The sequence below is a fragment of the Danio rerio genome, chromosome 12 (assembly GCF_049306965.1).
Source record: "Danio rerio strain Tuebingen ecotype United States chromosome 12, GRCz12tu, whole genome shotgun sequence".
NCBI lineage: Eukaryota > Metazoa > Chordata > Actinopteri > Cypriniformes > Danionidae > Danio > Danio rerio.
Genome location: NC_133187.1, coordinates 26,078,781 through 26,655,496, shown reverse-complemented (window position 1 = coordinate 26,655,496; position 576,716 = coordinate 26,078,781). Strand labels below are relative to the sequence as shown.

Here is a 576,716-nt window from a genome sequence, read left to right as displayed (position 1 = left end):
ATCATGCTAACAACATGCTAATTCATGCTAGAATCATGCTAGTAACATGCTAATTTATGCTAGAATTATGCTAACAACATGTTAATTCATGCTAGAATCATGCTAGTAACATGCTAATTCATGCTAGAATCATGCTAACAACATGCTAATTCATGTAAGAATCATGCTACTAACATGCTAATTCATGCTAGATTTATCCTAGTAGCATGCTAATTCATGCTAGAATCATGCTAGTACCATGCTAATTCATGCTAGAATCACGCTAACAACATGCTAATTCATGCTAGAATCATGCTAGTAACATGTTAATTCATGCTAGAATCATGCTAACAACATGCTAATTCATGTAAGAATCATGCTACTAGCATGCTAATTCATGCTAGTAATATGTTAACTCAAGCTAAAATCATACTAACATGCTATTTACACTATAAAACCACTTCAAACTTTCAGATTCGGCTTTTCAAGCCACCATAAAGTTTGTCCTCAAACTTTAATATCTAGTTATTAGGCTGGCTTGTGTAGCAAGCCAGACTACTGTTATCCTATTAAACTTATTAGGCTGGCTTGTGTAGCAAGCCAGACTACTGTTATCCTATTAAACTTATTAGGCTGGCTTGTGTAGCAAGCCAGACTACTGTTATCCTATTAAACTTATTATTATTTTTCTATATTATTCTTCTTCTGAGACTAAAAATTAAACTCTATCTCCTCCTAGGCCATTCAAGCTATGACCATCAAACTTGGGTCAGACCTCCGAACTATTCTGACTCGAGTTGCTATATCCTTTCCGACCGATCCGACTTTCGGTTTCCCGAAAAACGTCCCGGGACCGTCGGAAAAATCCCATAGACGTAACATTGGATCAAACTTTGTGACCTCATAACTCCACATCAGAATGTCACACAGACTTCTAACTGGGCTCATTTAACTCAGACTATCAAACTGCCAATGACTGATCACCTTTAAACTTTCTGGCCACGCCCTAGCAACCACTTTTGGACCCTAGAAACCGTCCCATAGACTTCCATTGCAAAAGACTCTCATTGACTTTACATGGGATCAAACTTTGTGAGCTCATAACTCTGCATCAGACTGTCCTACAGACTAATGGCTAGGCTCATTTAACTCAGTCTAGCCAGCAGCCAATCACCGATGGCCTTTTAACTTTCTAGCCACACCCTAACAACCAGATACTGCACCCTAGCAACTGTCCCATAGACTGCCATTAAAGAGGTTCAGACTGATATTGTCATGCTGCAGTGTGATAGAGACATGGGGGTTGTGTTTAACTGTTCATACTGGCAAGAAGCTTTGATACATCATCAGTCTAAGCTGTCAATCAACTCCATAGCAACAAAACAGACTAACCTAGCAACGATATGGCACCAGCTATATCTCAGCATCAGAACATCGTAGAGAGGCGGGGGTTGGCTTGTTTGACTCATGCTCGCACACTATCTATCTATCTATCTATCTATCTATCTATCTATCTATCTATCTATCTATCTATCTATCTATCTATCTATCTATCTATCAATCTATCTACCTCTACCTATCTATCTATCTATCTATCTATCTATCTATCTACCTTTATCTATCTACCTCTACCTATCTATCTATCTATCTATCTATCTATCTATCTATCTATCTGTCTGTCTGTCTGTCTGTCTGTCTGTCTGTCTGTCTGTCTGTCTGTCTCTATCTATCTATCTATCTATCTATCTATCTATCTATCTATCTATCTATCTATCTATCTATCTATCTATCTATCTATCTACCTCTACCTATCTATCTATCTATCTATCTATCTATCTATCTATCTATCTCTACCTATCTATCTATCTATCCATCATGCTAACAACATGCTAATTCATGCTAGAATCATGCTAATTCATGCTAGAATCATGCTAGTCACATGCTAATTCATGCTAGAATCATGCTAACAACATGCTAATTCATGCTAGAATCATGCTAATTTATGCTAAAATCATGCTAGTAACATGCTAATCCATGCTAGAATCATGCTAACAACATGCTAATTCATGCTAGAATCAGGCTAGTAACATGCTAATTCATGCTAAGAACATGCTAATTCATGCTAGAATCATGCTGGTAACATGCTAATTCATGCTAGAATCATGCTAAGAACATGCTAATTCAAGCTAGAATCATGCTAGTCACATGCTAATTCATACTAGAATCATGCTAACAACATGCTAATTCATGCTAGAATCATGCTAGTCACATGCTAATTCATGCTAGAATCATGCTAACAACATGCTAATTCATGCTAGAATCATGCTAGTAACATGCTAATTCATGTTAGAATCATGCTAACAACATGCTAATTCATGCTAGAATCATGCTAGTAACATGCTAATTCATGCTAGAATCATGCTAACAACATGCTAATTTATGCTAGAATCATGCTAGTCACATGCTAATTCATGCTAGAATCATGCTAGCAACATGCTAATTCATGCTAGAATTGTGTTAATTCATGCTAGAATCATGCTAGTAACATGCTATTTCATTTTAAAATCATGCTAGGTACATGCTAATTCATGCTAGAATCATGTTAGTAACATGCTAATTCATGCTAGAATCATGCCAACAACATGCTAATTAATGCTAGAATCATGCTAGTAACATGCTAATTCATAATAAAATCATGCTAACAACATGCTAATTCATGCTAAAATCATGCTAGTAACATGCTAATTCATGCTAGAATCATGCTAACAACATGCTATTTCACGTAAAATCATGCTAATAACATGCTAATCTATCTATCTATCTCTCTATCTGTCTATCTATCTATCTATCTATCTATCTATCTATCTATCTATCTATCTATCTATCTATCTATCTATCTATCTTTTCATACTTTTTAAAACTGTTTAAATAAACTATTACCATCAGGCTTTCACAAGCCAGCCTCAAAGTTTGTTCTCAAACTTTAAGAATCTAGTTATTATTATTTTTATTTTTCTATATTATTCTTCTTCTGAGACTAAAAATTAAACTCTATCTCCTCCTAGGCCATTCAAGCTATGACCATCAAACTTGGGTCAGACCTCCGAACTATTCTGACTCGAGTTGCTATATCCTTTCCGACTGATCCGACTTTCGGTTTCCCGAAAAACGTCCCGGGACCGTCGGAAAAATCCCATAGACGTAACATTGGATCAAACTTTGTGACCTCATAACTCCGCATCAGAATGTCACACAGACTTCTAACTGGGCTCATTTAACTCAGACTATCAAACTGCCAATGACTGATCACCTTTAAACTTTCTGGCCACGCCCTAGCAACCACTTTTGGACCCTAGAAACCGTCCCATAGACTTCCATTGCAAAAGACTCTCATTGACTTTACATGGGATCAAACTTTGTGAGCTCATAACTCTGCATCAGACTGTCCTACAGACTAATGGCTGAGCTCATTTAACTCAGTCTAGCCAGCAGCCAATCACTGATGGCCTTTTAACTTTCTAGCCACACCCTAACAACCAGATACTGCACCCTAGCAACTGTCCCATAGACTGCAATTAAAGAGGTTCAGACTGATATTGTCATGCTGCAGTGTGATAGAGACATGGGGGTTGTGTTTAACTGTTCATACTGGCAAGAAGCTTTGATACATCATCAGTCTAAGCTGTCAATCAACTCCATAGCAACAAAACAGACTAACCTAGCAACGATATGGCACCAGCTATATCTCAGCATCGGAACATCGTAGAGAGGCGGGGGTTGGCTTGTTTGACTCATGCTCTTACACCATCTATCTATCTATCTATCTATCTATCTATCTATCTATCTATCTATCTATCTATCTATCTATCTATCTATCTACTTCTATCTATCATTCTATCTATCTATCTATCTATCTATCTATCTATCTATCTATCTATCTATCTATCTATCTATCTATCTATCTATCTACTTCTATCTATCTATCTATCTATCTATCTATCTATCTATCTATCTATCTATCTACTTCTATCTATCTATCTATCTGTCTATCTATCTGTCTATCTATCTATCTTTCTATCTCTATCTATCTATCTATCTATCTATCTATCTATCTATCTATCTATCTATCTATCTATCTATCTATCTATCTATCATGCTAACAACATGCTAATTCATGCTAGAATCATGCTAATTTATGCTAAAATCATGCTAGTAACATGCTAATCCATGCTAGAATCATGCTAACAACATGCTAATTCATGCTAGATTCATGCTAGTAACATGCTAATTCATGCTAGAATCATGCTAGTATCATGCTAATTCATGCTAGCATCATGCTAACAACATGCTAATTCATGCTAGAATCATGCTAGTAACATGCTAATTCATGCTAGAATCATGCTAACAACATGCTAATTCATGCTAGAATCATGCTAGTGAAATGCTAATTCATGCTAGAATCATGCTAACAACATGCTAATTCATGCTAGAATCATGCTAGTAACATGCTAATTCATGTTAGAATCATGCTAACAACATGCTAATTCATGCTAGAATCATGCTAATAACGTGCTAATTCATGCTAGAATCATGCTAGTAACATGCTAATTCATGTTAGAATCATGCTAACAACATGCTAATTCATGCTAGAATCATGCTAGTAACATGCTAATTCATGCTAGAAGCATGCTAACAACATGCTAATTTATGCTAGAATCATGCTAGTAGCATGCTAATTCATGCTAGAATCTTGCTAGTAACATGCTAAATCATGCTAGAATCATGCTAACAACATGCTAATTCATGCTAGAATCATGCTAACAACATGCTAATTCATGCTAGAATTGTGCTAATTCATGCTAAAATCATGCTAGTAACATGCTAATTCATGCTAGAATCATGCTAGTAACATGCTAATTCATGCTAGAATCGTGCTAACAACATGCTAATTCATGTTAAAATTATGCTAACAACATGCTAATTAATGCTAAAATCATGCTAGTAACATGCTAATTCATGCTAAAATCATGCTAACAACATGCTAATTCATGCTAAAATCATGCTTGTAACATGCTAATTCATGCTAGAATCATGCTAACAACATGCTATTTCACGTTAAAATCATGGTAATAACATGCTAATCTATCTATCTATCTATCTATCTATCTATCTATCTATCTATCTATCTATCTATCTATCTATCTATCTTTTCATACTTTTTAAAACTGTTTAAACTAAATAAACTATCACCGTCAGGCTTTCACAAGCCAGCCTCAAAGTTTGTTCTCAAACTTTAAGAATCTAGTTATTATTATTTTTATTTTTCTATATTATTCTTCTTCTGAGACTAAAAATTAAACTCTATCTCCACCTAGACCTTTCAAGCTATGACCATCAAACTCGGGTCAGACCTCCGAACTATTCTGACTCGAGTTGCTATATCCTTTCCGACTGATCCGACTTTCGGTTTCCCGAAAAACGTCCCGGGACCGTCGGAAAAATCCCATAGACGTAACATTGGATCAAACTTTGTGACCTCATAACTCGGCATCAGAATGTCACACAGACTTCTAACTGGGCTCATTTAACTCAGACTATCAAACTGCCAATGACTGATCACCTTTAAACTTTCTGGCCACGCCCTAGCAACCACTTTTGGACCCTAGAAACCGTCCCATAGACTTCCATTGCAAAAGACTCTCATTGACTTTACATGGGATCAAACTTTGTGAGCTCATAACTCTGCATCAGAGTGTCCTACAGACTAATGATTGAGCTCATTTAACTCAGTCTAGCCAGCAGCCAATCACTGATGGCTTTTTAACCTTCCAGCCACACCCTAACAACCAGATACTGCACCCTAGCAACTGTCCCATAGACTGCCATTAAAGAGGTTCAGACTGATATTGTCATGCTGCAGTGTGATAGAGACATGGGGGTTGTTTTTAACTGTTCATACGGGCAAGAAGCTTTGATACATCATCAGTCTAAGCTGTCAATCAACTCCATAGCAACAAAACAGACTAACCTAGCAACGATATAACAGCAGCTATATCTCAGCATCAGAACATCGTAGAGAGGCGGGGGTTGGCTTGTTTGACTCATGCTCGCACTCCATCTATCTATCTATCTATCTATCTATCTATCTATCTATCTATCTATCTATCTATCTTTATCTATATCTATCCATCATGCTAACAACATGCTAATTCATGCTAGAATCATGCTAGTTACATGCTAATTCATGCTCGTATCATGCTAGTCACATGCTAATTCATGCTAGAATCATGCTTGTCACATGCTAATTCATGCTAGAATCATGCTAACAACATACTAATTCATGCTAGAATCATGCTAACAACATGCTAATTCATGCTAGAATCATGCTAGTAACATGCTAATTCATGTTAGAATCATGCTAACTACATGCTAATTCGTGCTAGAATCATGCTAGTAGCATGCTAATTCATGTTAGAATCATGCTAACAACATGCTAATTCATGCTAGAATCATGCTAGTAACATGCTAATTCATGCTAGAATCATGCTAACAACATGCTAATTCATGCAAGAATCATGCTAGTCACATGCTAATTCATGCTAGAATCATGCTAGTCAAATGCTAATTCATGCTAGAATCGTGCTAACAACATGCTAATTCATGCTAGAATCATGCTAGTAACATGCTAATTCATGCTAGAATCATGCTAGTAACATACTAATTCATGCTAGAATCATGCTAACAACATGATAATTCATGCTAGAATCATGCTAGTAACATGCTAATTCATGCTAGAATCGTGCTAACAACATGCTAATTCATGCTAGAATCATGCTAGTAACATGCTAATTCATGCTAGAATCATGCTAGTAACATACTAATTCATGCTAGAATCATGCTAACAACATGATAATTCATGCTAGAATCATGCTAACAACATGCTAATTCATGCTAGAATCGTGCTAATTCATGCTAAAATCATGCTAGTAACATGCTAATTCATGTTAAAATCATGCTAGTAACATGCTAATTCATGCTAGAATCGTACTAGTAACATGCTAATTCATACTAGAATCATGCTAGTAACATGCTAATTCATGCTAGAATCATGCTAACAACATGCTAATTCATGCTAGAATCATGCTAACAACATGCTAATTCATGCTAGAATCATGCTAACATTATGCTAATTCATGCTAGAATCATGCTAACAACATCTATCTATCTATCTATCTATCTATCTATCTATCTATCTATCTATCTATCTATCTATCTATCTATCTATCTTTTCATACTTTTTAAAACTGTTTAAATAAACTATTACCGTCAGGCTTTCACAAGCCAGCCTCAAAGTTTGTTCTCAAACTTTAAGAATCTAGTTCTTCTTCTTCTTCTTATTCTTCTGAGACTAATTTTAAATTGTATCTCCTCCTAAACTTTTCAAGCTTCATACTTCAAACTTTCGTCAAACCTTCAAACTGGTCTGACTCGGGTTGCTATATCCTTTCCGACTGATCCGACTTTCGGTTTTCCGAAAAACGACCCGGAAAATTCCCAAAATTCCCATTGACTTAACATTGGGTCAAACTTTGTGACCTCATAACTCTGCATCAGACTGTCCTACAGACTTCTAACTGGGCTCATTTAACTCAGTCTAGCCAGCAGCCAATAACTGATGACCTTTTAACTTACTAGCCACTCCCTAGCAACCACTTTTGGCACCCTAGCAACTGTCCCATAGACTTCCATTGTAAAAGACTGCCATTGACTTAACATTGAGTCAACCTTTGTGAGCTCATAACTCTGCATCAGTCTGTCCTACAGACTAGAGTCAGGCCTCATTCAACTCAGTAGCCAATCACTGATGACCTTTAGACTTACTAGCCACTCCCTAGCAACCACTTATGGCACCCTAGCAACTGTCCCGTAGACTTCCATTGTAAAAGACTCTCATTGACTTAACATGGGATCAAACTTTGTGAGCTCATAACTCTGTATCAGACTGTCATACAGACTAATGGCTGAGCTCATTTAACTCAGACTACCAAACTGCCAATAAATGATTAGCTTTTAACTTTCTAGCCACACCCCTAACTACCACATACTGCACCCTAGCAACTGTCCCGTAGACTTCCATTACAAAAGACTCTCATTGACTTAACATTGGATCAAACTTTTTGAGCTCATAACTCTGCATCAGACTGTCATACAGACTAATGGCTGAGCTCATTTAACTCAGACTACCAAACTGCCAATAACTGATGAGCTTTTAACTTTCTAGCCACACCCCTAACTACCACATACTGCACCCTAGCAACTGTCCCGTAGACTTCCATTAAAATAGGCCAAGATGCATATCTTTGCAAAGCAGTGTCATAGAGACATGGGGGTTGGTTCTTTGACTAAGACAACCAACCACATTCAAGTTCACTCTGTAACCTCGCCCATAGCAACAAAACAGAATACCCTAGCAACCATTCATCAACAGCTATATCTCAGCATCAGAACATCGTAGAGACTTGGAGATTGGCTCGTTTGACTCATGCTAGCAAACGGAACTTCCTATATGCTACATATGCTAGCAGTGACTAGCTACATGCTAATATTGACTAGCCAAGTACTGTAACTTGCTAGAAATGCTTACTAAGTATAAATGTTTTATCAAGCATGTATGTGAGGCTTGCCTAGTAACCAACCAGGGTACCCTAGCAACTGCCTAGCAACCACCCAAATTACCCTAGCAACCGCCTAGCAACCACCTAGCAATGGCCTAGTAATGCCTTAGTAAGGGCCTAGCGACCACTCAGGACACCCTAGCAACCGCCTAGCAACGCCTTAGCAACTATTCAGAATACCTTAGCAACCACTTAGCATCACCTTAGCAACCACCTAGCAACCACTTGGGACACCTTAGCAACCGCCTAGCAACACCTTAGCAACCACCTAGCAACCACTCAGAACACCCTAGCAACTGCCTAGCAACGCCTTAGCAACCACCTAGCAACACCTTAGCAACCACCTAGCAACCACTCAGGGCACCCTAGCAACCACCTAGCAACGCCTTAGCAACCACTCAGAATACCCTAGCAACCATCTAGCAACCACTTAGGACACCTTAGCAACCACCTAGCAACACCTTAGCAACCACCTAGCAACCACTCAGAACACCCTAGCAACCGCCTAGCAACACCTTAGCAACCACCTAGCAACCACTTAGGACACCCTAGCAACTGCCTAGCAACACCTTAGCAACCACCTAGCAACCACTTAGGACAACTTAGCAACCCCCTAGCAACACCTTAGCAACCACCTAGCAACCACTCAGAACACCCTAGCAACGCCTAGCAACACCTAAGCAACCACCTAGCAACCACTTAGGACACCTTAGCAACCACCTAGCAACACCTTAGCAACCACCTAGCAACCACTTAGGACACCTTAGCAACCACCTAGCAACACCTTAGCAACCACCTAGCAACCACTCAGAACACCCTAGCAACCGCCTAGCAACACCTTAGCAACCATCCAGCAACCACTCAGGACACCCTAGCAACCACCTAGCAACACCTTAGCAACCACCAAGCAACCACTCAGGACACCCTAGCAACCACCTAGTAACGCCTTAGCAACCACTCAGAATACCCTAGCAGCCACCTAGCAACCACTTAGGACACCTTGGCAACCACCTAGCAACACCTTAGCAACCACTTAGAATACCCTAGCAACCGCCTAGCAACACCTTAGCAACCACCTAGCAACCACTCAGAATACCCTAGCGACCACCTTGCAACACCTTAGTAACCACTTAGCAACTAGTCAGAACACCTTAGCAACTGCCAAGCACCACCTTAGCAACCACCTAGCAACCACTCAAAACACCCTAGCAACCGTTTAGCAACACCTTAGCAACCACCTAGCAACTAGTCAGACCACCTTAGCAACTGCCTTGCACCACCTTAGCAACCACCTAGCAACCACTTAAAACACCCTAGCAACCGCCTAGTAAAATGCTAATTCATGCTAGAATCATGCTAACAACATGCTAATTCAAGCTAGAATCATGCTAGTAACATGCTAATTCATGCTAGAATCATGCTAACAACATGCTAATTCATGTAAGAATCATGCTACTAACATGCTAATTCATGTTAGTAATATGTTAATTCAAGCTAAAATCATACTAACATTCTATTTACACTTTAAAACCACTTCAAACTTTCAGATTCGGCTTTTCAAGCCACCATAAAGTTTGTCCTCAAACTTTAATATCTAGTTATTAGGCTGGCTTGTGTAGCAAGCCAGACTACTGTTATCCTATTAAACTTAATATTATTATTATTCTTCTTCTGAGACTAAAAATTAAACTGTATCTCGTCCTAGGCCTTTCAAGCTATGACCATCAAACTCGGGTCAGACCTCTGACCTATTCTGACTCGAGTTGCTATATCTTTTCCGACTGATCCGACTTTCGGTTTTCCGAAAAACGTCCCGGGACCGTCGGAAAAATCCCATAGACGTAACATTGGATCAAACTTTGTGACCTCATAACTCCGCATCAGAATGTCACACAGACTTCTAACTGGGCTCATTTAACTCAGACTATCAAACTGCCAATGACTGATCACCTTTAAACTTCCTGGCCACGCCCTAGCAACCACTTTTGGACCCTAGAAATCGTCCCATAGACTTCCATTGCAAAAGACTCTCATTGACTTTACATGGGATCAAACTTTGTGAGCTCATAACTCTGCATCAGACTGTCCTACAGACTAATGGCTGAGCTCATTTAACTCAGTCTAGCCAGCAGCCAATCACTGATGGCCTTTTAACTTTCTAGCCACACCCTAACAACCAGATACTGCACCCTAGCAACTGTCCCATACACTGCCATTAAAGAGGTTCAGACTGATATTGTCATGCTGCAGTGTGATAGAGACATGGGGGTTGTTTTTAACTGTTCATACTGTCAAGAAGCTTTGATACATCATCAGTCTAAGCTGTCAATGAACTCCATAGCAACAAAACAGACTAACCTAGCAACGATATAGCACCAGCTATATCTCAGCATCAGAACATCGTAGAGAAGCGGGGGTTGGCTTGTTTGATCTATCTATCTATCTATCTATCTATCTATCTATCTATCTATCTATCTATCTATCTATCTATCTATCTATCTATCTATCTATCCATCTATCTATCCATCTATCTATCTATCTATCTATCTATCTATCTATCTATCTATCTATCTACCTACCTGTATCCATCGATCTATCTATCTATCTATCTATCTATCTATCTATCTATCTATCTATCTATCTATCTATCTATCTATCTATCTATCTATCTATCTATCGATCTATCTACCTGTATCTATCTATCTATCGATCTATCGATCTATCTACCTCTATCTATCTATCTATCTATCTATCTATCTATCTATCTATCTATCTATCTATCTATCTATCTATCGATCTATCTACCTCTATCTATCTATCTACCTCTATCGATCTATCGATCTATCTACCTCTATCTATCTATCTATCTATCTATCTATCTATCTATCTATCTATCTATCTATCTATCTATCTATCTATCTATCTATCTATCGATCTATCTATCTATCTATCTATCTATCTATCTATCTATCTATCTATCTATCTATCTATCTATCTATCTATCTATCTATCTATCTATCTATCTATCTATCTATCGATCTATCTACCTCTATCTATCTATCTACCTCTATCGATCTATCTACCTCTATCTATCTATCTATCTATCTATCTATCTATCTATCTATCTATCTATCTATCTATCTATCTATCTATCTATCTATCTACCTGTATCTATCTATCTATCGATCTATCGATCTATCTACCTCTATCTATCTATCTATCTATCTATCTATCTATCTATCTATCTATCTATCTATCTATCTATCTCTATCGATCTATCGATCTATCTACCTCTATCTATCTATCTATCTATCTATCTATCTATCTATCTATCTATCTATCTATCTATTTATCTATCTTTCTATCTATCCATCATGCTAACAGCATGCTAATTCATGCTAGAATCATGCTAGTCACATGCTAATTCATGCTAGAATCATGCTAGTCACATGCTAATTCATGCTAGAATCATGCTAGTCACATGCTAATTCATGCTAGAATCATGCTAGTCACATGCTAATTCATGCTAGAATCATGCTAACAACATGCTAATTCCTGCTAGAATCATGCTAATTCATGCTAAAATCATGCTAGTAACATGCTGATGCTAGTAACATGCTAATTCATGCAAACAACATGTTAAATCATGCTAGAATCATGCTAGTAACATGCTAATTCATGCTAGAATCATGCTAGTCACATGCTAATTCATGCTAGAATCGTGCTAGTAACATGCTAATTCATGCTAGAATCGTGCTAACAACATGCTAATTCATGCTAGAATTATGCTAATTCATGCTAGAATCATTCTAGTAACATGCTAATTCATGCTAGAATCATGCTAGTAACATGCTAAATCATGCTAGAATCATGCTAACAACATGCTAATTCATGCTAGTAACATGCTAATTCATGCTAGAATCATGCTAACAACATGCTAATTCATGCTAGAATCATGCTAGTAACATGCTAATTCATGCTAGAATCATGCTAACAACATGCTAATTCATGCTAAAATCATGCTAACAACATGCTAATTCATGCTAGAATCATGCTAACAACATGCTAATTCATGCTAGAATTATGCTAATTCATGCTAGAATCATGCTAGTAACATGTTAATTCATGCTAGAATCATGCTAGTAACATGCTAATTCATGCTAGAATCATGCTAACAACATGCTAAATCATGCTAGTAACATGCTAATTCATGCTAGAATCGCGCTAGTGACATGCTAATTCATGCTAGAATTGTGCTAACAAGCATGCTAATTCATGCTAGAATCATGCTAACAACATGCTAATTCATGCTAGAATCATGCTAGTAACATGCTAATTCATGCTAGAATCATGCTAGTAACATGCTAATTCATGCTAGAATCGTGCTAGAAACATGCTAATTCATGCAAGGATCATGCTAGTCACATGCTAATTCATGCTAGAATCATGCTAACAACATGCTAATTCATGCTAGAATCATGCTAGTAACATGCTAATTCATGCTAGAATCATGCTAGTAACATGATAATTCATGCTAGAATCGTGCTAACAACATGCTAATTCATGCTAGAATCATGCTAGTTACATGCTAATTCATGCTAGAATCATGCTAGTAACATGTTAATTCTTGCTAGAATCATGCTAGTAACATGCTAAATCATGCTAGAATCATGCTAACAACATGCTAATTCATGCTAAAATTATGCTAGTAACATGCTAATTCATGCTAGAATCGTGCTAGAATTGTTCTAACAACATGCTAATTCATGCTAGAATCGTGCTAACAACATGCTAGAATCGTGCTAACAACATGCTAATTCATGCTAGAATCGTGCTAGTAACATACTAATTCATGCTAGAATCGTGCTAGTAACATGCTAATTCATGCTAGAATCGTGCTAGTAACATGCTAATTCATGCTAGAAACGTGCTAGTAACATGCTAATTCATGCTAGAATTATGCTAGCAACATGCCAATTCGTGCTAGAATCATGCTAACAACATGCTAATTCATGCTAAAATCATGCTAACAACATGCTAATTCCCGCTAGAATCATGCTAACAACATGCTAATTCACGTTAGATTCATGCTAATACCATGCTAATATATCTATCTATCTATCTCTCTATCTATCTATCTATCTATCTATCTATCTATCTATCTATCTATCTATCTATCTATCTATCTATCTTTTCATACTTTTAAAAACTGTTTAAACTAAATAAACTATTACCGTCAGGCTTTCACAAGCCAGCCTCAAAGTTTGTTCTCAAACTTTAAGAATCTAGTTCTTCTTCTTCTTCTTCTTCTTCTTCTTATTCTTCTGAGACTAATTTTAAAGTCTATCTCCTCCTAACCCTTTCAAGCTTCATACCTCAAACTTTCGTCAAACCTTCAAACTGGTCTGACTCGGGTTGCTATATCTTTTCCGACTGATCCGACTTTCGGTTTTCCGAAAAACGACCCGGAAAATTCCCAAAATTCCCATTGACTTAACATTGGGTCAAACTTTGTGACCTCATAACTCTGCATCAGACTGTCCTACAGACTTCTAACTGGGCTCATTTAACTCAGTCTAGCCAGCAGCCAATAACTGATGACCTTTAAACTTACTAGCCACTCCCTAGCAACCACTTTTGGCACCCTAGCAACTGTCCCATAGACTTCCATTGTAAAAGACTGCCATTGACTTAACATTGAGTCAACCTTTGCGAGCTCATAACTCTGCATCAGACTGTCCTACAGACTAGAGTCAGGCCCCATTCAACTCAGTCTAGTCAGCAGCCAATCACTGATGACCTTTAGACTTACTAGCCACTCCCTAGCAACCACTTATGGCACCCTAGCAACTGTCCCGTAGACTTCCATTACAAAAGACTCTCATTGACTTAACATGGGATCAAACTTTGTGAGCTCATAACTCTGCATCAGACTGTCATAGAGACTAATGGCTGAGCTCATTTAACTCAGTCTAGCCAGCAGCCAATCACTGATGGCCTTTTAACTTTCTAGCCACACCCCTAACTACCACATACTGCACCCTAGCAACTGTCCTATAGAATGTAATTAGCTGTGCTATCAAATGCTTATAATTCTAACATGCTAATGACATGCCAATCATGCTAGCAACATGCTACTCATATGCTAATCATGCTAATGACATGCTAACTCATACTGGAAACATGCTAATGACATGCTAATTTGTACTAGAATCATGCTAGTAACATGCTAATTCAAACTAGACTCATGTTAATAACTGGCCTACATGCATATCTTTGCATAGCAGTGTCCTATTGACTTGGGGGATGGCTCATCTGACTCAGACAACCAATGAGCATCTCAATATGATAATGAAGCTCACAAGCCACGCCCCCAAATTGATTCCATAGACTTCCATTAAAATAGGCCAAGATGCATATCTTTGCATAGCAGTGTCATAGAGACATGGGGGTTGGTTCATTCGACTAAGACAACCAACCACATTCAAGTTCACTCTGTAACCTCGCCCATAGCAACAAAACAGAGTACCCTAGCAACCATTCATCAACAGCTATATCTCAGCATTAGAACATCGTAGAGACTTGGAGATTGGCTCGTTTGACTCATGCTAGCAAACGGAACTTCCTATATGCTACACATGCTAGCAGTGACTAGCTACATGCTAATATTGACTAGCCCAGTACTGTAACTTGCTAGAAATGCTTACTAAGTATAAATGTTTTATCAATCATGTATGTGAGGCTTGCCTAGTAACCAACCAGGGTACCCTAGCAACTGCCTAGCAACCACCCAAATTACCCTAGCAACCGCCTAGCAACCACCTAGCAACGGCCTAGTAATGCCTTAGTAAGGGCCTAGCGACCACTCAGGACACCCTAGCAACCGCCTAGCAACGCCTTAGCAACCACTCAGAATACCTTAGCAACCACCTAGCAACACCTTAGCAACCACCTAGCAACCACTTGGGACACCTTAGCAACCGCCTAGCAACACCTTAGCAACCACCTAGCAACCACTCAGAACACCCTAGCAACTGCCTAGCAACGCCTTAGCAACCACCTAGCAACCACTCAGGACACCCTAGCAACCACCTAGCAACACCTTAGCAACCACCTAGCAACCACTCAAGACACCCTAGCAACCACCTAGCAACGCCTTAGTAACCACTCAGAACACCCTAGCAACCATCTAGCAACCACTTAGGACACCTTAGCAACCACCTAGCAACACCTTAGCAACCACCTAGCAACCACTCAGAACACCCTAGCAACCGCCTAGCAACACCTTAGCAACTACCTAGCAACCACTTAGGACACCCTAGCAACCGCCTAGCAACACCTTAGCAACCACCTAGCAACCACTTAGGACACCCTAGCAACCGCCTAGCAACACCTTAGCAACCACCTAGCAACACCTTAGCAACCACCTAGCAACCACTCAGGACACCTTAGCAACCACCTAGCAACACCTTAGCAACCACCTAGCAACCACTCAGAACACCCTAGCAACCGCCTAGCAACACCTTAGCAACCACTCAGGACACCCTAGCAACCACCTAGCAACACCTTAGCAACCACCTAGCAACCACTCAGGACACCCTAGCAACCACCTAGCAACGCCTTAGCAACCACTCAGAATACCCTAGCAACCACCTAGCAACCACTTAGGACACCTTAGCAACCATCTAGCAACACCTTAGCAACCACTCAGAACACCCTAGCAACCGCCTAGCAACACCTTAGCAACCACCTAGCAACCACTCAGAATACCCTAGCGACCACCTTGCAACACCTTAGTAACCACTTAGCAACTAGTCAGAACACCTTAGCAACTGCCTAGCACCACCTTAGCAACCACTTAGCAACCACTCAAAACACCCTAGCAACCGTCTAGCAACACCCTAGCAACCACCTAGCAACTAGTCAGACCACCTTAGCAACTGCCTTGCACCACCTTAGCAACCACCTAGCAACCACTTAAAACACCCTAGCAACCGCCTAGTAAAATGCTAATTCATGCTAGAATCATGCTAACAACATGCTAATTCATGCTAGAATCATGCTAGTAACATGCTAATTTATGCTAGATTTATGCTAACAACATGCTAATTCATGCTAGAATCATGCTAGTAACATGCTAATTCATGCTAGAATCATGCTAACAACATGCTAATTCATGTAAGAATCATGCTACTAACATGCTAATTCATGCTAGAATTATCCTAGTAGCATGCTAATTCATGCTAGAATCATGCTAGTAACATGCTAATTCAACCACTTCAAACTTTCAGATTCGGCTTTTCAAGCCACCATAAAGTTTGTCCTCAAACTTTAATATCTAGTTTGTTTTACTACTATATAAATATAATTTTACCAGATGCTTCGAATGGCTTCAATTGGAAAGGTTTCAATCATTTAGATCGACTTGGAGGATCAAGTGTTTTTCTATGCAGTGCATCTGCATAAATTATAGTACATTTCAAGCATATATAAATACGACAGAGCAAAAATAAACTGTGCTTTATGGTTTTCTGGGGAGTCTAACAGTATTCAAGTACAGAAATAGAACAATCAAATGTAAAATAACATGATCATCATTGTATAAATAATTTCTAAAAAATTGTAATATCTTTGTCTTTTAATCTTTAATAAATAATTTGATACTGGGATGTGAATATTGCGGATTCACACATTGGGATATGGATGCTCAACTGAATATTGTTTAGCCCTAAGAAGGACATTAATCACTTTAATTCTAAGAGGATGGAGACCGTATTAATGGTCTAGCACTAGTGATAGAATAAATTGAACAGTCCATGAGTTATGCTATGATTATATTTACAACAAGATTCCAAAAAAAAGAATTAAAGAGTGTAAGGATTCTCTTTTTAAAAAGGGATGAGCATTATACTAACATGCACAATTATGGCAGAATTGTCTCTTGGGGCTTTCTTGATATCCCTCTTGTGTAGATCCACATACACTACTGTTCAGAAATTGAGTTGTTAATTATTGATACAAGACTATAATTTAGGTGGACTGATTCATTTTGGTTAAATATTTTTTTTGTGACGTCAAAGCAGTCATTACTCCAGTCTTCATTACCATGTGATCCTTTAGATAGCTTTCTGATCAAAAAATTGATTGGATGCTCAGTTTTTGAGAATTGTTTTTGATTAATCAAATGAGCCCTTACTGAATAAAAGTGTTAGTTTGAAATAGCCGTTTGAATGGTGTATTTTAAAAACACAGCACTAGACTGGCATTTGAGCCCTGTTTATTTGCCACCATAAGGTTTCATTCATTTAGATCAACTGGGATGATCGAGTGTTTTTTTTTTATGCTGTGGATCTGCATAAATTATAGTAAATTACAAGCATATATAAATACGACAGAGCAAAAATAAACCGTTTTCTGGGGAGTCTAACTGTATTGAAGTACAGAAATAGAACAATCAAATGTAAAATAACATGATCATCATTGTATAAATAAATTGTAAAAAATTTTAATATCTTTGTATTTTAATCTTTAATAAATAATTTGATACTGGAATGTGAATATTGCAAATACACACATTGGGATATCGATGCTCAAATTGTATATTGTTTAGCCCTAAGAAGCACATTAATCACTTTAATTCTAAAAAGATGGAGACAGTATTAATGGTTAAGTGCACTAGTAATAGAATGAATTATGTTATGTTATGTTATAGTTATATTTACAGCCAGAAGATGTAAAAAAAGAATTAAAGAGTGTAAGGATTCTCTTTAGAAATGAGCATTATACTAACATGCACAATCATGGCTGGATTTTCTCTTTAGGGCTTTTTGATATCCGTCTTGTGTAGAAGAACGTACACTACTGTTCAGAAATCGAGTAATTAATTGTTTACACAAGACTATAATTTAGGTGGACTGATACATTTTTGTTTACCTATTTTATTCTGTGACGTTAAACCAGTCATTACTCCAGTCTTCAGTGCCATGTATTCCTTCAGATATCTTTTTAATATGCTGATTTGGTGCTCAATATTTAGGTTTTTTTGATCAAGTAAATGAGTCCTTACTGAATGAAAGTATTAGTTTGAAATAGCCGTTTGAACGGTGTATTTTAAAAGCACAGCACTAGACTGGCATTTGGTCTCAATGTTTATTTTCCACAGTAATGTGTTGTCATTTAGTATTTTTACTCTTGTTTGTGTTTATTTGTTTGTTTCATAGGAAGAGACTATACATGGAAGTGTTTGAGTACACGCGACCCATGATGCATCCAGAACCAGGGAAGTTCTACCAGATCAACCCGGAAGAGTATGAGCAACCAAACCCATGGAAAGAGAGCTTTCAGCAGTTGGTATGAGAGCTTGTGTTTCTGTTTTCTTTCCTCAGTCAGATTATGGATAATCACACTTTAACGTCAAGGTGGATATGAATGATGGATGATTTTTTTCCATGCAAGGCCTTTTGTGTTTAATATATTTGAGTAACAATGGTATTCACTCTTCTAAAGGTCATGAAATGACTAATGCCACATTTACTCATGTTAACTGTCCATCTCGTGGACAAAAGTGATGCTGAAATGTAAAGAAAGATTCGCCACTAAATCTTTGCATTTGTTTCTCTTTCTACAGTATAAGGGAGCACACGTAAAGCCTGGTTTTGCAGAACACTTTTATAGTAATCCAGCCAGATACAAAGGCAGAGAAAATATGTTGGTATGGACATTTGACTTCAGTGGTTGAATTTTTTTTTTAAAGAACGTTCAGCAAATGCACAGGTGTTTTCAACTTCATTGTAAGGTTGTTGTTTTTTTTTTGTTTTTAGTATTATGACACCATTGAAGATGCACTAGGAGGAGTGCAAGAGGCCCACTTTGATGGCCTGATATTTGTGCATTCTGGCATTTACACCGATGAGTGGATCTACATTGAATCCCCCATCACAATGATTGGCGCAGGTAAACCTGATGGCTTTGTTTTTGTTATGTATATTCTTAACTTTAAAAGGATAGTTCACCTAAAACTGAAAATCCAGACATCATTTACTCACACTTCACTTGTTCCAAACCAGTTTGACTTTTTTATTTTTATTTATTATGTTGAGCCCAAAATAATAGATTTTAAAGAAAGCTCAAAACCAGTAACCATTGACTTCCATAGTCCATCAAATACTATGGAAGACAATGGTTACAGGTTTTGGTCTTTCTTCAAAATACCTTCTTTTGGGCGTAACATCATAAAAACACTCCTAAAGGTTTGAAACTATTAGAGGTGAATATATAAAGTGCACATAAAAGTGCACCAGACTGTTATCCTAAAGTCACCAACATCCCTGTTTTCCGTCCTTTCAGCCTCAGGGAAGGTAGCTGATAAGGTCGTCATTGAAAACACTAGAGATTCAACGTTTGTTTTTATGGAGGGATCTGAAGATGCATATGTGGGCTACATGACTATCAGGGTAAGACCAACAGTATTTTTATTTTTTAAGTTATTTACATTTAGCGCATTATTTTATTGCAAACATCAGTTTTTATTATTTTAATCATGATGTTAAAAGTTGCAACAAATCATGTTTTTGCATGTGTGTTGTATTGCTGTTTCGCACACAGTTCAACCCTGATGATAAGTCAGCACAGCATCATAACGCTCATCACTGTTTGGAGATCACGGTTAACTGCAGCCCCAATATCGACCACTGCGTTATCCGCAGCACCTGCACAGGTACCTTTCATTTAGATTACAGACTTAGTAAAAACATTTGTTGGAAATAAATATTTTATATCAGTATTAAGGAGAGAGTTCATCAAAACTGGATCAAAACCTTTGAGTTTGTTTTTCTGTTAAAGACAAAAGAAGTTATTTTGAAGAATGTTATAAATTGGTAACTATTTACCTCTATAGAAAAAAATATATATATACAGAAGATTTTCTTATATCATTTTTTAACATTTTTTAAAATAACTTTTGTGTTCAACTGAAAAAGAGACTTAAGGCTGGCTTATACTTCTGTGTCAAGGCTGCGGCGGCCTATACCTGTGTGATTGACGCAGAACTATAAATCAGCCTTTAAACAGGTTTATTTTTGACTATGTTTTTGGTTTTATTTATCAGCGATCCCTTTAATGTATTTTACTCCCACTTTGATCAGTATATAGAAAACCTGACTCTTAATTTTTGGATAGGAATTTATATCCTGTTTCGAAACAGATGCTTTATACTTAAATTCTTTCTAGTATCGTTGTTTTGATCTTCAGCCTAATTTGTGGTGAATTAGGAGGTTGAAGTCTGTATACATGTTCAGTTCATTTGTGTATTCTTTTGACTGTGGCCATGTTTGTTTGTTTACATGTACAGTTGAAGTCATAATTATTAGCCCCCCTGTATATTTTTTCTCCCATTTTCTGTTTAACCGAAAGAGATTTTTTTTTCAACACATATTTTTCTAAACATGTTATGTTGTCGATTTATTTTATCTTTCCCTTAATGACAATAATTAATATTTTACCAGATATTTTTTCAAGACACTTCTATACAGCTTAAAGTAACATTTAAAGGCTTAACTAGGTTATTAGGTTAACTAAGCAGGTTAGGGTAATGAGGCAAGTTATTGTATAACGATGGTTTACGGAATAAAATATAGCTTAGTGGCTAATAATTTTGACCTTAAAAATGTTTTTTGAAAAATTTAAAACTGCTTTTATTTTTGGCGAAAAAAAACAAACGACTTTCTCTAGAAGGAAAAAAAATATTATGAGACATACTGTGACAATTTACTTGTCAGTTAAACACCATTTGGAAAATATTTAAATAAGAAAGAAAAAAAAATCAAAGGGGGGCTAACAAATATGACTTTTACTGTGTGTGTGTTCTCCGATCAGAACTTTTGCAGCCGATACCGAGTACAGACTCCTTTTCATGGAGATTGCCCGATACAGAGTAGCGATTCTGATGCTTCAAGCTTTATAATGCATAAAGCACATTTTCCCTTTAATATTAATGCTTAAGTCGAGCTCGCGCCTTACCTAAGGAAATAAATGAAGGATGTTGCATGTAATCCTTTAAACATGTCTCTTATAACCATTTAGATGTGGACATGTCATGATAAAAGCATATAAAGTCCATTACTTCTTTATTAAAAAGAAATTGTCCTATAAACTGCTGTCTCTAACAATAAGTTTGTTGTAAGATGTTATATTATTATATATTCATGTAAAAAAAAAATATATATATATATATATATATATATATATATATATATATATATATATATATATATATATATATATATATATATATATATATATATATATATATATTTCCACCCAGGTCTGGGGGACCTGGCAATAGTGTCAAAAGTTTATGATTTGTATATAGAGTTCTATTGTGTAAAACAACACATTTTAGTGTCCGGGCATGAATACGCTTACTGTATTTCCTATGTTTTGAGAGCTGAGGGGATTATTTTGTATTTTCTCAAACATATCAAGGTAAGTGCTAAAAATTCTACTGCAAAATTACAAATTGTTCCTCTTCCCAACAGGGAAAACCACCAACAATCAAAAATAGATGATTATATCATGTCAAGGCTTTGCAATAAAAAAAAGTCATTTGAATGGAAGTCAATGGGTCAAAAACAGCTATAAACATAACGAAAGGGTTGTCCGTTTGCCCAGAGTGTATTTTTGAGTATTTTAAAAAATGACAAAGCATTTTCCAAAAATATGTGTCAAAATAAGATTAGTCACCAAATATCATTTCATTTGCTGAATCATGTAGAAAGTTGTGGCCAAATTAAGCCTCAAAATCACCCTAGAGTGGTTGAAAACCACAACACAGCCCCAGCAACACACAAGGGTAAAGGATTAGACATTAGGTAGGTGATTTTTTTTTGCTTTTGGAGTGCAATCCAACACATGAGCGTCTACATTATGCAATCAATCTGTTTTTTTAGTAGTGAAAAACCTTAAAAAATATGTTTTTAACATGTATTTAGTGTCAGTGTGGTCCACTTGGGATCTAATGTTACAATGTATTCACAGTATACGTTTTCTCTATATATGCGTTCTTTGGGAATAGAACCATATTTCATTAAATTAAGAAATCATTATCTGGGTGATGCTTACTTGATTCTCTCTGTGTGTGTAGTGGGATCAGCGGTGTGTGTAAGTGGTCAGGGTGCTGGACCTACTATAAAACACTGCAACATCAGCGATTGTGAAAACGTTGGACTGTACATCACTGATCACGCACAGGTAGAAATCCCCATTCTCTATTTTAAAGTGCATTAAGGGAACTGTTTAAAACTGAAATGGTCATTATTTCTTTTATCCTTAGGATTGTAAGTAGTTGGATTTGCATTTTCATACAATAGGATCATACTAGCCTTTTTAGTCGTGCACATTACAAACTCTTTAAAAGCAATTCATATGACTCATGCTATGTGATCCATTTTTATTTTTGCTCACACTGTAGTTTTATAGTGGTTAAATTACAAGGATTGAAGTAACCTAAACCCAAATGGATTATTTTGCCCTCATGTTGTGGTCAAATCGTTTAGTAAAATGTTGCATTTTAATATCTGCTTTGCCTGTGTTGACATAAATTGTAGCTTATACATTCCCTCTGTTCTCTGGACATTTAAAATAGGGCTGCACAATATATTGTTTTATTATTGATATCGCAATAAGCATTGATGTGCCTGTCTGCAATAATCACATCGCAAAATGTTTAAAGTCACGGCAGAATTAAACCACAACGAAGTGAAAATTTGTTTGTGTGAGTATTTGAATAGTTTAAAGCACTCAGGCACAAGAATTCTTACAATTTGTAACGTTAATAAAGAAAATTCCTTAAAATATTTTTATGATGAAGACTATGCAAAGATATTTACATAAAATTTTTCAATTGATCTATCTAAATACTGTTATACTTACCAGAAACCCATAAAGCACTGTTTATTTCACTTTAATCTTTGCTCCATTGTGTTTATGGCTGTAGTTTGTTTAATATGTAATACATTTATATAAAAATATATTTAGATAACTTTAATATATAGGCCTATACATGGTTCAGTCCCCTACAATTTAATCCTAATCAATCTAAATTGATCCAAATAGAGCTGTTTAAGTCATCTTGTGAATTTGTTCATATTGCAGTGAAAAAAATATTTCAACGTCAGATTTTTCCAATATCATGCAGCCCTAATTTAAAATATTTATTCATTAAGTCATTCCAAAAATACTCACCACCATACAGTTTAACATGATTTACAGAAGACAACCCTAAAAAATGTAATAATTCAGTTTAACTAATATATACACACACACACACACCAAAAAAAGAACAAAAATCATTTGATGAAATATTAAAAAAGATATAATAGCATCACCAAAATATTAACATATATTAATTTTAAACCTTTACATTTGGCAAACCACTAGGTTTTACCCATTTTGGACAGCAAGTGTTTAAAGATTTAAAATATTCTGAATTTAAATCAGATTGCGTGTTCATTTGTACATCTGAATATGTACAGGCAGGCTGAAAAATATACATTTTAAATTAGTATATATTTAAATTACATCTAATTTATTAATAAAACATATACATGTTGTCAATGTTTTGAGGCATATTTAGTGGACTCTACTCAGTTTTCTCTTTATTAGCTAAAACAGTTAAATTATACATCATTTTACATTCCCCCCAAACTCCCCTATGATTCACACCCTGAGTACAGGTCATTTAATTTTGCACATTAATGTATGTTACATTGAATAATGATGGAGCTTTATTTAAATTGTTTTCATTGTATATAAAATTGTATTTGAAAGTTGAATTATATTTGATATAGACCAAAATATTCCATACATGCCTGCATATATAATATAGGTGTGTTTTGTGTGCGTTTAGAAAACAGTGTTTTTACTGTGTGATTTTGGGTTACAGGGTATTTATGAAGATAACGAAATCTCAAACAACGCGCTTGCGGGTATTTGGGTAAAAAACCATGGCAATCCTATCATCAGACGTAATCATATCCACCATGGCAGAGACGTAGGAGTTTTTACCTTTGACCACGGCATGGTAATTATTAAACCCTATATTCTTTCATAGAGAGACTTTATCATTTTAGTGCAGCAACTGATGTTCGCCTCTCTGTCTCCCTCTGCAGGGCTATTTTGAGAGCTGTAATATCCACAGAAACCGGATTGCAGGGTTTGAGGTGAAAGCATACGCTAACCCAACTGTTGTTCGCTGCGAGATCCATCATGGCCAAACAGGGGGCATCTATGTTCATGAAAAAGGCCGCGGCCAATTTATAGAAAACAAAATATATGCCAATAATTTTGCTGGTGTGTGGATCACCTCCAACAGTGACCCGACAATAAGGTCAGCCTCCCTTTTATATTCATTGATGTGACTATATAATAATTAACTGTGGCACATCTATGGAGCCAAGTCTAAAAAAAAAAATACATTTACAAAATGAAACTCATACATGCACAGAACAATTCAAAATTACAAAATCCAATTAGTAAATTCAAAACACGATTCATAAATATAATACACTATTTGTGAATTCACAAGTAAAGACATATAAATATTTTCACCAAATGAATTGGATTTGTGAATATTATGAATTGATTTGAATTTACGAAATGGATTTGTGTATTTTTGAACCATGTTTTGAATTAATCTATTTGATTTGTGTATTTACGAATCGTGTTTTGAATTTACAAATTAGATTTGTGTAATTACAAATTGCCTTTTCAATTTACGCATTGGATTTGTGTATTTTGGAATCGTGTTTTAAATTTAAGAATTGGATTTGTGTATTTTTGAACCATGTTTTGAATTTACAAATTAGATTTGTGTATTTATGAATTGCGTTTTGAATTTACGAATTGGATGTGTATTTTTGAATTCTGTTTTAAATTTACGAAATGGATTTGTGTATTTTTGAATCGTGTTTTGAATTTACGAATTGGATTTATGTATTTTCAAATTGTTTCGAATTTACGAATTCAATTTGTATATTTACAAATTACGTTTTGAAATTGCAAATTGGATTTGTGTATTTTTGAATCCTGTTTTTTATTCAAGAAAGAGTTTTCATTCGTAATGAATCATTCATAATTGTGAATTGTGTTGTGGATATATGAATTATATTTTGTATTTGTATTATTTTTGCGACTGATCTGGCTCCATACTTATCTGTATCAATTAATATAGCTATTTTTCTAAATATTATTTTAAAAATTATTATAATAATTATTGATATATTTTATTATAATAATAATTATTATAATAAAAGTATTATATATAATAATTGTGTTAAGCTTTCTAAATACCCACATGCTGTAAAATTGATTGTTCCATTTTGTTGATCAGCAGTAAATGAGCTGTCTTCTCTTAATCTAGGGGAAATGCCATCTTCAATGGAAACCAAGGAGGCGTTTACATATTTGGCGATGGGAGGGGCCTCATTGAGGGAAATGATATTTATGGAAACGCCCTGGCTGGCATTCAGATCAGAACGAACAGCTGTCCGATAGTAAGGCACAACAAAATCCATGATGGCCAGCATGGAGGAATCTATGTGGTGAGCACATGAGATTAGTAAATTGACCAATTACATAAAAATTCTGGGCCGAAACAAAACATTTAGGACGCACACCAAGAATTGAAAAAATAATAATTAAAAAAAATATTTAAATAAATTTTAAGTATATTCACACTTATTTTTTATAATTTATCAGCACGTATAGATTTGTTTCTGTTACAAATATATTTCAAGCTTCTTCTGACTATTGGATAGCAAGCATGCCATACATTCTTCTCTCACTGACAGGCAAAGCTTTGAGTTTAATCTTGACATTAAAGGGTCCATATCAGCATTGATTTAAATTGTGAAATAGAGTAGTTAACATTTGAAGTGGATTAAAAAGTTTTTCAATGTTCAGTTTTTATGTGTTTGCACTTAGCTTGAGCCTTTACTGAGTGCACGCGCACAGCTGAGAACTGTGAAAGCTTTTATATGACGCTCTCGCCGGAAACACAAGCATTTCACATGTGAGATAGCCAATTGTGCAGACGAAAATTAATTATCACAAATTAAAAATGCTTTTTCAGTTAAATTATGCTACTGTAAGTAATGTTTTGTTCGGCAATAATTCTCCACTGCCGATAGCAGAACCAGTAACATCAGACAGAGCTTATCCATACTTCTGTCTTTTATAATTAAGTACTGATAAAGTACCGAGTTTTGGTACCCATCCCTAAGCGAGAGTATGATTGCAAATTTAACACAAAACATACCTACTAAGTAAGGGTACTTTGGCAGTGGAAATTGAAGCCTGATCAGTTTGACTTTTATTGAACTGTACCACTCAGTGGAAATGAGGCATTAGAGAAGTACTAGCTAAACATTGTTGTTTTGGTCAGTGAATTCAGTCCTTCAAAATAAAAAAGAAGCTATTTCAACCCCATATTTTTGGTGCATCCCTTCTGACTCCTATACATTACAGGTTGCTGACAGGAAAATATGTATACACGCTTTGAATTTGTCATAGCCTAACTGTATCTGTTGTGTTTCTTTCTGTAGCATGAAAAGGGTCAAGGTGTAATAGAGGAGAATGAGGTGTACAGCAACACTCTTGCTGGAGTCTGGGTGACCACAGGAAGCACGCCAGTACTTCGGAGGAACAGGATACACAGTGGAAAACAGGTTTGAACTTCAGAATTTAGTTTATGATCAGAGCTTCTTCATTCATGCCTTCTAATATTGTTATTTTTCTGAAAAGGTTGGAGTGTATTTTTATGACAATGGACATGGAGTACTGGAAGATAATGATATCTACAATCACATGTACTCGGGAGTCCAGATCAGGTAAGGAGGATATAATTGAATTTCTGCTTCTTCAGGAAGTATCAGACACTACAAATAGGCTTTCAAGAGTCTTGGTGGTAAAGAAGTGCACTGTGTTTGCACATCGAAAACACTGTACAGGATTGATGTTTTTTTTTTCTCTCTCTCTCTTTGTTATTTTTTAAACAAAGAACTGGAAGCAATCCAAAAATCAGAAGAAACAAAATTTGGGGTGGACAAAATGGAGGCATTCTTGTTTACAATTCCGGTAAGTTGCTAATCTACTTTTTCTTAGTGTTTTAGCTTGAACAGACGGTTTATCCAAAAATATAAATATGGTGTTCATTCACTCCCCCTCAGGCCATCTGAAATTTAAGTGACCTTTTTCTTTAAAAGAATAATCTTCATAAAATTAAAGTTTTTTTTAGTTGAAACCATCATCCCTGGTCTTTCAAAAACTGCACTTAGGGAGTCTAAAAAACACACAAAATCAAAACAAAATCAGATCTTCTCTCCTGGACCACAAACGTGTCAATTTTATTTTTTTAAAATGAGATTTATACATGATCTGAAACTGAATAAACAAGCTTTCCACTGATGTATTGTTTGTTAGGATTGGCCAACATTTGGTCTAAATACAATTGGAGAATCTGGAATCCGAGCATCCTTAAAATCGAAATATTGAAAAATTCACATTTATAATTCTAATAGCTGTGCATATTACTCGTGTAAATTTGGTTTTGTTTTATTTAGTTTTATATTTTATTTACAAAAAGCTTTTATGGAACTTGATCTTCACTAATTATTTTAACAGTTTTTGGCATACATCATTTTGACTTTTGTTGGCTATTCCTACAAGTATAGCTGTTAAACTTCAGACTAGTTTTGTGGTCCATGGTCTCTATACTAAAGATATCAAGCAAAATGGTTGGTCTGTGCAAGAAATAGAATGTTTAATCTCTCCAATCCGTGCCAAACTTGGCCTTTTTGATACCCAAAGAAGGACCAGTGTTTTTATTAAATTCACATTCATAAAAAGATAATTCTGTTTGTTGTGTTTGAAATCTATTTTTAGGGCTGGGTTTCATTGAGGACAATGAAATCTTTGATAATGCCATGGCGGGGGTGTGGATTAAGACGGACAGCAACCCTACGCTACGCAGGAATAAGATCCATGATGGACGGGATGGGGGCATTTGCATATTCAATGGTGGGAGGGGTAAGAATGCATGGAGTTTTTTTTTTACATTTTTGTTTTCTAAACACAATACAGAAAGTAAAGCTAGTCTGATACCTAGACACGGATCATGGGTCATCTTGAGCTAAATCGCACAATCCTCCTAAGAACGTCTAAAAACTAGGCTTTATCTGTGTCATTAAAGCTAGCCAGTTTGTGTAGCATGATTATCAGAGAAACTAATAATGAATCTTCATGCATGTTCAGGGTTGTTGGAAGAGAACGACATCTTCAGGAATGCACAGGCTGGTGTTCTCATCAGCACGAACAGCCACCCGGTGCTGCGGAAGAACCGGATATTTGACGGATTTGCTGCAGGTCAGTTAAAGGTCTAGGTCAGAAGTGCATACATCTTATGTAACAGTTGTTTTGCTATATTAATAACTCGTTTAATCCCCCTTTACTTCTGAAGTTCAAGTGCATTGTACTCCTTTGAATATTATACTTGTGAAATTCACTTTATTATTAGGTCACAGTAGTAATCAGTGGAAAACAGCATAGTCACATCTACATTGTCTCAGTTGAAAACAATCAAATTGCAATGTGTTCTACCAACGTGTTACACTATTTAGATGTTCTATATGTGCAAGCAGAAACAATGTAAACAATTCGTGTCATATTTTCATTTAAAAGTTGAATTTGTTGGCCACCAACAAAACTTTTTTAACTTCCAGTTACAGGAACAAAAAACACAGTGGGATTAAATGGTGTTTATTTGTAAATTATGGTAAAATAATTTTATTTAAAAAATCTTAGTTGTCAATAAAACTTGTAGACGTTTTGGAGTGCATGGGATTGGGCTGTTTTTATTATTATTATTATTATTATTTTTTTTTTTTTTTAATTTGCTGCTCTTTTCCCTGATTTAGGCATTGAAATCACAAATCATGCCACAGCGACTCTCGAAGGCAATCAGATTTTCAACAACAGATTCGGAGGTTTATTTCTAGCCTCTGGTGTCAACGTTACAATGAAAGGTAAGCACTGAAAACTCATTACCAGACAGTTATTTTTACTTTAAATGTCTGTTAATATACATTTTTTCCCATACCTTTCTAGATAATAAAATCATGAACAATCAGGATGCCATAGAGAAGGCGGTGAGCAGAGGTCAGTGCCTGTACAAGATTTCCAGTTACACCAGCTACCCCATGCACGATTTCTACAGGTAAACTGAAAGCAGGCGACACCAAACGGTCTGCTTTGAAAACTAACAGTAATGGTTGCAGTATTTCACCCTGTTCCATTTTCTCATCTCATCTTAGGTGTCACACCTGTAACACGACAGACCGGAACGCAATTTGTGTGAATTGTATTAAGAAGTGCCACCAAGGGCATGATGTGGAGTTTATACGGCATGATAGGTCAGTGCTATAGCTTCTTGTATGCTGGGATATATATATATATATATATATATATATATATATATATATATATATATTCATGCTTGATACTTTTGTCAAAATACTCCTTTCATTGTTACTGTACTGACGTTGAATGTATGTGATTTCTTTTTTTCTTAGATTTTAATTTGTCTGTAAATATTTTTCAAATTTCTGAAAGTATTTTACTGTCATTGTGTGTGTACTTTTGAGTAAAATCGAGATGAAACAGATTGTTATTAATTTTGTTAATGTTTAGTTTTATTCATTTTTTTTTACGGTTAACTAACTGTTCATTAAATTAGCTGAAAAATTACCCCCAAAGAAAAAGAGCAAAAACATTTGAAAAGTAGCTTTAGAAATAATAGATCATGAAAGTAGATGATTTGAGAAATGTCTTAAGTATTTTTTGTTCATGCAATGAAAGCTGTAGGCTGACAAAGAATCTGTTTCATGGTATGAGTAATTTATTCCAAAATGTAAATAATGGATATCATCATATAGTTATTGATCTGTAGTTATTTTTAAAAATGAACAAAAAGGCCTTGATGTATTAAACACTTAAAGTAATAAAAAATAAAATGTACAGTGGTCCCTCGAGAGTTACATTTGTAAAAATAACCTACAATAGGTGAAATCAGCAAAGTAGTCAGCTTTATTTTTTACAATTATTATAGATGTTTTAAGGCTGTAAAACTTTATATACTTTTTTTTTTTTTTTTACATTTTAACTTTTTTTTTTTTCTTGTTTCAATACTCTCAAAGTTCAAACTTTCATAAAAAATAAGTCCAATTTTATTGAATAAAAGATCAAAATTTGTTGTCAGACACAAACATTCTTCAATGTCAGCAAAAAGTTCATAAAGCTTTTGTGCGTAAAATGTTGACATCCAGCGTAATCTTTTTCCTGCCGTCACTGATCCACAGAATGCGCACACCGGATGCACCTCATTTATGACAGTTGAAAGTAACACACAAAGGACACACATATTCCCATGTTATTTAAAATGAAATTATTCAGGTGGCGCTCTGTGGTGCTGCAGAAATATGAACTGTGTGCTGAGTGGTAGCTGGGCACCGCAGATAGCCACCGACTTGCGGCACCAATGGGCGTACCCTGACATAAACCTATATTTACAATTCTAAAATGCATGGTACTGCGTGACGTGTCACATCCGGTCTGTGACCCCCATTTATGATGATCTTGCTGCAGACAGTTACAACCCTTTTTTTACCCTTGTTGAATCTCACACTGCTAACGATCGAAGATTCATGTTACTTGTTACATGTTACAAGCTGAACACAATCTGTACTGTACAGTACATTGATTGACAATGGTTTACAGCCAATCAGGGCGCAGAGCACACATTCTCTGTATTAACAAGCATGTCAAATTGCACCAAAACATCGGTGAAACTGCAAGGCCATGAAAGGTGAACCACGTTGTAGCGAGGGACCACTGTACTTCGCCTTTTCAATAGTGTGTTCTCTGTTGTGTAATATGTGCTTACTGTTTGGCAATATCACACTGTATGGCTGTATATCGACATTGCTGGGAGGCGTGCGTTGGCTGAAGGCTGCAGGCCAAGTGCCTTAGTGCCCTAGAAGTGCCGATATACAGCCATTTTGCACTGCTACAAGTCCGATATTGCCATTATACAACAATTTGATATCATAAGTCTCAACTTATTGTGTGGTCCCAGTCGCCATCTAGTGGCGAAGCATCAACTGTCAATTCCTTTGCTCTGCCAAATCCACTTGTTAAGTGTGACGTCAAGTAAATCGGGTGCAAGTGCTATATCAAACTGTATAGGGAGACTCATCAAATGGTAATAATAAATGTTCACAAAGTGACATATTTTGTTCGAAAATCACGATCCACTACATATTCGATGGCCAGAAAGTGATGAATTTTTTTATTGATTGTTAAAATGTTGGTATTTGTGATGCAGCAAGCTCAGGCCCCGTTTACACTAGTGCGTTTTAGTTTGAAAACGCATAAGTTTTGCTACGGTTACGCCATCCGTCCACACTACGCCGGAGTTCTCGAGCGCCGAAAACGGAGCTTTTTGAAAACGCTGGAAAGGCCGTTTTCATTCTAAAACGCTGCTGCTCCGTCTCAGTGTGGATGGGGAAAGACGGAGACATCTGAAAACGGAGGCGGGGCTGCAAACGTTCGCCTCTCTGATTGGGGCTTTTCCTCAATATTAAGTAGCCCACACACAGTTCAGTCTCGCATCCTCTTCTTGTAAGTTAAGACTTCGCAAGTTTGATCAAGGCTGCAGTCTCCCCTTCTCAGTTTGATATGGAAAACATACCGAGGACACGGGTAAATCTTCAAAGGGAACAGTGTACTTTATAACTTCATTCACATCACCTTGGCTACGTTGTTTCACTTTCTCAACAATAAAATGTAAACATGATTTAAGGAACTGCCTATTTTCTTTTTAATATTAGCAACTTAACAGACAGCAGAAATGTTGAGGCGCCGTGCTGCATATATGAGCGTCATCTTCACTGTGTGGACATTTATAACAAAACGGAGCCGATAACAACTGCCTCCTTTCAATTTCAGTGAAAATACGAAACGCACCCTCTCTTTTGCTAAATATCAGTTTTAATAATCGATAATTATAAAAGTATAACATACAATAAGTTTATACATTGTAGGAAATAAAGGCAAGCGATCAGTCAATGTACCTGGATTAATCATTAACTTATCTTTGCGCTTAACCAAAACATGTTACCCGTGAACAAGTAACTTAAAAGATTCCAATGACCAAAGTCAGGGAATTGGCCTATGTCGTTAGATAAAGACAACAACATGAATGAAATATCACGTTCAGCAAATATAGTGAGATTAGATCCAGCGAGAGATGCTTGATGAGCAGTCCGACAAGCAGAGCTCTCATCTGGGTAGAAATGCTGGAGCGCTTGCCCGAGAGTGTGTGTGTGGTCACGTGATGTGCGTTTTCAGCGTTTTGGTGTGGACGGAGAGCAGTTCAGAAACGCTGGGTAAAACGCGAGTGTGGACGCGGATCGTTTTCATTCTACAACGCCGTTTTAAAACTAAAACGCACTAGTGTAAACGGGGCCTCAGAGACTGTTGTGTACACCAAGATTTGATATAAAATTCACTTTAATGTGTGATATGACTAAAAAGTGGTCATAAATAAATATTTTCTTAATTCAAATGAGTAGCGGCTTAGACCCAGCAACAGTATTTTATACGTCATGGCTTAACAAGTGGAAATGACAGGCTAATAGCTGCCGACGCGCTGAATCTCTGAAATCATAAATATAAAAAAAAAATAGACACCAACTGCATAGTTGCAATCTTAACAACTACACTCTTGACTAAAAAAGCCTCAAAAGTGCATTATGTTGTCCAACAGCTGCACTATTTGTCAAACTGTAGTGAGTCTATTGATCTGCTGACACTCTATGTGGGCGGAGTAATACACAAGGGTGAAGAGGCTGTACGAGTGCTGTTATTGCTGAATATCGCACAGCTATCAGCCAATCAGGTTCGAGAACCAGACAGAACTGTTGTATGAATTAACTTAAAGCTGTTATTGTTCTCTTAATATTGTGTAGTAATGATTTATACTGTCACACCATGTTTTTGTGTGTAGCTACAGATCTATTTCAGAATTAATTATTATTTTTAATGAAACTTTTATTGTACAAGTTTATAAATCTCTCTGTATTTTTTCCGTAATGTTTACACCTAAATATATAGGATGCTAAGATTAATCTCTTCTCTAATCCCTTATATAATCTCTTTTTCTGCAGGTTTTTTTGTGACTGCGGCGCGGGTACATTGTCTAATCCTTGCACACTGGCCGGAGAGCCAACCCACGACACGGACACTCTGTATGACTCTGCACCTCCCATAGAGTCCAACACATTACAGCACAACTGAGACGCAGCTCATCCTCCAACACAACACCCGGTCTGAATCTCACCTGCCCACCAATCCAGAGCACCACAGACACCTGGCCTGCAAAAAGTGTGTGTGGACAACAAAACTGTCAAGACTTCGAATGAATCTTTTTAAAGCGAAATGGAGGAACGCAGAACTCGGTGTAAAGCTGCCTCAGACTCTCCTGTATATCGCTGACTGAGAAGATGCAAGGAGAGATGATTTTGGAAGAGGGAAATATTGTGAAGCAATATGTTGACTCAGGATTACGAAGGTGGGGAGGACCACGGTGGTGTTGAGTTTTGGAGGGAAGTAGACTTTTTTTTTTTTTTTTGGTCCTTCCAATCGCACGGTCTTACGCTGTGCATCCTGCCCTACGCAACTTTCAGTGCTACGTGGAGATTCAAGACCAGTTCGGCTGCAGTTTATGTACAGATCTGACCGCAAACAGAGCCACTAGGAGCTGCCGTTTACGGTTCCATCCATTCAAAGGAAGAGCCGTAGAAATTATGGCTTCCCTGGCGACTGTTTTATTTAGTTTGTTTTTGTTGTTTTTTTTTGACAGCCGATGTGCTGAAATATATGTATGATATAAAAAAATTAACAAAAAACAAAACAAAAAAAACTATGTGATTAGCACTTGCTTTTTTAAATATGTTAATATGTTATTCTGATCTACAAATATGATTTTAATGCTTTCTCATGTAGTTTTGTATTTTCAGGCGAAAAGAATCTTACTGTATTTGAATGTCTTTTATTTTATTATATATTATTATTATTGTTATTGTTATTAATATTTTTGTTAGCACACATTAGGCTCGCTGTAATCATACTTGCGTCTCAGCATATAAGTTCTTTCTGTGAAAGAGGAATAACAAAGAAAAGATGGGAAAACGAACACTAAATTGTGCTCCAGCAGTTTTATTTTTGGACTTGTTTTAAGTTGACTTCTTTTACGTGAGTGATTGGTGTGTGGAACTTGCGGTTGTGCAGAAATGTTTGCATCACCTTTGTTACTGCCATTATTTGAATAAGGGTTCTTTTCCCCTATTGTATTTCACTTTCTCATCCTCAAGTTCTTTTCATCTCCAAGCGGTTTGAAGTGTTAAGCAGGGGCCCAAAGAATTCTGAAACATTTAACAACTGTTAATCACATACAATATTTCTATTAAAATGATCTCGGTAAACATTTTTGTCCCACGTGGTCACGGCATCAATGACTTTTAAAGCATTTTTATTGCATTCTTTTGGGCCCATGGCCTGACTTGTGCCTGTTTTAAGTACAATAGGGATTTTGAAAGCCTTGCTGGAGTTGGTTATATCAGAGGCTTCCGGCCTCTTTGCAGCTGAGACGAGTATCTTTACAGCCCCATTGTTTTTTGTTTTTTTTTGCCCCTCAAACTCCATCTATGTGTAATGTGGTGACTGTGGCTTCTCATGCAGCCTGAATTTTATGCATGTGTACCATAACATCTAGACTTAATATATTGTGAAGTCTTCAATAACCATTATGTAGATGCTAGTATGAATTTAAAAAGGGTTTAATTTCCTAGAAAAGAACAGAAACTGGTCATTTTTAAGAAAATAAACTTTATTAGATCAACATTTGGTTGCGTTTGGTTTGTTTTGCGTTGCAAGACCTTCAGACTGACAGTAGGGGGTCTGTTTTCTCTTGCAGGTTTTACTGTTGACTTTCCAGACGCCGTCTGACACAAATAGCAACCAATCACTGTTCATTTAGTTCCCTCGTCATATTTAGAAGTGCAAATGTTGATGTCGCTATATTAACAGATTACTGGGTAAACCACTTGCTGCTATATCATATTAAAGCCCCAAGACGTCTTAGTTTAAAGTGAATTTATATTAGGGTGTCCTTGGTGTACAACCAGCTTAGCTGTTATAAATTCACTGTAAACAACAGTTTCACAGAGCTTACTGCTTTTATCAAACGGATCCATTTTGCATATGCATAGCAAGCTTTCACAAAATAAAGCAAATAGTTTCTTTGACTCAGTACAGATAGTAGTATGGTTGCCAAGCAACAGTCACAGGTATATGTAGAGTATTTTACTACAGCTTCAAATGCGGCTCAACCAGAATCAGAGGTGTGAAAGTCTAATGTCACTAAAAGAGTAACGTCTTTTAATGATAAAATACCATTATTAGATCATCTGTGAACCTTTTCAAAAATACTAGCAGTTCTGCTGGTATGGGTTTTTCTGTGCTATAAATGTTAGCGACTTTTTTTTTTTTTTCTCATTCTCTCAATTAGTTCACTTCAAAGTCATCATGTCTTTGGGACAAGAAATCCCCTTCATGTTTACAAATAATACTGAGAAGCACAGCTGTTTAAAGGTCATTTTTGGTAATCATATCAGAATTGATCAATATTTTGTAAACATCATCGTGTTAAGAGCTTGTTTTTGTAGGCCTATTACTGGTAAAGTTGATCTGGTAATTTGACAGTAATTTACTTTTACTGTTTAAAAGGGGCTTTGTCACACTAGTGTAAAACTCTTGAATACTTTAATATACACTACCTGACAAAAGTGTTGTCACCTATCCAAGTTTTAGTAACAACAAATAATGACTTCTAGTTGATCATTTGGTTTCAGAAGTGGCTTATATGAAAGGCAAATGCCTCTAGATTACGCTTATTTTACCAAAATAGTTATTATTGTTAATTATTTATTAGGACAGTAAAGTCTGATTTACTTAGTCAAAAATCTTGTCATTTAAAAGAATTCATGTACTGTATAGAATGTAAAGTCATGGTGCAGTGGAGAAAGAATGAATATTGTGTACGAGTCCAGTGAGTTTGTAGGACTGCATCCATACATCTCTGCAATGACTCAAGTATCTTATTAATAAAGTCATCTTTAAAGGCAAAGAAAGCATTCTGGCGGGATTCCCAGAGTTTATCAAGATTCTTTGGATTCATCTTTAGTGACACCCCAGACATGCTCAATAATGTTCACATCTGGTGACTGGGCTGGCCCAGTCTTGGTACCTCAGGTCTTGATACCTCAGGCTGTTGATGTTGCCATCCACTCTGCATATCCCTTGCACACCCCCATACTGAAAGTATCCCCAAACCATGATTTTTTCAAACTTGACTGATTTCTGTGAGAGTCTTGGGTCCATGGGGGTTCCAGTAGGTTTTCTGCAGTATTGGTGATGATTGGGACGCAGTTCAACAGATGATTCATCGGAAAAATGTATCTTCTGCCACTTTTCCAAATAATTAAGTCAAGTTATTATTTGTTGCTCTCATGACTGGGATCGACGACAAGACTTTTGTCAGGTAGTGTATTCTGAAACCCCCTTATTTGATGGGATTTATCAAAACTTTCAATGCAACCGTTACCTCAAAATGTCTGTAGTGACTATAGCTTTGTTTTTAGATGGAGTGTTAAATAATGTAACACTAATCTCTGAGAAATCCTGTATAATTCATCCAGTCAGGTGATGACTTAGAAATTTCTCAAGTATTTCTTGTTTTTTATGGGTCTACGGTTGTGAGGTCTGAGGTATACTTGAGTCCAAACAATACATTTAACACAATGTAAAAAAAATCTGTTAATGAACAGTTTCTGTGTTTTGTGATTCACAAGTGTTTTTCGCTCATTTATGGTTGTGAATTGCATTATGGAACGTTGATTTCTTTTTTTGTCGACTTTTAATCTGTGAGAATCAACTCTAAAGTTGAACAAAGTGGCCTTTATTGCCATTTGAATTAATATTATGTTTAAGAAATAATATATAGAGAAGGGAGTCTGTAAAATAACAGAACATGTACTTGCAGTTTAATACAAGGTTTTAGTAGTGTAATATACAACAACAACACAGAGAATGTCTCACTTTAAACTAAAAAATGTTAATAAAAGTCCCTTTTACCAACTTTTCCAGGCTAAAAGTTACTGGAAGAAAAATCAAGGTCATAATTAATTTCAAAAGCATAAATAAAAAATAAAACATGAATCAAAATACAGAAAACTGCTCATTTACGGATATTTTTTACAGTGTATGTTGCTTTAAACATCTGCTTATTGGTAGCGCAACCTTTTGATTACACTCTAACCTGTCCATAAAGCCGTGAAAACACTAACATCCGTCACTACGTCTGAACAGATACTACCTTCAAGAGCTTGTTAAACATGACTGGATTACAGTTATTATAAGGCAAAACCACCTTAATTGCAGGTGTCGCCTTCCTGTAATAACCTAATGCGGATACTCCACTTGTGCAAATAACCCAAGCATATCCTCAAAGCAGCCCCTTGGAGATTTTACAGCAGTGTGCTTTATCTAGTCTGATAAGAAGAAGTTGTTATTGACTAAATTCATAAACCTTTTGCTTTCTATGATTCGTAGGCAAATATGTGCCATCTATTGGCAAGCAATCTAAACAAGAGGCTTTTAAAGTCAGAAATCTGCAATGATTTAAAGGCCCTGTTTATGTCTGCTATTAAGAGGTGCTTCTGTCAATTGAATCACAAGTGATATATAGACAGGGATGCATGAATGAATCTAATAACTGTATTATATTTGTAATTCAAATTGTATCTAAATAAATGCAACCCAGGCTCATTATTGATATGTACCCCTATATACATTTCTGGAGATTGCAAAATACATCCAAGGAGGTACGATTTTATGTAGTTTTTTGTTTTTGGAAACCCACCAGAAGCTTTCTGGAACCGTTCTTCGCCGGACTTGAAGCCCGTCGTTGCGGTCAACCTCTCACTGTGTTTTAAGTCCACCAATGTATATGGCGAGCTACTGGGCAAACTGGAAACAGCGGAAAAGCTGTCCACAGGAAGGTAAGCGATGAGCTCTTAGCGGGGAAAGAAACAGAAGCCATCGGCAACGTCATACCGCCCCGTAGCATTTGCTTTAATGACAAAATGCTGCCAAACGTAGCTCTGGCTACATAATTTGTGCTCTCCAGAAATGAATACAGGGGTACGTTTTTACAATGAACCTGTGTTGCAACAACAGTTGGCTTTATCCTGATTTTTTTTTTTTACCCAACTTTGATCTCATTTATAAACATGTTGTATGCACAAAACGGGTGGAACTTTACCATGCAAAACTTTTGACACCAAAACAAGTTTGATTTGAGAGTATGCACAGTGGTCAGTAAAATCTAAATAAAAACTTTTATCTTAAATACTGACTTGAAACTATCCTACCAAGAAAAATTGTTTTGGATTGCATTTCTTAACTCCTAATGTTGCTAGTTAACACACTCAATGCATTTTTTAACACACGATTTCAGCCTCTATCAAATGGTTGATATGTCAGTTTGACGTAAAAGTTCCAGAATTAATACATCTGAAAATATGAAGTGTAAGACCTATTTTTTTATATATATATATATATTTAAAATAAAACACTTTTGAATACTAAATCCCCTTTATTGATTTTTTAAGTATGACATAAAACATTTCAAATTCTTGTTGTTGTTGTTTTTGTTGTTGTTGTTGTTGTTGTTTTTACAATAAAACCAAAATCAAGTGTAGTGGTGCAACAGGATTATGTTTGTTTGCATTTGTTTTTTAAACCAACAGTGCTGTGTGTAAAGCATTATTTAAAGCAGTCATTATTAAACATAGTCAAAACATGGTCAATCGTTTGGTAGAGCAGCAGTCAAAGGGTTAATTTAATCACTTTTATTCCTCATATGAGCCATAATCACTATTAAATAGATTAACGTTTATTCTGTCATACTTTTCTGGTCTTTTAGGAACAATAATTTATTGAATTTACTTAATTTTACTCCGTTTTACTCAATTACTTAAGTTCAACGTTACTCAATTTAATTTGTTTGTTTAAATTCAGCCCATATAAATTGTTTGCAACAGTTTTGCAAAAATTAGTGAAGGTTTCTATGCAACGATTTACAAATGCAACCCCCCTGGTGTTTAATTCATCTCTGTTGCCCATATTCAATCAATTTGGTGATTTCTAGGGGATGATCTACGCAATTAAATATATTTTCAAAAACCTCTCTGTTCAGAAAAGGACAAGCTGAAAACTTGTTATACTTTGAATTTAGCAATATCCAATTGTGACAGGACTATCAAAAGCTAAAAATAATCAATACCAGGTCTGTAATGTTAGCACAATATCTTTATATAAGGTGTAAAAAGGGTTCTTTACTTTTTATTTTGCAAGCTGTTACACTACTACACAAGATAATACATCATCCATAACTCTAAAAAAGGACTCATCTAAGTTCAAAGGTTGTCTGTTTAACTTTTAAAGACTTTTTTTTGTAAAACAGTTCTCTTTGGTCTCATAAAATGCATATTAGATGCAGGAATACATTCAATAAATTCAGGAATACAACACTTAAACAGAGAGATCTTATTATAATTTTATATCCATTATTTTAGCCTAAAGATTTGTGTAAATTAAACTGGCATTTAATACAAAACATTCGTTCTTACATTAACCAGAGAAGCTAAAGCTTGAATTCTTGCTAAAGGAATTTCAGGCACATGACTGGTAGGGAGTTCGGACTTTTAAGGCCAAATAAATGGAAACATGCAGTGTTTACACATACTTACGGCCTTGAACTGCTTATCTGTGGAAATGAGTGGAACTGGATTGTATATTAAACTGGACGGCCCATTTTAAGACAGAGAACAAGAAAACTGCACCTAGAATACAACTGAAATGACCAACATCTGCATCTTTAAACAAAAAATGTTAATTGTGAGAAATCAGATACAAGTAAAATCTAAATTGTAGCTATCTGGGATCAGAATAAAATATATTCGTAGTACGATTTAATTTTTTTAAAAATATTTAATAAAAGCATTAAAGTTCATCCAAAAGAAAAAAAGAAATTGTGTCATTATTTACTCATACTCCACTTGTTTCTTCTATTGTACACAGAGAACGATGAAGAATACTAAAAGAAATACTAGTCATTGATATCCATAATTATTATTATTTTTTTTTTATCATTATACCGATGTCTATGGCTGTTTTTTTTCCCCCAATGTTCTTCAGAATATCTTGTTTTGTGTTCAACAGAAGAAAGAAAATCTAACTTAATGTAAGTAAATGGTTAGGAAATGTCAATTTTTGGTTGAACTATATTAGTTTAATGCAATATAACGATCTGTTAAACTATGATTACCATTTAATTCTTATAAGCTAACAGCTTCCTCTTGCTTAACAGTGTTAATTTTTGGAAGTCATCTTCTGAAGTCATTATAAATATTAATATTCATACATGTGCATTCATACAAGTGCTGTTCTCTTAAAAGAAGATTTTTTCAAAACATTTTTAAACATGAGTTTTAATGAGAATTGTCTTAATAACTTATTTATTGTTTTTCATGATGATGGTAGATACACTTTACTAGTTATTTTGCAAGATACAAGTATTTAGCCTTTAGCCTAAAGTGAAATTTAAAGACCTAACTAGGTTAATTGGTTTAACTAGGCAAGTTATTAGACAAATTGACTGTAAATTGTTTTTAACTATAGTCAAAAAAAAAAAAAACTAAGAAAAAGAATTTTAAGGGGGCTAATAATATTAACCTTAAAATGCTTTTATTCCAGTCAAACTAACAGAAATATGACTTTCACCTGAAAAAATAGACACTCAAAAAAATTGCTTTTTGTTCAAATTGCTTATTTAAATTGAGTTGTATGGAGTCAATCTAGGGCCACATATACTGGCAAAATAAAGCTTTGCAAACAAAAAATAAAGTATTTACCAAAATAATTTGAAATAAATGCAAATCTCCAAATATCACAAAGCGAAAATTTATTTTTGAGCAATAAAAATTTATTTTGCTAACAAAAATAAAGAACAGCAACAGGAAAATTATGTTTTGAGAAATAAAAATAAAATTTGCAAACAAAAAAAGAACTACAAATAAAAATCCAGCAGTGCAAAAAAAAAAGGGGGGGGGGGGGGGTATGGGGGCGGGCGGAGTCAAGGGAACTTTTGACTCCAGAAACATTTAAGCGACATTATCACATGTATGAGTGTGTATGAATGTTTCCCAGTGATGGGTTGCAGCTGAAAGGGTATCCGCTGCGTAAAACATAGGCTGGATAAGTTGGCGGTTCATTCCGCTGTGGCGACCCCGGATTAATAAAGGGACTAAGCTGGAAAAAAATATTTAATTTTTGAAAAATTTATTTTCGCTTTATGATGTTTGGAGGTTTGCATTTATTTATTTATTTATTTTTTGCTCAATACTTTATCTTTTGTTTGCAAAACTTTTTTTTATTTTGCAAGTATATATATGGCTCCATAGAGCTGAAACAACTCAATTCTTGAAGTGTTTTTGCGGACAACTTAATTGTTTTGTGTTTAAAATTGGTCAGAAATAATAAGGTAACTTAATCGCTTTATGTTCCTCAACACAAATCGATTGTGTGGAACCCAGCATTTTTGCAGTGTAGAAAATAGTATGAAAAGTTGCACTGGTAAACATTGCTTGGGAAATATTTGAAAAATAAATCAATTTTCACACGCATAATTCTGCCTTCAACTGTATATCTATGGCCATATCCATACGTTAAAAAGTACATAACAGTTTAGGGGTTTCAATTACTTTATCTTGCATTTGTCCACACTTAGTCTTCAATGCTTACACTCTTATCTTGGATTAACATGAGGCACAAAATAACAGCCCATGTGTTGGCACTGGACACATTACAACCAAAAAACAGTTGAAGAATGTTCTGGGGTGCAAAACTAACAGATAATAACAATAAAAGTTTGATAGTTTCATAAATTTCAGTAGTTGATTAATTAGAGTTGTAGAAAAAATGTTGGGGACATAAAAACAAAACATAAAACTTAATTGTGTAGGTCATATTTTAGAGCTAAGTTTTTATAGCTATAAGGTCTACAATATTTTGCACCAAATCTTAACCTCTGAGATTTATGTTGTGTCACAAACCTTAAAGTAGTAGCATGCTGAATGTCCTCTTAACATTGTCCTCAGTGTCCTCTGAAGATGTAGACAGACCCCTCTGCCGGCCCACCATAAATCAATCCTGTGATAAGAAAGCAACACACAGGGTTACATTAACAACTCGCATAATGAGGCTGCAGTTGACACTCTTTTACCTTTTCTGTGTAATTTAATAACGCAAGCCTGCTGACTTGCATTTTAGTTTTATTCTATTTTGGTTTTTGATTTGTACTTTGTGCTATTGGTCTTCAATCATTCAATCTTTAATTATTACATTTTACTTATCATAATACCATTTATTTAATTTTTTTTTTTTACATATTCATGTACTTATTTATTTAATCAAATTTAAATTTTACTCAACTTATGTATTTGAAACTTAATTTTAATTTCTTCATGGCATTAATCATTAAAATGTTATAATTATTTGATTATTTCTTCTTGTACACTAATGCATCCACTAATTAAAAATGTGCTGATTTTGTTGTTGACTGCTTATATTTAGTTTTTCATGTACAACACAAATTCAGTCTGATAATAGTTACTTGGTTTCGCAAAAAAAAAAAAAAAAAAAACTCACTCTTTTACTTGTTTCAAACCTTTATGAGTTCCTCTTTTTTCTAAGAAGAAATTTTGCTAATTGTTGAAAAGCTGTAACCAATGATTTCCATATTACAACTTTTCAGCTTTCTTGAAAATATCTTCTTTTGTGTTTAACAGAAGAAAGAAAATCATAAAGGTGAGTAAATAGTGACCAAATTCAACATTTTAGATAAACTATGCCTTTATTTGTACCCAGTATGATAATAATGATCACTTTTGATTAGATTAACATTATCAAAAAAGGAGGAGCATTTTTAATTTTTGTTTGGTTGCATGTTTTTTTGTTTAGCTTTTAATACACAGTTGAAGTCAGTATTATTAGGCCCCCTTTTATTTTTTTTTTTTACTTATTTAAATAGTTTCCAAATTATGTTTAACAGAGCAAGAAAGTTTTCAGAGTGTCTGATAATATTTTTTCTTCCGGAGAAAGTCTTATGTTTTATTTCGGCTTCAATAAAAGCCGTTTTACATTTTTTAAAAAACATTTTAAGGTCAAAAGTATTAGCTCTTTTAAGCAATTTTTACTCCGAAAGTCTACAAAACAAACCATCGCTATACAAAAACTTACCTAATTACCCTAATGTGCCTATAACCTAATTAACCAAGTTAAGCCTTAAAATGTCACTTCAAATCAAATAAATCAGTCATTAAAACTATTATGTTTACAAATGTGTTGAAAAAAATCTTCTCTTCGTTAAACAGAAATTGGGGAAAAATAAACAGGGGGGCTAATTATTCTGACTTTAACTATAGCCTATATACATATTATGTATGTATATGTATGTATATATATGTATGTAAAATATATATATAATGGCACAAAAAAAGCTATGCCTTTATAAAAAATAAAGATGACAGTATAAAATGCAGTCACACTCCTGACTTCTCAGAGTCGAACATGTTTGGAGAGCACTCAAAAGAGTATTTTTGCTGCTTGTTTAAACTACTTATTTAAAATGAGCTGAATCAACACAATTTTGTGTTTTTGTTTTGGGATAACAATTGTTTTGTTCAATCCACTTAAATTTGTAAAAACCATTAAAGTAGCATAATCGATTTGTGTTGGGACAACATGAAGGAATAATGTGGAACCCAGCATATTTTACAGTGTGCCCAATTCTTATATAAGTTCGCCTGGTTAGTTTAGTTAAGAACCTCTAGACTTCACATCGCGATACAGCCTGGGATTGGCTCACGAGCTCCAGGACTCCCCCGCTGATGACGACACAACATCTGACCTCGTTTCCAACGTAAACCGGTCAAACACCCGAGTCACTAAAGCCTCAGAAAATGAAGCAAATTCTCAATGAACAAATGACGTCAGAATGACTCTCCCTAAAACAACAACAACCAATGTTTTCGCCACAAATCTCTTAAGAATGAATGAATGAGGTGCTGCGACGCGGAGCGCATGCTGAACGCGACTGCTTAGGTTTGCTAAAAAAGTGCCAGTGCGATGCGGCAGTTGTCAGGGGGAGATCGGAGAGGAGGGGGTCTGATTGGCTGAAGCGGTGCTGTTGCCCCGGCGACGGCAGGGGGGGTACGGAAGCGTTGCCGTGCGGCGTGATCTCCTCCGCGCTGCGTGGATGGAGGAAGCAGCTGCTGATCTTTTGACACAGCGCGAGCGAAAGGCTACTGCATGAAAAAGCACGGCAGCTTTTGTCGTCGGACGCCACAGTAGAATGCACGAATGTAAGTAAACGTTTTACTTTATGATTTATATAACACCGAGGGGAAGCAGTAATGTTCGCCGCGCTTTTAACTGCGAAACGTGGCTCGTGAACGCATTATAGCCAATAACAAGCTATCGCTCTTTCTAGTTTTTGCTGTTTACGTTCTTCATTATTTTAACAAATGTATCTGAGTGTGTTGAAATATACACGCGTATTCCTAACGCGAATGATCTATTTCTAAACATTTTACACCATGTGATCCTCGCTAGCTAACTTAGTTGAGTGAAATGCGTGCGTTTGGCGTCGAGCTGACTCGAGATATTAAACCGACCACATTCCAGTCATATTTAGATACTTTTAAATGAATAAATACACCAACTAAAACATATCTCACGACACTTTCTGACGTGTTTATACGCTTGCTTGCTTTAAAAGCCACGCATTAGCTCGGACGCTAACTGAAGATCCTCGTTGATATATAGGAGGCTCGCCAGTGATTCTTGTGACATTATCTGCGGAAGTTTCAGAACGCTCGACAAGACAAAAACAATATTTGTTAACGCAATATTAGAACAATAACTCAATCTCTCACGTTATTAGCCGCGAAATTGCCCATTTAAATTCGAACACCGAACATTCGAATAGAACGTTAATCAAACGCGCGTGACAGAAAACGAGAGTGGTGCTAAAGGTTACAGTTGAAGGTTACTAATATGTGTATTCGGTTTGTGTCTAGTAGTGAGAATCTAGGACAACTATGTAACACGAGATGTGAGGGTGGGGGCTGTTATTTACTCTTGTTTTGTTTTGTATCTTATGTGTTGTTGTTGTTGTACATAAGCAGTGGTTGAGATCGAAAGCAAAGGGACTGGTTGCTTTGCTCGTGACTTGTTGATGAAATGGGATGTTCTGACGCGGACGTGCACTCATTATTTCCGGCGGTAGATAAACGTCTGAGTGACATTGACACGTGGTCAGAGTTGAACGCATAGCTGTGCTTGTGGAAGAGCAGGGAACGAGTACACAACTCCCGAGCTGCATGTCACATGAGCACATTATTTAGTTCTGCTGTCTGCTTTTGCACTTTAGACTGTAGACTCATTCAGGTCAGGTTGCGTAGGCAGTGAACAGGGTTGACATGCGTTTGCTTTTATTTGCAGGATGACCACATTAGCTGCAGGACTCTCAGATGCATGGCTAGGTGGATGCAAAAGGGCACAACTGCCTAAAGAGACTTCATTAGTAGCGAATCCTTTGCTAATGTAGTGTGCGGCAATAGTGTCTGTGCTGTGCTGTTTTCTCTGGAGGGCTTTTGTAGGACACAGCAAATGATCCCTTGCTTATTGCTTCTCTCCTGGCATTAAACGGGAAATTAATTAGTCTCATTATGACTCTCACAATGATAGATAAGATCTGGCTCTTGGCTGTGTGCACTTGCTGTCCCACAAATGCTGGAGAAATGCAGAGTGTACAAGTTTAAATCCCTGTTTTGGTTGCAGGGTTCAGTTAGGTTTGGATGATGTAGAATGTGTGCATCGTTTGTAGGTAATTTTTATTAAAAGTTTGTGAATAAATGTGGGTTAAATATTTATAAGTGTTTTACATGCGTGTTAGTTAAAGACATTTTGGGTAAGTTAAATTCACAAAATGGAAAAATAAAATGGAAAAAGTAAGAAATGCAACTGAAGTGTCAACTTTAACAGGTAAATTGTAAAATATTGGTGAAATAATTTTTCATTGTTGTCATACTGAACAGATGCAGTTATTAAAAATGAAACATTATACTTATTCTGACCTGTACATATAAAGATATAGAACATTTTTGACAAGTGTGTGTGAAATATTTGAAGACGTAAAATGACAATTATTTAGTATTTTGCGGCTGCAAGACTTTATATGTAATCAGATGTTCTTGTTGTAAACAGTCCAATAGTTTTTTTCTTGTATGTAGACAACTTTTTTACTGATTTCAAATAAACTTTTGTGCAAAAAATGTAGGATGATAGTCAATATTTTTACTCAGGGAAGAACAGTTCAATTCGACATTTTAATACATGTAGAAATTCAAGCTGAATGACACTTGTATTGTTTTATGTACTTATGTTTTTGATCCATATTTATATTTATTTATGACCACCGTCAAGCTCTTATCCTATTTTACAAGATAAAGTTTGAGTGTTTGACAGAGTTAAAGCGTCAACAATAGTTTAATCAGTAGTCAAAAACTGGCTTCAACCACAAGAAAAGACAAATATCCACCACAGTCTGAGTACATTTTCGCTACAAAAAAGGATGTCTTCATAAAACCACAAATTTGCATTTAGAAAACTTCTTGGTTGAGTGGCAAATTAAGTAAATGAACATGCAGTTGTTTTCTTCCAAACATTTATTATATGCTTTATACAGCTATTGAAAAGTGTTTCAGTGCATTCACTAGATTTTTTAAGTATAAAAAAATGTTTCGAGTCTTGTTTTATTCCTTTTTACGCTGCACAAAATAATTTTTTAATGAAGTTTTAGAAAAAGTTTAAGAGTTAATTAATATTTGGTGGAATAACTCTGATGATAATATAATTAAATGGATAAATACAACAGGCTTCAAACACAAGAAAAGAGCAATTATCCACCACAGTCTGAGTACATTGATTTTTTTCTGTCTTCATAATATCATTGTTTTAAGAAATTTTAAGAAGTTTAAGAGTTAAGAGAAATTAATATTTGGTGGAATAACCCTAATGAAAATATTTGTTGAAAAAATGCTTTAAATGACCATATATTCCAAATGTTATGACACTTTTATAAAATAAATTGAATATTAACATTTTTGTTAAACTTGTATTAAAAAAAATCAGAGACTGAGAACTTTCAATAAGTCCTAAATTCTTAAAACTGATCAGCTGTTCTGAACTTTAAACAGCAAATCAAACTTTCGTCCAAGTGTTTAAATGGGCTGTAACGACAGTGTCTTTGTTTGCTGGCCCCTCCTCTTTCAATCCTCTCATTATTCTTCCAGCTGCATATATTTCTCTTCTGCTGTTAGCCTCTTTTTGTTCCTCCATGCCCTCAACGTTAGACCAGGAGGCACAACTCTCATCCCCAGGAGGCTGTAACGCTGTGGTTGCCATGGCTACATGGTGTCACCGGGGCGTGGTAATCAAATATAGGCGACTGCTCTGGATTTCAGTTGCAAATGTGCACTTTTTCCCCCCCTTCATTTGCCTGGACCGTGTCGCACTTCGTGCCCACCCCACCCCAACCCCCAACTCAACCCTGTATTCTTAGACTTGGTCTGTCACACTTCTTCTTTTGGTTTCATGTCCCTGGCCTCTTTTCTGAAAGATTTAAGTCCATGCAGCAGCCGGCCGACAGTTAGGGCCCCTCTGTCCATTGACAGTGATGCTAATGTCAGGCAGTGCCTTGATGAGGAGAGCTTGCCCCCCAGTACCATAGGCTGTGTCATACTGATCACAATGGACGCCATTGTGTTGGTCACTCCTGTGTGAATAAACAGGGTGTGTTTAATTGAGACTGTAGGGTGTGACAATGACACGGGACGAAGTCCAGACAGCATGCTGTGATGATTGTGGGGTGGCTTGTATATGAATGACTGTATGATACTACCATATGAAAATGAAAGAAATGGAAACCCTGCTGATATTTTAGTGAGTTTTTGGCCTGTTTGATCACAATATTTTGGTCAAAAAGATGTTTTTTTTTATTAAATGTGTCATATCATTTAATGGTTTTTATGTTCTCTTTTGTTTTTGAGGCTTAAAGTTATTACTCTCAAAAATTCTCAAAACAATTCTTAAGTTTTTTGGGACAACTTAAATGTTTTATGTTCAGTCAACTAAAATTTGTAAAAACGATTGTTAACTTAATCTATTTGTGTTGGGACAACATGTAGGAATAGTGTGGAACCCAGCATTTTTTTTTTTTTTATAGTTTACATGCCTTCGTAAAAATGCCCTGTTCAAGCACTCCCCTTCCAAATTTACTTCAGTCAATGAGAAGATCGTCAAAATTAGGGCGGCACGATTTGGGAAAAATATCACAAATTAAAACAAAATTGTTCAAAATTAAATAACAGTAACATCTTTACCTTACTGAATTAAGTTACATGAATTTAACTTTAAAATACAATTAAAAAGTCAAATGTACTGATAAATAAAACAAATACACATTTTTTTAATTTTATATTACTACTCTTGGCTTTTATCGCCATGCATTCATCATACTTTTTCTCTGTGTTGCTTCAGGTGCTGATATAAATTTGTTGTGTTGCCACGTGATGTAGCAATTTTAGTTTGGAAAATTTTGCACATTACCTCTTTCTGCTCAGCGTATGATATCTTGAAGCCTGTTTCACACTGCAAGCGTCAGCAGCGCGTGAGCAGAGCTTGAGCAGAGGATGAGCAGTGCGTGTTTTTTCGGCGTCCGTCTTAACAGATTAGAACTGTCATACCGCACCCAGCAGCACGTCAGAGCGAGGAGTGAGCGTCGCTGAAGCAGCAGTGCCGCGATAGTTTTGGCGCTGGGTCTATTTTTTTCTGCGCTACTCATGCTCAGTTAAAGTGACAATGCATTGATAATGACCAAAACACATTAAATGACAGATAAAAGTAGCTATTTTACCCAATAAATACGTTAATCATATTAACTGACTTGTATATAGTCAATCAAATAAACTTAAACGATTAAAAACTACAACAAACATTTATTTAGGCCCGAACTACAAAACCAAATGTAAAACAATTTTAGTATCAGTTTTGCTTAATTTGCACGCTAGTGTTGCAGGAGAGGGGAAATAGAATATTTACGGGAGTTGTAGTCCATTGCGAAGTATATTGTGGGTAGTGTAGCTTGACACGCATGCTGGATGATATGAGCTCGCTGTGTGCTGTGTAGCTGAAGTAGAGGAAGAAAGTTTTATTCGGCTGTTTTATGTTCACTCAAGTTATTCCACCGGGAGCTGTTTGCACTGTGAACCTGACAACACGAAAATAAGTAAAAGAAGGGCATTTATTAATTACTTTTGTCCGTCTCATCCTTTGCACGAGCTGTTCCTCTGCCGCTGGACATTACTGAAACGGAGAAAGCAACACTAGTTTAATCATGTATATCATTATAACTATATTGTATAAATTTTATTATAACTAGGCCTAAAACATGCTGACAATCTAAAACCAAATGACATGATGTCACAGGCGATTGTCTTCTGAGTGCACCAGACATGAATGACGCTCCTGATAGAGCTTGAGAAGCATACAGTACTGTATGATCTATATACTTTCTAAAATAAAGACTTGCAGGTTAAAGAAGCAGCATAGGAGGAGGTTGCCCCGGGCCTTAATGCAGATAAAAAGTTTTTTTTTAAAGGTGTATTTGTATATATATAGAGAGATATGTAACTAGATAGAATAGACAGAGATAAGTTGATCTCTGCAGCAGCTGCTGAAGAGCTGCGTGCTGCAGACACAGCTGGTGTGAAAGGTAAACGCCTGCGTGCTGCTTCTGCTCTCCATACATGCTGCGCACGCGCTGCTCACGCACTACTTTCGATTGCGTTATAAAACTGGCGTTAATGAATGCCTTGTTACGTCCACAAATGCATTTGTTTATTTAATATAATCACAAGATTTGCTGTAATGTAATGGCATAGGCTGACATCGCGATTGCCATATGATTAATCGTGCAGCAATAGTCGAAATGTAGCTCAAAATTATTAAGTGTTGTTGCTGCTGCCCCAAAGTGTCTTAAATATACTTAAATGTTACCTTGTGATAGGAAAACCAGATATGCTGGTTACAAAGTGAATCAATTATTTTTTTGAGCAAATTCAGCCTCAAATTGATATGATATTAAGGTTTGTAATATTTACATCACACACTTGAGGTATTTGTTCAATCACAACACACTGGATAGATAGTCAATCAGCATGCACATCGCTTTTGTAAACATGGGTATGTTTCAATAAGGTGAAATGGAGTTGAGCAACAATAATGCACAGTAATTAAAGTGTAAATTACAATACAGTACAATACAAATCAGTTATTTCAGTATTTTATTTTCAATTCTATGAGTTTTGCAGTATTTTTGATCAAATGTATGCTGCTTTTGTATTTGTGCAAAAAAAAAACACACCATCCGATCAACAAGTACTGATAATGAGAGCAAAATTATAATCACAAGTGCTTGTAATGGAATTTTAATTTATCATTCCAAACTGACACTTTCATGCATTGCAGATGGAGAGTAAAAAACTTTTTAATTAATGTATTCACAGATTCATTTGCACATTTCAATTCACATTTCTCTTGTAATATATTTGAAGCAGACCATAAGGATATAGAATTGCGGTTCCTTAATTGCTGCACAGATGGATGTTGTTTAACTACAAAATGTTTTAATTAAAAATATAGTATTTAATATAGTTTGTTTCTTTAAACTCCTGCATCCAATTATAGATATATTTGTTTGGTGTGTGTTAGGGGTATTAGGTATATAAAATGTTTTGCACAAAGTAAGATGGAAACCAATAAGAACAAGTTGCATTGAAATGTTTATTGTTTTAAATGGAAGGTAATATGAAACAAACTCTGGAATTGTTCATGTGGATGTCTTTACTGCTGTGGATTATGGCTTGCAGGCTTCCAGAACCTTTGCAGCATATGAATGTGTTTAAGAAGCTTTAGCTTTGAAACGTGATTCAGAATGGTGGAGAAAACTAGCTCCAAACTTACTAACAAGAGGCTCTTTGTACTGTTTGGTTTGTTCTGAATTATCTTAGAGCTTTTCTGAAAGGACGTCTGTTAGTCTTTGTCAGATGTCTTCTTGACATCAAGCAGGATACCTGCATTCTGTATTAAACAGAGAAAAATAAAAAAGCAGTTAATCTCCAGCAGTTTTATAATAGGGTTATGTGACCTTCCTGCTGGGCTTTTAGATCTACTCTCTCATACAGTGACGGAGATGCGCTGGGAGCCCTCGAGTCAGCAATGATACTTGATAGACCAATAGCATCCACTACAGGAATCAGGACGGAAAAGCGTTCTGCTTGGTTTTCAGCAGAGACCTCCAATTCAAACGGCTGTTTAAGCATGCTTAAACACGTAAAAGACCCCTTGATCTCCATCTCCAACTGTTTTATTACAGATGCACACTCTCTTCCCAGTACTCTGTTCTGCAAACATCAGCGGTTCAATACTGAATAAATCCTCCTTCAAACTTTGGTGGAAATTAGCTAGTGAATGGTAAAAATTAAAAGCAAAAGCAGGTTTTTCTTAGTAAAATCTATTAGATTATTTGATTCTCCTTTTGTGAGGAAAATATAATCAGTGCTTGCTGAAGTTGCTGCTAAAAAGTTACACCTTATTGTTTTTGTTGTTTTAAAACGCATACATTTTGCTAAGTTTATGTCTGACATCCGCACTAGTTCAGCATAATTGATCTATGCTAAAGACAATGTTTTCGTTTGGAAATGCTGGTGATTTGTTTCAGAGTAGATGGACTGAAATGGGCTACTTTTGAAAACAGAGGTGTGGCTAACATTTTCATTCTAAAACGCACTTCAACAAAAACCCACTGGTGTAAAATGAGGGTGTAGTCACAATTACTGATCAGTGTTAGTGAGATACATGTCCTGTAGCAGATCTCGGCTAGTGTGCGCTGAACAAACATCTTTACATTTTTTTTTTCTAAGCAGTTCAAGATTTGTGAGCTGATAAAAATACCATCACATGTACTTTCAACAGCAGATTAGCCCATATATTGTTATTAATGTCAGTTTTAGAAATTGTAACCCATTCATTAATTTTTTTTAGCCTCCTAAATTTGAATCAAAATATGACAACATAAAAGCATATTTTTATCTAAAAATAAACATTTTGTCATTAGTTACTTACTTTTTACTTGTTTCAAACCGGTTTGAGTTGCTTTCTGCTTTTTATTCGTAATGGAAGATATTATGAAAAATGTTGGTAAAAAAGCAACAATTGACTTCCATAGTGTTTTTTGTTCTTGCTATGGATGTCAGTGGTTGTTTATTTCAAACATTCTTCAAAATATTTCCTTTTGTTTTCAACAGAAAATAGAAATTCATAAAAGTTAACCACTTGACTGTCAGTAAATTGTGAGTACATTTTCATTTATGTGTGAACTGTCCTATTATTCGTTTGGTGGAAGGCGAGGCGTGGGCGAGTAGGCTACTGGATGGGAGGAAAAAAACAGAAAAAAAAAACTAAATCTGCAAATTTTTTTAACACGAGAGCGCAGTTATGGATGTTAATCTCTAAAACTGGATATGCAAGCTCTTGAATAGGCTTTTTCAAATGAACTGCAAGTCCTCTCATGATCTCATCATTGCGCATGTGCTCAGACTATATACAATCGCGATCTCTTAGAGGTAGAAATTATTTATCTTTGCTCCTTGACTAAACTTAGTCAAAAACGATCAAGTATTTAGAATTAGATTGATGCATGACCTGTGACAATACTAACAGACTTATTTGGCTGTATTGTGAAGTGAAACTTAGCCTACTAAAACTTTTAGCAAAGGTGGAACTTTTTTTCTCTTTACGACAAAAGAATTATGCTAGAAATGTTTCTGGATTAGGAATTTATGTGATTTATACATAATAGCGGTATTCTGATCTGTCTTAAAGCATCACCAAATTGTACAGGCATTACAGGTCTAAGCAATCTGTTACATTGATCAAAATGAACAATATTAAAGCACTGCATTGCGAAATATAGTGTTGTCAGAAATGAAGTAATTTGTTTTACTATTTACTACTGACAGTGTTCTTGTCTTTTTTTGTAAAATTATTTCAGTTTAAGATCAAGCGTAAAATAAAGTATGGTATAGACAATATATCATATAGATATAGATCATATACTTTAATTAAACATTTCAAAGCTTGAAAGTATTGTTTAAAATGGACAAAAAGTGTCTCTATGGCCTTAAAAGGATGTGGTAGTTTTGCCAGTGCTATTGAAAATGATTCATTGTCATGTACGAAAAAATCAACCATACTTTGTTGGTACAAATTCTTATATGTAGCCTTGTGATTTAAGCAATTAAACCATTTAAATAATTTTATACTTAAAAAGGGCCATAATGAAAATCTGATTTTTTTGACTAGTAGTAGTTTTAGTAGTAGTAGAGTAGTTTTTTTAAAAGAGAAATTTTTTAAATATAAGTATTATTTATTAAAACTTGTAATATTTTAGCAGTGTAATTGTATTATAACTTGAGTACAAATATTTTGTTCTCTTTCCATCTGTGAGAGAACATCAACAAATAAAATAAAAAATAATAATTTAACAAGCACATTTACTGCAGGAGAGGTTTATTTTATTGTTAATATTTGATTAATTAATTAATAAATTATTATTATTATTATTATTATTATTAATAATAATAGATAGATAGATATTTCCTATGCAGTATTTTTAGGAATTGCTGAGTAAACATTTCAGGTGTTCAACACATTGCGTGTCAGTCTTGGTTTTATTATATTCTTAATTATTAATATATTATTAATTAATTATTCTATTTTATTAATGTTTATTTTTGTATAAATCAATATATAATTCCTATGCAATGTTTTTATGGGTTGCTGAGAATATATTTCAGGTGTTGAATATGTTGCGTGTCAGTTTCAAAGATAAAAGTAGGTCCTGGAAAAAGTGCGTAAAAATGCTTGATTTTTATTAGGCTGTGTCTGTATGAACCCTGTATGAAATCAGTGTTACATTTTCAATCGTGAGGTGATGGTAAATTAAGTGATGGTCAATTGTCTCTCTTGGTTGTCAGGTCGTGTGATGTATGTTGCTGAACTGTATTCAAATGTTATAAATATAAAAACACCACATTTTGCAATTTTTTCCAACTGCAATGAACCAGCTTTGGGAGGGCCCAGCTTGCAAAAGGTTGAGAACCCCTGCTTTAGATAATCCCTAACATGCAAATATATCATCATATTCATTTATTCATTTTCCTTCGGCTTAAACTCTTTATTCATTAGGGGTCACCACAGCAGAATGAACCACCAACTTATCCAGCATATGTTTTGCACAACGGATGCCCTTTCAGCTGCAACCCAGTACTGGGAAACATCCATACACCCTCATTCACACATATACTACGGACAATTTAATTTATTTAATTCACCTAAAGCGCATGTCTTTAGACTGTGGGAGAAACCGGAGCACACAGAAGAAAACCATGCGAACATGGGGAGAACATGCAAACACTCAGAAATGCCAATTAACCCTGCTGGGACTCGAACCAACGACGTTCTTGCTGTAAGGTGACAAAGCTAACCACTGAGCCACTGTGTCCCACTGCATATCATAATATGCATGATACACTTTTAAATAAATTTTTACTTTGGCTTTAGATAGTATATCTATCATAAACATTAAATAAATTAATTCCATAGTATTCCCGATAAGTAATACGATAACTAGCTTTCTTTATGTTTATGCAGCCCCTCCTATTGGCTAAGGCTTATATGCAGTGGCTTTGTTTTGGCGTATGTCTGTTTGTTAAGAGTGTCACCATTAGCATTGTCTGTCTGTGTGGACGGATGGTTATGTGGTGGGCTGATGAGCTTGATGGAGAGAGTTGGATTTGTCTTGCTAATGAGAGCCATTGTGAGTGTAGAGACGGGTCTCAGTAGTGGTGAAGGATGGGAAGCAGACACCACTAAATGTGCTATGAAGGACATGCTGCTGTCGTACCTGCCCTTGAGTGTTCACAAAGAAAGACATCCAGTGATGATTCTGTTGGAAAACAAAGCAGCCTATGGATATTTGATTTCAGGGATGCGTGATATTAGAACTTACTCTGTGGGTATTTTTTCTATTTATGTCTTGAATAGCTATAAAAAGAAATAAATTATATTTCTATAGAAATAGTTAATCATTTTGATGTGAATGGGCTTATTTGGTTGACGAGTGAATCGGAATAGGAAACAAAAATTATTTTCAAAAGTACTTTTATGATATAATGGTTGATTTGAGAACCTCATTAAAGCTACACTGTAAAAAATCTTATGTGCTATTTACTAAAAAATAGCGGTAACTATTGCATGTATTATTTTTAAGTAAATTTCAAGACTTGATTTTTTTAGCAAAAACCACTTGAATGAATCATGTGAAAATTACTAAAAAAATTTTGAGTGTTAGATGTGCTTTTATAATTTAAGCAAATCCACCACCATTTACTCATATTTATTTATTTTTTTTTTTTCAGCAAAAACCACTTAAATGAATCATGGGAAAATTACTAGTTTTTTTGAGTGATATATGATGATTTTAATATTATTAGTGAAATGTGCTTTTATGAAATATGCAAATAAATCACCATTTACTCAAATTTATTAATAAAAAATACTCATTCATAAAATGTAAAATATATAATGTATAATGAAATACACAATGGGGCGAAGCAGTGGCGCAGTAGGTAGTGCTGTCGCCTCACAGCAAGAAAGTTGCTGGGTTGCTGGTTCGATCCTCGGCTCAGTTGGCGTTTCTGTGTGGAGTTTGCATGTTCTCCCTGCGTTCATGTGGGTTTTCTTCGGGTGCTCCGGTTTCCCCTACAGTCCAAAGACATGCGCAACAGGTGAATTGGGTAGGCTAAATTGTCCATAGTGTATGAGTGTGTGAGAAAGTGTGTGTAGATGTTTCCCAGAGATGGGTTGCGGCTGGAAGGGCATCGGCTGCGTAAAAAACATGCTGGATGGGTTGGCGGTTTATTCTGCTGTGGCGACCCCGGATTAATAAAGGGACTAAGCCGACAAGAAAATGAATGAATAAATGAAAGAAATACACAATGCATTTTTGCCAAATATCATTTTATTAGATGTTCTACTGATAAAAAATGGCACAAGATGTTAAACAAATCTATATAAAATTTACAGCAATGTTAATCTCTGATAAAAATTCCTTTATCCATGTCATGGAAAAAATGTTCTGTCAAATTTCTTTGTAGGAATAGTCACATTTTAGACATAATGTGACAGAATTTGTGTTTTGCACAACATATAATACCAGTATAAAAGCTGTCAATGCAGTGAAATGTCCCCAAAAGTGTGTAGCAGTGAATTTGTGTCAGAAACTTAATATACATTTCTTTGTAAGTGATTTTAATTTGTGGAATACTTGTATCAATTCAGTTCAGCAATTCTAGATTTTCCAAGCTAGGCATGAATCGCTCATCCTCCAAGACAATGCCGAAGTCCTCATGGTTGGCAGACATCAATTCTCTGTGCAGTGCCACATTGTAAAATTAACATTACGTTTAGAGACACATTGCACTCCTGCATGAGCTCTTCCTCTTATTCACACAGATAGACCAACAACAGAGGACGACTTTTCTCGTCTCATCCATAATTTAATGTGAGGTCTGTTGCAAATAAGTGTTCAAATTAATAATATTGCCTAATAATAATAATAATAATAATACTAAAAATAACATTATTAAAAATAACTGATGTATGACACCCATTCTCTCTATCAAAATCTGCCTGAATAAACTGCTCCTCTTTAGTGGGAAAAAACTGCGAACATTTTCTTCATTAATCTGAAAAATGAAGCAAACAAATATAAGTATTTATGTACAGTATTATATATAAACAAAGTTCATTACATTACATAATCAATACTGTAAAAGTAATCTTATAAAATTAAAAAGGACTAGCTGTGCATAAACCGCATTAAATAGCTAGCAAACTTAGCTTAGCTTAGACTTACCACTTAACAAGCTCACTGTTGTTCGTCTACACTGCTTAACGGTTGCCTGATCATGTTAAATATTACAATGCAAATAATTTGTTCAATTTCTTTATATAATTCAGATTGAACATTGAAGCAAATCAATTTCAAATAGGAATGGATGGTTAAAAAAACTTGTGTATTCCTAAACACATCATATGGCAAAAACTAAGCTCCTGAACAAGCTTGAAAGGCATGTGTTTTTTCTGAAGGAGCTTATTTAACACAAAAAAATGATAAACTGTTAATGCTTACCTCTTAACATGCTCGCTGTTGATCTGCTCCTTCAAAATGTCATCTGGTCACTGCCGTTGTTGAGATTCAAATGCAAACATCTCAGTCAAATCCGCATAATTGAGTGAATTCTCCTAAAATAAACGTGAAGCCATCTTTCCTCAATATTATTAGCATAATTGGTTTCTCAAATTAAGCTTAATCATTGCACTAGTTAGTTTACTTAAAACAATAAGTTAAATTTAAATCTTATTTATATAAGCGAAATCTTCTCAAATTTTATAATAAATCCACAATATAAATTTTTTTTAAGAAAATATGAATATTATAACAATAAATATTATTTTTAATTACCACATACATTTTTAAATAAAAATTACAAGCCTCAAAATTCATTTTTACAGTGTACAGTGAAGTATAAAAATAAAGACATTTGTGCACTAGACTTTTTAAAAGTATTTGAATTGAATAAAGTTAGTTTTCTGGTGTTAATGAAGGGTCTATATCAAGCACTGGACTGCACTGTATGTTCCAGAACTCTACCCTGGATGGCCTCAGCCCTATTTAAACCATGATCCACGTCAAGGAATTAACTCTTGAATGAAATGTGAGGTTCCTGATGTTTGAATATCTTCTCCTCTCAGTGTTTCTTCTCTCAAACACCGTAATCTGTTGTTATACACGACAGATACCAACGGTTGTGAAAAGTTACTTTTGAAAGTAATCTATAGCAATATTGAATTACTCCCCAAAAAAGTAACTAGTTTTGTTACTTAGTTACTTTTCATAGTAAGTAATGCGTTACGTTACTTTTGAGTTATTTTTAAATGACTTTTTCTTACTTTTTCTTTTTTACATTGAGGAGCTCTGCAATTAACCACAAGGTATAACCTACTCCTTTATCTACCTTTCAAAAAAAAAGTATAATTTCTGATGTTAGCTTAATCGCAAGCAATCACTGCCTTTTTTTAAACAGATTTTTTAAATTAAGGAAACTTCTTTTAAAGAAAAAAAGGAGTTCAACTAAAAAAAATCATTGCCAATTACTTACTGTCTTATCCGTCAAAACAATGTATGCTTTCATTTATTTTCAGTAAAGAATATTCGCCGTCTGAGCTCCAGGCAGTCAGTGGGTGCTCAGCGGGATGAGAGCAGTGCACATTAGACAGTTCATCAAGGATCTACCGCTGGATCTCATCTTATTATAGTTGTTAAATTTGATATTTAATTCATGTTGTCCTTATCTAATGACTCTTTGGTCTTTTGAATCTATTACTTGTTCTCAGGTAACGTGTTTTGTCAAAGTGGAAAGATAAGTTAATATATTAATTTATGTAACCACGTACACTGATTCTGCATATTGACTGATTGTTTGCCTTTATTTATTATATTGCATGAACCTTTTGTACGTTATACTTTTATAATGGCCTTTATTGATTATTAAAACTGATATTCAGCAAAAGATATTTCGGTATTTTTCGGATTTTTTTAAGAAAATGAAAGGATGCAAGGGATGTCCCGATCCAATATTAATATCGGAAATAGGTCCGATATCAGTCCAAAAACTATATCATACTGCATTAAAAATCTTCGATATAAGCAGTCTGATTTGCTCTAAACTCTGTTACAGCTATTCTGTCCAGCAGCGTGCAAAGCCCATGTGGTTACAACACTACTTGCTAGCAAAGTCCCTTTAATATTTAATGTGCTCTTCACACTTAGTTATGGTGTATTACAATAGAAATCTATTGTGACGGGAGCATACGCTGACGCGATCAACAACGGCTAATCTCTAACGTTACTGTTTTATTTACTTCACGTCAAGAGATTTTTAAGTTACATTGTTTTGTATACGCTGCTAACTCAAGGCACCGAATGGCGACGAACCGCACATCATGCGAGCCTCGTTTAAAATGTTTACGTTACATGTCGGTCATGGCATATCGTGGTTTTTCCAGTGTGATACCCAATTCAACACCAGCGCTTCCCACACATAAGACTTTACCTCGGCGGCCCGGTTCTGTGTGCGTGAGAAACTCCACAAACTCAGATGCTCTGCTGCTTCAGACTTCAGAGACGCACTGGACATCTGACTTTGGTAGTAGCGTTGAGATAAGTGCAAGGACACGCAAAGAAAAGCTTTTTACTAAATGGACTAACCCAGCTCATCATTTAAGGTGACAATACATACTCTTTTTCCCGTACATGTCCTCTATTTTAGACTTAAAAATGCATTCAGACAGGATTTCTAAATCGCCTAACATGTCCCGGATTCTGCTTTCGTTTTCTATAGCTGTCATGTTAAGGTGTTACATGCTAAACATTTTTGTTGTTTTAATTGTCTGTTAAATAAGAATAAGAAATCATTCTGTTGCTGAGGGCCATTACAGTTTAAAAGAAAAAATGGTATTACTTTCGGGCAGAAGGAAAATTTAATTAGAGGTATTCCCATGTTTAACTCTTCTTTAAAAAGCCCAGAAAGATAAAGTGCTCTGATAAACATTGTCAGCTTTGCACATGAGTTAGCAGTTCTGTCTTTATTTACATTGTCGTACTTTTCCCATGTGGGAAGTAGGGTGGAATCTGAGCAATCTATTATGCAAATAAAATGAATTTTGATAAATAAAATTATTTTTAAAAGTCAGATTATTGCATGTGCTCTGGAGAAAAGGTGTGTTTTAATCCTGGTACTGCAAGTATATTTATGTTAAAGATAATATCTGAATATATATTATTATGAAATTAATAATGTTTTGTTTGGGAACATTGATACAGCCATAATTTTCTTATGATACAAACACAGATTAAATAGATCTGATCATGTAAATGTTTGCACTAACCATACTGCACATTTTTATTAACTTAACAATAATTTATAACAATAACTCCTTATTTCTGCTGCCCAGTGTGAAAGATATTTTTCAGCTCGAAACTGGATCTAATATTCATCAAAAAGCTGTGCGTGAAATTGAAACTTTAGACACTTTAGCAGTTGGTCAGTTAACAATTTAGTTTTCTTATGTTTCTGCTCCCAGCTGTTTTTAGAATAGTTTATATAATTATATTTTATAATAATTAATAAATTGCTTTTTTTCCCATACTTACTGTAGCTGACTTTTGTTCTTAGTTTGATCTAGCCATTCATACATTCCACTCAATGAAATAGGTAAAAGTATTAATGATTTGTGCACGTATCGGATTTGTATCGGTATCGGTTCATACTGAAGGTTGCAATATTGGTATCGTATCGGAAGTTAAAATGTTGTATCGGGACATCCCTAACAGTTGGTATAGGCTCCGTTTTATTTTAAAAATTCATTTAGTGAAGATAACTGGCACATAAATATGTAGCTACACGACACCTCAACATACCAGACACTAAATAAGTTAATATCAAAATGAAAATAGGCAGTTTCTTATATCTTAAATATTTACCGTCGGAAATATTTACCAACGTGTATTTCGATATCAAACTTGCGAAGTCTGAACTTAGGGAAAGGGTGCAAGACTGAATTTTGTGCACTTAATATTGAGGAATAAGCTCCAATCAGATGTGATAGCTGAATGTCTGAAGCCACACCTCTGTTTTCAGATATCTCTGTTTTCCCCCATCCACACTGGCACGGAGAAGCAGTGTTTTAAAACCAAACGGCCTCTTCTATGCTCCGTAAACTTCGGAGTAGTGGATGAAAGGCGTAACTGTGGAAAAGTTATGCGTTTTTAAACTAAAACATATTAGTGTATATAGGGCCTTAAATTGCCATCTGAAGTCAAACAAGGAATTGTCTTTGGAAGTTTCTCTGCAAAAGCTTCATCCCCCAGTTTTGTAGTTGAAGAGATGCTGATTCAAATAAAGTTTCACTGAATGCTTAAATAGAACAGCGCAAACATTTTTCAAAGTATCTCCTCTGTGTTTCACTGATTAAAAGACTAGTTCCAAACTGGTTTGGAGTGACACAGAGGTTTTAAAATGATGACTAATTTTGGTGCGACTGATCCCTAAAACTTTGTGTAAGAGCTGTTTTTTGTCAGTTCCCATGTGCAGAGGAAGATGTTTATTTGTGTCTTAGGTGTTTTGAACGGTCTGAAAGAGGAAGTGGATCCCCCTCCCTGTGCCCTCCACTCTATTCTCCAGAGTGGGAGAGGGAATGATTCAGAGCAGCACTTTATGTGATTATTTATTTATTGATGTGCTGTATGGTTTCCATGGCACTGGGTATAATAGTGGGCAGAGAAACATTCACTCTCCTAGGCACTCAACCCTCTTTTACTTGAGCTGATGATTTATTTATAAATATTCTGTGCGCTTTCCATGGCTGTCCATTAAAGCCAGTGGCAGGAAGCTTTTTGATTGGAGTTTTTTTTTTTCCCTCCTCTGTGTGTCTTTTTAGACTTCAGTTTGGAACTGGATATCGCTTATCCTCTCCATCCTTGTTTGATTTATTGCATGAGCTGATAACAGTCTTTAGTGATTGTTTGAGAACCCTAGAGTACCCAGTCTAGTTGTTCTTGTGCGGTTTTGTCTTGAAGATGAGGGTCATGGTTCTCGCGGGCACTTGAGTAGACACCTAAGAGGCCCTTAACTCTGTCCTGAAGGGCCTCTTAATTCCTTCAAGAGAAATGGCGCAGGCATAGAGATGACAGTGTATTAAAAGAAGCTGGAAACATAAAGATATCCAGTTCTTTGACCACTTTTAAAATTATAAATATTACAATTTAACTTAAAAATTTATGGTTTAATTGCCTGATAGGTGTCAGTTGTATGCTAGTGTATTAAGAAGTGCCTGTTTTCTTTTGTTTTTTTTTCTTTCTGATAGAGGTTATACTTTGGAAACATCTGGCAAAATGCACACATTAATAATGATGCACCCAAAATCTTTTAACAACAATATTTGGCAGAAGACTGCATGAGCATTTACAGCTAATAAACTAATGTCTATATTATCCCGCCTGCTTTTTGAGCGCTGGTCTTATGATTGGTTACTTTTCACCTGCTCAACAGAAAGGGCTTTAGAAATGAAGCGCTGTACAGCCATGGCGGGAAGAATACGCGGTTATCACAGGTATTAGACACAGTGGAGAAAACTTGCACATCAGACACGCTCGTGTCTGGATGGATCCACAGCTTTAACAGCCAAGAAGAGAGGACAAGTTACCTTACAAACAGGCCAGCGGGTCAAATGTCCAAAGTGAGAAAGAGAGAGGCAGAGGCGAAGTTTTACAACATTTCTCCCTAATAGTGAAATAGCGGCTTGTGTGCTGTGCCGCCTCACCCTCGCGCCTCCGTCCTCCGCCATAGTATTGCGACATCGCGCATAGGAGATAAATTACGTCATCACGTAATAACCGGTTATGATCTATTACTGAACTGATATCGATCATTTTGACACCCCTAGTAACGAGTAACGATGCAGCACATAAAAATCTATCGGAGTAAAAGTATTAAACTCATGGAAATATGTACTTAAGTAAAAGTGGAAGTACGAGAAAAAAACAATACTCCAGTAAAGTACAGATACTGCCTTTTTGTACTTAAGTACAGTAGTGAAGTAGTTCTTCGTTACTATACATCTCCGCTCTTATCTTGAATTTGTTGAACGGTTCTGTTTATTTTGGTTGTATTTCCACTACAAGCCCCCATTAATTTCTGATTCTCACAGATACTCTTAACATGCAAGTGGCAGCATGCTTTGGACTTTATAATACTTTGTTGTTGTTTAATTTGCATATATGATGTAATTCATTTAATTGATATTTTTACAGATGCATTAGGCCATTGACTGCTGATATTTGATTAGTATTAGTGATTAGAACTGTATTTGATCACTTTTAAATAACTGGAATATCAGCTATAGCATTTAAGGACTGATATAACAAATCAGCAGTTGTGAAATGAAATAAAAAATATAAAAATATATATATTTTTATATAAATATATTATATATGTTTATATATAGAAATAAATACATTGCCTAAGCGTAATAATGTTTAAAATTGGGTTTCTATTATTATTCAGAAGCGCATTAATCGTAATTGAAAGTCTTAAGCCCTGGTAAAATCACACAATTTTATTGCCGGTTATGAAAGTCACTATGTCAGATTATGCAATTTTGTCTGGATGAAATCTTGATTTGTCGTGGGTAACAAATGTGCCAGACTACATGTTCCTTTACAATCAGTCATCTTGTTGTATCTACGATGAGCGTTATTTCCCAAAGTCAAAAGTGTTGCTATAACAAAATATCTTATTAAGTTAATTTTTTTAAAAATCTTATGTCAACCTCAATAAACACTGATGCTTGCTGACAACTAGGCTATATTATTTAAGGGCATTTATTATGGCATTGATAAGATCAAATGTATATTTTATTTTAAATCTAAATGTACTGCTTCAAAACCATTACGCTGTATGCTTCAGCATCAAAGCACAAACTGGTTTATTAAATAAAATAAAATCTAGCCTAAATAAAATAAAATGAAAATTCACAGTTTTAGGAAAAATTATATTTAACTTTTTTCATTTTTAATGACAAAATCATCCATTGAGCGAGACAGTTTCAATTTAATTAGTTTAGTTAGTAAAGTATGTATTCGCCGAACTAAACTTTCCTGATTAACTCGAAAAAAGGAACTCAGTTGGAAGGCTGAGAGAACTCAGAAACTTGTTCTGAGAATGAAGATGTCTGCATATTTGTGCCAGTCTGTCAAATAAAATGAATTAAAACACTTAATTATTTTAGAGAAAGTAGTTAAAGTTTGCTTAAGCAATAATTGAGCTTGATTGATTCATTTTTAATGAACTTTGATTACATGACCGATGAATTAACGGTAGCACCCACAGATATAACTGAGAAATGATGTGCTCCTTTTGTCCAGTGTCACCCATGTGATGGAACTCGTTGTGAAGATCGGGGAAAAAATCAACATGCTAAACTTTCTGCGATGGTGCCGTGAGGTGTCACAGACATGATATTGGTTGACGTTAACTATGCCACATTACACGAGAAGAAACTATTGAATCTTGTGTCAAAACGCCCATTTGTCATTCACGAGTCCCTACGACACATTACGTCAAGTTAATCGTGCCAGAATTGTGTGATCTGACCAAGGCTTTAATTGCATTTACCTTTTTTATTTGTAAACTCTCACAGCACCATTTATTCACCATTGATCACTATAAAAACCTGTTTTCACCAATCTTCTTTTCTTCCGCAGACCCTCCTGGTTTGATGGGTCCGATAATCGGCATGTCTCCAGATAAGAAAGCCGAATCTCCTGGAGCACAGGGAGCGTGTGGAGCTGGGACTCTCCCTGAAGCAGAGAGTGCTTCCAGTCCAATGGCCACCAGTCTAGATCAAATTGGTCGATCTGTCAGTGTTGTGGCAGGCGAGTCTGAAGACGACGAGCTCACAAACCTGAACTGGCTTCATGAGAACTTGCTACAGAACTTCTCTCTTGGAGGGCCCGAGGCACAACCCATCAACAGCCCACTGTTTGACATTGAGGGTGGCATCGGGTCACCACATAGCAACACCAATTCATCCGCCTCCTCTGTTTCGACAGGAAGCGAAAGAGATCCTTACAAGTCTAAGCCTCCCTTCTCTTTCTCCTTATTGATATACATGGCCATCGAGCAGTCACCTAGCAAATCTCTCCCAGTGAAGGACATCTACGGCTGGATCCTCAAGCATTTTCCATATTTCTCCAGCGCCCCTACTGGCTGGAAGAACTCAGTGCGCCACAACCTGTCTCTTAACAAGTGCTTCCGCAAAGTAGAGAGAAGCATAGGAAAGGTAAGAGCCTTTTCATATGCTGTGTGTGTAATGGTTAATGTTGGCCATGTGATACAAAAAAAAACAAAAACAACAGATTACTTAATATTCATTCAAAAGCGAGTGATGTTGTTATTTGATCAAGTGTAGTGATTAGCTTATTCTAAAATGCTGATAAAGAAGTAATTGGTCTCATTATGTGATTAAAACCCCCATTTGATTTTGCCGTTTTTGGCGATGTCGACCAATTTGGCATTGTACGACGTCTAATGTGAAACATCGCGATGAATGATGGCATCATCGTCGTAGGTGGCAGTGAATTAACTATTTTTGAATAGTTAAATCATAATGAATTTATTATTTGTAGCATGCAGTTTCAACGACCTGACCCGCATGGTCTTTGTTTTACCCTTAACCAAATCATAAATAAATAAAGATAAGTTACTTACAAATTAACACCTGTCAATCACTTTTTCCACGGGACTTTGGCATGAATAGGCAGATTGATCTGTGTCGTTATATTGGCGTTGACAAACTTGGTAAAAAAGGTGCACAACCAACAGGAACCAACCAACAGAATCTAAGTGTTCGCTAAAATTACTAAGTACATGCGTGAAAGCGAAAGATTGAAGCAGTGTACTGACGCTGTGACACATTACCTAATAGATTCAAAAGACAGAAGAGCCGTTAGATAGAGACAAGATTAATTAAATATCACGTTTAACAACTGTAGTGAGACGCGATGCAGTGTTACATCCTTGATGAACTGTCTGATGTGCACTGCTCTCTGGAGTTTTGTGCTCAAAAGCACCCGCTGACTGCCAGGAGCTCAGACGTGTACATGACAGAGTGTGTGTGTGTGTGTGTGTGTGTGTGTGTGTCTGTGTGTGGTCACATAATGTGCTTTTTCAGCAGTACGTAATCCGTAATCGTTTTTGTTCTAAAATGCCAATTTAACACCAAGACCTATTAGTGTAAACGGGGCCTAAGTGTGTATTTTTCAGGAGTGGGTTGTTGCTGAGATAGGGGCGGCATGGAGGATCGCGCTGCAGGCTCAGCGTCGTGATGGACATTGGCGATGGACGATTGCAATGTCTATCACCCCAACCCTAGTTGGACTGTTGATTTTGAAGTTAGTTGGGGTTAAGGCAACAGACGTAATGTAACAAGCTAATTTATGAATACTATGTGTAATATTATTACTGATATCTACTTTGAAATTTGTTACACTAGTGTTATTAAATGCAAGTATTGTACTGTAATAAAAGTAACATGTTGCTGCCAGACTCGATAAAAGAGAAAAGTCAGCCAGTCATTAACAAAAAACAAGTACGTTAATTGAAAGCATACAGTGCTCAGCATAATTGAGTACACCCCCTTTTGAAAATGTATATTTTTATCCTTTTCTCTGAATATGGGTAATATATTTTGGTGCATTTGAACAAAACCAATTTATTAAACACATATATTTATTAAAGTAATATTTTAGTTACCAAACATCTTTGGAAATAGAAAGATAATACATGTAAATTCATGTGAAATACTGCACAAAATTAGAAACTTAAAACAATTATATACATATTTTTTGCTTCTCTTGATTTTTTTTTTCCCCCCTTGTTTTATTTTCCTTTTTTAAAAATATTTTTCTCTAACATAAATTTGGGCTAAAAATTTTTGAACTGCTATTAGAAGTTATTTTGTTAGATTAGCTCCAGATTTGGCTTTAGTGCTGACTAATCCAATGTATTTGCACAAATACACAATATTATAAAGCATCTTAAAGAAAATATTAATTTAAAAGAGACATTTGTGTGGGGTGTAATCATCTATTCTGAGCACTGTATAAAGAGTAGTCGTATTAGACTATTATGATGTTTATTTTTATTTATCTCCTTATTTTTTATATATTTTTTATTATTTATTGCATGAATCAATATTGGATATTTAATCATAAGCTAATCTTGCTACTTTTAGCTTAGTCAAATGTACTGCTAATGTGCAATTTCTTAGCCTTTAAAATAGGGTTGCGCGATACCGGAATTCGGTACCAATCGATACTTAAGCTACGATATATTTGGTTTGAATCGAAATTTTAAATATGTCCATTTGCTGTTAACATTTGAGCGATGTGGAGCGCGTTCTTAAACAGCGCTGATTTGTGATTGTGTTTTGTGAAGGTCATCGGGTAACTGCTCTTACCACTGTTGAGTGTAAGCACAAATACAGGGACACTGGTGCATTTCAGTCACCTTGATCAGCTGGTTTGTCTATAAGCTGACATACAAGCAATCCACTGATATATCGGGCCTTATAAAGCTCCAGTGTCCTTGTATCTGAGTTTACACTCAGTAAACAGTGGTGAGTTCTATAAAATGATGACCTTTACAGCCAGTCACAGTATTTTATGTTGAGCATGTGAACACAATGGCAATTCAGTGGTGTTTAAGAACGTGCTGAACAGCAATCAAATGTACTAAATACTAAACTTCAGTATCGTTACAACTACAGCTTTTGTACAGTACTTTATGAATATTCACATTTAAATTTGGAGTTTTTTGTTTATCATGATGCAAACAAAAAGTGGGTACACACTTTGGAATAACTCTGTCATGATCTGCACTTCTTATAAAAAGATGGTCCAACTCATTGAACTCCACTCATCCCTTAGTGTGTCATCAGGTCACACACTGAGGAAGGGGTTAAGCTGAAACATTTGTGGTTATACAGTTGTGCTCGAAAGTTTACATACCCCTTGAAGAATTAGTTTCAATGTGAATAGTTTTAATAAAATCAGAAAGGTCATACAAAATCCATGTGGCTTTTATTTAGTACTGTTCTGATTAAGATATTGTACATAATATGTTTACATATAGTTTACTAGACAAAAATCTAGCTGAAATTATTAAAATAACCCCCTGCAAAAGTTTACACACCCCTTGGTTTTCAATAGTGTGTGGTTTCCTGATGATCGACGAGTGCTTTTTCTGCTTTGTGATGGTTGTTCACCAGTCTCTTGTTTGTTCTGAATATTTAAACTGATTGCTACTCTTCCGAAAAATCCTCCATCTCCTGCAGATTCTTCAGTTTTCCAACATCTTCTGCAGATTTGATCTTTTATGTACAATGTTACTCAGGACAGTGCTAAATAAATACACATTACGTTACATTACTAAATAAATAAGAACAAGCAGTTTGTAAGATCTCTCTTATTTTGTTAAAATTATTCACATTTTAGCTAATTCTTTCAGGGGTAAGTAAACTTTTAAGCACAACTGTATTTTCTGAAGAAAGTGAAATAAAAATAAAAATCAATTACTCAATCAAGTTTATAACAGTTTTGGATTTTTCATTAGTTTTAGTTTTTTGTTTTGACGTAGTTTTAAAATTCAGCTAGTTTTAATTAGTTTTTAGAGGGAGATTTATTAGTTTTTAAATTTTGAAATTGCTTAGTTTATTTTTTATTAGTTTCAGTATTAGTTTTGTTTTTTTGTGTGTAAACTAGGATATTTTTTGTGCGAAATTCAAAGTCAGCATAATAAATATTCTAAAAAAAAAAAAAAAAAAAAAACTTAACCAAAGATTGGCTACATTTGACATAAGAACACTAATGTTACCATCTACCACTAATGTTAGCATCTACCCATGCTCAAATTCAAATACAACAGCCCACAAGATAGCAGCCTTAGGTAAAATATGTGTGCAAGGCTGCTTCTGAGATTAGATACACAGTAGTGATGAGAAGTTCAGATCTTTAACACGAACCAGATCTTCAGTGACAATCTTCCCATGTTAGGACTCAACATATTAAAAACATAATCAGCAATCATAATTGCAGTCAGTAAAAACATCAGCATGATCTGAAAAGTTTCTTACAATTATGTTTTGCAACCCAACTGAAGCATTACTCACTTTCTGTTATGACGTAAACTTGTGTTTCACTAGAACCTCTAATTTTAGCCCTTGGTTTACCTGCGCTGCAGTTGTTCAAGTTTAGTTCAGAAACAGCAGTCTGTCATGTTTCTGTTCGGTTCGCTTAATCACGCATGCGCAGAATTATCGGCTCACCACTTGTGTGTTGTTCTAATAACTGAATAACTCTGTATATATTGATTATGTATTTCAAGTCAGAGGGGGGTTTTACACATGTTAAAAAGTTGTTTGTGGATAAGTGCTTAACGTTAATGGAGATGCGAATTGTTTCAAATGATTCAGTTTGACTTGTTGCGATCACGATCACTAATATATAAATAAAACCCACTAATGGGCACAATTGTGTAAAAAGTATTAATTTAAGTCTTATTTAAAGCTGTCACCGTGCTGCTGTCATGTCCAGTCGTTGTTTTTGTCACGGGAGCAACGGCGAAGCCTGACTGGAGGAGCACTGGCTTGACCTGGCCAATATGCATCAGGATTACAGACTGGCAGCGTGAAGTAAATAGATTTACTTCTTAAAGGCTTACAGTCTGTATTATTACATTTACAAAGACGAAAACAAAGGATGTTTTTGCTGTAATTTTAGTTAGTTTCAGTTAGTTTTGTATGTACACAATACAGTTTTAGTTGTTTCTATTTTTTTTTAAACTCTCGTTTTTAATTTTTATTTCAGTTAACAAATGTGTTCTAGGAGTAATTTATTAGATTTAAGCTGTTGTATAATTGTTTCTTTGTCCTGGAGATCACATATCGCCTGTAAAATATTAAGTCTGGACACTGTGGATGCAATTTCATCAGTTGTTTTTTACTTTAAGCATGATTTCACACTATTAGCAATATTTTTGTGATTTTTTTTTTTTATTTTATTTATTTTTTATTTATTTATTTTTTGTTAATAGAAAATTTATTTGAATACATTAAAATATTATGTCATACATGTATAAATAATAAAGACAAAATGTAAATTAAAAAAATAAATAAATTAAAAGCTGAATAAGTATACTGAGCAAAAACTCACATCAAATCAATAAAATTATAATTAAACATATAACCAGACCCCAAAATATAATAAATACCATTAATTATATATGAATAATGCAAAAGCATCACTGTTATGGACATGTATTTCTGTTTAGCAGAATTTGCACTGTACTTTATAATGGTGTGATGCCTAAATTCACTTGTACCTATAATGGATAAATGCAACTAATAATTAAATAATTCCTGGCCGGCTGGCCCTATCATAAAGAGCTATATTTTGCAAGAATAAACTTTCCGCTGCACAGTATCTCCCAAATTAAATAGACTTAAAACATTAATGAAGGTGGAAATCATTTTTATTATGCATGACAGCATAATGCTACAGGAGACCTGAAACTAGCACAGTGAAAACGGTTGCCAGGGACAACGCTCAAATATAAACATTTGACCTCAGTATTCTTTGACTGGCCTATCAAAATCAAGTATTCTAGTGAGCCTTAAAATAAATTAGCATAAAATCTCTTTTTCAAGACCGGTTGACGGCACACTGCAGCATAGCCAGCCGTTTCACTAACTGGGTCAGTGTATAAAGTAGTGCAGCGCTGACTGCAGTCTGCTAACAGGCTTGTCAAAAGGGATATTGGTTTAGGGCTTTTTGAAAACCAGTGAGGCAGATGTTTTCATTTCTTCTACAGGAACCCTGGATTCAATTCAAATTTATCTGTATAGCCCCTTTTACAATGCATATAATTTCTGAGCAGCTTTACAGAAAGCAAGCATGATTCGATTTATTACAGTAAATTAAAAGAGCATGCCACTTTCTTGCAAATAGGGTTTAACAATTTTTTAATCCATTCACCAGAACTGGCGGGAGCACTTTTAGATTAGCTTAGCATAAATCATTGAATCAAATTAGACCGTTAGCATCTCGCTCAATTTAAAAATTAGTTCAGACAATTTTCTTGTTTAAAGCTTGACTCTTCTATATATACAGTGTGTACTAGGAAGGGATGCACCGATCCCGATACCTGGATTGGATATTGGTTCGATACCGCATATTTTTTCAGCTGGTATCGATCCAAATCCGATCTTGCGCATGCGCCATATTCATTGTAATTTATAAGCCAACAAAAGCCACGAAGGTATTCTACTAAAAGACACTAGAAAGTTGTCATGTAGGCCTACTATATCCAAAATGTTTTAAAGCCGTTTCGTAGTTTAACGTGAAGCACAGATGAATATTCAAGTGGTTAAACTCATGTTCAGATCAGCGCTTCCCTCCGCTGCGCCTGTCAATCATTCTCCATTCATTCACAATTCAAACAGTGTGTATGTATATATATATATATATATATATATATATATATATATATATATATATATATATATATATATATATATATTAATATTTTATTTAACCGACCTGTTTGTAAAACAAAATATTGGAATGTCCTTGCATGTATATAGGCCATTTTATATATATATATATATATATAATGAACTAAACTATTGAATTAACTAAATTATTTACAATTTATTTACAACAACAGTTTGCTAAAACCTGGCTGAACATTTTAATGAAATATATGGATATTGAATATTTATTATTATGCCTTTTTGTAATGTACTTACTGCAATAAACAAACATGTATTTATAGGTTTGCATTTCAACTTCTTATGCATCACATATGTGCTCCAAACTTTTTCTTTATTGAGACATGTTGAACTCTTCTTCCATCATTTAAAATGTTTCTAAATTGCTTTGTTATTTGTTTTTCTTGCCATTTTTTAAAATCTTTTGTTTACATGGACACATTTAATCTGACATGTCCATACCTAAATGGTTAAATGAGACATGTTTAAAGAGTCCCTATTATGTATTAAAAAGGCTAATATTTTGGCATTGGGGTCTTCAACAACAATCTGATATGCATGCACGGTCAAAAAACACATTTATTGTCTTAAAATATGCATTTATTTTTACCTTATTATCCCAACGACTCTCAAATGATTCGTTCAGCGATACATTTGTTCCCAAACCCCTCCTTAGAGCGATGCTAATCTGCACTGATTTGTCTGTTGTGATTGGTCGACTGCGTTCAGCAGGAGACAGAGAGAAATGCCCACTATGGCTTTTCAACAATTTTGAGGTAGTCAGAGTGCAAAGTGTATGTTTGAGCCCAGTGCAGAAATGCATTAAAGCAATGCAGTTTAACACCAGCATAATGCTCCATTCTTAACCATAAGTAAAAACAGTGGCACAAGTTCAGTTTTAAATCCACACAGCGGCAAAAGGCTAAAGACTCATTACTGTAACTATTCATTCAAACTACTATGATTCAACTCTTTTATAGATTAATCTGTAGTTTTAAACATAGTGTATTTTCAGATTTAAGCCTTTACTGGATATTTCACTTCACTTAGAGCTGTGTTACACCCTACATGGAGGGTAATTTTCAAAAACCCATACTAGAGGCTCTTTAAGTCGTTACATGCAACATCCTTCATTAATTCTCTTAGACAAGGAGAGATCTCCTGTTAAGTATCATACTTAAACGGGAAAATCATTTATGCAATGGAAAAGTTATAGAAAGCTTGAAGCATCAGAATTGGTACTTGCTATCGGCCAATCACCATGACAAGGAATTGGTACTTGGTATCGGCTGCAAAAATCCTGATCAGAGCATCTTTAGTAGAAGTCTAAAATTTCATTCATAAAGGTGTTAAAATGTCTTAAATTCTTATATTTAACATGGGTGTAACCTGCAGAAACCATGTGTTTTTAAAATGAAATAAATATAACCTTGTTTGCACTACTTTGTAACAAGTGAAAATCCTGATCTCAAACCTTTGGACTGGCAGTGTAGATCTAAATTAGGACAGCTATGGAGCCAAGTGTAAAAACACTCGACCTTCTTTGGTGGACTTTGCTAGGTACTTCCAGAAGACACACACACACACACACACACACACACACACACACACACACACACATATACGTGTGTGTGTGTGTGTGTGTGTGAGGGCAAGCCATAATGGAGCGGTGCGGACTGTATGTTTCATCAGCGTGTGACATTGTGTGTGAATCTGTGGGTTTCATATGTCTCAGCCTGGTGTCTGTTGCCATGGCGATGTTTCCTCTTTCCTGTTTATGAACACGGCTAGTGAAGTGAGTCAAGGTCATGTTCCCCCTGCAGGACCACACCTCACACAAAGACTGACGACGAGTCCTTTATTCACACATGCTAATGCAAACACAGGAGGAGCCAACATTACACACACACTCTCCTTGTGCTCGCTATTGTTTCATATTTCATTAGGATCATTTTGTGTGATGTGATTTTGAATGCACGGTGTCAGATCAGAAGGACAGATGGTCCTGTTGTCTTTTAACCTGAGTCTTGCTCTCACACCATCATGCTGATAATACATGCTTGACTCCTCCCCTCTCTGTTCTTTCTAGACCAATGGGAAAGGCTCTCTGTGGTGCGTTCATCCTGAGTTTCGGCCCATGCTGATGCAGGCCCTGAAGAAGCAGCACTTCCCCAATGCTCATGCCTTCTGCACCCCGCCTGCCTCCCCTCCTAGGTATCAACACTGGCCTCGGTGTACAACATACAGTTCATCTAGGCTTATGTCTCTTACTCTGTCGTTCCTTCTATCAGTCAATGTGCTGTTCTATATTTCTATTGTTTTATCATTGTCAATTATTTTATTGTTGTCTGTCATTCTATTGTTCTTTATTTTATCCTTGTCTGTTTGTCTATCTATTATTCTATCAATAATTCTATCTATTGTTCTAACTTTTTATTGTTCTTTTCTGTAGTTCTATTGTACTAAATTTCTAAAGTTTTGTCCATCCGTCTGTCTGTCTGTTAATTCGTTCTATCATTCCAACCATCCATTCTACTGTTCTATCTATCCATTTATCCATCTATTTGTCTGTCTGTCCGTTTGTTCTATTGTTCCATCCATCCATCCATCCATCCAACAGTCAGTCAGTCAGTCAGTCATCTGTCTGTCTGTTCATTTGTTCTATCGTATATCTTATATATTATTCACATATTTTTCTATCCATCCGTTCTACTGTTTTTTTTATAATTTATACTACTGTTCCATTCATGTGTTCTATCCATCAATTCTATTGCTTTATCCATTGCATTCTATTGCTCTTTCCATCCATTCTATCGCTCTTTCCAGCCCTAGTATCATTCTATCCCTCCGTTCTACTATTCTAACCATCCGTTTCATCATTTGTACTATCATTTAACCCATGCATTTTGTCAGTCCCTTCTATCGCTATATCCATCCTACTATCATTCTATTGTCTGTTCTACTGTTCCATCCATCCATTTAATCATTTATACTATCAATCTATCCATGCCTTCCATCCATCCATTCTATGTCTCTATCCGTCTGTTCAATCTATCTGTTCTACCATTCTTTCCATCAGTTATTCTATTCTATCCATCATTCTAATGTTCTATTTATCATTCTGTCTGTTCTATTTTTCTGCTGTTCCGTCATTCTTTCTACCGTTCCATTAATTTATATTTCTATTGTTTTATTAGTTGATCATTTTATTATTATCTTAATTTCAATTCAAGTTTATTTGTATAGCCCTTTTCACAATAATTATGGTTCCAATCATTCTATCCATCATTCTGTCATTGTGTTCCATTTTGTAGTTCTTTATTTTATTTTTCTCCATACATCTCTCTTTTGTTAATCCCATCATTCTAATATTTCTTTTTTTCTATTGTTCTGTCATTATATTGCTGTTTATCAATCCAACTATCATTCTGTTTTTCTCTTATTCTATCTTTCTGTCTGTCATTTCTATTCTTCTGTGTTGTTCTGTCTATTGTTTTATTATTCGATCGCTCCGTGGTTTCAAAGTTTTATCTAAAGATTCTGAGTATTGAGAGTTTAATTAGTCTTGATATTCAAACCTTTATTTTGATTGGTCTAATTCATCTGTTTTTCTGTCATTCCTTTTATATTTCTGTACATCTAATGTTATGTCTGTCATTCTTTCTATAATTGTAATGGTCTGTTTTATTACATAGGACTTGAAGTGTTGTAATATTTTTGACTTTTTCTCTCTGCCGTGTAGTGCCTCATCTCCTCCTCATCACCTCTTCACTTCGGAGCAGGGCTGTGCCCTAAAAGGTTAGTAGACTTCTTCATTACAGGTCTGTACAGAAAGTCCATGATCTAGTCACATCTGTCACACACACCATTTTCAGACATGTCATTATACATTGAGGTCTATCACTCATCTCAGCTCTTTGTGTTCCACTCACCCTCTATTTGGTACAGTCGAAACTGCACATCTCTTTCCTGTGTTTGGTAACCAAGGCACTGGTACTTTGAAATTAGAGCGAGAGACTGTTTTGCTCCTGGGTGGAAGTGACTCATTCATTTAAACACACACACACACCACACAGTCAATACTTGTGTGCATCACACATTTCTTTCTCTTTGCAGAATGTGATTTTGATGCTGCCACTGCCATGATGCTGTTAAAGTCTGCCTCTGAGCAGAACATTGACTCATGTAAGAGACCACCATACACCATCATATACATCTTTTTTCTCCTCACTTTTTGTTTGTCTCTTTTTTGTTTTACATCAGGTTTATTTTCATCAGGACATGCATCTATTTACCTGTTTGCATAATCTCAGCAATCATGTGTGTGAGGGAACATGTGTGACAGTGAAGACTGGAGGAATGACTGATTGTTTAGCTTTGCCACTGAAACTCAACTGTTCAACTGCAGGAATATAAACATTTTAAAATGTATTTTGGTTTTATCAGTCAATAAATTATGTTCAGATAAAGTATTTGAAGAGAAAAAAGTATAATAAAATGGCTGATGAAATATTCAAATTAAATTAGAAATGAGATGTATTTAAATTATCCTGAAATTGTTATACTTTAATTTCCATTGCAATAAATATATTTCAGTTAATATAACCACAGCAACATTTTAACAGTTTAATAATGAATAGTAGCTTATTACCTGCTTATTAAGATTTTAACAATTTATTTGTGCTTATGAAGTTTATAAGCACTTTATATATGCACAAGTATTTACATTGTTTTATATACGTTATTCAGCAACGTGGACAAATAATGTTGAACGAGTCATATACTGTATTTGTAAGGAATACATTTTTCCCAAAAATGTAATTTCTGTCCTAATGTAATTAATGTAATTTCTGTTCTAACGTTTGAGAACCACGCAAGAAGTATGATTTGCATGCATGTTTTTTCCTCAAAGAGACGACAGCCATGACAGGAGCCGCACCCACACATCCTTTAAATGATCATAACGCATTTTACAGTTATGATTACGACACGCATTTGATATGATTTTTCTTTCATAGAGAACACAAAGTGTTGCACATGAAAATAAATGTCAATATTAATAATTTTCAATAATGATTCCTTGCATTTACAATTTTTAAAAAAAGTTAAATTGAAATTGTTTTTTTAAATTCAACACCTAAATTGTTGGCAACAAATTTGCAGACATCATTTTTTTCAGTGTACACTAGCCTATATAATATTGAATAAAATGCAAGAGGGAACCTGATAATGACAAATGTCTGATTTTACCAGTGAAAAATGGTCTAATAATGTTGTCTGACAGATTGCAAGCATATGTCTCACACATAATAATTTGGCTTTAGAATTATGAATAGTTGTATTCTGATGACATCACTTTTCTGTGATTTAACAACCAGGTCAAGATTTAGGTTTATTCAAGTCCACCATTCAAAGTCTATAAATAAAAATTTGTATTTTAACCAACAGTAGACCTGCACATAGGCATAATATTATTGTTGTTTTACCATATGTTTGAGCATAATAATAATAACCTATTGATATTAACCTTTATTTTACATCTACAGAATCATGAGAAAATCGTGATCTTTAATTCAAGCAAAAAAAAATCGTGATTAAAATTTTTGCCAGAATCAAGCAGCCCTACTACATTCCCAATCATACCCCATACCTACACCTAACTACTATATTAATAACCCTTAGCTGTTTTTCTGCCAGTGTTTTTTTTATCATTATTATTTTTTATTTATTTTTTTGTCAGCCACTGCCAGCATTTTTTGATGATTGTCATGTAATTTGACAGCCTTCGTAATACTTTCGGCTTGGAATATATGACATATTATATATCAAAATAAAGAACCAACCCTCCGTTTAAAAAACAAAAACAAAATCTTTTTAATTTGTCTTAATGTGTTCATATTTTGTACTACCTTAAATGCAGCTAGGTTCCATGAAAAATGTAAAGGTAAAATAGCAGGGAAAGCAACAAATTAGGAGTTTATTCGACTAAAAGTCTTCTTCAATTCAGTTCTATTCATGTTTATTTATATAGCCCTTTTACATTGTAGATTGTGTCAAAGCAGCTTAATTTAAAAGTTCTAGTAAAGTCCAGATTTTAGTGTTGGACGGTTAATGGTATGTTAGTAGTGAGAATTGTACCTTCAAATAAAGTAAAATAAATGGATATCAATGTAAAATATGTAACAAAAATTAGTTCATTTTTAGTTTTTGGGTTATTATATTATATTATATTATGATATATTATAACTTTTTTTATTACTTTTTGTTTCTTATTTTTGTATTTCCTGCACATTTTCAAGTTTTAGTAAATTTGGTTTTATATTTATTAGTTCACGCAGTTCTGTATAAAATCATCTCTCCTCATCATTTACTACTCCAATTTTTTCAGACCCAGAAGAACAAGAAGGACCCATCGATCTCTCCAGAAGGGACTTGGTGGTGGTGAGTCGGGATCCAAAGCAGGATCACAACTACAGCAGCACCCCTGCCCCTCCCTGCCCTCGCCAGATGCCTCTTTCACAGCCGCTCAACTTCAGCCTAGGTTTGCACCACGATCAGGAGAGACGATGGCCACACAATCCACTGCAGGGTCAGCTTTTAGGGAAACGCAGCCGAAGAGATTCACGTCCCGATGTGGATGAGGAGCTCAAGGAGGCGGCTGGATCGCTATTACACCTAGCCGGTATTCGCACCAGTTTAGTCGCCTCAAGACGCAAGAGCAGGAAACTCAGTAGGAAATGAACCCAATTCTGTAACTTCATCCTGTGGCCTGCCCAACCTATTTATCTCGCTCTCTCCTCTGGTTTGGTGTTTCTTCCTTTTCATTTCTAGTTTTTGGGGTGTTTTCTTTTCGTCTTTTTAACCGGGATTACATCCCCGGTCCACTCATCAAAACATGGCAATACAAACACAGGAGAGAAAAGCCATACTGACATGTTTTATGTACAGAAAACAAACAGCCCACGTCATTTTGAGTTCATACGAAGAGGATTTGAAGATGTTAATCATTACAAAAAAACACACTGGTTAAAGAAAAAAAGATTTGCATGCTTCCACCTCTAAATCAACACAAAACTTATTTATATGAAGAAAAAAAAAAACGAATGCATGGATTGTACAAGCTCCCACGCTTCTTCACCATAGAAGGAAACAAAAAAAGCTTAAGAAAACATCAATTTGAAAGTGCCATTGATTTTTGGATCATACTATAAACATGATACAAAGAAGAAATGCAATAATTAGTCCACCTAAATACCTGTAGTTCTTTTATTTTTGTACTGCTGGTTTATATCTCATGTGTTGTGACGGCATGCCCCTGGGAGCCTTTCGCTGCCGCAGTTATGATGTCAAAGTCACATGACTCTTCTCGTGCATCCTGATTGGATCATTTGTGTGTCCCCGCCCCCCGATCCTGATCATTATGACTGGAGGACAGCTCGAAAGAATCAGCTTGCATGCACCTCCACCTCAGTGTTTCCCAGACGCCAGCGATCTCAATAATCAGGTTTTGGACTTGATTCATATGTGTACTGCTTGCTTTTGGAGCAGCCAATGACAAAACAAGAACCTCTTTAGCTCCTCTATAAGATTCAAATCAACTCAAAGAGTCATCTCCACCCAAAGCAGGCTTTTGTTTTGGTAGAAAACGTGAGGAATTGTCCAGCAGGGGGAGCTCCATGAAACGCCACTTTCCCACTGCTGCTTTTGAGGCCTCCAGAGAGTCGTGAGGAAACCAGAAACAATGTGAATTGCACTATAAACGCGCCTGCAAACAGGAGAGAGACGTTCTCCCATCACTGCGGCTCACAGATGGTGCTGACTTTGGGAGAAATAATCAATGGGAGAGCCAAACGGACGTAAAGTGTGCTCCTAAGATGTTTGATTTTTTTTTTTTTTTTCTTTTTCGCCAAAGCTGCTGCTCACAAAACTTTGCCTGGCTGTGTGTGACCTTCGGTTTGTTCCTGATTGGGTTTTTAAGTGTTTGTTTGAGACTACATTAGGATTTTATATACCCACGCATGTGAAATTGTGAACTATAACTGCCACTTGCCCCATTACACTGGCAAAACCTGAACTTCCTGAATGAGTTGATTATTTAAAAACTGCCTATCCTCGTGAAGCTCTTTCGCTGTCACTTTAATCATCGCTGCCAATCCTTCTCCTCCCGGCTGTACATAGTGCTAATACAGAATGCAAGTATTAACGCAGGGAGGGGAGCCGAGCAGTAGTTTTAGAATTTGAGGCCAATTTTGAAAACCGCTGCCTATTATTATTATTATTATAGTATTATTATTATTGAGATATGGTCCACTAACTGAGTTGCCACTTCCCCATCAGTTTTGTCATGTTCGTCTGCTATGAAGGCGGCAGGCTGAACCTGATTTTTGATTTTGTAAGCTAACCTCTGTTAATAAAAGGTTTATAAAGTTTATTTTTGCCAAAGATATGCAACTGTTGCATTATATATGGTATTAAAGAATAAAAGAGTTTTTTTTCTTTTACTGATTTAGTGTTTGTTGTTCACTGACTCCTCAGATAATTAGTTACAAAAAGACAAGAAAGCCTAATAGACAGTTCCTCTTTACAAAACATGTCATTGGTTAATTATAGACCATTTCAATGTGGTGATGTTCATGGACCAATGACATTTCCTGCTTGTCATCAAACAAGAGGCGATTCAATCATAACCTAATGTTAAAACAGCTATCATAACATTATTTATCAATATGTGGCTCTTTTTGGATTTTCAGAAAAAAAATGACAGGAAATATGTTGGGACCATTGTTTTTGTTTACATCCTTCAAAATGGTCTATAGTAAAAGTTATTTCTTTTTTTGACATTTTTGCATTCACTTGTGTTTTACTGCTAAACTTTCATCATTATTTCAGTTTATTATGGTTTAGCCTCTGACTGCTGAATGCAACATCATTAGGATGCAAAATAAAACATCATATGAGTCTACAGGTTGTTATTTAAAGGCCCATTCCCATTAAAGAACACTAGCTCTGACACTAATGTGTGCTATAAATAGGGCCAGACGGAATCTGCGGACATTTTTGGCTATTTCTGCGGAGAATATTAGTAAAAATTATTATTAATTATTAAAAAGTTATTTTGGGAGTGTCATACTTAAAACCTTAATATATAAAATAAAAAAATTATATATTTTTATCTTTTATTTAATGTTTAAAATGCAAATCCAATTAGATTCACTTCATTTGGTAAATAAAGCAAGTTTGTCATATATCTAGTAAAAGACAGAAAGAAATACTGTACACACTGCATTGTACATAAATCAGATTAACATTTTCACAGTCAATAACATTACTTAAAATAATTAAAAAAGCTGAATAAATATAGATTTACACACATTTACTCAAGTAAAGAAACACAATTGATGATAGGCTAAAAATCTGCGGAAAATCTGCGGAATTCTGCGCGTTCAGTTTCCGGGTGGGCCTAGTTATAAGCACACTGCAGTAACGTAGAATGTAAATGGTAGTTGAAGTAATATGTAAATACATCAATTGACCTTTTACAGTTGAAATCAGAATTATTAGCCCCCCTTGATTTTTTATTTATTTATTTATTTTTTTTAAATTTCCCAAATGATGCTTAACAGAGCAAGAACATTTTCACGGTATGTCTGAAAATATATATTTTTTCTTCTGGAGAAAGTCTTATTTTTATTTCAGATAGAATAAAAACAGTTAATGTTTTTTTTTTTTTTTTTTTAAACCATTTTAAGGTCAATATCATTAGCCACTTTAAGCTATATATATTTTTCCACAGTCTACAGAACAAACCATCTTTATACAATAACTTGCCTAATTACCCTAACTTGCCTAGTTAACCTAATTAACATAGTTAAGCCTTTAAGTGTCACTTAAAGCTGTATAGATTTGTCTTGAAAATATCTGGTAAAATAGTATGTACTGTCATCATGGCAAAGATAAAATAAACCAGTTATTATAGATGAGTTATTAAAATCATCATGTTTAGAAATGTATTGAAAAAAATCTCTCCGTTAAACAGAAATTGTGGAAAAAAATAAATGGAGCAAATAATTCAGAGGGTTTAATAATTCTGACTTCAACTGTGCGTTGGCTGTTGGCATATACAATTGCATGGAAGATGTATGAAATTAAAAACTTGCCACTTTTAATAAATAATTATTATAGTATTTGAAATTAAGCTATATCACGTAACAACATTTGTTAGACCGATCAAACAGTTCAAGACTCTGAAAAGTCATTTACTAACACTTCACCTTTTCTATACTACTTTGATTCATTTTGGCATAGTTTACCAAAAGATAAAAATTCTGTCATTATATACTCACATTTGCTTTAACTTGACTTGATTTAGTACTCAACAAAAAAAAGAAGCTTATAAAGGTTTGGAAACTCTTGAGGGAGAGTAAACGGTGAGTAAAGGTTTGGGCGAACTATCCTTTAAAGAAAGTGGAGTTAATGCAATTGTTAATGTTCACCCACCAAAAATACTATCCTGCCATATTTAATCACTCTTGACTTGTTCCAGAGCAGTTTGAGTTTTTCTGTTGAACACAAAAGGAGATATATTGAAGAATGTTAAAAACTATTGACATTCATAAAAAGAAAATCAAATACTTCAGAAAACAATGGTTACATGGTTTCCAACATTCTTCAGCATATAAAAAGGTCTGAATCAAGTGAATGACCTTGTTAATAAATGTGATGAGTAAATGACAGAAAGTTCATCTTTGAGTTGCCACTTTTAACAATGATGATATAATTTCAAGATTATCCATCATTTTTTTTAACTAAGCTATCATGTCAAGCACCTTGCTTTGTCAGATGCAGTCATTCACGCTCAAGCTCTGTTTGGAGAATGCAGATAGAATACTTGATGTGTACTATTCAGTAGTAATAGAAATCAAGTATGCAGTGTTGATATTCAAGATGTGCTTCAGACTTTTGTTTGATTATACCACCATCTAGTGGACAGTTACAGCCACAGACTGTTTTGAAATGCACTTTTTGTAACAATTAACCTTAGCGCTGTTTAAATAATTACGATTTATTGTAAAAGCATGTTTTATTTGAAAGATTTCTCCTAATTTTAAAAGCAGTGTTTATATTATAGTATCCATCCGCATGTTTACAGACTATTTTAAAGGACACCTATGATGCGAAATCAGCTTTTGTAAGCAGTTTGAACAGAACTGTAGGTATAGTGTCTCCACTGTCACATTAGAGAGATATAAACACGACAAGTCTCTTTTTTATTTCCTGACTAATAGTAGTAATATAATAATAAATAATATCAAGGTCAAGGATAAATCTTGAATGAAAACTCTGAACTAAGATCTTCTGCTCGTGGCCGTTCAGAGATTTAGGAATGCACATGTTGTAAATTAGTATCAAATTTACTTTTGTTTTTAAAAATGAAATAAGTGCTGAGAATTGTGTAAAACATTACCTTAAAAGCCGCAAAAGATCTTGTGTGTGTGTCTACTTTCTGAATGACTCGTTTTAAACAGTCCAGACAGCGCTTTACTTCTTTGTTGAATGATTCAGTTGTTTGAACCAGTCGTCTCACTCATTACAGTACATTACTACCACCTACTGGAAGATTTAAACTCTTTTTTTGAAGATTATTTTCATTTAAAAAACATATTTTCATATTAAAATCAAAAAAAGCAAAAGCAAAAAAGTACAATAAAATTCAATCTGTGAAATAAATGGATAGTTCACACATGCACAATTAATTGTCATAATTTACACACTTTTGTGCCGTTTAAATCAGTATAAGTTTCTTTCTGTAATAGATTATTTTTGTTAATGTTTACTTGCTTCTTTTCACGTTTACAGTAATGATAATTGATCAATCATTCTTTTGTGGTAATTTTTGAGTCAATTTTATAATTTTAAACATGGAATTTTCTTAATAATTTGCTTAACTCAATTCAGGATAACCAATAATAACTTTTTAATGGCCACATATTTTTATTTTTCCACATGATCGTAAGTATTACTATATTATAAGTATTACTAAGTGTTATTATTTTTTCATTATTTATCATGTTAAATTTTTTTTAGATAAGAGCTAACAGCTTGCATTGATCCATCTGTAAGCAGTAATTTTGAAGTTTCTTCTGGCCATTCAGGTGATATATTCTGTCTGTAGCATCAGGCCAACCTTCTGCTGTCTAGAATCGGGTGATTTGTCTGTACAAATCCATAAATTTCTGCATAAATAAAACAATAAATATGCATATCTATCTATCTATCTGCACATTTGTTTAATTGTTTTATTTATGCAGAAATGTTTGTATTTGTTTACTTGTTGACTTATTTGCCTATTTATTTTATTTATGCAGAAAATTGTGGAAATTATTTAATAGTTAATTGATTTATTTGCTTATTTATTTATTTATTTATTTATGTATGTATTGTTTTTTGCAGGTTTCGTCCTCCATACACATCATACGTTTCATTTTAACAAAATAGTTTTATTAAACAGATTAAAGTTGTTCACTGAACAGCTTTAGAAATGGCAATTGGTAAATGGTCAAATGAGATATTGCAAAAAGAAATGACAAACTACAAAAATATATTTTATATTTTATTTTTATGTTTCTTTGGATTTTTCCTGTTTATTACATCTTATTAAATTGTTTCCCCCAGTATTAATCTGGGTGTGTTAATTTTTGAACTGTGAAGGTCTATTTTTTGTTTCAATAGTTCCAGTGTTGGCTTTGATGCTGTAAATTAATGTAGGGCCTATGCTTCAGTGTGCAAAGAGCAAATGTTTGCCTGCATGACAATTGCCAGATCTGGTCGGTTTAATTAATATTATTATTATTATTATTATTATTATTATTAATAAAGCATTATTAGAATTAAATAGTTATTGGTAGTTAATAAGTTAATATGAATTAACAGTGAAACTTTATTTTCATTAACTAACGTTAACAAAGACGAATAAATACTCTAGTAAATGTAGCCTATATTGTTCAGTGTTTGTTGATGTTTGTAAATTCATTAACAAACAAATAAATAAATAAAGCTATGTCCCAAAAAGTACTAGATAAGTTCAAATATTGTATTTCGTAAAAAATGAAACGGAATCACTAAACTCAAACTTTATTCTTCTTCAACAAAGTCCAATTTTTAACGCTGTCAATATTAACTAACTAAATAAATAGCCTACGACTTTTCCGGAGGAATAAAATAGAAATAGGAAATACTGTGATAAATGTCCTTGCTCTGTTGGTAATTATTTGCAAAAGAATTAAAAATTATTTTTAAGGGCTTCAAATTGTATTTGTAATTGAATTTGTCTTCAATTGTATATAATTCGAATACATTTAACCTGAAAATTCTATTTAAAACAACTTATGTCGTATATCACAATTTAGATTATTGAGCTAAGATTGTTTTTATGTTATTTGCATTTATGCTTACTCCATTTAATTCAAAAGTAAACACACGCGAATTAACCTTTCGAACATGTAGAATCTCGTGACGCGTAGAACGTTTAGAATCTCTCCACATAAACGTCACCGGTGACCCTGCAGCACAAACGCAATTAACTTTGTTGGTTTGCAGTTGGTTTGCAAAAACGATCTCTGATTTTGTTAAAGTGAACACATTGTTGAATGATGGCGGATGGATTCAGTATCAACGATTTGACTGTGATGGAGAAGCCAAAGCAAAAACGGCGCTTTAAACTTCCCTCTTTCCTAAAGGCTGCCAGGAAAATCAAAATCTTCCGGTGCCAGAAACAGACGCAGTTCAAGCAAGCGCCTGAAAGAGGCAGTGATTGTAAGTCATATTTATGAAGTGATATGAGTCTTCGTATTCAGGAGTTTCACTGATTATAGGTTATTGAGTGCCTTTTCCGTCAAGGTTCGGCAGGCAGACTCCTAATTAACAGACCTTAAACCGGCCTTAAATGAGGCTGAAGCTCCTGAAATCAGGGCCAAAACATTTTTAAGTTGTCCCAATGAAATCTCAAGAATTGTGTTGTTTCAGCTTACTTTAATTAGTTTGAACAAGTAAAAAGTGTATGGAATATTACAAACATATTAATTTGCTTAGATATGTAATATGAACATCATTTTAAAGTTTTTGGTGCATTGACCAATTGTGTAAGCAGATTTTGAATTTGTGGTAACAAAAGCTTAGCTACGGTAATCATTTGCGTTTTTCTTTTAGTTTAATTTGTTGTGAAACTTTGGTGATGTGAATGTTCTACAAATTGTATTTTAATTAAATTTTAAAATGTGTTATCTACATTCATTTCTCTTAATAGGTGAGGAGGAGGAAGTGAAAACTAAGAAGAGTAAGGTGGCAAATTTCTTCAAAGCTACAACAAAACTCTTTGGGATGTCCTGCTTTCGTCAGGCTGAGGAGCAGCTCTCTGACTCTGAAGGCTCTGATGGTAAATCATCATATTTATTTGTTGCTATATAAGTTTATTATGTTATAAATAATTTGTATATATAATAATTTGTATGTTTAAATAATTTGTATTAATTTCCCTTTACCCAAAGTTTAACATCGCCTTGAGTGTAAAATTGACTAACTGCAGTCATTTCTCTATTAGCAGATGACTTTCTGTGCCAATCCCAGTCTGATGAGAGTCTGGAGGTTGCTCCGGACATCGTTCATGAAGTGAGCTGTGTGATGGACGACCTAAAGGTGAGTATATAAAGATGAGCAACTGTTTTAATCCATGTTCTCCTGATGCTTTCACTAATATGTCAAAAATCTGTTTCAGGATTTTGAGAGGAAATTTATGACATCATAACATGTGAATTGACTTAGTTTGGTTTTGTTTATTAGGTGGACGAGACAAATGACTTGACACTCAACGTAGAGTACGTCAAAAAAGAGGAGGAGGAGGAGATGAGAATGAATGATGAAAAGAACACGGAGGAGGAGGAAATGAGAATGAATGATGAGAAGAACACAGAGGAGGACAAGATCAAAAAGAGAAAGAGGAGGAGGAGGAATAGGATGAAAGAGGAGAAGGAGATGAAGATGAAAGAGGAGAGGTTGACAGAAAACGAAGAAAAGGAGGAGAAGAATGAGGAGATGGTGAAGACGAACAAGAACAGAATGAAAGAAAATGAAGAGAAAGAGGAGAAGAATGAGGAGATGGTGAAGATGAACAAGGACAGAATGAAAGAAAATGAAGAGAAGGAGGAGGAGATTGAGGAGATGGTGATAAAAGAGGAAATGATATCAGAAAATGATGAGGTGGAGGAGGAGAATGAGGAAGAGAGGGAAAAGACAAAGAAGGAGAAAGAGAAGAGAAAGGGAACAAAGAAAAGAAACAGCAAGATAATCAGACAGATGATGAGGAGGAGAAGCAAGAGAAGGAGAATGAGGAGAGTTTGAATCAAAATAATAATTGAAAATAAAAAAAATAAAAAAAACTGGATGGACAATTCTTAATTTATGGTCTAAAATATTAATATGCAAAACAATTGCATGTCAAAAGAGTGCATGAACTGCTCTATCTTTCTGGCCTAGTTAATGTGCACAAATAGTTGTACACAAAAGGGCAAGCACAACACAAGTTCTACTGAGAAAAGAAAACACTAAGGGCACATTAACTTGATCAAAACAGTAATAAAATTGAATTAATCAATGAGGACATGAAGAGCACACTGTTAACAAATTCCTGTAGAATCTACAGTAACTCAACCTTTCAGCAGTTCAACTGTAATTTACTGCAAATCAGCAAGAATACTGATATTTATCTGCAATATGTGTATTTAGTATTGTATTTCTTTATTGTAAAATCTACAGTCATTTTCACAATGCTTTAAAATAATACAGGAAATTAAAATGCAGGAACATACTGCATAACTGTCCTACAGTAAAAGACATTTAATTTTACAGTAAATACAATTACTGTAAATCATTAACAGCATTTATGAATGATCATGTGACAATGAAGAAAATTCAGCTTTGCATCACATAAAAAAGTACATTTAAATACATATTTAAACAACACATTTACTTTAAACTGAAATTAAAATGGCAGAATTTTGATTAATTGTTATAATAAATGATTTGTGCCTCAGAAGATGAAGATGAAATGCATTGAATGCTAGGTGGGTTTTGGAGGTAAGACCACTCTTTGAAGGCACAAATTACACTTCTGAGAAGTAATAATTCTTAAAATTAGACTCAACTTTGTCATTACACATGTACAGGTACAAGATAACACAATGCAGTTATAGGTCTATGACCAGGAGTGCAATAGCAGTAAGTGCAGGATATAAGATATGTAAATACCAAACACCAAACCACATTCATGACAGACTTTGGCTGAGGGATTTTAGAATGACCAAACCAACATTTCAGATGTTTTACAATGTGGTGGCCAGTGCGCTGGTTTGTCCATGCCGTCCCATTGTGCCATTTTTTTGTGGTCTCATGCTCTGGTGAAGCAAAATCTAATCACTTTTTTGGTGTGCATGCTGAAATGTATTCAATAAATCTGTTTCCTGTGTAGATAATGCACATTTATTATTATTAGAAACAAAGTTTATACTCATTTTTAATTTATAAAACATTTTGGTGATTCCATTAAGATCTTTATAAAATGCAATATTCCAAAATGGGCATAAATACCATACACTGTAAAAATATCTGTACATTAGCATTTTTCTGTATTTTGTGATTCATGTTTTTATTATTTTAGCAGTTTATTTATGCAGTTGAATATGCACATTATGATCCTTAAAAAGTTACTTTAATTAATTGTTTTAACAGTTTAACAGTATATTACACTACTAAAACCTGCCAGTACATTTTCTGTTATTTTACAGAATTTATTCTGTCTATATTATTTCTTATTATTTTAAACTACTAAAATGTCATTTAAAGTCACTTTGTTAAACTGTGGAGTTGGGTTGGTCCCAGTCTACATGCTCTGTGGCAGATCATGTCATATCTTTAAATTTTTTTTTTTAGCAGTGGACAATTAGGGGAACGATCATGTTGCCTTAGTTCATTAGATCCCCTGATTGACCAATTAATGGACTCAAAAAGACAGAGTCTCACTGATTCGCCTTCAGCAGCTAATAGTAATAATAATAATAATTGCTTACATATTGCGCCAGACTGCACACCACACACCAGCTGATTGGTGGAGTGGAGACAGAGTGATGAAGCCAATTATGATATGGGGATGGTTAGGAGGCCATGATAGACAGAGGCCTGTGGGCCAGGATGCCGTGGTTAAACCCCCATTTTTTTTTTTTTTTTGAAGGACATCCTGTTTTTTTTTTTAACAACCACAGGGAGTTATGATCTTGGTTTAACATCTCATCCAAAAGACGGCACTTACTGAGCAGTATAGATGAATCACCATGTTTGTAAACATTCAGGATGCGCACGCAGGGAGGTGGCAGAAAAAATCCAGGAGCTCTAGCATTTACAGCGAGGGACTGACATATGATGTGGTACAGTTTGTTGTTGTCTTAGAAATAAGATTGATTACATGTTATATAAATATTATTTACATAATGCTTTCAGAGTATTATAACAGCTCGTCACCCAGTGATAAGCACAGTGATTCGGCAAAATTAACGTGTTAAAGTGAGCGGCGTTCATATGACAGGTCCATTTGCGATAGCACTCTCCCAATTAGTATTGGATAAGACGAAATGACCAAGCATCCAGCCTGAAATATACAATCTCATTGAAGCTCCAGAGAGAGAAGTTAAAGGCCTACAAGTCTTTGGATGCCAACAATGTTGTTCTTTGTGGTCATGTGCAAGAAATGATGTTCCACGATTACAAAACTTTAAGTGCTAAAAACCAAGAATTCCTTAATAATATAATTTTATAAAAATATTATAAGCAAACTCTAAACAGCAAAATCATGTTAGCAGCCAAAGATTATCAAAGTACAACATTGTTCACAGTCAAATAAACAGTCAAATAATTTTGTTTTCAAGTCACACTTGCAGGTTATTTCAGACCGAATATTCAAAGTGCCGTGGTAAACATTATAGGGAGTGTGTCACAAGTTGTCACTGAATGAATGTGTGAATATAAAACCAAGTTTACCTTAATAAGTTACACTTTCACATTTCATTCTTAGCATTCAGTGTCGGCAGTTTAATTCACCATATGTAACAAAAGCTGCAATCAAAAACCAGCAATGTGTATGATTCAGCATAGCATGAACTTACCTGATATAATGTGAGAACTGCAACATCGAGCATTTCTAATTAGTTTGTCACTTCATTTAGCTCCCTTTTAGCCAAAGACGTTTGCAGTTGGCATTAAAGCAGTGTGGTGTACGATAAAAGTTAAGTTTTCTATTTTTGGAAATTTGGCATCCTACCGCACAACATGACATGTTTGCTATTGCAGCTAGTCTTTTTTTTTTTTTGCAACCGGGGACCCATGTGACGTAGGTTGGTAATTCATCTATATAGTCCCCCTCACTTTACTGCAGCATTAGAGCCCACACAGACTGCAGGTTGAGCGCCCCCTGCTGGTATCACTAACACCACTTCTGTCAACAGCCTAGCTTTTCCATGTGGTCTACCATCCAGGTACTGACTGGGTGCAGCCCAGCTTAGCTAGCTTCAGTGGGCAACCATGTGAGAGTTGCAGAGAGCTAAACGCTGACGTACCAAGCATACTGGACCCAAGTGAGGAAGTAATGATCGAAGCATACTGGACCCAGGTGAGGAAGCCCCAAATATTTTGAGTTGCAGCGCTAGCAATGGAAACATGAAACACCAAGTAGTTACCAGAACTATGGTTTTAATCCATTTTCTTAAAGCAAAGAGTTTGTGACCCAGCCACAGTGCATTATCTGTGCCAAAGTTCCTGCTAAGTAATGCATGAGGCCATCAAAATTAATGAGACATTTGCAGACGACTCATTCTCAATACAGTGACAAGCCCAGAGCATTTTTTGAGTGCAAGGCGAAAGAATTGACATACACCCAAAATTAGATGAGGGATGTCACAGCTACTGTAAAGAAACTTTTAAAATATTGTAATCTATCACAGTTGCTGGAAAAAAAATGCCAAAGCAAAGAGAGGGCATACAATTGCAGAAACTTTTGCCATTTTGCCGTATTTTCTGAGGGAAAATGAGGTCTCAGGCAAAAAAAAAAAAAAAAAAAAAAGGTTGGGAACCACTGGTGTAGATAATGGTGATGGCATGTTGCTATAAATATATACACATGAAAGTCAGGTTTTCCTCAAAAGATATGTAAATATTGGTTTCATTGTGTTCAACAGAAGAACAAAACTCAAGCAGGTTTGTAAAAAGATGAGTAAACGGTGACAGATTTTTTATTTTTGCCTGACCAAGGTCATAACAGTTTCTATAAGCTCCTTCTGGCTTCTCCGTGTGTGGTTTTCTCACTGTCCACCGTTCCCTTGACTTTCAGCATTGAACCCCTGGCCTTGATACATGCGCCATATCTTCATAACAGATTCCTCTTCTCAGTGCTCTTCCTCAGCCCATTTGAGGCTTGGGTTCAGGGTGGTTTTAGTGTAGCACAGCTGCTGGAACTGCCACACACTCCCACAACACACACACACACACACACACACACACACAACAGCAGAACAACAGCTCTCTGTCTCCCAGCTTAAACATTATTGCAGGTGCAGAGATAAGAACTGAGTCAAGACTTGAAGAATCAATCTCACTCCTTACTTGCCCTTTATATTGTGCCTCAGTTTGTGAAAGGAGGGTTTTCCTTTACAGCGGAGGATCTTTAAGATGTACTATAAGTGCTTTTGACTTAAAACTCGCACTCTGTCAGACTCCATTCATACTGCGGTTGGCCAGCGAGGTTATTGTGACCTTGAATAAATCATTCCAGTGCTAAAGGACTGGAATATTTGCGATAAGAGGGGGAGATGGCAAGGGCTATAAATGTCTTTTCAACGCACATGAGAACTAGAATGATATAATAGATTAGAAAAGCCATTTGAATGGACACTGATGGTTAATATAATGCAATTAAAGTTTTTAATGATTTTATTTTTTTTAAACTGAACAGATACACACATATTCATGGTCTCAAGCCTTAAAAAGATTGTTCACCCTAAAAGTCTGAGGATTAGATGTGATTTTTTTTCATTGATTAAATGTTTCAATTTTATTTTTCCATTTAGTCAAAACCAAAATAACAAAATTTTTTAAAATATCTTTATTTCCTAAACAGAAATGGTTCTACCAGTTTTGAATGATATGAGGGTGAATTAATGGTCCACGATTATTGGACCAAGATTTGCACTTGGGTGAATAATCTTTTAAAATTTTTCGCAAGAACAGATGTAAATCATTTGACAAAATGTAGTAGAAGGTTCCACAAGTATGGCAGTGATGTTCTTAGAACTAATAATCAAACATTTTAATAATCTTAGGTTTCACTTTCAGGTACGTGTTAAATGAATCATGGTGTTTAAGACAATACAAACATGAAACATTTTAATAATCTTGAGAACTTTTTCCTCTTTTAATAAAAAATGAAATTTGAAAGAAACAATTCAAAAACAATTCACTGAGAGCCGTGTGCTGAAGGTATTTATACCAAACTACGCTACATAAAAGTTGCCATGGGTAATTTCCAGCCCGATCTTACGAAGAAATGTAAGAATTTTATGTTTTGTCAGTTTAGTGGCTAATTCGGATAAGTTCAGTTGTACGAAAATGTACGATTTAAAAAAAGAGGTGTGGCACCAAACCCCAACTGTCACTGGGTGATGAGCAAATCGTACTAATTTGTACAAATTAGATCATACAAATTCATACAAATTAGCCACTAAATCAAAACGTTACGAATTGTCATAAGATTGCATTGGTAATTTTCAAATTTATTTCAGAATATTTCAAAATAATTAGAAAATGTTACTTTAAATTGGATTATCTAATGTTGTAAAATAAAAAAATAAATAAAAAATAAAAAAACGAGTTCAATGCTGAACACAGAGGTCAAGCAGAATCTGCCTTTGACTTGATTTGCACACTAATTTTGAATAATATGAGGGCAAATAAATGGTAAGTATATTTTATTTTGCACTTGTATAAATAATCTTTTAAAATTTTCCACATGAACAGATGTAAATCATTTGACAAAATGTAGTAGAAGGTTCCACAAGGACATAGTATGGTGATGGTGTTCTTAGAACCAACAATCAAACATTTTAATAAAAGTTTTATTTTCAGATAACAAATCATGTTGTACAAAACATGAAACATTTTGATAATCTTACAAACTTTTTCCTCTTTAAATTAATTTCATTTTGGAATAAAACAATTCATGGATGTTAAAGGGTCATGGAACCTTTATTTTTAAGTATGTGCTTTTGAAAAAAATAATTATCTACTTTTTTTTAACATATACATTTTTTGTACACTAAAGCCCAAAGTAATCTTGGTAAAACTTTACAATAAGGTTCATTAGTTAATGCATTTACTAACATAAACTAATCATAAACAACACTTATACAGCATTCATTAATCATAATTTAATATTTACTAATGCATTATTAACATCCAAGTCCATGCTTCTTAACATTAGTTAATGCACCGTGAGTTAACATGAACTAACAATGAACTACTGTATTTTCATTAACTAACATTTACTCACTATAAGAGCCATAAGTTCATTGTTTTATTTATGTTAAATTGATAATAATGTAAAAAGCAACTTGAAAATATTTTACTAAAAGTAATTTAATTTTTAATATAGAGTATATGCTGATGTCACTTCCGGTAAGGAAGAAGTAGTGTCATGAAGATGGAAGCAAGACAGTTTTTTGACCGTGTATTATAGTTCAGTTAAGTTGTTATTAAACATGTTCGAAATGACATCACTGGACTGTCTTATGTTACCCGCGTTCAAATCCTGCTAATTCAGAGAAACAAGACAAGAAGAGACGGATCGATGGCACATACAATTTAGTCAAAAAACTTGCTCTATGGATATGAAAATGAAGGAGCGCACGTGGCACGTTATGACGGACGGAGATTCATCTCTAAACTATCGTCTTTGAGTGATCTGAAATGACTCGCGATCGTGGATTATAAATAGTGGATGATATTTCTCCGGTGGATTTAAAGCTGTTTTACAGGAAGGAACGTGACTGACACGTATGAAACGTTGCATAACAGTAAGGTAACGGACTCTGATTCGGCTATATGATGACTCAATGCATATTTGAAGAAGCTGAAATGCATACGGTTGATGCAGAAAAGTATTGCGTGTACTTTTAATCGTCTGCAAACAGTTTGTGCATTGATTGAATGGAGATGGCTGAAGGAAGCGAAAGTGAAACTGCAGCTTTCGAACACAAGAGGGCGCCTAAACCTACTGAAAAGGCTTTAGAGGAGAAATTGCACAGAATTATTGGATTGAGAAGAGCTAAATTATCTGCTCTTACCAGTAATATAAAAACCCTAGAAAGGTTGATGAATGATGATGAAAATCTGCAGAATGTGCACGATTTAATGCAACTTGACTTTGCACAATTGTTAGCAGAGTTTAATGATTTAAATGTTCAAGTTCAAGATCTTTTGTCTGAAGATGAAAGGATTGCAGACCAACAAAACTGGTTTCAGCCTAAAATGGACTCTGTGAATATTTTTAGGAATAAAACAGAAAACTGGATAGCTGCTGTAGCTGAGAAAAATGAGAAAAATGACAATGTGGAAATGGAGGATGATATTATGCCTCATGACAGTGCCTCACAGGTATCTTTGAACAAAAATGAGCTTAAGCAGCGGTGTGATTCAGTTACAAGTGGATCTGTTTGCTCCTCTGTATCATCTGCATATGCACAAGAAGAATCAAAACGTGCAGCTTTGCTAGCAAGGGCAGCATCATTAAAGAAAAAACAACAACTTGTAATTGAAGAGATGCAGATAAAGGCAAAAATGGAGGAACTTGAAATAGAAACAGCGCTTGCAGAAAGTGATGCCAAATTAAAGGTTCTGAAAGAATATGAGCATTCAGAGGATGGAAAAAGTAGTGTGCGGTCAAAGAAAAGAAAAGGAATCCACCATAAACAGCTTGAACTGAAAACAGAGCAGAAAGAAAGCTCACCTTCTCATTCTACTGTGGCGAAGGATAAAGCAAAGTCTGTCTCAAGTCCAAAGATACATCCAGCAACAGAACTGAACATACAAGTACCTGGACACAATGACTATCCACAAGCAGACAACAGCATTATTCAAGTTATGCAGAAACAAAATGACTTGACTGAGTTGTTGGTGAGACAACAAAGACAAATTCAGCTTCCTAGTAAAGATATACAAGTGTTTAGAGGGGATCCATTAACCTATAGATCCTTTATCAGGTCTTTTGAGCATACCATTGAAAATAAAACAGACAATGAAAAAGACAAGTTGTATTATCTTGAACAATACACTGCAGGAGAGCCTCAAGAGATTGTCAGAAGCTGTGAATATATGCCGTTAAGCAGAGGTTTTAAAGAAGCAAAGCGACTGCTCGAAAGGCATTATGGAGACGAGCTTATTATAGCAAGAGCTTTTATTGATAAAGTTCAAAAGTGGCCTCAAATCAAGTCTGATGATGGCAAAGCCTTGAGTGCTTATGCTTTATTCCTAATTGGATGTCGCAATACATTGGAAGATGGGGAGTCCATGGAGGAGATGGACAGTCCCACCAATATGAGAGATGTAATTTCAAAATTACCATACAAAATGAAAGAAAGGTGGCGATCAGAAGCATATGACATCAAGGAAAGACAAGGAGTAAGAGCTAGATTTACTCATTTGGTGGATTTTATTGATCGTCAAGCAAAAGTGGTCACAGATCCTTTCTTTGGAGACATACTGGACAATCGCAATGCTGTAACTGCAAAGGTGAATCAGAAGGAGAAATTTCCTGCTACTAGGGGAATAATAAAGAGCAGCTTTGCAACCAACATATGCATGGAGGAAAGAAGGCCTCAAGATACATCAAGTAAACTTGCCAGTCCAGCTAAGATGGTAAGCGCTTTTGAAAAGCCATGTATGTTTTGCTCAAAAAGTCACACTCTTGAGTCATGCACTGAAATCAAAGAGCAGCCACATAGTATACGTGTGGACTTTTTGAAGTCAAAAGGCTTATGTTTTGGATGCTTAACTCGAGGTCATTTGAGTAAGATGTGCAGAAAGAGAATTGAATGTAAAGAATGCTCTCAAAGGCATCCAGACATTTTACATATGAAGGAGGATCGCAAAGTGACAAAGCAGGTTGAGACACCAGACAAAGAGATCTCATGTGCCCAGATCTCCCTAAGTCACCAATCATGCAACTACACAGAGTCTGGAGGAGATAACTGTGTGCTGTCAATAGTGCCAGTTAAAGTCAAGTCAAATAAAAGTGACAGATATGTGGAAACATATGCTTTCCTCGATGCTGGAAGTACAGCAACATTTTGCACAGAGGAGCTGCGAAATAAACTGAAACTGAAAGGAAAGCCAACTCAGATTCTATTGAGCACTATGTGTCAAGACAAGCCAGGTGAACAGAAGTTAGTGAGCAGTTTTATCCTCACCGACCTGGAAGTATGTGGGCTAGACGACACCAAGTATATTGAACTACCTAAAGTCTTTACACACAGCAATATTCCTGTTCAAAATGAGAACATTCCTAAACAGGAAGACATTCAAAAATGGCCTTACTTAAGTGAAGTGAACATACCCTGTATTGATGCAAATGTGGGGCTTCTGATTGGTGCAAACAATCCAAAGGCAATGGAACCATGGCACATTATAAACAGCCAACAAGATGGACCATACGCTGTTAAAACTGCACTAGGTTGGGTAGTAAATGGCACCATTAAGAAAACAAACAATGCAGAAAGGTCCAAACTGCCACATCATACAGTTAATCGTCTCTCAGTAGTGGAAATCGAAAAATTGTTGATTCAGCAATATAACTCAGACTTTCCAGAACGCCTGTATGAGGAGAAAGAGGAGAAGTCACTGGAGGACAAAAGATTCATGCAGTTAATGCAGGAAAAGACTAAATTTGAGAATGGACATTACTGTGTGAAGCTACCCTTGAGAGATGAAACAGTTGACATGCCAAACAATCGATGTGTTGCTGAAATACGTGCAGCTAACCTAAAAAGAAAGCTTCAAAAGAACTCAGAATTGCTTGATGACTACACTACGTTCATGAAGAGCATAGTAGAAAAAGGATATGCTGTCAGAGTTCCCACTGAACATCTTAATCGCAACGACAACAAGGTGTGGTACATTCCACACCATGGGGTGTATCACCCGAAGAAAAACAAAATTCGTGTGGTTTTTGATTGTACTGCTTCCTTTCAAGGTATGTCTCTGAACAGCCAATTGCTTCAAGGTCCAAACCTCACAAACACACTTATTGGTGTACTCACCAGATTTAGAGAAGAACCGATCGCTGTGATGGCAGATGTGTAGTCAATGTTCTATCAGGTGAAAGTTCCTGAGGAAGACACAGATCTACTTCGCTTTCTTTGGTGGCCAGATGGCAATTTGAATGCACCTATAGAGGAATACAGAATGACAGTGCACTTATTTGGTGCCACCTCATCTCCTAGCTGTGCCTCTTATGCACTGAGAAAGACAGCAGAGGACAGAAAACATGTAGCATCGCAAAAGGCTGTGGACACAGTTCTGAACAATTTCTACGTGGATGACTGTTTAAAATCAGTGTCCAATGAGCAAGAAGCAATCAACCTTGTCAAGGAAATTCAAGATTTGTGTCTGGAAGGAGGTTTTCGATTGACGAAGTGGGTGAGCAATAATAGGAAAGTATTGTTGTCTATCCCAGAAGATCAAAGGGCCAGTGGAGTAAAAGACCTTGACTTGGATCAGGACTCTTTGCCTATAGAGAGAGCACTGGGTATGCAGTGGTGCACAGATGATGACACCTTCACATACCATATCAAAGTCCAAGAGAAGCCGTCGAGTAGAAGAGGTATCCTCTCAGTGGTTAATTCAATCTATGATCCTCTTGGCTTTCTGGCTCCACTCATACTACCAGTTAAGTTACTTTTAAGAGATCTGTGCAAACAAGGATATGGCTGGGATGATGAGATTGACGACAAGCGTGCTGATCAGTGGGTTAAATGGCTAGAAGATTTAAGTCAGATCTCAAATGTCAAGTTCAAAAGGTGTCTAAAGCCAGAGAAGTTTGGCATCACAGAAGAAGCTCAACTGCATCATTTCTCTGATGCCAGTGAGAGTGCTTATGGCACAGCAACTTATCTGGTTCTTACAAATGAACAAAATCAGAAATATTGCTCATTGTTGATGGGGAAGTCAAGAGTAAGCCCACTTAAACAAATCACAATTCCTAGATTGGAACTGACCGCCGCAACCATAGCAGTCAAAATGGACAAGATACTAAAACAAGAACTACAAATGCCACTGCAGCCATCTATTTTTTGGACAGACAGCACAACGGTGCTGAGTTACATTGAAAATGAGAGCGCCCGCTTCAAAACCTTTGTAGCCAACAGGATTTCACTAATACGGGATGCCACCACTCCGTTACAGTGGAAGTTTGTCAGGTCAGCTCAGAATCCAGCAGATCAAGCTACTAGAGGTATTAAGGCAAAGGACTTTCTACAAGCAGAAACATGGACAAAGGGCCCAAACTTTTTGTTGAAATCAGAAGAAGAATGGCCACAAAGACCAGATCAGATTAATCAATATCAACAAAAAGACCCTGAAATTAAAATTGAAACCAAAGTCAACATTCTTAATGTCAATGAAAACGACATCCTGTGCAGGTTAACTGACTACTACTCGAGCTGGTTTCGTCTGAAAAGGGCAGTGGCATGGATGCTAAGACTAAAAGAGACACTCCTACAGTTATGTAGGGCAAGGAAACAGTTTCAGGCGTCTATTGAAACATCTGAGAAAGACCCAGAAAAACAAGCATCCCTTCTACAAACTGAAATGCAAAAATTCAAATCAAAAATAAAGAAAAGGTCACTGAGTCTGGAAGATTTAAAACAAGCAGAAATTCTTCTTATTCAGCACAGTCAGAAACAACAATTCCTGGAAGAAATTGAGGCTATCAAACAAAATGTGACTATTAAGAGAAGAAGTCAGCTGTACAGGCTTGACCCTGTGCTCCAGGATGGGATCCTAAGAGTGGGTGGTAGACTTAACAAAGCAGCCATGCCAAATGAATCCAAGCATCCTGCAATTCTGTCAAAATACTCCAGAATTTCAACACTCATTTTAAGTGACATTCATCAAAGATACGGACATTGTGGTCGAAACTACACATTGTCCATTCTCAGACAAAAATTCTGGATTCCCCAAGCTAATTCAGCCATTCGAAAATTAATACATAAATGCTCAGTTTGTCGCCGGCTTAATGGAAGAGTTGGAGAACAGAAAATGGCAAGTTTGCCAGAGGACCGTCTGCTACCTGATAAACCGCCCTTTACAAACGTGGGTGTTGATTACTTCGGACCCTTTGAAGTGAAACGGGGCCGGAGTACTGTAAAAAGGTACGGAGTGTTGTTCACTTGCTTAACGATTAGAGCAGTTCACATTGAGGTGGCTGATAGTTTGGACACTGACTCTTGCATTAACGCTTTAAGGCGTTTTATAAGTAGAAGAGGACAAGTCGCTGTCATGCGCTCAGATAACGGCACAAATTTTGTTGGTGCAGAAAGAGAGTTGCGAGAAGCACTGAAAAATCTGAACCAAATCACAATAGAACAAGCCATGTTGCAGAAAAACATTAAATGGATCTTCAACAGCCCAGCTGCCTCCCATCAGGGAGGAGTTTGGGAGCGTCAGATCCGTACAGTTAGAAGGATACTTAATGCTCTCCTAAAGGAACAATCTATCAGCGATGACAGTCTTCATACCATCATGTGTGAGGTGGAAAGCATTATAAACAACAGGCCAATAACTACCACATCCGAGGATCCGAATGACCTTGAGCCTCTGACACCTAACCATTTACTACTGTTAAAAACTCAACCCAGCATGCCACCAGGCATCTTCAAAAAAGAAGACCAGTATATGAAAAGACGTTGGAGACAAGTCCAATATCTTGCTGATTTGTTTTGGAGCAGATGGACTCATGAGTATCTGCCCATTCTTCAAGAACGCAGTAAATGGACAAAACTTAAAAGGAACTTTGAGCCAGGCGATGTAGTGCTAATTGTGGACAGTTCTGCTCCCCGCAATTCATGGATAATGGGAAAAGTAGTTCAAACCTTGCCTGACTCCAGTGGAGCTGTACGCCGTGTGAAGCTACAAACCAAAACAAGCATTCTAGAGAGACCTGTAAACAAATTGTGCTTAATTCAAGAAGCAATTTAAGAAGAATAGGTGAAACAAAGACAATGTGAAAGGACTACATTTACAGAATGACTGAATTTCTATGCTTCTTGATGATGTTTAAATTTGAATGGCTCTTAGAAGTTAAATATGTATATGATAATTGTTTGATCTCCTGTCCATACAATTAGGGGCCGGATATATAAGAGCCATAAGTTCATTGTTTTATTTATGTTAAATTGATAATAATGTAAAAAGCAACTTGAAAATATTTTACTAAAAGTAATTTAATTTTTAATATAGAGTATATGCTGATGTCACTTCCGGTAAGGAAGAAGTAGTGTCATGAAGATGGAAGCAAGACAGTTTTTTGACCGTGTATTATAGTTCAGTTAAGTTGTTATTAAACATGTTCGAAATGACATCACTGGACTGTCTTATGTTACCCGCGTTCAAATCCTGCTAATTCAGAGAAACAAGACAAGAAGAGACGGATCGATGGCACATACACTCACATTAATAAATATTGTAGTAAATGTATTGTTCATTGTTTGTTCGTGTTAGTAAATGCATTAATTAACATTAACTAATTAACCTTATTGTAAAGTATTGCAATCTTTAGTTTCTTTACACGCTTGTTGGTCCATAGCATGTAAATTGCATGATGCAAATTTTGTCATGTGTACTCGTATTTTTTGGCATTTTCCTTTTTAAAATTGATTCTGCACTATGTAGTTTTTCCACAGGATGCAAACACAGTGTTTCAAGCATTTTCAATCATTTAAATATAGGTCTCAAACTCAATTCCTGGAGGGCAGCAGCTCTGCACAGAGTTTTGCGCCAACCCTAATCAAACAGCTGATCCAATTAATGAAGGTGTTCAAAAGTAGTCTTGACCAGGTTGTGTTGGAGCAAAGCTGTGCAAAGCTGTGCAAAGCTGCGTCCCGCCATAAATCAAGTTTGAGACCTATATTAAAATAATCTAACTGATTACATTAGGATTACTTTTCATAATGGAAAAACAGAAAGTTTTCAAGTATTAATCATTTTCAAACATTTGGTTACCGCACTTTCAATTTACTGTCAGACTTTCAAAAATGATTCATCACTTGAATTAAAATTAGAATCAAATTTGTACAACACAGACAACACCATTTTTTTCCCTTTAAGATTATTCTGTTTAAGGGGTTAGTCACCAACAACTGCCATTCTAAACACCTGAGACTTTGATTAATCTTCCGAAGGTATTTTCAATAAAATCCGAGAGCTCCCTCTTCCTGTATGCACAGCAAAGGTCCTGAGACATTTAAAGTCCAGAAAAGGAAGCAAAAACAATACATTCCAACTGACTGTAATCCACATTCTAACTACACTGTAAAAATATGAAGAGAGAATTATGAGTAGGGCTGGAGGTCATCGCGCACACCCTGTCAAACACCACCAAACCACCACCCCCGACAGTTAAGCGGGACTCTGCAAAATAAACCGTGAAACTCTGACCAATGTGAGGAGAGTTTACTCACACATGACTTGTTTCAGTATTTTGGTCCGTTTAGAAACTTTGCAGTGTGAAAGCAAACTGCACCAAGAACAAAGAGCAACACTGTAACAATTTTAATCCCTGTTTCGTAACAAATGAATCGATTCACAGGTGTGAAAGCACCTTAAGTCAACGGAACTAGTGGCGCCCCTAGAAAATTTTCTTAGGAGTGGCCAGATGAGGCCACACCAAATCTTGAGACGCACACAACAAAATAATGTGTAGTGAATAATGAGTAATGTTACATACTTTTTTCTGGTAAATAAAATAATGTAGTTTAAATAATTATTCTTAAAATATTGCAATTTATTTCTTGAAATTAATCAGCATGAGTACACGTGCAAACCAAATAAAAAACAAATATTTAATTTAAAAACACTTTTCAGGTCAGTTATTTTTCAGATACCTTTAGTGTACAGCATACAGTATATCCCATGTCTAATTAAATGAACATTAATGGATTAATTAAAAAAACTGACAAATGAACAAACTGAAGGAAACGCATTAACCATATACACACACAGACTCACTACAGACCATAATAATATCGTTTATCCTTGTTCCTATTCAAGTGTCATTAATATTAATATGTCTTCTGTCGATGTACCTTTTTGCAAAATATATCCTCAAAATCATTGACATTTTTGGCCCTTTTAAGTCAAACAGCAAAATATTAAAGGTGCTAAATAAACTAGATTCAGTGGATTTCAAAACTTTTTGGTATTTGTGGTTTTCAATCAGAAAAACAACAACTTTTTAATAAAAAAATAATAATTTCTTAATAAATAATGTACAAGGTCTGTGAATCGGCTATGCTGGTGGCACTGATCAATTCACAATAATTTAGGGGCTTCATTTTATTTCTTTATTAATTAATTAATTTATTGAAATATTGTTAATTTACGTAAGTACATTTAAATTGATAATATCAACAGCAAAATCACATTGGGGTGGCTCTTTGGGGGTGCCCCTGAATGGAACTAATTTAAGTAGATTGAACATAAAACAACAATTTTTAAAATTTTTTGAAATCTCAAGAATTGTGTTGTCTGAGCTTTTTTTTAAATTAGTAGTTTAAACAAGAATTAATAATGAAATGTTTTGAGTGTACTATAAAAACATCTTTGCCAATGTCTTCTCTTCCTCGTCAGGCGGTGTGGTACTAAAGGCAGTATGAGGTATTACCATTAAAGTCAGCAGCTGAACACGCAAACAGCATACTGCCAGTAGTAAATGTGCACCATGATCTGAGATCGAAGATATAAACAAAGTTGTTTCCACAGACTTTTTTTGGTGCATAAAACTGTTCTTGCAGCTTCATATGATTACAGTTTACTGTAAAACTCCTGAAGTCACATGGAATGGTTTGACAATGTCTTTGATTTCTTTTCTGGATTTTAAAACATCTCAGGATAGTTGCTGTCTGTAGAAAATAAGAGAGCTCTCAGATTTTATCTTAAATGTATCAATTTGTATTCCGAAGATGAACCTAATTATGCTCATTTTTGGGTGAACTAACCTTTCGAATAAAGATTTGAAAATTATAACACTGTTTTAAAAATCCACTTAAAACTGGCAACTAACAGTGCTTAAGATGGAAAAGAGTTCATCTAAAAAAAAAAATCGAAGGAAGTAAAACATAATATTTCCAGTGTTAGGGAATATCTAGCTGACACCACTAAAACAATAGCAGTTTAACAGTAACTCATCTACTTTTAAAACAAGCTTTTGTAGTTACTTTTTCCAGCAAATAGTGCAGAATGACAGTGGCTACATTTCATTTAGTTCATCTGCAATAGGCTACATAGTGTCAATCAGGCTAGCTACTTTTCAGTATTAACTTGCTACCTTTAAATTTACATTCCCACACTGATATTTTGTTAACCTGTCAAGCAAGGCTGGTAAAGTTGCTTTTAGCTAAAATAGACAAACTAGTAAAAAATGGAGACTAGCATCATTATAAAAGCTACAAAAGCAACGGCAAAACATCTCTGGTAGCTAACTGTACACTAATAGTTATATTAGAAGTTATACCTTAGTTTCAGTTTGATAGCATTTTAATACTTGGAAAATACTGTCATATTTGCGCCATTTTCAGATTTCTAAAAATAATTTTTTTAATAACACTTTTATTATTGTGACATAATGCTTTTTTGACAAAGGAAACCAGCCAAAAGCATCAAAGTAGAACACTAAACAGCCTATGAAAACATCAAAAACAGGCAAATTAATATTACAAAAAGATCAAAAACAAACATATCCAACAGGAAATTATTAAGAAAACTACATTTGTACCTCTTTATATGTTCATATGTAGCCGTGATTACACTTTTTTTTCTCAGTAACTGTAATGGATTACAGTTACTGTTTTGTACACTGTTGCTCACACTGTCAAATGTAGTACAACCCCTGGCAAAAAGTATGGAATCGCCACTCTTGGAAGATGTTCTTTCAAATGTTAAATTGTATAGAAAAAAAAACATACATTCCACAAAACTATTTTCATTTAAAAATCCAACCTTCTGGCTGTATGAAACATTATAAAAAATAAAAAAAAAGATTACTGTAGTCAGCTACAACTCTTTTTACAGACCAAACAATGGGATCACTCATATCTGAGGAAAATTATATTGAGTCAGCAAATAAAAACACCACTAGTACTTTGTTATAAGACTTTGAATTGTCTGATGCAAGGATTTAACAGTATTCTTCATCAATCTGTCTCCAACTTTGTTATATTGCAGTTGCATGGAGAATTTTCTTTCATTTCCACTATTTTCAATTAGATTGAGATCTGGACTATTTGCAGGCCATCCCATTAACATTATATGTCTTTCCTGTACAAAAGTTTTCACAGATTTTGACCTATGGCATTATCATCCTGAAAAAGTATGTCATCATCACCAAACATCCTTTCAACTGATGGAATAAGAACGGTGTCCTAAATATCAATGAACTGTAAACTTTTATGCTCTGCATTTTTAAAGGATTTAATGACTGTAATTTCTCCTATACCTTTACCTTACATACAACCCCATATCATTAATGATTGTGGAAATTTGCATGTTTTCATCAGGCAGTCATTTTCATAAATTGGAACAACACCAAACAAAAGTTCCAACATCATCACTCTGCCCAATACAGACTCATGATTCATCTCTGAATTTCACTCATATCCAGCCATTCACAATCCAAGATTGTCTTTCTTTAGCTCACTGAAACTTTGTTCTTTTCTGTTTAGATGTTAATCATGTTAATCCTATTTCTATTACGCAATTTCTTAGAGTCCGGTCAAAAACTTTATTCTTTGCTTTGTTGTGTATTTTTTTGTTTTTTTTTAAGTTTTCTGTCTTGATGCTTTGACATCTTCCTTCATCTACCAGTTCGCTTCACTTCTACAACCTTCCCATTTGATTTGTACTTGGTACAGATTTTAGACACAACTGATTGAGAACAACCAACATCTTTTGCATTATTCCATAAAGATGTACCTTTTTGAGAAGTTTGAAAACCCTCTTCTTTGTTTCAACTGACATCTCTCGTATTGGAGCCATGAGTAATTTCAATCATGGGTGCGTATCATAGTACGATGCATCATTTGGGAAAAGAACGATGTAGATGTCTGTCGCAGATCCATCCTTTAAAACACGTTAGTTATAATGTAAAACGTCCATTATGACGCTCTAATCAGGGTGGAGTAACTATTTATTTATTTTTTTTAGTAAAAAAAAACTTTTTTTGAGCTAGTTAAATTGTTTTACAAGCACACAAAACAATCAAATATTAGTTTTGGTAAAAACGTGCACTCATTTTCTACATTGAATTATATGCAAACGGCACATACAGGACCTCTACATGTTTGCTTTACAAATATTGAGTATTTCATATAAAATCACTAAGCCAACACGTATTCTAATCTCATATATAAATCTTATAGATCGCTTATGGTTGTAGGCCTATAATTTACAGTAGGCTTTTTATTAAGAAATTAAAAAAAATCATACTTAATAATAATAGTAATAATAATAGTTATTATTATTGAGTAGGATATTGTTTATTTGTTTTATTTTATTTTTCTGAAAAGTCTACTTTCACAATTTGACATATAAACCACTGGAGAAATGTTCTACGCAATAGGACCCTGTCATATCCACTTGCTAAGTGTGACGTCACACAAAGCGGCTTCCGAGTCCAAGCGCTCTGTCAAACTGAATGGGGAGACTCATTAAATGGTAATAATAAATGTTTACAAAGCGCTGTGTAACTTTCAAAAATCACGATCGCAATACATATATCCATGCCTATCCAAAACAGTATTCTATACGTCACGACTTAACAAGCGGATACAGATACATTTCTTGATAAATAATCTACTATAAACGCATTAACATATGCTATATATTTTGTTTTTACAAGCTTTGGAGACATAAATGACACTTTTAAATAATAGGTCACCCATAGCTTTCATCATGAGCCATGGCTGCGTTCAAAATAGCATAAATGTTTTCAAAGTGCACTACAAAGGGAACGCAATATGAAGATCACTAAAACTGAACTTTAAAAATACTTTCAAAGCAAATTACACCTAAGACAGATGACTAATGTTTTTTTATTAATCATTCCAAGTTTAAAAGTTGGAATGTTCAAAAGGAATAGGGCATAGGGGGGATAACTGGGAACAGAACACAACCCGGGACTATGTTTCTAACTACTGTTCCAGAGGTGTAGTTGTAAGCATACAAGTTTGCGACAGTTTGCTAATGTTTGTTGGAAAGACAGATTTGGGAAACGCCAAATCAACAAACTATGTTTGTAATGACGGAACTTACGACCTTAGTTGGCTAACGATGGCTTTCGGAAAAGCATCGCAGCTTGGTTCGCTCTTTTTTTTAAACTGCAGACTAATTAGCAGTTGTAATCAGACACAGTTGTTTGTTTTAAAACTGCAAAGTACATGGTGGTTCCATATAATTTTCATTAGATTTGTGTGTTTCTATTTTTTTTTTTCTATTGTTTGATCTGTAAAAACAGTTGTAAATGACTACAGTGTTCTTTCTTTTCTTTTTTTTTAAGCTTTTCATACAGCCAGAAGGTTGGATTATTAAATGAAAATAGTTTTGTGGCATACATGTGTTTGCTTTTTTTCTACACAATTAAACATTTGAATGAACATAATCCAAGAGTGGCAATTCCATACTTTTTGCCAGAGGTTGTATACTTTTTATCCCTGTGTGTTTGATTGTATACTTTGGGCTAACTGCACACAGGATGGGTCATAGCTCAACCAAGCAGCATCTTGTGAATGGTATTTCTAAAAACATCTTAATCAGTTGACCTTAATGGTCCAGTGCACAAAAGAGACGCCTTAATTTCACACCGTAGAAAATATTTCACATCCAGATTCCACGCTTTTCCTCATGTTTGTCTTCAAGCAGCATAGAGTTCTGACAGATTCAGACAGATGTCAGTGCACTTGGGCGATGTGCACCAGGGAGTACAGCGTCCCATCACTAGTCTTCGGTGAAGGCACCACAGCTCCATTTTGGCCAGAAGAAATCTCAGTGCGGTAGATATGCGCACGCCTTTTAAAGCATCCAAATCGGCTAGTCAGAATGAAAAAATCCCTTTTGAAGGTTTTAGTGAAGAAGGCATAGAGGAATGGGTTTGAGCAGGAATTGATGGGGTAAAATAACACCAGTAGAACTTTGGCGTGTGAAACGGTTATCAGTGGTAGTTTAAATGCTGCAGAAATGGCGAAAAATGAGATGGGCGCCATGCACAAGAAGTCGGTGAAGATGAGCACTGCCATGCGCTTGGCGATACGCATGTCTGCATTGGCAGGAACAAAAGCGGGATTACGGACGGTCAAGTAGATGAGTGTGTAGCAAACGCACACAACCAAAAAAGCAGCAGCGTTGAGTAGAAGCAACAGCACCACATAACCTTGTGAAAGCAACGTTTCTACATCCATTGGCAGGCAGATGCTGGTCTTGCTGTAGCTGCTCACTCCAAACATGGGCATCAAAGCAGTGAGAAGGGAGAAAAGCCAGCCTGTTGCCATCACTAGGCAAGCATGGCGTAGACGCATTTGGCGCTCGAGCTGCATGGCATAAGTGATGGTGTGCCAGCGCTCCAGGGTAATGGCGGTCAGAGTATAGACGGAGAGCTCGCTTGAGAAGACGGTGAAGAATCCTGCCACATGGCAGCCTGCTCCTGTTTGCCAGTCAATGCCATAGTTATAGTAGCGCGACTGTGTGTGAATGTCTACTGCAGCGATGAGCAACAGGTAGATTCCCATGCAAAGGTCGGCGAAAGCCAAGTGGCACATTAGAAACCTGGGAACGGTAAGTTTGTAGCGGCTGGTGAGGAGCACCAGAAGGACCACGGTATTGCCTACTATGGCTAGTACGCTGATGAACCAGATCAGAACACGCAGGAATGTGAAGCCCATGATGTCCTCGCAAGGGTTGAATGCGTCTGGGGTGGGGTAGCAGGTCACTTCTATTACGTCCTTACAGTGGTCGTTGAAAAAATTGAAAAAATCAGGTTCCTCGTGAGCTCCAGTCACGTTGCACATTTGATTCTTCACAGACCTGTGTGAACACAAGTAATATCTTGGTGTACAATCAAATTTCAGAAAAAAAGAAGAAGAATTTGTATTGGATTTAATACATTTTTGGCAGTGGAAATAAAATCTAATAGAAACTAGAGACTAGAGCATTTCGGCAAAATTGTATCCCATTTGGTAACACTTTACCAAATTTACTGTAAATACCATTTTTGACTATTAACTTGCTAATAATAATAAGTGGCTTATTACTTGCCTATTATTGGGACATTGGCTTATTAATTATACTTATAAAGTACATATTCAGCATGATATTGTTGCACAACCCCATTCCTACCCAATACCTACACCCAACTACACTATCTGACAAAATCCTGTTGTCGATCCCAGTTGTAAAAGCAACAAATACTAACTTGACTTTTAGTTAATTATGTGGAAAAGTGGCAGAAGATAGATTTTTCAGATGAATCATGTGTTGAACTGCATCCCAATCATCACAAATACTGCAGAAGACCTATTGGAACCCGCATAAACCCAAGACTCATAGAGAAATCAGTCAAGTTTGGGGGAGGAAAAATCATGGTTTGGGGTTACATTCAGTATGGGGGCATGCTAGAGATCTGCATAGTGGATGGCAACATCCACAGCCTGAGGTATCAAGACATTTGCGCTGCCCATTACATTACAAAGCACAGGAGAGGGCAAATTCTTCAGCAGGATAGCGCTCCTTCTCATACTATAGCCTCCATGTCAAAGTTCCTAAAAGCAAAGAAGGTCAAGGTGCTTCAGGATTGGCTAGCCCAGTCATCAGACATGAACATTATTAAGCATGTCTAGAGTAAGATGCAGGAGGCATTGAAGATGAATCCAAAGAATCTTGATGAACTCTGGGAATCCTGCTAGAACGCTTTCTTTGCCATTCCAGATGACTTTAATAATAAGTTATTTGAGTCATGGCAGAGATGTATGGATGCAGTCCTCCAAGCTCATATGAGCCATACACAATATTCATTATTTTTCTACTGCACAATGACTTTATATTCTATGCTGTACATTATTTCTGTTAAATGACAAGACTTTTGTGTAAGCAAAGTCAGTCCTTACTGTCCAAATTAAATAATTAAAAATGCATGATCATATTTATTTTGGTAAAATAATCATAATCTAGAAGCCTTTGCCCTTCATATAAGCCCCTTTTGATACCAAATGTTCAACTAGAGGTCAAGCTATTATTTGCTGTTCCTAAAACTTAAATGGGCGACAAGACTTTTGTAAGGTAGTGTACTACAATAATAACCATTAATAAGCAGGAAATTAGCAGCTTGATTGGGCTAAAAGTCACAGTTAATGCTTTGTTTATTCATTCAATCATTCATTCATTCATTCATTTTCCTTTGACTTAGTCCCTTATTTATCAGGGGTCACCACAGAGGAATAAACCACCAACTATTCTGGTATGTTTTACGCAGCAGATGCCCTTAAAGATGCAACCCAGCACTGGGAAACACCCATACACTCTCACATTACAGCCAATATAGTTCAATTAATCTATAGCTGCATGTCTTTAGATTGTGGGGGAAACCCATACTAACATGGGGAGAACATGCCAACTCCACACAAAAATGCCAACTGGCCTGGTCTGGCCTCATACTAGCGACCTTCTAATGCTTACCACTGAGCCACCATGTTGTCATAATGCCTCGTTAATAGTGACAATTGTAACAAAAAAGTGTAACAAAATATTTATTTCAGCTGCACTTTTTTTCACTTTTAGTTAATTTTTTTCAATGTATTTTCAGTACATTTGTATGGAAATGAGCATATGGTCTAATATCTCTTTTTGGAAGCCCAGCTGGTTGGGAATGAGACATGAGAGATGTGTGACTGACTTGTGCTTCTTGAAGTTTTTGAAGGCGCAGCAGTGGCTGGGGTAGGTCAGGTTAGCCTGCGTGAGCTCAGTAAACAGCTCCAGGCTGGGAAGCTTCCTCAGAGAGTAGACTGAAACGGCCATCAGAAGCTTAAGAGTCTTCAGCATGCTTTCCGGCAGAGTGTGAACAGCAGTTCTGGAGATATCCCTGTAATGACAGCAGCCGTTTCATTGTTCCATGCAGAATCTGGTGTGGGGCCTGTACAATAATGGTGGTTAAACCAACTCAGGGTTAAAGGTTTAGCTTAAAATAGACAAAACCAACCCAGTCAAATCAGGCTTTGAACGTACCATGACTCTGATCATTAACTAACTTTAATTGGGCTTTGATTCAGAAGTTACACAGCACTTGAACATGTGACATTAGTATAATGGGATACTGTGATTCATTTCTCATTGGAGAGTTGGCGTGATTCACTGGCACAGATGAAAAAATATGAATTTGAACATAGTTATACAGCAAGATGAAAAGAGCTGTTGATGAAAGGAAAACTAATGGAAAAGAACTTGCTTTATCATTTCAGTTTATATTGATTATATTTACAGAGAGAGACTCGTACAGTATGTAGTCATTTTGAATGCTTTATCTGTTGATTCTAAAACCTAATTATATTTCATCCGATCTGTATTTATGTTCGTTTAAACCAAACATTTAATTTTTCATTAAATAGATATTTCCCATGTGTAATGGATTAAGGATATTACAAATACGTTGATTACATTAATGTACATTAATTCCAAAAAAAAATTATTATCTCTAAAGGGGTCATGAACTGAGATCTCTGCTTTTCCGTGAGCTTTTTCATATAAGAGGTTATCTTACAAAAAAAGTGTCCTGTAAATTTCAGAGCAGTAAAGCATCACTGTTAGTGAAATAATAGCGTTTAATGACATCAAGCCCAGAAAACACCAGATTCATCATAGGTAGGTAAAATACCACTTACGGTGAAGAACATAACGTGATCTGACAGGAAAGTTGAATACACTCTCAGAGAAAAAAGCTGTACCTTTGTACTTTTTGTGCTTTTTAGGTACATTCGGGCACTAATATGCTCCTTTGAAGTACCACTGTGGACTCTTTGGGTACAAATATGTATCTTTTGAAAAGGTATTGCTCCAGTGACAGCTGTTTGCTATGCAGAACTGTTATTCAATGATAGCAGTGGGCATTTATTTATAGTATACATTTATAGCATACCTCAGTCCACTTAATAAAATATTGTAAAAAGCAGTTAACCCCTTAAAAATAGCTTTCATATGTAGTGACCTTTAAGTGGAGCAAGGGAAACACAGTGGTTGGCTTTATTGTGTCAAAGTTTATATGCAGCTAATGAGGTATATCCACACAGACTTTAAAAGCCCGCCCCAGGGTTTCTGGTGAACTGTCTTTCCATTAAAAAAATCGCCACATTTAAGGTTTGATTTCTTTAAAAATCAGTGATCTTCTCTGCTTGATATACAGTTTGAAGTGGGTCTCAGACTAGACAAAAAAGACTGCATTATATTCTATTTCCCGCCGTCAAGTCTTTAAAATATGACAATTTATTTTACCCCTGTATTGTCAATGGAGTTTCTGCACTAGCCTGCTGGTACTGACGGAGCAAGTGCTTACACTGTCTTTCATCTCGTTTTACGCTTGAACAACTAAATGAATGCAGTCTATTTAGCTGAATGTATTTTATTGACATTACAACATTGATGCTGTAAAACACAGGTGTCAAACTCAGGTCCAACCCGAATAAACACACCTGATGAAACTCATTAAGCCATTTAGGCTTTGTTTGAAACTTATGTACAAGGTAAGTGTGTTGGAGCAGGGTTGGAACTAAACTGGAACTAAACTAAATTGAAAACAGCCACATAGTCACCGGAAGTTTATTATTGGCTGAAAAACACTGTGCATATAGCCCATTGGTTAGAGCATTTCTCTTGTGTTGGGGTTTGGTTTTGTCAACACATGCTCAATGGAAATAGATGCTTCAGTCTACATTTTTGTGAAACTGAAAAATGTAAACACGTTTAGCCGCAGTTTCTAGGTAAAACAAACGCTACAGGGCAGTATGATGACAACAACTTTTGTTCCTTTTCACATCGATGATTTTTACATAATTTTCCCAGTTATTTGTACAAATCCAAAGAAATGCCAATTCCAAACAACGTGCATCTATGATTTCTAATCAAATACATTTGCCTCACCTATCTATATACATGGACAACAATTCTGGCAGTGTCGGTTTACTCAGTAACTCACTTTGTGTAGTATTGAACTTGTGATGTACAGCGCCCGAATTTGAGTCCAGTGAAGCACGGTTCCACAAACGAGGTAAAAGCAGTGTAATTTATTATTATTATTCATTCATTTTCTTGTCAGCTTAATCCCTTTATTAATCTGGGGTCGTCACAGCGGAATGAACCGCTGTGAAATGAATCCAGCAAGTTTTTACGCAGCAGATGCCCTTCCAGCCGCAACCCATCTCTGGGAAATTATTATAAATATTAATATAAATATTTTATTAAAACTATGTGGATAAAATGCAATTTTCTCTTCGGTTTGCTTTTAACAATCTAATTGGTTTGGTTTAGGTGAGAGTTTAGGTGATAAGCATTGCCTTCCCATATAACGTATAACAAATTGCACCCTAAGTAATTCACTGAAATTTAGACCGAACCTGCTTTGTCCAGTCATTTGAAACATGCAATAAACACTCATATCAAAACGTCTGAGTTTTGGACATATTTTGTAAAAATGTGCGTTGAGGCATTTCAAATAAGCCTGGGTTGGATTTTGTCTTGTTGTGGCAATTGTGTTGTACACTTATGTTTTCTTTCAAATTTTTGATGTGTTGTGCACAATTGGGTTGCCCTAGTTAGTTACTCACAGAGTGTAATTTGCTATAGAGATAAACACTGCTAAAAGCCAAACCACTTTTATGTTGAAGCAAACTAAACTTAAATTTACCCGACTAAGTTAAACCAGCTTCATGGTACAGGCCTCAGGTAGCAGAGGTTAGTGTGAGTGGAATTGCTGTGAGTGTGTGTGTGTTGATCCAGCTGGTGAGTTTGTATTGTTGTTGAAAGTCAGAGCTGTTCATGCTTACAGAACGACGGGGCCTTCGGCTCCTTTAAAGGCGTAACTGTGGATGTGATTCAGCTGCTGGTTTCCCATGAGAAAGCTGTGAGAAAGAGAGCCAAAGGGATTAGATGAAAGATTAGAGGTTTTATGTGATTTATAAATATATAAAAGATGTAACCACTCACAGTTTTCCAATTTTGGTACCATTGAATGCATGGCTGTCTATCTCACGAATCCCGTTCTTCGTTAATCTCCTGCAAGAGCACATTAGGTGAGATCAGTTAAAAAAATGGGCTTGGAAACATACTGCTCACCAAAGCTGTTTATTAAAGCAAAACTACAGCAAAGTTGGCAATACCTTTCAAATGTTACTATTTCAATTCAGTGTTTGGTTTTTTTAAAAGTTTCTTTAATAAATGGAAAGTTTAAAAGAACAGCGTTTAATTTAACTTCTCTCCAAGTAATAAGTGTCATTACTGTCACTTTTAAACAATTTAGCAGCGGTATTATATCCAGATACATTTGTGTTAATGGTCAATCTGATCTGCAATTTATGTAAATAAAAAAACCAAAATCACTCAAATCTAAAAATTATTTAAAATAATAAAAAAAGAAAATAAAAATAAAAGAAAAAGTGTTAGATATCACTATAAGACTTCATACTGTATATTCTACCATATTCGTTTTTATGGTGAACCAAAATAATCTTACATTTCATTTAAAGGTCCTGTAAAATTAAAATAAAGTTAGTTAGTACCAGTATGTTAGTCTTAAGGATATCCATAGGCTAGTGTGCTCCAACACAGAGAAAAAAAGTCCATTTAGAAGATATAAACATCCAGCATCTGATGATGTCTTTGAATTTCTGACTTCAGGCTGTAATTGACTGCAAATACTTGCAATCAAATATTAAAAAATTAATGTTGGATTTATGATTAATTTTCTGTCAAACTACTTTTGGACCCTTAACAAGTGGGAGGCACATTTGCAAACTGTTGTATTTCCAAAACCGTTCACCTGATTTGGATGTAAATACCTTCAAATTAAAGCTAACAGTCTGCAGTTAAAGCACATCTTGTTCAATAATTTGAAATCCATTGTATTGGTGTACACAACCAAAAATGTTAGAATTGTGTCAATGTCCCATTATTTATGAACCTAACTGTATGTAAGCGAGGTTATTGACAACATAAAAAAGTACAATAGTCTAACAACCCTATAATATTTTATAGTCAATATTCATTTTTTTAATTTAACATTAACCTCACTTAATGAGAATGGTGGGTAATGTTTATAACACAGGACTATTCTTGGTTTAATTTTGGAGGCTGCCACTTAAAGATTGTCCTCTATGATCAGTCGCCTTTATTTTTAATGTATGTGAGTGCTGTAAAGGTGTCAAAGTTTAACATTGTGCCATAAAATCAATCTGCTGCAACTAACACTATTGCTGTGTCAATAATCAAGCACAATAACCCCCGGGGTCACAATCCAATGGAAAAAGAATTGAAAGGCTGAGTGCTTTTTTTTTGCATGTTTTGTTTTATGTAACTATTAAATACTATTTTTTATCTTCTGCAGGTTATGGAATAAATATGGAAATTCTAACAGTTTATTAACAAACTGTTGAAGTCAGAATTATTAGCCCCCTGTTTATTTTTTTTCTCCTATTTCAGTTTAACGGAAATATTTTTTTTCAACACATTTCTAAACATAATAGTTTTAATGACTCATTTCTAATAACTGATTTATTTTATCTTTGCCATGAAGACAGTACATAATATTTTACTAGATATTTTTCAAGACACTAAAAATATAGCTTAAGGACTATAAAATGTTATTTTAAAAATGAAAAACTGCTTTTATTCTAGCTGAAATAAAACAAATAAGACTTTCTCCAGAAGAAAAATATTATTAGACATACTGTGAAAATGTCCTTGCTCTGTTAATCATCATTTGGGAAATATTTTTTAAAAAGTTCAAAGAGGGGTAATAATTCTGATATTAACTGTATATGATATTTTTGGAAATCTGAAAATATTTGAAAATGAACTCATGAGCTGTTAATCTATAATTATGTCATGACTTTACTTGGAGGCGCACATTATCATTAACTCATCATTAACTACTCATGAACTCCTGTATTTAAACTGCTGATGTTGACATTGACACAACACTTTTCTAATGTTATTCAGTGTAAACACACTAGATGGACGTCCATAAAGAGCCCATGAGTAGTTAAGAATGGGTTACTGATGATGTGCCCCACCAAGTAAAGTCATGGTATAATTATCCATTAACATATATCATGAGTTCATAATGGTTAAATTAATCATCAACTAATGTGGTAATTAATACATTAATTAACAAACAAGCAGGTACTAACAAGTGATTAAGGTAGCCGTTATTAACTCATGAACTCATGTCACTCACGTTGTAGTTAAAGTTAGTTCATGATAAGTGCATGGCTTAACTCATCATTAATTCTTAATATAGTTATTAGCTTAACAATTAGCTTATTTTTGTCATGCACCCCAGCAATAACTTTATTCAGTTTGCTGTAAATATAAGTATAGTGTGCATCATTCACTTTTCACAAAATAAAATACCTAATCCATGCCTACTTACAGCTCAGTTATGGTGGCGTTGGTCAATCCGAGGAAAGCATTACTGGGAATCCTCTCTATGTGCATGTTATCTTGTAGATCACTGTATTATAGATATGATAAAGAGCACATTTTACATTAATCAACCTTACGACAGTATAAATATATACATACTTTCAGATAGAAATATCCAATAAGATATTGACTTAAATGAAAATTACAATAGAAATTCAAGAGCAGCAGAGTTGATCTTGGAGAAATCTGGCAGGATTTTAAGACCAGTATTTGAGATAGTCCTGGAGGAACACACACGCACACACACACACCACACACACAGGGAGACAAGATTGATGAATGCAATACGTCAGAAAGACATTCGTATTTTGTCTTTGCATCTGCAGCCTTTGTTTCCTGTGAGAAACATTTGATCTGGATATTGACCTGTGTTTGGGTCATTCTGCTTTTACTGAGGTCTTTCAGGACTCTTAACATAACTCAATGCTAGGCTGAAACTCATGTGGGAATATACTCCCTTTAAACTGCTGAACCACAGCATGAAACCCTGATTATTCAGAGTTTACTAGACAAGAGTAATGAAAACTCACAGATATCGCAGCTTTGGAAGTCTCCAGAAGGCATCTTTATGCATCACAAGATTTTTGGACTTTGTAATAGTTCTGTCAGAAAGATGCATTGAAGGTTTATTTTGAAGGTTTGTTTTAGACATTCAAACTCATATTAGAGTATTAGCAGACTAATTCTACATGTAGTTGCAATGTTACTTGTAGACTGTCTGCTGGAGGACTATCTGAAAAAATGTGTTAGCAGATATGAAGCAGACAGTATATTATTTACTACAAATATTTGATTACATTTTTCACATATTATACTATTTTTAAAAGCTAAATAAAGCATGTTGCTAAGAATACAGCTGGATTTATTTTGAAGTGTCGTGCAGCTACATACATTTCCTCCAGTTCTGTCAGGTTGAAGAAGGCTAAGGCTTCGATTCGCTCGAGAGCCCCGTTCTCGGACACCACTCTGAGGAGAAAAATAATCATAAAACCAAAAAATATGATGTATAAAGCTTTAGAAAACTGTTTGCAATATAACAATTGATATATAAATCTTAATCGCCATGATGCAAAATGCACTATTTGCTAGACTAAGGTGTATCAAGGAAAATCAAATCACTATGCTGATTTAATGAACAAAATGGAGTTGTGCTAGATTTTAATGGTTCTTTTTATGCTTACTTTGATTTTGAAGTAACTTCGCAATTGCATGTCAACTAGTATTTTAATAAATAGGATTTAAAATATGTATTTAGCAATTTTCTGATTCAAAAATAAACAAGGTTGTTTGTAAACATATACATTAAGTAATATTATTTTATATAGAGCTTAAGAAAAATGTTTTAATTTAATTCTGTTTTGATTGTAAGATTTTCAAAATACATAGCTATTCTCACTTGAATCAATTCAAAGTTTATTTTTTAATAGCAGGTGATGCTCTTTTCAACCATGCACTTAAATGGAAAGGAAGTGCGTTTGGCTGAGTAAATTGTCTTTTATATCACGAGATGAATGTAAACTAGCCCACTTTGAACACATTTGTAATTTCCCAAATCTTTCCTAACTTTATTAATGATTTTTTTAGATTCAAGTGGTATATGTAAGGATCTCTGTCAGCAGGTGGTGGTTTTAGGTCAGCATGAATAGCAGCATTTCCTTTCTACTGTAAACAAATTCTCTGTGTTGGTGATATGCCACAACAGAGAACTTCTAAGAAAGAAATTGTATCTATAATCTCTCTGTAATCTGAAGAGAACAGGTTTCCCTTATAGACACATCATCTTCAAGTATCATGATCAGCGCTGGTACTGTTGTATGGATAAATCAGCATTGCTGTTAAATGGGACGAGGCAAGTCCTGTATGGGACAAATCAAATGGGCCCAATATACATGATGTCTCAGCCAATACTGGATGGTTGGCAACCCTAATTGTAGAGACCTTCATAAGAAAATATTGCCAGGTTTAAACCAGAAGTTGGCTGTGCTGAGGACAAAATCAGTGGGAAATCTAAATGTAATATTTTTTTTGCTTGCACATATTGTTATTATTTTGGTCAGGGGTGCTCAAACTTTTTCTAATAAAGGACCAAAAACCAAACTTGATTGAGGTCTGTGGGCCAAATACATATAATTTTTTAACATTTTATAACAAACTTATTACAGTAAAAACACACCATACATTTTATAACACAATAGTGGAGTTTAATGATGAATACCCTTGTTGAGCTGCTCCTGCTTTTACCTTGATTTGCTTGCAGATGACTTGTGCATTGTCCTCTATCTGTCAAGTGACAGTATTTACATTTTAAAAATCTAATTTATTTACAACTTTTAACTCAATCATTTAATTTCAGTTTGGCTTTGTTTGTAGCTCAACAATAACACAAAGAAACAAAAGGTTGCATTAAATCTGAAATGATGATTTTTGTCAAAGGCATTCGCCCCAACCAATTCACCATCATTCTTGTTCTCTTTTCAGATGGGATGGTGGGCCAAATCAAACGTTTGGCCCATGGGCCCTACTTTGGGCATCTCTGCTCTGCTTCTGCTATTTAATCCACAGAGTTTTCTTTTGTTTTGGTAATCTTCAGTCATAGTCTGACCATTTACTTCGATGTCAGGAGTGACAATTTTTCTATAATAATGTAAGTTTGACAACTTCAGCCACAATATTCTTAACCCCGCCCCTCTTACTGTGTTTGCAAGAAGGGAATGATCCGTAAAAAGAAAATTCCGTTACACTTGGAAGTACATCAACACACTGCAATGTCTGGTTCATGAAGAATTTAAATATTTGTTATGATGGTTCTAATAGTTTTAGCTTGGACAGGCTTCTGAACTTCCAGTATAAGACTGCTGGCCTGAAGCTGCTGTTCTGAAACTGCGGTCAGTATGGTTCTGCATTTTGACATATCCTGCATACACACCTAAAGATGTCACAGATAGCATGCAATCTTTTATTTAGTTCTCTTTAGATTTGTTGTGCTTTAAATGTTACACACAAACAAAATTATGTAAATGTTTGCCAATGTGCCCGAATATCAAAGTAAACACTTAAAGGTGCTGTATGTAAGTTTTTGACTCTTCTGAAGCATAAAAATACCATAATATGATTGCAGATATTTAGGAAACATGCCAAGTGAACATTTTTGCTTATCTGAAAAACAATGCTGAAGTCAGTTTTCTGCATTAAAAATGTGCATTATGTGCTGGAACGTCTTTGTTTTGGTTCTTTTAACCCGCCCAATGCCACTTTAGCCAATTATATTTCAGAACCTGGCGTTGCCTTGGTGGAAAACAGTGTATTTCATTCATTCATTCATTCATTCATTCAGAAAGGCTCTCAAAGCATGTGTCCGTGACCGAAATGTGGCCTCCGGTGGACAGTAGCAGTCTCCGAAATGAGAAGCAGATTCAAAGTTTCCCTTTATTTAGCAATTTATTAATGAGCAAATAATATAAATACTATGAACGTAAAAACCATTTTAAGACATTCAAGCAAAGAATATGCACAAAAGGGTAAGGTTTAGGATCTAATTAATACATATTAAACCTCTTTACTATTATGGTGTGCTTGAGGTGATCATGTCATCAAGTTCTCTTTTGTTCAGCTGCAAAAAATAGAAGCCGTTTCTAAAATATAAATTCCACGTGTTGGTTAGGACCTTTTAATATGGAAAATATTCCTTATGCGTGCCCTTGCTTTTATTTAGAACACGATTGATCCAGAAATGCAATACAAGTTCAACCACTGGGTGCCAAACTTGGGTTACATGATATACTGTATTACTGTCTTAAAGTGACAGTATCACTGTTCATTTCTTTACTTGTTTGGTTGTTGTAATTCAATGTATACTTGGTCAGAAATATGGACAAACCTAATTGTTGGGTTCAAAAGTATCATTCAATTTGAACGAATTAAAAGAAATTATCAAAATGGTACTTTTGTGCAGTTAGTTTGTGGAATTTGAAAGCTATTCTGACATTCTGTCTGGTTCATTTTTAGTCGAGGTCAGACTCTATGTGTTGTCAAGTAAATGCAAAAACTCTCAGAGCTGCTCAATAGTTGAATAAGGTATAATTCTAATTGAATCGTTCAGTTTTCAACTTCTCTTAACCCCTAAATGAAAACCAAAAAAATAAAAAATAAAATAACTGTACAGTATGGACATCAGGGCTTTCAGTAAAATAATTTGACTTGCAATTGCATAACATTTTATAGTCAATAAATGTCTAAAAGAGAACATGAAACTGAAGTATTATCTAAAATAGGAAGCATTTAAAATATAATGACCTTCTACTAATATAGATATACATTTGTCAAATTGTCCCTTAGGTTTTGTAGTATTTTCCTGTGATACATATCTCAGTGTTTGGGTCACTGTTAAACATCATGTTCCATATCAAAGTCTAAACAAATTCGATCAAGACTAAATATCATGTGTTTATATGCACTTTTGGATTAAGTCAAAACTTTAGCAACAGCAAATGACAGATTTGAGCATTCAGCGGCAGTTCTCTGTTTTATGAATGCTTGGTTGAATGTTTTTCTTTCAGTAGCTTATATTCACTTTCATGTTTTCATAGTAAACAACTCAGTGTCCTTCGTTTTTTTAAAAATTTACACTTACATTCTCTTCAGCTCGTGTAGTTCAGACAGGGCTGCTCGGCGAAACACGCTGATCTGAGTCAGTTTGATCTCCCTGCGTAAAATTAGATAGAAGAGATGTGATTCATCATCCAGCAATTCATTTTCTCCAGTGTGTTACAGTTATAAATATCACAGCCTGTTCAGAGGTGAATACTGTATTATGAGCAAATTACACAGAAAAAGCTGGCATGGCTGTTTCAGGTGTGACTGATTCATTTTGCATTTATCAGATCGCCATTTTGACTCCAAAACTTAATTTACACTTTGTAATAACATGCATTTTTGTCAGTTTGATCACAAGCACACAATGCTACATACTGTTGAAATTATTATTATTAGCCACCTGTGAATTTTTTTTTCTTTTTAAAATATTTCCAAAATAATGTTAAACAGAGCAATAAGTTTTTCACAGTTTTCCTATAATATTTTTTCTTCTTCTGAAGAGTCTAATTTGTTTTATTTCAGCTAGAATAAAAGGAGTTTTAAATTTTTTATGACCATTTTAAGGTCAATATCATTAGCCCTTTTTAACAATATATTTTTTGATTGTCTACAGAACAAATCATCGTTATGATTTCCCTAATTACCCTAACGTGCCTAATTAGCCTAGTTATAAGCCTTTAAATTGCACTTTAAGCTGAATATATCTTGAAAATATCTAGTAAAATATTGTGTACTGTTGTCAGGATTCATGGCAAAGAAAATAAATTAGTTTTTAGAAATTCATACTATTATGTTAAGATATGTATTGAAAAAATTCTTCTTTGCTTAAACAAAAATTGGGGAAAAATATAAAGGGGGGGGGGGGGGGGGGGGTTAATAATTCCGAAGGGTTAATAATTCTGACTTCAACTGTATACAGATATACAGCAAATGTGGTATAATTCACTAAATAACTTTCTATGTCAGCAGGTATAAATATGTTATATTCCACATTCTAAGGGTGTACTCACACTAGACACGTTGTCTTGAGCTAGGCCCAGGCGCGATTGTCCCAAGTTTTTGCTTTCTGAGCCTGAGCACGCTTACATCATTGATGATGTGTCTGTTCAGTTCAACAGAAGAGAAGCGCTCTCGCTCTGTACAATGGAAATTGCTTTAGTTATATTGTTTTGTATTATTTAAAGTCGTTTGACAAGCAGTAGCATGCAGTTAAATCTTTTGCTGAACAGATCCATCATTTTTGACATGCATAAATGTTCCTGAAAGGCATTGTACAGCACGTATTAGGAGGTTTGCTGAAGGTGGCAGCTGTAGTGCAGTGAAGGGTTTGCATCTTTGATAAACTGTTCATTAAAAAGTAAGAATGAATAATGGATCCATATGAAACAGTCCCTTAAAGTGACGTTGGGTCTTCAGGTTCAACCTCAGGTGCGATTTACGCTCACACTACAAGCGTACCGCAGCAAAGCTCAACCGAACCACACTCTGGCACACATGTTTCAATTGGGCCAGTCAACTGAACCACACCTAGGCCCAATTCGTAGCACTCACACTTGTCAAACGAGCTAGAAAATGGGGGTCAAACAAGCCTGTGCACAGTTCAGATAGCCTAGTGTGAGTAGTAGACCCACAACATTAGAGTAAACATTTGAGTTAAAGTTCATATGAAATATTTCTTCAGTAGAACTATCCACCCAAAATGTGCTACAGCAGCAAAGATGATGCTTGGCCATTTATTTGTGTAATTTAAACATTGTTATGTACCCTATTCAGAGTGTAATATACAAATAAATAGATTTATACGGTCAAAAATGTTATACAAGGCTCATAAAAAATAAAACACAGCTCATACAATTGTATAACTGATACACTGTACTCAACTCATCCAGTTGTAACTTATATATTAACTATATATTCGTTTCACAAGCATCTGACAGCCTGAACTAAATATGATTTTCATTTACAATAATAAATCCTAAAATTCCAGCAGCACCATGGCTCAGTGCTTAGCACTGCTGTCTCACAGCAAGAATGTCACCGGTTTGAGTCCTGACAGGGCCAGTTAGCATTTCTGTGTGGAGTTTGCATGTTTCCTCATGGGTTTCCTCCGGGTGCTCCGGATTCCGGATTTCACTCTGATTGGCAGCATGTTCAATTCGGAAAGGGTTTTCATGATATATCCCTTTGAAGTGTTTAAATTCCAGAATGACAGCTTCAAAAGGGGTTCAGGCATATGGATGAGCCCTCATGAATGTAAAGAACTGTTTTGACACCAAACAACATAGTTTCATGGGGGCCCGAAGTGTCAATGAATTGTACTCTTTGAAATCCTTCATTTCAAAGGGAAGTGGACAGTTTGGAGTTCTACAGTTTGAAGTGACAGTTCAATATAGTGGCTATGACAGATTTTATTCTGAAGTGCGCATCAGAGGGCAGATATATGCCATTTGAAATGCACTATTTGAATTAGGGCTGTTCAATATGATGATATATATTATGTGTACAAAAAAAAATGTCTATTGTTTCATATTATGCCATAAAGTTTTTTTTTCGTGGTGTCATAAATAACATCATTTAAGTTATATATATTTTTAAATAATATATTACTTGCTATTAATAAGATGCAGACTGAAACATGAATAACAGCATTGTGAAAACATTGCTATCTTGAAAGTACTATATTCACATCATGCATTTTCATTCAATCATTTTCTTTTCGACTTAGTCCCTTTATTGATCAGGGGTCGCCACAGCGGAATGAACCACCAACTTATCTAGCATATGTTTTATGAAGCAGATGCCCTTCCAGCCGCAACCCAGTAATTTAAAATGTAAAAAAGAAATAGTCTTTTATATGTCGTCAATATAAACTATAAATGTATTGAATTAATACAGAATCAAAACAGAAATGGTGCTATATTGTGATGTATAACATTATCAGGACGACTTATATTGTGATAAGACCTTTATGTCATATTGCTCAGCCATAATTTGAATACGTGAATTTCTAACTAGAGATACACTTTGGCAAGATCATTTAACTTCATGAATTACTAACTAATTCACTCTGATCAGATTAAATGAATTAGTGAATCTTTAACAAGAGACTCACACTGACCAGATCATGGCTGTTTCTCAATATGCGTTCTTCAGCGATCTTGCGTCCTTGTGTAACGTCTTCATCAGCTGCCATAGTTCTGTTCCAAAACTTAAGACCGCAAGAACAGATGACATGTTAAACTTCCCGGATGTGTTCTTGGTATCGACGACGCACCGATGCAGAACTCGCTCTAGTCCCAGAAGTCATTGCGACTGAAGATGGGAAACGCAACACAGATTTATTATTATTATCTCAGGACTTTCCCTAAATGAAACAGTGAATATATACATTACCGTGAAAATCTTAATAAAGGAATAAACATTGAGTGTTTATTTGCTGACATTTAAAATCTGTTATATTTATATTGTGCAACTTATATTTGTGAGGTCTCTATGCAGAGTGTATATTTAAAAAAAGGGGTAAAACAATAAATCGTTCTATGAACGCTGTAATGTTTAAATAATTTTTCATTAAAAACGCGTGAAGCATCTTATTTCTCACAGGACGCGTTCTCTGTCTCCCGAGTTCGTTCTTCCGAGGACACCGTTCAAAACTGGTCTTCACAAGAAAGTCTTTTCTCTGCATTCTTGGAATTGAGAAACAGCCCATATGAATTAGGGAATCATTAACTAGAGACTCACACTGACTGGATAATTGGAATCATTTAACTGTTTACTGAAGGCTTAAGCTGCGTCCCAAATCGCATACTTATGCACTATTCTACGCCATTTTGTAGTATAAATAGTGTAAGTAGTGTGTTCACACTGAAAACTCTTAAAATAATAAGTGCACTTTAATTACCCGGATGATGCACTCATTCAGCCGCTAAAAAGAAGTGTGTAATGATGGACACTTCACGCACTCAACGACCGCAGGTTTGTTTACGTAGCGGAAGGGGCGGAGCTATCGGACGCACATGTTGGATAACTTTATTTATTTTGGATGGAGAAAGCAAATTTCTCCTACGAGAGTGATTATATCGCCTCCCGATGGTGAATGCGGCAATACTCACGATAGGTATTATTTGATAATTCGGTCGTTTATTTCACTGATTTAGCGACCGTCAAACGTCATCAGGGAAACGGTTTGAATTTCCGTTTATTAAAAAAACATTAGTGTGCCATTTAGGACAACACTACATACATGTACTATCCTGTTGAGTGTGTAAGTGTAAGCTACACTCTGGACTGGATCATTTGAATCGTTAACTACAGGCTCACTTTGGCCGGATATTTTGAATCAGTGAATCATTAGGTTCGTTCGACTTGAACCATGGCTGCAGCCGGTGATCAACCAAATTAGACGAGTGTAGGTGGGGGCGGAGTTAAAAAACGAAGCCATCAAGCCGGACACTTCGGGACTCAAAGTTGCGGCAGTTATGATGATCAATCACATGGCGTGACATTTAATTAATTATTTAATTATTAAAATAACAACAAAAGATATATAGTATAAATAAACCAATAATTAAAGTAAAATATTTTAGAATCATATATTTTATATTTAATAAAAAATTTTTTAAACTTATTTGTTAAGAAATCTTTATAGGGGTGTCAGGATCAATGATGATAATTATTTTATTACAATATGAGACTTAATTGAGTTAATATTTAGGGTACTAAAAATATATCATTTAAATAATTGATGGATCTGAATACAGTAGTCTGTATGCCTATAAAAAGGCAGAATAAATCTATGCAAACAATCTAGTCATTATGAACAAATTATTTAACAAAAGATGATATGGCAGTAAAATATTTGTACTCTTTTAATAAGCATGATGTGTACAAGATAGAGATGCCATCAAAAGTAATTGTTTGTTTTGAAATTTGTGAGATGGAATTTGTCCAATAATAAAAGCGAAAAGCATGTTGTTGTTGTTATGTGGTGAACTCGGCCAATCGTGTAATATCAGTGTCGTCATCGCAGCTTCCGCAGTCGCTCTTCAGATGCTGCACCGGCTGAATAAATTGTCTGATCTCGGAGCTCTGTCGCGGTGCTTTGATTCCGCATGTGACAGTCACATGGCGTCGGTGTAGCATCCATCCCAACAACATTTCCAACTGGCATGCACCGCTTTAAGACAGATTTCGATCAATCTGCACATTGCTGCATGAAGTCGAACACATCTATTAACTGGAGACTCAGGGAATCATTAACTAGAAGCTCACTCTGACTGGGTGATTTGAATCAGTAAATCATTAACTGGACTCTTACTCTGACCGAATCATTTGAATCAGTCAATCTTTTTCTAGACACTCACTCTGATTGGATCATTTGAATCTGTGAATAATTAATTTGAAGTTTACCCTGACTGGATCATTTGAATCAGTGAATAGTTAACAAGAGACACATCCAGACTGGATCATACGAATCAGGAAATCTTTAACTAGACACTCACCCTGACTGAATCATTTGAATCTGTGAATAATTTACTGCAGTCTTATGTTGCAGTCACACTAGAGCAGGGGTGTCAAACTCAATTCCTGGAGGGCCGAAGCCCTGCACAGTTTAGTTCCAACCTTGCTCCAACACACTTACCTGTAGGTTTCAAACAAGCCTGAAGGACTCAATTAGTTTGATCAGGTGCGTTTAATTAGAGTTGGAACTAAACTGTGCAGAGCTGCGGCCCTTTTGGAACTGAGTTTGACACCTGTGCACTAGAGCAGTGGTTCTCAAACTTTTTTCATCAAGTACCACCTTAGAAAAAAATTGTCTCTCCAAGTACCACCTTACGACGCTATTTTTTAACCAGTATTAAAAAATAGCGTCGTGGGCCAAATTAAGCAGCTACAGGTGTGCACAGTTTAAAAACGATACAGATTAATTCCTATTATTAAGAATATGTATTATTATCATTCATTTTAAACATTTGAAATAGTCTGAACATTAACTGTGCTTGCAGATAAAAAAAAAAAGTTTTTGTTAAAATGTGCTTTTAAAAGTTCATTAAAAAATGGCGCTGTTCTTAAAAAGTAAAAAGAAAACTGCTGTACTTAAATCTAAAGTATTCATTGTAGCCTATTCATCAAAAGCTGGAGATGTTGCTCGGACCTTATAAATATAGGCTATATGTCACATTCCTACACTTTCAGACAAATCTTGAAATATGTTAAATGTACATATGACAGGGTTCATACAGGCACAGCCTAATGAAAAATCAATTACAGCACATATTTTTTTTTTTTCAAGACTGACATGCTATGTATTGAAGACCTGAAAAGTATTCTCAGCAACCCATAAAACATTGCATAGGAATAGATACAAATAAAAAACATAAAAAAATAATATTTATTGATCATATTATTAATAATATAATAAACCTGCACTAAATGCTTGAGAAATCTTTTTTGTACTCAAGTAAAAATACTATTACACAGCTAAAATAACACAAATTTTAGTAAATAATATTAATATTAGGTAAAAGTACAAAGTACTCTTTTAAAAAGTACTAGTTGGTTACTTTTGAAAAAAAAAAATCTGATTTTCATTATGAAATCACTTTTTTACGTGGAAACCTGATTGAATGGTTTAATTGCTTAAATACCAAAGCTACATGTATAGGAAATTGCACTAACAAAGAAAGTATGGTCGATTTTTCCTTTCATGACAATTAATCTTTTTCAATAGCACTGGTAAAACTACCAAATAATCTTTAAGGCCATAGAGACACTTTTTGCCAATTTTTTTAAACGATATTTACAAGCTTTGAAAGGTTTAATTGAAGTATATGGTAAAAAGATTTAAATGTAGCTTTTTATTTACATATTTTACACTATTTTTCTTTACAATATGGCAAATTTGTTTCTTAAAAAGCTGTACATCACATGTAGATTTTATTTTACATTTAAGCTAATCTAAAATAGAAACTTTAAAAAAAATACAAGTACACTGTCAGTAAAAAAAAATAAAACAAATGACTTCATTTTACTTGAGGTATTTAAAATATGACAACAATACATTTATCAAAGCAGTGCTTTAAGAGCCTTATTGTTAATTTTGATAAATAAACAATAAGTAACAACGGATTGCTTTGACCTGTAATGCTTTAAGACAGATCAGAATACAGCTAAATGTATAAATCACACAAATACCTCATCCAGAAACATTTCCAGCATAATTAATTTGTCGTAAAGAAAAAAAAAAATACACCTTTGCTAAAAGTAAGTTTCACTTCACAACACAGCCAAATAAGAAGACCATTAGCATTGTCATCGATCATGTATCAATCTATTTCTTAATACTTGATTACTTTGAATACTTTTGACTAAATTTAGTCAAGGAACAAAGATAAATAATGTCTACTTTAATAGTGGAAAGATCGCGATTGTATTCAATCTGAGCACACAGGCGATCCTGAGAGGACTTGCAGTTCATTTGAAAAAAAAGCCTATTTAAGAGCTCGCATATCTGTTTTAGCAATTTGCGTACATGACTGCGCTGTCGTGTTAAAATAAAGCACTCGCCACATTTGTAGAAATGAGTTATTGCGCAATACCTCCATTCCCGCGCCGCCATTCAGAATGTATTTAGAGGAGTGACAGGTCAGAGGCGAGTCGACTCGCTGTCGGAGAGCGAAACGTGTTTGTAGATCATCAAAAAGGCAGGAAATATGTCCGCGGTTTAATTACTCTGCTAGACATCTCGATAGTGAAAACATCCGAGAAGCATTATTCCAACAAAACATTTGTTTTTAAGTTGTTTTTTCTGTCTCTGCAACACAGAAAGCATTCGTCCCGCCCTTACGTTTCACGCAACTAGACAAGGTCGACTGTGATTGGCTACTTTTCATGTCAGTCAAATCACGCTTCAGAATCAATTCTTAAACTTCGGAAACTGATTTATAGCAGCTTATGACACAGTGCACTAAAATAAACATTCTAAGCACAGCGTTGTGATCGTACACTTCACAAAACAGCCAATGCTGATCACATCGATGTTATATTAGGCATTAAAGGATTAAAAGTGTTAATTGTTTCTTTCATTATTCAGCGGTTCCTCCGCGTACCACTAGGAGGAAGCCCGCGTACCACTAGTGGTACGCGTACCACAGTTTGAGAACCACTGCACTAGAGCTTGAGCATCCGAAATTCTGTTGTGCGGCGTTGTGAAAAGGGGAGGGATTAAACAAGATGATTAGACATTTTAAAAAGTGAGCGATTGGTCCATATTTTCAATTTGAGTGTGTATGAATGGAAGTCTATATGAAGTAAACAAGGGGTCAGACCGGAAACGCAAGTGGTCACACTGCACTTTTCTTCCCATAGACTTCCAATCATATGCACGCGCAGTACCGCCGCTCCCTATATGCAGAGTACGCAGGTTGCGTAGGGCTTCAACTCCGGAGGGGGGCACCATCTCGGTTGCAAAAAAAAAAAAAAAAATTAATAATATTGCAATAAACTGAGTTTATATAATATATACATTAATAATATGTTGTTAATTACATTTAAAAAATCATTTTTAAGACGAACGCAAAAACAAACATGTGATGTTATTTTTTTCCGTGTGTGCGCATTGCCGCGGCCCGGTCCACTTGTCTTTGCGGCTGCTAGCAGCATATAGTTATAATTGATGCAAGTTGCAGCTCTATGCCTGGGAAAAGACAACAGCAGTCGGGAGCCGAGAAGAGGAAAAAAGTACAAGATGAATCGCGTGCATCACTTTCAGGTAACTTCCATGAATCTGGAAAACATATTTTTGGTTGTTCAAGTAAATTAGTGAGGCTAATGTTCTCCACAACTGCACCAAACCTGCCTTATTTGTTGTTGTTTACGTTCAGTTTCTTGCTTTGCTGCTATGAATTGGGCTTTAAACTATGATAGGACATGTTTTCTTTTCGCGTTTGCCCCTCTTCCCCATGTTGCTGATGAAAACACATACTCAATTATTTATATTAACTTGTGCATTTATATTAACTTTACAATTATTTCACTGCATGTATTATTTATTTCGCATATAGTTATTATATTATATTATATTATATTATATTATATTATATTATATTTTTTGCAGTTATCATTATTGTTTTGTCAATTTCTATATATTTCTTATTGCTGCTGTTGTTATTGCTTGTATCACTGCAATGACAATAAAGTCTCTTTGGTCTTTACATGGGTGGATTGGTGTGTTTTTAAAAGGCCGTTTTTTAATTTTTGTACATTACTATATAAAATGACACAACTGACTCAATCTGTGGTTTCTGAAAGATCAAAAATATAAGATGAGTCAAATTACTGTAAGCCACAGGCCATAAACCATATTTATTGCATGAATTAATTAATGGTTATTTTTTTCTGAACGTTGACAAAATTTTTGTTAAAAATACACTCTTAAAAACCACAAATGTCTTTGATTTATACTGACACCAAGGGTCAGTTTTTGTTAAATCCACATTTTGTTTGTAGTTTAGACACATTATGAAGAGTGCTTGACTAGCCCATTGTTTTAATAATATGTCATGAGTTTTTCTTTATATGACTAATTTCTTCTGTATTACAGTGAGGTTCAATGCCGGAATTTGTCACAAAAGAATATGAGGTGACCCGATCCAGCACTGCTCCAGAGACACCAGCAGCTGCACAGGTACAGACAAGGGATGCAGACAAGGACCATCCATCCCTACAGGTACAGACAGGGTTTATTCCTTACCTTTTGTAAATGTTTGAAATTAGGAATGCTTATAGAAGACAAGTCAGTGTTTAGTTTAATGTAAACTGTTATTTTATAATGTAAATACTTTAATGTTTAAGTATAATTTTGAGTGTTTATATGCATATTTATGTATATAAATAAATACATGTTTAAATACATATGTTTGTGTGTTTTTGTTCCTCTGTGGGGGCACCACAGTTAAATTTCACATAGGGCACCCTATACATATCAAATCTGAATGGACACAGGGTCTATTTTAGTAAGTAAACTAGTAAAACATCTGGCCAGCTGTTTTCCGGTAATTTCCACACATCCAGAACACTGATTTACTCAATAAAAAGCACCAAACGCTGATTGTCTTTTATGGCAGTTCATGATTTTTATAGTTTTTGGCGAATTGTTATTCCTGAATTAATGTTTACTGTTTTCCTTGAAATCCGTACAAATGAGATTGTATGAATTTATTTATTTCTTCTCTTGAGATCAGTCTGAGTGAGATTTAGAGTAAAGCGTGTTCATGCTCTAAAAAAAACATTCTTTCCAAACGTATTTGTGAGCTCATCTAATATCTTCTCCTTGCACTTTAAGTATCTAATAGTTTCTTCTGAAAGTATGAGCAGAATGAGTCATTGCAGAAAGTAGGTCATTCCAGATGTGAAATGTTATGAGAAATGGAAGCGCAGTTACCAGTAGCCTATTTACAGACAACTGCAATTGATCTGTTCGCTGTCAGGCTTTTTTTTGTTTGTGCAATTCTTGCTGTACGCCGTCATTAGTGTCTGTGTGTTTTCCCTGTGGACAATCATTCCTGTAATCCCACAGAAACACACATGGCAGTTATACAAAACAAGCTGGACATGATGCCTTGAAGAGCACAGGAAAGAATGTGATGCAGAAACATGAGATTGTGTTGGATATACAGATATTACCATAATATCTATCTATCTATCTATCTATCTATCTATCTATCTATCTATCTATCTATCTATCTATCTATCTATCTATCTATCCATCCATCCATCCATCCATCCATCCATCCATCTATCCATCTATCCATCTATCTATCTATCTATCTATCTATCTATCTATCAATCTATCTATCTATCTATCTATCTATCTATCTATCAATCTATCTATCTATCTATCTATCTATCTATCTATATATCTATCTATCTATCTATCTATCTCTCTCTCTCTCTCTCTCTCTCTCTCTCTCTCTCTCTCTCTATCTATCTATCTATCTATTTATCTATCTATATCAAAATTAACCTAAAAACTAAATAAAATCCTTTATTTCCACTACACTGAATTTTTTTTCCTCAGAAAGAATCTCAAATTTGTAAATAATGAAATGAAACTTATTTTGTTTGTATTTAAAACCATTAAACTAAAATCATTTGGTTTTATTTGTTAAAATAAATGTCAACTTAAAAAATAAAACTATTAAATCTAAACAAATATATTTTATTTAAAAGAAGAATAAAACTGAAATAAAAATCAAATAAAAAAAATCAAATCAAATAAAATAACACTTTAACTACAAAGTAAAAAAAATTGGTTGGTTTTGTAAATTTACCAAAATTTGCTTAGTTTAACTTGACGTACTGAAATCCAATAAAACATACCAAAAGAGTTACAGTTTTTCTCAGTCGCTTTGTTGCATTTCTCACAACACTATTTACATTTGCACAACAGTTAATGCATTTTTCAAAACAATTAGTCATTTGTGCACATAATTGTAGCAGTTTCTCATTCCTTCCAACAAATTGCAAATGCTTTTGGATATGCATCAGTTGCTTTTATACAACTCTCTGCTGTTTATAACATTATCATTTGCTTATGTCATGTCAGTCAAAATTAACTAAACTTGTGAATGCTGAATAGTCATTCCATATAAAACTATAGTCCTCATTTCATTACTTGAGTCATTACAGACAAAAATATTGAACTAGTTGTCAAAATCTGTCAAGCTAATTTTATAAAACAAATTTAAATGTTTATTTTCCTGAAAATGTCTTTAAAATTGAACAATTTGATGAATGATTTACAGACCTGTGTATGTTGTAGGCTCAGTTCTAGTATGTACTACAATATTGTTTACAGTTGTGCACAGCTCTACCTAAAGGGAGTTTATGTTTGTTGTAAATAAGGGTGTAGTCATTCTTTTGCACAATACTGGGAATAAATTAGAATTCCAAAGAGCAAATGCAGTAAAAATGTGAAACATACATATTCAGTGACTTGTACTCAGATACCTCACTAAATGCAGTGATGTCTAACTTTACTGTAGTTTTCAAATGGCTGTGCAAATAGTATATAGTGCTGTCTTGAGCATTTTCAGGAAGTGTCTCCAAAATCTGACTTTTTTGCATTGAAAAAAAATGTACAGAGTAAACTGTCATAATGAAAACATGACAAAGCCATTTGACTATCTTGTTCATAAACAATGGTGTCAGCACTTTTCATTTTGATGATACTGACACTTTGATTGACATGAATACTTGCTTTTGAGGAATGAATTATCCATTTTGAGCATGTGATGCGTTTTTGCAGGTTATCAGCTAGGTTTTGCAGTTTGTACTAATTGTTTTGAGAAATGCATTAATTGTTGTGTAGAAATGCACTAGTGTTGTGAGAAATGCACCAAAGCGACTGAGAAAAACTGTAATATGATAAACTGAAGTTTCATTCTGAAATAAAAATAGTAATATATATTAAAACGTTTTATATTTCAGCTAGTTGCCAATTAAATAATTAATTTAGACATATGTCAAATAAAACAAATGTATTATAATATCAAAAGAAAACAACAACAACTTGTGCCAAAGCACAAAAATAGTAACAGAAGAGACTACTGCATAATAGGTCAGTTACTGTACCTAAATACTGTTAGAATCGGAAAACAATGAAATACTGCTTATTTAAATTGTATAATTTTCTTTATTGTATTTATCTATGCTTGTAGATTTCATTTATTATATTTTATGCATGATTCACTCACTTACAGGATCACCCAATCAAAAATGTTATTTTTTTTTCCAAATATTAAGTGATCTGATGAAATTATTCTCAATATTGCAATTTATAATCGTTGAATAACAAAATATTGCAATGTTAGATTTTTTGAATATTGTGCAGCCCTAGAAGGTATTAAAGAAGGAAAATTCTAATTTGTATAGCTTGAACAATTCCTATGATGTATAAGACTGCATTGTCCTGCAGTGCTAAGCAGAAAGTCTTTTATGCTGAACAATGGAAAAATACAGAAACCTAAGGAAATTAATCCAAGAAATGAACCCAACTTATACAATAACCTGCTTGAGAAACCAGTGGTGGTTTCCCTTATCAATCTCTTATATATCAGTGATTGGTTGAAATGGCTTCATGCAATAATGTATATGGGAAACAGCTGAGATAAAAACCCACTCTCCTGTGTCAGACAGAGAGTTGCTGATATCCTTGAAGTTACAAAAAAATATTGTGGCACTCAAAACAGAAAGATGGCTTCTTGTCAGTCACATTCTCTCCAAACCACAATGACAAACTCTGAGAAACGATGTCATTGAGATTTGATGTTTTTTAATTAGTCTATTTTAATTCTTAACTTTAAGAGTATTTTTTTGGTGTCAGATAAAAAATTAGAGGAAAAAAAATTGTAGTTTAAAAAGATTACAATGTCATGATTAAATGCTACAGTACTATAAGAAAATAATGAATGGAATATGTGGAACATTTCCATATTTATTTCTGTAATAAATTATATCTTTTTTAATCATAACACTTTTATTGGAAGCATAAATCAGTGTGAATAATTTTAATTTAAACTGATTAAAGGTTACTTTGCAAATTGGTTAAATGCTAAATAAAAGAATAAATTCAATATGTTTGCATATTTTATTGTGTAATTTAAAAGTAACTTATTATGTTTTTGTGCATAAACCATATTCACCTTTACATATTACTTTTGTAAATAAAAAAAAAAGCAAAAATCATTACAAAATTTTTTTTACACCTACGGGCTTGCTTTTAAGTAGTCTTATTTTTGCATTATTGTCATATGCCATATATCATAAAATGATGAAATGTAAGGCATATATTGATATTGTCCGTTTTCTAACTATCAAGTTTGAAAGTTATTTAAACAGTTTAAACTTGCTAAATGAAATATAATGCATGCAATACATGACACATTTGTTTATATCATTTTGTAATTGATTTAGGAGACCTTTTCAGGAAACTTTTAATAATTTTTTTAATGATGCGTGATTATGATTTATGTGCTTACATTTTAATGCTTGCATTTGAGCATAGGCAGCAGTTTAATTACTATTACATATTAAAGTAACATTTTTCAATAAGGTTGTATCAGTTACTTCTTTTAGTTAATGTATTTATTAACATGAACAAACAATAGACAATACATTTATTAATGTATTTATTCATCTTTTTTAATGTTAATTAAGGAAAATTAAGTTGTTCATTGTTAGTACTCAGTAGAGGTCAGTAACTAATGTTAATAAGAGTGAATTTGGATTTGACAGATTTTCTTAGTCGCTTTGGTGCATTTCTCACAACACTCTTTACATTTGAACATAGGGCCGGAGTGGGACTCTTTTTCAGCCCTGGAGTTTCAAGCCTCAGACCGGCCCACCTCAGTTCACCACTGACTATATTAAAATAAGGTTATTTCCAATTCAATTTCTAATTATACTATCACGTCTTCTTTTGAGAAAATAGCTCTTTTAGAACTTCAAATGTTCAACAACCCTTACAGTATTATGTCTTAACAATAAAAATGAAAAAAAAAAAAAAATTACTACTCAGACAAGGACCGAACCCATTAACCATAATCTAACGTACTAACCATTGTACCGCAACAGCTGTACGTAAAACGGTGACTTATCTAGTTATATCATCATTAACCTGCATCCTGCTCACGAGGCTACGAGAAAATAGATAAAAAGAGCAGAGCTGCGGTAAAATAATGAATAAGAAGGCTGTGGTCAAGTAAATAATTAAATTATTTTTTAAAAGTGTGACTGCTGAGAGCAACCGATTCTGGAACTAGGGACACCGGCCCTCGCGGCCAAAAAACGGACCGGCCCACCGGGAATTCTCCCGGTCCTCCCGATTAGCCAATACGGGCCTGTTTGAATAGTTAATGCATTTCTTAGAACAATTAGTACAAACTGCAAAAGCTGATAACCTGCAAAAGATTGTTACTGGCTCAAAATGGAGAGCACATTCCTCAAAAGCGAATATTGATGTCAATGAAAGTAAGTGTCAGTGTCATCAAGACGAAAAGTCCTGACACCATTGTTTATGAACAAGATATGTCATGTTTTCATTTCAGAGTTTACTCTGTACATTTTTTCCAGTGCAAAATGTCAGATTTTGGTGACACTTGCTGAAAATGCTCAAGACAGCACTCTATACTATTAGCACAGCTACTTGAAAACTACAGTAAAGTTAGATATTACTGCATTTAGTTGGGTACAAGACACTGAATATGTATGTGTGACATTTTTACTGCATTGGCTCTTTGTAATTCTAATTTATTCACAGCATTATGCAAAAGAATACATACACCCTTTTTTACAATAAAAATAAACTTCCTTTGGGTAGAGCTGTGCACAATTCTAAACAATATTGCAATACAAATTGGAACTGAACCTGCAACATACACAGGTCTGTAAATCATTGTCAAAATCAAGACATTTTGAGAAAAGAAAAAGATTTTTTTAAGTAAAATTAGCTTGACAGATTTTGACAACTAGTTAAACATTTTTGGATGTAATGACTGAAGTAATGAAATGAGGAGTATTAGTTTAATATGGTTTGACTGTTCAGCATTCAGAAGTTTAGTTAATTTTGACACATGACATAAGAAAATTATAATGTTATAAACAGCAGAAAGTTGTATGAACGCAATTGATGCATGTACAAAAGCATTTGCAATTTGTTGGAAGGAATGAGAAACTGCTACTATGATCTGCATAAATGACTAATTGTTTAGAGAAGTGCATTAACTGTTGTGCAAATGTAAATAGGGTTGTGGAAAATGCACCAAGGCAACTGAGAAAAACTGTAATAATAAATTACTTATATAAAACTTGATAAATGTTGTACAAGAATTGTTTGTTTTTAGTTCATGTTAGTAAACAGATTATCTTAAAATTACATCATATTAAATTTACATTAACATTAGTTTTACATTTACATTGCATAATAATGAAACCTGAAGTCCATTGTAAAGTGTGACCCATATTCCACTTAGCTTTCAATTAAATATTTAGTGATTTAGGTATTTACTTATTATTATTAGTAATAAATAAATACTCCAACAATATAACGCCTTACAGATGAGAGAATAAAAAAAATTATGACATAAAAATTTCAAATAAAATAAGATAAATAATATAAAATAGTAAAAGAGTACTGCCATCTTAATTCTTTTTAGGAGATACATTTGTACAGTAAGTTACATTGTGTTACATTATTACCTCAATTTACAATATTGTTAAGTTACATAACCTCTAAATGTACACATATAAATAGCTTATAATACCTCTCCACCTCTTCAGAAAAATATTAGTCTTCTTTTGTAGACGCAGTCATTTATTTCATTACATACAGTAGACCTGTTTACGTCTCTGAATCCACTGAGCCACCTTTGGAGGAACTTCTTCCATCCTATGTATGGTTATCATTTGTTTTGCAACCAGTAATAATATCCTTAATACAAATCTTGTTACTTCATTAAACATTTCTTTAAGCAGTGCTCCCAATAAGCACACAAATGGATCGAAGGGTATTATCTACTACATTTTACTACAAATTCTTGAATCTTTGAGCAGTCCCAAAAAATGTTTATGATCTCCTATTTTACCACATTTTCTCCAACATAAAGTAACCAATGTTTTTTTTTACATAATGTAGAGATTATAAAAGTAGTATTAAAGTACCTAATTTTTACTTTTAAATCAAATTCTTTCCATTCCTTTACTTATTATTATTATTATTATTATTATTATTATTATTATTATTATTATTATTATTATTATTATTATTATTGTTATTATTATTAGTAGTAGTACTAGTAGTAGTAGTGATAGTAGTAGTAGTGATAGTAGTAGTAGTAGCAGTAGTTATGACAGCAATGTTTGACATTGTTTAATAATCTATACTAAAAAATATGAATCTTTATTTTCATTATTTCAATTATTTTCTATTTATTTTCATATGAATTTGTTTTATTTATTAAAAACATTTAAAAAGCAGTTTTAGTTAACCTAACCCTAACGCAATAATGACAACACGCTCTGATATTACATCCTGACAACATAGACCTTCCTCTACATGTATTTTAAAAGTGTTAAGGTTTGTACTCACACAAACGTGGTATTTGTGGGTATTCTTCTTGGTATCTCAAGCACCTTGTTGCCCAGACAGATGAAAGAGCGAGTGGATCCATTGAAAGCACAGAACTGAGATGCAGCAAGTGTGTCTTCGGTGTTTGCCATGGAGCAGCCAAGAATAAAGCACAGCATCATTGACAACACCATCCTGAGGCCTGCCGCGGGACGTCCTGAGTTAGCTGCTGTTGTTCAGGTGAGGTCTTGATTCTGTTTTTTTTTCCTCTGCTTGTGTTGGTGTGTTTTTGTGAAGTCTCTGGGAGGCTGATCTTTTTTTCAGAGAGGCTGGTCAAAGCTCTGCACAACACCCAGTGAGACCTTGAGAGAAAGGCCTTCTGATAACAAACAAATGTTTTGTTCATTCCTCCCCTTCAGTCCTCAGTTCTCTCCTCTTCTCATCCTTTTTTTTTCTTTAGAAAGTCACTGCGGTCCTCCCCATCTGTACTAATAACTCCAAAAGTTTCAAAAACAAAATAGTTTGCTGTAGTGATATTCATCGTGAAGAAGCTTTTTTTAGAAGTACATTTCTTTGACTGATTTAGTTTAGTTTATTTGTTTACTGGGGCAATGCAAATTAATAAACATTACTAAAAAATATCCCAGAATTAGCCAAGAAAGTCTGTTTTTCATCTGTAGAACATTGACAGAATGTTAAACAGTGACACCTAAAATAGAAACAAAGCAACAACACAAAATACACTAATATATAAACATACAAACACAAGTATAATGGGTAAACATTGATTTCTATCTATTCTATCTATTTTCTAATTTTGGATGTACATTTACAAAAATGTTGGGTTGTTTTAACTCAAATTTGCTTTAAATAACAAAATAAACACACAAAAACTAAAATTAGGTGTTTATTTTTTTATTAATTTGATGCATGTTCTACTCATATTTAGATTAAAACAACTCAGGAACTTTAAAGTGCATAAATTGGAATGAGTTTAAGATGAGGGGAAGCACTTCATATGAGTTCTAGTCATTAGTTGGCATGTTAGTGCTGGTCTCCGTCAGGGAATGAACTGAGCTGTTTAGTCTTAAATTTTTTGTTTGAGTCTGACATGTGTGAGGTTGATAGTAGTGGACTGTGTGTTCAGACGCTGACACAAAACACACACGTACACACACTCTCACTCTCAGCAAGCAAGCATTTTTACACTCTTTTATGAAAAATATTGGTAAACAGCATTTTAAGAACACATAGAATAACATGGGCATTAAAAATGTGAGTTAAATGGACACACACACACACACACACACACACACACACACACACACACACATACAGTAAAAGAACATTTTTTACAATTTCATAATCCAAGGAACATTTCTGACCCGCTGTTAACATGCTTTTGTGGAATTTAAAAGTTCCATGGAAGTTAAAGGTTCTTCATGGAAGCTTTGTATAGTTCATCCAAAAAACGTAATACTGAATGAGTTTTTTCTTTTGTGAAACAAATGCTTTAGTTTAGATCACAGTTTAACTAATGGCTTAAAAAATTACTTGTTTTAAAAAAGAGAGAGACAAAAAAAAAGCGACAAAAAAAAAAAAGACAAATAAACTGACCCAACTCTAAAGGTTCTTAAAAGTTATTTTATTTGTCGAGTGTTTTATTTGTTACGCCCTTGTACCTAGACCAGGGTCTTTACAAATTATTAAGACATTATCTGTTGATTAGTAGCATTCTTATTCTGCATCCCTAATTCTACCCCAAACCTAAACCCAACTTCTACCTTAATAACAATTAATAAACAGCTAATTAGTAGTTTATCAATCGAGTAGTGTTAGGTAATGGTTTGTTGATACCATGTATTGTGACCTAAACTAAAGTGTTACCCAATTAAACAAATACAGCAGACAACTGATTTAATTAAAACTTTGACTGCAGAAAACAAGAAAATAGGGAACCATTCTAGTTTTTCTTTCTTCAAAATAATTGTAGCGCTGTGTGTCGTGTAGTTCCTGTATATTATTAAAACATGTTATACTAATCAATTTGAATGTTTTAGACTTGTATAATTAATAACTACTTTAGATTTGTTACTTATGGATATATATATATTTTTTCTTTGTAAATTATTAAGTGATATCTAATTGAAAGAACCCTAAATTAATAATGAGGTACTATAATATCCTGTCTTTGATACTAATACATTTTTGTGTTTTGTTTGAAATAAAGCATGGCTGTGACAAAACTAGCTTAACAGATCGATTCATCACTTAATTAGCCAGCAGCCTAAGCAACATAAGACTTATATTTACTGTCGAAAATGAACGTGTTTATGTTAGTCACCATTAATGCAATTATTTATTTATAAAAATGATTTGCTACAAATTTAGACATTTAATTAACTAATTTAAATTTTACTTTTTTAGAACATAAAAAATGTTTTGTTAAAAACATGACCTTGCATAAAATGATGCATACTGTAAAACACAAGTAAAAAAAGCTCCTGCCACTTTTAGAGGAAAAAAACACACTTGAAAAACTTATTAATTTCCATGGTTCATGACAACAATGATGTCTTATGAGAGTAAATGATCAATCTAAGCAAGAAACTTAATATTATTATAAACGTTAACAGCTTCTGCAAATAGTCTTGAATGTGTTTACAACTGTCCGGAATGCAAGCTTCCTCCTTAATCATGAATGCAAGGTTACAAACTCGCACGTGATCAGATATTATTTGTTTACTACAGAAAGGGAGTATGTGTGCATTGTTCACCAAAATAGCACTATACTTGTGCTTATGCTGGATATAGCAACTACAAAAATACATAAAACAATTAAAGGAACCAAAAATTATCACGGTTATCATTATTATTATTATATTTTTGTTAAAATGAGCTGAAAATATCACAGACTTAAGTCATTGCTCCAAGTTCTGCACTTGAAATGAACAAACCACATACAATTTGCAGCCTAATGCAATTTTGTGACAAAAAACATGAACATTGATCCCTGAAGTATAAATAGGTACATTTAATTTTTTAATAAAGGTATTGTTTAATTTAAAAAAAAAAAAAAAAAAACTTGGAAAAGCTACCTCATTGAAATCCACTTTTATGTTGTTTGTCGCAAAATTTCATGAAATGATTTCATGAAAATATAAAAAATGGGATTTTTCTGACTGATTTTGTAATTTGATTTGCATTTATTTCAATAGTGTACAGCACACGCTTTAAATTAATGAAATACAACATAGCCAACTGAACCCAGGCTCATTGCAAACATGTGCCCAGGACTATATTTTTTGAGAACTGACAAATATGTACAGTATCCTGGACTACATTGTCTTGCGGTTTATGTGTAGGGCAGCATGTACATTATTGACAATCTCAAATACATTACTGGGGCACGTTTTCTCATAAAGTACGTGCCATTTCTCATAAATCCACCAGAGGCAGCTGTGTACATTTCTTCAAACATTAACGTCCTTTTTGTGCACGTTCATAAGAGAAGCCAGTAGCCTTTTTATCATGCATAATATGTCAGCTTGATATCACCTGACCTATTCACCTCCTCCCTGAACCCAACTGATAGTGTTTTCAATAGCAAACTTAAAGAGAAAAGCCATCATAGCCGGATGCTTCTGCTTTTGTTGGATTTCATTGTACTTGGTTTTTGGAACCATCCTTTGCCAGACTTAAAACCGGTCTGCTCCGCTTTGCTCCACCAATGTTCATGGGCTCAACCTGTGTAGTGCACATGCCCTTTTTAGTCTTGGATAGAAATTGCCCTTCAAAAATGATCTGAAGTGCCCCCGCGACAACACCCATAACCCCCACCCCCCCCCCAGGTCGCCACCCAGAGTGACAGGCAGCTACTAAGTTGCTGCTAGTGTGAACGAGGCTGTACCTGTAAGCAAATACTTCTCAGTTCTCAAAAATGTACACCAGGGCACATTTTTCCAATGAGTCTGTTTGGAGCCGACCTCTGCTTCCTGTTGCCCGGTTCTTTGCCTCCGTATTGTGCGTTTAAAATCATGGCAATCTATTGATTAAACTCCTTACATATTTTTAACTGTCTAAACATGCATTTACATTGCAGACTTCAGCAATTTACTAATCAAAATGTTATAGGATTTACTGTGAATTTTCTAAATTGCGATGATTACAGAATTTATGATAGTAAAAATTAGTCATGTTAGTATCTGTTGCAAAATTTACTGGGGTTTACCCTGAATCCAGTAATCGGTAACCAGTAATCTCTAGAAGCAACCTACATACTGTATTAAAGCTCCCCAACTCAATTCCTGTATAATATGTATATAAATGCTTGTCAGAATATATACAGGAACTGTCATATAATAAAATATGCTGATGATTCTGTGATTGCGAGTCTCCTCCACGTTCAGGATTTGGGGCATGGCTCTGTTGTGGAGAAATTTGCTTTCTGGTGTGATAGATTTTCTTTTCAGTTGAATGTAAATAAAACAAAAGACATTTTAATAGATTACAGAAAGGCATCATTTACACCTAGCATAACACATTAAAGGTTTGGACATTGACATTGTTGACACATAAATATCTAGAGGAAGTTATTGTCAATATGTTGACATTTCAACCAAACACCCAGGCTGTCTATAAAAAAAGCTGAACAAAGACTGTTTTTTCTAAAGAAACTTGGAACGTTTCGGGTTTGTACCTCTGTGATGACACTGTTTTATGAACAATTTATTGTATCTGTTTTATCTTACTCCATTGTAGCTCGGTACAGTAATCTGAGTTTGTCAAATAAGAACAGGTTGAGTATCCTTGTGAAGGTGGCAGGCAAGATTATCAGTTTTAACCAAACTGGTCCAATGGTAAATTCCCATAATTATGTTTTAAAGAGAGCTCAGGGTATCCTACGCACCCCGGGTACTCTGTGTTTTAGCTGCTGCCATCAGGACATCATTTTAGAGTTCCTAATTGCAGGTCAAATAGGATTAGAATTTTTTTTATATAATGGTGGCCATTAGGTCATTAAATGAGTCTAGCGGGGAGGGAGATGCACCTAATAAATTATGCATTGTATGTTGTGTGTTTTTTTTTAATATTAAGTTGAGTCTGAGTTGAGTCCAAAGCTCTCAAATTCAATTTCTGGAGGGCCACAGTTTTGCTCCAACCCTAATCAAACACAGCTGATTTAGTAGTGTCTAGTCGTCTTGAACACCTTAATTAGTTCGATCAGGTGTGTTTAATTAGGGTTGAAGCAAAACTGTGCAGAGCTGCGGCCCTCCAGGAATTGAGTTTGAGACCTAATTGTGAGCATACCTAATTTTCCCTCTTATAGTTACTGTTTACTCTCACTGTCAGGGACTATTTTTCTGCCGGATGTATGTGGCATTCCTCTTTACCTCTAATCTATATTTTCACAACTTGGCTAGCACTGAAAAAACAAAAAACAAAACTTGTATTGGAAAAGAAAAGTCAATGTTGAGTTTTAATTGATGTGCACCATTGCTGTTAAAAAGTGCTGTAAAAACTATGCAGGAATTCATTCGTGCCACAGAGCTTTATAAAACGCTTGAAAAAGCCAATAACCTTGAGGTGTAGTTAGTAGGGGAAAGGCATTTTTCACTCCATGTTATTTTCTAAAATTCCTTTTCTTTGGGCTAAATGTAGAATTCAGAGACAAACGTGTACAAATCAATGTTGAATTTTTTTTTGTTTCAAATGTGGTTCCCTTTGAGCACTAGTTTGATAATGACTATAAAATTTTAATTTAAAATGTAACTCCCCGGGTACAGCTGAAGCTTTAGATGCTTTTGAACGCATGCAGTTTTGTAATGCTGCAATAATTAGAAACCAAAGTGAAGCAAAGTGAATATTTAGGTCAATTCCTGTTTCATTACTATACGGAGTCCCATAAGCGAGAGTGAGGGAATGAGGGAAATGAGTCTGTCACTGCTGAATCTGTTTGAAATACGTAATTAAACCCTCTCAGCAACATTCTTCTTTTACCTTGATGAAGAGGACGCTGAAGGTGCTAAAAATAGCAGTGCGAGTTTGGCAATCAGAGAACTGTTCCTGTCTTATCGAGCCCAGGTGAAAACACAACACAGGACAAAACAAACTGTACATCTACTGTAATACCAGATCAAGATCAGCAGCATACAAGAAAATATGTGCAACATACTTAAATATTTTTGTGTTCACTGCAATAATAATTGATATTTATATAAATTATAAAATAATAATAATTATACAATTATAATAATTACAAATATATTTTTTAAACAACAGTTTCATGTTTATATTTAATTTTGTTTAGTATTTTTAAAATAATATTGATAATTAATAATAATAATAATAATATTTTCAAAAGAATATTTACATTTTCTGTAAAACTAATGAGTAAAATTGTTTATGATCATTTCTGATCTTTTACAAATAATTTTTACTTTATTATTTATTATTTTACTTGAGTAAATTTATAAATTTTTACTTTTGAATTATTTTTTTATTTAGTTCATTTCTAATTATTATTATTTTATTTATTTACCTTTGGCTGCTACGTGAAATACATGTTTAATTTGTCATTATTATATTATTTATTATTATAAATATAATATAATATAATATAATATAATATAATATAATATAATATAATATAATATAATATAATATAATATAATATAATATAATATAATATCAGATCAAAATATGTGCAACATATTATTTGACAATATCAATTTCAACAATTGTTTAGTTTTATTTATTTTTAAGAAAATGTGTGAAACATACTTAAATATCTTAATGTTCACTGTTATGATTGATATTTGTAGAAATATTAAAATGATAATACTACAATTATATCACAATTACAAATAAATATTTTAAAAACGTTTTAATGTTTATATTAAATTTTATGCAGGCTATTTAATATGTTATTTTTATTATTAATATTATTATTATTTTAATGATGATTATTATTAATAATAATTCATTCATTTTCTTGTCGGCTTAGTCCCTTTATTAAGGGGTCGCCACAGCGGAATGAACCGCCAACTTATCCAGCAAGTTTTTACGCAGCGAATGCCCTTCCAGCCGCAACCTATCTCTAGGAAACATCCACACACACATTCACACACAATTTAGCCTACCCAATTCACCTGCACCGCATGTCTTTGGACTGTGGGGGAAACCGGAGCACCCGGAGAAAACCCACGTGAAGGCAAGGAGAACATGCAAACTCCACACAGAAACGCCAACTGAGCCAAGGTTCGAACCAGCGACCCAACGACCTTCTTGCTGTGAGGCGACAGCACTACCTACTGCGCCATTGCCTCACCTATTAATAATATTATTAATAAAACATTTTAAAATAACATTTTTAAAATAATATTTACATTTTCTGGAAGTAAAACTAATGAGTAAAATTGTTTCTGTTAAGCAAAATAATCTTATACAAATAATGTTTACTTTATTATTTATTATTTTACTTTAGTAACTTTTTTTAAAGTTTTTAATTTTCACATTTTTTTATATTCTTTTTAGTTTGTTTTTAATTAATATTATTTTATTGATACAGTTTCTTTGGCATCTACCTGAAATACATGTTTATTTTATTATTATTATTATTATTATTATTAAATTTTAATTTTTTTTGTTTCATTTATTTAAAATATATATTTATTTAGGCCTTCTTAAGCAAATCCTTTATTTTTAAAAAAAAAGTTATAATATAATATAATATAATATAATATAATATAATATAATATAATATAATATAATATAATATAATATAATATAATATAATACGGTGGCGCAGTGGGTATCATGATCGCCTCACAGCAAGAAGGTCGCTGGTTTCGAGCCCCAGCTGGGTCAGGTGGCATTTCTCTATGGAGTTTGCATGTTCTCCCTGTGTTAGCGTGCGTTTCCTCTGGGTGCTCTAGTTTTCCCCACAAGTCCAAACACATGTGCTATAGATGAATAATTGGGTGAGCTAAATTGTCCGTAGTGTATGTGTGCGAATGAGAGTGTATGGTTGTTTCCCAGTGATGTAGCTGGAAGGGCATCTGCTGCGTAAAACATATTGTGGACAAGTTGGCAGTTCATTTCGCTGTGGCGTCCCCTGATTAATAAAGGGACTAAGCCGAAAAGAATGTGAATGAATGAATAATATAATATAATATAATATTATATGCTGCAGAATGAACATGTATTGTCGCCATCACCCACAACCAGTCAGCAGGGGGCAGGAGAGAACCACACTAACAAGACTGCAACCAACCCAAACCACTACCATCATCATCATCATCCCTCAGCGTACACAGTAGCTCATGGCAATTCTGCTCCAACCTATTCATGTCAGCCTACATTTGTGCTGTTGTTCATGCTAGCATACAACCCCAACCCTTTTGTAGTCTGTCCTGTATATCAAACTACATTTTCCTGATAGTTCCCTCCCTTCACTCCAACACATGCTATGTTTTGTGATCAGAAATCAGTCCTCCTAAACCATCGATGTGTATGGAATGAAAGCAGCTTTCAGGGTTTGCCCTCACAGACAGTCACCTCTAGCCGCTGTTCTTCGCTTTAAGGCATCAGCAAGCTGTGATGTTGATGTTCATAGCCTGATGTCTATCAGCCTGAAGCCTTTACTCTCTGCCTACACACCGCGTAGGCTCCAGCTTTCTGCATTTCCCACTGATGTGCTCCCTTGCTGATGAGATCTTCAATTTTGTTCGCGCTTCTGTGGATACTAGAGCCCCCAAAGATGTGGCATCTGATAATGGGGTTGAAAAAAAAGGCCTACATATCTCTGGCTCAAAATAATAAAATTAAATTCAAAATGACAGTGTAAATATGTACGTTACAACAAAATAAGAGTTATTTGATGAAAGACACTGTAAAAAATATGTCTGTTAATTGATAGTTTCCAAGGGTGACACAGTGGCGCAGTAGGTAGTGCAGTTGCTCACAGCAAGAAGGTCACTGGTTAGAGCCACAGCTGGGTCAGTTGGCATTTCTGTGTGGAGTTTGCATGTTCTCCCCGCGTTCGCTTGGGTTTCCTCCAGGTGCTCCAGTTTCCCCCACAAGTCCAAAGACATGCGGTACAGGTGAATTGGGTAAGCATAAATTGTTTGTAGTGTATGTGTGTGAATGAGTGTGTATGGGTTTTTCCCAGAGATGGGTTGCAGCTGGAAGGGCATCCGCTGCGTAAAACATATGCTGGATAAGTTGGCGGTTCATTCAGCTGTGGCGCAGATGTTGATTTCTGCTTTGTCAACTTTTGATGTGGAAAATTCAACTCTTTAGTTTAGCAAAATACTTTTATAGACATTTTAGTAGCTTAAAATAATAACGTAATGTATAAATGATATATAGAGAAATAGGTTTGTAAAATAATAGAAATTGTACTGGCAAGTTTATAACTGTAATATACAACACCAATTGAGACAATATATCACTTTATACTATTAAAAATGTCAATAAAAGTCACTTTTTCCAACTTTTCAAGATTAAAAGTTATTGGAAGAAAGATTAAAAGTCCTATAATGCAATTTAAAAGCATAAATAAATGCGGAAAAATAAAATACATGAATCACAAAATAAATAACACTACTAGTTTATGAATTTTTCATAGTGTAATACTAATAATAAAATTAATAGGTCTAGTTTAAAAAAATCTAATCACCAACTGATTACAATTCCAACTGCAAACATTGTCAAATTTTGTTTAAATATACAAATTAGACTTTTTTCTATTAAATACATACATTTAATATATATATATTAATAGGGCATTTTGTGTATTTCTGTTAATCTGTTATGTTCCTGATGTTAAATGTCTAGAAGTGAGAGTAACAGTGAAAATGTTTAAATGTTGGTTGGGGTGTGGATCAGTCCCCTGCCTTCATGTCAACACACCAAATTTAGTTCAATAATTTATTAACTATATACAGTTGAAGTCAGAATTATTAGCCCCCCTGAATTATTTGCTCCTTGTTAATTTTTTTCCCCAGTTTCTGTTTAATGTCCCGGGAGAGAGCCCTGAGCTCATAAAATCCTTGAGCCTTGCATGCAAGATGGGAGTTTGAGCTTAGGTAGATCTCGAGAACTCCCCTGTCATGGTGGCTAAAGAGCAGATAGCAGTTGCTCTTAAAGAAATAAGTACTAGGTAGTGGCAAGACTATGGTGTTGATTTGGATTAGTCAATAAACTTTGCGAGTTTATTGGAGACGGGGAGAATGTGCAAACTCCGCACAGAAATGTCTGCTTGTAGTATCTGGATGCTCTGATTTTCTGGTTCTGGTCAGAATCCTGGCTGCAGCGTTCTGGATGAGCTACAACTATCTGACTGTCTTTTTGGGAAGGTCAATGAGGAGCCCATTACAGTAATCCACACTGCTGCTGATTAAAGCATGAACAACTTTCTTTCCTCACTGGAAACAAAGCATCTAATTCTTGCAATGTTTTTGAGATGATAGTGTGCTGATTAACTTTCTGCATTGACATGACTACTGAAACCAACACAATCTCACGGCAATTCGTAACTTTTTCATTTAGTGGCTAATTCGTATTAATATATCTGACTCCATAATACACCAAGATTCTTGACCTTATTTTTGGTTGTTTGACCCTTAGAGCCAAGGTACACATTCACCTCATCTCTGTTCCCAAATGCAATTCAATTTCTCATTTTTCTCTTTGTAACTGAAGAAAGTTTTGGCATATCCAACTGTTAATTTCATCAATGCATTGGCAGAGGGTGTCAATAAGGCTGTAGTCATTAGGCAATGTGAATGCCATCAGCATAACTGTGGTAGGAGATTTGGTTCTTTCTCATTATTTGGCTCAGTGGGTGCATATAAAGGTTGAACAGGTTGAAATTAAATATGCACTAATTTAAATATTTTTGTAGATTTAGCACAAAAACTTTAACATCTGAACAATGAATTGTTTTCTGGTTCCAAATAAATTTTTGGAAGGTTGTGAAAAGTCAAAGGCTTTTACTGGCTAACATTTTCTTCATTGTTTAATGTTGTACTTGAAAGACACAAACTTATGACGTGCTACGACAGAAACACTTAAGAAAGAGTATTTCGGGTGTTTCTTTTTCTTTAAACTAAGACAAAAACAAACACAACACTCTTGACATTTTTGAAAAGCCCAAATCAGACAGGTGCATGATAGAACAGTATTTTTGGCTGCAGTTTCTTGTCTTAATTCACATGCACACATCAACATCCTCTGATCCTGTCCGGACCGTTGTGTGGTTTAAAGAAGAAAAACCTCACAGAGCTCATTGTGTTTTCAAGACCATCAGCAGAGACATATTGTGTCTTTCTGTGGAGACATGATAAGATACGCTCTGACAGCTACCTGATTCTCTTCACACTCTTTCATTGGCAGGAGCAAAAAAGCGCCAAGGGCTCAGGTGTACGGGGGCTTTGGGATAATGAAGGATTTTATAACTTTTCCCCCCTCAAGCATGTCTGAACATAGTGGATCTTGTCCAAAAAGCAGCATGGTAATGTACTGCTGCATCTTTAGCTTTTTCAATTTTGAGAAGGAATCTGTTGGTAAACCAAGTGTTTATTTTTAATTCACTTAATGTTTTTCTGGATAAAATCACTGAGGGGCTTCAGAATGCTCCAGGCTATTTATTTTAACATGTTATAGGTTTTATCAAACATAAGATTTAAAGAGATAGTTCACCCAAAAATGTACATTTTCCCCCTCAGTGGTTTCAGATCTTTTTGAGTTTCTTTACTCTATTGAACACTAATGGAGATCTTATGAAGAAAGCTGAACACCAGTGGTGGAAGGAATACTGAAAAATCATTCTTAAGTTAAAGTACTATTACTTGCCTAAAAATGTAGTGGAATTGGGTAAAAGTATCCCTTTGAAAAGTACTCAAGAGTAATGAGTATTCAATGTAAAAGGCTGATGCATTTACATGTAATTTGTGGACGTGTGTAAACGTAAGATTCTGTACTGCATTTTAGTTATTGCTCAGCAGACACACAACATCATAAGACGTTATTATTAGGTTAGATTAAGGCCGTGATGTCAGGTGACCAAAATTCAAAGGTCTAGCCAGCGTGTAAAGACACTGTTATTTTGAAGTCCAATATCGATGTTGATGTTTGGTTGATTTTAAGTTATGATTTTACGTTCGAAAGTAAACAAAATCCAATGTCAAGCCAAAGTCTTATAACCAATGTTATATTGACGTGAAATACTGATATTTATTCGTCTGGTGTGGCAACCAAAATCCAACATCTGATAGACGTCAGTGGTAACGTCCACACAAGGTCAAGCTGTAACATCATTGTTAGATATTGACATTTGGTTGATATTAAGTTGGACATTGACGTTGGTTTGACGTTGGGTTCTGATGTCAATTCGATATTTATTTCCAAACAAAATGCAGCGTCCCCACAACATTGGTTTACAACGTCAATCTGACATCATGTTGACGTCTTGTGCCTGCTGGATTTAAGAACATTTTGCTCATCATACAGTAAACACACGTCATCTTTTCATTAGTGACATGCATCTAAACAGTCTCTGAGTGAATGCATTTAAAGATTTTGAACATCTTCTTGGACACTTTTAATGCTTCCAAACAGTTTGCTGCAATTATAAATCACCCATGTCTTGAGGTAGTTCATTATGATGCAGTTTACCTTCTTTGTCTTACTTTCACATAGACAAGAAAAAATAAAGCAATGACTGCAGGTTAAAGGAAAGTAGTGGAGTAAAAGTACCAAAAACAGCACTAAGAATGTACTCAAGCGAAAATAAAAGGAAACATTTTTAAAACTACCTAGTTAATTAAAATTCCTGACATAAATTACTTAATTACAGTAGTTTGAGTATTTGTAATTTGTTACTTTACACCACTGCTGAACATCTGCTACCATTCCATGTAATAGTATAAAGTCAATAATTACAGGTTAAGGAATTTTTAGTTTTGGATCATATATCCCACTTAGTAGCAATGCTATTGAAAATTCATTAGAAAAAATAAAAACCAATGGAAACATTTTTCTGTTTATTTCAAGAACTTTCATGGCACCGTAAATGGTCTCAGTCATAAACAGAAGCACAAACTCCAATGATCTTTTAACAAGATTTTGACGATTTCTTAACTTTTAGTGTTATTAATTCATATTACCGTTGACTGAACTCCACTTTAGCTTTAATGAACTCATCATATTCCTTGCCATGTTGGCCTTTAAAATGCATAATCAGTTCACTCTTAAAAGGGATGTATCATGCTCACTTTGCACAATCTCATATTAATCTTGAGAGTAGAACTGCTATCTATTTTCTTCCTTCTAAAGGTCTTTAGTTTCTTTTAAAGGGCTCCTATTTTACCCCTTTTACAAAATGTAAGATACGTTTTTGGTGTCTCCAGATCAAGTTTTAGCTCAAAATACCTATCAGATTATTTATTTATTATACAATGCTGAAAATGAACATTTTGAGGTCAGCCTTTAAATGCAAATGAGCTGCTTCTTCCTGCCCACCGTTCCTACATGTGTAAGGTTAAGGTTCCTACTTCAAGTAAGGTTACTTGAAGTATTTGTGGTAGAGTTTATTCAAGCCTTTCTGAAATGATGAGTCACACATGAATGCCATTACAAAGTTTGCAGTACACACACTGTACAGTTTAAAAAGCATTATTGAGGTGCAGCTGATCACAGAAATTTTAACAGATCTTTTAAGCCCAGTTTCTTTGCAAATGCCATTTTGTTGACATGTTTATACACATTACTACAGAAATATGTTAATACACCTGTCAATCAATTTGGTGGATGGGGAAAATCACACTCCTACATTACATTTAAAATCATTGGGATTTGGATCCTATTTTAACATCAGGAAACTTAAAAAAGAGACTTCTTGTGTTTATATCATTCCAGTATGACTGTGGAAACTTCACCTACATAAAGTTCTGTCCAAACGGTTTACCACATTTTTTAAAGACAATTTACAGCTTTCTGATTCTCTCCATAAAAAAAATTGTGACTATAGTTGTGCAGTTTCTAAATCTGCTGAGTAAACTGCGTACAAACATGACAGTTTTTGCTTAGTGACTGACTACATCCTGACTAAATTGTTGTAAATAAAACAGGGGAACATCTTTGTTTATTGTTACCCTTTGATTCATATAATCAGAGTGGTGTGATCAGTCTAGGCTGGTTCCTGGAGTATCACTGGTATCACTGGTATCACACCAGTATGATCAGAGCATTCAGTGCATCATCAATCAGCTGCTAAATTCAAATCTACCTTCCCGCAATGGTGCTGGTGCCAATCAAGAGAACGACGATTGCGCTGTTTGTCAAAGATCAAAACTTATCAGTGTTTTTAATTAAAACTTTTGCTTAGGTTGCAGATATTTTAATACACAGATTTACTTCTAAAACAAACAAAATGTGCTTTGTAAAATGCACACCGATATCTATGGAAGCATGGCATTAAAGATACAATTACAGTGTGTGTCATTCACAACAGATACACACTTTTTAGGTAACTAGAACACTTACTCTGTTCTTCTCCCAGTTAAATGGACACCTACTTCAATTTAGTTTAAGAAAATGGACGAATTGATGTGTAGTAAATAATGTCATGTCATACACCAGGCGCATCACCATAGAAATATAAAAGTGATGCAATCAAAATACCTCCGGGGAGTCAAGGGGGTTAAAATGTATTTGTAAAAGAGTTATATTAACTATGGTTAAACAAGATCAGATTTCTTCCACTACCAAAAGCACTTGTGGGACTCTTTCTTAGCCAAATCCGATGTGATAGGTGCACTCTCAAGCTCACACTGGTCATGCACACACTTTTCTGAGAACAGAGCCTATAAAGGATATTCACCTTTAATTAACCAAGAGGGGAAAAAGTGAAACTAGTTACAACCCAAAAGTATGATTTTCAGAAAAAGAAATGTCTGGCATTACATTTAAATAATTTTTTGAAACTTGACACACACAAACCCCATAATAAAAATGTGAAAAAAGATTTTTTTGAAATTGTTGCAAATTTATTAAAAATAAAAAAAAAACCTAGAAAAATTACATGTACATAAGTATTCACAGCCTTTGCCGTGAAGCTCTAAATTGAGCTCAGGTACATTCTGTTTCCACTGATCATTCTTGAGCTTAATTGGAGTTCACCTGTGGTAAATTCAGTTGATTGGACATGATTTAAAAAATCTGTCTATATAAGGTCCCAGGGCTGACAGTGCATGTCAAAGCACAAACCAAGCATGAAGACAAACAAATTGTCTGTAGACCTCAGAGAAAGGATTGTCTCGAGGCACACGGCTGGGGAAAGTTACAGAAAAATTTCTGCTGCTCTGAAAGTTCCAATAAGGACAGTGGCCTCCATCATCTGTAAGTGGAAGATTTTTGGAACCACCAGGATTCTCCCTAGAGCTGGCACTCTTGGAACTCTTTAGTGAATGCCAGGCATTACGTTTGGAGAAAACCAGGCACCACTAATCACCAAACTAATACCATTCCAATAGTACTTGTCAGGATAGAGGGAAAGATAAATGCAACAATGTACAGAGACATCCTGAATGAAAACCTGCTTCAGAGTGCTCTTGACCTCAGACTGGGGCGAAGGTTCGTCTTCCAGCAGGACAATGACCCAAAGCACATAGCTAATATATCATTGGAGTGGCTTCACAACAATTTGGTGAATTTCCTTGAGTGGCTCAGCCAGAGCCCAGACCTAAATCCTATTGAACATCTCCGGTAGATAGTGAAAATTACTGTACATTGTCGCTTCCCATCCAACCTGACAGAGCTTGAGAGGCACTGCAAAGAGGAATGGGCAAAAATTCCCAAAGACATGTGTGTCAGGCTTGTGGCATCATAATCAAAAAGACTTAGGCTGTAATTGCTGCCAAAGGTGCATCAACAAAATATTGAGAAAAGGCTGTGAATACTTATGCACATGTGATTTTTTAGGTTTTTTATTTGTAATAAATTTGCAACAAGGGGCCACATAGTGGCGCAGTAGGTAGTGCTGTCGCCTCACAGCAAGAAGGTCGCTAGTTTGAGCCTCTGGGTCAGTTGGCATTTCTGTGTGGAGTTTGCCTGTTCTCCCTGCGTTTGCGTGGGTTTCCTCTGGGTGCTCAAGTTTCCCCCACAGTCTAAAGACGTGGTACAGGTGAATTGGGTTGGCTAAATTGTCCGCAATATGTGTGTGAATGAGTGTGTATAGATGTTTCACAGAGATGGGTTGCAGCTGGAAGGGCATCCGCTGCATAAAACATGTGCTGGATAAGTTGGCGGTTCATTCAGCTGTGGTGATCCCATATTAATAAAAGGGACTAAGCCGAAAATGAAAATTTGGGACAATTTCAAAAACTCCTTTTTCACATTGCCATTATGGTGTATTGTGTGTAGAATTGTGAGAAAATAAATAAATTTAATCCATTTTGGAAGAAGGCTGTAACATAAAAAATGTGGAAAAGGTGAAGTGCTATGAACACTTTACAGATGCACTGTTTATCCCATAGTTGGTTGGTTTCCAAGTGTCATGTCTTGACATTGTTTTACTACGATCTGAACAGTTATAGCACTAGTTTTTTCCTGAAAAAACTAAGTTAATAGTGAATATGTGTTCCTCATTCAAAAGTGTTACACAACATATTTATAATTTGTCTCATTTGTCTGTTCGAGGTTAAGTAACACATATTATTTATTGCAGTTATAACACCTTAAAGGGATAGCTCACCCAAAAAAATAATAAATTCTGCCACCATTTGCATTCCCTCTACTTGTTCCAAACCAGTTTGAGTTTCTTTATTTCAAACAACAGATATTGACTTCCATAATATTTTTTTGTTCCTGCAATGGGTGTCAATGGTTTTTGGTTTCCAACATTTACCAGAATATCTTGTTTGGCATTTAACAAAAAGAAAGAAAATCCTAAATGTTTAGAAGCGTTTGAGTAAATGGCGAGGAAATGTTCATTTTCAGGTGAATTATCCCTTTAGTGACTGAATGCATAAAAACCCATTTTAAATGTCCACTTGCCCAACAACATAATATAAGGGTTTACAATGCAAACATTGACTCTCATGCCATCCAAGATGTGAGTCACCAAAATCACTCGGTTGCTTTTTTTCATATCTGAAAATGCAGTCCTATAACAGGCAGGGATGCTGTTGTGTATATTGGCATGTACTGGCAGTGAAAAAGCAGGAAAATTGGATCCGTGAAATAAAACTTTCTAACAATGGTTGTTTCGGCAGTTGTTGACATCAGCAGACGACATGCAGCAAAACATGTTATGTCTTGGACTGGTGAAGTCAAACAAAGCTGCTGCTTTTTTCCTTGAGTCTATTATTGTATTATGAAAGGAGGGAGCGGTAAATTCTTATGAGCGACATACTCCTTCACGCTCCGCCAGTCTTCTCTTTCTCTGTCCCTCTTTTTCGTCTCTCTCCCAACCATCTCAATCAAACCCATCAACCTCATTAACATTCCACATCCAGGAGCAAACCAAGCGTTCAGCGTTGAAGTGAGAGGACAAAGTAGCGCAATCTCCTGAGGAAAACACATTGACATTTTGTCAAGTCAGAGTGTCAAACAGCTTTTTGAACTGGGTTTGTTTTAAAACTGTGCCGTGAGGAAGATTTTTTCTGGTTATACGTTTGCTGTTTCTTCTTTTGAATTGTTTTTAAAATTCTTTAGATTCTCAGTTCTTGTAGGATGCACTGTGACCGTATTATTATTTTTTTTACTTTGGACTGCTCTTGTGCTCATGGTTTGATTGTAGAATGATGAATATAAAAAAAAACAATTCATTAAAAATTTTAAGCGCTGTCTCCTCACAGCAAGAAGGTCACTGGTTCGAGTCCCGGTTGGAGTTTCTGTGTGGAGTTTGCATGTATTCTCCATGTTGGCTTGGGTTTCCTCCAGAGGCTCCAGGTTCCCCCACAGTCCAAAACATTCAGGTATAGGTGAATTGAATTAACTAAATTGGCCGTAGTAAATGAGTGTGTGTGTGTGTGTGTATGGGTATTTGATTACACTCGGCCGCCATTTAAAAAGCAAAATTTTGGCTGCAGTAAGAAGAAACCCGGAATTATTGCCTGGAGTCACACAGAAACATTGTGTACCTGGCTGTATATCTCATCAGCTAAGACAAAGTGACACAAATTTATAATTTCACTGCCTTCTGAGTGACCCGAAGGTTTGTTCTGAATAGATAGGGAAAATAAAAAGGGATATCAGACCTTATTTTCAGCTAAGTTAAGGGAAATGGTACAAGTTAGTTAATGTTTTCTTTCCCAAACATACATTTTAGATGCCATTATTAAAGTTGATTTTATAAACTGATTCTTTCACTATATTAGACTTGTAACGATACTGAATTTCGGCATCAATTGGTACTGAAATAAAAAAAAGGAAAAACGTCAAACGTCAATGGTAAAGAGCGGTGAACGTTCGAGGTTACTAAAGTAACCCTTCGTTCCCCGAGGAGGGGAACGGAAGCACTATAAGTGGATTTGATTGTAAAATCCACGCATTGGGAGGTTCGGTTCAGAAGCTACTCGTCTGAAAGAGTATTGAACGGGCCAATTAAGAATGAATTGGCAGCGCAAGCCTGCGCAGGTGAGCGGCATAAGCAATCAACTGAGTATATAAGCTCACCTGGCGCCAGCAGACGCTATCCTTTTTAAGCTGAAGAGACTTTCAACAGCTAAGGGACAGTCATTATGGCGACGGAGTATAGTGCTTCCGTTCCCCTCCTCGGGGAACGAAGGGTTACTTTAGTAACCTCGAACGTTCCCCTTCGGGGGGAACTTCAGCACTATAAGTGGATTTGATTGTAAAATCCACGCATTGGGAGCCCATTGAAAGCGCCATAATGACTGCACCTTACCAACACCCCCGATGAGGAGATAGTCAAGCAAGCGTGACGCACCCACATCATGGGGGGCGCGGTCCTCCAACGTGTCCCTGGCCCTAATTTATCCTACTTCAACAGAAGTTTTACGGATTTATATATATTTTTTGGGAAGTCGTGAGCATCTAGATAATTCTAGAAAAATACGACAGTACGTTGGGAAGCGTGCAATCCCGATAGGGAGGACGCTGCGGAGGCCATCCGTTACCCAAGGGGGGATAGATGGCAGAATTTACATATGGACTAGCCCTAAAAAGGGGGAGTACGCATAGCAAAAGAGTGGTTAGCGGGGAGGGAAGACACGGGTCCGCCCAGGGGGGGGGGGACTTAACCGTGGCTGAATAAGCATATGGGATCGCCTAGTGGGGACCACGCATAGCAGGCACCTTTACCCAAAACACGGGCTGACCAGCGGGCAGACCTACAACGTAGTGGGCCAGCAAGTGACTCCTCCGCTGAGTCAGTGCTGGGGGCCACGGAGGAATCTGCAGGGCTCACCTGACGGGGAACTTTACTGACAGATAAAAAGGCGCACGTATCTCCGTGTTAGGGAAAATGGCGCAGCAAGCGTGTTTCAACACCCTACCGAATTGTTTCCTCAATCACCAAGGGTTACCTAATACCCTTGAGGAAACCGGCTCCACTCGCAGATTGTAAAACCTTGCAAATGTGTTGGGTGTCACCCAGCCCGCAGCTCTACAGATGTCTGTTAGAGGGGCGCCGCGTGCGCGCGCTCGAGAGGATGCGAAGCTCCGAGCGGAGTGCGCACGCGCTCTCGGGGGACGCGGCTCATCTCGGCTCTGATAGTGAAAGAAAGGCATCCACAATCTAGTGGGAACTTATTTCGGTACGGCACTTCACTGCTGCCGACCGCTATAACAGACGAAGAGCTGCTCAGATGATCTAAACTCTGAGTGCGGTCCGGATAATACGCAAAACGCGAACTGGACAATAAAGAAGGGCTGGGTCTGCCTCCTCCGAGGGCAGCGCTTGCAGGCTCACTACCTCGTATTAAAATGGAGTGGTAGGAACCTTGAGCACATATCGTGGGCGGGGTCTCAGAACGTGAGAGAAGCCAGCCCAATTACAGGCACGAGTCACTGACCGAAAAATGCCTCCGGGTCCCCGACCCTCTAATCGATATCAACGCGACCAGCAGAGCTGTCTTCAGGGACAGAAATATACTGAGTCGAGGATCGAAGGGATCTGACGCGGCTTGTGTAGCGAGGGCGAGATCCTAAGAGGGCATGAGAGGGGGCGGGGTGGATTAATTCGCTTAACGCCCCTGAGGAACCGGATGATGAGGTTATGCGTTCCCACGGTGCTGCCAGCCACCGCGTTATGAGAGCAGAGATGGCAGCCATGTAACCTTGAGTGTGGAGGGCGACAGCCTGCTCTCCAACTTCTCTCGGCGTAAAGAAAGCACAACGCTGATCTGGCAAATTACGGGGGTCTTCTCAGCGAGAGACACACCATTCAGTGAATAGACTTCACGTCAGGGCATAGGCGCGCTCGGGGAGGGGGCTCTAGCCCGAGTGACGGTATTAGCCACCGCAATCGGAGGTTACCTAAGTCTTCCTCGCGTCTAAAAATCTCTTCAAAGATCGGCGAGGGTGCCAGGTGGTGCCCTGTCCCTGAGAGAGTAGGTGCTCTCTCGAAGGGACTGCCAGGGGAGGGCTATCGCGAGGGAGAGCTCTGACATCCAGGTCCGGTTGAGCCAGAGGGGCGCAACCAGCAAACTGTTCCTCGTCCTCCCTGACCTTGCACAGTAACTGCGCGAGCAGGCTCACTGGGGGAAACGCGTATTGCGCGTGCCCCGAGGCCAGCTGTAAGCCAGTGCATCCGTGCCGAGAGCACTCGGTCAGGGAAAGAACAACTGGCAATGAGCGATCTCGGGGGAAGCAACAGATCGATCTGGGCTTCCCCGAATCGCGCCCATATCAGCTGAACAGACTTGGGGTGGAGTCTTCATTCTCCAGGACGCAAGGCTGCCGTGAGAGCGCATCGGCTGCACGGTTGAGCTTGCCTGAATATGAATGGCGTGCAGCGATTTCAGCCGCGGATGACTCCAGAGGAGCAGACGGCGGGCGAGCTGAGACATGCGGCGAGAGCGCATACCCCCTATACGGCTGATATACGCCACCGCCGCCGTACTGTCCGTCCTGACCAGCACGTGTTGCCGCTCCAACACCGGAAAAAAACGGTGGAGAGCTAGGAACACTGCCAACAGCTCCAGGCGATATGCCAATGCAACTGGGTACCTTTCCACAGGTCCGCAGCCGCATGCCCGCAACGCACAGCCCCCCAGCCCGTGTTGGAAGCGTCTGCTGAAACGACAACAAGACTGGACGCCTGTTCTAGAGACACCCAGGCCTGTAGGAACGAGGGGTCGCTCCAAGGGCTGAGGGCGCGGCGACACAGCGCAGTAACAGAGACTCGGTGTGCGCGCGCGTGCCATGCGCGTCTGGGGACTCGATCGTGAAGCCAGTGCTGAAGTGGTCTCATATAGAATAATCCGAGCGGCATGAAGCGGCTGCGGATGCCATATGCCCCAGGAGCCTCTGAAATAGTTTCAGTGGGACCACTATTTTACTGTCGAGCTCTCTCAGACAGTACAGCATCAGCTGAGCGCGCTCTCCGGAGAGGCGCGCTGCCATGGTGACCGAGTCCAGCTCCAGCCCGAGAGAAGAGATCCTCTGCACGGGGGCGAGTTTGCTCTTTTCTCGGTTGACCTGAAACCCCCACAGGTGGAAGTGCCAGAGCACTTTGTCTCTGTGCATAATCAACTCTGTGCATAATCAAAGAGAGGGCAAAATTCAGCCAGTCGTAAAGAAATTGAGTATGCAGATGCCCGCGAGCCGAAGGGGCGCTGAGGCACCCTCCGCGGGCTTGGTGAGGACCCGCGGAGACAGAGAGAGCCCGAAGGGGAGGGCTTTGTATTGCCAAGCTCGACCTTCAAACGCAAACCGCAGAAACTGTCGGTGGCGAGGAAGAGTGGAGACATGGAAATACGCGTCCATCAGGTCTAATGCTGCAGACCAACCCAGAGGACGAACGCACCGGAGGATGCGCTTCTGCGTGAGCATTCTGAACGGCAGCTTGTGCAGGCAGCGGTTCAAAACGCGCAGATCTAGGATTGGCCGTGACCCACCGCTCTTTTTGGGCACGATGAAGCGTGGGCTGTAAAACCCGCTCTCCATCTCGGCTGGAGGGAGCGGCTCGATTGCATCCTTCGCCAGGAGGACAGCAATCTCCTCTCGCAAGACAGGGGCGGACAGAGGGCTGACCCTGGTGAATACACACCCGTGACTTGGGGGGCCGTTTCGCGAACTGAATCGCATAGCCGAGTCTGATTGTGCGTATGAGCCACCGCGAAGAGCTGGCCCGCGCTAACCAGGCAGGCAGAGCTCTCGCTAATGGACTCATCGCTACAATCGCTGACGTACCAGCAGTGGGGCAGCGCGGAGTGGGTGTGCTGATCCGGGAAGCTCGCGGGTCCCACGGAAAAGCTGGAGATGAGATATTTGCTCTCACTCCAAACCCGAGCTCCGGAGGGGAGGCTCGAGGGGTGGGAGAAAGGAGACCGTCCTCCCAGCGCTCGTGAGCCACTGGCGAAACGCACCGAATCTGCAAGCTAGAAAGCATAGCGTCCCAGACTGGCAGATTTTGGGCTGTCACATCTGGGGAAGTGAAAAGTGCCCTTTCATAATGTTTTCATGGCAGTAAAAAGTGCCGTTGGAAATGGGGCCCCGCCCTCCAGCGGGGAAAGAGCAAGTTCCCTCTTCTCCAGATGGCCTGTCCCAGGGGCGCTTCGCGGTCCGTTGCCGGACTTAGCGGCGTTCTGGGCAGGGGGGCTGCCTGCTTCCGAGGTGCCCGACGCGCTCGCTTCGCCGGAGGCGTGTGCGGGGGCGGAGCAGCTCTCGTAGGCGGGCGCCTTCGGCGAGGAGCAGGTATGAATGGCACGGCGGGCGGAGCGGGCTACGGACCGCCGATAGACATCACCCACCAACTGCTCTCTCACCGTCTTGAATTCCTGGGTGAATTCACAGACAGTGTCGCCGAACCTGGCTGGGGATATGGGGAAGTCAAGAAAGCGGACTTTGTCGACTTTGCGCATATCAGCCAGGGGTGGCGCTCCTGGACCACTAATGTGGACATCGTCCTCCCCAACGCACACGCAGCGGACTCAGTAGTCCGAAGAGCTAAGTCGGCGGCGGTGCGAAGCTCGTAAGCCTGGGTTGGACCCACCCTCGTGCAGCTCGGCCAGCGCCTGCGCTTGGTAGCGCTGGTAGGTGGCTATCGCATGCAAGGCGGAAGCAGCCTGGCCCGCAGCTATGTAAGCTCTAGCTCCGAGGGAGGTAGATAACTTACAGGCTTTGGATGGGAGACGAGGCGGACCCCGCCAAGAAGAGGCGCCGCGCGGATTTACCGCCATCGCGCACTCAACCTGAGGAATCGCCACATACCCCCTGGCTGTTTCACCGTCAAGAGTGGTTAGGGTGGAGGAACACGCAGCACGAGCAGAAAAAAGTGCTTTACAAGACCGCGTGAGCCTACTGTGCACCTCCGGGAAGAAGGGAACGCCCCTCTAGTCGGTCCGGCCGCGGAGCTGGGGGATAAACCATCTCCAACCCACTGCCGAAGCAGCCCGGGAAAGCACGGCTAACATGTCCGTTTCAGGATCCGTAGTGACAGCGCTCACCAGCCCGAAGGGGGCGAGCGGGTCTGGATCATCATCGGACAATGAAAGCCCACCCTCCGATGCCGCGGTGGACATCTGGTCTCCGGTGTCATCGGGCGTAAGGGCTACCATCTGTTAGACGGATCGCTTCCCCCGCCCGAAGCTTGGATGGAGCGCTTAGAGGAGCGGGAGGTCCGCGGGCCCGTGGGCGACGGATTATCTCTCGCTGAAACCCTCAGATCTGCCCGAGTGCCCGCTGCAGAGCAGGGGACAACTGGGGTGGTTCGCCCTTTTGCAAAGGCTAACCGCGATCTTGCGCAACAGTCATGGCATCGCAATGACGACATGAACTGCCCGCGAGCAGCGCATTAACATGCTGGACCCCCAGACATGCAACGCAGTGCCCGCGCCCATCATCCGAGGACAGGAAACCACCGCATCCAGAAACGCACAGTCGGAGCGCCGTCCTGATAAGGACGTGCTGCACGACTGTGTTGCTCTTTCTGTGAAGTTTGCAACTTTATACGCACCGCTCTGGAGGACCGGACCCAAAGAACGCCAGGCAAGGGAGAAACCCAGCTCGACCGTCTGCCACTGCGTGTACACACTCTGGACCGGGAGAATGCTCTCGTTCGCTCAGAATCGCTGGTCACAGCAGGAGGAACCCTCATCGACTCGATCAGAAAGTCTCTGAAGCGAAAAGGATAGCGTCTGCTGGCGCCAGGTGAGCTTATATACTCAGTTGATTGCTTATGCCGCTCACCTGGGCAGGCTTGCGCTGCCAATTCATTCTTAATTGGCCCGTTCAATACTCTTTCAGACGAGTAGCTTCTGAACCGAACCTCCCAATGCGTGGATTTTACAATCAAATCCACTTATAGTGCTGAAGTTCCCCCCGAAGGGGAACTGATGACATTCATGGCCAATCACAGACATTTCTGTTGAGCACTGGTGAATATAGCAAATCAGAGTGCTCAATCACGCTTAAAAGCAGGAAATGGACGTTTTTAAAATTTCCGTACTGGGACAAAACTTTTACAGACAACATGGGGGTGTGCTACATGACTGCATTGCTTTATCGCTTACCAGGTTACTTAGGCTAAGGCAGGGAAGCATGCCCATGGTGTTCACCTGCTGCCATGAACTGAAGCCTAGGAGGACACTTATGCGTATTACTCCTAAAGATGATTCTGTTTGATGCCTGATATGCTTTTAATTGTTTAAACTAAACTTAACTGAATGATATTAAAGTGATGTTTACATCATATCTGCACTTAAAAATCGCAGCAACAGCTGGAGGTTTGTAGTGCACAGCATGTTGATGTAATGTTTATGATGCTGATCCTATATTTCCAGGTTTCTTCCCATCGTAACCTCATTTTCGTTTTAAAAAATGGCTGCCGTGTGAAATAAGCATTTTGAGGGTTCTACTCTCAGTGTTGGTTTCCGGCAGGAATGTCACCACTGTTAAAACAATAGCCAGTAATTAGCAGTTCATTCCACTGTGGCAACTGCTGATAAAGCAGGGACTAAGTTGCAGGAAAATGAATGAGGGAGTGAAATACTTTTATTTTTATTTTTTTTGTAAAATCATTATATTTTAATATAATATTATATACATTTGTATACAGATATTTTTTATTGGTTATTAAATGGTAAAAGTATTTTAAAGGTTAATAAAGATTAACATAAAAAATAACATTTTATTCATATTTTTTTATAATGCCTTGAAAAAAGCACATTTTTACATCCAATTTTAATTTAATTAATAATTTTTTGTATTTGAATGTGTTTTTTATTTAGTTAATTCAAACAAGTTAGTATCTTCTTCTTTTGAAGTATATTAACCTAATGTTTTAAATTAGTTACTGTATATTTTGACATAAGATGAAACATTTTCAGATGTCAATTTACTTGGAAAAAAAGAAAGACAGCAACTATTTTTGTGCATTGTATGGTCTCAGAAGCTTGCACGTGAAAGTATTTAGATATTAGTTTTGCATTTATGTCATAACATCATAAATGATACACATTATTGATTTGTAGAATTACTCAGTTTTTTATCCCTGCATCGTTCAAACAACATCTGACGGCAGCTTTATAAATTCAGCAGAGGCTTTGAGAATCCAGTGTTTGTGTCATGTGCTTCATTTCATTACACAAGCCCTTCATAGTCATTACCTCTGCCTGAAGGAGGCTTGTGTTACTCTTTGACTGCACTCCAGATAATCCTGTTTGATCAGAGAATAACGGCTCATAACGGTGTCATTTAATGAATTCCAACTTGTCTGAGTAGAATTTGAATTGAAAAAAAAAAAAAGCTGCGTCATCACACCTCTATGTTTGGATTTGTTTAGTAAGTGGCATGAACGTAAGTCCGAAGGTCTGGTTTAGTTGTTAAACAAAGCTCTTTTAAGCAGAGCCGCATGACTAGTCTTTGTCCTTGATTCAGAGCATACATGATTGCCTTCGTAAATTTCGGTACGTTTTGATTATGCAGCATGTGCAAGGAGTTGACGGAGGCAACAGAGATGTGCGTAAATTTACAGGCGGTAGTTTTAACACCGCTTAGATCAATGGCCAGAGGTGAAAACCTCATCAACGCTTATTGGGCAAATGGTGACCTTCTGCAATAATGAACAGCAATCAATTTTACAGCATTCTTTAAACTAGCCATGGGGAAAGGGATATGCTGAAGAAGCTTTCTAAGTGAAACACGAGGGGTTAAAAATCACCCCGAGATTGCCTCGGCAGCAGCTGACTTGAATGAATACATAAATCATATAAATCTATGAGGAAGGTTAGGTGGGGTCAAGGCAACCGCAAACATGAAGCGTTCAATATTTCATGACCGCCCGAATTCTTCTTAGATGGAATTTGTGATGCAAGAATTTGCTTTTGTGAACAGCGCGTTATTATTTTACCCGCTCAAAATCTGGATCCACGCTTGGCATCTCATGGTTTGAACTCAGTAGGAAACTGTCCTGAGTCTGTCACGCTTCAAGTTCACGTCTCTTGTTCGTGTTTCTTTGTTTCCCCCTCTTATTTACACTGCTGAAATGAAGGCTGTTTTCTTTTTTTGGTCTTTTATTGTTTCCTTTTTGCGCTGATGTTGTTTCGTCCCTTTCCCCGAGGAAGGTACTAATGCATTTTATTTTTTTTTTATATTGCGATGAGTCAGCAAATCACACCATTATTTCACACTAACTTTCCTGGCTGTAAATTCAGCTCGACGTTCATAAACTCTCCCTGTGGGCTATTTATGTCTGAGGTGTTTGGGGTGCAACAATGAAGTCGGTGAGGTTTCTTGCTGAATTTATGGTCTGCCATGTCAGAGTCTCACATTGAATTGCTCCCTTGAAGTTTCACTCAAGACTCTGTTCCCGTCTACTTCTAATGGAGAGAGCGAGCTGGAGAGCGTTGTCTGAGTTGTTAGTTGCCGTCTCTGTTGAAGTTTGCTGTGCGAAATCTGTCCTCTCGCACAGAAGTAACACAAAAAGTCTCTCTCAAAGAATTGTCTCTGGGGAAACGAATCTAAAATTCTCTTTTAGGAAAGTACAGAGTTGTGCTTTTAACCCCCCCTCCCCATACTTAAAAATAGAAATGTGGGGTTTCGTGACTTTATTATGTGTGGGGAAAGCTACGGAAACAAGACATTTGACAGCATCATCTTTCCAATTCAATCAGGCTTTTGTGTTCTCAAGGCAAACCTGGATGTTTGCGTACCCACTCGATGGAGAAAGGATGTTCTCTGTTTGCTCTCCGTGACTTTGTTTGCTAGGTTCAGTCAAATGATTCCAAGAAACACGGCAAATATACTCAACGGTCACTTTATTTATATTATCTTTGTGGTTTCGGCAAGGTGCTGGAAACATTCCTCTGAGTTTTTTGTTTTGTATTGACGTGATAGCATCACTGCAGAATTGAACCTTCCAGCATATCCCAACGGTGCTCTGCTGGACTGAGGTTTGCTGACAGAGATCATTTAAGTAAGCAGTAGTGAACACATTGTCATTTTCAAGAAGCCAGCTGGAGATTATTTGAGCTTTGTGACATGGTGCATTATCCTGCTGGAAGTTGCCACCACAAGACATCACATTGTGGTCATAAAGGGATGGACATGGTCAGCAACAATACTTAGATAGGCTGTGATGTGTAAATGACGTTCAGTTGGTACTAAGGGGCCCAAAATGTGGCAAGACAATACACCCCACACAATATATACCACCAGCAGTCTAAATGATTGATACAAGGCCGGGTGGATCAATAATTTAATGTTTTACACCAAATTCCTATCATCTAGATGTTAAATCAAACATCAGGATTCATCACACCTGGATTTTTCAATCATCTATTTTCAAGTTATGCTTAGTCTGTGTGCATTGCAGCCTCTGTCTCCATATTCTGATTTAATAGGAATGTTATTGGTCTGCTGCAGTTGCTCATCTGCTTCAAGTTTAATGAGCTGTGTGTTCAGAGATGCTCTCTTTTGTAAAGAATGGTTATTTGATTTACTATTGCCTTTCTATCAGCTTTAAACCGGTATGGTCATTCACCTCTGACCTCTGCCCTTAACAAGGCACTTCTGCCCACTGAACCACTTTTTACTGCATATTATCTCTATATTAAACCTCAAGCCTCTTTTTCATGGACTGTGTTTTCACTTTCTTCCTCATACTGATGCATGGCTTGAACTTTATCAGATTGTCCTGACCAAATCTAAATGCCTAAATTCTGTACATTGCTTTACTGTCATGTGATTGGCTGATTGGTGTTTTGTTAACTTGCAGTTTAAAGAGTCTTGAAACCCAGTTGAAAGTAGAAAGCTAGGAGAGCGAGCATCTGTCAGTGACCAATAAAAATCTAATTATTTTACCGAATAATTCAGAAAACTCATAAATAAAGACACTGATGCATCATCAATCCCTACTCAGCCATATGCTTCATTACCACCAGTGACACCACTTCAATATAGGTTTTAAACCTGAAGGAATAAATTAGAGGGAAAAGCCCAAAATTAGCCAGTTGTTTCCTACATTTAAAGCTAACAGATGCTAACATTGTTTTAATTGGTGCTCTGTTAAAGTATCAGAAATGTCCAGGATTTAATGACCATTTAAAGAATAGTAAACTTAAAAATGAAAATTGACTCACTATCTACTCACCCTAAAGTGGTTCCAAACATTTATTCAAAACATGTATCCATTTATCTAAAAGTTTCTTTTTTTTTTGTTTAAATTAAAAAAGCTCAAAATCATTGACTTGCATAGTAGGAAAACAAATACTATAGAACGGACATTAGGAAGAAACTAACAAAGGTTTGAATTAAATGGTTGAATAAATGATGACAGATGATGATATGTTGGACTATTAACTGGCTATTTTATTAATTATTGCACATGCATATACATCTGCAACACCTCTTCACCATTAATTGAATGTATACAATTCCAATTAAATTACTCAATAAAAAAAATGAATGTTAATTAAATCCGGTTTCTGGTTTCCCCCATAGTCCAAAGACATGCGGTACAAGTGAATTGGGTAGGCTAAATTGTCCTCAGTGTATGTGTGTGAATGAAAGTGTGGTTTCATTCCCAGTGATGGGTTGCAGCTGGAAGGATATCTGTTGCCTAAAACATATGCTGGATAAGTTGGCGGTTCATTTCGCTGTGGCGACCCCAGATTAATAAAGGAACTAAGCCGAAAAGAAAATGAATGAATAGTATAGTTATTTAAAATAAATTATCGTTCCATTTCTAAAGACGTTCTGTGACTAAATTATTATTTTAAGAAATATATCTGTGTAATAAATCTGTTTTGTTCAAATGCATCAATATATACTTGAAGTCAGAATTATTAGCCCACCCTGAATTATTTGTCCCCCTGTTTATTTTTTCCCCAATTTCTGTTTAACAGAAAGAAGACATTTCTCGCATTTCTAAACATAATAGTGTTAATATCCCATTAACGGATACCTGTATTTTATATTTGTCATGATGACAGTAAATAATATTTTAATAGATATTTTTGATACAATCGAGTACCAGTACTTACATGTTGGTGTCAATATACTTCCTCTGGTGACCCAACTGCCCTGCTTTTTTCTATTGTTTGTTTTTGTAGTCCATGAGACTTTTATCAGAAAGTTCTTTTTTTCTTATTGAACAAAAACAACAAAGGCAGCATCCAAAATCGCCTACTATAGTTTTCAAAACAGATTTCTGTGCAATAGCTCCACCAGTCTCACCTATTTGTGCTGAAACTGAAACAGCTCCGGTCACATTATCTAAAGCTTAAATCTAATTGGATGACCATTTCATTGCAGGGTGACAAGAGCAAAACAATTGGCACACTGGTCGAAAAAAAATCCGCACTTCGTCGTGCAATGATTCATTGTGTGAATAGTTATAAGGATTTTTTTTTAAATACAAAGCATTACTACATTAAGTATTTTTGCCATTTATTCACACCTTTTCATCAAAAACTAAACACCTATTATATATATAAAAAAAAAAACATTCTGTTAATTTCATGAGTTCCGGTCTTAACTTAGATGGCCAAGTGTATGTTTGGCCTTCTTATGCAACTGCATCATTATATTCTCACAGCAGGCTTTCCTTTCACTTTATTCTTAAAATATCTGCCAGTATAGAGGATAGAGAATACTGGTTCATATCTAAAGGACAATATTCTCCAACTTTATGTCCAACGCTGCGATTCCACTGCGACTGATGTTTTCCTTCTGTGTTTCTCATGTGTTTGAGGCTCACGGCCCTTTTATCCAAACAAACAACTGCAGAACATCCCTACCAAGACACACTCAACCCTCTACAGAGAGGCGGACTTCAAAGCGCGGCTGTCAGCCACTAGAAACCTCGCACCTTTCCTTTCTAAATGATTCATTCTTTACTCCATCTTTCTTTTTAATCTGCATGAGCCCCAAACTCCCAGCGGAATCCAGAAGGAGCCGAATTTCACTCAGACATTCTCTCTGTCACCGTTTGAAAAAAAAGGGACCATTTGGATCTGGCATAACCGTCCAAAAGTGGATTTACCAAACAAAACACAACAACATCAGTAGTGCCGGAGAGAAATTTTGGGATGGACAAAAAGCATTTTTTTTTACAGCCATCTCCTCATTTCCATTCAAAAATGCCAACATATCAGCAGTACTGACACAATTATTTATTGAGGAGAATGAATGAATAAAATTCCATGCTGTGACAGATATGTGTGTGGTGCCACTTGCACTCGCAACACAAGCAAAAACTGTCAAAGTATTCATTAACATTCAAACCTACCCGCTGAGCCACACATCCTAACCTGCACATATTTAAAAGCACCCCCACACACTATCACATTTATTCACCTCATCTGTTTTTTTTTTTTTGCTCCTAGAGACCCTTGCATGATGCATTAGAGCGGCTGTCACATAACCGGCTGGTACAGAGAGGGTGGGACCGCCGGTGATTGATGGCATGAGGATAATGCATGATTGGCTCTATGACTAATGATCATGGTGAGTGAGAGTGACACAGTGGAAAAGAAACATGAAGTCAGGAAATGATTATGACGGGCCAAAACAAATGACAGCTACTCTGACATCACCCACTGCCCGATGACACGCAACAGAGCGATGAGGGCAGTCAGAGAGATTGAGCTGTTGCCTGCCTTCTCTACTGTGATGAACAATGTGCCGTTTACCCTTGCCTCATAGCTTCACTTCACGCTGAATACAAGTGCACAGAAATACGTCAACGCCGAGTGATCTCTTTACCTGAAATGATGCACTTGGGGTCATGCTAGTGTCGTTAGCTCTGCTCCGAAATGATCTGTGTGTCATATGAACAATGTCATTTCATAATATAAATAAATAGCAAGTAAGAGCTGTGCAAGTAAACCTCACTTTCTTAGCCTCAGGAGGCACATTAGAGACCGACAAGAGACGGTGTCCTTGTTAGTGGCCCTGCTTCTCTTGTTGGAAATGCTGGCTTGAATCCCACTTGGATCGTGGAACTGTAGGGGTTACTATGGTGTAGTGACCTACATGGGATTGAGGTTTAGGGTAGTTAGAAAAAAGTACATGATGACCCATGTTTGGCAGCGTCAGTGTAACAGAGTGGATTAGAGAGGGTCAGTGTAACAGAGTGCAGAGAGCTAGATCAGAGGTGGGAAAACTTATTGCAAACCAAATGATGGGCCACATAACAAATCCTTCATAAAATAGCTTTTATTTATAGTGGCAATATGCATGAAAATGTATTATCTGACAGAAACATGTGTCACATTAACACATAACAGATTTTATTTTTCATAGTTGTTATTGAGTCAAATTCATTAATTAATTCATTCATTCATTTTCTTTTTGGCTTATTTTTTTTTATTAATCAGCGGAATGAATCACCAACTTATCCAGCAGATGTTTTACGCACTGGATGCCATTCCAGCCACAACCCAACACTGGAAAACATCCATACACTCCTGCATTCACACACACACACTACAGAACATGCAAACTCCAGACAGAAATGCCAACTGACCCAGCCGGTGCTCAAACCAGTGACTTTCTTGCTGTGAGGGTATCGTGCCACCCATTGCGCCACCGTGCAGCCCTATAATGTGTACAACCCATATTTATTTTTAGTCTCATTTTCAATACATTAATCACCGATAAAACTTCATGTTTCATTGCAAGATGTGTAATTATTTAGTCAAATTTATAGGACAGATAAATTTGCATTACTATATAAATGTACTCATCAATCATCATAAAATGATTAAATAAATACCTAATAAAGTAACTTTTTTTACAGCGGAAAATAGAAAATATATTGTCTGATAGAAAAAGTCTCTCATGATGAGAATTACATTTTCAAAAATGACAACTGAGGTTGTAATCTTTAAAAACTGCAATAACTTCTTGGCGATTTAGACATTCTGCTTTCTGTCCGATAAGTATTTTGTTGTCCATTCTTCCTTAAACACACGACACAAAACACAGTCAACTTTTCTTCTTTTTTTTTTACCTCACTCATTTGTCAAAGTCGAGTGCATTTTAATATTTGAGAGCGTGTTGTAATTCTACCGTTGCTGCTAACTCTACCGCATACAATACTGGCATCAAACGGCGTTCACTTATCATCAACTTGCTAATTCTGAAACCAATTCGTTACCCAGAACCAGCATTTTAAAACTCCCTCGCAGGTATTGAGGAATTTATTGATGTATTGATGAATTTCTGATGATCGCATTACTTTCAGTTGCATAATTATTATAATGCTTTGTATGTTTGACCTTTATACTTTTATGAAGACGTCATGTTCAAGCAGACGGTAGTCTGGTGAGAAATGCAAAGATTCTGTGCAAACACAGCCAGAAACAGAAAAAGAATTAAAAGAGCAGGATGTGTAAGTAACGTAATGGGAACAAATGTATGGAAGTAAGGTCATAAAGGCATCTGCGTTCTGTTTCATGTGTGACTCATGCTCATGCACACCTGCACACTCAGACATGCATTCATGCTCAGTTGCAATGACTTCCAAAATCCTATGACCCTAAAACTACCCATGTGAACTTCAGCTGAACTTACAGTTGACAACTCAATGTACAGTGAACAAGATATATTGCTGAGCATTGTTTTTGCTAAATTGCCATATTTTAAGTAGGAAGGAAATACCTTAACTGGTCATGGGTAGTATCCCTAAAAAACCTGAGATTCTATTGGTGGTAAAGAAATTACTCAACTGGCCATGGTTAGAGAGCACATAGGAGAGTTGAGATTCTATTAATGTAGAAGCTAATGAAGGTGTGCTAATGTTTATATTTGGGTGGAGTGTTAACACAAAGAAGTGTATTTAAACTGTGTGCTGGCTTATACTTATTAGATTCTCAAACAACCTGTGTCTGTTGTTACTGATGCTGTGACAATAAACTGCTTTGCCTAAAGACTTCGGAGATCTCAAACTTGGTTATTTGTTAAAAACTGACTGCTTTATTTTTTAGAAAATTTTAAAACCTTTTTACCACAACACAGGCTAGATGAAGGTGTTCAGCCAGCCTCATATGGCCCACAGGCTGTAGTTTGTCCACCTCTGGGCTAGATAGTAATAATTGTGCGAGTAAACCTTAATCCCAGTACCCTGTAAATGTGTACTACTGACTGACGCTACAATGTGCTGTCTTTAGCATCCTTATTAACGTGCTTGCCCCCCATTCTGGAAATGCTAATGAAGAGGGTCAAGTTGAAATTGGTGCATTAGCAAATTAAATTGGTGCCATGACCGGAATGAAAGTATTGTTTATAGGGGTGAGTGTGCCAAAGGCCAGCTAGTAAGACCTGTATAAGTAAATCTCACTCCCTTAGGCGCAGGAGGCATTCTTGCAATTGATGCTAGAGCGTCCTTGTTAGCTTTCACGTCTCCTATGTCTGAAATTGAATCCAGTGAATCCAGTGACTTTGACTTGGATCCCATTCGGGAAACGATGTTCAAATCCCACTCAGTGTGGGGTTAAGTTTGTGCAGACCCAGATGGGTGTGAGTTAAATTCGGGTAATTGACACAGAGGCCAGCTAATGAGAACTGTGTGTAAACCTCACTCAGAAGGCCTACTAACTAGTGACTGATGGTTGAGACTGTGGTCCTTAGGGTCCTTGTTAGCACACCGGCCCTCTATTCTGGAGAAACAAGCTTGAAGCTGTGCTGATATAATACATTTTGAACTAGTTTTTTTTATCAAGACTGTTCAGTATGTGACACATTTTATATTTCAAAGTTGGAAGTCTCAATGAACTATTTCACATCCTACGTGAAAAATTATTATAGTAATTTATAGTAAATACCATATTGAATTAATATACATTAACTTGAAATGACCCATATTTGCAGTTTTCTACAACTATTAAATTACACTAAATCACAGATTCGTTCATTAGTTCAATTACCTTCAGCTTAGTCCCTTATTTATGATGGGTCGCCACAGTGGAATGAACTGCCAACTATTCTGGCATATGTTTTATCCAGTGGATGCTCTTCCAGCCGCGACCCAGTATTGATAAATACTTTCACATTCACACACTCGTACACTACAGCCAGTTTTGTTTTCCTAATTCCCCTATAGTGCATGTCTTTGGACTGTGGGGGAAACCAGAGCACTCTTAGGGAAAACCAACGCGAACATAAGGAGCACATGGAAACTCCACACAGAAATGGCCCAGCGGGGACTCAAATCAGCAACCTTCTTGCTGTGAGGCGACAGTCACACCAGAGATTGCTATAGTAAAATCTAAAGTATACTACAGTATTTATTAGTTTATCAGTTCACTGTAGTTAATGCAGCAGTTTGCTGGATTCATAAACAAAAAGCTGCAAATACTATAGAGTATAATACACGTCACTATAGTATGGTTTTAAAATACTATAGCTTTTACTACGACTCGTATTCATTTTCGTCTGAGATGCTTCTGTCATTTTGGTAAAAGAGCATTTTAAAATGATGGCAAATTATTTTATAACAAAACTCAACTGATATTCTGATATACAGATCTTTCAGCTGAGAGGATCTATATTTATTGAACCAAAAAAACAAAAAACAAAGAGGCTTTCATAAATTGTGGGAAATTACTCGAAAATGCTTGTAAATTAGTTCTGGCAAGTTTCTGAGAAGAGGCGTTGTAACACTGGTCATAAATGAACTTTTTAAAACTCTGAACAGAGCTTAAATTACCAGCTAACCTACAAAATCTCATGATGTTTTGTAACTTATTTCTGTTTTAGCCATCGGTGACGAATTCATTCACTGTAAAAATTATATTACAAAAAGTAATGACTACAAATGTTTTTATTATATTATATTATATTATGATATATTATATTATATATTATTATATTATATTATATTATATTATATTATATTATATTATATTATATTATATTATATGTTTGGTTTTACAAAGCTTAACGGCTCACATTTTACAATAAGGTTTCACCAGTTAATATATTTGTAACCCATATTTGTAAATATATTCCTACTGCATCCAACCCTGTCTAAACTGGGATCATGGCCTTTAGCATCTGATGCTAGTGCACCTTTTTGAGGTCAGAGGAGTGAGGTTTACCTGCATAGCACTTCACTAGCTGGCCTCCATTACATTCACCCCCCTAAACCTCATTCCCATCCCAGACAAACCCCCAAGTGTAACCCACTGGTCCTACTGCCCCCAACCTGGTCTGAGCTGGGATCGAACCGGCGATTTTTTTGTATGGGAGTCACTTGCTCGAACAAGAAGGTTAAAGATTATGGCCTCAAACGTCTTTTGCTAGAACACCTTTAGAGGTCAGAGGAGTGAGGTTTACCTGCATAGCACTTCGCTAGCTGGCCTCCGTTACACTCACTCCCCTAAACTCACTCCCATCCCGCACAAGCCCCCAAGTGAAGTCCACCAGTCCTACTGCACCCAGCAAGCTCTGAGCTGTGATCGACAGGAAATTCTTTGTATTGGAGTTGCTTGTTTTACCAAGGAGGCTTAAGAACATGGCCTCTAACATCTGTTGCTAGAGCACCTTTAGAGGTCAGAGGAGTGAGGTTTACCTGCATCACACTACGCTAGCTGGCCTCCGTTACATATTTACCAACATAAACTAATAATAAACCATACTATGACCATACTATACAATGAACAACTATGGATACAAATAAACAATACAAAAATAAACCATACTGTACAATGAACAACTTTATTTTTATTAACTAATGTTACCTAACATGAACAAATATTGTAATAAATGTGTTGATAATAGTTTGTTCTTGTTAGTAAATGCTTTAACAAACATTAACTAATACAGGGGTACCCAAACTCGGTCCTGGAGGGCCAGTGTCCTGCAGAGGTTAGCTCCACCTTGCCTCAACACACCTGCTTGGAAACGTGTAGTATATAGAGCTTAATTAGCTTGTCTAGGTGTGCTTAATTTTGGTTGAAGCTAAAATTTGCAGGACATCAGCCCTCCAGGACTGAGTTTGGGCACTCCTGAACTGATACAACCTTATTGTAAAGCTTAATATTTTAGTTTTAGTTTGATTGATTTAAGTTAAGATGACTAGAAATGTACAGTAAGGCAGCAATATTTTTTTACAGTGTTCAAAGAGTCTATTTAGTGCATAAACCTCAAAAAGTGTCACATATAAGCATACATAACATTTTTCTTACAGTATGTGGCCATCATTGAATTATTGTCTTGTCACAATGCATTCTGTCATTGTCTTCTCTTTTAAGGAAGGATGTGATGTTACCTTGGAATCTGGCCAAAAGTAGGTGTCTTAGAAGGCAGCATAATTAAGTTGCATGCTATTTGGAGTAAGGAATGCACCTGATGTGCCTCAAAATTTTTGCCTAAAGAAACAGCTTGCTGGATGTTGGTTTTGCATACAAGACCTCCACACGTTTTCTGTGATTTGTGTCATTTAACACCTAGATTCACCTCGGATGTTTATTTGTTGGAGGTTTTCATGGAAACACACATAAACGTTGGTAAATACACACGTTAAAGGTTACAGCTGATAGGAAGCCCAATTTATTTTGTGATGGTAGGTGAAGACCATCTGGACCTCTCATCCGTCAAACTCCTTTCAAAATGTCAATGTAGTTCCTCAGTCAATCACCCGTGACGGCAGAGGTGTCCCACATGCCAGTCTGCCAGGTACACTCAGTGCATGAGAACACCCTCTTTCATCTGTTTGACTGGCTGGCCCCTGCGCTACTGAATGTGAGAGTGTTTATTCAAATGTAGCACACAGCCATGCATATCATTGTGTGGACTCAACAGATAACACGAATGGTGAAGCAGTTATTTGACAGACCTGGCAAAACTCCCAACTATTATAAGTACCAGTCAAGTGCAGAGTGAAATCAAACAGAATATCTTACCGGAGCAACTGCTTGAATCCAAATGTTTAATTTTCTCTTAAAGGGATAGCACACACACACACACACACACACACACACACACACACACACACACACACACACACACACACACACACACACACACACACACACACACACACACACACACACACACACACACACACACACACACACACACCTCAGTTTTGCTCTCTTTTGTGTCACTTCGAATGTGTACAACTACACTAAACAGCAATCAAGCACAGTATAAATGAAACATATGGCTTGTACTTTTTAAAAAATATATATTTTATTAAATTGTTTTCACATTTTAAAGAACAAACCTCAAATCCCTCCCATGCCAGCAGATAATAATAAAGAAACATATTTGAAATGTAGCTACATATGCACATGTACATCCACAACTGTACAGATACTTAATCATATTCCTCCATGAGAAATCTTTACCTGCACATATCCACAAGTCCAGTCAAATATCTGCATATGTACATGACATATAGAGCATATATACAGATGAGTACAAATCAATACAGATAACAAGAGAAGAAAGAAGAAAAAATGATAAAATAAGGAAAAGAGATAAAAAAAATAATAATAAAAAAATATAAACATTTGGATAATTGAAAACCTATACATACCTAATTATTGAGAATTAGTATTTTGTTCACATTGCTATGATTCAGAATCTTCCATACCAATCAGTTTTCATTGATCAGTCGTACTTTAAAAAAAAAATGTTTTGAGCATAACATGCATTAAACCAATCAGAGTCTCATCTCACGTTCCCTTTAAGAGTCAGCGTAGCACCATGGCGCATTTGCTATTTACATGGCGGACTTTGTAAGTGGAAAAATTGAACTCTTCACTAGCGAAAAAACAGTTAAACAGACCATCTGCACTCTCAGAAAATAAAGTACCCGAGCTGTCACTGGGGTGGTACCTTTTCAAAAGGTACACATTTGTACTTAAAGAGTCCATATTGTTACCTCAAACGTATTAGTACCAAAACATTTTTAGAAGGAACACTTTTGTACTTTTTAGTACAATATGTACCCTTGAGGTAGAGTTCTGTGATTTTTTTTTAAAATAGTTTTTTAGTTTTTTTTTTATAAGGTTTGACCGATTTTTTTTTATTGTGTAACTAGTCAACTTAAAACAGTACAACAACATGACTGAAGTAACATTCTCTTTATAAGTATCCTAAAAACCATCTGGTTAGGGAACATTGTATTTTTAATGGCCATGCCATACATAAATTGGTCAACAAGATGTGAATAAATGTAAAACAAATTCACAAGTTAAATATTGTTGCAGAAGATATGAATAAAAAAATATTTGTGTAAATATTGCAGTTGCAGGAATACAGAGGTATTTTTTGCAAGTTTTGTTGAGCCTAGGAAAGATTGGTTCCCCTTCGGGGGGAACTTCAGCACTATAAGTGGATTTGATTGTAAAATCCACGCATTGGGAGGTTCGGTTCAGAAGCTACTCGTCTGAAAGAGTATTGAACGGGCCAATTAAGAATGAATTGGCAGCGCAAGCCTGCGCAGGTGAGCGGCATAAGCAATCAACTGAGTATATAAGCTCACCTGGCGCCAGCAGACGCTATCCTTTTCGCTTCAGAGACTTTGTGTGGTTTATTCATAAACTAATTTCGAGAGGATCACGTGCTTATAATCAACACGGCTGGCTCCTTGTTAGCTCCGTAATCAGCTCTATTAGATGATTACGGAAGCATTATAAATAACCTGAGTTTTCCACTCCAGTTATCTTCGTCTTGAAGCTCGCTTCCCGCTACAAAACGCTCCAGCATCGCACCATTTAACCTATCGACTCGGAAGAACACACAACAACAACAACAACAACAACAACAAACAACAACTCCAGCCGGAGCTCCACTCTCCCTGAGAATTCAGCCGCAGCCTCGCCAAAATCGAGCCTGAATTCCCGCAAAAACGCCGGTGCTGCCCACCAGCTCTTCCACCTCCACTTCAAACTGCCTCACGCAAACGCAGTCCAACTCCACCTAAACTCTCTAGGCGTCGAAGATCCAAAACATCGCAAAGCCTAACTCGCTGCTTCCTAGCGGTGCACCCTCGGTAACGTATAGTACGCTTTTAAGGGGAAGCATCGCGGAAACAACTAATCCCCATCAAAGACTAAACCTACTTACAAATCTTTTAAAAACAAGATTCGCGTGATTAGAAGATTCATAAGAACTCACCCTTCAAGCCCGTCCACAAATCCATAAGTAAATCACTGCAAAGATAACGACATTAGTCCACGACATATTGATACGTCGATGAACCGCGCTGTTATCATCCAAACTAGTCGCTGGTGTGCCGCAGTGTCTTCACACAACACTGGTAAACAAACTTGGCCTCCGATCTTGATTGACGCCCCATCGAGCCAATGGCGAAGGAGCAGCGCCCTCATCCAATGCGCTTTTAAAACTCGATATGGTTCCGCCCTCTCAACAATTCATGAATGAACCCAGCCATAAAAGACTCGTGAATGAACTGAGACAGACATGCTTGCGAATTAAGTTAAGATTAAGAATTTAAGAAGTTAAGATTCCTAACATGTATTTAAACTAATTAAGCAAGCCCATAACAAACATTCCATTCATACAGTTTCCACTAAGTAGTGAATTAAGCGTTTGATGTTGGGATTTGATATAATAAATAAATAAATTGACAAAATAATAATAAATGAATGAATTAATAATAATAATAATAATAATAAATAAATAAAAACCTCTGCCAGATCTGATAGCATTTAACTTCTGTAAAGACTACTACCCAACCAGTGAGAATTTAACACAAAAGTCCAATCGTAATACGTCAATGACCCATATTTGCATATACAGTGCCATATGCAACTTCTAATGGCACGCCGGTTGGAGGTGAAAATGGTAAAGAAACTAACTTCTCGCTTGACTGCATGAATAGGACATTTAAATAAATCTTCAAGAAGAATTTCTAGGACCACCAGACAAGCTACACCCCATATCCCCAGCTCTGCATCCACCTGCTATCCTGTGGGGGAACAAATGCCCACCTGTATCATCCTTGCAGACTGCGACAACGAAGCTCACAATTGTCCATGCTCTTATTAAGATGCCTTGCATTAGATATCAGCTAAAACAATTTTGTCATGTCTGCTATACATGTATCATGTTGTAAATTAAATTTCTGATTTTCTCTTGTTTCTCATTCCAGAGATTAGGACAGCCGGCCCAGAAGCTGACCTTCATCCAACCTATTACACTCCACATCCATTCCAAATGCAATCACAATCTACACAAGGATGCATTTCCAATCATACAGCCCACATCCACAATGCCATATTCACATTAGTCTTCGGGTTTTGAGATTCTCTGAATTACCATCAGTTGCAATCCCACAATCCACCTCACCATATCTGATCTGACTGGAGGAACACTATCTCTCTCCATTAAGCAAGCAAACCGATTATTTCGACAAAGCATGTCCTATATACATTTTCGACATCCCTTCCCCCACTCACACAATTCAAATGTTTTAAGTGTAAGCACAACTTAAACTATCCCATACACCCATACATTTTCACTCACCACAGTTCCAACTTATTTAGGTGTTGCCTAAATTTTTCTATTACTGCAGCAGGGATGCTCTAAGCAAGCTCTATACACTTACAAGTCCAATAACACTGGTCACACTGCCCTGCACTAATACAGCAGTAAATGCTTCTGCAGGAGCACACATTGTCTCCATACTGATCCTCTGCAGCAGCAGAACCGCTCCACTGTGCCATACTCACCCATTGCACCTGTAGCTAAGCCCTTATTCACTTCCTCTCTACATATCACTACTAACAGTATTTAATATTCTTGCGAGAGCATCCAAAACTCTCCAATACCGATCACTACTGCACCTATCCAATAGCAGTAGCGCTCCGCTGAGCTACACTCACCATAGCATCACAACAGCCGCAGTGACACTCTACCTGAGCCCCTACTAACTTTCATCTCCACACATCACTTCTGATATTTAATATATTTGTGGGAGCACCTATAATGCTCCAATACTGACTACCACCGTACCTGCAACAGCAGAGATGCTCAGCCAAGCCTTATTCTCCCATTGCACCACTGTCACAGTGCAGCTCCTTTCCTTCCCACTCCCCAACACTGCACAGCAGTTATACATTTTCGGGAAAGCGTATCCGCCTCCCGACATTGACTTCCACCACACCTCTGCAACAGCAGAGAAGCTGCAGAGCTTCTTTTCCCCCCCCGCTTCACTGTCGCAGCAGTGACGCTCTGCCTGAGCTGACATACACTTCCATTCAACATACCACTATTGACACTTCACAACAGTTTAAACGCCTCCATAAAAGCGTTTACTCGTTATTATCGTGTAGCCCAATTACACGTAACAGCCTCAGCGTGATGCATGTATACATTTGGAGAGGATATCAATTCATCCTCACAGCTCGCACTCACGACATCCACTATCTTGAATACAAGGACAGAAATTTAATTCTGCCTGTTCCCCAACCCAACCACCCCCCCCCCTCTTTTCAGCGCTCCCAGTTCAGCAAATAATCTCCCCCTATCTCTCTCCCAAGAGTGCCTGAACCCCGACCCCAACAGGAGCAAAACTTTTTTTTTTTTCCCCAAGGCTACCAGTATAAAATCTTTTCAGTCTTCACTTCCTTCCTGCGTCGAGTTTCTCCGCACCTCCTTCTTCTCCTTTCTAGCGTTGAGTTCCTCCGCACCTCCTTTCCTTCCTTCAAGCGTCAAATGCTTCCGCTCTTTCCTCCATCCCCTCCCACTCTCCCCCACCACCTCAACATCTTTTACTCCCTACCCCTTTCCAGCGTCGAGTTTCTCCGCTACTTTTCTCTTTTCAGCGTCGAGTTGCTCCGCTACTATCACTTCCTTCTAGCGTTGAGTATTCCGCTACTCTTACCTTTCCAGTCTTAGCTTAGACTCCCCCGGAGTCCTGCCCAGCCCACCTCCTATAGGAGTCTCCACCACCCCCTCCCCATTTAGACTCCTGTAGGAGCCTAATCTTTCAGCTCTAACTCCCACGGAGTTACCCCAAGAGCTAAGACTCCCACAGAGTCCCCCCTCTCTCTCTCGCCCCGGCCAAATACGCATCTTTCCTACCTTCTAGCGTTGAGTTCCTCCGCATCTCCTGTCCTATATTCCCTAGCGTTGAGTTCCTCCGCATCTCTTTCTCTTCCTTCCAGCGTCGAATGCTTCCGCTCTTTCCTCTCCCCCCTCTTACAACTTCTCTCCTCTCCCCACCCTTAACTCCCAATCCCCCTTTCAGCATTGAGTTTCTCCGCTACTTTCTTTCTTCAGCGTTGAGTTTCTCCGCTACTTTACTATTTTCGGCATTGAGTTCCTCCGCTACTCTTTCTATATTTCAAAAACATCACTCACCAATCTGACTCCCAAGGAGTCTTCCCACGTTCTGACTCCCCCGGAGTCCTGCTCAGCCCACCACCTACAGGAGTCTCCACCTCTCCCACCCTTCCCAGACTCCTGTAGTAGTCCAATCCTACAGCTCTAACTCCCACGGAGTTGACCCAGAACTCTGATCCCCATAGGTTTCTTTTCTTTACCTTTCCAGCGTCGAGTTCCTCCGCATCTCATGCTCTCTTCTTCCCAGCGTTGAGTTCCTCCGCATCCTCTTTACTTCCTTCCAGCGTCGAATGCTTCCGCTCTTCTCTCCACCCCCTCTACAACCCCTCTCCCCTACCCACTACATTCCCCTTTCCCAGCGTTGAGTTCCTCCGCTACTTTTCTTCTTTCAGCGTTTAGTTATTCCGCTACTTTCCTATTTCTAGCACCAAATCCCTCTGCTACTCTCCTTTCTTCCGTTAGGCTCCCCAACCCTGCCTCCCCGAACCCAACTCCAGCAGAGTCCCCAGCCTCTCCTAAGAATCAGTTTCAACTTTTCTCCTGCAGTAACCTATCTCACTTCAATTTACATTCAGCAGCCGGATATGGCACTGACCTCTCGCCTTTTGGGGGGCACTTCAATACGCGGCTGCTGTCCCGAGATGAAAACCTTTGCCTTTTGGGGAGTTCTCGAGACCTACCTGACCTCGAATTCCCCTCTCGCCCTTCTAACGGGAGGGAGCCCCGGGCTCGAGGATATTACGAGCTCAGGGCTCTCTCCCGGGACAGCATGCCAAATACGCTTTATTGATTATCAGCTAAGTGTGAACTCTTGAAGTGTGGTTTATTCATAAACTAATTTCGAGAGGATCACGTGCTTATAATCAACACGGCTGGCTCCTTGTTAGCTCCGTAATCAGCTCTATTAGATGATTACGGAAGCATTATAAATAACCTGAGTTTTCCACTCCAGTTATCTTCGTCTTGAAGCTCCCCCCCTTCCACCCCTACATCCTCCCACTTTTTCTGATCGGGCGACACGGTGGCCCAGTGGCTAGCACTGTTGCCTCACAGCAAGAACACCGCTAGTCCAACCCATCGGGCTGGTCGGTGTTCCTGTGTGGAGTTTGCATGTTCTCCCCGTGTTCGCGTGGGTTTTCCCCGGGTTCCCCGGTTTCCTCCCACCGTCCAAAAACATAAACCATAGCAATAGACTAAAACAAATTATCACCCAATACAACCTGAGTTTACACTTCTCACGGTGACAAGCAGGGGAGTTCTCGAGACCTACCTGACCTCGAATTCCCCTCTCGCCCTTCTAACGGGAGGGAGCCCCGGGCTCGAGGATATTACGAGCTCAGGGCTCTCTCCCGGGACAGCATGCCAAATACGCTTTATTGATTATCAGCTAAGTGTGAACTCTTGAACTGATCGAGTCGATGAGGGTTCCTCCTGCTGTGACCAGCGATTCTGAGCGAACGAGAGCATTCTCCCGGTCCAGAGTGTGTACATGCAGTGGCAGACGGTCGAGCTGGGTTTCTCCCTTGCCTGGCGTTCTTTGGGTCCGGTCCTCCAGAGCGGTGCGTATAAAGTTGCAAACTTCACAGAAAGAGCAACACAGTCGTGCAGCACGTCCTTATCAGGACGGCGCTCCGACTGTGCGTGTCTGGATGCGGTGGTTTCCTGTCCTCGGATGATGGACGCGGGCACTGCGTTGCATGTCTGGGGGTCCAGCATGTTAATGCGCTGCTCGCGGACAGTTCATGTCGTCATTGCGATGCCATGACTGTTGCGCAAGATCGCGGTTAGCCTTTGCAAAAGGGTGAACCACCCCAGTTGTCCCCTGCTCTGCAGCGGGCACTCGGGCAGATCTGAGGGTTTCAGCGAGAGATAATCCGTCGCCCACGGGCCCGCGGACCTCCCGCTCCTCTAAGCGCTCTATCCAAGCTTCGGGCAGGGGAAGCGATCCGTCTAACAGATGGTAGCCCTTACGCCCGATGACACCGGAGACCAGATGTCCACCGCGGCATCGGAGGGTGGGCTTTCATTGTCCGATGATGATCCAGACCCGCTCGCCCCCTTCGGGCTGGTGAGCGCTGTCACTACGGATCCTGAAACAGACATGTTAGCCGTGCTTTCCCGGGCTGCTTCGGCCGTGGGTTGGAGATGGTTTATCCCCCAGCTCCGCGGCCGGACCGACTAGAGGGGCGTTCCCTTCTTCCCGGAGGTGCACAGTAGGCTCACGCGGTCTTGTAAAGCACATTTTTCTGCTCGTGCTGCGTGTTCCTCCACCCTAACCACTCTTGACGGTGAAACAGCCAGGGGGTATGTGGCGATTCCTCAGGTTGAGTGCGCGATGGCGGTAAATCCGCGCGGCGCCTCTTCTTGGCGGGGTCCGCCTCGTCTCCCATCCAAAGCCTGTAAGTTATCTACCTCCCTCGGAGCTAGAGCTTACATAGCTGCGGGCCAGGCTGCTTCCGCCTTGCATGCGATAGCCACCTACCAGCGCTACCAAGCGCAGGCGCTGGCCGAGCTGCACGAGGGTGGGTCCAACCCAGGCTTATGAGCTTCGCACCGCCGCCGACTTAGCTCTTCGGACTACTGAGTCCGCTGCGTGTGCGTTGGGGAGGACGATGTCCACATTAGTGGTCCAGGAGCGCCACCCCTGGCTGATATGCGCAAAGTCGACAAAGTCCGCTTTCTTGACTTCCCCATATCCCCAGCCAGGTTCGGCGACACTGTCTGTGAATTCACCCAGGAATTCAAGGCGGTGAGAGAGCAGTTGGTGGGTGATGTCTTATCGGCGGTCCGTAGCCCGCTCCGCCCGCCGTGCCATTCATACCTGCTCCTCGCCGAAGGTGCCCGCCTACGAGAGCTGCTCCGCCCCCGCACACGCCTCCGGCGAAGCGAGCGCGTCGGGCACCTCGGAAGCAGGCAGCCCCCCTGCCCAGAACGCCGCTAAGTCCGGCAACGGTCCGCGAAGCGCCCCTGGGACAGGCCATCTGGAGAAGAGGAAATTTGCTCTTTCCCCGCTGGAGGGCGGGGCCCCATTTCCAACGGCACTTTTTACTGCCATGAAAACATTATGAAAGGGCACTTTTCACTTCCCCAGATGTGACAGCCCGAAATCTGCCAGTCTGGGACGCTATGCTTTCTAGCTTGCAGATTCGGTGCGTTTCACCAGTGGCTCACGAGCGCTGGGAGGACGGTCTCCTTTCTCCCACCCCTCAAGCCTCCCCTCCGGAGCTCGGGTTTGGAGTGAGAGCAAATATCTCACCTCCAGCTTTTCCGTGGGACCCGCGAGCTTCCCGGATCAGCACACCCACTCCGCGCTGCCCCACTGCTGGTACGTCAGTGATTGTAGCGATGAGTCCATTAGCGAGAGCTCTGCCTGCCTGGTTAGCGCGGGCCAGCTCTTCGCGGTGGCTCATACGCACAATCAGACTCGGCTATGCGATTCAGTTCGCGAAACGGCCCCCCAAGTCACGGGTGTGTATTCACCAGGGTCAGCCCCCTGTCCGCCCCTGTCTTGCGAGAGGAGATTGCTGTCCTCCTGGCGAAGGATGCAATCGAGCCGCTCCCTCCAGCCGAGATGGAGAGCGGGTTTTACAGCCCACGCTTCATCGTGCCCAAAAAGAGCGGTGGGTCACGGCCAATCCTAGATCTGCGCGTTTTGAACCGCTGCCTGCACATGCTGCCGTTCAGAATGCTCACGCAGAAGCGCATCCTCCGGTGCGTTCGTCCTCTGGGTTGGTCTGCAGCATTAGACCTGATGGACGCGTATTTCCATGTCTCCACTCTTCCTCGCCACCGACAGTTTCTGCGGTTTGCGTTTGAAGGTCGAGCTTGGCAATACAAAGCCCTCCCCTTCGGGCTCTCTCTGTCTCCGCGGGTCCTCACCAAGCCCGCGGAGGGTGCCTCAGCGCCCCTTCGGCTCGCGGGCATCTGCATACTCAATTTCTTTAGGACTGGCTGATTTTGCCCTCTCTCGGAGCAGTTGATTATGCACAGAGACAAAGTGCTCTGGCACTTCCACCTGTGGGGGTTTCAGGTCAACCGAGAAAAGAGCAAACTCGCCCCCGTGCAGAGGATCTCTTCTCCCGGGCTGGAGCTGGACTCGGTCACCATGGCAGCGCGCCTCTCCGGAGAGCGCGCTCAGCTGATGCTGTACTGTCTGAGAGAGCTCGACAGTAAAATAGTGGTCCCACTGAAACTATTTCAGAGGCTCCTGGGGCATATGGCATCCGCAGCCGCTTCATGCCGCTCGGATTATTCTATATGAGACCACTTCAGCACTGGCTTCACGATCGAGTCCCCAGACGCGCATGGCACGCGCGCGCACACCGAGTCTTTGTTACTGCGCTGTGTCGCCGCGCCCTCAGCCCTTGGAGCGACCCCTCGTTCCTACAGGCCTGAGTGTCTCTAGAACAGGCGTCCAGTCTTGTTGTCGTTTCAGCAGACACTTCCAACACGGGCTGGGGGGCTGTGCGTTGCGGGCATGCGGCTGCGGACCTGTGGAAAGGTACCCAGTTGCATTGGCATATCGCCTGGAGCTGTTGGCAGTGTTCCTCGCTCTCCACCGTTTTTTTCCGGTGCTGGAGCGGCAACACGTGCTGGTCAGGACGGACAGTACGGCGGCGGTGGCGTATATCAGCCGTATAGGGGGTATGCGCTCTCGCCGCATGTCTCAGCTCGCCCGCCGTCTGCTCCTCTGGAGTCATCCGCGGCTGAAATCGCTGCACGCCATTCATATTCAGGCAAGCTCAACCGTGCAGCCGATGCGCTCTCACGGCAGCCTTGCGTCCTGGAGAATGGAGACTCCACCCCGAGTCTGTTCAGCTGATATGGGCGCGATTCGGGGAAGCCCAGATCGATCTGTTGCTTCCCCCGAGATCGCTCATTGCCAGTTGTTCTTTCCCTGACCGAGTGCTCTCGGCACGGATGCACTGGCTTACAGCTGGCCTCGGGGCACGCGCAAATACGCGTTTCCCCCAGTGAGCCTGCTCGCGCAGTTACTGTGCAAGGTCAGGGAGGATGAGGAACAGGTTGCTGGTTGCGCCCCTCTGGCTCAACCGGACCTGGATGTCAGAGCTCTCCCTCGCGATAGCCCTCCCCTGGCAGTCCCTTCGAGAGAGCACCTACTCTCTCAGGGACAGGCACCCTCGCCGATCTTTGAAGAGATTTTTAGACGCGAGGAAACTTAGGTAACCTCCGATTGCGGTGGCTAATACCGTCACTCGGGCTAGAGCCCCCTCCCCGAGCGCGCCTATGCCCTGACATGGAGTCTATTCACTGAATGGTGTGTCTCTCGCTGAGAAGACCCCCGTAATTTGCCAGATCAGCGTTGTGCTTTCTTTACGCCGAGAGAAGTTGGAGAGCAGGCTGTCGCTCTCCACACTCAAGGTTACGTGGCTGCCATCTCCGCTCTTATAACGCGGTGGCTGGCAGCACCGTGGGAACGCATAACCTCATCATCCGGTTCCTCAGGGGCGTTAAGCGAATTAATCCACCCCGCCCCCTCTCATGCCCTCTTAGGATCTCGCCCTCGCTACACAAGCCGCGTCAGATCCCTTCGATCCTCGACTCAGTATTTTTCTGTCCCTGAAGACAGCTCTGCTGGTCGCGTTGATATCGATTAGAGGGTCGGGGACCCGGAGGCATTTTTCGGTCAGTGACTCGTGCCTGTAATTGGGCTGGCTTCTCTCACGTCCTGAGACCCCGCCCGCGATATGTGCCCAAGGTTCCTACCACTCCGTTTTAATACGAGGTAGTGAGCCTGCAAGCGCTGCCCTCGGAGGAGGCAGACCCAGCCCTTCTTATTGTCCAGTTCGCGTTTTGCGTATTATCCGGACCGCACTCAGAGTTTAGATCATCTGAGCAGCTCTTCGTCTGTTATAGCGGTCGGCAGCAGGGAAGTGCCGTACCGAAATAAGTTCCCACTAGATTGTGGATGCCTTTCTTTCACTATCAGAGCCGAGATGAGCCGCGTCCCCCGAGAGCGCGTGCGCACTCCACTCGGAGCTTCGCATCCTCTCGAGCGCGCGCACGCGGCGTCCCTCTAACAGACATCTGTAGAGCTGCGGGCTGGGTGACACCCAACACATTTGCAAGGTTTTACAATCTGCGAGTGGAGCCGGTTTCCTCAAGGGTATTAGGTAACCCTTGGTGATTGAGGAAACAATTCGGTAGGGTGTTGAAACACGCTTGCTGCGCCATTTTCCCTAACACGGAGATACGTGCGCCTTTTTATCTGTCAGTAAAGTTCCCCGTCAGGTGAGCCCTGCAGATTCCTCCGTGGCCCCCAGCACTGACTCAGCGGAGGAGTCACTTGCTGGCCCACTACGTTGTAGGTCTGCCCGCTGGTCAGCCCGCGTTTTGGATAAAGGTGCCTGCTATGCGTGATCCCCACTAGGCGATCCCATATGCTTATTCCGCCACGGTTAAGTCCCCCCCCTGGGCGGACCCGTGTCTTCCCTCCCCGCTAACCACTCTTTTGCTATGCGTACTCCCCCTTTTAGGGCTAGTCCATATGTAAATTCTGCCATCTATCCCCCCTTGGGTAACGGATGGCCTCCGCAGCGTCCTCCCTATCGGGATTGCACGCTTCCCAATGTACTGTCGTATTTTCCTAGAATTATCTAGATGCTCACGACTTCCCAAAAAATATATGAAATCCGTAAAACTTCTGTTGAAGTAGGATAAATTAGGGCCAGGGACACGTTGGAGAACCGCGCCCCCCATGATGTGGGTGCGTCACGCTTGCTTGACTATCTCCTCATCGGGGGTGTTGGTAAGGTGCAGTCATTATGGCGCTTTCAATGGGCTCCCAATGCGTGGATTTTACAATCAAATCCACTTATAGTGCTGAAGTTCCCCCCGAAGGGGAACGTTCGAGGTTACTAAAGTAACCCTTCGTTCCCCGAGGAGGGGAATGGAAGCACTATACTCCGTCGCCATAATGACTGTCCCTTAGCTGTTGAAAGTCTCTTCAGCTTAAAAAGGATAGCGTCTGCTGGCGCCAGGTGAGCTTATATACTCAGTTGATTGCTTATGCCGCCCACCTGCGCAGGCTTGCGCTGCCAATTCATTCTTAATTGGCCCGTTCAATACTCTTTCAGACGAGTAGCTTCTGAACCGAACCTCCCAATGCGTGGATTTTACAATCAAATCCACTTATAGTGCTTCCGTTCCCCTCCTCGGGGAACGAAGGGTTACTTTAGTAACCTCGAACGTTCTCTGCTCGGCTTTGACTTTGTCTTCTGATTGAATGACAGGTTGTAATGCTGCTTAGAGACAGTGGAAGTAAAGGACTGAACACGGAAACTGTAAAGCCTAATTTAACCCAGTGCGTGAAGTTGTGGACTTATAGCAGGAGCAAATACAAGCACCAGATGTGTGTCTAATATAAAATAATATATATTTTTTATTTTTATTTTCTCCGCCTTTTAAAAACGGATCATTTGATGCGCTTTGCACCAATCTCTGTATTATGCTGCCTGACTGCATGTCTGGGTTTCAACTAGGTCCGCTAAATTACGTCATGGGGGAGGGTACTTTCATTTTCACTGCTACAGGCCCTCACCTTTGCTTGTGTTCAAACCAAGCAAAGACCAGCGCGATTAGAACTATAAGATTGGTGCGGTTTTCACATGGCAGGTTTTTACGTCCTTATGATGATGTTGAGAGATTGAGTTAATTGACTTGATAAGGGAATATGTCTTGACAATCCACACAGACGGGATTTAGTAAAGCGTGAAGACATGTAAGATTTTACTTGTTGCATTAGTCTGAATGTTAATCCCCTCGACATTGCTGGAGAGTGGACCACAGCGCATTTGATGCAAGGGTATTAACAAAAGAAATATACACAACTGAAGACACTTAAATTCTTGTATTTGTAGTATTTGCACCAGCTCTGTGATGCATGCCCACAACTTTATGCTTTGGGTTAAATTAGGCTGTCTAGTCTCTGTGTTCAGTCCGTCACTACCATGATTGAAACCCAGACAGGCAGTCAAGCAGGTCGCAAATCAGAAGCGCCACTACACGGTGCGCACAAGACAGTTTAAAGTATCACACACCAGACGCGCACATTTGCAAAATACTTAACATGAAACTAATCAGTCTGGCGTGGCTGAAAGTCTGTGTGCGTCCTGCTTCATACAGAGAGTGAACTAAAGCGCATTGGTGCAATTATGATGTATCTAATATTTTTATAAAAAAATCACGATATCTCGATTTAATATGAAATAAAATCGTTTTAAAACGTAAATTCGAATTAATCAAAAAAATCGGCCAGCCCTAACTTGAGGTATTAATATGGACCTTTAAGAAACAAATTTGTATCTTTTGAAAAGGTACCACCCCAGTGACAGCTCATGTACCTTTATTTCTGAGAGTGTGCAGCGAGGATAAAGAACGAGCCTTCATTTGGCCTGTTTACTTTCTCTTTACTTTTACTCTTTCACTTTTGTGGATGATGAAACGATGGAAACTCACTCCACTAAAGACATCTATTAGCCTACAGATTTATTTAATTTGTTAAGCACAAAGATTTGTTTCAAAACAATTTTTTTAAACTCAGTTTTAAATTACAGCAAACGAATAAATGAACAATAGTTACAAAGTGTGGTTATATCCAAACACAAATCTTATTCATATGCCCATATGGTGATGCATACATAAGTCTCCAACAGTTGACAGGTAGAGAAATCTAAACTTGTTTTTATTAAAACAAATATAAATATACATATAATAAATAATACTACTACTAAAAATAACATTATACGCATGCAAACTGTCATGAATAAACTGAAAAAAGACAACCGAGGGAAAGAAGGCATGGAGGCAGGGGTTTTTAAATTTATGTAGAAAATAATAATTTTTGTAACATTTTAATCCTTTAATTTTGTTCATATGTAAAGATATTTTTGTATTGGTGTACATCCTATGTGTATTAAGCAATGTGTAAACATTTTGGACCCGCATAGGTGCAAAACTAAAGTGCCCTTCGCTGGACTTTAGACCAGTTTTTAGTTGGTCAATGGCGTGGTCTATTTCAGTTACTCAAAAAAAATACACACCAACAATGCCCCTTAACACACCTTTTTTTAGTAGCACATGAGTCCACAAAGTGGCGCAAAAAGATTTTGTATTCAAACAACATGGTGCAAAATGTAAAATTGACAGTTGCGATGGTCTGAAAATAGCAACAAATCATGCCATACACATCTTGCGCCTTATTGTGCCGGGTGTGTCATAGGATCCTTAATTATTAGCCACCTTGAGAAGTTTTAGTTCTTTTTCAGATATTTCCCAATTTAATTTTTCAACACAATTTTAAACATAACACAATTTTAAACACATTAGTTTTAATAACTAATTTTCTAATAATTTATTTTGTCTTAGCCATAGGGGAGGCAGTGGCGCAGTAGGTAGTGCTGTCGCCTCACAGCAAGAAGGTCGCTGGGTCGCTGGTTCGAACCTCAGTTCATAATGTTTTACTAGTTATTTCGCAAGATACTAATATTCAGCCTAAAGTGCAATTTAAAGGCTTAGCTAGGATTATCAGGTTACCTAGGCAAGGTACTAAAGGTTAATGATGTCATCTGATAACAGTGGTTGGTGGTTATTGTTATTACAGATGCGCAGTTGGTGGTCACAGCTGTGGACTCCGCGGATAAACCGCGGATCGGGCGGATGACGTGACGAAAAATAATATTTTAATTAAATTCGGTCGGGTGGTGGGCAGTTGTACTGTTTTTGTAGGCATAGCTGGCGCACCAACGAAAAAGCCTAGGACTGACTCCACAGAATGGGAGGAGGAATCAGATACACTAATTCTGGATGAAGTACAGAAGTATTCCTCTACAAATTTCTGTATAAACGGATCAGCAGAGGAAAATCTACTTTCCTTTTGGGAGAAATAAGGCCAGTCATTCCCATGACTACAGCACCTTGCCAAGAGAATTCTATGCGTTCCAGCAACAAGTGCTGTGAGAGAGCACTCCTTCAGTGCAGCAGGGCGCATCATAGAGGCCAGGCGCTCTCGTCTGAATCCTGACACTGTAGATGCTATTGTATTCCTGCAAAGTGCCAAGAAAAATTCAAACTAGACCTAAGGTCAGACATATTAAACCAATTAGCCTATGTAATTTAGGCTACACATATGCTTTTGGGGTCGCTATGGACAACTACAAATGTGAATATTATTAGGCTTTAATGTAAATGACTTATTATTCTATCTATTTGCTAAAAAATAAAGTGAAATAGGCATTTAGTAGGCTAAATAGCAGCATGTTGAAATGATGTGTCAAAATGCGTTTTCTATTAGGCTACAATAAAAAAATTGTACAGTACAGTGCGTTTAATTTAGGCTTTTTATTTATTTTTGTCCCGATTGGAGATGGAGTTCACTGCTGATATTCTGAGAGCTTTATAGGGTGCTTCTCATTTCTTATTTGAGCATCCTCGTTTCCTTTCCTTGCTTTCCTCCTTTCCTCGTGTTTCCACCCCTCCGGGATCTGAGGGAAAGATGCAAGGAAAAGACTCAAGGGCCGAGGATTCGAATCAAGTGAAAAGACACATCCTCATATTGTTCAGCATCACTTCAAAGAGTCGTCAATTAATACTGAATTTGACTTGCACTTTTGGATTAACTGCATGTCTACATTAAAGTCATTCTCTATTCTCTTATAATCAATAAAGAAACATTAATCTAATAATAAAAAGGAATAAGTCATTCAAATAAAGAGCCCAATCAGCAGATGGCGGGCGGGTGCGGTTTTAAAAATTGGTCAAAAATGTTAGTGCGGATGGATTGCGTTGACGGATGATGAGTTTTGTGATGCGGTTGCGGATGAAATAATAGCCCATCCGCGCATCTCTAATTGTTATTGTTACTGACCATAGAAGTTTATATATATATACATTTTTTTTTCCAGCCAAAAAGAAGAAAAATATAATAGGAAATACTGTGAAAAAAAAAATCTTGGCTCTGTTAATCATCACTTGAAAATAATTGAAAAATAATGATAAAAATATATGATACAGGAGGGGTAATAATTTTGTCTTCAACTCATTAGCAGCATCTCTTGCGGGACACACTTTTCTAAAAATGCAGAGCTAAGGTAAAACTTGTTAGGTTTTTTTTTTTTTTTTTTTTTACCACCACTACATCTTGCACTTTCAAAGTGAAAAAAAAAAAAGATTTCTGTCTGAATAGCCGTTAAGTATAGTGCGAATTAAATTGGGCTGTGTATATTTGTACTATGCTGATGGTGAAATTTACACAACCTGTACACATTAACCTACTGTGTTATAATAATTGAAGTTTGCTTTGCATACTTCATGAAGCATGCAATTCATTTTTATGTGTATGTTAATGTGTGCATATATTGGAATAATAAATATGCTTCATTTGACAGCATTCGTGAACACAAATGCTCAACGTGTGATGTTTTTAAACTGTGAAACATTAACCTGGTTCAGTGTTGACTCTCTGTGGACAAACACAGATTGTTTTCCTGTCAACTGTTAATGTAAGCATATAGTAGATCTATTTTATTGTTGACATGCCTTTTAAACAGTAACAATTTTGCATCTTGGATGCTTTTAATGCTTCCACAGATTGATCTGCCTGATGTGATTTTTCTATGCGCAATTTGATTGGTCAAGAATCAAAGGACTGTTTATTTCCTTAGAAAATCAATGTACACAAGGTAACACAAAACAGTATTAGACTAATAGTAATAGACTGCTGATTGAAAGAAAATAGTACTGTAAAAATACAGATACATAGCTAAAATTGAACTAAAGTTAAAAGTTAAAGTTACAGTATAATACAGTAGTTGGGGTATTTGTAAATCCTTACCTTGAAGAGGTCAGAAGCAAAAACTTCTAAATGCAATTTGAAATTTTCTTCAAAAACAAGCATTTTTCTCAACCGACTTTATATCTCTATGTTAAAATGTTTCACTTTACAGATGATGAAAATGCCCTATTCATCGACATAAATGTAAAATTTACCAGACCTACCCATAAGAGCCTGAGAAAAATGCTCATTTTAGAAGAAAAGTTTAGATGACATTTAGAGATTTTTGCATCTAAACGCTTCATATTTATAGTTGAAGTCAGAATTATTACCCCCTAAATTATTAGCCCTCTTGTTCATTTTTCCCCTATTTCTGTTTAACGGAGAGAAGTTTTTTCAACACATTTCTAAACGTAATAGTATTAATAACTCATTTGTAATAACTGATTTATTTAATCTTTACCATGATGACAGTAAATAATATTTTACTTGATATTTTTCAAGACACCAGTATTCAGCTTAAAGTGACATTTAAAGGCTTAACTAGGTTAGTTAGGTTAACTAGGCAAGTTTGGGTAATTAGGCAAGTTATTGTATAACGATGGTTTGTACTGCTTTTATTCTAGCTGAAATAATACAAATAAAACTTTCTCTAGAAGAAAGAATATTATCGCAACCCAGGCTCATTGTGGAAACGTAGTCCCGCGGACGTTTCTGGAGACCGCGAATATGTCCCGGCGGGTACGTACGGCTGCAGTTTTTGTTTTTGCGAATCCGTGAGAGGCCGATGTTGTGCGTTTATTTGCATCTCAAACGCCTCTCGCGAGTGCAGTTCGCGCCCGTGCTGTTCTCGCATGAACCCACCAGAGGCCAACCAATTTTACCGATTGACCCGCCTGCCCGCTCGCTTCCCTAAACCCAAACAACAGTTTACAAAAGCCATCCAAAAAAAGAAAAAAAAAGCCCTGATTTTTTTTTTACCGCGTTTTCGGATTTCACTGCGTTCTCAACCTGTCACGAAACTCGTTCACTTAATTTTTAGGATTCTGTATTTGTCTTACCTGATTGCTGGAACCGCTCTTCCCCGGACTCAAAACCAATCGCCGTGGTCAACTCCTCTCTGCATCTCAAGCCTGCCGACGTACACGATGAGCTGAGTGGACAAACGGGTTGCAGCGGGGAAGCCCTCCACAAGGAGGTAATCGGTCGGCGGGCCGGCCGGCAAGCGCAAAAGGGAACAGTGTCACACCGCCCCGTAGTGTTCGCTTGAAAAAAAAAAAATGCAGCCATACATACCTCCCTGAACGTATTCCGCTGTCTCCAGAAACGTCCGCGGGACTACATTTTCAGAAGGAGCTTAGGTTGGTTAAACATGATTTGGGAAATATTTAAAAAAGAAAACAAAATTCAAAAAAGGGGGGCTAATAATTCTAACTTCAACTGTGTGTGTGTGTGTGTGTGCATACACACACACACACACACACACACACACACACACACACACACACACACATATATATATATATATATGAAAGTAAAATATAAAATATGGACAAAAGTTTACTTTTCTATGCAATTCTTTGGTATTTTATTGAGCTACATCCACCAACACACTGATTTGGCCTCTGAGTTCCAGTCTCAGTCAAAGTCTTCATTGTCAATCCTCGCATGTGCAGGTATTATAATCTAGAGCAGTTTCCTGGCTCCCTGCCATTCATATTCGGTCCAGAGAAATGTCAGGGCTGTGCAGTCTCCTCTAGGGTCAGTGCACGGGTAGACAGAAGCCCAGAGGCTCAGCTGTGCCATCGCCAGCGGAAATAGAAGAGTTCACTCTCTGACCTGTGAAACACCTGAATGAAGATTTAGAAATCAATGGAACTCTCTCTCTCTCTCTTTCTCTTTCACAGTGTTTTGCCACTTTTTTATTATTAGATCTGAAATACTATTCGTCCAAAAAATGGAAGTAAGTTTTTTAGGCTAGGGGGAATTAAGGTGCCCTGATCAGTGGCTTTAATTTCATAATGACTTTTAACTAAGTTTTCTCCTTGGTAATTTACAGTAGATCAATTTATTGCAATTAATGAATAAAAAATATTTAATTTAATTGAGTAACGAATGAATAAATAAATACAATTTGAAAAGTGCAACAATGTAGCTGGTTATTGTAACAATGGTCGGGTGACAACAAAGTTGAGGGTGCAAATGCAGTTTTTCAACTCAGAATCATGTAGACAATGGTCAAAACAGGAGCAAACAGTATCATGAGGAAAATCCAAAATCAGCATCATGGCCACAGGCAAAGAGAGCAATACAAGTGGCAAAACAACACATGGCTAGACAAGAAAACACTTTGTAATACAACAGGATAAAAAGACTCAGCACTGTGTGTGTGCAAGTGTGGTGTGCAAATAGTCCAGGATATCAGTCTATGATGAGCTTCCAGCTATGTGTACATAATCAGGGGTGATCCGGACTGGTGTGTAAGTGATGTGCCTGTTGGGAAATGTTGTGCAGTTTAGTGGCAGAATTGTAGTTTGGGTGATAGTGAGTGTTTTTTTTTATTTTATTTATTGCATTAAAACATAAATACAATAAGGCAAAACTCGACTAACAACTTTCATCTACATTTACAGAACAGACCACAAATAATAATTAAATCAATAAGACAATATATATTTTTGTCTAACAACTAACTAAACAGTCTTCTTCCTAATTTTAATTTTACAAACTTTAACGGTTTACAGTATAACCAAAATTCCTTTTGGAAAACCAAAAACAGTGGTTTTGTTTTAAGCCACGTGCATTTATGAATATAACATTTCTCCAAAATTACAATATACTTCAATACAAATTGAATATTAACATTTTCCCTAATAAACCAAATAAAATATAATTTTTAGATTTTTAAATTAAGAGGACAACTTGAGAGAAACTTTTAATCAGAGCCAAAAGTTATATACTACTGCTATATAAACAGTCAAAATAAATAAATAAATAAAATGTGCAGCTGTTTCAATGTCAGTTTCACAAAATGTATTGTTATCAGAATTAAATCTATGTTTAAGAAACTCTAAAGATGGGTAAATATCATTGAATATTTTAAAGTGTATTTTTTTAGCTTTGGGAGGTAAGGGGAAGGAATGAAACATATTTCTTAAATCGATAACATCATTTCTGCTAGCTGATAATAGATATTTATCTTGGGTTAATATTGATCTTATTATTTTATTAGGCCTTTCACTGAATAAAATCTTGTCCATTTATCAACAAATAAGGCAGACAAAATGTGTCATTTACATTGGTGACCACATTAACCATCAATACAAACGCCTTCGGGATAGATTTCAATACCCTTTTGTATTACATTCAAAGTTATACTTTTCACAAAAAAAATTCTGTGACTCAAAACCTCACCCTCTTTGTTTAATAGATGGACAACCGACTAAATACCTCTCTCCCACCAATCTTTGTATATGTATATATATGTTACGTGGGGTAAATTGTTTGTAAAATTAATTCTGATTGTTCTGATACAATCTGATGAATTTGAGTGGGAGTTTTTGTATTGAAAAATCACGACGTAAGTCAAGGCAAATTTATTTATATAGCAAATTTCGTAAACAGTGGCAATTCAAAGTGCTTTACATAAACAGGAATACAAGAGACAGGTGTAAAGACCTAAGGACAGGTGTGACGTGCTCTAATTTTCTGTTCTGGCCAGAATCCTGGCAGCAGTGTTTTGGATGAGCTGCAACTGTCTGACTGTCTTTTTGGGAAGGCCAGCGAGGAGTCCATTACAGTAATCCACCCTGCTCCTGATAAAAGCATAAACAAGTTTCTTTAAGTCCTCACTGGAAACAAAGCATCTAATTCTTGATTGATGATAGTATGCTGATTTAGTAATAAGAGATCTATTCCACCTACACTCTTGAAAATATTTTTTGGGATATAGAACCATAAACTTCTATCACTTATTTTACCCAATTAATCTTTAACATGCCATACATACAATCAATATAGTGAATGTTTCCAGCGATCTACAAGGGTTATACAGTATACATGTTATATACTGTACATTATTAAAGTACATTTTAATGTACATGTTGGAAGACTTTTCTGCTCATTAAGGCTGCACTTGTTTGAGAAAATGTGAAAATATCTTTTCTACGTCTAAAACTTTTTCTCTATTGTATTATAATCAGTTATTATTGGTGCTCAATCATTAATAGATATACATTTTTATGGATTTGACTTAAATAGAAAATTCAAAAGCATTGGTTTAAATATTATTCATTAAAAATGTTCTTACCGCCACTTTTTCCAGTGTAATATGTCCTTGATTGATTGATAAAAAATATTTCAAATGGTACTTTTACATTTAATAAGTTCTGTCAAATTCAGAAAAATATTGAAATAACACTTACAAGCTCATTTGGAAGAAGGTTATTATAAAATTTCTTCTATTTTAAATATGAGTATTTCCCTACCCTGTATATCTTTTGATCAGTGTGCAGAATCAGTTATACGCTGATATAATCTCCACCATGGCTTTAAATCAGCTATCTGCACCAGAACACCTCTACGCACCTTCCAGAAATTTTGGTCGAGCCTCCGGCAAGCCTTCCCAATTTACCTCTCAGGTACAGCAGGAGGGACGAGAAGAAGATAAAAAGAGAAATACTTCAAAATGGCAGGAGTGCTAATAATAAAGATGAAAAGAAAATGATGGAAGAAATGACAAGCAATAAGAAGAAGATGATGTGTTGTACTTGGTGTCCTGGTTTAGCCGTCCCTTTCATGCTTCTGTCTGAGTGATAAGCTTTTCTTTTGCCCTGCAGAGAAAAGAAGCCCAGCTCTTTGTGTCTATTTCCACGCTGCAGAGATCACCAGATATCCGTTTGTGATTAGTGTTCTACGCCGCAGCGGCACCAGAAACACAACATTAAGAAAACACTGGAATTACCAATAGGAGCTGCTAGACTAATTGTAATGCGCAAGATAATTACACATTATACATACATGTACAGTTAATATTTATTAATGCTTTAATAAAAACTATTCTGCTCAGCAAGGCTGCTTTTATTGGAGCAAAAATAAGTTTAAAATTTAATTGATTCCCACAATTTAAAGCTGAATTTTTTAGCATCATTACCTCAGTCTTCAGTGTGTCACACAATGGTCCTCCAGAAATCATTGTAATGGTGATCAGCTAAAGAAGAAATATTCGTGTTATTATTATCAGTGCTGAAACTTCAGTTTTTGTGTGTGTGGTAACTGCCTTTATAAATATGTTTACTTTTATTCATCAAGGACACTACATTAATGAAGATTGGAAAATATAGACATTTGAAAAAAAGGTAAAAGGTAAAGGTATATATGTGACATTTGATTAAAAAAGGGTTTTAATTCAAATTAACAGATTTTTTTCTATTAAACAAACAATCCTCAAAAGCAAAATGTATCAGTTTACACCAAAAAATAAACAAAAATTAATTGAAGTATCAGTGTCAATGCTGATAATTAAGGATTGAGTACCTGATCAAGGATCTTGTGTCACGGGGGACAGGAATAATGACGAGGAACAAGTAAATCCAAATTTAAGCAACATCTGATAAGGAATGAGTTAGTGTTTGTTTTTGTTGTAATTGTTATCAAATAAATGCAGCCTTGGTGTGTTTAATAGGCATTTTTTTAATACCTTAAAGCAGGGTTCACCAAACTTGTTCCTAGAGTCCCGGTGTCCAGCAGATCCTAGCTCCAACCCTAATCAAACACACCTGAATCAAGATCAAGGTCTTACTAAGTATAGTTGAAACATCCATAGCTGTCTTTATTAATGAAGGAATATGCCAAACGAATCGGGGGGAGTTCTCGAGAACTACCTGATCTCGTATCCCTTTAAATGCTCATTGACCAGACCTTGGACCCTTGGAATCATCTATCTCCTAGCTCAGGTTTTTTTTTCCGGACAGCATTCCAAACCTGCTAATATCGTCAAGCTTGATATAAGTGTAAACTCTTGAATGTCCAAAATAAACAACTAGAAGCAGAAAGGGTTCATCAATGGAGCGTAGCTGATGGTTATGGGAGTGGAAGCTCAGAAGTGCATTGAAACTGGTGAAGGAAGTGGTGCGGCTCGTGTTTTACTATAGAGCAGTGTTATAACAAAACCTTAAAATATATTTAATATGATAAAATAGAGCTGCTTCTCCATGTGATCATGAAAATAAAAATGGTAGCTTTTATGCTGTTGTGCTAATCACTCATCAGAAACTACTTCAATGGTCTCAACAGCATTCAGCCCTACTCAGTTATCACGAAAATAAGTTTTAAATACTTAAGTCTTTAAATACACTATTGGTCAAAACTTTGGGGTCAGTAGGATTTACATTTTTTTTTTTTAAATAAGCTTCTTCTGCTCACCAAGGCTGCATTAATTTACTCAAAAACAAATAACAAATTGTAAAATTGTCAAATTACTCTAATATTAATTGTCATCATCATCATTATTATTAATATCATTAATATTTAAGGTATGGTAAAAGTAATAAAAGCAATAATGATACGAGTAATAATTTAATTTGAAACTACATACAATAGGAAAACAATTATTTAAAATTGTAATACATATTTAACAATTCAATATTTGTTTTATTACATTTAATAAATGCTGCCTTGAAGAACAAAGAAAATTTCTTTAAAAAAATAACAAGGAAAAAAAAAACTGACCCCAAACTTTTGACAGATAGTCTTAGATATCTATAAACAAGATTTATGTTTGTATTTCTTCTAGTATGAAATGAACACAACTTCCTTGATTCCACACTCAGTCATGATGTCACTAAAATATGACTGTATTCCAGAACAATATTTTTTCCCCTTCACTCACTAACTTCCCTCTGTCTCCCTAGGGTGTACGTCTTTGATTACACTACGAAAGTTTCCAATACTGGTGGAACATCTGAATGGGTTTAAATGGAATGCCCTAAACTTTTGGTCACTTGGGAACTACACTGTTGTGACATCACTATCACATTGCATTTTGTGAAATATAGCTGCTGGAGTGGTCATATGAAGCTGACTCACTTTTTTGGTCAAATTCAAGTGGTATGTAAGCTTCCCCCATTCACTTGATGAAGTGGAACTAACTTTAAAATGGCATTGGGGATTCCCCCGAGAGAACAAGAGAAGGAAATTTTGTGAGTGTATGTCTAAAAGTGGACTGGAACACAGCCTGGGTTGTGAAGATGTGCTCTCTGATATTGAAAATGCATGTTGTGTCTTTAAAAACCTTACTAATCCCTTTTTTTCTGGGAAGTGTATATTCTGATAATTATGAGACCATCTGGGGTGTGGAACAAATCTCAATGTAAACATTCTCTTGTTGCTTTTCAGTTGGAGCATGATCACCCTCCTCACTACTGGAAGCACGTGATTTGATGGGACGGTTTGCCATTTTGTCCTCTTCCAACTGCATTGATAGAGCCCATCTCATCACAGGACAACAGCGGAAGTGAACGGAGCCCCTGCCGGTAGGCCATCTTGGGAACATGAACTGTATTCTTTTATTTTCTTGGCTGGTGTAATAGGTCTATCTTAAGCAGCTTTGGAGATAGGGCATCATATGGAAGACGTGCAATGTCATCGACATCCAGCCGTGTTTATGATTGCAAGGCCATTGCCATGGTACAGCTCGTCCTGAAATGAGATTGGTAACTGTGGTTCTGGGTGGAAAAATCTTACTGTTTAAGTATTCACAGTGCTCAAGGTCATAGGATGTGACTCTTTCTCGCTCACATGTTTAGCTTTTAAATTGCATTTTGCTTTTTTACTATCCAGGGTAAAGCCATCCTATCATGAGGGTTATCTTTTGCAGCAGCACATTTAACAGAATATAACTGGCTGGGTGTTATGCTCTTGAGAGAAAGACATTTCTGATGGCTAACGCGAGATGTATGTCTTTATAGGATCTGTGGTGATGCATTTATTTTCTTCTATAGCAATAGTTTGTTTACAATGTCTGCTCATATATGTATATAATATATAGAGGAGACTTGTCTATATACAAATAAATGAGCAGACATTTTAAACAACCTGTAGGAAAATAAAATTCAATTCAACTCAATTCATCTTTATTTCTATAGCGCTTTTACAATGTAGATTGTGTCAAAGCAGCTTCACATAGAAATTTGAAATTGAAACTGTCAGTCCAGTATTTAGAGTTAAAGCAAATGCATAGATGCCCAGCTCCACAAGTCCCAAACCAAGCAAGCAAGTGGCGACAGTGGAGAGGAACAAACTTCCCCAATTGACGAAATTGAAGAAAACGCTGAACGTCCATCGTGGAGAAACTGTATGTCTGTGTGAGTAGGCCACCAGTGGGCGCAGAGTCTGGCCCTTCGGGATCAATGCGGAGACTCGTCTGTCACTCCTCCATGAACGCCACAGCATCTGCTCAGAATACAGCCAGGTCTAGGATTATGGAGACCTCGGGATAATGAAAAACAGACGAACATTAGTGTAAATGCGTAGATTTAAATTATAATGTCTTTTGGGAAGTGTTCCTGGCTCAATTTGCAGCCTAACAATCCTTAGGAGCAGTGGTCCCCAACTTTTTTATCACCACATACTGGTTAGCATTTGACAATTTTACCGCTAGGCGGCCATCAACCATTTTCTCAGAGGATGACAAGCTGACAAAACATTGCAGTTAATCTGATACAAGTTTTATTTATGGAGAAAATTGCAAAGCACTGCAGAGTTTTAGTGGTCTGTGTTTGTCTGAAAAAATTAGTCTGCTGAAATGTGTATATTCCGTTCTGTTCTTGTCAAGTGACTTGCGGTACGTTCGCAGCATTTATTCAACTGGGTACGTCTGAATTGCGTCCAAGCCACACACCTCCATTGGAAATAATGAACTTGTGCGAACTCTAGAAAAGACGGAATATGCAAACGTCATTTGTGATCTCCAGAAGTTGATCTTCTAGCACAGACATGGTGGATTCATCTGATTTGTTGACAAATGGGTTGTGGTTCTATGACTTGGGAGTTTATGAGTCCGTCACTGGGCCTTTTCCCCTTAGCAAAGAAACTTTTCAAAGACATCTGTTTCTTACTCAATTTACAACTTGTGGGTTATATTTTGGTGCTCAAGAGAATACAGTAATTTTTCAAAATAAAGAATTTTTCTAAATAAAAGATCATTCAGACTCAGATAACAAATAAAATGGAAATAATTAATGATTTCTTGTGTGGCCCGGTATCAATTGATCCACATACTGGTACAGGTCCATGGCCCAGTGGTTGAGGACCATTGCTTTTGAGGATTTGGATTTTAAAATAATTTGTGTTTTATGTGTATGCTCAACACAATCTCACAGCAATTCGTAACTTTTTCATTTAGTGGCTAATTCGTATGAATTCGTACGATCTAATTCGCACAATTTAGTACGATTTGCTTATCCCCCAATGACGGTTGGGGTTAGGGGTGGGGTCAGGTGCCACGCCTCCTTTTTAAAATCGTACCATTACGTACGACTGAACTCGTACGAATTCGTACGAATTAGCCACTAAACTGGCAAAACGTAAAATACTTACGTTTTCTCGTGAGATCAGGCTGGTATGCTTATGCAAAGAGATGTGTCTTTAGTCTAGTTTTAAACTGACAGAGTGTGTCTGAAATGCATCATCCTATAAACACATACCTCTCGGATTATTAGATTAGATAAATAGTCTTACAATATATTAGATAAATAGTCTAACAATATATATATATATATATATATATATATATATATATATATATATTTGCATAATGAAAATTATGCAATACATAAATTTATTACTTAATCAAAATTGTGTTTTTTTATCTTATTTTAAAGTATTCTGATTACTTGCCATTATTGACTTAACTTTTTATTATTTTATTTTGAAATATAAATTTTTAAACAACCATCTCAGAAGACGTATCCTTCGGTCATATTCATGCACGACTTATTGGGGTCAAAGTGTGAAACAATGCTTCATTTTTACCAGTGATTAAGTGTGTTCTATCCTGCATTATATTTTAAAGGAACGGTGTACCCGAAATGACAGCTCTGATGACTGTGAACTAGAAATAAATTTCATATTCTTTAAAGATGCTAAAAAAAGAAATCAATAAATAATATTCAATGAATAAAGAACAAATAAATAAACAACAGCACTGGAACATTTGAGGCTGAATAAATGACAGATTTTTTTTATTTGGAGCAAACTATCACTTTAAATCACAGAAATGAATCATTGCTTTCAGTACTCTCACAATGCAGTCTTTTAAGTCGGTTCACTTGGCAGACATTTTGGCAATTCCCCCAGGCAGCTATTTTCTATCTAGGCAACAGGCATGCAGTATAGCTCTTATCTACTCGATAAGACTAAAATCTCCTGTTGGCAAAGCTTATGTTTGAACATGTCAAATCAACAACAAAATCTAACAAAATATTTTGCATGTAAATTGTGGGGATTAGCAAAACAAGAGGTATCAGCAACACTGACAGGGCAGTGTTACAGTATCATAAAGTTCATTTATATGGAATAAATCTGCTATTCTCTCCGAAATACTGTGAAGCAAGTGGTTACTTAAATATTTTCATAAGCATCCCTGCTTTTAATCTTAAGAAATGAATTCTCACAGTTCAACATTACTGAATTATTTTAATGAATTCCTAATGTACCGGCACTGACAGCTTGCTGAACGCACTTCTTAATTAGTCCCAGACCCACTGTAAAAATCCTGAATTCTCTCTTTTATATTTTATCATAATTTTGAGACTCATGCAGCACTGTCAAGGTAATACACTTGATGGAATTGCCTGAGTTTAAGAAAATACAAAAAAGGGCAAAAACAGTCCTTGGCTTATCTTTCTGCTTCAAAATGAATTAATAAAATCTGGAGTTAATGAAAACCCCACAGAGCAGTGGTATGCTTTTCATTCTAAAGTATACTTACAGTATATTATATATGTCTTGTCTAATCACTTAAGGGGGCATGCTATGTTCCTTTACACAAGATTTAATACATGTCTCCATTGTCATTCTAATTTGTCTGTGAAATTACAGCTCAAAAATTCCCATGGCCATTTATCATTTAGCTTGTCTAATTTGTCTCTGCATGTGAAAAAAATATGCTGTTTTTGAGTGTCTCTTTAAATATGAATGAATCCATTGCTTTTGCAATTTATATGCTTTTCTGATACTCCAAAAACAAAAGACAGGGTTGCCAATCTATGGTTTTCCCACTGAATTAGGCAAGTTGCAACATAGGCTCATTCTGAAAACATAGCCCTTTATATGTTTCTGGAGATCACGAATTATGTAGTCAGAGTAACATATGGCTGCATTTTATCTTTTAAATAAATGCTATGGGGTGGCATGATGCCGTTCCTTTTCTCCATGTTTACCTCCATGTGGACGGCTTTTGTACTGTTACCAGTTTGTCCGGTAGCTCAACACATACGTCGGCAGACTTAAGACACAGATGGGGAGTTGACCACGACAACGTGGTTTGAGTCTGGTGAAGAATGGTTTCAGAAAGTGGTAAGACAAAAGCCAAATAATAAAATAAACAACAGGGTAAGAAAACAATTTATAAGGTAAATAGCAGGCTGAGAATGTTGTAAAATCTGAAAACGTGGTAAAAATCAGGCTGCAATAAGGGCTTTTCAATTTCTGTATTGCTTTTGAAAATACTGCAGTTGGTTAAGGGATGGAGGTGGATGGGTCAATTGGTGCTTTTTAAAACAGCTGTGGTTGGGTTTGGGGGGGCGTCATCGGTCAGTCAGTCAGTCAGTCAGTCAGTCAGTCAGTCAGTCAGCCAGTTAATCACTCGATAGTGGCCTCTGGTGGATTTACGTGAGAACGGCAGGTGCAAATGGCAATCACAAGAGAAATTTGAGATCTGAATAAATGTACACAGCGGCCTCTGGTGGAGATATATATATATAAAATGGTGGATTCACAAAAACAAATATATATATAATGAGCATAATCTAGCTCCATAAAAAGCTAACCCAGGCCTATTTTGATTATGCACCCCTATATATATATATATATATATATATATATGTATATATATATATATATATATATATATATATATATATATATATATATATATATATATATATATATATACACATATACATGCAGAGCCAAATATATACCCATGAACCAAATTAGAGTGTACAAAATAATTAGATGTTTTTACAAAATAGATATTCACATGCACAAAATAAATATACATATTCATGTATTCAAGATTCAAGTCATTCAAGATATGTTTCACAAATGCAAAACACCATTTATGAATGAAGAGTTCAGATGCAAAAGCTTCTACTGTAAATGCCATCTGAAACATTCTTCTAAAATGAGCATTTCCTCATGGTCTTGTGTGTAAGTTTAATCTTCTTTTATGTTTATGTTTTCAGTTCATCTTGACTGAATCATCCTGGATTTGTGTATTTATTTTTGATACTTTCCGGACTATGCATTCAGGCAAGTCACTCTACACTTTAGCCCAGGGATGCCCAAAGTTTTCATATGAAGGGCCAAAAACCAAATATTATTGCAAGCGGTGGGCCAAAGGTAAACATACCAAACAGTATTACATTAAAGTTGGGCCCAAGTTTGGGCATCTCTACTTTAGCCAATCAGATGTGAGTTCACTGATTAACCAATTATAACCCACATAGAGCTCTGTAATGAAGTGGGCCCAAGTTTGGGCATCTCTTCTTTAGCCAATCAGATGTGAGTTCACTGATTAACCAATTATAACCCACAGAGAGCTCTGTAATCAAGGAGTTCTGCTCTGCACACCCTTTGCGCAATCTGACTGAACACCCTTATATACAATGCTATAGAATAACAGAGCGAACATTATACATCTCATGCTGCTTTAGAGAGTAAACATAAATGACCGCTGCAGCTCACTCAGGGAGGGATCTATGATAAAAAAGCAGATCATCAGCAGTCTTCCCTACTCTTGTTTGGGGATACCTGGATCCATGCATTTAGAGACTGTTTATGATTATAGGCATAATAAAAATGAGTAGGTGTATTCTTATCACTTTAGGGTGTATTTTACACACACTGTGGTTTCAGATTTATGTTCAAACATATTACAAAAGATAATATTGCAAAATAAGTGTCCTTCAAAAACATTACAGCACTCAGGTTTATCATTAATACACTGCCCTGATAGATGACCAGGTGAACATTAGCTGTTATACATATATAACCCATGTTTAAAAGTGGTGGAAAGAGTACTGAAAAATCATACTAAAGTAAAAATACAATTACTGCATAAATGTAGTGCAGGTAAAGTAAAAGTATCTGTTGTAAATATTACTCAAAGTATAAGTAAACAGTAGATCTTTTAAAAGTACTAAAGAGTAGTGAGTATTACTCTGTAAAAATCTGATGCATTTGCATGTAATTTGCATGTAAACGTAGCATTCAGTACTGCATTTACTGTAGCTATTGCCCAGCAGGCACACAATATCATAAGACATTAATATTAGGTTAGATTTAGGTTGTGACGTCAGTTGACCAAAATTGTCGTCTAGCCAGTTTCTAGGGACAATGTTATCATGATGTCCAATAACGATGTCAAATGACATTAATATTTGGTTGATTTTAGGTTGTGTTAGAAAGTGACCAAAATCTAACGTCGAGCCAACATCCTAAACCAACGTCATATTGATGTCAAATACTGACTTTTATTCATCAGGTATGGCAGCCAAAATCCAACATCTTATAGACGTCATAGTTGTAATGTCCACACAACATCAAGCGTTAAACGTCAATCATTGGATATTGATATTTGGTTTATTTTAAGCTAAACATTGATAATACGTGACATTGTGTTTCGATGACAACCTGATTTTCATTTCCAAACAAACTGCAACGTCCCCACAAAGTTGGGGTACAATGTAAATGTGATGTCATGTTAACGTCTTGTGCCCGTTGGGTGTTTAAGGCTCATCATACAGTAAACATCTGTCATCTTCTTATCAGCGACATGCATTTAAACAGTCTCTGGGTTATTGTGTGTAAAGATTTTAAACATCTTCTTAGACATTTTTAATGCTTCCAAACAGTTTGCTGCAATTATAAATCACCCATGTCTTGAGGTAGTTCATTGTTATTATTTACAGCCTAAGGTTACCAGACAAAACAACAATAACAACATTATTATACATCATAGTAGCATGTAGACTATAAAAAGGCAACATATCGACTCATGCGCACACATGAGGCCCGTAGCCAGCCTGGTGAAAGGGATGGTTCTTTTTTTCTCAAGTGGACCTTTTTGCAGTTATACGCCTCAAAGTTTCTATTTAACTATGAGATTTAAATACTACATTTTAGTGACTTTTTTGCTGGATTAGCCAGTCAGATGTCATTATAACCACACTTTTTAATGTACTAAAATATTTCCTAAAAAGTGCAGTTAAAAAAATTCAAACAAGAGAAATTTTTAAAATACAAAGTTATTAAATCATATGTCATTAGAAAAATAGCAATCTGTTTTAAAGTTTTAAAGTAAAAAAAACTATCATTTATTAGACCAAAAACACACTGGCCAAACCTGTCAGCTTTTTCTTCTTTTTTTCGCGGTTATGCGCGCATTAGCCTATGTTTCACACGCATACTGTATGTAAGGTGACTGAAATTAAAATTAAAATACAAAACATACTGATCCATTAAATAAAAAAACAAAACAACAATTTTACTTTAAAGAAGAACATTGACGTTAACATTATTTTATTATATTGTACTTTAAGTCATCTGCTTGAGGTAGGTCGTTTATCAATGGTAAATTTTAACCTAAGTTTACATTAATAACATACAGTGCATTGTTCTTTACCATACAAAATACAAAATAATAAAAGAAACATTATACACCATAGTAGCATGTAGCCTATAAAAAGGCCGCAAATCTTTTTAAATACATTAAAAGGCAAGCGCATATCTAAGCCTTACCTTGAGTTTGTTCACACTCTGCCTGTATTAACTTACATGCTGCATTTTAATATAGCTAATTTTGATGAATTCGCTCTAACCTTTGACAGTTTTTTCTTCTTTCCGCGGTTATGCGCGAATTATATTTCAAATGCATATGCAAGGTGACTGAAATTGAAATTAAAATACAAAACATACTGGGCCATTAAGTAAAAAAACAAAACAACAGTTATACTTTAAAGATAACTTTAAATAGAACATTGATGTTTTGAAACAAAAAAATTAACTGAAAACTATTAAAAATAAACCTGCGAGATATGTCCTGCGGCAAAATTATTTTATGAAGCAGCATTCAACTTAAGCTCTTTAGACCATGCGCCTGACCGTTTCTTAGTGTTTCACCACATGTCCTTAAATACATAAGGCCTATTTTGATTATTTTTCATTATTCGTCTATTATTATGTTCAATAATTGTGACATAAAATGAAATAGTAAAATATAATCAACAACGAAAATGTAAATAAAAACGTAAATTAAAACATAAATGAAAAGGTCTTGTGTTAGTCCTACCAAAATAGCAAACACTGAACATCTCTTTACATTTAGGCTAAAAGACTGCTTTATTTTTTAATTTAGGCATACTTAGAATATTTGTACTGAATGTTTGTGCTTTCATTTTAGTTGTCTTTAACTTCTTCAATTCTATTTTTCAAAAATAATCCTCTTTGCACTTAAAAAGTTTAGAATAACAATAAAGCGTGTTAACAATTTTTAAATGATTAATAAAGCAATTATAATGCTTTGACTTATTGTTTAATCTCATTTACAGGCACAGTAGCATATTTAAGGCTGCTGTGTGGGCTATTTCTGTCTGTTCGCATCCCGTCCCTTTGCGCCCCCTGGCGGCTCATTCACAAGCTGCGGTCATACACAAAAAACAAAGCGGCTCCTATTTCAAACGGCGGCGGTATATGACGCGGCGGTAATAGTCACTTTGAACTCTCACCTACTGTATGATTTACTTTCTATGTGCCATTTGATTGGACAGGAATCACAGGACAAATTTTTCTAATCTCCATAGACAAGAAAAAATAAAGCAGTGACTGCAGATTAAAGAAAAGTGAAGGAAAGTAGTTTGAGTATTTGTAATGTGTTACTTTACACCACTGATGTTTAACATGAACGACGGGGCACTGTTTGGTCCAACCGCCAATCAGTGATGCTATCAGAGCAAGTCTCGAGCTTCTTCACTTTCATCTACCATCTCAAATTCACAAGTCCAGTCGAGACAGCTCTCCCCAATAAGGACGTCAACCCCACTCCAGTGCACTTCGCCACAGCCATGCATGAAATATGACACTGCAGACTGTAATAACACAATACACAGAGCATTCAATTACAGCACTGCCATCACCAAGGTCCTTCTCCTGGAGCCAGGGGCCAGTATTTACACCGGTCTGCCTATAGCTGTCCCCCCAGGCCTGAATTATGGCCCCCCACCCTGTGCACTGAAGCACAGATGAGTCCTACATTCACATCCTCAAAAGCACACAAGACGTCTGCGCCAAAGCCCAGCATACTGATAGCAACCACCTCACATTTAATTAAAAACACACAATTATTTCATAATGATTTATAGAGCTGTCAGCAGGCTGGGAAGGAGATAGAGGAAGGAAGAAAACCTCTCATTTTTTCTCTTGTTTTGACAGGTAAGGCAAAGCAAAGTCAATTGTTTTTTTTTCTTCTTCCCTTTTGTAATCTGCAGGACTCTTGAAGACTTCAGCAAAATAGTGAACCACATCACATTGTGACCTGTTATTTGCATTCATTGGGATTCAGCAGGACTTTTTGTATTTAGAACTGTGGAAGAAAGATAAGACAAGTTTGCCTTTGTGGCCCAGAGCATATGATGAGTCAAAGAACATAATTATACAGAGATGGGCTTTTTCACAGTTAATTACACAGCTCTCATATCTAAAATTTGGAAAGATGGTAATTTCTCCGCTATACTTCTGTACTCGGATCATTTCAGCAGACTTTGACAAATTTGATGTGTTGGACCTAAAGGAATTAACCTAAAAAGGGAGCGTTTCAGAACTCACAACATGAGCGATCGCCTTGTAAACTCTTCCCGTCTTCCATCCTCCCCAGACACAGCACAGCAATCATTCAGCAACTGGGACACCTGTAACAAGCTAATGAAAATATGGAAATAAAACTTGCAGAGGGTTTGACAGATGAATATGGCTGGAAAAGGTGAGACTCGTTTGGGATATATCATGAAAACAGCTGTTACACGGCAAGTAGGTAGCCAAGAATATGGGACTTTGTTCAAGAATGTGAAACTAAAGGTGCTGGAAATGTTAATTACGTGATGGATGTAATGCATTTGTGTTGTCCTCCTTGCGTTCAAATTAAGCAGAGCATTTAGGCATCACTGACTTCCTTCCATATTGAGGGTGATTGTCATTTTCTGTATTTCTTTATTGTAATTACTTCACTGAGATCACTCAGAGTGATAACAATCTCTGCTCTACTGGTGCAGTGAGCAAGCAACGAAATCTCCAATGATCCCCTTCTCGCTTCAAATGTAAACAGTTGTCCGTAGGGTTATCTGTCATCACTGTCAGATAGCAGATGCAGCCTTTGATAAATCGCACTCTCTGCTGAGAGTATCCACGATTATCGAACTCAAAAAAATCATTGCCTCAGTCACGCCAGCTTCTGAATAAATAGATTAGATCTCGCATAAGGTCACTAAACAGAGATAAGTAAGGAATTTTAAAAGAGCTAACACCATTTTGTGTTTTGTGTAAACATTATTAATATTACAGCAGATAGTTCCAGGTCTTTGACTTGTAATACAAATCTGTATATATCTCAATTTATGTTTGAAAAGAATAAAACATTTCTGAGGCGCTGTTTACACCAGGTAAGTAGATGCTTTTTCGTTAATCTGATCACATGTACAGCTACAAAATGGTACAAAGGCAATGTTAATGTGATTGAGAGAAAGCAAATTAAAGTGTTCATATACAGTATGTTGTGTTATACCGAAAACAAAAACTAATTTTGATTATGGTATTGCTCTTAACAGCCAAAAAATGTTTCCATCACAACGGCATATTGGTATTCCTTAGTATGCTCTATTGAATTAATAGGGAATTATGACTTTAATGAGAAACATTGCGAGAGACCCTTTTTTTCTCCCTGCACATTTGTAGCCTACAATGCAAATGCCAAAAAGTATGTAAATGGTTATTTGTTGAAAATCAGAAATTTCCCCTGCTTATTTAAAACTCACATTCATATTCATTACAGTAGCAAGAATAAAATTGGCAGACAGGTGAGACACCTCAAAATATTTAAATATTCATTATGAAAAACGAATAAAAATGTATGCTCTGTAATTTATGCACATACACCTTAATTTGTCTTGTACAGTTTAATAATGCTGACTACATACATATTAAGCTACCCCCTGTGATGCAAAGCAAACCTTGAATTTTATAAGTATAGAGCAATAAATTAACAATGCCAACTCACTTACATCAAAGACTAGATATATTTGTATATTTTCAGTTTTAGGGGATTGGACCAATCAGACCAGCACCACAACTCACTTGTAGCCAATCAGCAGTAGGGGTGTTCACTTTAATGATGTCGCAAACATGCGGGAGATTTAGAAAAAATGGCCGACGTTTCCAAACACGAAAAAGTTAGAGGAATGTCAGTGTAAAAATACACGTTTTCAGGCAAAACATGATCCTATTTTACAACTGAAAATCATTCGGTGCTGTAAAGACTTTAGAGAGAGTGGAGGCCAGCCCTGCAAATGGATGCCGAAGCTGGTTTCTGTAAGTAACGCAAGTAACGTTATTTTTGATTTTGTAAAATTTCACAGAATGAAAATAGGGTTTAGTAAAATTACTGGTAACGCTTTCTTTTACAACCCGCAAAGTACCGCGTAAGTACAGTGAAATTACAGTGTACTTTTCTGTACGTACTGTGTAAGTATAATGAACGTATGTGTAGGTATGAGGGAACAAACCGTAATGCTTGGGTAAAAAGGGGGTAACAACCAGATGTTCATCACGAAAATGACCGCGTAAGTACAGTGAAATAACGGTGTACTTTTCTGTACCTATAGTGTAAGTATAAATAACGTTTACGTAAGTATAAGGGAACAAACTGTAATGCTCGGGTAATAAGGGGGTAACAACCAGATATTCAGCATGAAAGGTACCGCTTAAGTACAGTGAAATAACGGTGCACTTTTCTTTAAATTGCAAAAGAACAAACCATAATGTTTGCGTAAAAGGGGAGTAACAATAAGATATCCATCACGCAAAGAAGTATATTAAGTTTACGATGTACATTTCCTCAAGTATTGTATACATATAAAGAATTATGCAAGGATGGTGACAACCTATTGCTATCTGCAAATGTACTATATGCACCTGCGTGAGTACATTAGTACTCTTATTCAGTGCTTGGGTTTTATATGGGGTGTTTAATGAATAAAAGGTTTACAACCTGTGAAATTATGAACCCTTATTGTATACTGTATGTATTTTAAATCTGCAATTCAATATAAAATATATTTCCATACACTACTTACCTTATGTTTACTCGTCGATCTCACCAAAGCCATCAATGTCTCCATAACTCACTATCGACAAATAACTTTGCATGACATAGGCCTACCGTCAGGGTTCAATGCAGATTAAAACAGGCTCACATCTTTACTGCTGTTGCACAGGGGGGCTAACTGTTGCATTTCAGTAAATGTATAGCTGATGCTTTATAGAAAAATCTAGTAATTTGGTCTTCAATCAATAAAAACTGCTGCTGTAGTTTACTCTGTTCTTAGTGTTCAAGTATACACTAGTATGTTAAAGTTCAGCTTCTTCCCTCTTTGTTCCCTGTAGTTAAAGGGTAAATACAGTATTTGTTCCCTCCTCGTTACCTGTACTTACAGGGTAAATACCACATTTGAGGGTTGTAAATTAAAGTGAAGCTTTGTTCCTCTCTTGTTACCTCCTTGTTCCCTGTACTTACAGGGTAAATACCACATTTGAGGGTTGTAAATTAAAGTGAAGCTTTGTTCCTCTCTTGTTACCTCCTTGTTACCTGTACTTACAGGGTAAATACCACATTTGAGGGTTGTAAATTAAAGTGAAGCTTTGTTCCTCTCTTGTTACCTGTAGTTAAAGGGTAAATACAACATTTGTTCCCCCCTTGTTCCCTTTAGTTTACAATGTAAAATCTTGAAGGCAGTGAAATAAATATACAAACACACAATATATTTCTTCTTTACTTTGTAACCTTTATTTTAATAAATAAGCATTTTTAAAAGACTTCATATTAATCAAACATTGTCTTGTCTATCATTGCCTATACTCATTCATTTTCTCTTCGGCTTTGTCCTTTTGTTAATCTGGGGTCGCCACAGTGGAATAAACCACCATCTTATCCAGCATATGTTTTACGCAGTGGATGCCCTTCCAGCTGCAACCCATCTCTGGGAAACATCCATACACACCCACTCACACACATTCACTACGGACAATTTAGCCTACCCAATTCACCTGTACCGCATGTCTTTGGACTGTGAGGGAAACCAGAGCACCCGGAGGAAACCCACGCGAACGCAGGGAGAACTCCATGCAGAAACCTTCTTGATGTGAGGAAACAGCACGACCTACTGTGCCACCGTGTTGCCACCCAGCTGCAACCCATCACTGGGAAACATCCATACATACTCATTCACACACATACACTACGGACAATTTTACCTTACCCAATGTCACCACATATTTTTGGACTTGTGGGAGCACCTGGAGGAAACCCACGCTAACATGGGGAGAACATGCAAACTCCACACAGAAATGCCAACTGACCCAGCCGAGGCTCGAACCAGCGACCTTCTTGCTGTGAGGCGATTGTGCTACCCACTGCGCCTGCCTATACTCAAACAGCAAAATAACACATTATTTCTTTCCCCCTTTTTTTCTGGCATCTCTTGCTTGGCTTCCTCTTCTGCTCTTCTTAGCTTCCACTGAGGACTCTGATGGTGAGTGGCTGATGAAATCCCATGGGTCTTGCTGCTCTGCATTTATATAAAATATATGAACAGACAGAAAGGCTTTTAGTAAGCTATAGACATGTTTATTTTCCTGTTTAATGTGTGTGTAGTGGTTGTCCAACAATTTCACACACTAAACATTTACAGATACCATACAGACACTATACATTACTATCAAACAAAAGTACTATCATCAGATCATATGGGAGATTGTGATCATTTATAGTGATAATAATTAAAGCGCAGAGGGGAAAAGGCTTAAATATATGTGCAGGCAGTATAGACTTTGAAGTAAAGATTATTTGCAGTTCAGTGTACATATTTAAATTCTGTGTCACTCATTAAATGGTAAGTAAATGTAACGTTTGGGTTAACTACCCCTAAGGTTAGTTTTTGATTAAAGTACATGTCTTAACCCATCATTAGTCCTAAATAAAGTGAAAGATAACATAATATGGTTGATGTACTGTTATTGACCCTTTTTACATTTCAGCACAGTGAATGGGAAAGTACAACACATTTTTTTTACAATCTTCTTTGCTCAAATAAAATGAAAACTTTACGATGGTGTTGTCTCGACAATTAGAAAAATAAAAAAATAGTGTGAAACTGATAACGCCAGCAAGAAGAGAGAATAACTTCTAATTTACTCATGACCATAGACACTCCCAGATAGCAAAATACACTCGGGCCAGTTCCGGCTAGATTGTCGCCTGCCGGAGACTAACCCCTCGGCCCAACTTCGGCTGCCGGACTCGGGCCGGATGCCTGTGGACTCACTGCCCGATTCCGGCCCGAATCAAGCGGGCCAGATGCGGCGGCCGTAAGCGAGCCGACGCTGCGCATCCGCGCCGGAATCGGCGCGAGGGTAATGTGCGCTGCGGCCCGGAGCTGGCGCGACTCCGTATTTATACACCTTATAAAACCTTTTGGTATTACATTGGTACTTGATATATGGTATTACAACCATTTGAATTTATATAACAGCAAACACAGGCTATAATGTAAACACAAAGTGTAAGCACTGCGTTTAACCTTTGAATAAAGTGCAAACTGCATACATATTCTGTAACGAAAATAATCAAGACAAATGACAAAATAAATAAATGTTAAACGTTTATTGATTGCATGAAAAAAATAATACTAAAATTTTATAAATAATTTTGTAGTGCACAAGAATATCAATATAAAAACAACAATAAAACAACACAATAAAGACACACAGAAAGATTTAAACAAAAAATCTAAAAATTACACACATACACAGATGTTTTTAAAACAACCCTGTTTTCCCAATAGACTTGAATTAAAAATTTGTAAAAAAACAGCTAAATTTTATATAAACCTAAATATAGAAACCAATTTAAGATATAGCAAGAAACATCTTAAAAATACCAATGACAATCCGTAAAATATCCAAGTCAAACTTGTAAAAAGTACTGCAAAATTCTGAAGAAACATCTTGAAACATTTTTTAATAAAACATTAAATAATAAACAAACAAATATATATATATATATATATATATATATATATATATATATATATATATATATATATATATAATTGCAGAACAAAATCAATTGCACAAACAGCAAGACATGAGTGAGATGATTATAAATTTCATATATATACACGTCTTGTGCAATTTTATATTTATAATTTTATTTGTATTACGTTTATTAAAAATGTATCAAGATGTTTCTTCACAATTTGGCGCACACACATACATACATACATATATACACACACACACACACATATATATATATATATACATATACATATATATATATATATATATATATATATATATATATATATACATATACATATACATATACATATATATATATATATATATATATATATATATATATATATATATATATATATATATATATATAAATGCAAATGAAAGAAACAAATTGTTCAAGTATCAGGGAACATCCTAATACACTTAAAATGTTGTTTAAAAATTAAAACAAAATAGTGATGTAGACATTTGACACATTAGCTTTCTCTTCTTTCTTCCTCCATCCCTGTCAGGGGCAAGTTGTAGCTACCTTGTAATGCATTTTTCCACTTCTTTAACAGTGGTGTGGTATCGACATTTGTCCTCACTCCATCTGTGATTAAAAGATAAACAGATAATTAGTAGTGAACAAGTACTAATGTAAAAAAAAGAAAAAATTAGGAAAAAAGTAGGCTACCTACGAAGCAAAAAAACTATAAAAAAAAACTAATAAACTTAAAACACTTTGAAATTAGCAAGAGCTTGAACTTACCAGTTTCTTCATTTGTTCAGGCTGCTCCTTTAGTTGATTTTCAAGCTTTTCCAAATCAAATTGGCCAAAGGAAGGTCAAATGTGTTTACATCTGGAATTTCATCACGTCTGTTTTGGTTTTGCTGTGAGAATCAGGCCCAGCTGCTGCTTTATGACGTTGCATGATTTTAAAACTTCAGTCAGTCGTGCTAAAAAAGAAAAATAACAGATTAGTTTAAATCAACCTGTAGCTTATTCTCATACAACTTCTGTAAATACAACAGTGGTTTAGACACTGCTGATATTCTCTAGTTGATCTTTACTTTCTAGCTGCATTAAACCTTAACAAATGTAGTGATGTCTTCAATTCTTACAAAGACATCACGAGATGCAATAAGTTCTGTCTTGATCTCAAACTGCACTAGAACAAAGACTGTAAATGTTCATAGGTGTACTGCAGGAGTGTCCAAACTTTTTGGGCCGAGGGCCAGATGCAAAAAAACAAACGTTGTCGCGGGCCAAATTTTACATACATTACACAGACATATATATATATGTCTGATATGACATGATATATATATACATGATATATATATATGACATGATATATATATATATACAGTTGAAGTCAGAATTGTTAGCCCCCCTAAATTATTAGCCACCGTTTATTTTTTCCCCCAATTTCTGTTTAACGGAGAGTTAAACATTTTTTCCACACATTTCTAAACATTTTAGTTTTAGTAACTCATTTCTAATAACTGATTTATTTTATCTTTGCCAAGATGACAGTAAATAATATTTGACTAGATATTTAAGACACTTCTATACAGCTTAAAGTGACATTTAAAGGCTTAACTAGGTTAATCAAGTTAACTAGTCAAGTTAAGGTAATTAGGCAATTTATTTTATAACAATGGTTTGTTCTGAAGACTTAAGGGGCTAATAATTTTGACCTTAAAATGGTTCATAAAAAAATTTAAACCGCTTTTTATTCTAGCCGAAATAAAACATAAGTCTTTCTCCAAAAGAAAAAATATTATCAGACATACTGTAAAAATGTTCTTGCTCTGTAAAACATCATTTGGGAAATATTTAAAAAAGAAGAAATAAATCAATGAGGGGCTAATAATTCAGACTTCAACTGTGTGTAGCTAGACAGACAGACAGACACAGACAGACAGATAGATAGATAGATCATAACAAGAACTGCTGCTTAATTGAATGCATGTAATAGCGACACCCGGTGGTTATTTATTGAATTACGTTCATTTTTGTATAGCGGGCCAGATTCTATAGATATTTATAAAAAGCCTCGCGGGCCGTAGTTTGGACACGGCTGGTGTACTGGAATGTACAGTATCTGTGCATCTTGATGGTGGTCTTAAGATTTCAGCCATAGTCATTGATGGTGATGTGACTTGTGGTGCTGCATTGATTTCTGAAATCTTCATACCTGCCTTTTATCCAGCCTCTTTGTTCCAAGTAATTTTTCTTCATCATGGTATAGATGTGTCTATACTTTCCCTTAATCAGATACATTTACAAAACAAAACATCACTTTAGTATAGTGCCAGGGCAAAACTCACAGGTTGTAATAGATCAATGACATAATGTTGACAGTATGTGTTTAAAATAATTGCAAACAAACCTGTTCTGTCTTTAGATGTATGACAGGCGATCATCATCCTCATCCGTCTACCAGTCAGAAATCACAGTTGCGTGTGGATGTTTGAGTCGAGCTTCCTCATATGCATCTATAATAAAACATCACATTGTTGTTAACCTCCCGTAAAAAAAAGTTCAAACCCTGAAATACTATCAAAGTTAATTAATGCATATAATACCTATAGTGTAAATAATCAGTACACAGAAGGTTGCACAAGATTTATTCGGAGATTCATGCAGAGTGACAGCCTTATGAATCTGAGACATAGATTTGTAAGATGGTCAAGCACATGCATTATTCTGTACCCATGAAGATTAACCTACCATTGTGAAAAATGTTTGTTGATGATAGCCAATAACAATAAACCATTTCAGCTGTTTGTGAAGCAATTAGTAATGTAATGTCTGAAAAGCTCAATCTATGTTGAAAATGTATCAGCAGTTTACAGCTTATAATGGACTTTTAGCACACAACTATAGCATGCCTATTCACGTTCAAAAGAGTGTGCCATTGACTTCTTTGGTCGTGATGTGCTGCAAAATGATCTCACTAACCTTTGTTAAACAAGAACAATGAGACTTAACCAACAAATATTGTTACCCATTCATTTAAATCAGAATTTATCACTGTCAATAACATAAAAAACAAAAAAAAAACATCAAAATCTGCTTTAAGACGTTCAGTTTTACATTAACTGACCATTACAGCTTGAACAAAAGATATAATTGATTCACATAGGCTAACACATATGAATTAAAGTGCACACTAATATATTTCTCTCGGATAATTTAAAGAGAATAGTAAACAGTCGAGTTTCGATCATTTTCGTGACTAACTGCATAAACAAGATAAAAAATAATATTTTATTAATCCAAAACGATTAGTTTTTATTTACTCATAATCACAGAATCAATACTGTTGGAGAAGTATACGCCTGTACAATGATTTTTTTCAACATCCACGGTACTTTATAATGTTAAATCAGGAAAAAAACACGTTTTGCCAAGTTAGTTAATGGATTCGTCTACAGAAACTTTAGCATATACACAAATTCGTTTCATGTTTCTTTAAAATAATTAAAATAGTTTTCAGTTACTACACACGTTACAATCTAACATTGTGTAAAAGGAAAAGGAACTTTCAGACGTGTTTGTAACTGTTAGCGTTAGCATACATTAGCTCCAGTCGTGTTTCTTAAAGCAAGTTACATTTCGTATCAAACTGTTTTAAATTACTAAACGCTGTTACAACCAAACACCGTGGAAATGTTTTAAGCTCTAAATTCGCTAATTATACAGAACACAAGCAGTAAAAAGCTTACCTTTCTGACCGGACTCCACGTGAAATGTTTGAAAAAACCAACCCTTTTCTTCTTGTGATCTTTGTGCCATGGTGGTTGACAACCAGCTTTTTGGAGCATTACCGCCACCGTCTGGATTGGAGTTTGGATCAGGAATTTAGTAACGCATGTGTTTATTATGAAACCAACTTCTGCTTTAAAAAAAACAATCAGCACAGGAGCGTGCTATCTCAAAAATAAGCGAATTTTACAGTTTTTCTCTAGATGACATGTATAATCTATTTATAAATAATATTGTTTTGTTTGAGTCTAAACATTGCGACCATCCACACTAAATATTCTTTTTTTTTTTTTTTTTTTGCAATCGTACCATGAATATTTTCTCAAATTATCATTAAACGTGGAGCTAACAGATTACTAGATAAAATAAGAACTTAATCGGTTGCCATCAGCCGAGTCCTTGCCAGAAGCGGCCAGGATATGGTTGACCGGAATCGGGCCAGTGCTTTACAGCCGCATCACAACCGCATGTGCGCGAGCGAGCTGCGGGCCGCACTCGGCCCGGATAACACTCGCCGATGCCGAGTCGGAGCCGGAGGCGCCGAGGGGCAGCCGAGCTCGGGCCGATTACTGCCTGCTATCTGGGCTGTTTGAAACACCTCGCACATGTAATCATATTATATAATGCATACGTAAATACAAATAAATGTTATTTTATTTAAAAAATCATATAAAAAACTCAAGGATTTTAGATCCTGATGATCGTTAAACGCGTCATAACAGTGTTGTGAAAAGGGTGTAATTGTTAAAAATAGGTACAAACATCAGATATAAACAAAAACCTAAACAAACACTTCTATGTGCATAACGTCATAAAAATACTTGTTTTATTTACCTCGCGCTGCCGTCCTTGTACTGCCGTGAACAGGAAATTCTGGGAATGGAGGACGGAGAGTTGAATCGATTCGTCTTCAACAAACCGATCAGTGTGACATCAAAACATCGCGAGAACAACAGACAGCTCCGTGTGCATTTGAATCCATCTCGCGATATTGTATCACTTCAGGTACGCGCCTACTGATTCGTTGATTCAAACGAGTTATGAATCAAGAAGCCTCTAAAGATCCGAATCAAACTGCAGCAGCACGCCACGAGGTTTTGCTCAGACTTTTGGGACGTTTGGATTTGCTCCGTCTTGTCACCATGTAACACATGTGAGTAAATCGTTGTCAGTAAATAAGGCTATTGTTACGATTAGAAATTGTGCATTAACCAGATTATATTTATTTTGTTTCATTTGTTTTTAGCGTAACATTAACGTTAGTTCATGGCCGAATCTAAACGGTCAGCAGCGAATATTTACCAATGTTTACTGTCGTTTACTTTGCACATCTTAGAAATGTTGCCAAAGTTCCTATGGATTTAGTTTCTTCATGTCATTCCAGAAAGACTGCATGATGATCAGGTCAGATCTCTGTGGCTGTTGTCATACTGACTGTGCAGACGATTTTCTCCCTTAATACGTTAATTACAGCAAAGTTTATGACAAAATTAATGTTTGGAAATGTAAATTGATATTTTCTGTAGCATGCCAGTTTGATATATCAATACCCCCCCCCCCCCACCCCCCACCCAATTACTAGTAACGTTTGCCTAGGACTTTAGCACAGTAGCCTACTATTTAAGCCTTTTCCCCTCTGCGCTTTAATTATTATCACTATAAATGATCACAATCTTCCATATGATCTGATGATAGTACCTTTGTTTGATAGTAATGTATAGTGTGTGTATGGTATCTGTAAATGTTTAGTGTGTGAAATTGTTGGACAACCACTACACACACATTAAACAGGAAAATAAACATGTCTATAGCTTACTAAAAGCCTTTCTGTCTGTTCATATATTTTATATAAATGCAGAGCAGCAAGACCCATGGGATTTCATCAGCCACTCACCATCAGAGTCCTCAGTGGAAGCTGAGAAGAGCAGAAGAGGAAGCCAAGCAAGAGATGCCAGAAAAAAAGGGGGAAAGAAATAATGTGTTATTTTGCTGTTTGAGTATAGGCAGGCGCAGTGGGTAGCACAATCGCCTCACAGCAAGAAGGTCGCTGGTTCGAGCCTCGGCTGGGTCAGTTGGCATTTCTGTGTGGAGTTTGCATGTTCTCCCCATGTTAGCGTGGGTTTCCTCCGGGTGCTCCCACAAGTCCAAAAATATGTGGTGACATTGGGTAAGGTAAAATTGTCCGTAGTGTATGTGTGTGAATGAGTGTGTATGGATGTTTCCCAGTGATGGGTTGCAGCTGGGTGGCAACACGGTGGCACAGTAGGTAGTGCTGTTTCCTCACATCAAGAAGGTTTCTGCATGGAGTTCTCCCTGCGTTCGCGTGGGTTTCCTCCGGGTGCTCCGGTTTCCCTCACAGTCCAAAGACATGCGGTACAGGTGAATTGGGTAGGCTAAATTGTCCGTAGTGAATGTGTGTGAGTGGGTGTGTATGGATGTTTCCCAGAGATGGGTTGCAGCTGGAAGGGCATCCACTGCGTAAAACATATGCTGGATAAGATGGTGGTTTATTCCACTGTGGCGACCCCAGATTAACAAAAGGACAAAGCCGAAGAGAAAATGAATGAGTATAGGCAATGATAGACAAGACAATGTTTGATTAATATGAAGTCTTTTAAAATGCTTATTTATTAAAATAAAGGTTACAAAGTAAAGAAGAAATATATTGTGTGTTTGTATATTTATTTCACTGCCTTCAAGATTTTACATTGTAAACTAAAGGGAACAAGGGGGGAACAAATGTTGTATTTACCCTTTAACTACAGGTAACAAGAGAGGAACAAAGTTTACTTTAATTTACAACCCTCAAATGTGGTATTTACCCTGTAAGTACAGGTAACAAGGAGGTAACAAGAGAGGAACAAAGCCTCACTTTAATTTACAACCCTCAAATGTGGTATTTACCCTGTAAGTACAGGGAACAAGGAGGTAACAAGAGAGGAACAAAGCTTCACTTTAATTTACAACCCTCAAATGTGGTATTTACCCTGTAAGTACAGGTAACAAGGGAGGAAACAAAGCTTCACTTTAATTTACAACCCTCAAATGTGGTATTTACTCTGTAAGTACAGGGAACAAGGAGGGAACAAATACTGTATTTACCCTTTAACTACAGGGAACAAAGAGGGAAGAAGCTGAACTTTAACATACTAGTGTATACTTGAACACTAAGAACAGAGTAAACTACAGCAGCAGTTTTTATTGATTGAAGACCAAATTACTAGATTTTTCTATAAAGCATCAGCTATACATTTACTGAAATGCAACAGTTAGCCCCCCTGTGCAACAGCAGTAAAGATGTGAGCCTGTTTTAATCTGCATTGAACCCTGACGGTAGGCCTATGTCATGCAAAGTTATTTGTCGATAGTGAGTTATGGAGACATTGATGGCTTTGGTGAGATCGACGAGTAAACATAAGGTAAGTAGTGTATGGAAATATATTTTATATTGAATTGCAGATTTAAAATACATACAGTATACAATAAGGGTTCATAATTTCACAGGTTGTAAACCTTTTATTCATTAAACACCCCATATAAAACCCAAGCACTGAATAAGAGTACTAATGTACTCACGCAGGTGCATATAGTACATTTGCAGATAGCAATAGGTTGTCACCATCCTTGCATAATTCTTTATATGTATACAATACTTGAGGAAATGTACATCGTAAACTTAATATACTTCTTTGCGTGATGGATATCTTATTGTTACTCCCCTTTTACGCAAACATTATGGTTTGTTCTTTTGCAATTTAAAGAAAAGTGCACCGTTATTTCACTGTACTTAAGCGGTACCTTTCATGCTGAATATCTGGTTGTTACCCCCTTATTACCCGAGCATTACAGTTTGTTCCCTTATACTTACGTAAACGTTATTTATACTTACACTATAGGTACAGAAAAGTACACCGTTATTTCACTGTACTTACGCGGTCATTTTCGTGATGAACATCTGGTTGTTACCCCCTTTTTACCCAAGCATTACGGTTTGTTCCCTCATACCTACACATACGTTCATTATACTTACACAGTACGTACAGAAAAGTACACTGTAATTTCACTGTACTTACGCGGTACTTTGCGGGTTGTAAAAGAAAGCGTTACCAAATTACTCACAGTAATTAGACAATGTTGGTTGTCATTTGTTTGAGGCAGCTGTGTGATCGATGTACACCTGTTTGTTGTTGCACAGCGTGGTCGTAAATTTTGAGCATGTGTTTGCAATGCGATGTATATGTTGTCAAGTGTGACATGTCACGTGATTGCTCTGAAATCGTTTATTTCACCGTTTAAAGTTAATTTAAAAAATGATTTCTGTCACCATGTTGCTAAAAAACCCATTAAAATTCATCCATTTTCGCAATCAGTGAATCAATGGATTTAGCCTATTTTAAATTGTATAAGGCTCTTCCTCCATTGAAAATTCTCTGTAGCCTACTTAAAATGTTCCTTAATATATTACAAATAAATGTATATGACTTAGGCTGTTTAATTTGAGTTGTCTTAAAAGGGAAAAGTCACATTATAAAATTAATCTTTTAGTAACTAATCTTTATATTAATGTATTCACGTACTGTATCAAATGGTGCATTCATATTTGGCCATTACCTGTTACACGGAAGTCATTTAATTTGTAGGACATTTGGAATATTAATGCAAGTTGAAATGCCTGTGTGAAAAATGCCTATTATATTAATTTGAAAATACATTAGAGTAAAGAAATGAGCTAAAGCTGAGCCAAATTGTGAACAATTTAAAAAATAATTATATACTTAATTTTTAAATAATTTATATTAAAAAATCACTAAATGCATAACAAACGCATCTAAAATGCAATAAGAACTTTACTAATTTGGTTACTATGGTTACTCTATTATTTGCATATCTGTGACCCTCTGTGAAAACCCAACTAAAGTCATTTTTTTTGTGATTCACTATTTTTGTCATAAACTATTTTTACACAATATAAAGAATGTTCTTTGAAAATGTAATCTTGATATCTTTATTATTGACTGCACTGAGCTATATGTCAAAGATTTGCTTAATTTCAGACTCTTAAGCTTATTTAAACTTAAGCAACTTATTTGAACCATAACTATCTATAACTTTATGCCATTTACACAAGGTAAGATTCTTCCATTTGCAGTGATAACTAACACATTTATTGAAAAATTCTTAAAATTTTGCAGTACAGGTTGAATTTTTGATGTGAAAGTCCAAAAAGGGAAAAAAAAACAAAGAAAAAAACAAGCAGATTTATTTGTAAAATCAAATATCAGCAAAAAAATCTCAATGAATGCAATATAAATATAATATTGATTAATCTATAAATAAAACCCCAATCTCTTTCTTTCTTGAGATAACTGTCAAAATACATCATGATAGTTACAGTATACTGTAGGATTTAATAGCAGAGTTGTACCAAGTACATGCAAATACTAGTTTCCATTTAATATGGTTTAAAACAGTAGTATATATATATATATATATATATATATATATATATATATATATATATATATATATATATATATATATATATATTTTTTTTTTTTTTTTTTTTTTTTTACTGTAAATTACTATAGTATTTTTCATGTGTTAGCATTACATTGGCTGTATGATGTAAGATGGTGGTCATGTTAACAAAATATTTAGCAAAAACTAATGTTATAAGAAAAATTTTCCTACAAAATCTTCCTCAGCTTCAACCTAGGATGATTCTTGCTCGTCATCCAAAAAAAGAATCCACCATAGGATTTTGTCATAATGTGGGGCAATTCTTCAGAGATTTCTATTACATTAGCTGTTCTGTTTCTCACTCTTCATAACAGATGACTTGTCCAACCGGGAATTCATCAAACCATATCAGTACGCTTTCTAAATAACAACTAAACTATTTTGCTGTGTGTCAGTCATAAAATAACCTTAAAATAAGCGGGTTACCTTGACACATGTTGAGTTTTAAAGCAAAATCAAACACTCTTGAAATTTCAGTGATAATTTCCACAGAAAGCAGAAGCTATTTTGTTGTTCTAGAGACACATGAAATCTGTGTTTGTGGAGAGATATTAAATTATTATATTATAAACATTATTAAAACATTAATAATAAACATTATTATAAATGTAATTATTATATATACTGTTTGCAGCCTCTAATGTTCGAAAAGAGATGCATTAAGAGAGGGATATGAGAATCAGCTCTTGTTTCTTTAACAAAAGTAAGCCTTGAGACTATTGTGATCCGATATCAACCCTCTCATAATTTTTATTTTTTATTTTTTGCTGAAAATAATAAAATGTAGAGTTGATGAAATCGTTCATTTCACTATTTTATCATGTTATAAATGTATTTTTTTTGTGATGCATCTCAACCTTGGTATTTTATCTTGCATTAACTTTATATTTGTGTCATTTTTATGTCTATACTTCTTTGACATTACTTTTTTTTGTAAAAAGATTAATACTTTAGCTGGGCTTTCAGAGGGGGGCAGGTTACATGCAGTATATCTCTCGATCAATCAGTTTGGTTGTGAGATGTAAATATTTGTATTAATTCTTGTGCATATAATAATGAACTAAGAGTAAATACAGCAGTCAAGTTTGAGTTTCTGCAAGAACCAATGAGTAGCAGGAATGGTTGAGTTTCTGTTTATGTTTACTCATTTTGCTGATTAAGTGCATGTGAATAAAGCCCAAAATTATATCTGTTTTCAATAATTTTTGCTATATATGGTGCATTTTTTTCTTCAGATTTTCAGGCGAGTATGCTTTCAGCAAAATGACATCAGTCTCTTTTTGGTTGGAAATATCTTAATTGTGTGCCGAAGATGAGAGTATTTCTTATGAGTGTGAAACGAGGTTGAGGGCAAGTAAATGATGATCTTCATTTTGTGCTGTGTCTTTAAAGATTGCTACCTTGTTCACATGACTAGCAGCTCACAAAATAATTGCATTTATTTTCAGAGCTAGATTTTTTTATTTTCTAAGTTTGATGTCTATATGAATTTGAATTAACATTTCATGTAGTTAGATCATTTGCTTAATGTAGTTTAATAACACTTTCTGACAGATTTTTAAATTTGTTATACAAAAACCTAGCCAAATTACAATTATATCTTAGTTTTACTGACATAATGCATCAATTGTGATTTGCTTTTTTGTTAGAATATTCTGTTCAATCAATTTACTAATGATATTTGTGCAGTATTAGGAGTGGCTGCAAGCGATGTCAGAGTAGCTGCCATCGTATTGACATGTTTTAAAGATTTTACACATTCCACAGTTCAGTTAATATCATCTGGTTATGCTAGTATTACTACTGCCCCACATTCCAGAACATTGGCCCCTGAAAGAATCTGCAAGAAAACAGGGCATGTTTCTTACAATCAAGATTTGTTTGAATTGTGTTTCTACAGGGTCTCTACGGGGTTCTAAAGTCTTAAGTTGACTTAAATTTTAAAAACAAAACTTTAGTCTTAAGTCTAAAATTCCCTGAAATATGATTAAATTATTTTAAACAGGTCTTAATTTTTTCTATGTGCAAGTAAAGCCCAATCGGGCCAACACCTAATCACCAATAATCCATCTCAAAACTGTTTTTTTAATATTTACGTTTTTTTTTATTATTGCAAAAAAAAAACTATTCGCAACAGCTTTTTTTTTACAGAAAATTTTCCAAATTAAACTCCTTAATTAGGGAGAGGCAACCCTTTACATGATCTTCCATTAATACAAAAACTACAGTATTTACATAGAAAAAAAAATGTATAACCATGTATAAGTCTAACATTACGTTCATAATGATCTTAAACTTAGTCTTAAATTTGTATTGAAGAAGCCTGCAAAATACTTGTTCTATCAATTTTTTTTTTTCACACGGAACAAGGGAAGTAGAATTCATCTTTGAAATTTTTTCAAGTTCAATTGACAAATTGTGCTACCCTTAGGGCCAGATTTGTAAAATTTGTAACATTTGACAAGCTCAGTATAATTTCAACTAAGCATTCAACTTTACCTTAACTTCTGTATGATTTTAGGCATTTTACTTATGCAGTTTAGTAAAACAAAATTATGTGCCTGAAGGGATGTTCTCTGATTTTATGAGTTCACGGCCAGTTTAGCAAACCTATTTACAAAATCTGCCATCCATTAGGACTGCAAACCTAAACAACACAACATATTAGTTGTGCAAATGTGGTCTTGGAGAGGAAGTAAAAGGTGTGCAGGTTCATTTAAGGACAGCTAAAATTGATGTTGTAAAAATACAGCAGTGGCCTTACAGGGTTACATGACCATTTATGTGAAGCTGCTTTGACACAATCTACATTGTAAAAGCGCTATACAAATAAAGCTGAATTGAATTGAATTGAATTGAACAAAGCTTTCATGATCGTTACTGTGTACATATTAGTACATCTAAACAACAGGGAAATTAATTTTGTTTAGTCTATGTGAATCAGACCAGGTTCTTTGAAATACCTGACATTGGAATTGTATCTAAAAAAAGTTTGTTGTAAATAAATGGAGTTATTAATGGGAGTGAAGCCAGACAATGTAAACGTTTGGGATGTAGCTTAAATTTATAGGTCCAGCGCATGTTTGCACTGTTCTTTTGTATATATCTTTTGTCAAATTATTACGTTCAATCGATGTTTTCAGTTGGAATAAATGAGACTGAAATGATAACCAAGATAATTGGTCTTTGCACTGCTGAAGTGACAGAATCTGAGAGGTGACTTGAAATAATTTACTACATTTAATAGATAAAGCTTTGAGATTTAAAATATATATAATCATACAGACACAAATGATCCTGTATTTAAATATTTATTTTTTATTTTTTATGTTTGGGCTTGTTAGGCATTGTCATGTACTGAAAGTGTACACTTCAAATGCATGTTTTTGTTTTTCTGTAGAGTTAGTGGCAAATAGTCAATTACCCCTTTCACAAAACTGAAAATTACCAAATCCTCTTTATCGTTAAATTAAATTTGAATGTGCTGTTCACAGCACAATTCCAGCAATTTACTGGTAACTTCTCATTTAGAAAAAATAACCTATAATAGTGCCAATTTTGACCCAACTTTCTCTTTCAGAAGAAAGGTGTATTTCATGCATGCCTCCCATGACAAACAAGATATTGGATGCGAGCATGGACTGCTGGAAGACCGTTGTTTTAATGGAATTTGGTACCACATGCTGTATGGGGGGAAAAAAGTGTCAAACAGCTGTGTGTATATAGACTATTCTATTTGGAAAATGCTGTGAAAATCTTACACAACGCTAATGGTTTTATTAAGGTGTTTACATGTCTGTACTGCACTTCAATAATGTGACTAAAATAGGAATGCTCCAAATGGCTTCATTTTCTGCTTTAGTTTTCTGTTTCTGATTTCTGTTTAGTTTGATTATGACCATAATTGGATTAATTTAATAAAAAAAAATGCTGTTTACATGGTAGACTCTTAGTCAGAGTATTGGCTTAATCGTATTAAAATCGTATTATTGTTGTTCATGTAAACATACTTATTGTTAAGGTATGCCAGTCGCCATTAATTGCAGTGATTTATTCTTACCGAGGTGTGATGTGATTGCTCCAGTTCCGTTAAAAGCGCACTGTTTCAAATTCAGGTGCCTTTTACTTTATTTTGCTTCATTTATGGCAAGTTGGCTGGTTGTTGTGATGTTGAATCACTGAATGGCTGATAAGCAATTCCAGTGATGTGACATTTTCATGAAAAACTTAAAACATAAATTCACATAGAAAACATATGTTAACATTATATTGAAACAATTGTTTATATTTTTAAAAGAGCTAACCACAGAGTTACTGGAGCAGAAAAATATCAATCTGTAATTGTTTTTTTATATTTGAAATGGGGAAAATAAACGTGAATTATGTATGTGACCAAAAAAAGTCTGTGAGTTTACAGTATACAACATGCGTTATAGAAATACAGTGAATTAAACTGAACAACCCAAAAGAAAAATCCTACTCAAAAGGATCAGAGTTGGCTCTCTATAGAACAAACATGATTAATTTATTTTATTTGACATTTTTTTGCATTTATGAGGAAAAGGCTTCGTTATGGATGTGACACCTTTTCTGTTGTGGATATGACTTATGTGAAATTTCAAGTCACCCTATGAAAAATAATAGTTTGAAAATATTGACAGAATCATTTTTAAGTATTTTACAGTACTGTGAAACACAAGTCTATACAAAACACCTAGAAAGGGTTTTGCTATTTTGCTATTTTTTTTTATGACAGGGTTGCATGGAATTATTCTGAACTTTTAGGTCTGTCTTTATACAAAGTAGTCATGAAAATGATTTGTATAAATAAAACATTTGCAGTTTTGATCTGGGATGAACAAATGTTCTGCTTTGACTGTTTGGAACTATTTTCATTGGCAAATTGACAAGAAAAAAAAACAATATTATGTAAAATTTAACTATTTGAATATTAATTTCTGCTTTGTTGAACTGCAATAGAAAGCATTTTTGCTTGGTCATAATAAATAATTTGATTTATAGAGTCTATTAATATTAGTACTAATGTATTATGATATTCAATTTAAGACAGTGGTTTCAAACTCAATTCCTCGAGGGCCTGCAGCTCTACACAGTTTTGCTATAACACATACATCACACACCTGATTCAACTAATCAAAGTAGTTAAGACTGCTAGGAACTAATAAGCAGGTGCGAGTTGAAGCTAAACTCTGCAGAGCTGTGGCCCTCGAGGAATTGAGTTTGAAACCACTGTCTTAAATTGTCATTGTTTACTCACCCTTTACTTATTGCAAACCTGTTTCTTTTATTTAACACAAGGATATTTTGTAGAAAGCAGGAAACCTGTAACCATCGACACCCATAGCACCTCACAAAGGATTGAAACCACTTGACTGCAAGTAAATAGTGAGTAAATAAAAAATTTTGGGTGAACTGTCCCTTTAATGCAACAGCATCTATTTATACTATTAATCATACTGTGCACACCCATATAAACTCTCAAAATATTTTACGTATGGACACATCTAACTTTTCTATATTGAGTGTATGAATGAATGAAAAAACATTACACACCACTTGAACTATGCATAGGTTTCTAATTTTAAAAAGGAAAGTGCACAGTTACAAAATGTAGAAACACTTTCTGATAAATGACCAAAACTCTCAGTCCAGAATGATATTGACTTTCTAAATTGATTTCCAGAGACCTTTTTACCCAGTGCAAGTGAATTTTTCTACCTTTTATTAAATGTCAACATTTTTCCATTTTAAACATTTATTTTAAGCATTAATAAATAGAGTCTTATAAGAGAAGTTATGAATAAAAAATAGTATTTAAATTTATAGTTTAAAACAAAGGCTTATTCGTTTGGAAAGGAAGTAATTGCTTATAAAAAAGCAACTGAATCATTTACTCACCCTGTTTGTTAAAAAAAAGGCTAATTCATTCTTTACCGAAATACTGTTTGCTCAGAGATGCGCAACCACTCAGCTGTGACTTTTAAACCGTTTCCACTGATGACATTCACCTTATTTTTCAATGCTGATGTAAGCTGAATGTGTGTGTCTTCTGGTTCATTAGCTTCCGTAGAGAAATAACGCGAAGAGTGCAGTAAATGGTAATCTGTTTGAATGGTCATCAGTTAGACAATATGTTGAAATAACATTGTAAGAAATACTAGAAACATTATAGTATGAAGCAGCATAACGAGCTCCTTTACAAAGCTAAAAATAACTGGAAGTGGATTAGACTGAAAGCCAGACGCACACAATTTACTGTACAAATGGCCACAGACGCACTTAGTGCTTTGGGCAGTTGTAGTATTAATTCAAATTGGATTATACAAATACAGTTGCTGAACCCAAATATTTTTCACAGTCACGGGGAGTCATTTTCAGAAATGGTGGCACTGTGGAGCTTTGACACATATAAATGGGCAGACCGAGCCTGCCTGAGATTGTGTTCGCAAGCGAGTATAAAGAATGACCTATAAAAGTATAGTGATTCCCTCGGACCCATAACGCTCCACTATTCCCGGCAGTCCCTCAGGTGAAACCCTGCCGCAGGCGCTGTATCCAATTAACTAAAATCATGTTAAATTAGGGCTATGATCAACTGTGTGTTTTGCTGAATTCCCATGTTAGCTTTTTGGCTCCTGTTCTGACAGTATGAGGTGATGAAATGCTGACTCACTGGTGGCACCAAATGGAAATGTAAAATTTTTTTCCAAGTAGATCTTTTGAAGAGACTTAATGCATCTCCTGCCATGTCCTGTCTGCCATTGTTTGGACTAAAAGGTTGTCCTGCCCCAAATGCACACTATACTGTATATTTTATAAGGATGAGTTTAACATTTTGGTTTAATATCAAGGCAAGATTTTCATATTTATGGATTAAAAGAGGAATGGGAGAATGGGCAGTGCATTTCCACATAAAATATGAAAGAAGATCATGGCTAAACTGACATACTGCATAGTGATGTATCGCAGCATTAACCGGGGGCTGCAGTGATGTAGTGATATATGTAGTGCTCTGAACACAGGCAGCAGTGGGTGGATTTGGAACACTGTGTAATGAAATGACGTCAGCTCAGCGCTACGACAGTGGTGTGATGAGACTTGTAATCACTGCTCATAGAAATCACAGATTATTCATTCATGTATCATAATTGTTTACTTTTTAAACCGTGTAGAAGAAATGTTTAATGATACATAGTCAAATTATTTACTTTGCAAGTCAAGTTTTAAACAAGATATACTGAAATAGCGATGCAATACATCAATGTATGTATGGACAAAATGAGAAGTATTGTTTCATGTTATGCACATCGTTTATATTGTGGTGTCCCAAAATGCATTGTTCATGGTTATTCATTCATTCATTCATTCATTTTCTTGTCGGCTTAGTCCCTTTATTAATCCGGGGTCGCCACAGCGGAGTGAACCGCCAACTTAGCTGCAAGTTTTTACGCAGCGGATGCCCTTCCATCTCTGGGAGTGTTCATGGTAATATTTTTAATAATTATTTGAAGTGTGCATTATGGGGATGCAGGCAGAAACATGAATAAGCATTGTGAGAAAGATGCAATCTTATAAGTACAATGAATGTTTGCATTTAGCATCTTATGTCTATTTTTTAATGGTTAGTTTTTAAATATATTTATTTTATCAGGGTGTATGCAGGGTCAAAGTCTTAAACCACAAAAGTGACATTTTAGGCTTTAAAAAGTCTTAAATCTTCTGAAATATAAAAATATATTCTGAAATCTATCTTTTTTTTTTTTAAACAGGTCTTAATTTTCTTTTTTTCATGTATATCATTCTGGCCATTAACACCAGTACAATCATCACCAATTCCAATCTCAATAAAACATTTAACTTTGTATTTAAAAAATGGCATTTACTTACTTTTCTTACTATAACATTTGTTTAAAATTTCTCTTTGTTTACTGCTGAGTATACTGACCTGCATTCTCTGTGAAACCTGCAGAAACCCTGTTTATATTTCTACATTCTTAATCAAACATTTGCCCAGACATTTAATATAAAGTGAGAAATATGATCACTTCATTTCAGGAAATACTTAGTAATGTAAAGATAAGGGTTATCAGTTTGAGATGACTTGTATCATGATATGAGATTTATCATATCACTCAGCTCTAATGATAATTCATCCTGTGCTCATGCTTACGTTGTTTCACACCTTTAAGACTTTCTTTCATCCTCCAAACTAAAGTAAAAATATTTTTTTATGAACCATTAGAGATTTCTATGGCTTTTGTTTGAAGGTTTTTAGTTGATTGTGTTGATAAATATCATGTTATCTGTTTCTTTCAGGTTTAAAAGCAAATTGTTGCTTGTGTAAGTTGTAGAAACCAGATAGTTTAAACCAGACAGACATCAACCAGACTGACACTGCATAAATTTTAGGTACAATATTAATTATAAGAAATATTTGGGAAAATTGTATCGAGTAAACTTAAAATGGTCAAGCATCATTTTAAAAATGTCTAAACAGAAAAATACATTTTTAGTTCCTCCATATTAGTTTATTTTTCCTGACTTTGTGGACTCAATGCTGAGTAAATGTTTGTTCCGTAAAATAACAGTTCTGTAAAAATTACATTTTTAAATGTAATCCTATTAAAATGAAACGTCATTGTCATTTATACATATTGTGGATATTTAAGTCATCATAATCATAGTAAAACTAAGCATATAACACCTTATGCTATGTTGAAGTATATCTTTGTTTTATTAATTGGATAATTGTTAGGAATGCTTAAAAAAGCAGAACAAATTCTGGGTTAATAATGTGTTTTTTGTAAGACTTCAATCCCAAATTAAAATTTACTCAAAAAAAAAAAAAAAAAAAAAAAACACAAGCCAATAAAATAAACATATTTTATTGATTTTATTAGAACATTGCTATGAGTATTGTTCAAATGTGCAATTCTGCTTTAGTTCTGCTTTTTCAGCATTATATTGAATTTAAACATTATTATTTGTTTAATATATTATCAATACAATTAAAATAATAATTATATTGATAATATATTGATAAAATAATATCACCCATCTCTAGTCTATACACAAAGCTGAAATGATCCCGAAAAACTTATCAGAAATAATTAAATGGTCAAATCCTGATTCTTTTGTAAAGATACCATGGCTTTATGAGAGATTTACAATGCACGTAGCTTACTATAGTGAACATGAATGTTCAAGTGAATGCATGATGCTCGAGAACAGCATTTAGCATGAGTAAACCTTGAAAGAGTTTACAATTTTAAACAAACGAACCATTTACAGTCATTTTGACAGTCTTTGCAATTTATAACTGATTGATTTCACTAAATTAGCCTAAGCACCGGAGCAGCAGTGCTCAAAGTGAAAGTGCAAACATCATTTCATTTGAGTAGTATGATTATTCAGAACTTTTTAAATGGTTTATTCTAATAGTTGAAGTGCATTAATAGCGAGAGTGATTGATAGTCTGTTTTTGTCTGATCTATTCAGTTCAGTGACTGTAATGCATTAAACTACAGTAAATAACATTGAATGTAATGTTTAATAATGCTGGAGGCAATCTGATAATGCCATACAGCATGTAGTCAGTGAGTGCAAGTAGATATCTAACAAAATTAATATTAGCTACAGAATGATGATTATTTATGTTATATAAAGGAATCAGAAAGTGTAATTCAAAAGTTTTTTTTTTAAAGCCTATACATTTTAAGACCTTATCGCCTCTTTAGGTTTTAACTGGTAACATTGGCAACATTTTAACTTGTAATAAATACTCATTGTATGAAACTAATCCTAAACTAATTTTTCACTGAATAGAAATACCAATCCAGCACATGACATGCTCCTAAAACAGCATGAATAATGGTGTTTCCTTGGTTACTACAATAAACAAAGCAGCGTGATCTCAACTCAAGCAGGATTTTATCGATTTCATAAACTACACAGCATCCCAATACTCGCAGATTAAATTCAGGCAAACTTTAGCATGCTGATACAAAATTTAATACCTTGGAAAATAGATTTTAATACTTTTTAGGGCCTTAAATTTCTCTAAATTGATTTATAACCTTTAATACAGTTTAAGACCCCACAGACACCCTGTATGAGCTCATGGGATTGCTGGAATGTCATAGAATTTTAAAAAGTTGATTCCAGAAAGTCAGAGAAATATTTTTTTTCCAAGTCATGGGATATTAAGGACTTATGTTTGTTACTTTAAATGCCATTTTATTCTCTACTGTGCCATGTTTTTAATAATATTGCTTGACATGTTTTGAACTAAAGCAAACATGGCAGGAAAATGTACATTTCAAGAACTTTGTTTGCTAAATGACCACTTTAGACTGGGCGTTAGACTGTGCTTGCTTCTTTTAATTTATTTTCAGAATCTGAGGTAAATTACCCATTGTCGCTCTGATAATGGCTAGTGAACTCATCAAAAATGATTTTCAAGCTCAGACAGTTTTATTATTATGCAAATCACCTTGTTTTTCCTGTTCAAGAAATGGAAATTCATTTTTTTTTATCCGTGAAAGTGAGGGAGAAGTCTGTGAATTGGACATTTTGGAGTGTTAAGTTCAGTATTTATATTGACTCTTGTCCTGTATAGAAGCCTGCTGTCCTGCTGGCAAATGGTTGTTTGCAGATCACAGATACAATGTTTGAAGTACAGTATACCTGGAAAAGAGCAAGTACAATTCAAGGTGCGGTTTGTGAATTTTTCAGTGTTCTGGGAAATTTGCCTGCTCGCAGATCGGGAGGAATAAAGATCCATCTGTTATATAAGTCCATCATCTGGTTTATTAAAAATTGATGTGTGTATTCTGAAGAATGCCTTTATTAGAATATGAACTGCATGAAGAAGCTTTTGCCTTTGCTCAACTACTTTTTCAGCCATTTTCAAACACCAATGGTTTTTTTTCACACAATTTTAGTGGGAAGAATAATATAAGTATACTAAAATATTCCTAAAGTTACGTATTTATTTAATCTGATGTTTTAGAATGTTTAGTTTTGTGTTATTTTAAGAAATACATTTTTCAAAGAAGCCACAGCCTTTTGTCAGAAAAATATGTGAAATACACTTTTCATTTTTAATTTGTGTTGGGGCTCATATTGCAAAAAAGCACCATAAAAGTATAAATTATATTGAGTCAATGGTTATTTACCTACTTTTGTATAACAAATGAATGCTACAACAAATATTAAAATTTTAGACTTTTAATACAGATAAATACAATACTGTTTTATCGCCCAGCCCTAGTTTCAGCTGTAGAAAGAGATCAATAAAACGCTCGCAAAGTGTCATGTAGCATTACATTCACCTCAGGCAAATCATTTAGTGTCTATAGATTTAGTTCTCTAGCACAGTATTAGCCTTCATTAGATTCACAATATTTGTGCTCTTAGTGACGTATGTGTGTAAATGATCTGTTTTCAAAACTGTAATTATTATAGTTAACATAATTAAAGTAGAATTGCGATCTTTATAATTAGAACTACCATATAAATAGCAAACATTTCAATTGCACAGGAGTTATTCTATCTAAACAGCAGTTGAATGTAATAGTTTTATGTTCTTTGTTGTTACTTGTGTAGCCAATTGACTGGTTAACCTACAGCAAGAATTTTGACTATTATGTCAGAAATAAGTAATTTAGTTTTTGAAGTATAATTTTCTTCCTTACGCTGTTTTAATTTGCGTGCTGCATGGTTTAAAAAAAGACATCAGCTTTAAGAGGGGGACGAATCCTTAACAAATTCTCTAGAATTACTAAATATATATATATATATATATATATATATATATATATATATATATATATATATATATATATATATATATATATATATATATATATATATATATATATAATATATATATATATATATATATATATATATATATATATATATATATATAATATATATATATATATATATATATATATATAATATATATATATATATATATATATATATATATATATATATATATATATTTTAGTAATTCTAGAGAATTAAATATTCTAGAGAATATAATATATATATATTTTTTTTGCAGTTTTCAGAAAAAAAAAGAATAAACATTTTTGAGTGCCAATTACTACACACAACACAAATGTCAAGCCAACCAAATTAGTTTGAAATCAAACTGAAACCCTGTCTTAAATAATTCTTTCATTCATCACAAATACAAATGTTTCCAAATATGGTAGCTAATATATTGAGAGAGGCCTGTGCTTGTCTTCCAGTGTGCATAACATTATTTGTTGAGCTCAAAACTTCACCATTTTGCAATATTTTTGCTTTATTTGACAGCCATTAATTTGATGGAAAACGGGTTTGATGTAACAGAAATATAAAAACAGAAACAGAAAATTTGATCGTACAAATTAGGGCTGTGTGATATTGGAAAAATTTGCAATTGGGATATTTTTTATTTTTTTTTTATATATTGCAATATGAATACATTTTCACCAGATAGCTTGAATACCTCTGTTTGGAAAGAAACCATTCATTAAGATTGACTCGAGTGATTTTTGTAAGGGTGTAAATAATGTATAAAAATAACAAACAAATAATATGCTAAAATAATTACAAGTAGTTAGGTACAGAAATTGAAGAATGAAATGGGAAATGTTAAAAAAAAAAACATTGTGTAGCCGTCCTTGTATTAATATTTCAGTAACATTAGTCTTCGTTGAAGTTACAAATGTACTTTTTGTTGCCAAATACTCTTGAAATTCCTTTAATACGCATACCACACTAGAAATATCGATGCTGAGACAATATAATGTGCAGACCTAATACAAATAACAAACTAGCATTAAAAACTGTAAAAATATCACATTTTTTTTTTTTTTTTAAAACAAACCCTTTTGAGGTTGTGCACAGGCTAAGGGAGATGGCTTAACTCAAATCTAAAAGTTCTGTCATTTGCTCAACCTTCACTCAATTAATTACAGTTTCTTCCTTACTCTTTTTCTGTTAAATTTAAAAGAAGTTAATTTTGGAAGTCAGTGGTTACAAGTATCCAACATTTTTCATAGTATTTGTTTTTCCTGTTATAAAAGTTGAGGGTTTCTTACATCAAAATACCTTGTTGTTTGTTTAATAAAAAAAGAAAACTCATGAAGGTGTGGAATCTCTTGAGGGTGAGTAAACTGTATTTTATTGGAACTGGAATTTGTGTACTGTTAAAAACTAAAGTAAAAAAAGACATTTTGTACTGTACATAAAAAACAGTTTTCACTGAATGTTGCACATACAGTAAATGGATCACATTTTACACTAAAACTGTAAATCTATTATTAGGACTGGGCGATTTAAAATTTGTATAGATATTTATTGACCGAACAGCATTGTCAATATCGACAAAAAACAACAACAACAACAAAAAGGTTTGGTATGAAGTGCTCTAGGTTTTATTAAATGTGCAGTGCCAATAAGCTTAGGGTGAAAGTTTGTCATTTCCAAAAGAGGTGCGCGACTTATACAATGCGCGTATAGGAGCACTGTTCACACGTGATGCAGGTGCATTTTTCAGCAAAACATAGTTGAACTTTTCCGAATGCTGCAAGTGAGGAGATTGTAAATAAAAAAGGATGTCGCCAGAGTGGCTTTTTGGTTTCTTTTCTTGTGCATTTGTTTTTATTATAGGGACAATATAGTCATAGTCAACTTCACAATTTGCAATGTCCCATTATGTATTTAAATAATGATGGTTGGTTCCTTTGTAAACAAAACAAAATATGATAATCAAATGAGCTTTTAAGCAGAGTTTGAGGTTTACAGTATCATTATTATTCACACCTTACAGATCTACTTTAAAGTTTGCTTTGATTGTTCAGTATTTACGCTTTACCATTACAAACACTTTGTAACATTTTTATTTATCAAGTTTAAAACTCTCTTTAACAGTATTTTATTATAAAGAGATCAGAAATTTTGCCTAAATATTTTTGATTTTGACTATTAAAACTATTTGCCTTTGGAATTTTGGTAAATTAAAATAAAGTGAGTAAATTCTAATATATCCACAGTAAATGTATTGTTAAAATATTCAATAATTATGGATATCAAATGATATGAAACATAATGTCATGATGAATTTTTTTTTGCAATATTTCTATAGAGCTCTATTGTGAAATAAATGCACAGAGTTTACTGAAAGCACTTCTTTAAGCACTAAATCGCAATTAGTTAATAAACGTGAGTTAAGTAATTTTTCATGACGTTATTTTTGCCTACTTCATGGAAATGAGAAACTTGTTCAAATCCATTTTTGGAACTGAAAACGTATGTGAAACTGTCTCCATATCTAGGTTTAATTAAATATATTTATAGACCCAGGTAATGAGAACCATTCATTAAACTAAATCTGCCACAGAGAAGAGTTTTTTTTTTTCCTTATGAAGCCACCATTTACAGAATGGTAATGAATGCCGAACTGCATACTTCATGTTCATAAGCCAGGTCGATTTTACTGAGTGAGAAAAACATCAAGTTGAGGACCACAGAAAACAGGGTGTTAAATTCAAGGCGCTATGTCACGAAATCAATCATATAGCACCTTCAAGGTGAAGCTCATGATGAATGATGTTAGTACAGAAAGACACGCAGACTTTTCATCCTGTCCTGAAAAACGAATGCAATAATTTAATAAACCTACAGTGAAAAGCGTTTTATTAACCCAGGGCTGCGTATAACAAATATCAAGTCTTTGAATGGCAGAATTTTGCCCATACATGTTTTTCCACGTTTCGGTTTTTTGGTGATGATTGTGATGACTAAATAGAAAAAACATCACAGGTTTTCTCAAGGCCAGCCGTGACAAACCTTCAGCCCAGCTGCCCCTCCCTCCCACACTCCCTCCGCAAAGTGTGTTGAAATGAGGCCTGATGAAAAGTCTATGGCGGGTGTGAATAATTCATGAATCATAAATTACAGCGCATGCCTCCCTGTAGGGGTAGTTATTTCACACCAGCTGTTCCGTAGCCTCCTCCTGTGCAGAAAATTAAAGAGGCGCTATCCTGAACCGTCCACCGCCCTGACCAAGTCTCAGCACTGTCCACCTCTGCCAGAGCTTTTATCATGACATCTTGTTCTCTGCGAAAGGAACAGAATGGTGTGTTTTCTTTGTCATGATAGATCGATGGCTTCATTCAATATCTGCGCACATCGTGATGGGTCTCTGGGAGATTTTTTATGTGTGTGCTTGTGTAAATCATAAAGCAGCACTTTTTTGTTTTATTACCATGAAGTAAAGAACAAAATGATGCCGAGAAAGTCAGATGTCACACTGACATGGCGATTTTAAAGAGACTCAGCAAAGTTTTCTTTTATTGTAATGTGAAAACTCTGAGATTGATTGGTATTAAAGTTGAAACCACGTAGCATTCCCCTCAAATAAGAAGAAAAAGAACAAATGCATTCATAGGTCTTAATATTTTATTTATTCATTTGATTTTTCAAAACTATTTTTTTCATAATAAATCTTCACTTTGAGGTCATCAAAGAATTGTCACAATAAAAACAAAAGAAGGTATTATAGAAAAATTGTACACAAATAAAAAAACACACAAAAACAAAAAGCAACATTTTATTCAGAATGTCATATATTTTATACCTCTTGTACATTCCACACAGTACAAGATAGCAGAGAGAAGAATCTTTGCAAACACTTTGGAGGGGTTGTTTTCTCGATCTTTGTGCTTTTTTAGCTTTAATCCAATACTTAAGTTTTTTTTGGGAGGGCTGAATTCATTTGTTACCTTTTTGAGATTATGATATTGTCTCTCGGTAGACTCGGAGTCCTAAATACCATGCATAATTTGTTTGGTCACTAAGACAAGCAAGAGGATATTGCTTAAACAGTCCAAAATCGTATATGTTCCACATTTCGGTTGACTTTCCAAAACCTATACTCCATACTCTTTAATGTTGACACACCAAAGGAAAAAAATGAAATAAAACAGAGGAGGAGTATGTCAAAAAGAACAGATGCTGGAGATGCACATAAAGGAGGGAAAATCAAATCTGTATAGCTAATGGCAGAACTGTTCTATCGCTATAGCAACACATCGACATTTAGTTTTCTGTTTTTCGTTTTGTTTTCGCCTTGGTTTTTTCTAAAAAAAGAAAAAAAAGAAAAGGAAAATAAAGAAAAAAAAAAAGGAATTTGAAGAGCAGGTATACTGTAGTTGGCATCATCTATATAACAGGCTATAAAACACCACTTCAGCCACAGTCCAGAGAGCACACAGATAGTCTTTGCACCGTATATAAACATGTAATAAGATACTTTACGTGCATGGAGTTTTTCCTCAATCTATTCCGAATGGCCCCGGTATTCCTCTTTTTCGTCATCAGCGTCGTCTGTCATTGTTTTGACGCATACAAACAGAAGAAAATCCAACAACCTTTACACTTGGTTTGATTTTTAAGGCCTCCACAATTCTCTTTGACACCAAGGGTTTTATCCACCGAATGGAAATCAGTTTGGATCCTTCAGGAAGAGCTGTCCTTTCTCGTCCAAACATCCGCGCAATACTGCCATCGGAAAAGGGAGTCAAATACTTTGGCTGATTTAACAATCATAGGTAGCATCTCAAGTTCCTTTTCCATCCGTTCCCATTGGTGAATGTTCGTTTGGATTGCTGCAGATGGTTTTTCTGGCTGTAGAGGGGAAAAATGTTCCGGCAACACATATACAGGCAACATAATATGAAATACACTTAATTCTAACCAGCGGCCTTGTCTCTCAGCGATCCACAACTGGTTGACTGTGTGGAGTCTTCTTGTGCTGTTCTGTTTCGTTTTGTACACACTTGCCAGCTTTAGTAAAGTTCTGGTGTGCTTGGTTATAAAGTATGTTTTCTTGTTGTTAGTAAGAGTATATTGTGTCTTAGCTCAAACTAAGACCCGTTGTGTCTTTTTCAATTTTTTTTCTCAATTACTATACACAGGTGGATCTCCCCTCCCCCTTCATGTGTGAGTTCGGAGCACAGGATCTGTGGGTGGGTTGTAAGAAGGGGGGAGAAAGTCTGTGAGATCAGACGTAGTACTCCTTGTCCTTGTTCTTTTTATCTTTTTTATTTTTGGGCACGCCGATGGGCTTTTCTTTGACGGCAGCTCCATTGGGCTGCGTGGCAGAATTACTAATGTAGTTACGACTCTCGTCCACGTGGTAAGACCCTTCGTCGCGGTTTCTGTATTTGTACATGGCGTAGAGCAGGATTAGGATGCAGAGTGCAGCGGCTGCAACGATGCCTACGACCATGCCCGTGGTGCTGCTGGACTCCCGAATCACCTCTGGGCTCGGGTAACCCTTGGCCTCGGGAAGTGGTGGGTGAGCTGTAGACAGAAAGGGAGAAAGAGAGAGCGTTTATTCAAGCCACAGAGATGATGGTTTACTTCTATTATTGCATTTAGCAGTCAGATATCTCGTAATACACACTTATCAATAAGGCTGCTCACTCAGGTAACTAAATCTGCCACTGCTATGTCACTCTTATCACACATAATTGCATTCTTTTTTGTTGTAAAGGCAAATGGCACCATCTTGTGTCCCAATTTTCAAATTGTAGTGGAAAGGAAATGAGCTGACTGCATTGACAGTAAAGTTCACAATGTATTTTCTAAATGTGTCTTCAAGATCTTTTGGATGTTTCATTTTTATTTTGCTTTAACTTTGTCAGTTGACAAGAAGATTGTATATTCACATTAAGTAAAAACAAAAGGCTTCTCTGTAGTGACTTCTCAAATATGGGATGTCCAATCCTGGACCTGAATGGCCATTTTGGTTCACCTAGATCAAATCAATATCTTGAGACTCAAAGTTTTAAGTCATTCTGCAGCCATCGATAAACTGGTGTAGGATGTGGCCCTGCAGGACGTCTGAACACTGGATTTAAGATTCTTTTACACTGGCATTTTAGTTTGAAACGGTGTGCAATTCACATAAAGATCACAGATAATGTGAAAGCCATCATACAGGAGTGTACTGGGCTAGAAACCCAGAGTCTACTACCTGTGGGAGTCTGGTTTCATCTGAATTGTGGCTCAATCAAAGTGAATGTGAAAGCAACTTGGTCTTGTTTTGGAAGTAATTTGTGCAGGTTTTTGTGCAATGAGGGTGTCACTGTCAACAGAATGCATGCAATGGATGAGAGTTTGATCATCTCTAGAGAGTGAGTACACTATTACACTGTAGGCTTGCTTCCAGAGTAACAGATGAATGGCTTGCAATCAGCTTTTCATTTGGAAGCAACTTTCATGCATTTATTGCATGAGCGTCCCAAGTGACATTTACTTTGATGCCTTAAATAAAAAATAAAAAAACAATATAGTCACCTGCACAATGCGCAGTGCATGTTTGTGATTTGACAGGTTATGAATGAAAAATAAACAAATGTTTGTTGGAATTGAGTGTGAAACCTTTGGATGATATTAAATCTTACAATAAAATTCAGAATTTTTTGTTGAAACTAATTTAAGATAAACAAGATCCTTTTTATTTTTTCTCAAATAATTTCTATTTTCTTTTTTCTTAAATACAAAATAAAATCTTTTCTGCCATAAAAAATAAATATACAAATATTTGTAAATACAAACTAAACAAGACTTTAATATAAAGCAGGGGTATCTATCTATCTATCTATCTATCTATCTATCTATCTATCTATCTATCTATCTATCTATCTATCTATCTATCTATCTATCTATCTATCTATCTATCTATCTATCTATCTATCTATCTATCTATCTATCTATCTATCTATCTATCTATCTATCTATCTATCTATCTATCTATCTATCTATCTATCTATCTGTCTATCCGTCTGTCTGTCTGTCTGTCTGTCTGTCTGTCTGTGTGTGTGTTTAGATATGTAATAAATATGTGTTGTGGCATAAGCTAAGATTTTTGCATATTTACAAAATCCCCTGCTTTTACTGGGGACTGAGATGGCTGGTGTCTAGGTAAGCTTTTGCTAAATCATAGAGCAGTGGGTACAGAGGTGGTCAAGAGATCCTTCTACTGCAGTGGGACAGTTGTCACCCTCATCCTGCAGTTATAGCAAAAAAACAAATACTAATTATATAGTGCGATAGGGACGGGAGTTTACATGGTTATAAAAAGGGCTGCACAACATTGGAAAAAACGGACATTGCAATATTTTAGTTCACTGATATAAATGCAATTTCAGCAGATGACTTGAATAGCTTATAAAGAATTCATAATTTTAGATCAGTTGGGATGAATCTGTAGGGGAGAGTATCTGCATTAAATATAATTTAAAATGACAAGCAAAGTTAAATACAACAGAGAAAGGATGCAAATAAACAACGATTTCTGGCAAGTCAATCAGTATTCAGAAGTAGAAATTGAATGAGCGCTTTAGAATTATATTAATAATAATAATAACACTGTAATGTTTTAATAGAGTAAATAATTATATGTACAAAATCTTTAAGCTACAAACATTTCATTTATTGTGCCCAAATGGCTTAAATTTGCTTCGATTTCTTACTCTCAGGTCTTAAAAACATGCAAATAATAAACTTTACGTTTAAAATATGAAATTACTCCACTCTGTTTTTCACTGTAATGTCTGGTCAACAATTATCCCAACTACACTATTGCAGACTCGCACATTACGATATCGGTGCTGAAACGATATATTGTGCAGCCCTAGTTATAACGGTAAATAATTGATATTACTTGTATAATTAGTAATAGTATCATTGCTATACACTTAAAAGGAATAAACTTGAACATATTTGAATATTCAATAATAACCAAATTATTAAAAGATGCATAAACTAATTTAAAAAAAGAAGATAAAAAAGAAATCGATACAAGCGGAGCTGCAAATCTTCTGATGAATGTGCTTTGGCCAAATAATAGCTTTTTGCGAGCAGACATCTGTGACATGTTTTTCGCTGTAGAGACTGTTTATGTGCTGGATCATATTCATCGTGCTGTTAATGTGAGTAAACGTCTTTTTGTACAGTCTGTGTTTTGTCTGTTTCATCTCAACGCTGTTACTTTTAGTCTTTGGAAAACCAATATGCTGCCACACCTCTGATTTAAATCAGGATGGGGCCTCTTCAATGTTCACACCTCTCCCCGTACTAGAAACCGTTTGCTACCACTTGCGGTGAGCATGATGGTGTAGATGTAAACGGTAACAGCCCAACACATCTATTATAATTCGTTCAACATTTTTACTGATTTGAATCATCTGTAGTGAAACTAGAACAAGGCTGCAGGTGCACCAGGAATAAAAGCACTGATATTGCAACTAATGGGCCCAGCCTTCTTATGGCGAGTTCAAACGGCATGTTTTAGCCCCGATTTTGACTTGCCCACAGGTTTGACGAAATCGTAGACAAATGCCTGTAATCACATTCAAATCGGCGCTTGTTCACATGAGTAACAATCACACAGTTTAAACTATCAAAGATACAATCTGAGAGTATCGCAAATGAGTCGTCGATGCCTGTGAGAGATTTGGCATGCTAAACATCTGGACCTGAATCGGTGATTCAAAACCATGCCCTGTGAAATGTGTTCTGATTGGAAATAACACTGGAGATCACCTAACGCCAATGAGAAAGCTGCATCAAATATTAAGGCCAGCGGGAGATTGAGGGACAAACTAAAAGTTTTTCTTTTCAGTCTATTTGGATCCAAGAAATGGAGGAAAAACTAGTGGAAATTTGGCAGGAGAACTTGAGTCTGCTTGACGTGTCATCTAAGTAATGCCGCAACTGGGTCGAAAAAGCAAAATAAGTACAATTTCTGCCGCACCAAAGGCCTATTTTTCATTAAGTAGTTTATGACAAGATATACTACGTGACCTCGCATTGTTTCCATGTTGTGAGAGACGTAGTTTGTGGATCGAGACAAAGTTGGTAATTCTTCCTATTTTATATAGTGTGAAAACCCCTGTTGTCGATCAATCTTGCAGTGTAAACAATGCAGCGACGAAATGCTACCTCAGATAGCCATGCAGTGTAAAAACATCTGTGATGCGACTACTTTGAAAATCGTGCAGTCTGAACTCTGCATTAGCCTGCTCAAACCACCCACTTTCTTTAGATTAGCCTCCATGCAGACAGCAACCAGTAGATAAAGCCAAGTCCACAAACCTAAAATTGTATTTGCATTCATTTACTTTATTTGACAAGTTGTCATTTAAATCGGTTCACGAAGTGGGGTTTATTACTCTGTAATATTAACAATATAGCTGACTCGGCATTAATCACTCTTTTGAAAGTCATACTCATTTGGGATAATTATTTGGATGTTTTGCGAAAGTTTATTTATAAATGTTGACTAAAGCAGTGTCAACTCTGCATTTTCTTTCACAACCTTAATAATATTATTCAGTTCTGAGCTGACAAAAAATCCTAAGGAAAGAAATTAAACTAGAAAGAGCTCGAAAGAAACCTGAAAAATCAATATTTCTTTGCCAAATTGATTCCTCTCCTGACGAGATTAGATATCCCACTGAGAAACTGCTTCACGGCACCGTATATTCACTCCAGTAAACAGGATATAAACCACAATAATGACACTCAGCCTTGCGATATATGCATGTACCGCTGCTCAACAGACAAACTTGTAAGCTTGTGCTAACACACTTTGCCTTCGTCACAAAACGCATCTGGTTGATGCAGATAGAGCGATCAGGATGGATATGTCACACATTTTCCATGAGCTGTGACCAGTGAGTGAACCTTGCACGCTGGCTATTTATTCCTGGCAGAGAGAGCGGTGCGGTGAGTGGAATAGTGTGGTATAGTTTGTTCTGATTTATGTCTCTTGGAGAGAAGACAGTAACTGCGAGACAGCGCGGCTGCAGGCTGAGTGTAAACGTTCGGCAAAACAACACCTGTGACAAAGCCGTTTACAGCTTAGACCCGATTCGCTGCAACCCGCAGGTGCAGGAAATGAGATGATGACAAAGTACAGCAGGGAATTATGGATGGCGACCTCTGCTCAAACATCTGTTTTTAGAAATGGAGTGTGGAAGGAGGACACTTTGAGGATCCGTAACATCGTTTATCAGAGACCTTTCAGCTTCGGTCAACATTTTGTGTTTCTGTGCTTATTAGAAAGATTGCTGCATGGTTTGTCATGGATTTGCTTTACTTGCCCTACACATATGACTGCTGCATGAGCCACTAGCCCCTGTAACTAAGCCAGCTAAAGTAATCCAGATAGGGTTAACCTTTGCGCTTCATTTTTCTTGTCGAAAATGGTTTGTGCAGTTGACTGCGTAGCCAAGATGCGCCTGCTGTGTGGAGAAATGGGAAAAGCAGTATGCGCTACGCTAGCATGCTTGTTGGCCTTTTCTGAAAGTACACCATACCTGTCAACCCTTTTTCCTGGGACTCTCCTGTATCTTGCTATAATCCCGTAAAGGTATTTTCTCGTATTTCTCCTGTATTTTCAGTCTTTCTCTGAAGGGTGGCAAGAAACATTAAAGAGCTGAGCCTCCCTATACGCAACCCATACCACCGAACCACCAGGGGCCACCCCTTGCTCTAAAATGTGAGTCTGTTCTTTGCTTTCGCTTTGTTTAGGCAAGAAAACACTTTGAATCAAATATAAAACAGCGCGATTCCCCTTTCTTTTCATTACAGGGTTATGGGGGGCAAGAATCCCTTATTATGGTGGGCATTTCCCTTATTTTCACATCCCAATGTTGACAAGTATAAAGTACACCTCAACAAAATTTGCTTGGTTTTGCTCTTTAGCCAACACAAAATTAAAGAATAGGCATCCATGAGTACAAGGATGGAAAAATACAGACTTTTGGATATGTAATTGAATGGATAAATCAGGGACAATTTCAAAGATACCGATGACAGGTTTAAGTGTAATGACCTATTTAAAAACTAATCTAAGCAGTGAGCTCCCTCTGTGGCGAAAAGAAAATTAAAATACTATATTTACAGCACATAAACAGGGTAAATGATTTAATGTGGTTTAATGAGATATTAATGCCTGTTTAAAGAGGCAAAGTCCGATTACAAAAACTTATATAAACTCAGCACACACTACGATCACTTTGATAAAAGAGCACAATCAACAGTTCAGCTCAGGTAACGGCGCATTGTAATAACAAAACCATAAAAGCTTTTTAAAGTTAATCCGAGTTCCTGTTCAAACTAGCTGCGATGAGTACTGAACGCCACTTCATTTTGTCAGTCCTCGTATACTCTTCCTACACCATAGTGCCGCATTATTAAACATCAAACATGGATAAGCCTAGGAGAGGTTGTTTTTGGAAGCTGAGAAACATCGGATATGACAAATCCCTCAAGATCCATGAGGAACACTATAAAATGGATGCTGCCTGAAGAAGCATCATGGAAGTGCTGAAAACACAAGATGTGTTCTAGGTTTTACGCTCTTCAGCTAAGCCACGCTGTTCTGACTGGCTGGGGTGTTGTGTTGAATTTTAAGCATTCTCTGTGGGCAGGAAAATTACTTGTCACTGAAATCTCGTTGCGCATGACATGGTGGAAACATTATTTCTCGGATTGTTTTCATTTTTCTGGTGCGCTGTGTTCTCTTCAGAATGATGATGCCATTTGGTGTTTTAAACTATTTGTTCACATGAAAAACGATCTGCTGATTCTTACCTCAAACTACAGTGATCAGACATAAATTTCCTTTCTTTTAACTTTTTCATGCACTGGTTTCAAAAAGAACGATGAGAAAACATAGAACACACATGGACAGTAATAATATAAAAGAAAGATGACTAACCTAACCCACCTGAACTTGGGTCGCAAGGGTCAATGTCCTCATCATCGCTGGGGCATTCTGCAGACGCTACGAGAAGATCGTCCTGTACCAGAGAGACAGAAGAGATGAAGGGTTAGTCAAAAACACATTGTGGCATCATTACAGTTTTATAGGGCTGCTGTGTCATCTAAGGCCTCACGCTGTGAGAGACGAGGAAATGTCCTTTCCACTGCCACTCTGACAGGTCCTCTGAGCTTTGACTCACAGATGTGATCAAAGTTGTCCTGACCGTCAAAGGTCACAACTTTTCCACAAAAATGAACCTTTCGGTGGATTATAACACGCCAAATCGCCTTAGAGTACAGTCTAGAGAGTTCCACATCAAGGCAGTTGAAAATATCGATCAGAACAGCACAAACACGTACATAAAGACTTCCCAAATCCCCTGACGAATACTATTTTGCCGGCAGTTGTTTTATAAAGACAGCCATGCAGGAACATGTGGAGTAAGGAGCATCAATTCCCCTCACATCCTTCCGTCCCGCTGGAAAACAATCTCATCAAATGTGCTTTCTAATCTGACATAAAACCATAGGAAGCAAATCTACACACAAGCCCTATCAATGACAGCACACAGCGCCAAGATGCGCGCAACAACACAAACTGAAGGAAATCTTGCCTCTGTTCCAGTGATGGTTCCGAAGGGAAAGAAAGCCATGTTGAGATTTCACGGTTTGAATTCCAAAGATGCTATCCGACTGTGGTTTAATAGCTCAGAACGTCTCTCCGTGCAGGAATTCTCCATCAACTATGCAAAAAGGCAGCGAGCTCGATGTTCCTCTCAGCACCACGGAAGAAAATTCTATCTGACGACGTCGCTTTGGTGGCATCCATTTAGTGCCAGTCTTCACACTTCTCTCTCTCTCTCTCTGCAATTAGCCAGAGTGTGTATACATTTGCCAGCTGGCCAAACGTGTACATGCATGTGTGTTTGTCCCAACAGAAATGCAGGGCTGGGTGAGTGAGTGTGTGCGTGCACGCAGGGAGGGAAGACATCGATTTGTCTCTGAGCTCACACAGTCTGCCCACAGGCTGCGGGGCAATGCCCACGCCAATCAGGACCTTTCACCATCATCACAGCCACGCAGACCACACTGAACAAGGAAAGAGAGAGAGAGGTAGAAGAAAGGGAAAGTGGGAGGGTATCCTGCACAGTTGTTTCAAAGTGCTTGCCACAATCACATGGTTGCCATTTTCCTTGCAGCAATATCTGTTCAACTCCCAGCTCTCAAACACCCTGCAAGTAGGTCAGTGCGGGTGAATAATTTAGATCCCTGACGTTACAGAGCTGGTTTGTGTGCTGCTGCCGCTGGAAAGCTGGGAGACATGGAGGTAATGTGTTGCAGCAGGAGTGCACAACACAACCCTTGCTAAAGGCCGGCAGCGGCATCTGTCTGCTCAACTCTAGAGAGAGAAGGAATAATAACAAGGAGATCCTGGAAGACATGGGCCGCTGGGTAAAGTAATCCATGCTGCTTCATCTCGCATTCTGTAAGCTGACAGGTAATGTATAAAATGTCACAACTATCATGGACATTGAGATTAGCAGTCCACCAAAATGTGATAAAAAGCACGGGGGACAGGTACACTTGCTTAATAATGCAAAGGATTACGCTTAATGTTCCTTCTCTTTCACATGGCCGCTGAGAGAAGAGGGATGCAGGAACAGTGGCGAAAGATCTGGAGACGAAACAAAGCTTGTCTATTCAAACCCCAAATGTGGAGATACATGAACTAACACTACAATCATTCCAATTTATATGAAATTGTTGGTATTACAGATAAAATGTCAACCATTCAAAAGTTTGGGGATTTTTTTTTTAAAGAAAAAACACCATATCATCCAAACATAAGCACAGTCTATTTGACCGTAGGGTGTTGTGGGGATTCGTAAAATGCAATTGGTGACCTTGTTTATTTGAATCAATTGTTTTATCTCACTTAGTGGGTCAAAGTGAATGATCCACTAAGTCACATCTGGGATGATTGACAACATCCCTCACAGTAGCCTAGTATTTTTTTTATCTATTTTTAAAAATTACTGCATCTGTGTAGGCTTGTCGATATAATGACTTATTGCACGATATATGAAAATGAGGGTGGTTAATTTTGGAGGTGCGACATATTGTCTATTATAAATGAAGAAATTTAAGATGATGATGATTATGCCACATAATATAACAAGCTAAGTTTTTTTGTCAAAGGCGCTGCATTCTGCTTTATGTGGAAGGTAGGGCTTATGCTGCATCTCCACGCACAGACTCAGACAGAATGCAAGAGACAGTGGATAGTGGATGTGAAGAAGACAAGACGCGAACCCACTGATTCGTGTTTAGGAGCTACAGTCAGTTAGGATAAACAAGTTGCGATGGACTTGGTTTCTAAGTCACAGTCTTCAGCTCCGATGTGGGAACAATGAAAAAGGAGAGCCCGTTAATGTGAACAAGCCGATATGTCGAATTTGTTTCAGAACAGTGGCAATAAATAAAGGCAACACAAATAACCTTAAATCACACCTAAAACATAACCACCCTACCCATTTTTTTTAACATGGGAACAACAACTGTAGTTGGTACTGGAGAGGGGTCTTCCAGACAGTTAACTGTAATGGATGTGCCAGTTTTACCTGGCAGTGCAAATATAAACATGTCAGCACAAAATGGCGCACACTCACAGACAGGTACCATTAGTTAGCTAAAAAGATGCAGCTGTTAAACACACTCGAAAAACCAGCATAAAAATTGGTGCAAACCTTTAATAAACAGTCCTGTCTCGGAATCTACCTGATTGTTTAAAAAAGGTGCCTGAGATGCTTTAAAAGGCACTTTTTGTTTACATCTACTATTTATTATAATTATTTGTTTTTTTAAGATATTTTTTTCATGTTTCAATTTCAGACATTTAAATATTCTTAAAATAAAATGTTCTTTGAAACAGTGTACCTGAATTATTACACAATTATGTTGTAAAAATGTATTATTTTTTATTAGGTAATAGATATATAGATATAAGTTATAAAGTGGCAATCATATCATTTATCGCAATCAATTTGGGTACAATATATTGCCCAGCAAAAAAATAGATATCGTGATAGCCCTACATCTCTGACATTGACCAAGCATTTCTGCAGGAGGTGAGACAATAGTACTGATGCTGGTTAGGGAGGGGCAAACTTGGTCCTGGAAAGCTGATGTCCTGCAGAGTTTTGCTCCAACATGAATCAAACACACCTGAACATGCTAATCATTGGCTTCAAGATTACTAGAAAACTATAGAATGTATGTTTGATTTGGGTTGGATCTAAACTCCGCAGGACACCCGCCCTCCAGGACCAAGTTTGCCCATACCTAGAATTATATATAGAGGAAAGATTCACAAAGCTACAGCGACTCTGATGTTTTTCTGTGGACAAGAAATTAGTACAAAACACTGCTTTAATAGCCATTGCTTATTTATGCTCATATTCCTGTAAGTCTGTCTGCAGATTCACCATTTTGACATCTTGCACTATATTAAAGATGGTAAATGATAGTTCTGAAGCCTGTTGCTGAAAAAAAACTCGTAATTTAATCTTTCAAGCTCTGTTGCATGGATGTGCTATTTAACTTAAACTGTTTATTAACAACTGAAGTTAAAGGTTAAAACTTAAAGTGGTGATAAGGACTTCAAATATTCTGAGGTCTTTAAAATTGCTTAAGGTATTGGAATTACCTTTAGGATTCCAGCAGATACCCTGTACAAAGCTTAAATATTTTAACTGTAGCAAATTTCCAATCATTCTTTTAGTGATCTTTATAAATACACATTTTCCTATTATGCATATGAATTGACTTGTCTGTTCTTTGCCTTGTTCTAATTGAGTTGTTTTAATATTATTTCTAAATAATACATCATTGAAAAACCAGATTAGAGCTGGCAATTACGTTCACAAAAATCTAAAATGGCCAAGGCATGTTTTCCAATTAGATTCAGATTTTTACTCATTAGATGAAACTAACAATATAAAAAACGAATATAATTGTAGAGGAGAAAAGAATCTGCTAAATGACTAGATGTCATTGCGATTGGCGACTTTATATGAAGATGCTCCACCCAAACCATTGTTAGGATCTCTATCTGTTTTCAGCTCAGACAGCTGAACGCCAGAAACCAACCGTTCTCTCCCTTTCCTCTTTTGGAAACACTGCCCCTCAGCAAAGTGTCAAACTCAACTCTAAGTCCTCAGATGTGGCGTTACACAAGCGCTTGAGCATGAGGCTGTTTTCTGCAGAAAAGTCACGTATGACTAAGACCGAGCCTTCAGCATCCATCTGCCTGAGCTCGCCGTTCTCCTCCATCCACTGCCCACTCAACAGCTGTGCTGAGGCGGATGAGGGGGACAGCAGCGGCCTACATTAAATGACTGTCCGTTTTCCTCCTGTGCAACATGTTAGAGACGGTGGGTGTGCCATAAGAGCATCATTTGCACACAGACACCACATGCACAGTATTAGACTCCCTGTTTTGTTTGTGCTTAATTACTGCCCTGCCAACAGGCACAATAAGGGATGTGACACGGCGCCCGAGGGAGGGAAAGAAGACGTCGCTCAGTTCACCTGCGAACACAGAAGGGGAAGCAGCTGTGCCCTAATGAGGAAGGAGGTACCTCAACACTCACACACACAAGCTCCACCTCCATTTAGCCCTCTACAATTACCTCGCAGCTGCCAGACTGATCTATAGAGACACAGATTAAAGTAGGACCTGTACATGGCCTGAATAAGAAAGGAAAGAGACATGGCTGGATCTGTCCCACTGACCTCTCCAACTCTAAACCGTATTACTTTGCTTATGCAGGACCTCTTTACACCTGCTATCATTTATTCACCCTTTCGTTTCAGTTTGTTTCATCTGTTGGACACAATTTAAGATACCTATGAGGAGTGCTGGAAACAAGCAATTGACTTCCATTGTATTTTTTGTACCCATTACAGTAATTCTTTATCTCTATTGTCAATGGTTACTAGTTTCCAGCATTCAAAATATTGTTCTTGTTCAATAGAAAAGGAAACTACGAGCTTAAAACCATTTAAATTAGAATAACCATTAGTAAATTAGAATTTCTGGGTGAACTATGGACCCTTTTCACATTTCCCCGTCTCTCAGTAGAGGAAGTCATCATACTGTAGTTGGGTAAGATTGGACCGTAGTGGAAAATTACAACACTCTTTTTTTTTTTTTTTGTTTGCAGTCCTATTTGCTAAAATAATATCAGAAAAACTCTACAATGGTGTTGTCAAGCCTTTCAGATAAAGAGCTTGGGATCAATGCCTTTTATCTGTTTATTATTGTTCTATACATTCTAGACACAGCCTTATTCAGTTCAAAGTATAACACAGACTTCGATATTTTAAAACAAAGCTTAGTAAATTCTGTCCCTCTGTTTCCTCCACATGCAACAAGTGTAAAAGCAGATTTATACTTCTGTGTTAAGCGCATGTGTATAATCTGGCACAGCCTTCGCACAGTCGCATAGCCCTTACCGTGGCTGATGTGCACCACTCAAAAAATGTAACTACATGTGCTAGCTCTGTGATTAGCTGGCTTGGTAGTTGTGACAAGTGTGTGAGGTGCTGAGAGCCACATACCCGATGCAGTGAGTGTTTACAAGTGTTGAGTCCCGTGAAGGAGGTTGCAGAAGTAGTTTTAGCTACTTCTACATTAAGGTAACGTTCAGAGACAATCAAAACACATGCAAAGAAACTCGATACAGAGAAGCATAACATAACACTTCCGAAACACTAGCTGTCAGTAGATTATTGCAGAGGAGCACAAACAGCACAAAGTATAAATGAACGGCTACGCGCAAGGCATGCGCCATGGAGCACGGTGATAGTTTAATGAAGAAGTATCTGCCGAGGGTATCTTTTTTAGCCCTGTATTCAAATTCAGTTTTTGCTTAGAAATATTTCAGTTCTAAGGTTTCTGATTGTGTTTAACTCCCTGACCCAATGACAGCATTTTTTGGTTGGTCAGATTTCTTGAGACTCTTAACTGAAATATGGGTTTACCTGTTCAGTATGGCATGATCATAGCTAATAAAGTTATCCTTTGTTTCATGAAAAAAATGTTAGACCTTCTTTTTCTGATTGGCTTCTTGGACTTACCTCTACTTTACATTTGGAAAGAATTAGATATGCCGCCTCTGGGAAATCAAAATTTGATAAAATATGGGATCTTCTGTAGTCTTATTTTTTTTTTATAAACAACATAAAGACTAATAATGATTAATTTCTGAAGAGTTGTAATTTTTTTCTCTCTCTTTATATCCATTGCTGTATCTGTATGTCTCGTATGTTGGCATTTTCCTTTGTTTCATGCTTTATTTTACATTCTGCACAGATTATTGTTACATCATGGGTTAGTGTGGAATGAAATTGAGTGAGACTGATAACAACAGTAAGAAGAAAGAACATCAAATTTAGTGTCCTGCCCCTGAGACGCTGCATCAGAAACCCCTCGCACAAGTGGTAGTTCGTTTTTTTTTTTTTTTTTTTTTTTGTAATTTGATGCAAAGATAATTTTATACATACATGAAAACATATTCTAACATAAACATATCATGCATGGTGATGACTGTTAGTCTTGTGAAAAGGGCCAATTGTCCAAAACAGTCACTAGTAGGCAATGCTTTAATACAGGTGTAAATAGAGACTCTTTACTCTTGTCCATTTTTAAATCACTTCTAGAGGCAAGGATTTTACTTTTTTGTAGTGTAAATATACAGTATGCGGTCTAATACATTGTGACAATTTCAATCAGTTAAAATGATGCATCAACTGCTTAACATAATCAATAAATCACTAGTCACATGCTCCTAAAATATATCAAGATATTCAGTGATTTAATGCCTCATGATTTTTTTTGCTCATATTTTTATTGAATAATACAAGTAACAAAATGCATCATAAAAATGCTGTGATGCATTTAGAGTAAGATGTTTAGTTGTGTTTTGTTTTATGAGCTACTAATAATGGTTCTTTACACATTGTTTTAACATCTATTTGCTTTCAAACTTGCTTGCATATGAAGAGTTTGTGTGTATACTGTATATATATATGTATATATATATTTTTTCTCCTACCTATTGTCATTTTCTGCAAATACATGCTGTAAATGATGTTATCTTTATTTGAGGAAATTTTCAGTAGCTTGTAAAACAAGACAATAAACAATTTGCACAACATGTACCCATTAATGCCAATTCTTATTTTTCTCTGCAGCTTGATATATTTGTTTATCTCCGCATAAATATGGATATTTATTCCTGTTTTTGTAAATATATATTATATTCCAGTCGCCTGGTAAGTCATCCTATTTTCTACTATTATTTGGCTTTTGCTCTAATTTGGGATATAAAAATACAGACTCTCAAGATCTGTCACATAAAATGGTTTCCCTCAATCTAATATATCACATTTTTCAAATCCTTGTTCTATAATAATAATATACACTCAAAACCAAACAAACAATATCAATTTTACAGCCGATCTGAGATGGCGAGGCTCAGCCACTCACATTCACCTCTATCTCTCCATCTCTATTTCTTTCAGTCATGAAGATGCTCGTATTCCACCACGAATACGAATATCTCAGAACAGTGCACCGTCTGTTGTTGTTGCCATGGTGACATGAAGATTCAGCCTGTTCAAAATGATAGGAAATAAAAACCGAATCGCCTCGGTGGCTCAGCTGGGACCTGCAAAGCAAACCATTGATTTCTCACTAGCTGTTTTTCTTATTTTTCCCCCCTATATTCCTTTTCCTTCAGCCAGAGTGAGAGAAATAAAGAGCGAGAGAAAGCACAAGTACATCAAAGTCTGCCAGCTAACTTAGGAGCCTGCTAATGAAGTGTGAATATTCATAGAGATGTCCTGGTGCTAAATGCAGGCTCACTTTTGTATGGAGCTGTGTTTAAAAAACCAAGAGCTCATACAATGAATAAAAAATGGCCACTGATGCACTGCAGTATTCTTTAACAAGAACAGAGGAAAGAAAAAAATACCACAGGAAACACAATGGAGATTTGCCTGCTAGTACATGGCTAGCATGCACAGAAAAATATAGAGCTGGCCCACAGGGCCTCCACTTGCACTCACTGACATCATGTGCGGATACAACATTGTGAAAAAAAGAGAAAACAATGTAAGTGCAGGCTGAATTTTTCATTTCATTTTCTCTTTCTGTACTAAGAAGACTAATAGAGAACAAAATCCTTCATAGACGTGAAATTCAGCCAAGAAAGATTCTCATTTAGGTATTTGACTGTCATCACATTTTAAAAGCTTTACTTATAATTAGTAAGCTATAATATCTCATTTATAATCTTTATAGTCGTGAATAAAAGTGTTGGATAATAAGAAATAAAAAGCAGTTATTTTGTTCCTTTAAGCACGTTTGTTAAAGCTTTTGGCTGATTATTATTCTGGTTTATAACCACTAACATGTTACGGTCCAAATTCAGATTAATGAAATCAAATCACTTTTTTTCGTCTAGTGGGGCAACTTCTTACACTTAAAAAATATAGCAAATAGTAAAGTTAAAATTTTCACAATTTACTATTTAAAAACCCTTAACTAAAAGGATTTTAATTATCCAAATAAATATTTAAAAAATGTTCTGTTCTCCCCCCCCCCCAAAAAAAAAAAACAGGCAAATGGATAAGGACTGACAGTAAAAGTTCCCAAAGTACTTTTGACTCACTCTGAGAAGACATGTGAGTCACAAGTAGCCATTACAAGCAACTCCCAGGGGTTATCCAAGTGGGCATAAATAAATCTGATCATACACGCTGCCCACAGAGAGTACACGCCATTACAGACTGAAGCAGCAAACCTCAGACATCCCGTAACACAGCACACACTTGTTCACAGCACACCGAGTTAAACTTTACTTGAGACAGTTCTTGATCTTCAAACACTTTTAATTGGGGGGGAAAAAAAAGCAAATCAGAAAAAGATGACATGTCGTAGGGCATTTGAAACCACTGTAGGAAGCATCTAGTTAAGGAGAATCTGGCATGCCACAAATTACTCTGGAAATGCAAACTAGATAAAACCGATGTGGACGTCGGCAACAATGGATGCCGATCTCACAAAAGCATCGCAACTTTTCTTTCTTTTCCCAGAACTCCCTCCCTGCTGCCCCAATTCTCTCTTCTTCTTTCTCTCTGTCTCTCTCTCTTCTCGCTCGCTCTACGTGCAGAGCGCTGCAGACAAATGGTGCATGCCTCTTTCGCTGCATGGATATGACAACATCAAAGACTCTGCATGCGATGATGGCTGGATGGAGAAGGACCGTGAGAAAGAGAGACTACCTGGGATGAGGAACAATGCCACCTCGCATCCATGATGGCAGCCTGGCTACACTGTCTGCTTTCTGTTTAGGTGAGAGTTTGTCCTCTCTCCCTCTCTGATCTCCCCGTCCCTGCTCCTAGAGCAATAAAAAAATAAAATAAAAAAGCCCCACACCAGTAAAATAAAGTCCGCTCTGTCAGATCAAAAGTGATGACTGGAGAAGTCCTACTTTGGTAAGCAGATAGGGATGATAAATTGTCTCTGCATCAGGAGAGACTATGAGTGCCTTCTACAGACTAGGAGAGAGAGAGAGAGAGAGAGAGAGAGGGAGGGAAGGCGTAAGCAAGGGAGAAGAGAAAACGAGAAAGATACACACCGAGAGAGGCGGGAGAGAGGGAAAATACGGTATGACTGCAAGCCGATCACCTGACTCCTTTCAGCCAATCGCAACTCCGCTTGAGGTTGCTAAGGGTTTGCTCAGTTGGAGACATTTTATTATAGCATTTTTTTTTTTTTTTTTTTAGAAAGAGATTGATGTGTGGATGTGGAAAAAAAGGGGGGCTTGCACACCTTCTGCCCTGCCATGAAACTCCATAGAGAGACAACCCACAATCTAACATCAAACACGCATGCACAGTCTCAGAATACATCTCAGAATGGGAATGTTACACAACGGATAGCAAAGGCTCCACGTTTTCATCTCCACCGGCCCTCTTGCGCCTCTTGAGACCTTGGGTTATTCTGCTCCATCTTAATGCCTCCGCCAGCCAAACTAACCAGCGTGAACACTCGTTTAACTCGTATTTAAATGCAAGCTTTGGGCATGTACACGCTTGCCCAGAAAGGAGGGGTGGAACGGATAAAGAGAGATACGCGGTAGGCACCGTTTTTCACACAGTGGTCATTCTCACGTGACTGGATTCGTCCCCTGCATGGGCAGAATCTCCACCAAATGAAGCCATACATTATAAATGTGACAGAATTAATAAAAAAGGGAACAAAAACGTACCAAGGTCTTGTTGGCCACGCAAATTGGAGACTTGAGATGATGGGTCAAAACACAAATATCTGCTTTCATGCACGAGCCACACTGAATTAACCAGGTCTTCATTACCCTAAAGCAAACAGATTAATAATCATTTGTAATATCTACCACCTCCAGGGAGAGAGCGAGCGAGAGAGAGGAAAACAGCAAGCCAGGAAAAGTAGCTGAGCAGCAGTCCATTTTACTACTCTCTTTGTGCCAGCTCAAACAATCGTATTGATTGACTGATTTAGGCGGTCAGTGTAAATGAGCACTGGGACAACAGTGCACGCAGGGCAAGTCACAGGATCCATTAATTGGACATAAGTGGAAAAAAAAAAAAAAAGTCAGATGAATCTGGACCAAATCTGTGTGTGCTGAACACTACTGCCCTCATGATGCAACACAATGAAACGAGTTGGTACCTCATTAAAAGTACACGTGAAGCTTGTTGCAGGACTGTTGTATTTTGGGAATTGTGACACACGGATCACACACACATAGGCACCTCAAATTGAGGTCATACTACAGTGTTTAATTATAGCTACTAACTGAATACTACACATTTAAATAAATTTGAAATTAGTCAACATTGTGAATTTTATTTGGACAAAGGTTTAACAGAGTAATTTTGGGGTCATTTATTTATTTTTAATTAATTTAAAATGTTCAAATATATATATATATATATATATATATATATATATATATATATATATATATATATATATATATATATATATATATATTAAGTCAGAATTATTAAACCTCTTTTGATTTTTTTTTTCTTTTTTAAATATTTCCCAAATGATGTTTAACAGAGCAAGGAAATTTTCACTTTATGTCTGATAATATATTTTCTCCTGGAGAAAGTTTTATTTGCTTTATTTTGACTAGAATAAAAGCAGTTTTTAATTTTTTAAAAACTATTTTAAGGTCAAAAATGATCAGCCCCTTTAAGCTATAATTTTTCAAGTATACAGAACAAACCATCATTTTAGAATAACTTGCCTAATTACCCTAACCTGCCTGGTTAACCTAATTAACCTAGTTAAGCCTTTAAATATCACTTTAAGCTGTATAGAAGTGTCTTGAAAAATATCTATTAAAATATTATGTACTGTCATCATTGCAAAGATAAAATAAAACAGTTATTATAAATTAGTATAAATTAAAACTTTTATGATTAGAAATGTGTTAAAAAAAATCTGCTCCCCATTAAACAGAAAAGAGGGAAAAAATAAAGGGGGGGCTAATAATTCAAAGGGGTTAGTAATTACGATTGCAACTGTAGCTACTCACTGAATACATGTATAAAAAAACTGAAAATTGAAAAGGTTTAATAGACTAATTTTGGGGTCATTTATTTATTTTTAATCAATTTAAAATGTTCCAATAAATCAAGTGAAAACTCATTACTGTGTATTGATATACAGCTATATGGCAAAAATTGAAATACCTCCTTAAAATTTCACTGGATTTACTAGCTATGCATTTAACAATGTAAATATATAAAAGTAAACATTACTTCTTTCCTATCTATTTATCAATCCATTAAATTTATACATAATTTTTTGCATAAAATTATAAATGGCCAAATTATGCCGTTACATTTTTTGTGTCTTAAAATCAGAGCCAATGTTGTTCTACCAATTGCTCTGAATTTTTCCCAAATCTGTTTAAAGCAATGATCTCAAAGTCAATTCCTGGAGGGCCACAGCTCTGCATAGTTTAGCTCCAACCACCTCCAGCTCACGCCTGCTTAATAGTCTCTATAGCCTTGAACACCTTTATTAGTTGGATCAGCTGTGTTTGATTAGGGTTGGAGCACAACTGTGCAGAGTTTCGGCCCTCCTGGAGTTGACTTTGAGAACTATGGTTTAAAGGCATGTGGGGAAAAATTCTGTGCTCATTAAGTGAAATACAGTATCTGAATTTGGCAACAATCACTGTATAGTCAAAATGATAATTGCTATAGTGAAATTATATATGAAATATTTCATTCATACATGTAAAACTTGTTATATATATATTATTAGATAAATAATTTCATATTACTTACATTTTTAAGTTCTAGATTTAGATTTTCTTTATTTTTAACAAAACTCTTAAAGATTGAGATCCATGCATTTTTCTGTTAAACAACATTTTCCACTATATTAGCCTAAATATTCATGTTTTACTTGTACATTAAATCATTAAGACATATCTAACTGTTTATTTGAATAAATGTGTCATAAAAACTTGTAATTAAAGCCATTACGTATATTATAATATTTTAACCATAAATTACAAAACTATTTAAAAAATCTGTAGAATAAATACATTCATTCATTTTCTTGTCGGCTTAATCCCTTTATTATTCTGGGGTCGCCACAGCGGAATGAACCGCCAACTTATCCAGCAGGTTTTTATGCAGCGGATGCCCTTCCAGCCGCAACCCATCTCTGGGAAACATCCATACACACATACACACACACGCATACCATACGGACAATTTAGCCTACCCAATTTACCTATACAGCATGTCTTTGGACTGTGGGGGAAACGAAGGCAGGGAGAACAAGCAAACTCCACACAGAAACGCCAACTGAGCCGAGGTTCGAACCAGCGACCTTCTTGCTGTGAGGCAACAGCACTACCTACTGCGCCACTGTTACGTTAATATAAATAAATATATTACATTATATAATAAGTAAAACATTTTTATTTTAAATGCAATTTTCCATATGAGCCATTTATAATTCAATTCCCCACTGTTAAATAAATAAATACATGAATAAATTAATTCTTTTTAAAATCATATATTTTGTTTTTTTTATTCTCTTCGCTGTACAATTATATTTCTTCTCTGCTGTAGAAAGTTTGCTTTCTTCTTAAATAATTACATTTTGTACATTACCAACATTCGGCAGACATTTCCAACAACTTCAATGCCTATCACACACATATCACACACATTCACGTTCATCATTTTCACTTATGAAGCTAAAACAAACCAAATTCACACACATTTTTCTCACACAATTTCCATATATTTTCCCAGTGTGAAAGAACTGATTTGTAATGACACCAGGACCACACACACTGTAAACACATTACAGTAATTTTCAGTGAACATTTTAACCAATGGAGAAAAAAAAAAAAAGTGACCTATTTTGCATCTGCTGGAATCAGTTCCACTCGGCGCCAACACAGGGCATCTATAAATGCATGACTCTCACGTGGCACACGCCCACGCTGCCATTTTCTAGGCAGAGAAGTGGCGCTTCACTGCCCTCTGCCCATCTCTAGATCTAAAAGATACCCCAGGGTGTTTAATGACATGCATAGCTCACACAGGAAATGCTAATATATTATTTAAAGCCCAGCACATATCCTGACGGCCCAGCGCAGCAAGATGTCCCAGCAGATCAGAATAAACACACGGGTTCCTGGCATGCCAAATCCCATCGTGCCCAACACCGCGGCCGCAGATGTGAAGGGATATCACAAACATGGCATCAAAAACAAGACAGACTAGCCACATAGATCCATAAACATGATGATGTAACAGGTAAAATGCAGAGAAAGTATACTTTACAGAAGAAAAAGAGCTAAGAGAAAGAGTGGGACCAAGCGTAAAGAAGATAATACAAAAAAACAAGCTGTCACTTCTGAACATCAGTCGTGCGGGTGGCAGTCACAAAGGAAATCAACTTCTGATAGAAATATTAAACATCTCATCTGTCAGTCACCAGCAGACGGTGCATGCATGTGTTTTTCTAAGCATGTTGGGCTCCTTTGAGACGACCTCGGTTGTTTGTTTGTTGTGGTTGCTGTTTGAACAGAAACGAGTAAAACACAACGCCGCTACTCTCGCCGGCTTTCTATCATTAACGCTTCTTTAAAAAGCTTATATGCTGTGAGGCGCTGTCAGACAATGGCAAAAAACAGTTTATCTGAGGATAATCCGAGCTCCACACGTCATTTTTAAGATTAAGTATGCTCGCACAGCAGATTCAGAGTCATTAAACAGAAAAAAAACTGGCCATGCGGAGTATGCAAAATTATTCTACAGACCTCATTTACACTACACACAAATTTGCCGCAATACAAACGAATCAATTGAGCTGCGTGAAATACTGTTTCCTATGAAGGCATTCATTTGTAAACTGCTCATACTGTAGAAATCGTCTCTATTATCCACGGTGACTTTACTTGCCAAGGATATACGCTGACAATCTGGCACTCAAAAACTCATTTAAAGCTGGTAATGAACAGTTGTAGGATTGTGAAATTTAAATAATGTTTAATAAAGAATATGAAAATTTGTGCACGTTTTACAGTGAGCATGTTAGCCAAGCTTATGATTACACTACATATTTGGAACCACTGATAAAATTAAATTACAACTGTCTCATAAGTTTAGTTTCTAAATTTCCAAATTAAACAAACTATGCATATTTTCAGGTTGCCCAAGCTATTGCGCATACACACTCAAAAGGAACGAGATCACGACACTAACCTCATGTATGGCTGTTCTACACATTATCATACTTTGTATGATCGTCTGATCACACTGCTCTTCTGTAGTAATTCACAACATGGTTTGATGGTGATTCTTCTCCAGAAATGACAGCGACAGACTGTACCTTGCATTAGTTTTGTACAGATTACAAAACCAAGTGCACTTGCTTCATTTAAAAGTAAAGATTTCAAGCTTTATTTGGGTATATGTCTTATGTCTGTGAAGCAAGTATTTGCAGAGGTTACAGTGTGTTTGTTGACCACCATTCATTCATTCGTTTTCTTTTCGGCTTAGTCCCTTTATTAATCCGGGGTCAGCACAGTGTTATGAACCGCCAACTTATCCTGCATCTTTTTACACAGCAGATGCCCTTCCAGCCGCAACCCATCTCTGGGAAATGTTGACCACCAAACTGTCGTAAAACCACAAATCTAGTGCAAGAAACCTCAGTTTATGGAGATCAATAATTGGCTCTTATACTAGTAGGCGGGGCTTCATTCGCCATATTACCTATTACACTTCTCCCCATTCACAACTATATGAGAGACATGTATTGAGTATTTTAAGTCTTTGTTTGAATACAACTGACAATTAAAAAATATATATAATTTTGATGTAACAAAATAAAAAAAATCATCAAAACTGGGAATCTAGAATTGAAACATTTAAAAATGTTACAAAATGTATAATGAGCAAATAAGTGTTATGCAAACAAAAAATTGCCGCCGGTTGGATATAAAACATAAATAAAATGTATGCCGAGATAGTTGGTGGTTCATTCCACTGATAAGCAAGGGAGCAAGTCAAAAGAAAATGAATAAATTTGATGTGGTCTCTTCGCTGTACTGGTTGTTCCTAGGTTATGCAAAAAAACGTGTGCTTACAACATCCAATCAGATAAGTGGAACCGAAAAGCAACACTGTTTACAAAATCACAAAGAAGGTAACATTTAAAGGTTTAAAAGCACAAACTGTTTCTCGATTCTAAGACTGTATTCGCATGCCAAACAGTCGCAGACAACTGAAACTTTAGAGACGAGGCAGCACTGGCCCGATCGGGCTAGTAACAATATTGTCTACTGTGCTACAGATGTTAACGATTCAATATGTTCCCTCTGCTGTCACTGTAGTAAATGCCCCAACAGGTTTTGATCACTGGGTGGCGCTTTAACCATAGACTTCGTCAGCTGGGCTCAGACTACAGGAGTTTTAAAATCCTAACCGATAATAAAATCTAGTTGCAGCGCACACGAGGAGAATCTTCATGGATTTTATTAACTCAAATCTTAAACCTGCGCAAACTACAAGAAATTATTAAGATTACCGTGCCTGATGGAGCACATCATCTAATTGCAGTATAACTTGCTTTATCAATAACTATTATTTATTATAGACCAGGTTACAATTATTTGACGAATTGCCACTACATTCAAAACACTCTCATGCACTCAAAATAGGTTCCCGTTTGCATATTAATTAGTGGCGGTTATGAAATTAAATAAATGGGCAAATCCGCACACAATGTGAGCCACATTTTATTTATCATCTGTTCATTTCTTTTTCACACCTATGCAAAGCAGAAGTATTTCACACAATGGCTCCGGGCCATCAGGCAGTCCTTTTTGTAGAGCTCTGAATTGTAACTAATTTTTGCAGGTTTAGATTGCTAAATCTTATAATAACTTTTTAATTCTTTACATAATTAAGAATTCGATTCATAAAATATGATAAAGATTTGAAAATATATTTTAAAATAAACACAAATTGGTGATTAATTGGGGTGGGGCGATGTCGACCAATTTGGCATCGTACAATGTCTAATGTGAAACATCCCGATGGATGATGGCATCGTCATCGTAGACGGCAGTGAATTAATTCTGAATAATGAATTAATTCATCACAAATTAATTTTTTGTATGCTCTCGTTTCGACTACCTGACCCGCATGGTTTTTATTTTACCCAGAACCAAATAATAAATAAATAAAGATAAGTTACACACAAATTACCACCTGCCAATCACTTTGTTTTTTCTGTGGGACTCTGGCATGAATAGGAGTGACCTGTGTCATTATAATGGCATCGACACACTTGATACATGCATGAAAGCAAAAGATTGATGGTAGATTCAAAATAGATCCGAAGAGTCGTTAGATTGAGACAACATTAATTAAATATCCTGTTTAACAACTATAGTGAGACGAGATGCAGCGGTACATCCTTGATAAACTGTCTGACGTCCACTGCTCTCTGAAGTTTTGTGCTCAAGACAGCTGGAGCTTAGACGCGCACGTACACTGCAGCGCTGATAGTGTGTTTGTGTGTGTGCGTGGTCCTGTAATGTGAGTTTTCAGCTGTATAGTGTGGAAGAAGGGTTTTTCAGAAATGCTAGATGAAACGCAAGTGTGGATGCGTTTTAAAACTAAGACGTATTAGTGTAAACAGGGCCTAAGTGTGTAGTTTTCATAAGCAGGATGCTGCGACGGGGGCAGGACGAAGGATCACAATTCAGACTCAGCATCGTGATGCCTATAGGCCATCGGATATCGACCCAACCCTTGTGATTAATTGTAATTTGTTCTTGAAATTGAAAATTAGTTTTTAAAATAAAGCTAACATAAGTACTAAGTGAAGTTTTATAAACTAATTTTGAGAGGACCACGTGAAATAATTGAGCACGGCTGAATTTACATCCGTAATCAGTAATAATCCACTCAGATTGATCCAAGCTTACAATTAATAGACCGATTTTACCCTACTGCCTTATCTTCGTTTTGGAAGAATCCCCACTTCCACCTTCCACCAGGAGGAGACCTTTTCTACCCTTTTCTAAGGGGAGCTCTCGAAACCTACCAGTTATCAACTATCTTCGAGCTCTGGGTTCTTTCCCAGAACAGCATGCCAAGCCAGCTATTAACGCCAATCAAGTGTGAATGCTTAAACTACATTTTGTACATGACAGGTGCCTTTTAAATTAACTAATAATTGACTAACAATCGTGTCACTGTTCCATATAATCATCTGTAATTGAATTTAATTATTCAGTTTCAATTTAAATTCACAATCTTTTCATAGAGATTGAACAATTACATATCTATGCAGCTAACTATCCTTTACCATACTGCACAGCAATTTTCATGCTCTCAAGTGACACTTAAATTCCTTTAGCCGTTCTTCTAGATCTCGGCTAATTCGAGGATGCTGAAGGGGGGGAGACCTCTGCAGACACTCTGGAAAAGTTACGAAGACGGAGAGCCCAAGAAGCTCCATTAGCCCTTATTACAGAGAGCTCTCCGGTCTAATGGCCGCTCCTGTCTAATGGGCATCACAAAGGCCTGTAATCAAAGAACCACAAACTCCTCTTTGATTTCGCATCCCTCTCCATCCAGCTTTTATCATTAATTAGGTATTAAAATCCATCTTTAAAAACACGAAGCAGTTGATTTGGACAGTGCAGCTGTGCAGAGAGAGAGAATAAGATTGTAATGGATGATAATGGAGTGCAGATGGCGCAAACTTAGAGTGTAGTGTAGACACCGCTGTGCCGAGAAGAGAGGAGTCTCACATTACCATGGCAACATTTACCATCACTGTCGGTGAGCGGAGGGCAACGAGCCCACCATTTTGTAATACAATCCACAGACGAGGCCATGATAAGCCACATCACAATTGGGCGCTAATAGATCGAAATATCTGTTATTGCACAACTATCGCTTTCACACAACGTGCCTGGAGTGCCCTTGAGCAGGGGGTGGGGGGGTAATTTAATATGCAGTGCCAGAATCAGTTTTAACCATATCAAATTACGCTTTTATTGTTGTGGAGGCTAAATCACAGCACGTAAAGTCACGCACGAGAAGACGGGACTGAACTGGCCTTGGCAAGCCTGTCAATCACCCCGCTCAGCCTCCTGCTCTGACATGTAATTACAGCGCCACCGTAATTAGAGCTCACTGTCAGGGTCTGAATGATGCCTCGGAGTGGCGTTGGAGAGAGAGAGAGTGGTGAGAAAAACCTGCAAGTTGTAAAGGAGAAAAGCATGTCCACCTACACGGCGCTCATCTCCCCTACCGATTCTCCCCTTTATGGCCCCGTTCCATTTGCCTGTGGGTTTTCTCTGTTCACACAGACTTATTGACTGACTCTAGTCTCCCAGGCACTCTCTCTCATCCTGAGCCACAGCACATACACAAAAGAAACGGGCCAATCACTTTATGTCTGAAAGCAATTGAATTGTGCTAGGCCGAAACCCTTTGCCGGTTCGATAATGTGCGATCCAGCCACGGGCTCATCTTTAAGTGCCCTGGTCTTAGTCTGGAGGCCTCTTTTGCTTGAGAGAGCACCGAGTTCAGTTTAGACCAGCCTCGTTGCTGTCTGGGTCACTTATTGAAATGCCACTTATAATGTTTTGGATGGTAAAGGAGAAACGGAGCCAGTGTGTACGAGAGGAATAAAGAGAGAGGCCGAGAGTAATGATGTAGACGGCCAATAAAGGCACAGAGATAAAGCACAACACACTGACCCAGACAACACACACACAGTCAGTCTGTCGGCTTCAATCTGATTGCACCAAACACTTCCAACACTCTGAGCCAATGAATCTTCATGACTTCTTCATGACCTTCCAGGTTGTTTACGATTACCGCATAAGGTATAGACCAATTTCTGAACTGAAGCGTCATTTGCTGGAAAATCAGACACCCATTTCCAAGCAAGTTTTACTGCCTCAAAACAACATTGAGCGTATTCATTAATCTAGAGCACAGAATAGCACAACATGCTCAATAAAAAAACTGACCTGTCAAGGTTTTTCCATAACAGAATATTAAAGTTGCACTCAGTAATTTGTTCCTAATAATATACTTACTTATTTACTCCCAGGACCATTTATATATCGAAGTTGATATTTAGCTGCACCATGTTGGTGTTTCGTAACATCAAATTTTTTTTTTTTTTTTGAGGTGGGTCATTGGCCCAATATTCAACCCCAACCTGGAGGACCAGGACATACACACATACACTACGGACAGTTTAGCTTAGCTAATTCACCTATAGCACATGTCTTGTGAGGGAAACCGAGAAAACTGGAACACCCAGAAAACCCATGCGAACACATGGAGAACATGCAAACTCCACAGAGAAATGCCAACTGACCCAGCCAGGGCTCGAACCAGTGACCTTCTACTGTGAGGCGACAGTGCTACCCACTGCACTACCCGTTCTGAATTCTATACTTTACTTAAAAGTTAATTTAAAATATTTAAATAGCCATAGATCGTTTAGCCATAATGATCAACTGTGTCTAAATAATGAGCAAGGGTGTTCTGTTTCAGTCCTAGAGGGTCACTGTCCTGCAAAGTTTGACTCCAGCTTACCTCAGCAAACCTGTTTGAAAGTTTCTAGAGGTTTACTGGTCCATACTTGTAGCCAGTTCAAATGCGTTTAATTATTGTAGCAGCTGAAACATGCAGGGCTAGTATGGGTTGGTATAAGTTTCTGATGGTATGATAATCTTGAATAAAAGTATCACGGTTTCACGATATTGTGCTGTAAAATAATTTCGTTTTAAATTTAGTAAAAAACAACAACTTCTATCTTCATCAGCTTCAAAATCACAGATTTCCTTTCAACACATTAAAACCACTTAAAAACCCTTTACATATACATTTTAGTAGTTTCTATACAGGGTGATTCAAGAAGAATACCACAACTTTCGGGTTGATGTCACTCAAGTGTCTGGAGGGGGTCATATTGAACATCTATGAACTTGTTTTCTACTGAAAAAAACTTTAGGTATTCTTCACATTAATTAATTAACCAAGGTTCCATCAAGCTTCTTTGATTAAACACAGATTTTCAAAGTTGTAGTAATCTTTTTGAGTCACCCTGTACTTTGACTTTTCCAAACCACGGTAAACCTTAAAACCGGTTATCGTCAAATGCCTATGCAGGACAGTGACCTTCCAGGAGCAGGATTGGTCCCCCCTTTGTGATGAAGATGTTAACAACAAAAATAATAGTAAGCTATCACACAACATACTAATTTATCTCAGGGCCTGTTTACACCTGATTTTATGTTATTTAGAAGGCAAAAAGTAAATTGGATATAAAATATTTTGAGCTTGTTCACTGTTAACCACTTCAAGAGTTAGTCAACATATCTGACCAGATTGCTTTAAACAGTTTCTTTTGTGCCAACAAGTGTATTATTTAAACTTTATGGGGCAGGTTGGCAGCATGCTAGCAAGTTGCTAGGGTTTAAACTTTGTATTTAACATCAAAGTTGGTTTAGAGGGAAAATAAATGTAGAAAATACACATTCTATTACTAACCTTTCCTGAAAAAAACCCCACTGCAATGGCACAGTAGAAATTAAAACTGCTGCTCTACATATTGTTCTCTCTATTCATCTTTCATGTTCATATATAAATTTCACAAAGTTTATTTCACAATAATAGACTAAAAGATTAGAAACCTGATACAACCTCCCACCCACACATCTTTCTGTATTAATAAAGAAGTGGTTGAAAGTGGACAAAATTAACCAACAAAAACACCAGGAAATATGTCTACTGGTGATGCAATTGCCCAAAAAGATCTTATCAGGTGTCAGAAACAGGGCTGGAGTAACCAATGGATAAAACAGCCTCTTTAAAAAGCTGTTGTGTGATGTCTAAAACAATCATCACTGAGTGCATCTCTGAAATACCATGTTGATTATAGGAATCCAGCAATTTCCAATCACATCACATTCGAAAGAAATAGATCAAACACCCAGCTTCAGCCTTCGTAGATAAAGGTGTCGCTGACCTGTGGAGTTGTGGTCTGCTTGCCCTGGCGGTTGGACGCCGTTGTAGTGGTGATGTCAGTGATGGAGGGTGACGTTTCTGAACGATTTCCCGCAGCAGAGACGCTGGACTGTGGCGTGATAGAAGAGGAGGGCATGTCTCCTACCAGCCGGGCACTACCCTCCACACGCACATTAGGGTCACCCTCAGCGGCCATGTTGAGTACTTTTAGCCCATTGTAGTAAAGCCCTGAGAGCTGACCCTGGAAGGGCCGGCTGCCCTTCTCCCAGCCTCCAATCTTTATGGTGGTCTGACTGTTGAAGATGGTGAGCTGCCGACCTGCCAAGGGAGAACGTTACAGAAAATACAAGAGTGTTCAGAGGCCCACTCCCCCACGCCATCCAGAAGCACACATACACATGCACACGCTAACAAACATGGACGCAAACACACGCACACCAGAAAACAGAACTGATGGAAGTCCTGATGGTAAAAACACACAACAACCGTAACCTTATTTTCCCTGGGGATCATGAAGCAATAAATTACACTAATGCTAACAGCAACACTGGTAATTTATCGACTGTAATTTAATGGCTGCTGTTGGCACAAAGTAAATAAATGAAGGGGATGAGAAAGCTGTGTCCCAAAAAAATAACAAAAAAAAAAAAAAAAGAAAAAAAGAATGGGACTTTGCTAAAAGGACAATCGTATAAATACTGGAATGAGAGAGAAAATTATTCTTTATCTTAAAAAGAAAAATTCCCCTTTTACGTGAAAAAAATTACTGTTAATCTTAAAAAAAAAAAAAACAGCTTTAATGCAAATGACAAAGCCTGTATACACAGGTCTGGTAACGTTTATTGAGATTGCCTTTCAGCAAGGGCAATGACAATTAAAATTAATTAGACTGAAATAAGGTTTATGTGAGAATGGCTTTATAGCTACATGACACATTACAAATGATTCATCATGTTTATAATTCCATTGAAAAGAGAAAGCAAGAACACAAGCAAACTTGAAAACAATCAACTTGGAAGGATTCAATCTGTTACATACATTTGAGCATGCATTCAAGTCTTTTCCCTTCAGGTGTGTTTAACTTGCTTGTTAAAGGGACTTCATATCTGATGCCAATAATCATTGAAGCTATTTAAGAGACATTTGCTTTGGGTTTTTAACTGTGCACTTTAGCAGTTTCCAAAAGAAATGTTTAGCATGGCAAGATATGCAAGATATACATACATTAAATAGAGTGTGTACATCATTATGAATTCACATAATTCCCACTGTTATAAACATGTACTTTATTAATTATTCATTTAGATTATTACAGAACATTATTTAAATTAAACAGTATTTTAATGATGTAAACATATTTTGTTAATGATTGAACTAACTTCAGTTATCAGTATATTACCAGTCCCTTTAACCTCTGACAGGTTTACAAGTACAGTATAACAACACATTATTGAACTGTACAGTGCAATATATTACATTTACTACATTTGTTTAATTTTTAAACTTGGTTATACAGGGGATTTATGTTTTAGATGGTTTATTTGCTGTGCAAAATATCACTTGCTTATGATCAAATTATCTTTTATTTAAAGTTTTAATCAGTGTTTTTACCTTTGTCGAGTAGCCAATCGTCAACTACTCGACCAAGCCGATATGGGATTCGCTGTCTAGCAATCGCCAGGCGTTCGTTATCAATGTTGCCTTTAAAGTTTAAAGAGACATTTCATTGTTAAAAATCTGAAAGGTCAAAGATTAAAACCTACAGTGAAACATATGCCTTAACTGTCTGTTTTTTTTCTTTTTCCTCTTCTTGCTTACATTTTTTTTTATTCGGAACACCAAGGTTGCATACATCAATTAATTCTTAAAATTTAAGCCAACAAATTAACCCTATTTTAATAGAAGCACTTTGCTACGTTAAATATGCACCTACTCTTACTGTTAAGAGAAATCAACCAAACTCAATCACGTTTAAACATCATATCACTTTACATAAGACATTTACAAAATAGGAATCTTTTAAATCTTTTTAGCAGATTTTTCATCTAGTTAAACATGACAACTAGCTCATTTTAATCGAAATATTGTCATTACAGTACATAGTCCAGCGTTTTTGCAACCAGTTTGATTTTAGCTTCACATTTGCTATCTAATCTAAGGTATTTTTATATGATCAATTTCACATTATCAGATCACAATACATTTAAAAAACATCAAAGTAGCAGAAAAAACACTCAAAGGATTAAAGCAACAGGAAGATTATCAGTTCATCAGTAAAGCATGCAAAATCAGTTCATGTGAATGTGAAACCGCCCTGACAAAAGCTTCGACCTCAGAGATGTCCGTCCGTATGTCGTTCCCTACGGTGGGCGCCATGCGACCTTGAGCGGATGCTGTGCTTAAATGTGGATATTTATGCAACATGTCCAGGTTGAGCCAGCTACGCTAGTGCTATTGAATTGAGATAATTTGAAAACATTTACTCCTCTCCCATTACAGCCCACACATAATTACCACAACCGACTTCACTGGGAAATTCAACACGGACCTGACTTGCTCAGATTTCCAAAGAGTATAATTACGCCTCACAATTTTTACCCTATGAGCCATTAACTTGTTATTTGTCAATCAAAAACGAGTCTCGCTCTCGCTGCAAGCGATTAAAGTACGATTAAAATATGAACGGTATGAAAATGTTTCCTCGGCATAAAAAGAATAGTGTAGCAAGTCAGCTGGAGGGCTGTGATGTGAGAAAATTACTTGCAAATTTACATTCTAATGTCTGGATTTACATGTAAATATGCACAAATACTGTACACTAAGCGTAAAACTGACAATTTATTCAGAAATGAAAATTCTCATCAGACAGACTATTCATGACTGGTTATTTACAGTGAAACACAAAAGGAGCATGGTATAAACATAAGCAATCTTTTTAACTCTTTATTTTAAAACAGAAAGACTGGTTTCAGTGAGACTTTCCTATAGTTTTTCAAAAGGTGTGTGGTAAACATAACTCAATGATACTTTGCCATGCCATATAAATGCATCATTTGATTTCACATATATAAAATGTAATATGCACGCGTACACACACACACACACACACACACACACACACACACACACACACACACACACACACACACACACACACACACACACACACACACACACACACACACACACACAAAAAAACACAAACACACAGTAACAGTAAAACTCAACAGTCAACTTTATCAAATGAAATGAGTCATTAACTCAAAATTGACTGAACGTTAATTCTACTCATTTGAAAAGAGTTAAAGGTAATGAGTTATTTAAATAACTCATTACTTCGACTTAAATGAAGTAAGTTCACAGTACTAACATTGATTTGTTTTTTAACTCAAATGGATTGTAGCAATCAGTTTCCTCAAATGTTTTGAGTTGCCTTATTGAGTTTTACAGTACTCAGTTGATTTTAGTTCTCTTCATGTATTGGGTTTTACTGTGTTCAAATTGCTTTGTTTACTCAAAAGGATTAAGTTCACAGTACTGATTAGGATTAGTTTTTGAACTTAAATAGTTTGTTGCAATCGGTTTCCTCAAATGGTTAGAGTTACCTTAACTCTTTTTGTGTTTTACAATGTGTATATCTCAAACAAGAACAAATCTATACATATGTTCAAATATATTGGCTATGTCTAGGTTCACACAGAATCTGCGAGCAATTAACTTGAGTAGATTCATATTTATTCAGTTTTTATATTCATTTCAGTAATATTATTGACTAACATGAACATGTTCATACGATTTATTCACAATACAGTTTGTAAATATAATTTTCTGTCTTGAAGTAGATATGATATACAAGAGATTTGCTTTGTTTACTAAATAAGTGGATCTATTTGGACTTGTGTTGTAAACATTAAATAAATGTTAAAAAAGTATTTTTTATTACATATACGTTTTTAGTTATGATACTCTTTTTACAGAATTCTTCACATAAATAGCAAAAAATGTCTGCAGATTCTGTCTGGCCCTAGCTATGTCACATGTTCATATATAAATATATTTCTGTAATATATTTAAATGTATTTGTAATATAATTCAAATGTTGGGAAAAAAGCAGCCAGCCATTTTTGTACTATTTAGATATGTTGCATTTATAACATATTTTAAACATGTAAAATCCATACTTATGTCATAGATGTAATTTGCACATATTTTGATGTATCAGATTTATACTTGGAACAGAGTAAAGCAAAATATTAAACTCTCACAATCTAGCTTTATTCTGAAAGCTGAATAGGAGCTATTGGTGAATTAGTTTTCACGTGTTTGACGTCTCTGTTGAAGCACTCTATTTGACATTTTTTGATGATAGCTGGATGTCAGTTTGCTTGAATTATAAGACATTACTATGACTATTATCTTTTGATTTATACAGGAGACAGTCACAGGTTTGGAGCTCCATAAAAGTTGAGACATTCGGGTGAATTATTTCTTTGAAGCACCAAAATTGTATCTTATACCACCTTACATTGGTATGACTGCTCTAGTCGACTGCACTTTTGAGGCAAAGCTCTTTATGCTGTATCCGGCGCTGAAATGGCATGACTAAATTGCTTCTCAAACACAGTACAATACTGTTTTTGATAGGTGATTGCAGAAGGAGAACACCCGCAGACAGGGAAATAAGGCTTCCTCTGGGCTGCACATAAGGACAGATGAAGTGCTTGATTCTGGACTTGAGTTTGAGATTGTCGATATAACGTCCATATTATATAAAAAGCCAGAAACTCAGTCCATTACTTTGAATTTCTCTTTCTTTTTTTACTTACATTTGTTTTTTCCCCTATTCTTTAATTCTCTCCGTTTCTTACCCCTACCATGTGCAGTCGGGTCTAACTGTGATTTATGTCTACTTGTGCACTTTACCTAGAGTAATCAAAAGTGAAAGGAGTAATTTGTCTCAAATCATAGCTTAAAAGAAACAAGACAGGAAGGGAGGGGAAAGCAATAGGAGCTCTTGAAGCAGGATGGACTGAATGACCAAGGGCGAGTTGTGTGCATGATTGCTTGAATGCACATAAACGTGCACACTCACCCCCACCCACTCATACACACGCAGTGGTCATGTTCTGCTTAAATGAGGGGGCAGTTGCCTGCAGGCCTCTCGGTAAAGTGAAAATGACTGCCGAGTTAGCTTAGCATGCTAACAGCCTTTCTAAGTATTAGGCTTAGAAACGATTCTGCTTTGAAATAATCCCCCCTCCCAGGAAAAAATAAAATAAATAAATAAAATCTGTGCCTTTATATCTGTTCTGCATCGGTTTGAAATGTTAGGCAATACTCAGTGATTTTCAAGGACAGCATCAACACATCAATTTATCCCTCCGCCAGTCTAAACCTCATGCTGTGGCCATTTTGTGCCCAGCAGTAGCTGGTGGCGGTAATTCTGTCAGAAACATTACCGGAACATTTCGCTTTTTTTATACTAAATATGGAAAAGGTCCATTTAAGAACTTTACGTCTGTTTTTAAATCACTTTAGATGGACATGAAGCACACAGGTGATTTTAAAGGCACCTTTTATCAAAGCGCCTTTAAAAATGTGCAATTACTTCAGCCGTCAGAAGCTAACAGGAAAAAAAATGTTATCGCTTTTGCTGAAAACGTTGAATGTTGTAAAGCTGTCTTGGTTTATTTCACTCTCAATCCATCCCCTAGCAGACTTCAATATTAAAGGGTTATTTTGCTCAAAAGTGTATTTTCAGCTCACCTCATACTTTTACAATCTTTTACTCACCTTCATAGTATCTCATACCTGTGTGACTAAAAATCTTTGGCTAAAAGTGTCCAACATTTTTTGACTGCCAAAAGAATCCTTCAAATATTTTCTAAAAAATAACCATTTATTTCTTATAATGTTGAGTATTTTTAATATAAAGGTATAATGAATCTTTTGTGGAATGGAAATAATAATTGGGTAAGGGTAATAATTTAGGAGGTTTAATAATTCTGACTCCAACTGTACAAGTTATGAGGTGCTGTGTACAAATGCGAATGAGAAACTATTGCATTATATTTTTTGTTCTTTTATTCCTGTTTACGTAAAGCACTTTGAATTGCCACTGTGTATGAAATGTGCTATATTAATTAAACATGCCTTGCCTATATATTGTTATAAGGTGCTGTGTACAAGTGCGTATGAGAAAGCAATTTAATGTCAAGAAAACTTCCAGAAATAGACCTTCAAGGGATAAGTTGTAGTTAATGAATTTAAGTATTTTGGCATTACCCTAGATATAATTTAAAATTTGATAGTCATGTTAAAAATGTGTAAGAAGGTTAAGCCAAGCCTAAACTGTTTTCGTTTCATTAGAAGATTTTTTTACATCAAACTGCAAAATTATACATGCACACAATGATATTTTGTGGAATAATTTACCTGTAAACCTAAAATTAGAAAGTATTGAAAATGTTTTTATTAGTGTTTTTAAAAAGTGGTTAAAACAAAACAGCAGTGTTTGCACAAATAGTCTACTATTAGTTTATTTGTTCATGCCGTTTTTGCTTTTGCCTTACAGCAATATTATGTAAAGAACTATAATGTTGTGTATTTGTATCTATTAGGGTTAAGGCGATACCATTAATAAATGTAACAATACTAGCTGTATCATGATACCAAGCTGTATTGTAATGTACTGTAATTCATAACTTGTCAGAAATACTCCATTTATGCTATTATGTTATAATAGGCCTAATTGAATTAAATTTAAGGCCAAAAAGTATTATTTTCACCTCACTTGACCAAAAATTTATAAATTCTTTTTGTATTTTTGCTGTATTTTGTAGATAACTGACCGACAAAAAAATACAATTAAGTAAAGATTAAAAAAATATACCAAACTAATTTTACAAAAGATAAATGAATGTTACAAAAGAGCATTTTTTCTCAATCTTATTAGATAACAATCCAAAGCAATCCAAAATTTTACTTTGTGAGTCATTCTTTTGAAGAGATTGCGGCAGTTGTTGTAGCTACTAAATCATATTAACAGGAACAGAATTGAACCGATTTAGATGTGCGTTCGAACTGAAGTATTAGAAAATGTGCAATAGGCTACCATAAAAGGTGCAAATTCTACACAGTTTTGCAACCTTAAAGGGCTCCACAGACTAAAACTTATTTATTGTTGAGCATTTTAGTGACGAGCATTAATGACGATACTACCGTTTGCAAACTAAACTATAGTGGCCCCGTCAGTATTTTTGAGCCATAGTATCCCGATACTACCATAGTACCTGTAAACCGTGCAACCCTAGTATCTATTTTATTTTCATATAGTCAAGCCTCCAGTAGACATTTGGTTGTAATTGTGATTGTAAATGAGTAATTGTGATCTTCATATTAAATAAATAAATGTATAAATATATAAAAACTATGCAAAATGCTCTCAATAAGCAAACAAAATATATGGATTTAACCAGCAACAAATATATAAATGAATTTTACAAGACAGACTATAAAAACAACATTCACATTAAAAACAACACATCTCTTAGTTTAGCATTTCTATTATTAAGCTTCTACATATAATTACTACTTACAAATATAATTAGCTAGGTGAAAGAATGACAGAACAGGTTAAGAGAGAGAGGGGGGAAATCAATATGCATATATAAATTAAGATTACACATTTATTTGTATTCAAAAGCTATAGTAGTTAGAATTAATTGTTCAAGATAAACAAATTGCCCTTTTTGTTCTCCCTGTGCCTGGTGGTCAATTTAAATTCTATGCATTTATTATCTCATCTAATGCCGAGCCGAGTCAATCAAGCACTGATTAAAATGAAGCGGTCATGACTAATTTTCTTTTCTTTCTTTTTTTTTTATTTCACCAGAAAAGTTTCTTCCATTCTGCCACAGACATAAGACCCATTAGTATTCAGGCAATCACATGTGCAGTGCTCACTAAATCCACCGACATAATGGAAACGGGAAGCTGAGAGAAAATGGCACATTTACAATGGCTCCATTTTAACAAGCAATTGTCTTCCACTCTAAATGAAAGACGCTGCTGGTATTTGGGTTGTTTGTTTACACTATAACAATGAGAGGGTCTCGGCTGAGGTCAAACAGCACCTCTGTGTCTCGGTTTCTATTGCTATTCGTCTGTACGCTTTACGGTTCTGCTTCCAAGAACTAGATTTCGTTTCAGCACACGTCCTAGTTTGTCTAAGCTGTTGTAAACACAAAATGTCAACTCTTGGATTTGGATAATCCTGTTAAGATTCGTATTGTCCTCCAAATTAAATAATACAAAACGCAATTCGACACAACCCATGTATCTACAGCAGAATCTAGTGCGTCTCTTGAGTATACATTAGCATTTTTCCCCGCACACATTAACGACGACCCGTATTGAGCGCAGTGATGAGCAACGGACGACGGCGACGCACTTATGGGAAGCATGAGATTTTCCGAGGTTCATTACCACTTGAGTCGTCAAAAGCTCAACATTTACCATCAACAATCTCTCACGTCTGCTTCTCTGGAAGTTTGCGGAGATGAAGAACAAATAATCTCTGTAATGGAAGCGATGGTTTAAGAAGAGCTTGAAGTAAAATACAAATTAAAAGACTAATGCAGCCGCCTCCTTTTCATCATGATTGACAAACGAGAGCAATGGGATTATTTCTCATCTCTGATCTCTTGTCAAGCTTTTGTCAGGGCTTTTCAGGCGACTGAGAGGCTGGTGAATTTGATAACCCTGGCTCTGACATTTTCAGCCTTCTAAAGCCCCAAGAGCAATCATCTCTGCTGACATTTGGAAAGGATACCAGGGTTACCTTTTTTTTTTTTTAACTGTGAGAAACCACAATCACAGACAAAGGCATTTTGTCCTTAACCCTGTGATTCAGATTCTTTTTCCTGAGCTCTGCCAGCCTTTTATTGTTCCCATTGTGCATAGCTGCATGACTGAGATTGTGTGTCTGTATGTATGTGTGTGAGAACATGCGTATAAAGGCTTGGGGCTCTTACCTGATGGGTAGCGCTCAATGACTGGCAGATCATCCACCTGCAAGGTGGCGTTACCACCACTTCTCGTAAAGCGAACTATGTGGTACTTTCCATCATTTACAAACTTTGAAGTTTCTTCAATGTTTATGTCATCGGTGCCCACATTGAACACCACTTTGATATTGCCTCTTTCCTGTAAAGATAGAGAGGGAAAAAGGAAGAAAAAAACAGAGAGGGGGAGATAAAGGATGAGGACTTGAAGATTACATCATAGTCATTCTGTTCTGATTCGCTCCGCCAGCATAAAGCGGTCAAGTTATATGCGTTGGTTTATTTTAGCACATTAACAGCACACTTAATGAACGTCAGCAACCTTTCGCAGGACAGTTTTTGATTATTAATAAAGGCCCTCATGAGGAGGCAGCTATACTCCATCTTAACTGGCAGAATAACAGATGTACCGTATTTATTGAGGACCAAACAAGGTGATAGTTTATCAGCCCGTTCACAATTTCTCCTGACAGCACAATGCATCAGAAAGATTTACCGCCACTTGAATTCGCCAGCGATAGGCGGCATTCATATTTAATAACAAAAATATCTATAATTTATATTTTAATGAGACTATTACATGAAGAAAGAGGATATTAACAGGAAAACTGGCAAGCGGTTCGCTTCATTTTAGTAGTTTTGCAATCCTCTTGGGATATTAATTAGCAAGGATATGTTTGTTATGCCTGTGTACATTAAGGGAATGTTTCGGATTTGGTTCAGATGTTTAGTAAACATAATATAAAATCAAATTTAGTATGTGTTATTGCATTAGCTATGTAATACGCTAGTGATAATGTACAGCCAGGCAGTCATTATGACGAAATAAATCCTGACAGGCTGATTAGCACACTACCGCACAGCTGGAGAGTCTTGTATCATCCTGAAGTAGATTATTTAGCATTAACAACCGGCTAACTGTACATTATCCTGCTCATTACATGATTACTTGCCAATTAAAAAAAACGTAAATGACATCAAATATTGATTTTAGCTGAAATTATTTAATCACATGAGAAGAAAACAGATAATGCTGAGTGATGTGATGTGACGTTGCTTTATGCTATGTTAACAGCTCGAGGCTGATTTTACCAAGTAAAAACATTACACAGCTTCCTTTTTTACATTTAGGTCAAAAATGTTTAATAAATGGCCGCTAAAATGTTTAGCACCCTGTTGTGAAAGCAAGCTGAGATCCTGCAAAGCTGCGCTAGTTTCATTTCTCTCATATCACCCCATGCTCTCTTTCTTCAAACATTGTAAAATGATTGCAACTCAGCTTTGTGTGGGGTTCTGATATATATCTAAACATCACAGACGGAAAGACATAAACTCACATGCTACATTTAGGGCAAAAGAATATTACCAGCAGCAATTCGTAATTTTAAAGGGGGTGGCATGACTGCAGCAGATGTCAAAATAAAATTTACTGTGTCACACATTAAGCCTTGTAAACTAAATAATACTACTTTTTCATTCCCGTTCATGTTCAAAAGTTTCTCAACAAGCCTGCAGGCAGATAGCATAATCGAATCACAGGAAATCACAGGAAAAAAAAATAACCTTATAAGATTTTTTTCCCCTTGAAATCAGCGCCTCAAGGCAATATGCTGGTCATACAGAATAATGTGTGACAGTCTCACTGAAACGGAATGTAATCTGTATTCTGATGCAGCGCTTGTCATTTTCAGTGTAAATTCTCATCAATGTGTGTTTCTGTCTTATTAAAGCAAGCAGTGAGAGAGTGAAATCACCCTGTGTGCTTCACATCCACACCACTAGATGGCCTCAATCCTTAATGATTTCCTTGTTGATGCAGAAGCTCAGTGGGTGGGCTTCACTTTTACTAATTACAATGAAAGGTATTCATGTGCAAAGCATCTCCTCTCATGAAAACAACCTTCTAATAATACTCGCTGGATCCACTTGCTGCTCATCTTATATAAAACAGCAACAAAGCCCACTCTGTGCTCAACTCGATGACCTGCATGCCTACATGCACTGCTTAGTTAACCAAAAAACTTGTTGCAAACTTGTTACGAATGCTATTACATGAGCGCGTTCAATCGTGAAAATGGTTATTTGACATATTCTCGACAGATGGAGGGCCATTAGCTTAAAAACACTGCTGTGGGAACGTGCGGTCCTTCCGATTGATTTGTCGCAGATTGCAAAAGCTACATGTGGCATTTGAAAATAATGAAATGAGGTGTGCATGAGAAGATCCCTCAGCGAATTCCCCTAATTCACACCTATCTGCGGGAGGAGAGCAAGCGGAGGACAAATCGCAACACCAGACTTCATTATACCCTCCCAGGAGATGTGTGTTTTTGTCTGGATACTATCAAGCCTTCTTTTCCTGTCACACACACACATGCACGCACCCCATGTTGTCATCTCCAGCTGGGGCGAAGCCGGATGTTTCTTCCGCCTCTCACACCCCATAATGAAGACAGACTCTGGCCGTTAGCCCTATCCTCTGCCTATTACAGGGAACAATGGGGCAGCGTCTCCTTCACCCTCGTCTGCGCTCTCTATCAGCCTTTCTTCGGGGCCAATCTCTCCCTTCCTGCCCATCTTTTCAGCTTAGTGGTCAGAGAAGTGATGTGAGAGCTTGGCCTGCTCTCCAGCGGGCTGTGACACTCCACGCCCCCTTCTAATTGGAGACCGACCTCTTGTTCACCCTTCCATCCAGGCGGTCCCATCGGGTTGCTGACCTCATCCTTCATTTGGGGTTAGGCGACTGGGAGTAACACCAAGGGTGGCAGGCCTTTTGAAAACTCGGAAATGACAGAGTTGGATCAACCAAGGGGGAAACAGGGACTTGCTAATGAAGTCTGTAAGCATTTTTTGAAGGAAATTCTGACTTGGACGAAGGGGGCTCAAGACCTTCGCAGGGGGGCTTTTTTAAAGTGGGCATAGTTTAAGAGAAACACCCTTCGTCCTACATTCAGTCCCGGGTGTGATAATGTCCCAGTTTTGCAGAATTTTCTGTTTAAAAAAAGAAAAAGAGAAGAAGGAGGCGGTTCTATTATGAATGCCTCAGGGGCTAAACATAAGGGAGGGAAGAGCAAAATTGAGCCGTGACACCAAATCCCAGATTACCACAGAATAACAAATGTTTTGGGTGATGTGCTCAGGATTCGCTGTTTGCTAAACGATCCCTAAAGTGAGCGAGGGATGGGGTGTGATTTTAAAAGAAGGACTTGGTTCCGCACGGCTACGTCTCGGTTCGTCTTGTCCGTCGTGTCACCTCTCCATCGAGGCCTGCAGTGCTGCTCTAAATATAAAGAACTAATACAACTGGATTCTCATTAGACTCAATGGGGGTTGTTATAGCAACACTGCTCTCTAGAGTTCTCTCGTTTCTTGTAGGCAATTAGATGACAACCACCGTGCCACCCTGATTGACAGAACACTTCATCTACTCTGGAATGGAGACGATCTCCCCTCGCTAGGCACAAAAATAAGATTGTTGTTCTGAACTTCTGCATGTGGATTTAAAAAATAATTTAAAGTAGTTTGGAGAAGGGTTCTTTCTGCTGCCTGTTGGTATATGCGTTTCATTACTTGATGCAAAACATTTAAAGTTTAAACTTTACTGACAGATGTCACCCTACTTTCCCATTTTTTTTTAACAATAGCTCAATTAGACAACTTCTACAGTATTGTTTTCTTTTAATGCTACATTTAATATACATGAACTAGATTGCACACATTTCCAAAACTAATCTGAATGTTAAATAATGCTTAATTAAAAAAATGGGTTTTATTTTGTAGACATATTAAGGTTAGTTGGATATATTTTGTTTATTACACTATAAATGGTTTTATTTTATCAATGGCTAGAAGCATAAAAATATGTTTTCAGAATACAGGCAAATTAAAAAAACAATAAATATCTCCAGAATAAAAAACTTTCAGAATAGAGAAGTAAAAGAGATAAATAAAAAAAACTTGTCAACAACCTTCCTTTTGTGAAAACTGTCTTTAAAGATACTGTATAAGTCAGAATTATTAGTCCCCCTTTGATTTTTTCTTTTTAAAATATTTCCCAAGTGATGTTTAACAGAGCAAGGAAATTTTCACATTATGTCTGATATTTTTTTTTCTTCAGGAGAAAGTCTTATTTGCTTTATTTTTGCTAGAATAAAAGCAGTTTTTATTTTTTTAAACACCATTTTAAGGACAAAATTATTAGCCCCTTTAAGCTATACATTTTTCCGATAGTCTACAAAACAAACCATCGTTATACAATAACTTGCCTAATTACCCTAACCTGCTTAGTTAACTTAATTAACCTAGTTAAGCCTTTAAATGTCACTTTAAGCTGTATAGAAGTGTCTTGAAAAATATCTAGTCAAATATTATGTGCTGTCATCATAGCAAAGATTTAGTTATTAAAACTTATGTTTAGAAATGTGTTGAATAAATCAGGGAAAAATAAACAGGGGGACTAATAATTTAGGGGGCTAATAATTCTGACTTCAACCTTATGCATGGTATTAAAATCTTGGCTACAAATACAGTAGATATGTTGCTGGTCCAGCGTTTGGAAGCATTATGATTTCCTAGTGTTTTTGAAAGTAGTCTTTTCTGCTCACTAATGCATAAATACAATAAAGAAAATCATTATTATTAAATATTATATCAGCCCAAAAAATCTATATCAAAACATTTTAAAACACAACTTACTAATGTGATGAAAAAGCGACATTATTAAGCATTATTATTCCAGTCCTCAGTTAATAAAGGGTAAGATATGTATATATTTTTTATTTTATCAGGAAAGAATTGATCAAATGATATCAAGTGAAGTGATTTATAATGTAACAGGATTTTACATCAGGGTTTAAATAATTACACAAAGCTGTTTTCAACAATTTTAACAATGAGAACTGATATTAATGATTGAGAATCAGTGACAATAGATCACAACATCGCAAATTGATTGTCATGATCAGAGTGATTTATATAAAACATTATGTGAGACTGAAGAATGTGATTCACAGAAATAAAACATGTCCACATATAAAATAGATATTTTAAACTAAAATGATACTTATTGAAATAGCATATTATATACACCGTTATATACACAAACAACCTTAACATTAACTCTAAATGCTTCCAATTTTCAATGCTACAGTAAGAAATAATAAAATAAGCACTACACTTGTGCCGTTTACTCATTGATTAATTGTGTAAAAAAATAAATGTTTGTATTTACATATTACACATGTATATTAGGCCTGCACAATATATAGTTTCAGCATTAATATCGCTATGTGCACATCTGCTATAGTCACATCGCAAGATATGCAATGTGCGTTTTTCATACTTAACATTTTTAAATATATAAATTTCAAAGCAAAAACAAGTTTATTTTACTTCCACCACTTGCATATAATTTTATATGCAAATAGAATCTCTTAATTGTGCCAAATTTCTCCTGAAGTTGAAAGCAAAAAAATATTTTTAAATATTAATAATATAATATAATATAATATAATATAATATAATATAATATAATATAATATAATATAATATAATATAATATAATATAATATAATATTTAGATTTTTTTTGATATTTGGACTAGAAACGAGAAAGTATAGGAAAGCATTTTTTTTTGTATTGTGAGTATCCAATTTTTGTAACTGGGTACTGATACTGACTCCCCAGAAAACCATCAAATGGTGCTATTCAAACAATTTTTTGAAACTGTATTCATGACAATATTAATAGCAGAAAAATACAATATTGCAATATCAGATTTTTTTCAATATTATTAACCCCCCTGAATTAATAACTCATTTCTAACAGCTTTTTTATTTTAACTTTGCCATAATGACAGTAAATAATATTTGACTAGATATTTTTCAAGACACTTCTATACAGCTTAAAGTAACATTTAAAGTCACTAAAGCATAAGTTGACATCTAAACAAATAAGACTTTCTCCAAAAAAAAAAAAAAAAAAAAAAAAAAAAAAATATATATATATATATATATATATATATATATATATATATATATATATATATATATATATTATCAGACATACTGTGAAAATGTCTTTAGGAAATATAAAAAAGAAAAAAAACTCAAAGGGGGGCTAATAATTCTGACTTTAACTGTGTATATATAATAAATATACACAATACAGAAAATTATGCAAACCCAAACATTTAGTCTGTATGTGATTAGTAGTGAGCAGTCATTTAACAGTACTACACTTGTAATTTGAATATTTTCCTTTATCTAATCTGAAATAAAGGGAAAAAAACAGCCCAGCTTCTCGAAATTAATCACTGCTTAAAAAAAACAACTATTTTTGCCTGTGTGGACTTGCCTTAAAACCAACAGATCATCTAGAAATGAAAATTATACTCAGTTGTTTACCAACTCAGATTTTTCCCTCCGCTGCAGAAGATGAAGATATTTTGAAAAATAAACATTTGTTCATATAATAAATGAGACTAAAACCACCCCTATTGACAAAATGGTTTCTTTTGTGTAAGAAAAATCCTCAGCACTATGCAAGGGTGAGCAAATAATGACAGAAGTTTGATTTATGGGTGAACTATCTCTTTAAGCTCTAAATAAATCGCTGAAATAATTGTGATAATAGCAAGGGGCAAAATGTTCTATGAAGAAGACCCAAACACACACACACACACACACACACAGACACTTATAAAGGGCCGGGGAGGTTGCTCCGGAAACCTGGAGGACAGAAGAGCCACTAATGATGTGTCTTATTTAGGAAAAGGTGCAGGCAGAAGCTTATGGAGTATGACGGAGTGTGTGTGCCACAGCGGGGATGCTGATCTGCCATGGCATTCAGCTTAAATGAGCTGGTGCATCCAGGAAACCTCAGCCACTTTACATAAAGAGCCTCTCAGTAATGCTCAAGCTAATACCAAGGGAATGCACTTAATTGGATAGAACACCCAGACATGCAATATACGCTCTCATAAATAACTTGTGTTTGATATTAGATCAAAATATCACACCATGTGTGTGTGTGTGTGTGTGTGTGTGACACGCTCCAGAATGCATGTGCTCTTATGTTTGAGCGCTGCAGGTTTGGTGAAACAGATAAATTTGTTGTGTCCGCAGAATAATTCCACTTTGGCAAGCAGTTCTTGTTGTTGCGCCCCCTCCTTCCCCATTTCTTTGTGTCTCTCTCTTTCTCTCGCATGCGCTCTAGCAGTCGTTCGCTCTCACAATCTCTCTTTATCTTCTGGTAAGGGCTGGATCTGGTGAGATCATGAATCTTTCTGGCAGCAGAGAATTCTTTTCCAAGTTCTCGAAAAACTGAAAATAGCACTCTGTCCTAGTTCCTCTCGAACCTGGAAACCACATGTGCTCTATGGGCGTTGTCTACACAAGCCATTGAGGAAGGCACACATATTGTCTCTTTTACTGCAGTGGCGAGGTGTGAGGATTAAAAAAAGGAAGATAATAATAATAATAATAAAAACAAAATGGCAGACCAAATGCAATATCTCTCGCAAACAATATGATTTCATATTACAATCGGCGTACTGGTGCGCTGCTATTTTTGTAGTGATCCTTGTCAACCCGTCACTGGGCTTCAATAGCAACACTTTCTTTCATGCACTGACTCTAATCTGAAGAAAAAAAGCGTGGTAAACATTTTCTGGAAAAAAAAATAGATACGCAAAGGAACGAGTGGGCTGAGTTTGTCACAAAGAGAGCGTTTAAAAGAACACCTGTCTCTTTTATTTTGATGAATAAATTTAAATATTCGCCTTTTACTTCTGCTGCCATCTGTCTGCTTATCCTTTCAGATACTAAAGATAGCAAAAGGCACGGTTCGCCATATGGCGCACTTATTGACGGAAAAAAAAATGGCTGACGAAGACCAAACATTAAATCGTCTGTGGCCAGTCAGACTGTTTCTCCACACCGCTCGTAAATTGCATAATGACCTGGCATACTTGTTTGACGGTATGCAAAAATGACAGAGCGCATGAATGACTTGTACTCAAATTATGCAGCTAAGTGGATAGAGAGGAAAGGAAGTGTGGTGGAGGTTTCGACTGCGAGAAGCAAAATGGCATTTTTCCAAAGCGCTGGCTCTTTCCATCTAAGCTGCTGGGTGGAGACAGGCTTTGTCCGCACTGACGGTATGAGGTCAGCAGACACTTTGCTGTCACTCAGAGCCATGTCACGCGTCACTCATGTTTGACCAGGTATGTCCTGCCCACTCAGACACAAGTGAAGCAGAAAATCAGCATCTGTCACTCTCTTTCACATTCACCTCCATCCAAATGCGAGTGTGTGTGGCGCTTTCTTGTGGGAGTATACGAGTCTCTCTGGCTGCCCGGAGTCACTTTGACTATAAACATCAAACAATATATACAGTAAAATAAGAAATAGAGGACCATTCGTACTGTGTGTTAAAATAATATATACAGTGCCTATAGAAAAACCATTAGACTCACATTTCACCCTGTTTTCAAAAGACCTTCAGGATAAAGTTGTAGAAAGGCACAGGTTGGGAGAAGGCTACAAAACATTTCAAAAGCTGGAAAAATTGATTTTGGGCAGTATTAAAAATAAAGTCATTATTTCAAAGGAGTATGATGATTTTCTATAGGCACTGGATATATTTGCAAAATTATGAAATCAAAATTAACAAAAATGGGCCACAAATTCAAAATTCCTCTGTACAAAAATGCTAGGTTTTTGTCTCAGCCAGTTCAGTGTTATGATTGTACAAAAAATCATCAAACTAAATGTTATTCATATACAAGATGCCTTTTATTTTATTTTTTATTAACCTTCCGCAAACATTTAATCTGTATTAGATGAATGGGGTGGGAGGGTTTTGTAATTCAAATCAGATTTAAGTCAAATTTACTGTGATCTAGTACTTCCAAAAGAACTTTGATATGTGGTCCATCCCTTTAGTGTAAAGATTTAGGCGGTACTGTATGTATGTATGCATGTATGTACAGTATGTATGTATGTATATATGTATGTGCAGTTGAAATCATAAGTTTACATACACTCTAATAAGGAACATAACCATTTTTTTTTCATAAATGTCTGATGATAAATCATACTAAATGTTTACTATTTTAGGTTTGTAAGGATTACCTAAATGATTTACATTTGCTAAATGCCAGAATAATGAGAAAATAGTTTTTTGAAATTTTTTTGTATTCATTTCTAGACAGTCAATAGTTTACATAAGTTTCTGTGGTATATTTTTTTTTAGCTTTGCTTTTAAACTGTATTCCTTTGGTCAAATGTTTTGGGTATCCTTCCACAAGATTCTCACAATAGTTTGAAGGAATTTTGGCCCATTCCTCCTGACAAATTTTGGTTTAACTGAGTCAGATGTGTTGGCTGTCTTGCTCGCACAAGCTTTTTCAACTCTGCCCACAAATATTCTATGGGATTGAGATCAAGGCTTTGTGATGGCCACACCAAAACTTTCACTTTGTTGTCCTTTAAGCATACTGCCAAATTAGTTAAAATGTGCTTTGGGTCAGGGTCTGTTTGGAAGACCCATTCGTGGCCAAGTTTTAATTTTCTAGCTGATGTCTTGAGATGTATTTTAACAATGTTTTATCTTCATGATGCCATCTATGTTGTTAAATGGACCAGTCCCTTCTGCAACAAAACAGCCCAATAGTTTCACAAGTCCCATACTTCACAGTTGGTATGGTGTTCCTAGGCTTGTAAGGTTTCTCCTTTGTCCTCCAAATGTAACACTGGTCATTTTGGCCAAACAGTTTAACCTCAGCTCGAACACACCACAGGACATGTCTCCAAAAATTATTCTTTTTCCTTGTGTAATTTTGCTAATTGTAATCTGGCTTTTTTGTTGATTCTGGCTTGTTGATTTTCCCATGATGTCACACAAGGAATCAGTGTGTTTGAGGATTTCCTTAAATACTATTCTACAGTTGTGTCTCCAATTCACTCAAATGTTGCCAATTAGCCAATTAAAAACTTCCAAAACGTTGACACCATCATCTGAGCTTTTTTAGAAGCATAATAATCTTATTGTATGTAAACTTGACTTAAGAAAAATTTTAATTTCTCAAAAATATCTCTCATTATTCTGCTATTAAGCGTAACAGAAACAAATTTGATAATCCTAACTTACCTAAAAGAAAAAAAAAGCTAAGTCTCATTAACATCTGCCTTTTTTAATGGATATGAGCCTTTTTATACAATGTATGTAAACTTCTGGTTTCAACTGTATGTATGTATGTATGTATGTATGTATGTATGTATGTATGTATGCATGTACAGCTGTTACCCTGATCAAACACACCTGAATCAATTAATTAGGAACTGAACAGCACTTGATAATTACTGGCAGGTGTGTTTGATATGGGTTGCAACTAAAATCTGCAGGAAGGTAGATCTCCAGGAACAGGGTTGAGCACCACTGGTATAGACAAACCTAACAGTTGAATTGAAAGAAGAAGAAAAAAAAAAAAAGACAACGTATTTGGGTGTGCCATATTGGACCCAAAGTTGGATTAGAGGTGCCCAAAGTTGGCCCATTGTAACCTTTGATTTGGCCCACCATCCCCACTGAGAGGAGAGTGAGAATGATGGAGAGGGTTGGGGCGAATGTCTTTAACACAGAGATCATTAATTATAATTTGACGTAACATTTTTTTGTTAGTATGAGGTCCTTTTCATCACTGTATGCAGCTTTAATTTTTTGTTTTATTGCTGAGCTACAAAAAAGTAAACTGAATTTAAATGTTTGAGTTAAATGTTGTAAATTAATCAGATTTTTATAAATATAAATACTGTCACTCGAGTATGCAGAAGACATCAGTGAGCAAATCAAGGAAAAAAATAGTGTAATTCTGTTATAAGTTCATTATAAAATGTACAAAAATAGTCTATTAGTTTATGTAAAGCAATGTTTTCAAGTCATTTTTAATTATTAATAAACAAATAAAAAAATTACTGGCATATTTGACCCACTAGCTTCAATCAAGTTTGGTTTTTGACCCTTCATAATAAAAAGTTTTGGCACCCCTGGATTAAAACAACCCAGCATTTTAAAGCAAAATGCAAAAAAGAATAACACGCTTCAGTGTGCAGCATTACATTTCAATCTTCACACTTTTACTTGTCTTTAGCACTGATTTGTTCAACCAATCCCATTTTCTATTGAGCTGATATATGCAGCAGCCAATCAGAGGTGCTCAATCAAGGGTAAAAATAAAGGAGTTTTGGTGATTGCAAAAGTTCTGTGACTGAATTCGGCGAGCTTAAGAATTCTCTCATCATTTCTCATCGTTTCATTGAGAGATTGAATTTAGTGATTAAAATTCTGAGTTTGTGCATACATTTCACTAAACTAACATGATAAGCAAAATGTTTTGTTTGTGCTGCCAGAATATGATCTGCCATTCTATTAATCGAAGTAAATTATCATATTTAAAATATCATATCGAGCAATACTCTACAGTAAAGAATATTGTAGAAATCTGCTTGATAAGTCGTGACGTATGGAATACTGTTTTCAGGTCGAAGCCGCTACTCATTCGTATGGAGAAAATATTAGTTTATGACCACTTTTTGGTCATATCACATATTAAAGTGAACTTTATATAAAAAGTTTAGCAGCCTGTGCAGTAAGTAAACGCGAGTGATTTACTTGTGGTGCAATTTTACTAGGGCGTTTGACATGCTTCATACTGCAAAAGTACACATATACATGTAAAAAATAAACAAAAAACAGTCAATAGCCAAATTTATAGGAATTACACAAAATCAGTCATTTTCACCCAAAAAAATCACCCAAAAGACTAATCAAAAACTAGGGGGTCTGATATATTGCGATCGTGATTTTTTAAAGTAATACATTGCATGTAAATGGGTATTATTACCATTTGTTAAGTCTCCCCATACAGTTTGATAGAGTGCTTGGACCCGAAAGCTGCTTCGCTTAACATCACACTTAACAAGCGTATACCATGCAATGACTTCTTAAAATGTTTCATTTAAACTTTATTATATTTCATACAGTAACAGTAAAGGGTGAGCAAATGATGACAATTTTTGAAAATTAAACTATACCTTTAACAAGGGCTTGATACCCGCATAATTAAACTAAATGATTAAGGCTGTCACCATTAAAGTGAAACTTTGAAAATTAAAGTATTAATTTGTGCTATTTCAAATGATCTTCAATGAAACCAACATAATGAGCAAGTTCCTTGAACTACAAAAACAGCAATTAAATGCTATATGCCCCTTATAATCAAACCCATTCAATGGTTACTACGATAGAGAATATAACTCAATTCACTTTCATTTTATTGTTTAAAAATCCACATTATTTGCAACACAAAAGAAAGAGTACATATTTGAAACAAAGAGGGAGATCAAAATGACAGGACATTCATTGTAGGTTGAACTGTCCCTTTAACATGGCCAATGTGCCCGTTCTGCTATCGCCGACATCTCAGCACAGGTGCTCTCTCTGAAAGCTGTTTCCTTTCACCTCCGCTCTGTCCTTCTCACACACACACATTCTCAATCCCCTTGTCAGTACTACTGTTCACACCTCTGTACCTCTCACTGCTGAGTTAGCTGTGATCGTCACCATTCTTCAATTGGACTGATGTGCTCATTAGACTGCCCACACTCACACACACGCACGCACATGCACGGACGCGCACACACTTTTGGCATCGAGAGCGTTAGAGGTCAGAAAGTGCTAATGATTTGGTCAAACCCCAGGGGTATAATCACTTGGCTTTGACTCGTTTACAGTCATCATCCATTTCTCCTTCGCTCCTGTCCTGCTTGGCGGCTTGAACGGCTGCCACAAATGTCCAGGCAGTCCGCAGGGCATTTGGCCACGGGTTCGAGCAGCTGGCAAGCTCGTCCTGAGCTGAAGAAATGCATTTAATAGGCCATTACCCCTTAAAATGCGATGTTAGGCTGAGTAGAAAACATTGCAAATGCGTGCAAATGTTTTCTTTTTCTGTACAGTGCCTGTCTCACCATTCTTTACAGTTCTCGCTCTGCGTCTTGTTATTTCTCCCTCTCTCTCTCTCTCTTGCGCACGCTCTCTCTCCGCATGAGCAAGTGGCTCAATGATTTGGGGTGAACGATGACTAATGATAATCCCCGGTGATGGTGATATGATGAGATTTAAATGAACTCTGTCACAAGTGTTTAGGGTCATAAGCAGAAACGGGGAGCAGGGGGAGGAACGCCACTGTCTGTTTGAAAAATCAGGACATCAAGGGGCGCTCGTTAACATGGTCAATGATCCTAAGTTAATTCACTTTCAGAAAGGCAGTCTCTGGATAATGATATCCTCCCAGCCTACAGAAAGGTTTAGCCAAACATTCCGTTACATCATCGAACGTCTCGCCGTTAATGTCAATATTCGCATACTTAATCTTGTTGGGGCCTAAATATAATTAACAGAAACGGATAGTCTTTTTTTTTTTACCCTTGCTAATTATGGGGTAAAAATGGTACGGGATATATGTATTGAATTCATCTGCTTTAATGATGGTTAGCGATGAAGGTACAGCTAATTTAGCCTCCTACACAGCGCTGATTCATTTCGTAAATACCTTTTATGCTGGCTTAGCAGTCATCCATCCAACAAGCATCAAAAATGGCAGACATAGCACTGCAGAGACTCCACCAGTCACACATTAGAATTAGCCTAGATATCCACCGCTAATCGCATCAAGACATTAAGGGCCTTTAATTTGCTCATAAACATTCCCTACCATCCCTATGCCAAAAAGCCATATATCAGTCATGCATGCCTGATTAATTGTCATGCCAATATATGAAAATATATAATCTGTGATAATCTTAATTACAGGCATTATGTAAAGTGCTACACGTCTTGTGCAACTCGGGCAAGTTCATTTTAAGATGCATTTTTCTGAAGACATCAACCGCCTTGAATTCTCAGGCGAATATCTGAAGCGAGATGCGGGGAACACGATGTTCCGAGTACATGAGGTGGTAAATCATAACCATAAGTCTACTGGGCATCTGATATCAGTGCTTGTACTTTGAGCTTCTGCGATTTTGCTGATCGATAACACATACTGAATTCACAAACCGGTGCTGCATATTTATATAGGGCACAGGGGTTCATATGTACGCACAAGCTTATCGAACTCAACCTACTGTTGCTGCTTCAGCTTCTGGTAAAGAGAAAGTCTTTTATTCAAGAGTTAGATGCCTTCTGTAATTTTCTGACCCCCATATTGTTCTAAACCTGATGTAATTTCCTACATGAAACACAAAAGCAGAATTTCTGAAAATATGTGTGGCCACATTTTTACGGGTACTTAAAAAATTAAGTCTTGAGCTTTTAAGCTTCAAAAAAAAATCACAAACATATAAAAAATTGCTACAATTATATTTAAACGTGATGTTTTTGTTTGCTGTGTGCACATTCTGATAGGGCTGATGTTGTTAATGAAATCTTTGATGAAAAATGTTCTTTGACAACCACTGATGACTTAGTGTAAACAACGAGATGACAAACCGTAATAAATTAATTTCAGGATATCCACGGGGTCTTAAAAAGTCTTACATTTCAAAAACAAAATTTTAGGCCTTAAAAAGTCTTAAATTTACTGAAATATTGTGTTTAATGTCTTAAATAATTTTAAACAGGTTTTAATTTTCCTCTGTCCAAGTAAATCTACCCAATTAGGCTGACATCCATTCAATCACCAACAATCCATCTTAATAAAATCAGGCAAAGAAAACTAAAAACAATTACACAATTCCTCATGATAATAACAAAGCAAAATATCGCTTTACTTTATCTTCCATTCATCCAAAAACTATTTACAGAAGTAAAGGGTAGTATAAATAATATTTATAAATAGGCATGAAACTTAAGGTTTTATAACAGAAATGCATTAGCTTGAAGTAAAGTTATACTCAATTTAGACCAAAAGCCAACAAATATATATTTTTAATTATTTATATAATTGCCTTCACAACAAATATACTTTAACAATGTTAAACCTGTCATTAAAAATGACAAGAAAAAAAAAGAAAAGTAATATTATGTTGAAAATAGTGTATACTAGTTTTTTGTTTTGACATCTAAAGTGTGTCGCTAAAGAATAGTTACATTTGATTTTATGGCAAGAAAAAACAACAACCAGACCATTAAAAAATAATCATTATTGTTAAGCCCTCATGTGCAAGTCTAAAATTTCATTCATAATTGTCTTAAAAGTGTCTCTAAGTCTTAAATTTGACTTAATGAAACCTGCAGAAACCCTGAATTTAATCTGTCAAAAAAAAGAGAGACAAAACAATACATTTTGTTCTAGTAAGTCGCTGTTATTATTATTATTATTATTATTATTATTATTATCATCATAATTACATTTTTGGAATTGCATAAAACATTTTCACTGTTACAGTATATGGGGAGTGTGTTCATTTCTATGACATGTAGTCTATATATTATATAAAAAAAAACTAGATGAAGCAAAAAAATAAAAATAAATAAATGCATACGAGTTAACATTTCCTTTATTTATGCTTAAAATTGTTTGTTTTTAGACAAAACAATTCATGATTATGTAACTACAGTGCATAAGTACACCCAGCGGCGGATTTAGTGATTTGGGGGTCCTAAAGCAATTCCAGGCATGGGGCCCAAAAGTTCTAAAATGCACCTTTTGTATCTTAATGTATTTTTTATTTATTTTGCAGTTTTTTCTTCTCGTTCTCCTTTTCTACATTTTATCTTATTGCAAAATAATAACAAGTAAAGCATCTTGTAACATCTTGTAAAACTTTTGAAAGGATTTGTTTTCTTAAAATTAATTCGCAGCTAAAAATAATAAATCAACTGTTTTGTTTTTCAAAAACTAAATCTTTAACTGATTTGACTGTTGGACTGGTCCATGATTGAGGGTGGGAGACACATTTGTACAAATCAAAATTTTTAGACCCTGAATATACCAAATACAATAGAAAGTAATGTTATATATAATTTACAGGTATAATTCAAGGTATTTATTTGGGGGCTCTCAGATTTTCTGAGGCCCTAAGTGGCTGCTTACCTTGCTTATTGATTAAATCCAATAAGTACACCCCTCACAAAACTATATATTTTAAATTAATATTCTTAATATTGTATAGAAAGCTATACAATATGATATTTATGTATATGCATTTGATTAGTCAGTACTGAAGCCAAATCTGCAGCTAACCTAGCAAAATAACTTTCGATAACGGTCCACCTAGTACACCCAAACTTATATGTTATAGAACATTTTTTAAATACTAATTATTTTATATATATATATATATATATATATATATATATATATATATATATATATATATATATATATATATATATATATTTGTAGGTTGTTATATTTTGCAATATTTTGCTGGAATTTAATTGTATTATCTTTCAATTTCTAAGTATGTCCGGTAACTAAAACATTATTTTAATAAATACATCTGTTTAATAAATCTGTTTTGAATAAATTGACCAAAATACATTGCTTATATTCACTGAGAAATTAATAAAAATATTCATTTTCAAATGGGGTGTACTCAATTATACTAAGCACTGTATGTAACAATTTACTGAAATGAAAATATGTTTTTATTGACAAAAAACTAGAAGAATATGTCCAAACATTCAGTTGACAGGACAGAAATATGCTCATAAATTCAGAAAAACGGGACAAGGTTGATTACATATAATTACAGAAAATTATATTTACAGTATGATGTTATTAGGTCCTCATTTCCTTTAATTATATTATGAATGTTTCATGAAAAAAAACAAACATACATATTTGGAATTGACATACGGGTGAGTAAATACTGTAATCTTATAATACTTTATATGTAGGTGGACTTTCCCCTATAAATGAAAGTGTTAAATATGTCGATGCATTGCAGCACTGAGGCTTAAGTCATGTATAGACACCAGCATGCATCGTAAACTCAGGGCTCAGCTGGAGAAATCATTACCTCACCGTGCATAGAACGCATTTGCTGAGGCAGTCGTGCAACAGTCACGCCATGATGCCACCCCTGAGAGCTCGCTGATTCTTCTGGGAATCAAGTTTGTGATTACAGCAGGAGTGGGTGTTAAAAAATAAGAACGAACAAAAAATAAATAAATAAAAAACATACACAACTCTTCGAAGCTCAGTGCCAAACACTTCCCCGTCCCCCTTGCCTCCACCTCCTCCACCTCCCACTCCTCCAGCACAGCATGTCATAGGAAATGCGGGTTCTATCAAATAGCATCCTCTGAGCAAGCGTTGGTAGCGGCTTCTATTCTGAACATTATACAGATTTTATTCATGAGGGCGGTCTGAGGCGCTGGAACTTTCTAAAACAGACCAGCACTTTGAGTGTTGGAGGAGGCGTAGAACACCATGATTACCCTAATGATCATTCACAGGGCTCTTCGGGAGCGTGATTCTCCGTGAATTTCTGCTCTGGGGTTTGCGCGAGAATGAATGAACAGCAGGAATTCTCAGGAGAATCTGTGTAGGTTTGAGCAAGTTCAAACAGTTGAGTCCAAAAGTCGATTTAAACCTGAGAAATAGTTTAAAAGTTGGAAAAAAAAATCTAAATTTTTGCTTTGCCAAAATTAGTACACCAGTGTTGGGTAAGTTACTTTAAAAAAGTAATAGATTAAAAATGACTGATTACTACTGGATCTTATTATATTACTAATTACTTTTGTAAAAAAGTAATCAGATTACTAATTACTTTACTTATAAAATGAACCTATAAAAATACAAAATAAACTGCAGCTCTTTCAATAATTTAATATCCACAAAAACTTACAAAGGGTTAATCACAGCAGCTTGACATATTCAAAATACTTAAAGACTTAAAATTTACTTACTTGAAAACTTAAAATACTCTTATTCACTTTTTCCAATCCTTTTTTTTTTTTTTTTTTTTTTACACAATGAAGATATTTAGAAGAAAACTGGATACTTTTAATTATTGACATCCATAGTATGCAAAAGCACTGCAGTTCTGTGTTTGTCGGAGGTAATTAGTCGAACTAAATGTGTAGTTAGTTTACAAAGTATGAAGCTGATCGGTCAAGTGACTCACGGTTTTCAACTGTGAGCGCCTCGGAAATGCAAGCATGCTAAATATGCACTCCCAATAAGCACGCGTAAAAAAAAAAACGTGATATGTGAACGGCCCCATAAGCTTCTCTTCACATTCAGGAAGTACCTTCACTCCTGATCCTGCACAAAAATTGAATTTAGCCCGTTTAGGCTGAGTTTGCGCTAATGTCCTCCTTGGTGATGAGTATTGTCATAGAATGTTTTCTACTCAAGTGCTGAACAAGTTGCTGGTGGAGTTAAAAGCAGTCGAAAGTTCTTTAGACTACATTTCACAGCAATATTTTTGTTTTTACGCTCAATGAAATCAAAGTAATGTCTTTATTGTCACTTGACAAAGCAGCTACTCTTGACAGAAACCGTTTCAGCTGGCATTCTCCAGCAATTTAAAAGTGCATGCTTATTAACTGACGTTGCAGCAGAAAACCTGATTTAAAGGAAGCATTTTCTTTCTTTCAAAAACTGTATTTGTAACGCAAGTAATGCAATTACACTGACTTTAGTAACTGTAATCAAATTACACAAATTTAAAATGTATTTCGTTACGTTACTACAGTACCTTTTTCAAAAACGTAATGGGTTAGTGTGGAACGTGTACACCCAATTTTGTTCATCACTTGCGACCTTTTTTTGTACAGATGGTAAGTCATTCTTTCTTGTTGGACAGAAACTTCATGTGGCTTGTTCATACTGCATTAAAGGGTCCCACTTTACAGAAAAGACTAACTAGTATACAGTATACATGTATATCAAATAACATTAATTGTTAATACACTAAACTGCCCTCAAACTCACTGACTGTAATACTGAAATTTCTTCTGGGTATTCTGTACGTCACTACATCCTAAATTTAACATCACAGACCCAATATGCTGATATACTGCTTACTTTCACTGACATTTAAAACTTGTGTGAAGTTTCATGCAAGAATGCCAAAAAAAAATGTGCAATTTTAACGCGATTATTTTTGAGAGTAAATTCATCCTTAAGGGTGATTTAAGAGTAAGGTGTACACTGTAAAAAGTGATTAGAAGACTTTACTTAAAAAAAAAAAAGAGTAAACCCATTGCCTTAAAATGATTAAATAATGTGCATCATTATAAAAATGTAGTAATGTCAACTTGACACTTCCATGTTACAATAGGTTTAAGCAGCAAAAGTCAGTCGAAAAATGTGGAAAAAATATTAAAGACCCTTTACTGACACGACTATTCCTTAAAACTGTGCCTTTTTTAAGGAATAGCCATGTAAATAAAGACTTTCATATTTTTTCCACATTTTCCAAGTGCCTTAGACAGCATTTTGCTGTTTATTCTGATGAATTCCATACCCAAAGTGCACCGACACATTATTTAAGCAACCCCTGAGCACTTTTGGTTTGATTTTGGAATTTTTTTTGTTTTTTTTACCTTACTTACTCTGTCTTTCACATAAAGACAACTTGGCGCTTTTGAGACTTAATGGGCTTAATCATTTTTTAATTAAAATAAATAATTGCTTTTTTAATGTGTAGGACCAACAGCGTAACTAAACATGTTTCCAGAAAAATAACAGCAGTAATTATGAACATATATTTTAACCACAAATACACTGTAAATGCATGTATCAACTTTACACAATAAGTGTGACAAATGATTCATTCAAACTTTAAGAGATGAAGACACTTGCTCCAAAACAAAACAAAAAGGATTGCATCAAACCAAAAGTTGGCACTAAATGCTAAATCAACTCTTAATACATGCATTTGGGCTCAGATTTCTCAACAAAACTGTAAAAGTGTGTTTGTTTGTGTAAGACTCACAATCTGAAGCTGAAGGTAGTCTCCCAGGCCAGAAGAGCTGTCCACCCTAACCAGCACTGCATCCTTCTGCTGGGTACTAAAACCGACAGCCAGTCGGTCAGCTCGTGTGCTCGGTCTGTCGTTGGGTGGCCATGTGTACACAATAAGCCCTCCATCACGTCCGAATATGTATGTGGTTCCCGCTGCAAAAGGAGAAAGAGAGAGAAGCAGAATATTAAGTATAAGAACATCAAAGTAAGTGGGAAAAGTATTTCCATTTCTCGTGTGAGTCTGCATATGAACAGCTTTGCTCCATTACACATAGCGCGGGAGTATCTTGATGAACCCATCAGAGTGCCAGACGGCCCCTGCTGCTCCCTGATTGGCTAAATTATAGCCCTTATGTGACCCTCGCTACGCTGATGTCACCAGGAGCACCTGTGTCTGCTGAAGCATGGGCTAAACAGAGTCGCTCTTGCAACAAGCACTCAACGCACACAGCCCCCCCCATCCGAGCCCAGGGCTGATTGAGCTGATTACAGCCGCTCTCTACGCCCGCCGACACACCGGACAATCAATCCAGCCTCACGGCCCCCAGCCCAGCGCCTACTTCTGCATGCATTTATTCCACCAAAGGTGGGCAAACACGGCAAAGACCAGACAGCTATTCCTGCTCAGCGAGACGCATGCTAATGCCTGATGGAGCTAATTACAGTGTCAGAAGCAGGTAGCTTACTGTGAGCGGGGTCACTGTGATTCAACGCCTGCAGGAAGGTTTCTCAGTGAAACTGCTGTAGTTTTTGCGTCGAGAGATAGAGGGAGAATCGCCACTAATGGAGTTGATCTCATTAACTGGTGGACTGCGCTAGCTCTTTTGATCAGGCGTGACTTCAATAGCAAAACGGGCAAAAACGCTTCGATTGTGGCAGGTGCAGTCGGGGTAATGTTCGCAGAGCAAAGAGCTCATCAACTTGAAGATAACAGCCTCGGGAGATGCGAGACGCACTTCAACACTCTGCTCTCCACGGAGCGTGACTGCTGTGCTTCTGAGCTCCAGATGCAGATAAGACGGGCGACGGAGCAGCACGGGGGGAAAAACCCAGAGGAGGCCGGAGCTCTCAAAAGAGCGAGAGGGCCCGAGTTAAAGTGCTGAGAGCGGTTTCAGAAGGGCTGGGTTATTTCCTGGCACGTTTCACTATTTGCAGAGTCGTGCTCATTAGCTGCGCTCTGTGTGATTTTTCACCAGCGGGCTCTCGCCGGCCCCCTTGACCGCATCTCAATGAGATGTTTCACACCGTGTCAGCGATCAGCCTGACCCCCTCCGAAAACAACACCCCCGGGGCAGGCGCATTCGCTTACACGGGTACACAAATGTTCACGAGTGCACCCGGATTCACGCGCAAACTGACGCTACTCCCTTGACGGGCCTGTTGGAAACACAGGGAAATGAGTTGTGCTCATTAGCGGGGCTCAGATGGTTGAACTTCACACACACATATGCGCACAGGCCATCATGGATGTGAAGCGGATAGGGAGAGCAAACGGATGAGATTTCGGCTCTGTTGAAATCTGTTTTGTGCGAAGCGCTACGGCTGCCTGCCTCATATCTGTCGCTCAGTATGACGGCAATTCGCAGCTGTGGGTGAGTGAATGGATTTGCCGGGAAGGGAAGCGTAAAGCTGTGCAGAGATTTACGGGCACAAATGGGCATTGCACAGTGCACTGAAAGCTAAAATCAGCGCAATCAACTTTTAAAAATGCAAGTTGACAACTGACTGATACACTCATTTAGAGGGACACTTCACCCATAAATGAAAATTCTGTCAAGAGCTGCTCATCCTAATGCTCTAACAAGTTTCTTTGTGAGCAACAAAAACAAATTGAGTAATTGTCCACCTTATTTTGACTATTTTGCCACTGACTTTCATAGTATTATTAAATAAAACACTACAAAAAAAATATTCAAAATATAATTCAAATAAAGTGTTACCATATATTTTATCACGGTATATGCAGGAATCCTAAAAGTAATTCAATAGCTTTTTAAGACTTTTTAAAGACCTTCTCAGAATATTTGAAGACCTCCTCGCCACTTCAAGTTCTAGTCAGTATCAAACCTTTAACTTAATAAACAGATGTAGTTAAAATAAATCAATGGAGCACAACCATGCAACAGAACTCAGATAAGCTCTGAAGAAACAAAGCTTGAAAGAATAAATTATGCGGTTGTTTTCAGCAACAGGCTTCAGCCACTGTTTAAACTCATCTTTCTCCAACCAGGAGTACTCAAACTTAAATTTTTCTATTTTGCCGAGTGTTTTGCTATATGGTTTTGCTACATGTAGAGAGCGTCACATCAACTTTTCTTGTTTGTTGCAAATTACGTGACATCACTCGGACGGAGGAGCTTTTCCCAGCCTGAACCAATTGCGTAGATTGAGCATGCCATTGTCAATATTAGGAGAAAAAATAAATATATTTATGCTTTTTTTTGGAATCAAACACTTTGGACAACTCTTGAACAAAAATTAAGACCTCGTAAAAACGCAACTAAGGGCCTTTTAAGGGCCTTAATTTTCTCAGAATTGATTTATCAACTGTTAATACTTGACACCCCATGGACACACAGCATTTTTTTTTACAGATTCTGAATGTTATCAGAGTCACTGAATAACAATGTTGTGTGAATTATTTCTATTAGGAATAAAAGTGTGATCAAGACTTCCAAGGAGGGAATTTTACAAAAAGAATTTTACAAAAGAAAGAAGGGTTGGCTGAACACTATCCTTTACTTGGCCACTTGCCAAGCAAGTAAATAAATGAACATTAATTATTGATTTGAGCTCAAATGATTGTTTTTTGGCAGAAGAAAGAGACTGCAAAGGGCTACGAGAGACATATACCCCAACTACTGCAGAGAGTATTGTTTAAATACCAGCTAGATAAATGGATACACGGTGTTACACCTGGCTCAGGGATATAACATAGTAAGGGAGCAGACAAGGAGAAGTATAATCAAAAAGTATTTAAAAAAAAATAAATAAAAATTTAACTCAATTTTAATTATATAATCAAAATATCAGTATCAGTATGTTCAATCAGTGTGGAATGCAAGTGTATGGATACGGTAAATGTTGTCAGTGATAATGTATGGATGCGAAGCAAAGCATAATGTCCAAATTGGAGTGCAGCTCTGGCCAACTGCCGAGTGAATGGACAGCGGCCCTGACAAGCTCTCTGCCCGGGTTTAAATAAGGGCGCTGACCTTCATCAGGTGCGCTGAACGCACGCCCCCAATCTAGAAATCAAAATCAAACACAACAACGCAGTCCTTACACACGGGATAGTGACACAAAAAATGGTGCAAAAGTGAGCAATCTGGCTTTGAACCCGTTCTTCTTTTTCTCTCAAAAAGGTCCAGTCATCTCTCCACATTCTCCATCAATGAAATGGCGAAATGCAGAGAATATCAGCAGGATTTTGCGCTAGTTTATTTGCCTCTTATCCCAACTACTTGGGAGCTTCTCCAAGACACCCTCTTTTCTCTCTTTCTTTCTTTTCTTATCTCCCTCAGCCTGACTTTTCACTCCCATCCCAGACGTGGTTAAGGAGCTTGCTGCCCTCCCTCTAACGGGGTTAAACCTCTTCTCTGAAGTCTATTTTCTGATGCTGTTAAATGAGGCAGGCTCTTTGTGCAAGCCAGACCATTAGCCCCTTAAATATGTTCCATCATCTCGGCTGGGTGGGCACCGGGGTCTGGGTTTTAAAGAAGACCCTCGATACCTAACAAGCGTGCGGCCCTTTCCACTCCAGCGCCCTTCTAAGGTCAATCAGCAAGAACAAGCAAAGAAGAGAGGGTCCACTGCTGCCCCATAGAAAAGCTGCATGTGAATACTTGGGAGAGCTGTTCTAATGAGATAGATATTACCTGGCCCTCTGGAATCCCATCATAGCTGTAATCTCCTTTATGTGCTGGAGAAATTAAATTACGTACCAGCTTCTTCTTTAGCCAGGGTTTTGAAGGCTCCACAAGGATTTCACTCTCTTTTATATATCAACTAAAAGATTGTTTTGCTTAAAGGGAAAGTTTGCCTAAATATGATAATTCTGTCAGAATTTATTAGGCCTTACACAAGTTGAAAAAGACAAAAGGGTGAATATTATATACAATATATATATATATATATATATATATATATATATATATATATATATATATATATATATATATATATATATATATATATATATATATATAGTGTGTGATGTTTTTATGTTCTCCCTGACTTTGTGAATAAGTGAACTGGACAAAATCAAATTGGCTCTAGTTTGTGTGTGAATGATGTGACAGAGTGTGGGTGTTTCCCAACACTAAAAGTTTCACCTAAAGAAATTTACGCCAATGGTGCGCTAGTTTGAAGTTCCAAATTTGTACTCAGTGACTAATACCTACGCAGACTCGATTAACTAATACCTATGCACACTCTAACTATGGCTGGGGCTATTAACTAAGGGCCGTTCACATGCTGCTTCTTTGCAGGCGCAAGTTTGTTAGTTTCAATATTAGGATTGTGGTGCATGAGCGGTGCTATGCACTCACACTTTCCATGGGAATCTAGTTAAAGGAATGCTGCAAGCGCACCACTTCGATTGCGACCAGCTTTATATTTTGTATGGAATACACACATTTCATCTCCAAAAAAGAAAAAATATTACAAAAGAAACCAAAAAGTTTGCCACAACAATTTAAAATATTTAATTGGTCCAATAACATTGGACTGGACATTGGATTGAGCACACCTTTTGGTTTTTTTCAATTGGCACAACACATTATGTCTCATTGGGCCAATGTTAATAGGCTGTTGCTACAATTGAAAAAAAAAAAAAAACAGGCAATCGAAAAATTTAGATGTAACCAGTCACTAAAAAGTTTGACGAGTAATTTTTTTTACAGTGTGGTGTGACACTATATGCTAATTTTATATTAGCAATTCCATTGAAAACTTCAATTATTCAAGATAATATGACTGAAGCCCACCGTTAAGCCCATGGCAAGTAGCGTTTAAGTTTTTGTCTCTGAATTTGTTTACATATTTCACTTTTTTGGAATCAATTTATAATAGTTTGTTCAAGTTCAACAGGTCATGGAGAAAAATATATAAATATATTCATAATTCATTTAAAATGAATAGCAGATATAGTTAATAATATTCTAAATATATAAATTAAAATAAGTAGTCAACAATGATGATACATTGCTCTCATGCTATTTGTATATTAAAATATATTTTTCACATTTTTTGCTGTCACATGACATTTAAAGTACAGTTCAGTAAACAAATGTAAACAAAAAACTGAAATTGATAAGTTAGTTACCTCTTATATTTTCTTAAAAATCCAAACTACTTCAAACTACATAAACATATATTGTTCTTCAAATGTTCTTAAAATGTTCTTAAAATGTTTTTAAAAAATGTAATTACCTATTTGTCAACCCATATGCACTGAAAAACATTAAGGCATAATAGGTGCAAATTAGTCTTGAGAAATTTCCTGAACCCGTCACCTCTACAATCTATAATTTCAAGGGTAAGAAAAAGTTATGAAGCTGGAACAATTCATATTTCATCACCTGATTTTTCGGATCCATGCTTAAATGTAAAATCAATGACATCCAATACCGTCATTGTCTTGGGGGCTTAGAGGCAGCAAATCATACTGCTGAAAACACAATATTTATAAGCTGTGCTAAGCTGACTTTCCATCAATAAACGTTTCTGAAACACAAAACATTGTGTTTGTGTCTCAGAATGGGGAATGAATTGAGCTCCCACTCTATTCTGCTTCATATCCCTAGATGCCTCTTTCCTGAGAACAAACACATTGTGAGGGGCCTGGCAGTTTGGTCTAAAATTACGTCGCATTGTATTGGGTTGCCCACCTCCTACTTGCATGCTAGAATGAGGAACATCAGTCAAACTCTGCAGGGTTGGAGTCATTCACCCTGTGGGCAAACACGAGCACATACACTACAGTACAGTTACGCACATCTAGTGTGTATACGCAAGTACGCATGCACGCAAACACACATGCACCCCACTGCTATGAAAATGCTGTCAAAATAAACAGAAGGCAAAGCGAAGACCCCACATAGAGAAGTATACAAAATCTAAAAGTAACACTTCAAAGTACCAAAATCAATATGACGTGCCGTACTGTAACCTTTAGAAGATTCAAAAGCATTGCAAGTAACTTAAGATTAAATGTTACAGTGGGGGCCAAAAGCCTAAGACTATTCTTCTAAATGACACTATTTAAAATATTAATAATAATAAAACGAACCAAACAACACTCTTTACATATTTTTTCCTTGCAAAAGGCATTCTAAAAGACAATACATGTTAGGGCTACACAATATATCGATTTAGCATTGATATCGCAATGTGCACATCTGCAATAGTCACATCACAGGATATGTTGAGATAGGATTCTAGTTGAGCTGGTGTCGCAGTTCAGAAAGATTTGTGTAGTCAATGCAGAGTAGGGCTGTGCGTTTAATCGAAATCGCATTTTGAAATGTTGCGATTACCTAAATCGCAAGAGGTTGCTCTATAAAAAATATAATTGTATTATTTAATTTCTCCTGCTCAGAGCAAATGCGTGACTGCAGACTTACTAGCCAATTGAGTGAGCACAATTGAGTGATGAGTGTCTTGCTAAAAAGTCAACTGAAAGTATTGCCAGTGACACTCAATCTAGTAGCAAGCAACAGCAAAGTACAATTTCAGAGTTGTTTCAGCCATGTTTAAGAGTTCTTTCCAAATTGAGCTATTTAAGTCACCTCGTAAGATTGAGAAGAATCTGAAATATTTTATGGCATACTTCAAAAAAATTAAGATGATTTAGTATTCAAATGTTTTTTATAAATTGGCTTTACACTTCATATTTTTAGATTTTTTAGTATATGTACTAATTCTGAAACTTTTACCATAAACCGACATATCAATTATTTGGTAGAAGTTTGTATATTAGAAATGAGATGTTTTTAAAAAAATCCATTGAGTGTGTTAAGTAGCGGCATTAGGAGATAAGAAATGCAATCCAAAATTTGTTTTTCTTGGTGGGCAGTTAAAGGGATAATTATGTTTATATTGAAATAAATATAGCAGAATAACAAAATATCGCAATATTTGATTTTTTTTGCAATATCGTGCACCCCTAATACATTAGTTTACTATTTATTTGGTAATAAACGTTATGATTTTGATTGAAATGGTAAATATTTTGTTATTACTGTGGTCTCATATTTTTAACCCCCCCCCCCCCCCACTTTGTGTTTAACAGGTATGCAGCATATTGCTTTCTTTGTGTTTTGTTAGCTCATCCACCTGGCAAATTATGGACAGTGTTTTTTTTTTTTTTTTTTGGTTCCATTATGCTGAGAAGAATAGGTATGTGTGTGTGTGTGTGTGTGTCTGTGTGTGTGTGGGCGAGAGTGCGAGTGAGTGTGTTGATGGTTTTTTATGTGAAGCAATTATAATGTTTACGTGAAATATGAGTCTGTGACATTGTATTTGTTTATTAAACATTCAGTGCGAGCTGAACTACAAAACCGAGGCTTCTGCAATAATAAACAGGCAATTAAAAAGTGAATTACTGCAGCTCCAATTACCAGACTGACACCACAGAGCTCCACACCAACTGGGTAATTACAGGCAACAGCTCGAGCGGAACACTGGCCAACCTAAGAGCGTGCGGATGAATGTGTGCGTTTGGATATATGTACGTGCGTGTTTGATATCGGACGTTATCATCAGCTGAAACAGCAAGAGAACAGCGTTCATAAATCTGACTGCGCTTTCTCCCTCTCTCCCTTCCCAGGAACTGACATAAGTTGCAGGTTTCAAAACGAGACGTCATGTTTATGACGGGTCTTGCATACTGCATGGTTTTATTGTCTGCCCGTGAAGGAATCCTCCGGCTGACTGACAGAAACTCTGTCTCTGGATGGGGGAGTTTAGGCTCTGCGGTGGATGGGTGGGTGGGTGTCAGCCTCGGGACGCAGTCAAGAGTCTACATGGACAGCTCTAATGCTGTTCAGTTCCTGCACGCCTCATGGGTTTGATTTTTACATGCATCATTGGCACTGTCAAAACATTTTCCTTCCTTTCTTTAATACTCTCTTCAGCTTTTATTGTCAGACCTGAGGGGGTTGGAGGAATCAGAACTAATAAAACAATAAAACCCATTGCGAAATGTAAAGTCTTCTGATTTATTTCATGTTTAGTGCAATGTAATTCAAGGACAACAGCTTGGCGCAAACTGAATTTTCTACAAATCTGGAGAGCGACGCATTATACAGCACATTACAACAGAACAATTTACTTTTGAGGATACTCGCAGGAGCCGATTCTATGCTGCTTCACAGAAGCAGTCAATACAATGAGCCATGGCTGGAACTGAAAAAACAACAACCCAAGAGCAGTTCATACGTGAAAAGAGCCCAGTGAAGAGTGAAAAAGGCAGCGAGCGCTGGGGTTTGTGGTCGTGGTAGAGCTCTGGTATTTCTCCTGCTGACCTTTCCAGGGCCAATTAGGGCTGAGCTGGGAATGAGCGGTCAGTGCTGTGCTGGCTTAAAGCCTGTCTGCTGTGGCACTTTAGTGGAAGTTGTTTTGATTTGCTTTGTGTTTTTATAACGAGCTTTCGGTTCCTGAGCACCTCCAGGGGGTTTAGGAGACGATGAGGCTAAGGCTGAGGGGTGTGTGAGCGTGTACCCTCTCCTCAGCTTGTATATGTGTCGATCGGTGTGAGTGTGTGTGTGTGTGTGTGTGTGTGTTTGATTTGCATTCTGTGTTTGCAAGAAGAGGAAACAATGGGGAGAAAAATCAAAGACTGGGTAATAAAATACTGCAGGAAAAAAGTTAAAGTAAGAAAGGAGTATTTAGGAAAGAAAGAAAGAAAGAAAGAAAGAAAGAAAGAAAGAAAGAAAGAAAGAAAAACTTAAAGGAAGAATAACAGAAAGAAAGAATAAAAGAAATAAATAATTGATAAAAAGAAAGAAAGAAAGAAAGAAAGAAAGAAAGAAAGAATGAATAAATGATGTGGCAACAGGATGGCTCAGTGGTTAGCACTGTTGCCCAACAGCAAGAAGGTTGCTGGTTCAAGTCCTGGCTGGGACTTGAGTTCGCGGGGAGAATATGCAAACACATGCGCTATAAGTGAATTGAATAAAGTGAATGTGAGAGTGTATGGGTGTTTCCCAGTGCTGAGTTGCAGCTGGAAGGGCATCCGCTGTCTAAAACATATGCTGGATAATTGGTGGTTCATTGTGCTGTGGCGACCCCTGATGAATAAAGGGACTAAGCCGTCGGAAAATGTATGAATTAATGGATTAATGATATTTTAGAAATATAGATAGGAAAGAGGCAAAAAGATGAATCGTGAAAAGAGAAAAAACAATCTATTATATGAAAAAGAAAAGAAAAGAAACAGATCTATGAAGGAGGGACAACTAGATGAACAAATGCAAATAAACAGAAGGGGAGATAAGAAAAGGAAAAAAACTGTGAGTAAAGAAAGAACAGAGAAAAGAAAGAAGAAAGGGACGTAGAAGGAAAATGAAGTAAAAGAAAGAAAAATTGAGGGGAAAATGAAATTGAAAAAGAGGGTTAAAATGAATGATGAGGGGTAAAGTAAAATCTGAAAAGAGAGGGATAAATATTAATGATAAGCAGAATGTTAGAAAGGAAAGTAAAACAAAAGTGGATATGGACAAATTAAATGAAGTAACAGGAGAAAAAGGAAGGAATTGGTGAGTAGGAAAAAAAGAAGATAGAATGAGGGAAGAAGGAAGAACAGAAATCCAAGAGGAAATAAAAATGAATGAGAAAAAGAAAGAAAGGAAAGAGGTGAAAGATTAGGTTAAATTAAAAGAAAAAGGAAAGAAAAAGCAGGAAGAAAGAAAGGAAAATATAGTAAAATGAGAAGGAAACAACATGGAAGAAAGGCAAGAAGATTGAAAAGAAATGAAAGGAAAAACAGGAAAGAAAGTGCTGTGTCGACTTTGAGCGATGAATTCATATATAGCTCTTTTATTAGAAGGAAGCATGTGTAATAATCTCTGCAGGTGTGTGTGTGTGTGCGTGTCAGTACGTCCAGTCTAAGCCTCCCTGAGCCCCATGTGTGAGCTACAGTGACATAATGAGAAATCTCTCTGGAGGTTTGGCTTGACTGGGTTTAGATTACACACCACAGCTATTGTTCCTTCTATCTCTCCCTCTCTCTTTCTCCAGATTCTCTTGGGAGAGTGTATAGCATTTAAAGAATCAATCACCTCCACACTATCAAGGGGATGATAGGTCTTTCTCATATAAACTTTCACACACACGCACACACACACACACACACACACACACACACTATAGAGTGCAGCTTGCAGCCCTGTGCAGTCACTCACTGTCTCAGTGCGTTTGCTGGTAGAGATGCTGTATTGTTCTCAGTGGAATATCGCTGTCAAGTGCATGCAGTCTTTGACCACTCTGCTCGTCCCTTTGCCTCTTTTAATTCTCTCTATTTTCAGGGCAGCCTATACGCTTTGAATTCTCTGCCTCCCAGAGTATCGTATTTAACCAGGCACATCACTATTCACCAGTAAATCCAAGCCATCCTCTCATTACAGCAATTCGGGCCTCTCAAACCATAGCTCTGACATAAAGGAGCGCAAAAAAAGATGAAGCGATAGATAGAGGAAGATTACTCAGCCCTATGAGCTCACTTACTCCAACTCCATTTGCAAAGATGGAGGGAAAAGAAACAGAGGCAGCATACTACAGCAGCGCACATGCTGATTACTAGCCTTCGGAAACACATGCAGAAAAGTATACTCGCACACTAATGTATTTTAAACAACGAGGGGGAGTGATGTTTATCCTACGCTGTTCGATTTTACACTGCCAGTTATATAGGATCCGTTTTTCTGGAGGTGTGAGAGAATACAGAGTTATACAGTGTAACTATCTAAATGTAGCTTCTGTTGTATTTGTCAGTGCAACCGTAGAGGGAAGGGGAGATAAAAGTGCAAGACTGCAGCAAAATCAGAAGGGGGAAAAGCAGGCGATGGGTTTGACTTTTGAAACACTGTGTGACAGTCTATGGTAACTTCTGATAATTTGCCTTGCTTTCCGATTTTATTTTCAATTCTCAGTATAGCTGTGCGTTTTGAGGAAAATATATAATTGTGATTTTTATGACAGATATTGCGATTTCAATTTGATTTGAGATAAAATTTTGTAGTCACTCTTCAGCTCAATAATCTGTATCATAGCTTCTCACTGCTAAAATGCAGTGTGTTAGTTAAAAAAGAAACTGAAAAGATTTTAACTTAAATTAATCACTCATTTTTCTCCAGAGCAGGGGTTTCAAACTGCTGGCCGCAACTAACGTCAAAAATATAATGAGATTTGCCCCCCCAAAATATATAATTTTGAATTACTAACATTGTTGAGCAGTTGTATATAGCCACTTGTTGTTTTGACCCCCCCACCTACTGGCCATTTAAAGTACTGTACTATATGTTCAGGTTACTTTCGGTTTCTCTCAGCGTGTGGTCGAAAGTAACGCACATGCAGATTATCTCTGGGACCAATTTAAATGTTGCAATGTATGTTCCTAAGTGCTCTATCTTTACTAAAGCTCTATTTTTGAAAACATCCAAGGGTCATTTGATTATAATTAGCTTTATACCACCTCTATTGTGCTGTACAAACACATCACCATGGCTTACATGTTATGCTGGTGGTGTAAATATGATCATTTTGCTAATATTTGATTCAAATGGCCTCATTTGATAGATTTTTCTCATATGGTTATTAAGATTTACAGTATATGCTTATTAGGATAATTATGATTATCATTCTGTCCTAATCAATTGTATTATTATTTTACCAAAAAAGAATGATACTGAGAGTAAAGTCACTGAAGATACCTAATCTGCTTTCTGCTGTTCTTGCTTTTGGTTGGCAACAATTGATTGGGACAGAATAATAATTATTATTCCTATTATTAAATTGTAGTATTTTCATAGCAATTTAAACTACCCCTTCAACATGTAATGTAATGTGCGATTTTATATAGCGCATTTATTGTGTAAGGCCATACACTTAAAGCCCTTCACAATCATGATCGGGGTCTCTCCACACCACCACCAGTGTGCAGCATCCACTTGGATGATGCGGCGGCAGCCACAGGACAACGGTGCTAGTGCGGTCACCATACACCAGCTATTGGTGGAGTGGAGAGAGTGATACAGCCAATTCGGTGAATGGGGATGATCAGGAGGACATGATGGGTAAGGGCCGATAGAGGGAATTTGGCCAGCTTTGACTGCATATACTCTGGGGAAGAATGTCTGAGTGCATCAATTACTGTACATCAGGTTTCCACATTTTCTTGTGTTTGATCGTGCAGGATGCCGGGGTTAAACCCCTACTCTTTTTGAAGGACATCCAGGGATTTTTAACAACCTCAGAGAGTCAGGACCTTGGTTTCTCTCATCCAAAAGAAAGCACTCACTGAGCAGTATATGGTCCCCTTCACTATAATGGGGCGTTGTTTGCCCCCTGCAGCCTCACTATAACCACTTCTGGCAGCAACCTAGCTTTCCCATGTGGTCTCCCATGCAGGTACTGACTGGGCACAGCCCTGCTTAGCTTCAGTGGGCAACAATGTGAAAGTTGCAGAGAGCTAGCTATCGGGAGTTAGTAGGTCGTAAGCTCTCCGTAAAGTCATGCGTTTAGTTGCATTGAATGACGTAATATCCAATAAGAAGCATTTAAATAATTAATCTGATTTAAAATTCTGCAACTAATGCATATATATATATATATATATATATATATATATATATATATATATATATATATATATATATATATAACTGTCCTATCAAAATGAAATGTAAAATTTAAATTGGTCATTCATTACAGACGACAAACATATCTGCATCGCGAGCCGTGAATGCACCCAAAATACACATGAAGTTACCAAAAGATTAAACTTTTATTTGTGACTCTAAAACTAAAATATTCCCATATTATCAATGTCCTATTCATTCATTCATTTTCTTGTCCGCTTAGTCCCTTTATTAATCTGGGGTTGCCACAGTGGTTTGAACCAGCAACTTACCCAGCATATGTTTTACACAGCCGATGCCCTTCCAGCTGCAACCCAGCACTGGGAAACCCATACACACCCATTCACACACATACACTAAGGTCAATTTAGCTTATCCAATTCACCTACAGCTCATGTCTTTGGACCGGAGCATCCAGTTTTTTGTGGGCGTTACGCATAGTTTGGTTGTGCAATTCTGATTGGGCAGAACGAAAGTGTGCTCACTCAATTGGCTAGTAAAACTGTCACACACAGACGGCATGCACGTATTTGCTATGGGTGAGGAAAATTAAACAATACACATTTTATAAAGCAGGCTCTTGTGATTAGCTAAATCGCAACGTTTCAAATCGAGATTGGATCTGATTTTGATTAATCGCCCAGCCCTTGTTCTCATTTTGGTGGGAGAGAGGGTACATTTGCTGGTGAACACAGACAAGGGCGTACACACATTTCTGCACTCCACATAACCTACTGTTAATGGTTTTTAAATGGTAATTTTGCTGCAACAACAGAACCCGTGCTGTTCTTTAACTCCTCGTCGCGGCATACTAAAACAGTGCTGGAAGCAGGTAGGGCTGGACCGATTTGCAGTTTGGCTGAGAAGGTGTCCGCTGGTGCTGTAAATAGCGAAGCAGACACATAGCTGGAAGCAGCTTCAGTTTTAGTTTATTATTATCAGAGCTTGAGAATTATGCTCAGCTGCGAACAATGTCACCAAATATTCTCCGGCAAAAGAGGGCCGGAGGTTTTGAGAGGTTTAGATTAGCTTGGCCGGGAGGGGGGTAGAGGCAGAAGCAATGGACCCTGATGCGCTGCCTTGCAGCCTGGGGGAACGCATACGAGCAGCGGGGCTCTGTGATCTCAGCACACCCTGCCATTAGAGATGCCAGCTGTGTCACACACACATAAACACACAGATGTACGCAAAAAAAAAATAGAAAATGACAAAGACAGAAGGAAAGAGTGATAGGGACAGAGGCAAGGAGGTAGAGAAGAAAAACTAAGAGCCTTTCAGAAAGGATGATAAATGACTCGTCTCACTTCACAAGCTTCCGCTCTCTTCCTCCTGCCTCTATTCAATAGTGTATTTTTTTTATCAAAGCATAATCTGTGAGGATAATGCTGAGAGGCAGCCAGGTCTCGTTATATAAGTGCAGTGGATCACATACTGACAGCTCAAGCCCCTATGCACACACAGCGTGGAAATTGTCCTGATAGTTTTAAACAACCAGCCGCAACGTGACATTAGAACACAAACTGGGGGGAAAAAATCTGGTGCAATAAAGCAGAAGGTGTTCAATTTATACTGTATATCGGTCTCAGGAGTGGTGGCCGGTGGGATTCAACGGCAATGTAGAAGTAATAGAGTTGTAAAGGAGGTGGGGGTGGGGGTGTTCGTTCACTAGGATGGCCCTGGGGTCTAATAGTCGTACAAAACCCTGTCCACTGTCCCTTCTAAATCTAATTTATTCAATTTAGCTGGTTCGCTGCATTAAATCCATATGCGGACACATAACATGGTACGGTGGCCACAGCGTAATTTGAATATAATTTCATCATGTCAAAGGTCAGCTCGAGTCGGCATGCACGGATGTGGCCTTTCGAATGTAAGAGGTTAAGGATGTGGCCCTGGTGCTTATATAAACACAACCCCGCTCGATGGCCCCTAGAAATAAAACAAAGGCGCATGTATTTGAGCATAGTCAGCGTAATGGGAGGCTGAATCGCTGGTCGCTAAGTGATTGTGGTGCAGCCAATATTATGCTCTCAAAATTTGTACTCTGCATAATGCATCTGCATAATGTTCACAAACACCTCTTAAAGATCGCATTTGCATCCTGACCACATAATTGCACAAGTACACTCTCAGACCTCAGCCAATTACTGGGAGATTACAAGAGCATGATATCGTTTCTTATGCCAAAATTGCAACACACACAAAACAGAAGCTCTAAGACTGAAAGGTTACTGAATGGCAAAGCGGTGAGAGGGTGAATGTGGCTGTCGAATAAGCTACGCACCATGTCCTGCCCGCAGGGGGGCGTGGGATCTGGCGGCAGGCACGAGGTGATGAGGCATATGTTGAGGGACGTACAGCTCCCCAGGCCCCTCTGCCAGAGCTGACCCCAAAGTCAGCGGTGGCAGCCAGAGAGCTAGGCGCAGGCTGATGCGGAGCAGGATGGAAGCAAGACCACCAGGAGCCCCGCCGGGCCACAGACGCAGCATGCTACCGGAGTGCAAGGACTTTAAAGAGGGGTGTCCTCAAACCACCTGGCAGCCCATGTCACTCTCAAGCCTTGGATCCTGACCATGCAAGAGCCCAATCACCAACATAGAAGCAGAACAACTGCATGTGCCGGATCCACATGGAAAGGGAACTTCCACAGAGTTCTTTGAGGTATGGTAAAAAAACCAAGTAGCTAACTTTAGAAGGTTAATGATCCTGGGGTTACATTCCTCTCTTCATGGCATTGAAAAACACAAAATCCTGCAGGAGAAAAAAGGAAAGAAACCACAGAATCCGATCCAGTACTCCAGCAAGGTAACGGTAGTGGTGTATTGGAGAAGAGGAAGAAAAGAGTGAACAGCCTTCGTTATAGACCTCCCAGCAGTCCAAGACTTTTCCGAAGCACTCTATCACCTGAATTCCAGCTGTATCCCATGAACACAAGGCTGCATCTCTCGTTATCCCTGTAGAGAGAACAGGAGTGGAGCAGGGGGACTACCAGAAGCGGTGGCACACACAAGACGAGATCGCCGCTGCAGCATTTAACTCAATACAGAGTGCCTCTCCCCCTCCCCAAACGACGAACACAGTCTCTCTCGTGCGCACACACACACACACACACAGCACGAGAGCTGCTGCTTCTGCTGCTGCTGCTGATGCTGGCTGGCTGAGACTGCACTGCCTCTCAGAGGAAACATTAACAGACAGACCAAAGGAGAACAGGAAGACAGAACCAAGAAAGGGCAAGAGTGGTCAAGTGGTCCTCGTGCAAAAAAGGGTGGTCAGAGTTTCTGGAAATGTCAGAGTGAAGAAAGTCCTCTTCTCACACTCCACACAGTGCCTCTGTAGCGCTAGCGTTCCAAAGCAGCATGCTTGGAGGAAAAGACCCTCTGAATGAAGAGAAGGGGAAACAGAAAACTGTGAGGCTTGGCTGAGTTTTCCTCCCCCTCTTTTTCTCTCTCCCTCCCCCTCGATCATCAGGGAGGCGCGTGCAGCTGTGGAAAAGGGGTGGGGGGGTTGGAGGGGGGGTTCTCGTGTCTCGTCCTCCTAATCGTTCTTTCTCTCTTCCTGTCTTCGTTTCTCCTTGACAGAGGGGTGGCTTGAAGAGAGTCCAGCTGGAATTCAGAGAGAGCAGGCTTGCTCTCCCTTCACAAACTAGTCGAACCTTGATATACTCCTCCCTTTTTGGCCATTGTGCAGCTGAATAAGTTCTTTCACTGAAAGGACAGTCATACTTCAGCACCACGGATAGCGCCTGGCTTCATTCAGTTGCAGTCTTTTCCCACTTGTAAATTGCAACAATAGCTTTAAGGCTTCAAGTAACAATTATACGAAATTATTAACATTATATGTAATCTGATTTTATCGGAATTAGTTTAAAGTGGTTTGACATTTTGCTTTCAATGAAACTGCTTCACTAGCGGTTTTATTTCAGACCCATGTTTTTGTGGTAGAATTGATTAATTGGTCTTAGAACAAAGCTCCGTGGGCAGAGTTATGGCATGTTTGCACTTCGAGAACTCAACTTTTAAATCCTGGCTTGAGGATGTTTTCTAAAACCACAGCTCCCCCAACCCCCCATACTCCTGACTTATTTTTTTTACCATAGAAAATATATATTTAAGAAAAAGATAGATCTTCCTGCAGATCTATGCGGGAGGCTCTATCTACTTGACATTATTAGTTTGAAATACACTACAGCCAAAAAAAAAAATAAAAATAGTGCCTGTAAAAAAACTACAATTTTGGTTAAGTATGAGACTATCAGATGTTTCAATCCTGATTTTGTATCAGTCATTGCCGTATTACTGTTTTTATATTATTTTACTTCTTTCTTTTTTGGTGGGAGGTTTTCTAATTTTTTTCAAGATTAAAAAGTTTAATAAAAAAGGAATCAAAAAGAAAAGATAGATCTATACATGAAATATGTTTTAAGATATTAGATTTTTTTGGTCTCTCCAGTTAAAGTTAATAAAGTATTAAACAATGGAAAGTCCCATTAGCTTTCAATGTACGAACAAAAACAGAAGCCACACCAGCTTAGGAGGGCTTATTGCATTTATTGGCTTTGTACAGATTTATGGCTAGCATTTAGTTTCGTTTCACCCCTGCTTTTTATGACCGTTCACAACCAACTAGTATTGGACGACTAATCCAGTTGAAGACTCCATCTAGTCTACTAGAAATTAGAATAGCTTAGCCAATATTAGCAGATTTACCATCAGCCAAAACCCTGAATCAAATGCATTTCTGGTTCATTAGTGAGTTTTTCACTGACAAATGAAGCCCACATTACGATGTGATATTTTTAGTGACTGTTCTAGTTACTCATTGTGCGCCCCATGTTGTGGGTTTGTGCACTTGTTTGTTAAAGGAGGAAGTCTGCAGGTGTGCTTCTCTATAGAGACTCCAGTTGGAGTGTGAAGAAAGACGCACTAAAAGTGACACTGGTGTCATCTCCTCTCACACAAGGAGATGGTTGCTTCTCCCTCCTCTCAGCTTTGAGCATCGTTAGCACTGTATAATTAAAGTTGACAAAGCCGGGTGATCAGAGCCGCCTCGCCAGGGGCTCCAAGACAGACTCCAGCAGGAGCCCAAACTGCTCTATTTGGAAGACAATTTTATCAGTGTGACTTTAGCAATACCCAGTGTTGAACATGAAATATCACAGCTCCAGAGGTTTTATGAAACAATTTGAAAAGCAATCTGTTGTATTCATAGCAAGCTAATTGTTCCTTGTGATATTAACAGAATTTGAGAAGCCAGCCTGCAAACATGAACGCTTTCGTTTTCCGTTTGCAACGCTGCCACCTAATGGTGAACACTGGCTGTTGCTTTGAGCCCAGGACACTTGCTATTCTCTGGCAGTCACATGTTTCAGCCAATCCATTTCTTTTTTCAGCTGACCTCAAAAGCAGATTCAAAGGAAGTAGAGCATGTTTTAATACTGGTGCTTCCATTCTGTGGAGGAAAAAAGGCTTTAAGTATTTTAAACAGTAGGGGAGAAATAAGTGGAGAAGTCCGTTTTTTCTTCCTTCCTCTATTTTTGCTGCAGCTTTTGTGTTTTATTATGATCTGAAATTTTTTTTTTGAGTGTGAAAAGAAACGAAAGATTTATGAAGTGAAAAATAATGAACTCCACAATCATTTTCTTCTAATTTTCCCTCTCCCTTTCTATATCTATTCGTTGACTCCAGAAAGCATGATTCAGCTACCCCCCACCCCCCACCCATGATGCTCCAGTAAGCGATGAGGTGTTGTTTATTAGAAACAAGATCTTCGATAAGCAAGAAGCTAATTAAAAATGAATCACGTCTTTAAATACATATTGTCTGGTTAGAAAGCAGACGGGTGTGTTGTCGGCATGAATAGCAAGATTCATCAGATTTAATATCATGTCTCACGTGAGTATGTCCTTATCTCTTCATGCTTTTCTCTATTGATGTGGTCAGTTTTTAATCTCGTAAGTCTTTCTTTTGTTAACTCTGCTCTGCCTCATTAATAGCATTGACACCAAGTGAATTAGTTTTAATTCCACAAACCTATTTCTGGCATTTTTTTCTGTTGTATTATTTGAAAATCAGAGTCCATGCTTGATCAGTCTAATGGATGAATGGACCAAACTAGTGCTCATAATTGGATTCCATCCCAGTAAAAAACAAAACAACAACATAAAAAAAAAACTGCAAAATTCTTTTAATAATTTATATTTGTTTGTTTTAATAAAATATGAACTATTAATAACAATATTCATACATTTGTTAATATGAAAATTAAATTAAAGTGATTAGTAATTACTTTAATAACTTGTAATTAGTAAATTGTATTTTTTTCAGACTTTTAACACTTAAAACGAGAGAACTTTGTTTGTTAGGATATAAATATACACTATAAAGTCCCTCAAAATAATTTTTTCTTAAACTTTAACAGATTTAAGGAAATAACTTTGTTTGGATTTAAATGTACATTATGTTTTTAAGCAATCACAAGCAAAAAACATTTAGAAATCAAATTATTAAATTCTATTCATTTCAAAGGGTTAATACTGGAAACGTGTCTCGTACATTTCGTAATGTTATAATAATAATAATAATAATAATAATAATAATAATAATAATATGCAGTTAAACATGTTAAGACGTTAAAATGCAATAAAACAATCATTAATAAGTTGCGGATCAGATATACTTAAATGAAAATATAATTTCAGTTGAATAATGTGAAGTTTAAATGAAAACTTCAGAATTTTAAATATGAGGGTTAATCCAACATACCATTATATTACATTTACATTGCTTAGCATATACAAGTACACCCCTCACAAATCTTTTAAATTCAAATTGTTAATAGGAAGCTATAAAATATTTGTGCATATACATTAGATTAGTCAGTACTGAAGCCAAATCTGGAGCTTATGTAACTAAATAACTTACGACAACGGTCCAAAAACTAGTGCACCTAAATGTATGTTATAAAAAAATATTAAATACTAATTGGCCGGCAGCTAGCTCTCTGCAACTCTCACATGGTCGCCCACTGAAGCTAAGCAGGGCTGCGCCTGGTCAGTACCTGGATGGGAGACCACATGGGAAAGCTAGGTTGCTGCCGGAAGTGGTGTTAGTGAGGCCAGCAGGGGGTGCCCAACCTGCGGTCTGTGTGGGTCCTAATGCCCCAGTATAGTGACGGGGACGCTATACTGCTCAGTGAGCGCCGTCTTTCGGATGAGACGTTAAACCGAGGTACCGACTCTCTGTGGTCGTTAAAAATCCCAGGATGTCCTTCGAAAAGAGAAGGGGTTTAACCCCGGCATCCTGGCCAAATCTGCCCACTGGCCTTTGTCCATCATGGCCTCCTAACCATCCCCATATTCAATTGGCTGCATCACTGTCTCCTCTCCACCAATCAGCTGGTGTGTAGTGTGCGGTCTGGCGCAAAATGGCTGCCGTCGCGTCATCCAGGTGGATGCTGCACACTGGTGGTAGATGAGGAGATTCCCCCCACTGTGTAAAGCGCTTTGAGTGCCCAGAAAAGCGCTATATAAATGTAAGGAATTAATAATTATTATTAATTATAACAAAGACGAAAAATTAAGAAAAGCAAAACAAATTGGACATTTTTGTAGGTTTATTATTATTATTATTATTATTTTCAATATTTTGCTTAAATTTAATTGCATTATCTTTCAATTTCTAAATATGTTGGTGACTAAAATATTATTTTAGTAAACATATCTGTTTTGTTTAAATTCACCAAAATACATTGCCTAAATTCACTGAGAAATGGATAAAAATATTCATTTTCAAAATTGGGTGGCTCAATTATGCTGAGCACTATACAAACAGTGCAAACAGTGTCTCTGGTTGTCCATTTTTAATCATATTTGGTGTCTACAAGAGTTAATTCTGGACACTCTCTCCTGCAGGGATCTGTGTATTGATCAGTGTGTGTTGTGCAGGCCTTTAGGTGGAATGATGTGTTCATGTTCTTCCATGGGTTAAACCCAGCCTCAAACCCAGGCTTTACTTTCAGCCTCTATGCTCAGACAAAGCTTCTTTCTCTTTGCACTGCCTTCACGGCCTGATGATCACTGGGCTTCTTCACATCTAAATAAGCCTGTGTGTGCCCGCGCATGGGCATATGACCATGCAGGAACATTAATATTGTGTGCACATATCCTACGCCGTTCCTCCTCACACAAATACAAGCACAGTAGAAAGAAGATTTCAGTTTTAGAATCCTTTTGCTAAATATTAAGAAGTAATTATAAAACAATTTTCATACTTTTGTTATCATGTAATGTCGTGATTGGATTTTTACCTTATTTTGTCCAAGGCATTATTTAATTAAATAAAATTAAACAACAACAACAACAACAACAAATATAATTAATTTGGCCATTATCTGTAAAAAAACAAAACAAAAATCCAGTCCATTATTTCATTATCTCTAAAAAAAATAATACAACAATTATAGTTATAATAATGACATCAACAACAATAACAACCCCAATAAATATTATAAATTTAGCTTGTCTGTTTTTTGTTCAGCTTTTCTACATAAAGTTGAAGTCAAAATTATTAGCCCCCCTGAATTATTAGCCCCCCTGTTTATTTTTTCCCCAATTTCTGTTAAACGAAGAGCAGATTTTCTGAACACATTTCTAAACATAATAGTTTTAATAACTCATTTCTAATAACTGATTCATTTCATCTTTGCCATGATGACAGTACCCAATATTTTACTAGATACTTTTCAAGACACTTCTATACAGCTTAAGGAGAAATTTAAAGGCTTAACTGGGTTAATTAGGTTAACTAGGCTGGTTAGGGTAATTAGGCAAGTTATTGTATTATGATGATTTGTTCTGTAGACTATCGAAAAAAATAAATAGCTTAAAGGGCTTATAATTTTGACCTTAAAATGTTATTTAAAAAAAATAAAAACTGCTTTTATTTTAGTCAAAATAAAACAAATAAGACTTACCCCAGAAGAAAAAGTATTATCAGACATAGTGTAAAAATTTCCTTGCTCTGTTAAACATAATTTGGGAAGTATTTGAAAAAAAAAATAAAAAAAAATAAAAAAAACTCAAAGGGGGGCTAATAATTCTGACTTCAACTGTATGTTCTTCATCTAACAGTAGCAATTTATGTTGGTCCTTACCTTTATGATATAAATTTCTATATGTCAAATATTTGAAAAAACAAATGCCATGTTTTTAGTAAATATAAAAGACCCATAAAATACTCATCATTCTTTTAAATGCCTTATTATTTAAAGAAAACAGATATTCTTTGAATTAATTGCTTTCATTTTCATTCATAATTGTTTAAAAAATACAATTAATCATAAATAATTGCATATAAAATAAAAGAATTTTTTTACATAACATATGTTTGTGTGTTGTGTATATTCATTGTTTTATATAAATACACAAAAGGCACAAACACACACGCCTAATGATAAGTTTAATAGGATAACAGTAGTCTGGCTTGCTACACAACCTAGCCTATTTAAAGTTTGAGGACATTACATTTACATAAAAATAAAAGTATTTCCAGTGCACACTGAGCATAAATGAGCACACTTCATTTTGAAAATGAATATTTTTATCCATTTCTCAGTGAATAAAGGTAACATATATTGGGTGTACTAATTTTTGAACCATTATTGTAAGTTATTTTGTTAGATAAGCTCCAGATTTGGCTTCAGTACTGAATAACATAATGTATATGAACAAATATAATATTGTAAAACATCCTATAGAAAATATTATTTTAAAGAGAGATTTGTGGGGGTGTACTCATATGCTGAGCACTGTATAAATGGGGTTCACAATATATCGTTTCAGCATTGATATTGCAATGTGATCTTTCACAATAGTCATATCGCAGAATATGCAATGCTGACAAAATCGTATTATTATATTATATATTTGTTTTGAGCCCTGTGACTGTATAATGATCTTAAATAAGGAACTGTACTGTTTGTAGCAATAATAATTATTAATTTTATTGAATTATTTTAAAAGCCTTATAAAAAGACTTTTAAAAATGCAGCACCTTTTCCATGGAATAACCTCCAAACAAAGTTGCGTTTTAAGGAGTTGGTTCAACTACATACTTTTAAAAATATTTTAAATAATTTGGAGTTTGAAACATTGGCTTGTAGATGTTCTGAATAGTTTTTAACTGTCATAGTATGTTTGTTTTGATGGATGAATGATGTCACCTGCACTGAAAAATATTTACAGTAAATTACTGGCTAATAATTGCATTACTTTCACAATAAGGTAATGGTTGTAAATTCCCGTGAGGTACTTCATAATAACTTTAATTCTGTACATATTTCTAAATATAAAAAAGCCTGTACTAGCATAAATGTTAATGTGCATTCATTTCTATGTTAAATAGAATATTAATAGTGTTTGCATTCCTAAAACTAACATGCAAAAGATAAAGCCATTTTACAGTAATTTACTGTAAGCATGATGCCTGGCTTCATTTCACAATACAATTCTGAATACATAAAATTTAACAGTTAAATCCTGACGCTTGTGACGCTTATGCAATTTACTGTGAAAAATTAAAGTAAAATGTTGTGAAATTCTGGGAATTTTATTACAGCGAGTTTTTTGTGTTTGTTTGTTTATCAAACCCATGTTAACTATTTACCGCCTAAGCTTGGCCAGGACACTCTTGTAAAAGAGATATTTAAGCTCATTGTGCTTTGCCTGGTAAAATAAAGATTATAATTAAATAATACAATTATTATTATTATTATTATTATTATTATTTTTAGTATTACCACTGTACCTAAATACTGTTAGACTGATAAACATTGCTTAATTTAACTGTATTTTTGTACTATTGTATTGATTTAGACGGTTTTAGATGGTTTATTATATATTATTGATATTATTATTATTATATATTATTATTATATTTTATTATATATTTTTATTCAGATGCACTTCTCTATAGAATAATCCCAATCAATCTAAAATGACTAATTCTTTCCAAATAGAGATAAATCAAGTCATCTGGTGAAATATATATATAATCATCTTGTCAAATATTTGCCCACGTGTGTATTTATATATACACATAACAAATATATACAATTCACACAAACATATATTATGTAAATACAAACTTTTCTATTGCATTACCAGAACTAATCATTGCTCAGCTCTAAAAATTACATGCCTAAATCGGTTTTGGTCCATGCACGATGAGTATTTGACCATGCAAGAACATTAATATTGTGTGCACATTTCACACTCTCTTCAAATAAGCACAAAGCAAAAGATGAATTTGCTCAATAATAATTCACCATTCAAGCTTGCATACAATCGCGTAGGTGAATGGTGTAAATCCAGGAATTTATTACATTTATCGATCTCAATATCACTGTAGATATGAGTAGAGAAGAAAAAAAGGCTGGAAAAATGTGTTTCTCTTTCTAATTCTAATTAGATAGCAAAAAAGCGATGGTATCTCGGCCAGCCGTTCTCATCTAAACACACACATTGAAAGGATTCCAGCGAGGTGTGGGGATGCGGATGATGTAATGCAACCCGTCTATGTGGTTTCTTCCTCTGAACAAAGGCGGACTCTTATCAGTTTGGCAAACCCGCAGAATGGATTAGCTGTGCATGGCTTGAGCCTGTAATAGATCTTCTCCGTAAACCATCTCAAGGACTTTCAGATTCCTGGCACTCAGCACTTTCACGGGCAACAAGCAGCAGCGCTTTTCACACCAAATTCAGTCAATGCTCTATTTGGGGGTACTGCTCATTATTTCAAACCCAGACATTCGGAATTCACTTATGCAAAATAGAATGGATTTCTATAGGAAACAGGCTATTTTTTTTTGCAGTGCAGTATGATGTGATGTTTAAGGTGCATGGTGCAGATCTCCGACAACGCACTGTCTACTGACCCCCTCTAGTGGTGTAGCACAAAACTGCACTGTTATGGATGCAGTAAGAATGATGACTGTATTCAGAACGGATTACTAGCTTATTATTTATTTAGTGAATGCCTAGCTGTAGAGTACACAGTGTTTACTGTACATTATTCTAATCAGTTGGCAATATGTTATAAATATTTTAAGTAAGGAGTACCTACATTGTCACAATCTCCATGTTGCATCTTCAAAAATAAATCAATATGAAAAGTTTTTAGTGATTTAATTTCATTTTTTACCATTGATATATTCTCACTTCAATCAAATAAATTTTAAGAATTGACCAATTAGATTAGTGTATAAAATTTTTCCCCCAAAACAGCACAGTGTAACAGATAAAGCTGTTAAATAGCTGATTTAAGCAGCAAATAAAAATTGCACATTTTTATCATGATTTGCAGAAAACACCCACTAAAATTTAATTCAGTGAAACAATACAATACAATACAATTCAGTGAAACAATACAATACAGCTTAAATAAATAAATCTTTTTTATTTTTTAAAACATTTGGAACAAGAATCGTTTAAAGAGATTTAATGTAGACTTATTTTGTGTTTTTTGCTCATTTTTAGGCACACATTTTACAATCATTTAAAAATATAATAAAATGTAGTACAGCACAATTAGGTATTCTTCTATATATTCTAATTAAGTGAAATTCAGAGTAAGCAGGTTATTTTAATATTACATAAACATATCTGTCACAGTTACTTATAACAGGACATTGTAATTTGCATACTGTACTTGTAACATTTATTTGAGCTTATTTGAATCAGACACTAAAGCAGACACCTTACTTTTATGCTTTACTTTTTTACTTTTTGCTTTCTATGTACAGTTAAAGACAAAATTTTTAGCTCTCCTGTGAAATGTTTTTTCCTTTTTCAAATATTTCTCAAGTGATGTTAAGCAAAAATGATTTGACACATTAATTAACATTTAATAACTAATTTCTAATAACTAATTTATTTTGTCTTTGCTATGACAGTACATATTTTGCATTAGTTGCACAAGTTGTTTTGCATAAAACTATTATTATTCATGTTAAAGTGCAAATTAAAGGCTTAACTACAGTACAGTAGGTTATATAGGCAAGTTAATTAGGTTAATTAAGCAAGTCATAGCATGACACAACAGTGTTTAAAAAATCTTAAGGGGCAAATAATATTGACTTTTTTTCCATTTTATATGTATTTTATTTATTAATTTTTACTTGAACCGAACTAAAATAAATAAATTTTATCCAGAAGATAAATATAATAGGAGACACAGTGAATAATGTCCTTGTTATATTAAACATCACTTGGAAAATTGAAATTTCACTAAAGAGCTCATTTTGCCTTTAACTGTATATAATATCACTCTGTTATAAATTAATTGAATGCAGACACCAAATTTTTTTGGACCATGATGTATTTAGACCATGCTATATGGGTTTTCTTTATCTAAATAAGTCTATTTGACATTGATGAGTTTTAACCTAAAATGAAATTCAAGGGAACCATTTTTAACAAAACAACCATTTTCTATTTGCAAAAACATTTTTTTGAGAGATACTTTAGACTTCACTCTCCTAATTAATCAAGTGACAACAAAGTAGCGTACTACTTTCAAAAATGCTTATTATTCAGAATTAGTACAAATTCTGTTGCGCAGGTGCTATTTTTAAAAACAGCGGGGAGCATGTGGCGTATTCTGTGCAGTCGGCAGAACACAGTATGCCAGCATTCTGTTCTGAAAATAGCCACTAGGGTCACAGAGAGTCCATTTTAATTCAATGTGACATCTCACATCTGATGCATCCACGTTAACTCATATCTTTTTGTTCTCAGTGTTTGAATAGCAAAGCGTAGAGCATGATGTTTCAATATGAATTAGCCTCAGTCATTTATATATTCAACACCATTTTCAATGGTCATAACACTTACTAAAGTGTAAGGAATATCAAAAATAATGGCAGCTTAAGATTTCTCATCCACTGACAAACCAGTTTGGGTGGTTCTGGATTAGGCATGGGACGATAACCGTCTTCAATACCACGGTTTGGAAAAGCCAAGGTTTTAAAACTGTTATACCTTTCCTATAGTATATGTATGTTTTTTTTTTTGACAAAAGTATCTCAGGCTGAATATCCAAAGATCCAAAAATAGTAAAGAAATCAGTGTTTTTGAAACGAATAAAAAGAGCAGAAGTCAATGATTCATTTGAATTATTTAGCCTTACCAAAATATGTAAAATGTGTCTCAAAATATATTGTGTTCAAAGCAGAAAAAAGATGTTGTTTTTTACCCAGAAATTTAAAAACAGCATATTTTTTGAGCAGTAATCAAATACCTTGAAACCGTGATATTTTTATTCAAGGTTATCATACCGTCACAATCTTAAACCGGCCCATGGCTATTCTGGATCAGAGTGTTTTACCCCCTTGTCTGCAAGATGTTGTTAATGTTTAAAAATATGTGACCCTGGACAACAAAACCAGTCATATGTTGTTTAAAAAAAATATATTGTATAGGTCAAAATGATGGATTTTAGTTTATGACAAAAATCATTAAAATTCTAAGCAAAGATCACATTCCATAAAGATATTTAGTAAATTTCCTATTGTAAATATATTAAAATGCTATGTTTTTATTAGCAAAATGAACTGCTAAGCTATTAACCTTAAAGGCATATAAATTTAAAGGCAATTTTCTCTGTATTTCATTAGTTTTGAACCCTCAGATTCCAGTTTGCTTTAGTTCAGTTGATCTAGTTTATTCATCTTGGACAAACATTGTCTTCACCTAACAAATTAACATGAATAAAAATGTATTTATTAAGATATCAGATAATGTATAAATCTCAATTGAAAACAAACATGTGGTCCAGGGTCACATGTAATGAAATCATTTATTATAAAAAGATCCTTCTTATATATTGTAAAGAGTACAGGTCGGAATAAGCACATAGTTTTAACCTAGGTTTTTATATAAATATTTCTGACTTGATTGACAGTATTTCTATTATTTCTATGATAATTTAACAGAAAAAAGTGTGGCCCAGGGTCACATGTAATGAAATAATTCATTACAAAAATATCCTTTTAATATATTTTAAGGAGTACAGGTCAATAAGTTCGACCTATTTTTTTACATAAATACATTTGATCCCATTAACATTATTTCTATGATACTTTAGAAAAAAAAAGTTTGGTCCAGGGTCACATGTAATGAAATAATTTATAATAAAAAGATCCTTCTCATATATTTTAAGGAGGTCAGAATAAGCACATTGTTTCTACCTATTTTTTACATAAATATATCTGATCCCATCAATATTATTTCTATGAAACTGCACTTTAACATTTTGTAGTCACAAAATGTATTGTTAAGACACTAACACATACACTTGACTTCAAAATGTGTATGCTTATGTATATGAATTCACTTTTGTAAATTAGATTTAAAGGGCACACCAAAGCTTCTTCAACTAAATCTTAATGACTCCATCTTAAAACCAAATCAAATCATCTTAAAATCTAATTTAAAAGGCCATATGTTATGCATCCATTTTATCACAAATATATAGCACATGATGTTTACAAAAATTAGCTTAACCATTTGCACACTTACAGCCACAATAGTCACCACACTGACGTTTCAGGAATACCATCAAGAGCAAACATAGCAGCAGCGCAAACACACTCATCCACTGACAAACCAATTTGGATGGTTCTGGATCAGCGCATTGTGTGTGTTTGTTTTCCCTACAGTAACTGAAAAGCAAAAGAGGTGATAGACTCACGGTCATTGCAGAGTGGCCCTCCATATGATGTCATGCTGCAGTCGCAACTAAACCCCTCCCACTGCTGCAGACACACGCCCTGATTGGAGCAGGAGTCCTCCTGACAGGTAGTGCTGGGGCCTGAGGACAGCGATGATAGAGCGCAGGGACAAACAAACAGACAGAGGGAAAAAGAGAAAGAGAAGGGTGTGTAAATTTACAGGGCCTTTACGACATTACATCCAAACTAGTGAATAGTGTGTTTTTTTACTGCAGCAAAAACAGCCACACAGAACAGTCCCATCTGCTCACTCCTCATCTAGTAGCAGTGAGGACCAAATCTCGTTTTAATGACATATTAATCTTTCTTAGGCAGTCTTTAGGGACTTGAATTGGGCTAAGAAAATAATGAGAAAAAAAACAATAATGCTGTTGTGTTCAAATTTTCTGTAAAAGAAAAACAGCGTCTCTATTTTCTTTTCCCATTGTGATTACATAAATCCTTACAAGAGTGCTTATTTTAGCTTATGTTATGCCGTTATCTTGATAAATGATAGCCCTAAATATCACTGAATAAAGACCTGTACAAAACTACAAGACTTTTAAGATACATTTAGGGGACTTTTTTTGTTTAGTTTTTTGCTATACCTATAAATAAGACTGAATCCAAAATCATGTTCTGAGTATGATGCGGATTTGAATAAATGCGTTCAAGTTATTCTATAATTATGCATATGTGTAGTAGTATAAATACAAACTTGACTCATTCTGTTGAGCATCTTGGCAACGATATATGACCTCAGCTCCGTCTGCTTCCTGCCATTTACAAATATGATAGCATAGCGTAAATTGGCAGCACAATTTTCCTTTTATGAATGCTACTGTATGTTTAACTCATTTGAAGTACCGCTTTGTACATACTGTAATAATAATTTAATAGGATAGTTCACCAAAAATGAACATGCCATAATCATTTACACAACCTTAAGTGGTTGTAAACTTGAATGAATTCATTTCTATTGTTGAACACAAGACAAGCTATTCTGAATTTTGGAAAAAAAAAAAAAAAATTATTGGAACAACAACAACAACAAAATACTATGGAAGACAAAGGTTGGCTTTTCCAAGCATTCCTCAAAATATCATTCCTTGTATTCAACAGAAGAAAGAAACTGAAACAGGTTTGGAAGAGGTGGAGGATGAGTAAATGCTGAAACAATTTTCATTTTTGGGTGAACTATTTTAAGGATATATATATATTAATTCTTTCATGCTGACAAAAGTTGCATTTACATAATAAAACAGTACAATACATATGATATTATTTTATTGTTCTCATTGAAAAAATATTATTGCTTAATATTATATTTACAAGGGACTTTGATCTTCCTCTGCTTTGAGTCTACAGTTCGCTCTTGGCAAAGTAATGAAATTTGGCACACAGATCGAGCACAGCCTGCATATTAACCACAGCAAATCTGGAGTCTCTAGCTCAAAATGTCTAGTGCCACCACCTGTCCAAATTTGCACTCATCTTTATGCTAATAACTTTTGAACCCTGAGATTTTGTCTTATTCAGATTTCCTGGCTCCTTGGATTTGGTTGCATTCATTGGCATAATTTTTCATCATGAATCTTTTTCTGCCAATTTAAAGTTTTTCGAAAATCTTATTATATTATAAACTCCTCCGAGATTGTTTCACAAAAAACCAAACTAGACCATCTTTAGGCCATGCTGACAAAAAAAAAAAAAAAAAAAAAGGAATTGAAGTCAAGTCAAACCATTCTTTTGAAGGCTTTATAAATCATATATTTGTTAACAGTGCCACCTATTGATCATGTGGTGAAAGTGATTAAACCATTAAATCATATTGGTATGGATTGTATTAGCCATTTAAGCCATTTAATTTATACAAATATTCCTTAAGTGCTGCTTGCACCTATATTTTGCATTTACTGTATTATACTGTTTGCGGTACTACATTTTTAAGGTAACTAGTTGTAAATTGTACATTGGTTGAATTTAAGCAAATTAAATTTAGTGATATTCAATTTAATTTGTTTAAATTCAGCCAATATACATTGCTTACAACCAGTTACCTTAAAAAAAATTAGTAAAACCAATAAATCATTTTTTCAGTGTACATATACAGAGCTTTACAGCCACTGTAGAAAAATATGACCCCAAATTCATAAACGAAATTGTTGCATTGTACAAAAAAGCAAGTACAACTCATTGCAGGAATACAAACATTTAAACATATTTTCAGGGTTTCACCAAGTCAAATGTAAGACTTGTAAGACCTTTTTACGACCATGAGGAATCAAATTTCAGATTTATAGGGCTAAAAGCTAAGAATTGTTTTAATTGCCTAGGAGAAAAAAAGGTACTTGAACCATCAAAAAACTATAATAATTAGTTATTTCTTAGCAACATTTTTTAACTAAAGCTGACCCTAGTTGTTTTTAAAAAAAACTTAAAAAAAAAAAAAAAAAACTAAACTGTGATGTAATAGAGTTATGCTAAACCTTTCAGTGTGGACATGGCCTTACATTTTACACTTTTGGCAGATACATTAATTAAAAATGTACAGTTTATCAATTCAGACATTCTCACCAATGTTGTTGCTAGCACAAGTTTAATTAATGTTTGAGCTAAAGAAATTGGTAACTGAATTTTTAGGGATAAAACGAGAACGTATGATGAATTTGAAACTTTAAGCATTTAGAACTGACAAGATCATGAAAAGGTGGGTAAAAATAAGAATCCTATTAATTATTATTGAGATGTATTTGTTGGTAATTGGATACGTGTGTTGGACTTATTGGCTAGCTTTACATAAACCATGGAAAATTAAGACCAGTTTAACAGGATTTAAGACCTACAAGACAATATTTCAGTGAATTTAAGATTTTTTTTAAGGCCTAAAATTTGGTTTTAGAATTTTAAAACATTTCAAAACCCCGTGGACACCCTAATTTCAGAAGGAAGGTAATAACAGGAAGCGATTCAATTTAACATATCGCATGTAAAATAAATCATCAAGACTAATTCAACTGGAGTTTTTTGTCTCATGTGAGTGTACACGATTTTACTATTCATTTCATTAAGTTTCAAACTTTTAACCAGATTAAAAACAAAATTACAACGTGTGCCTTTAATCGATCTCATTACTCACAAAGACATTAAACGTGAACAGGCGACTTGATTTTAAAGTGCAATCCAAGCACTGCACCAGCGGCTGTGAGACAGAGTAGCATTGGCGGTAATGCGCAGTGTATTGGCTGCAGTAATAATAGCGGCCCCCGTGTGATAATAACATCTGCTCCTAGTATTGCTGAGGTGGGTTTAAAGCAGCAGCACTCCCTGGGGACTCGGGGTTGTAAGATAAATGGGGGCCGTCTGGAACAGCTCATTTTATGTTCGGTCTACAGAAGCGAAGCGACAGGGCGACGGGCCAGGCATATTACAGCCCGCGGAAACACTTCTGTTCTCATTTCTCTCATTACTTCAGCCCGCATGTAAAACAGGCCCCTGGCCCTCAAACGCTCCCTCCTCTCCATCACTCAGCCATTTGGCCAATCAGTCGCACATTTGCGGTTTGGCCACTTGACTCGGAAGTGAAGCGAGTCTGGCAGAGAGAGCAAAAGAGAGAGAGAGACTCTGCTCCTCCTGTCTTACCTGATCTGTCTGAGCGAGACTCATTTAAAGTCTCAGGCAGAGAAACAGAGGTTTGCCTCGCTCCCCCGACGAGCTTCTCTCAAAGCAAGTGTTATATATCTGAGCGCAGTAATCTGGCTTCCAACTCGCTGGAGAGATCCCCAAACCACTTGGGAAATTCCATCTAGTTTTAAGGCCCTTATCGGGGTGTAAAGGGTACAGACTATTTCTGTTGATTTTTGTGTGTGTGTAATGGAAGACGTTGAGATTGCAGGGTTCGACAGTGTGAGCATTTCATTCGCATTTGCAACTACAAATACATGTCCAAAGCGTAAAATGCATTTAGTAGCATGTGGCAGAGACTTTCTTATGAAATTTACAGTCATAGCTCACCCAAAAACATAAAGTTCTGCTTTTTCCCCTCATACTTCACTTGTTCAAAATCTATTTCAAAACTATTTTACCCATTCATTTATTTTAGATTCTATCTACTGTTGAACACAAAAGAAGATATTTTGAAAAAACAAATGTTCGTTGCTGGCATTGCCTTCCATAGTATTTTTTGTTCATAATATGGAAATCGATGGTTACCAGAAATCAGCATTTTTCCAAATATCTTCTTTTGTGTTCAACAGAAGTAAGAAACTCATACAGGTTTAAAACCACATGAGGGAGAATAAATTATTAGGTAATTGTCATATTTGGGAGATCTATACTGCTAAATTGATCTTAATTGTTAAAATATCTAACCGCTTTCATCAGACATTACTAAGTTTTTCATTTAAACCATGTTTACCATCTCTTTGCAATTTAGAACTAACTAAACTAATTTAGAATTCTTAAATAAATGTTGGTTGCGGCACATAATGACTTACATAATATTTGTTTTCTTACAATGGAAGTCAATGGGTCCCAGACATCAGCATTCTTCTAAATATCTTCCTTTGTGTTCAACTTAAAAGTTTCACAGCCAATAGACACTTTTGAGCATAAACATTTTTAAAATTCTTAAATTGTATAGTCAGTTATGCTATGACAAATTAAACATGATTTCCCCCGGATTCATTTTTTAGATAGTTTGCACATGATAATATTCTTATACTCATTATCTGGGATTTGATTTTTTTCACACTTCTACTTGTTCAAAACCTATTACTAAATAATTTTACCCATTCATGTGAATTTCTATTTACTGTTGAAAACAAAAGAAAAAAAGTTGGTTGCTGGCACATATTGACTCCCATAGTAGGAAAAAAATATGTAAGTCAATTGGTACCAGAAATCAGCATTCTTCCAAATATCTTCTTTTGTGTTCAACATAAGAAAGAAACTCATACAGGTTTAAAACCACATGAGGGAGTTTCAATAATGAGGTAATTTTCATTTTTGGGTAAATTATGCCTTTAAGATTGTGTGATCTATACTGCTAAATTGACCTTAAATGTTAAAATACCTAATTAGTTTTACATTTATTTGGTATTAGTAAGTTTTTAACCTAACTTATCACTGTAAATACTAATTTTCACTACAACCCTAATAATTTAGAATGAACCAATAATCACAATTTGCATATTTTAAAATTTTTTAAATTGTATAGTTAGTTATGCCATAGCACATTAAACATGTGAAATGGAAAAACAGGTACTGTTGAACAGCCTTGTGTTATTATGAAAGTTTACATTTCTTTTAAATGCATATAAGCACTACACATTTCGAATTAAAAATGATGCACTGTTTCACATAGTACAAGCAGTTTTTAGCGCGATTTGGAATTCACAAAATCCGTTGGGTTAGGGATTGATCAGAATCAACAGCAAAAATCAGTTTAAGGCACTCGAAAAATGCGATGAAAGGGACCTTGCACCCGGGCTCACTGTCACTCAGTCGCCATAGGAGGACAGTTTAACAGCAGACAATAATAACTTAAGCTGATAAATATTTAAAAAATCTGATAAAATCACAGATTTATGCCAAACTTCCTTCTTTCAGCAGGTGGCGCTATAATTGACCCAATAGTGGCATATAAATGGCTTTAGGAGAGGAATCTCATTAAGCCTGTGAACTTTCAGGCAGATCGGACAGTGTTTGGCTAAGTTATACAAGTACTTCCTTCCTATTGCAAAACACTAAACTTTGTCCACCACAGACACGCCCTTCGAGAAAAACTTGAGATCTTCACAATTTAACATCAAAAAGGCCTTTCGATTAAACTAATGGAACATGGATTTGATCTGATGAAATTTGTAGGAAGAGCTTGTTACACTGTAAAACATGTCAGAGAGAGAGAAATATACATATACAAATATACATATTCCCCATATACATTTTTACAAATATAATTTTCCACATTTTTTTGATTGCCCTGGACTGATTTTTTGCTGTTTTTTAATTCTTAACTTAACAAAATGTTTAACTTCAGAAAAGTTAAGAAATCAACATGTGATGCAATAACATTGACTTGTTTTTATTAATTAAAAAGTGTCCCAAATGACAATTTTTAATGTTATCAGACCTTTACAGTATAAAAATTAACATTTTACTTAAAAATAAATCCAGTGAAACTGAAAATAACCGTGTCATCTCTTAAATTTTTTCTATAGATGTAAATGTATACACAATACATACAGATACATACATATATATATATATATATATAAACACACACACATTCTTGCATAATTATTCAATACAGTAGCACAATTTCTATTCTAATGAATTATATTGTTTGTAAATTTCTCCATTTAATTAGTTTTACGAAAGGAATAACTAAAATTCCAATTTTCCCCTTCGTTATTTTAATGCGCTTCTAAATTTGAAACCTTTTCAACTTGTAAGCGTCAAGCCCTGGACTTCATGCAGTAGGTGGGTTCGGGGGGGTGGGTCACTGTTGGAGGACAGGAAGGGGGACACATGCCTCCATTAACAACAGAACAGATGTACGCTCCAATGAAAAGAGAAGTGACAGGAAAGTGAGGGAAAACTATGACACAGGACACTCGGAGACATTTTAAGACCAGGAGGTTGTAAATACAAGGTGTGTGGACGGTGCTTGTATTTACGGTGATGGAATTACTAGACCAGCTGCTGGGCAAAAACGTTATCTACGACATCAGACGCTCACAGTCAGGGGAAGAGGGGCATCGGTTAAGACACACATATGACTATCTACCTTGCAAGTCAGCTTTCAGCAATGCAACTTTTGTCAGCAAAACGAAAAAGAAACAACAAAACAAAAAAATATAAGATGTTAGTAGAGGCACTGGAATGTTTGTGATTATAACAAATCAAGTGGTTCAAAATGTAAGGAAATACAGAAAGCAGACAGAGACGCAGGGGAGAAGAGAAGTGGAGTCAGAGATGATGAGAGAGAGTCAGTCAGGAACAGACACAGAGAAGAAAAATAAACAGGACACTATTCTGTAGGGCTGCATGATACTGGGAAAATATGCAATATGCAATATTGTTGCTGAGTGATAACGATATTTTTTATGATTCAACCAACTTTAAAAAAAAAACACTATTTTATCAGGAAATTTAAAATATATTTTTTCTATTTATGTAATAAAATCATACTAAAACAAAAAGGTAATAAAAAAACATTTTGAATTTTATATTGTCTTATTGTTTCTTATTGACTGTTTATCTCTCTTGTCTTCTGGAATTAGTTTTTATCTTCAGCTCTAGGTTTACCCAACAGCATCTATGGATGTAAATGGGTGCCAAAAATCAGCATTCTTCCAAATATCTTCTTTTTATCTTTAACAGAAGAAACTCATAAAGGTTTATAACAATACTGTTGTTGTGCGTTGTGATAATGATATTTCTTACAATATAACTAATTTTAAGAAACACAATTTTATCAGCAATTAAAAATAAGAATTTTTATGTGATCATCATACTAAAATAAACAGGTAATAGATATAATATAGTAGAGCAAAAAAGAAAAAAAAAATCTAAACTTTAAAACACCGCAAAAGACTTCTGATTCTTATTGGCTGCTCTCATTTTTCTCTCGTCTTCCATAATTTTTATTTAATTTTAGCTCTAGGTTCACCTAACGGCACCTATGAATGTAAATAGGTGCCAAAAATCAGCATTCCTCCAATTAACTTCTTTTTAGCTTCAACAGAAGAACGAAACTCATGATGGTTTAAAACAATTTTGTTGTTGAGTGTTGAGATAATGATATTTCGGTCACACTTTACAATAAGGTTCATTAGTTAATGTTAATTAATGCATTTACTAACATGAACAAACAATGAACAATACATTTACTACTGTATTTGTTCATGCTAGTTAATGTTAGTTAATGAAAATACAGTAGTTTATTGTTAGTTCATGTTAACTCATGGTGCATTAGCTAATGTTAACAAGAATAGACTTGGATGTTAATAATGCATTAGTAAATGTTCAATTATGATTAATAAATGCTGTACATGTGTTGTTTATGATTAGTTCATGTTAGTAAATGCATTAACAAATGAACCTTATTGTAAAGTGTTACCGATATTTCTTATGATATAGCTAGTTTAAAATAAAACACTATTTTATCAGCAATTAAAATAAGAATTTTTGTGATGATCATACTAAAGTAAGCAGGTAATAGACATACAGTAATATAGCTAATTAAATCTTCAAAAAATTGAATCAAAAAGTTTTATTACAAAAATTTAGACTTTCAAACACCACAAATGACTAAAATGACTCGGAGGAAAATATGCTTCTTATTGGCTGTTGTCATTTTTCTCTCCTGTCTCCCAGAATTTCTATTATTTTTTAACTGTAGGTTTAGCTAACAGCAAATTCACCATTCTTCTAAATATCTTCTTTTTTATAGGAGAGGTGAGGAAAGGCCCCATCTGATTGATTACATTTGCAAAAATAACTTATCCATGCAGCACACTATCTTGGTCCATAAAATGTATTTAAGTCATTGCACTTCTCTGCAATAACAAATATACATATATAGCACAGCCCTACTGTGGTAATCAGTATTATCTAATCCTAAAATAGATTTCTACGGGTGTATTCATACTTGGCAGGTATGTTTTTTTATTAAACTGAACAATGGTGCAGTTGCTGTTTTAGTGCAGTTTATTTGAATAGGTGAATAGCTGCTACCATCTGAATCCTAGTGTGCACCAAACAAGCAGACCAAGACAGCTAAAAAAGATGGTCCACTTTTAAACATACTACGGTGTGGTCTGTTTGAAACAAACAGTGAATGAAACATGGACCAAATACATCTTAATGGACCAAAAACAGAACATGATGTCACGAGACAGAAAGCACAAGCATACTTTGTTTTCTTTTCTCCATCATAGTCATCTTATTAAAGTTCAAGAGAAATGTCAGAAATGCATCTATATCGAGCAAACTTTCGTGTGTGTACGTGTGAGACTGAGGGATAAGTGGTACTCATTTGATTCCTTTATATATGTTGTAAGCTTAAGAGTTTTCAGCTGATAAAACATGCTCACACTTTTCCCCCTGCTAAGTAAATCAGGACTAAATGTGTAATTGACTTTGTTTGTACTAAAAGTGTGAACTTACCCAACTAAGGCCCCGTTTACACTAGTGCGTTTTAGTTTGAAAACGCATAAGTTTTGCTACGGTTACGCCATCCGTCCACACTACGCCGGAGTTCTCGAGCGCCGAAAACGTAGCTTTTTGAAAACGCTGGAAAGGCCGTTTTCATTCTAAAACGCTGCTGCTCCGTCTCAGTGTGGATGGGGAAAGACGGAGACATCTGAAAACGGAGGCGGGGCTGCAAACATTCGCCTATCTGATTGGGGCTTTTCCTCAATATTAAGTAGCCCACACACAGTTCAGTCTCGCATCCTCTTCTTCTAAGTTAAGACTTCGCAAGTTTGATCAAGGCTGCAGTCTCCCCCTTCTCAGTTTGATATGGAAAACATACCGAGGACACGGGTAAATCTTCAAAGGGAACAGTGTACTTTATAACTTCATTCACATCACCTTGGCTACGTTGTTTCACTTTCTCAACAATAAAATGTAAACATGATTTAAGGAACTGCCTATTTTCATTTTAATATTAGCAACTAAACAGACAGCAGAAATGTTGAGGCGCCGTGCTGCATATATGAGCGTCATCTTCACTGTGTGGATATTTATAACAAAACGGAGCCTATAACAACTGCCTCCTTTCATTTTCATTGAAAATACGAAACGCACCCGCTCTTCTGCTGAATATCAGTTTTAATAATCGATACTTATAAAAGTATAACATACAATAAGTTTATACATTGTAGGAAATAAAGACGAGCGATCAGTCAATGTACCTGGATTAATCATTAACTTATCTTTGCGCTTAACCAAAACATGTTACCCGTGAACAAGTAACTTAATAGATTCCAATGACCAAAGTCAGGGAATTGGCCTATGTCGTTAGATAAAGACAACAACATGAATAAAATATCACCTTTAGCAAATATAGTGAGATTAGATCCAGCGGGAGATGCTTGATGAGCAGTCCGACAAGCAGAGCTCTCATCTGGGTAGAAATGCTGGAGCGCTTGCCCGAGAGTGTGTGTGTGATCACGTGATGTGCGTTTTCAGCGTTTTGGTGTGGACGGAGAGCTGTTCAGAAACGCTGGGTAAAACGCGAGTGTGGACGCGGATCGTTTTCATTCTACAACGCCATTTTAAAACTAAAACGCACTAGTGTAAACGGGGCCTAAGTGTGAACTACAAGTGCAAACACACCCTAAACATAAATATTTAAATGCATGTGTAAAGGTTTGTTTCATAGTACATTTCATTGTCTCTTTTTTAACTGGATAATCTAATAATTATACACTATTTATATATATACACTATTTATACATATACACTATTTATACACTATATATATATATATATATATATATATATATATATATATATATATATATATATATATATACATACTGTATATATATATATATATATATATATATATATATATATATATATATATATATATATATATATATATATATATATATATATATATACATGCATATTTACATTTATTTTCACATAATTTAATATTAAATTGCTGAAATTGTTCCTGGTAGTGTAACTAAATTGTTTTTGTTTAGCATTATGGTTACTGTTAGCCTGTATTTAATGCTAAAATATGCAATATATTTTTAAAAAACAGCAGCTTTTGTTTCCTCTACATTTACAGAATATAAGCATGTTTTCTTTGTTCATATATTTTAAAATAGAATTCATTTCTGAGATGGCAAAGCTGAATTGTCAGTCTCATTACTCTAGTATTTGGTGTCACATGATTCATTACAATCAGTGTGTGTTTAGATGCTCAATTCACATTTATTATAATTATGCATGTTGGAAAGCTGTTTAATATATTTGCATTTGGATTTTGTTTGTTTTCAAGATTTGCTGACTAGCTGAACATTCAAATGAGCAGCATTTGTTTGAAATATCTAACAAATAAACATTAAACTCCCCCTCAATATTTGTATTATACTGTAACTTAATTAGCTTAAATCTTGCTACTGCAATATTAAAACCGTTTATGTAATGCTACACATCTGAAACATCGCTTTTAATAAGCATGTTCACTGAATCTCATGATTCTTCTAGCATTCCCCTTTTAAACTGGCTTTCGTTTTAATAATAAATGCATTGCATTCCATTTTAATGTATTCTATTCATCTTTTAGAACGGAAAAAGTAGCATATTTTTGCTAGCGTCTCATAGCAGTCTCAATTACGTCAATACCACTGATGTTTTGCTTTTATAATATCTTTCTGATCTTCAATGACAAAAAACTGAGATTTTGCTTTACTTTAGTAGGCTTAATTAATATAATCACTAAACACTACACTGCATTAACAAACTGGCAGTAACAAATCTCCTTTCTCTCATATTTTCAGCTTCCTCAAAGTTACATCTTTAAAAAAACGTAAGATTTTTTGACCCCCATTCATCCCTAATATTTATTTCCAGCAGAGGCAAAAGAACACTTGACAGAAGCCTGAAAACTGCTTAAAATTGGCCCAGCATGAAGAAAACACAAAACAGATAGTGAAGAGAACAGGAAGCAGAAAGGATGAGCAGGTGTGCATGAGATGAGACGGGGCTTTGGAGACTGAAGGACCGCGCTAAGCCGACCCGGTGTATATATGCGCCATTCATACCGTTTTCCTCACCTTCGCAGCCTCTCTCCACCTGGCCGGCGGTGGACAGTGCGTCTGACTGCAGGTCTGGCAAGCGGCCGTTCAGGTCCACAGATGCCAGGCAGCCCTGGAAGCCCTCTTTTGAATGCACCAGCTTTGGCAAGTCCTTATACATATCTTTAGCCACACCTCCAACATACAGATCACCTGTAAAGGCAGCAAAATTCATGCTCTGACTGACAGTGCCTTTTCAATTTAACCACCAAGGGGGCATGTTATGTAAATACAGGAAGAAAGGTGCACCACTGACCCCTGGTGGTGCGTTTGTTTATTACAGTTTACAACATCATGCACAACATCTTGCACAAATTCAAGTTTTTGTTCAGGATAGCTATTATTTTTTTTAAATTGGTATTATTTTATTGATCAAATATACATTAAATTGGCAGTAAAAAAAATAATCATCTTACAATTTTTCTTCTGATCGTATTAATCAAGCAATGATATGTGTATTTCTTTTGAAAAATAATATCATTTGAAAAACAAAACACATAATAACTTCCAAACACTACAGTAGTAATAAATTACATTTTTAAATACCTTTAAATTAATTACTTTTTTACTTATTTAAACCATGTATTAATTAAATTCAGCCTTGGTAGGCATAAGAGGACTTTTTAAAAACATAAAAAACTCTCAATTTTTTTCAGTTTTATATGACCCCAGACCTTTAAAGCATTTTGTACATATAATATAATATAATATAATATAATATAATATAATATAATATAATATAATATAATATAATATAATATAATATAATATAATTTTCTTATTTTTTTTTTATATTAATTGAAAATATGCTAAATATTTAGTTATTTATGCACAATTATTGACGAATTGAAGTTTAATGGTAATGTAGAGGCTGTTTATAAGAAGGCAAGTCAGCGCCTCAGTCTCCTCCACAGGTTGAGAAGTTTTAATGTTAGTACACAGACTTTAAACATGGCATATAGACCATTGACAGTGAGTGTTCTCACTTATAATATGGTTTCTTGGTTTGGTAACACAACACTTAAACAGAAGAAGAAATTATTGCAAATTATCAATCAGGCGAATAAGATAGCTGGTCTCAAACAACATTCGTTGTAGATTTTTTTTTGACTCCTTTATGAAAAAAAAAAGCAATTGTGAAATTTTAAAGATATCACACATCTCCTCCACTCAGCTTTTGAAATGTTACCATCAGGACGCAGGTTTAGAATTCCTAAAGCCTGAAGAAATGCTTATAAAAAGTCATTTATCCCAATTGCAGTTGTTGTCTTAAATCGGATCACTGTTTAAAGTGAATGGGGTGGTTGTCAAGAATGATGTGCAGTAATATATATGGGGCTAATATAGTTTTTAAATCTTTAACTCATGTTGTTGTCCTGATGAGTGTTGTTATTGTGTGATTGTTGTATGTATGCAAATGTTGTCTTAAATCCAGTGTTAAAGACAAATTTCCTTTCTGTGCCAAACAGAACAGACAATAAAGTTTAAACTAAACTAAAATTTCAACAGTAAACATCATTCAAATAAAATTAAATAAATTATATATTTATATTTATATTATAAATCATAAAATCAAATAAATTACACTTTAAATTACCATTAAACCAATGATTTAAATATATATTTTTACCTCACATGTAATTATTTCACATTTTTAAACCATGTTATTAATGAAATTCACATAAACTTCATTCACATAAAATTAAATAAAATCTGTGCGGCTAGTTTCAACTAAAACAATCAATTACAATTACTAATGATAAAAAATAAAACCACATTTACCTTTCAGATCCAGGTTCTTGGCTCCCATGGTAGTCTGTGTGGTGATTTTGGTGTCTATTTTGACAGTATGGAGGTTGTTTGTATCTCGCGAGATCATCACGTTGTGCCAGTGATTGTCATTTAGCGGTGTGTTGGAATTGCCTTTGATGAGATGAGCTCCATTTCCCAGATCTGACACGTAATGGAGATATCTGCAAACGAACAGCGACAAAAACAATTAGCAAATACCACAATCAACACATATTCTACAAGCAAAAAAAGCAAAAGCAGCTCACCCTTTAACCAGCTCTACCACTATAAAGTCATTGCCATCTCCTCGGTTGTACAGGATGAGCCCATCTGGAGAAGTAGTCTTAAACTGGAAGAAGAGGTGCATCGAATAGTAGGCCTGCAGGGTGGGCAAAGTCACATAGCTGGAGCGAGACTTGAAGGTCACTGGGTCTGCCACGATGCTCCTGTAGCCGATCATGGCGTTCAGTTCGCAGTAGTCGATATCGCCGTTCTTGCACAAGTCAATGTAGGACATGCCATTGAAGGACAAACCCTGCAGGTGTCCGATGAAGTTGGAGGGCACAGCGGGCATGTAGCGCTTCTCGGTAACGATGCCCGTTTCCACATTGTGGAACTCCAGCTGCGTGTGGTCCCCAGTGATTTGACCTTACCAGAATGAATAATCGAAAACAGATTTAATGCAGGAAAGGGGAGGCGTCAAAACAGAGACCTTGTCCTAAATGTCAACATAAGACAACACAGGGATCTCACTAATCAAATGAGAAACAATGTACTGTTTCAAATCATTTACCACCGTGTAGTATGGCTTTGCATGTGGTTAGGGACTTGCATCTGTGATTGAATAATCAAAATTTGAGCTAAATCAAGCTGAAATGGAGGTGATGTTTTTTGACTAGCAACTTTCTGAGGTATGTTTGTGTTTGGTGTTAGAATATGCTTTATTTATTTTTTATTGGAGGTTGAAAACTTTACTATAGCAACGTGGGTCCTCAGATTTTCCAGCCTATGAATACATTTGGTCAAAATCTTAATAAAAGATGCTATGCTAAGGTTAATTAAAACAGTATAGGCTATGACTAAACAATAAATGCAAGACTAAACACTTTTTCTGCTCATCAAAATCATGAAATATTAACATTTAGGCTACAGATATGGTATTTCTTCAGTAAAGAAATTGTGTAACGTAAATATTTAGTTCTTTATTTTTTACCCTCGGATTGCTAACAAGCTTAGATGATCGAAATTGTTTGATTTATTGGTAGTCTGAGGGTCCAATGAGGTCATGAGATTTAGTCAAACTCTTTTTAACACTTTTCATTGGTTACATATTTGTAAAACACCCAGACAAACTTAGAAAGTGAAAAACAGCATTGTTAAATGGAGAAAAAAAGCTACAAAATCTCAAACCTTTTATAATAATGTAAACATTTTATTGAATGCATAACCTGTCAAATGTGATAATCATCCAATATCATTAAATATAAAGTGCCTGCATAATATCCTTTCTTCTATCAATTTTTATGGCTTATTTTGTTCCATGGTAGGTTCTGGCCCTAGAATACTGTTTTGTTTTCAGAAATAATAAATCAAAATTAAGTAGGTTTTTCAATGTTTTGTTTTTGGTTTAAAATAATAATATTTTTCTTACACTATTGGTGATTTCTTTTCCTTGTTTTAAGGAAAAATACACTTAAAGAGCCTCTATTGAGGGTTTTTGAAAATGGCCTTCCATGTAGTGTGTAAAGCCTGGTTTATACTTCAAATTTATACACTTTTTATATACTTTATATACTCTTCTACTTTTTATACTTGCGTCAAGTGACCGGCGTAATCCACGGCGCATGCAACGCGCGTAGCTGTGCATTTATACTTCTGAGCGCTGTCTCTGTTGGTCTGCATTAACACTTCCGAAATGCTAGTTGGCAGTGAGGAGTAAATGTTCCTCTGTGTCGAGTTTTTTCTGAACACTTCCGGCATGTGCAAGTGGCTCAAACTCGCATATTTTGAGGCAGGAACCGACGTGTAGTTACATTTTTTGAGAGGTGCACGTCAGCGACGCCAATGGCCACGGCAAAGGGCTATGCGTCAGCACCGTAGCATATGTCGGCGTTTGACGCAGAAGTATAAATCAGCCTTAACACAGCTCTAAGTTAGGAGAAATATTCAGCTAAGCCTTAAATCTGAAAGTGCGCAGTGTTTAAAACTATTGATTCATCTATTAAAGAGTTGATGCATAGTGCTTTAAATGAATCGACTTGATAACGAATCTTTAGCCGTTTCGGCGTGATGCGATACAAAACATAAGCCCGGCCCAATAGTTGCGTGTGCAAACCTGGAAAAATTGAAACCCCTGTTCCCGCCACAAACACTGTAGCTGATCCCAGTCAAAGTCATTGAAGCCTGAAGTCATGTAGACACTGTGCTCAGCTGGATATTACTGGTGTGAGGGAAATGTTAGTGTTATTTTCTCTACCCAAAGATGAAACTGTGAAGAGTGGGTAGTTGAGCTTTATTATTTGACGAGTGCTTCTGGAATCTACATGCTTACAGCGGGGGATTCGTCAGCTATTTGTTAAAGGAAGGATCAGAAAAGACTATTGATGTGTGGGACTTTGTCAGACCTTGATAGGAACTTTACAATACACAGTTCATGGACCAGTTTCTTCCTCCATTTCACAAGTGTAAGTAAGTGTGATTAAAATGGTTGCCTTCTAGTTTTCTCTAGCTTGCAAATGATATATTTAATTGTGTTTTGTGCTGCTTTGTTAACAGATTTAAATGTGTCTGATAGCTTGCGTTCCACTGCCTTTTGTCGTTGCTTTGGCCACCATCGGCTGCTCCAACACACTTGCAGCAGTCAAGCTTCAGACTAGTTCAGCTTTTGTTGTGTGCATTAGTACCATGATAAATAACAAAACGGGAGGGTGATGGCAGACTACGCACTCAGACTACTTCAATATTGTTGATAAGCCGTAGTGGACATTTCACTCCATCTCGTGCTGGCACAGACTGTCATCGGTCCAATCCACGCAAATTAGCATCGTGCTAAGATGGGGTTTGGGAACAAATGAATGGCTAAATGATTCATATGGGAGTTGCTGGGATAATTAGGTAAAAACAAATGCATATTATAGGACAATGAAAGTGTTTTTTGACGTGGCATGCATATTAGCTGTTATTTTACCTTTTTAATGTATAATAGGGGCTCTTTAATTTTGATTTGTTAATTCTGAAAATATGCTTCTCAATTTAACAATTATTCAATTTTTATACTAGAAACCAGAATTAAACAGAAGAACAGCAGTTTTTGCTGCAAATTTATTACTACAAACTAGTATTACTTTACAAATGTCTAAACGTCTACAAACTCATAAAACTGATCCAAGATTTAAAATTACATGTCTTTGGTAGTTTGCTATGCACTTCGAAGCACTTATTAAAAATAAAAGAAAGGTTTCAAAGCTTCATTAAGCAGCATATTGAAAGAAGCCATTGCTAACGTTCACATATAATATTCTATTTTAAACAGGACCGCAGTGATGTCAAATTTACTGCAGCAAGATTTTTAATAAACGCTGAAAACTAGGAAACACGAAAGCATCAACAGTTGGACGAACATTTGAAGTATTTTAAGGAATTTGAAGGGGAAAAAAGGTTAACTTCATCTTTCTGCGATCCGTTGGGAGAGACAGAAGCCCTTAAATATTTTAAAAACCTCTTTTAAAGCTTCCCAAGAGGAAGTTCGTTCACTCTAAAATCAGTAAGGTTATGTGAGTATAATGTATTCCCTCAGCGGTCTGGCCTCCGAATGCATCAGCATTAAATAAAATACCAAGTGTATTTCAAAGTGTCCAATACACACCAGTAAGTTAAGCAAAAAAAAACTAAAGATGATTGTACTGCGTTGTGGGAAAGCCCTGCCTTTTTCATGTGACACTACTTTCAGTGGGCAAATTGCAAAAAGGTGTTTTCGTGCCCTTGAAGAGCACTAAGGGAACGCTAGTGGAAAGTCACTGAATGGTCTTTTCACATGACCATTAGCAAAGTGTACAAATGATGATCATTACTTAAAGGTTATAATTATGATTCTAATTATGCATGTCCCTCTGATTAATATTACAACTACTGGTGATTTTTTTTCTTATATTGGAGTTTAAAGTGTTCTTTTGCTCACTTGTATTTGTATATTAGTTACCTTTGAATTTATATTTTGAAATCATTTGTAATTGTTTTTTTTACTTTTATTTATCTGTACACAGGAACTATTTTATAATTATATTTATGAAAAACTAATAAAATTTTGAGTCTTTTGCATAATATACTTATTATAGGTATTTTTTAAAGAAACTAATGCTGCAGTTCATCAGAATTTAAAGTTAAGACCTTTTCATGGTTGTGAAATATTTGTTATAGACAAAATGTTTTTCAACTGTTACAAAAATAATCCAGAAAAAAGTAACCCTGTTTCCACAAAACTATTATGTTTTCAACATTGACAAAAGTAATAAATCTTTCATGACCACCAAATCAGGAAACTAAGATGACTGCTGAAGGAATCCAGCAGACACACATTGACAGACATTAATATTAGGTTATATTTAGGTCGTCAGCATCTAAGGACAATGTTATTTTGACGTTCAATAAGGTTGTGGAATGACGCTTACTGCATATTTATTTTGATATACAATAATTACATGAAATGATGTTGGTATTTATTTTGACTTTCAATAAGGTTGTGAAATGACATTTGTATTTATTTTTGATGTCCAATAATGATGTGAAATTACGTTAATATTAAATTTGACGTCCAATAACGACGTGAAATGTCAATGATATTTTGTTGATTTTAGGTTGTGTTGGAAAGTGCGTCAAGCCAACATCAACGTCAAGCCAACATCTTAAACAAATACATATTGATGTCAAATACTGACATTTATTTGTCAAGTATGGCAACCAAAATCCAACACTTGATAGACGTCATTAGACATCATTAGACGTTGATGTTTTATTGTTTTTAGGTTGCGTTGGAAAGTAACCAAAATGCAACATCTGTCCGACATTGGGCATTGATGTTGACCTGACATTAGGTTCTGATGTCAACCTGATTTTTATTTCCAAACAGAATGCATCGTCCCACAATGTTGGGGTACAACGTCTATCTGACAACATGTTGGTGTCCTGTGCCTGCTAGGATAATGATGAAAATGGGTTTTGCCTAAGAATGATTTACTTTAAGCAATAAAAACTAAACAGTTTTTACTGCATTTTTTTACAAAACAAATCTTAAAATGACAACCTTTTGAGAAAAACCACAAACACATTTACATATCATTCAAAAATAGATATATTTTCAAATGGCAAGTTAAAAGTTATTTAGTGCAAACTTGATTCTTAAGTTTTGTTATGTTAAAATTACGTAATAGTTAAAAAAATAGTAGTAATATATAAAATCATATACAGTGATGCCATGTGTCTTAAAATTCACATTTTGGTGTATGAGGTATATTGCTTGAAATAATGCTGTACCTTCAGAGGGCTGCAAGTCGTCCACCATCAGCTTTAGACTTTTGCCTCTTCTGACGACACGAACTGTGTGCCATTCGTTGTCATTCAAGTTCTGGCCCGAAAATATGGTCTCTGGACCTTTACCTATAACATGTCCCACACAGCGGTTAACAGAGTGCAGAGAAAGTGAGAGCGAGAGAGACAGAGGAGTTGTGAAAAGGGATCAACTAAAAAAAGGGGGTGCAGAAATATGACTGATATCCATGTAGAGAAAGAAAAGAGAAACAGCGAAGAAAAATGACAGTCACACATCACATTCACACACTTAAATCTATAAACATCCTTGCTACTTGCTAAACTCCATCCTGTTCTGAATTCAATCTCACCTAAAGCATAAAAAACCCTATTTGTTAGAGAGTGAATAGATTTATCCACCTTCCGCCGCTAGAGGGAGCCATGCAACTGTTTTCAACAAATTCTCTTCTTTAGGGAAGCAACCTGCGTATTTCAGTCAGCTGCATATGCGTCTCACGTCTTTACAATTCCTGAGTGGTTTAGGAAGCACATTCAAAAACCTACAGACTGTAAACTCTATTCGAGAAAGCAATTTCTCGCCTGTAGAGCCTCCCCCTTATCCCGTACGCACGTGCGGCGAGTTCAACGGGACCCCCGGACCTCCAGGCTCCAATCGAGCTTCCACTAGATGATCAGAGCGTGTGAAGAGGAGCCTGCAGGCTTTGTGATTTCAGCCGATCGGGCTCTCTTTGACACGTCGTTGTCTCTTCTAATCAGTCAGACTGCTGCTAAGAGGGCAGCGTGTCATTGTCAGGGGCCCCTGCAGCCTATCTCACTTGATAACAGGTAAAAGGAGTTGCCATTAAAGAACTGCCAGGCTCCCAATCGATTTTCTATCCCTCCCCACTCTCAATTACTATGAATCCAGATCAGCCGGCCATGAGCCAGCTCTGACGGAAAGAAAAGCAGCAGCACGCACGCTTTCATCGATGGTGCCCTCTGAAGGAATCTGAGAGGAAACGCAAAGTGGCAGAACCATTAAACAGGCCCTATGACAAAACAGAAAGTGTTCCTGGTTTATTTTGAAGGTCACAAGTTTACCATGCATTTAAGACCAAAAAATATAGAAATTTTACCAAAATATTTGACAATATGACAATTTCCGAAGAGTTTCAAAAGAACCCCTCCATTCCAAAATCCAATGCTCCACACAAATTGGTCAATCTGTTGCGACTGATTTTGAAATTGAGGAAAATGTCCATTACTATGTATGACTAAAGGCTTCCATCCTGTAATGATCACAAACACTGTAGTCTGTAACTATTGCTAGTTTTACTATATGAATTGAAGACCATTTCAGGTGATGAAATGCAAGAAGAACTACGCAGCTGATCAATTCAAGCCTTACAAACAATACCTCTTGACATCCCTACTGGTAAATTGGTGGTTCATTATGTGTTGTATGTGTTAAGATTTACCACTCTGCATTCCACATATTGTGTGTACGTTTTTGTGTGTGTGTGTGTTTGAGCATGTAGTAATGTACACATTATGTCTACTTAAACATGCATTCAAGTGCTTCATATATTTTTGAGTGAAGTTTGATTTAGGCTGTACTGTACATTGACACTCAAATTCTCTCAACACAAACAAAGTCAACACAGGCTCGTTCTTAAAAAAACAGCCCTATATATGTTTCTGGAGATTATGAGTTATGTAGCCAGAAGTACGTATGGCTGCATTTTGTCTTTAAAGCGAAAGCTACTGGGCAGTATGATTCCATTCCTTTTCACGCTTACCAGCTGATCGCTTGACTCAGTGTGGACGGCTTTCCCACTGTTACCAGTTTGTTCAATAAGCTCGCCATGTGTGTCAGCGGACTTGAGACGCAGAAAGAAGTTGACCCTAACGTCAGCAAAGCATGGTTCCAGAGAGCAGGTAAGGCATAAACAGAAGCCAAAAAATAAAATAAACAAGTAAATACCAGGGTGAGAATGTGGTTAAATCTGAAAACGTGGTCAAAATTAGACAAGGGCTTACTTTTTCTAGATTGCTTTTTAAAACTGTCCATTAGGTTAAAGGAAGTGATTGGGCAGGTCAATCGGTGCTTTTGAAAAGACTTTGGGTTGAGTTTAGGGAAAGAGGAGAATGGGTCAGCCGATCGGTTGGTCAGTCAGTCGATGGTGGATTTATGCGAGAACAGCAGGTGCAAATGGCACTCGCAAAAGAAATTTGAGATCTCAAAATGCATACACAGTGCCCTCTGGTGGATTAATGAAAACAAAAACTGCGAAAAAGTAGCTCCTGGGACATATTTGGCGCTCTTCAGAAATATATATAGCAGTACGTTTTCCGAATAAGCCTGGGTTGAACAAAGTGATGCATGTCATAGTTTCATTTTGAATATAAATATAAATCTCAACAGATAGACAATACACACTCAGAAATAGATGTATACAATCTGTCACTGTGGTGTAGCTATAGGCAAAGCACACATTTTCGGCCAAATTTTTGTTGATGAAATTAACAAGTACAAAAAGTACATTATTTATCACAGACTTTGATCTTTAAGACTTTTCAGACATTTTACATTCACAAACACCATTTCCCACTGCATGGACGGCAATGTTTGAAAAAGCATAATGGGGCAATTTAAACCACAGGTGATGTGCAAGACTTGACAAGTGCTTTTTTTAGGCCTCTGACCAGGATACAAGTGAAAAGGTGACAGTGTGTGATTGGACAGCTGAAGGTCCAGGGCTGGTATGGCTTTATTAGGAAGCTGTGTTCAGACAAACTCGCAAGCAGCAAAGACAAAAAAGCCTCTCCCTCTGTCTGGGAGGGCAGCTCGTTGCCATGAAACTGGGGCAGATGGTTGCGTGTGTCCGGTCACTTTGATTCTCATCTCCCAGGGTGGAGAGAGAGGGCAGAGTTAAGTAAGACAGAGGCGGGCAGGGGCTGGCTAGAGCTCTCTGACAGGACAGGGCTAGCAGGAGAACACAGACCAGATGCGCACACACACACACATTTGTCTCGGCCAGGAGAAATGAGATACATTTATATCTAGCTCATCCAGCTGAGAACGATACCCCATGTGAAACAAGTACAGGCAGCCATTTTGAGACAGGACCATCTTGCTATTGAGGACAGTAATTCAGCTCTGCTGGGACTTATTAATAATCAGCAATGCTAAAGGCATTCTGCAGACTTTTTGATGGCATATTTACAACAAGGATGTGGAGTCAGATATGCAAGACTAATATACTATAAATATTTAACATTTATACTGTATATATCCTGTATACACACACACACTTTTGCTATACTGTAAATCAAGGATGTAGATTAGCTCGACATTGGTGGGGACATACATTCCTAGAGCACATGCATTGAACAGCAAAAATTCTGTTTCGTGCTTTTAAAAACACGAATAAAGAACTTAAAAAAGATAAAATAAACACTTAATAATACAAATAACAATCACGCCCCATGCTGCAAAAGTCAATTTAATAATTTTACTGCAGTCGAGCTTTGAAGAGGTTTAAATGAAGAGAATTTTATAAAGGTGTGCAATTTAACTGTTTTATCCAGATAACTGTTTCTCATAATCATGGAGGCCAAAATCCAAAGCGAATGTCTTGGTAAATAGTATTAACGTGAACTCGTAGTGAACTTGACTTTGTGCACGTGCAGGTTACTAAGGGTTGAAGGAGCATTATTTTATTTTGAAGTCGATTAAATTATTGGTTGGGACATTTCAGTAATTGGTGGATATTGGTGGGGACACGTCCCCTCCACCTATGCTAATTGTAAGCCCTTGATGTAGATACATTTTATACTTAGTGTTTAAAAGAAACTAAGAAGATAAAAGTAAAGGTAAAAAAAAGCCCCTGATTAATTTCAGAAGGCAAATATTGACCTTTCTTTAGATGATTTCTGACACTAGTATTGACTGTGTCCTACAATCCTATATGCGGCCAGCCATGTGTGTGAGAGGTTTCATTTATTACAATTTACAGTTCCTGATAACAAAAGAGCTTCTGTGGGTGAAATTATAACTCAACCAGGAGAAAAAATGGCTGTCTTTCTGTTTATTAACGGAGCACTGCAGGTTAAAACATTAACTTTTATACCACAGTATGATAAATAACCACAACGTAAAACCACAACCTTAAACCAATACGGCTCACATTTCATTCTGTCGCATGAAGCAGTTTTTATAGAAAATAATTTAAAGGTCATCAAAATCTGAACAGCCGAACCGTTTCGATGGCGCAACTGTAAATGTCAGAGACCCAAGGTGAAAATATGGATCCCCGAAGTGCAAACCTCTAACCAGGCAAAATGCTGCTCTCAACCTATAGCCTGATTTAGCCAACAGCGTATAGTGACCCCACTAGATTTTAAATATACGTCTTTCATCCTGCTGACACTCAGACCGTATTAACAACCCATGAGCTGATGTGACAGCACTCTCTTCGTTGAATGCACTGTCACCCTGGGGGAGGCCGAGTCCCTAATTGGCAACGGCTTGTTCTCCGTGTCAGAAGAAGAACAACGCTCATAAACACAAACGCGCACGCACCGATGACAGGAGTAGCTATGGCTGACACAGATAATTAATGAGGATACAAAAACAGAGAGATGAAACTGCACAATAGCAGGCTGTTCAAACATGTAAAGCCCCTGCTTCTGTTTCGCTACGGGAGCTTAAATAAAACATCTCTGAGTCCCTGATTCTGTCTTTTTGTCACCGATTCAGACAATTAGAAGCCGTGTCCTTGTGCGCAACAACGCTCGTGTGAAAAAAAGATGCAGCGAGACAGATATCAGCACAAAAGCTCATTTTTGTGAAGGTTGAACTGACTTAAGTCTAAGAACGCCCACTGTGTGCTGGAAAACACAAAATGGCCACCGTCCACGGCCTGTTTCTGAAGCCTAAATTTACAGAACAGAAAATGGCACTATTTTATTTCTATTATTAAGAATTGGAGGAATGTGACTGAATTCACAGAAGCATAATAATGAGCATTTTAGAGAAAATAGCAGAAATAAAACACAACATAACTGAATGAGGAGGTAAACTACCATAAAAGCAAGCATACTCTGGTTCAATTAGCATTAAAACCCCAAAGACAACATCTCTTTTGCATCTTATTATGTGTAAACAGCTAAAAATTGCTGTGGGATCTTTATTCGCATTTATCAGTGCCTGTAACGTTCAATATACAGGAGCTATGTAATTAATTCGCCTTGGTTGTAAAAACTGAGAACTGGTTTTGCTAATGCTAATGCTAGCCCTGTTTCTTGTCACAGTTGACATTCAGAGATAACAACACTGCCATCTAGCTTCTGGGTTTAAACCAAGCGGCAAAATCCCATTGTCCTTCGTGAAGATAATACGGAGGTAACTGGAACTGCAATTCATTGAAATTCCGCTAGACCTGGTTCAATAATAGAGCATATGTATTGACCCCACTGTTAAAATGGCCAACTTTACAGCAGAAAAAAGTGTTTACAGCCTGGTACAAAAACGATTTTATTGTATATAGTTAATATTACCCTTCATATTACCCTTCATCCATTTCATTTATATTGAGTTATATTAAGTTTGCATAATTAAGGGTGTGGCCACTTGAGTGACAGCTAGGTCTCGCTGGTCGCCATCACTTCACCTCAGCTGATTCCGCTGATTAGTTGCTGAACTCGGCATATACATCGCATTTTTGTTTTGTTTTATGTGGCTTTACAAATTGAATTGCCTTTTAGAATTATTTCCTACAATTATCAGATAATATGGTATGCTGTGTGCACTTAATTGTGCTCACAAACCATTCAAGTGGCCTCCATTTGCCAGGTGAGTGACATGATATACTTATATACCATATCTAGAAATGTATTTGTTTTATTTAAGATAATTTATCACTTATAATTTTCTTTAGAACTTGAATGCACTCCAGAATCTGACAGATTGATTAGCTGTAGGCTATAAACAGTCATCGGAAACGTTGTCATACAGTTATGCCTGGATTTCATAAATAGCCTTGCATTTACTAAAATACTATATTTGAAGGATTTGGAAGTAATTGTCTTCCAGTAGAAAAACACCAAAAGAACAAAGCATAGTGGCTCAATGTATTACAACAGTGTTTTTAAAAGACTAAACTTTTATTGATATAGTGTACAAGCAAGCACATGTGGTCAGATCACAAGCGAACCGCAGATAATGAAGCATTAAGCGTTTCTCGCAAAGAAAAGCCCATCTAAGCAAAATTCTATTGGGTATCTGTAGTTCCAGTCGTGCTCCACCTCTTTGCCCTTTTTAGGTAACCCTTGGTCAGTGCGATGACGCGCAAACAAAATGGTGACGGTTGGCCATGCCTACTTGTAGCTTCATTAGCGCTCTTCAGAAACCTATGGGCGAAGTCACAGATACTACATCCTTTGCTTTACCAGGCTATGGTTTAAACTGAGCTACAACACACTATATCAGTCATCATAAATGTAAATAAATAACAATGCAGTGTTTTTGGCAATCCATAAGTTATGATAAAAAATAACAATCTCAATATTTGTTAGTATCAATATTTATTTGAAGTAGAAACCCTTTAGAAAAGTTATAATTTATCAGAACATTTTAAAGATTACTTTTTAGATAAAATAAAATAAATTATTGGCCACCCTGTGTTCAAATACTTCTATTTACACTACCAAACATATATTGTTTCTCTTTCAGTTCCTCCATGGAAAAAAGCAATAAACTAAAAGAAAAAGAAAGAGTGACACAGTTTATAATAGTCCTGAAAAAAATCATTCTCAATTCTCTTCCTGGGTGACTTGTAAATTGAAATAACAGAATGTAAACAAGCAGTGCACCGCAGAGTCAGACTCTTTTTTTGCATGTTGTGTTAAAAGGTAAACTCTCGGCAGGGGACTACTGTGCGAAACTTTTCCATTTCTGATTTGTTTATGAGACCTCTTACCCAACTGTATCGGCAGGTGACAAACCACGCGTCAGAAATATGCCGAGTTTCCTTCTTCACCATCGATGCGGAATTGCTTCCTGCGGTTTTCATGGGACCATTTACACCTTTCCCCAACTTCCTCTCTGTTCATATGTAGTTGTGTATAATTATCTCCCAAGACTCCTTACTGTGTGGGTAGATGCCCAACTGTGAGGGAGATGTGGAGGATCCTGACAGCTCCCGGCAACTTTGTGTTTCGCACATCGACAAGCTAGAGATGTTTTGCTCCTTCAATGCCAAAACAGCCGATGCAATCAGCAAGCCTGTGCGCTTGGTGGAGGTGAGCTCTTGATGGCTTGGACCCATTTCAACTGTTCCCTCCTCAACCGTTTCCCTCAAAGGAATAGATCCAGGTGAGGATGTTCTAGTAACTTCACTTTGCGTCACAGGAACGCAGTCCCATTGGGGTAAAAACACATATTTGATACACAAATGAGAGGACAGTGTATCCTCTCGAACCCCAGGGACTCCTGATGGCTCGCTTTTGGAGACAAAACTGGGACTTTATCAGGAAGCAACAAATCAGCTAAAGAGCCAATCAAGAGGGATAAAAGGTTTCGGTCTGATGCCCAGTGGTTCAAACAAAGTCATCTAAACATCACTGCGGCAAACTGGGATACTGAGGCTGGGATGCAATGATGCAGCCATCTGGTCAGAAATTAGGCCAGGTTAGTGTCGAGATTGTAGGACGCGAATAAATAAATGGCCTTTTAATGCTACTCTCAAAGGACACCGTCACAGTATGCGAGATTTATACAGTCAAACACACCTTGTAAAGATCAGTAAATACAGACAAACAAACAATGCACACACTGAGTGTGGCTCGCATCGGTTTTCACCCTGTCCGCCGTTCTATCTGCATCACAAATGAAACAGGAGCATCGCCACTGCATATTTATGAACACGGCCCCTTCAGTAAATGGCAACGCTGCTGCATATTTATAGAGGAGGTTGTTTCAGAGAAATGAGGTCCTTTTGAATTCACATGAATCTCTTGATTCTGGGAAAGGGTGTTCTGAATGCATCAAAATGTCTTCCACTTGTCATCTGTAAGCACGTTTCTGTGGAGATCAAGTGCAAGGTGTTATTAAATAATCAGGTTGGAGTTTGTTCTTGAGATCTTCTGTTAGGGGACTAACATGGGAATGCGCAATAATATGCTCTTGCATTTGAAATATCATCTCTCGTTGGTGGAGACCTTTTTTTCAGGTATTAATCGCGATGATCAGTCCTTTCGTCTGTCTAAGGGTTTATTTAATCAATGAAAAGTATTAAACAGAGCTCGTAATCTTGCATCCCTATTGGCTCATAAATTTGTCAGTAACACTGCACAGTTACGCCATGCTTCCATTTTGAATGAAAGTGCCACACACAGTTTGGATCATCTAGGCTTGTTTGCAATGCAGGGATAATTGAAGAACTGAATGTTTAAACAAGTAAAGCCTTTTCTTCACTCAAGAAACATTAAATGCTAATGTTTTATGAATCTAAGGGGCAGAGAGGAGTGTTTTAGTCTCGCGTTTGCTGTCTGGTTGTAGTCAATACCATCTTAAATAGCCTTAGCATAACGCTTCATTTTTTATAACGTCAGATTTGAGCCAAATGTATTCAAGGCTACAATAAACTACAAGCTGCAGGTTGATGAAACAGTTATGTGACGGACATTAAAAACAACTGCTGTTAGATTTTGGTCAAATTTAAATCAAATAAATCACACTCGCAAGTGTCTAACCACATGTAAATCTATAGTACTTTATAAATGTCCCTACAAATAAGCTTGTTTTTATATGTAATCTACCTAAAAGGCAACAATGTCATTATTTTAATAGGCAGCATGAATGAACAATGTGCATTTCAAAAACAAGTGTATTTAGTTTGTACATTGGTGCATTAATGGTAGTTAATGCCCCAACAGAAACATTTTCTCTTTATTTCAGTTGTGCTCAGTGTGTTCTTATTCAAGAACCCATCCTTTGTGAATCTCACCCCAGTCTGGCAATAAGTACATTTACATTCAGAGTTATAATTGAGCTACAGCAGGTTACTGCATGGCCGAGCTACAGTCTTTATCTGTCTATGCATACATGACACAATGTGTAATCAAATATTTGAAGAAGTAAATACCCACCGGGAGTCACCTCTGTCATTCAGAACAAGAGAAGTATGCTGAGGCCAACTGCAGACTGTTTAATGTGAATAAAATACTGCGTCGGCATCATTTTCTAAAACAAAATCAATACTTTTATGCAGCAAGGATACATTAAACTGATCAAAATTGACAGTAAAAACCTAATATTACAAGTGTAATCACTCTCTCTCGTAGGAGACCACTGCTAAAATAAATAAAGTAATCCAACATCAGTGCCCGAAAGCTCCACCCCTTCCACTAGAAGACACTTGAACTGTCCAACATTTCACACTTCATTTAAACGGTAGAATAAGTGCATCATCCGAGTATTTAAGGTGTGAAAGTAAGAGTTTTCAGTGTGAATGCACTACTTACACTATTTATACAACAAAATGGCGAATAATAGTGCATAAGTAAGCAATTTGGGATGCACCTAATATTTTATTCTTAAGAATGTTTAATTTAATTACAATTATTTTAACAATTTAATAACTAGGCCAGGAAATAATAATAATAAATATTATTATTACCTTATTGTTATTACCTTAATATTTTTAATAGTGCAAGGAAAAAAGTAACAGAGGCTGCGATATCTGCTACCAGATCTATTTTTAGTTGTCAGGCATCTACATGAAAATATACTATAATCATTTTTATATAGTGTTTTTTTAACCATACTGACACTGACACCTCCAATAGTAATAGAGATGTTGTCGGCTAAAATGTTGCTATAATGGGTTTTTATGTATGGGTGATATATATTGCATCACCAAAAATGATTGAGGTCATGTCCATGTGTTGTGCGATAAGTTGATAAATTATTGTGACAGGCCTATCTATAGTTGCATTAGGGTTAGTCTGACTTGACAAAAAAATCCCAGAAAACTTTCAGTCAGACTAAAATGTTCACATGACTTTTAAAATTGCTTAAACTGCAATTTGCAGACTTCAAATCTTCTAAAGTGCATGTAAATGCTTTGTAGCTAACAAATGCATATTGTCAGACAGCATGATATGAGTCAAGCGAGAAAAGCCAAGACAGACTGCGTGACATCGACAGATTTTACAATGACATACATCATTGACTGGGCAGTCTGGCCTAATATCCTTATACGAGCTATAAGAGCTTCAAGACTGCAGAATTTGCCCTACAAGGAAAAGAAAAACAAAAGAAATATTTTACAAAACCTAAAATTTGTCTCAGGTGGTGAAAGTCTTGCAACACGCAGCCTAATTTGTCACTGGCCTGTTTACAGGAGTACTGTGTCTGAGAGTGTGTTGTGCTCCCATTACGCAGGAGTAGACGAAAGGATGTGGCAAAGCCCCCACGAGGAAGCTCAGGTGCTTTGTTATCTTGGGCATTCAGGTTAGCACAGATGACTGCGTCATTGTCAAATTAGCCAACATACTGAGCTCAGGGTAGCACCGAAATAACAACAATATTACGCTTGCAAAAGCCTGCTAAGACAGAAATACACTTAGTAAGACCACTGAATCCTTGAAATCTCTGGATGCGTTTGATTGGACGAGAAACTGTGAATTAACAAATTCACAGTTGTTACTACGCAACAGTAGAACGCAAAGTTCTGAAGGCCAAATTTGGAAGCATATTAGTTTGATGATGAGGAAGTTGATCATTACCTTGGCTCTTTGAATACAAATGAGGAATGGCAGTTTGGGGACATAACAATCTATGATGAATCACTCAAAGAGATACGTACCGGAAAACAAGCAAACACAAAAACAAACAAAGACTCCTTTGAAACAGACTTTAGAGACTGCCATTAATTACCCTGAGGCTTTTGGAGAATCAATGCCAGGAAAGGTTGGAGCTCTCAAATTAAAAAAAATAAAAAGATCTCCAAAGCCTGCAGAGATGGAGAACACCTTACTGTTTCATCACATTTTCATCTTCTTCCGCTACTTTCTTAAACATGAAACACTTCCTGTTAAAGGAATATTTCAAGCACACTGCAGAAATGTCTTTATCTACAGTACCCCTACTCCTCGCCTCATTCCAAATCAACTAGTTCAGTAAAAAAAAAAAAATTGAAAGACTATATACAGACTGTCAGCTTTAATTTGAGGGCATCCAAATAAGGTTTGCATATTTGCATATGTGCCTCCCACTTGTTAAGGGTCCAAAAGTAATTGGACAATTGGCTTCTGAGCTGTTTCATGTCCAGGTGTGTGTTATTTCCTCATTATCCAAGGTAAAGGGTCCAGTGATCATTTCAAGTGTGCTATTTGCATTTAAAAATCTGTAAGTCAACTATTAAAGTGAGATCCAAAGATTTGTCACTATTAGACAAGCAAGCCATCATTAGGCTGAAAAAACAAAGCCAAAAAAAAAAAAAAAACATCATTAATATACATATATTAATGATGGTTCATTGTGACCATGTTATGGGTCATTTACTGTACATGTTGTGTGTCTTGTTCACTCAAATAAATGTAAACATAAGTCTAGGATGCTCCCAATAAAGGCGATGCTGCTGTTGCCTTCTGCGCTCAGACAGGCTCATTTTTTCCATGTCTGTGCACCAGAAAGATGAAAACATCTCAACTTTCCAGAATGCCGCAAGCACACTGCAGGTCATTTGACAAGAACCAACCAATCAGCATCAGCCTTTCCATAACAACACTGAAGTCTCAGCAAAGATGGAGGAACAGCTGGTCGTAGATATACAGGGATAACCAGAGCTGTATGATTTGTCAAGTGCCTATTATTTCTCACCAACAGGAGAAACTATACATGGAGACCCACAAGGGACTGTAATGACGCAGGATTGGTCAAGACTGTGATCATTGTATTAGCCAGATACATAGTTTAATTATGCAAACAGTATTATAGCCTTACAGCCACCCGGAAATACTTTCTACATAGCAAAAGATTTTGTTGTGCATTAGATTAATATTACACTAATTAGCTACTTATTGTAGTTACTAATGATGTTAAAGAAGAGTATGGTTGCTTTGGATGCACCACAAGTGAATTTGCATAACAGAAATATACATAAGTAAATATAATAAAGATACAGCTAAAAGATACTTTAATAATATAAGTGCACTAGGTTAAATTCATACATAATAATACTAAAACTGCCATATTTTTGCCATAATTTTGGTTATTGTCGGTAGATACAATATGAACACAGCATTTGTGTGCCACATTTAAAAAAATTATATCTCAATATATTTTGGAATTTTTTTTATAAAATAGAGATTCACTGAATCATTTATTCAAGCAATACATCCAAAATGCGAATTCATTTGGAAACAAAGGTGACTGTCATTATGAATGGATCAATGAATCATTGACAGATAATTCAATAAAAACTAAATCGTTAAGGAATATATCTGTTTTTTTTTTTTGAGACGCAAAATTGTTCCGATTATTTTTAGTGATTATTTTAAAACAGACAACATTGTGTCTAAAATAAAACTTGCTCAGTTTTAATGTCATTATTGATGAAGGTTAGTATTAAATGTCATCCGTTAAGCTCCAAAAAGAAAGAAATACCATGACCAGTTCATTACGTTGAACATAAAAAATCAAATCACTGCACAATTGGCTTTTAAAACAGTATCTTTTTTTCACCGGCTGACATACAGCAGTTCATTAATCTGAGTATTTCATGAATCACAGTTGATTCAATGATCCGTTCATAGCAGTTCTCCAATTAACAGCTCACTGGACAGGAAGATTGTCAGTGAATCACTCACTGGACAGGAAGATTGTCAGCAAACCATTTAATTTAAACATACTATTACTATGGAAGTGTAGGAATATAGCACACACACTATGGACTACTTTTATGCTGATCTCTCTTTCCTAATTTGGGGCAAAAGAATTGTAAAACTATGCTCTATTAACTATATTCTTCACGTATGAGCAGACACAGCCCAAAATCTTGGTCTCATTCACTTTAGTTTATTTTTAGCTGTAAAAAATAGCTTGTTTTGCTGCTTGATGTTGCAAATTGGTATTTTGTAATGGTATTATTTGCATTTTTATGTATAGTCATGAACAAACTTGTTTGTAAAGCAAACAATTTGACTTGTTTTTTTTTTTCTATTTGTTATTCCAAGTGATTTCTCCCACTAAAAGGGGTCAATAAATGCAAAATACCTAGTGAAGCTTGAGATTTTTTGTTCCAAGAAAGAAATAAAACATTTATATTGGCATGTAACAACAACAAGAGTAAGTAAACGAATTAACATTTACAAAAAATGACTACATTTTCCTCTTCCCAATAAATAATAGCAACACTTCCTGATGGTCTGCAGAAAGTGACCAAAACGAGGAGAAAAGGAAAACAACAGGCAGTCATCAGCCATCAAGCTCGGGGCTGAGGAGGGATTTAAGGAGAGGCTCTCTGAGGAAATGATCTTTGCGGGGTTTATTGGAAACAGCGTGAGCTGGAGTGTGATCTGTGAGTGAGAAACTTAATCGCCTCTCCTCTCATTCCAGTCAGCTCCATTTCTCACATTCCTAGAAAATGGCTGCCAGCGAGCCCGAAGGCTCCTGCAGCCCACAGGCAAAAACTAGCCATACCTGACAGCTCGCTCGCACTTTGAAAACACCACTCAAAGCCCTGCTGGCCACAACACAGAGGCCTGGTAACCGCAATGTTTTACACTTCAGAAAGCATACACGCTCACACGCATACATACAAATGAACAGTACACATATAGAAGGCGCTTTGGTTCATAGAGGTAAAGAGAGGGGAAGAGTCACTTACTGGTAGTACAGTTTATCCTGATACAGTCTAGATGGGGGAGAACAGACAAGATGTAAATTCAGCCTTCAAGGTTATGACTGCAGACATCCATTACAACACATCGCCCACAGACTGGGGACGAACACGCAAACCGAGCGGAGCGGAGAGGTGCTGTTTCGCTGACCAGATACGCGCTCTTTCTTTTCTACCTCCTGCGTGCCGATAATGAAGCCCAGGTGGAGTGGATACAGTCTCGCTGCTTGCGCTAATGAATATTCATGCCTGCGCCGTGCCATAATATATTTAGAATTAGGGAAATTTGGCATGTATTGAAATGTGATTATACCCAGTTCCATACGAGTCTCGGGACTACTGAATATTCAGAGGTAATTGATTAATTTGCTCTCTGGGTTAGCTAGGAAAGCGGCACAGGAAGCAGAAAAGAGAGAGAATCTTGCCAGAGAAACAGGCTGTCCTCGCCAGTGGCGCTGCTGGTGCTCTCGTATGCACATCCTTTTTAAAAACCATCCCCACTTAATGAGTGAAAACAGAGGAATTAAATTTGAAGGATTTGGAAAAAAGGCCCAAGATAAGATGGAGAGAAAGGAAGAGAGTGAAAACTTGTGTTTATGGACGTGTCGCAGCAGAGCACCAGAGCATGTCCACAGTAAGCCTTAGCCTCCTGGGAGAAGAGCTGAATTCAGAATGCTCCCGTAGATAAAAACACTCCAAAAAAAACCACAGCCCTTGACGTGAGGTTCACTTTTTTCCTGCTTGCATGTGAGAAGAACCCCAAGCTCATGAATAAACATTGGAATAACACGTTGGATGGTGGGCTCTCACAGTGAAGCTTTCAGAAGGAAAGCCAGTATTTGTGTGTTTGCCTTGAGAATAAAAAAAAAGAAAAGAAAATACCTCTCTGTAATTTCCCCACAGGCAGTATACTGACATGATCATTATTAATGCTGCTAATACTGCTTTTAAATAAATTATATTCAGGGCTCAGCAATAAAGATTAGTTTTCCGAAGTAGATTTACTTGGCCTGCAAACAACAAAAAAAAGAGAGGCTGCCACAAAAGAAAGATTTTCATGTTTATATATGCTTGAAATCTATTTTTGTGTGTTAAAAATGCATTAACCCATCATTAGTATTCTGTTTATTTTTTTAATATTTGTAAAGTGTCAAATATATGTACCAAAAATGAGAGTTTTTTTTTAATGTGTTTTATGGTAAATAACTTATTAATAATGTCCCATCGTCAATCAGTCTTAATGTAAAAACGACATAATTATTCAGACATTTTACTGGTAAAATACATTAAATTAAAAATAACCTATTTGCACTGTATTATTTTTAAAATCAGTAAAAACTGCTTACTGACAAATGGCAAAGCGTAAAGCCCTAAAATTACAAATAATTTGTATTTTGTGTCTACAAAATACTATTTAAATGTCTATTTTAATTATAGTTTTTTTATTTTAATGTTTCAAATAACTTTAAATGTTAACATATGCGTGAAATAATGTTCCATCGTCAGTCATTCTTACAAACTAATGTAAAAACGACAAACTGATTCAGACTTGTTAATGTTAAAATACATTCAATCATAAGTGATCATTATACATTTTATTTTTTAAAATCAGAACAAACAGCTTACTGACAAAGGGCAAAGTGTAAAGCCTTAAAATTACTAATAATTTGTATTTCGCACCTACAAAATACTACTTTAATGTCTATTTTAATGTTTTAAATAACTTAAATGTAAACATGGCTGATATAATGTCTCATCTTCAATCATTCTAACAAATTAATGTAAAAACGACCTACTGATTCAGACTTGTTACTGTTAAAATACATTAAATTGTAAATAACCATTTTACATCGTATACTTTTTGAAATCAGTATAAACTGCTTACTGACAAATAGCAAAGTATAAAGCCTTAAGATTACAAATCATTTGTGTTTCGCGTCTACAAAATACTATTATAATGTTTAATGTTAGTGTTATTTTAATGTTTCAAATAACTTTAATGTCAACATATGGGTTAAATAATACAAACTAATGTAAAAATTAAACAACATAGTGATCCAGACTTGTTTTTATTAAAATGCTTTAAATAATTAGTGACCATACTAAGTTATATTACTTGTTAAATTGGTTACAAGGCGTAATAAAATAAAATTACAATTAGTATTTTGGGGCTTCAATGTCATGCCTAAATAGACTTGTTCAATATGTCATTAAATGATTCTTATTTTAGACAACATTTTGGGTATATAAACCATTGTACCACTGAAAATATTTTGATTTACTCAACACAGATTTCATTTATAATTTCAAGTGAACACCCATGCAGTGCTGAACAATTGATTTAAGATTGTTAACATATACTGAAGTTCAGATCATCCTTTCTGGTGTTAATATTTGACATTGATAATATTAACTTTTTCAAAACTGTTAATTTAAGATTTTTTTAGTGGTTCCCATATAAACTCAGAGGGAGTGTTAATTGTAACACTAGGGGAGTTAAATCTACTATCTAAAATTTGCAATGGAGTTTTTACGCTTACTAGCTTTCCAGACACATTTTTAATCAAAACCTTGTTCATCTTAGATATCTAGACTGCATTACTTTAATGATATCTCAGCAAAAAGTACAACAACTACGTGGACTGCATGAAATAAAACCAAATGGTTACATTTTCACACATAAAATTTGACGTACCGAATCACAATGTAAAACAGGTCTATCACCTACTGTATAATGCTTATTGTTGAGCCCGGGTATCACTGATTAGCATTCAGTATGTTAAGCCTGTAGCAGCTTTTTCAAAACCCTATGTCCCAAAAATGAATTTGCCTTTAAGCTAAAACCTAAATCTTAGCTTTAAAAACAAATAAAAAAACCTCAAGGTTAACTTTATCTTTAAACCAATAAAAAGTACAGTACCGCTGAGACTCCCAACCGAGCAGCGCAATACAACGGCTTTTTGTTCTGGCTGGTGCTGTATAATATAAAACCTTGCTCGAATCCTGTGAGAAGGCCCCCCTTTCCCATTACTATCTTTTGCAAAGCATACTTCTGGAATGGAGAATCGATATTTCTCCTGCACAGCCTGGGCTGTCCCATGCTTCAGTGTGTGCTATGATGGAGTGGAGGGCCAAGAGGAATTCAGAACATTACACAAATCCAGCTCTATCTTTTTCCCATGAGGCTGCAGCCCCGTCGCGTGTCGTCAACCACAGTGAAAATTGTGGCCGCTAACAGCCAGAGAGCATCGTGTGTCCACCCTAACAGGGAGTGCAGTATACCTCTGGGACAGAAGGAATTATTGCTGTTTGTGAGAGCGTGTGTTCGAGGTGGGAAAGCTTCAATTTACCTACAGTTGATGTGGCATACAAGAGCGAGCTCTAAAAGATTTATCAGAAATACGCCAATCTCATATTTAAATTATTAATGCTTACTGTGCACTGTAAAAACGAACAGTGAAGTTTAAATAAATGAGTTTATTTCACTCAAATATTAAATAAATAATTGTGGTTGAAAAAATAAGTAGAAATGTATTATTATTATTATTATTATTATTATTATTATTATTATTATTATTTCTATAGATTTTATTTTAGAAACATTGAGATGTAAAATAACTTTTTCAAGCGTGTACTGGCCAAGATTAACAGTAGCTCCTATATGTTTAACAAATAACACACTCAAAATATATTTTTTGCTGCTTGTTCAAGTTACTTATGTAAAATGAGATAAAACAAATCAGTTCTTATGGTTTTTTAAGGGACAACTTAATAGTTTTTTTGTTCAATGTAAAAACCATTACGTTAACTTAATCAACTTACGCTGAGAGGAAATGACAGGATTGTGTGGAACCCAGTATTTTTTACAGTGCAGATAATATTGTATCTCCATCAGTACACATTGAAATATGAAAATTATAATAGTCAGAACATCTACAGTCCAGTGTTTCAGATTTCGATTATTTTAAAATCATTAAAAAAATGAGTTAAGTGAACTCAAAAGTGTATTGTATTAAGGCAAACTTAAATTGAGTGAGTAGGAGATTTCTAGTTCCCTGGTTTGAAATTAAGTGTAATTGGGTTTGGACGACACTAACATACAGTATAGAGACATTAATTAGTCTGTACTCTACGTTGGGATTTACAGATGTTTATGTTGAAGTCTGTACTACACTGTAAAACCCAACAGTCAGCTTTATCAAATGAAATGACCGTAGTTAACTCAAAATTTAATGAAAGTTAATTCTACTCATTTGAAAAGAGCTTTGAAATAATGAGTTAATTAAATACTTCATTACTTCAACTTAAATGGAGTAAGTCAAAGTACTCATATAGATTAGTTTTTTTTTACTCAAATGGTTTGTAGCAATCGGTTTCCTCAAACAGTGTGAGTTGCCTCAACTTATTGGGTTTTACAGTACTCAGTTGGTTTGAGTTCTCTTCATTATCGGGTTTTACTGTGCTCAAACTGGTTTGTTTACTCAAATGGATTAAGTTCACAATGCTAATTAGGATTAGTTGTTAAACCTAAATGGGTTGTTGCAATCGGTTTCCTTATCTTTTTGAGTTTTACAGTGTATTAAGAAGAAAGCTGTAAATACTGTATGAACAACAACTATAATTATGCAAATATATATATATATATATATATATATATATATATATATATATATATATATATATATATATATATATATAAATGTATAGTGTTTTTGATAGTTACACTAACATTAACACATGCTCTCATAAACACTTAATCATAGTTTAGGATGAATGGATAAATGCAACATTTATGTTAATTTACAAATGCACGTTACTTCATAAATCAATAAATTGCAAATATTTAAAGTCAAATCAATATTTTGTGAAAACTGATTGCTGATGAGACACATTACGTGTCACCCCACTTGTCACAAACAACCTTTTTGTAGTATAAAATAAAATTTCGGTCCCACTTTATATTAAGTGGCCTTAACTAATATGTACTTATATAGAAACTAATAGTTTGTTGCAATGTACTTGTGTTAATACATGTATTTACTGTGTACTTATGCTTGATTAAATACATGTATGTAATTACATCTGTAACTAACTTTTGTACCTACATTTGTAAATACACTGTTGACCATCCCTTAAACCTTAACCCACCCTTAAACCTACCTATACCACCAAATTAAATAATTTATATTACCATATATCTATACCATCTATTAAATTTACTGAAGTTTGCCCTGCGCGCTTTTGGTTTTTAAAGAAACTTCTTTGGTGGTCAATCTTGTCAATGCTATTATTCAAAAAGGTAATGATTCGCACTCACCAAGTATTTGCTTTGTACCATTTTTATTTTTTTTTTACATTCTTCGAGTGATTTAAAAAACACAAACGTTTCGGCATAATGCCTTCCTCAGTGTGATTAATTATTAAATTACTAAAAAGTGGAAAAGAAAAAAGTCTACTAAAAAGTGACTGAACAAATAAATCTACTAAAAATGTTCTACTAACTATAAAAAATGTTTTGATTTTAGGTGATACATTTACACAACTTTACGTAATCTGAAGTTATCTCTTTAAGTTATTTTTTACAATGTGCGATGCTGTTCTAGTTCTAGTAGAATTCTAGTTTTTTGATTTTACATGTTTTGTCCATATTAGAAAATTGGAACTATTCTGACTAAAATAATTTAAGATCGTGGATCAAAATTTTACACTCCCCAATAAATAAATAAAGAGAAAATACCTTATAAAACTGAGATTAAGAGAAAAATCAAGGATGTATACAGCCTATTATATTTAGTTACTTTTTTGTAGGCTTTAAATATATTTGCAACACCTCCTTCACAAATAAATGCTTTTTATTTGTATCTTAAAGACATTCGGTGATCACAATCTTAAGTCATTGCATATACCTATTTAAGAAAACCGTTTTGTTCACTGAGAAATGCATCAAAATCGTAATTTCCTCATTTATGTTTCCGCACTGTAAGCAGACATGCTAAATGGCAGAGACTATGTCACACTGCCACATGGGAACGGCTGACATTTATCTATTCAGCGGAGGAACTTTTCAGCTCGGTTTTGCATCAGAAATACCTGACATGATGTGGGAGGACAGTTAAGCGAGTGATGTTCACATTTACTTACTGAACTAGTTTGAACTCGTAGAGGTGGTGCTTTATGAATGCAGCAAGACAGTATAATATTAAGCGATGGATGAAAATTGCAATGGCTCCTGGGGAAATGTAAATTAAACGTACTGGGTGGAACAATGGCTTGTCAGTTTTGGTGACACGTGTAACGCTCCAATGGTTAGTGTATATTGTGCAGGTGTAGGGCTGCTGTAAGTTGGTTGAAGGCAGGGACTGTGCACTCTCTGGTAGGGAAAGACTACAGTGCTCATCTGGGAGTGAGCGCTTGGCCGCAGACTCTGGCCGTTGAAGGTTCTACATCCTTCTCTTCAACACAGAGATTTTCGAATGTATTGTGTGTGTGTGTGTGTGTGTGTGTGTGTGTGTGTGTGTGTGTGAGAGAGAGAGAGAGAGAGAGAGAGAGAGAGAAATAGCGAAAGAGAGAAAGAGCATAGAGTTAACACTATACTTTGGAGATTAATTTGTTCCAAAACCGAGCAAGTCTAGAGACATCTAGTAATGATTGTAAAAAGATATATTATTAGTAAATATAATATAATATAATATAATATAATATAATATAATATAATATAATATAATATAATATAATATAATATAATATAATGTTTGGGGTCTGTAATTTGTTTTATCCTTTCTATTTTTTAAAAAGTCTCTTATTTACAACAAAGCTCTATTTATTTGGTCAAACTGCAAAAAAAGATCATTTATCAAAAGTTATCATTAATTTATGTTAATTGTACTATAATAGTGTAAAATATTATTATACTTCTCTTTTAACAAAAAATACAGTACAAACTGTAATTTATTCCTATAATTGCTGTTTTAGAAAACAATCTATTATAATATTTTGGTGTTTTTTAATGTTAAAAAGTTACAATAATCTATACTATTTTTGTCATTTTTAAAATATCTTCAATTCCTAAAAAATGCCTTTAAACTCTCATGTTAATGTCAGTTTTGATAATTTAGTAATAAAAACTAACAAAAAATTACTGACTTCAAACTAATATCGGTTTGAATGGTAAATGTAACATAAAATAATGTAGTAAAACAATATAATTAACCAATAGTGTATATACAACCATACACTATAAAAATTCATGCTGCCTGAATTAAATGTTTTTTATAGTTCAATGAAATTAACTTTTATAGTTATCTCAACTTACGTCAGTCAAACTGACTTAATTTATTAAGTTAAATCTTGTACAACTTATAATATTTAGTTGAAACCTGATCTTTACTTATTGTCAGTATATTTTTACAGCGTAGAACAAATTAGCAGACTACTTCTAATAATATATAACTTATATTTACATAAAATTGTATGTAAAGATAGATAGATAGATAGATAGATAGATAGATAGATAGATAGATAGATAGATAGATAGATAGATAGATAGATAGATAGATAGATAGATAGATAGATAGATAGATAGATAGATAGAGCTGTATGTAAAAACAATAGAAAGTCAAGTATTTATTATATACATGTCTATATTCCCGTAGTCAACTAAATATTTGTCAGAAATTGGCAAAAACTAATCTTACATTGTAAAATTCATTACCATACAATAGATATAAAATCACATTTGAGAAAAAATATAATAATAATTAAAAACAAAAAATTCCATGCTGTGTTAACATGTTATGCTTCACGTCTACTGTGTGGTGGTAACCATCAATACGAGCGCTCTTATTGGCAGATGTACCTAGATTGACAGTGAGTCGGACCCGCCCTCCGTCCAGCTCCAGCCTCAGAGTATCAGCAGAGTTTTGCGATGTGGTCGCCATTAGAACACCGTAGGCCCGTTGAGAACGAAAGCGCAGGGACACGTCCTCCGCTTCTGTGTGCATCACCACCGGCAGCTGGATCTTCATGAACTTACTACCATCGTAACTGAGGATCGTGGCATCTGAGAGACAGCAAGAAAGGAAGGAGACCAAAAAGAATTTAGCAAACATTAAAGGAGGAGAATTGTGGCCAGTGACTGTGATCATAAACTCCAGTGTTGAAATCAACAGATGAAAGACTGTTTACTAAAATGCTTTAAAACCACTGAAAGACACTGAAATCTTCTACAGCACTGCACAACAGTAGCAACAGAACTGCTCAAATTAATAACATAAAAATGTTTATTATGCAACATGTTTCTTTTTATGGGGAGGCTGTGTTTATGAAGAAACTGTGACATGTATTTTTGCTTGTTATTTTGTTAGGTTGTCTGTTCAGATTTTTGGGATGGATGTTTAAAATAAATAAATTAATTAATATTTTTTCCCCCAGAATTTAGCAAATATTATATTATATTATATTATATTATATTATATTATATTATATTATATTATATTATATTATATTATATTATTTATATTATTTATATTATATTATATTATATTATATTATATTACATTATATTATATTATATTATATTATATTATTTATATTATATTATATTATATTATATTATATTATTTATATTATATTATATTATATTATATTATATTATATTATATTATATTATATTATATTACATTATATTACATTATTTATATTATATTATATTATATTATATTATATTATATTATATTATATTATATTATATTATATTATATTATATTATATTATATTATTCATTTTCTTTTTGGCTTAGTCCCTTTTTTAATCAGAGGTCACCACAGCAGAATGAACCACCAACTTATTAGCATTTGTTTTACACAGCGGATGCCCTACCAGCTCCAACCCACCACTAGAAAACAATCATACACTCTTACATTTACACACATACACTACAGACGATTTAGCTTATTCAATCTACCTATATAGCACAGTCTTTGGACTGTGGAGGAAACCGGAGCACCTGGAGGAAACCTACACGAACATGGGGAGAACATGTAAACTCCACACAGAAATGCCAACTGACCCAGCCGGGGCTTGAACCAGCGACCTTCTTGCTGTGAGGTGATCGTGCTACCCACTGCACCACCATGCTGCCCAATATTATATTATATTATGTCATGTCATGCCATGTCATGTCACATATCATATCATATCATATCATATCATATCATATCATATCATATCATATCATATCATATCATATCGTATTATATTATATTATTTGAAACAATTCTCATATGCTTATCAAGGCTATATTTATTCAAAATACAATCAAAACAATATTACTACAAAATATTTAAAGAGTTTATTTGCAAAAACATATTTCATGTAATTTTATTTAATTTTAAGATTAAACTTTTACATCGAGTATTGAAAAGTACAATTACAAAAAAAAACGTGATATATTAAACCATAAAACCGCCTTTTTTCATTTTGTAAGATTTTAAAATGTACACTACCAGTCAAAAGTTGGGGGACAGTTTTTTTTTATTATTATTAATTTTATTTAATAATTTAAATTAAAAAATATTTATTACTTATTGTATGTAGTTTCCAATAAAATTATTACTGCAGTTATTATTGCTTCAATTACTATTACCCTAAAAAAATAATATTAACAACAATAATAATTAATATTAGAGGGATTTCTGAAGGATCCTGTGACTCTGAAGACTGGGGTAATAAAGCTGAAAATTCTTCTTTCAAATCACTGGAATAAATGATAAATTTAAATGATGAACTACTTTTGAACAGTTACAGTTATAGTTTATACTGCAATAGCATTTCAAAATTTTACAATTTGTTCTGTATTTTTGATGAAATAAATGCAGCCTTGGTGAGCAGGAGAAGCTTATTTTAAAACATTTAAAAATTCTACTGACCCCAAACTTTTGACCGGTAGTATAGATTTATTTTTAACATTTATTAACGAGATGCAGCAACAATAAGTACATCCCCTTTGAAAATTCATATTTTTACATATATTAGTGAATATGAACAACATACACTGGAGCATTTTTATTAACATTTTATTAAACTGTTGATAAACATTAAAATAATTGTGTGGTTACACAACATCATTAGGATAAAAGAAAAACTACAACAAATTCAAATGGAATTTTGTTTATTTTTTCACAAAACTGCTGGCTCTATTTTCTTCAATTCTTGGGCTCTGCTATGAATATACAAAAAATATTTTACATTTTCTTCTTTTTTAATTCAAGAATCATTTGACTGTATTTATATAAGCATGCACATCATTTTTATTTTTCCATATTAAACATGACATATTGATTGAGGTGTGCTCAATATTGCACCATGATCTTAATTTATTTCCATATAAAACAGTAAAAGAGGAGAACGCTGGCCGTTGACTGTGACCATAAACCTCAGTGTTGAAGGCGACAGATGAATGACCGCTTACTAAAATGCTTTACAGCCAAGACACAGAAATCCTCTACAGCACCGCACAAAAGTAGCAACACAACAGCTCGGTCCATCCAGAAGATAAATGCCATAAAAAATGCTCATTATACACCACATTTATTTGTTCTTTTTATGGCAAAGCCATGTTTACGAAGACACGGCGTAATGTATTCCTGCTGAGAGGCTTCTGAAGCGCCGTTTACCGCCGTCCATTGCTTTAATCTGTTTATTCGTGGCACAATTATTTTATTGAGCAATTCAATTTAGTGGGCCGGATCTCAAGACATCTCATTTGCAGTGGGAGATAGTGGAGGTCTCAAAGCGACTGGCGTAATCTCACCAGCTGCTCAATCACAGATATTCAGTCCAGAAAGAGAAGAGCACACACACTTACACACACACACACACACACACACACACACACACACACACACACACACACACACACACACCAACCAACAGGGTGCCGCTGCTTGATCTGCAGCCCTTCTGCACCTTTTTGCAGCATCAAAGATGATTCTTGACCAGAAATAAATGTAGATCTACAAAACTTGTACTGTTTGTTTAACTGAACACCTTGCCTGTTTTAATATTATCATGGAGAAAATCTGATTAAGATAATAAAACCAACAATAAATAAAGGATATCAGTGAAAGACAAATCATAACTGATATTTTGACTTCTTTGATCCAACCCCTAAAACTGTGGTCTGACATTATGTAAACACTTTTCAAAAGGGTCAAGGAAAAAAATCCTGAAGAAGCCAAAAAATCAGGATAATCAAATACGCTTAAGTGCCATTATCATTAACAAAAATGCAAATGTTGATATAACTGATTGCGGTTTATTTATTTAAATAAATAGTACCGTATCTTTGCATTTGACTCCGTCTTTAATGTACCCTGTGATTAATAATCAACCAGTTTTATTCTTTTATGCAAAAATTCAACATTGATAATCAGAGATGTGCTAGGTTTGCAGGTTGGCAAGATTAGTTAAAAAATGCATATTCATCCAGTTACCGAAATATGTGAACCTTTCATCAAATAAAAAGTATTAATTTGCTGGATTACAGTATTCCTTTTAATAACAACCTCCAAAGCTGGTTTTCACTATTGGACTGAACAGTTCTCTGTGCTTAGCCATTCCATTCTGTGCCAATCTGGGCCAGTCAGTAGTTTACAATACAATTTCATTTTCCATGGTGGTGTTATATGGAGCACTTTGGAATGAAATACAAATGTGTTTTTATAGTAATGTAATATTTCTGTTTTAGGGACATTGTATAATAATAATTTATATTTTTACTGTACTGTGACGGTTTGGTTTAGGGTTGCAGTGGGGGTAGGCATTAAAAATACAATTTATCGGGTAATTTAATAAATAACATGGATGATACTCGGTATAACTACCGAAAGACCAAAAGAATTTCTATTTAACACCACTTTGCCAGTGAAAGTGGTTGAACTCAATTGCATCAAATGAAAAGCAAATGATAAGCGTCTTGAAGGGGGCGGGGCATGTCAGATACTAGAGAGCATTTGATTGGTCACGATTTGATGGAAAAACTGAAGCATGAGTTGACATGAATAAAACTGTTGATCCATTTAGGTGGAAGTGACAAGCTACAAGCCTTACATGTTTATATCAATTTTCTATCTTCTAAACGCAAATATGTCACTGTCTTGGAGCATACTAGCTAATAAATAGTTTAAAAACTAACAATACTGATACTAACATTTAAAAAAAGACTTTATTTTTATTTCATGGGAACTTTAAGAACAGTTTGTAATCACGCCACACTATACCAGGCTCTTGTGGAAATACAACAGCAACCCAACTGTTCTTAGAACCATTTGAAACAATAGTTTAAAAGCAGCTCAAATGTCTACAAACTTTAGAATGACACTACATCCTAACTATTACTAGCTACCTAAAATAAAATAACCAATTATTTACAAATAGCAAGTAACTGACATATGAAAACTGTGCAGAAACAAAAAAAAACTTCCATCTTTATCCAACTCCCAATGTGGTCCAATTCTGTAAGACGTTTGGCAGATCCCCAGTGCCTCCATTTTGTTGGAGAGGAATAAGGGACGCCTAGAACTACAGAAGTGCTGAGCATGACACTTTCGTTTGAAAAAACAGAAAGAAAGATTGGTCCGATGAGGAGCCCAGTGCTGTGTTTATGCCTAGATAATTTAGTTGGATAATGGAGGCCGGACACATCTGCCTCTGTGCAAAGACCGGCCTCTCAGCCAGAGGACAACATCTGGCATGGAACCAGTACAGAGACATCACTCGCTCTGGAGATGATGAGGCTGCAGGCCATCACCAATTAGGCTGCCCACTTCTCCACACACACACACATACACACACTTGCTGTAATTTTGCTGCCTGTCTCGTCTCAGCTTCTCTGTTTCTGTTACACCATTGCAGAGTCTGAGAGCACAACAGAGAGAGCGAGACAGCGAAAAACAAGACGTAGACAGGAACACAAGTACAGCGACATGCATACTAATGAGCGAAGTGATGTATATTCACCCCCAGAGGAAGAGAGAGCCGTTGGAAAAGGTAGTGTAGTCATTTTGTACCAGCATTATGCCTCAATTCTTGCAAAACATAGATTTAACCAGCAAGCCCCACACCTTGTGTTTGTAACTGTACTCAATTTGAACTCATCACTGTTATTCAAATGTACATAACAGACCTTCAATAAAACATTCAAGCCTCCCAGGCATTGACTTTTACATAAATTGCCTTATATACAATTCCCAGATGTCAAAAATTGTTTAGATAAAAATAGATTAAAAAGTGGGACATTTATACCTATAAGCGCCAGCATGGGTCAAATTCACCCACTATAAAAAATGCTTGTATTTATGCACTGGTTATGTTTGAAATTACTCACCAATGACTTTTACTTTCAATTTTACTCACTGAATAAGTGGTTATAATAAATAAATAAAGTTACAACGACTAAAAGAAAGCTATTTGTTTAGCTATTAAAAACACAAACTGCAATGAATAATAGAGAGTCTGGAGAAAAAGTTATACATCAGTGTATGATTGCTCAAATTTAGAGATTTTAACCTACTCATGACTTACTCCTTAAATTATTTTGCTACCCTGAAATAATCATTCCATGAGTCTAGACACTTTTTGGTAACAGTGGTCAAAAATAGTGAAATAGTATGTTTGTTTTTAGCAATTTCTAAACAAAATTTGTGGTAGGTAAAATTTACCCGCACTGGCGATTTTCGGAGTACAGGTACCTCCGGTGGTGCTAGTGTTAAAAATGTAACCATTTGCTTTGACAATTGGAGTGGCAGTCCTTCTATAGTATGTTGATGTCAGTTTGACAGCTTCAGCTAAAAGATTTTAACCACTTCCCTCTTTCTGTTGGTTTGCAACACCTGAACCAATTAATTAGGACCTAAACACCACGTGATAATTACAGGCAGGTGTGTTTGATATGGATAGCAACTGAAATCTGCAGGAAGGTAGATCTCCAGGAACAGGATTGAGCACCCCTGCTGCTCAAGTGCGATTTGTTAAACAGCCACTAGATGTTGCGACGGCCATTTTGGAAAGAAAACTCTAATAGAACAACAGCATATTCTTAAGTCTGTAAAATAAACTATTAAAACTGCTGATGATTGTGATAGTAAGTGATGTATTGTCATCTTTCAGGTTGTATCTCAGATTTAATGATCTTTTTAAATAAATAAATAAAAAACAAAGCAGCTGCTTGCAATCACGACAGCAATAAGACGTAATGGACAGCCCACCGGTTTCACTCCAAAATGGCAGAATCCGGGGTTACTGGGTGCTGCTGTTGCAATGGAACGTTCTATTGAGTGTCACCTCTTGGTCATTCTAAGCTCTTTGGCTACAGCTAAATGATGAGCAAAAATAATGTCCTGCCTCTTTTTAATGTGATTTCAGTTGGAAGTACAACAACATACCGAAATAAAAGTCTCAGCAACTTCTCAGCAACTCTGAAGATCTACCTTCCTGGAAAATTTTTGGAAAAATTCCTATAAAATCAAAACTAACCTTATGATTTTGTTAGTTCACATTTCTAGTTAAGTGGTGAATTATTCACCTGTGAATGTCGTTAAGAAAAAGAAAATATTTGCCCTTCTAATCTTTAACAGAAACCTGAAAATGCATTTTTTTTTTTTAATTCTTAGATGGGCAGCACAGTGGCGCAGTGGGTAGCAAGTTCACCTCACAGCAAGAAGGTCGCGGTTCAAGCCTTGGCTGGGTCAATTGGGCGTTTCTGTGTGGGGTTTGCATGTTCTTATTGTGTTTGTGTGGGTTTCCTCCGGGTGCTCCAGTTTCCCCCACAAGCCCAAAGACATGCAGTATAGGTGAATTGATTAACTAAATTGGCCATAGTGTATGTGTGTTAATGAGTGTGTATGGATGTTTCACAGTGATGGGTTGCAGCTGGAAGGGCATCCGCTGAATTAAAAATATGCTGAACATAGTTGGTGGTTCATTCCGCTGTGACAACCAGAGATTAATAATGGAACTAAGCCAAAAAGAAAATGAATGAATGAATAAATTGTCTGATTACGCATATCTTAGCAAATGGGCGTGGCTAAATTATTTAATCACGCTGCTCCAGCTTTCACATTTGACAACAAACAGAAATGGTGAGGAGGAGGAGTCTGTCAGGTTGTAATAATTCTACCCAAACCATTTCCCAGTCTTTCTGAATGAAATGCCTACTTTAATGCATCCATTCAGTTTGCAGTAGAAAAAACAAGCCACGCCCACTGTTGTGTCTTTTAATATTCGATTTCTCTATAAAAGTAGTGTTAGTTAATGGTTTGTACTTGTGAAATGTGAAAAGTGTTACTGATGTTACGTTACGTTCAACCGCTTCTCAAAACAACCTCCATCTGCATCATTTCAATCTAAAAAAACATTAAATGCTTACTAATACCATATCATGTCGACTTTAACACAACTTAATCAGCAGCACAAAAAAGCAGGAGCCCACCAACCCCGATCTGAAGCTCCAAATGTAGCCTTTAACCCCCAAAGCCCAATCTGTAACCCTCCCCGCCGAGACCTGCTCCAGCCTCCAAACAATGACAGCTTGACAAACGAGCCCCCCTCTCGTCTCCAGAGCAGTGGTCTCACGCCAGGGGACAGGATAATGAAAAGAGAGGTATGGCCAGTGGTTCAGAAAGACCCTCATTGCCTCCTCAAACAGCGCTATGTAGTCTCGCAGCGGGAGAGCGCAGCAGTTCGGCATCCGCAGCGCTCCACAGCCCACACATCACATCCAATCTGGACAAGATGGAAGTGACGCTCCCTGCGACTCGCAGAGCTCCGAAATGAAGAAACATGCTGATGGAGCGACAGAACTGACAAAGCTCAGCTGCCCACAGATGCGGACACTAGAAAAGGATGCTCAGGGAATTTGTAGCTTTAAAATATGCTTATAACACTTTATAATAACTGCACACTGAATCATTTATTAAAAATTAGCAAATAGTTAATACATCATTTGTTAAGATTAAATTTACATTAGTAAGCAGCTATAAATACAGCTGCAAATGCAGTATTCTTGACTTTCAAGCACATTCTGTATATAATTTGCTTAATGATTCTGCTTTCATACTTTGTTATTGAGTAATTTTTCATTACTAAATTAAGTATTGCATTATTTACAAAGCAGTTATTTAGGAGGGGTTGGTGGTTTTTAAGATCATTCGGAATCAAAGATATTGACATTACATGTTGTCTGTTGGAAGGAATGCGATAAATAGAGCTGCCATTTTAGTACAGGGTAGCGCTCCTTTGAAATTAATGTGGGACCAAGGTGCAGTGAAGAACTGGCCATCCAGAGCTAGAGATATATAAACACATATACACAAATATTTATGATAGGGTGTTTTTACGAAAATTATACATTTACATAACTTTTCTACATGGATGGATAATTGACTGCAAGGGCATGATGACAAAGAGTATGTATTTGTGTGCATGGAGATGTATTATCCTCCCTACCTGTTAAATTTGATCTAATCTGTGTCCTAAAACACAGGCCCTCTCTCGCTTTCACTTCTCATTCTAACGGATGGAGCGATTCATTTGTGAATAAATCTCTGTTTTAAACAACTCGTTCACTTAGCCGACAGTAATAAGTCGTCACCTTAGAATGATAAAGTTCTATCTAACATTTTTTGACAAAATTAAGTTATTGACATATTCATATTAAATGGCAAGTTACTTACATTATGGGATGTTTTTCATAAGTTGTTTACGTTTTACACACATACTGTTTGCTAAATGGAATGCAAAATTTTTGAAGCTCAATATCTTATAGCCATTCAGAATGCAGATAGAAACTTATAGTTCCAAGGTGACAAAGTTTCTAGCACCGCAGCATCTTGATGTCATATTTATTTTTCATAGTTTGCTTATTTTATTTTAACAAAACAAGCATAAGCCTAAAATTTACAGCAAGTTAGTGCTACTTAGCCTAATGGTGAATGCAGTAAGTACTATCACCAATACAGTTAACTGTTTAGCACAAAAGTTCTTAACATACAAAAACGTAAAAAAAATAAATCTTACCTATGAAATGTTCTGCTTTTGTGCTTTGTTTTCTTTTTTTGCTCGTTACTACACCCATACACAGCGCTATTCCAGCATTTGTCTTGGTACTTGGTACTACTCTCTTGACTAGTCGTGGGAGCACTGTACAAATGTGGCAGCATATTGACGCATGCTCAGGGTCCGTATGCGATATCTAGTGTATATATCTATGATATATAAGTGTTTTTTTTTTTTTACCTTGCATGCACATTGGACTGTTGTTGGAGACGTTTACAACCAAAATATGACCATATTTCATGTATAATAGGGGCTCTTTAACAGATCATGCACTATTTGATCAATTTTAATTCATAGTGTGCAGATATTATAAAGTGTTACCAATATGTTAACTTAAAATAAGTGTGGTCAAAATTAAAGCATTAATATATGCAATTAACTTATTCAGTGTAATAGTGTTACATATTTATCCCAAGGCTGCATGTAGGTTTTGCCACCACAATATCAACTGCTGTCTCTTCCTTCTTGACAAGATGCAGAACCACTTTAAGACCACATTAAATGACAGATTTTTCAGAAGTGCGTTTCAACTAAGCCTCAGTCAAACAAGTGCGTAAAAGGCGCAGGTAACGAGGGAGCTTCAGTCTGCAGTCTGATGAGACGTTGTCAGGTCATACGTAAGTAAAATCCTTTTCCTGTCCTGTCAGCCTTCATACTGCATGTGCTCACAGAGTGTGCTCTTAAATTGCAGGTACAAATATGGCAGCATGCGCTGAAATGTTACAGCACTATAGCACATTAAAGGACAAATGAAATTGCGAACATGCTATGTCACAGTTAAATCACAAAGTTACCAAAAATGACTGTAAAGCTGCCTTAAAACAGTGCATTGCTTATACTGTATAGGAGTTAAATTTAAGAACACATCTCTGAAATGCGTTTCAGTCCTGTCTTCCTTATCTACCACACTCGATTGAACCCATTAGCTCATTAGTCAAGACTTAACTGAAGTAGGTCATAAAAGGTAGAGTTGTGAAAAAAAAATAATTAATGATAAATTGCGATTTAGTTTTTTGTTTTTATAAACGCATACATTTAACCGGCCTGATGTCTTAGAACAGTAAGAGCTTTTGTTTTTTACATGTCTCTTCTACTCCCCAACCATGCAATTATTTTTATTTTTACTTTTTAAAATAACTGTTTTCTATTTAAAGTTTATTTACAAAAATTTTGACTCTTGTGATTTCAAGCTGAATTATTAGCAGCATTACATAAGTCACTTGATCCTTCAGAAATCATTCCAATATGCTGATTTGCTGTTTAGGAAAAATATTATGCCTATTATAATTACTATTATTAACATTTATTAAGAGTTTTTTAAACAAAAAAAGCTTTTGTAACATTAATAGACTATACTATTCAAAAGCTTGGATTCTGTATACTTTTTGTTATAGAAATGATAGAAACTAATACTTTTATTTAGCAAGGATAGTTTAAAATGATCAAAGGTGATGCTAAAGACATTTCTAAAGTACTAATGTTCTATTTTAGCTAAATGCTGTTCTGAACATACCTTTATCAAAGATTTGATAAAGACTTTTTTTATTTTCTGAGCAGCATATCAGAATATTAGATTGATTGTTGATGGATCATGTGACTGGAGTATTGTTGCTGAAAATTCTGTTTTGAAATCAGGAATCATTTATGCTTTAAAATATATTCAGATTACTTTTAATTTAAATAGTAAATTATGTATGGATTTTGCTGTACTTTAAATCAAATAAATGCAGGAATGCAAAAGTACAGTGGCTGAGAGAGCTTAACATGCTGCAATTTAAGAAAACACATGCAATTACAAAAAATGCTGTCAAACTGGTAAAGATCTTTTCTCAATTTGCTGGCGATTTTTTGTAATTGCACGTGTTTTCTTATATAGCAGCATGTGAAGCTCTCTCAGCCGCAGTGCAAAAGAGACTTTTTAAAACCATGTAAAATCTTATTGTTTTATATTTTTGGAACGGTTGTTTGTGTATGTATGTTTATAAGTGTAACCTTCGTACAAAAAGAAAATACAATATAGCCATCATAGTTGTAGAAGGACTTGAGTTAATCTTTTTCGAATGACACAGATCTCTCAATTAAGGGCCAATCTTGTGACAACGAGTCACGAAAGCTCCTGAAACTGCCGCTCTCCTGCTCTGTAATGAGAACGACGGAACTGGAGGACCACAGGTAGAAAGGAGTGGACATGGCTGGTCACTCTCTCCATCTGCTCCTCCATCTGTTGCTGCTTTCATTTAGTGCTCGCTGCTGTCCAACTCCTCTCATATGCAGGATCAGCCCAACACATGCAGATTAAGACACTTTCAGTTACACCTCATACGTTTCTCTCTGTCCTTTACGTCAAGATCTCTTATTATTTTACTTTTAGACACACAATCACAAGTGCTATTTATCTTGATTTTATTTTTTCTTTTCTTTTTTGAAGCATACATAGGCATAGGTCACACCTGCATATAGCATTAATCTGTCAGACCACGCCTCTAATCTCACATCAGCCTGTCAGAGAGTATCTGCTGCTAGACCACGCCTCCATCTCACATCAACCTGACAGAGACCATCTGCTGCTAGACCACGCCTCTAAACTTGCATCAACCTGACAAAGAGCACCTGCTGCTAGACCCCGCCTGCATCTCACATCAACCTGTCAGAGAGCATCTGTTGCTAGACCACGCCTCCATCTCATATCAGCCTATCAGATAGCATCTGCTGCTAGACCACGCCCCCATTTCACATCAACCTGACAGAGAGCTACTGCTGTTAGACCACGCCCCCATCTCACATCAACCTATTAGAGAGCATCTGCTGTTAGACCACGCCCCCATCTCACACCAACCTGTCAGAGAGAATCTGCTGCTAGACCACGCCACTAATCTCATATCAGTCTGTAAGAGAGCATCTGCTTTTAGACCATGCCTCTATTCTCACATCAACCTGTCAGAGAGTATCTGCTGCTAGACCACGCCTTTAATTTCAAATCAACCTATCAGAGAGCATCTGCTGCTAGACCACGCCTCTATCTCACATCAACTTGTCAGAGAGAATCTGCTGCTAGATCACACCTCAAACCTCGTATCAGCCTGCCAGAGCTCTGCGGTTAGACCACACCTCTAAACTCCTACCAATCTGTCAGAGAGCATCTACTGCTAGACCACGCCTCCATCTCACATCAAACTGTCAGAGAGCATCTGCTGCTAGACCACGCCCCCATCTCACATTAACCTGTCAGAGAGCATCGGCTGCTAGACCACACCTTCAATCTCAAATTAACCAGTCAGAGAGTATCTGCTGCTAGACCACACCTCTAATCTCACATCAACCTGTCAGAGAGCATTTGCTCCTAGACTACACCTAAAATCTCACATTAACCTGTCAGACAGCATCTGCTGCTAGACCACACCTCTAATCTCGCATCAACCTGTCAGAGAGCATCTGCTGCAAGACCACGCCCCCATCTTACATCAACTTGGCATAGAGCATCAGCTGCTAGACCACGCCTCTATCTTACATCAACCTGTCAGAGAGCATCTGCTGCTAGACCACACCTCTAATCAACCTGCCAGAGCTCTGCTGCTAGACCAAGCCTCTAAACTTGCATCAGCCTGTCAGAGAGCATCTACTTTTAGACCACACCTCTAAATTTCCATCAACCTGTCAGAGAGCATCTGCTGTTAGACCACACCTCCATCTCACATGAGCCTGTCAGAGAGGATCTGAAGCTAGACCACGCCTCCATTTCGCATCAACCTGTTTGTTTCCTAGATTTTACAGCACGGCATGTAATGTTTTTTGTTTAAATTATAGTTTACATTTTTTTAATAAGTTTTATTTTAAATTTAATGGTACTTAATTAGTTTTTATGGCATTATTTTAGTGTTGTGTTACTGTATGTTTAGTACTGACTGAGACTCAGCACCCTCTAAACATTAGTATTTTTATTAGCATGTTGAGAAGCTAACTATTCATTTATCATCCATTTTTGGAGCTACAATACAGAAATGAGTTCTTCAGTAGGTTTTACAGTATATTGACATTATGAGTTTTTGAAATATGGAAGTTTAGTGGAAATTTTATAAAAAAAGGTCAAAATATAGCAGCCACTACAGTTTTTTTTTTACAGTGTAGTACAGAAAGTTTGTCGAACACAGCAAGAAGGCTAGTTCTTGCAAAGGGTCAAGGTAGTATTCATTGAGTTAAGTTCACTATATAGGTGACATCCGGAAAGTCAGCAGTGGCGTGATGGAGCCGCCGCAGGCTCACTGCAGCACACAGCGGCCACGACTGCCACAGGCATTAGGGAAATGTATGTTCAACAATCATGATAAACAGGATGAGTTGGCTCACAGGCATCATACATTATTCAGGTTCGCTCGTGGTGAGTTCCTGCAACCTTCACCGTAAATGCATGTTACAATTTTTCTGCACGCTACACGACACCTCATGAAGTCTGCAAGCGCACCGCAGCCAAGGCAATGAAACAAATACTGACTGGGGAATCAACATGAACGGCCTGCCAAGCGTGCAATCGAGCAGGTGTGGCTGAGGGAAATAAAAGTGAAGTCTATTACGGCGCGGCTGTTTGAAGGAGCTCTAAACAAAGGGAACGCTGTAGGGTGAATCACTGTTTGCAGGAACTGAGGGATGAGCAGAGGTTACGTGCTAAGTTTAGTCACTGGAAGAGCCCATTAGAACGCTTGGAAAAACGGCAGAAATTAGGGCACATGTTATATTGGGGCGTTTGTTTTCTTTTTTAGGCCTGGTTGATGGAAGTCAAGCACACAGAGCAGCTGGACGGTTATGGATTCTTGCACTACGTTTGTTTCACCTCAAATAGCTGGGCAGGTCTATAACGCTTTAAAAGGAAAATTGTATTGGCTCAACTTTTTTTTGCTCACCCTAACTCACTCTGTCTTCATCCCTCAAGGGTGTTTTTCTTTACATTTATTTTATTATTATTATTTTATTTCAGTGAAAGCCATGTAATTGTCACCAGTGTCCATCAAGTTAAAGGTGCCCTATAAAGAAAATCTGGGTATACCAAGGCATAGTAGAATAATAAAAGATCAGTATAGACCATTTTGAGAAATATAAACATTTTAAATGGTCCTAACATATTTCCTGTTTTAAATGTTAATTCCGAGAATCCTGAAAGGTCCACATATTGATGAATAATGTTATGATAGCTGATTTAATGTTACGTCATAATTGAACTGCCTTTTTTTACAATTATGAAATAGTTTGAGAACAAGCAGGAAACGTTCATGGCCAATGACATCACCACATTGAATGGTCTGTATGGAAATGTGCATACTGTGAGCTTCAGACACCACTGTTTACTCGTTTTCATGTAAATTCCATAAGTGTAAAACTTCGGTGGACAACGGGCTAATCAGAAAACAAAACAAACTGTGATGAGATGGGCCGTGCCCTCCACACTTGCATGTATGCGTAATTTAAATTGTTCATCCGGATCTGACAAGCAGCCATGCGCTTGATAAGCAACAACATTTTCTAGTGAGACAACAATGATAATTTTCCTCCCTCAGTTATACATTCACTTACTATGTATGTGGGACTTTTATTAAAAAACAAAAAACAAAAACATGGACCTATTTGTTTACTGTGTGTTACTGGGCAACGACAGCACGAGGCACGTTCAAACTGGCCTCAGGACGCAAAATAGGGTCTCCACTTGTTAAGTGGTGACGTGTTTGTGACGTATGTAATACTGTTTCCGGGTCCAAGCCAACATTCATTTGAGTGGAGAAATCATTTGTTTATTATCACGTTTTATTCCTATCACACATTAGTCATAGTCATAGTGTACACAACAATCTCTGGTCTTGCTGCATGACAAATACCAAAAATGTTACAATTTATAAAAAAATTAATCACTTTCTGGCCATCGGATATTAGGCATGGACATATATACTGTGATCATGATTTTTGAAAGCATTAAATCGCTTTGTAAACGTTTATTATTGCCATTTCATAAGTCTCCCCTTTCAGTTGAATAGAGCGCTTGGACCCGGAAGCCGCTTCGTGTGACGTCACACTTAACAAGTGGATATACAGAAGCATGCAGAAGGACTTTTAATTTGTCAGTAACCTGGCTCAAACACTTCCGGTAAAATGTATGCCGATACAAAATTGGCATGTTTAAAGTCTGTTCACTTTAAAAATCAACGATTTTATTTGCCTAAATGATATCCGTTATAGAGTGGGTCTTAGAATGTACAAGAAGCACTGCCTTAAATTACATTTTTCTGCTTAATGTCTTTAAAATATTAAAATTAATTGTACTGCAGTATTTCCAACGGCACTTCTGTGCTAGCCTGCTGATCCTGACAGACTCGCGTGAATGTATTGAGTGAAAGGCTTTTCATCTCGGTTTACGTTTCAACAACTAAATTAATGCTGAAGTCGATTTAACTGATCATAGTTTAATTACATTACAACATCGATGCTGTAAAACGTACTGTATAAAATTGAAAAAGTCAAAACAAAACAGTTCACTGGAAGAAACACTAGCTAGCTGCAAGATTTACAGACTATACATTCATTCATCTTTACTCTGAAAAAGCATAAGTAGAGCCAGACAAATCTGCTGACGTTTTTTGCTATTAGTCAATAATATTACTGTCATTTAAAAACTGAAAAAATATAGATTTACGCACATTTACTCAAGTAAATAAACAGAATTAATGATGGGCTAAAAATCTGCGGAAATCTGTAGAAAATGCGCGCAGATTCCATGTGGGCCTAGGCATAAGGCATGTTTTAGTTACATCTTTTATTAATGTATCGTGTTTCTTGGGAAATTGGATGAATATGTTTTAACAAACATGTGTAGACTGCTGAATCATGTCAAATCACTCAACTCAAATGTCACCTGATTGTGCAGAGGTTGATGTTAATTCCTGGCTGTTTTCTTTGACTATAGCTTAAATACAACACAATACATTTCTATTACTCTTATTTGTCAGGTTTAATATATAATTTAGCCCTTATCCACAACAGATCTGGTTAGCAAAATAGGCTAACGTTACTCTGACTCGGTTTATATTTCTCTGTGTTCAGCGTACATCATGCTGTGTGTGTGTGTGTGCGTTGCACATCAGAGTGGAGCTCATTAATATTCACAACACGAGCCATATATGGTCAATCATGGACCTTCCGATTCCATGGGTATTTTATGGAGTAATAAATGAGCTTATAAAACTGTTTCTGGAGATTTTTTTTCTGGAGATTCTATCTGAAATAGATATATAACAACTTCAATAATGATAACTATCTGGCAAAAATAATATATGACTTCAAATTAAATTAATTAAAAGATTTTTGCACCTTTTACCGAAACATACACAGCAGAATTGCCAGACTCTTTTTGTCATCTTTAATTTAATACTATAATAAAGAATTATTAATCAAAACAAAAACAAAAAAGTCAACATTAACATTTGTTTTAGCAGATTTGATATTTCATAAAGATTTATGTTCATAACCATATTAACACATTTTATGACTGACAAATACAGTACACATCAGAATGATCATATAATTTGAAACTAAATGTGATTAGCTAGTATAATCTTTAAATCTTACTCAGTTTCTTACTGTCAAATTAAATTGCTCTGACTGAAATAGGCTCATTTTAAGCAATTCTTTTAGCATTTATCTTCATTATTATTTCATCGCATTCATACCTTAGCTGTATTTTCTTCCTCATATATTAGTCATGTTCTAATTAAAACACTTTAATTATTGTCATCAAGCATCTTATTCATCTCATTTTCATTATCACAGACAAATATCAAAACCCCCTTTGTTAACAAACATTTCCATCAGCAATTTGCTGACAAGATTAACACCGTCGCCTGTCTTTTTTCTTTTCGTCTCTCTGCATGTCTGTCTCAACTCTGCATTCAACCGCAATGCTCTCCGAGACTGGGATCATATAGAAATGTTCATCCAGCAACACCCAACGAAACTGCACCAGTCTCTCTTTCTGACGGCTGTTTGTGGTGAACTTTGCTCTGGCAATGAGAAAGCAAGCCATCTTTGATGGGTTAATTGACCAAATCATTTCCATAATTCCTGCACAGAGCTTCAACAATGCGCATGTAATTGATTGTATTTCCCCACAGTCGCGGCTTTGCTGCAGGGTGATATCAGCATCCAGACAACAGCAACAAGCATAAGAGAGATGCTTTTCCATTAAAGAATTAGCCACTATAGCTTCAAGCACTTCACAGAGGCCAGCCGGAAAATACACAGACGCTTAGGAGGGTTGAAAGTGCACTTCTGGATATGGACTTGGAGCTCTTGCTGGCTTATTTTTTTAGCAGGAAAGAAGTGAAAATGATTTCACTGGATGTTCACAATTAAAAGTACAAGTATTATGTATTATGTTGAGCTGTTTCATCTGTTCATTTACCGAATGAGCACTGTGCTATAACGTACATCTAACAGATCATCCAACATTTTTTGTCTTTCTTTCTTTTTTTATTCCTTTAAAACTTGTTTTAGCACACTTTAATCTATTTTTGATGATTTCAGTTTTTGTTTTTGTTTTCTAATCTTTTTTCATTCTTGATTATGTAAAGCCCTTTGAATCAGCATTGTTTCTGAAAGAGATGGGTTGCAGCTGGAAGGGCATCGGCTGAGTAAAAAATTGCTGGATAAGTTTATGGTTCATTCCGCTGTGGCGACCCTGGATTAATAAAGGGACTAAGCCGACAAGAAAATGAATGAATGAATGAATTGGCTATATAAGAAAACTTGCCCTGCCTTGTCTATGTTCATTCAATCATTCATTCATTCATTTTCCTTTGGCTTAATCCGTTATTTATCGGGGGTCGCCACAGCAGAATGAACCATCAACTCTCAATTCTGGCATATGTTGTTCCTCCAGTCGCAACTCAGTACTGGGAAACACCCATAAACTCTCAGTGTGAGACACAGTGGGTTTCTGGGAGGAACTCCACACAGAAATGCCAACTAGATCAGCCAGGACTCGAACCATGAAAGTGCTAACCACTGAGCCACTGTGCAGTCTTGTCAATGTTCAATCAGCTTAAATTTGAAAATAAAATAAAAATAAAAATAAATAAATAAATAAATAAATAAATAAATAAATAAATAAATAAATAAATAAATAAATAAATAAATAAATAATAATAATAATAATAATAATAATTGGAGAACTAATTGTTGTGGGCATAGCTAACTGGGTAGAGGACTTTGCGTGGGACTGCATTTAGAGGGGAAAATGGTGACAATAATTGCAATTGTAAGCATTGAAGGTAAAAAGGAAGATTTTCTAAAGTTTAATCTTCCCTTAGTTTGGAGATTTTCTTTGAATTAAGGTTTTGAGGTAACCAGTAGTCAGTGTACAACTACTGGGGTAGTCAAATATTTTTTGGCTAATGTTAGCTTGTGTAATATATATGCATGCTTTAGTGAATCAAATTCATTTATTCAATTACATCTAATTTAGTAATAAAACTGATTAAAGTTTGGCGACACGGTGCTGCAGTAGGTAGTGCTGTTGCCTCACAACAAAAGGGTTGCTGGTTCGAGCCTTGGCTGGGTCAGTTGGCATTTGTGTGTCAAGTTTGTATTTTCTCCTTGCGTTTACGTGGGTTTCTCTGGGTGCTCCGGTTTCCCCCACAAGTCTAAAGACATGCTCTATAGGTAAATTGGGTAAGCTAAAATTGTCCATAGTGTATTTGTGTGTGAATGAGAGTGTATGGGTGCTTTCCAGAGATGGGATGCAGCTGGAAGGGCATTCACTGTGTAAAACATGTGGTGGATAAGTTGGCGGTTCATTGCGCTGTGGCGACCCCAGATTAATAAAAGGGACAAAGCTGAAAATGAATGAATAAATGAATGATCAAAGTTTTCAGGTTTTTGAGGCAAAATGGATTTGCTGGCTGATTTCAGCAGATGTGTGATGATCAAAGATGACCTAGTGTTTGATATAAAACCAACAGTGACAAGTTTGCTTTCCTGAGACAATAAATGAATGACCATAAAATACTTCACTTATTTTACAGTTAAAGTTAACTTCCACGTGCGAGCATATACAGTAGGTGTCTATTAAAATACAAACTAAGTATCTAGTTTTACTTTTTCTTGTAGACTATGTAGAAACAAACAGCTTTTTTATGAGAAAAGTGTCTTGTGAACATGTACTGCATCTATCAGTGCTCTAGATCTGCCGTTTTCAGACTGCTGACTAAATATTTTCCCACATTGACTGCGAGGCGCGATCATGCATACACAATGCTATATTTATGGTATATTATTTTAATTATTCATATTTTAGATTTAAGATGCAGGTCAGAGAAAACTTTTTCTCACTATGTAAAGGGCCAATTTCCTCACACATCTTGTTGTGGTCTTTGATTTACTAAACATTAATTGATGAGTCCAAACCTCCTGTAATTCACACCAGTAGTGGAATAGTGCTGTAGATTAATGCCAGTATTAGGGCCTACTCACACTATGCTATACAAACTGTGCCCAGGCCTGTTTCCCGGATCGTTTGAGAAGTGTGAGTGCTCTGAATCAGGTTCGGTTCACTTGGGCTTTGGCGTGGTTTGCTTGTGTGTGAGTCCAAAACTGAAAGCAAGATGTGACCTTTAAGGGACTGTTTGATATGGATTTATTAATCATTCTTACTGTTCAGTGACCGCAAACTGTCGTAGTTTATTAAAGACGCAAACCCCTTACTGCACAACAGCTGCACCGTCAGAAAACCTCCTAATTCCTGCAGCATGAGGACTTTATGATTGTTTATGAGCGTCAAAAGTGGCTGATCTGTATATATACATTAGCTGATCTATATATATACATTAGTTGACTTTACTTAAAATAAGCGAGTAAACATGTTGCTTTTAAAACAATTAATTGACTTTACTTGAAGTAAACCTATTGCCTTACTTTTATAAAGTAAATAAACAATGTGCATAATTATAAGAATTAAGTTAGTCCACATGAACCAGAAGCTGCAACTGTTATTTTGTGTGTGTGTGTGTGTGTGTGTGTGTGTGTGTGTGTGTGTGTGTGTGTGTGTGTGTGTGTGTGTGTGTGTGTGTGTGTGAGTGTGTGTGTGTTTGTTTGTGTGTGTGTGTGTGTATTGTGACAGTTCCTAGAGAAACGGAATATTAAATGAAAAAATAGTGGTCTGTTTTTCTACTGCAAGCTGATTGGATGTAGTTAAGTAGGTATTTTATTCAGAAAGATCAGGAAAAGGGTTTTAGAAGAGCTCAGTTTATGCTTTTAGAATACCTCAGACAGACAGAATCTGAGAATTTAACCAGATTTTAATTTTAGATCACTAGGGCAAAGTTTTTTTTTTTCTTAATGCCATGCACAGAGGATTTATTCAGCACACAATTTGCAATGTGAGCTAACAAAGTCATATTATTCGTTTTGATTTGTACTTTAAATCAACTTAAAATTTCCATGCTACAACAGATTTACTTAACTTTTTAAGTAAAGTCAACTTGTTGCTTTTAAAGCAACATGTCTCCTCCTTTTTTAAGTAAAGTTAGTAATCATTTTTTTACAGTGCAGTTGTTCAAATGTGTTGATTAAGAGTATATAGGGTATATGCCGAAGCATCCTAATTGGACTTTTAATTTGCCAGTAACCTGGGTCAAGCACTTCCGGTGAACTGTATGCCAATGCAAAAATTCAGCACGTTTAAGGTCTGTTTTATTTAAAAATCAGCGATCTCTACTGGCTAAGTGATATCCGATATAAAGTGGGTCTCAGATTGTACAAGAAGCACTGCATTAAATTACATTTTCCCCACCGTGTCTTTATAATATGAGCATTTATTTTACCCCAGTATATTCAATCGAGCTTCTGTGCTAGTCTGCCGATTCTGAAGGGTGAGTGCGAGTAAAAAAATATATATATACCGTATATAATGGAAAAAAAATTCACAATTACAGGTCACCGGAAGTTTATCAGTATGGGAACAACACTAGCTCGGCATATACCCAAATCATCTAAACAAGAGCAAACTGTACAAGATAAATTCCCAAGATAATTCAACTTTAAGACATTTGATATTGTTGGTTCAAAATAAATTTGGCTCTTGGGTTTCATTTACCTAAATTAAGTCAAATGTTGAAATGTGTCATCATCCTTATATTAAGTTACACTACTGATGACCTTATTTATTTTTATTTTGTTTGTTTTTTTTGAGTGCTAGCCTTTTTTGTTCAACTGGAAAAACTACCGAATGTAAATTCTGAGAGAGAGGGAGACAAAAGACAAAAACATAATCCGTGCTTGAGTGGTTCTCTCTGAAGATGACATGGACTGAGGAGAAACACAATTACCACAGTAACAGTAACGTCACTTTCTGTCAAGGATGAGCTGACAAAGAGCGAGACTTTTTTCTTTGCTGAGGCTGAGGCAACAAAGCGCTGAATGTCACCTTTCCCTACGCAACATAATAGACTAAATATCTCTGAATGAGCGCCACGTCTTTACACGTCATAGCAGAAAGAAAAGAGTGTACAAAACGTTCACAGAAGCTCTGGTGCTTCATCACCTCGCCCTATTACTTTGATTCTCAGTGTGAAGAGCAAAAAGCAAAAAAATAAGAAACACACGTGATGTGTTCTATCTAAAATATATATATTTACAGATGTGGCTACTGAGAATGCGCAAGTAAATGAACATGACCACATGCAGTGCTGCAGTGCTGCAGTACTGCGGGGCACAGCACAAAATGGTCTGACACAAGAAAGGCATGACCAGCAGGGGGCAGTTAGGTAACATGTTATGAACTGACATACTGTAGCAGCCAGAGCATGTGAGCGGAGATGAGAGGTGTGACGCTCTGGTAAGCATTCCGCTCCATGGTCATGCGCTCCACTCATTTGCCTAAAACACTAACCGCCCAAAGCAAGCACTCCGTTAACATACGGACATAAAATTTTTGTAAGTAAAAAAGCGGAAATAAATGTCTAAAAAAAAAGTACGTTGATAAAAAAGTTTCTGTTTTAAAGCGGCATTCTTTCTTGTGCTTTTTTCTTTCAGCACAGTTTTTAAATAATATTTTCATAGGCCTAAGTGATAAATTGTGTATTTTATAGCATGGCACCTTAGTTGGCTAATGATGTTTTTTGGAAACGCAGTCCTGGGCAGGTTGTTTGATTTGGGGACGTTCGCTCGCACTGGCCCGGCAATGGCAAAGCGGTTGTTCCTCGCACCATCTAGTGGATATTCCGTAATTGTTTTTTTTTTTTTTTTAATGAATAGGCAGCCTTTCTTACAGCAATGCGCATGACAAATTGCAGTAGCGCATGAAGAAATGCACATTCTCAGTGGCCATATCTGTAATCTTAAAACAATGTAAATATCTTAGATTAAAATATCAGATATCAAACAATTACTGCATTTAAGTAAGGTCATTATTCAAAAACAATCATATAAATTGTGCAAATGATTGAGATGATAGTTTTATTCAAAATGCAGGAGTCTAATTCGATTTTTTTAATGAAGTTTTTAAAACCTTTCAAAATATGGATAAAATAATGTTTAAGAAAAAAAAAACATTCAATTCAATAAAAAATGTATATTTCGTTTCAGTTTAATGTTATCTGTTTTATTTTTCAACTAATATATTTTAAATTCAATATAAATATAAATGTTTCTGATTAGGAGCTCAACTAAGAAATCTTTATTTTGACCAATGTAAAATTGTAAAGTTATTCCCACAGACCTGTGCATGCATATTAAACAGAAGCTCAATATGCTTTGTACTTTTGTAGACTTAAAAAAATATTGTTTAAGGGAAATTATTTTTCACTCAAGTGATCAAATTTAGATGTGAAACCATTACCCTTTTTTCTTAGATGAATAATCATTTTATGGTAATTTTTATTTTGTTTAAAGCCATATCTTCTTGTTTAAAAAGTTTGAATTTAAATTAGTTGACTATCTTCAACAAAACAAATATGCTTTGTAACAGGTTATACAACATTGGGTCACATTTGTTGAATTTAAGTTACATTGCATCTACATGCCAACTAATTCTTATTTATACGTATACTGTTAGGTTGGGGTTAGGGTTAGTGTAAGTTGACATGTACTTGAAAAGTTTCTTATAGTCAGTTAAATGTCTGTTGAAGGAGCAGTATCAACAGATATTAAGCAGACAGTCTACTAATACTCAAAAAGTGTTACCTAAAATTGTTCTCATGGGGATAGAAAATATTGTTTAAGGCAAATGATTTATTTTTCCTTGGGTCAAGTGATTAAAATTTAAATGTGAACAGTTACCCTACATTTGTTTTTATTGGATGAATAAAAGCTTTTTTCCAGTGTTCCATTATTATTCTGTTGAATGTGTTTATTTAAAATTAAAGTCAGGATTTTAATGAGCCTGTTCTGACAATTAAAATTCTATAAACTAATGAGGCATCATACTTTATTTTATTATATTATAATTTATTCAAACTTTTTGCTGACTAGTGGTATTAGCAAAGTATAAATAATTAACGGCCCTAACAGTGATCTTGAAAATAGGTTCATATTTTATCAAATGATTCTAATTCTAAATACATCAGATTAATATTTTTGGCTTGTAGCTATTATTATATTTAATGATTTTGTTTCAGTGTTTGTCTTTGGTAAATCATAGTATAAATGAATGATGGTGATTATTATTTGGGAAAATTTTTTATTTATATCGTTTTTATGCTTCTAAACACATTTTTGTCCATTGGCAACAAGTATTTATTACTTATTAATAATTAATTATTTGTTGTGAATTACATAACACAAATTAATTACTAACTACAGGCATTAATAGAAGTTTTAAAACAATTTAGCCTAAAACAATAAATGTATCCATTGTAAGCGTGTCAGATGCTCAAATATGTTACAATATTTTTGTGTGCCACTATTTTCCAAAGCTGTATATTAAACCAATGAGATTTCACTGACTACCCAAAGTGACAAATCAGAAACAGCTTACATCAAATCTGCTGACAGTCCAATTTATCACGAAAGATGATAAAGTGACACAACAGCGAACTCTACATGCCAAAACTCAGTGTCTCACCTCTCTCACAGGAGCGTCCCAGATATCCCGTCCCGGAGCAGTCGCACACATAGCGGTTCCAGCCCTCTCTGCAGGTGCCGCTGTTCAGACAGGGGTTGCTCAGACACTGTTTGGGGGGTTCTTTAGAGCAAGACGGCTTCACCCCGACCGCTCTCTGAGCCTCTGCTATCCGCCGAATGTCCTTGCTCTGGCCATCCATGAACAGATCCCGCACACAGCCCACATAGCCGTAATTTAGGAGAGCGGTCCACACCTCCGTGGGGAAGATCAGACCGGCCCGGTCCTCTGGCAGGCCGCCCAGGTACAGTTTATCGTCCAGGTCCAGTATCTCACTCTCACCAGGAGCGTTGTAGGGAGTGCGAATCGAGTTGACGGAAATGGTGCCTGTCACACAAAACACAAGGCGCAAGATTTATTTGATTAACGCAAAATACTGCAGGCGAAAACATTTCCATGCACCTGTCTGTTTTGAGATTTTGTGCTTTTTGGCTTCTTTTTTTTTTGGTCTGATGTAACGGAAACAACCAAAGTACCCTTTTAAGTGTTCCTTTTGGTGCACTTTATCAATTTGTGTCTGCAGATTTCAATTACGATACATGTTTTTAAAGGCCTTTTTCTTAAAATGAGTTTTTTTCTCTAGCACTGAGCCTTAAATCTCTGCTTCAGCTGCTCTTTCATACACCAGACTTCACAGTTTTGATCATATGTATATTTTGATGATTTTTACACAGCGGTTTCTACATCTCTGATTATACTACTATCTGATTATATTCAACATTTCATTCAACCAATAACTGAAAATTCCCCAAATTCTCTGTGTAACCAATGACTCTTATAATGTCAAAAATATGTAGATTTGAAGAGTTTAGATGCAAAAGCTTCAAAGTATTTTCTTTAAAAATGAAAAAAAAATTTCATATTTGTAGGTTTAGTACTTTGAGATTTATGGCAAATATACGCTTATTTTAGTTGTCTTTAAAGTGAAATAACTGAACTTAAACATATAGAGCCTGGAAAAAATGCCAATTTTAAAAGCAAAAAATCAGATGAAACTTAAGGCTGGTTTACACTTCTGCATCTAGCAATCGCCATGACCCACAGCGTATGCATTACTCATAGCCATGCATTTATACTTCTGCCAGCTGTTTGTGTTGCTCTGCAATAACACTTCTGAAACACTAGCTGGCAATAGGTTGTGTTATATTTCTCTGTATAGAGTTTCTTTTCGGATGTTTTGTTTTATCTGAATACTACTCTAATGCACAAGTACACTGTAAAAAAAAAATCCTGGTAGCCTTAAATTTTTAAGCTGAATCAAATTAACCTTATAAGTCTATTAAACTTATATTATGTTAAACTGACTCAGAACAGCTCGTGTAATTTATAAAATTAAGTGAGAACATGAATAGCTTAGTTTAACAGATCATACAGTATAATCTTTTACAGGGTAGCTAAAACACACTCATTCAGAGGCGTGAACTGGCAGACGTCCATCAACTTTAATCATAAGGTAAATACAAAACATCTGGAGCTCCTTCATTGGACTTGAAACTTGTAAACACTCGCTCCATCTGACACACAGCTCTCAGCACCGCCCACACTCGGCTCAGCTATCAAGCCGACCAATCACAGAGCTAGTGCTATGTGTTGTATAAATGCAGAAGTGTAAATCAGCCTTTAAAGGTTTATGCATGTGAACTCTTCCACTTGACTTAATTCAGGATTCAGATTTTAGTGCTAGAAATATGTGCAAATTAGCATGTATTTCATGAAAGAGGCCTAATTTGCATATTTAAATATAACATTATAGAAAATGTGTGATATGAATGTTCGCAGCTCTTGATTTTTTAAATCAGCTGGGGAAGTAAGGCGATAAATATCAGTTTTAATCTACCCTATTCACCTGCATTCTATTCTTTTCATTATAAAAAATTAACAACTCTGTCATCACTTGCTGACTCACTTTTCATAAACCTCTTTAAGTTTAGTTTTTCTGTTAGAATGTAGAATGTTTTTGAAGAAAACCAGTGGCCACTGACTTCCACAATTTTTTGTTCACTAATCCTCAAAATATCTTTATTTGTACCAAAGGGGGACAGTTATACAAAAATCACGGTTATAAGGGGTTTAAACACAGTTGTGTGGAAAAAGAGTGTAAATATAGCCAGCTACTATTTGTAACAATTAGTTAATTATAGTTTTTATAATCACACTTCATAAATACAGTCTCCAGAAACACTTAATAGTCTTCCTTTGTACATGTCATCGGAAAGGGAAAGCCCCGCCCATAGTGACATTAGATTTTCCCTCATTATCATAGAAAGCTCTATGAGAAGTAGCCATCTGCCATTATGCTGCGTCCATACCAGATGTTGATGAAGCGTCAAGCGCATGTGATTTACATGTTAAGTCAATGCAAAGACACGCATAGACATCCTGCGTCGCTGTTCGTGCAAATGAGGTGGTGCAAATGACGCAATTCATGTGAATGAAGCACCAAAAAATTTAGCATTTTACACATTTGATGCTCGAGTTGGAATATCTGAACAGCAGACATACACGTCACATTAACCAATCAGGAGTTTGCTCTTGTAGGGGCGGGATTATGACATAATGTTGTTAATGTCCCGAGGGGAAATCCTTCTGCCAACACTGGACAACTGTTCATCACATAGGTTCATCATCCAGTTATAGTTTCTGGAGGAGTTGATGAACTCACAGAGCTGGCTGCTCCTCTGAAATCTGGATCTAGTGGACTCAGACACGACCCCGAATGAATCTGCGCTGTTTTTCAGTCTTCCTAAACCACATAGAGCACAGCTATTATCTCAATAAAACCCATGTTAGCCATTTAGCAATGAAGGTAGTCATCGGGCCCATGATGCAAATCTGTGCCTATTGTGAAGTGAATGTGAATGAACCGAATTTGATGCACGAATGAAGCGAGTAAACTCAAATTGTTCACGCGTTACATACGAATAGTGTGGTTTATCCGCGTTTTTCGTGTCTGGTTTGAACACAGCCTTACATGTTTGAATCAGCCACTATGGTCACACATAGGGATTTATAGCGCCATATTCTTTTGAAAAGAGGGCTGGGAACACAATCTCAGTTGCATTTAAAGCCAAAGTCACCAAAACAGCACAATATTGGAGCAAAGCCTACAAGGAACAATTTCAGAGTTATAAAAAAATATTTGTGTGGTATTTTGAACCTCACAAACTAACTCTCTTATTTTACATGTAGTACAAATGAGCATAATAGCAAAAAAGATAAATCCAGGTCTGAAACCACCTGAGTGAAATATAAAAACTTTGGCTAAACTATTCCTTCAACCTGTTGTTTAGATCCCATTTCAGCAACTTCGAATAGTTTGATACACTTTTAATTAGATGTTATATAAGCAAATTATGAACTATGCAAATGAGGCTCTTTAAAGGTATTGGAATGATCCGTCATTCTTTCCCCTGCAAATAAAATCTCTTTTACTTTCAAAGAACAAGATGCAGACAGAAATCTCTGTCTCCTCTAAGTAAATCTGAAATTGTATCACTTCTGTATATTCGTGGTTCAGCTTGGAAGTCTGAAAGATGATTTGTGAGCAGCACTTTGTCACCATTTGTCAGATCAGCGCCCATAGCATTGATTTGTCAGTTTTGCATTTGTAGGTATGTGTCGGGTATAACATTGTTCTGCGGATGATCAAATCAACTTGATGTAGACGTCAATAGCAAAAAATATGAGTTATGAACAAGATTTGTGCTAAAAAAAACAGAAAGACAAAATTTGGGCCCTTGGCGCATTGAGAAATCCTTAGAATAATGTCTTGGTAAGGAAGATTTCTCGTATTATACTTGAATAGACTTTTTATTTAAGTAAGTTTCTATATGGTCATATTAATATAATATAATATAATATAATATAATATAATATAATATAATATAATATAATATAATATAATATAATATAAATATATATTTTTACATTTTAAAATTGTACATATTTTTTTACATCAAATGCTCAAATCACAATAATTTTAAATGCTTATAAAATAATTTGTTCAGTACAATAAGGGCATTTATGAAAGTATATAAAAATAATAATAATAAAATAATAATAATAATAATAACAATAATAATAATAATAATAATAATAATAATAATAATAATAATAATAATAATACTCCCAACATTCATTTTGTTTAAAATTGGTCTCACGTAAAAAAAAAAAAAAAAAAAATCATAATGATCTCTGTACGTTTTATTTCATCATCTGTTTTGGGCTTAGGTCTTGATATGACAGTGCAAACCTTATACAAAGAGAAATTCAAAAGCAGTCTCCATAGCAACAGTAGACAATATGCAGCAGATTCACTAGATAGCCATCACTATCAAAAGGCCACATAACAGAATAAACTCTATTCATACCTAATTTATTGGTTGTGACTGAATCAGTTCTCCAAAATTATTTGCGTACCCTCTCAAAGCAGGCTTCCTTTTATGGTTACCATCTAAATAAGGCTTTTATTAAAGTGCTTAATACAAAGAGCAAAAACACACACACACACACACACACACACACATTGTCCTCTCAGGTGAGGCGACTCTTTCATTCGCTCTAATAATGTTAAAACACTTTCATGAGTTCCATAATCACCCTCATTGTTTTCCTGGCGACTCCTACAAACAGGCATTTATACGCAGCCGACAATTCCGAATTTTCCTCCTCATTTTCCACCACTATGCACTGCCATTATTCACGCCTTGAAGGCAGTTACAAAAGAAAAGCCATTACTGGCAAGATAGGAGAGAACAGGCAGGGATTAACGCAAAGCGCTGGCCACTGCTGAATCCTGTTTATTAGTGTCCAACACAAAGTCCAAACTCAATAAAAGGCGGCTTAGAATTAAAGATGCCGTCTTTTCAGTGCCAAAACCTTGTTTCTTTAGTGACAAACAGGCAGCTTCTGTTATAAAGGCAAATTAGTGTGACTATAACCCGAAGGGTGAGCTGGAGGTGGTGCTGCAAGGCATGGCACTTCTCCCAAATATCTAAATTTGTTCACTGTGCGCTCACTCTCTTATCACATTTTATACCTGCAGTATATACAATAATTTTCTTCTGCAAAAATGTACTTTGAAAATCGCATTGATGTTTGTTTTGGTGCTCATGGTTTGAACCTAAGAATTTTAGAAAAAAAGAAAAAAAGACAGACTTTGAGATATGCACGCTTAGGATTTGAGAAAAACAAAGAGAACTGCAAGTTATAAACTCCACGTTTCAAAATATAATGTCAGAAATGAGAGATTAATAAGACATAATTCTAATATATACAGTAAACTTCAAATTTCAAACAAAATGGCAGATTGAAAGATATCCACTCCGAAAATGCCAGATTTTTAAGATGTAAACTTCACATTTCAAGATATAATGTCAAATTGAGAGATTTAAACCCTGAGAACTCTGAGAACAAGTATTTATAATGTCAAGAATGCTGAGATGTAGACTAAAATTGCGAGAAATAGGACAGAATTCTAATGCATAAACTTCGAATTCCAAACAAAATGGCAGATCGAAGGATATCCACTCAAAAAATGACAGATTTTTAAGATGTAAACTTTACCTTTCAAGATCAAATATCAGAATTGAGAATCTTCAATTCTGAATGTTAGGAGTTGTGAGATATAAACTTTAAAATTCCAAGAAATAAGTCAGAATTCTGAGATAAAGACGTAAAATTCCAAACAAAATGGCGAATATATGGAAGTCATATGTCAAGTTTTTAAGATGTAAACTTCCCATTTCAAGATATAATGTCAGAATTGAAAGATGAAAACTCTGAATTCTGAGAAATAATAGATATAATGTAGTTGCAGACACTAAAATTCCAAGAAATAAGTCAGAATTCTGAGATATAATCTTAGGATTCCAAACAAAATGGCAGATATATGAATCTTATATGTCAAATTTTTAAGATGTAAACTTTACATTTCAAGATATAATGTCAGAATTAAGAGATTTAAACTCTAAATTCTTAGAACAAAAAGTTTAAATGTCAAGAATTCGAAGATAAAGACACTAAAATTCCAAATAATAAGACACAGTTCTGAAATATTAGACTTAGAAACTGCAGATGGAAGTATTTCCACTCAGATAAATGTCTGTTTTGTAAGATATAAACATTTCAAGATATTATGACAGCATTGAGAGATTTCAAATATAATTGAGAGATTTAAAATTTAATGATAAAGAGTTGTGAGATATACAGTAAACTGTAAAATTTCAAGAAATAAGTCAGAAATCTAAGAAATAAACTCATAATTCCAAAAAAGATAATATTTGTACTGTGTATAGTAAACTAAGTAAATAAAAAGTAAACTTTCAATAAAAATTTGAATTACAAGCAGACACAAGGAGAATTGAGAGAAGCGAACCCAAAGAAATAAGTCAGAAATATAAACAATTTATATCTACTGTGAACTCAAAAATCACTGCAAAAGGTCATAATTATATGATGTAAATTAAGAATTTCAAGAGATCTAAATCTAATCTCAAAATTGTCAGGACATCAAAAAATCGAATGACGTCAGATCTAAAGATGTCAACTCTGAATTCCATGAAAAACTGTCAGATTTGCAAGATGTTCATTCATTCATTCATTCATTTTCTTGTCAGCTTAGTCCCTTTATTAATCCGGGTCACCACAGCGGAATGAACCGCCAACTTATCCAGCAAGTTTTTTACGCAGCGGATACCCTTCCAGCCGCAACCCATCCCTGGGAAACATCCACACACACATTCACACACACACACTACGGACAATTTAGCCTATCCAATTCACCTGTACTGCATGTCTTTGGCCTGGGGAAACCGGAGTACCCTGAGGAAACCCACGCGAACGCAGGGAGAACATGCAAACTCCACACAGAAACATCAACTGAGCCGAGGCTCGAACCAGCAACTCAGCGACCTTCTTGCTGTGAGGCAACAGCACTACCTACTGCGCCATTGCCTCGCCCATTTGCAAGATGTAATCTCAGAAATTCAAGAAAAAGAATGAATGCGTATGGCAGAAGCAAGCGTCCTTCCCCAAGTATTCATTATTTGGACAAGTTGTTCAAAGTGTCTTTTGTGTTCTGCAAAAGAAAGCACATAATACAGCTTTGGATCAGGTTTTTATAGTGTGCGAATGCTCAGTTGGACTTTGGAAAGCACCTCAAGAAATCGAGACAAACATTGGCTTTAAATGTATAGATTCTGATTATAAAAGATCCGTGGACAGATCACAAGCAAAAACAGCAAGGGGCTTTAGTGAGTGTGCGCATTTCTACGTGTGCCAAGCCCCAGTAAAGGATGTATTTTGTTCTCAGATCTGTGATTTATTTTTCATCATTAATGGCTATTGTGGGAATTGAATGAATGGCTGCAGTATCGTTCTGCTGCGCTTTCCAGTCTGTGATGTAGAGCTCTGGGCCCGAGCTCAGATCTGCGTCACATACCTCGAGAGAGGGAGAAAAATTCACTTCCAGATTAAATGTGATTCCATAGACTGATTACGGCCTCCTGTATCTGACTCATTATTCACAGGCACACCCAAAGAAACGGGAGAAACATTAAACGGCTAGACGTGGTGGCACAGTAAATTATAATTACGCTCCATGTAACTCGCTCCCTGCCAAGCGTTTGAAGGAATACCAAGAAATAGTGCTTTTCGTTCAGTTCGGCGTGATGCATCGCCACAGAGATGCCACTTGTAACATGCTAACAGTGTAAGTAAATAAGAATTTCATTTTCCTCTAAGCCTGTAATAAGTCTGTGCGGATTTGATGAGGCATAGCGGCTCTATTTCTCCTCCTCTCAAACTCTCACACATACACACACACATTATCTTGTCCTGTGTTGTGCACTTGGCGACTGTACCCCTAAACAGCAGCCAAACATCTCCCCCGGGTCATCAGTAATGAGCATTCTCCATCATCTCGACTTCCATTCACTCTGCTCACTGATTACATAGCATGGGCTAATGCTGGGCCCGCTTTACTTTATGTACACACACACACACACACACATGCACAGATAGTAAGGGAGGCAAAGTCCCATTTGTTTTTTCAGTCCAATGTAAATTCATGTTCCATTTGTAATTCCATGTTCACATGGTAAAATGTGTGTATAGCATTTATATCTATCACAATCACATACATGTTTTATCAAATAATTAATTGTATTAAATTTTTTTGCATTATATTTAAGTTATATGTTGTTGAAGCCAAGTGTCCTATTTAAAAAGACACAAAAATGGCTTCAAAACAACTACGATATCAAATGATAAACATAATATCAAAACCACTTCAATGTTCAAAAACGTAATGCTATCATTAGTAAAAGTGCATTAAGGAGACCCAATTATGGGTTTTTGAAAATGAGCTTCCATGCATTGTGTATCACAGCTCTGAGTGAATGAAAACATTCAGCGGAGATATACATCTGAAAGTGCACCGTGTTTAAAACTATTGATTCTTGAATAGAATGGTTGACTCAAGAGTCGAATAAACGAATCGAGTTGAGTTCAGATCTTAGCTTGAACGTGTCGACATGGATACGGTCCATCACTAAACATGTAGTTCTAGATCTGGTAAAATGTGAAAGCCCTTTCCCTTCAGATCACGGGACTGATCAAGACGTGAAGATAACAATTACTAACAGATGGAGATTCAGCTGCGGGCAATAAAGGGTTAATTTTCACAGCAACACCACAGTATAGCTAACCTAGTACTGTGTTTAAGCTACGCTGCAGTGTGGGATTCGCCATCTGTTTGCTACTACAGGAAAGAGCAGCAGAGACTATTACCTGTGTATGGGACTTTGACAGAGACTTTGTCAGAAACTGTTACCAGTTTCTTCTTTCTCTAGATCATACCATATACAGTAAGTCTAATTAAAATTTTGCCTTGTTTTGTGTAGTTTGCAAAATATGTGTTCAATTATGTGTTATATGTTGTAATTGTCCTGCGCAGCTTGTAATTACTTATCTATTATAGATCTGTTCTTGTACTGTATGTCTCAGGTTAAACCTTCATGAGGCTATTCACAAATTTTGTCCAAAACCACAATGAAAAGTGACGTAATGCGCTTCTGAACTCGTGATCCTCTGCCATTTGTCTTTGCCATGGCCACCATCAGTTGTTTCTCAGACGCGCGGTCAATTTTTAAAATAGGTAAACTTTTCAAGCCACAGTGTGAATTAATACTGAACGTGTGTCGTTGTTATTAATAGGGTTAGCATTAAGAGTAGAGTAATATGCTGGTGTTTAACTGCATTGCTTTATCGCATTCCTAAATTGGGTTCTCCAACGCAATCTCATGGCAATTTGTAACTTTTTGATTTAGTGGCTAATTTGAATGAATTCGTTCAATTTAATTTGTACAATTTCGATTTTCTCTTCACCCAATGACGGTTGGGTTTAGGGGCGGGTTTGGGTGCCATGCCTCCTTTTTAAATAAATGAATAGAAGGTCTAAAACTGTTATTTTTATGTATGAGTATTGCATGAGTACTTTATTGATTGTAAAAACAATTGAATATTTTTTTTTACAATTTCTCAGTAAACATATGTAATATATTTTGGTGCATTTCAACAAAATTTTTTTTAATTAAACAGTTTTATTATATCTATTATAAAAAATTTTTTTATAAACAATTTTTTTCACCTATATATATATATATATATATATATATATATATATATATATATATATATATATATATATATATATATATATATATATATATATATATATATATATATATATATATATATATATATATATATAGGTTAAAAAAATGTTTTCCTGTTTAATAAAATGTTATTTATTATACTCCAAGTGTAAATTTGGGTGTACCGTTTTTTGGCCTGAGATCTTAAGTTTTATTGTTAGGTTAATTTCATTTTTGGCTTTGTTACTGACTAATCTAATGTATATGCACTAATATATTATCGTAAAGCATCCTATAGAAAATTTTAATTTAAAAGAGAGATCTGTGAAGGGTGTACTCATTTATGATTACTGTACATAATATAATATAATATAATATAATATAATATAATATAATATAATATAATATAATATAATATATATTTTTAAACAAAATGACGTCAAATGTACAATCCTTTGTTGAATACCATAATTTACTGGATGTTCTGCATTTAAAAGTTTTATTTTTTAATCTGCTACAAATATAATAACTTCAATAATACTGCATTACATTCATAATCCATGTAGCTTGTTACTGATCATTATTAATAGTCACCTCCATCTGCTGGACCATTAGTCAGCAAATTCTCTGTACACACTGCAGGTCTCATATCGGTCGCCGGCACGGAAATACAGCTTTCATTTAACTGAGACGAGTGCTCGCTAAAACCTCACTCATAGATCACTTCCAGTTCATTTCAATTCAGAAGTGACCAAAAGTGGTCATATCTGAGTGGGTGTGTATACTGTTATACTCAGCCTGTCCATTTTCACCAGTTTGGCCCATTCATTCAGGCCAATTTGTGGCCGGGCTGATCGTTGGACAGTGTCACTTTAGAAAAATAAGTGGTTTATACAGTGCACAATCTCATATTGCAGAATATGTCTCGCTTGTCGAGTATTCTCTTATCTTGTTTTTCTTCGTGGAGGCTCAAAAACGCCCCTGACACACTTATATAAAACTACATATGTATGTTCTCATTAATAGATGCATATGCAGCGCATAAACGTACGTGTTTGCATACACACATGCAAAAACACCAGCGTGCCCACACTAATGCGCACCCTGCACCAGGACGGCTGCCCATATATGATCAAACGGCTTGCGTAGGCAGCCAATTCATGCAGGCGGAGAGTGACACAGCTCATTCTGCGGGCCTTAAATGCAAGGTCCCATCTGTCAATGGTGTTTCAGATTGCCATGAAATGCTGCAAACAGAAAAGGTTTATTCTCTCTTTCAAAACGAGCCTGAACTCACTATGACAGCCAGTGGATTGTGTGACGATAAAGCCTGGAGAATGAGATCAAGCCGAGTAACGTGGATAAAAATGTGATTTGATGGAAAAAAATACTCATCAAAAAATAAACCATGAAAGAAGCATTTTGTTTTATTGAAACTGTATCGAATTCCAGTTAAATATTGCATTAGCACGAAACTAAAAATCCAGTGATCCTTTAGAAACCTGATTTTATAATTGCTGCAAAAGTATTTTTTTTCAAATATAGATTCAAAATTGTGAGATGAAAACCTTAAGGGGTCTATTTTACTGATCTAGGTGCAAAGTCTAAAGCGTATGGTGCAAAAGCATTAAGGGCGTGTTCGAATCCACTTTTGCTATTTTAAGGATGGAAAAATACGCTCTGCGCTCCAGTGCATGGCCTAACAGGGTTGTGTTTATTGTCTTAATGAGCGCTGGTTGAGTACAACGTGCATTAAACCAATCAGTCTCATATTAAATTCCCTTTAAGAGTCAGTTGTGTCACGCCATGGCCCATTTACTATTTACATGGCGAATTTTGTGAGTGAGAAAACTGAACGCTTCACTAGCAAAAAAATTGTTAAACAAACCATCTATGCGAGGATAAAGAATTAGCCTCATACATACGGTCTCTTTTTCTTTACTTAACCTTTAGTCTTTACTCCTTCACTTTCATGGATAAGGACAAAGATTTGTTTTGTTAAGCACAAAGATTTGCTTCAAAACTATTTCTAAATTCAGTTCTAATTTCGTGCAAACAAATAAATGAGCAATATTAATGAAGTGAGGTCAAAAAACTAAAGTTATATCCAAGCACACTTCCTATTCTTATGCCTCATATGCTGACGCATACGTCTCCAAAACCAGACAGGTGGACAAATATAAATGTGTTTTTATAAAAACAAACAAAAATATGTGTATAATAAATACTACTACTACTAATAATAACAATGTACAAATGCAAATTAGCATCAATACACTGAAAAAGCTCCTCGAGATGAGGAAGGCATGGAGGTGGTGAATTTTATATTTATGTATAAAATAATAATTTATTTTACCTTTTAAATCTTTAATTTCTTTCATATACAAAGATATTTGTCTTTTGCTGCACATCCTGTATGTATTATACAATGTCTAAGCGTTTGGACCCACATAGGCGCATAACTAACATGCTCTGCTCTGGACTTTAGACAAGCTTTTAGGCACGGTCTATTTCAGTTCCTCAATATAGCAATGTGCTAACAATGCCCTTTAACACACATTTTTTATAGACCAGCACACCCATCAGTCCACAAAGTGGCACGAATTGAATTTCTATTGAAAAAACATGACACAAAACTTGAAAATTACAGTTGCGCCATTCTGAAAATAACAACAAATCACGCCACACATGCCTTGCGCTCTATTGCGCCAATTGTATGATTGCGCCCAATGAATGTAAACTATACATATTTACAATTACAAATTTATTTATACATTTTGTTTATAATTTGAATAAACTAGGAAATCAAATTTGTAAGATATAAGTCTTTTTTCTAAATTGTGAGCTGTTAAGTCTTTATAATACAATTTTATACGTTTTTATGTATATATGTTTTTAAATCTGAATACTTAAATAATAGATTAGATATTAGCTAATAGATACAAACTCACAAGTCCAGGAAAGTAAAAATTGTTAAATGTCATTATTTTTGGATTAAAAACTCTTTTTCAGAGAGTTGTGAATGTAAGAATTCAAAAATCTGACAGAAGTGTAAAAAAAAAAACATGAAAAAGATGCACACTTAGAATTCCTAGATAAAAAGTCAAAAGTGTTAAATATAAACTAAGAACTCAAAAACAAAACTCAAATTAAATCACAAATTCTGATCTGTCAATGGTGTTTCAGATTCTATTAAAACTGCTGGAAGAGAAAAGGAGCCTTCAAAATAAGCATGAACTCACAGTGACAGCAAGTAGACTGTGTGACGATAAGGCTTTGAGAATAAGATCAAACCGAGCCCTTTGGATCTGATGGAAAAATACAATTTAAAACCGTGTAAAAGCCTGCTCCTTTACCGAAACCGCATCCAGTCCCAAATGAATATTGTATTGGCATGAAACACAAATACCATTCGCGCTTTAGAAATCTAATTTCATAATTGCTCCAAAAGCCATTTAATTTTCTCCTTATAACTTTCACCATTTAATCTCACAGTATGTGTCAGAACTAATGCAGGTGACGGCGTTTCTATATCCGGAAAGAGAAGATGAGAGAATTGCAATAACGGTGAATCAATAGAACCTTTTCCTACTTTTCTCACAGAAAAACCAAAAGTCCGTTCTTTGGGCTTCAGGCAAACAGCATTGACGTTTGAGGAAAAGGGGAATATAGCAGGAGAATCTTTGCTTGGCAGAGCTGTGCACTAACCCGCTCTCTCCTTTGGGAAACCAAATCGGGTTTCCATGGCAACTCCGCCAGAGAAGACAGAGTAAGAAAGAAGGAGGAAGACAGGAAGGACTGCGGGTCCCGTTCATATTCAAATGCCTGCCTGACAGTGCGCTCCGGAAGGCACGTTTACGACTGTGTTCATGAGAGCGTGAGAGAACACTGCTGTCTTCGTTATGTCAATATTTTTCGTAGACCTTGAACGCCAGCCAACTTCTAACTGTGCATTGAATGCATCAAACACGTATCACAAGAACAAAGAAACAGCTGTGAAGTTAAAGTCTCTCTGAAATCAAAGTATCAAAATTGTATATGTATGTTAATCTTAAGGTTGTTAGGCTATATGCTCGTGTGCTCTAAAACACACAGACACATTTTCCAATTAGAAGTTATAAGCATTTAAATATTGCAGTTTCTCAATCAATAATTTCTCATTGGATCTTCTGACCAATCAAATGATCACTAGTATCAGAAGTGTCCTGTTGGTATGTTAAAATCATGGTTAAAGTCAGTTACTAATTCACATTTAAGACACTTTGCACATTGTGTCATCAATTTTGTATTAACATTTTTAGTATTTATCATGCTTTTTGGTTAAAAAGATTGTTTTAAAGATTAAGGGCTCTATTTTACAATCTAGGCGGAAAGTCTAAAGCGCATGGAGCAAAAATATTAAGAGCGTGTCCGAATCCATTTGCAATTTAAGGACGAAAAAATACAGCTTGCGCCATCACACATGGTCTAACAGGGTTATACTTATTCTCTTTATGAGTTATAGGTGTGTTTTGAGCATAATGTGCATTAAACCAATCAGAGTCGCATCTCACATTCCCTTCATGACATTCATGTCATGATGCATTTGCAGTCTACATAGCGGTATTTGTACGTTGAAAAACTGAAGGATTCACTGCAGAGAAAACAGTTAAACAGACCATCTGGATAAAGAGAATAAGAATGAGCCCCCTCCATTCGGTCTCTTTACTTTCTCTTTATTTTATTTTTACTCTTAACTCTTAACTTTACTTCGTGGATAAGAAAACGGTGGAAACTCACTCCATTGAAGACGTCCATTAGTTTGCATATTTAATTTAGTTTGTTAAGCGCAGCAATTTGTTTCAAGACTATTTACAAATTCAGTTCTAATTTTCAACAAACAAAAAAATGAACAATATTAATGAAGTGTTGTCAAAAAAACATATTCTTATACTGACGCATACGTCTCCAAAACCCGACAGATGGACAAATCTAAACTTGTTTTTATTAAAACAAATATATATTAGCACATAATAAATAATACTGCTAAAAATAATAACATTATACAAATGCAGATTGTCATGAATAAACAAAAAAAGCCCCTGACATTCAAAGGCATAAAGGTAGTGGTTTTTTTATTTATGTAAAAAATAAAATTTTTGTAACATTTTAATTCTTAATTTTTTTGTCATTTGTGAAGATATTTATGTATTGCTGTACATCTAGCGTGTATTAAGTAATGTTTAAGTGTTTAGGATTGCATAGGCACATAACTGCTCTCTGCCTGGACTTTAGACCAGCTTTTAGTCGGTCAATGGCGCGGTCTATTTCATTCCTCAAAATAGCAACGCACCAACAATGCACCTTAACACACCTCCTTTATAGACAAGCACACGTATGAGTCTACAAAGTGGCGCAATTAGATTTGCTATTTAAACAATGTGGTGCAAAAACGTGAAAATTAGGGTTGCGCTGGTCTGAAAAATAGCAACAAATCGTGCCATGCTCATCTTGCACCTTTTTGCGCCAGGTGTATGATAGGGCCCTTTTTGTATTAAAGTTTTTATGTATTAAAGGAATTTATTCTGAGGAATGTTTGAAAAAAACAACAACAAAGCAATGGACGTTAGAAACAAAAAATACAATGAAAGTCAATGGCTGTTATCTTCTCAGAATGATTCAGTATATTCCTCAAGAGAAAAAAAAAAGATAATCAAACAGGTTTTTAACATTAAGCAAATGATGATATAATTGTAATTGTTGACCATCCCTTTGACAATTTGCAATAATAATAATAATAATAATATTAATAATAATAATAATATAAATAATAAATAAATAAAATCTTTAAGCTGCAAGAATGATTTTTTTTTTAATAAAACTGATGGTGAATGAGAAGATTACTGCCAAAAATGTGAAAAGCCCTTCAAATGTCGAAAAAAGTGCTATATAAATTTAAGGAATTATTATTATTAATAATTTTATATTATGGGTGGCATGGTGTGTGTGTGTGTGTGTGTGTATGTGTGTGAATGCGAGAGGGAGTGGATGGGTGTTTCACAGAACCAAGTTGCGGATGGAAGGGCATCCGTTGTGTAAAACATATGACGGAATAGTTGGCGGTTTATTCCGCTGTGGTGACCTTTGAAATAGAGACTAAGCCGAAGGAAGTTGAATGAATTTATTTTATATTATATCAAGAAAAAAAAGAAAGAGGAAATATTGGGCCAATTAAATCCTGAGATTGCAAAGAGAATGAGACGAGTTCCACCACTTTATCAAGGAGCTGTGGGGATTTTCCAGAGCAATATATAGCTGTTCCACAATCATCTGCCACAATTTGTCTTAATATTCTGTCTCTTCGTATTCAGTATTTTGTTTGTCATAAAGTGCTTTCTGCTGCAAGACGAAGTGAATCAAATTAGATGCCATTCTGGATTTTGTCGTTCACGTCTACACTGTGTGCAAGGATCTTAAGCAAGCATTCATAGAGGGTTTGCCTAAACATAAGAAAATAGTAAATGATAGCTGACAATATGTTTATTTGAACTCCTCCACATTTATTCGTTTTGAAATGTGGGAAAGAACCCTATAGGAGCTGTGTTCATGTGCCTTCACCTTTCTGACAAGCCCAGAGGGGGGAAATTCACCATATAAGCTACTATGCTGTTTAAAATTTACCCTGTGGCAAAATTACAATTTTCTATATACAGTAGAGAGTGGCACTTTATAGCGGGAGGAAATAATCAGATAAAGTAAATATGTTTTCCATTTTAGTGAATGAATGTTTGTGCAGACCACACAATGTATTTAATCTGAACCACTCTACACAAAATACTGCCACTATGTGACCACCCTGTGTGAGGTTTTATTCAGAATGCGTCACTTTAAATTTACCATGGCGACTTATTCATGTTTCTCACATGACAGACCCCATCAAATAATTTATGTACACTGTAAAAAGTGATTACTTTAAAAAGTGAGTAAATCCATTGCTTTAAAAGTGACAGGTTGATTTTACTTAAATTATAAAAATTATAGAAAAATAATTCTGCTGCAACTATTCCAGCTGGAAAACATCCATACACACTCACACACTCATACGCTACGGACAATTTAGCCTAACCAATTCACCTGTATCGCATGTCTTTGGATTGTGGGGGAAACCGGAGCACCCAGAGGAAACCCTCATGAACGCGTAAAGAACATGCAAACTTCCTTAACTTAATTGTTCATAGTTATGCATAGTCCATTTACACGGCGAGTAAACCAGTTGGCCTAAAAGAAACAAGCGGACTTTACACAAATAATGCAAGTGAACCCATTGTCACTTGGAACTGTTAAGCTCACTTAATTTTTATTATTATGCAAATTGTACTCACTTATTTTAAATAAAAATAACCTAATCACTTTTTCCAATACACATTTATTATTTTTGTTTTTCTTTTCCAGCTTTTCTGTATCTAGCAAAATGACAGTAACTAAAATAAATCTGTTCTTCCAGACTCCAGTGTGTGTTTTAAATTCAATATTGGCTATAATTGTGGATGTTATAGACTTAATGAAGCAACCATATTGTAATAATTGCAGTAATTATTAAAAAACAGACATGCTAAAATAGTATGACACTGTAAAAAGGGATTAAAAAAGTAAGTACAATTGGCATAATTATAAAAATTCAACTTAACAGTTCCAAGTTACAATGGGTTTACTTACAATATTATTGTAAAGTCAACTTGTTGCTTTTAAGGCAATTGGTTTACTCGCTTTAAGTAACTATTCACTTTTTACAGTGTACTTAATAATATTAAGTTAATGGCTTTACTCACTATTATAAGGTAAAGTCAACTAAACACTTTTTATAGTGTATTTATTGTTTTTCTTTCTCCCTTTTTTCAAATATTGACAAACCTCCTAATTATACTGTACAATTGCAAATATTCTGATTCTCAAACATGATCTAGAAACAGCTTAATAGTGATCATATTATTTCGCCAGCTAAGGGAGCTGCTGGATTTGCAACATTTTAATTCTACAACTTCTCCCTACATACATGAAAGTAAGTGGCTGTTTAACTAGAAGAAGAATACAGTAAATGGTGTAGTAACCTGTATCTGATCTGAATAAGGCACGCCATCTCATTATGCTTAAAAATAATTCATATAGCCGTCTCCATACATTTACTTTTACATTTAGTCATTTAGCGGATGCTTTTATCTAAAGTGGCGCACAAATGAGGATAACAGAAGCATTTCAGGTCACCAGAGAGCAACAATATATACAGTAAATGCCATGAAAAGACTAATTTAGCTTTGGTAAAGGAAAAACAGTAAAAGAATATCTAGCGAGTGCTAATAATAGTCAGTTTAGAATTGACAAAAAAATTTCAGACTTATGATGTCCACAAACATCAGCAAGTATTTTACAAACCATAAATTGTAGGATTTGCTAGTATGCACAGGTAATTAAATGTCTGGAACCTAAAATAAACATTATTTGTTTGAAAACAATGATCAATTGTGCTTTATGACAAGCGCTGCATCTTTCTCTAGCTCACTGCGGGAAAGCAGATTTGAATTTAGCAGCCTATCACGCGAAGCATTGAATGTTTTAATCACACCAGCACAATCATTAGCTCCAGGCATTAGCCTAGACTGATCACACCAATGTGATTGTATGCATAAAAGGGTTAAAGCAGAGAAATGATAAGATACTTAGACAAACTGACTGGCAGACATCTGATTTAAAACGAAATGCTATTGGCTTTTCGGTTTGAAAAATAGAGGGGCTACTTAATATGCCTCGCCCTGTCTTCATCTTTCAGTTGACATTAAATCACACATCAAACAAAGCTACACATTTGAATATCTTTAAGAAATAAATTCATATTCTACCTGATCTTCCATCTCTCTGGAAGTCCACGTGGTACCATTCTCCGTCATTGACTTTCTTGTTGACAGCTCTAGTTTTGGTGGTGCCTGAGCCCATGTCGAGAAGAAGGTAGAGGTGGCCGTCCAGCATCTCAATGGCAAAGAAATCCACCTTCAATGTTTTAGGGCTCTTAGGGTCTTTCTGTTGCTGGGGTTTGGGTTTTCCATGGCTGAAGAGGAGCAGGCCGTTGGGTTCAGTGGTGCGGAAGTCGAAAGAGATGGAGCCGGCTTTTTTGGCGGACCACTTGTCAAGGGTAATGAATGACTCAGGCGTCTCAAAAGTCACAGGGTCGAGAGTAGCCACGTTCTCACATTTGAAGGCCACCACACCGCTCACCTTCATCTTTGGGTCGCCCAGCTTGGCCAGTCGAGACAGCTCAAGTCTTACATCGTTGTTTTTGTAAACAACCTTTAAGAAAAAAGACAAGAAAAAAACGATTTTCAGTGAGTTAACAGCAGAAAATTTTCACAGATATGGCTACTGATAATGCGCGAGTGAATTAAAGTGATCTCACATGATACTGCAGTACTGCACGGCACAGCACAACATGGTCTAACACAAGAAATAGATAGCCAGCAGGAGGCAGTTATGTAACATAGTGAACTAATATACTGTAGCAGCCAGAGCATGTGAAAGGAGCTGAGTAGAGGGACGCTCCGCTAAGCATTCTGTTCCATGGTCGTGCACTTGCTCACCGGTAATCCTTTATCCTTAGTCTTTTTTTTTTTTTTTTTGGTAACTAAAAAATCTTAAATAACTGTTTAAAATTTAAGCACTTTGATAAAAAAAAGTTTCCCTTATAAAGCGGTATTCTTTCTTGTGCATTTTTCTTCTATTACAGTTTTTTAAATAATATTTTAATAGGTCTAAGTGATCAACTGTGTATTTTCTAGCCTATTTATTTAAGCAACTGTGTGTGTTATCTTACATTATTGTTTAACTGACTGTTAGCCTATTTTAAACTACGGAGCTCTGAACATAATTTGAATGACAAATTTACTTCCATGACCACATCTTATTAATGCTTATCCTTGTTTTAAATAAAGATATACTTTAATAATAATTGTGAAATGGAATAATTAATTCTTAGAATAGTTCTACTAAATTTATTAAACTAAATAATTACCGGTAACTTACAAATTATTTCATGGCATTTAAGCCTGCACAAAAGAACACATACCGGTACGGAATTCAAATCGAGCAGATTCTAAAATAAATTTTTAATTGAAGTCATAATATTTTTAATTTTCAAATAATTTTAAAGTAGATGGTTTGTGTGAACCAAATACATATGCTGAGGGTTACATTGTTTTATTTTTTTAGTGGTGGTTTATTAAAAAAATCAAAATAGGGATTCAAAGATTCAAATTAAATTTATGTAAAAAAAAGAAAAAATTATAAAGAGTCTAATTTTTATGTAACATTTATGTATTGATAAACTTCATGCTAATCTCCATAATAGATGTTACATATTTTATTCTAATTATAAGCGATTATCATGTGTAATACACAGTAATTAAAAAAATATAAAGTAAAATAAAATAAAATAAAATAAAATAAAATTACAATTAAATTAAATTACAATTAATTAAATCACAAAAATAAATAAATAATAATTAAATTTTGCTTAATCAGTTAAAAATTTATCAAAATTATTTAGTTTTTTATAAAAAAGAAAAGTTTATTAAGTAAAGCAATTATATACAGTATATATTCTTTTGCAAAAAATTTTATTTAGTGCATTTCTTATTAAAGGTGTAACACTGACAAATAAATTTAAACACATATGTTTATTTAAACTTTATATTGCCTACAAAATTCCATATTTTATAGTCCCTACCTGAAAAAGAACATCTACATGTTGATGAACTACATCCTCCACTCCTTCATACTTTTTAAGCCCTTTAGAAAGTCAATAATCAATATTCTGACTAAATGCTAAAGCCTCTCTTTGGCTGATGAATCAACCACAAGCAGGCTGAGTGACACCTAGACTGATACTAAAAGCCTGTGTGGTTTCTAATAATAATGGCAATTAATACCACAAACTACAAGTCCTTTGTCTTTTGTGGGTGCGATTTTCATAGAAAAAATTAACCGCCAGCAATTAAGTAAAACAAAAGTTTTATTATTAAGACTAGAATATAAAAAATACTTTATTGAAATTTAAGTCTGTCTCAATGAAACTTCGACATTTCACACTTTGGAGCATCAGGAAATAAAACTGCACACCCTTATTCTATACTTATCTCATACTATAGTTGCCATGAAATCATTTGAGCTTCCCGGTGTCATTTTACCATCTGATTCTAACAGCATCAAATGGCAGAGCGTTTTCTGCCCTCTGCAAAAGTGGAGCACAACACTTTTCCCTCTCTCTTCCCAAAGGCCAAAACCCTGTGATATAAACCCGAGCAGCAGACTGTGAAGAGTTCACGCTAACCCTCTTTTAATTCAGTTTCGATTTCATTTGAGCCCTTGCCAGGAAGAAGATAATGGTATGCGGATGCAATAAAAGCTTATTGATGATGCTTCAGAAATGCCAATCACAGACAGACACAAGAGCATTTCCAGCCATTAACAGGCCACAGCACTGAACCCCCTTCCTCTTCCTCGCTTCATAAACTCACACTGGGGGAAAAACACAAGCCATCTGTGATAAAACACTGCACAACATGGCTGACGCAGGATGATAATAATACCAATAAAAAAACAATAGCAATAATAATAACTGTTAGAATAAACTACATTTATAATACACAAGTGAGTAACTACATTTAGTCATTTAGCAGACACTTTTGACTAAAGCGACTTACAAATGAGTTTTAAAAACGAATAACTAAAAATCTAATAGCAATTTATAACATGCACTTTCGCTATATTATCATTCTGTTTTTTTTTTTGCTAATATTTATAAAGGTTCAGTTAATCAATCAAAAGGGACTAATATTGTAACAAAAACAAAACAAAAAACACAAAACCAAAAACACAAAACTAAAATCCAAAAACACAAAACAAAAAGCACAAAACCAAACCACAAAACGAAATAAAAAAACTAAAAATACAAAACACAAAACAAAAAACACAAAATAAAATAACAAAAAACACAAAACGAAATAACAAAAAACAAAACGCACAAAACAAAAAGCACAAAACACAAAAACACAAAACAAAATAAAAAAACACAAAACGAAAAACACAAAACGAAATAACAAAAAACACAAAACTAAAAATAAAACAAAATAACAAAAACACAAGACAAAAACACAAAACGAAATAACAAAACGAAATAACACAAAACACCACAAAATAAAAAAAAAATAAAATAAAAACACAGGAGAAAAATAAAAAACACACCACAAAACAAAAATTACTCAATTAAGATTACTCAATTAACTGGATTTGGTTAATAACGATTTGACACGATCATTTCGTTCTTCAAAACTCATCCAAGAGTTGTTTTCATAGCAACAGTTCAGGTAGTTCAATTCGGCTCAGGAGCAGTTTTATTTCATATAAACAGGATTAGATCGGGTCTTTTTAAGCAAAGGTAATACTGAAAGTATTTACAGAATGCTGATATCTTCTTACAGTAATAGTTATTTACACTTTGGAATACCGTAAATAATAATAATAAAAAAAAAAAAAATATATATATATATATATATATATATATATATATATATATATATATATATATATATATATATATATATATATATATATATATATACATTATATATATTATGAAGACTGACATGGGGTGGTTCTCTCCATGGGGTTCAAAGAAAACATTTATTAATATGGACTTTTTTGATACAAACACTTTTTTTAAGGTACCAGCTTTAGTACAATTTGTGTGTAATAGATCAATAATCATTGATAATAGCACAATATTCACCAGTTTTACAGTCATGCACATGTTTTGACAGCTAATATGATGGTGATTTGATGCTTTGCGAAAGTTGCAGACACCTTTACTAATATCAAAAAGCTTTTTTGATGCAAAATTTATTTAAACAGACAGTTGTTCCTTACACCCATTAAGAATAGGTCATGGCTGCTATAATAACGGAAATCTGCTCTAAATGTAAAACTAAATAAATAGCTAAATACTCACAACAAATGTGGAAGGTTATTGCGTATCATATTTGACAAACCGTTTACTACAAAACGTATATAGTTTTGCTCACAAAGATAATTAAATATTAATCAGATGATGTCATAACAATGCTGTGCCATCAGCCAATCATTGCATTGCTGATCATGATTTCGAGAATTGATAGATCTGTCCTTCACAACACACGCATCGATCTCAGCTCAGTTCATCTAAATATTTTAATTTTATTTGCAAACTTGTTTGAAGAACCAAATTAGCCAGAGTTATCAAGGATAAAAGGATCTGTCAAATAATCTTAGATCATTTAAGCGAAGTACGAAGAACGGAGCCCAGAACAAACCAAACCAAAACAAACAACACATAAGACAGAAAACAGAACAAAATAAAACTAAACAAAATTTCAGCTAAACACGAAGGCCTGAATACATTACTACATTAATAGAAATTGATCAAAAGTGACAAAAAAAGTAAAATAAAGAAATTAACAATAAAATAAAATTCACGCTATAAGAAGACCTGATTATTAAATAAAGGAATAAAAAAGCCAATCACAGGCAGACACGGAACATTTCCAGTCACAGAATTGAAATCTCTTCCTATTCTTCGTTTCAAATACTCGCACTGGGGGAAAAACACATGCGATCCATGCTAAAACACTGAACAACATGGCCGCCGGAGGAGAGCGCATTACAGATGAGGGGTTAGCAGGTGGAGGACGACACATCTGTCTGTGCTGGCCGATTTGAAGCGTCAGGAGCCTGGAAACAGTGAGCGGGGCCCCGGAGAGGAGGGCCACATTAAAACAAACCCACTAATGATGAATGGGCTTCTGGTGCCCCTGCTCTAAATGCCTGAATACATCAACCTCTGCATAAATAACACACACACACACGCTTGTTATGCTGGAAATATTACACATGACCTTTGCAGGACTAAATAATGATAAAATAAGATGTTAAAAGATCCCCTGCCTACGCACAGCCATTCTCCAATAAAGCCTTTAAATAGACTGAGATCAGGATTCATTCAGAATCTGATTATACATAACAAAACTAAATAAAATAAGCTACTGGGGTGTTGTATATTAATGTTGGTCAAATATGGAGATACCCAAAGTTATTGTACTTTTTATTTATTTATTTATTTTTTAATTAAATTTAAAATACATTTTTTGACTGAATGGTTGGGTTCATTCATTCATTCATTCATTCATTTTCTTTTTGCCTTAGTCCTTTTATTAATCCGGGGTTGCCACAGCGGAACGAAGCACCAACTTCTTCGGCATATGATTTGATGCCCTTCCAGCTGCAACCCATCTCTGGGAAACATCCATACACACTCATTCACACATATACACTACAGACAATTTAGCCCACCCAATTCACTTGTTCCACATGTCTTTGGACTGTGGGAGAAACCGGAGCACTCTGAGGAAACCCACACAAACACGGGAAGAACATGCACACAGAAACGCCAACTGACTCAGCCGAGGCTCAAACCAGTGACCTTCTTGCTGTGAGGCGACAGCACTACCTACTGCGCCATCGCATCACTGGGTATGTTCATATTTGACCCAACTTTGGGTTATGACAAAGCAGCATTTATTTCTAGTGTATGAACTTTGGATTAATTAATTAATTTTGAATTAACGAAGGAAATAATTAAATTTAAATTACACTTTTTGACTTAATGGTTGGGTTTGTTCATATTTGAACCAACTTTGGGTTATGACAAACCAGCATTCATTTTTAAAGTGTATGTATTTTTTAATGAATGAATTAATTAATTAATTGATTAATTAATTAATTAATTTTGAATAAATTATTTTTATTACATTTAAATGACACTTTTTGACTGAATGGTTGGATTTGTTCATATTTGACCCAACTTGAATTTATTTTTTAAGTGTATGAATTTTGAGAGGGATTTTTTCACCTAACAAAACAACAAAAACAACAACAGCAACAACAGCAACAACAAAACTCAATATACAATATAAACTGTAATATACAGTAATATATAAACTGTGTAATATACAGCAGTGGTTTAATTTAAGTTAAAATGAAACAAATTAGTTTATATATATATATATATATATATATATATATATATATATATATATATATATATATATATATATATATATATATATATATATAATAAATAATAAATAAAGTAATAATAATAATAGTCGCCTCACAGCAAGAAGGTCGCTTGTTCGAGCCTTGGCTGGGTCAGTTGGCGTTTCTGTGTGGAGTTTGCATGGTCCTGTGTCCGCGTGGGTTTCTATATTTATTACGGATGAATTAACTTATTTATATAATAAAAACAAACAAATAAATAAATAAATAAATAAATAGTAATATTATATTGCAATATATACAATATTTATTATGGATTTTTTAAATTACTATTTTATTAATATAATAATAATAATAATAATAATAATAATTATTATTATTATTATTATTATTGTTGTTGTTGTTGTTGTTTTAGTAGTAGAACATTTTTAAATAAATATTTTTAAATACATTTTTATGTATAATATTTTAATTTAATTCTTTACAAAAACTTTTTTTCATTTGTAAATTATATTGTTTATTTCTTATTAATATTATTATATATTATAATTATTTGCAGTTTTGTTGACTAAAACATGTATTTGAAAATATAGAAACTGTCATTTGCATGACTGTTCAAATTTGGTTTTAAACAAATCTGCTCTTTACAACTTTTATTCACCAAATAATTTTGTAAAAACAAAACCATAAAAATATGGAAATATCCAATAACACCTAATAATGTCTAAGCACCAAACTGGTCCATCAGAATTACTTAAAACAAAATAATATTAAAAGAATAAAACATTTTTTTTTTTATCTAACATCTTTGAATCCACGAAGAAAGGGTTTTACATTAAAGCAAAAGATCGATTACTGCATTATTGAAGGATTTAACAACAGTGGAGAATGTGCTGCTGTTTAATCCTTCAGAGATACAATAATCAATATATAGCTTTACCATAAAAGCCTCTTTGTTGACCACAAGCAGACAGAATTACACACTAAACAACTAATACTAAAAACTTGAATAAACAAATCTAAATGATACATTTGAATAAATCAGAACAAAACAGTGCACAATATCTAACACACACAAACATTAATAAAGCTCGAATGCACTCAACATGACTTTTGCAAAACAAAATAACGACAAAACACGATGTTAAATGGTCTCCCGTTCCACCTACGCACTGCCGTCCTTTAGTAAAGCTTATGAATGAACCCATGCAGAATCCTCTTAGTATGAATCCGGTTCATGAGCGTTTTGTTAACACAGGTCACTGACCTCAGGCCTGCTGCTAATCTTTGGAAATGATAGTGCTAAAGCATAGACAAGAGCCAGCGAATGCCAGCAAACCGCAGCTCACTGGAGTCGGCACTTTCATGTTTTGACACTGATTGATTGCTTGTGGATTGCTTCTGAAATGAAGGCTGGAGGCTGGATGGGGAAACGAGTGGTGAGTCTGCAGTGTTCGGCGTATCCATATATTTGACAAAATCACACCTTTTGTCATCTTTGGGCCTCTTGTAGGAATTTTGCGAACATTAAAAGTGATACATTTGCATTAGGAAAGGCACCATTACTGTCTGCTTGATGCATGAGATGCTTCTGTTTAAAAGCATGATTTAAATTTCAAATACGTTTTCGCAAAAAAAAAAAAAAAAAGCAAGGTTGCAAGTCTTATGGAGCTGAAGAAAAGCATAAAAAAATAACAATATTAAAAGGAAACAATAGTTTGCAAAACTGTAGGAATGTACTCTGATTAAAATGTATGATAGTGATCAACAGATAAGTATCCATATGCAGAGATTAGTAATTCACTGACATTAAAAGTCAATGGGCTAAACACTAAAATACTGTAAATATATATATATATATATATATATATATATATATATATATATATATATATATATATATATATATATATAAAAAACACTCAGTCATGTTTAAATCCATCAGGCACCACAGAGCATACAGAATGTATATATATATATATATATAGAATTGAGTCAGAATTATTAGCTCCCCTTTTTTTTATTTTTTCAATATTTGCCAAATGATGTTTAACAGGGCAAGGACATTTTCACAGTATATATTTTTTTTCTTCTGGAGAAAGTCTTATTTGCTTTATTTCTGCAAGAATAAAAGCAGTTTTTAATTTTTCAAAACCCATTTTAAGGTAAACTATTAGCCCCTTTGAGATATATATTTTTTCGATAGTAACCATCATTATACAATAACTTGCCTAATTACCCTAACCTTCCTCGTTAACCTAATTAACCTAGTTAACCCTTTAAATGTCACTTTAAGCTGTATAGAAGTGTCCTGAAAAATATGTAGTAAAATATTATTTACTGTCATCATGACAAAGATAAAATAAACAGGTGGGCTAATAATTCTGACTTCAATTGTATATTTTGAGATTTGGATTATTACATTGCTGACACTGTAAGTAATTTTCAAGAACCAGGAATGCCATTTCAAAATAAAATGAAGAATCAAATTATCCATTTAATAATGAAAGCATAAAACTGCATATAAATAATATAACATATAAATGCAGTTTAAATGGACAAATATATAGATCTATTTAAATGTGCCTATTTAAATTATTTAAAATATGTTTTAAATGTATAAATAATAATTAGTGATGTCAATAATTGTGATTGTAATGTATAAATTAGAATGGAGCATAAAGTATATTTCTTCTGCAATTACGTAATAAATTCATAAAAATAAAATATAAGGTAAAACATACTAAACTGTTATTTTGGTCCCTCTTTATATTAAGTGTCTTTAACTACTATGTACTTGCATCAAAAAATAAATACAATGTTCTTACTGTGTTCATAATGTATTTGAGAACACTTGTGGTGCTCTTGAGTTGGGATAGGGGTTTTGTTATGGACAGGTTTGGTGGTATGGGTAGGTTTAAGGGTGGGTTAAGGTGTAGGGAATGGTCAGCAGTGTATTTCCAAATGTAATAACACAAGTTAAATACAGATGTAATTACATACAGGTATTTAATTAAGCATAAGTACACAATAAACACGTATTTAAGTACATTGTAACAAACTATTAATTCCTGTGTAAGTACATATTAGTTAAGGCCAATTAATATAAAGGGACCGTTTTTTGTTTTTACATCTTTGAGAATTTTGTCTGCTTGTTTGTTTTAATTACTAGTGTTTTGAGTGTCCAACGAAAAACAAAAGGAAATCTGAAAACATTCCTTTGGTTTACGTTTTTACATACCTCAAATCAATAGTTGCATTTAAATTAGGTCACACTTTATTTTGGTCCGTTTGTTGAATTTAAGTTGCATTGCATTTACATGCCAACTAATACTCAATAGATTATTAGCAGGCTGTTAGGTTGGGGTTAGGGTTGAGGTTAGTGTAAGTTGGTATGTACAGTACTTGCAAAGTTTCTTATAGTCAGTTAAATGTCTGTTGAAGGAGCAGTATCAGCAGATATTAAGCAGACAGTCTACTAATACTCAAATGGACCATCAAAATAAAGTGTTACCTTGAATTATTATTTCATAGTTAATAAAATATTAGTGTTTGAGTGTTCAATGACAGCAAAAGAAATCTTAATGAAAAAAGCAAAACTGAGCAAGGAAAAAATAAACTATTCAAATCATTATATAATGTTTACTAGAAAGTAAAATTTGCACAATTTGTAATTTTTTCTAAATAGACTATACTTTTTTTAAATTCATTAAATTTTGTATAAATTTTTAACTATTTTTTATTGATTATTATATTATTGCTTGCTAAAGCATTTTTTTCTCACATTAACCATCATTTTATAACAGTGTTTGACTAAAGCACAGGTCATTTGCATATTTTAACAAGTATATATTAGCATATTTTAAACAAACTAATCTATTATTTAAAAAGAAAGCTACAAGTTTTACAAAACATGTCATTTTGTTATTCAATGTGTCATTTTAATCATTCTACAAGCTGTAAAGTATAGTTTTTATTTTAGGGAATTTTGTTGCAGTTGTTTTACATTTGTGAAAAAAAAAACACATTGGGTCACATGTTAACTGATGTAACCTATTCCCAAGGATAAACCCTGACCTGGAGTGTAAGATTGGACATGATTAACAGACTAACAAGGTAAATGCCAGTGAGCATCTCTCATTAATTGCGGGTCTATAGGTTAATGAATGAATCATCATGAACTACAGCACCTTAAGTTCAACCAACAGCAGAGCCTCGCTATATCCCTGTTTCATATCTCAATCACACAGAAAACTGACTTTAACTAAATACAGTATGAATGTTTTGAATCTCATATTATGGGATGCACTCCCGGTTTGGGAAACTTACAGTACTTTCAAAAGAACTGAAACTAATCATTTTTAATAATGAGGATGTGCAGCAAAGAAATTAAATAAAATAAAAAAATAAATCGTACAGTCTACATAGTTAAAGCTGAGTAAGAAATATGATTGGCTTTGTGTTTCATTTTTTATCTGTCTTGAAAATAGTGTTATGTAATTTCATGTTATTTTAACATGACATACTATAAGTTTCACAAGGAAACCTGCTGCAGAAGCTCTTTTGAGTTTCCTGTGTTTTTGTTCCGGCAGATTGTTTCCTCTTTGCATTCCCTACAGTAAAGTAATATTCAACACATTTGTAATATTGCTGCACAATTTTTTGGGGCTTATTTACAATCTACTGAAAGCATTTTTACTGAAAGTACTATTATCCTGTATCCTGTACTATATCCTGCAGCTCAACATTAAGTTGTCATTTGACATTCAATGGATGAACTGAGGAGAATAATCCTTCACAAAAAAAAAGGGTAAAAAAAAAAAAACTTTTAACTTTTTAAAATTATACGGTAAACTACTGAATTTCATTGTTTTTAGTATTACACATCAATGTTTAGATAATGTTTAGACAAAAACAAAACCGTACGCATACAGGGACGTAGGTAATCACCTTTAGAGATACTTGAGTTTTAGCTGATGGAAAAAAAATAAAATAAAAAAAAAAACGGTCAAAAACCATGTGCTAAAGGTTTGTGTAATGCAATATAGAAAATTCAGTGAATTGCCCCGATAATATGTTAAATAAATGCAAAAAAAAAAAAAAAAATACAAAAAAATGTTAATCATATTAATATAATCTACCACTAATGATCAATATGCAATAGATTTGCTAAAAAATGTATACATTTTTTGCATACACTTAGTATGTTAGCATAGTCAGCTCTGATCCATTAAAAACAATTATTAGTAATATTAGAAATTAGGATAAGAATTTGCCTAATTCTGATAGCCTTGTTTACATTAAAAAAATTCTAAACCTGCATACTTTTAATGCTGTGAAATTTTTTTCCACATGGTATTGAAAATGGTATTGAGTATCGATATTTTTCAATGTAACATATCAAAGTTAGAAACTGCATTATCGTGACTGGAGAAGATTGAAAATATGTTTAATTCTGATAGTCTTGTTTACATTAAAAAAAATCTAAATTTCCATAATTGTAATGGTGTGGAATTTTTTCCACGTTATCGGAAATGGTATTAGTACCATTAGATATTTTTCAAGGTATTGTATTATAGTTAAAAACTGTATTATCGTGACTGGAGAAGACTAAAAATATATTTAATTCTAATAGCCTTGTTTACATTTTTAAAAAATCAAAATTTTCATAATTGTAATGTTGTGGTATTTTTATTTCACATTGTATGGAAAATGGTATTGAGTATCAATATTTTTTAAAGTATCGTATCGAAGTTAGAAATCGCATTATTGTGACTGGAGAAGATTGAAATATTTTTAATTCCGATAGCCTTGTTTACATTTAAAAATTTACATACTTGTAATGTTGTAAAAAAATGTTATTAAAAATAATATAGAATTTTGATATTTTTCAAGGTATCATATCGAAGTTAGAAATTCCAGTATCGTGACAACATTACTGTATATATTAGGGAAACTTACAGTTTAATAATGTATAGTTTTTTCAATAATTTTCCAAAACATTTTTACAGTTATTTTTAACGATTGAAATCATGGTTATTTAAAACATTTCATTTTAATAAGTGTTACTCCCATAATTCATGCAAAGCGTCAAGAAAGATTTGAAAAAGGTAAACATATAAACTTCAAACAGCTGCCATTGAATTTTTGCTCATCACGTCAAACATGTTTGAGACTTCCTGGCGGTGAGAACAACTCTTCACTTCAGCAGCTGGTGCATCAGAGGACATGCGGCTCCACTGGGACACCAGTCTAACATGGAGGATGGAGGCTGATGGATGAGACAACATGTTCTCCACCGTTTCCCTCTCAGGAGCTTTACGATCACGGATAGCTCATGTCGAGAGCATGAAAAGCAGTGGACCGATGATCTGACGCAACAGACCCACCAAAAACTGCTGGATTCTCATGTCTATAGTTTATTAGGCTAACACTTCATTTCCACATGAATTCTGCAGGTGACTGGGTTAAAAACATTAACTAATACTTATCTCCATTATTCCCCAGTTGATCGATTACATCTGTTGCAAATGTTATCGCATCTGATGCAAACGTTGCTTAAATATGGAAATGAAGCAGCGTTTTATTAAATAGTTGCTAATTTGCATAGCTTTCTAGCACAGCAATCTGAACATTAAATGAAGTCAGGTTTAAACTTCTAGTTTTTTAAACATATTAGTCTATTTTACAGAGCAGATTTTGCAAATTTGTATAATGAAGGGAATATAATCAGGTAAATTATATATGAATGTGAAAAACTCCAGAATACAGATTAACTGTGCATGTATGTAAAGGCTGCTGAAATGGAGGAGAAAAACACATTTCAAGAACTAAAATGGCTTTATAAATGGTTATAATAATTGAAACCTACAGACAAATTGATTAAAGGCGATAGAGGTAACATTTAAAAGTGGATTATGTTATTTTTTACTTTACTGTAGACTGGAAAAAACACATTTAATCACAAGCAAAAAAGCCCAAAATCTCAAAACTGACAGGTAAACAAATAAAAAACCTGCAGTGCCTCATCTTAAAGGAATAGTTCACCCAGAAATGAATATACTCACACTTAAAGGGTTCCAAACCTTTATGAGTTTCTTCTATTGGACAGACAAAAAAAAAAAAAAAAAAAAAAAATTATATATATATATAAATGATAGTCAATGATATTCAAATTAGAAAAAAATGCTATGGAAATTTATGGCAACCAAATTTGAACACTTGATGTCTATATATTTTGTGTGTGTTCAACAGAAGAAAAAAATAGGTTTGAAATAAGTGAAGAGGGAGTAAATGATGACAGAATTTCCATTTCTGGCTGAACTACCTCTTTAAACGTATTATTTACTTATTTATCCTATTTGTCGCGCTCTTGTTTATTTGTTAGTTCTGTCACTGTTGACGATCTGTGACCCATTTTCAAATTAACAGTCTTCAGATGTGAGGAAAGCTCATCAGCAATGTTAATTAGAGAATGCGTTTCAACTCTGCCGTTGTGGTCGGGCTCCCGAGTCTGTGGCGAGTGATTAATAATTCCCTCAGTTGTTGTGTACGTGACGTGTTCTGAGTTTCTACAAGCCAGAGAGAGCATGTGCAGTGACATATAACATAGAAGGACACTCCTAAGACTGCAGCACAATGGTGACATCAGTCTAATGTTAAAAAAAGAAACAATGAAACTAGTAGACGTACATTTGAATGACGCAATGCTGTTGGAGTAGGGTGAGATTCTTTGGATGAGTGAATGTATGTGGTTATCCAAGCAAAATTTATTTAAATTGACTAAAAACATATTGATTTATATAAACATTAACTGAAGCATGAAGATTATGAGATTCTTTAATTCTAGCTAGTTGCCAAATTAATTTTAAAGAAAGAAAATGCATTTAAAATTCAAATCATAAAATATTTCCAGAAGTGTCGCCATTGTGAGACAAATGTCAGTTTTTAGTTTCCAACCTGTCTCATCCCTGTTTTGTGTCCCATATTACAAAGTTTCTGGAACATAATATTTCCATAAAATGTTTTTTTCATTAACATTAGATGTTACGATTGAACCAGATATATATTAATTATATTTGGAGTTTCTAAAGAATTTCTGAGACTTATATGGGTTCAATCACAGTTTGTTTCATACTGTATGGGTTGATCTCTGCCAAAAAAACGCATCCTTTTGTTTTGGAAGAAAAAAGAAACTGGTTAAGGTTATCCATAAATTGGTTAAGGGAATGCATGCTTAATTTTTGTTTAATTATTGTTTTTATGACTGTTGGTTGTTTTTTCTCTTTTTTTGAATGTCTAATTGTTTAAATGTAAGTTTTATGTTTGTATTTAAAAAAAAATATTTACAAGTGAATGTCTGCTAAAATTTCTAATAATAAAAATATTTAAACCACCACAAAATTCAAATCAAATCCAAAAACAGAACGAAAATTATTATAAATCATACTGATGATAACAACTACAATAGTAGCTTAATTACAAGATGACATAATGCTTTCAGAAAAAATAAGATACAGTTTTTGATATAGTTTAAAACCATTTTTATATAGTTTTATATAGTTATATATTTTTGATATAGTTTAAAACCATTAGCATTGTTATTCTAGTTTTTAGTGTCACCTTGTCAAAAAAACAAAAAGTTAATTATTTTTAAATATTTAATTTTCAAATATATAGTACATGTGAATTTATATGGATTTTTAAAGCTAGCTAAACCTATATATTTATTTAGTTTTTTTAAGGCAGTGCTTCCACAGGTTTTAAATATAAATGTGGTGGTAGCCGGATTAAAACACACCATTTACCCACATCACATAAATAGTAAACTATATACGACACACAAAACATAATTTAGTTTTTAACAATATTTTGTTTATTACTCTCATATGCTGTTTCTTTTCGATGGGTTAAAGTAAAAAAAAAAGTCTAAACAAAAAAGAAACCCACAAATTCTCTTACTTTTATACTATTCAGAAGCCATGTGCACCCACTGACAGGTAAAATCTGCTTCTCTTGAATGCCAAAGCATTTTATATACGTATACAGTATTAAATAGTCTATGTGATATATTAACATAATCAAATTTATAAAATATACAGCAAATGAGAAATAAATTACAGAAAAAAAATAAAAACAGACAGTATCTTTTAAAAATTATAATAATTACAAGATTAAAATATTTAGTATTTTTAAATAAGGCAAATGTGTTGATTAACCATTATGGTGTACATATATTTGTCCTCTCCAAGTAGCTTATATAGTAAAGTTTGAATTATTTAATGTTTCTCGCACTCTCTCAAAAAAATGCATATGATTAACCAACAACAGCTTTAGAAAGTGAAAGCAAAGCAAAATCCCAGACATTTTAGGATATTTAGAAACCACAGCCATGCAGGCAATTTTTTTTAAGCCCCAAAAAGGTACATCTCTCTAGGTATGCAAAGCATGTGAGATGAAATGGGTAAATAAAAGAAGATGTTCCACTACTTAATCGATCTTGGATGTTTGGTTATATTTTGGCAAATAGAAGAAAGTTTAAAAGATGATAATAATAATAAAAAAAAATGTCACTAAATACACTTGGGCAGCCTTTAATGCCATAAATATTTTTTATACAAAAATAAACTTGTTAGATATACCTGAAATCATAGTGAATACATTCAGAGGATTAACTGCAAGGTCATATCTTTCCATCATCCCAAAAGTCAACGAATACACAGAACACAGCGTAACCAAACAGCGATTAAATTACAGGCATAATTCTGGATGGAACAATTTGATTTTTTCCGAGGAGCAATTGTTCAAATCTCTTACCTCTTTCAAGCAGCCCATAAAGTTGTTGCTGACAGGTGATCCAGGAAGATCGGCAGTGCTGGGACTACCGCCGACATAGAAAAAGTCATCCGAGCCTAGCATGGTGTAGTCCTCTTGCGTATATCCAGTGGTGGTCAGAATCCCATCCACGGATATTGTAACCTAGACAACAAAGCACAGGGAAAGGACACGCTATACTCACATATAACTTCAATACTGTTACAGGGCTTTGGTCCCCCTCGTAAGGATTTGAATGCTTGGATTTGTTTAGATTTCTTTTTCCTTTTGTTCTTATTTATTTATTTGCTTTTCTCTTTTTATTGATTTCAAATGTGAACCCATTTTCATGTCTGTTTCAGAAAATCTTATTTGTTACTGGTTTAACTTTCTAGATTGATGTGTTTAACTTCTAGTAAAGCCATCTGAGGAAGTCTGCGGCACATTAGCCCAGGCTCAAAGTTAGCGGTGCCACTTAAATCGAGCACACAAAAGTAAATCAGCAGACACAAAAATGGTGTTAGTAGTATGTGTGTTATTGAGAGTTAGTATCGCTTGAATCCAGTGCGTGTGAGTAGTTTTCAGCAGTTTTCAATGTTGTTTGTATGAGGAAAAACAAAGGACACAGCGTGCTAAGAGGTTAGAAATGAAAGCACAAGCAAATATATCTCACAGATCTGGTTGAATGGACGCATGCTTCGTTATCCCTCCCTCTCGGCATGCAAAACAATGCTTGGTTAGAGAGAACAAATCGTCTCACAGGTTAGATGAGTGTTAGAGAAAGAGAGAGAGAGAGAGAGAAGGGGAGGGAGAAGGACACAAACACCACGGACAGACGGACGCAGCTCATGAGAAGACCAATCACAGTAGAGGTGCCGCATGCAGAAGCGTGTTTACATGAGAAAGAAAGCAGACGGGATGACCGGCCACCCATGCCAGCCTCAAATGTTACTGATGGAGCAGAGGTGTTAGTACACGGGGTGGCCAGGATGCACACCATGCTGAACAACGGGGCCTCAAAGCTAGCTGGACCAATGAAAAGGCTCAGAGCCAGCCAGCCGAGACCATTCGGTGGTGAGCAAAACCTTATGCAAAAGAACCCAGGAAACCAAAAAGATGCAAGATAACCTAACAAAAGTCAAAGGAAAGGACAAAAGAAAACGATGGACGGGACAAAAAGAGCTGAGGAAACCCAACTAATGAAAAGAAAAGAAAGGAAAAGGGGAATTTGGGCAGGGCAGGGGAAGTAAGCGTAAAGAGTACCAACCGCATTTTCCCCCTTTTTTTGTTTAGTATTGATGTCTACGATTCAAAAAAAGGAAAATAGACACACGGCAAACCCAAACTAAGAAACAATTAGAATGATATCTACCGAACAATGTAGTTTGTTTACCATAGCGTGTCCAATGCCTGAGTGCTTTGTGGAAAAGGGGGGAGAAAGGAAATTAAAAAACTGTGAACAGAACACCGTTCCTCAATCAAAAAAGATGGTCTCTTGCCAAAGGTTAGTACATCAGCGTTGCACGTTAGTAAGAGGTAACAGGTTAGTAAATGACACATTCCATGGATGAAAGGTTAGTTTCTTTCCCCAAAAGCAGGTTAGTAAACATTTAAAAAGGGCAAAAGAAGAGAAGGAAAGGAGAAGCAGACGAGATCTGCACCGTGGAGTTCCTCTGGGACGAATCTAGTCTACTCTAGTCTCTTCCTATTCCTGGCACTCTGCTAACTTTACTGATGACAGAACGCACCACTGAGCTTTTTATGTTTACTGCCTGTCCTATCCAACTCTGTGCCACACTGCTCGGATCTTTCCCGAGTCTTGACACTTCAAACGCTGACAGCTGACATACTCATGTAACCTAGTCAGAGGTGGCGCTATCAAACGGTGACAGTAAAATATGGATACGCTTGCATTTAAATATTAGTCAAGGAGAACAGGGTTATTGGTACGTTCAGTCATGTATGAAAGCTCAATTCATTCACATATACATTAACATTTCTATATTAAGAATTCTACTCTATGCTGCATACATGAGTGCCTAGAACCTTCTCACAACCTTCAAACCCATCAACTATGCTTGCATGTCTTGATTAAAGAGTGTTAAATTTAGATTGAAGAATTAGTTTGGTGCTACTAATCGGAATGTATCCAATCTCCAACTTTGCCTTTTCTGCGCGGTTACCTGACGAAGGTTCCTGGTAACCTTCACATCATGCCAGGCATTGTCATTAAATTTCCCATTGACGGGCTCCACCAGGGCCTCGAAGGCCCCAGAGCCCAGGTTGATGACCAGCGAGACGGCTCCGTTCTTCAGCGCCAGGTTGACGTAGTCTGCAGACTTTCCGGTGTGAAGCATCAGTCCATTGCGCTGCAGGGTCTTGAAGGAGAGCGTAATCTCATCGCTACTGCTCTGGATGGGGTTCGGGGACAGATCGTAACAGAAATACTCCGAACCCTTGAATGTGGCCATATATTCTTCTCTCTCTGCAAATACATAAAGAAAAAACAAAGTACGTAAGCTGAGGGTGATCAATGATTTAAAATTTCATTCTACAACAACATTAAACTCAAACCACTGGCTAAAGCAGTCTAAAAAGGTCTACTCACACCTCAAAACATCCCTTTAGAAATCAGTTTGTCTTTTATAAACATTGAAACTTAACCATATCTGTTTGAAATATAAAAACAAATGTTGTTGGTTTTTACCAATCAAGCAAGAATGCTTAAGCTTACATGACCAAATATAAACACTGTATACAGATCACATTACTGAATAAACTTTAAATATATACATAGTGTCTTATTTTATAAACCACTACAGAATAATTGGAGTAAATGGCCAATTTTATGTTTTCTATAGAAATGTTTTAAAGCATTAGAGTTTTACAGTTTTAGAGGTGAACAGACGTTCACTGGAGGGACAAAATTGAACAGTTTTGATTAAAAATATCTTCATTTATGTTTCCACAAGAAAGTAAGCAAAAACATAGCAATTTTCCAGTTTCATACAAAACTAGCAAAGCAATACAGTGCAATGTAAATGAAAAAAAAAAACTAATTGGAAAGATGAGCAAATACAGGAGTCAGTGACATGATGTTATTAATCTGTCTATTTATTCAAAAACACAACAAAATGCCATTTATGAACTTGAACATCTTAATTTGAACAAGTGAAAGTAAAAAAAAGTCAGGGTAATGCAACATAATATTGATTACAACTTACTTAACCCAACATTATTTGTCAAAATATAAAATGCCATTTATGAACTTGAACATCTTGATTTGAACAAGTGAAAGTAAAAAAAGTCAGGGTAATGCAACTTAATATTGATTACAACTTACTTAACCCAACATTATTTGTCAAAATATTACTATTTCTTAGAGGAAAAACTGTATATGAATATTTGAAAGCATCCACTAAACCAGAGATGCCCAAGCCAGGGCGCAATGTTGGCCCATGGTAACTCTTGATTTGACCCACCATCCCATCTGAGAAAAGGTGAGTGATGGGGATGGTTTAGAGAAAGTCATTTTAAATCTAATGCAATCTTTCGTTTGTTTGTTTAATCGTTAAAAGCTAACTTAAAATAATGTTTTAATTAAATGGTGTAAATTCATCAGATTTAGTTTAAATATATTGATCAGCAATTTATTACATGTTAGCAAATATGAGCAAAACATTGAGGAAACACCTTCACTTTCCACAGCTTCGAGTCTTTTGGCTTCATAATTGGCCACTACTGAGATTGAAGCTCGGCTGTCCCCTACTGAATTTCCCTGAGTACTGCAGCTAACCGCGGTTAGTCATGGCATTCTGAAACACGCATTTCTAAAGGCCACATATGTACATATTGTCACCTGACAAATCAAAGCAGAGGCAGATTCTGCATGAATAGTTTGTTTAGTATAGGACTCCACTTTGTTGTAAATGAGATTGTTTTTATAATAATAAGTTATAATTTTGAATGTTTTACTGCATTAGTTGATATGATCAAAAGTAACTTTTTCCAATAAATCAGGAAATTAACCATGGCATCTTTAATGTAATATAGTTTGTTAGCCCACGGCTCTTAGTAATATTTGATTTTTAAACCCTTAATAAGAAAAAAAGTTTGGGCATCCATGCACTAAATCAACAACAGCAATGAAGCCCGACCAAAATGTGCAAGAAATAATGGAAATGATGTGAGAGTAAAGATCCACGAGAACCATATGACTGTTGTCAAGATTAATAAATCTCTTAAAATATCAGATCGTTTGAACTTATTATAAGGCTAGGTATAGTTCAGGTTGCAAAATGCCATGTGGAACTGCAGTCCCAGACCTTGATATTTATGAAATTATAATTCATGACATTTAAAATAAAAATGCTTTTGTAGCTTGAAAAAAATACATTAAATATGCAAAAATATGTTCATATTTTGTAGCATTCCATGACTTTTTTAAAATGCAACCATATTTTACAAATCAAAACACATAAATCCTTATTCGGATGCTCATTTACAGTATGTCATTGACCCTAAATGAGTACATGTAGCCTTTCATCCCACCTCACTTACCTTCCATCCACTGGCTCCCAAGCTTACAGAACACAAGACTTGCTATTTTTAAATTACCCACCTGTACAGAGCCAAAATCCAGCCTGAAGTCGCACCAAAGAGTTCAAACGCAGCGGAAACTCACCACAATCAATCAGAGAGTGATTGGTTGCTGTCAGTACACACGCACACACCTATGAGATTGAGGTCAGAGCCATCTTGCTCATAAATGAGAACCAAGGTCCTTGATAATGGTGACCATAAATAAAGCAGCCACACATATCAGGACATAATTACCAAATCAGTCAGCGAGACCCATTACTGTAAGCGCGCTGGCACAAAACCCAGGCACGCACACACTCTCACTCCTCTTCCCATTTGCGCAAACAGCTCCGACTGTCACCCAGATCTGAGTGTATTTTGGGAACTTGGTTAAAATATTAACTGAAGAGGCAGCCATTAATAACGTGTGAAGTTTTATCTCCACAGCTACCTTTTTCTTACCGGTAAACACAATTAGATTATTACGGAGCAGAGCCAAGTCTAGTTCTCATCAAGAATATTAATGCCATTACCAGGCAATTTACAGCAAGATTGAACCGAATTAGCATAAATCTAGGAATCTGCAACACAATTAACCTAACACACTATAAGAGCAGCTCATTTGCTCTGGAATTATCTGGAATATTCTTATGATAAACCCTGGAGATATCAACAAGGCTCATTTACTCCATCTCTTTCTCCATCCTTCATCACCCGGCCCGTGTCCACTGCGAGTTAAATAAGCTTTTTTTTTTTCTTGCCTCGGCTGATGAAGTGTGTATGTGTGTGTTTGTGCACAAAGAGCCAAAGGGTGGTGCTGTATCTGGCATTCTTCCACCTCCTCTATATACCACTGAGTCAGCTATAATGTGACTCAGTGCAGGAAGGCGCCCACAGAGTAGCAGGCTTTTGAGCCAACACGCACACACACACACACATCGTTTCACACAGGTATATATATTGGTTGCCCAGAATAACTACAAAATGGCCTTCAAATCCCCATTCTCATGCCAGTAACGGAGTGTTTTATGAGTATTTCGCCGCCATCGGTGTCCGTTGCGACTCGCTCATCAGATTTGATCTCTGCAAATACTCTTACGGGAAATCAGATCTTCATCTTCAAGAGCAAATAACCAGGAAAGCTCATTTAAATACAGCATTAAACCATCCATTGGATAAAAGTGACCTCCAATCACTCCTTTGCTCAGTAGCACATAGCAATTTGCTCAGATTTCTGCTTAACATCATACATATTTTCCGCTCGTGTTCTAAAAAGCCATGTCCTACCTGTTTTTGTCATTAATTTTAGGCTGTTTACACCACCCTTGGTTAAGGTTATTTTCTCTAACCGCCACTGCTCAGATAATTTACCTTTCATACAAACAGTAAATTATCTTCCATTTGCTGTTTTCGCTAACAAGATGCCATTTGTTGCCATTTATGCACATGTCATGGAAACTATATGTAGTAGTACCTTTATTTACACTCATGTAGAGCACTTTTTCACTTATTTACGTTACTCAATTTTCTAGCTTCAGGAACAGCTGTAATTTAATATTGAGTTCATTTTTCAACCATATTTCACAGCCTGTTTTTGATTGGTTAGACTTGTTGCATTTGGAATGAGTAACATGGCTTGTGCATTTGCTGTCAGGCTCAATATAATTGGCATTCCCGTATCTTTGAAAAACTGCCTTTTTGTAAACAATCCACACCCACTCAAGCTCTTTTGTTTGCCACTCTAGTTTTTTTTTTCTCAATACTGGCTGACATCAACTGCTGTATTTTTTGTCACTTTAAGATGTATACATCAGTGATGACCATTTTCCTTTTTGGAATATTAATGATAAAGATGGTTTCCAGATACCAAGCAGATGGTATATTATCAACAGAAACAGAGATGTAGCTGATATCATTGTTTTTAAATTTTAATATTCAGTCAGTGGCATTTTAATAACGTTGCAGTGGATGCAGTTGATTGTCTTTACAAGATCTATCTTTTCATAGATCTATTTATCTGTCTGCCTAGCATATATGTATTACACACATACTTTCTATCAAACTGAACTGAACTTAAACTTTGAAAACTGAACTGACAATTCAAATTCACTATAATCTTCTATGTGAAGCTGCTTTGACACAATCTACATTGTAAAAGCGCTTAAGAAATAAAGATGAATTAAATTGTATTGAATTGAACTTGCATGTGCGGTTTACAAGGATTCTCTACATGTGTAATGCATTTTACACTGTAAAAAAAAAAAACACTTATTGTATTACTTTACACTATTCCAACCCATAAACTTAACCCTTAAAGGAAACCTGTGGAAAGTTTTGAATGTCAAAAGACCCTGGTAAGTTTTTAGGGAAGTTTATTTATAAACTAATGTCGAAAGGATCGCGTGCTTATGATTGCTTGCGGCTGGTCCCGCATTATTAAATTTATGATTCACCAATCAGACGATTCCTAAGCCACGATAAATACCCTAAGTCATATAACAGCCATCTTCAATTTGAAGAATCTCCCCTTCCACCCTTACTCCTCCTCCTTTCCTAGATGGGTGGCATGGTGGCACAGGGGTTAGCACCATTGCCTCAGCAAGGACGTCACTGATTCAAGTCCTTACCAAGCCAGCTGACATTTCAGTGCAGAGTTTACATGTTCTCCCCGTGCTCACGTGGGTTTCCCCTGGGTTGCCCGGTTTCTTTCCAGCGTCTAAAAACATGCAACTTAAGTTTTTGACTAATCCAAATCTGCACAAAATATATACACCTAGTTAGTAGTTATCTCTTAATCTGTTGATCAGCTACTACAGCAGAGGAGTTCTCGAGATCTATGTGAGCTCAAAGTCCCCTCTCGCCCTGTGAACGAGAGGGAGCTCCAGGGTCGAGGATCATGGGGCTTAGGGCTCTGGCTGACTAAGAGCCTGATATAGTATTGCTTGTTATGTATCTGCGGAGTTCAATTTCTTATATATAAAAAAAATTTGTCCTCATAATCTGTTATTAAATACCATAATCTTCCCTGCTCCCTCAAAATGATTTTCTTCAATCCTGGTCACATGGAATGCATTTTGGAAGGGGCTATCAGGGAATGTTGTGTTTTTCCATCCTCCAACAATCAAATTGGTCACCAAAGGACAAAAAATCATGCATGTACAGTATGGCCTACATTTTATCTAATTTTAGTACTGTTTCAGGACTGTTACATCACTTATTGTCTCCAAACTTTGCAGTGAACTCTTGGTGGTGGCTCTCAATGTGACGGCCGACATAAATTCTAACAACAAAACCAGCTGAGAAGCACTGCTTTAGCTTCTGTTCGCACTTGTGGAGTGATGCCTGGTTTGCTGCTGACTGAGCAATTATCTCTTCATCAGCTTAAATTTAGACAGGAACGTTGGGGGCAGCACGTCTGCGGGCTCGTTACCTCGGAAGCTGCTACAGGCGACAGTGTGTGAACGCCGAACACATTCACTCAAGCATTGAGAACTCCCGTGCCACAGGAACACAAGCTGCAGTATGTTTTCCTGTATGGTTTCCCTCACACCATGACACTGTCTAAAAAGAAGTACTTCATGAAAACTGCGATCTGATGTTGCCTTCCCGGTAAGGGTAGGATTTTAAAAAATACTTAAAAATAAAATCTGACAATAGTGTCTGCCTTAATTGTCTGTGCCATGCTGCATGCAATGAACGCATTATGACAGAATCTGTCTAATTAGCAGTGCTGCTGGGGTGAAAATACATTAATATGTTTTTTTTTTTCCATTTCTGTTTAACAGCAGAAGACTTATTTTCTTATTCCATCTGACTGTTGTTTTTATGTTATTTAAAATGTGATATTTAATAGCAAAGACAGTACAAAATGAATTGTTTAATCAAATCACCTTTTATACCAATTATACAACAGCACAATCTCTAGGGGCCTAAGCAGCAACAAAGCTGATAAAGCTTCACTAAACAGTCAACATTATTAATGAATGCAGAACATAAAAAACATTCAGTTGGGGCTCTAGAAAACTACACCATGTGACAACTTAGAAAAAAAAACAAAAACAAACGTTAAAAAGATTAAAAAACTACCTTTTTGATTTTCTTCTGTTCTCAGGGGTCCACCTATATTGTTATTTCTTACAAAAAAAAAAAATATATATATATAAATATATATATATATAGAAAAAACTGACTATTTTCTGAGGATATTTTGACTTTGCTTACCGGATACACAATGTGGTAGATTGTAGACAGAAGTAAATGCCACCTGAAGCTCATGTTGTAATTATTTTACATATTTTAAATATTATTAATTACTATTTTTCTTATTCTTTGTCTTTCACTTATACAAGTTTATTAAGATACTTATATTATGTTCAGTGATGTCTTGTGTAGCACTACATACTGTTAAATGTGGTTTTATTTCTCTGTGTGCAAGTACACTACCCGACAAAAGTCTTGTCACCTTTCCAAGTTTTAGGAACAGCAACTAATAACTTGACTTTTAGTTGATCAGTTGGTATCAGAAGTGGCTTATACGAAATGCAAAGGCCTCTAGATTATGCTTATTATACCAAAATAAAATATGGCCATGCCTTGATTTTTAATTATTTAATTAGGACAGAAAAGTCTGACTTTGCTTAGACAAAAGTTGTGTCACTTAACAGAATTAATTTACAGTATAGAATATAAAGTCATGGTGCAGTGGAGAAAGAATTAATATTGTGTATGACTTCAGTGAGTTTGAATGACTGCATCCATACATCTTTGCCATGACTCAAATAACTTACTAATAAAGTCATCTGGAATGCAAAGAAAGCGTTCTTGCAGGACTCCCAGAGTTGATCAAGATTTTTTGGATTCATCTTCAAAGCCTCCTCCTTCATCTTACCCTAGACATGCTCAATAATGTTCAATAATGTGACTGGGCTGGCCAATCATTGAGCACCTTGACCTTCTCTTTGCTTTCAGGAACTCCTTCTCGTCCTTCTGGGAAGGAGTGCTATCTGCTGAAGAATTTGCCCTCTCCTGTGGTTTTTAATGTAATTGGCAGCACAAATGTCTTGAAATCTCAGGCTGTTGATGTTGCCATTCACTCTGCAGATCTCTCGCACGCCGCCATACTGAATTTAACCCAAATCATAATTTATCGTTCACCAAAAACTTGACTGATTTCTATGAGAATCTTGGGTCCATGTTGGTTCCAGTAGGACATCCGTAGTATTTGTGATGATTGAGATGCAGTTCAAAAGATGATTCATTGGAAAAATCTACCTCCTGCCACTTTTCCAACTGATCCACTAGGAGTCGAGTTATTATTTGCAGCTCTTACAACTGGCATCGACATTAAGATTTTGTCAGGTAGTGTGATATAGAGCTTAAATGTTAATAAATCCTTCCTGACTGACTCTGACTCTCCACCCGGATTGGTTAACAGTTTTGCATATTTAACATTTTTTTGTTAAGTTAGAAAGGACAGCTGTGTGCCCACTGATGTATATTTCTGCATACAAGTCTTTCACAGATGGACATGTTAAGGTTAAATGATCTGTAATAACAGACCCACGTTTGCCTCACAGCTTCTCAAATAGTAGGCAAATTATTAAATCATAAATTGACTATTGTTATTTTTGCACATGGATTAATGCAATATTTTTTCTAAATTACTTTTTAATCCATTCACATAATCAAAATAACTTCCCACTCTCCTCCCACTCTACCAGCACCTCTTCTTATATCTGATGATGTTTCACTGAGTTTCCTATCACTCAAACGAGATCAACCAATAGCAAACAACATCCAATCAATTCTCCCTATACCAAAACAAGTCCTACTCAACATTTACATCTCCTTCACTGTAATAAATGTCAGAAGAAAATACTACGTTTGAAGAAAAGACTGCTTCTGTTCAGACTAAACAGGCATAAACTGTCAAAGCTGTCGACTGTGTGTTTGCTCACAGTTATATGAAATTAATATGTGAGCAAATGCAAAGCTATAACCCCCGCTCACCCGCAGAGAAACACTACACTGCCATTGACTAAACTGTAAATGATACACCTGTCAATTTTGTACCTCAGTGGCCACAGCCAGTCCGTGCGTTCATTTCATCTGTATGCTTTGATACTTCCTCTCTTTGGGTTTTAGCCAAACGTCCTTTATGGGCTCTCTAGAGGTATGTTATGGCGAACCACATATAGCTTTACCACCGTGGCCCCATTCACGCTGTAGGGAATACAAGAGCGGAGATAAACGACAGTAGGGCTGAAAAGGAGACTGAGGCTCTGGGCACAGATAAATCTAGTGGGAGGATACACTTCTTCAAGCTGGTCCACTAGATCAAGATTACTTACAAACCCATTGGAGTAATAGCTTAGCCACTTGTATTTTATCTGCTTGAGATGAGGGTGTGGGGTTGTTTTATTTAATAATGAAGACCAACTGGACCACTGCATAAATCAGGTATCACTGTATACATACATTAGGCCTCATTTGTGAAATACAGGAAACCAAGCAGGTTAGGGTAATTAGACAAGTTATTGTATAATGATGGTTTGTTCTGTAGACTATCAAAAAAATATATTTTTTTAATTATAATTATGCACAGTTCATTCACTTAATCATTTTAAAGCAACACATTAACTCACTTTAATACTGACTAATGTTTTATACAGAAAAGTCAACTTATCACTTTTTACAGTGTGCAATTTATAGGCAGGGATATGCTAATTCTGATGTGCCCTATTTACGAATCATTAGAATTTGTTAATATACACATATGTACATTTAATATCTGACGTTTTATGAAGAGTTAATGAATCCAAAGATATGTTTTACAAGAAATATGTTTTACACACAAATTACTCAATTTACCTACATTTGGTCATTTAGCAGACACTTTTGTCTAAAGCAACTTATAATTGAGAAGACATTCATCTTTATTTCTATAGCGCTTTTACAATGTAGATTGGGTCAAAGCAGCTTAACATAAAAGTTTTAGAAAATTGAAACTGCTTCAATACAGTCTGCAGAGTGGAATTTCAGTTAAGTTCAGTTTAGTGTGGTTTAAATTTCACTGCTGAAAATCCAAATACTGAAGAGCAAATTCATTGATTCATTGAGCAAGCCGGTGGCGACAGAGGTGAGAAACAAACTTCACCAATTGACAAAAGTGAAGGAACAAAAAACATGAGAAAGACCATGGTCAGTTGGGCACAACCATTTCAGCGATTTAACAAGATGTGGCAATATACACTAGAAGTGCTAAGTGCTAATATTTATGAATGTGTCATGAATAAGGTCCCATTATTTGGGTTTTATATGTTAAAATGTACAGGCTCACCACAGACACTGTATAGGCTTGTTGTTGGTGTCACAAAGACATATTTGGCTTCTTTCGTGCAAGAAATAAACCCACAGTTTCACAAACAAAGTTTAACTTTAAGTTTGATTGGCCAAGTTTAAGGCTAGTCAAGATTAAATTGCATGTTTCATTTGTCTCAACTCAAAATAACTTGCGGTAAGATGTCTTAAAATACATCAGTGTTATTTTTTTGTCTCCAGGTGCACATCAGTAATACATTTTTCTAAGGCCATTTTTCTAAATGTGGCTTAAATAACCTAATTTAACTAAGCCCTAGTCCTGGCTTAATCTAAGCCCTGTTTGTGAAACTGGGCCAAAGAGTTGTACTAGTTTGGAGTAAGCTTAAGAACATTTTTTAGTAACGTTTCCCGTAACATAATCTTACAATAATGCTTCTGTTTTTACCTGCATGGCACTATTGTTTTCTAAATAAAAACCTTGCAGCTTCGTAAGGAAACTTCTTTTGAAGCTTTTAAAATATTCTGAGGTTTCTGGGAAGCAGCAGAAGCAATTAAGTAAGCTCATATTACATGCATGTATATTCGCACATTTCCTTCTCTCTCTTTCTTAACACATCCAAGTCTTCTATCATTTATCACCTGCCTTCACTTCGCCTCTCTTCATTTTTCACACCTTCTTTCCCTGAGCCTCCAGCCTTAAATTTCAAGCACAGCATAGTTCTCCACAGCAATTTGCAGTAGATGAAGTATGTCCCCAAACAATTTGCACAAATATGTGGGCATGTGTGTTGTTTGTATGTTTATTGTGGGTATACACTCACCTCGCCTCAAAGGATTTAATGTAATCTGCTGACAGACTCAAAATGCGGCATGAGGTTTACATTAGGTAGAGCATACGGTTCTATACTGTAAATTGGATCAAATAACCAAGGGGAATTTGAATGATTTTTTTTTCTTTTTTGTTAAAATAAATGCTCTTCTTTTGAATGTTTTATTTTGAAAAAAAGAAAGAAAGAAAGAAAGAAAGAAAGAAAGAATTCAGCCTCATTATTAAAATTACTGCTGATCATATGACGAATGATCATACTTTAAGACAGTGACGTCTGGCAGAATGATGCTATTATATTTTAAAGTGCATTAAAGCATAAGACAGTAATTTTTATGTTTAAAAAGTGTATTTCATTAAAAGGATGTCTGGTGAGCACGAGAAGCATTCAAAAATATTAATATTTTATTGTCATTAAATAAATATACATTTTTAAATAATATTTAATATTAAATCTGAGGTTAAAATATGATAATGTGCCCCTAAAGACTGGAGAAATGATGCTGAAAATGTGAAAGTACTTCTCCAATGTAGAAATAACTTAGATTTTAAAAATGAATTAAATATTTTTATAATAAAAAGTTAAAATTATTATTATTATTATATAATTAACAAAAGTTAATTATATAATAAAACGTTACTATTGCAATTACTATTTACCATTGTAATTTACTATTTACTATTGTAATACATTCATTCATCATTCATTCATTTTCTTTTCTTGCTCAGTCCTTTTATTAATCAGGGGTCTCCACAGCGGAATGAACCGTAAACTTATCCAGCAAATATTTTACGAGCGGATACACTTCCAGCTGCAACCCATCACTGGGAAACATCCATACACACTTATTTACTCACATACACTACAGACAATTTAGCCTACCCAATTAACCTGTACCGCATGTCTTTGGACTTGTGGGGGAAACCGTAGCACCCGAAGGAAACCCACACAAACACGGGGCGAACATGCAAACTCCACACAGAAATGCCAACTGACCCAGCCGACCATGAACCAGCAACCTCCTTGCGACCTTCTTGCTGTGAGGCGAATGTGCTACCCACTGCGCCACCGTGCAGCCCAATTGTAATACAATTTATTTTCCTTTTTTTATTTAGGCATAGTGCCGGAACGTCTGTTTTGTATCACCTGAAGATTGTAAAATAAAAACTATACAAAGCGATTATTTAATGAGTGTGAATCATGACCTTCTGAATAAAATTGCTGACAAGATTAACACACCAAAAAAAGTTTTTAAAAAACGCGAGCACTTCATTTTACTAATTTTACCTAAAAAGCACAAGAAACATTTTTGGATCAACAACTTTATTTTACTAGTATTTAATTATAAATCTGAAGCTAATGTTGATTTGTAAACATGCAGTTTTAAACTCTACATACGATACGATTTCATTATCAGTTATTTACTAATTTGTTTAATTTACTGTTTAATTTAATGCACTAATAATTTTGGTGCATCCAAAACAACGTTATGTATCATATGTTTTAACTGCTGGAACTTATGTGCCTAATATCAATATTATGCAGATTTAAAATGCAAGATTATAATGAATTAGGGTACATATAGATAACAGATAAAATAATAACAGATAAAATGTGCTATTAAATGTGCTATTATCAATCACAAGGTAACTCATGGTGATTAATTACAAATAAAATTTGAATAATTCTAATAATGAAATTTTTTTTTACAGCATTTATTAATAATCATAGTTCAACATTGACTAATGCATTATTAAAATCCAAATTCATGCTTATTAACATGAGTTAATGTACTGTGAGTTAACATAAACAAACGATGAATAGTTTTATTTCCATTAAATAATGTTAATGAAGATGAATACATACTGTAATGTAATGGCCCACTGAGTTTCCACTGAGTGGTCCGGTACAGTATAGTTTGGTATGCTTTTATGGCCGTTTCCACTGTCAAAAGATACATAAAAGCGAACCATACCATAGCACTTTTTGGGTATCATTTCGGAAGGGTCCCTAGCACAACAAAAGTGTACCAAAAGGTGGAGCAAGACGCACAGATGAACAGTATTGGTTTACAGAGATACGTCACTTGCTGGACAAGCAGGAGAATTAAAGCAAAGGAACCACCATTTAAAAAAAAAAAACAGCTGAGACAATACACCTTAATATGTACATATAATAACGAGCCAAGGTCAACCTGAGCTTAAGCAAACCTTGTCGTCGCCATATTGAACAGCCACAAAGCCCAAAGTACTATTGGTACCCTTTTGGCAGTGGAAATGCAAGCTTGATAAAGGTGGCCCGTACCATACTGTACTGTACTACTCAGTGGAAATGGGTCATAAGAAATGTAGCTTTTTGTTAGTTTATGGTAGTAAATACAACATTAATGTAAAGTTTCTGTTATTAAAATGTTAGCTCATCTAACATACAATGCAAACAGTATGTAGAGAGAGGTATAATGACCACACATGTACCTCAACTACACACATACAGTATATAGGATCTATAAGAGTAAAGGAGAGTAAAGGTCTAAGTGGCTCCCAGTGAGCCGTGCACTCTCTCAGCTGGCTTGTTTTGCCACTGGAGATGATAGCATAGTGAGTTAATGAGAGCAGCTCCGAAGCCGCAGCCGAGTCTCAATCTAACAACGGCAAGAAAAACAACAGGAGTGACAACAACAGAAGATAATAACACCGCAATTACCCAAGCTAAATATATACCAGGGGCTATGGACCGTGGACAGCAACGATACCATTAAACTGACTCTGAGGTCTAGTTAAGCTGCCAGTGAGCACTTTCAGCCACTAAGAAGTGCCTTCAAGTACATCCACTGCATCAACTGACATAATAGAAATACACATTGTCGGTGAGCAAGGAACTGTTTCGTCCATGATTCCAATTAATTTTCCTCTGTGATGTTTTTTTTTTTTTTTTCTAAATGTTCAGACGGAACACTATATTACATGTGACAAGTTTATTCAGTCTGCTTAGCCGCTCCGACCTTGATAAGGCCAGTTATCAAAATTTCTCCATCTCAGAGCGCAGCCGAGACCCGTCAAGCTTTTCTGAGCCGGCGCTACGGAGGAGCGTTTCACACTTGACTAGCCACAGATGTGTTTTGCAGAATATTGATTTATTGTTTGATTGATTATTCCTCACATCATAAATCTGCCAGTGAATGGGATCAGACGGCGAAAGATACAAAAAGCACAAAAGACTGGCTGGCTCATTATTTCCGATGTTGAGGCGGCTACTGAAATGACACTTTCTTCAAAATGGCAGAATTTTCCATTTTGGAGAGTGGGGGTGATATTTGATTCGTTGTCTGTTGAGTGAAGAGCTAATATCTACTGGAAAAAACACGGGGGGCTTGAAGTATCATCAGGAAAAAAAAAAAAAAAAAAACATGTCTTTCTTTATGACATGAGAGGATCACAAGATATGAAATACAAATATATTTAGTTTATACAATGGGATATGCATAAATAGAAAATATTAAGAGAGCACTTTGCCATTATAAATATGTCTGTTTATAGTTTTGTGTTTGACTCAAATGTGATTTTTGTTCTATTAAAAATATGAATAAAGTACTTTAGTAATTTGTAGTAAATATTACAGTGTTTTTGAACCACACTGTAATAAAGTGTATCATACTGTATATGTTATAGTATTCACAAAATTATGTTACTGAATGTTTTAACATACTGTAGCATCAACTAAGTGAAATGATAAATACTTTAGTTTTTACTACAGTAAACTGAAGTCTATTGTAGGATAATATACCTGATTGTAGAAAACTTATACTACCTACTTATACTACTTGTTATACTACCATAGCACTATAGAATTAATACAGTGCTCAGCATATATAAGTACACCCCTCACAAATCTCTTTTAAATTTGTATTTTTAATAGGAAGCTATACAATATTATATTTGTACACATACATTAGATTGGTCAGTACTATCTTTCAATTTCTAAATAGGTTTGGTGACTAAAATATTATTTTAATTAATATATCTGTTTAATGAATCTGTTTTGTTTAAACACACCAAAATACGTTGCCTATATTCACTGAGAAATGGATACAAACATTTATTTTCAAAATGGGGTGTACTTAATTATGCTGCGGATCTACATGCAGTTTATTAAAGGAAAGTCATTGGGGAAATGGTCACAAATATGAGGATAAAAGTCATCCAAAAAGCAAGGTCAAAAACAGCCGAATGGTCAGGCTAGGCGGCAAAGAATCAAAAACGATAACCAATCAAAAGGGTAAAAAAAAACAGAAGACGAGAAAAGAGAAAAAACGCTTTGTAATGTTGACAGATAAATAAGACTTAGCAATGTAAATGTGAAAGGGAGTGTGTATAAATATTCCATGTAATCATGGTCGTTGCAATGTGTAGTTACATTTTTTAGAGGTGCACATCAGCGTCGTCGTCAGCCACGTTGAGGGCTATGCGACTGTGTGAAGGCTGCACCAGAGCATACTGTACGTGTGCACTTGACGCAGAAGTATAAATAAGCCTTTAGTGTCTGGATTATTATCAGCTGTGGCATGGCTTGATGAGTGCAAAGAGTTCTGGAAGTTGTAGTTCGGTTGGAATACCTGAAGCAATCTCAAGCGGGGAAAACACAACAACTATAGTATGTTTCAAAAACACTCTTTTACTGTAATACTGTAAATTGCTATAGTATTTGTAGTTTCACGTGGAAGGTAAATTCTAGTAACATTTATTTTTTTATTTAAAATACACATTGAGGAAGATGTTGAGCCAAAATGTTTGTGTTTACATCTCTGAAGAATGTGAAATAAAGAAATATAAAGCAATTACTCAACGAGGGTGGATCAAAACTTTTTAAGTTACATTTAAAATAAAAATATTATTTACAATGTTTTTCCAATACATTAGCCAGAAAAAAGACATTTTTATTTTTACACAAAAACAAAACTTACCCTTATTTCAACTACAGCGACCAACATTCTTACAATCTCAGAGGATGCAAAAGTATGAATCTTCCTCATTAAACAAAAAGTATATTTTGCAAATCGATCTTCTATCAACATCAACACATCAATCATATTTTCATAAAAAGCATTTTTAAAAAGCAAAAAATCTGTGCTTTTTACAGGGTTGAAAATGCACTCACTGACAAATAAAATCCAAGTTTCCTAGCTGCAGTGTTTGTGAACAAAGAGTCTGATTATTATTCTGAAAAATGGCACTATTAAATGCCTTCCTATATTCAGCTGTGACCAGACACCTTTAGTTAAACGATCCAAACACATATCTCTCAAAAAATAGCCGTGAATCTGTGGAACATGCAGCGCGAAGTCACAACTCACTTCAAAACGCTCTATCCACCTCCACAGCACCTCATTACTGCCTTTCTTATGCAAATGCGAGGAGACAAACTGGCGTCACACAGACACGCAGCCTGCCGTCCTACAGGCATCTCTGCCTCTCCTAACGAATACGTCTCAACTTTTGAACTGCTCTCTCTCACTTCCCCAGGTGTGGAGCCTCAGCGTTTTTTTTTAAACACTACCATTTTCTAGGACAGCACATTAAAATCGAAGAAGCCTGTGGTTGAGTGACGTCAAAATCTTAAGATCTTATCTCAGTTTCATACAGGAGAAGATTCGGTTCATCTGGAAACCAGCCAAGGAGATGAGAGAAAACAGATTCTTCCACTAACGCATATTTATTTCACAGCTCTTCTCGAGAAACCCAGGCGGGCACTTTTATTTTGGAAAGTCCTCCTCCATGCGTTGGGACCTGTCCGACCTGTCAGAGCCAGCTACCTCTCTGGAGCATCAAACCAGCAGCCAACCCTCTCACTCAGTCCCTGCCATATGTCCCAGTGTTCTGCCAATTCCTTGCACACAAGACCTCAGAGCACCCCATTAGCAAAAGTGAAAGTGAGAGAGAGAGAGAGAGAGAGAGAGATGGAGGAAGGAGAGAGGGTGAGATTCGGATATAAACATACATCGAAAAAAACAGAGGTGGGGAGATAGAGATCAGCAGAAAAAAAGAGCATCAGAGCAAAAACAGAAACAAGCTAAAATGGAGAAACTGCAAAGATCAAGTATAGTGAAAAATAGAGGTTACAGGGGCAGTTTAAACAAAAAAAATATAAAAATTCTCATTATTATTTGGGATTTTTTAAAGGACCGCGAAAACCCCCCTGTCTCAGCAGGCTGTTTCACACGTCCACTTAAAAAAAGAAAAGTCAGGACAGTGGGTAAAAGTCCATGTTAAAGCGGCGAGTGGCGAAAAAAGGAAGGGTTTGCATGAAAAGTGGAGCTTTGTTACATGCACAACAGCTGATTTTCACACCAGCAACATAAACACAGATGCAGAGGAGATGGAAAGTGATTTGGAGAGCAGCATTTGAGAGCTGTTTAGAAGTGGAGAGTTTTCAGTCCATAATATTGTACTGATATTACTGTAAACTTAGTAACTAAATTATTTTGATTAAGGTTTGTCCTTAAAAACTAGTACTGCTGATGATATTAACTTTGCCATTTGAATAAACATAAACAAAGAACATTGATCACACTAACCAAATCTGTAGAGACAGGACAATCAACATGAACTGGAACTGTGTCTTTTTGTACAAAAAGGTGTTGAAAACTCAATGATGTTACTTTGTAGTGGCCGGTACAGACAGCCAATCTCCATGCTGGAATTTACACAATGATCTCATTGCTTTAAAAATTCTTTTTCACCCAGAAGAACGAATTTGCCCAAAACAACCAATTTTCACTTTTTTTTGTGAAATATATGTGTCCTAATAGTGTTTTTTTTTTTTTAGCAGTGTGGGACATACTCTAAATATGATTGTCAAGATCTCAAAAAAATGTGTTTTGTGAACCTTTCAAGAGTGGGACAACTGCCATCCAAATGATTGAGCTAACTATACTGGTATAGGATTCTTGACATAGTGTACAATATACGATATATATACAATATACAATAACTATATTGCAGTTATACTTTACTACAAACAAACTAGCTTATTTGAGGCTCAAGTTATGCTAGTGCTTTGAAGGAATCATTTATTCTGGAATGAAGACTACAGTGTTAGCAGAGCATGTTTGTGATTCACTTAATTAAACTGACTAGTTTGAATAATTTCATTTGGGAGTCTGAGAATGTTGGGTGATTTGCGTGTTTCTGAATCACTGAAAAAATCTGTTCACAAAGGTTAATAAACTGGGAATCAAATAATACTGGATGCACTGAATGACTTAAAAGATCATGCTTTTAAGAATCATTTATTCAAATTTGGACTACGGTATTTTCATTTCATTTTCTTTCAGCTTAGTCCCCTATTCATCAAGGGTCATCACAGTGGAATGAACTGCCAACTTTTCCAGCACGTTTTACGCAGCGGATGCCTTTCCAGCCGCAACCCGGTACTTGTAAACACCCATACACTCTCACATTTAGACAAACTCATACACTATGGCCAATTTTGTTTACCTAATTCACTTGCACAGCATGCCTTTGGACTGTGGGGGAAACGGGAGCACCCGAAGGAAACCCACACGAACATGGGGAGAACATGCAAACTCCACATACAAATGCCAACTGCAACATGCCAGGACACAAACCAGTGGCCACCTTGCTGTGAGGCAACAGTGCTAAGTACTGCCGCCTGAACTACAGTATACTGGTTGCTATTAGTGTTTTTGATTCACTCAAAAGAAATGGTTCATAACAGTCAGTCCATCTAGAATCAGACTCCACTGCTTGCATGGTATGTTTTTGATTCAATAAAAAAGGAAAACTATTCATAATAGTCTTTTATTAAAAAAAAAAAAAAAAAAAAAAGCTTTGCATAGGTGGCACCGTATGTTCTTACCTCACTAAAAAAGGTTCATCCGAGTCTTTTATTTAAAAACTGGACTACACAGGTTGCACCGTATGTTCTTTATTTATAAAAAAACGTCCATAAGAGTCTTTTATTAAAACCTGACCTACTACTAGGTTGCACAGTATGTTTTTGATTCACTGAAAAGCACTGTTTCACAAGAGTTAGTCTAATGGGAATAAGACAATAGTTGTAGCACTACAGAATGTTTTAATTGACTTAATAGAACTGGCTCATAAAACAGTCATTTAATCAAGAATTGAACCATAATGGAAGCAAAGAATGTTTTAAAATTCGTTCTTTTAAAGAACCGGGTGTGTGTGTGATTTAATTGGTAATTGGACTACACTGGTACACTAAAAGGAACCAGTTAACCAACAATATTCTTACACACACGAAAATGCTGTTTATGACCACCAAGAGTCAGTCAGTCTGTCATAAAGGTTTAGACTGACACTAGCTAGAGAAAATGACAGAACGTTTGTTTTTGGGTGAACTGTTCCTAAAAGAAAAACAAGAGCTGGGCGTGTAAAGACTGTCAAGATTCCCACGGACACAAGGATAGAGTGTGAGAGAGGTGTTCTTTGTAAACTCAGCCAGAGCTCTGTGCTGGATGAGTGTAATTTGATGTTATCGTCAGACCGTGAATGTGGATACATGGGTCTGTGCTGATATTGAATAACAGCAGGGAGGAAAGCTCTGAATCTCAGCACTCAGAGTACTTCTCTCTCTGCTCAAGCTCTCCAGCATGGATGCAATATGGCATGTAGGCTATACGTGCCAGAACAGCCTCGTAACTGATCAATGCACACAAGTACACATACACTTGCGTTCATTATAGACCTTCCCATCACAGCAGAGATTGCCTATACAGCCAGCATGCAGTGTTCTCTCATCCCTACTGCATATCAATGCCATTATCTCAGACCTGTATTTCCAGATTGCTAAAGTAAGCTCAGTTTGGCGCTGCGTGGAAAGCTGTCCTCTCAGCACTGGTGTATTTTTAGAAGCCTGAATATGATAACGTAACGCAGCTCTCTGCTAGCATCCGTCTTTAAATGCATTTCTCTGCTTTCGTCAGTCAGACTTTAGGTTATCGATCCTCTATATTTACGCTCTCTCTCACAAACAGGTCTGTGTAAGGTAACCACTAATGGAGTGACCACATCGTTTGTACTGTTTCTCCCAGGTGTGACCCTCAAAGAGCTGCCACCATTTCTTCTCTGCTTTCGTTCAGCTGACTGCATTTCATAAGCAAGAGTCAGTCTAGCTTGCAGGCTAGCTTGTGTTGCAATAACAAAATGGCAGTTGTGAAAATGGCAGCTATGTTTGCCAAAAGCACTTTTGTTGCTGTGGTGATACTCAAGCTAACAGCATGACTATGATACTACTTTTGTACAGGGAAGTTATTATTGTCTAAAGTAGTTTTTATGCATTACATAGCAAGCTGTTTTGCTTATTTTAGTCTGGTCATTTAAAATGGCTTCAAATAAAGCACAGTAATAATAAATGGTTGAGTAAATTCAATGAGTCATATAATAAAATCATCTTACATTTTCTAATGAATCCTTATTTTTGATCCAAACACTTGAGGCTAATTCGGTAAATGATTCACTACAATATAGTAGGTAAAAAACAGAGAGTAAAAAAGTACAATGTTGTTTCATTGTGATGCTCATCTAAAAAAACATTGCAAATCACCTTCAACCAACACCATTAATTCCTATGGTAAATTCTTGTGTTTTGGAGGAGTCATGGCTTTATAGAGAGCTCTGAAAGGTGTGGTGAGTAAGTTTGACACCCAGTGGTTGAACTAGGTATTGCACTCCTGGTTCAAAACAAATGCAAGCACTGGTTGCCAGGTTGAGGACAGTATCGAATGATTTAAACCATGTTCTAAATAAAAGCAACGGCACCCGACAGAAAGAATATGTTCAACAATAAAATGAGTTCTGTCCTAACCAATACCTTGAATTGATATATTAGAAACAGCTGCTATTTCTCACAGGTGAACAACAGAAAACTGAAAATGATCACTTTAGGTAAACCTTATGTGCTTTGCTCAGTGCTAAATGCTAATAATGTAAGTTTGAATGTCATTATACATGACATATACATGACATATACATGACATTGTCATATACTGAAAGCAGCAGCAGATAGTTCACCTCAGATCTTGAAATTTCTGTGGTGTTTCATCTGGTACAAACAGCCAAATTGCTTATCCATGCATCTCTGGTCACGAAGTGTGTTGTTAGGACACAAGCTCACAATGTAACCTGCTAACCTAATGTTTGCGCTCGTAACATTATTAGAATTTGCTGTTTAGTCTATGTTTGTCTACGTTTGGCTAGCTAAAGCAATTTACTACAGGAAGGGGATTAAAATCAGGGGCCGTGCGATTTACTTCCAGTAAGAAGTTGAATTTGAGGGGCACGTAATTAGAGTTGTAAAGCTTAACTTTTTGAGTTTTGGTGAAAAATCGAATCTGTTGAAGACGTCCAATAGATTAATAGGTACTAAAAAAGTCTACAGAGGGGGTGATCACCAGAATGGGGAAGTCCCAGAGTAAAATGAGAAAATATGATACATCTTTGTTTTGGAAATATGGAAAAACTGTATCTGATTGGGCAGTGAAAAGATTTACTTGAGCTATCACCATACTGGTAGATCAGTCTCTGTGGGATAGCAGTATAATTACAATAAGTGAGATTCGAGACATGACTCACCACAGATAATCTGTTGCAGGAGGGTTAAAGTCCCTGGCATCTGGCTGGGATCAAGACCTTTTATTACATTTGGCTAAAGCGATCTACTCCCGGGAGGAGGTAGAAATCAGGGGGGTGATCACCAGAAAGGGGAAGTGCCAGAGTAAAATAAGAAAATATGATACATCTGTGTTTTGGAATATGTAAAAACGCCTTTACGCTGTTTTCATATATTTTTATATTATTTGTTTCTATTTTATTTATACTTGTCTCTTTTATTCCTGTATATGTAAAACACTTTGAATTGCCACTGTGTATGAAATGTGCTATACAAATAAACTTGCCCTGCCTTGCCTTAGATGTTAGTTAAGAACAAAAAATACTTGCTGGGATTCTTTGAAAAATATTATGCAGTTTACCTCTCAATAATATTTTACTGAATCTTGATTTAAGTCAAATTTCACTATCCTAAAACAAAAATATTATGAATCCGACCCTCTTAATAAAACCATAGCTGTGCTTGCTTCTTCTTTCTCTTCTCTCACAGAAAGTGTGCACACTACTGTCGCTCCAGTAGCCATTTTACAATCCATGATGGAAGACTTGCCGCTTGGAGCTGCAGCGCTGCACACTGCTTCACAGCAAGACGGCACCACCCGAACACACTGCAAAATGTGATTAACACATCAGTGTGCTTTACACATGCGCCTTTCTCCTCCCATTCTCCAGAGAAACTACAGTCTGGGGAGGGAGGTTGTCGGCGAGTCCCGATGGTAATTGTTGGTGCAGGGGAAAACAAGAGCGGGTTGAGACAGTTTGGGAAGGGACACGCAACCGCTCATTTTTCAGTGCGAAAGCTCCCCTCCGTGCTTACCAGATCAAAGAAGGGAATTTAATAGACCACCCATAGTGTGAGATGACAGCAAAGACAGGACATGGGACAGCGCCGCTTCAGAACGACGAAGCAAACGCAACAGAACGTTCTCCCACCTGAAGACATCAAAGTGTTCCTGTACCTTATGGTGGATCTAAAAACATTTAGTTCGAGCACAGAACTACCTTTCATATCCATACACCAGCAGAGACAAACAAGACGATTACGCTCAGGTCTGCAACTCCTCCTCTTGAACGCCACGGTAATCAAATTCTCCACAGCATGAAGACCGAAAGCAACAAAATGCCCCGGAATGATAAATAGGAGAGCGTGTAAGCTTGGCAGGAAGACTAAATGACGAGAAGAGGCAGTAGAAAGCTGCGCCGTCCTTAGGTAGAAGTTCAGTCTCACTCACTCCGGGCCCCAGCTTCCTCCATCTCCATACACGCAGACGTAAACACACGTAAACACCTCGGCTAGGGCTTTATGAATGACTCCTGATCCATAAACACACACAGCCAGAGATGAGCTGAGGGAGCAGCCCTGCCGCTCTCTGATAAGCTCCTCTTCCTTCTACCTTCACTTCATCTACATAATTCTGCCTCTGTAAAATATGCAATTGTTCATTTCATGCCTCAAGTGTTTACGTGGTTATATAAGTTAAAGGGGGAGACTGGGGCTTCTCTGTCTTTACTTCTCTCAATCTCCTTGTCTTTAATTTTCTCTCAGCCACTTCATTTCTTTTTTTATATTGCTCGCTAGAATAAATCACAGAGCATCTGAGCACCGCAGTCGACCAGGCTCGGGGACTGACAGAATATTTGGTGTTACGTAATCCAGGATATAAAAAAAGGTATGTCTATTTTCTTAGAATTACATTAAAATTACATAATCAGATTATACTTACATTTAAATTGCCAATTTTTGTGTCTAATGAAAAAATAAAGTACCCCGGCTGGGAGCAGCACGCTTGACTTCTTTTGGCTCATCTCTCCTACTCTCAGTGAAAATGAACTGACTTAGCAGGTAACTTTTCCAATCTGATTTGTCCCCAGATGATCACTGAGAGATGTGCAGATGACAACCTATCCAGTGCCATTTTGACCAATCTTGCACAAATCACTGACACATATCAAAAAGATCAAATAATGTTACTGTTGTGTGTCAGTGATTTGTGCATGATTTTCAGAATAGGTTGTCATCTGCACATCTGTCAGTGATTATATATACACACACACACACTTCTCTAGCACATGGAGTCAGTAATTTTGGTTTGTTGCCATTCAGACAACTAAAGTAATAAAATACAAAGCACTTTGCTGTAGTTAAAATAGTTTTTCCTTTATATTTACATGCAGCCTTTAGGTAATAATGAAGTCCCAGATGCAATTTTCATTGTGTTATTTGGATTAGATAATTTGTAGGCATTACCAGATTTCTGGGGCCAGTAAGATTTCCTTTATTTATTGTTCATGGTCAGCTGACCATTTCAAATAGCACAGCCTTACTCAAAATAAGTGTTATCTCACAAAATTAGGTTTCCATATTAATGATATACAGTAGCACTGGTATGCATAGATAAAAACAACATCAGCAACAGAGTTTGATAAAAATTTAACTTGCAAATTGACCAATTTAATACATATTTCGGATTTTTTCATATATATATATATATATATATATATATATATATATATATATATATATATATATATATATATATATATATATATATATATATATTACTAGAAATCATAAAAATGGTTATATAAAGTATTTATTTTCTTTATTAGAGGCAACTTCTTTAAATTAGGGGTAACATTTAATCTTAATTCACACAAAGCAGCAACATTATATTGGGTAGTTAGTTATTTAAAATGGATTGTATGATTTCAAAATATGAAGTGAAAAAAAAAAAACATTGTTGCTACATAAAACATACTGGCACAAAACCTACAACAATGTACATGAGGGGTAAAAATGCAAATTCATTTATCTAAATATTTATTTTGACAGTATGTTTCACAAAGTTGTTGAAGTGCAGTTTGTATATACAACTCCAGCCAGTTGGCAGCTAGCTTTGCAACTCTCACATGGTTGACCACTGAAGCTAAGCATGGCTGTGCCCTGTCAGTTCCTGGGTGGGAGACCACATGGGAAAGCCAGGTTGCTGATGTGAGCTTGTGATTAGTGGTGTTAGTGAGACCAGCAGGGGGCACTTAACCTGCGGTATGTGGGTCCTAACGCCCCAGTATATTGATGAGGACTCTATACTGCTCATTGAGCACTGTCTTTCAAATGTACCGTGTTTGTTAAAAATCCCAGGATTTGAAAATGAGTAGGGGTTTAATCTCGGCGTCCTGGCTAAATTTGCCCATGGCCTCCTAACCATCCCCATATCATAATTGTCTTCATCACTCTGTTTCCTCTCCACCAATCAGCTGGTGTGTGGTCTGGCGCAATATGACTCCCGTTATGTCAACAAGATGGATGCTGCCAGTGGTGGTAGATGAGAAGTTTCCCCCGATGTGTAAAGCAATTTTCTTTGAAGGGTCCAGAAACATGCTATACAAATGTAAGAAATGATTAAGAAACTAAACTAAACTTAAACCAAAAAACCGGCCAGTAGCTGATCATGAATTTTTAACCTAAAAAAATCTGGTTCCATTTTTTTGCCAGTCAATTGGTGTATCCCTCATCATGACTATATGCTGATCTTTCAGATGTATGAGAAAGTATGAGGAAGTTCTGTAGGAAACTGTCATGGCCTACATTCCAAGCTGCTGTCTTCAACAAAAGTTCATAAATATTGTTCTGAACTCACAACAATACAAAATTCATTTGATGTTTTTTTTGTTCTATATTTAATTGGATTCCAATCAAAGCTGCACAATATGTTCTAAAATCACTGCCAAATCTCTCTTGAGGCATATTTCATTAAATGTTTCTTTGAAACAAGTATCTTGACAAAATGTCTTATTGCAGTAAATTGTTGCAACAATAAAATTAGTCCTTAATCTTCAGCAGCCATTTTCTTGGGTCAATTCTTCTTTTTTTTAATGATTTTTAACTTTTAAGTTAGGACAGACATCCATTTATGAAACAGCCCTTCCATCTCTGCGGTCATCTGGGAATGTTACCTGCACAGCACGGCTCTCCGGTTGGATGGAAGGTGACCCGGCTTGTAGCCCCTGCGACGCACACGTTTCTAAAGTGACTACAGGCTGTGCTAACACATGCTTCACTGCTCAACATACACACACGAGCACGGCCCCCGTCACTTATCTCATCCCGCATGGCTGCTCTGCGAACAAAATCGCTCTTCTCTGTCACAGTTTTCAAGTTCCTCCATTCTCTCCTGTCGACTTCATCCAAAAGAAATAAATAAATAAACAGCACCCAACCAAAGGCGTGCATTTACAGATAGCACAGAATCAAAAGACATCAGTGGATTCGTTCGGACGAACACGTGATTGGGCCACGACAAAGAGAAAGTATAGAAATCTGATATTCATCTCACCTTCACAGAGAACGCTTTCTGATTTCAGGGCACAAGAAATAAAAGTTATCTCTCACAGCACGCTTCAAATGGTATCCAATAAGAGCGAAAATGTAATTCCTACCATGGCCCCTGTAGGTTTGTGGCGAGTTTGCGGTCTTACAAATATTGGTGTATTTGTAATGGGAAAGCCATTATCTTGGTTCGGCTCCTGAGGCGAGTTTTTACTGCCAAGATGGTGGGGGGTGGGTGTCGGGTAAGGGGGTGATTTAATGGCATCCACTGTGAGTAACACTGGGTGTGGAAATCTCAACAGATGTCATTCCCTCGACAGCAATCATCACAGACGTGCGAACCATGCAGCAGCAAGTGTAATTCCATGACAGGCTGTCAGTCAAATATCAACCGTGCTAATACGAGCACGGGGAGGGAATGAGCAACTCCCTCATTTATCATGGTATGTTATCAAAGATCAACATTGTCCTTCTGAGAACAAAAGAGAGAGAGATGGAAAAGATCTAAGATACACAATTTACATCCCACCAGAGGCAATAGCAGATGTTTATCGCCATTCTGGAAAACATTGAGTTCTTGTGAATTATGCTATTTTGTTTGGACTTCAAAATAAAGTAAGGGCACTTTACAGAAAGGGAAAAATTACAATTATTTTAAACGAAATAACAGAAACTAATTTGTCATCTACAGTAGCAGGGCTTTTTTCAACCATTTGAATGAATTTGGACCATTCTGTAATCAAAGTGTATGTAATCAAAATACATACACTCACCTGCCACTTTATTAAATACACCTGTCCAACTTCTCATTAACAAAAAATTATAATCAGCCACTCACATGGCAGCAACTCCATCCATTTAGGCATGTAGACATGGTCAAGATGATCTGCTGCAGTTTTAACCCGACCATCAAAATGGGGAAGAAAGATTATTTAAGTGATTTTGAATGTGGCTTGGTTGTTGGTGCCAGACGGGCTGGTCTGAGTATTTCAGAAACTGCTGATCTACTGGAATTTTCATGCACAACCATCTCTAGGGTTTACAGAGAATGGTCCGAAAAAGAAAAAATATTTTCAGAGGTCAGAGAAGAATGGCCAGATTGTTTTGAGTTGATAGAAAAGCAACAGTAACTCAAATAACCCCTCAATACAGCCGAGGTATGCAGAAGATGGCTACTTTCAGCAATATAACGCACCATGTCATAATAAAGCGTGAATCATCTCAGACTGGTTTCTTGAACATGACAACAAGCTCATTGTACTCAAATGGCCTCCACAGTCACCAGATCTCAATTCAAAAAAGCACCTTTGGAATGTGGTAGAACATCAGATTCGCCTTATAGATGTGCAGCTGACAAATGTGCAGCAACTGCGTGATGCTATAATGTCAATATGAACCAAAATCTCTGAGGAATGTCCAGTACCTTGTTGAATTTATGCCATCTGTTGAATCTAAGGCAGTTCTGAAGGAAAAAGGGGGTCCAACCTTGTACTAGTAAGGTGCACCTAATAAGGTGGCCGGTGATTGTTCATGCATAGTAAGTTTATATGTTACTTATTTGTACTTTACAGATCAAAAGTTTGGTATTCAGTAAGATTTAGTTAATCAAGGAAGCATTTATGTGCAACAAATCTTAGTTTATTTGATGAAACAAGGTAAAAACAGTAATATTAAAAACTATTTGGAACTACTATTTTTCTTTTGTAATATATTTCAAAATAAAATCTATTCCTGTTCTGAATAAGCAGTCAGAAGTGTCTTGTGAGTTTTTATAAATCATTATATTATGTTGATTTTGTGATCAATTACTTTTTATTATAACTGACAGTGTAAACATGCGGCACAAAAACACTGATATTTTTCCCCTAACATTTTTATCAATTCAAAGCTGAACAGAAAAATGTTATTTAAAAAAACTGACCCAAAACTTTTGAACAGCATTGAATATATTTATATAAAACCCCCACTATTTTAAATAATTTATGTGAAATTTGGGCTACACACACATTGATCATTTATCCACCATCATGATTTCAAGCTATTATTGAAATTAATAGCCCAACTTAAAGAGATCAGGTAAACGACAGCCAAAAATAACCTAAAAAAGAACCCCACAGCTTTCATCACAAAAGATGCTAAAAGTAGGCGCATCCTAACAGGAATGCAACAATGACAGAGAGGAGGAGGTTGGGAGATCTGACTGACACACTTGCTCTATTATCAGGCTCTCCAGATTCAGACCCAGACTGTGCTGTAGTGCGTGAGTCACACGGCCCCATGGCCCAAATTGGCAGTTTTCTTTGAGAGGGATTGGGGTTATGACAGTGAACCAGTTTCATAGAGAAATGGAAAAGAGATTATATTTCACCCCACCTATCGAAGCTCTCAGCACCAAGCAGAAGACAATTTGCAGACATTCACACACAAACACCGACACACTCGAAACATGTGTCTGACAGACCGACACACTCATTTCTTTGGCTGTCTATCATTGTGATTTCAGACACCCACTCGAGTTCTCTCTCTGACACATATAGACACAGTTAAGAAAATTTATGTGTGTTTTAGTCGCTTCCCTGTAGAGTTTGGAGAATGAAAGTACGTCAGCTGTCTGTACATGACATGCGCTAACAGAAGTGTTAAACGGGTCCCAATAAGAAGCGAGGTGCGGTACAGTAAACAGATGTGAGGGTGAACCCAGCCTAGGAGAAAAGACTTCACAAAAGCCACTATAGGTGCACCAACCGTGGCCCTTCCATGCTGGAAATTTACAGCCGTGTCATTAGATCAGACTGCCGGACATAAAGCATCACTGAATCAATCTCGGCGAGCTGTCGGCAGCCTGGTAAACACTGCGGACGCTGGCGGACGCTCCCTATTATGCTGGGGATTAATGGTGTTGACAGAGTATTAACTCACACTGAAAGGTAAACAGGAACACTATGGAGAAATGCCGAGGCTGACACTGAGCCAGGCTTCCCGGAGGATAAATTCTCTCCCAAACTCAGCAGGTCATGGAGGAGAAAAGAAAGAGAGGTAGAGAGAGTTGGAAAAATATAATATATCTTTGGAAAAGCCATAAAAGGTGCTGAGGTGAGAATGGAAAGGGTATGTGTATGTGGTAACACTTTGGCCCAAACCTAATTCATTTTTATACCCCTTCACCTACACCTTCCCCTTTGCCCTTGAAACAGAGTGGTAAGAGGTAAGGGTAAAATACTGCCCTAAGAAATGGGACAACACTACTACATCATAATACATTGAATTATTGCACAAGTTAAATAGTACACTGTGTTCATGCATAAAAATGCTCTAGGAAATCTATCACGCCTCTTAGCTTGAAATGGGGTCTCAAAAAGACTATACTGCCCTCCAGCCAAAAAAAAAAAAAAGACACTCCTACCACTTTTATATAATGCAATGTGTATTTATATACTGTAGTGCATTTATTGTGTATGGCCATACACCCAAAGTGCTATACAATCATAAGGGGTTTCCACACTCCTACCAGTGTTCAGTATCCATTGGGTGATGCGACAGCAGCCTCAGCACAACGCCGTCATACACACTCACCACACACCAGCTGTTGGTGGAATGAAGAGACAGTGATAGAGCTGGATGGATGGGGATGATTTAAATGTATGGGATTTTTAATGACCACAGAGAGTGAGGACCTCAGTTTAATATCTCATCCGAAAGACGACGCTCACAGACAGTATAGTGTCCCTTTCACTATACTGGGGCATTAGAACTCACACAGACTGGCCTCACTAACACCATTTCTAACAGCAACCTAGTTTTCCCATGTGATCTCCCATCCAGGTATTGACCAGGCTCAGCCATGCTTAGCTTCAGCGTGTAACCAGTCTTGGGCTGCAGGGTGATAAGGTTGTGGCATATGTGATAGTGTAAACAGAGCAGTAGGGAAAATGCTAAAAAGGGGGTAAGGTATATCAATTGCCTTTATGTTGATGATCCTCTTTATTCATTTGTATTTTAGGCATTTAGACAACTGATTTTTGCCTATAAGTATTAATCTCAAATTGGCAAATATTAGAGTAAGTGTATCAAATCCAGATCCTGGAAGGCCAAATTCCTGCAGCTTCCTCCAGTGGCAAAACACTTGCCTGAAAGTTCCTAGTCTAAAGTCTCAAAGTGTGTTTAACTAAGACTAGAACTAAACCTTCAGGAACAGGATGGACACCCCAGCATAGAGCTGTTTCTCAATTACAAGAACATTGAGAACAAACTTGTGTTCTTGTGGAAATTGTTCTTGCCAAGTTACCTCGGAAGAACAGACTCGGGAGACCGTGAGAACAGAGAATGTTCTCCTAATGTGTTTATGCCTTCGTAAAGATTTTTATGGTAATGTTTCTTGCACCATCTCATTTAGGGAACTCCTGAGACAAATAAGTTATAACTCGGAAGTAATGAATCTATATTAAATGCTATGCTTCCCACCTCAGCCAAATGACTTCTGAAACTTCTTGAGTGAATTGTGCTCTCAAGTCTGCATTGACGCTTTCTTGATTTCAAGAACACATCCAGGAACTTTCACACGCGCTCCATTCTTGTGGTCTTGAGTTTTGGAACTGAACTTTGGCAGTTAATGATGATGTTACAGAAGAACACAAGATCGCGGAAGAACAAATATTGAGAAACAGCCACTGTCTGCTAAATATCAGTACTTTTCATGTTGGATGGTCCCTCTTTAGTGTAAGTATTGCAACTTGGATAGTACACATCAACTTATGCTTCTAACCTAACCAAACCTGAACTAACAAGTCTACTGTTTCTACAATGAGATGCTCCAATTAGCCAACAGATTGCCAAAAGTTTCAAAATAAAGCATATCAATGTTCTGCTACTGGAAATGACAAAAATATACAGTATCAAATGAAGTCCAGTCCTACATTCATAAAGCCATTTCACTTACTATAAATGTGTAACAAAGAAGTCCTGTGGTCAAAGGCAACTTCAACTATAAAGGTTGTTAAATAGTTTAGAATTATTAAAATAATGCCACAAAGTTTGGATGACTTTGATTTTTAAGGTTGGGACAATTCCAAAATCCAGCTCAAAAAAAGCGGGCTTGAGTTGATCTAAAAATGTACATAATGAAAGATTTTTACCAAGGGGGAGAACCTCAGTATGAGATCCAAATTTACATGGGTAGAGTCATTTTACTGTTCAAGAGGACCCAGATACCACTGGAGTACAGAAAGGATGTCAATGGAATCACTGTCAGAATGTAGTACATATAGGATATTTTCCATCTACATAAATCGAATGCACACATAGAAAGGAAAGAAGTGGAGTGAAAGTGCTGGGAAAATCTTTGATATCTTTGGAAAAGCAATCATCCTGGGATCCTAAGAAAAGAACAGTGAAAATTGAATGACAGTATGTGATGGGGTGAGAATGTAAAGGGTAAAAAAAGCTCTGTTTTGTATGGATATCTCATCCTGCTCTTTTTGCCTGTCTCAGTAGGCACGCCCAAGGTCACTTAGATCACTCTGCATGCGAGCCGAGATCAGCCTTGGCTCTCTAAAGCCAATTGACCAGCTGTCAGCACTGCTAGGAGAAGAAGCAGCCCCAGTGGTCACCCTGAAACCGCTTGCACATAGACAGCCCAGTGCAATGCCAGTGTGAATGTCCAGCATGACTGGCAGGTCAGGGCAGAAACCTCACATGGGACACCCAGTCAAAGTGCCATGGTCGATGCTTCTGTTGCTGCTTGCTTCCGCATGAATATAAGCTGCATTCGCTGATTTGCTCCCAAGAAAAAAAAACTGTGCTTTGTCACCCATTCTACTGAAGTTATGCACTCCGTTTGATAGCTATGCGGTGAATAAGGTGTTATAGTAGCGCTGAATGGACACAGTGCAGATTTTGGGTCAATGGCCACAGGTTTTAATGAGCTGTGCGACTCGCAGGCTGAGATGTTCCAGAAGCCGGCCAAAAACTCTCTAATTACCTGGCACTCTGTTCGCCTTATTTAAAAGAAAAGAATGTAGCAAGAAGATGCACAAAACATGGATAATATGCTCGCTTAACAAGAGGTAAACAATCCTAAACTAATGAACTAGCCAAGGCTGTTTGAAAAACTGCTATAATGAAAGAGGCATTTTTTTTTCAATATATAAACACATGCATTACATTTTATGAGCTTACTAATGATGAAACTGAGCCCAAACTGACCTACGCAGGTATGAGCAGTCAAGTGAAGCACTGCAAATATAATATTTAACTATGAAGTTTAAAAATAGTCCACAATGCAGCTATAATGATAATGATAAAACATTTAATCACTTTCAGAATTATATATTCTGATACTGTATAGAAAGATTTTCATATCTTTTTTCTATTCCTAATGCAGATGCTGATACCTGGTCACACACTATTGCACAATAAAGATTACTGATCCAATACCTGGGTTTGTGTCTGTACATACAGTTTCTAGCATTGTATGAGTTGATCTAAATAGTTTATAGTGTGCTATAGACTAAGGCCCAATATCAATTCTATTTTTTTTTTACCCCTACCCCGTTGCCTTGGCTCTTGAAAGAGAGTCTGAAGGGGAAGGGCTTCAAATTTTACCCCTGAGAAATGGGACAGCACTACAACACCTGTACACATCATTACATGACATCACAATCTTTTACTATATATATGAGATCGACAATCGTGATTGCTGTAGTTATTAAAGAAGGTGTGTTCTGGGAAATTTTCATACCTCTTGGTTTCAAGTGTAGTCTTGAAAAATCCCAGTTTAACCATATGCCTTAAAGCTAAAGAGAATTGGGACACCTTTACAACTTCAGTTGAACCACAAAATGAGGGGTAGGGGTAAGGAGAAGGGCTAAGGGGTAGAATTGGGATTGGGCCTAGCTCCTTAATAAAAGCTTAACAAATTCATTCAGTGAACAATATAATTTTAGTCATCAGACATACATTTAGGAGTAATTTTATTGATTGTTCTACACACTTGATCAATACATTCAAATTAATAAAAACTACACACTAGATCAATACATTCAAATTAATAAAAACAGTAAAGATAAAAAAAATTATGCTGATTATGAAGCTGATTGTTTGTTGTGACCAGGTAAATGCTACCAGGTTTCCAAGTGTTCAATAATGTTTTGATTCAGGGTTTGCAGACTTACGTAAATCTAGCGGGCATTCTTATACTGTGGCCCAATCCAAATGAAATTTTATTTACCCCTACCCCTTTGCCCCTGAAACAGAATGTGAAATGAAAGGTCTTTAAATTTTACTCCTCAGAAATTGGACAACACTACAACACCCTCACACGTCATCATATTTTGTCTTGAGCTGTTATTTATATTTTATGAAATCGATGATGACCACTGCTGTAGTTATACCACTTGCATTATTTTTTTTAGTATTTATCTTCAGGAAATCACTGAAGGCAATAGGGTCATGTTATAAGCTCATAACTGTACTGTGCATTTACACTGTGGCCATCTAAACACACGAAAATAACATTAGCATTAACATTATACCAGATGCTGTAAAAGACTAATTCCAGCCACTACAGTTTCTGACAGGCTATTCGAGTGTCATTAAGTGACAGTTGTGAAATGTTGTGGGACTACTATACAACAGTTAATATTTTGTAAAATTTTACATTTTTTATTGTTTTTAAAAAACCATGACGGTAAAACACAAACACCATTTTGAATGTATTAAAACATATGGTTGTTTGTTGTAAAAATTCGTAATAACAACAAAAATATACATTTGTGCATCTTTTTCTGTGTGCAGTCATGCTGCCGTTGTAGCTGGTGTATTCTGGGAAATTTTCGTACCCATTTGTATCGTGTGCTCCAGAAAAATCTCAGTTTCAAGGGCTATCTAGCCTTTCCCTTTAGCCCTACGCAATCAAGCTAAAGAGAATTGGGACAAAATGAAGATGTAGGGATACGAGGATGGGCTAAGGGATAGAATTTAGATTGGGCCTGTATGTCTTGCTAAAAAAGTGGCAACGGACTCACCAATACTGTACATATGACAAAATTTGTTCTGTTAAAGGAGGCATTTTCGATGCTAGTATCGGAATCGAAACAATCCTACAGTAATACTATATTCAGAACTGTTTAATCCTCTTTAGAAGTTCTTAGCTATAAACGCTAAGAAAAGAAAGCAGGCAAAAAAAAAATGGGGTTAGAGAACAAATTTAGAATCTTAAAAGGTGAGGCCAAGCATATTACAACAAGTTTCATTTAGAGTGAACAGTACTTATAAAAGACTACTCATAAATACTTTTGCCATTGCGTTGAACTTCTTTAAACCATGGTAAACCTGTAGCTTAGCAGGTTTCCCAACACAGTAAAGAGCAGTCAGAATGCTGCATTGCTCGACATGCGCTAGATAACACATGCTGCATATGAATGTACGCTGCTCCACTTTGCTACTTTAGCCTCTAGATATACCTTCATAGCAGCCACTTCCTCTCGCTAACAAGTGCGTCAACACACAGTGGAGCCAACCAGGCCAAAAGCGCTTCAAAAAAGATCAGCACGAGTGATAATGACACTTTGTTGCCAAAAAAGGAAAAAATAAAACAACGACTTGAGTCACCAGCGGGCCACATAAACTAATTAGAAAGTGTTGCCTTGGGCTTATCGTGTTCAAGGGAAAGTGTTTGAATCTAATGAGAGGTTTAATATCAGCAAACAGCGCACACAGCATAGGAGAGGATAACAGCCGTTGCTTTAGATCTAAAAACCATAATACCATGAGTTTATCTCTCATTCTCCCTTCTAGACTAGCTGCACTCTTTGATTGCATGTGTTGACGAGGTTTGGGGTTGCAGAAGGTGCCCCCATTTTGGAAGGAATCTGTTCTGTCTCCATGTGAGTCATGAATCTCAAATAGACTTGTGCATTGTGTGAATACAGATATCAGCTCATCGCTGTTCTAAAGTGTGAAGGCAAATATATTTATCCCAAGCACACACTCGCACGCATATCACACTGGGGGCCTACGCAGCGCATGGTGCACCGCAGATAAAGGGTTTAACATATCCAGAGAGTTCCAGCAGGGATGGAGTGGCTTTCCTTTTTTTTAACGCCATGTTTAGGTCACATTCACATTAGTCAAGACTTTTATCAGTGTTAGCTCACTCTCCACTCCAGGGAAACAGCATTGCTTTCTTCACACATACTTGCCGAAATGTGCACACTTCGAGGAGTTAAACTGGTGTTCTGCCACTTCATAATCGATAAAGAAACCATTGTTTTGTCAGTCCATTGCATCACCTTTTTTTTGTCCGAGTCGCAAATCTTCAGCTAGAGAGAATATTCACTCTGAAAATCCTTCAAGTTTCTTACTTTAAGTATTATCCTTTCCTCTAGTCTCTGGCGGCTCCGCTCATCCGCATCCTTTCTGGTCCAGTGAAATCACAAAAATAAAATGCAACCTTATGAAAAGACCAGCATATTTTGTGCTTTGGATTGTGGTGTGCGTCTATCCACAACAGAGGTCTTCACTAGCTAAACCAGCATGGGTCACACTTCATTTTGATGGTCTGTTTGTTGAATTAAGTTACATCTACATGCCAACTAGTTCTTATTAGAATATACTGTAGGTAGACTGTTAGGTTGGGATTAGGGTTGGGGTTTGGTTTAACGTTAGTGTAAGTTGACATGTACTTTCAAAGTTATTTATGACTTATAGTCAGTTAAATGTCTGTTGAAGAAGCAGTATCAGCAGTTATAAAGCAGACAGTTGACTAATACTCAAATAGACCATCAAAATAAAGTGTTGGCCTAGTATGATTTATTTGGTTTATCAGCTTTTCAACTCAAACATTTCAAACACAAAGATAATACAAAGTCTTTTTATGGGCAAGATAAAAGTGTAATCTTAAAATTACACTTTTCAAAATGCTAGTCAAGTTTAAACAGTAAGATTGATTGATTATTTACTTAATTAATGCATTTCATATCTTACATATTTTTAATATATCCTTTATTTCTGCTATCAGCTTCCCTGTTCTTGAAGATGATAGATCAGCCATAAAAAAGTAGAAAAAAATAATATATTTCCACATTGAAAATATCTAATCATCAACAAAAGGGAAATATGAATATGTATGTTAAATAAAAAAAAGACTAAAGCATGCTGGAATATTGTTTCAGAGCAAACTAGATACACTGTAAAAAATCCAGGGTTCCACACGATTCATTTATGTTGACCTAACACAAATTAATTAAGTTAACTGCACTTTTAACAACTTCATAAGGACTGAACATAAAAAAGATCAAGTTGTCCTAATGAAATCTCAAGAATTGTGTTGTTTCAGCTTATTTTAAATAAGTAGTTTGAAGAAGCAAAAAAATATTTTGAGTGTACAGTACCATTTAAAAAATACTGGTTTCCATGCTTAACATATACAGTACTGGTGTATATGAGGCTGGTCAATTTGAGGTGCTGGGGCACTGCTCCCACTATATTTTCCACAGATGAATGCTGTTAAACATCATTTTATTATGCATAACAAAATAATTATTAGGGCAACACGGTGGCTCAGTGGTTAGCACTGTTGCCAATTATCAAGATGGTCACTGGTTCGAGCTGGTTTTCCCCATAGTCTAAAGACATGCACTATTGGTGAATTGAAAAGAAACTATGTTGGATGTAGTGTATATGTGTAAATGCAAGAGTGTATGGGTGTTTTCCAGTGTTGGGTTGCGGCTGGAAAGGCATCAGCTGCGTAAAACATATGCTGGATAAGTAGGCGGTTCATTCCGCTGTGGCAACCCTTGATTAATAAAGGGACTGAGACGAAAAGAAAATGAAAGAATAACAAAATAGTTATTAGAAACTCAATTGTCATCATACATTCTGCCTGTTTAAAAGGTGAACTTATTAAATAAGATATCACAAATTGTATTTTGTTTGTAGATACACACTATAGTGTGTTCACAGTGTGTATTCAGCAGAAAATATTTGAAAATCAGGTGACCTGAGGCTGCTCTCTGATTGGCTTGATATGCCTCAGGGTGCCTCGACACTATGGCTTTTCCTGAAGATGCTTCGAGCAACAATTTTAAGGTTGATCCAATGCGGTTAATAAAACTGTTAATACTGGTGTTCCCTGCTTAGACGCTACATCATCTCAATTGTTCTGTGTGAAACAGTGTTGTAAATCATGCCTTACTAGCTATTTTATTTTCTCTTTTCTAATTATTATGATAAGTGATTACCACGTATGCTGTATTAATGTATTAAAGTAAATATAAAGTTACAGACCAGTATAGTTCCACCATCTCAAAAATCCCAGTGAAATTCAAAACACAAAATCCTTTCCAGTTTTATGTTAGGCCACTATAAAACAGACCATTATGTTCATATTCCTTTCACATTAGCTTCAATGAATTGATTAAGTGCAAAGAGCTACAGCTTCATTTGTCTGCCAGTTGTGCGGACCAAAACAGATGGACTTGAGGAAGGGGTCAGGAATGAAATGTGTCCACAACACACCCAGGGACGACTTCAACCACTAATTCATTTCTCGGTTGCTCAGCAACCTCCCCCTTCCAGTGAACCCGATGGAATGCGTCCAGCTGGGAAATTTGCTTGCATGCTAATTGACTTATTTGATTTCCCTCACCCAGTTTTCAGCAGGTGCGACATTCTTCGGCCCCTGACAAGCCATTGACATGTCTGGATCAATTTCAGTGATTGTGTTTCCTTGAGACGGCCGTTCTATTAATACCCAAATCAATAAGGGAACACACTTTAGCCTAATACGAAACCAGAAACAAATCTTTTAGCACTTCTTTAGCATTGATGCCCGCCGTAAAGTGTTTCTCTCTTCTAAACAACAAGTTGACTATGGCGATTGTATGGCAGTGGAAGTTTGTTAGTGTGTAATCCCCACCGTATTTTCTGGTCTGATTAGCGTGTTGTGTGCGGTTGAGCTAATCTGACCGTAGGCTTGTAATAAGCTTTCTGAACATTCATGTTGTAAAGCCTTCATCGATGTCACCGCCACCACCTCGAAGTGACCTTTAAAGATGGAGTGTGTTCGCCGACAAGCTAATCTCTGCCTTCATATGTCGTCTTGACACGTTCTATACCATATCAAATCACGAGGCTTTGTTCTGTCTCTTTCATTCCTCTGACTTCATCACATCTGTCTATCGCCTGCTGGAATCATCTTTTGCAGACCGAACCCCTCCTGTCTCTCTCTGGCGCTTCATTCCATTTGTATGTTCTTTCTCTAACCTTCTCTGCTCTCTCCTCCCTCCTCTCTTCTTTCCTTCACCCTCCCAGGTGGGAGAGCATCTACGCTCGGCTGCTGGAAAACTAATTTGGGTCATCTTCGAAAGTCCCGCTGTTTCTATAGCAACCCAATGCTAAGGGGCTCAATCAGACCGTCAGTCTAAATGTTCATTTGTGATGATGAAGGAAAAGACAAGAGTGTGTCTCCACGTTGGCTCTGCTCCAGAACCGAACACCGAACGATACATAGCAACTCATTAGTGTCTTACCAATAGAGTTTAAAATATGAAAGAATCTCAGGTCAAATGGATTTCACAGATGTTTCGTGTTAGCATATTGTTATGCAAACAAAGTGATGTTATTGTAATAACCTACTAATCTGCCTGATTATCCAGTATAAAATAAATACTAAAACTAGCCAAATCATTAATATAATTTTGTCCTGCCCTATTTTCACTAACTGGTGTTAGCATGTTGCTATGCTACCAAAGTGACGTTATTTTGTAATAATAAAGGAAAGGATTGTATTTTCACATCAGCTCTGCTTCAAAAACCCAATGTTGAAAACAAACAAATCTTAAGTCAAATAGATTTTACATATGTTTGATGTTAACGTGTTGCGAAGCCAACCTAGATTATCCAAGTATAAAATAAATACTTAAATTAGCCAAATGCTTATCATAAATATAATTTTGCCCTGCCCTATTTTCACTTAAGTCTTAGTATGTTGCTATGCTAACAAAGTGACGGTATTTTGTAATATTAAAGGAAAGGATTGTATTTCCACATCAGCTCTGCTCCAAACCCAATGTTGAAAACTACATAGAAAGCAACTCATTTGCATTAAACAAACTAATCTTGGGTCAAATAGATTTGACATGTTTGGTGTTAAAGTGTTGCTAAGCTAACCTAGTAATCTGCCTGATTATCCAAGTATAAAATAAATACTGAACCTAGCCAAATGCTTATTATGAATATAATTTTGCTCTGCCCTATTTTTACTAAAGTCTGCTGTTAGCAACTTGCTAACTGAAGGATGTGTGTTTGTGCAAGTATAAGCAACAATTTCATCTGCTTCATCTCTGATATATTTTAGACAGAGTGTACTGTCTGCGTAGGCTGCGCACTAGGTTTTGGAGCGAAGCCATTCACACCATCTTCCTCCGCGCGTGAGCACACGAGCACACGAGCAAGTGTTTACGTCTCCCTCCATTATTTCAAGGATGACTTTGCCTGAGCCTTTCTTAGGGAGACTGAAAGACATTCAAACTTGCTTGACAAGCACTGCACCTCATGCGCCGGTGTGTGCGTGTGTGTGTTTGTGTGTGTGCGTGAGGCTGTAGTCACAGGAGTGTGTCTGTGTGTATGCCTCAGTGCGTATCTGCGTGGACAGCTCCACTGAATCAAAATGGAGGACGCAGGAAACGCTGCTTTATCACTGCTGGCGCTCATCCTGCCCAGACTCAGCAATACATCATTTAGTGATAGTCAAGAGACGGACATGAAGAGAGGAGAGACAGATAAATGGATAGGTAAAATGCAAACAAGAAAGAAGAGGAACGAGGAAGAGAGGGATAGAGACAGCAAGTGTGAAAAACAGAGGAAAAAGGGAGGATGTTCAGAACCCTGATGCGCAAACTCTAGAGGGTTGCTTCTCTCAGTCTCGACCATCATGACTAATTGATGTGTCTCTTGAATACACAATTCAGTTTGATGCACTTGTGCCTCTTCTGAGCTTATTTTTAGAGGTAACACATTGAGGACGAGCACTGCCACCAGTAAGATAACTGGCATGAATTAGAGCAAGTTGCAAGAAAAGTGCTGCAAATGCTTGCATTTAAAGAGATAGTTTATCATTTACTAACCGTACACTTGTTTCAAGCCTGTACAAGTTTCTGAAAAATAATGCTGAACAAAAAAATGATGGTCTAGATTAGGGGTGTCCAAACTCTGTCCTGAAGGGCCAGTTTCCTTATATTGGAGATTATTGATTTATTTTATTAAATTAAGGCAATTTATTGATTTCTTAAATTGCCTTCTAAGGCAATTTACATTTATCTTCAATATTAAAAAATGATTTTATTTGTTTCATTTGTTTTGTTTTTTTTTTTTTGGGGGGGGGGTGGTTTTGGGGGGGGGGTGAAATATTTCTAGTTTTACGAGAGAAATAACAAAACGGTAGGGTGGTGGGAGATGGGTGTGAAATATAGAAATACTGAAATATATGAATATAACACTTCTGCTACAAAGACAACATATGAAAACCTCTGTAGCAGATTGATACACAGGTAGAGTTAGGGTGGAGGAGGGTCTCCAAAAATACATAGTAGACTGCTTGCTTAAACAACACTGAGGTATATTATTGTTATTGGCTCCCTGCAGGAACAGGATGTCAACAAGACGTCATATTGACATTGTACCCCACCGCTGTGGGGATTTTGTTTAAAAATGAAAATCGTGTTGACGATCAGGTTAAATGTTCAAGGTCCAACCTAAAATCAACCTAAATCATCAAAATATTAGCATGTAATCATGTTAGACCTTGATGTTGTGTGGATGTTACCACGTTGACAACTATCAGGCATTGGATTTTGGTCGCTTTCCAACACATTCTAAAATCAGCCAAATATTAACGTAATTTGACGTAGTTATTGGACGTCAAAATAATGTTGTCTTTACACGCTGGCTCAACATGGTATTTTGGTCATCAGGACCTAAATTTAACCTAATAATAACATCTTAAGATGGTTTGTGCCTGCTGGGCTGCTTTGGCAACAGCAACCAATCATGTATATAATGATGTGGTGAGAAATAGTTTAGATAAGACCCGATAATTGTGGAGATTTTTGACAGAACTTGATTTTAATTCATGATAATATACAAATTGACCCCCTTTTTAAACCCCACATGACTGACTGACTTCTACAGAATGCAAAAAAAAAGATTACAACATAAAGTTAATAGCTTAAAAAAGTTTACAGTGCAGCATTAAAACTGCTATTGTGAATGGAATGAAAGTAAATGGTGAATGGCTCTCAAGCTACATTTTCAATGGATGATAAAAACATCAAATTACAGTTTATTCTATCCGAAATGCTTTTATATCATTTTAGAAAACTTGGAGTTGTCTAAAAAACTTTTATAATGCTTTTATGATGTTTTCTTTTCTATACTTGAAGCCTATAATAGCCTCTGCTTTCAAACCACTTTTATGAAAGAATAAACGTAGAAAAACAATTCTTCAAAACAAGCAACAGATTTAAGTTTTTGAGCATATTTTTTTTTTTACAATAAAAGTTTATTTTATTTTTGCTGCAGAAATCTATCGTTTTTACTTTAATCAAAAGTTCAGTCAGTTTCTAAAGATGCCCTTTCATATTTTAGAATGTCAAATGTGTCTGGAATAAGCAAACGAAGACAGTATGAGCAAACGAAGACAGAATCCTTTTAAAAAGAGGAACGCATGGCTTATTCAGTGTCTGGAAGCCCAGCAGGCAGGCAATAATCATTTTAGTGGTGCACTAGCATTCAACAGAGGCAAAGTAACATACGGTTTTATGTACAGGAGACCAAAATTCCCACCAGTAAACAAACTCTGAATCCAGTGATAAAAAAAGTGAAATAATCCAGCAGCATCGCTTTCTACCGCACTCGCAGCAGGCAAGAAACTCACAGCCGCACATACAGACGTTGAGCTGTCAGCGACTGGGTGACAGTAATGCATTGAAATCTCATCAGCCACCATGTTGAGGACACAGTATAAACAGATAACAGGATTAGGATCAAAAGCAACCGCTGTCTGTCAGAGAGCAAAATCGATTGAGTATGGAATAGAAAGAGGGGGAAGGGGGGAAGAGGGGAAGATGTGAAAGAGGGAAAGAGCGAAGAGATATAAAGACAGAGGCGGGTGGTGGAAGGGAACAGATACACACCCACATCGTATCTAAACAAAATTTTCCAAAAAAAAAAAAAAAGAGACGACTTCAATCACGGCAGACCCATCACCATGCGGATTGCTGGTCGCAAACACATTCGCGCACACTCACACAAACATGTCCCTCCATCACAGAGTGTTTTTTCAGAGATTCATTTCCGCCCACATTGCATTTTTTATATCTCAGCTGGTCTCAAGCCTTCACATCTTCCTTCCACAGTCAGCTGAAGAAATCTCACAAAGCCAGGTATGAATGTTCCATCATTTTCACACTAAACAAGAAAAAATTGACGCTCTGACAGAAATGTCTTAAACACAATAATGAAAAAAATAAGCCAAAAAGTTCAATTAAGCTTAAAATTGTCTATTTAAAATAGTTTATTTTTGCTCAGCCTTCTAAACAAGAATAAAAAGTGTAAGGCAAGACTTCTTATCTATTGGAAATTGAGTGGATAGTTTGAGCATTGGGGTTGTGGACAATCGCTATTGGTCAATCTCATCTGTGACAGTGACAGATTGCTCCTGCCTTGCATTAATCAATTAAATAATAATGAAAATGTCATATTTTTTACATTTGGTTTGATGGTTTAAGTCCTTGTAAACACACACCGGCCACTTTATTAGGTACACTTGACCAACCGCTTGTTAACGGATATTTCTAATAAGCCAATAATATGACGGCAACGCATTTAGGCATGTAGACATGGTCGAGACGATCCACTGCAGTTCAAACTGAGCATCAGAATGGGGAATAAAGGTGATTTAAGTGACTTTGACTTTTTTGTGGCATGGTTGTTGGTGCCAGACGGACTGGTCTGAGTATTTCAGAATCTGCTTATCTACTGGGATTTTCACCCACAACCATCTCTACGGTTTAGAGAGAATGGTCCAAAAAAGAAAAGATCAAGTGAGCGGCAGTTCCGTGGGCGCAAATGCCTTGTTGATGCCAGAGGTTAGAGGAGAATGGCCAGACTGGTTCGAGCTAATAGAAAAGCAACAGTAACTCAAATAACCACTCGTTACAACCGAGGTAGACTGCCTTGTATCAATGGTTCAGGCTGGTGGTGGTGGTGTCATGGTGAGGGATATTTTCTTGGCACACTTTGGGCCCATTAGTACCAATTGAGCGTTGTGTCAATGCCACAGCCTACCTGAGTATTGTTGCTGACCATGTCCATCGCTTTATGACCACAGTGTACCCATCTTCTGATGGCTACCTCCAGCAGGATAGCGTGCTATGCCATAATGCGCAAATCATCTCAGACTGGTTTCTTGAACATGACAATGAGTACACTCTACTCAAATGGCCTCCACAGTCACTAGATCTCAGTTCAACGAAGCACCTTTGGGATGTGGTGGATTAGGAGATTTACATTATGGATGTGCAGCCGACAAATCTGCAGCAACTGCATGACGCTATCATGTCAATATAGACCGAAATCTCTGAGGAATATTTCCGGTACCTTGTTGAATATATGCCATGAATAATTAAGGCAGTTCTGATGTCAAAAAGTGGGTCCAAGCCGGTTATATCAAGGTGTACCTAATAAAGTGGCCGGTGAGAGTATATATGCTTAACAAAAGCTTTAGTCAAATGAAACGGTAAGATTTGATCATCAACAAGTAAGCTCTATACTGAAAATAACTCAAAGAAGTATATTATCTCTATCACTTATAGATGATGGCTTTTAAGTCAATATAATAAATATTTTGAGAACAAATAAATAAAAACAGAACATAAATCGTTCCAATACTATTATAAAAATAACACAAGTACTGTACTTTTGATTTCATGACATAAACCTGTAATGACTGTTTTCCATTCATCTAAGCCCCTCAAAGTCAGAAGCAGTGGTATTGTGTAAGGAGGTACACAGCAGTGTGGTACTTCAAATGCATATTTAATAAGCAAAGTAAATGCTGTTTTTGATTTGCGCACATGCTCCCACTAATCTCTCAGTTGAACTATGAAATGCATTTACACTGAAAAAATCCAGCAGGGTAAATGCCAGAATCCCTCCCCACTCACTCAAAAAGATATGCAAGTGAAATGACATGCTTTCATGTTTATATCATAACATAACAGCATACTCATGTTATATCTAAATATATATTGTGTAACCCCAAATCATCAGGTGTAATGTTTAAGGTGTCTCACTGCCAGCTGTTTACAATGTTTCATAGAGTCTAAATGTAGGACTGACTGCCATATGCACCATGTGTTAAAGCGGCACTTATTTGATCTGTGTGCGTGGAAGTTTGTAAACTGTCAATGTGTCTTCTGTGTGCAGAGTGTTGTGCATATGTTACGTGTAAATGTGTTAATGGGAAAGGAAATGCATAGCTGTTGCTGAGCTTACACATATACGTTTGACGAGAAGCGAGAGAGAAGGGGAGGTGTGCTACGTGACACATTGGGTGAGCAATAAAAGAAGTATGACGTTAAGATGGAGCAGGATCATCTACAGCTTACATTAGCATGAATTTCAGTGCTATTTCAGGCAGGATGATGCTGGTTTTGTGCATAATATTTGCGGTTGAGCTGGTTAGCAGGGGAACATTGAGGGTTAAGTTAGTTAAAGGGACAGTTATTGAAATAAAATGCAATAAAACGAAACAGAACAAATGCTAGAGCTAGTTTTACATGCAATAACAATAAATAGCCTGCTACTAAATAAAAATAATATATATATTTTAAACTTAAAAAAATGTGGTTGTGTACTGCATACAAAGGTATCATTTGATTTTGAAAAAATGGAAATACAGAAAACAAACTGCACACACACAAAAAAGTTTACGTTACTTGTATGATGCTTTTATGTTGTTTTGTTATTGAGTTCCAGTACTCACTTACCTCATGGCCAAGATATGTGTGTTTTATGTAAGCAGGCCCAGTTACAGAACAAGTCAATGACATTGCTCCATTCTATCTATTTTGACACATGATATTTTGTCCCATACATTGCTATGGATGTCACTAGGGCAATTAATACAGTTAAAGGTGCAGTAGGTGATTGTCTTTAGAAACTTTTTTTTTTTTTTTTGTGCTGGTTGAAAGTTAAGATATTCTGGCAAAAGCTTGATGTGACTGTTTTTAATTTCATAAGGCACCTTTACAGCATCGATAATGTAGATTTTAATTTAGCTTAACAAAAAAACATAAGTAAATATTGCTATTCTGCCTAATCTGCTTTACCGAGCTGAAGTTGGTTTTATATTCACATTGGTTCATTATTGAACAATGACAGCCTGTGACGTGCTCCCTATGTTGTTAACCATGCTACTTTAAATATTCGATCTGAAATAGCATGTAAGTATGGCTTAGTAATAAGTGTAATTCCTGCACCCCTCCAACAAAGCACTAAGCATACAGTAGTCGCTTTAGGACAAAGCACGTGAAAGTGAGATGGGCGATCCTTCCATGCAAGTAATATGACAAGTTTTGTTTACTATACAACTGAAAACATGCTAGTCTAACTGGTGAATGACATGAACCAGTGAATTCTCTGCTGTCATCTTTAGAGTGCACGCATTTGTGTTTCAAGGGGCGTGGCTTTGGACGGCAGGGGAGGGACTGTGTTTCAAAGACATTGTGCTAACCGGTTAGCATTTTGGCAGATCACCTACTGCACCTTTAAGAGAGGGATTCTGCATTTAAATGAGGAGTCCTCATAAAGCAGCATCAGTACAAAGAAATGTTTATTTATTAACTCTAAATGCATTTTATGTCACCTATTGGGTCCCAGTTTATGTTAAGTGGCCTGAGTTATAATGTGCTTACTTATATTTGATTTAAATTAATCATTTTGTACAATGCACTTATGTCCATACATGTTTTTACATTGTACTTAATTTTTTAAGTGAACTGCATGTAATTAGATCTCTACCTAACATCTGTACATACATTTTAATTACACTGTTGACCCATCCCTTACACCCTACCTTACCCTCAAACCTAGCCATACCACCAAATCTATCCCTAACCTTACTTGTGTCCCACCTGAAAAAAAAAAAAAAAAAACATAAATGTTGTGCAATACAATATGAACATAGGGCGGCATGGTGGCTCAGTGGATAACACTGTCACCTCACAGCAAGAAGGTCGTTAGTTCGAGTCCCGGCTGGGTCAGTTAGCGTTTCTGTATGAAGTTTGCATGTTCCTACCAGGAAGTTACTTCAGTTTCGCCCGGGGGCCAAAGACATGTGGTATAGGTGAATTAAGTAAGCTAAATTGGAAGTAATGTATGTGTGAGAATGCAAGTGTATGGGTGTTTTCAAGTGCTGGGTTGCAGCTTGAAGGGCATCCGTTGCATAAAAAATATGGTGGATAAGTCGGCGGTTCATTCCGCTCTGGTGACCCTGTTATAAATAAAGGGACTAAGCCAAAGGAAAATGAATGAATGAATGAATGAATGAATATGAACATAATAGGTACATTGTACTTCAAATTTTATGTAATTACTTTGTAGTTAATGCCACTTATTAAAAAGCTGGACTGTCCTGTTGTCATAATTCAATCTAGTCAACACTTTTGTTAAAAAGTTTGTTTAAAAGGTGTTTTGATTGTTAAAGTGAAAGGATTCAATAGTTAATGGAGTAGATTCAAATGTCGTTTGAACAATGTGTGGATCTTGATTTATTTAAACAAATTGCATTCAAGACAAGGAGCAAGGTGACTCTGATTGGCTGCATTCCTACACTGTAAAAAATTATATGATCAATTATTCCTGACAGCATATGTTTATAGGTCATTGTAACTTAAAAAACTGAACTGACACAATTTCAATCTCCAATAATCTTCTATGTTGAGCTGCTTTGACACAATCTACATTGTAAAAGCGATAGAAATAAAGATAAATCAAATTAAATTGAACATTTAACTGAGTCAATCATGTTCTAACGTAATTGTATAAATAAACAAGCTGTTTTAAGTCAGTTTAATCATCATTTATCAGTTCAATGGACTCATATGGGTAATTTGATTCAGCTTAAAAATTGAAGACAACCAGGTTTTTTTTTTTACAGTGCGTTACACAAAGAAATAAAATAATAACTGACTAGGATGTTATTTTCAAAAATTGTGCTACATGGAAGCAATGACATCATGCATTAATAAAATGACATACTTTGGTTGCACTGTCCCCATTTCACAATATTAAACACAGATGCCACCGGTAAAAGATACGCATGTGCCTCTCAAGGTATAATCCAGATAATCTGTATGGATATGTATTACAATCAATGTCTCCTGTCCTTTTCACTCAGTGTGGCCTCGACAGTTTGCAGCTCTTTCTTTCTACCTCCCTCCATCTCTCTCTCGCTCCCTCTCCAATTTTCTTCATTGACTCCCCCCCTCCCTCCCTTATAATATAATTTATTTATACCCTTTCAATTTCCCAGAGAAGAGGCCGTAATATTTTCTCTTCCCATCAGTAAAAGCAATCTTACGCTTCTATCAGTCAGGGTGATTTGTCATTATTTAAACCCACATTTTTCTCTCTCTATTTTCTCCTCCGCCTCCCACCTCCAACGTGGCACCTCCCCAAATGTGTTTCAATAGCTCATTAGTCCCAGTCACAGGCCGGGGTTAAAATAATAACCAAACAAATAAATAAATTGGATGGGAACGAGCTGTTTCTCTCAGCAATATTTTGTCTAATTTATCTTAATTAAAGAGTACCATCTCATCAGGAAGGGTTAGACTACGAACTGCAAACAAAAAAAAACCCTTTCAAACATTTCCACCCAAGATTGACTTGATTGAAGTTTGTAATTAAATACACTCTCGAATCAATTTCGACCTCTCACAGCACCAGAACGCCACCTAGCCAATTGTTCTGTGTACAATTTTCGACCACAACACTCATTTGGCGTCCTGAGCATCCTTTCTCCCCAACCAATTATTCCTGAGGGCTTCTCTCTTGCCCAACCCTGCCTTCTTCCCACTTGTCCCGCTTCTCCAGCAACCTTTACCACTTCCTCTTCATGGCTGCAAGCCCATTCAATAGACACCTTGATGAATGAAGTTCAACCAGAAGCATGAAATTCTATATTCTGCAGTGGCAAATTTCCCTCTCTCTCTCTTTCTCGCTCTCTCGCAGTGACCTTGCAACCTGATTACGGTGTAATCCTCTCCCCCATGGCACGTCCTAGGCTATTTCGGTGGGTTGCCAGGCGACAGGGTCTGCCTCGGACCCCCCGTTGGAAGGCGGCGGAGGGCGACGTGACCGCGCGCTCTGCAAACATCACTCGTTCATAGCAGCTGCATGTCAGCCATTCATTACTTTTGTGGCGGGACTGCAGCAACCCGATACCCTATGAGATCACACTGTTACACACTCAAATGCGATCGATCACCGGGTGAGGTCATGTTTCTGAACGCTCATGGATTCATTCACTCATCTACTGTCTCTCTCACACATCACTTACTGCTCTCTCACTTGAACCGTACCCAGATGGATGGCCCGTTACTGTCAATGGATGCAAATGAATGCAAATGAATGCACGCTCCAGATATTAACCTTCAGTCCAATTCGGTCTTATAGCAGAGTTCAGAAAAAAAGAAGTTTGGGAGGGTATCAAAGTTAATCTTGCTTCCTTTTGAAGTAAATACACTTTTTTTAGCTACTCTGATATACTGGCAGGTTGTTTGGAACTGTTCCACGAAGGCAAGGAAAGAATTGTAACAAACAAAGAACACAGCTGCACGAACAAACGTCCATTTCAGCTGGACCCATTATTACAGAGTGTAATTATTAGGAAGGAAAAGATTAGAGTACTGGTGTACTGGTAATTTATGGTTGTAAGGACCAACTACTCTAAGCAATAAAAGCTTCACATACATAAACAGCCTTTAACGTTCAATCAATACAGTACAGGTTGCGTACACTGTACATCAGCCAATTATTCAAAGGTGGGAATACCTTTGCAAAACTGTGACTTGCTTTGTGCACTTTGTAAGTATAGATTGGGAATATATATCAATAGAAGTGTACTGCATATTGACAATATAAAAATTAAACATGTGGAAAAATACACAAAATAGCTCATTTAGGCCCTGTTTAAGCCACGTCCGCTAGTTTGCTTGAATGTGAAGTCATTGCTGTGTTTAGGGAGGTTCACTTTGGGTGCATGCAACATGATTTTAACTTCTTTTTTTTTTTTTTTTTTGAGACAGTACGCGCGGTGCTGCGTTTTGATTTAAGTTGAGTATGAATCACTTTGAAGAGACTTTGTCTAAAACATGTATGACTGTACAGTCATCTTTATGATCCGTCCATGCGTGATCATAGTGATAACCAGATGGACAATAATTATTGGCTAGAAATTGCAACAGCCGTGAGAAAGCAGAAAAGGTTTTGTTAAAAAGTTTGGAAAAACCTGAGGGATGAGTTTCTTAAAGCCAAAAGAGGACATGGCAAAGTGGAGACCCCTGGTACACAATTACAGAAATATGTTTTCCACCATTCATAGGTTTGTCACTGATGTATATATTTTGAATTTAAAACAATTGAATAGTTACAAAACTGTAAGGGAATATTTGAACCTATAAGTTTACAATATACTGTTTTTCTAGGTTTTATTGGTGATAATGGTCAGGAATGTTGGACCATTTTTGTCTTTTTAGCATATAAGTACAGGACAGAAACTAGCCAGACAGTAATGTGTCAGGTGTGGAGCGGCTAAATCTAATAAAACATCTATATTTATTAGTGTTTTTAGTAAGTGTACTTTTTTGGCTTTTAATCTTGCCATAATAAAAATGAAATATTTACTGAGCAACCCGTGTCCTCTTGTCATTAACATTTTGATAAACTATAATAGGTAGAACTGTCTGAGATATAAAAAAAGCAAGTGATGCATCAGTTTGATTAAACAAAATCTTAAATGGTGAGAAAAATCTTTATAATCATTAAAATAATTTGTAAAAATATATATTTTTTTGAATTTTTCAGTAATATTAATGAAATGACGGAATTTGGAAATTTTCTACTTATGTTTATCTGTCTGATTTTATGGTGGGGTTTTTTGACCGCCCCTGTCATTTTAAACAATTTCACAACGTCCACAACTTCCATCGTTGCTAGTGTGGCACAGATGGTAGGACCCGCCTTTACAGTACACATGTGCGACATCATAAACTGTATGGCAAGTGTAAACACATGAATCTAATATGGGTCACAATTAAAAGAATATGTAAACGGACAGGCAGAAAAGTCAGATTTCGTCAACAAATCGCAATTGAGCATCAAGACCTGACAGTGTAAACGTGACCCAAGCTACTTAAGTTAATGCATTATGTATCATAAACTTAAAAAAATAACAATTTATAATTAATGTCTGTGCATAATCATCTGACAGTAAAATACTCTACATTATTTGGTATGTTTGGTAAGATTTAAAAATAAAATATGATTAATGCTGTAATGTATTTGTGAACTCTATTTTTATTAAATGGCTCAAACTACTATGCTACACTGTATTCATTGTGTCTGTACATGTTTTACCAGGTAATTATGCCTGTATAATATGCTGATACTTCTGAGACTGCAAGACAGTGGGGAATTGCCATATTTTTTAAGACATGTCTTGCATGAAGGTCATTCTACTGTAGATTGAATAAATGCATTTTGCGTTTTGACCCAATTAGACATGAGTCAATGCACTACATTATCTGTCAGCCATGTTTAAATAGCACTTTAAACAATTCTAGCATATTGTGGAAGGATTTTCAGCTTATTACACAGATGGTTTTGAGCTGAAAGATCAATCAGCTGCGGCACATCACTTTTACAGTTTATTTATTTATTTTTTTTACAGTCTTAATTGTTTAATTAATGCAAAATAACATTTTAAATAACACCGCCCTTACTATTCTAGGTCGCCTCTATGGATGGACTGGCCCTGTCGGTTGTAACAAGTGGCTATTTAAGTTACTGTTACATATCAAACAGTTTGAACCAGTCTGGCCATTCTCTCCTGGCCTGGTATTAACAAGGCATTTGCGCCCAAAGAACTGCTGCTCACTGGATATTTTCTCTCTTTTGGACCATTCTCTGTAAACTCTAGAGATGGTTGTGCATGAAAATCCCTGTTTCTGAAATATTTAGACCAGCCCTTCTGGCACCAACAACCATGTTCAAAGTGTCTTAAATCACCTTTCTTCCCCATTCTGATGCTCGGTTTGAACTGCAGCAGATAGTCTTGACCATGTCTACATGCCTCGAGTTGCTGCCATTTTTTTGGTTAATTAGAAATTTGCACTAACGAGCACTTGGACAGGTGTACCTGATAAAGTGGCCGGAAAGTGTATAAGTGGTTGAATTGTTTAAGAAAAACAAATGTGACTTATACAGTCAATAAATGCATTTGATATAAAAACAAATATCAAGTTCAGTTCTGTGAGAAGCGTTTGAATGCACATTATCAATTAAACAACAAATCTGCAGAAAAAACATAACTCTTTGCACATTCCTGGTTTTAAGTCACTTCATATAAAAGAACAAAGAACTTTGTGGAATACAGTGAGACTTGACTTTCCATCACATCCCTGAAAATTTAGATCACACTTCAGTTTTAATCGCACGGACTTTAGTAGGAGCACAAACCGCTCCATCATGACAAGGTCCAGATATAAACATGACTGTAAAACAGCTATGCCCACTGCATCTTCAAAAGTACTGGCAATTAATCATCACTCGGCCTGCTGGAGCCCTATAATGCACTGTCTATTCTTGAATTACCGGAATGAGTAATCCTTTGAAATGTATGTGCAAAACAATACTTCCTCTGAGAGTGGATGGAGATTTATACCTCCTTCTGAGAGAAGTGGGTGCAATGATATAATTGCCATCTCTTGCCATCCTCTTCACCATGAGCCACCCTGGTCATCCTGTGGCGTACAGGCCCACGCTAGCATACAATAGCTGTGCTAATTGGTGCAGTTGCAAATTGTAAAATCAGATAGATACGGTTGCACGGAGTGCATCACGTTCCACAGAAACAACAGTTTGAATAATCGTTAAAATGTAAATTCTCACCTAAATTGGTCTTCTTTTTTTGCAAGGAACAGCCACTGTTTCCGAGAAGGGTAATAAATGAGTTACTGGGAGGCTTATTTTTAATGACGAGCCATAAAGGTAGGAAATTAAAGCTAATTACTGGGTCTGGCGTAGAATTGTGTCTGCTCGGCCCTCCCCTTGCATGCCAGGGTTGCCTCAAATTTATCGAGGTCAATCACCATTTACGCGACACTGCCCTATTTCTTGCCAGGTTCAATTAACACAACCGGGAACAAGGACTGGATTGCTTGGCTAAACATTATGACTTGCCTGACACAAAGTACAGACAAAAGCCTGATCATACACATATTAAATGCTGACATACTAAATGCTAGTTACAAAAAGTGCTCTGATTGACGTTCTATAACAAACCTCTATATGCAACACTGCCAAAGTTTTTCCATCAATTAGCTAAATTGGGATTGTTTAGATAATATGTTGATTTTCCTGACAAAAGTGCAGGCAAAAAGATTGCACTCCAGATCTACTAACTGACCAGGCCTAATTACCTATCATTTTAAATAACCCAACTGGGTATAAGACCTAAAATTGAAGACACAAAGCATGTACAACCTTGGGTCCATTTTTTTTTTAAATGGTCATCCAGGTACAATTCTGGTAGCAATCTCTCTCCATTGTGTTCAAGGGTCTATTTAACATTGATTCACATAATCTGAGAATAGCTGTCCATGATTACAGACAGTCAGTGTTGTCGATAATGAATCACTAAAGTACTGCATGTGTGTTTTATGCAGGGAGGCTGTTCACAATTCAATCAAGCTTCAATACAACACAAATTGTACATCTTGAGATAATCATACAAGAGCACCCTTACATGTTTTTATACAGTGCATGTCATCTGTATACAGTTCTGTCAAGATTATGATTCTATAGTATGTAAAAATGTCAGTTTGGGGTAGCATATGTATTGCTTGTAATGGTTCTGTATGGGTCCATGTCCAACTTTTAAATAACAGACAAATTCAGTATGGTTCTGTGTAGCATGTTTTTTGTGGCCCGTTTCCACTGAGTGGTACAGTATGGTATGGTTCGATTCGCTTTTATGGCCGTACTTTTTTTTATTCCAGACGCACCACCACAAGAGTGACATTGGGGTCCAGTGGTCAGCATGTTGCGTTACGATGTCGCCGAGCCGTGTTCGAACCTCACCTGAATATATATATATATTTTTTTTTTTTTAGTGTTAAGACATATCATTCTGTTTGGGTTACTTATGTAGGAGTAAATATTATTTTTTTTATTTTTTGTGTGACCACGGTTACAAAGGAGTGGATATCCATAAAGAACTTTGCACAGAATATATATTCAGATATAGGAAAGAACATGATTTATGTATTCATGTAATGTTTTAAAGAGTGTTGGAGATATAGCTACCTTTAATGTTCTCGTATTTATGAAAAACATTTGAAGTTCTAAAGCAGCTGTTTCCTTAAAAAAAACTTGATAGTGACATTAGAAACTGAATTGGAAATGACGTTGTTTTAATATAAGTCGTGAACTGAGGTGGGCCGGTCTAAGGCTTGAAACTCCAGGGCTGAGCACAGGGAGAAAGTGTAAACTCCGCACAGAAACGTCTGCTGACTTGGTAAGGACTAGAACCAGTGACGTTTTCGCCGTGAAGCAACAGTGCTAACCACTGGGCCACCTTGCCACCCATCTAGGAAAGGAGGAGGAGTAGGGGCGGAAGGGGGGACTCTTCAAAACAAAGATGGCTGTTATAAGGAACTAAGGGTACTAATAGTGGCTTAGAAATCATCTGATTGGTGAATCATTATTGGAAAATGCAGGACCAGCCGCAAGCAATCACAAGTATGTGATCCTATCGAAATTAGATTACAAATAAACTTTACATATAATAACGAGCCTTGGTCAACCTGAGCTCAAACAGACATTGTTGTCTTGATGAACAGCCACAAAGTTACAAAGAACGTTCGAGGTTACTAAAGTAACCCTTCGTTCCCCGAGGAGGGGAACGGAAGCACTATAAGTGGATTTGATTGTAAAATCCACGCATGGGGAGGTTCGGTTCAGAAGCTACTCGTCTGAAAGAGTATTGAACGGGCCAATTAAGAATGAATTGGCAGCGCAAGCCTGCGCAGGTGAGCGGCATAAGCAATCAACTGAGTATATAAGCTCACCTGGCGCCAGCAGACGCTATCCTTTTTAAGCTGAAGAGACTTTCAACAGCTAAGGGACAGTCATTATGGCGACGGAGTATAGTGCTTCCGTTCCCCTCCTCGGGGAACGAAGGGTTACTTTAGTAACCTCGAACGTTCCCCTTCGGGGGGAACTTCAGCACTATAAGTGGATTTGATTGTAAAATCCACGCATTGGGAGCCCATTGAAAGCGCCATAATGACTGCACCTTACCAACACCCCCGATGAGGAGATAGTCAAGCAAGCGTGACGCACCCGCATCATGGGGGGCGCGATCCTCCAACGTGTCCCTGGCCCTAATTTATCCTACTTCAACAGAAGTTTTACGGATTTAGATATATTTTTTGGGAAGTCGTGAGCATCTAGATAATTCTAGGAAATACGACAGTACGTTGGGAAGCGTGCAATCCCGATAGGGAGGACGCTGCGGAGGCCATCCGTTACCCGAGGGGGGATAGATGGCAGAATTTACATATGGACTAGCCCTAAAAAGGGGGAGTACGCATAGCAAAAGAGTGGTTAGCGGGGAGGGAAGACACGGGTCCGCCCAGGGGGGGGACTTAACCGTGGCGGAATAAGCATATGGGATCGCCTAGTGGGGATCACGCATAGCAGGCACCTTTACCCAAAACGCGGGCTGACCAGCGGGCAGACCTACAACGTAGTGGGCCAGCAAGTGACTCCTCCGCTGAGTCAGTGCTGGGGGCCACGGAGGAATCTGCAGGGCTCACCTGACAGGGAACTTTACTGACAGATAAAAAGGCGCACGTATCTCCGTGTTAGGGAAAATGGCGCAGCAAGCGTGTTTCAACACCCTACCGAATTGTTTCCTCAATCACCAAGGGTTACCTAATACCCTTGAGGAAACCGGCTCCACTCGCAGATTGTAAAACCTTGCAAATGTGTTGGGTGTCACCCAGCCCGCAGCTCTACAGAAGTCTGTTAGAGGGGCGCCGCGTGCGCGCGCTCGAGAGGATACGAATCTCCGAGTGGAGTGCGCACGCGCTCTCGGGGGACGCGGCTCATCTCGGCTCTGATAGTGAAAGAAAGGCATCCACAATCTAGTGGGAACTTATTTCGGTACGGCACTTCCCTGCTGCCGACCGCTATAACAGACGAAGAGCTGCTCAGATTATCTAAACTCTGAGTGCGGTCCGGATAATACGCAAAACGCGAACTGGACAATAAAGAAGGGCTGGGTCTGCCTCCTCCGAGGGCAGCGCTTGCAGGCTCACTACCTCGTATTAAAACGGAGTGGTAGGAACCTTGGGCACATATCGCGGGCGGGGTCTCAGGACGTGAGAGAAGCCAGCCCAATTACAGGCACGAGTCACTGACCGAAAAATGCCTCCGGGTCCCCGACCCTCTAATCGATATCAACGCGACCAGCAGAGCTGTCTTCAGGGACAGAAAGATACTGAGTCGAGGATCGAAGGGATCTGACGCGGCTTGTGTAGCGAGGGCGAGATCCTAAGAGGGCATGAGAGGGGGCGGGGTGGATTAATTCGCTTAACGCCCCTGAGGAACCGGATGATGAGGTTATGCGTTCCCACGGTGCTGCCAGCCACCGCGTTATGAGAGCGGAGATGGCAGCCACGTAACCTTGAGTGTGGAGGGCGACAGCCTGCTCTCCAGCTTCTCTCGGCGTAAAGAAAGCACAACGCTGATCTGGCAAATTACGGGGGTCTTCTCAGCGAGAGACACACCATTCAGTGAATAGACTCCACGTCAGGGCATAGGCGCGCTCGGGGAGGGGGCTCTAGCCCGAGTGACGGTATTAGCCACCGCAATCGGAGGTTACCTAAGTCTTCCTCGCGTCTAAAACTCTTCAAAGATCGGCGAGGGTGCCAGGTGGTGCCCTGTCCCTGAGAGAGTAGGTGCTCTCTCGAAGGGACTGCCAGGGGAGGGCTATCGCGAGGGAGAGCTCTGACATCCAGGTCCGGTTGAGCCAGAGGGGCGCAACCAGCAACCTGTTCCTCGTCCTCTTCCTGACCTTGCACAGTAACTGCGCGAGCAGGCTCACTGGGGGAAACGCGTATTTGCGCGTGCACCGAGGCCAGCTGTAAGCCAGTGCATCCGTGCCGAGAGCACTCGGTCAGGGAAAGAACAACTAGCAATGAGCGATCTCGGGGGAAGCAACAGATCGATCTGGGCTTCCCCGAATCGCGCCCATATCAGCTGAACAGACTCGGGGTGGAGTCTCCATTCTCCAGGACGCAAGGCTGCCGTGAGAGCGCATCGGCTGCACGGTTGAGCTTGCCTTAATATGAATGGTGTGCAGCGATTTCAGCCGCGGATGACTCCAGAGGAGCAGACGGCGGGCGAGCTGAGACATGCGGCGAGAGCGCATACCCCCTATACGGCTGATATACGCCACCGCCGCCGTACTGTCCGTCCTGACCAGCACGTGTTGCCGCTCCAGCACCGGAAAAAAACGGTGGAGAGCGAGGAACACTGCCAACAGCTCCAGGCGATATGCCAATGCAACTGGGTACCTTTCCACAGGTCCGCAGCCGCATGCCCGCAACGCACAGCCCCCCAGCCCGTGTTGGAAGTGTCTGCTGAAACGACAACAAGACTGGACGCCTGTTCTAGAGACACCCAGGTCTGTAGGAACGAGGGGTCGCTCCAAGGGCTGAGGGCGCGGCGACACAGCGCAGTAACAGAGACTCGGTGTGCGCGCGCGTGCCATGCGCGTCTGGGGACTCGATCGTGAAGCCAGTGCTGAAGTGGTCTCATATAGAATAATCCGAGCGGCATGAAGCGGCTGCGGATGCCATATGCCCCAGGAGCCTCTGAAATAGTTTCAGTGGGACCACTATTTTACTGTCGAGCTCTCTCAGACAGTACAGCATCAGCTGAGCGCGCTCTCCGGAGAGGCGCGCTGCCATGGTGACCGAGTCCAGCTCCAGCCCGAGAGAAGAGATCCTCTGCACGGGGGCGAGTTTGCTCTTTTCTCGGTTGACCTGAAACCCCCACAGGTGGAAGTGCCAGAGCACTTTGTCTCTGTGCATAATCAACTGCTCTGAGAGAGGGCAAAAATCAGCCAGTCGTAAAGAAATTGAGTATGCAGATGCCCGCGAGCCGAAGGGGCGATGAGGCACCCTCCGCGGGCTTGGTGAGGACCCGCGGAGACAGAGAGAGCCCGAAGGGGAGGGCTTTGTATTGCCAAGCTCGACCTTCAAACGCAAACCGCAGAAACTGTCGGTGGCGAGGAAGAGTGGAGACATGGAAATACGCGTCCATCAGGTCTAATGCTGCAGACCAACCCAGAGGACGAACGCACCGGAGGATGCGCTTCTGCGTGAGCATTCTGAACGGCAGCTTGTGCAGGCAGCGGTTCAAAACGCGCAGATCTAGGATTGGCCGTGACCCACCGCTCTTTTGGGCACGATGAAGCGTGGGCTGTAAAACCCACTCTCCATCTCGGCTGGAGGGAGCGGCTCGATTGCATCCTTCGCCAGGAGGACAGCAATCTCCTCTCGCAAGACAGGGGCGGACAGGGGGCTGACCCTGGTGAATACACACCCGTGACTTGGGGGGCCGTTTCGCGAACTGAATCGCATAGCCGAGTCTGATTGTGCGTATGAGCCACCGCGAAGAGCTGGCCCGCGCTAACCAGGCAGGCAGAGCTCTCGCTAATGGACTCATCGCTACAATCGCTGACGTACCAGCAGTGGGGCAGCGCGGAGTGGGTGTGCTGATCCGGGAAGCTCGCGGGTCCCACGGAAAAGCTGGAGGTGAGATATTTGCTCTCACTCCAAACCCGAGCTCCGGAGGGGAGGCTCGAGGGGTGGGAGAAAGGAGACCGTCCTCCCAGCGCTCGTGAGCCACTGGCGAAACGCACCGAATCTGCAAGCTAGAAAGCATAGCGTCCCAGACTGGCAGATTTCGGGCTGTCACATCTGGGGAAGTGAAAAGTGCCCTTTCATAATGTTTTCATGGCAGTAAAAAGTGCCGTTGGAAATGGGGCCCCGCCCTCCAGCGGGGAAAGAGCAAGTTCCCTCTTCTCCAGATGGCCTGTCCCAGGGGCGCTTCGCGGTCCGTTGCCGGACTTAGCGGCGTTCTGGGCAGGGGGGCTGCCTGCTTCCGAGGTGCCCGACGCGCTCGCTTCGCCTGAGGCGTGTGCGGGGGCGGAGCAGCTCTCGTAGGCGGGCGCCTTCGGCGAGGAGCAGGTATGAATGGCACGGCGGGCGGAGCGGGCTACGGACCGCCGATAAGACATCACCCACCAACTGCTCTCTCACCGCCTTGAATTCCTGGGTGAATTCACAGACAGTGTCGCCGAACCTGGCTGGGGATATGGGGAAGTCAAGAAAGCGGACTTTGTCGACTTTGCGCATATCAGCCAGGGGTGGCGCTCCTGGACCACTAATGTGGACATCGTCCTCCCCAACGCACACGCAGCGGACTCAGTAGTCCGAAGAGCTAAGTCGGCGGCGGTGCGAAGCTCGTAAGCCTGGGTTGGACCCACCCTCGTGCAGCTCGGCCAGCGCCTGCGCTTGGTAGCGCTGGTAGGTGGCTATCGCATGCAAGGCGGAAGCAGCCTGGCCCGCAGCTATGTAAGCTCTAGCTCCAAGGGAGGTAGATAACTTACAGGCTTTGGATGGGAGACGAGGCGGATCCCGCCAAGAAGAGGCGCCGCGCGGATTTACCGCCATCGCGCACTCAACCTGAGGAATCGCCACATACCCCCTGGCTGTTTCACCGTCAAGAGTGGTTAGGGTGGAGGAACACGCAGCACGAGCAGAAAAAAGTGCTTTACAAGACCGCGTGAGCCTACTGTGCACCTCCGGGAAGAAGGGAACGCCCCTCTAGTCGGTCCGGCCGCGGAGCTGGGGGATAAACCATCTCCAACCCACGGCCGAAGCAGCCCGGGAAAGCACGGCTAACATGTCCGTTTCAGGATCCGTAGTGACAGCGCTCACCAGCCCGAAGGGGGCGAGCGGGTCTGGATCATCATCGGACAATGAAAGCCCACCCTCCGATGCCGCGGTGGACATCTGGTCTCCGGTGTCATCGGGCGTAAGGGCTACCATCTGTTAGACGGATCGCTTCCCCCGCCCGAAGCTTGGATGGAGCGCTTAGAGGAGCGGGAGGTCCGCGGGCCCGTGGGCGACGGATTATCTCTCGCTGAAACCCTCAGATCTGCCCGAGTGCCCGCTGCAGAGCAGGGGACAACTGGGGTGGTTCACCCTTTTGCAAAGGCTAACCGCGATCTTGCGCAACAGTCATGGCATCGCAATGACGACATGAACTGCCCGCGAGCAGCGCATTAACATGCTGGACCCCCAGACATGTAACGCAGTGCCCGCGCCCATCATCCGAGGACAGGAAACCACCGCATCCAGAAACGCACAGTCGGAGCGCCGTCCTGATAAGGACGTGCTGCACGACTGTGTTGCTCTTTCTGTGAAGTTTGCAACTTTATACGCACCGCTCTGGAGGACCGGACCCAAAGAACGCCAGGCAAGGGAGAAACCCAGCTCGACCGTCTGCCACTGCGTGTACACACTCTGGACCGGGAGAATGCTCTCGTTCGCTCAGAATCGCTGGTCACAGCAGGAGGAACCCTCATCGACTCGATCAGAAAGTCTCTGAAGCGAAAAGGATAGCGTCTGCTGGCGCCAGGTGAGCTTATATACTCAGTTGATTGCTTATGCCGCTCACCTGCGCAGGCTTGCGCTGCCAATTCATTCTTAATTGGCCCGTTCAATACTCTTTCAGACGAGTAGCTTCTGAACCGAACCTCCCCATGCGTGGATTTTACAATCAAATCCACTTATAGTGCTGAAGTTCCCCCCGAAGGGGAACAAAATCTGCCATGTCCTGTTGTTGTTTTATGAGGCTGTCTAAAAGCGTGCGCATCTATATTTAAAATAACAAACTTATTGAGCTGATGATAATAACATGCTCCTGAAGTGCTTTTCATACATTATGTGAACGACCTGTACAGCTTTACTTTGACATTTAAATGACGTTGACTGTAACTTTCTGTCGTACACCACGCCCATTGGTACCCCTTTTGTCAATGGAAATGCAAGCCTGATAAAGGTGACCCGTACCAATCTGTACTGTACCATATCGTACCACTTAGTGGAAACAAGCAATTAGTGTCTTAGCCACAAATATTAGACCCTTGGAGACCTCTGATATCATGGGCTAAATATTATGACTTGCTTGACACATATATACAGACAAAAATCATTTGTGCACACAACAGTCACTGATATACTAAATACCTATGCTAATTATGCTTGTGTTTAACATCAGTTATGCAAGTGCTTATATTTGTGCTTAAAATTTTTTAAGAAGTCTGTGGGTCACACACTGTTTTGAGAAGGACTAAATTCCGAAGCTAAATATTCTGATTTGACAGAGAAAAGCTTGATCATACACACACCAAAAGCTGATGTAGCAAATATTCGTAAAAGTGATCAACTCCATACTTAATAACAACATGACACTAGCCTTCATAATACTTCAACAATCTGGGATCATGGACTGGATTTTTACTAGATTTCATGACTTGCCTGAAACAAAGGCTTGATCATACCAACCCCAAAAACTACACGCTCTTAATTGAAATAAATAAATACATTAAATGAAATGTATAATTATTATGTTTATTTATTATCATCATGCATAAAGTTCTACCCACTAAATTAGCCTTGTTTCCACAACATTCACAATAATTGGCAAGCCAGGATCAAGGTCTCGATTGCTTGACTAAATATTATGACTGGCCTGACACGAAATCTTGATTGTACACACACCAAACGTTGATGAACTAAATGCTCTGACTTAATTATGCACCCTTGTGAGTCCAGTCTTATCAAAACCAGCTCTTGACGGTCTATAACAAAGCAGCGTGAAGCCGATGCTCTGTGGAGAGATAGCGCTGTTGGCATATCTACCAGCTTTCAGTCTAATTTCCTGTCAATCTGGCAGATCATCTGTCTCTGCTTGGGGCTTTCAGTGGCCTCTTTGCGCATTCTATCACCTCGAGCCTTCACACCGTTCTGCCCACTGGACCGGTCAGCTCCTCCTTCTCTCCTGACCTCCTCTCAGAGCGCCTATGGACCTTGGGGGTGCGTCCACTGCCGAGAGGGACATTAATAACAGGCAGTGCTCTTCGTTACGCCTCCCTGTCGCCCCAGCAACAAATTAATTCCACTTATTTATCTCTCTCGCCAAGGTCGGTGCGGATGGAACAACTGTTTATGGAGCAAAAAGGACGAGGAATTATGGGTGATGTGCTGCGGTTGACAGCGCCGTTTGTTTTCTCTGGCGCACTGCGAGCGAGATAAAGCTTATAATGATCAATTTGATAACAAAAACTCTGCAGTCTCACTTTTCCCTGCTCGTTCTGATGAACATTTTTTTGGTAAGCGTACTAACTGCATAAAATGAGAATATAGAGTTAACATCGAATGATAAAGAGGCAGCCATTTTGAGAGCATTTATCATGATCATTGTCATCGTCTTGCCAGAAAATTCTCGTCAGGCACTTTTGTCTAGGCAACAAAAGTAGGCGTCAGGACTGATGAAATTCGTTTCCCCGACCACAGCAGCCCACAGACCCTCTCCCTCCTGCTGACACGAATTGTCCGCCTATGAAAAATCAGACAAATCGTCTTTATACATCACACTACAACGCTTCCATGATTCACCTTCGGTGCAAGAAGGACAGCAAGGTCTTTAAATAAGAAAATCTTGGCGAGTCAGGATCTTTTTCTGTAACTTGCCCATGACAGCATAAAACAACGCTACACAGAAATGAAACTCATGAGGCACAAGATAACCATTCAAGAGGATTTAAGGAGTTAATAACTGGAGAATGTGAGAGATTGGAGATCTTCAAGGAAACAGAACTCCTTGTCATCTATAAGTGGCCTCTCCAGATGTTGTGATTGCGATATGTGTGTATATATAGAATGACATTTTCTACAGGCTTGAATCTGTGAAGAGAATCTCTGAAGTAGCAATCCAAGGTGAATTGTGACCTGTTCCATCATGGTTTTGACCTAGAAAATCTTTTAGATTATTTTTATTAATGAAAAGGAAAGTATTAGATTTTAATTGATGTAATGATTGTGTCATTTTGGTGGTGGATGAAATGGTGGTAGAAAATTGTGTCTAAAACCATTTTCAGACAGAATAAATAAAAAAAAATGCATTATATAATTAAGACAACAAGGAGTGAAAAACAATCAAATGTAAAGGTTGTAATTACAAACAATATAAAAAGTGTATGTCAATATATTGCTTTTTCCACCAATTTTAAAATGTCTCCAGGATGGAAAAGGTTTATCAATGTTAAAATATTTTTTAGAAACTATGCCAATTGTTTTCTCGTTCCTCTGATGAATGTAAATTTTAATGGAGCATTATTGAATTTACAAATACGTAAATGCTGATGTTTTTTTGATGTTTTATAGTCTATATACACTCACTGACACTTGTCAACTGCTTGTTAACTGAAATTTCTGATCAGCCACTCACAACTTAATGCATTTAGGGACATAGTCATGGTCAAGTTCAAAACCAAGCATCAGAATGGGGAAGAAAGGTGATTTAAGTCACTTTAAACGTGACATGATTGTTGGTGCCAGATGGGAGAAACTGCTGATCTACTGGAATTTTCACACACAGCGATCTCTAGGGTTTACAGATTATGGTGAGAAAAAGAGAAAATATCAAGCGAGTGGCAGTTCTGTGGGCGCAAATGCCTTGCCAGAGGTCAGAAGAGACTGAACTGGTTCGAGCTGATAGAAAGGCAACAGTAACTCAAATAACCACTCGTTACAACTGAGGTATGCAGAAGAGCATCGCTGAACACACAACAAATCCAAACTTGAGGCGGATGGGCTACAGCTGCAGAAGACTACACCGGGTGCCACTCTTGTCAGCTAAGAATAGGAAACTGAGGCTACAACTCGCATAATCTCAGCAAAAAAGAAGATTAGAAAAACGTTGCCTGGTCTGATGAGTCTCGATTTCTGCTGCGACATTCGGATGGTAGGGTCAGAATTTGGAATCAACATGAAGGCATGGATCCATCCTGCCTTGTATCAACAGTTCAGGCTGGTGGTGGTGGTGTAATGGTGTGGGGGATATTTTCTTGTCCCACTTTGGGTCCATTAGTACCAACTAAGCATCGTGTCAATGCCACAGCCTACCTGAGTATTGTTGCTGACCATGTCCATCAGGCAGTTCTGAAGGCAAAAACCTGGTACTAGTAAGATGTACCTAAAAAAGTGGCCGGTGAGTGTAGATATGTTACAAAGCATTATTTAAATATAAAAGTCCTTTAACTTCATATTTTGTGCCTACAGTATAATCACGCTTCTCCAGGAATAGCTTGATGCTCACTTCCAATTCGAAATCCCAGAGCGCCTCACATTAGGATACAGACATTTTCTACAGATTTGAATCTATAAAAGCCAATCTCTAAACTATCAGTCGAAAGTGAACCATTTACCAAACCGTCCCTACAGATCCCCTATTGTACTAAGCTAAACAGCAGTCCAAAATGGTCGAAAGCGAGACAAACAATGAGGCTCCAGGCCTTCCTTTCACAAAGAAGCTTCCAGCCATCATTTTCCACATTGATTTCCTCGCTGCAGCTTCGTTTGAGCAATTTGAGTCCTCTATTATTAATGTAGCTGACAGGCCTCTCTGTAAGACCGGGCCTCCCGTACTGTGCCACTCACACAGACCATTTGAGTCAGGAAATGAGCTCGCAGCTCCACGCTATTATAACAAAGCTAGTAAGGACGGTAAAAGCAAGTCAACATCCAAAAGCCTTGGATTACATCCTTGGCTGTTAAAGGAAAAGAAAGGACAGTTGGGTGACCTCCCCCTCCCCCTCCCATCTCTCTCCCGTAGCATTGATTGCGTGAGGTGAAGATGAGTCAATCACAGAACCATTAAATATTGAGGCATTGTGTACACTAGTGCTATAATGAACAGCTGGACGAATAGACAAGAGCATGGATACACACTCCACACACACTCACACAGTGTTTTGGCTGCAGGCTGTGTCTGGGTGTAGTGTTTTTTCCCTTAGGCTCAGTGGTTGCCCAGGTCCCTAATGGCCTCGAACACAGGCATCTCAGCTCTGCATCCTGTGGCTCCTGCAGCCGCAGTGGCATTGAGAAATGGCTGCAATATTCCAGTCTCCACAGCAGAGTCTGTCAGCGGTAACGGGCGCCACCTTAACGGATCTCTCGCCACTCTTCTACCTCTCTTCCTCCCCGCTTTCAATTTAGTTAAAGCCCTGACAAACTAAATCCATTTGGGAAGACAAATCAGCCCCCTTCCCCAATGAAGTATCAGGCGTGGGTCATGTAGAACTGCACGGGCACTTATTTACGTCGCAAGCTGTGCGGGATTAAACCGCCACCCAGAGACGTATGTGCTCCTGCGAATGGCCGCGGCTTTACTGCAGTTTCACTGCATCAGCAAAGCCACTTTCTATACTCAAAGGGTACATTTCTTTGAAATATTCATCCTAGGTATGCTGATGTTTGTAATGGCATTAATGATTAGGAAGTTTTGGATTATGACTGCTGACCGAAAATGGAAAGTTTTGATCAGAATTGCTGTTTTCAACTTAAAGGAGTAGTGACACATGGCAGATATAAACAATTATGCGATACATTTTATTTAAATTTTTTTTTCAAAACAAACATTAATCCTAATTGGCTTATTTATTTTTATATTGAATATTGTTCTCTGACTTATGTTAGATGAATAAAAGCCAAACATAAATCTGTTCATGACAAAAAGTGATCACATCCCTTCAGAAGACTTGTATTGAACTGCATAATTCATTCATTCATTTTCTTTTTGACTTAGTCCCTTTATTAATCTGGGGTCGCCACAGCGGAATGAACCGACAACTTATCTAGCACATCTTTTATGCAGTGGATGCCCTTGGAGCTGCAACCCATCACTGGGAAACATCCATACACACTCATTCACACACATACTCTACGGACAATTTAGCCCACCCAAATCACCTATACACATATCTTTGGACTTGTGGGGGAAACCGGAGCACACGGAGGAAACCCACGTGAACACAGGAAGTGCATGCAAACTCACTGCATGATTCATGAAAGTATAGTATTTATTAATATCATAACTCCATAATACTCTACTCACTAAACTAGCCTAGTGTCCACAACATTTGTAATAATTGGCAAGGGGGGTTGTCTTCCCTTCAGTCCCTAGAAAAACATCAGCTATTGTTTAAGACCTATTGTTAAGACCACAACAACTCCTCTCACTAAAAATCTTTAGTTTTACATCATTCAATTGAATAAAAGCCAAATATAAATCTGTTCACGACATAAAGTGATCACATCTCTTCAGAAGACTTGTATTAAACTGCATGATTCATACCAACATACAAAAGTGTTGAAACGTCACCCCATTTCTGAGTTATCAAATTAACACTACCAGCAAACAAATAAATCAATAAATCCAAATGTCTTTAATAAGATTAGACTTACATAAGGCTGGATCAATTAGATCTATTTCATTTTCTGAGTAAATTACCCTTTTAGAGTCACTGTGAGTTGGAGAGCTGAAGCAACATTTGAGTTTTCGGGATCTTGAGGTATGATGAGCCACAATATTAAAGAAAGAAAAAAAAAAGACATAACATTTATAGAGAAGAGCACACAACATGAACCCTGTCGACGTGCCCTTGTTACATTAGAAAGAGGGCTTCTCTGTTTCAGCACAGGCTACAGAGCAAAGTTGCTCTTTTGACATTAGTTCCATTTGCTCTTCTCAGTTCGCTGAGTGCTTTCTCTATGAGGTATTATGCTTTTTGGCACATGCTGCCGATGCCAGCCTGCTTTCTCTCTCCCTCTCTCTTCCCTCTGTTTCTCACTGAAATCATGCTATGAATGCACACATGCACATCTAAAGACAGAATGAGCAGAAAAGAAATCAGAATCAAGGCTGTTTTTGCCAGGCTTGGCACAGGCACGATTTGTATAATTGCTTTTGACAAAAATGCTTTGCCTATCAAATATCATTCTTCATTAAATTGCCTAGGATTCAATAAGCTGTCATATTTCCATATTTCCAATTTGACAGGTTGTTCTTGTGGTGGGAATCTAAATGTATTCCAGAACTCACTCTCCACTTGAGCGCGCCGTGGCTCGCACTTATCACAAGGAGCGACGGGGAGAGGGAGAACTCATTTCTACCCAGCGTAAAGAGCTCCAATTCATTAACATAACACCATAGCAGACATGAATATGGATTATTGGAAATCTTATGAAAGAAAACAGCCTCGCTTATCCAATCTTTGCCCTCCGTTTTAAAAAGCATTAATCGGAGATAGGAATTCAAAGGAAGAAAGGCTCAATTAAAAAGCAATTAGGACCCAGACGGACCAATGCAGACCTTTCAGCGATCACCTTTTAATCAATTAGCGCAAGCATTATGAATTAGGATTAATGAAGATCGTTCTGCGCTTCATTGTCAGGAAATGCATGAGAAACAAAAAGACGGAGAGAGAGATGCGACCATCTTTGGATCCATCATCCGTTATGTGACTAGATCAATGCGCCTCAAATATTGAAAATAAAAAAAAGTGCTCATCATTTGAATATGACTAGATATCCACTTTGAATAGCAACCGGAAAAAAAATAAAAACTACTCCTCCGGCAATTGCTAGGCAACACTTCTCCGTGTGACGCTCATCTTCTCTTCAGTCCCTAGGAGAACATCAGCTATTGTTTAAGACCTTTTGTGGCAACCACGACAACTCCTCTCACTTAAAAATCTTTTGTTTTACATCATTCAAGCATCATACGGCTCTTCTTTTATAGCTTCAACACAGCCCACATCAAAAGCGCTCTTTGCATCTTCCCACCGTGGATACTCCCACCCAGTTTGAAAAAAAGGGATCTCAGAAACGAAAACAAGCTAATGGATGAATATTGAACAGATCTTAGTAGTGCACAAGGATGCAGGGCAGAATCAATACGTCTTGAATTGGAAGGAAAGAGTAAACAACATTTATTTAAATCTTTTAAAAGGATGAAATGAGCTTACGTACACGCTCGAGCGTATTATACCCTTTTTTTGTCTGCAGCAGTCGAAAAGGGTAAAGCGGCAGGGTAGAGGCATCTATCTCGCGCCAGTAAGTGTAAAGTTCAAGGTAAATACAGTTTGAGTGAAAAGAACAAAGACATGGTGGAGAGATAAAGATGTACTGTACGAAAACATATTGTCTCACTTCCAATGGTAAATGATTCCAATGTCATTTTGCATCACTTCTTTTAAGTAAATTGATCTTGTGAAATTAACAAGAAAACATATTAGTATATATACAGTTGAATTATTAGCCCCCCTGAATTATTAACCCCCCTGTTTATTTTTCCCCCAATTTCTGTTTATCTGAGAAGATTTTTTTCAACACATTTCTAAACATAATAGTTTTAATAACTCATTTCTAATAACTGATTTTTTTATCTTTGACATGATGACAGTAAATAATATTTACGAGATGTTTTTCAAGACATTTCTATACAGCTTTAAGTGACATTTAAAGGCTTAATTAGGTAAACTAGACAGGATAGGGTAATTAGGCAAGTTATTGTATAACGATAGTTTGTTCTGTAGATTATCAAAAATAAAAATAGCCTAAAGGGGCTAATACATCTGACCTTAAAATGGTTGTTAAAAAATGTAAAAACTGCCTTTCTTCGATCCGAAATTAAACAAATATGATTTTCTCCATAAGCAAAAATATTATCAGACATACTGTGAAAATTCTCTTGCTCTGTTAAACATAATTTTGGAAATATTTAAAAAATGAATAGGGGGTTAATAATTCTTACTTCAACTCTATATATAACTATAAAATTGTATGTGCGTCACATCAATTCAAATCTTATTTCCTAGTATAATTAGTAACATAGACACAGGTGTCTCTCGTTAACTCTCACAAAAATGCTATGAGGTCACACAAGCAACAGCTTGTATAAATGTAACTACTGTATAAAGGATTATTTTCATACACTTGCACAATTATAGTTGTGAATCATGCAATAAAAGTGGCCTTAAAGATTTCTTATAGTCCATCTTAACTAAATACTCTACTCTTCACCACAACCCTACAAATATCAACATAGCATAAACCTCTAAAAGCCCAACATAGCACAACATTAAAATCTGATTCATTCTACATTGTCCCTTACATTGTAATCCCTAATAAGTTGAGATTACTCAAATGTTTTGAAGAAAGTGATTCCCACAGTTCGTTTGAGTAATGGGAAATCGACAACTCAATTAATTGAGTTGGCCAAACGTGGTCTTTTTATAGAATTAACTCAAATGTCTAATTACAAATAACTTAAAAGTTTAAGTACAAATTACTTAAAATAGCTAATACTCAATTCAATTAATTCCAGCTTTCAGAGTTTAAGTTTAGTTCAGTTCAGTTCAGTTCAGTGTGTGTTAATTTTCACTGCTGAGAGTCCAAACACTAAAGAGCAATCTATTGATGCGCAGCTCCACAAATCCTGTACCATGTAACAAAGTGGCGGTAACATTGTAGACGAAACTTTCACATTTTTCAGCTTTGATGTTCTTTACTTACTTACTTGCTCCCAGGGCCGTTTATATCAAAGTTGATATTTAGCAGCACCATATTGGTGTTTCGTAACATCTCATTTTTATGAGGTCGGTCGGTCGTTAGCCCAATGCTTAACCCCTAACCTGAAAGACCAGGACATACACTTGGGACAATTTGGCTAACACAATTCACCTATAGTGCATGTCTTTGAACTATTGGGGGAAACCCACGCCAATACGAGGAAAACATGCAAACTCCACATAGAAATGCCAACTGACTCAGCCGGGACTCAAACCAGCGACCTTCTTGCTATGATGCGACATCGTTACCCACCCCTATAAATATGTATATAAGCATTTTAATATCTACTAACTAATTTAACTTTTCTTTTTTGTCAGATGGGTTCAGGTAGTGCCTCTGTCCTGCTGTGCTTCAGCAAAATTCAGCATTACAAGCAAAATGACCACCTTTACAAACTAGATATCTTTAGTAATGACAACAGCGGGGTTTACAGTGTGGTTAATCTTGTGAAACGAAACACATAATAGTGCTTAATTTCAACATTTTCCTTATAGAGTGTGATAAAAAGCTTGTGGGGAACTATAATTCTGCTTCTTTAAGTTTTATGTTAGGTTAACTTAATTTAAACCTAACTGCAATGCTATTTGACATTTATTTGCTGTAGTTCACTATACCCATACATTTATGATCTATGAGATTAATGAGCTTTTAATTAATATGTTTGAGTAAACTTAAAACTATTGTGAAATGTTTGTTTTTATAGTTTAATCGATATATCTTTATACGTGATGGTTGTAGAGCCAGCAAATACATTTGTCAGTGTGGAAAGGCACAAATGGGAAAAAAATCAATTGAATCGATTGTAGATATGTAAAGAACACAAAAGAATTTCAAGCTGCTTTAACAAATCACTATTTAGAAACAAGTTCCATGTTCATGTTGTTACATTAACTGAACTGTTCTTTTTTTAGTTTTTGCCAACTTTAAAAATATAATATTTATATAAATTATATAAAATTATAATATTTGTGGGATTTTTTTTTATCAGACCAATCAACGTTAGTCATATTGAGAAATGTTGAGTGGATTAGAAAATATGTTTTCGTAATGTTTATACAGTACACTTTTGCAGATTTAATACCTACTGAAATAAGTAGGCGATAATTCAAACATTAGCGATAATAATAAGCACAATTAGTTAGAACAATAATAACAAAGCACTAAATTACCATACCAGAAGGATCTTCTAACAATGAGTAACTATGTAATTAGTAATTACGCTTAAGTAATAGCTTCTAAAAATACATACAAATATAGCTGTGACACACTTGTTCAAGCCACACCCATAGGAAATTTTACTTATGCAGTTTGGTTTGATGACCAGTTCTTTTTTAAGTACTTAATAAGCTTAATAAGCAAATGCATAAAACTATACACATAAACCAACCAAATTAGAAGTTTATTTAGACAAAGGTCATAGCTAAATGATTGTTTCGCACATTAAAACGTGTCCATATTCAAATAGGATGTTCATTAAACATTATTATGTGACAATTGATCATCATCAAATTCCCTTCAAAAACCTTCAAAGGTTAAAATATAAACATGGCAATGAGCTTCTAAGCGAAAAACATGCTTACAATATTTCTCTAAATTAACGACATGATCACACAATGTAAAACCCGAAAAGTTAAGGTATCTTAATTCTCAATTCTCAATTTGAGCACAGTTAAACCCAATAAATGAAGAGAACTCAAACCAACTGAGTACTGTAAAACCCAATAAGTTAAGGCAACTCATACCGTTTGAGGAAACCAATTGCTACAAACCATTTGAGTTTTAAAAAAACTAACCTATTTGAGTACTGTGAATTTACTCCATTTAAGTTGAAGCAATGATGTATTTAATTAACTCATTACCTTCAAAACTCTTTTCAAAACTTCAAAACTCTTTTCAAATAAGTAGAATTAACGTTCAGTCAATTTTGAGTTGTCTACACTCATTTTATTTGATAAAGTTGACTGTTGGGTTATACAGTGTACCATTCCAATCTACTGTACATAAACATGAAAACTGCTCCAATAAAGCTTGTCAAATTTCATTAAATCAAACTTTAACTTAAAGTCAGCGCTCAAAAGTCTTTAAGAACTCCTTAAAAGTTAGTTTCTTAAAGAAAATGTGAAGTTAAATCAGCCAAGGAAGTCATTTAACACTGAACTGTGTTTCCATTTCCAGTCTTGACTCAGGGTTCTGTTTTTGTGTTTCCTGCTCTTTTACATTTGCATCCGTCGTTGGCATGATTTATGGCCTAATGATCTCCGGCCCAGTTTCTCCAGAACAGAATGAGCACAAATTATCCCCGTCCAAGACGTCACATTCCCAGCCAGGGCTGATTTACTGCCCCTCTCTCCACACGAGACGAATGATCAGCCCCAAAGCCTCTGTGGCGGTGAGCCCATCTTGTGTTTGCTATTAAAGATGTGATGGGCCATACGTTTAGATTGAGACAGCCAATCCAAGAGGTCTCTCCGTTAAGTCAACTTAAATGAATTGAAGAGGAAATGGCACTTCGGTGGCTTCAACTGACGGTCACAGAAAAATCACCTTGCATTATGAAACTTACACAGCATAGCTTGCAAGACTGCATGTCAAGTCTATAATGACATTCAATTTAAATAGTTCACCCAAAAGTTTAAATACTGTCATTATTTACTCACCCTTCACTTGTTAGCAACCTGTTTGAGTTTCTTCTGTTAAATGCTAAATATAGCGTATATATTTTTAAGAAAGCTGGAAACCATTGACTTTCATGGATGTTGTTTTTCCGACTATGGAAGTCAATGGATACAAATGTTTAGCTTTCATAAAAATAAATTTAGTTCAGCAACAGAATAAAGAACCCTTAAAGGTTTGAAACCATTGAGGATGAGAAAAAGATGAGTACATTTTCACTTTTGGGGGGTAAACTATCCCTTTAACTGATGCCTCCATTTTTAATATATAATGATATGCTTGTGCTTTCAGATCTATACAGTATCAATTCACCTAAATATAAATATACTGTGAAGATTTTATACAGTCCAGAAGGGATTTGTTCACCAATAAATTAAAATGAATCCATAGTTAATTCAAACTTTAGGGGTTCTATTTTAACGATCTAAGCACAAAGTCTAAAGTGCAAGACGCAAAACCATTAAGATCATGTCCAAATCCACTTCTGCTATTTTGATGATGAAAAAATATGCTCTGCGCCATGGCACATGGTCTTACAGGGTTGTGCTTATTATCTTAATGAGTTATTGGTGTGTTTCGAGCATAACATGCACTGATTCAATCAGCACCTCATCTCCTATTCCCTTTAAGAGTCCGATGTGTCGTGCCATGGTGCATTTACTATTTACATGGCAGACTTTGTAAGTGGAAAAACTGAATGCTTCACTAGCGAGACTCATGCATTCGGCATGTTTAAGGAAACGCACAACACTGAAGACATCCATTAGCCTACATATTTAATTTAATTTGTTAAGCGCAAAGCTTTTTCAGCAAACTAATAAATGAACAATAATAATGAAGTGTGGTCAAAAAACTGAGGTATATCTAAACAAACTTAATTTCTATTCCTATGCCCCAAATAGAGATGAAACAATATACAACTGCAAGTTGTCATGAATAAACTGAAAAAAGCCCCCAGAGACGAAGGCATGGAGGAAGTTATTATTATTTTTTTTTATAGAAAATAATAATTTTTGCTACATTTTTATCATATAATTCTTTATATGTGTAAAGCTATTTGTATAATGCTGTATATCTTGTGTGTATTAAGCAAAGTATAAGCATTTGGACTTGCATATAGGCACATAATGAACGCTTTTAGTTGGTGAATAGCGCAGTTTATTTCAGTTCCTCAAAATAGCAATGTGACAACAATGCACTTTAACACACCTCCCATGATTCCACAAAGTGTCGCAAATGGATTTACTTTTTAAACAATGTGGTGCAAAACATTACAATTATAGTTGTGCTGGTCTGAAAATAGCAACAAATCGCGCCAAACACATCTTGCCCCCTATTGTGCCGGGTGTATGATAGGGCCCTAGTAGATTTATATATTATTTCAGCAACCAAGCAAAAAAAAAAAAAAAAACATGCAGAAGTATTGTGGCTTGTATTTAATGCATTTTCTAGTACTTGTAAAATAGTAAAATATGTCAAATTATTTTGCTGAAAAACAAAGCTAAATTTAACAAATTATTTAACAGATCCCTGACCCTGCCAGTCGGTCTTCTTGCAAAACTCCATATTCATGGGAACTATAGACAATTTTGAGGGTGTAAACAATAACAAATGGTCCTAAGGTATTTCCTGTTTTACAAATTTCATTATCATAGCTTCAGAGAATCCCAAAAGCTCCACATATTGGTAAATAATATTATGATAAAGGTTTAAATGTTAAGTTATGATTGAATTGACTTTTGTTACAGTTATTAACAGTTTGACAAGCAAACTTGTTATTTTTTTAATAAAGTCCAATGCCACATGGGACTATGCTGACACTTTTGTATCTTAAAAAAGGCTTCATTCTGGTTTCCATTTAATGTCATTGCATGAGCATGCACAGGGCAATATTTAATAAACCACATCAGGGTAAATCATGGTTTCAGCGCATGTTCATACTTCCAAATAACTCTTGTGCTACTTAGAACTCAGGTTCAGTTTGACTAAAATATGAATGCAACACAAACCTAGAGATCTAAAGGGACCAAAACAGGACATAATGTCACAAGACACCAGCATAAAAATGACAGAATGCTCCTTGAAAACCTCCTTGAAGCTCATCTTGGTTTATGATGGAGAAATTTCACGGTGGTACTTTGACTTCTTGACACATTTTATACCCTTTTCATAAGTTTTCAACTGATAAAAAACACATCCTTAAATTCTGCACTGACATAAAACAATACTGAAAGTTTTGGGTGAATTACCTTCAAGAGATTTTTTACTACACCCATTCATTGAGTGAAGTGGTTAAGTAGGATGTGTAAAACCATCCAAACAGAAAGCCTGAAGATTGAACGCCTCACAAAAAAAAAAAAAAAAAAAAAAAAAAAAACATGTTGCTATGGTTTAATTAGCCTGGAAGGTTTTAATGACAAGAGGTTTCCATTTTAATAAGGGGTTAACTACAGCCAGTCCATGGCCCCAAATCAATTACATCCTAATATATATTTAACAATCCACGCTCATTGAAATTCAGAGAGCTCGCAGCCCGTGTCAGAAATATAAATGCCAACATATTTTTAGAGTTGACTTATAGAGTGCTGAGCATCCCGCTATTACAGGATAATTAGCAAAACAATTAAGCAAACAGAAGGAATATCAGCAAGGGCAAGACACACAACGCCTTAATGTGAAACATGTCACTGCAGTCTGTTATTAAAACACACGTAACGTCAATCATTACATCACTGATTCAACTGCAATGTTACACCCTCATTACAAATGTCGTACAGATACCCTTATTAAATGCAGCCGGTTGTGTGGTTCACGGGGTATCTTCTTTATTGGCTGTGTCGTGCGAATAAATATGTGCATTAATGTAGAGAGACACTGATGACCTCATAAATGTCAAACGGAGAGAATCATGATCTCTCAGTATCTACTATTAAACAATTACTCTGCCCCCTTTGGGAGAGGGGGGCCGGAGATTAATGAGTACCAGCGCATCCCCGGGGACGCCGACTGGTGCTGGCCGCCACAGATTTGGCAGGTCAAGAGGAATGGGGAAATGGCAGAGCTCATTCTCCCGCGGGGGTGCAGCCCGTCCCTTTAGTGAAAGAAATTTGAAATTCATCAAAGTGGGCTAAACGGAAGGATTTAAATATGTATTTTCCCTTCTGAGGCCTTTCCGCATTCATGTGTTCTGTTAATTAAGGTATTACAATTACCTCGAGAGGACGGCTTGAATTTGCACTTGAATCTGCGCCGGGCCAAACACCCTCGCTTATGATTTCATTAAAATACCTGTCAATCTATCGCGCCGAAGATGTCTGTTTTATCTTTAAGCATCTGAACTCGTTTAAGGGCAACTAACCGCAGGGATCTGGCCGATTTCTTTTATTTTCTCTCAGCCCGAATCTGAAGTTCACATATGGCACTTAAAGGAGCGACTATGAATGCATAAGCTTTATGACTCATGAGAAATGAGTCACACAATCCACATCTTTCTTCACAATCCACCGACTGTGAAGAGGAAAATGCTTAGCAGCCTTTCTCATGCATATTTACTGCTTTTCCATACACAAGCTGTCATCGCGCATCACTTCAGAGATGCAAAAGAACTCTTTGTGTGCGAGCGTGTGTGTATTTAAGGCTCATTTTCGGATGTGCATGTTTGTATGTTTAATCGCTTTTAAAGGTCACAGCGGCTACAGTGCTTTATCAGAAATTAGAATAGAGATAAGCGTACTGTTTATTCCTGGCATCAACCTGCTGAAACAACAATAAATCACGATATCACATCTGCTACCGAGGTATAAAAGAATAAATAAAGTTTAAAAAATATATATAATCTCTTGACAATTTGGCTGCTAGCAAACGATGCTCTATGAAGATAAGTGGCACAACAGGGAGTGAGATACTGCCAGCTCTACTCAAGGGAGATTTATGCTGATCTTAAATAACCAAGGTCGGACGTATTCCCGCTGAAAATGAAACGGTCGTGCAAGCTCAGCTTAGGGCCCCCGCCCCGTCCGCCTCGGGGACTGTGCCCTCGCTCGTCTGCACAGGATATAGTTTTCCATCACCTCAGTCACTCTCTTCTATTGACTGCAGGCTATCGATTCGACGTCTGATCTCCATCTTGCTCACCTGGGGAGCTTGTGTGTCCGTTGTGCATTGATCTGTGTTGCCAATGATTTCTCTTTTTTTGTTTGCTTTCGTTCTTTTCACAGATTTTTTTTTTTTGTGCGTTTTTGTACGGTTGTCACGACTTTCTATTTCAATGTTTAATGCGTAGCTCAAAACTCAGTTCTATTGGGTCAGTGAATCACACAGCTGCACGACGTTTGATGCAAAGCTCAAAAACACAGTTCTGCTGGCCAGTGAATCGCAGCTGCAGGATTCAAGGACGCCTAGAGAAAACATTTCCATTCATCTTGTTCAGGTGGCTTCTAGGTTTTAGCTGTATATGTTAGGGTTGTGCAAAGTTTTTATTCACCTTTCTGGTCATGAGAGTGAAGCTGAATTGAACTGGCCACACCCCAAAAAAACATTTAAGGTGCTATTTGTACATGTTTGACTCTTCTAAGATAATACATTACCATGATGCATTTGAAGATATTTAAAGATGCAAAATTTAAGTTTGGCACCCAGTGGCTGAACTAGGTATTGCACTCCTGGATCAAAAACAAACGCAAGCGCAGGTTGACAGATTGAGGACAAGAGCGAGTAATTTAAACCATATTCTAAATAAAATCAACGGCACCCAATAGAAGGAATATTTTCCAATTTAAAATAAGTTTTTTTTGTCCTAACCAACACCTCAAATGTATATATTTTAAACGGCTTCTATATCTCATAGCTGAACAACAGAAAACTAATAATGACCACCTCATGTGCTTTATTCAGTGTTAAATGCCAACAATATGAGTTTGAATGCCATTTTAGATTACACGTGTTGCCATATACTGAAAGCAGCAGCAGATAGTTCACCTCAGATCTTGAAAATAAAATAAACCGTTTGAAATTGAACTTAAGACCTAAACACATATCAGTGATTCAGCATGTACATTTAATAATGTTAAAGATGGTTAAAATGCATTAAATAGATTATAAACCTTACTATTTCATGAGTAACTGCATATTCTGTGCTTCTAAATAGCTGTATTGAAATTTCTGTCGTGTTTCGTCTGGTGCAAACAGCCAAATTGCTTATCACTACGTATCTCGTCAGGTAGCATGTTGTTAGGGCGGTCAAATGTAACCTGCTCACAAAATATTAACGTTTGTTATATTTATATTTTTTATTAATTACCTCATGTGGAACTAATCCTGCGTCTCATTTCGGAGTCTGTTACTGTCCACCGGAGGTCGCATTTCGGTTACAGGCGCATGCTTTGAGAACCTTTCTGAATGAATGAATCAAATATGCTGTTTTCCACCAAGGCAACCAAGGGTGCTGAAATTGAATTGGCTTAACTGGCATTGGGTAGGTCAAAATCATGTCAAAACAAAACCAGTGAAAAAACAAGTTTTCAAAGCAGAATATCTGACTTCCACAGTGTTTTTAGATAAACAAGAATGTTCACTTGGCATGTTTCTATATGCAAACATATTATGGTATTTTTATGCTTTAGAAGAGTCAAAAACTTACATATAGCACCTTTAAGAAACATCCTGAACTCATTTGTTTACATGAAAAGCTTCAAGTTTGAAAATGTGCGTTCCATGTTTTGGTCAGTGAAACTTTGGACAATTTTATTTTGGCACCACAGGTTGCCTTGGCGGAAAACAATGTATGTGGCAATGTATGCTTCAATCTGGCAACCTGTGTGTTTCGGGTGGTCGGAGGGCTGGCTAACTGAAAAAAAAAAACCCTTCTGATATTTGGATTTTGGACAATAAATCTTACATACTGCACCTTGAAAGTGGAATTTGAATCGGAATGACAGGAATTGGGTTTTAAGAGTAAATTTTTATTTAAATACAATCACCTTTACAGACAGACCTGTTGCGATCTCTGTGGGTGTTGACTGAATGTTTATGATTTTGTTGAACACATCTGTTCACATTCATTTAATTTTAACACAATCTTGTTTAACAGTAGTAATTGTGAGGAAAAATACCATTACGCTAGTCCTCGTGCTCATCAATCCACCAATCAGAGAACTGCATCTAGGAAAGCATGGCAACATAGATTTTAAGCAGTGAGAATAAGCCAGATTTATAAGTTACTGTGTTCATGAATTTTATCAGTTATTAACTAATAACTAATATTCTAATGCTACATCATTTATAATCAGGTTATGATTTTGATTTAGATTTTATATCAGGTTTTAATGCATTGTTAGTCATTAATTAATAATTGAACCTCACCTATAATAAAAGCTTTTGCAATTTTTGATTGTGAGTTTAGTTAAATTAACAAATGTTGAATATTGGACACATTTTACACACTGTTAATGAACAATAACCCTAAAAAAATTATATTTATTTTCAAATCAATATTTCAGCATGTAGCAGGCCAGATTTACATGTTTAATGTTTAAACAGTTACCCAATTAATTCCTCATACTTGTACTGCACTTACAAACACAACATATTCTTAAAAAAAAACACTCTAAAAGTTGAAATAATGAAATAATTTTAAAATGAACAAAATGAATGTAAATAAATAAATGAAATAAACATTTTTTTCATAGTACTATTATGTTCATTATCATGATGTACTGCATTATTGAATATCGGCAAATGTCTATGTTGATGAGTTCAGCTCATGCCTTATAGCGATGGTTACATTTAAGGCTGGCTTTCTTTCTAAAAATGTAACATTTTCACAGAAGTGAGAAAAAAAAATTATTTGTAAAATGTATTGCATAATTGCCATGATAACATGTTATTTATATTTTCTCCCTCATGTAAATTGTGTTTGATTATAATTATGTTTTCAACTGCATTTCAATAAAAGTCATTAGAGTATTAGAAGAGATTAGAAGAGTCTACCTAATATTTGCTATCACTTTATTTCCATGCTTACAAAAAAATAATATACTGACCATAAGTAAATATACATGTCTTCTACTAATCAGAACTCATCTAATACAGCTAAGTACTTTCTAGTAAACACAACATCTAAAGGTGACCATCAAACTACACATTAGTACATATTTGGGTCCCACTTTATATTAAGTGTCCTTAACTACTATGTACTTCCATCAAAAAATAAATACAATGTACTTACTGTGTTTATAATGTATTTGAGAACACTTTTGGTGCTTTTGAGTTGGGATAGAGGTTGGGTTATGGACAGGTTTGGTGGTGTGGGTAGGTTTAAGGGTGGGTTAAGGTGTAAGGGATGGTCAACATTGTATTTACAAATGTAATTACAAAAGTTAATTACAGATGTAATTACATACATGTATTTATTCAAGCATAAGTACCCATATTTGCATACTTACAAATGTATAACCCACATAAAAATGGATAGTTCACAAACAAATCTCAGCATTTACTCACTTTCAAGGGGTTTCAAACCTTTATAAGCTTCTTTATTCACAAAAGAAGATATTAACTGAAAACCTGTAACCACTGACATCCATAGTAAAAATTAAATCAAAATTTCCAGCATTCATCAAAGCATATTCCTTTGTGTTTAACAAAAGAAAGTAACTCAAACAGATTTGGAACACCTGGAAGGTTAGTAAATGACACGACTTTTAGTGTTTTAGTAACCTGTCCCTTTAATCACATGCTGTTTTACTTACAAGCCATCCAATGAGATGGAGAAAAACAAGCAACACTGCAAACGAAATGCTTCCACTTTAATTAGAAGCTGTTTGCAGCTTGGAAAGCTTCAGTTTTGACACTAAGCATCTTCCTCTACGCTGCACACGAATCAAGAGTGTCAATCACTATCAAAAGCCAGCGATAGACTTAAACTAATTAAATGTTTACAGCACAACATCCTAAATCTCCTCCAAAAGGTTATATCAGCTATCAAGTCAGCCCAGCATGCATGAGACGTGCGGCGCAATGGATGAGGATAGAAACCCACCTACCATCGCTGGTAATGACATTCTGGCAGGCACACCACAACAATGAATCCAAGCACTATCACACCTTGAGGGTATTTCAAAATAGCTTGACCTGATGGAAAAATACTGCCACAGAGCATTGCTCCAGCAAATTAGGCTCAGCATGGTCCTCTCCTTCAACAAGATAAAAGTGTTGCTTCAACTCCAAAGGAGAGAAACACAAAGTCTATCTATTCCTCCCTCTCGTTTTGCAGCCGTTCTGTCCCCCCCTTTTTTTTTTTTGACTCAGTGATTGCAGTCTAACACTTTGCACTGTGTCATGTGTTGCTATGATATCTGGTAATCATTGCACTGTTTTGTTGAGGGTCATTTAGATCGTAATGTAATGCTTGAAATAAATATGCTATTACACATAATTATACACATAATTACATATAATATTCAAATGTTGATAGCTATTACTTGATGGCTCGAAGCAAATATAAATGGAACTGGAATAATACTGGAAGTGCCATTTTATTTATTTTTTTTTTACAAAAATCAAGGAAAGAAATGCTCTTAAAGAGACAGTTCACACAAAATTGTACTCAATTACTCACCCTTTTACTTGTTTTTTGAGTTTCTTTCTTCTGTTAAAAATAAAGGAAGATATTTTAAAGAAAGCTTTAACTATTGACTTCCACAGAATTTGTTATAGATTTCAGCTTTCTTCAAAACAATTTCTTTTGCGTTTAACCAATTTGTCCCCATGTTTTTAAAATGGTTTCATGCAGCAGGGAATAAGGTTGTGACTTAATTTGGTTGTTTTGTGTTTTTCCTTCAGTGATTTTGCTTTTTAACAGCAGGAGTTATTTATTCTCTGTTCACTCAGCACTTTAACTTTAAATGGTTATGTTTAGATGGAGTATTATGAAAGCAAAAACCATTAAACAAGACCAATAGCCTTCATTTATAACACATTATTACCTAATTCCCCATGATTTATGCACTTACAAGATATTTGTCCACCAACATTTCACAAAGTGTACAAAAACTATCGATCTCTTTAAATATTTGTTTTAATTGGATGAATCTAGAGACCTTCATGATAATGCTGATATACATTTGAGTACAAAAAATAATTTTTAGTATCAGGAAATTTGCCCTTATTTGGAAAGGCTTTGCATCTATTTTGCATCCTGGAAATAGGTGAATGAAGTTGAAGGCCTCATGTGACAGAAAGAAAAATAAGTTCCTTTTTTTCTTTCTTAAAATCTTTAATTTGGTAGTTTGCTTGCATGCCATTGAGAAATTAAACATGGATGACATGTAGAAGATTACTCATAAAAGAAAAATGGCCTCTATGAACTATAGCAGCCGGTGGGCTTAAATGGGTTAACAGAAGAAAGAGGATCATAAATGTTTGGAATCTCTTCAGGGAGAGAGTACATTTTAATTACCTGAATACAATTTCATTCTTGGGTGAACTATCCCTTTAACTCAATTAGATATATAGTGTGGCAGATAAATGAGATATCTACACAATATTGTGGCTTGATATCCTAAATATCAACTGCGAACATTATATGCCTCCATTTCAGTACGCCGGATTGAAACTGGCAAATTGGGGCCACCAATGTCAGTGTCGGGTTTAAATCCATTTAGAAGAGGTGGGTAATACATTTTGAATTGGTCTGGAATAGTGGCATTTGAGATTAAAGTGGCTAGACTGACCTACCAAGAAACCTTCTCAGAGATAAACCCCCCATCGCAAAAAACGCATGAATGACATCTGCTGATTACTTTTTAATTTCATTATAGGAATTTAATGAGAAAATCATCTTATTAACAATGATCGGCTCTACATAAACGGGGACAGTGAACTCATCGCGGTCCCCTGACTGTCTGAGTATTCAGCACCTTTAGCCCAGACACAATCCTAAAATGTCTGCTGCTCTGATGGGGTTAGCCATGCCTCTGAACCGCACGAAATGAGCTGTCCTCCATTACGGACTGCTCCAATTGAATAAATGTTGGGAAATAACCACCGCAATAAATCCTTCGTATTATCAGCAGAAAACACAAGCATAGGTGTAGGATAGACTGGGACACTTGGGCTTCCTCATCTATTATTTTGTGCATTTTCTTTTCTAGAAATGTATTACAGTATAGTTCAATTTCCTTACATAGAACAGCTTTCTTTGAAATACGTTGGATTGCTTGATTCAAAATTCAGATTATTAACTGTTGTCTGTTATAACACTACTAACTGCATTGGCCAAAATACATGGCTAATTAGTGGTTAAAAGAATAGAGGCAAAAAACGATATAAGATTTAACATTACAATTAATTTGGATTTTGATGCTCACTGTTTAAATAATGTTTTTTTAATGTCATCAAATTATTCTTGCACAGTAAATATCACTGAAGGTTATTTTTTTTTTTTTTGTATATACATAGCAACATAACATAGCAACAGTATGATAAAAAACATGACAGCTAAATATAATCAGCACAATTACAGAAATTTCAAAAGAGGTAAATATTGTCAAAATGACAATGTGTTGCATAAACAGTCCAATGTGAAAGAAATCACAAGAATTGTGTAGGGTGCAATATTTAAATTTAAGTAAAAAATTGCTCAAAATATAATTCAGATCCAGAAATTCAGATTTCCTATTCAAATGCACATGACACAAATCTGTGATAAACCAGGACAAATCTGTGATAAATGGCAATTGGACATTTGATTTTACAGTTGTAAAACAGCTTTGAGCACAGGTTTTTTCACAAAGCAAGAAATCAAAGAGGATACCATGAACTTTTAATAAATAGATGGTTGTTGCTACAGTGCACAGATTTTGTGCATTTATTCATTTTCTTTTCGGCTTAGTCCCTTCTTGCTCTGAGGCAATTGTGCTACCCACTGTGCTACCGTGCTGCCCTTTTGTGCATTTATTCAATGTTAAATTGTTCTACATGCTGTAGGTATGTGGCTTAGGAGAGTTCAAAAATTCTAGTCTATTTAATAATCTGAAATTATCCATAGAATGAAAAGCTTGATTTTGATCATATTTGAAATGATATATTGGTTACTCAACAAAACAGTATGACAGAACTTTTGTATTTTAGTTGTATTTTGAAGCTTTATCATATGTGAAAACCAGGAATTATCAATCTCTGCATAAAAGTTTATGTCTATTGCCTCATTACAAATACATAGAGCAAATTGTGCAATATACACACTAAACCAGTGTTTCTTAACCATGGCCCTGGAGGACCACCAGCACTGCATGTTTTGGATGTCTTATTTCTCTGTCATACCCATTACAGGTCTTTCAGTCTTTGGTAATGAGCTAATGATCTCATGCAGGTGTGTCTGGTTAAGGAGACCTTGGCTGTGTCCGAAACCGCATTTCCACACTATATAATGTGCTAAAATCAGAAAGCAAGCCGAGTAGTATGTCCGAATTCATAGAATTCTAAAATCAGTATGCGAGAAGTACCTGGATGACCTACTACTTCCGGCGAGATTCTGAAGTGCACAATCCCATGCACACTGCGCTATCCCATGATGTCTTGCGAGAGAATTCATGAATGGGAATGAAGCGACGCAACTGACACAGGTAGGTCACATGACCATAACAAAATAGCGGATGTAGTACGTCCGAATTCCAGTTATATTTCTCACATTAATACTGTATAGAACGTACTTTTCTAACGGCCGAGTAGTAAGTTTGAATTTAAATACAGTGCCTACTGAGTAGTAGGCGGTTTTGAAGGCAGCCATGGTAAAATGTGCAGAGTTTGTGGTCCTCCAGAAACGTGGTTGAGAAAATCGACTTTATGCCTCTTTGAGGGGGATCAATTTATAAACTGTATATTCCACATTTTGCTGTAAACACTCTCTGGTTATGTTTTGTTGCCTGTTTTATAAAACTGCATATTTTAAGTCTCCTCCCTTTGAAATATAAGTCCTACATTTATAGTATAGTTAATACATCTTAGATAAACTAACAAATTAGGATGTTTGAGGATGTTAATTGTCAGCTAAGCCTAGATATATCTATTCTATGGCAGGTTTGTGTCTCACAGCAAATGAATCAAAAATTAAATGATATATAATGGTTAAACTATTCATAAAAATTCTATTCATTAAGGTTTAACAGTGTAGACATTTTTAATTGACAGAAATGCACATGATGCAGTCCTTCAATTGTTCAAAACAGAATAAAATTTGATAATTACTGAGGTCAGCTTAGCAATTTAGATCTCATTTAAAAAATGTCAAATTATCCCAAAGTGTCTCACTTCACATGTATCGTCTCATCTCTGCCACACAAATCTTGCTTTCAGCCTGAAGTGGTTTGAAATGCATGTGAAGAGTGCTTCAGAAATCATCACGACAGAATGACCCTTCCATCTCTTAAATGAGAGGAAATACCTACAAACAAAACTCTTCTGCTACAAAAAAAATTAAATAAAAAAGATGACGCGCAAACACTTGACATTGACGTTCTAATATTTTACCCATTTATTTATATCTTTTGAGTCAAATATCATCCGAAGCGATTCCAACTGACTGTCTGTGTTTGATTGAAATGTGCACCCAATTTAAGATAAGGTCTAGCATAGGACTGGTGTCTTGTAGATATGAAGACAGGCAGTCTGCAGGCAGCATTAAACCCATAAATAACACCAAAAAACTTTTTCCAAAAAATCCTTCCTTTTATTCTTTCTTACATTTTTTAAGCAAAATCAATTGGCAAAAAGCCTGAAACACTGCCTCTCTTCCTTATAACAAAAAAAAATCTTTGAAGTTTTGTGTCAAAGAGCGTTGAATAAGAATAGATTAAGGTGATGGGATTTATGATGGAAGAAGTGCTGTTAGCTTGTAGAAAGTGCTTATAACTAGAACGTGTGACCTTGTGTGATTTGTTAAGAGTAGCCAGTTTTGTGCTTGTTTTGTGCCTTCACGCAGATCATTGTACAGGGTTGATTACCATCATTTAATCCTTAATCACCTGTGTCTGTGAGGTAGTGATATTGATTTATTCCTAAATATTGACTTAGTGGTTTACTGTAGCAGCTAGCAGGTTGGATTTTTTCATGACACAAATCCAGTGTCGTGCTTTTTACCAACGCACACTTGCATAATTTCCCTTTGTGTGTCATTTAATACATTACAATGTATGAATAAATGCGACAGTGGCAAGTCAGCAAAGGTATGGTTGTAGTAATTTAAGAGGCCGTTCCACTTGTGTAATTACATTAACGAGGCATCCGATGTGCAAAGGCAGGCGTAATGGGATTTTAAATACGTATTGATCAACACGTCACAGTAGGCTTTCTTCTTTCTATCACACTCAGGGTCATCTGTGACAATGACACAAGTGAGTGATAGTATCAGAGGTGCGTTTCTTGGCAAAGAACAAACTACCATAAGCAGCCAGCACAGCATTTTTCTACATTATACCAAAACCTAAAGATAGTAAATGGAAAAAGCTGGCTGGATAATTTTTGATCCCAACAAAAATGAGTAAAATTAACTGTGACCATTTTTTTTTGCAAAATCTTGATAAATGTGGCTCCTGAATAAGTTTGAGTTTACTTGTCGTATGACATGTACACAAAGAATACTAAAAGGAACTTCCATTTTGTTCTCTCAATGGTAAATTTGGCGTAATTAGTGTGCTATGTCTTCTCTGAACTCGGGTTCTATGGATCCACCCTCCAAGTTCCCCACTTGACTTTTTTTTTGTACACTGGATAAAAACAAAGTCCTAGTAATTCAATTTTTTTTAATCAGTGAACATCTTTGAAATTCCTCTTAGGGAGATACAGTATTTTTGCTATGCAAGCACTTCTTTTTGAATGAGGGAACATCTTACTGTTAAATCTTACAGATACACCAATCAAATCTGACAACAACGGTCTTTCAAAAATGTATAAGTCTGATTGTTTTAGCACTGTTTATAGCAAAACAATATGTTGTTTGTTCCACTAAATAATGCTATAAGGGACAGTACTCTGTCAACAATTATACGTCGTTCCAAGATCTCGAGACCTTTGTTTATCTTCAGAACACAAATTAAGATATTTTAGTAGGATTTTAGTTTAGGTCATACTGTAACTCACAGCATTAACAAACCCTTAACCAACACTACTAGCTAATTAAACTATTACGTCTCTTAATATTACTATTACTACTACTTAGCTGTTTATTAACAGTTAGTAAGATAGAATTTGGTTTTAGGTTTTGGGTAGGATTAGAGATGCAAGTTCATACTTTATAACTACTAACATACAGTAATACCTTAAAGGGGTGGTCCAATCCAGAGTGAATTTTTGATGCTTGGTTGTGTTTATCCAATGCAAAGCGATGCGTACTCATGCTTCATTTGTGAAAAAGCACATTATTTTTCCAAATATCATACTTTAGTTATATACAGCTACCTTAGCTAACATGAAAACATGATTTTCTAGTTCCTCTGAAAGGCCCGCCCTCAAGAGCCTCTGATTGGTCAGTTAACATAATGTGCTGTGATTCGCGGATCGGCTCCATGTCACCAGGATGCAGATATCCGCTTGTTAAGTGGTGACGTGTTGGTGACGTATGTAACACTGTTTCGGGGTCCAAGCCGCCATTCATTTGAGTGGAGAAATCATTCGTTTATGATCACGTTTTATTCCTATTACACATTAAAGTTAATTTTATATAAAGTCATTGTGTACACAACAATCTCTGAGCCTGCTGCATAACAAATACCAAAATTTTAACAATTTATAAAAAATTTAATCACTTTCTGGCCATCGGATATTAGGCATGGACATATATATTGCGATCGTAATTTTCGAAAGTATTAAATCGCTTCGTAACATTTATTATTATAACCATTTCATGAGTCTCCCCATTCAGTTGAATAGAGCGCTTGGACCCGGAAGCCGCTTTGCATGACGTCACACAAAACAAGGGGATATCTCTGCTATAACATTACAGCACATCTGGCCACGCCCCTTCACTGCGTGGGGTGTATGCTCGTAAGCTGTAGGGTTTATGACATCATTAAGCCGGATGTATTTTTTTGTAGTCCGCAAACTTTCTTCGCTGTAGGTTTTGCTTAGCTTACTCTGTAAAAGCCAATGTCTCCCTTTACATTGAACTTTAAGTGTCTTACATTCAGAGATGTTGTCTATGGTCACACGGCTACATTACACATCAACTGAAGTTTATAATAATGTATCATAGAGGACCACCTGTTTAATAATAAGTAATAAGCCAGTAGGTAATAGCATAAATTGTGAACTAAAATAAAACTGTTAAAATTGTTTAGTATGAAATCTGAGAGCTACCTGATCCTCCATGGACAGAAATAGTCCTGACTCATTTAGCATCCAAATAGGTCCATGTTTCTTTAGTCAGGGGCGAAGCAACTTGGGGGGGGGGATGGGTGGCGAGGCATTCATACCTCTCACTTTTAGAGACAAACCCCCACTCCCCCCACTCAATATTATGCACAAAAAGCAAAACAACTAAAAATATATATATTTTTTTTCTTCTCCTCAGTGTCAGTATAGAATGGGCATTCACAGGCACTATGCAATGTTGTATACACCTTATGCCCAAGGGTATCTTCCTCTGCTTGAAACAAAGCACTGGCACATCTGAGGTATAAATCAGCAGTGCAATCAAGCGTCACATGATTAAACAGCATAATACTTTCGTGAACACGCACCCTATACTGACACTGTGAAGAGGAAACAGTAAAATAAGGTCATTATTTTGGTTTATGTCTGCACAAATGTATTCTCTAAAAAGTATGAATGACTGAATGTATGTGGTCTGTTTTGAAAAGTTTATTATTATTATTATTATTATTACTATTATTATTATTATTATTATTTGTATCTTCAGGTCGTTGCTGTCTATGGAGAAAGGTAGCTCTCAAATTTCACCTAAAATATCTTAGTATGTTTTCCTAAGATGAACAAAAATCTCAGGGGTTTGGAATGATATAAGGGTGAGTAATTAAAAACATTTTTATTTTTTGAATGTACTAACCTTTTAATTTTTTCCAAAATATATTAAGCATGCTCTTTCTGATGCCTTATTATATCGGTGTATCATGGCAGTTTAAAAATGAAATATCCAGATAAGTGGAGCACATGCATTGGCCTGTCTAGCCTGAAAAACCATTTGCTTTTGGTACACTGTTTGACAATAAGAGAGAAAATTTATGAGACAGATGTTGTCAGATTTCACTGGCAATTTCAAATATAAAATGTAATCATAAGCTTGTTGAACAGCTTCAGAGAATTTGATGGTTGCCCATTCAGAAAGATAGCTGTATTTGTATGACTGAACTAGCTGCCTGAGAGGCATTTCAAGATGTTTGGCTAGTAAAATGACTTGCCTTAAATGGTCTTAGTCATGTTTTCCTCAGCATCACAAGTGTAACACTACACCAGTTCAGCTACTATACTAGAAAAGCAACAGGTGTATGATGGAATATATATGTATTATGTAGCCATTTGAGAACATAACATAGTAGCCTATTGTGTAAGAATCCTCTTTGATCACTCGTCCAATTATCTGCCTCAATCATAATTTGAATGAAAATGTCCAGAAGGTATTTTACTAACTCTGGAGCAAGTGAGGTAGGTAGATAAAATTTAGCAAAATGATACGCAGAGAAACATATTTCCACTGTGACTAGGTTGAAAATGAGAGCAAATGCATAAAGACTTTTCAGGAATAGAACGAATTTCGCACATTTACCACAACACTTCTCATTTAAACAGGTGCAGGGAGGTTACAATTCAGAGGATTTACTATAAATACTCAAGCTGTTGGTTTTCTTTATGCCGTCACGTCAATTAGACTTAAGGAATTCTAATTTGGAGTCAGTGTAGTCCCACCTGTGAACCGGGCTTTACAGCGCCTGCAGCAACGATTCAGCTTCACAGGCTTCTCTCTGTGTGAAATGACAGCAATTAGACCCACCGGCCTTCTGCGCACCACCCGTATTACCGCACATCTTTTATCCTCCCCAAAGCAACTTAGCATAAGAACGACGGTAATGCGGCTGCAAAGAGCAGACAAGCACAATCTCACAGACGCACACTTCATCTATGCTGCGCGGCACATTTTTTAATAAGATATTTGCACTTGTCTTCGATCCGGCTAATGTCACGTAAAAATGGGCTTATGCATTCCCAGAGGGAAGCGCACATAAACATTCAAAAAAATCTAAGGAAGGGCATGGAGTTCAGTCATGCTGAAAGCAAGGACACTGCTCAAAGAGCCCTGATCTTCAAAGGTCTCTAAATACATGACCCAGTATCATATAAAAGGGAAATGGATTACAATTACACAGACAAAAGAGATAAAAATAAATGAAAACATTATTCAATTAAATTACATATGTAGTTATTTTTTAGGCCAAAAGATAACAGATATAATAATAATAATAATAATAATAATAATAATAATAATAATAATAATAATAATAATAATAATAATAATAATAATAATAATAATAATAATTTATTATTATTGTTGTTGTTGTTGATATTATTATTATTATTATACAAAATAAATAATCATTTTATCAGGCAATAAAAATAAATCTTCAATACAAGTTTTTACTACTGTTTAATTAATCTACATTTTCTGTGCAAAAATGACTATCATACATTTTACCTCAACTTACAGATAGACCCCCCCTAAAATGTAATATAGCAAAAATTCCTGTCATTTAGATGTATAACTTAAATTGTTTGTTGATAAACAAAAATATTTTGTGTTTTGTGTTATTTTTAAATATCCCACTTTCCAATTTTAGTAATTTGTGAAAAAAATGTTCAAATATTTAAAATATATAGTCAGTTATTATCATGTTTTCATACAGTATATTTCATAACTACAAGTCATGTGTGTCATATCAAGTTTACAAAAATGTAATGGTTCAATCATAATGGAATTTCACCCCTTTTTTACATTTCAGTTTTACAAAATTATTTGATACATTACAGAACACATATTTAAATGTACACACTCCTTCCCCTCCTGACACTTTTTAGAAACACTTCTATGTTTCTGTTTGTACAAATAGCTCTTTTATAGTTTTATAGTTTGTACTTTTTCTACAGGCATCTAGAGTCTTTTAATATCAAGAGTAATATTTTATATTTGCCTTTATTTTCTATTAACTTAATTATTTCTTGTAAGACTTTATTTTGATGGTCCTTTGATTGCACATTTTGTTGACTAAAAGTTGCATTGCATTGCAAACTACATACCAATTACTTCTCATTTGAGTATTAGTAGACTGTCTGCTTAATATCTGCTGATACTGCTCCTTCAACAGACACTTAACTGACTATAAGAAACTTTGCAAGTACATGTCAACTTACACTAACCCTAACCCTAAACTAACAGTCTACCAATATTCTAATGAGAATTAGTTGGCATGTAGATGCAATGTAACTTCAATTCAAGAAAATGCGTTAAAGGGACCATCAAAATAAAGTGATACGCTATTTCTTTCTCCATGGTTTAAATTCTTATTGTTATTATTATTAGTGATACTGTTCACAAGAGGTTGTGCAAGCATTTCACTGCATTTCATATTGTGTATGACTGTGTATGTGACAATTAAAGTTTAAATCTGAATTTGGACTGACTAGATGAAATGCATTGTAAGTTAGTTTTACATTTAATACTGCAATATAACAAATGTCCTCAGAAAAAAATACAGCTATTTGACATTACACTGTTTTACACACTGTTTGATTTATTCATCTCTTCATTGGTGTTATAATCACTAAACTGCTTTTTAGTAAATAGTATGACGCTGTAAGACTTTTAGCACAGACTGTTTTTTTAACATTCCGAATCTTACGAGGCTTTTTTGTAAAAACCAGCCAAAACTTTCATTACGAATGCTAAGATGACAAGCATGTAAAATCGCTGGCTGATAGATGCGCTTTTCCTATTTTACGCCTAAAAACTTTATTAAAAAATTAAACACTCCTTTGGGAGAAACAGAATAGCTTAAACTACAACCTTTTTCCATAACTTTAGTTATCATATACATGCAAAGCCTAATTATGAATGAAACTTCTATGAAAAATATTTACTTTATTCCTTTTCAGCAAATAATGTCATTTTACATTTAAATAGAAGTAATAAGACTTCAAATTGAAAAACTTTCATTCAGTGAAATAGTTATATTAGCAATGCAGAGCTCAACGGAAGATACCAATATTAGGACTGAGAGAAAACAGAAGTTTTCCTTCATCTCTGATTATATTATGTACTGCCTGGTTATTAATTAAGCCTCAATTATTGGTAAATCTGTGTTGTAATTGTTTCAATTTAATTGCAGGACGTCACTAGAGCATGTAACGGAATGTGTGCAATTAAGAAGATGCTACGCAAACAATAAACAGAATATAAATGAACAAGAAATGCAAATTTCACTTAATTTCATTTCTCCAGAACAGCTATGCTCCTCATACGCAAACATATATCCACAGACAAATAACACAATGCAAAATTCATTTGATAAAGCCATCGTGACCCTGCTGGCAAGGTCAGCCGCCACACGCATCATTTGATTCAATTTTACAGACAGATGAAAACCAATTTTCTATGAGAAAATGGAATGAGAGAAAAATATAAATGCCTCTGAAAATGTATTCAAATGTGCTAAGAGAAGCCTGAAGCCGCCACATCTCCTGTGGGCATTAGCCCATTCAGGATAACTCGATGGCCTGGGTGTCAATGCCTTACAGAGCACAATCAAGAGACCCGCGAAAGACAGAAAGCACACCTACCTGCACCGCCAATCACGGATCCCTCATATTTCAAACCCCATCAGTCTGTGTATGTTTGTGTGTGGTGTTTAAAGTTCAGTGGATAAACCAGCATGCAGTGGCTTGTGCAGGGTGTGAGCGCTTGCTGTGGTGACGGTGCAGATTTGGTCCACTTACCTCTGCTGGATCTCACCGGACTCCACAAAAATTGCATTTGAACATCAAAGAGCTACCATATTAATGTGCATGTGTGCATACAGACTGTATGGAATGTTCTACGAATATGAAAATCCGTACATCATGAAGTGCTCTTACCTGTTTTGTTTATTTTTGTGTATTTGTATGCGTCCCAAATCTGTATGTGCTTTTAATTCTTTTGTGTGGTTATTTCATTTATTGCTGCAGTATATATATATATATATATATATATATATATATATATATATATATATATATATATATATATATATATATATATATATATATATATATCATAAGTATATATGTATATATATATATATATATATATTGCACGTGATCAATTAATAAATAATTGTGTTGCTGCTAAAATAATGTACACATGAGTTCTATTTGTCTATTCCTACACAGTATTCGTTGAGACATCATAAAATGGTGCAAACTCATTTTCATGACATCACACCTACCTTCCAGCCGCGACATATTTTCAGGCAGTGACACAGAAAATTCATTGAGACTTCAGTTCCACAAACACACAAATAAACAGATGCATGTGTAAAAAAAAGCCACAAGAATATACATGAAGAGCTTACAAAGTTAAACTACATTATTACAGAGTATGAAAGAAGCATTATATACCTTTTCTTTTCCCTATGATATTGATATAATGGTTCCATGAAGAGAAAGTCCAGAGAGATACAGGAAAATACAAAGGAGAGGAAAGAGGCAACAGTCAGAAACATGACCGCGTGTTAGATTCAGAGACAGAAAAAAATGAAAGGTTACGTTTAGAAGAGACTCCATGCATTGCGGACCCAAAATTAAATAAAGAAATAAACTAACAAGAGAGGGCAGGCAGTGGAAATGGAAGCTTCCTGTCGCAAAAATAAAAAACCATGCCAGAACATGACTATGAGAGAGATGAGGGAGAATGCATGAATATCGAACAGATGGCTAATGCTTTCCAGTTTTCAGAGCTGGAGAATACAGACGAGCACATTTACAAAGAGCGAACAAACCCCTGAGAGAAGTCTCTGTAACTCACTTCATCCACTGGGTTGAAAGTTTTTTTTCCCCCTCTATATGAAAATGAAGTTGGCAAGCAGCAATGGAATAGCGGGGCTGTTGAGAGGAAAAAAAACTCAAGCGCAAAAGAAGCGGCAAGATGAGCTGAAGGAAAGAGAGAGCGAGCGAGAAAGAGGGAGACAGAAAAGAGGGTGGGGGAAAAAAATGGAAAAGACCAAACCATCCATTGACTCAGCGCCAAGCCAGAAAGAAAGCAGCCCCAGTAAATCCCTACCAGCGGTGAAGGGGAATGAGGAGGATTCAGCACAAGGCAGTGAGAGAGAAAAAGGCAGAGAGGATGGAGAAGGCTGATGGAGGCAAAAAGGTGAGTAAGAAATTAAACCCATACCTTGGTCGCCCATCATCAGGTGCGCAAGACCTTAAGGGAAGACAAGAGCACAGTCAGCACAAAGAACGGGATCATGGGAAGGTTTTTTTTGTCACATTGACACACGGACATCGTCCGAATGGAAGATGCCCGCGGTACGGGGTGGGAAGGGGGGTTTAGGGTCAAGAGGTGAGGGAGAGAGTGGGTGTGAGGGAACATTCAGAAAGCATTTCCTCAACCCAGCGGTTGCGATGCTTTATAGGTCACACTTGAAAGAGACAAATCTAGATTAGAAAAAAAAAAAGAAAAAAAAGAAAATCACTTCGTTGCCGCCAAACATCAAGCATGTCGTCCGCCTGGTCAACCTTCCACAGGAAGAAGATGACATACACAGATTGGATCTTAAAGTTGCATATATTTTTATTTAAAGCTTTGCCACAAAAATATTGATGTAATAACAAAATAGCTAACGCTGGGATAAATCAAAGTTGCCCATTTCATCTTTATTAAGGTGAGCCACAGCCAGAATATAGAAAAATACAAATGTAGACCTCCAAAAGAATAAATCTAAATGGAGAATGTATTTTTCAGTTTAATTATTAACTCTGTTAGTAAGAATTGGCAGATTTTCCAGTTGATCTACACCACTTACCTTCATGATTGCCCAGATTTTCCATTTCAGCGAACCTTTCATGCCATTTATTCACTCTATGTGCGTCCCAAATCGCATACTTATACACCATTCTACGCCATTTTATAGTATAAATAGTGTAAGTAGTGTGTTTACACTGAAAACTCTAAAAATAATGAGTGCACTTTAAATACTCGGATAATGCACTTATTCAACTGGTAAAATGAAGTGTAAAGTTGGACACTTCACACACTCAACGACCGCAGCTTTGCTTATGTAGCGGAAAGTGCAGAGCTTTCGGGCACTGATGTTGGATTATTTTATTTATTTGGATTGTGAGAGCAAAATTCTTCTACGAGAGTGATTATCGTACATCCCGATGGTAAATGCGGTTATACTCATGGCAGGTATTATTTGGTAGTTTGGTCATTTATTTCACTAATTTGGCAACCATTAAACGTCATCTGGGACATGGTCTGAATTTCCGCTTATTAAAAGAATGGTAACACTTTATTTTGATGGTCCATTTGAGTATTAGTAGACTGTCGGCTTAATTTCTGCTGATACTGCTGCTTCAACAGACAATTAACTGACTATAAGAAACTTTGCAAGTAAATGTCAACTTACACTAACCCTAACGCCAACCCCAACACTAACCCTAACAGTCTACTTACTGTATAATATAATGAGAATTAGTTGGCATACAGATGGAATGCAACTTAAACTCAACATACGGACCATCAAAATAATATGTGACCAAAAAAACATTAGTGTTCCATTTAGGATGACACTACATACATATACTATGCTGTTGAGTGTGTAGGTGCAGAAGTACATAGTGAATTTGAGCATAGTCTATAGTGTGCAATTTGGGACGCAGCTTCTATATTAGATGTCTCAAGCTCATAACGAAGCTAATCATGTGTCTGCATCTTTAGAGGTAATTTAAACAAGATGGCATCCATTTTGCTCCAGCCTCTGGTTTCTGCTTAGCAGAGCACACCGATTGAAGCGAACCACGTGTTTACTGACAACCTCTAATTAAGGTAGTGCTCTTAATAACAAAGCTGAATGCAGTTGCATACCTTTTACCTGTGTGTACACCAGTTCCATCTACCGTTTGCGTACCATTATTTAAATCAAAGAGGAGATAGAGAATATTTCTAAAAGAAACGGTTGAAATATGAAGACAGAGAGAAGTACATGAGTAGGGAAAGGGGTTGGATGAAAAGAATAGAAAATAAAAACCATGTACCCACCTCCTACATAGGCCTCTTCTGGAGGGGCGGCCGAGGCGTGAAGAGAGAGAAGGAGACATTGATTAAGAAGCATGCAGACTGGAAGGTGGCCCAGCCTTGAGGATTACCGTGGTTACCATGCGTCTTATCATCCTGTGCCCAGGCCAAACATTCATTACCATGGAAAAATGTGGAGACATGAGGGTTTGTTTGACTTTAAGTGTCCTCTGTCCCCCTCAAGATCTAATCTCTTTATAGTACTCTTAAAGTGTGTTGTTCCATGGTGAGATGATGGTAACACGTTGTTCAAAAGCTGATAAAACACATGGTGAAATTAAGTCTTAACAGTATCATCAATGATTATGTGCAAGCATGCAAACTGCAATTAAAAATCAAACTGAAAGAATGGGTGGAACCCCTGAAAGCTACGATTTGATTTCCCAGAAGTGTTTTGTACAAAGCAAAATATGCTGTTTTCCCTCAGGAGATATTGAAATGGTACATTAAACGTCAGTTTGTTTTTCGTTTGATGAGCTTTGAAGGACTGTTCAAAACAATTTGTATCTTTTGAATGAATATTTATCAATCTGAATGGCATTCATGGTGCTTGTGAGGGGAATTTACAGGGGCTAGATGGGAAGCATGCACGTGTTCAGAAATAAAAATGCCGGTATATGATGCAACATGAACCTACTAAGAGAAAACAACATCATTCAGTCAGGTCAGGAAGAAAGAAATGTACAATACCTGTATATGCATATGCATGTCATGTAATCACCCCATTTACATAGAAAATTTGCATTTGTTTATTTATTTAACTCCAAATTACCTTTTGTTTGTCCTGTTCTAAAACAAAAAGGGTACATTACCTTCATTCATGCATTCATTCAACACACCTTTTACTTCTGGTGACCCTGGATCAACTCACCCAAGACCCCCTAAAAAAGTGGACTTTGCTATCTTAAAGTTGAAACATCCAATCCTACCTCCTTGTATTGCGTCTTGAGGAGGAGAAAAATGACCCGAGACTTACCGCAGCCGGTTCCTCCACCAGACCAAACACAAATTGCATGCACCACTACTGCCACAAAAAACAAAAAAAAATGCTGATGAAGATATGAATAAACAAAACAAAGGAGAAAAAAATCGTTAACGAAAAAAAAAAGCGTGCCATGCCAGAAAATATGACAAAGAAATATTCAGCTGTTAGTGTTGCGGTGATAAATGACAGGTGATTTTCTATCCTCTCTTATCAGCTTATGAAGAGACTGACAAAACCCTGCTTGCCTTGACAAATGCGCAAACTCATCCCACTGACAGCTTGAAGGCATTCAAAATAACACTGGTTAAACCGACGCTAACTAGCTCGACTCCACAGCAGTTTAAAAGCACCCGCTCTATTGATTTTGTGTTCAACCTATTCTGCGCACTGCAGAGATATACGTGTCACGTTCTCTCTTACAAAACCTGCCACGACAAGGCCGAAATGTAGATATACAGTATCTCTGTGTATGTGTGTGTGGCTTCAGCAGCCATTTTGAAAGAACACCACACACACATAAGCACAGCCTGGTCTTCTCAGAGTCCGGCTGACCGAACAGCGGTTGTATTTACATTTCACTGACTGACAGATCAGGATCATGTAGCCTCTCCTTAGCACTGCAGAGCTCACACAGAGCCAGCGACATGCAGGCTTTCATCGAGCTGACAGCTTCTTTTAAGTGCTGGCCTTGCATACTGCCCCCAAATTTGGCAGAGAACAAGAGCTAGAAACTGAGGATGACCTACACGCACATTATTCCAGCTCGAGCCGACGCAGGCAGGGGGCAAACGCGATGTGACGCCAGCGCTCATGCAGCCCTTTACAAACAGGACCGCAGCTCCAGATGCTCGATTAAAGCATTTTTCAGGAAGTCAGTGTGTGTTATTGTCAAGCGTATTGGCCTAAAGGGATCGCATGACGAGCGTACGCTCCGCATAGCGCAGCGGCAAAGTCACTAAAGATCTAGCTGTCAAAAACAATTGGCGAAAACTTCAAAAAAACTGTGATAATGACCATTCGGTTGGAACTGGGTGAATGTAGGGTAAGGGGTTTCTCTGAATTTAGATACAAAGAGCAGAAAGCACTGGTAAATATATATGCAAATCAACAGCGTTTATTGTAAAAGCTTCTAAATATAGTGCTACGACGTTGATGTATTGTCACTGCGCCAGTGATGGGGATTTTAATCCTCTTCACCAAATCTAGTTTAACATTTCCCCCACAGGGAGCAATGTGCAGCATGTTCCATATTGCAGTCATCTACAGTACAGAGAGATTAGTGAGCTTAGTCCATCTGGAAAGGGTTCATCCGCTACTGATAGGGGAATTCTCAATATACAGTGTATTTGACACGGGCTCCCCCTCCGTTCAAGATTATCAAGCGATGGTGTCGGATCAAAGAAGGTGAAAGTCGATTGCAAGACACGGGGAAAGACCATGAGTATTACAATAGTTAAGACATTTTATGTTGACTTCCCTTAATTAATAGTGTTTTAGCATTTTCGATCAAGATTGTTTGTATTGAGTTAATTTATTAAAGAAAGTGTAATGTACAATGCATTGTGATTTGAAGAGACAGACCAGTTAAAATATATATATTTTTTTACATTATTTACTCAATTTTGACTTTTTTATACTTTTTATGTAGAAGACAATATAAGATTAAACTGTTTTACATCATTCCTTACATCGTTTCCTCTTTGCCTAATTTATTTATTTTAATGTTTCATATTGGACAAATGTATTTTGGGAGAAAATAAACAGTTTAGAGACAGAAAATGGGCTCGAACTTTTATAATATTTTATACTGAAGTGCCTGCATTTCCTGTTTTTATTTATTTATTTTTTTTTTATGTACATAGGGCCTATAACTTTATGTTATTATCATCGTCATCAAAATAGCAGTGAATTAAAAAACTAATGCCAGTTTATATTTCCAAATTAACTTTTTTTATCCTGTTTATTTTTGTTGGATTTCATCTTACCGGAATCTGTTTTAATGATTTAAAATGCTTATCTGATTTATTTAGCACTTCATTCTGCAGTGGCGACCCCAGATTAATAAAGGGTCTAAGCCGAAAAGAAAATGAATGAATGAATGAATGAATGAATCTGATTTTTTTTATTTTATCAATGCATTTGTTTTAGGAACTTATGAAATACATTTTTTTTTACTTCTCAAATTTCCAACGTGCAATCATACTTTCATATATTCATCCATAATTTTGTGATGAACCATTTTATTCAGTTAATTTAATTTATATGACTGGATTTCATGATATTTTTCCACATCACAGAAATATTACCAGCATTGTTCAAATTTCCTTAATTTATGTAGATGTTGTAATGCAGGTATTGTGTGCATGTCTATTGACTTAAAGAGACAGTTCACGTAAAATAAACTGTCATTCCTTCAACATGTTTAATATTCTGTGACTGTAGAATACAAAATACATATTTTTTCAAACAGCGTACATCTTTCAGTCAAGCTATTTTTACTAAAGTGACTTATATAACCAAGTGAATTCATCTATTTTCAGGTATTTTGACCTATATTTTTAGCATTTTCGCAATTTAAATAGGTATTGAAATCCATTGATTATAATTACTCAAACCTGTATTGTAAATTGTTTTCAATGGAACGCATAAATAGTTTTAATCCATACAGTAAAGTACAATTTAGGTTTTGTACTGGTTCCTATAGATGGTTTAATTGTTTTAACAAACAATACACAAATAAAGGATTCAAAATTCTATCTAAATATTCAATCGAAGGCAAGTTCTGCTTTTTTAAAACAACACCAGGGCAAGGAATTGGCAGAATAGAATTTTATGGCTGAAGCTTGTTTTCTGTCATCTTCAAACAGCCCCCTGGTGACGTGATTAAACAAGTCACTAAAATTATCACGCTGATGCACCCAATTAAAGCGAGCCCTTTATTTTGTTAGCAAAAGGGTTAATGGGCGTAAACTGCACTTCGCTACCCTCATTCATATGCACAGGTCCAATAGCAAAGCATAGAAAAATCCATCTAAAATATGCTTAAACGACACAGTGCACAGCCAGGAATGGACCCTTACAATGTTAGCTCCACCGCAAAGATAAGAGACGAGCTGAAACAATCTAATCGCTGTTGTAAACAAGCCCTCCAACACAATCCAATTCTCCAACCAAAGTCTCCAAGCATACGAAACCGCACGGACGTCAATTGCAGATCCCTTACAGCCATCTTTAACCAGGGAGACGGAGCACATTATACAGTTAATAGAGCATAAAGATAAGGTATCAATGGCTGCAAGCTGATACAGAGTAGACCCTTTTGGCTTTCCAATGCAGACTTGTAAGAGCATTAACCATAATAACGCAAAATAAGGCCCTTTCTCTAACCCCAGCAGGGCCAAATATCTCATTACCCGTAGCAGTGGTTTTCTTTGCTGTGCGGACTGCCTTTCCTGCTGAGAGCCCCACACCTGCTTTGCTAAAGAAGGTTATTACCACAACTGCCTGTCGAGAGAATGACGGAGTGGACGTGCAGAGAGAAAGGACATATTTAATCCACACACCACCCTTTCCTGCCTGAGATCTGCAAACATGTACACAATCTCTCGTGATGCTTGACTTTTTTCCTTGGCTACTGAGATAAAAGCGCATGTTTCTGAAGCGAAAAATAGCAATTCATCAATGAGCTATTTAATATGCAGCTACTAGATTTCCATCTGCGCTGAACACAAGCCGGGGTGTTTTATTGGCAACGATGGTTGCTGGTCAGCTAACAGATCACCTCAGTCATGAAGCTGACAACACACCAAATGACTGAATGGAGGCAGAATGAGTCAAAGTGGCCTGCTTTCTCCTAAGCAGGGCTAGATTTGCATTAATAACTGAAGCTGGGACAGATTTAGGCTAAGAGGAGTTTAAAACGATGCTGTTGTTTTAATGAACACCACGGCAAGCCTATATCTGGTTTATTTGATGAATTAAGCCATCATAATGGCTGGCGTGTCCTTAACAGTGGCATTTGGAGATTAGTCATTGCGATAATAAATTATTAAAAGTGAAAAAAAATCTAAGACCTTAGGAAAGGTCAGCTTTTTTTCTGAGAGGGAAGATTTTCTACAGAGGGGAAAATGATTTATTGAATAAAAAACAACATCCAACATCTAAATGTAAAGTTTAGTTTAAATGTGTGTTGACCATTCAGTTGAATTTGTTTTTCTTTTTAAAATATTTCCCAAATGATGTGTAACAGAGCACGGAAATTTTCACAGTATGTCTGATCATATTCTTTCTTCTGCATAAAGTCTTATTGGTTTTATTTTGGCAAGAGTATAAGCAGTTTAAAAAATTTTAAAGTCATTTTAGGGTAACATTATTAACCTCTTTAAGCTATATATTTTTTTCAGTTGTCTACAGAACAAAGCATCGTTATACAATAACTTGTCTAATTACCCTAACCAGTGTTATTAACCTAATTAACCTAGTTAAGCCTTTAAAGTTCACTTTAAGCTGTATAGAAGTGTTTTGAAAAATATCTAAAATATTATGCACTGATATTATGTCAACGATAAAAGAAATCAGCTATTAGAATTCGGTTATTAAAACGATTATGTTTAGAAATGTGTTCCGTTAAACAGATATTGGGGAAAAATAGGGGGGCTAATTATTCTGGGGGGGGGGGGGGGGGGTGGGGGGGCTAATAATTCTGACTTCAACTGTATTTCCAACCTAACTGATTATTTTTTTTTTATAATTTAATTACATAAAAATTGCATTTTGAACAAAATCCTAATGTTTTGAGCGGTTTTCAACTGTCACATTTTTGTAAACAGTATCATTATTGTGTCTGTGTAAACTACAAAAACATGATTTTTGTAATTTTCATAAGATGTACAGTACATGATTTGTTTTTTAATGTAATGGAAAACCTTTACATCGTAAGCACATCATTGCCATAAATATTCAGTTGCCCGTGTTTCTCTGCCATTTTTTTCTTTGTATTGTTCATTGAAGATTCATGGAAACTTTTTAACTCTCAAACGGTTCTTTAAACTGATTCCTGTGATTATTTTAATATTTTTACATTAGGAAAAGCAAAATGGTTCCTAGTTTTTTGCATTATAATTATTAAAAAAATAAATAAATACACTATATTTAACAAACTATATTTCTTATTCACAATCCCTTGCACAATTTGTATATTTTATACCTGTACTGTACATACAGTGGACGTCAGAATTATTAGCCTACCTTTGAATTTGTTTTTCTTTTTTAAATATTTCCCAAATTATGTTTAACAGAGCAAGGACATTTTCACATTATGTCTGATATCATTTTTTTTCTTCTGGATAAAGTTGTATTGGTTTTATTTTGGCTAGAATAAAAGCAGGTTTTAATTTTTTTTTTTAATGTAAGGCCAAAATTATTAGCCTCTTTAAGCTATATATATATTTGATTGTTTACAGAACAAACCATCATTATACAATGGTTTGCCTAATTAACCTAACCTTCCTAGTTAACCTAAATAACCTAATTAAGCCTTTAGATTGCCCTTTAAGCTGAATACTAGTGTATTGGAAAAATGTCTAGTAAATTTTCATTTACTGTCATCATGGCAAAGATAAAAAAAAACAGTTATTTGAAATTAGTTATTTGAACTATTACGTTTAGCATACATTTATCTTATGTTTAGAAATGGAAAATCTTTCCATCAAACAGAAATTAGGGGAAATATAAATGTGGGGGCTATTAAATTCAGGGGGGCTAATAATTCTGACTTTAACTGTGCACACATATCGACAGTTTACTTTGTCCATCATGGATCGGTTAAAACAAATAAACCTTTTGGCTCCTGTCACCAAGCCAAATTCCTTACTAAAGCTCTTCCTGATTAATGTTTATTAGTCCATTGATCAACTAAATCATCAATTCAATCCAAAGTGGGGATAAAGGGAAAACAGGCAGCGCCAGCACCTAACACCTCTAGCCTCGAGAAGATTCTCTAAAATTAAATAAAAATGCTAATGATTCAGAGCGACACGTCCCGTGGCCTCCACCATCTCCACATATCCTCATGTGTCATCCAAAAGCGCGTGATGGAGGCCACTCAAAGCTGCGTGGGCAGGTCTTTTCTGACTCACCCGCCAAAGATGCGCATTTATACCAGCACATTGGCTGGAGAGCGGCACATCTTGCTTTAAAGCAAGCTGCCGAGCATCTGCGGGCCCTGCCCTTTTGTCGTAATCTCATCAAATCCACTACACAATGTATTTCTCTGAGAGACCGTACCACGACTGCTATTCTAGTTTGAACATTTGTCAGTGAAACGTACTGTCTCTCTGTTGTGCTTCAGGAGGGCAAAATTTACTCAGTGGGTATGTAGTTTCCTTGGCAACATGGTGCCTTTACGGCTTACGGCCTAACCCAGACAATATCCATCAACATCAAGATCAGTCCACAGAGACGGTTGTAAAAATGAAGAAAAAGATGGAAAGAACATAAAAACAGTGAAATCGGACACCAAGGGAGTAAGTCAAACTTGGAAACCAACCAGAACATACATATTCAAAAGGGAACAGACTTTACATGGAAATCTTAAAGTGTTGATGTGCATACAACCATCAATTTTCACACAAAAAAGAAGCAGAAACGCCCCCCCCCCCCATTCATTTATTTACATCATCATTTGTTTTAATTGCTTATGTTGTTAAAATAACACTCTAAGTGCAGTAGTGGAGGTTTACTAGTGAAGTTGGAATAATAAACGCTTTGTTATGGTTGCTGAACGCTGTATTGAGCATGTCATTATTATTTTTTTTCCTGTGATGTACTAGAATTGCAACTTTGGCTAAGTCATTACAGTGACTCTATGGAACATCTGGCTAATTACGTAATTAGAGCATCCAACCCCTTAAAATTCCGAAGGAGAATAATATTCAAATCACCATACTTCAATCATGGGCTTGTGTGCATGTATACAGCATCATTTTCATACTTAATTGTAATGCCAGTGCAGTGTCAAGAGTATATTAAGTTAATTTGGCTTCTCTGACGTCATTGTTAGCAAAAACACAGGGTGTTTGTGGATGCTCTGAAATAGGCACTCTCTGACTGTAATCTAATCATGTAATGTATTGGGCCTGTATGTGGAGGCCGGGAAAAGACATGATGTAGCATGCACTGCCTCTGAGGAACTAGTGCAATGTTGAAAACTGAAAAAAAAAGAAGTGAAAGGGCTGTGTTTGAAAAGACATTTCAACACCTCAACGGAGACGACGAATCCAGGCCTCTTACCTTCACTGCAGTCTTTTCCCTGGAATCCCGTTTCAGAGCAGTCGCAAATGGGCTCATCGTTGACAATGCTGCAGACTCCTCCATTCAGGCAAATGTGGTCGGCTTCGCAAATGTCGCTGTTGACTCCATCGCTACCGATAAGCACCGGCTCCGAGCCGTTCACTCTCAGGTTGGTTATCCATCCTTTGTAGGGAACCTCATCTTTTATGGCTGAAGATGTGAGGCGTAATGCTACAGATCGCAGTTCAGGAGGTATCCCCCCTAAGAATAAATGGCTGAAGACCGTCATGTCCCTCCGTTTCGACTTTACCTCCACCCACTTGATTTCTTCGTCCACAACTAAAGTAGTGTTTTTGAAATTCCTGCGCAAGGTCACGGCGTGCCAGCGGCTGTCATTGACGGCTGTGTCTGAGAACACGGTCGCTGGCTCGGCGCAGAAGATGGAGAACCGCAAACTGAGTCTACCATTGTGGATGAGCAGTTCCAAGAAGTCACAGAATCCCTCGTCGTCAAAGTACACTAAAAGTCCATGAGCGCTTTTGGTCTTCATGTTGAAACTCATTTCGCTTTCGCAGCAGGCGTTCCACATGGGAAACCTTGCCCACTGGCCTTCTGCACCAGTGAACTCCATGCTGGCCCCCATGTCGACAAGGCAACAAACCAGTAGGCCTATCCAGATTAGATGTGCACCGTTCCGCATTGAGAAGCTCATTGTGAATGGTAAAGGAGGTAAGGACTAGGAATACAGCTAAATTGAAAACTAAAATGCTTCGGCTCTCTTAGTGATGTGCTCCTAAAGTGTAACAGAGCTCCCTATGACGTGCAGGACTGCTGTGCATTTGGGTTAATTTACTCATTGTTCACTGAGAGAGGGAGAAGGCCTGGGTTACGGCCAACTCTTATTCAAAATTCTAGATACAAATCAATCAATAAAGAGACTCGCTAAGGCCCAAACAGTAAAAAAAAAATAAGACTGCTCTGCTTTAAAAAAAAAAAAAAAAAACCTTCAGTGGGATCCAGGTGTGCTACAGCGGGGCCAAGTCATCAGAGTATCTATATAAATTACAGCCATGTGTAGTGCTGTACAGCAGAGAGTTCATTAGGGCTATGTAGGGTCATTAATGTCAGGGTCATTTAAGTCTAGTTAAAAGTCATTGTGTAGGCCTAAAGTCAGCACTAATGAAAAGTAGGCAAAATGTACACTTTGCAGTGTTAACGTGCAGGCCCTAGTAGGGCCCTCAGTGCTCACAAACCTTCAATTCACATCCGTTTTGACAGATTGATCCATTATCTGAAAAGAATAAAAAAGTAAAATCTTAATTTCTTTAAAGGAAAAGTGCAAAAAAGATGGCCTTTTAACAAAAAGATAGACAGCATACACTCAGTTCAACGAAGCATACACAAAACCACAATTTCATAGTGATATTGATATTGAAACTACCAATTTCACGCTGATATAGATTGCATTAATCTTCAATTACAACAGTACCGTTGATTTGCAATTCTGTTTTTTTCAGACTATAATTCTAAATGATTACAATTAATGTTTCATGAAGCATAAAACTCACCAGCATTTCATTGCTTCATGAAACTTGTTATATTCTTTACAAATAATTATTTTTAAATAAATACTTAAATCACCTTAATTTGAAGCCTAACCTCTCAGTTTCAGATCTACTGTACATTGGGATAAATATAAGAGAAAGATTGACTGACAAATAAAAAGGTACAAAGATGTTCTCCATTACAAAATAGCAAGCACATTCATTTGTCTTATTTAATTAGCAATACTTAATGTGTTTAAAGCCATGTTATGTTCACTTTAAAGAAAATTCCTCTCATGACATTTGCTCTTTAATACCATGAAATGTTACAGCTGCTACAAACCTGTATGTGCAGTATACTTATATGTACAGTAACAAACCTACTGTAAAAAAAACACAGCGATGTTGTCATGGCATCACATGGAGCATTCTGCTTCATGAAACTTGTTATACTAAGCGAGGATACTAAGCTAACATGGCATTTCCACAATATACATATTATCTGATCATTTATATAACTGTAAATATGCACTGTAACAAATTTTTAAATCTTTTTTTTTTTTTGCAAATAATAAACACAATTGAAAAAAATTTAAGAAAAAAGCATTTAAAATGATCTTGTTACCAATTTTGTACAAAAATTTAATGACACAACCCAACGTCAACTCTATCACCCCCCCCCCCCCCCAAAAAAAACTAAATGACAGAAGATTACATTAAATACAGCCAACAACTTACACTTAAAATTATAATTTAAAAATACAGAATTATATTATATTATATAATTCTGTATTATATATATATATATATATATATATATATATATATATATATATATATATATATATATATATATATATATATATATGTATATATATGTATCACTAAAATCAAACATTAAATGTGATGTCATCTGTTGTTTAAATGTATATTTAATATTAAACATATTTGTATTGGATTGCATTTTTAAATATAAAATAATAAAAGGTAACATGGCAATGTAAGGCACCTTACACTTAGCCAGTCCTTACTGTGGTATTTTGCATTCTTTCCTATAACAATCAATAACATTTTGCATCGTATGTAGACAAGCCAGATGTAAAGGCAATGATATTTTTCAATTATTCCAGCAAGACAATCGGTAGACCATAGAAAGACCTAAACGCTCGGCAACATCGCTAGTGTGTAATGGGGAAATCTCGTTTGATTCAGTGAACCTCGCTTAGTTCAAGTCCTGCATCCCAAAATGAGCCCAGGGCGGGGGCTTATCGCGCGCCTCTTAAGCATTAATGACACTGCAATTGTCTGGCCTCTGGGCTGTCTGTCAACTGATCTCAACCAATCATTTCATGCTCGAATTCCTATGTGTTTACTGTCAGGTTTACAAGGGGGCTACTTAGCAAGATAACAACCGACCCCTTTCACAGATGGATCTTACACAACATATCATGCGCGATTAATGTACAGGAGGGCAGTCTTATTTACCGTATTCGCGAAACGATTACGGTAATGTCTCGCTATCGGGTAGTACTGTAGATCTGGAACAATACAATCATCCTAATAGCCTCGCGCATAAGATTTACAGTCTCTCTAGGCGTGATCCTGAACCGCATATATGGTTTGAAATCAAAACTTTCAAACACTAACCATTTCGTCAATCCCTTTTCTCCCTTTCCCTTGATTAACATCGGCTATGACTCAGATGCGCAAAACATAACCAATAATCAAGCACCATCTGCTCGAACTGAGAGAAAGACACCTTTAACACGCCTCTCTTCCCGACGCGGAAGACAGGAAAATAGGGAGTCATCAAATATCGCTTAAGATGAAGCAAAGGCCAGCCGTAAACACGAATGAATCGGTAGTACGGCACAATTAAACAGAAATCGAGCCCAGCTGCATCATCTCACCTGCGCGTGACTGCATTGAGCGCGTGAAGCGCAACCCATAACTCTCACAAATAACCTTAAATACGCCTTCAAATCACACTTAAGCAAATCTTAATAATTTTACCTTGAGAAATGGACCATCGTGCGCCCCTTAACAGCTCAACCTCACCGACGAACCTGGTTGATTTCCTCCACATCGATTCAGGCTTTCATCTGATGTATATTTAAGAAAAAAATCACTGCATCGGTGTCGAACGAGCATAAGAAATGGCAACGATAAAAATTGCGTATGCGGATCTCCAAAGTCCCAAAAGATTAAAAATCAAAATCAAAAATCAAAACGGAGCCAACGAGCAATTAATATTCAGTACAAAACGGTTCATGCTTACGAAATTCTCCTGTGTAAATGACAAGTTTTTTTTTTCTCGGCATATATATAAAATTGAAGATATCGCTCCCTGTTCTGTGTGCAAGACAAGGTGCGATGTGTTTCTCAGGCGAGCTTTGCCAGGGACTGTCAGCACATCGCGTCACGTGTCTCCCGGTTAGTGTGTGTGATGGAGACGGGCGGGGCGGGGCTGAGCGCTGCAGCACCTTGGACAGCGCTCACCGTTATTAGCAACTGCACATACAGATGAGCAAACTGCTTCATGTCTGCTACACAAAGCCATTTGCTCACGTTCTAAATTAGAAACGTGCGTGTTGATTGGTAATAATAGCTGGGAGGACTCACTTTGGCGCATTAAATGTATTTTATAAACAAGTACAAGGGTTATATGTAGGATTTTACTTGGCTATTTAATTAAACCTGTATACGTGTGCACCCTAAACAGTGTCTGCATTAATATGTAATGATGAATAAAATAATGATTTCAACATGACTAATTTGGCCATATGTATGCATACATGCACGATTTTTTTTAGCTAGTGCAATGTTTATTTAAAACAATTCTTTAAAAAAAAGAAAAAAGAAAAAACATCTACAGCAATTAACATCCAGTAACTTACATTCCAGAAAAAATGGAAGATTAGTTTGTTTATTTCTTCTCCACCAACGAAAGTAGCTCCAAAAAGAAATGTCAAGCTGTGTGTGTCGCCAAGCAACACACATACTGAAAGCTGGTCTGGAACGGTTTATGAATGGAGCAGAGTGACAGATTTCTGCTTCCCGCTATCATCACACGACTCAAAATCCAGTCCGGGATTTTCATTTCCAACTCTCTACACACTAATGAGTGAAACTCAGGCCTGACCGATCTTGGAGCCTTTGAGTTATGAGATTTAAAACTGTTACATAGGCCTATTTTTAATTTTATTTTTAATTGATGCACAAAAAAGAAATAGTCAAGCAGAATTTTTTATTTGAAGGTATATTTAATGACATGTTCACACATTTTTGCCTGCTAAGCTACTTTTTAATTATAGGGCTTTGGCTGGTAAATATACTGTCATATTCTAACATGTCATCAGTGGTGTAAAGTAACAAATTACAAATACTCAAACTACTGTAATTGAGTAGTTTTTTTAAGGAATTGTAATTTGCTAAGTAGTTTATAAAATGTGTACTTTTACTTTCTCTTGAATACATTTTTAGTGCTGTATCTGTACTTTTACTCCACTATTTTCCTTCAACCTGCAGTCAGTATTTCTTTTTGTCTATGGTGATTGGCTAAAGTAGAAAAATTAGTCCAATCAAACCGCACATAAAAAGTAAATCACATCATACTGAACAACTTCAAGACATGGGCGCTTTATAAATGCAGCAAACCCTTGGAAAGCATTAAAAATGTCCATGAAGATGTCTAAAATCTTTACACGCAATGACCCAGAGACTGTTTATAGACTGCATGTCTGCATGATGAAAAAATGAAGGATGTTGACTTTATGATGACTGAAATCACTAAACAACCTTAAACAATGACTAAATGGAATGAATGAAGAATGGAAGGAAGGGCTGAATGAAGAAAGGGCCGAACAAGGAATGGAAGGAAGGACAGAATGAAGGAAGGACCAAACTAATGAATGAAGGAAGGACCAAATGAAAGAATGAGGGATTCAAGAAAGCACTGAACAAACTAAGGAAGGTAGAAATGAATGAATGAATGAATGAATGAAAGAACAACAGACCTAATGAAGGTACAAAATATGAATGAACAAATGAGCGAACAAATGAAGGGAGAAATGAAGGAAGGACCCAATGAATGAAGGAAGGATTCAAGAAAGAACTGAACAAACTAAGGAAAAAAGGAATGAACAAATGAATGAATGAACAAAGAACCTAATGAAGAAAGGAACAAAAATATGAACAAACGAACAAACTAATAAATGAGCGAATGAATGAAGGGAGGAACGAAGGAAGGAACAAATGAATGAAGGAAGGAACGAACAAATTAATAAAGGAAGGAAGGACAGAACAAACAAACAATGGAAGAAAGGTTGAAAGTAAAGACGAATATATACAGCTCACTAAATGCAGTACAGAATGTTATGTTTACACATCTCTGAACAAACTGCATGTAAATGCATCAACTTTTCACAGTGCAATACTCACTCCTATTGAGTACTTTTAAAAGAGCTACTATTTACTCATATTTTAATATTTACAACAGATACTTTTACTCTACTTGCACTACATTTTTGGGCAAGTAATGGTACTTTTACTTGAGTGTGGATTTTTAGTACTCATTCCACCACTGCATGTTATGTTGCTTATTCAACCAATTACTCCACCAATCACCACTAGTCATTGTTGTTGAAGTCAGTGATGTCATTGAGAAGGCAGGACTACCGACTGACTTCCATAATAAACAAGGATGTAAACAAACCTTGAAGACATCTGTTAAAGGCAGGATATTTTTGGCATAGCTCCATAATATTTTCTCTATTTCCAGCTAAATTGCCAGTATGGTCTTCTCTGTTTCATTGCTGTGCTTCAAAGCTATTTACGAAAGAATGAGCTCCTATTAGTCAACATTACATATATGACTGAACCGGTCATGCGTATCCAAAAGAAAAGAAAGGGGAAAATGAAAAAAAGGTTTATCTGTCAAAATGTGGTGCAGCATTCAAACATGGCATCGGTTACTATACAAGACTATTATCAATTCTTGCATCCCAATGTTCATTTATGAAACAACATGACACTCGAAGTCTATGCTAAGTTAAACAGATGTAGGCTGAACACTGTAAGTCAAGTAAAGTCGAGCTTTGTTGTCATTCCGCTACATGTGTGGACATACAGAGGAAAAAGGTATGTACTTACAATTAGGGATGGACCACTGTAAGATTCTGACAGTATGATTACCTTGGATAAAAATATCACGGTTTGACAGTATTGTGACTACTGCTCTAAAATAAAATATATTTTTAATTGCCTGGTTTAAAAAAACAAAAGTTTTTTTTCCCTTTGAATACAAGGTATTTTGGATATCTGCTGGAGATTTGTTGTCCAAAAAAATTAAAAAAAATAAAGAAAGAAATAAAGAAATCTTACATATACCATAGGAACGACATAAAAAATCTTTTTGGCGGTTTTAAAACCTTGACTTTTCCAAACCACGGTATTCCTTGAAAACGGTTATCGTCCCATGCCTACTTAAAATATATATAGAGAGGTTTTGGAACAAGTCTGATTCACAAAGTCCCTATGCTTTAAAATAATATTTACATTTAAATAATTAAATATTTATTTAAACCTGGGTTTCAGTGGTGAGCTTGCAGGATTATTAGAGTCATTTTTACTATATTTAGTGATTAACAATTTTATTGATTGTCTGGCAAATTTCAGAATGGAATACAAAATACAACTCTGTAAAGAATCAACATTTTACCCTATTATCAAACCCAACCCAAACTAATCCCTAACTACAACTTTAAGGTCCTGGCGTGGGTATCATTAAATACAGTTAAAGCCTTCATCTTTATATAATAAAGAGAAAAAAAAAAAAAAAAAAAAAAAATGAACAGGTAAGTTCGGTCAATAACATATCACATTTACACAATGTTACAATCAGTATTTATTACTGTTCCATTTCCAAACAGGATAAGTACTTGGACCATTTTTTATAGTATAGGTTTAGCTTGTCCATTTGTTTATAAGACATTTTTTCAAATGTGGCCACTCTAGCAAGTTATTCTGCCCATTCTTAAAGGAAATGATTTACAGCTTTTGAGAATTATTTGTCTGCCAATCGGTAAACTGGCTTGGACCCATGATTTTATGTTTTTATCTTTTATTTCGCTGTCTATCCAACCACCTAGTATAAATACATAGATATATATGGACTAGATATGACATACGGACGTTGAGCATGCATCAATAGCACCACCACATTTGTACAGTGCTCCCAGAACAAATGTTATTCCACCGCACTAGTCAAGACTAAAGCCAATGTGAAGATGCTGGGCTTTAGCACTTTGTATGGATGTAATAACAAGCAAACAAAGAAAACGAAGCACAGAGGCAAAACATTTCATATGTAAAATTTCATTTTTTTACGTTTTTATATGTTATGAACTTTGTGGTAAACAAGTCACGTTATTAATGATAATACAGTCTCTTACTGCACTGATCATAAGGAAAGTAGCACCAACTTGCACTAAATACCAGGCTTATGCTAGCTTGTTTAAATAAAATAAGCAAACAATGTACATAAAATATGATAAAAAGATGCAGTTACTTATCCATCGATGTAGAAAAGTAATGTAAAATTATAATTTTTGTAATTAAAAAAATATTTTTACGTACTGACCACCTGGAAAACTCTCAATCAAAGATATAGTTATATATGTGTATATGTCTCTGGCTCTGGATGGCCAGTCCTCCACTACACCTTGGTCTCACATTCATTTCAAAGGAGTGCTACCCTGTACTAAAATGGCAGCTCTATTGAAGCATTCCTTCATTAGTGTAGGTGACATCTAATGTAAATACATATGGTATAAACAGTCAAGGACATGGTGAAATATTAAAATCTAAAACCAAGCAAATGTGTTTATGAACTCTTTTCCAGAAATCTTACATTTTTGTACAAGAGCATGAACTAAATCACCATTCTCGGTCTTACATCTCCAACAATAAGTGTGTATTTTAACCCGAGCTTAAAAAGCAGTCCAGTAAAAACCGTGTGTAATCTTAAACTGTATAAGGCGTATTTTAGCATCCCTAGATGCTGTTTTAATATCGTTTAAAATTTCCTGTCACTCTTCGTCATCAAGTGACACATTCAAGTCTCTCTCCCATATTTTCTTAAGAGCCTGTGAAGTTCTATCACCGAGACTTTGAATCAACAAGTAGTACATGGATGCTTCATGGCCCCATTTTTACGTATTCATCAGTTCATCAAAAAATGAAAATCTGCTCACCATTAATGGTGTAAAGCGTAAAAAGATGTAAAATATTAATATATTTCTTCAGTTGAACACATCCATAGTAGGATTGACTTTTTTCTCCCAGCATTATTCAGTATATATTCCTGTGTGTTCAACAGAAGAAACAAAATCCAATAGGTTTTGAACAAAGGAGCAGTAAGTAATGAATATTTGGGTTGAACTACACCAGTGTTTCTCAACCATGCTCCTGGAGGACCACCAGTATTGTATGTTTTGGATACCTCCGTTGTCCGTCACACCTATTACAGGTCTTTCAGTCTCTACTAATGAACTGATGATCTTTTGGTTAAGGATACATGGAAAATGTACAGAGCTGGTGGTGCTCCAGGAACGTGTTTGAGAAACACTGAACTATACCATACTATCCACTGCTTTTACATTAAAATTGAAACACTCCTTTAAAGAAACACACAATATTTTGTACTGTATATAGGCTCATTTTGCACTCTTATAGTGTTAAACAATACACATTTTTAATCCATTCAGCTGAACTCTGAGTCTTACAGAAGCACTTTTAGCTTAACTTAGCATAAATCATTGAATTAGATTAGACCATTAGCATTTCACTCAAACCCAATGATCTAATCTGATTGAAGGATCTATGCTAAGGTAAGCTAAAAGTGCTCTAGACCCGGAGAATGGCTGAATAGATTCAGAAATGGTAAAACTCAACTGTTTAAATCTAGAAGAGTTGTAAAAATGAGACATTTTCACCAAAAATTTGAGTATTCTTTTAAATAATTTGATGTGATTTAGTCATTGTTGACATGTTTTGTACAGATACAACGAGATACACATTTGCTGCTATAATAAGTCAAGCATCATGGGTTGGATCACTGCATGACTCCAAATAAAAGTAGTGTATGAATCTTTGCATGCAAACCTCACAACTGGAATCCTCTTTACTTGGTTCGCAGTCTTCGCTGTCACCATCTAAATTTAGAAAGTGCAAATAGTATGCATTTTCCACTCTACATACAGTAAAGCACAGTGCCACAACACATAAGTACCCGATATGTACACTGTAATCAATTTTTCATACAGCACATAGCACTCAATAATATAAGGTGGGATTAAGAAGGATATATTCAAATTCTTCTGTAAATAGCAGTTTGGGCACCATCTTGTGGGTATAGGATTGCTCAGAATCAGAACGCTCAGAAACTAATCTGTTCGATGTCCCCTCTTCTGCTCAGTTAGCTATTATCTTTTGACAAGAAAAGTGGGACAGAGCTCCCTTGGGAACCTCCAGCTTTGTACTCAATAGATGCATGGTTCAATGACTCGTCCCTCCACGTCAAAACATTGCATTGGTAACAGGCCAAGTCGCTACACGTGTGAAACCGGAGGTGTTTTAATACATGAGGTGTGAGTTCCTCAGGCACTTATGGTGAGGCGTGAGATGACATGCATGCTTTCATGGGGAAAGCTTTGTTTTTTTTTTGTTTTTTTTTAAATATGTTTATGCCACTTCGTCTGCATGGTTGATGCTCGAGATGAGATTAAAATCATCATGTTGATTACCTCTCATACCACAGCGTATGAAGGTAATAGAAGTTAAAATTGTGGTTTAATGTAAACAGAAAATAAAGGTTATGTTACTTGAGAACTTTTTTAAGAATATTGGTACGATAAATAAAAAAAAAAGATAAATAACAAATTAAAAATTCTGGGTTCCACACAACAGATTACAAATCAAGTCAAATTTTTTGTTTTTACAAATTTAGGTGGATTGAACATAAAACAAGTTGTCCTAGCGGAATTTCAAAAATTGTTTAGTTTTTCAAGAATTGGCTTTGCTTGGCATAAACAAAAGGTTTGGCTCCCACCTGGTCAATAAGCATATAAAGGGAATTCGAGATCAAGTAGGTCTCAAGAGCTTCCCTTACAAAAGGGAGGGAAAGGAGGAGATGGGGTGGAAGGGGGAATTCTTCCAAAACAAAGATAAGGCAGTAGGATAAAATCTGTATATTTATTGTAAGCTTGGATCAATCTGATTGGATTATTACTGATTACAGATGAGAATCCAATTGTGCTCAATCATATCTTTTTCTAATCTTGAAATTAGTTTGTGAAACTTCCCTTAGCTCTTTTTAATTTTTATTGCATACTTTTATCATAACTGAACTAAGAAACATTGCGTGATTAATATTTCTTAGTTGAACATAAATAAAAATAATGAGAACAAACAAGGTTTTTGTAATAATATTAATAAATCTAATGTGTTTTAAATCTGCTGATTAATTTAACTATTGTGGGGAGTATGGAGCCAAGTAAATTTTGCCTCTAAATGTTAAGGAAACGCCTCATCTCATAGAATTGAACTAATTTGATATATAAATACATACATACATACATACATACATACATACATATATATATATATATATATATATATATATATATATATATATATATATATATATATATATATATATATATATATATATATATATATATATATATTTGAATGTTTGCAAATAAATTTCTTAGTGTTGTATCAGACCAAAAAATAGCTGTAAACTGCAAGTAAAGCAAGTTATATTAAAATTGGTAAAAATGGGAGAAATAAGTGATTTGGTTTGGAAGGGCACCCGCTGCGTAAAAATTTGCTGGATAAGTTGGCGGTTTATTCCGCTGTGGCGACCCCGGATTAATAAAGGAACTAAGCCGACAAGACAATGAATAAATGAATGAAAATGGGAGAAATATATTTAGTTCTCCTCGTGTTCATGTGGGTTTCCTCCAAGTGCTCTGGTTTCCCCCACAGTCCAAAGACATGCGCTATAGGTGAATAAGGTAAACAAAATTAGCCATCAAGTATGAGTGAGTGTGTAAATGCAAGAATGTATGGGTGTTTCCCAGTACTCGATTGTGGTTGAAAGGGCATCCACTGTCTAAAACATATGTCGGAATAGTTTATGGTTTATTCCACTGTGGCAACCCTGATAAATAAGGGACTAAACCGAAGTGAAATAATTGAATCAGAGAAAAGAACTACATTTTAGGATATTTAAAATGAGGGAAACTTTAAAAGTACAGTGTATGTGCATGTCTACAGCATATGTGGGGTGAAATTATGGAATAATCTGAAACATGTTAAATCAGTGATAATAATTAGTTTTAGTACAATCAAAACACTCAGTTAGCGAATGTTTGGAGTACCATGTAAAGTTTGGATTTGTGTTTATTTAGGGAAATAGTGTAAGGTGTGTATACAATATGTAAGGATACAAGATGAAAAAATTGAAGTGATAATCAAATGATGTGTAATTAAGAATAATGTGGTGGGTAAAAATAATGAGTTTGTGCTTCACATATGTAAACTTCTGGTTTCAACTATATATATATATACACACACACACACGCACGCACGCACGCACGCACGCACGCACGCACGCACGCACACACACACACACACACACACACACACACACACACACACACACACACACGTATGTAAATGTTTAAAATAAATAAATTCAAAGATTTAATCAAACCAAAACCTGTCATCTTTGAAAGTGTTCAGAATGAATCCTCTGTTTAAGTCATCTTTGAGTCATCTGGTATGAAAAAAAAAGATCACAAAAGGTGTTTTTTCAATGAAATTTCATGCGTATTGTTCATAATTAACATTTACTTCCTTTTTTGATGAACGGACGTGTATCTTGATTCCATTTTATGAGTTCCCCAGAGTTCCTTCTAATTTCAGCAAAGTAATTATTTCCTCATTTAGACATTAAAAATTCAAAGTCATTACTCAATACAGGATTATGTTAAGACATCCTTTTAATGGGACTTCCCATCACATACCATAGCATCATCTCCAGTTATGTTTTTAAATCCCAAACGTTACTATACATACAACATTATTAAGTGTGGTGTATTCAGCCTGAGCTTTTATGATTTCTCTTCCATAATGAAGTCTCATGTTCTGCTCGCTCTTGGCTTTTAAAGGTACATGAGAGAGAATTCATGAAAGTCTGATTACTGTAAACACAATCAAATGCAAAAGATCAGTCTTTAGACGTATTCACAGTGGGCCTCGGTGGATTCCTGCTGTTCATTTGTCTTTGGAAAGCGTGGTTCAAAGAATAATGCATCCCAGTATTGGCCTGTGGCCTTCATTTGAAATCATGCTTTTAATCATTTATGAGGAATCTGTGTTTTCAGTCTTGCTGCATTGATGGTATGACCTGGTTTGGGCCACAGTGTAAATGAATGTCACAGAAAAAACTTTATTTTAATTTAAAATCTGCTCTACATGCACAGTTATTAAATAATGCAATGGAATAGTGAAGCGTGTTATCCTCTGCTATAAGTGTAGAGTTTTAGAGAGATTGCTTATAATTCTGAAATATGAGTGGTTCTAGACATTTCAGGAAGACTTTTTTTCATTAGTAAATTCTAAAGTTTTTTTTTATTAGTAGTAGTAGTAAATTATATAATAATAATAATAATAATAATAATAATAATAAACAAGATATTGACCTTATTTTTAAATGCAGTAGTGCGCTTGTTTTTGCAATCTTTTAGAACTTCTGATTCAGCTGCCTATGGGAGAAATGACTATGAATAACAAACCGCAGAAAACGGTCAGTCTACTTTCTGTGTGTTTTCATGACTATACAGACAAAGCAAAATAATATAATAAGAACATATAAGCAGAATGAGCTGTTTTTAATGTCTATAAATGAACGGAAGTGAAAGAAACCGGAAGTCTCGAGCCAAAAAGATTTAAATGGCTACACCTGCTCACACACGAAGAACCAGGTGGATACAGTCTACAATCAGTCCTATACATGTTGTGCTTTGCATATGAGAAGACTATTTGACAATAAATCTACTTGTCTTACATTTGTGTTTTATACACTCACTGGCCACTTTATTAGGTACACCAGTCCTACTGCTCTTTAACGCATATTTCTAATCAGCCAATCCAAAAGCAGCAATTAATGCATTTAGGCATGCAGACATGCTCAAGACGATCTGTTGTAGTTCAAACTGAGCATCAGAATGGGGAAGAAAGACTATTTGAAAGTGGCATGGTTGTTTGTGCCAGACGGGCTGGTCTGAGTATTTCACAAACTACTGGTCTACTGGGATTTTCATGCACAACCATCTTCAGGGTTTACAGAGAATGGTCAGAAAAAGAGAAAATATCCAGTGAGGGGCAGTTCTGTGGGCACAAATGCCTTTTTGATGCCAGAGGTCAGAGGAGAATGGCCAGACTGTTTCAAGCTGATAGAAAGGCAATAGTAATCCTAATAAAGTTACAACCGAGGTATGCAGAACAGAATCTCTGAACACACAACATGTCAAACCTTGAGGCAGATGGGCTACAGCAGCAGAAGACCACACCGGGTGCCACTTCTGTCAGCTAAGAACAAGAAACAGAGGCTACAATTCACGCCATGTCATAAAGCGTAAATAATCTTAGACCGGTTTCTTGAACATGACAATGAGTTCACTGTATTCAAATGGCCTTCACAGTCACCAGATCTCAATCCAATAGGGCCCTCTTACGAAGTGGTGGAACAGGAGTTTGTATCATTGATGTGAAGCTGACAAATCTGCAGCAACTGTGTGATGCTATCATGTCAATATGGATCAAAATCTCTTGAGAAATATTTCTAGTACCTTATTGAATCTATGCCACAAAGGATTAAGGCAGTTCTGAAGGCAAAAAAGGGGGTCCAATACGGTACAAGTATAGTGTACCTAATAAAGTGGCCGGTAAGTGTATATCAGAAATTGTTAGGCCTTTTTCAAGAAATTCTGTTATTGTGTTTTTTGAGGGGTGCAACTTGAACCCAAAGAATTTATGCTATATAAACTGATGTTCTCCGAATAAAGCTGACGTTGGGTGAAAGCACCGTACTGTGTTTTTAATCTTAATCTCACATTCCCTGTGTTGCTCTCAATTTTGCCATTAATTTGTTTTCTGTTTCTTTAAAATAAATATAGTAAAATAATGATTCTATTATTGATATTATTTGGTAGCTGATAGTTTTTAGTCACGTGACCTTTGTTGAGACATGGTGGCCAAAAAAATCAATGGTCTATAGTGGCAGCTACACTGGGATCACCATAGAAACAATCCTGTCATATTTCCACCTTTTTCAAGCTACAAATATTTGGATAGCAAATCGACAGGACAAAACAAATATATGATCATGCACTATCAATTGTGTGCACTTGCAATGCATATACTGCACCCGCAGCCATATTTCATGCTTCTGTCAGAGCTCCAATTAGGCAATGTTTACCTCTATTTTGAGAAAGTTCCTCAATGATTTAGCCATTGGTGACGATGCTTTTATTTTTGGTGTCATTTTTTCACTAAGATTAATATTTGCTGGAAGGGAAACTATTCATATTCATATTCAAATCTATACACTGGCTTTTCATTTCAATTTATACATTAGTTGCACTTAACCTACAACTTAAAATAGAAACTGTCCAAAAAAGAATACAAACATACTGACTTTAGACATACTGTATGTACTGTAAATTGGGTCCCACTTTATATTAAGTGTCCTTAACTACTATGTACTTACATCAAAAAATAAATACAATGTACTTACTGTGTTTATAATGTATTTGAGAACACTTGTGGTGCTTTTGAGTTGGGATAGGGGTTGGGTTCTGGACAGGTTTGGTGGTATGGGTAGGTTTAAGGGTGGGTTAAGGTGTAAGGGATGGTCAACAGTGTATTTACAAATGTAATTACAAAAGTTAATTACAGATGTAATTACATACATGCATTTAATCAAGCATAAGTACACAGTAAATACATGTATTTACACAATAAGTACATTGTAACAAACTATTAGTTCCTATGTAAGTAAATATTAGTTAAGGCCACTTAATATAAAGTGGGACCGTAAATTGCTACGGGTTAATGATGCTACCATTCAGCACAAATACATAAATTTATCTTGTCTGTTTTTTCTTTCTATGAAGATATTCTGTAGAGGCAAAGCCCAGGCATGTCTCCTTGACATATATTATCGCTATATCTTATTGCACAACAATTATCCTGCTTTTTAACACTCAGGTTCCCCCTAATAATGTGACATCATGTAGCCACATATACACTCACCAGCTACTTTATTAGGTACACCATACTAAAACCAGGTTGTACCACATTTTGACTTCAGAACTGCCTTAATCCTTCTTGGCATGGATTCAACAAGGTACTGGAAATATTCCACAGAGATTTTGGTCCATATTGGCATAGCATCATGCAGTTGCTGTACATTTGTCAGCTGCACATCCATGATGCAAATTTTTGTTCCACCACATCCCAAAGATTCTCTATTGGATTGAGATCTGGTGACTGGCCATTTGAGTACAGTGAACACATTGCCATGTTAAAGGAAACCAGTATAAGGCATTTGCACCCACAGAACTGCCACTCACTGGATATTTTCTCTTTTTTTTGGACCATTCTTTGTAAACCCTAGAGATGGTTATGCATATAAATCCCAGTAGATTAGCAGTTTCTGAAATACTCAGACCAGCCCGTCTGGCACCAACAACCATGCCACGTTCAAAGTCACTATAATCAGCTTTCTTCCCCGTTCAGATGCTCAGTTTGAACTGCAGCAGATTGTTTTGACCATGTCCACATGCCTAAATGCATTGAGTTGCTGCCTTGTGATTGGCTGATTGGAAATTTGCATTAATGAGCAGTTTGACATGCTGGTACCAAATAAAGTGGCTGCTGAGTGTATGCCACCTCAATATCTTGGTCATACCCATGTCATTATACAAATGTCGGTCTTGTAATCTACTTAAACCAGTACACACACACACACACACACACACACACACACACACACACACACACACACACTGATATTAGCAACAAAGGAGCTTACCATTTCTGAGCAGGTACAACACAAACTTCACTTGACAGGTTTGTCTACTATAACGTATGAGATTCTTTACAGATTAGGAAATCAGTTGAGAAGATTATCCTCTTTGTGTCACACTGTTCTTTCCACCACCTAATAAAAAAATGTCAGACTGTTAACCTCCAAACGAGACTTTCACCGGAGAGCATTGCAAGACATATTGGTATAAACCCCAATCCAGGCTTCAGGAACTTCTGTCAGCAATCACTCTTGAATTGAGCCTTTAGGAACCAGCAATAAAACAAACTGAAAAATAAATAGCTTGGACAGTCTTGTAATAGGAAAATCCACAAACACTGAGCTATAGTTACAGGCCATGGGACGTAAGCTCGGGTCTTTTGTGGATGTGGCATGTGTAATGCAATGCATTAGAGCTTGATTGTAATGTAGATCTTTGTCTTCTGTCTATCAGATAAGCAGAAGCGAACGCATTTCAGCTGTTTCCAATGTGTTTCCTGCATGCATTATTTTGTATATGGAGTGGGGTTTTGGCTACATTTACATTCGAGCGGAATTGTCTGAAGCAGCGCTGAAGGAGTCGGCAGGGTCTTATCTGGTGTTGGCTTTGTTTACTTGCAGAACAGGGTGGCAGGTTGACGAATGCAGTAATCAGATTGGGCAGAGATCCCTCTGCGACTGCAGTAGGGAGATGTTTCATGAGTCTTCTCCAAGACTGGCATTCTGTCGACTACACCAACTCTCTCCCTGCCACACTTCCAGGGCTGGAACTATGAACGAGCAAAAGTTATTCTTCATTAAACTGAAAAGAATTTCATTTTTAAGATCTACTTTCGGGTTGCATTTTTCAGCCAATATTTTCAAAACAAGTCATATTTAAATTTTCCCCAATGTTCAAATAGCAAATATTTTAAATATTATAATTTAATCCATTTATTAAATGCATTTATGGGCTTTGTTTGTATGTTGTAGTAATATCATCAGTGCTGGAACACATAACAAAAATAATGATGATGATTATTATTACTATTATTAATATTAGTGTTAGTAATAGTATTATTAGTGGCCCTTTTGTGGCACTAATATTGTATATATACATTTGGATCATTCTATCAATTTGGAATGAGTGTGTATGGATGTTTCCCAGAGATAGGTTGCAGCTGGAAGGGCATCCGCTGCGTAAAACATGTGCTGGATGAGTTGGTGGTTCACTCCGCTGTGGCGACCTCTTATTAATAAAGAAACTAAGCCAAAAAGAAAAGGAAGAAGGAGGAATTTTCCTAATTTTCCATTCATAAATAAGCTAAAAATTTTTGTAGTGTTTGCATGTTCTTTGCTGCATAAAATTCATTCAACTAGAAGTAAAATAACATTGATTTAAAAAGGACCTAAATAGCTTTGCATAGTTGAATAAAAGACATTTTATTCATATTCATTCATATGTTTCATCACTGAAGATATCTAAAATAGTGTAAAAATCTTGTCTAGTTCTCTTAAACTTGAAAGTCAAGTTTACATACAATAGGACTATTATGCCTCTGAAAAAGCTCAGATGATGGTGTCAGGGCTTTGGAAGTTTCTGATTGGCTAATTGACAACATTTGAGTTAATTGGAGTCACAACTGTAGAATAGTATTTAACACACTGCTTCCTTATGTGACAACATGGGAAAATCAACAAGCCAGAATCAACAAAAGGTCAAATTACAATTTGCTAAATTACACTGGGAGAAATAATATTTTGGAGACATGTCCTGGGGTCTGATGGAACCAATATTGAACTGTTTGGCCATAATGACCAGTGTTACATTAAGAAGACAAAGAGGAAAGCTTACACGCCTAGGAACACCATCCCAACTGTGAAGTATGGGGGCAGCAGCATCATGTTGTAGGGCTGTTTTGCTGCAGGAGGGACTGGTCCACTTCAAAGCATAGATGGCATCATGAAGAAAGAACATTATGTAGAAATACTGAAGCAACATCTCAAGACATCAGCCAGGAAATTAAAAATTGGCCACAAATGGGTCTTTCAAACAGACCATGACCCTAAGCATACTGCCACATTAGTTAAAATTTGCTTTAAGGAAAACAGAATGAATGTTTTGGAGTGGCCATCACAAAGCCCTGAACTCAATCCTATAGAAAATTTGTGGGCAAATCTGACTCAGTTACACCAATTCTATCATGAGGAATAGGTCAAAATACCTTCAAACTGTTGTGAGAAGCTTGTGGAAAGATCCCCGAAACATTTGACCAAAGTTAATCAGTTTAAAAGCAAAGCTAAAAAAATACCAAGGAAATGTAAGTAAATTTTGACTAGAAATTTATAAAAAATTCGAAATTAATAAAACATTCTCAAAAAAAAAATTATCTCATTATTCTGTCATTTAGCAAATGTAAATTATTTAGGTAATCCTAACAGACCTAAAATAGTAAACGTTTAGTATGATTTACCATCAGACATTTTTAAATAATTGTTATGTTCCTTTTTTTAGAGTATATGTAAACTTCTGGTTTCAACTATATATAAACACGCACGCACGCACACACACACACGCACGCGCACACACACACACACACACACACACACACACACACACACACACACACACACACACACACACACACACACACACACACACACACACACTCTTCAGGAGATCAAAGATTAAAGCATGACGCTTGTTAAGCCAAGGTCATGCATTCCCAGGGAAAGCAAAATCTGATCAAAGAAAGAATTTGAGTGCAATCTAGGTTGCTTTGGATAAAAGACTGCCAATTGCATAATTGTAACTTTAAAATATATGATATATTATTGAGGAACAAATATATTTTTAATAAAATATTGTGGAAACAAATAATTTAAAAGTATCAAACAGCATTTGCAAAAAGCTGTTTGATGGGCAGTCTTGCTCAGCCAATCGGTCGTTTCAATTAAAAAAACAAAAATTTGTACTGTAATACTTTTCAAAACATCTTTGCCAACCAGCATTACAGTAATTGTTGTAAAACATGTATGGATGGGAAATATTTTTGAAAATAAAGAAAGTTCTGGACAGCAAAATTCTACAACAATGGTAATGCACTGTAGGTGTGGCTACTGACTACTATACTACACACCACAGGGAAAAAAAAATTAGACATTTTTCACATTCCTGGAATTCCCAGACGCAAAAGTCATCATAGTTGTGTGAGAACAGTGAATAAGAAAGTACAACAAATACAATATTTTTTTGCATTCCAATTTGCACAAATAGTAAAAAAATAAAAACTCCACATTGATGTTTTCACAACTTTCAAAAAAGGAAAAGAAAAATGTGCAAGATCACACACAGATGCTGCATTAAAAATACCTCTTATAAGCATTTTTTTATGTCATGCAAAGATGATAATACAAAGAACAGCTTAATAGACGTAAATAAATTGAAATCAAAATATTAAAAAAAGCATTCAAGAATTTCAGATATTGATGACTGTTCAATGACATCTTGTGAAAAGGATCCATGCAAACAAAACGCCTCATTCATCACGACAAAAGCACACGTTTAACTAAAATCTTTAACTAATAACTTTAACAAGCCATTTTCATCAAGACACATAAACTTGTCTCCAGCAATTCCATCTTAAATCATTACGCAACACTAAAAAGCTTTTGTGAATGGATTGTAAACTACTGTTGTCCACAAGTGGCCTTGGAGAGCAGCCTGCTGGATCAGCTGTGTTCATCTCCAGCACAGAGACTCACACTAAAGGACAGTCAAGCGAATTGATTTAACTCTCAGAGTCAGTCGCATTCACTGTTGAAGGCTGGATCAGCACTGCAACGTCCCCTCAGGGCTTTGTGTTCATCTGATGGGTTGGTTTAGGATGCACACTGGATGGGTCGGTTGTGCTGACTGGTTGTTGGGTGTTTAACAGGCCAAGTGTGTCTAGTCTGCTATGGCGTTGCGTGCCGGACTGGCAAGGAAAAAAAAAAGGGAGGGTTTTGTCAGCGGTGAAGGCCATGGAGGAGCGTTGCTGTCAGTGATTAATGGCTGGCAGGGTTTACTGTTCTCTGGGTTATGGATTTCCTGTCTCTCTCTCTGTGGTGGCTGCCTCTCATTAAACACCGCAATCAAAGAGGCCCCGGCAAGACCCGCAGCTCAAGAAGGGGAAGAGAGTTCACAAACAGACCGAGAGAAGGAGCTGGACAGATGAGGAGAGCGTAATGACCGCAGGACAGGAGAGGAATGGGTTAATAAGAGTTATAAATCAAATCGCCCACCGAAACCCTGATGATCCATGTCCAGAGAGAAGCCGGAGATTATGTCAGAAGATGGATATATTTTAGCAGAACAAAAACAGGGAGGGAGTGGCTGTGCACTCTGTCTTGACATGTCCGTATGGAGTTTTGATTGAGAGAGCATGCCCAAATCTAATGAAGTCATCAGAGACGGAGAGGAAAAACCAGCTATGGAGAGGGGAAATGAGTCAAAGCACATTTGAGTGACAGATAGTGTCTCATGACAGCCAAAGGCCCACACCTCATAGTCTTGTCAGCATTAGACAGCAAATGAAGGATGCGCAGAGTGTACGCATACAGGATGAAAGTGATGGAAACAAGATCTGTTTTCATGCCGCTGAAAATCCAAGGTCAAAGATGGCAGGTGCTGGTCACCGGTGTCACATGCTGAATGGATAGCTTGCAAACTTTAGTCCTGGACACTGCATTGTTAAATCATTCTGATGTCAATCGATTTCAAAAATGCAAGTCATGCTGGAACTAAATTTGGAAATCTTGTCTTAAAATAAATCCATATATGATTTCTGCATTAAGGAAATTTGGAAAACCTGAATAGAACGGCGAAATCCAGTTGCAATGGAACTAAAGAGTCTACGTCATGCATTCCGTCATGTTTAATGACAAGTTTAAGTGTAATGTAAACCAATACAAATCACCACAGCAAAAGTTGAGCGTTTTATAGTAATACCTTTTGAAAAACATCTCAAAATAAAATGGACTAATAGGCCCACACGAATTCTGCTTGCGCAGAAATATGCAGATTTACACCTATTTTTAGCCCATCAAGTCTATATATTTACTTGTGTAAATGTGAGTAAATTTAGATTTATTCAGTTTCTTTATTAATTTAACTAATATTACTGTCATATAATAATAGTAATATTCAAATGTTCATATGATTTATTTACAATACAGTTTGTAAAGTCATATTTTCTGTCTTTTAGTAGATATTTTATATGAGACTTGCTTTGTTCACCAAATAAGTGGATCTAATTGCATTTACATTGTAAACATTTAATACAAGTTAAAAATGTACTTTTTTGTTCCATTATTAGGACACTCCTTAAATCATTCCACATAAAATTCCCCTCAGAAATAGCAAAAAATAAAATGTTTGCATATTCTGTCTGGCCCTAATAATAGGTAAATATCTTTATTTAATTTTTTTTAAATGTGTGTCTGAGAAGCTAAAAATATTAATTCCATAATTCTGCCTCTAGCGCTAAACTGGAGAAGCCGAGCACAGATGCAGAGAGAGCAGATCAAATAAATAAACAAGTTTATCCATAAGTACTGTAACAGGATGTCAACAAGCTCTCGCAAGAAAACATTTCAAAATATGATTTTCTAATTTATTTGTGGTGTGACCACTAAAAGTTTACAACAAAGCATTGTATATTTGATGCAATGAACCTATAGATCAATAGGATCTGTGTCTGAAATTCATGGAACTGTCATGGAATTTAGCAAAATATGGATGAACAAGTCAAAAACAATGCTGTAGACCTAATCAAATTGACATTTGGACTTGAAATTGCAGTATGAAACCACAAATACATCTGATGCTGCATGTTCATTTACTACACACATACTACACACACATACTCAAGCAAACATTATAGCCCTTTAAAATAACTTTGTCTTAACTTGAAAATATGAGAGAAACCATTTATTAACCATTTATTGTTAGAGTAGAATGTAGTTTAATAAAATAATAATGAAAAATAATGTATTTGATATTAAATCAAACAATTGGAATGATTCAATTATCTAAATATGCTTTTTAATAACTAAAATGCATTCTTACGTCAGACAAAATAATATCCATGACATCTTAACAAAGCTATTCAGATTACAGCAAATTCACACATCAGTAAACATGTCATGAAATTTGGCAAAATATGGAAGAACAAATCAAACACTTGAACACTTGAGTTTTCAGCTTTTGCATTTTACTACTCTTTATGAGGACTTGACCTCACCTTATGAACTATAAAGCAGCTCAGTAGACAAGAATATTTGTGGGAAAATAATATTCTCACGTCTCCATTACAACCCCTTAAAATAAGCTTGTTTTAAGTGAAGTTTATTTATAAATTTCGAAAGGATCACGTGACTATGATTGCCTGCAGCCGGTCCCGCATTATTCAATTTATTATTCACCAATCAGATGATTCCTAAGCCACTATAAATACCCTAAGTTCCACATGACAGCCATATTTGAAGAATCCCCCTTTCCGCCACTCCTCCTCCTCCTTTCCTAGATGGGTGGCACGGTGGCCCAGTGGTTAGCACTGTTGTCTCACAGCAAAAACGTCACTGTTTTTAATCCTTACCAAGCCGGCCGAAGTTTCTGTGCAGAGTTTACACGTTTTCCCCATGCTCACGTGGGTTTCTCCCCGGTTCCCTGGTTTCCTCCCACCGTCCAAAAACATGCAACTTAAGTTAATTGACTAATCCAAAACGGCACCAAAGACATGCTCCTAAGTAGTTATCTCTTAAGAGCAATCACTATCTGTTCATTAGCTACTAAAGGAGGGTAGTTCTCAAGATTTACCTGAGCTTAAACTCCCCTCTCACCTTACAAAGGGGAGGGAGCCCAAGGCTTGAGGATCTTATGAGCTCAGGGCTCTCTCCCGGGACAGCATGCCAAACAAGCTTTATAATCAATCATTAGCTAAGTGTGAACTCTTGAACTTGAAATTATGAGAGAAACTTTTTTTTTTACAGTAGAATGTAGTTTAAAGTTTTCTCAATTGCTCTGGTACATTTTTTAAAACAGTCTTAAAATTCTCTAAACTTGGAACTTCAGAACTTTATTGCATGTCTGCAAAATGTAGTTACTCCCACAAAACATTTCATTCATGCTTCAAAACCTAGCTATCGTGTCATTAATTTTGCCAAGGCCACCAATACATAAAGTGTATTTATCATCATGTAAGCCACACTGCTCAAAATGATCAGTTGTTTTTTCAACATGACCGTCAACAGTGAAAATTAAGGGGAAAAAAAATTTAAATCTAATATTTGTTGTGAAGAGTGTATATATATATATATATATATATATATATATATATATATATATATATATATATATATATATATATATATATATATATATATATATATATATATATATATATATATATATATAAATTACATGCAAAGTGGAATTTTATTTATCCAAATGCTGTATTATGCATTTCATATTTCTTATGTTACCACAAATACACACACAAAAAACTACAAAATATCAACCATAAAAAAAGAAGTTCCTTGTGAACATCCTGTGACTCTTGTTGGCCTTGCCAGAGATTGCTCTTCCGTTACTGCAGTTCAGGATTGAGAATGTAATGATTGTGAATTACTACCAAATATGATTGATAAATAGATAACGCAAATTGTATTGCAACTAAAGGTCCTTTACCAATTTAGCCAAACAAACAATGTCAATATTAGATATTTAGGGTGTATTTATGGTGTACTTATGGTGTAAACGTGCGTACACAAATGCTGAATAAATGGTTGAATAAATGGTATTAAGTGTGATGGCTTACACAATGAAAAACGATTGAGAAGTTGTAAAGAGTTTGACAGTTTAAATGAAAATTGACTCATCAGTTTTGATCACAAGCCATATGCAATTACTTTTTGTCCAAACGACAGCCAATTATACTTACTGTTTTTACACATGCACCAGAGCATTTGCAATTTGTTTAAATCAACAAGAAATGCCACTCTGAAGTGAACAATAAGCTAATGGTTCAGAGATCTAAACTTATTGTTTTAAAAAATGAACATTTCAATCAAGAGTTGAGCCAAAGAAATTGCAAAAATTGTAATATGATAATAAATAAAAACAATATATTTGATATTAAATCAAATAAATGTCATAATTCAATTATCTACATATGATTTTTAATTACTAAAATGTATTTGAACAATAAATATTAATGGCAAGCAAATTGAAAAACAGGAAATGTACAGTGGATTTGGAAATGAATTGCATTACATACATTTCTTAAATGCAGCCCCTTCAAACTGTTCAAACTATCCAAACTATACAACAGCCAGTGCATATATAGGTGCAAATTCGATAATATTTTATGATGTTCATTAATTCACAATAAAACATTTTGTTAAAACCTGCAAAAACCTACAAATAAAAAAACATGAATGGGCAAACTGGCAGCGCTATCTGTTGACTGCACTTTGAAGTCAGACAAAATAACATCCGTGACATTTTAACAAAGCTATTCAGATTACAGGGAATTTACACATCAGTAAACATGAATTAGAGGCATCCCAGTGTTGCTGTGCTTCCTGGCAGACTTAATTGCTAATAAAAATGTGAGCAGCAAATAGAATCTCATGGTTAAACATGCAGAGAGCTTGTCTATTATTCAAATAGCCGTCAATCATTCAGCGGCATGGCGCTAGCAGTCTGACTGGACAATGACCTCAGAGGCAAATCACGCTGGCGTTGTGCTAATCAGGACTAAAACACACTTTTAAGTGCCAGAAGAAAATCTGCAACACAAAAGACTTCAATAATCTTATACGCCTCACTACTATCTATCTCTCTTACTTTCCAAAGCAAGTGTTTTTTTTACACCATAAACCGAGAGTCGAGTCAATGTTTGGCCATAGGCAGTGAGTCAACATGCGTAGGCAGTTCTGAGGGAAAGACGGCGCTGGTTCAGGGTCTTAAGAAGAAACTAAGCCCAAAGTAAAAAAAAAAGATGAAACCGGAAAAATATATATCTAGGCTGAGCTTTGTCACTGTACACCCCATGACATCTCAGACTGTAACTAGTCTTATGATACTGGAAAGGGCATTTTTTTTCCTGCATAACCACCACCGTTTTTCTCCTGTTTATCCTCTTTTTTTTAAGTGTGCATTGATTACTGAACATGCCTGCGGCTCTGGAGAAGCCTAGCTATCTTCTCTGTGAGCCCACAATCCCATCGCTCAACGGCTATAAATGTCTGCCACCTTCCCTTACAGAAACAGACGTGTTCTTTAGTGCTCAGACAGGCTTTGAAACCAAACTCGCTTTACCATCGTGTCCCAACAATACCTTAACTCCAGTGTGTTTTATTGAGCATTCTACATTCATTCATTTATCGGCTTAGTCACCTTATTTATTAGGGGTTACCACAGCGGAATGAACTGCCAACTTATCCAGCATATGTTTTGCACAGCGGATGTTCTTCCCAGTACTGGGAAACATACACTCTCACATTCACTACAACCAATTTAGTTCCTTATGCCACATGGACTGTGGGTCAAATCAGAGCACCCGGAGGAAACCATGCAAACATGGGGAGAACATGCAAACTCCACACAAAAATGCCAACTGGTCCAACTGGGACTTGAACCAGTAATCTTGTTGCTATGAGGCGACATTGCTAATCTCACCCAAAGTGCCGTCCCGAGCATTCTACTTGCAGATGAAAATACGAGAACATACAATTTTCTACATTTTTAGGTCACTGCTCTGTCCTGTAGTTTTACACGTATGCCATGCTTAATATAATCAAAAGCATAGTACAAAAGAAGTAAGAGTTTTCCAATAAAAACTGTACAAAGTTAAAAAACTCTTTAAAATTTTATCGTTATTGGTGTTAAGCCCTATTTGCACTACCCATGACAAGCAGCGACATGCAATCATTGATTTTAATAGAGAGCTAGTGACTTCCGATAGCGATCTTCGGATACTCAAGCGACAGCAGCTGTTGGCGACAGGATATGGGTGCATCAAGCGGTGAAACAATGCTGAGAATCTCTTAAATTCATGCAAATGAAGAGAAAAGTTTGCAAGAGACAGTCAATAAGAGAATAAGTAGAGCTCACATTCTAGCATGAACAGGACGTCAACATGTTATCAGATTGGCGTTTCAAATCGACGTTGTAAGGATGTTGCATTTTGCTTGGAAATTAAAATTGTATTGACATCAGAATCCAATGTCAGGTCGGCTTAAAAATCAACCAAATATCAACATCTAATGTTACAGCAGTCTATCAGACTTTGGTTGTTATATCTGATGAATACATGTCAGTTTTTGATGTCAATATGATGTTGGTTTGGGTGACGCAGTGGCGCAGTAGGTAGTGTTGTCACCTCACAGCGAGAAGGTCACTGGTTCGAGCCTCGGTTGGGTCAGTTGGCGTTTCTGTGTGGAGTTTGCATGTTCTCCTGCGTTCGCGTGGGTTTCCTCTGGGTGGTATGGTTTCCATCACAGTCCAAAGACATGCAGTACAGGTGAATTGGGTGGGCTAAATTGTCCGTAGTGTATGAGTGTGTGTGGATGTTTCCCAGAGATGGGTTGCGGCTGGAAGGGCATCCGCATGCTGGAAAAGTTGGCGGTTCGTTCTGCTGTGTCAACCCCAGATTAATAAAGCAATTAAGAAGGAAAAGAAATTGAATGAATGAATGATGTTGGTTTAAGATGTTGGCTCGACATTGGATTTTGGTCAGTTTCAAACACAACCTAAAACCAACCAAATATCACCCTCATTTGGCGTCATTATTGGATGTCAAAATAAAGTTATTCTTAGACGCTTGCTCAACACTGAATTTCATCACCTGACGTCACAACCTAATTATAACGTAATATTTATGTCTTATGCTGTGTGCCTACTGGGATGATCCTCACACTGTTCCTGCATTAGCTACTTGTAAGCTATTGGTATACTGTAGAACTACACAGACCAGTGTTTTTCGCAGATAAATAGCCGAAATGACAGCACACGATATTGTCTTGTTAATTTGTGTAATTAAGCTACTGATTCCATTTATATTTAGCGCTTTCCCTCCACAATGTTTATTTTCAGAGGCAAGAAATGTGTTCGCTGTCATGTTAATATCATACATAAACATTTCCTAGGCAACCTCAAGGTGGAAATGCCGACTAGCGACTTCAATCGCTATGCAAATAGCCACTACAAAGTCGCTGGTATTGTGAATGAGGCTTTAATCTGACAATTGGTGGTAATTTATTTAAATATCAATCCCTATTTAACTGGTGGCCAGTTTTGACTGACTTTACAAGATTGTGAGCTATTCTTGTCAGATGAAGGCCAATGAGATTAGCCTTTCAGTCATAACGAGAAAAGTTGGTCATTTCAAATCTGTGATTTCTAGAATACTGCTCCATCCTTTCAATGTCACTAACTCATTCAAGTCCTCCAAAAAGTCTGGTTGTCCACAAAAGGCACATACACTAGAGGAAAGGATAATGCAGGAAATCTTAATAAGCAATCAGTTCAAAATTTCAGCTGGAATTGCTTGTAAGTTCAACCCTGAAAGCATTGAATAAACTTTGCTGCAGAGCATGTTGAGTGGCCAGCCATCTGGACTAAACTTTATTTTAGCAATCAAAGAAAGTTTTATTTATTGAGCGACACAGTGTCTCACAGCAAGAAGGTCACTATTTCTAATCCCAGCTTGAGCAAGAGACTTACCTGAGTGGAGCTTGCATGTTCTCCTTATCTCTGCATAGGTTTTCTCCAGGTGTTTCGGTTTCCCCTACAGTCCAATGAAATGCGAAATAAAGTAGGCGAATTGGATAAACTAAATTGGCCGTAGTGTTTGAATGAGAGCGTGTATGAATGTTTCCCAGCACTGAGGATTGTACTCACACTATGCTATCCGAAAAGTGCCCAGGCCTGTTTCCCGGATTGTTTGAGAAGTGTGAATGCGCTGAATCAGGTAAGTGCGCTGAGTGCGGTTCACTTGGGCTTTGGCGCGATACGCTTGTGAGTGCAAAACGCACCTAAGCCCGAAATTGAAAGCAAGGTGTGACTTTTAAGGAACTGTTTCATATGGATTAATTAATCATTCTTCCTGTTCAGTGAATGCAAACCGATGTAGATTATTTAAGATGCAAACCCGCATTGCACCACAGCTGTGCCTTCAGCAAATTCCTGCAGCTCGAGGACTTTATGACTGTTCATGAGCATCAAAAGTGGCGGATCTGTTTGGCGAAATATTTGATTGTGTGTCACCGCATTCCAAACGACTTAAACAATATAACTAAAGAAATGTCCAGTGTGCTGAGCGAGGGCGCTTTTCTACTGAACAGTGCATCATCTATGATGTAAGCGTGCCCAGGCCCAAATGTAATGTGAGTGCAGGCCGTCGGGGGAGAAGGGAAAGGGGAGAGGGGACAAGCGTGCTTTGGCCCGGTTCAAAGCAACTGTACATAGTGTGAGTTCACCCTTAGTGCTGGGCTGAAGTATCTGCTGTGTAAAACAATTGTCAGGGTAATTGGCAGTTCATTACACAGCAAAAGAGGAATTTTTTTCTTTAATGTGAAATAATGAAATGGCCAGCCCAGAGTCCTGACATAAGCCTGGCTGAAAATCCCTGAAAGATCCTTGGTGAAATAAATTCATGGATAAGAAACCTACTACAGTCAGTAAACGGTGGAAGTGCCAGCAAATGTGGCTGCAGAAATATTCTGAAATTATTAAAAGCAGATGAAATTTTAGTTTAATCTTTCATCGTGGCTTTTCCCCGATCTCCAATCTTTCTTCAGTGCCTTTGTTATTTTGTAAAAAGCTAAGTTACTTGCATGGTATAGCCACAACAAATAAATCCTACAAATTTTGCACAATGAAGATTATATTATTAAATGTTAATAAATTGTTGTCTAATTTTAATCTCCACTGTAGGCACAGTTATATCATCATATATTAGTGTAATCATACGGTATGCAGTATGTGTCACAGATGGCAAAGCATTTAGGCGCCAGTCAGTTGACAACTCTGTGAATAATCGAGCGCTCTTTCAGAGACGATGGTGTCTAGCACGGCATTCGTATCAATGCTATTAGACCCAGTTCCAGTTTATGGGTGCAGACCTCATCTAATGGAACCGAATGTTGTATGACATAAAAACATCACGAGTGAGTAATGTCTCCATGGTGCTTTCGCATAGTGAGCACACTTGTCACTGGTTTGTGTCAATTTCATGAGCTGTTACATCGACAAAAAAAAAAAATATGTTAAAGGCTGGGCCATTTTATAGTCACGGCACGCAAGTAGTGACGCCTGCTGAGTGTCAGGGTGTCACATGGTACAGTTGCTCGGAATGCTTATCTAATCACGCCTTTCTTTCTTGTGTCAGGGTGCACCTTATTACATTAGCCATGACATGGATCAGAGCACATCTAATTCAACTATGCACGCAAGACGGACGTTAAAAAGCAACGACGTGTGGGACAGCCTGAATCCAAATCCTGCATTGGCGGCTAGTAGCTATGCATGCTGATTTTGGCAATGGTCAGACTCGTGGGCAGGAATTTGCTGGAACAATTGGCTCGGATGAGATCAATGAGGCGCTTAATATAATAGCACATGTAAAACTGGCAAATCAACTGATTTAACTCTACAAAAGGGCTGGTCTATGGGACTCGAGTTTTCATCCTGCATCCAGACAGTGTTTCATGGTGATTTCAGTGCTGACTGTGACTCTTTTTCCACTTGATTGATTAGACACTAGCCTAGTGATGAAAGTGATCTGGGACGGAGCTAAGGCAGCGCTCGCAGAGAGGTTACATGGTTCACTGGCTAGAGCTTTGAAAATGCCAACCACCAGCAGCTCCAGTCTCCACTGGAGATGTTTTCAGACACAATACACTAGAGTTCACAAGCCCATTTGTTTAAAATGCTTTTGTTTTGCATTTTTCTCATTTAATTCTGTTTTTACTTTTTTATGAGAAAATGTACAAATTGTACAAAGTACTATGTTGAAAACTGTTTCTTTGCAAAGATGAGCTGAAACTCTGAATTTGATATGCCATGAGATTTTATGTTAATCGTGACATTTTTGAGCAGTCAAAAATGTTGGCAATTGCAATACAATTTTTTTCCAAATATAGATATACATGTATGTGTCGCTAATGAGATCTATAGATGTACAGATCCTTTCACATGATCGGAAATCAGGCACGATCACAGGGTTTCAGACTTGATTGGAATAAGGCAGTTCTGAAGGTAAAAGTGGGTCCAACCCTGTACTAATAAGGTGTACCTTATAAAGTGGCCAGTGAGTGTATATTTTATATATATATATATATATATATATATATATATATATATATATATATATATATATTCTCAGTATTTTTTAACACATTTATAGTTATGCAGCGGCACAGAGTTAGACCTCTTTCTTGACTTCATACAGAAACAGTAACATGTGCAGCATGACATCACTTTGCTGCAAAGACGCTATTGGCTAAATGCCGGCAAAGTAGAACATGAAAGCAGCTTGAAACAGACACCGCAAGTATGTCTTTGGTCTGGAGGTATTATAAAGTTGATGATGACAACATATGACAACATTATTCTTTATTATTTTTTTATGTATTATAGAAGTATCAGATCGGATTTCGGTATTGGTAGATACTCACAATCAAATGACTCAGACTCGGACTTGAAGACAAAAAAAAAAAATAAAAAAAAATGATCCTTTTTAAGCGTATGGAATGATTTTACAAACAATTTGCTAATTGAAATTCATAATGACCAACACAATCTACCAAAAGCAGTCTAAATTAGTTAATAATTAAAAAAATTGTGGCTTGGTAAATTATACACTGAAAAAAAATGATTTCTGCTAAATTGATGCAAACAATCTATATGGGATAAATTTAAACACAATTTGAATTTAGTAATGTTTGACTTAATTTGTTTACATAAATTGTTTAATAAAACTTAACTTTAAAAAAAAATCATTTTCAAATCTTTTCAGTGCATGTTTGGATAATTCTTTCCTCTGATATTTCAAATAATTAAAAAAAAAACAGATAATTCTCTATGTTCTGCTCTGTGCTCTGCAGTTTGTGAACTGCTTTACTGAACCATCATGTAAAGCAAAAAGGGCAAAAACATGATGCTTGGGAGTGGTAAATAATAACACAAACACCCCATTACTTTACCTCTCTCCTAAACATGTTTTGCATCTAATAATTAAACTCATACAAATCCAAATGTAGGCGGCACGGTGGCTCAGTGATTAACACTGCTGCCACCCAGCAAGAAGATCGCTGGTTCAGGTCCCGCCTGGGCCAGTAGGCATTTCTGTTTGGAGTTTGCATGTGAGTGTTTGCATGAGTTTCCTCTGGGTGCTCCTGTTTCCCCCACAGTCCAAAGACAAAGAAATTGGCCATAGTGTATGAGTGTGTGTGTGTGAGAATGTTAGAGTGTATGGTTGTTTCCCAGTACTAAGTTGCAGCTGGAAGGGCATATGCTGGAAAAGTTGGCGGTTTATTCTGCTGTGGCAACCCCTGATAAATAAGTGACTACAGCAAAGTAAAATTAATTAATGAAATCTAACTGTAATCAGGTCAACTGCATGTCCATGCCTTAATTTTCCATCTCTGTGTCTAGAATTCTGACAGTATTTATCATGTTTCCACCATTTTGCAAGAAATTATTTTAAATGTTATGATGTTGTAAAATGTAAATTTTTGTGAGCTTTATTTTTTTCAGTTGTAAATTACAAAATGTACTTATTTTACAGTAAATTTACTTATTTGTACTACAAAATACCATAATGTCCAATTAAATTTAAAGGACACCTACAATGAAAATCATCTTTTTGAAGCTGTTTGGATAGAACTGTGTGCAGGTATAGTATGTCCACAGTTATATTGGAGTGATATAAAGACAATAAGTCTCTTTTTTTAATTTCATGGTGTTAAAATGGGTTTCAAATCCCAAAATCCCAAACTGACCACAACGTGACGTAGGAGTGTAGTTTCTCCGCCCACCAAATTGATTGACAGCCTCGTATTAACATGTATAGTCTCTGTAGTAATGCATATAATCATATCAACACGACAGGACGTCCACAAAGGGAGTGGGATTAAAAGCTCTGTCCAGCTCTCTGTGATCATCAATCATCATAAAATGTGATCAAGAATGAGTTTTACAAGTATAAAACCACTTTAAGTGAAGTTTAGTTTTAAACTAATTTCGAGAGGAGCATGTGCTCATGATTTACCCAGCTGCTCCACATTAACTAATTATGATCCTCCAATCGAAGGATCCCAAATCACTATATATATCCTCATTTCCTTTCTACAACTATCTTCGTTTGGAAGAAACCCCCCTCCTCCCCTTCTTCCTCCTTTATCCAGAATGGGCGGCACGGTGGCCCAGTGACTAGCACTGTTGCCTCACAGCAAGAATACCAATGGTGTTGGGTCCTCGCTGAGCCATCTGGTATTTCTGTGTGGAGTTTGCATGTTCTCCCCGTGTCCGCGTGGGTTTCCCCCGGGTTCCCCGGTTTCCTCCCACCATCCAAATGTGCTCTATATTATAGATAAAACAAGCCTAAACCTTTTTTATAATGTCTTACTCTCAGGAAGTTCGCCTTGGCCTCAGCAGCGGGGGAGTTTGAGATAGACCTGAGCTCAATCTCCACTCGCCCTGCAAAAGGGGGGGAGCCCTGGGCTCGAGGATCCCTTGAGCTCAGGGCTCTCTCCCGGGACAGCATGCCAAACAAGCTATGTATAAATCATGAGCTAAGTGTGAACTCTTGAAACAGTGTATGTTAGTAATGAATTACAGCAATTTTACCGTCTTTACTTTATCACCACAGCTGCATGTCAGCACAATTATAAAAGAAGATGCTTCAATCCCAGTATGTGGACGTTAAATCAGGTTTATTTTGTATGTTAACATAACAGATATTCATACAGCAGTGGATTCTAACATGTATCCTTTTACATTTGCCGTTCAAAAGCAGTGCAAAGTTAAACGTGCATGCTGTGTGTCAGTGTGTGTCACTGTGCGTGAACTTTGTAATGACATTGTGTGTGACTCAGCACAGAAAGACTTGAATTAACTCCACAACAAATACATCAAATAATCATTGGGAAAATTCTTACTGTAATATTTCTCACCAATGCTACGTTACATCTGCTTCCTTTATGTCTGTCTGTTATCTGACACAGCCATGGCTGAGACTGAGGCACACTCTAAAAGGCACATGGGAATGGTGGCCAGGGAGAACTAGCATTAACGGCGCAGGCAACAAAAACAGCTACATGGTGTTAATAGTAGAATTATTCCAATGTTCTGAAAGGTATGATAAATATTCTGATGGGTGTTTTGAGCTGAAACTTTGCAGACATATTCTGAAGACACAGAAGACTTATAATAAATCTGGAAAAAGGGGTAAAATAGGTGCCCTTTAATTTCTGTTTATTGTTTTTAATAGGGCATATTTAGAGTCTTTACTTGATAAAATATTTAATTCTTAAAATATCAAATATTAAAATATTCACATTTTACCAGTGATGAGTTGCAGCTGGAAGGGCTGCATAAAACATATGCTGGATAAGTTGGCGGTTCATTCCGATGTGGCGACCCCAGATTAATAAAGGAACTAAGCCGAAAAGAAAATGAACGAATGAAAATATCTACATTTCTAAATTGTTAAAGGTAGCCTTCTGCACTGGCCTAAAAATTGTTTACAATGTCACACACACACATCTTATGATGGGAATCAAACATGAATGCACTGCACATGAATGCATTTTTGATCCACACAAACAAACACAACAACGCCACATCAGGACACACATCATGCCTCAGATTATATCATGCTGCACATTTCCCTGCAGAGCAGCCTCAGCCTGTCTAACAGCCACGTGTAGACGAAGAATTTCAGTGCCAGGTTTGAGTGATGTCAGTCAGCGGCATGTTTATCCTAAGGCGCTCATTGCTTGCTCTTTAAACACAGGGCTACGAGCTCCTATCGCATCGCCCCCCCAAATCTCTTTAGCACATGATGAACCTTTAACAATACCCTTGCTTACATCTGTTACTGTTCTTTAAAGTAATTTCTGTCCCTTGCTCCCTAAAGCATGGTAAAATTGGAAGCGTCTGCTTTGAATAAAAGGCAAATTACTGCCTGTCCTTAGCACACATAAGCAAGAACACACATAAAAACATGTGCATACTCAATGGCAAACGATTGCCGATTATGATTTTTGCATTATCCTTTTAAACGCTATCATAAAACTGGAAGGTTCTTTGCTGTGATGAAATTCTCAGTGGTAATGAATCTTTTATGGAGTCAAAGTTAGCAGAGAAGTCACATCAGGCGCTCTCACACTGTTTTCTACTTGTTTTTAGCATCTTCGTCCCCTCTAATTGCATTAATGCAAACAAGACAGTGACACTTCAAAAGCCAGCAGAGATCATTTAGTAGGAGATCACAGCAGTCAATAATACTACAAGACTCACCGCCGCCACCTCTGGCCAGAACGAGAAACTACGCTAACAGCAGCACCTGACAGAGTCTGCCAATTTCTACAAATTACTCCTCTGACCTCCACTTTCCATGTGCGATGGTTGAGAGCCAAATGATGGCAATTTCCCTCAAAATGCTCTCAGCTGTCTTGTGCTTTGGCAAGTGATACCGCAATCCCATCCGTTTAGATTAGCTACACTGAATAAGGAATGGCAAAATGAATGGGACGTAGTTCGTGTAATATTTATAACTGGAGTTACTTAAATGTGCTTTATTGATTTTTCGTTTGCATGCCAGGGAACAACAGAAATGCATACCGACCATCAGAAAGTTGCAGAGGTGAGATTGATAGGTTTATTCTTAAAACTAAGGCTCTATCTGATTGGTATGCATCATAATGGCCGTGCATCCTGTCGGAGAATAAATCTATCATATCATTTTTCTGTACCACCACAAATCCAACGCCAGTCAGCCAATGCAGGAATGACAGCAGTAATTTTCCCACTGTCCCATGGTGGGGGAGCCTCATCTCCACAACGCTGCACCGTCAGCGAAATATGGAGCCAGAGTGCAGGAGCAAACCACCCATGCGTGGCGCACACACACACACACACACACACACACACACACACACACACACACACACACACACACAGAGAAATGAATGCACACATCCAACGTAAGAGACCAAAAGATTCAAAGCAATGCTGTTTGGATGGTCATCTTCAAGCCAGGGTGGGGGGTTGGGAGGGGGAGGGGGGTGATAATGCAGCCTGGAGCAATTAGCACAACCATGGAGACCAACTGGAGGAGGGTGAGGATTTATGGCCTGTAGGTCAGCTCTTATCGGACGGGTGCTCTTTCTGACGCAGGATTAATGGGAAATGGTTTTTACATGCCTCACTGGATTCCTGAACAAACTCAATGAGTTTCAACATAAAATTACAAAGTATTAAAATTTCTGAAACAAAATGCATGTACTGAATTCCCATCAGCAGAGTCAAGAACGCAGAAATTCATGATCATAATAACGATTCTTAACATTTCAAGATCCCTCTGTCAGATTTTAGATTTATGTTTGAATTAATTAGAGATTTTTCTAACTATACTTTAGTTTTATGTCTGTACTGAATTAAATGTAAATGTGTGTGGTGAGATAATTGAAAAACATGTTTACAGTTTGTGTATAATACTTTTGGATGCTAGCATAAAATTGAGACTCTTAAATTTAATTTAAAAAGCCCATGTTTTACTCACCTTAAAGGATTCCTAGGTATAAGACTTTTTTTTTTTTTCATTTGAATCTGCTTACCATCTGCCCTAACAGGATTACTGAAGATAGAGGCAAGTCATATTTAAGCGAATAGGTATTTTTTAAAGAAACACCTTATTTCATTTTTTAACATTACTTTTAATTAGAATTTTTTAGCACATTTTATTTCTTAGCCATATTGAACGCAATGCTACATTGAGTTAAATGACTGCTGGCATTCCAGAGCTTTACATTATATTATATTTATGTTAAATAAATACACTCACTGGCCACTTTATTAGGAACACCTTATTAGTACAGGGTTGGACCCACTTTTGCCTTCAGAACTGCCTTAATCCTCCGTAGCATAGATTCAACAAGGTACTGGAAATATTCCTCAGAGATTTTGGTCCATATTGACATGATAGCATCATTCAGTTGTTGCAGATTTGTCAGCTGCACACCCATGATGTGAACACATCCCAAAGGTACTCTATTGGGTTGAGATCTGGTGCCTGTGGAGGCCATTTAAGTACAGTGAACTCATTGTCATGTTCAAGAAACCAGTCTAAAATGATTCATGCTTTATGACCTGTTATCCTGCAGGAATTAGTCATCAGAGGATGGGTACACTGTGGTCATAAAGAGATGGACAGGGTCAACTATGCTCAGGTAGGCTGTGGCATTGACACGATGACACGACTCATCTGACGACTCATCAGGCAACGGTTTTCCTTCTATTGTCCAATTTTGGTGAGCCTGTATAAATTTTAGCCTCAGTTTCCTGATGTAAGCTGATAGAAGAGGCACCCGGTGTGGTCTTCAGCTGCTGTAGCCCATCCACCTCAAGGTTTAACGCGCTGTGCATTCAGAGTTGCTTTTCTGTATATCTCAGTTGTAACGAGTGGTTAAGTTACTGTTGCCTTTCTATCAGCTCGAACCAGTCTGACTATTCACCTCTGACCTCTGGCATCAACAAGACATTTGCGCACACAGAACTGCTATTCACTGGATATTTTCTCTTTTTCTGACTATTCTCTGTAAACCCTAGAGATGGTTGTGTATGAAAATCCCAGTAGATCAGCAGTTTCTTAAATAGTGAAATACCAACAACCATGCCATGTTCAAAGTCAGCTAAATCACCTTGCTTCCCCATTATTATGTTTGATTTAAACTGCACCAGATCGTCTTGACCATGTCTATATGCCTTAATACATTAAGTTGCTGACACGTGATTGGCTGATTAACAATTTGCGTTAAAGAGCAGTTTGAGAGGTGTACCTAATAAAATGGCCGGTTAGTTTATGTATTAATATATATATTTTCCCCCATATACCCTTAAAATACATTGTGATACAACAGCAATTTTTGTAAAATGCTACAGTAATAACACTGATAAAATATTAATTGACGGAAAAGTGCATATTTTTGAAAACAATACCATTATCATCTCTCATAACCACAAAAAAACATGACTTGGTGAAAATGCTGACATGTGCATACAGTACAATTGACATTTATCTTACATTGTCAATAAATATTTGAGAATACTGGACAACCAAAACAACCATGAAGGACTTCAAGCCTAATTCTGCATATGTGTGTAAACATAGTCCTAAAATTAATGATTCCAGGAAGAACCAAAAAGTGTTTTTTTTTTCTGTGATGCAATAGAACAGTGAATCAGCAACAGGTGGCCCAAGGGCCAAAAGTGGCCCGCCAGCAATAATATCTGGCCCGCAGCCAGAATATTTTGATAGCGGCTTGTTCTGAAATAGATCTGTCATGACAGCAATAGTTACAGGGCTACCCACAATCATTTGTTTTGTTTTTTTAAATGCCTTCAAAATAAAAGCAAGGGAACAATTTTAAGCAATGTTTTATTTCGAGATGAATTGAGAGCTTTTAATCTAAAAAGCTCTGAAAAGCATTCAGAGCTAGAAACACCGTTAAAATAGCCATCTGGAAATGGGTGTGTATTATTTATCTCAAATGTTAACATCACTCTGCACTCAACATAATACTGTAGCATACCTACAGTATGCAAACAATTTTAAAAGTTTAATGCATGAGGATGCCAAGGAATAATTCTGAGTGTAAAGGTAGGCAACATCAAATAATAATAAGACACGCCAAATAAAACAGTGTATTATTAATGATAACATGTTGATTCACAATATAATCAATAACTTAATTATAATCATGACGAATCACGACAGCTCTCATAACATTATTTGTGAGAATACAAGAACTGAAAAATGCCATTAATGTGCTTATTTAAGTCCTCTTTATTTATTCATTTCTTTTCATTTTATCTTTTCTGTATCTCCCACATGTGTTTTAGCAAGACGATAGTACTAATGCAATAAACTTGTTAGATAACGCATTAATACTCTATTAATTTATCCAACGCAAAACACTGACACCACCACAATGGGGCTTTTTGTTAATGACTGTTCTATTTGAATTTACATACAGTAAGCTCACTGACAGTTACAAAAGACACTGTAACAGTCTGTCACAAGGAATTGAGTTGAATTTTCTATCAAATAATTTCTAAAATTATCCGTTGACTATGTACTTTTCCACCATCTTTTCTTTGGTCTTATGCCAGACTTGCATGCTAAACCCTGCCATTGAAGATCCCCCTTTAGTTTTTGTCATGGAAGCTCTTTTTCATAGCATGTAGAACATTTTCATGATCAAAAGTATCATCTTCCACTGTGAAGAACCTTTCGTGGAAAGAAAACGTCTATGGATGTTAAAAGGTTTTTTTCTGAGAACCATCAATGCCAAATAAGCAACCTTTATTTAAAAAAAATTTAACTTAAAAGGGGTTACTCTGAAACACTGTCTTATATAATGTAATATTACCACAGAAAGAATTGAGATTAATAATTGAAATCCTCCCACAATGAGTCTCAGCTGACTGTTAGTTGCTTCTTCTGATCCTCAAAATAGAGTTCGGTTAAATCTTAATGTACGAAGCAAAGCTGCGTGACCACTTTGGCTTGTGATTGGCACTGCAGAGCATTTCACATGATACGTCTGCATCCACTACACCCTGAACTACAAGCATCATACATTGTCAGAATGAAAAATTCATCTTTTTGACAGCCCTCATAAATTCTGAACTGTCTCTCCCTACTTTGAGTTGCATCTTTGTACCTCATTCTCAGTTTCATGGCATTTGCATGAGGAGAGGGAGGAGACGCAGACACCAGGACTTCTCTGACTCTAAAGGTTAATGATATTTTGACCTACAGAATCCATTTTTCAGGGCCCACGCCATTAGATGGCCTTTGATCTTCTGTAACACAAGGCAAAAAAATCCATATACCCATTTTAATCACAATATAAATTTTCACTACAAGGCAGGGAAATGTCATTCTGCTCTTTTGTTATTGCAAATCACAACAAAATATATGGTCCAGTCAACTGCGCCAAATCTCATGAAAGATTCATTTTCATTTTTCATCATTCCTTACAAAGGACCCTGAGGACATTCGTGAAACAGCTCTTTAATACCCCTGCATAAAGAGCGTTGATGCAGACTCCACTGCAAGCCGAGCCAAACCTCATTTAAACTTCTCTTAATCATCAGACTCAGAGCACAATCAGTAGAGCTGCATTCATCGCTGTCACCGCCGCTGAGTGACCTTCATCAGAGGTGCCAGGGCAGATGCCAGACAGGCTGCCATGTCATCTTTGACAAGGCCGATTTCTCCGAGCGCACACCCACATGGATGAAAGGCTCACAATGGCGGTGTGGCTGAAATACTTCACATTAACATTCATTATTGACCCTCTACCTCTGTTCAGATTCTGTAATTAGATCTCCACCGCTGGACTCGATGGGAGAGGAGAGCGAGCCTTGAACTCAGCATGTTAATGCTCCTCCTCTATCCGTCTCCCAGCCTCTACGGAACGGCTGTAAAACTGAATGTGGTTTCAGGAGGATGCAAGCTGTTCGGGAGTGATTTAGCCAAACGTTCAGGCGATCCAAGATGCGGGAAGGTAATGAGGGTGTGACAAGGACCAGGGGAGCTATTAAACATGGACGGAGAGGCTAAAAGAATAGAGACGATTTGGCTCTCCGGTATTGGTTCAGAAAGATATTTATGGTTAATAACTTCTAATGAGGGTAAACGTTTAAAACATATACATAATTGTCTGTCAAATAATAGATTACCCATCTGCTGAAAAATATAAAACAATTGAAACTAGCATATCATGTTTTCCTTTAAGCTAATCCTCCAAAATAACAACCGTACAAAAAAATAACAAAAGTACAATTCCCAAATACTTTAACTATGGTTGCAATTTTACCAACTATGCGGCAAGTTTACCAACAAACTTCAACAATCTGGTGACTCACAAAATTACTGTTACATTCCATTTCAGAGAGGATGGCAATGCAACTGTCTGGAACTCTTGACTTTTGCAGCACAGCTTTGTGTTAGTACAACATGGATATCAGATGTTTTCAGATTGCAAGCTAACATTTACCGAATTGAAACAACCCTTAAAGGACCAAAGCAGGAATCATGAATGACAGAAATGATATCTTCATTAACAGAAATAATTTTACTAGCTTAAGTTTGTTTTTGCAAGCATTTACCCAATTGAGTGTGACCTGGTCATCAATTCCAGTGATCCAAGATGCAGGTAGGCTATTTGGGTGTGACAAAGTTCAAGGGAGGCATTAAACATTGGTGGAGAGGTTAAAGAATGTGTATAATTTGTCTCTCCCTAAGGATTAACTTTTTTTTTTTTAGAAATATATTTACAGGTTTACGCCATTTTAGGTCTGATCACAAATGAAAAAAACATCTATTCAAAAAGAGTATAGTCATTTAAAACATACCGCATAAATGAATGTCCTTCAAATAACATATGGTCCCTCTGCTTGAAAAAATACTGTTTATATATAGAAAAAAAAAGAGAAAATAAGAAAGAAACATGTTGAAACCAGCCTGTCTGGCTTGCTAGTCTTCACTGGATTAAGCTAAACCCCCAGGCTGAAAAGTTTAAAGATTCCTCAAACCAGCCAGAAGACCAAGGTGTTTCCCAAATGGTTTGTTAGCCAACTACGTTTGCAAGTTTTACTACTACCAACACAGTTCAATGATTCAAAACTTCCTGAAACCACTGTTACAAGAAAGAGCATAGTAAAGCAGCTGGTTGCAATTCTTGACCTTTCGTTAGAAGCAGTTTCTTGTTAGTAAGACATGGAAATAAAATGCTTTTATTCTGTTTGTAACCCAACTGCCTAAGAATACAAAAGCATATAGAGAAGGCTATAGAGACCATGACATGATACAAATAGATGAGGCATTACAAACAACGTCCATTAACATTCCAAGGGGGAATATCACATGACATACCTGCTTAGGTATACATTTGTTTTTGGATGCTAATCATTTACCCTATTGTCAGGATTGATTAAGGCCCTATTTATCATTCATTTATTCATTTTCTTGTCAGCTTAGTCTTTTTATTATTCTGTGGTCGCCACAGCGGAATGAATCGCCAACTTATCTAGCACGTTTTTACGCAGCGGATGCCCTTCCAGCCGCAACCACACACACGTACACACACACACACACACACGCACACACGCGCACACGCACACACGTGCACACGCGCGCACACGCACACACGTGCACACGCGCGCACACGCGCGCACACGCGCGCCCACACACACACACACACACACACACACACACACACACACACTACGGACAATTTAGCCTACCCAATTCATCTGTAACGCATGTATTTGGACTGTGGGGGAAACCAGAGCACCCGGAGGAAACCCACGCGAATGCAGGGAGAACATGCAAACTCCACACACAAACGCCAACTAAGCCGAGGTGCGAAGCAGTGACCTTCTTGCTGTGAGGCGACAACACTGCCTACTGCGCCACAGCATAACCCAATTAAGGCCCTATTTAAACTAATACATTTTAGTTTTTTAAAATGCATCATTTTTCCTACGGTTACACCTTCCATCCCCACTACCCCAGAATTTTTGAGCATTTTGGAAATGGTGAGAAGGCTGTTTTGGTTTTAAAACCCTCCTGCTGCGTGTCAGTGTGGATCGATCTTAACAATAAAATAAAAACATAACATAAAGCACTGTCTTTTAATTTTTTAAATAACAACTTAAATATAACACAAACCGAAACTGTTATAGCCTGTTATATGTGTTTAAAGTCAGGCTATATGCACACCATAAAGATTATCAGCAAAAATGCATGGTGAACAAAGCAATTGGTCAAATGTGTAGAATCAGTGGTTACATAAATAAATAGGTATGTTAACTTCTATTAGTATGTATATCAAATATCTTTGCGCTCAGCCTAAACACGTTACCTGAGGACAAGTACGCTAATAGATTCAAAAGAGAGACTCGTTAGATATAGGTCAAGTACACAAGATGTACTGTACATTGTGTTTAACAACTACAGAGAGATGAGATCCAGGGGCAGATTCGAAATGGACTGGCCAACATTCGACTGTTCTCAGCCAGACAAGAGTGCTCAGAGCTCCCGCAGACTGCCTGGAGCTCAGACAAAAGAATACTCTGAAGCAGCTTTTACCGCATGCCAGAGTGAGTTTATGGTCACTTGATGTGCGTTTTCAGCAGTGTAGTGTGGATAGAGGGCTTTTCAGAAACGATATGCTAGTGTGGACTTGTATTCTTTTCATTTTAAAACGCCGTTTTAAAACTAAAACCTATTACGGGGCTTTACATATCAGGGATACATTTCCCTAACCATCGTTAGCCAACTAAGGTCGCAAGTTCCGTTGTTACAAACATAGTTTGTTGATTTGCTGTTTCCCAAATCTGTCGCAAACTTGAGCACCCGCAACTACACCTCTAGAGCTGTAGTTAGAAACATAGTACCTAGCTGTTTTCTATTCCCACTGATCCCCCCTATGCCCTATTCATTTAGAACATTCTACCATTCAAAGTTGGAATTATCAAAACTCAAAAAGCATTAAAGTCATCTATCTTAGAATTTGCTTTCAAACTATTTTTACAGTTCAGTTTTAGCGATCTTCATGTTGACAATTGTGCTCCCTTCGCATTGCACTTTGAAACATTGATGTCATTTTTAACAGCCTCATGGCGAAAGCTATAGGTGACCT

General features: G+C 36.5%; 5 protein-coding genes and 4 long non-coding RNA genes across 67 annotated transcripts in view; 3 read left to right on the top strand and 6 right to left on the bottom strand.

Moving 5' to 3' along the window:
- fbxo11b (F-box protein 11b) overlaps nt 1–35,664 on the top strand; it is a 68,994-nt gene extending 33,330 nt beyond the window's left edge. For 4 of the 5 annotated variants that reach the window (XM_021472548.3, XM_005156232.5, XM_073918487.1 and 1 more), the window contains 18 exons: nt 18,875–19,004; nt 19,282–19,365; nt 19,475–19,607; nt 20,001–20,107; nt 20,259–20,370; nt 22,795–22,901; nt 24,595–24,732; nt 24,821–25,038; nt 26,071–26,251; nt 27,254–27,376; nt 27,453–27,538; nt 27,709–27,785; nt 28,593–28,736; nt 28,962–29,072; nt 29,624–29,731; nt 29,814–29,922; nt 30,020–30,118; nt 33,932–35,664. In XM_021472548.3, coding sequence (XP_021328223.1) covers nt 18,875–19,004; nt 19,282–19,365; nt 19,475–19,607; nt 20,001–20,107; nt 20,259–20,370; nt 22,795–22,901; nt 24,595–24,732; nt 24,821–25,038; nt 26,071–26,251; nt 27,254–27,376; nt 27,453–27,538; nt 27,709–27,785; nt 28,593–28,736; nt 28,962–29,072; nt 29,624–29,731; nt 29,814–29,922; nt 30,020–30,118; nt 33,932–34,061 — 2,197 coding nt within the window. In that variant the 3' untranslated portion in view covers nt 34,062–35,664. Of the gene's footprint in view, nt 1–18,874; nt 19,005–19,281; nt 19,366–19,474; nt 19,608–20,000; nt 20,108–20,258; nt 20,371–22,794; nt 22,902–24,594; nt 24,733–24,820; nt 25,039–26,070; nt 26,252–27,253; nt 27,377–27,452; nt 27,539–27,708; nt 27,786–28,592; nt 28,737–28,961; nt 29,073–29,623; nt 29,732–29,813; nt 29,923–30,019; nt 32,098–33,236 lie in introns of all 5 variants that reach the window. The other variant, XR_012388003.1, reaches the window with a different exon arrangement.
- LOC141376805 (uncharacterized) lies at nt 7,382–16,498 on the bottom strand. Its single transcript, XR_012388005.1, has 3 exons — nt 16,102–16,498; nt 15,477–16,015; nt 7,382–8,738 (listed from the first exon to the last, which is right to left on the bottom strand). It is a non-coding gene; the product is annotated as an uncharacterized lncRNA (long non-coding RNA).
- A 9,421-nt stretch (nt 35,665–45,085) lies between the features above and the next one.
- foxn2b (forkhead box N2b) lies at nt 45,086–80,870 on the top strand. 2 transcript variants are annotated; one of them, NM_001017555.2, is made up of 6 exons: nt 45,086–45,310; nt 65,521–66,098; nt 74,455–74,579; nt 76,108–76,163; nt 76,482–76,550; nt 78,754–80,866. In NM_001017555.2, the coding sequence occupies exons 1-6, from the start codon at nt 45,301–45,303 to the stop codon at nt 79,104–79,106; spliced, it is 1,191 nt and encodes a 396-aa protein (NP_001017555.2). In that variant the 5' UTR covers nt 45,086–45,300; the 3' UTR covers nt 79,107–80,866. The 2 variants fall into 2 exon arrangements, with proteins under 2 accessions (NP_001017555.2, XP_073773727.1); XM_073917626.1 differs by lacking the exon at nt 76,482–76,550 and having other exon boundaries at nt 45,089–45,310; nt 78,754–80,870.
- A 4,677-nt stretch (nt 80,871–85,547) lies between these two features.
- LOC108191718 (uncharacterized) lies at nt 85,548–89,275 on the top strand. 2 transcript variants are annotated; one of them, XM_068218683.2, is made up of 4 exons: nt 85,548–86,177; nt 86,668–86,796; nt 86,965–87,056; nt 87,201–89,275. In XM_068218683.2, exons 1-4 carry the CDS (start codon nt 86,012–86,014, stop codon nt 87,756–87,758), a joined length of 945 nt encoding a protein of 314 aa, XP_068074784.2. In that variant the 5' UTR covers nt 85,548–86,011; the 3' UTR covers nt 87,759–89,275. The 2 variants fall into 2 exon arrangements, with proteins under 2 accessions (XP_068074784.2, XP_068074783.2); XM_068218682.2 differs by having other exon boundaries at nt 85,851–86,177; nt 86,962–87,056.
- A 17,925-nt stretch (nt 89,276–107,200) lies between these two features.
- On the bottom strand, nt 107,201–138,423 carry fshr (follicle stimulating hormone receptor). 3 transcript variants are annotated; one of them, NM_001001812.1, is given in 10 exon segments: nt 107,201–108,797; nt 110,662–110,847; nt 113,798–113,872; nt 113,958–114,026; nt 116,401–116,481; nt 116,600–116,674; nt 116,984–117,055; nt 117,345–117,419; nt 121,084–121,155; nt 138,193–138,423. In NM_001001812.1, coding segments are annotated over 10 exon segments (2,007 nt in total). In that variant the 5' UTR covers nt 138,366–138,423; the 3' UTR covers nt 107,201–107,668.
- Nucleotides 138,424–201,037: 62,614 nt separating this feature from the next.
- LOC141376804 (uncharacterized) lies at nt 201,038–214,038 on the bottom strand. The gene is made up of 3 exons (XR_012388004.1): nt 211,858–214,038; nt 210,029–211,781; nt 201,038–201,410 (listed from the first exon to the last, which is right to left on the bottom strand). It is a non-coding gene; the product is annotated as an uncharacterized lncRNA (long non-coding RNA).
- A 1,975-nt stretch (nt 214,039–216,013) lies between these two features.
- On the bottom strand, nt 216,014–219,324 carry LOC137490445 (uncharacterized). The gene is made up of 5 exons (XR_011017424.2): nt 219,269–219,324; nt 217,930–218,035; nt 217,735–217,805; nt 216,303–216,490; nt 216,014–216,143 (listed from the first exon to the last, which is right to left on the bottom strand). It is a non-coding gene; the product is annotated as an uncharacterized lncRNA (long non-coding RNA).
- A 20,973-nt stretch (nt 219,325–240,297) lies between these two features.
- Nucleotides 240,298–537,004, bottom strand: nrxn1a (neurexin 1a). 51 transcript variants are annotated; one of them, NM_001080021.2, is given in 23 exon segments: nt 240,916–242,216; nt 248,650–248,731; nt 270,367–270,683; nt 271,977–272,066; nt 279,401–279,572; nt 299,386–299,567; nt 328,024–328,143; nt 339,847–340,020; nt 341,650–341,840; nt 341,925–342,306; nt 347,188–347,310; nt 361,080–361,106; nt 368,947–369,150; nt 393,298–393,681; nt 411,884–412,328; nt 427,938–428,099; nt 429,307–429,351; nt 430,118–430,419; nt 522,091–522,102; nt 522,866–522,895; nt 524,735–524,752; nt 533,046–534,336; nt 536,603–537,004. In NM_001080021.2, coding segments are annotated over 22 exon segments (4,476 nt in total). In that variant the 5' UTR covers nt 533,758–534,336; nt 536,603–537,004; the 3' UTR covers nt 240,916–241,914.
- On the bottom strand, nt 378,205–381,034 carry LOC141376806 (uncharacterized). The gene is made up of 3 exons (XR_012388006.1): nt 380,814–381,034; nt 380,119–380,764; nt 378,205–379,961 (listed from the first exon to the last, which is right to left on the bottom strand). It is a non-coding gene; the product is annotated as an uncharacterized lncRNA (long non-coding RNA).
- Nucleotides 537,005–576,716: the final 39,712 nt, after the last annotated feature.

Coding starts and splice junctions, on each gene's coding strand:
- fshr (XM_073917309.1), bottom strand. CDS start 128,664: ATGGCGGCGCGGGAATGGAG. Junction 117,056..117,344: donor CTGACAGAACTGGAGGAAAT/GTATGTAGCTGC, acceptor TCTTTCTGACAG/AACTATTACAAAGTCCAAAA. Junction 110,848..113,797: donor GCCGAAGGCCCCGTCGTTCT/GTAAGCATGAAC, acceptor CTGTCATTACAG/GGATATCTCCAGAACTGCTG.
- foxn2b (NM_001017555.2), top strand. Junction 76,164..76,481: donor GCAGGGCTGTGCCCTAAAAG/GTTAGTAGACTT, acceptor TTCTCTTTGCAG/AATGTGATTTTGATGCTGCC. Junction 76,551..78,753: donor TGAGCAGAACATTGACTCAT/GTAAGAGACCAC, acceptor CAATTTTTTCAG/ACCCAGAAGAACAAGAAGGA.
- LOC108191718 (XM_068218682.2), top strand. CDS start 86,012: ATGATGGCGGATGGATTCAGTATCAACGATTTGACTGTGATGGAGAAG. Junction 86,178..86,667: donor GCCTGAAAGAGGCAGTGATT/GTAAGTCATATT, acceptor TTCTCTTAATAG/GTGAGGAGGAGGAAGTGAAA. Junction 86,797..86,961: donor TGACTCTGAAGGCTCTGATG/GTAAATCATCAT, acceptor TTTCTCTATTAG/CAGATGACTTTCTGTGCCAA.
- nrxn1a (XM_073917755.1), bottom strand. CDS start 533,757: ATGAGCTTCTCAATGCGGAACGGTGCACATCTAATCTGGATAGGCCTA. Junction 430,420..522,865: donor CCTGATGATGGGCGACCAAG/GTATGGGTTTAA, acceptor ATGTATTTGCAG/AGAGAGAAGAATATATGGCC. Junction 347,311..361,079: donor CAGGATAAACTGTACTACCA/GTAAGTGACTCT, acceptor GACATGTTATAG/GTAAAGGTCCAGAGACCATA.